The 525545-nt window shown below is 35.1% G+C and overlaps 42 protein-coding genes and 3 long non-coding RNA genes across 53 annotated transcripts; 29 read left to right on the top strand and 16 right to left on the bottom strand.

Moving 5' to 3' along the window:
- Positions 1–22437: 22437 nt before the first annotated feature.
- On the top strand, positions 22438–29178 carry LOC136799238 (uncharacterized). Its single transcript, XM_067055927.1, has 6 exons — positions 22438–22757; positions 24507–24713; positions 25534–25745; positions 26415–26585; positions 28028–28318; positions 28404–29178. Exons 1-6 carry the CDS (start codon positions 22495–22497, stop codon positions 28571–28573), a joined length of 1314 nt encoding a protein of 437 aa, XP_066912028.1. The 5' UTR covers positions 22438–22494; the 3' UTR covers positions 28574–29178.
- A 7004-nt stretch (positions 29179–36182) lies between these two features.
- Positions 36183–51549, bottom strand: LOC136799236 (ubiquitin-conjugating enzyme E2 A). Its single transcript, XM_067055925.1, has 6 exons — positions 51296–51549; positions 40462–40542; positions 39127–39152; positions 38912–39001; positions 38492–38580; positions 36183–36676 (listed from the first exon to the last, which is right to left on the bottom strand). The coding sequence occupies exons 1-6, from the start codon at positions 51337–51339 to the stop codon at positions 36548–36550; spliced, it is 459 nt and encodes a 152-aa protein (XP_066912026.1). The 5' UTR covers positions 51340–51549; the 3' UTR covers positions 36183–36547.
- Positions 37515–38166, top strand: LOC136799237 (uncharacterized). The gene is made up of 2 exons (XM_067055926.1): positions 37515–37861; positions 38013–38166. Exons 1-2 carry the CDS (start codon positions 37567–37569, stop codon positions 38114–38116), a joined length of 399 nt encoding a protein of 132 aa, XP_066912027.1. The 5' UTR covers positions 37515–37566; the 3' UTR covers positions 38117–38166.
- A 16343-nt stretch (positions 51550–67892) lies between the features above and the next one.
- LOC136799235 (uncharacterized) lies at positions 67893–79117 on the bottom strand. 2 transcript variants are annotated; one of them, XM_067055924.1, is made up of 9 exons: positions 78908–79117; positions 77691–77760; positions 72192–72269; positions 71525–71573; positions 71266–71424; positions 70299–70481; positions 69312–69350; positions 68774–68818; positions 67893–68102 (listed from the first exon to the last, which is right to left on the bottom strand). In XM_067055924.1, exons 3-9 carry the CDS (start codon positions 72264–72266, stop codon positions 67954–67956), a joined length of 699 nt encoding a protein of 232 aa, XP_066912025.1. In that variant the 5' UTR covers positions 72267–72269; positions 77691–77760; positions 78908–79117; the 3' UTR covers positions 67893–67953. The 2 variants fall into 2 exon arrangements, with proteins under 2 accessions (XP_066912025.1, XP_066912024.1); XM_067055923.1 differs by lacking the exon at positions 77691–77760.
- A 5395-nt stretch (positions 79118–84512) lies between these two features.
- Positions 84513–85299, top strand: LOC136799234 (uncharacterized). Its single transcript, XR_010845500.1, has 2 exons — positions 84513–84643; positions 84794–85299. It is a non-coding gene; the product is annotated as an uncharacterized lncRNA (long non-coding RNA).
- Positions 85300–91645: 6346 nt separating this feature from the next.
- Positions 91646–92847, bottom strand: LOC136799190 (aggrecan core protein-like). The gene is made up of 2 exons (XM_067055875.1): positions 92835–92847; positions 91646–92091 (listed from the first exon to the last, which is right to left on the bottom strand). Exons 1-2 carry the CDS (start codon positions 92845–92847, stop codon positions 91646–91648), a joined length of 459 nt encoding a protein of 152 aa, XP_066911976.1.
- LOC136799233 (inositol monophosphatase 3-like) lies at positions 92735–100080 on the top strand. The gene is made up of 5 exons (XM_067055922.1): positions 92735–92864; positions 96590–96825; positions 97727–97931; positions 98314–98442; positions 98691–100080. Exons 1-5 carry the CDS (start codon positions 92846–92848, stop codon positions 99197–99199), a joined length of 1098 nt encoding a protein of 365 aa, XP_066912023.1. The 5' UTR covers positions 92735–92845; the 3' UTR covers positions 99200–100080.
- Positions 100081–106187: 6107 nt separating this feature from the next.
- LOC136799231 (ORC ubiquitin ligase 1-like) lies at positions 106188–116534 on the bottom strand. 3 transcript variants are annotated; one of them, XM_067055919.1, is made up of 5 exons: positions 115448–115573; positions 113604–113707; positions 112900–113211; positions 107640–107731; positions 106188–107340 (listed from the first exon to the last, which is right to left on the bottom strand). In XM_067055919.1, exons 1-5 carry the CDS (start codon positions 115533–115535, stop codon positions 106314–106316), a joined length of 1623 nt encoding a protein of 540 aa, XP_066912020.1. In that variant the 5' UTR covers positions 115536–115573; the 3' UTR covers positions 106188–106313. The 3 variants fall into 3 exon arrangements, with proteins under 3 accessions (XP_066912020.1, XP_066912022.1, XP_066912021.1); XM_067055921.1 differs by lacking the exon at positions 115448–115573 and adding an exon at positions 116450–116534 and having other exon boundaries at positions 106189–107340; XM_067055920.1 differs by lacking the exon at positions 115448–115573 and adding an exon at positions 114143–114417 and having other exon boundaries at positions 106190–107340.
- A 3432-nt stretch (positions 116535–119966) lies between these two features.
- On the bottom strand, positions 119967–124594 carry LOC136799230 (uncharacterized). Its single transcript, XM_067055918.1, has 3 exons — positions 124399–124594; positions 121349–121693; positions 119967–120945 (listed from the first exon to the last, which is right to left on the bottom strand). Exons 1-3 carry the CDS (start codon positions 124468–124470, stop codon positions 120538–120540), a joined length of 825 nt encoding a protein of 274 aa, XP_066912019.1. The 5' UTR covers positions 124471–124594; the 3' UTR covers positions 119967–120537.
- A 1247-nt stretch (positions 124595–125841) lies between these two features.
- LOC136799229 (vascular endothelial growth factor receptor 1-like) lies at positions 125842–138721 on the bottom strand. Its single transcript, XM_067055917.1, has 18 exons — positions 138661–138721; positions 138116–138430; positions 137325–137645; positions 136962–137100; positions 136577–136704; positions 135937–136127; positions 135598–135721; positions 134803–135108; positions 134286–134618; positions 133395–133676; positions 132810–132970; positions 132557–132707; positions 132104–132253; positions 129097–129398; positions 128324–128517; positions 127612–127855; positions 127176–127354; positions 125842–126475 (listed from the first exon to the last, which is right to left on the bottom strand). The coding sequence occupies exons 1-18, from the start codon at positions 138719–138721 to the stop codon at positions 126346–126348; spliced, it is 3711 nt and encodes a 1236-aa protein (XP_066912018.1). The 3' UTR covers positions 125842–126345.
- LOC136799181 (opsin-3-like) lies at positions 130417–131906 on the top strand. Its single transcript, XM_067055867.1, has 2 exons — positions 130417–130421; positions 130815–131906. Exons 1-2 carry the CDS (start codon positions 130417–130419, stop codon positions 131842–131844), a joined length of 1035 nt encoding a protein of 344 aa, XP_066911968.1. The 3' UTR covers positions 131845–131906.
- A 4007-nt stretch (positions 138722–142728) lies between the features above and the next one.
- Positions 142729–239870, bottom strand: LOC136799221 (uncharacterized). Its single transcript, XM_067055905.1, has 19 exons — positions 239839–239870; positions 154252–154395; positions 153751–153968; positions 151894–152017; positions 151109–151444; positions 150452–150739; positions 149877–150064; positions 149171–149336; positions 148427–148720; positions 147762–148085; positions 147241–147519; positions 146522–146676; positions 145959–146109; positions 145410–145571; positions 144836–145137; positions 144353–144546; positions 143865–144111; positions 143362–143516; positions 142729–143034 (listed from the first exon to the last, which is right to left on the bottom strand). The coding sequence occupies exons 2-19, from the start codon at positions 154325–154327 to the stop codon at positions 142896–142898; spliced, it is 3798 nt and encodes a 1265-aa protein (XP_066912006.1). The 5' UTR covers positions 154328–154395; positions 239839–239870; the 3' UTR covers positions 142729–142895.
- LOC136799220 (vascular endothelial growth factor receptor 1-like) lies at positions 154456–167090 on the bottom strand. Its single transcript, XM_067055904.1, has 16 exons — positions 166868–167090; positions 165937–166596; positions 165382–165666; positions 164724–164908; positions 164174–164309; positions 162790–163071; positions 162299–162622; positions 161638–161913; positions 161194–161357; positions 160740–160890; positions 160441–160593; positions 159676–159980; positions 158837–159030; positions 157534–157777; positions 156845–157203; positions 154456–155781 (listed from the first exon to the last, which is right to left on the bottom strand). Exons 1-16 carry the CDS (start codon positions 166950–166952, stop codon positions 155625–155627), a joined length of 3960 nt encoding a protein of 1319 aa, XP_066912005.1. The 5' UTR covers positions 166953–167090; the 3' UTR covers positions 154456–155624.
- Positions 209417–219705, top strand: LOC136799217 (uncharacterized). The gene is made up of 14 exons (XM_067055903.1): positions 209417–209543; positions 211483–211559; positions 211728–212175; positions 212933–213177; positions 213503–213673; positions 214139–214388; positions 214851–215134; positions 215456–215853; positions 216364–216526; positions 216656–216884; positions 217244–217319; positions 218120–218169; positions 218469–218720; positions 219473–219705. The coding sequence occupies exons 1-14, from the start codon at positions 209483–209485 to the stop codon at positions 219550–219552; spliced, it is 2784 nt and encodes a 927-aa protein (XP_066912004.1). The 5' UTR covers positions 209417–209482; the 3' UTR covers positions 219553–219705.
- On the top strand, positions 223702–238753 carry LOC136799223 (signal peptide, CUB and EGF-like domain-containing protein 1). The gene is made up of 20 exons (XM_067055907.1): positions 223702–223828; positions 224174–224315; positions 225028–225133; positions 225568–225664; positions 226601–226660; positions 226938–227054; positions 227660–227791; positions 228039–228170; positions 230019–230150; positions 231927–232139; positions 232806–233006; positions 233248–233481; positions 233709–233948; positions 234348–234566; positions 235554–235637; positions 236115–236270; positions 236645–236815; positions 237713–237859; positions 238090–238301; positions 238649–238753. The coding sequence occupies exons 1-19, from the start codon at positions 223753–223755 to the stop codon at positions 238293–238295; spliced, it is 2865 nt and encodes a 954-aa protein (XP_066912008.1). The 5' UTR covers positions 223702–223752; the 3' UTR covers positions 238296–238301; positions 238649–238753.
- A 3350-nt stretch (positions 239871–243220) lies between the features above and the next one.
- LOC136799189 (uncharacterized G-patch domain protein DDB_G0278987-like) lies at positions 243221–244314 on the top strand. The gene is made up of 4 exons (XM_067055874.1): positions 243221–243226; positions 243487–243525; positions 243769–243996; positions 244237–244314. The coding sequence occupies exons 1-4, from the start codon at positions 243221–243223 to the stop codon at positions 244312–244314; spliced, it is 351 nt and encodes a 116-aa protein (XP_066911975.1).
- Positions 244315–250532: 6218 nt separating this feature from the next.
- LOC136799216 (uncharacterized) lies at positions 250533–254263 on the top strand. Its single transcript, XM_067055902.1, has 7 exons — positions 250533–250832; positions 250968–251294; positions 251510–251698; positions 251890–251997; positions 252283–252526; positions 253007–253257; positions 253539–254263. The coding sequence occupies exons 1-6, from the start codon at positions 250760–250762 to the stop codon at positions 253092–253094; spliced, it is 1029 nt and encodes a 342-aa protein (XP_066912003.1). The 5' UTR covers positions 250533–250759; the 3' UTR covers positions 253095–253257; positions 253539–254263.
- A 335-nt stretch (positions 254264–254598) lies between these two features.
- Positions 254599–256626, top strand: LOC136799174 (uncharacterized). The gene is made up of 5 exons (XM_067055861.1): positions 254599–255029; positions 255193–255321; positions 255768–255886; positions 256094–256228; positions 256337–256626. The coding sequence occupies exons 1-5, from the start codon at positions 254621–254623 to the stop codon at positions 256553–256555; spliced, it is 1011 nt and encodes a 336-aa protein (XP_066911962.1). The 5' UTR covers positions 254599–254620; the 3' UTR covers positions 256556–256626.
- A 3349-nt stretch (positions 256627–259975) lies between these two features.
- LOC136799173 (uncharacterized) lies at positions 259976–260650 on the top strand. Its single transcript, XR_010845496.1, has 3 exons — positions 259976–260051; positions 260255–260389; positions 260499–260650. It is a non-coding gene; the product is annotated as an uncharacterized lncRNA (long non-coding RNA).
- Positions 260651–262751: 2101 nt separating this feature from the next.
- On the top strand, positions 262752–267535 carry LOC136799215 (RNA-binding protein pno1-like). The gene is made up of 7 exons (XM_067055901.1): positions 262752–262970; positions 265735–265884; positions 266073–266156; positions 266249–266309; positions 266466–266583; positions 266696–266766; positions 267316–267535. Exons 1-7 carry the CDS (start codon positions 262773–262775, stop codon positions 267381–267383), a joined length of 750 nt encoding a protein of 249 aa, XP_066912002.1. The 5' UTR covers positions 262752–262772; the 3' UTR covers positions 267384–267535.
- A 612-nt stretch (positions 267536–268147) lies between these two features.
- LOC136799212 (general transcription and DNA repair factor IIH helicase subunit XPD-like) lies at positions 268148–291994 on the top strand. The gene is made up of 29 exons (XM_067055898.1): positions 268148–268215; positions 268345–268444; positions 271355–271432; positions 271638–271700; positions 272380–272493; positions 272847–272963; positions 273222–273275; positions 273453–273515; positions 273720–273843; positions 273984–274080; positions 274249–274304; positions 274760–274813; positions 275217–275240; positions 275525–275598; positions 275794–275888; positions 276133–276251; positions 278150–278219; positions 278407–278476; positions 278647–278748; positions 279724–279787; positions 280065–280156; positions 280581–280703; positions 281188–281260; positions 282452–282522; positions 285638–285721; positions 286826–286885; positions 289273–289320; positions 289928–290023; positions 291621–291994. Exons 1-29 carry the CDS (start codon positions 268211–268213, stop codon positions 291708–291710), a joined length of 2280 nt encoding a protein of 759 aa, XP_066911999.1. The 5' UTR covers positions 268148–268210; the 3' UTR covers positions 291711–291994.
- Positions 287958–288911, bottom strand: LOC136799214 (trichohyalin-like). The gene is made up of 2 exons (XM_067055900.1): positions 288555–288911; positions 287958–288302 (listed from the first exon to the last, which is right to left on the bottom strand). The coding sequence occupies exons 1-2, from the start codon at positions 288854–288856 to the stop codon at positions 288047–288049; spliced, it is 558 nt and encodes a 185-aa protein (XP_066912001.1). The 5' UTR covers positions 288857–288911; the 3' UTR covers positions 287958–288046.
- Positions 291995–292681: 687 nt separating the features above from the next.
- Positions 292682–293935, bottom strand: LOC136799213 (uncharacterized). Its single transcript, XM_067055899.1, has one exon. The coding sequence runs from the start codon at positions 293838–293840 to the stop codon at positions 292764–292766; it is 1077 nt and encodes a 358-aa protein (XP_066912000.1). The 5' UTR covers positions 293841–293935; the 3' UTR covers positions 292682–292763.
- Positions 293936–297120: 3185 nt separating this feature from the next.
- On the bottom strand, positions 297121–336295 carry LOC136799211 (adipocyte plasma membrane-associated protein-like). Of its 2 annotated transcripts, XM_067055895.1 has the most exons (8): positions 336106–336295; positions 332372–332490; positions 313297–313398; positions 312598–312716; positions 312328–312429; positions 299443–299869; positions 298251–298440; positions 297121–298002 (listed from the first exon to the last, which is right to left on the bottom strand). In XM_067055895.1, the coding sequence occupies exons 2-8, from the start codon at positions 332485–332487 to the stop codon at positions 297772–297774; spliced, it is 1287 nt and encodes a 428-aa protein (XP_066911996.1). In that variant the 5' UTR covers positions 332488–332490; positions 336106–336295; the 3' UTR covers positions 297121–297771. The 2 variants fall into 2 exon arrangements, with proteins under 2 accessions (XP_066911996.1, XP_066911997.1); XM_067055896.1 differs by lacking the exons at positions 332372–332490; positions 336106–336295 and adding an exon at positions 325391–325419.
- Positions 300730–307454, bottom strand: LOC136799180 (uncharacterized). Its single transcript, XM_067055865.1, has one exon. It carries the CDS (start codon positions 307312–307314, stop codon positions 300730–300732), a length of 6585 nt encoding a protein of 2194 aa, XP_066911966.1. The 5' UTR covers positions 307315–307454.
- LOC136799179 (uncharacterized) lies at positions 317298–326312 on the top strand. The gene is made up of 3 exons (XM_067055864.1): positions 317298–317470; positions 321736–321801; positions 323814–326312. The coding sequence occupies exon 3, from the start codon at positions 323814–323816 to the stop codon at positions 326310–326312; it is 2499 nt and encodes an 832-aa protein (XP_066911965.1). The 5' UTR covers positions 317298–317470; positions 321736–321801.
- LOC136799210 (uncharacterized) lies at positions 326317–331157 on the top strand. Its single transcript, XM_067055894.1, has 3 exons — positions 326317–327983; positions 328702–328778; positions 330680–331157. The coding sequence occupies exons 1-2, from the start codon at positions 326555–326557 to the stop codon at positions 328734–328736; spliced, it is 1464 nt and encodes a 487-aa protein (XP_066911995.1). The 5' UTR covers positions 326317–326554; the 3' UTR covers positions 328737–328778; positions 330680–331157.
- Positions 336296–342422: 6127 nt separating the features above from the next.
- On the top strand, positions 342423–351059 carry LOC136799208 (acetyl-coenzyme A synthetase-like). Its single transcript, XM_067055893.1, has 14 exons — positions 342423–342778; positions 343150–343246; positions 343749–343895; positions 344101–344153; positions 344511–344686; positions 344988–345140; positions 345471–345756; positions 345991–346083; positions 346769–346881; positions 347274–347400; positions 347748–347875; positions 348152–348215; positions 349124–349245; positions 350176–351059. Exons 1-14 carry the CDS (start codon positions 342463–342465, stop codon positions 350347–350349), a joined length of 2049 nt encoding a protein of 682 aa, XP_066911994.1. The 5' UTR covers positions 342423–342462; the 3' UTR covers positions 350350–351059.
- A 3222-nt stretch (positions 351060–354281) lies between these two features.
- Positions 354282–363575, top strand: LOC136799207 (fermitin family homolog 2-like). The gene is made up of 11 exons (XM_067055892.1): positions 354282–354528; positions 357700–358322; positions 358693–358761; positions 359287–359484; positions 359703–359762; positions 360030–360076; positions 360290–360411; positions 360842–361116; positions 361315–361377; positions 361663–361812; positions 362153–363575. Exons 1-11 carry the CDS (start codon positions 354387–354389, stop codon positions 362486–362488), a joined length of 2085 nt encoding a protein of 694 aa, XP_066911993.1. The 5' UTR covers positions 354282–354386; the 3' UTR covers positions 362489–363575.
- A 2005-nt stretch (positions 363576–365580) lies between these two features.
- LOC136799187 (uncharacterized PPE family protein PPE12-like) lies at positions 365581–366947 on the top strand. Its single transcript, XM_067055873.1, has 4 exons — positions 365581–365644; positions 366019–366213; positions 366379–366543; positions 366859–366947. The coding sequence occupies exons 1-4, from the start codon at positions 365581–365583 to the stop codon at positions 366945–366947; spliced, it is 513 nt and encodes a 170-aa protein (XP_066911974.1).
- Positions 366948–367262: 315 nt separating this feature from the next.
- Positions 367263–368492, bottom strand: LOC136799186 (eggshell protein-like). The gene is made up of 3 exons (XM_067055872.1): positions 368480–368492; positions 368041–368151; positions 367263–367765 (listed from the first exon to the last, which is right to left on the bottom strand). The coding sequence occupies exons 1-3, from the start codon at positions 368490–368492 to the stop codon at positions 367263–367265; spliced, it is 627 nt and encodes a 208-aa protein (XP_066911973.1).
- Positions 368493–373473: 4981 nt separating this feature from the next.
- LOC136799206 (claspin-like) lies at positions 373474–383059 on the top strand. The gene is made up of 17 exons (XM_067055891.1): positions 373474–374554; positions 374926–374989; positions 375183–375291; positions 375551–375734; positions 376121–376205; positions 376343–376522; positions 377007–377260; positions 377653–377688; positions 378110–378246; positions 378587–378894; positions 379105–379732; positions 380028–380210; positions 380989–381229; positions 381526–381595; positions 381772–381845; positions 382164–382298; positions 382406–383059. Exons 1-17 carry the CDS (start codon positions 373493–373495, stop codon positions 382514–382516), a joined length of 3861 nt encoding a protein of 1286 aa, XP_066911992.1. The 5' UTR covers positions 373474–373492; the 3' UTR covers positions 382517–383059.
- Positions 383060–383621: 562 nt separating this feature from the next.
- LOC136799205 (uncharacterized) lies at positions 383622–383999 on the top strand. Its single transcript, XR_010845498.1, has 2 exons — positions 383622–383783; positions 383944–383999. It is a non-coding gene; the product is annotated as an uncharacterized lncRNA (long non-coding RNA).
- A 2803-nt stretch (positions 384000–386802) lies between these two features.
- Positions 386803–393137, bottom strand: LOC136799204 (fibulin-1-like). Its single transcript, XM_067055890.1, has 9 exons — positions 392928–393137; positions 392283–392414; positions 391445–391557; positions 389711–389806; positions 389432–389557; positions 389009–389152; positions 388392–388514; positions 387638–387760; positions 386803–387204 (listed from the first exon to the last, which is right to left on the bottom strand). The coding sequence occupies exons 1-9, from the start codon at positions 393071–393073 to the stop codon at positions 386909–386911; spliced, it is 1299 nt and encodes a 432-aa protein (XP_066911991.1). The 5' UTR covers positions 393074–393137; the 3' UTR covers positions 386803–386908.
- A 3539-nt stretch (positions 393138–396676) lies between these two features.
- LOC136799203 (scm-like with four MBT domains protein 2) lies at positions 396677–400022 on the top strand. The gene is made up of 3 exons (XM_067055889.1): positions 396677–396921; positions 398362–399252; positions 399491–400022. The coding sequence occupies exons 1-3, from the start codon at positions 396754–396756 to the stop codon at positions 399608–399610; spliced, it is 1179 nt and encodes a 392-aa protein (XP_066911990.1). The 5' UTR covers positions 396677–396753; the 3' UTR covers positions 399611–400022.
- Positions 400023–426400: 26378 nt separating this feature from the next.
- LOC136799225 (arf-GAP with coiled-coil, ANK repeat and PH domain-containing protein 3-like) lies at positions 426401–463096 on the top strand. The gene is made up of 11 exons (XM_067055909.1): positions 426401–426509; positions 433014–433118; positions 433390–433545; positions 435044–435157; positions 440526–440618; positions 459337–459447; positions 460018–460086; positions 461192–461263; positions 461743–461843; positions 462385–462496; positions 462864–463096. Exons 2-11 carry the CDS (start codon positions 433017–433019, stop codon positions 463080–463082), a joined length of 1149 nt encoding a protein of 382 aa, XP_066912010.1. The 5' UTR covers positions 426401–426509; positions 433014–433016; the 3' UTR covers positions 463083–463096.
- LOC136799228 (ribokinase-like) lies at positions 427854–517450 on the top strand. Of its 5 annotated transcripts, none has more exons than XM_067055913.1 (7): positions 427854–428262; positions 512315–512447; positions 512632–512695; positions 513468–513530; positions 514077–514244; positions 515966–516057; positions 517172–517450. In XM_067055913.1, the coding sequence occupies exons 1-7, from the start codon at positions 428234–428236 to the stop codon at positions 517433–517435; spliced, it is 813 nt and encodes a 270-aa protein (XP_066912014.1). In that variant the 5' UTR covers positions 427854–428233; the 3' UTR covers positions 517436–517450. The 5 variants fall into 5 exon arrangements, with proteins under 5 accessions (XP_066912014.1, XP_066912016.1, XP_066912013.1 ...); XM_067055915.1 differs by lacking the exon at positions 427854–428262 and adding an exon at positions 506256–506313; XM_067055912.1 differs by lacking the exon at positions 427854–428262 and adding an exon at positions 507647–507816.
- Positions 435809–438765, top strand: LOC136799202 (uncharacterized). The gene is made up of 2 exons (XM_067055888.1): positions 435809–436894; positions 437076–438765. Exons 1-2 carry the CDS (start codon positions 435874–435876, stop codon positions 437801–437803), a joined length of 1749 nt encoding a protein of 582 aa, XP_066911989.1. The 5' UTR covers positions 435809–435873; the 3' UTR covers positions 437804–438765.
- LOC136799178 (P2Y purinoceptor 4-like) lies at positions 445252–445887 on the top strand. Its single transcript, XM_067055863.1, has one exon. It carries the CDS (start codon positions 445264–445266, stop codon positions 445885–445887), a length of 624 nt encoding a protein of 207 aa, XP_066911964.1. The 5' UTR covers positions 445252–445263.
- On the top strand, positions 450124–451513 carry LOC136799172 (probable G-protein coupled receptor 34). The gene is made up of 2 exons (XM_067055860.1): positions 450124–450550; positions 450697–451513. The coding sequence occupies exons 1-2, from the start codon at positions 450268–450270 to the stop codon at positions 451326–451328; spliced, it is 915 nt and encodes a 304-aa protein (XP_066911961.1). The 5' UTR covers positions 450124–450267; the 3' UTR covers positions 451329–451513.
- Positions 463840–469992, top strand: LOC136799226 (arf-GAP with coiled-coil, ANK repeat and PH domain-containing protein 2-like). Its single transcript, XM_067055910.1, has 9 exons — positions 463840–464030; positions 464532–464616; positions 465111–465251; positions 465456–465533; positions 466630–466674; positions 467015–467135; positions 467827–467960; positions 468530–468618; positions 469354–469992. The coding sequence occupies exons 1-9, from the start codon at positions 463852–463854 to the stop codon at positions 469547–469549; spliced, it is 1068 nt and encodes a 355-aa protein (XP_066912011.1). The 5' UTR covers positions 463840–463851; the 3' UTR covers positions 469550–469992.
- On the top strand, positions 472826–479839 carry LOC136799227 (acidic leucine-rich nuclear phosphoprotein 32 family member A-like). Its single transcript, XM_067055911.1, has 9 exons — positions 472826–473023; positions 473138–473281; positions 475491–475610; positions 475812–475933; positions 476390–476421; positions 476821–476871; positions 477357–477584; positions 478150–478271; positions 478722–479839. The coding sequence occupies exons 1-9, from the start codon at positions 472976–472978 to the stop codon at positions 478872–478874; spliced, it is 1020 nt and encodes a 339-aa protein (XP_066912012.1). The 5' UTR covers positions 472826–472975; the 3' UTR covers positions 478875–479839.
- LOC136799224 (KICSTOR complex protein kaptin-like) lies at positions 483985–504556 on the top strand. The gene is made up of 12 exons (XM_067055908.1): positions 483985–484359; positions 489028–489122; positions 489540–489624; positions 490565–490619; positions 491064–491142; positions 492152–492219; positions 492666–492769; positions 493752–493841; positions 494273–494366; positions 495714–495849; positions 503415–503594; positions 503833–504556. Exons 1-12 carry the CDS (start codon positions 484044–484046, stop codon positions 504034–504036), a joined length of 1506 nt encoding a protein of 501 aa, XP_066912009.1. The 5' UTR covers positions 483985–484043; the 3' UTR covers positions 504037–504556.
- LOC136799321 (uncharacterized) lies at positions 504816–507410 on the bottom strand. The gene is made up of 4 exons (XM_067056024.1): positions 507407–507410; positions 505986–506329; positions 505628–505772; positions 504816–505086 (listed from the first exon to the last, which is right to left on the bottom strand). The coding sequence occupies exons 1-4, from the start codon at positions 507408–507410 to the stop codon at positions 504956–504958; spliced, it is 624 nt and encodes a 207-aa protein (XP_066912125.1). The 3' UTR covers positions 504816–504955.
- Positions 517451–519612: 2162 nt separating the features above from the next.
- Positions 519613–522844, bottom strand: LOC136799201 (uncharacterized). Its single transcript, XM_067055887.1, has 2 exons — positions 522642–522844; positions 519613–521199 (listed from the first exon to the last, which is right to left on the bottom strand). Exons 1-2 carry the CDS (start codon positions 522712–522714, stop codon positions 519908–519910), a joined length of 1365 nt encoding a protein of 454 aa, XP_066911988.1. The 5' UTR covers positions 522715–522844; the 3' UTR covers positions 519613–519907.
- Between the last annotated feature and the right edge of the window lie 2701 nt (positions 522845–525545).

The raw sequence follows: 525545 nt of genomic DNA, 5'->3' as shown, positions 1-525545 counted from the left end.
TTTCCTTATCTTAAATGTATCGAATCTAAAAATTAATAAATTCATAAGATTATTTTGAATTGATTGTGAACTGCAGACGATTGTCCCTTCACAGTAGCTAAGTTAACATTGATTCAGTCTACCAGACATCCATGCTAATCACAGCTAATCATCAAGATGGCATTCAAAAATTGCGTGAGGTTTTCAAAAACAGCAAAAAAAAAGAAAGTTGAAAGGTTGAAAAAAAAAATTTTGTTAAATGGGTCAAAATTGCGGCACAAATCAAGAAAAACACTATGTTGATAAAACAGCAGCCACAAATTTGTTCAATGAGTAAAAATTATCTTTTTCAGATGAAACTTGTAGCAAAAGGGTTTATCCACAAAATATCAAAAATGGAACCAAAATTATCGGGTCATTGGGCTAGAATTACGGCTCAAAGTTGACGATTTTTTTCATATATGCTTTGATTGAATCCACATTTCAAGCCCATTGAAAACCCTGCAGCCACAAATTAAACCCATAAGTATCTTAAGACCTTAAACTACCAATTTCAAAAAAAAACGTTTAAAAAATATTCAAGTCTTAAAGCAGGACAGCACATTTGTACTACACAGCAGCCGCAAGAATGTCAACGCTGTGGGCTAAAAAGTGGTTGTGATTGAAAACCTCACTTTTTGGGGTTCTATTTTTGAATGCAATCTCAAAATTATTTTCTAACATCCTCTTTATATGAAAGGTATAAACTCTTTGTTTAAATATCTTGCTTTTTTTCTGTTTTATTTGAAATGAAATGATTTCAAATGAAATGAATTAGATCTTCCTTTTTTGGCTCATGACTGATGGAGCTATTCCAGGGTGTTTACGGAATTTTTGTCACCATTTTCAAGGTTTTCAAGTTTTTTTTTGGCAAAATTTTAGTGTTTTTAAAAGTATTTTGGACCATTTAATGGGTATTTTCAAGGTTTTTCAGAACTCAAATCGACTTAAATAGTAGGATACAACTTGTTGACAAGGTGCAAGAGATGTTACTACTAGTATTTGGTCTAGAAACAATGATTGCGAGCGAAACGAGCAAGAAAATTCTTAGAGTTTAGCATAGACCAAAACTTTAGTGAGGACCCAAGCCAAAACAAGACAACTATATATACTGTCACAATCATGCATTTTCAAGGTTTTCAAGGAATTCTTTCCATTACATTCACATTCAGGGTTTTCAAGGTTGCTTAGTCCAATTTCAAGGTTTTCAAGGTCCCGTAGACACCCTGTATTCTTTCTACTCTAGCTCAATAGCTTAGACATGCCACATAAATCAACCAACCATTTTAATTTCATCAAAACGGTTGGAGCAAAAGGGAGGCATGGCTCTCCCAATCTAGGTTAAATCAATTCTCAGAAACCAAGGTATTTTCAAGATAATTACCAAAAACTGCTCGCTTCAGATTCTTTCACTGATAAACTGAACAAACACAGCTCAATCACCAACATTATAATGTTTTCCCTTCACCAATAACCGCATGAATTTCAAGCTCTTCACCGATAAACTGACAAAAAAAGGGCTGAAACTGACAAACTGCTTTCCTGCACTTTCTTTTTCTTGTACTGTCAACAGCTCTAACTTGGGACGATTGGTCAAAACATGGAATTGTTGATATCTGGCCTGTATTTTCAATTTAATCACACACGCTGCTCATATCTTGACGCCATGGTTTTGAATTGTTTTTCTCTAGAGACTTTTTTCCACCATGCGCAATTGATTGACATGTCAAAGTTACCAAGTGTTGATAACAGATCTCACAATTTTCTGCGGAAGAACAGACTTTTTTATATCTGTGTTCAGACGCTTGCGTGAATGCTAGCGCTACGAATGCGTGTGATCGCATGCATTTACGCGTTTCTCGTCGCAAAGATTTTTTCCTTATGCGGTGTGAAAGCCTACCTGGCAAGAGTAGCGTATTCACATCATTTGCTATCTATGATTTGCGGTTATCATATCAGTTTCAATATACCACTAAATTTCTCAAATCTGCTTAAATCTAGCTCATGTTGATCTTAGACTTTTGATTTTAGATTTTTTAATTATTGAATAAAGCATAGTATTTATTCAATATTTTTTTTATTGAATTTATTATTTTTTATTGAATTGTACACTATAGTTGTTTTATAGTCTGTAAATTATATACTTAATATTTTTTTATTCATTTATTTTTTGTTCCATTAGCAAAAATAAACTTGTAAAAAGTTCATGCTAATAAAGAAATATTAAATAGAAATAGGTTATATATTGTAGTACCCACCGTGAATGGTCCTAAATCCGACAGCCCTGTCTAAATCCGACCCCCCAAATAACTGCTATGAAAAATATTTTATGTTTACAAACATTCCCTCTCCAAGTTGAACAATAAACTATTGCAAGAACTCTCGAAACGAAAACATCTAACAAGATTACTATAATGTCAAAATGTCAATTAATGTGATAAAAAAAGTGCGAGTTGTAAAAATAATTACCTCTATTATTCTGAATCTGTTGTTCGTATTTAAAACATTAACAATTTTGTAACAAAAAATTATGTTTTGTATATATAAGAAGCAATTATTGTTATTTGGTCCAATTGGTTCAGTGTATCAAATCTCTCAGTTTAGTCAGAGGAATGAAAAGAGATGGAAAAACAGCTTTTCTGATTACTCAAAGTTCAACGATCCTTCTATTGAAAATTCTATTGTAAAAACGTTGATTAGGTCATTAAATGAAAGTCCAGAAAAGACGGCTCGCCATACAAATCGGACGGTTTCTACATGATTTGCCGATAAAAATGAAAATTTGTTTTTCCTTTTTTGCCGATTACTAGTTCAATTTTTAAGAATAAGGAGCAATATTTTTACCAATGTATAGCAAAAGAAATTCTTAATGCAATGATATTAAATTGGTTCTTGTAAAACCATCAGAAGTCGAGTAAAGTCAAGATGAAGTTATAATTTTCTCGAGCTCTAGCTTTCCATATTATGGTGCGGTCATGATGCGGTTATATCAGTAGAATCGCTAGGAAATTCTGAGCAAGAAGATATAGGTAAATTTCCGTATAGGAGAGGTGTACCCAAAATATAAGCCCTAAAAGTTTGCGCATAATCAGGCTTGAAACAAAAGAATTTTGTCACAACACGCTAATTATACAGATTTTCTATAGCGACAACAAAAGAAACCTATTTACTCGACATAAACTCCCTTAAGGGCAAGAGACCTGGTACCATGAATGGTCCTAAATCTGACAGCCCTGCCTAAATCCAATGGGGTCTTTCAAAGATACAAACTAAAATAAAAACAAATCTTTCGCTATGACGCAATGAAGATACCAAAGTGTCAACTAAACTGAAAGATTTGATACACTGAACCAATTGGACCAAATAACAATAATTGCTTCTTATACAAAACATGATCTTTTATTAAAAAATTGTGAACGTTATAAACACGAGCAACAGATTCAGAATGATAGAGGTAATTATTTTTACAACTCACACTTTTTTATCACATTAATTGACATATTGACATTATAGTTGTTATAGTTTATTGTTCAACTTGGAGAGGGAATGTTTGTAAAAACATAGATTTTTTTTTCATATCAGTTATTTGGGGGGTCGGATTTAGGCAGGGCTGTCGGATTTAGGACCACTCACGGTATCGTGAGCCTAAATGAGCCATATCACTGCCTAAATCCGATGGGGTCTTTCAAAGATACAAACTAAAAAAAACAAAACCTTTCGCTGTGACGCAACAAAGTTACCAAAGTGTCAACTAAACTGCGGTTTGTGTAATTTACGATGCGCGATCCAACGATTCACGATGCGCGATGCGCGATGCACGATCCATGCATATATTATGTTAATTATTCTAATTATGCACGAATAAGTTTTCATAATACTAGCTACAAACATCATATAACAATAACGAAAAAAAAATTAAAAAAAGAAGGGGGAATAATTTATCATAATCAGAATGATTAAAATAACTTATATCTTCTGTGTAGAAAAATCCAAAATTGATAGCGAGAGAAAGAAAATGTTCGCCGCATGCCTCACTCGTTTATAAAATGAAAGAAAAAGCCTTGACGTCATAGAAAAGTTTTGGCGCGAAAAATTTATTATAACAAACTCATTTTTGTACGTATATTATTTTTTAAGAACATTGAATAAGGTATATAAGGAATCATTGGCTACATTACTTTTGGTATGTTCTTATAAAAGCCTTTCACCAACTGAATTTCAATTGGTGCTTTTATTTATTTGATCTTTTTCTTTGTTTGATGATCAAGTCAATTCATTTGATCTTTCTCAAAAAAGGTGAGTTTATATACGTCTTCCCTACTTTACCACAACATTGTAAATTTTTGTTTATAACCCTGTCTCAATCCAATGCATTTGGTTGGTTTAATTGGAGAAACGTTTTTTTTAAGAAAGAAAGCAAAAAGGTTACAAGATATTCAATTCAAAGCATGGGCAAAAAAGCTTATGTTTTGATTTGATTTGATTGGCGAGGTTAAAATATATACACGCATGCTTTACATTGATTTTCCAGGAATACAAAAGAAGGAATTAAAATATGTGATTACTAAAACCTGTAAATGCATAATTAGAATAATTAACATAATATATGCATGGATCGTGCATCGTGCATCGTGAATCGTTGGATCGCGCATCGTAAATTACACAAACGGACTAAACTGAGAGATTTGATACACTGAACCAATTGAACCAAATAACAATAATTGCTTCTTATAACAAAACATATTTTTTTATTGCAATATGCACAACTTCATAAATGACAACAGTAGTAACAGCATCATAAAAAGTAATGAGATGTTTTGATTTTCCAAAGCACACGAAAATATAAAAGAGGTCTGTGTACGAGCGTGCTCATTTTGAAACGTTACGTAATCAAGCCTGGTTTTTATTACTTTACACTGGCACTTGGCTTGATTGCGGGCCTTCCGTAAATAAACATCCGGACTTATGGGTGGTAAAGAGGGCGTTGATAGTTGCCGCCTCATTGATTCGATGTTTGTTATTCAAATTAAGTGCTACCGCATCCGCCCTTTTTTCAACTTCGCGCCATTTTTACAATTCAGTCTGTTTGTTTCTTGATGGAAACCAGCCCAAGTTGTTTCGTATTTTTCCCGAGGGAGGGAATGTTTGTAAACATAGAATTTTTTTTCGGCTACAATACAATCCGGGTACAATAAACGTCAAGCTGTTAAGTCCGGGAACTGTCGAAATTGGCACGCCAGAGGTGGTTGGTTTGGCGTAGTATTCCGCCACTCGGCCGCGCGTGAAATCGCAACAGAGGGGCTGCGGACTTTATTCCGGATAGACAAATATCCGGGTACAATAAACGTCAAGCTGTTAAGTCCGGGAACTGTCGAAATTGGCAATCGCGTGCCAGGACAAAGGTTTTGCAAGCGAGGGAAGATAAGATGATTTTTAATATCATCGAACTAATCGAACTTTTTACTGACCGAACTAATCGAACTGCTATTGCTTCAAAAATTGTGAGTGTTCGATTAGGTTTGATTAATTTTTTTAATCGAACTTTAATTGTTCGATGGAATTCGATTAGTTCGATTGTTCGATTGGTTCGACAAGTTCGATTGATCGGGTCTGGAATAAACAGGGAGTAAACAGATAATTGACAAGGTAAGTTTAGTTCTTACATCTAATTCTTCTTATTCATGAAACAAACGTCTGCACTCTCGCAGGAGATAGGTCTCCCAATGCAATCTAGATTTAAAAATCAAGAAAAGTGAAAAGAAGGAAAAGCCCAACACTACTTAAATTATATAGACCTTTTTTCAAAGAGGCCACCCTGTTGAATAATTATGTAGTCCAGCAGAAAAACAATGATAAAACCATGCATAATTATTACAATATGCATGATACAGTAATTATGTATAGCTCTATCATTGTTTTTATGGCTGGACTACATAATTATTCAACAGGACGTCCTCTTAGAAAAAAGGTCTATTGTACACATTTTAAGAAAACTAAATTTTTAATTCTTTTAATCACTTTATATAGAATATACTTACGTCTTGTTGTAGTTAACCAAAAAAATACTCAAAATCCAGAAACTTTCGATTTCTTCTCTCATTCCACCACACGTTTCAAGATTTTGTAAATCTACCATTTTTAGATTACATCATTTTGTACCAATCGGCGACTTTGAGAACTTTTCTTATCTATCTAGGGCTTTAATAAAATAAAATAAAGGCCGGTACATACTGAAAATATAAAAAGGGAGTCGAAAGTCGAAACAAAAATGTCACAATCTGACAATGATAAGCAGGTCCACCACACCACACCATGATTAAAAGTTAGGTATTTTAATTATTGAATAAAAATGGGTAATCTCAGTGGAACTTGTTATGATGGTTTATGTGTGAATGTCAGACAATTATAAACATATTTTATATACAAAGTGCACTTCTTAGCTTTAGGACATAGGAGGGGTCACTCACATCGATTCTTCCCCCACCAGTTACATCAAAATGCCTCGAAAATGTCAATATGAAAATTGCGTAATCAGAGAACGTATGTCTCGCTCATTATAAAAAGGCCGAGACAAACTTTCAATAATTGGATTGTAACATCGAGTTATAAAGTCTCTTTTGTTAAGTCACCAGGGGGTAAATAAAACAGACCTTGATACATTTATCGTTCGTTTCAAACTTGACCATTCAGTACAGTCAAGTATCAATATTTGAGGTATTACGAAAATCGCTACTTTTTGCCGTAATCGCTTTCGTTTTTAACATAAGGTCTTAGCAACGGGTACCCCGGGCATAGTTACGGGGCATTGAGAAAAAATCCTGACATAGAATTTCAAAAAGATTCACGCTATCATTTTCTACTTTACAAAATACACCTGTTCTATGTTGGGTTTTTTTCTCGGTGTTTTGTAGGCTTAATTATCGTCATGCAAAGTAAATAAAACCCCCTGGAAATCTTTAGGTTTTGATAAGCAAAATACTTACATACTATTGTTTACTTTTCAGGTATTCATCCAACCAGAATTCACGCTCAGAAACTTTCAACCAATCAAAATTCAACCGTGACGCGGGAAATGATCCAATCAGAATCCCGAAGCTAAAGACTTACAGCCAATCAGAATTTATTAGCGAGCGGTATTCATCCAATTGGAATCGTGTAACACGAAAGCGAAAGTGAAAGTAAAGGTGGAAATATATTCTTTTTTCGACGTGATTTGCATATATTAGAACAGAAAGAAACACCAATTTGTTTAAAACCACCTTATTTTTTGTTGAGTATCGCCTAAATTTATCGAAAAATATGCTTTTCAACATTAATCTTAAAATCTCTTTTATTGTTAAGTCTCTCCGGGGCGCTCAACGCCGAAAGAAAAATAAGCGGGCGGAACCGCCCTCATAGTTTAATCCCGGGATTGAAAAAACCTGGAGAAAACCTTTTCCCTACATATAATGTAGCTAAGGAATTTTAAAACACGGCATTTAAAGTGAAACAAGATGGCGGAGAAGTAGTGATTGGAGGTTTTTGTAATTAGACAGCATGACAAAGGTTTGTTATATTTTAGGGCATACTGTAAAAGTCAGACCCGGACTGTGGACCCTGACCCCAGACCCTATTTCGGACCCAAGATCGGACCTCGAATCGGACCCTAATTCGGACCCCAAATCGGACCCCTATCTACAAAAGTCGGACCCCCATCTACAAAAGTCGGACCCTCATCTACAAAAGTCGGACCCCCATCTACAAAAGTCGGACCCCCAAATGAAAGAGTTTCTGATCAGAAACCCAGCGCGCTATCCCGTGGAGCCACGCACAGCAGAAATCAAAATTTGGAAATACTTATACAATAACAAAAAAGACGGGGGTAATGGTATTATAATATGGGTAAAATTGCCCCTTTTTTAACCTGACTGAAATTCGAGCCGTTACTAGCAACCCTGCGGGGTCCAAGGCGCCGAGTATGCACCCGGCACAGTGACAAGCCGTTACTAGCAACCCTGACCTAAGCAATTCCAAACAACAAAACCCCCGGAAAATTTGCAATGTCGGAATGAGCAATATACAAGAGTTTTTTCCACCGTAGATGTATTTATAAATAGTATTTATTTCCGCTTTAGCGCGCCATAAGGGTCCGACTTTTGTAGATGGAGGTCCGACTTTTGTAGATGGAGGTCCGACTTTTGTAGATGAGGGTCCGACTTTTGTAGATGGGGGTCCGACTTTTGTAGATGAGGGTCCGACTTTTGTAGATCGGGGTCCGATTTGGGGTCCGAATTAGGGTCCGATTTGAGGTCCGATCTTGGGTCCGAAATAGGGTCCGGGGTCAGGGTCCAAAGTCCGGGTCCGACTTTTAAAGTATGCCATATTTTAGCATAACAAAGACAAACTCAGGAGGTAAGGTAAATTGCGTTTTGACTGCTTTTAACTGTTTTTCTAATAAAGAATATCTTCAAACTTGACTTCACTGCCATTTGTTTAAAACTCAGCCTCCTAAATATTTGGGGTAGGTAAAATATGTACAAAGAAATTCATAATTTTCCAACCCGGCCAATCTTTAAAAAAGAAGCGAACAATGAAATGTAATTACCCTTTCCAAATAAACCTCTTCGGTGGCGAGCGTAGTCTACTCTGACGTAATTGTAAAATTTATGTAATAGGAGTTTGACATAGTAATGTAATGTTGTTTGGGGAATTATGAAGTTCTCTGGGATTTCGCATTTATTCAGGTTGATCTTTTATGACTTCTAATGGTACTTTTTTCTAAAACGAGTTTGATTACTCTGTTCTCACACTTATGTCTTTTTTTTTCGCGTCCTTTTCCGTGATTACTTTTATTTATATTTTTAAAGACAGGTAAGAAGGCATATTGATGTAACTGCCCACGACTAACGACGACCCTCGACATGGCCCGAGAATTCTCGGCCTCTTCGGGCCATGCTCGGGCCGAGAGACCCTATCAATTCTTTTGGCCCGAACATGACCCGAGTCATTCGGGCCATGTTCGGGCCGTGTCAGGAAATTCCATAAATTGATTCAGCATGTCCAGTCAAACAAAATAGTACAAAATAAGATTTGTCTTTTTTGTTTATATCGCTCAAAAAAACCTATGAGCTTCCCGTGGACACAATGAAGTATAAGCCCGAAGGGCTAGAAGTCAATCTCTTTGGTAGGATTTGAAGCCAACAAATCCTACCAAAGTTGCGCGGCCTTGAGCGGCTACGACCCTGCCTATGCCCCGGACAGTCCGGGGTTTTTTTGATGCGTGCCCGGGGTCCGTATTATTTGTTTTTGAGAGACTACCCCGGACGCCCCAGACAGCCCGCGCGGTCGCTTTTTATAGAATCGCTGACCGCGCGGGCTTTTTTCTAATTCATTGAAATATTCTTCCGTGGACAAACGCCGTCTTCCAAAAGATCTTGTAATGTCCTGATTTTGGCGTTTCGTGTGTGAGGCCTGTATTTGAACCTTAAATCTCAAGCGTGGTTTGTTCAGCAATCAAATTCTAAAATCTAACCGAAAGCTGAAAAATGGATCCTGATCAGACAGAGAAAGGTAAGTAAAGTAATAACCCGCAGTTCTGCCCCGCAATATCGAGGACGGTAAAAGTGCTGATTTACCGTCATCCTCAGCTGGTCAGGATCTAGTCAAATTAGAACCTTACCGTCTCCGTTGCTGAAAAACACACATACATAATCTCGGAATTTGGGCGTGAGGGGGTGAGTTTTAGACCTGGATAAAATGTCCGGGGGTTTAAAGTGTGCTCGGCGATATACGTCCGGGGTAAATTTATGGCGCAAAAATTGGAGCCCCGGACGTAGGTCCGGGGAAAAAGATATTTTTTTCAGACCCCAGACATTTGCCCCGGACTGTCCGGGGCATAGGCAGGGTCGTGAGCGGCTCGCCTGGGTTTTGCACAAATGAAAGATTGAAACTAAAATTTACCGCTAAATTTCGAAAAAAATATCAATCATAAACAAAGGAATTGCTAGATTCAATCTGTCGTCAAAACTGTGGCGCATTTTTTAAGACATTTAAGGCTTCACTTTTTCTTGCCTGAGAAAGGTTAGAGATTGAACTCTAGCCCTTCGGGCTTTAAACTCAATGCGCGGACACGCTTCAGTTTAAAACCAGGACCAGTTTACTAGCAAATATTTCCGCCCTAAGTATATTTATATGTTTTCATACCAAATAAGACATTTAATATTTATATGAATTTAAAACATTCATATGTTTAAAATATAATTAAGAGAAACCAAGTTTTTCGCAAAGAAAATGTTAAAAAAATCAGCGTTGATACGGTCACGGAAGGTTATTTTTAATCTACCGTGTATTTAACCGTTCTATATAGCTGATGATATATCAACGGAAGGTTGTAAATTTCCCTGGAAAAATTCACAATCTACCGTGTACTTTAACCAAAGTACACGGTAGATTAAAAAATGGAAACCAATCTACCGTGAGTTTAACCAGATGCCTATATACAGCTAAAGTCACGGTAGATTGAAAAATGACCAATCTGCCGTGAATCTAAGCCTACCGTGACCATAATAGGCCATTTCACGGTCGAAATGGATCATGGGTAATCAAGACTGATTGCGCCTCCATTACGGCTTCCCGTTGGCTAGACGCAAAAATCTTCAATTTTTTTCAAAACTTTGGACCAATAGTAAGTCGTTATTAGCGCGCAGTGGTCCTGATTACCCATTACGCTTTGCGACTGTGAAATGGCCTATGCACTTAGAGTGCACCGTGACCATAATGCACTATAGAAAATGACTTGCTGTCAATCTACCGTGAACCTAACAACAGCTATATAGAAAAGCTAAAGTCACGGTAGATTGAAAAATGGCCAATATGCCGTGAATCTAAGCCTACCGTGACCATAATGCACTTAGAAAATGACTTGCTGTCAATCTACCGTGAACCTAACAACAGCTATATAGAAAAGCTAAAGTCACGGTAGATTGAAAAATGGCCAATATGCCGTGAATCTAAGCCTACCGTGACCATAATGCACTTAGAAAATGACTTGCTGTCAATCTACCGTGAACCTAACAACAGCGATATAGAAAAGCTAAAGTCACAGTAGATTGAAAAATGGCCAATATGCCGTGAATCTAAGACTACAGTGACCATAATGCACTTAGAAAATGACTTGCTGTCCATCTACCGTGAACCTAACAACAGCTATATAGAAAAGCTAAAGTCACGGTAGATTGAAAAATGACCAATCTGCCGTGAATCTAAGCCTACCGTGAACGTAACAAATCTACTGTGAACCTAACAACAGCTATATAGAAAAGCTAAAGTCACGGTAGATTAAGAAATGCCAATATGCCGTGAATCTAAGACTACAGTGACCATAATGGACTTAGAAAATGACTTTCTGTCAATCTACCGTGAACCTAACAACAGCTATATAGAAAAGCTAAAGTCACGGTAGATTGAAAAATGATCAAACTGCCGTGAATCTAAGCCTACCGTGAACGTAACAAATCTACCGTGAACCTAACAACAGCTATATAGAAAAGCTAAAGTCACGGTAGATTAAGAAATGCCAATATGCCGTGAATCTAAGACTACAGTGACCATAATGGACTTAGAAAATGACTTGCTGTCAATCTACCGTGAACCTAACAACAGCTATATAGAAAAGCTAAAGTCACGGTAGATTAAGAAATGCCAATATGCCGTGAATCTAAGACTACAGTGACCATAATGGACTTAGAAAATGACTTGCTGTCAATCTACCGTGAACCTAACAACAGCTATATAGAAAAGCTAAAGTCACGGTAGATTGAAAAATGACCAATCTGCCGTGAATCTAAGCCTACCGTGAACGTAACAAATCTACTGTGAACCTAACAACAGCTATATAGAAAAGCTAAAGTCACGGTAGATTAAGAAATGCCAATATGCCGTGAATCTAAGACTACAGTGACCATAATGGACTTAGAAAATGACTTTCTGTCAATCTACCGTGAACCTAACAACAGCTATATAAAAAAGCTAAAGTCACGGTAGATTGAAAAATGATCAAACTGCCGTGAATCTAAGCCTACCGTGAACGTAACAAATCTACCGTGAACCTAACAACAGCTATATAGAAAAGCTAAAGTCACGGTAGATTAAGAAATGCCAATATGCCGTGAATCTAAGACTACAGTGACCATAATGGACTTAGAAAATGACTTGCTGTCAATCTACCGTGAACCTAACAACAGCTATATAGAAAAGCTAAAGTCACGGTAGATTAAGAAATGCCAATATGCCGTGAATCTAAGACTACAGTGACCATAATGGACTTAGAAAATGACTTGCTGTCAATCTACCGTGAACCTAACAACAGCTATATAGAAAAGCTAAAGTCACGGTAGATTGAAAAATGACCAATCTGCCGTGAATCTAAGCCTACCGTGAACGTAACAAATCTACTGTGAACCTAACAACAGCTATATAGAAAAGCTAAAGTCACGGTAGATTAAGAAATGCCAATATGCCGTGAATCTAAGACTACAGTGACCATAATGGACTTAGAAAATGACTTTCTGTCAATCTACCGTGAACCTAACAACAGCTATATAGAAAAGCTAAAGTCACGGTAGATTGAAAAATGATCAAACTGCCGTGAATCTAAGCCTACCGTGAACGTAACAAATCTACCGTGAACCTAACAACAGCTATATAGAAAAGCTAAAGTCACGGTAGATTAAGAAATGCCAATATGCCGTGAATCTAAGACTACAGTGACCATAATGGACTTAGAAAATGACTTGCTGTCAATCTACCGTGAACCTAACAACAGCTATATAGAAAAGCTAAAGTCACGGTAGATTAAGAAATGCCAATATGCCGTGAATCTAAGACTACAGTGACCATAATGGACTTAGAAAATGACTTGCTGTCAATCTACCGTGAACCTAACAACAGCTATATAGAAAAGCTAAAGTCACGGTAGATTGAAAAATGACCAATCTGCCGTGAATCTAAGCCTACCGTGAACGTAACAAATCTACCGTGAACCTAACAACAGCTATATAGAATAGCTAAAGTCACGGTAGATTGAAAAATGGCCAATATGCCGTGAATCTAAGACTACAGTGACCATAATGCACTTAGAAAATGACTTTCTGTCAATCTACCGTGAACCTAACAACAGCTATATAGAAAAGCTAAAGTCACGGTAGATTGAAAAATGATCAAACTGCCGTGAATCTAAGCCTACCGTGAACGTAACAAATCTACCGTGAACCTAACAACAGCTATATAGAAAAGCTAAAGTCACGGTAGATTAAGAAATGCCAATATGCCGTGAATCTAAGACTACAGTGACCATAATGGACTTAGAAAATGACTTGCTGTCAATCTACCGTGAACCTAACAACAGCTATATAGAAAAGCTAAAGTCACGGTAGATTAAGAAATGCCAATATGCCGTGAATCTAAGACTACAGTGACCATAATGGACTTAGAAAATGACTTGCTGTCAATCTACCGTGAACCTAACAACAGCTATATAGAAAAGCTAAAGTCACGGTAGATTGAAAAATGACCAATCTGCCGTGAATCTAAGCCTACCGTGAACGTAACAAATCTACTGTGAACCTAACAACAGCTATATAGAAAAGCTAAAGTCACGGTAGATTAAGAAATGCCAATATGCCGTGAATCTAAGACTACAGTGACCATAATGGACTTAGAAAATGACTTTCTGTCAATCTACCGTGAACCTAACAACAGCTATATAGAAAAGCTAAAGTCACGGTAGATTGAAAAATGATCAAACTGCCGTGAATCTAAGCCTACCGTGAACGTAACAAATCTACCGTGAACCTAACAACAGCTATATAGAAAAGCTAAAGTCACGGTAGATTAAGAAATGCCAATATGCCGTGAATCTAAGACTACAGTGACCATAATGGACTTAGAAAATGACTTGCTGTCAATCTACCGTGAACCTAACAACAGCTATATAGAAAAGCTAAAGTCACGGTAGATTAAGAAATGCCAATATGCCGTGAATCTAAGACTACAGTGACCATAATGGACTTAGAAAATGACTTGCTGTCAATCTACCGTGAACCTAACAACAGCTATATAGAAAAGCTAAAGTCACGGTAGATTGAAAAATGACCAATCTGCCGTGAATCTAAGCCTACCGTGAACGTAACAAATCTACCGTGAACCTAACAACAGCTATATAGAATAGCTAAAGTCACGGTAGATTGAAAAATGGCCAATATGCCGTGAATCTAAGACTACAGTGACCATAATGCACTTAGAAAATGACTTGCTACACCAGACTGCTCTCTAGTGCCTATAACATTTCCTGACGGGATCACTCTACCAATTCATCAAACTTTTGGGAAACTAAACTCCTTCGCCTTAATTACCGCTGTGCGACAACGAAGGCTAATGCTCGCATGAAATATAGCTATAGACATGACGACATTTCCGTCGATGCATGCTGATTTCTGATCATAAACAGATAAAGTTTGAGGTCTGATTCTAGTTTTTTTAAAACTTTGGACTTCAGTGAGGCTCGAACTCACTTATGAAAAAGTCGCATAACCTCATGTCCATCACTTTATCCACTCGACCACGGCAACTGGGGTCGTATGCAAATCTTTTAATATTTATAATACATTCTACCGTGAGCCTATCAACAGCTATATAGAACGGTTAAAGTCACGGTAGGCCAAAAATAAAGTTCCGTGGTAGTATCCACTTCGTAAAAAAATTCAGTCCTGAAATTACACGCCTGTTTAAATCAAGTTTTCAAAAATTGGCCCGAGTGTGGCTCGTACACGTGGCCCGCGTGTGGCCCGAATTCTCGGGCCAGCTCGGGCCATACTCGGGCTTTACGCGAATTCCAATAAAAGTTTTGGCCGAGAATTCTCGGGCCATGCCGAGGGTCGTCGACTAACGTCAAATGACTCGAAGGGCTGGGGGTGTTAGAGTCTGTGACGCTAAGAAATTTCACCATAAATATCGATTTTTGAGACGTTTATTCCGTGACAAATGTTACTTTCCATATAGACTTTTTCGCCTTTCCATCCGCCATATTGAATTGTATGCAAAAATTATAGTGGCCGAATTGCCGTGGTGAAATTCCCTTAGAAAGTATGCAAAACATATGCAAAAAGAAAGTATTATTATAAAACTTACATGCATATAAGTAATATAAGAAGCAAATTTAATCTTTCTTCTACAAGATTACACTTTAATATATTGCCAATTGGCATGTAATCTTGTAGAAGAAAGATTAAATTTGCTTCTTTTGAAAACTAGAAATAATCAAATTCGCTCATCTCTTAGAACAAGCACTTCAAAAAACCGTAACATTAGACATAAATCAAGCTGAAAAATCATCCGCGAAGGTTCAAAAATAATCCTTACTGTGAGTGGTCCTAAATCCGACAGCCCTGCCTAATTCCGACACCCCAAATAACTGTTATGAAAAAAATTCTATGTTTACAAACATTCCTTCTCCAATTTGAACGATAAACTTTTGCAAGGACTCTATCGAAAAAAAAACATCTAACAAAATGGCTATAATGTCAAAGATGTCAATTAATGTGATCAAAAAAGTTTGTAAGTTGTAAAAATAATTACCTCTATTATTCTGAATCTGTTGCTTGTGTTTTAATAACGTTAACAATTTATGTAATAAAAAATTATGTTTTGTATAAGAAGCACAATTTTTTATTGTAATTTGGTTCAAATCAATGTGTATCAAATCTCTCAGTTTAGTTGACACTTTGGTATCTTTATTGCGTCACAGCGAAAGGTTTGTTTTTATTTTAGGGGGGGGTTTCACTTTTACGGTACGACGGTATTGGGCCTTTTTTCCCCCGGTAAATCGGTATTACCAGAAAAAAACGACGGGATTACGGTATTTCATTTTCTACCGGTATCGGTATTTAGGTATTTCGGCTTCTTTTATCGACGGTACTACGGTATTTGACCCAAATTTTTGTCGGTATGACGGTATTTGAGACCCCAGAAAACCCCCCCATTTTAGTTTGTATCTTTGAAAGACCCGATCGGATTTAGGCAGGGCTGTCGGATTTAGGACCACTCACGGTATTCGGCTGACGGTAAATTATTCTCCTGGGAATAGAACCGCCAAACGATCAAATCAAAACATTGATCTGAACCCGCTGAATGTGTGACGTCATAATTACTGCTTTCAGTTTGCGTGTTTTGAAAGTTTGATGTGTGTACTCCGTCTTGGTGGAGTTTTTTAATGTCATGAAAACAGAATATGCAATGTCTTTAAGAACAAATTTCTAAAAGGCTTTTGTTGTTCTGTAAATATTTCTTTTTGGATTAAGAAATTTCATCTTTTATTGTTCTAATGATTATAATATTTATTTATAAGATGCTTTGTTGTCTTTTTAATCTTTATGTAAACTTGCATATGTTTTGCATACTTTCCAACTAAATCCAACCACAGCTTTTTCGTTCCTCTATTTTTGCATACAATTAAATGGCGGATGGAAAGGCGAAAAGGTCTATTTCTTTTCCTTCATTCGCTTTGCTATTTTATAGAACAATTTTAACCAAAACAAACAGCCAGATGTTTATGTCTCGTGTTCCTTTTGTTTAGACAGTCCTTGCGGTCCTTAAATTTTGCCGACGGTCTGTCTTTTTTTTATGAAATGTCGCTATTCTGTTAATTACCGTGAGATTGGGTAACTTGCATCAGTGGAGGCTAACATGCATAACCCTCAAATGAAAGACCTGGCTAATCATTAAAATACAAAAATAAATCAAAACAAAAAATGGTAGAGTAGAGCTGCAAGCGGAGCTGCGTAGTTGTATTTTAATGACCAGCCAGGTCATTCATTTGAGGGATATGCATGTTAGCCTCCACTAATGCAAGTTACCCGATCTCACGGTAACGGAGATATATAATTAATTCTGGCAACTCTCCGAAAAAAAGTTATCTCCATTATTTTTAAAATGTAAACTGAGCAAGCCGTAGCGAAATTAAAGATGCTGAAAAAACAACAATGAAATTGAAGGGGAGAGTTTCATTGATTTTTGATAATTTTTAAACTTTGACGTTAAGAGGTGGGGGTGGGGGGGGTTTTCAAATTAGCGTCAATTTGACGTTACTTGTGGGAAGAATCGATATGTGAGTGACCCCTCACAGACAGTTTTTGCCGTCACCCAACCGACCCTACCTCGAAACCTGCCAACCTAAAAAATGTTATTGCCATTTTAAAGAATTTTTTTTTTCCTTCAAAAACTTCAAACAATAAAAAATCAAAACTCGTATCTTGTTTGTCTCAAGCATAAGAATCGTAAATTCCCTGCTAGCACTTCTGTTTTTTATTCAAAATTACCTAAATGTAAACAAACTGTTAACCCTTCCATGGCAAAAATTTTGTAATAACTAAAACGTGAAACGTCAGAGAAACAGGTGGAAACAATATGGAAACGGGGGGAATCGCCCTGGAAACGGGGAGAAACGACAGGGAAACTGGTGGAAACGACATGGAAACGGGGAGAAACGATTGGAAACGGGTAAACGACCAACAGTGAACAAAGCTTCTGTTGTATCATTAGTCCGTTCCCGTTGTCGCAAACGCCGGTTTAGCAAAGCCCTTAGGATGATAAAGATGGTATTGTTGATGCTCTCAAACTTTATTTTTAAGGGGAATTCGAATAAGTTTTCATCAACCACGGGAGTACATATCATATCGTAAATATCTTTTTATGCTTCAAATGGAATAAGAGATAGAATGGGACTTCTTCACCAGAAATAGTAAATAAATAGTAAATAAAAGCTTAGTAAATAATAAATCTTCAATTGTGAGAGTTTCTTCAGTAAGTTTGAAAGCGATTTCAATTTAATTTTAATCGAAAACGGGAACTTATTGACTTGAGCAGTAAAACGTCAAATTGAGAGCGTCAATATAATCATCAGTGTGTAAGAATGGAAAATATATAAAAAAATGTTGCTTGCTGTATTTACGAATTAAATCGCCAAAATAAAAAAAATTCTGACCGACCGACCCACCTCCAAAATCTGGGGTCGGGTGACGGCAAACCAACAATTTTTTAAGCCCAGCCTAATCTTGGAAGATAATTTGTTTTGGTCTCCGGCTTTGGAAAGTAGCAATGTTTTTGGTTGTTTTCGATGGGAAATGGTAAGAAACTTAAGTTTACAAGTGTCATTTAGTTTTTGCTGGCTTATAGAATGGCAGGATTCTGGATGGTTTCCCTAACTGAACGAATCATTGTGTGAGTGAACGTTAAAGCTTGGCTTAGGGAGCTCCGCTGATTCATTTTATGCTATCTTATAAATAGACCTTTCTGTAAGAATACAACTGTTTGCTCTACTGACAAACCCTTTCCAATCTCACGCCGGCAAAATCTCCCAGGAAAAATAGTGAAAAGATTCTGGAAAAGTGACACAAATCTCAGTGAGGAAATCTTATACAAAAAATGACGGTAGCTCTAAAGCTCTTAAAGAGCATCTAGTAACATGAAAGCCAGACAATATTATGTCATGAGAAATTTAACTTTTGTTTTTTGATTTCAAGCTAATTTTCTTAGCAATCAATGGTGCATGCATGCTTTACAAAAGAGGCTGGGTAGGCCGGGAAACGATACAAGTCCATGTTGGATTGTTATTTGTTTAAACTGAGGTCTATGCAACAAAAGGTTTAACTTGCAGAACAGCATCCAGTGATTGATATACTATCGAAATTGCAGAATTGCAGGGAGGTTTTTTTTTGGGGGGAGGGTGCTGTAAGCCCCCGTCCCTGGTAATGACTCAGGGAGCAAAGTCTCCCTGAAAGCCTTGGGATATTTCATCTAAAACTTGCTTAAAATAAGCTTTATATTATATTTATACTCTATGTGGTTATATGGCAGTCGAGAGAGAGAGAGACGGAGACACTTAAAAACAACCTGACGTAATGAAATCAGGCGGTAGATAATGGTGGTGCTCTCGCCTTGAAAAGCTTTGACTTCCACCAATATCTTACTTTATATCCACTCCTCATGTCAATACGCCAAAAGTAATTACTGCCTCACTTCGAATATATTCGGTGTACTGTGCACCATTTCCAGACTGATGGGGTAGGAAAATTGGAACATAGGCTTTTTCAAGGACAATCATAATAATACAAAATACCCTATTTCTGTATTCAGTATTTTGTAACATTATTTAAAATATCCTAAGGCAAATACTTTTTGGACCTACCGGGAGGTCCTTTAATTTGACCGTTGTCCGTTCGTCTGTTGTCTGTTACAAGCTTTTCTCGGGATTGGCTCATTAGTTTTTTTTAGTTTTTTGCACAATGATACAAAATGGCAATGCCTGAAAAGTGACGGAGCCCGATTTTTGAAAAAACATTTTGGGGGGCAAATTTGGGCCAAAAACTACCTAAAAATAAGGTTTTTTGGACTTGTTGCAAAATTGCTTCATTAGTTTTTCCTGATTTTTGACAGAAAGATAGGGTGCAAGGTACCCTAAAATATGGCTGAAGTAATTTTTCTCGGAAAATTTTTTTTCGTCGTCAAATACGGATTTTCGCAAATTTGGGCCAAAAACTACCTAAAAATTAGGTTTTTTGGACTTGGTGCGAAATTGCTTCATTAGTTTTTCCTGATTTTTGGCAGAAAGATAGAGTGCAAGGTACCCTAAAATGTGGCCGAAGTAATTTTTCTCGGAAAATTTTTTTTGGTCATCAAATACGGATTTTCGCTTTTTTGGGGAAATTCCCTTTTACCATTTTCCTTAGCAGCTTTTCTCGGGATTGACTCATTAGTTTTTGGACGTACCGCCGGGTGCCCCGGTGGAGGTTCTATAAATTAACCCATGTCCGTTCGTCCGTCCGTCCGTCCGTCTGTTACCAGCTTTTCTCAGGATTGGCTCATTAGTTTTTTCTGATTTTTTGCACAATGATGCAAAATGGCAATGCCCAGAACGTGACGGAGCCCGATTTTTGAGAAAAAATTTATTTGGGCAAATTTGGGCCAAAAACTACCTAAAAATAGGGTTTTTTGGACTTTGTGCAAAATCCTGTCATTACTTTTTTCTGATTTTTTGTACAAAGATGGAGGGCAAGATTCTCTAAAGAATGGCTGAAGTGGTTTTTCCCGGAAAATTCTTATTCGCCTTAAAAGACGGATTTTCGTATTTTGGGGGAAATTCCCTTTAACCAAATAAGAAAATATAGCTTTTCTCAATGTTGACTCGTTATTTTTTTCTGATTTTTTGCACAATGATGCAAAATGGCAATGCCTAAAATGTGTCAGAGCCCGATTTTCGAAAAAATATATATTTGGGCAAATTTGGGCCAAAATCTGCCTAAAAATAGGGTTTTTTGGACTTTGTGCAAAATTCTGTCATTACTTTTTTCTGATTTTTTGTACAAAGATGGAGGGCAAAATTCTCTAAAGAATGGCTGAAGTGGTTTTTCCCGGAAAATTCTTATTCGCCTTAAAAGACGGATTTTCGTATTTTGGGGGAAATTCCCTTTAACCAAATAAGAAAATATAGCTTTTCTCAATGTTGACTCATAATTTTTTTCTGATTTTTTGCACAATGATGCAAAATGACAATGTTCAAAATGTGACGGAGCCAGATTTTTAAGGAAATTTTTTTTGGGCAAATTTAGGCCAAAAACAGCTTAAAAGGTTTTTGGGTCTGAATGGTTTAAGTGATTTTCGTATTTGGGGACATTCCTTTTTACCATTTTACATTATTCAACACACAAGGTTTATTTTTCCATTCTGAATTTTTGTACAATTATTGTCACTTTTTTCTTATTTTCATCTGATGTTAATCATTAGGTAGGTCCATTCAGCATGTTGCTTGTTTATTTATTGGTTTACGGATCCGCCGACGTTATTTTTGTCAAAATGAAAAAAGTAAAAAATAGAGATTTCAAAAACTTTTATTTACTTTTTCTCCTCCGACCTTCAAAAAAGAAGAAATAAATAAAAAAACCTTTACTTAAACAGGAAAACAAAAGAAAAGAAGAGAAAGAGAGAGGGGGTTAAATGATCTAACACAGCTGTGCCCTATTCTGCCTTAATGTAAAGATACTTTGATCCTTCCCTTAATGCCAAGGAACTTCCCCATGGAATTTCCCTATCCACAAAAAACAAACTAAATTATATAACTCTTTGTGTACGCAGTTTAGAAGGTTTAGAATCACTCTAGAGATGTCAGTCCAGTTGGTAGGCTATTTCTTGTCATATCAAGGCTGCTTTTAAACCTGTTTAGCTCAGGAATATCATGTTACCAGCTACCTTGCTGGAGTAAAATTTCAGCTTGCGAAAGCAAAACAAGAGTTAAGACTACAAGACAATTTTTAGTTCTTTGCTACAGGAAAATTTTTTGTCCCAATTTGGACCACACTTTAAACTAATCTACCTCATTACCATGATAAGCTAGATGGACAAGACCTTCACAATCTAGATTTTGGACCTTTTATCTTACCAGTAACAATATTGGAAGTTAGTAGACATATCTTTTCATAAGATACAGCTGAAAATATAACCATGACTAAAAACTGCCATTTCTTGTCGTTTTATTTGGAAGTATTCCAAAGGATATCTGTTAAGATAACTGTTGTTGCTCCCTGGGACCCTACACAATCATAGTTGTCTGCTTCAACTCAGAGATATAGGAAAAGTGGGCTTATGAAAGTTGTATTTGTGCACAATTTTAATTTATGTTTTCCCAATTTGTACATTTTACAGATATCCAATGAAAAGGACTTTGACAAAATATTAGAAATTATTTTTTGCATAATCCTAGGGTTGTTTACAAGAATTTTGCCCAATTTTAAAAAAGGTGTCTGTAAGTTTTGATTGCATAGCTCAATCTTTGCCTGAAAAACTTTAATGCAAATAGTTTTCCTAATTTTCTCCATATAAATCATTAAATCATAAAAAAAGGTTTTCAAGTCAAAATTGATCGAAAAATGCGGTGTAGAACCTGTATGACAAAGAGCTAAATGATTGTATAATTGGTATATTATAATTGTACTTTATTCCAAGGAATATTATAAGCCTGATTTCTGCTTTTCATTACCATCAAAAAAGATTTTAGATTATTTCCCAGGCAAAACCCCTATTTTCGTAGTTACCAGTCAGTTTTGACCCAAAAATCTCATTTTGAGATTTTTGTTTAGAATGCAGCGTACATGACTGTGACATTTTAATCCTATTTTTTTCCAAGGAACATTTTAGGTCTAATTAGAAAGCTGTAGCACCAACAGAACAGATGTCTGGATCAAGTTTTGATCTACTAGAATACAATGCATTTTCTTTGCCTTATGTTGGTAATTATCCTTGTATTTAAAGTAGAGAACTTCAAGTTCCATCAAAGAAAAGTATTCTCGTTGTCAAATTTTCTCTCAACATTTTCAAACATCTCATTTCTTTCTTTAGTTATCTCGGGTTATCAATACAAAAACACACAAAAGCTAATAAAAACTAAGAAAAATGTTATTGGGGGTCTTATTGATCCATTTCCTTTGTTCCATAACTAAAGTCGATACACAAGGGACATGTGGTTCAACACTAACACGATCAGAAGGCACAGTAAGCTCATTAGCACCCTACAGAAGAGGTCGAGATTGTTATTGGGACATCAAAGGAGATTTCTTCACAACTTACATCAAGTTAACCTGGTCAAAATTCGTAGTGGATGGTGTTATGCCGTCCTGTGGCAACGATTACATCGAAGTTTATAAGGCTGATTCAAAGTAAGTTTAAAGCATCTTTAACAAACATCATGAGTAATTTAAATTATTTAGATATTTATTATTTAAAAACTGTAAATTATCTGGACCACTTTATTTGGACCTACCCCGGTGGAGGTCCTATAAATTAACCTGTGTTTGTTCGTTCGTCCGTCCGTCCGTTCGTTCGTTCGTCCGTCCGTTCGTCTGTTACCAACTTTTCTCAGGATTGAATCATAGGAATCTTTTGATTTTTGGTACAAAGGTGCAAAATGGTAGTGGCCAAAATGTGACGGAGCCCGATTTTCGAAAAAAAAAATTTTGGGGCAAATTTGGGCCAAAAAACGGCTAAAAAACGGGTTTTTTGGACTTGATGAAAAATTGGATCATTAATTTTTTCTGATTTTTTGCATGAAAGTAGGGTACCATCATAGGTAAAAGATGGCTCAAACAGATTTTTGCAAAAAAAATTTGTTGGTGCAAAAAACGCATGTTTATCTATAAGAATCACTATTAATAAGCATACATCAATGTTCTTAGTCAAATTACTCAATTTTGTTATGAATTAGATGTTTTTTTTGCTCATGAGGGCTTACTTTTGAAGAATTTGTGTGTTTAGACATGAAATTTTGGTTGCTGGGCGTGTTTTTATAGAAAAACTGGCCAAATTCGATATTTTTTTATAAGCACATTAACAATTACTTAGGTATTAGCTTTTCTTGAGATTGGCTCTTTCATTCTTTATGATTTTTTGCACAAAGATGAATAACTATAAACCCTCGAATGTGACGTAGCTCGATTTTCGACAAAAAAGTTTTTGTGAAAATTTGGGCCAAAAAACGTCTAAAAAACGGGTTTTTTGGACTTTATGAAAAATTGGATCATTAATTTTTTCTGACTTTTTGCTTGAAAGTAGGGTACCATCATAGGTAAAAGATGGCTGAAGCAGAATTTTGCAAAAAAATTTTGTTGGCTCAAAAAACGCATGTTTATCTATAAGAATCACTATTATTTTTCATACATCAATGTTCTTAGTTAAATTACTCAATTTTTTTAATAAGATAGATGTTTTTTATTGCTCATGAGGGCTTACTTTTAAAGAATATGTGTGTTTAGACATGAACTTTTGGTTGCTTGGCGTGTTTTTATAGAAAAACTGGCCAAATTCAATATTTTTTTATAAGCACATTACTTAGGTATTAGCTTTTCTCGAGATTGGCTTTTTCATTTTTTATGATTTTTTGCACAAAGATGCATAACTATAAACCCTCGAATGTGACGGAGCTCGTTTTTTGAAAAAAAAATTTTGAGGTAAATTTCAGCTAAAAAACGGCTAAAAAAGGGTTTTTTGATGGATCATTGTTTTTTTTTGGACTTTTTGCATGAAAGTAGGTAAAAGATGGCTCAAGCAGATTTTTGTAAAAAAATTTTTCAGCTCAAAAAACGCATCCTTATCTATAAGAATCACTGTTAATAAGCATACATCAATGTTCTTAAAATTACTGAATTTTTTGATGAGATATGTTTTTTTGCTCACGAAGTCTTGAATATGAAAGAATATTCCAAGAGCATGAAATTTTGGTTTCTAAACGTTTTTTTATAAGAAACAAACGACTAATTTTAATAGATCGTCACTATTTGTGTTCTGAATGATTGTTTAATGGTCACGCTCACGTAGATATCAATTATATATGTGTTAAATGCATAACCAGGTAGGTCCATAAAAGTATCACTTGTTATTAACAAAAAACTATTTGTATTATCTTTTTTCAGCTGCCGAAAGCTTGAAAAACTTGTACGATTTTGCTCGAACAATTTAGTTGGACATTTACCACATGACGTTTATGCTTACAATGCAAGGTGTTTGAAAATTCACCTTCATTCATCAAGCAAAGATTCATCCAAAGATACAGGATTTGTAGCCGGCTACAGTTTGATAAGTGGTAACATCCCTGTCACATCTACTACTGTCTGTAAAAGGTATGTTTTTTTCTCTCATCAAGATCTTTATTATGAACAAATCAATCAGTCAATCACCAAAGAGGAAAGTGGTGCTTTCAGAGGTCGAAAAGGGGGTTATCGTTTATTGGAAAATCTATTTGTTAAACACCTAACCAAATATGTTTTAACAAAAGTCTGTCATTCCTAGTTTTCGGAAATGAATAATCTTATTAAACTCATATCATTCATTTTTCGACGCTTAAACATTCAACTTGATAAAGACAACCGTCGAAACGTCACATGCTTAGTATATGTAATCACATGATAACGATATGTAATCACATGATAACGAGTGCAATTCGAGAATAATTGCACGAGTGATTTTTTTGTTATTAATTTTCCGAGTCCGAAAGGAATTGTACGAGTTATTATGTGATTACGAGCTAATCGCACAATGGCTTTCACTACTTTTTCCCAGTTAGGAAAGTAAATTATAGAAATTACACTTAAGGTTTTATATTTTTCTCTTCTCTCTGTGTCTTTCTTTTAATGTTGTTTATTGATTTTGTTTTTCACAAAATAAATTTCGAATGCAATTAAAACGTTCGATGCAAAAAAAATGTAAGAAAAAACATTAAAATCAATTTTGTAAACATTGGCGCGGCATTGAAGAGTGTGATTAACGATTAATTGCTCTCTACAGGATGCAATTAACGATTAATTGCTCTCTTTGAGGGCGTGCCAAATAAGAAAAAATAACCCATCGTGCGATTAATGTTAAACTTCTATTTTTGACACAAATCTACTTTCAAAAAAAAGAAATCAAATTGACTTTTACGTTTGTTTATTAAACTCATAGAGAGACTAAGGTACAGAACGATTTCGGTGTCATCACTTCACCGCAATGGCCCAAAGCATACGAAAAGTCCAACCTACCAAAATATAGATATGATTGTGAATGGGATATCAAGTCAGAGAAAGATGAACTTATTCAAGTCAACGTGATGGACACTGAGTTTGACGGATCTGCAAGTGGATATTGCTCTTACAAGAATCGATTGTATCTTAATGGTAAGACGACATTATTGATCTTTGAAGACTAAGTGGTATGGTGGTCATCATTTTCGGCCCATTCCTAGGCGACCCGAATTCAATTCCCACCGTGGTACCTTCGACTCACTTGGCAAGTGAGTGTAACTTTGCCCGGGTTAACCAATACTATGTAAGGGAAATAGGGTACCACTGCTTTGATACAATAGCGTGGGTAGATATGTCAGACATTGTGATGTGATTACATTCATGTGTAAGGTTGCTAATTATCAAGCACGGGATCAAGCATCATGATACGTGAGGGTCGCTTACACAGGATCAGTACCGCCTGTAGTAGCGCTATGAGACATTCCTACTTGAAAGAGAGGAACTCCTGCTTCCAAAGGAGTAGGAACCATTCTGGTAACCTGGAGATGTAATATCTATCTCTTCATTGTCTTTGTTCGTTTATTTTTACACAGCTTCCTTGACTTAACATTTTTTATAAAATTCCTTTCCCAAATTACTTTTCTTATCGTTAAAGACCTGTTACTGATGTCAAATATGTATCATTTCTTTTATAAGAAATACAGCTCTCCAAATAATAAAGTGGGTCCCATCTGCTGTAATTTTAAAAATTATGATTATGTTGGTACAGTAAAAAGATTTTCAGGTTTAACTCATATCTGAAAAACGTTCAATTCATACTAGGTGAGAAGTCGGTGATTAAATCTAACGCATATCGTAAAACGATTTGTTCCAGTCCTGTACCCTTCACGTGGTCTTCCGAATATTATAAAGTAGAAATCGAATTGAAAGGATGGTACCAGCCCTCTCAACCGAGACGTGGTTTTGCGATTGGGTTCGTCAAATACAGAGATGGTAAGAGAAAAATTTGTTTTTTTTTTCTCTCACGAACGTGTCCTTTTGGCCCTCTCTTTAAGCATCCTCTATAGTGTCCTCTTTTTTCAAAGATGTGAAGATAATTTGCAGCTTTTCTATCGAAACGTTAAAGATTTTATAAAATTTAACTTGTAGTAAAGAGGGTTTTGCGAAATTCGGTAGAAAGAGGTAAAATGGTAATGGTTCAACATACAAAATAATATTGTAAACTTCTACTTTAATACAATAATGACCGGTTAGTGAGGGCTGTACTGAGAAATATTGCCCGAGGTCAAGTAACGACCGAGCTTGCGAGGTTGTTACGTCGACCAAGGGCAATATTTTCAGTACAGCCCGAAAAAAACGGTCATTATTGTATTTGTTAACCGTTTCCTTCAGCTTCGATTGATTTTTAGCGCTTTATCCAGGAAAAATAGCGAAATAAAGTGGAAAACACAAGCGAAAAGATATCAAAAATTGTTATAATATAACAATAGCGTTCAGTTTGAGGTCGTTGTTGTTATTTTCTGCCCGCGCAGTTTGATTATTAGCCCGAGAGTGTCATTTGGGACCGACGCGAAGCGGAGGGCGCAAATGGTACTAGAGGGCTAATAATCAAACTGCAAGGGCAGAATTAATGACAATAACGAACGAAAGCTTAACGCCATTACTATTATTGTCCATATCGGAAATTCAAACAACGTTTTTTTCTAGCGTCAGCCAAGTCTTTTCGCTTCAATGCAATGACTTCAACAAGTTTTGAGTACCCTTGCAAGCGGGCCGCAAATGACCAAAAAGTGTTTTTTTCTGACGTCGGTTTAGTCTCACCGCTTCAATGCAACGACTTCAATAAAGTTCCGAGCGGGCCGCAAATGACGTTATCGCCCTATAACCAGGGCGGTTAATGATATTTCAGCCCTCTGAAGCACGACGCCTTAGTTTTCTCAGCGCGGGTATGACTATTTGAGTCATAGAACCTTTCAATACCGCCCGCCGTTCGAATCTTTAATGGCTTACTTAATGACCGCTATATGGATAATAATTTCTGACGTCAGAAATTAAAAAAAAAAGTGACATCACAATGAGTTTTCCTAACGACGGGCAACTCTGGGCAGTGTAGGCCCGTCGTCATGCAAAAAGAACCAATTGCATTGCGCAAAAAGCCGTGTAGCCCGCTTTAAAAAAGTAACCGGTTAACAATGAGAAATAAAGGAATAACTTACAATTTCTGCGTGGTGTTTCCTATTGGTGCAATCTTCAGGCAATGCAGTGTATTGTAGATTGAAGATGACGCAAGCTTTAAACACGGTGCAGCAATTGTATGTTAGTTCTTTATTTCTCAATGTTTCGCTCGAATTTTTTTGAGAGAATTGAAAGAATTGTTTGACCTCTCTTGTGATTCTATCCATTCCACTAAATTCAACTTCTTTGATTTTTTACAGAGACAGCAGCAACGCGAGCTCAACTCAGCATGATTCTCGGTATCACGTTTGTCGCCGTTATGGTCATCATTGCCATCGGTTGTTTCATCAAGCGTTGCAAAGCACGACGTGTTACGTATAATTCCGTCACCTACAACCGTGATAATAACCAAGCCGTCATTGATCCGGGCACGACTTCATCAACGACGGCTGTTATTGCTGACCCTAATCTACCGCTCACCGTGAATTTGGAAAAGAACAATATTCCTTTCAATCCGCCTAGTTATCAATCTGTCAGTAATTATCCACAAGGTATTAATTCTTAATTGCTTCTTTGAACTTGATTTTTTTATTTTTCACATTTGAACTTCAATACATTATTATTCTCTTGTTTTAGATGCGCCTCCACCATACCCAGGACCACCCACAAGAATAGATGCAGAAGACACCACAAACCTACCACCTGTTCAACAGCTACCTTACCCGCCCAATCAACAACCACCCGCTCCTTATCCGCCCAATCCGCAAATGGTTTATCCGCCGCCCTATCCACCACCAACACAATAAGACGTGTTTTATTGTTGTTGGTTTTATTTGAGTTGGAGTGGTTGTAATATTATATCTTTGCTCACTAATAAAGAAGTGCATCATTTTTGTATCATTCTTTTTTTGATATAATGCATGAAAAGGAAATGGGTTCGAGTTTACCTCGGAGGAATATTTTATTGGAATGATGTTTACCAGTAAACTTTGTTTGGTTTATGATGTCTTAAGAAAAATAATACGATACAACTCCTGGAAAGAGTTTTAATCTTCAAGATTTTAACGTATTTCGTACTCAGAACATTTTACAGATGTTGAAAACAGTTGAGTATAACAGAATTGCTGAATTATCTAATACACGATGTGATTGGTGTTTCACTTAGGGCACTTTTTTAAATAATCTTTTTTAAATAAAATTTATTATAACATTGTAGATTTTTATTTTGAAATATATGTATTTTCATTTTTGAGTACTGCTGTAAAAAATTGGATGTTTCATACTATTTATACTTTGTCACTGTAAGAATTGAACCTGCCATTAGGTTATTATGCTTTTTCTATTTATACTAGAAATTTTCATTTTATATCTAAAATTTATTTGAAATACATATACAGTTTACTCTTGCTAATTCGAACTTAAACTCTAATTCACTTGAATTACAGTGAGCCGAATTGCAGTGAGATTCCAATGTAGAAATTATTCAATAAAATTTTCACACTGGAAGGGATTTACTTTTAGAGGGATTCGAATAAAGTTAAAGCTCACTGTATTGTGAAACTGAAATTGCAATAACCTCACGTGGTGAGCAGAACAATATTCGAACGCCGTTTGACTTCCTTTTCTCGACTTGAAACTTGAAGTTTTGATTTTAGTTCGAGAGCTGTCGGCCTTTTATAGTCATCGACAATCTCAGTAAAGATTCCTTATTTACAAACAACTGTAAACAATATAGATAAGAAATCAAAATAGAATATAGTTCCAGAGCTGTCGGCCTTTTTATGAGGTCATAAGCCTCAGAATTTTAACCATCCTCAACGTGTTCGCCGTATCGAAAACTGTCAAAAAAGTTTTGTCAGATCTAACACTAGCGGTTCCTTTGATCTCCACGAGCCCAAAAAAGAGGTCACAAAAGGGCTTAAATTTAGGTCATAAGCCTCAGAATTTTAACCATCATCAACGTGTTCACCGTATCGAAAACTGTCAAAAAAGTTTTGTCAGATCGAACACTAGCGGTCTCTTTGATCTCCTCACAAAAGGGCTTAAATTTAGGTCATGAGCGTCATGGCTGAAATTTTACAGGTGATAAGTACAACCCTTAGGGACAATGAAAATCGAAAATCTAACCAAAACATCCGGTTCCTTGACCTAGTCGTCAGATGCCCCTGAAGTTGAAAATTTTGAGAATATTCGGGGGGTCGAAAATGACCCCCCTCTTAGACGAAACATTCTATAGCGTTTGATCTACTCAATATTTAGCGATGAAATTTGGACAGTGTGTCCATAACATCCAATTACACTTTGTGGGAAATTTATGTCATTTTCGATGACGTCATTGTGTCGTAATGACGTCATTAGCTGCTCATCAGTTGCTCAAAATGGCCAAAAGGGGAGTCATAAGTTCATCTTACTTTTTACTCAATTTTTCATTACAGATACCACTTTTTCATTCTCAAGTGTGTCCATAACATCCAATTTAACTTTGTGGGAGATCTATGTCATTATTTGATGACGTCATTGTGTTGTAATGACGTCATCAGTTGCTCAAAATGGCCAAAATTTTCAAGTTTTTCTTCCTTTTACTCATTTTAATTCAATTTCTTTATATATCAGACTCCCTTTTTCATTCTCCAGTGTGTCCATAACATCCAATTACACTTTGTGGGAAATTTATGTAATTTTCGATGACGTCGTTGTGTCATCAGCTGCTCATCAGTTGCTCAAAATGGGCAAAAGGGGAGTCATAAGTTCATCTTACTTTTTACTCAATTTTTCATAACAGATACTACTTTTTCATTCTCAAGCGTGTCCATAACTTCCAATTAAACTTTGTGGGAAATTTATGTTTTTATTTGATTAGCCAAAATGGGGACTCCTTTTAAGTTTTTCTTACTTTTACTTATTTTATCTTTTCTATTCTCCTGAAATCTTTGAAATTATAAAGAACAGCTTGTTTGCATCGTTAGATACGGATACTTTACGGAACAGATTATAAATTATAAGTTTCAGAATTTCACGGGTAAGGACCTATGATCGTGAGAGCTTCTTATCATTTAGGTATCTGTAAATCTTAGTCGTACAATGAAACAATTTATTATGATGTGCACAGTAATTTACCTACAAGTTGCCGTAAGCTCAGCTAAAAATTAGACTTCGAAAATTGAAATATCAGACTCGAAAGCCATTCCCTTAGTTCGCTTTTTTGTGATTCTGATTACGCTCACAATTGTACCAACGTCTGTCGTTAATAAGTGCTGCAAATGGCTCTAAATTAAGATTACTTTAATTTACTTGAATTCGAGGCCCGAAGGGCGAGTAAGAAATCTCTTAGGTGGAAAAATGAAGCTACAAATTTCAAATCTAAAGCGCGTGACCCGCGTGGATTTCAGACAAACGCTGGGTTGATCCCGACAAACTACAACGTAGATCTTAAGGCGATCTGTCATCACAGTGTAAAATTCATATCTAGCACTTCGGACTTTTGGCCATTTTGAGCAACTGAGGAGCAGTTGATGACGTCATTACGACACAATGACGTCATCGAAAATGACATAAATTTCCCACGAAGTGTAATTGGATGTTATGGACACACTGAAGAATGAAAAAGGGAGCATCTGATATATAAAAAAATTGAATTAAAATGAGTAAAAAGTAAGAAAAACGTAAAATTTTGGCCATTTTGAGCAACTAATGTCGTCATTACGACACAATGACGTCATCAAATAATGACATAAATTTCCCACAAAATGTAATTGGATGTTATGGACACACTGTCCAAATTTCATCGCTAAATATTGAGTAGATCAAACGCTATAGAATGTTTCGTCTAAGAGGGGGGTCATTTTCGACCCCCCGAAAATTCTCAAAATTTTCAACTTCAGGGGAATCTGACCAGGTCAAGGAACCGGATGTTTTGGTTAGATTTTCGATTTTCATTGTCCCTAAGGGTTGTACTTATCACCTGTAAAATTTCAGCCATGAGGCTCATGACCTAAGTTTAGGCCCTTTTTTGACCTCTTTTTTGGGCATCTGACCAGGTCAAAAAACCGGATTTTTTGGTTAGATTTTCGATTTTCATTGTCCTTAAGGGTTGTACTAATCACCTGTAAAATTTTAGCCATGAGGCTCATGACCTAAATTTAAGCCCTTTTGTGACCTCTTTTTTGGGCTCGTGGAGATCAAAGAGACCGCTAGTGTTCGATCTGACAAAACTTTTTTGACAGTTTTCGATACGGCGAACACGTTGAGGATGGTTAAAATTCTGAGGCTTATGACCTCATAAAAAGGCCGACAGCTCTGGAACTATATTCTATTTTGATTTCTTATCTATATTGTTTACAGTTGTTTGTAAATAAGGAATCTTTACTGAGATTGTCGATGACTATAAAACTCAACGGGTTGTAAATATAGCTTTGTTAAACGAATTCTATTGAATATTGGTGTTTTCTCTTTACCTTATCTTTTACCCAAGCGTTCCACGGTCTCGGACCATACCAATGAATCGATTTTTAGATTTAAAAACAATTAATCTCGATTAACTAACTACCGGGTGTGCCACAAATAAGTTACCCTCTTTGATTTGATATTGTAGGCAGTAGAAAAGATTTTTTTTTTTAATTGTTTCAGAATCGTTCAGAGGAAAGCCTAACTTAAAATTTAGTGTATTACTTTTAAATTTTACTTCATTGGTTCAAAAGTTATGCTCAAAAACCTAAAATGTCAATTTTTAAAAATGTCAAAAAGGCGAAAAACGAGAGTATTAATTGATTGTAATGAATAGAGACACAAAACAATTTTATGCATCATATTTCCATTGTGTAAAAAGTACTTATTCAATAGGTTAAGCATCCCTGTAAATACAGGGTTAATCAAGATGAGCTGCAACAGTACAAACAAGGCATTTTTCTCAAAACCTTCACCTTCTCCACCTTTTTCAACGATGATTGATGCACACACAGAAAACTTTTGGAAACTATCTTGGAAAACTTTTGTGGGGGTTGAAGCATTCGACATCTTGTTTATGCCCAAGGCGAAAACAGAAGTAAAAAAACAATATAGATAAAGAAAACATAAAGAGTGTTACATACAAGGAGCAAGACTTTGTACTTTTATGTTTTGGTAAAAGAAGTCCTTTCTCTCACAAATTGATACCCTTGTTTTAGCCTTTTTTTGACATTTTTTAAAATTGACATTTTAGGTTTTTGAACATAACTTTTAAACCAATGAAGTAAAAAATTAAAAAGTAATACTCCAAATTTTAAGTTAGGCTTTCCTCTAAACAATTCCGAAACAATCTTTGAAAAATCTTTCTGCTACTGCCTGCAATATCAAATCAAAGAGGGTAGCTTATTTGTGGCACACCTGGTATAAACCTTCATACTTGTACCTGTCATTGGCTTAAGTTTATGGATATATTTTTCAGAATCGATTAAAATCTCATATCAGGATTAGGATGGGACTGCCTTATAAATGACGTCCAGTATGTAGTGATGCTTCTGCAATGTCCAAATTGTAAATTTGAGAAACTGTCAAGGCGCCAAGACGAGACAGTGTGTTTCTCGTTGAAGGTACAAAAATATGGCAAATGATTTTCAAGTTTATTTTGAAAAGTACTTTTTTATTCTACCCCTCATTATTTTTCTTAGTTATGCTGCTAATTGGCTTCGGACATTCTTAAAACACGTTCTTGACTCCAAAGCAACCAAGTTAGCCTTGCACCCAGTGCATATCCACAACAAACGGCGACAACTGGTTTCAACAACACTACTCTCGGATCGGGTACCTAATAGCCGGGGGGTTTGGAATAAGCGGGGGGGGGGGAGTTGGAAAAAATCTCAAAACTTAATAAGCGGGGGGGGGTTGGAATAAACATGTCCTGGGTGGAAAATCTTTGAAAAGGAGGCTAATACAGCAGAATTAGGACAAAAGAGGGAACTTTCAAAAACATTTTCCCAAAAATTAATAAGCGGGGGGGGGGGGTTGGAATAAGAATGTCCTGGGTGGAAAATTTTGGAAAAATTAATTAGCGGGGGGGACGGCTATTAGGTACCCAAGAGTTTGCAGACGGAAATTAATTTGATAAATACGAATGCAACGGTGTTCCAACCTCATAATACAAATTGTGAGTTGGCTTATCTCAACCTCGATCCCTGCGTATTATCAGCTTTTTGATTCTTACTGATAGCGCTAGATAATATTCTCTGGCGTCAATCAGTAACATAAATAAAGCCTGGGATACACGGGGACGAGGTTGGGCTTATCTTTACCACTTTTTATTACGCTATTATTTGCTGGTCCAGACCACACCAATAGCAACACTACACCTTTTAACTCAACCTCGTCCCCATGGCGATTTGCTTTTAATATAGGATAAAAAAAATAGAAACAACCATCAAAATTGTATAAAAAGTTAGAATCAGGCCCTGGAAACGAGGTTGCTTGGGTAAGTTATGGCATGTCTCAAAAACTGAAAATTACCATAATTTTTAGATCGCATTAGTCGACAGAAAATGACCAAACAAATGACTGAACGTGAAGGGTACTATGATGTAGTTTCTAACCTGATGTGTAACCTAATTGTTTTTTCGCTGATTTTCGCGAATAACCGCAAAAACTGATTATTACGTAATAATCGATGACGTCATCAAAACCAAAAATTGAATTTCTCAAGAATGGTTTATCTAATTGTCTTCAAACTTTCACCAAAGATGTATCTTACTAAAGTCGATCATTTGAAAAAAAAATATTTTCGAAATTTTGATGACGATTAGATAAACCATTCTTGAGAAATTCAATTTTTAGTTTTGATGACGTCATCGATTATTACGTAATATTCAGTTTTTGCGATTTTTCGCGAAAATCAGCGAAAAAACAATTAGGTTACACATCAGGTTAGAAACTACATCATAGTACCCTTCACGTTCAGTCATTTGTTTGGTCATTTTCTGTCGACTAATGCGATCTAAAAATTATGGTAATTTTAAGACATGCCATAACTTACCCGTGGTGGAGCTGACTTGTGAAGGGACGCATGGACCACAAGATGCCCCACCAATGGCACTTTAAACGAGGATAACTCGAGTACTACCGTTGGAAAGAGTAGGAGCGCAAGACTTCGTGCGAAATATTTTGATTTTTTTTTCAAAAATTGCATTTTTCTCGTTCGGAAAGGGTTAAGTTTTCATGGAAATGGAATTTTGATGTGTTGTTTCTATTTTAGATACACCTTATCGGGAAAATAAGATTAGGGGTAAAAGGGAATTGTATAAAAATGTTCAACGAGCTTGAAAGTCCTGTTGGGCAAACAGGTAGGTATTTTATTTCTACTTTAAGTGTACTGTAAACTTCTAACTCATCCCCCACAAGCCTCTTACGTCATTCGTTTGGGCGTGGTCCCGAGTTAAGTTTAGAAATGACCAAATATGTCTATTTCTTTTTTTAGTTCAACAACCAGGAGGTTTTCAGCAACAGCCATCGAACACTAATCCTATGTTTGCACCACCGCCACCACCACCCCCTTACAACCAAGCAAGATGCATGTTTTGAAAAGACATCAAGCATGGCAAGTGGCACTAGAAAATCTTCAATCAAAAAGCAGAAAATTTGCTTCAACGAAAATATTCTCCGAAGAAATTATTGAATACATCGTCACCTGAAAAAGCGGAACATATTTTTCATGAATAAAAATTTATTCCATAATTTCTAATTTATTTTTTGAAAAAAATAAATAAATGGGCACGGGGTTTGGATTTCAATTGGTTGAGTCATCGACCGTTTACTTTTGAGCGCTGTTTTTGGCCAAAAACCGTTTTTAAATACCTTATTACCCTTGAAAAAGCAAATAAAATTCGTGTTAAATTTTTGCGTGTTAATTTCAAGGCCGTTGAATACTTGCCTAGTAATATTCGTGTAATAAGGTAAGATAAAATTGTTTTGAGCACTTAAATAACAAAAAGAATTGTAATAAAGTATGTAATTGAAGTAGTTGGTAGATGATGGAAAAAATAGATTTTTCGAAAACTTAATTTGGTGGATTCCGGTCGAATCTTTTCTGCCAATTACTCTCTTTAAGCAGAGTTTTACCTCGCACTAAATCTATTCCTTTTTTCGGATATACTGTACCTAGTTGTAGCCGAAAAACAAAATTTTAAGTGGGATTCTTTTCTCGGGGGCGCCTCTTGTGTGAAGATCTTTCTGTTGTTGAGATGGGATACTCGAGGTATGTGATCAACTGTAAGGCCCGGAAATAGGGGTGAACTGTTACCAATTTTATTTTCTGGAAGTGGTTTTCATTTTTAAGCTTTCCTCTGGTTAAAATCAATTTTCAAAAAACAAATAGGCCGAGACATAGTGGTACACTTTCAATAGAAAAGTATTGTTAAACATTTTCATAAGTTTCAATTGACGATTAAAGGATTGAAAAAGTTGAGCATTTAATGATTTCATCTCTGCTGTTTTTTCAAGTCTTATGTACAAAAAAAATTTACATATTCAGATATCTTAAGCACCCGCAAAAAAAAACACAAAAATGTGGTAAAAAAATTTCAATGAAATCAAATACTTGATAAGATAGTCACCAGTGCTTCCATATGACTTTAATCATAGAAGTCACCATTGTCAAAATAAAAAATAAGGTAACTATAAATCATACACAAAATGCAAATATAATAATGAAAAGCTAGGAGAGGAGAGGAAAAAGATAATAATTTCGGGACACATTTTGAATAATATATATCTATATATTGAAAATATTGTTTCTTTCATTTTACTTGGCGCTTGGATCAAGTTGATTGCCAACTAGTTTCGACGATAGCTTGTACTTTCTTTTCGTATTCACGTTTGTTCTCTTGATAAAGTTGTGCAGCTAAACTGTTGGCAGGGCTGTTCGGATTCGGCTCGTCTAACAATGACTGTCAAGAAAGAGACGTGTTACTTTTAGATTATTTGGTTCACAACGAACGGGAAAGGCTGTGATGTTTTTAACCAAAAAAGTTTGTAATCTATACACGGATAGTTGGAGAAAGTAGTCAATTTAAATGTGTCGGTTTGAGCTGGCTGTTAGGGTTATATGCAAAAGGATAATGCCTGAAATGTGAAGGAGCCCGATATTTGTTGGATAAATTTTAGCCCAAAAAACAGCTAACAAATGGATTTTTTTATAATTTGTTAGAAATTGCATCATTATTTGTTTCCATAAAAGTAGGGGTGCCACCGCAGTTTTATTCCATCATCGGACGTAGACCTGGTTTATTAGCGGTCGAAGACCTTAATTAACGGCCGAAGACTTGAATTAACGTCCCCCTCTTTGAAAGTGAATTTTATCAAGTTCTATGAACTGTTGTTAAAGAAGCAATCCTATTTTTCGGAAAGAGAAAGGATAAACTTAAATTTTAAGCGGTCATTTGTCAAAAAAAGTTATGGACTAAATACTAAAAAACTACCTTTTAAAAAAGTCGAAAAGGGCGATAAATGAGGGTGTCACGCGAAAGGTGCCACGGATCATTAAGGATTGCCCCCTTTCTATAAGCAGAGAAATCAGAAAATTTTAAAGTTTTCGATTCTTTGGAAATTTTTTATTTATAAAAAACAGGTACATTTAAAAAGTGGGCTTCACTCTTTTTTGACGTCAAAATTATGGAAGAAGTCTTTGCAATGCCATGTTCATATTAGAATTCAAATCCCTTTAATTAAACTGTCATTTCTAGGCAAAAAGGAAGTAAACAAAAACCGTCATATGTTATATGCAGCTCATGGCGTTCTAAATCTGTGACTCTTAGAGCACATTTTCACATTTTCATTGATGCAGCTCTATTACTTTATCGCTCCAGCTGTTTTCTCGATCACTTTCCTCGTCATCTGGTTCAGGATATACGCTAAACAACAAGCAAATCGCAATCGAATTTCGAACATGGATAGAACAACAGAAGACATTGCTATCGGCGGATATCCTCAACAGCCGACGACGCAACAGGGAAACGGCGGATATCCTCAACAACAAATAGCACAGCCGGGCGGTGGTGGTTTTGGTTTCGGACATCCACCACCACAACCAAATGGAACAAATACAAACCCCATGTTTCCAAACAATAACCATTGTAAGTATATAGATGCTCAACACAAGTTTCGAATACTTCAAATGAAGGTCCATATCTATAATGATGAAACTCAAAACTAAATTTACTCTCATTCGAGCTGAATTGATGACACCTTCACACAAAGCACGAAACTTTTTCTTCTTCCTTTTAGTTCATCAACCAGGAGGTTTTCAGCAACAACCATCGAACACTAATCCTATGTTTGGACCACCGCCACCACCACCCCCTTACAACCAAGCAAGATCCATGTTCTGAAGACTCTAAATTTCTATATAATGGTGCATAATTCACCTTTCAAAGCCACATTCAAACCTTCGATGGATCGACTTGACTTATTTTGGAGATGTGTTGGATTTTTACTGCCAAGAAAAAATACTTGGACGTTATAGATGTAAATACAGTAATAATCGGATACTGTTTTTGATTTCAATATAGCGAATGACCTAGCGATTATGTTTACTCCAAGTTCTTTTTTTTCACCGATGCCTTTGATTGAGCCAGAATTTTTCTGGAGTAAATAAAGATAGGTGACTGTAGAAAACTTCGATCAACACAGTATTGCAATTCACTAAGTTCCATGAAATTGTTCGCCTTTTTTGTTGTCTATAATCAGCAAAGAAAGGAACTTACTTGAATTGACGTCAGAATGGACGAGACGTCATATGTTGGACTCCATCTGTTCTGTAAAATATCCAGGCAAATTCCACCGTCAGCATAAACTGGAAATAAGAGAGAAAAGAGGCACACGCTTTTTTAAAAGAATGGTCTTTATAAAAATACCAGGGTGAAAATCAGCCAAATCGTAAGAATACCTTAAGAATATCTCCAAACTAAACTTGTAAACTGATAAGAATAACGTTTTCTACTCTGAAGCTTACCCTCAGCCAAAAATAACTTCTTTAGAAAAACGTGTAGTGCTTTTAAAAGTTGAAATTAAAGTTAATACTTTTTTTGAGAAATGATTTTATGAATTCTAATGTGTGTGTAACATTACAATATTTCAAAACAGAGAATTGCACTCAAAGAGACAAAAAAAAAACTAACACTAACCATTGGGGTGAAACATTTTGGAGATGAATTTAACGATAGGTGGCTTATTTGGATATTCTTCAGTAAATTCCATCGTCAAGCGAAATGTTCCTTTAAAGAAAAGAGAAAAAAAATTGATAAAATTTTGATTGATAATTGGTAGATGTCTGCTTTTTTAGGAAAAATAAAAAGACGGTGTAGGCGTGTTCAAAAAATTCCTAGTGTGTACTACTTACCTCCTTCAAATGGTGTTTCGTCAGGGCTAAAAAATAAAAGATTCGTCATTATTTTTTAGAAATTGCCAGGTAAGTACCTACTTGTTTTCTTTGATTGAACAATCAAAGTTTGGCAAAACACATCAATGAGTGATCATATCCTGCGAGGTCATGGGACTAAAAGATTTTCCTCTCATTACTATATAGTCGAACGTGTGCAACGCACTGGGCTCAACTTCAGTGGGCTCAAATCATTCATAGGCCCAATTGTAGACCCCCAGATATTCACCCAATGAGCAAGTGTGCCAAATTTCAACCAAATCCGATCATTTTGGAGGCCTGTAAACTGCTCCAAAGCTTTAGCCTCGTTTTGGCAAAAAACTCGTTCCCAGGCCCCAAAAATCAAAATTTTTGAAAAATGCAAAATGCACCCCCAGATATTCACCCAAGGAACAAGTGTGCAAAATTTCAGCCAAATCGAACAATTTTTGAAGTCTCCAGGCTGCCCCAAAGTTTTAGCCTCGTTTTGACAAAAAACTCGTTCCCAGGCCCCAAAAATCAAAATTTTTGAAAAATGCAAAAATCACCCCCAGATATTCACCCAAGGAACAAGTGTGCAAAATTTCAGCCAAATCGAACAATTTTTGAAGTCTCCAGGCTGCCCCAAAGTTTTAGCCTCGTTTTGGCGAAAAACTTGTGCCCAGGCCCCAAAAATCAAAATTTTCAAAAAATGAAAATAAAAAACCCAAGATATTCACCCAAGGAACAAGTGTGCAAAATTTCAGGCAAATCCAAGCATTTTTGAAGTCTACAGGCAGCCCTAAAGTTTTAGCCTCGTTTTGGCGAAAAACTCGTGCCCAGGCCCCAAAAATCAAAATTTTCAAAAAATGAAAAAATAAACCCCAGATATTCACCCAAGGAACAAGTGTGCAAAATTTCAGGCAAATCCAAGCATTTTTGAAGTCTACAGGCAGCCCTAAAGTTTTAGCCTCGTTTTGGCGAAAAACTCGTCCCCAGGCCCCAAAAATCAAAATTTTTAAAAAAAGAAAAAAACACCCCCAGATATTCACCCAAGGAACAAGTGTGCAAAATTTCAGCCAAATCCAAGCATTTTTGAAGTCTACAGGCTGCCCTAAAGTTTTTGTGACAGACAGACAGACAGACAGACATTGTCAGATTGTAGCTCAACTGAAGTTGAGAACAGGAAATGAACCTTTAGCTTTGCACAATAATCATTATAGAAAAAATCATTATTTGTAACCATATCCTGTACTATAGAGCTCTTTTTCTTAAATTTTGAATTTTGAATTATTTTCTATAGTATAGAGGTCAAGTTTTGAATTATATATAAAATACCCGAAAATGACAGCATTCCAAAGCATGATGTTATTTTCAGTAGGTGCACCACTAACACCAGCTGGAGGGTCATCTTGCAATCTGAAAAAAAGTTCAAAAATGCAAAAATTAATGTGAAAAAACTGCAAATTTGTCCATCTGTTTCCTCTGGAAAGGAGCTGGTCACTAAGTAAAATATGCAAGCGAACAAATCCCAACTAAGATTATTACATAAACAGCTGGGTCCTATTGTTCTAAAGATAAAATCATGATTATCGCTTATCAAAACTAAATTTTGATTAGTAAGTCCTGCAAAATAATTTCTGGTTGTGCAAATTAGTCCTGGCATCACTTTTGGAATGGTTTGAAAAAAATTGAAAATTTTTTTTCTTTTTTTTTAATTTAGGGAGAGACTTTTTTAAAGAATAGCAAAAAGCTAAATTCTTGTTTATCGACATTTTAAGCGTAATCATTTTTCTGACTCGTGCTACAGGTGTATGTACCGCATAATGTCCTGGTACCGCAGAATGCCAGTGTTTAATCTTTCATGCATACAGGCTGCCTTGGTACTTTTAGATCAAATTTTTTGAAGTTTTTATATTACTATAGGAATAGGGCTTTGATTCAAACTGGATATTGTACAAAATTATGAGTATAAAAAAATTATAATGGCTTTTTCTTTAAAATTTTCTTTTCCAAAATTTTGTGATTTTTTAAGAATCTCAAGCCTTGAACTTTGTGTTTAGAATACAAGTATGCAAAGTAGCTTTTTTCTAGTTGCTATAGCATAGTAAAAAAAGGTTTGAGTAAAAAAATGAAATCACATAAGCTGTAAAAAAAATATTATACCACTTTTAGATGAGATTGTAGACTGGCATTTTGCGGTACACAAAGAATATTTGGTCAAAGAAAAAGTTTTTATTCAATTTCAACAACTCTAAACCTCCTTTATTGACTTATTGAAACAATTGAAATAACACAACACAAGAATATTTAAACAAATGAAAATAATATATACATGAACATCAATTAAAATACAGTCAAATCACATTTTTTTTCTGTCCTTGTTTTTGACCATTGAAAATACACGCTTGACTTGGTCATATTTTGGCACATCAAATTTCAAAGATCCTTTAGTGGATTGATTGCTAGCGGACCAGCAATGATCAGTCAGGAGTAATACCTTAAACAAGGCGTTTGCCTTGTTTAGGATGTACCTTAAACAAGGTACATGTATATACATGTTTAAGATTTCTTGAAAAAACGTCGATTTTAAAATAATGTGTTATAGGAAAAAGGGCATATGTTGAATTTACACATATAGGAAAGAGGAATCTTTGATTGACCAAGTAGTAAAAAAATTATCAAAATCTACAGACGGAATCTTTTTTTATCTTTATTTAGCGGATTTTCGTTTCATGTAGACTTGACTTTAAGGTTGTTTTTTAAAATTGAAGATTGTGATCAATTCTGGCTGTGGAATTTTCTAAAAATCACCAAGGGAATTCAATTTTCATGCTCTTCCCAATAGTATAGACGAGAGAGTGCCCTTTTTCCTAGTTTGGGAAATATTCCCACTACTTCCTAAATAGGAAGTATCAAACAATAGAAATTTGGAAGTCTTATTTGAACAAGGTATACGCCTTGTTTAAGGTATTACTCCTGACTGATAATGTCTTCCAAATCATAATCTTCATCATCAGGTGGGAGGTGGGCTGGTGTGCCCTCCAGGATCGTACCAGATCCTATTCTTGCCTTTAATGAAGTCATCCTAATTTTATGAACTTGCCCATCTTTGTCACCGCATTTGCCCTTGTAGCATACTGCAAACCATTTTCTAATTAAATCATCCTCTTTAGTTGGAAGGCTGAGAAATTCCCATGCCTTTTTCATCAATTCAATCTCATCTAACTCATCCGAAAGCATCCACCGAAGGAGGACTTCAAAATATCTGTTCTGAAGGCACGTTCCAGCTGGATATGGCGGTCTGTTCTTACCGAACTAAAGAAAAAAGTCTGCTGGAAAAAAGTGGTCTGTTCTACTGAAGATTGGGACCAGCTGGAAAAATATGGTCTGTTCTACTGAAGATTGGGACCAGCTGGAAAAATATGATCTGTTCTACTGAAGATTGGTACCAGCTGGAAAAATATGATCTGTTCTTATGAAAAAATAGTCTGATATCTTATATTTATAAATAACGTGTCTAAGAATTTCCTATCTGTTCTGAGGGAATTTAAAAAAAGTCCTGAATGTGGTTGCCTGGAGTGGCAGCTGAAAATTCTCCATCTGTTCTACTAAACATCTGGAAATTGTGGATCTGTTCGAACTGTTAGCTGGAAATTAAGTTTCTGTTCTTAAAAGTCCTTCAATGTCAAGCTGGAATTTAGCGATATGTTCTTATAAGATTTTGTCAGCCCTGGTAGATAAGAACAGTTAACTCGCGTAAAATCAATAGCCTGGTAATTTCGTATCTGTTCTGGAAGTTTTTTTACCTCCTAGCTGGAAAAATATAACTGTTCTGAGGTAAAAATTTCTCGCCTGGAAAACGAGGAACTGTTCTTAATTTCGTGGAAATCCTTCCAGCTGGCAAATCAGAACAGATATTTGCAAATTTTAGCTCGGTGGCCGTTGTTACTAAAAGTGGTAACGGTAGGTAACGATAGGTAACGATAGGTAACGACAAGTAACGGTAGGTAACGACAGGTAACGATGAAGTAACGGTCTGTAACGATGAAGTAACGCAAGTAACGAGGGGTAACGAAAAAGTAACGAAGTAACGATGGGGAAAAAGCTGAAAATGGTGGCCCTGAGGTGTCGAACTATCAAAATTTGTAGATTTCTGCGGCAGAGCTAATGGTGAATGGTGATTTTGAGAGAACCTAACGACTTTGGTTAATCTATTCAAGAATTTTGGAAATCTAATGATTGTACAGCAGGATCCAATCGTTCTGTTGAATATGACTGTGGAGATGATAAATCCAATCGTTTTTATTGTAAATTAGTGTTTGTGAATAAACTGAAAGATTTGACGGCTTTGGTGAATCAATGGTGTTGATCAACGCAATGGTGAGATAAATGGTGCTGGTCAATGCAGTGATGGAATCAATGGTGTTGGTCAATGCAGTGATGGAATCAATGGTGTTGGTCAATACAATGCTGGAATCAATGGTGCTGGTCAATGCAATGATGGAATCATTGGTGCTGGTCAATGAAATGATGGAATCAATGGTGCTGGTCAATACAATGATGGAATCAATGGTGTTGGTCAATGCAATGATGGAATCAATGGTGCTGGTCAATGCAATGATGGAAACAATGGTGCTGGTCAATGCAATAATGGAATCAATGGTGCTGGTAAATGAAATGATGGAATCAATGGTGCTGGCCAATGCAATGATGGAATCAATGGTGAAAGTCAATGCAATGATGGAATCAAAGGTGCTGGTCAATACAACGATAGAATCAATGGTTTTGGTCAATGCAGTGATGAAATCAATGGTGTTGGTCAATACAATGCTAGAATCAATGGTGCTGGTCAATGCAATGATGGAATCAATGGTGCTGGTCAATACAATGATGGAATCAATGGTGTTGGTCAATGCAATGATGGAATCAATGGTGTTGGTCAATGCAATAATGGAATCAATGGTGCTGGTCAATGAATTGATAGAATCAATGGTGCTGGTCAATGCAATGATGGAATCAATGGTGCTGTCAATGCAATGATGGAATCAATGGTGCTGGTCAATGCAATGATGGAATCAATGGTGCTGGTCAATGCAATGATGGAATCGATGATTCTGGTGAATTCAATTGTGGAATCGATGGTGGTGTACTGGTGGATGCAACGCTGCACTGACCAATGGTACTGTTTTGCAGGTGAATGCAAGTTAGGGATTGTGCATTTTTTGTAAGCATCTCATCTTTATAAGAAATCTATCGATAATTTTCGATTCAAGGGGTATTGACTTTCGGCGATGGGTTCTTTTAGAGCAAGTTGAGGATTGTGCAAAATGTGAGCAAATTTATTTTTCTTATAAGCATCATCTTTATAAGAATACAATCCAAAACTTTTGATTTAAGGGGTATTGACTTTCGGCGATTGGTTCATTCAAAGCAAGATGTGAGCATATTTATTTTTCTTATAAGCATCATCTTTATAAGAATACAATCCATAACTTTTAATTTAAGGGGTATTGACTTTCGGCGATTGGTTCATTCAAAGCAAGATGTGAGCATATTTATTTTTCTTATAAGCATCAACTTTATAAGAATACAATCCATAACTTTTAATTTAAGGGGTATTGACTTTCGGTGATTGGTTCATTCAAAGCAAGTTGAGGATTGTGCAAAATGTGAGCATATTTATTTTTCTCATAAGCATCAACTTTATAAGAATACAATCCATAACTTTTAATTTAAGGGGTATTGACTTTCGGCGATTGGTTCATTCAAAGCTAGTTGAGGATTGTGCAAAATGTGGGCATATTTATTTTTCTTATAAACATAATCTTTATAAGAATACAATACAGATCTTTTAATTAAGGGTTATTGAGTTTCGGCGATTGGTTCTTTCAAAGCAAGTTGAGGATTGTGCAAAATGTGAGCATATTTATTTTTCTTATAAGCATCATCTTTATAAGAATACAATCCATAAATTATGATTCAAGGGGTATTGACTTTCGGCGATTGGTTCATTCAAAGCAAGATGTGAGCATATTTATTTTTCTTATAAGCATCATCTTTATAAGAATACAATACAGATCTTTTAATTAAGAGTTATTGACTTTCGGTGATTGGTTCTTTCAAAGCGAGTTGAGGATTGTGCAAAATGTGGGCATATTTATTTTTCTTATAAGCATCATCTTTATAAGAATACAATCCATAACTTTTAATTTAAGGGGTATTGACTTTCGGTGATTGGTTCATTCAAAGCAAGTTGAGGATTGTGCAAAATGTGAGCATATTTATTTTTCTTATAAACATCATCTTTATAAGAATACAATTTTGTATCACATTCTACCTTTTTTTCTCAGTACGCTTTCATTCAAGCATTCATAAGACAAAAGACATCAACTTTCTCCTCCGTTTGACAAATTTTGCTTTATTTGGAGTGTATTTACAAACTTACACAAATCTCTTTCTTTGATACTCAATACGATGTAAAATAAAAAGATACAGCTGCTACCTCGTGTTAAAAGGTGTGAAAGTACGTTTCTTTGGGAAAACATTTTACATAAACATGAGATTTTCCTTTCTAAATAGGATTGTTTACAACTTGTAAGCATATTTTGTATCATACTGCACGTGGAGCTCTACAATCGTGTATATTACAATAGTCAAGAAAGTTACATAACACTAAGGGTAGACTTCTTCTTTTGACCTAGCCTATTATTATTACTGCATGCTTTTTCCCATGAATCATGATTTTCTCACGGGGGTCGCGAACACCAAAATACCGACGCATTTTTCTTGAATCATCATCACTTTTTTATATAAGAACCAGTAAATTTTCGTGATTTCACCACATGATTTTCAGGCTCGAATGTTTTTAAATCTCAAAATGTCCTTAATTTCGTTAGTTTATTCACTTATTTTCTTGAAAGTTAAAAGAGCTGTTTTGAAATCTGACATTTTTAATTAAAAAAAACATTTTTTAACTCGAAGGAAAGGGCAAATACTGGCATTTTTTGGTTGACTTTCAATGAATTTATGAACATTTTCGAGTCTAATTATGACTTGACCTCCTTTTCACAAAGTACTTTACATTTTAAAACATATCTTATCCTCAATGTAATATTGTTTTGTTAACTTGATTTGCAGAATGGAATGCTGAAATTTTGCTACAATGTCAATTGCACAAGAATCAATTAAGAAACGAGCAATCAGTGAATGGCGATCGAATTGTTAAGACCTTAGTCATATTTCAATTTGGAATAAAACGAAACCAAAAAAAATTAAAATTAAATGCTATTCTTATGTGAAATCGTTGACTTTCTTTTAATCAACCAATCACCAAAATTCAAAACCTTCAAAGGTTATGACACCCCTGTCTCAGTGCCCCGGTGGCATGATTTCAGTACATGATTTTTTTCAGTACATGGTTTCAGTACATGATTTTTTCCTACGTCACTGCAGTAATCAAATTTTTATTGCACTCATTTGTGAATTGAGATATAAATTGAATAAAGACAGCGACAATAAAAAACAGTTCTTGAATTCCCAAGCCATTTAGGATGATTACAAATGAGTGCAATAAAAATTTGATTACTGCAGTGACGTAGGAAAAAATCATGTACTGAAACCATGTACTGAAAAAAATCATGTACTGAAATCATGCCACCGGGGCACTGAGACAGGGGTGTGTTATGGGTTGTAATCTTATGAATATGATGCTTATAAGAAAAATAGATATACTCACATTTTGCACAATCCCTAACTTGCTTTGAAAGAACCAATCGCCGAAAATCAATACCCCTTGAATTAAAAGTTATGGATTGTATTCTTATAAAGATGATGCTTATGAGAAAAATACATATGCTCACATTTTGCGCAATCCCTAACTTGCTTTGAATGAACCAATCGTCAAAGTCAATACCCCTTGAATCAAAAATTATTGATTGTATTCTCATAAAGATGATGCTTATAAGAAAAATAAATATGCTCTCATTTTGCGCAATCTGTAACTTGCTTTAAAAGAACCAATCGCCAAAAGTCAATACCCCTTGAATCAAAAGTTATTGATTGTATTCTTATAAAGATGGTGCTAATAAGAAAAATAAATATGCTCTCATTTTGCACAAACCTTAAGTTGCTTTAAATGAACCAATCGCCGAAAGAAAATACCCCTTGAATCAAAAGTTATTGATTGTATTCTTATAAAGATGATGCTTATAAGAAAAATAAATATGCTCACATTTTGCGCAATCCCTAACTTGCTTTGAATGAACTAACGGCCGAAAGTCAATACCCCTTGAATTAAAAGTTACGGATTGTATTCTTATAAAGATGATGCTTATTAGAAAAATAAATATGCTCACATTTTGCACAAACCCCAAGTTCCTTTGAAAGAACCAATCACCAAAAGTCAATACCCCTTGAATCAAAAGTTATTGATTGTATTCTTAAAGATGATGCTTATAAGAAAAATAAATATGCTCACATTTTGCACAAACCCCAAGTTGCTTTGAAAGAACCAACCGCCAAAAGTCAATACCCCTTGAATCAAAAGTTATTGATTGTATTCTTATAAAGATGATGCTTATAAGAAAAATAAATATGCTCACATTTTGCACAAACCCCAAGTTGCTTTGAATGAACTAACGGCCGAAAGTCAATACCCCTTGAATCAAAAGTTTTTGATTATATTCTTATAAAGATGATGCTTATAAGAAAAATAAATATGCTCACATTTTGCGCAATCCCTAACTTGCTTTGAATGAACTAACGGCCGAAAGTCAATACCCCTTGAATTAAAAGTTACGGATTGTATTCTTATAAAGATGATGCTTATAAGAAAAATAAAAATGCTCACATTTTGCACAATCCCTAACTTGCTTTGAAAGAAGCCATCGTAGAAAGTCAATACTCCTTGAATCGAAAATTATCGATGGATTTCTTATAAAGATGAAGCTTATAAAAAATGCACAATCCCTAACTTGCATCCACCTGCACAACAGTACCATTGGTGAGTGCAGCATTGCATCCACCAGTACACCACCATCGATTCCACCATTGAATTCACCAGAACCATTGATTCCATCATTGCATTGACCAGCACCATTGATTCCATCATTGCATTGACCAGCACCATTGATTCCATCATTATATTGACCAGCACCATTGATTCCATCATTGCATTGACCAGCACCGTTGATTCCATCATTGCATTGACCAGCACCATTGATTCCATCATTGCATTGACCAGCACCATTGATTCCATCATTGTATTGACCATTGATTCACCAAGCCGTCAAATCTTCCAGTTTATTCACAAACATCCATTTACAATAAAAACGATTGGATTTATTATCTCCACAGTCATATTCACCAGAACGATCAGATCCTGCTGTACAATCATCTTGAATAGATTAACCAAAGTCGTTATGTTCTCCCAAAATCACCGGGTTAGACACCTCAGGGCCACCATTTTCAGCTTTTTCCCCATCGTTACTTCGTTACTTTTTCGTTACCCCTCGTTACTTGCGTTACTTCATCGTTACCGACCGTTACTTCATCGTTACCTGTCGTTACCTACCGTTACTTGTCGTTACCTATCGTTACCTACCGTTACCACTTTTAGTAACAACGCTCGGTGGCTGCTTCTGCTCATCTTCCTCTTCTGATACATATTCATCTTCATCGTCATCGCTTTGGACACTTGCATCACTACCGGTATCGCTATCAATGATGTCGTCTTCTGTGGAACCTTGTGCCTTACCATTTTTTGCGGATGCGACTGTAATCATAATTGGCTTTTTCCCATTTTTAATGCAGCCTGATTTAGAACATCCAAATCTTAGGATGTCATTGCATGACAAGCATTCTTTCAATTTGATAGCATCACATTTTCCACTTTCACAAATGCATTTTTCTTTGCATTTATAAAATACTTCTTTATCAAGCTGCTTTATACTTTTGCAATCTTCTTTGGCTTTTTCTTTAATTTGTTTTTCATCTCTAATCAACTTAACCATAGAAAGAACATCTTTCCCTTCAAGTGAGCCGTGTATTTGTGTTACTCCCGTATTTTTTAGATTGATGATCTGTTTTTGGTTTGACTCGTTCAACCCTTGACTTTTTTGTTTAAACGATCTCGGATCTTCAAGATTTTGATGATTAATTCCGTTAGTGATGCTCTATTATGTATTAACTCCTTGATAGGCCCTATTTGTATTATTCAATTATTCAACAAGCATTTCTTCCTCTGATGGCATTAATATGCTACAGTAATTTTTCTATTCCCCTGTTAAGATTTTGCAATCTAGCCTTTTGTCAATTGTACGACGGTCTTGCACAAGGGAAAAATTTCTTGATTTAATTGCTAAATATCCACGGTATTGTGTACAAACTACAGACCAGACTATATTAAGGGAAAGTCACAAAAGAGTGCTTGTTTCGTGCTCCAATGCTGACCTTAATTGATAATAACCCAATTCCTAGCTGATCTGACACACAACCACACCCATACCATACCCAACCCTACTAGTAGGTTGCCTGCAGGTCCTGACCCTATTCCTGCATCTGCCGCATGCCGGATCCGAAAAATATATTTGTGTCTTTCGCTTTTGTGAAGAAGAGCCATCACCTTTCTGAATGGCCCTAGAATGAATTTTCATTTTTTTCGGCAATTGGTCTGCACCGGAACTCTGGAACGTTCCGGAGAAGATATCTGTGATATAATTACGATAGCGCTCAGAGAAATCGTGTATTTTTAAATACGCCGTTCCTTAACTCAAATCAAATGACTTTAGAGGTTCGGTGAAATGGTGGCCGAATTGCTGTCCCATGTTTTGTCAGATAGTCCCAAGTTAGAGCTGTTGACGGTATTGATGTTTGTAAGTGCACTTTATAGTTTTGATTCCCATTGAAGAATCATATTCTGGCTTTCATGTTATTAGTTGCTGTTTTAGAACTTTTTAGAGCTAGCCTGTCCAGAGAGAAAAATAGTGTTTTTTTAGCTGCTCCGGAAAACTCCCGAAGTCCTGTCATTTGATGGCTATGCAAGTTTCCCTCCACTGATCCGATGCAAGTTACCCTACTTCACAGTACACAATACAATAGACCTTTTTTTAAAGAGGCAGCCATGTTGAATAATTATGTACTCCAGCATAAAAACAATGATACAGCCATGCATAATTTTTAAAATATGCATGATACAGTAATTATGCATGGCTGTATCATTGTTTTTATGCTGGAGTACATAATTATTCAACATGGCTGCCTCTTTAAAAAAAAGGTCTATAGGCCCGTTTCATGTGACGTCACATGTTTACATCGGCTTGTTACGACACGCAAAACGGCCCGACTTTCAGAGGCAAAAATGACAACAACATTAGCTGGAGGCATGCAGTTTATGTCAATTTTCTCAGGATCTAGAAGGAATTTTGAATAGAAATTTTAGTATGTTATCTAAGAACTATATAGGATTCTTATACTAAAATTTCATGAAATTCTGATGAAGAGATTTTGAATAATAAAATCAAAACTGCCTTTTTCCAGCAAGCGCATTGTGTTTTCTGCCTCTGAAAAACCGTAACTATTTTGGCGCATGCGCATACAAACGCGAAAAATCAAAACATTGAAACGGGTCTAATAGCTGATGTCTACAAAAAATAATTCATATATATTATACCGTCAACTGCTCTAACTTGGGACTATCTGACAAAACATGGGACGGCAATTCGGTCACCATTTCACCGAACTTCCAAAGTCATTTGATTTGAGTTAATGAACGGCGTATTAAAAAATACAAGATTTCTCTTTCGCACTCTTTCGCATATCGAGTATATGAAAAAAAATCTGTAGTGGAACACACGCGAGTGTCTGTGCACTAAGAGTAACGAAGAAGTATGATTGATAAACTTGGTGGAGTTATCAAAACAAATTTGTTGTCAAAGAGATTTAAGTGAAAATACAGACCAGATATCAACCAGTCCCATGTTTCAACACCAACCGTCCCAATTTAGAGCAGTTGACGGTAGTATCGCTTGGGCCAATAATTTTATCGAAGAGACAGCCAACTTTTAATCTTACTTTCTGTAATGCATCGCAATTTTTAATAAGTAATACTGAATTAAGTGAAAAAATGTATTTGAAAAAGAGATGAGGTGAAAACAAAACAAAAAGTTAGTACCTCTTGAAATCCCTCATCAATCTTCGTCTGGCTGGAGTTGACATGATGTTTTTCAAGTTGTTCTTTCAATGGTGACTTAGGGTTGAAAGCCTTTGAGTAGGCCAGTTGTTTTTTCTAAGGTTTTTGAAAGAATTCCAAAGTATTCACTCCATTTTGCCAAATTTAGACCCCCCTTTTCGACAAATTTTCTAAGATTGAAAATCTCCCGATATTTTTTCTCGAATTTTTGACTTGCTTTCCCAACTAAATGCTCTACGAACTTTGATAAAAAATGTTTGAATAACTGAAGCAGTACAGTAAATTAGAAAATGACGTAACTTCTTCCTTCTTGACAGATTTTACGTCATGCTTAATTGATGACGTCATTGATTCAAGATGCGCAAAGATTGAAATATTTCTTAAGGGGGTAGTCATATGAGATTTTGAAAATTGGTGAAAAATTTATCAATTTCGGGATTTAGGGCTTTTTAGGATCCTTTATCCTTCCTGAACATACCCTGAAAATTTCAAGGCCGTAGCATAAATATCTGCCGATATATTGGGTTTCTTATGAGCCCTGATATACAATTTTCTCCTTAGCAACGGGAAATCGCATCCGTTGCTAGGGCCTCATTTCCGTATGGCTGCTCTAAACATAGCATCATGACATACCAAATGAAAGCTCTTTTTACGCCCTTTTTGGGCGTCTAAGTCAATACCGCCTTTTTTCCCCGGGATTTCTTAATATGACGTAATTAAAGATGGTAACCGAAGAAGTGGTATTTTCAAAAACATTCACATTTTGGAGGCAGTCAGCTGTGTTTTTGACATGGAAACTGAGCTTATGTATTGTTTTGGATTGAATTATGATATTATTGAATGTTTCATTTCATTTCTCACATCTGGGAAAGCTTTGGAAGCCTATATTTTGAGTGAAAGCAACAATTTGATTCTGCGAACTGATGTTTTCGAACAGTAAAACTTGTACATCGAAAAAAACTTTTCAAAGTGATGGACTATAGACTTTGAATAAAGTTTGAAGCAAGGAACCAAACACATTCAATGATGTATCCATTATGAGTCTTAAATCCAGTGGAAATCTAGTCTTTGATGAATCATGGCACTCATGGCGCCAGAGGCGATCCTGGAAAATTGAGTAAAACTATGCATGATTGACGTTCAACCTGAAGACACGTTTCCCTAAGATCAACACTGAAATTCAACTGTAAATGATATAAACAGATTTGAGAGAGCACAAGGATGATATATTTTGTTGGCAATATGTTTTTTGATGAGAAAATGCACTTTTATTGACTTAAAGCCATGTTTACGCGTTGTACGCAGAGTTGACGCAAAATACTTGGAGATTCCCGGAGCACGGGGAAGGCCATTTTTTCAAAAAACTTGGACTATTTTAGTATTTCCAGTACCTTTTCAACATTAAAAGTTATGTGTCAATCCATTTTGGTCAACCACAGTAAAAATTTTGTAAAACGGTCTATGTATCGCAGAAAAATTGAGAAAAACCTCTATTTTCAACTTTCTGCGCCGTTTTCTCAAAACACGTTTTAGGGGGTTTTCGCGCACCTTGTCAGCCTTTTCTCAGGATTGAGAAAAGCTATTGACTTGAAATTTTCAGGGTAGTTTTCCATTATGGTAAGCCTCAGGATGAATGAAGCAGTTTTTCAAAAAAATCATTTTTTGACTTTTAAACTGAAAAAGTACAAATTTTAGGTTCCAGACCCCCTGGCTTGAAATTTTGAAAAATTTTTCCACTCATTCTGGAGACTTTCATAATATTAACCTTCACCAGGAAAAATTTTTTGAATAGCTTTCTTAGCTTTTCCTAAAAAGGTGACACAATATTTTTATAGCTTTTACCCCCTGGACGATATTACCCCCGTCTTTGCTATTTTTAGAATTTTTTTTTAATTTTTCATATCCTTTATAGTTGTGCTACAATTGTGGAAAGTTTCATTGAAAAATATTTACTACTTCACAAGATATAACAAAAAGTTTAAAAAATGACATTTCAAATTTCTCATATGACTACCCCCGAAATGGATCATGGGTAATCAGGACTGATTGCGCCTCCATAACGGGGTTTCAGGGTATATAATTAGCCTCAATCAAAGGACTCTGGAAACGAGAGAACAATATGGATGTCTCCAGATGCTAAGCTAAAACTAAAAGTCAAAAACATTCAAACCATAAGAAAGGAATCATATCACCCGGGGGGTACTAGGGTTGGCGGGATGAGGAGTATGTCTGGATGGAACCTCCAAAACCGACCCTTTTAGAGAGAATATAATTTTTGCTGAAAAGTGACCCTTAGAGAGATTTTTTTGAAAAATTTCCCATCCTGCCTTAGAGAGAGACTTTTTTACAATTTTTTCACTCTAAATAAAAAAAATCTCCTAAAACACGAGAATTTTCCGACCCATAGAGAGGCTAATTTAAATTTTTCTTTAAAAGGTCATAAAAACCGACCCTTACCTTCCGCACATACCAAACACCCATTTTTGCCTAAGTATCCCCCGGGTCATCATATCACCAACTCAAAGCGGCAAAGACAAAAGTGGCATAACCGAAAAACCGACACAAAATCTTAAAAACTCGGATATTGCTGGGATTGGTCACTTTTTTTGCGATTTTGGAGCTTTTGATTGTTAATGGGAGCGTTTGGATTGTTATGGATAAAGTGCAGTACGAAATAGCCTAATAAAGTGTTCCGTAAAGTTTGCTATACCTGGTTAACTTTTGTAAGAAAATAGCTGTTCTAGCTCTTTTAGCATACTCGGTGGACGTTAATTAGTTTTTCCAAAGTAAACATGAGATTGCACATGAGATGAGCATACTTATTTTAAGAATCTGCTTTAAAAAAGGATACAAAAAAAAACTACGCCATCAATATTCGAAATTACCAAAAAAGGAAATCATACAGAAAATATCAGTTTTCGTTGGCCATGCACGATATCAAAGACTTTTCTTTCAATTTCTCAAAAATAACTCTGCGTTAAAATTTTTTCTCAAAAATTATGCGTCAATTTCCAAAGCTGTGTTATAATATTGATAGGAAATAATGCCAGGTTGAGTAGAATCTTTATTTTTGAGTTCAAAAGACTCGCTAGAAGTGAGACTATCCTTCTTCGATTCCCCAAACTCAATGGATCTTTCCGAATATCTGTATTTTGTGGTGTAATGTCGAGTATGCCAGATGTTCTGTTCAGCATTTCGGCATTTCAGGTATAAACAGATGATCGAAACAACATGAAAGTTTAAAGAGTAAACCACAATCATATAATAACTTGTATCATCAGAAGGTTTCAGGCTACTGTTCTTAGCGTAGTGAGCTTCTTTAAAAGCCCAAGGTAACGAGCAGAAAAAGTATGCCGCTAAAATAACTCTTGGGAAAAAGATATCTCGATGTGAGACTGGGTTAGTGACGTGTGTTTTGCTGTACCTTGCGATCTCGTGCCGATGGTTGCGATACATCTTCATGACAGAAGTGTAGAAAGCAATAAGCCCTATCCAACAAACAATGATACCGATAAGACAAATAAATTCTGTTGTTGTTTTGTCAAGAAAGAATAACACGCTACTCAAACATATTGCTAGGAACCATACAATGGCTAACAACGGTCGAAATGATTTGGTAACATACTTGAACTGTCCACTGACGTGAATGTATTCAGCCAGTACCAAACACAGGAGATGTGATAAACTTAGAACCACTGAGATGGCCATTGAGATAATAGTAGTCGGGTTCATTCCCTCAATTTCGATATGTAGCATCTCTGAAACGGTTGTCCATAAGAATAATAATCCACCAATAAAGTTAGCTACGGAATGACTGAGTAATGTTCCAGAAAATGTGTTCGGAAGATTTTTGACAGTTACCATGGCCACTATTGCCATTATGGATAGCAAGATTCCACATGAATCGATGGCCAGAGTTAAAATTAAGGTTATCGAAGAAGCATGTGATTTTATTGTACTGTTCTGATTCTGAAATGCTGGCATCGTCCTGCTCAATCCTCTTTTTTCTTGTAAAAATATAACGAAACTTCCCTAATATTCCTTCACAGCTATTTTTGAATTCTTGATCCAATAATAACGTTTTGTGTTTCTTAGGAACTCATAATTTGTTCCTACGATAAAGGCGAAAAACCAAATGCAAATTTGAACGGAAAAGAATACTTTTTATTTCCTTTCCGTAGCAATTCACAAAGAATATTAAATATTTTTATCGAGTATTTATCAGTGAAGAATTCTTCGAAAAAAAAATCATCATACTTGTTTTTTAGCAACGGAATGTTTAGGGTTATGAATTATTCAGACCTGATTCCTGATGTCACAGCATGCGGAAAAATTAAATCTTATAGAATTGTTTTTGAATAATTTATACATTATTTATAGTTTGACCAAGTGTAACTTTGGCAAATAGAGAGAAAGCCCCCGACAGAGAGTATTTTATCTAGTGTATTCCTTATACGGAAGGGGAGCACTCCGTCAAAATATATTTCAAACTCTCTCCATCCGCTGCTAACTGAATATATAAAAACATCAATGTTCAAATTAACAGAGGTATGAAATATTTAACACGTGACGGCCGCCCTTCCTTGACAGCACAATACAACATCATGAATAGGACATTGATAGTCAACGAATTTTGTTTCTAGGAACAAACCAAAGGAGACCGCAATTTTTTCGAGGGGGCGGCAACATTTCATGAAAAATTCATTAAAGTAAATAATGGTAGTCTTTCTCTTCCTTATAGAAATCAATTAGAAGGAAAATTACTTGGCAATAAACGAAATTAACAAATTATAAGATATAAAATAAACAAGAAAATAACGAACTGAGAAATTTCTTCAATGAGTCTACATATCATTGCAAAATATTGTAAAATATCTAAAAGCCTTAGTGTTTTTCTACCATAATTTCCAATTCAAATTTTGATTTTATGAATGCGTCTCTGATTTGTGCCAAAAATAGAATAATATGTTTTCGATTTCGAAACACTATCTGAATTATAACTCTATCCGGAACCCATAACTAAGAAATTTGTCAAAAAATTATCCCCGGCGATTATAATAGCCTAAATTCTTAAATTAAACTTTCTTATATTCTTATAGTTTTGTTAGTAGACTCAACAAATACACCACAGAACCGGTGGAGCCCCCACCCACTGAAATATTTTGCCAAAATTTCGTCCCCTGTAGGAAAAATACACTGCAATTTCAGCCTCACTGAGAAAATAGATTGTTCAGGTATCTAAACTTTAAGATAGTTTGCTCGTTTGCCCAAATGCTTTAAAATGTTTTTGAATGTTAACTGAGACAGAGAGTGGCCAAACAGAACAACGTCACAATAAAGTTAGGTAAAGATGAAGCCATGATGAGGCCGAAATTATTATCCTCCCGAAGAAGCTCTCTTTCACGAGAGCCTTTTGTATCCAGCATCATCCATTGAAATTTAGAGATTTCCATGTGTACTGCAAAGTGACCATATGGTGATGATATTCCAAACTTCGTAAATAAAATACTTCATTTGAAATTACTGTGTTATCCGATGTTTTTGAAGTGGTTTATTTCAGTTCAATAAGCAACTATTTCCTCAGGGCTATCAATCAGACTATCTCTATTATTTCTTTGCACATTTCTTGGTAAATGTTTCAATCTGTATTGTCTGTTGTGCGCAAGTGCTGTGTCCACGTGTTGGACCAAGACTCGATATTTCTTACGCCATCTAGCAGATATACAGATCAGTGAAATGATATGGACATGCAAGCCATACATTGGAGCCAAGTATCTTTCGTGACTTTGTCCTGGGTGAAAGAAATTCAAAAACAAAAGCGTAACCAAAAACATTGAAAAGAAGTAATAAACTCCAAAGATACCTTGTGGGAATCGATAGATTTTCTGATGAGTCGATTTTAATCGCCTTCTTCGTTCGAATTCGTCATTGAATCGGAGGTATTCTTCTCGTATGTTTTCGATCGTCTGCAGTATACGATGATGCCGACGCATAATGCAACAATAGAATATCATGATGAGAATGAACGAGAGGATAATCATGGCAGACACAAACATGGTTAAGGCTCGTTTATTCTTGTTGGAATACCATACAAGACTGGTGACGATGGCAAATCCCCATGACATAAGGATGAGACCTAAAGAACGTTTGTTTTGGTTCTTAGATGCTGACGTAATGGTGACGTAATCAGCTTGAGCCAAAAGAAAGTTATGAGAAATGGATAGCAGTACTGAGCAGAATAGGATAGCGTAAGCCAAGTTGGAGCAGTAATGCATATGTAGAATAAATCCCATTGCACAGTGTAAATTAACGAAAGAAAAACTGATCAAAATTTCTTTATAGACAATCTTCATTCTCTTGATATTCCAGGTTGCCAAGATTGAGATGAAACTAATAGCGGCTCCAGAGATGTAAATGGTATAACAAGTTGTCTTCCAAGCTTCTGTTTTACCATAGTCGCACAATGTCTGTTCTGCAGTTGATTGAAACGTTTTGTCAATGGTTTTGTTATCTAGAACCGCTGCCGTACTGTTCATCGGAATCGTCATTGTAGTTTACTCTGTTTCTTCTTTTCTTCAGTTTTCCTTGAACATACGTAACAAGTTTGTGAAGTGGACTACAAAGTTTCGTTTGAATAATTTTTGAAATGAAAAATAGTTTTTTGGTTGATATTTTGAAAACCCCTTACTTAGAAATCTAAATAGTCTCAAAAATAGCACGCTGACAGTTATAAAAAGGTTGCTAGTTGATTGTTAATTGGAGCTTTTGGATTCGCACAAGGGGATAGTCACAGTTATTTTCTAGATCGTTAAATTTCAAAGGAAAAAAAGAAGGAAAAAATCTGGAAAGTAGAAATACTTCAGAAATAACCTCAAGATAGGGGGTTTATTCGTCATTATAAAGGTCTTTAAATATATACATTTTAAATAGAGATCAGTTTATTTACCTTTCAATATCTAAAAAATGAAATTTGAAAGTAGTACATTCTAGGAATAAAGAAAATTAAAAAAAAGATTAATTTTTACAGTTTGGAATTTTTAATCAGGTTCTTAATCACCACCTGCCTCCTGACATGTTTAAAAAATAAACTTATCGTTTTAACCATCTTTAATATTTTCAAAATTTATTAAAATTCTCCTTCCAAGAAAAAAACTAATTAAAATATTTCTTACAAACTTATGAGCTATAAACAAAAAATACCCAGCAGAGAGTGAAACAAAATCGCTGACAAAAAATCTTAACAGATAGAAAATCTCTTCATTGAAAAAAAGGCTGGGACAAACTTCTGCAGAAACAAACACTAGAGAATTATCTTTTCAAGAGAAAAAATATTTCAGTAAAAAAATGGCCGATCAAGAAGTTATTCATTGCAAAGTGCATATCAATAAAGATGGGTTACCGACAGATCATATCGGAGAGATATACATGGTGACTATCGCAATAGATTCTGCGTCTGTTTTTCTCAATCTCCTTTCATTGGTCGCCTTGCTCACCATCGATAAGGAACGTCTCAAAGTCATATACAAGGACATACTTCTTAGTCTGTGTTGTGGAAATGCAATAAGCAGTGCAATTTTTCTATTGAATTCGATATGCAATTTTTGCGAGACATACCATATCCTATCACAATTAACTGACGAGATTCGATACTCTTCGATCCTGCTATGTATAAGCCACCTCTGGTGTTTGATCGCTGCTGATTACTCTTTAAGACTGTCAAAAAACAAACGTGAAATCAAATCCATCAATGGTCTACTCCTCTTATCGTGGATCATGTCCATTTCAATTGGTGATGCAGTCATCTCTCACGGTAAACACTTCATGAGGCTCATATTTGCCGTTTTAACCGTTATTGTTTTGATCTCAATGGTCTCATTTTACGTCATTGTGATGCGAACACTAAAAAAGAAGATTCTCAAAGTTCAACAGATTCGTGATCAACTTTTCAAGAACGACGATGGACGGTATAGCCGTGATCCTCGGCGACGCATCAGTAAATTCCCACGCCTTATCATCCTTTCTTTCTTCTTCTTCTCCTTGCCATGGTGTTTCATCGAAGTTTTCCCAAACACTTTCAATCACGCTTGGATGCATCGTATCTCCAACATTGTCTACTCCTTGCAATTCCACGTGATTGCCGTTATTTGCATTTATATGCGTTTAAGGGAAGCTCCTGTTCAACGACCAGGCCGTAATTTGGGTAGTTTCAAAGAAGCATTGAAAATTCACTCTAAAGCAAACTACGATATCACGAAAAGTCTTTTGGATAAGAATGGCACGATAACACGCTTGACTCGCTGTCACACGAGAAATTCATCACCCTCCCCATCAATCCATTCTTCAAATATCATGTCTTCTATATTCAAACCTTATAATGGCTGATCAAAAAGAGCATTTCCTTGTTTTCTGTATGACCATTTACCTTAAGCACTGTTCCAGTAAATGCTTACGCAAACACAAGAACCTGTATGACGATAATGAATAACGATTTACCTTTGAAAGCATTTTGAAAGCAATATACTGACGTTATTAGAAGTACTAAAAGCCCGTAGACAATAATGTATTGAAAATTCTTCCACGTATGATGTTAAGCTTCCAACGTTTTTGTCTAAATCAATGGAATGACTTCGCTGTAAAAGTCTCTGTAAATAAACTAATTCTGATGATTAGACTTTCGTTAGGATTGTGATCTTCAAGACTCTACAAAGTTTATGAGACAAGGGTGGGTGTGAGAAAATAAACACTTGATTTTTGCAGAGATCAGCACTTTCACCCTTCATTAAAGTTGAACTAAAAGTTTTTCTAAATTTAAAAATAATTTTATTTTATAGCACAGCAAAACTGTGTCACCATCCAATAAAATATAAAATATCCTCTCTAAGATTTTCGATATTTCAATCAGTTCTTATATTGATAATTTATAAAATATAAAATCTATAAGTATTTCAAGCTCTGAAGACTTTTAAAGAGAAGCAAAGAACCAGATTGTATGATTTTTGGAAAAGCTTTTTCTCATTGTAAAATTAACCAACTTTATTGTCCAAGAAATCTTTTAAAGTTCTTTATCGTTTATTTGGGTTGCATTGCCGAAAAGATGAGACAATTTCATCCTGACATGCTATTCAGTAAAACGCAAGTTCGGATCAACAACCGAAAAAATTCGCTGTACATTACACAAATGCAAACCCGTATTCACAATTTACGAGAAGATTTGCGTAAGAACGAGCTTTTGCGACAGAACGAACGACGACAAATCGAAAACATTCGACACCAAATGAAAATGCAAATACAAGGTCGGTGAAAATCATTTTTTGTGTCCGTTTTTCGTGTTTTAGAAAATATTAACCCAGCTGGCACAAAACGTTGTTTCAACGTTCATCTCACGTTATATGGACGTTGCGAACGTTAGATAAACGTTGAAACAACGTTGTGTGCCAACTGGGAACCCGTTTTTTATTTCCTCTGAAATCTCCGATTCAGTATCGGTGAATGTAGCTCGGGGTTTTTATAGCTTTTTTATAGACTAGATAGCGCTGATAAGTGGGCCGGTTTGATTTGACAGACTCCACTAGATCCAGTCCCTTTTCAGAGAAAAATGAACAGAAAACCATGATCAATTGACCATTTCTTCCAAATTTTGGGGGTATCATTTTATTGTAGTTTTAAAAACTTTGATGGGTTTTAAGAATATATTCAATTGTTTTGGTGCTTTGAGATAAATTTTTAACACGCAAATGGAAAAATTTATTAAGATGGCGATATCCTCTAATCTAGCTACTTCACTCTTCACTGGACTCAGCGCCATCAAAATCATCAGAAAAAATTAGAAAAGAAAAGTTCAGTCAGAAGTAGACATTAGAAGTTATAGTAGACATATAAGGAACTCTGAGGCTGAAATTCAATGGAAAAATAAGGAACTCCAGGCTCAGAGCCAAGTTAAGGTAACCTGAGATCAGATTGTGATTGTTTTCTGCACACCACGCTGAAGCTCTAAAGGGATGGGTGAAAACATAACAATCTGACGAATATGCAATCTCGAAATCGTAAGGACCACGTACGTCTAAAAGGACTAGGAACGACAACAAAGCTGCGTGATTGTGTTTATGAATAGAGGGCGCCGTATCAGTTTTTGACTTTCCGGCGCACAACAAGATTCTTGTTGTAGAATTTTTCGCAGGAGGACTATTTTCCTCAGATGTATAATTTTCGAGATGCCTTGAAGTTTTTACAAGATACTTCACTAATTGGTCATTTAAAGTGATAGAGATGACGCGTTCTTTAGAAAAAGTAATAAGACTCTTTTATTACATCTTAACGACCAACCAAATCAAATAAGAGCTTGTAAAAACTCCAGCTTGTCTCTAATTTTCAAGCGCCTTCAGAGGTTTACCGTGCACGTAAGGAAATTATGGACAGCTGTTATCAGGTTAAGTTAAGGTTCCTTATGAAAAAAATGTGTGTGAATGAGATCGTAGTGTAACCATTCATTGAATATTGAACCAATCCCGAGAGACATTTGGTAACGTGATTAAAAAGAGTTTTTCAACATTTACTAATACAGGGTGTCCCTAATAAAAGTATCGAGTTTGAACATGCGATTGAGTAAAAAAGTTTGTGTGTGTTATCGCAAAAATATAAGAACGTTCTCCATCACATAGGCTCATTACAAAAGGTAGTTACAACGTATAAATTAATTGTAATGACAAAGAACAAAGAGGGAGAGCTTAAATAATTCAAATAATTACCATGATGATGCCCCTTGAGACATTAAATGATTTTTTTATGAATTGAAAGTAGTTTTGATAAAATCCGCAGGGAGTTAATTACCATGAAAAAGTCTATTATCCAGAATAATGTTTCATTTTCTAATATCACCTCTTACTGATATAAGAGTTTTTATACATACTATGATTATATGAGAGGTATTTGAAGTTAAATCTAGTTTCTCTGATTTACGTTTTTCCAGATCGGTCAAGAATTTTAGTAAAGCTGACGGCTCTCTTTACAATGACTTCATTTTTTCAGCTTCAAACTTTTTTAATCAGACTATTTTTGGCTGTTTTTTAATTCAAGGGTATACAAATTCTTTGTGAGTGTAAATCTAATCAGCTTAATTGGCATGCATTGCCTCTCAACTTTTGATTTTTTCGGAAAATTAGGCATTAGGTGTTGTAACAAAAACATTCTGATAAAATGTTTTACTTATCTTTTATAGATCTGTAGAAAAATAATCGTTTAGAAATGGAAATCACCGCATTGCCAGATGAGTTGTTCAAAATGGTTATTTCCTATCTATCAAAGTCAGATGCCAAGAACATGGCTTTGTGCTCCAAATGGTTTCATAAAATGTCTTTAGACAAGATATGGAATTACCCGCAGTTCAAGAAAATAATATCATTGAAGTTCGCTAAAGAATCGACACATTTACCAATACAAGAAATCCATACATCCTTGTTTAACTTCAATATTTTTGACGAAAATTGTTGGGGCTTCTTGAAAGGAATTCAGATTCTTTATATTAATCAATATTATGAAATTTCATTGCAAGATCTGAAAAAACTTCCGATAAGTGACATTGAGCTTGTCATTTACACAAAATCGGTGAATTTAGAAACGAATGAGGATTTTGAATCTTTACTGGAGATGTCTAAAACGCATAAAATTCGAGCTTTGATTCTCGACCATCACCATGGACAGAAATTAGACGAAGTGCATCATGGGAACCATGGTGTTTCAGTTTCAACCAAAAAATACAATAATTTGAAAAGATGGTCTCTCAAAGAATTGGAAATGGTGTCGAATGTCTTTGGAATCTACCAATTATCTACAGATTGTCTTGACTTGCGTGCTGGGACATTTGACGAGTTTATTGACTTTATAGCATCAAAGTTGAGTTCCACATTGATCTCTTTGGATCGACTTGTTACCCAAAAAGATGATTTCAAATTCACAGTCGCGCATTTAGATCAAATGGTTTCACAAGGGCTCAAGATTACATCCATTTCTACGTCAATTTTGAATGTTCGTGATATCTTTTTAATTCCATTGCCGTTTGATGGGTTCGAAATCCAATTCGCAGGTCAATCAACTTTGGATGAATACGTTCCAACCTTCAAGAAAATGAAGCACCTTAAAGCGTTAGACTGGGACTTAAATCATAATGACCAAAAAACTAAAATGTCATTATACGTTGATTTGCCAATAACACGTCTGAACATTCAACATTTTGATATCAAAAACGGAAAGCTCCCTGAAGCTGTCGAGATTATAAGGGAAATGAAATTCTTGATGGCGTTATCCATAGGCTGCAGTAATGACGAGCCGGAAAAATTTAGTCCGGAAGAATTTGCGTTATTTGAAGGTCTACCAGTTAATAATGTCAATCTGAAAGCAATCGATTTGTCTACTAAAGAAAATGTTGAGAAAGTAAAGGAAGTTATGATGAAAATGAAAATCATTTCTATGTACGAGATAGGTCATCACCATAAATTTGGAGATGTACCTCTATATACAATATCTAACCATGGCCCTGGTGGTCGCTATTATTGTATAGACTTACTCAAATGATTAACTTTCAATTCAATTTTGTCGTGTTTGTAGTTTTTCGCGTTTTTTGTTGTTATAAAGAATATATAAGTCTGAAATTGTCTTGAAAGTAATGAAGGCTTTTTTTCTTAAAAGTTTTTATAGTCACTCAAAGTACCTCAAAGATCTCCCATATTCTAGGCAATTATAGATTTTGTCTACTGACTTCAAAGTTCTCTTTATATCATGACGAGTATTTTAAAGTCGAGGCCAGAGATTTACTGGTTCCTATGAAAAACGTGTGTACAGTTGTTTTTGCTCCAAATCATATTCGTGCTATAACGAAATTTTCCTTTGAAAATCTTTAAGGACCCAAGTTTCCTTCCCTTAGATCAGGTTAACACCCCTTCTCACAGACCCACTGGGACCTGGAAGAATCGACCAAAATATCATCCCTGATGGAAAATTATACTCCAATTTTTGTCCCCACTTAAGGGCTCTGGTCATAGTGAAAAATCAATTTCAGAATTTGATGAAAAACCTTATGTTTTCGCTTCTTTGACATGTTTAAGAACAAACTGCTTTTGAAAAAATGAATTTAAGTAATTACATCATGAGTAATTAAGGAATAAGTGTGGCATGGACCTTAATAAAACGTCATAACGACGCTATTCATATACTTTTCACAAAAAAAGCCTAATCTCTTGGGGAAATCATTTTATTGTTTCAAACTTCTTTTAAGTTAATGACAAATAATTTCTTTATTTAGATTTTTTCGGAAATATTTTCTATTTGGCTACATCCCAAGTTATTTATAGCTGTTTTCGTATGGAAATTTAGTGGAGAAAATTGCCAAAAATGAGGTTTTTTGGAGATTTTAAAGGAAAGATACTTCCACAAAAATTTTGCGAAATTATATTTTTAGATACTAAATAGATACATCACCTGAACCAAAAAAGATTCCAAAATGTTTGATTTTTACCGAGATTAGGGCTTTGAAAGGTGAAATACTCTTTTATGACTCGAAAACAAAAGAATTGAAATCCCCAGCCATAAAAAATATGGAAATGTCAATCCCCATCAAGCTTTTTCTGTTATTTTTATCTCCCACTGGCTGAAAAAATCCTACCGGGTCTGCGAGAAGGGGGTGTAGAAATTTACCTTTAAAAATTTGTAAGGACCTTGTTTTGCAAGTTTTTTCCTTAGATCATGTTGGGAAAGAGAAATCTGCAGTATGTTAATGGAGCACTACATTTTTACATTTTTAGGTTACAAGGACATTAGCTTCCCATGCATATCAACAAAGACCCAACACTCGCATCATTTGGAATGTTTTTCCGATGCAAACGATTTCAAGAGTGTTCGAAGAGCTCGATTACCAAGTCTACCCACCAAACATCGATTCAAACTCGATAATCGTTAATCATCGGGGAAAATAAACACAAAGAATATTCACCAGACCTGACTGTTAACAAACTGACAAACAAATATCATCAGTAAAAAAAGGATAAATTGATGTCTTGATATTTCCTTAATGCATGATAGATATGTACATATGTGCAAAGACTTCAGATTTCATGGAAATAAAACGAGTTTGTGTGTATCTGAACTTGGGAAAGCGGAAGATAAATATATGCCACCGGAAAATCTATATAATCGCAAATAATTTTGTGAAACAAAATGTTCCAAACAACTGGAAGTAAGGGCGGATGACCAAAGGATATTTTCATGTAAACTTAGTAACTTTAAGTAAATTCTGATATAACATACATAATTTTGTACAACCCCTTTTCAAAGACCCGAAATACCTGTCCACAGGAAAACTACAAGTAGTCCTATCACAGCACTGGGAGCGATAGACAAACGGATAAGGGGCCGGATAACCCGATCCATAAATAAAGGAGATTTTCAATACTCATCATTCTTAGTTTCTTGGTGTTTATCGTAACATGGTGATCGCACTGGGTATTTTTTTTCATCGAATGGTGGATAACTGAGACAAGAGTGTCTTATTGGGCCTAGATGATTTTCCCTTGAAAAAGAAATTTGTTCTCGAATTTTCTTTCGTATCTGCAAAAATTTATGAAATTTTATGATAAAATATACTTATTTGGGAGCTGTTTCATTTAAAATCTATTCGAAATTCTCGTGTTTATCATTTCAGTTGGCCCAATATTAAGAAGCAGGCCATGTTTACCAGATATATTCCCAGCAAAGTATCGCTTGGATGATAGTTACTTTATTTCAAAACACCCGCATAACAAATATTTTTTTAAATAATTTAGGATCCGCAATTAAGATGTGAGTATCAAGTTATCAAAATGTTTCAGTTAATTCATAATATATCTGTGCTTTTCTATTGAGAAGACTCTTGGAAAGAGGTCTGGGTTCAAACTAACTCTCGTCCAATTTCAACTTTATTAGTGCAGGAAAATTATTTTTGTTTCATTTTTGCAATATTCAATAAACAAGAATAAACTCGAACCCATACCTTTTCTAAGAGGGAAGATTGATAGCTGTAGAAAACCTTATAAATGCTTTGTAAAAAATCTCTCTTACTTTTGATTTTTTGAATTTAGAAATATTAGAAATATGGATGAAATTTCTTCAGACGAAAGAGTTTATTGGGTCAATTTAATGACAGCATTCATATTGTTTTGTATTGGCTTTCCTGGTAATGTCCTCATATTGTACTTTTTTCTTACCAAGTCGTGGTACAAACTGAATTCCTATTATATATTCATCGCATATCTGGCAATAAGTGATTTATGCATATGTGTCTCAAGGCTTTTTGTGGTAGTCTCAACCTCTTTTGCACCAGCAAGCGAGTTTGCAACTGAAGTATGTACAAAATTGTGGCTTCTCCCTTTAGGGTTATCCACAGCCTCCATTTGGATATTATGTGCACTCTCATTTGACCGTTTTCAAAAAATCACCAAACCTTTCGCAAAACAGCTCCCAAAATGGTCCATTCACTTCATTTGTATAGTACCAGGTATCACCGGCTATCTTCTCTACATCCCATTTGATGAAAGGAGATATATGGATAAAGAAAGTTGTTTATGTAAGGCGGGACAAGCTCCCTCGATAGAAATAGTGGTATCATTATATATCATCCATGCTGTTGTTATTTGCATTCTACCCATAATTCTTATCCTTCACTTCAATACAAACATTTCAAAATATTTGAAAAACCAAAACTGTCAAGATGTGGTATCAAATGTTCATGAAAAACGAATTTATGCGAGGAATAAAAGAGCTCTGGCAAATCTGAAATGTATGACTGTGGTAGCATCGGTGACAGTGTTTGCACCAAGTGTGATTTTAACAATTCTTTACGTGGTTTTCATTATCGAAGGAAATCACAATGCTCTTATCGTTGAAATCACAGTTATTTTAATGGATGTGACTTTTTTTAATAGTGTTATCAATGTTTTCGTGTACTGGGGACATGTCAAAGAGTTCAGAAGATTCTATTGTTTACAGATTGGTAGATGGCTTCCCAAGACTGAACATCTAACATTTTTCAAATGTGAAAGATCGCATACTGTGTCTGAAATATGATTTTCATGACGAATACTTTAATGGGATAAATTTTCTCGGAGATTGAATTTTGCGAAATTAAGTCCGAATGGAAATTTGGGAAGCTCTATTCGGCGAAAACTTTTTGACACAAAACTCATGTCAAATAATTGCTTTTACTGACATAAAAAAACGCTAATATTGCGTATTTCAGCAACCAGTATGTAAAATTGGGCAGTAAAAAGACATGAAATTATGAAAATATTGTCTCCCGATAATGCCATCTGCGAAATTAAAACCCCGCGAAATCTTAAAATTTTGCGGATGAGCTCAACCGCAAATTTTAATTTTCGCGAAAATTTATCCCATTAAAGTAACCATTAACTATACGGAGTATGAACACGAGGGTTAACAGACTTAACAGAGTCCGTTTATTTCGAATTGAAACTTAACAGTATTGTGCCTTCAATTCAAGAAAACGGAACAAAGTACTGATTTATATCTTGAAAAAATATATTTTTATTAAGTTCATTACAAAAATAAATACAAAAGATTCATAGAAAAATTATAGTAGAAAAAAGCCAAGGTAAAATTTACTTCAATGAGAAAATACTTTTGAAACTGAGTTCGAATTTGCAGTTGTGTTCCACCAAATTTCTTCTTGCGGCTTGGGTACGTTTGATGATGTCATTTGGATATTTATCGCAAATCTGTTTCGCTACTTTTTGTCGCTCAAGGAATCCTGAAAAATGAAAACATGTTCATTTACACGTTTGTTTATAAGAACATCCAAAATTTTTGAAGCCTTCAGATGTTCTTAGCTTTTTGAGTTTTAAGCCTAAAAATGTTCTTGACATATAATGTTCTTTTCACCATTTTTTGAGTATTTTTGTCTATTTTTCCTAAGAAATCGTGTGTCTTAGAGTCTAAAAAGCCTTAAAATGTTATTAGCTTGTTCTTAATATTATAGCCATCAAAGCCTTATGCTCTTATATAGTTTGTTCTTATAAAAAACGTTTACCTGATGGCCTTGTGAGGGGTTGTGAGAGAAAAATAACAATCTGAAAATGTTGAAAAGTGACTGAAATCTAAAGGGATGCGTCATATTGCTTTCATCATTCGATATCCTCAAACTAACAGTGATATACCCTGTGCCCCACTGGAAAATTCAGCAAAAATTTCGTCCCCGGCGGAAAAATACCCTTGAAATACCTTTGACTTTGATTTCATTATTGAAACTCGAAATTCCATGTTTAAAAATTGCACTCCAAAACCATTCCCACTGGGTTTTTTAACCTTGGAAGAATAGAACTTCTATCCCCACTGAGGAAAAAAGTTCCACCGGGGCTGTGAGACAGTGGTGTGTGATGTATTTTTTGACATCAAGCATCATCTATTGAAAAAAACGTTTACCTGGTAGATGTTTACAGTTGTTGAACAATTCTCCATTCGTCAAACCTAAAAATTGTTGCATATGATAAGTATTTTGATTACTTTGAAGAACTTATTATATTTAGGTTAGATTTTATTAGATTTAGCTGATGATTGTCGTCCATACGGGCGGCATGAAACTTAAAGTTTTAACGAGCAAATCAAAGTCTCTTTCTTTTAATTTGAAGAACTTGTTATACATTTTCATCAAAAAAACTCTAAAGTCCATTTGCTATAGGTGAATTCTATTACTCTAATTACACTGGCATGGTTTTCACATAGTAGAAAAAGTGTGCACTCTCATTTAAAGCAAATAGACGTTGTGAGAAATTTTTAAAAGGGGCAGTCCCAAAAGAGGTAGTTGTTTTAAATATTCTTAATGTGGTTTTTAAGTTTAAGGGTAATTTTTTTTAACGTGAAAAACTTTTTGATCAAGCTTTTAGCGCAAGGACCCTTAAGATGTATTTGGACAAACATCGACAATAATCAACAACAATAAAAACAAATACTTTGCACTTACGTGTAGTTATAATCTCCAACACTCCCATTTCACACAGACCTGGAAATTTACAGAAACAGTGCAAATTTACAAAAAAAAAACAAATATAACCATACACTGTCAAGTTCTAAGACTTGTGTGAATATTGTAAAAAAAGGGAAATTAATAACGTCAAGACATATTCCAGATTTCAAATTAAGAGAAAAAACTTACACCCTTCAGCTCTGTTCTTAATACTAGCCATAACTTTCATTAAGGTGCCACCGCAGCAAAACGAACACATAGAGTTGATTTGCGTTCAAAAGGAATGATCTTAGCCCTACAGTAATTTTTGTTAAGAGTGACCTCTCATCTGAGACAAAATTCTTTCAAATGCTAACAAATGTGTCAAGGGAGTGATTTATAGTCTACTTAGAGTGACATCCGTGCCTTGTCTCACACGTTTTTTATAAGAACAATTTTATAAGAATACGAGGCTGAAATTTGGCCAAAACCTAAGAACAAATTAAGAAGAATCTGAACCTCAGATTTCAGAAATTACTGAGAAGTACATGTTTCCATTTTAATTAATATTGACATTTAAGGCTGAAAAACTCATATAAATTTAAGAGCAGCCCAGCCAGAATCATTTGACTTATTGGTTTTTCCTATAAAAAGCGTATATATCTGAAGATACTGCTCTTCATATGTTATTTTACTAATGTACACGTTTAGCAACATAGTTCCCTTCGAATACTTTGAGTAGAGTAATATTTTAACCTATGAAGAGCGCTTAATAACTACTTGTGGTATAAAAAGGGAGTTTCCCAGAAAAGGGAATTTCCTTAGATTCATTTAACTCTCCAGGGATAAGAAAAAGACAAACTGACATTTCAAAATGAGTAATCAGATCAAAATAACTCCGGAAAAGTCTTTTTGATGATTCCATTGACAGCTGAGAAACAGGGGTAGGTTGTCTAGTATCTTATTCGGGGATGTGAAACAGGGATGGGTTGTTTAGTATCTTACTTGGGGATGTGGTTTGTATCCTCAAAGGTTTTCCTGTCGGTAGTGGAGTCAAAAGGAATTCGTAAGTGAAGCCGAGCTTGATGTAATAATATGCTTGGAAATCTTTGGTTGAGCCATCTGTGTTGAAATATTCAGTTTCTGTGCGAAGAGAGTCGTTGATTCTCATTGCATATCCCCAGCAACCTAGATATGACATAAACGAACTACTGAATACTCAATAAACTCAATAGTGGTGACATGGTGTTGTTATGGAAAGTAAGAAAGTTGATATTTAGAACACACCTTTGCTTACATGTGTTTTGATTATAATATTGGCTTTAGTGATACTGTAATTGTTTATTTTAGCTCAAGACCACACAGCATGGGAAAAGTAACCAAATTAACAATTAATTGAAATTTAATTAGGACCTGAATCAGAGTCTCTTTTGTTACAATTCGAAGACCACACATGCAACATTATTAGGTTGCATATCATGTTTAGAGGGTCAGGAATTTTCTGTTTAATGATTATGGCCAAGTATTGCATGGATGAATTGATTTAGATAGGAAACCAGGCGAATTGGTCTCAAGCTCGATCAACAGTACAAAAAAACAATTGGTTCGACCAGGCCTCATTAAAACAGCGTTGTAGCCATCTCGAGGGGGGGGGGGGGCTAGAGGCAAAATGGGTGCCGGGTATGTGCGAGCGGTAAGGGTCTCTATTTCACACCCTCGAAATTAAGTCTCTGTTCCAAAATTACGAAAATCAAAAATCGACCCCTTCAAAGGGTCATAAATTCTTAAAAATTGGAATAAAATTTTGGCTGAAACTTTGGGAAAATAAGTGTGGCAAAAATATCTTCGGAATTAAGTCTTTCTAAGGGTCGATTTCAAACTTTGGCTCAGACATCTCGCAAACCTAGTACCCCACCTGATACCAAGGCTATTTTTTTTTGAGTCTAGTCTTTCGTGCGGACCCATTTTTTACCTTGATTGAGAATATTTTCCACTTTCAACATGATCAAATATCTTTTCTTTCTATCCTCTGCATAGGTGATTGAGAAATTTCCAGCATAACTGGTGCACTGCTTCAATGGATTGGAACAGTTTTTCAAGCGGTTGTAGTGCGTGTCGTTGAGATTTGAGCCTGAAACGAGATAATATCAAAATATTGAAAAAGTTGACAGGGCTAAACAGGAAATTTTAATATTTGTGAAGTTTTAAATAGCATATAATATTTTACTTACTGTCTTTAACGAAATTGCTCATGAAATATTGCTGGCTGCATAAATTGTCCTGCAAAAAAGATGAAAAAGATTTATCAATCATGCGTCATCGTTGATATCATTTAACATTAGTTCTAAAACGGAATCCAACCTTCAAGTTGCAGCTTCATAAAAAATTATACAAGAAGCTCGTCTTCATCGGCAAATAAGTAAAATCAAAATTCATTGCCGTATAGGGTCTGTTGTCATTTGAGATTCTTCAAACTGACCGCTGTGATTGAGTGTTGTTGAGAGAGGGGAGACGATGAGAGAAGTGTTGATGCCATTTATAAATCATACTTTATCGTGGTCTCCGTAAGGGAATTTTTTTATCAAACAGAGAATGCGCACAGAGTGTACTACGAAGCGATAAACGTGACATACACTCCGGTAAAGAGTACTTTGGCATATGAACATCAGGTTTTATTTACACCGATAGCCTGTTACTCTCGGGTACCTAATAGCCGTCCCCCTGCTAGTTAATTTTAAAAAAAATTTCCACCCAGGACATATTTATTCCAACCCCCATGCTTATTAAGTTTTCAAATTTTTTCAACTCTCCCGCTTATTCCAACCCTACCCTGGCTAATAGATACCCAAGAGTAGTGCGTCAGTCACCCATCACGTACAGTCAGTAATTATCACTTACCGTTGATTTACTCCTTGGGTAAACATAAGCACTTGCTCCAATAATTGCCAGAAAGAATGTCCAATAAAAAGCCATAATCTGAAAGCAAAATAAGCCAACTTTTTAAAGAACTTTTCTTAGTCATTGATTCTTCGCAAATGATTTTTGTCAAGTAACTCAATAAAGTGGTCCCCTTTTATAGAGGAAAAGGGTACAAATAATCAAAGAGACTGGAGTCGAGTCATCTCATTTATGACGACATCTTCAACGTGAGAGGAAAATCATAAAGAGCTTCCTGTTACGGTTGAAAGAACATCGTCAGCATTTTTTTCAGATGTTCTTGGTAATCTCATTTAGGTATCATTTGATAATTGAAAGTCTCCAAAGCGATTATGAGTATAGAGAGGGCTGGCTCAAAAATACTCTTTTTTCTAAAACTTTTAGTTTTTATCTAAATCCGTGACCGAAAATATCAATTTTGGATTGCATCGAAGGCGGCTTCATTTTGAGGTAATTTTTGTGGTGATGGATGATTAGAGTGCTTATATGAAGCGTCCAAAATATCATGATAAATGCTTTCTATCACGCAATGATTGGTTGAATGATTGGTTCACCATGCTTGTTTAATGAGTTACTTTGATTTAATGTTTGTACTAAAATAATTAGTTGCACAACTTTAAATGTTGAGAAACGGAAATGAATTTCCAGCAAATATCTATTTTCAAATTCAACTATTCAAATCAAAACAACTTTCAGAAAACCTAGCCCCTTAAAGCTTTTTTATAGACTGGATGGTGCGATAAAAAATTATCAAAAAGCAAAGTTCGGCCAAAAGTAGACTTAGTCTACAGAAAACCTAACTGTGGATGCCAGCTTGCCCAATGATTCCAACATCCCTGCCTCAGTGACCCTGTGGGAATTATTTAACACCCAGCGCTTACTAAGTGGGTCTATATTTCCCGGAGGTACAGTTACAAAAATTTATTATTAATGATATCAAAATATAGAAAAATGTATGCGCATAGTTTACAGCCGATAAGGGCAGTAGTTAAAAAATATTGCCGCTGTTGAGTTTCAAAAACTGCCAACCCTTACCAGCTGAAAACTCACTTTAGTAGCAAAAGCCTTTGGTGAATTTTCCTTCCTGCTTGAAGTCTCCTTAGATAACGATCCCGGTTTCACTTTGTTTATGAATCAGATTGTATTGCAGTGTTCCGAAATAGAGGGAATACCATAGTAATATTACTCCATAATAGTACTCCATTTTCCAATTTTTATACATTTCAAGCAGTTATTAGCCCTGAAAAAGCGAAATCATCGAAAAACATTCGACAAGCGTTATTTTTACATCAATTCCCCCACTTTGTATCTGAATGAATGATAATGCTAATATCTTAATAGATTGCGTAATAATAGCTTTTACAAGTGTATTGCGCAAATACCATTAATGAAGATAGTGCCAAGAATGCGCTCGAAATACGCAACTAAGCTTGTTTCAAATCGGATTTTTGGAATTTAGTCTGTAGTTGATGAATGAAACTCATCTCGATGGTGACGTCATTACTTCATCACGAATATTACAACTAGGACTTTCTAATTGCAGTTGCTTTCAATCCAATCAAACGACTTCCTTTATATCCTTATAATTAAGTGGTATTTTCCCAAAGATCAAACGATGCGAGAATTTAAAGTAGATTTATTTTGGCATTTTCCTTTGATTTTTTCAAAGATGAAAATAATGATCAAATAAGAAAGAATTTCGAGAGGATGACCGATTTGGAAGAATAAAATATGCTTTTGACGTATTTTGTCCGGGTTAGAGAATAGAATCTGTTCTAAATATTTCTGTGCAAAGAATCATAAAGGGTTGTCATGTCGGATATGATTCCCCTCGTGGTAATCATCTCGTTTTGCCAACTATTTTTCAACACTCTTTCAAAAATGAATTGGGATTGATTAATCAACAGCGGTTATAAAAGGCAATTCCTCCTTTTTCAGGTTGGAATGCTTAGCACTGTCTTTATTCTGTGCACATGACACACAGATATGATGATGCTCAATGAAGACACTCGAGCCAAGTGGGAGAGTGTAGTGCTCGTCGGCGAACGTAGAACGGGATGCGTGTCACCATACACCACAATTTCCATCACTTGTATCAGAATAATTTTACCCGATTTCCCTCACATGGTATGCATTGACCCAGGCCAAGTGAACCGTAGTATCACAGTGGGAATCAAAGTAGGGCCTCCTGCACAAAATATAAGGGCGATTACCGTTATACCACTATATTCTTTTTATGGGAATAATCTTTAGTAAATTTTTTAAACACCTTTCATGACCCCCGGCTCATCTGAGGATGATTCACCTGAAGTACCAATGAAAAGTCGGCCCAAAAAACTGAAATACCGGATATAAAGTAATATAACTCAAAGAAGACCGAAGTTTTCCGACTTAAGGAATCATAAAATAAACAAGTTGTTTTCCCAACAACAAATAAACAATATTTTTTATAATATCAAACATAACAACAACAAGATGCCAAACTATGCCAATAAAAGCTAACCACAAAGTCTTTAAAAATAATCTGATATATGATATATGGTTTGACTAATATAGTTATTGCTCATAAATAAGCCCTATAGTATATGGATTTTTTTACAGTTACACCCCTGTGTCACAGACCCGGTGGACCCTCATCCCGGTAGAAAAAATATCCTACAATTTTAACCCTACTGCGATATTGTTCTAAGATTTTATCCCCATTGAAAACTGAATGTGAAAAATTGCACTTTCCACCCCGGTGGAAAAATAGTCCAAAAAATCGTCACCGGTGGAAAAAATATCCTACAATTTCAACCCCACTGCGAAATTGCTCTATGATTTTATCCCCACTGAAAACTGAATGTTAGAAATTGCACTCCAAAACCATCCCCACTGGAATTTTCGAGCTGGAAACAATAGATTTTCTATCCCCATTGGCATTTTGATAGAAATTTTCATCCCCACTGAGGGAAAAAGTTCTACCGGGGCACTGAGACAGGGGTGTACAGTTGATCGGTTTCTTTCAGAAAATGATCTTACAGCCTGGTTGAAAGATACACTGTAGGGGAGGGAGCGATGAAATAAAAGCCCGAAGCGAAGCTAGAAGCGAATCTTCAACCTTTCTCAACAAAAAGTGAAGAAAAAGTGAAGCCTTTAAAATGTGCTTCGTATTTTTGATGACGGATCTAACGATTTCTTTGTTTTCGAGTTGTACATTTTTAAAAATCTGGCGGTAAATCTTACTTTCAATCTGGCATTTGTATGAAACCCACGCGGACTAGCGCTAGGCCGCGCAAACTGGTAGGATTTAATGGCTTCAAATCCAGCTACCTAGGAGATTTACTTCTAGCCCTTCGGACTTCTACTTCATTGGGCGGGAGGAATGTTATATTAAAATTAGGATACTTTGGGGGTCAGTAGAGCCTGTCAGATTTGTTTTGCTATAAAATGCAAATTATTATAAAAAATCACACCCACTTAGCTAAGCTAGTTCTTGTTAAGTAACTTTGTTTGACGTGGATTCTTTTTTGGAGTAAATCACTGAAAAATGTTATATCATCTCCATATACAAATTTTGAGTCAAACAAATTTAGTATCGTGATCCTCCACGCTGAAGTGGGGAGGGGGGAACTAGGTAGAACAACTTATTAATTACCACTTAATCGATATTGTTTACAATGAGGACGATTACAATATAAGTACCGAAAACAAACAACACAAACAAACACTTCGTAGTCAATGAACTCACTAAAGTCTATTTCAAATTAGTTGGTAGTGTTTTTCAAACCTCGATAACTTTTAATAGAATTTGAATTAAGTAGCAATTTTGTGCTTGTTGAAAAGACAAAATGGAGTGGGATATTGTCATAAAGAAAAACCTCAAAAAAGATCGGAAAATTAAGATTGAAAATGAAGAAGAAAAAAATCAACTTCTTCAGTAATTGTGCTATATGTAGCATTTTCACACGAGTAATTCTTTGATCTTAGAACATCATTAATTTGAAAAAAAATTCTAAAAATCTTTATTCCATCAAAAGATATAGTCCAAAGTTTATTATCAATGATTGACTTCAAAAATCATCAAAAATCAATAAAAAAGAGCCCTTTTTTAAGTCAACCAGGGCAAAGTTTTAGGCTGTATTTTTTGATTGAATGAATATTCTTTGAATCTTTTTTTGCATTTATGACGTTAAGATTGAAGAGTTTCTGATACAAGAAGTTGAATTTCTTCTTCTTCGTTTTTCATCTTTGTTTTTCCATTTTAATTTTTTTTTTCATTTTGATAATATTCCACTCCGGATTATCTTTTCAACGAGCACAAAACCGCTAACTAATTCAAATTCTATCGAAAGTTATTGAGGTTTGAAAAAACACTGCCAGCTAATTTGAAATAGACTTTAAAGCCAGTTGCTAAGAAACGTACAGTAAAGTTTTTGGTTAGCAGTTATCTTGCACCTTAAAGTCAATCAGAGACCACCATGTATAGTGTCCTTCAGGGTCTATCGCCCCATACCTAAAGTGAAAATTTTCCATTCCCGGTTTGAGTCCCCCCCCCTCAGATCAACTTCCGGTCAAAGACTTTAGTGCCAAAAAATGCCTAAAAAGAATTGCAATGGGCTCAAAATGCCTTCAATTTTGGATTTTTACTTAAAAATTGTTCATTTTGATACTTTTTACTACTAATTTTCATATTTAAATCCAAGTAGGAGGACACTATGCCATGCATCAATGGGCCAATCAAAAGATTACTGTAAGAAAATTGACCCGTAGGCATATAATTAGGACGGATCAAGTGTCGTTAGAACGGTCCTGACTCGATGATAATAAAAAAGTTAATCAACTAAAGTTTTTTCCTTCATAAAAAACGATGCGAATCTGTTAGTTAATTAACTTTACACCGTCATCGAGTCAGGACCGTTTTAGATCAGATTTAATTGGGACAATTAGCCAAAGTTTAAGGATACAATAATAAGACATTAAAACTAAGATCGCGTAGATAATGACATAAAATTTACCACAAGGAACATGCTCCCCCTGAAAAATTTTCCGATCTACATATTTGATAAGCATATTTTGATAACGAATAATGGGCTTTTCCAGAAAAAATTTGAATATTGGGGGTGGAGGATATAACAATTTTCAGTGATTTAAAGTGACTTTTGGCCCCCGGACAACGGGTTTTGCCCCCCAGACAAGCATCAGTTGACCCCCCGGACAACCCAAATAACCCCCGGACAGAGCAAATTTACCCCCCGGACAAGGCAAATTTTGATGATTTTTCGCTATCCCCCGGACAATATATCCTCCACCCCCCCCCCCCCCCATGTACGGACATTTTCTGGAAGAGCCCAATTTCACTTTGAAACAGTATTGTGACCATCAGTTACTCTTAAGATTTCCTGGAATTGCGTGAATGCGACTCGACTAAGGTTCTCTTCACAGGTAATTCGTCGAAAAATATATCACAACTAAACTTACCGATTTTAATGAAGGAAACACGGAAATCGTTCTCTTGAAAGTTGGCCAAAAAGTCTCTACGTCCACTTTTCTGAAGAGTAACGAAATTAATCAAAGCTTCTTCTTCTAAAACTTCTTCTGGCTTTTTATCTCTCTCTCTCTCTCTCTCTCTTTATTGAGTGCCACACCTTTTCATATGAGGAAGTCCAGTAATATTAAACACACATATTTGCAAGAATCAGCAATTTTAGTAGATGACTAAAGAGCAGTTTCAAAATTCGCACAGGGGCGCGGCTATGCGGACACGATAAACTCGTTTCTTATAATTATGGGATATTTCCTCAGACTGTTTGCATCTACCATTCACCTTGTCAGTTAATGTTATCACTAATTACCGTTAAGTGCAGCTGATATTAATGTTCCTTAGCTAGGAAGTCAACAAAATAAACAAAGACAAACTGGTTAAAAAGGAACCGCAATTAAAAAAGTACTAAAATAAAGGAATTATTTATAGCATCGTTATGTCAATTTAATCTACGTCAAAAAATTCTAAATTTTCCACGCCCGGGTTAAAGGTTTTGTTTTTAAATAAAGAGGGATATCGTTTGCTTACTCGTTAATTTTAATTTACAAGCTTTTTGATATTGAATTGATACGGATATGTAGCAAGAATGGTCAGAAAGAGGAAAAGAAAAACATTTTTTGCTTATATCAGCACAATACAGTGCCGTAGGAAGCAATTTGATATTGGGGGGGGCATAAGTTCAGTGACACCGTCAGGGCCAACCATGGTTTGGTCGAGGGGGGATCTTGAAATCTAGATCTCTAATTTGGCTAAAAATACACTCAAAAAACTAAAATAATTCGAATAAAGGCAAAATTTAAAGGTAAAAAATATATCCATTTTATGAAAAAAAATCACTTTCAAAAAAAATATTGGGGGGGGGGCTAAGCTTCCCTGGTTTGTCCATAGTCATTATAAAAACACTGGTCTGGAAGACTTTGTCTCTTTTTATTGTTAAAAGATGATGGAGCTTACGTACCAAAATCGATTTATTTTGCAAACCTTTTGATCATGTGATCATATGATCATTTGGTAACGTGATCAAAAAGTATGCGAATCGCAACTTGTCTTTTGTTTGTAACAAAACAAAACTGAACAAAAAGCTAAACCAATACATTGCCAGACCGGGGTTTTTTATAATGACTATGGTTTGTCCCCGATATATTTCACTTACCAATAAGTGATGATAAGTATTCTTGCAACTGAAATTTCGATGATACTTTGCAATGCACTGTACTTTCTTGTCAATTATTCAGCGTAACTTTTCATCCCTATTTATACCAACAACTTAATCGTCCTTTATCCGGCAAACATTGAAAAAATTCCGTGTCAGGAAAATTTTCCTCCTTCAATCGAGAAATTGACATTTTAGAATCAAGTTTTTTTGCCTGAAAGAGGAAAGAAATATTTACATTTTACACAATTCCTAAACCTAACATCTATCTGATAGAATTTGTAAAGCTGAAAGGCAAGTTTAGGACCGCTTCCCACACCAATCTATAACTATTGCATAATTTTTTCCTCAATTTTGAAATTCTTGTTTTTTTTATTGGAAGGCCAAACGTGATTTTGTGGCGGCCGCGGCGGCGAGAGAGTTACAGGGGGTAAAAGGTTAAAAAGCGGTAAAATTAAGATAATAGAATATAATTGAATTCGATACATTTCTCACATCAAGCTAGGAAAAGTTGTCTGTATACACAGACCCAGTATCTGCAGCTAATTTCAAAATTTATTGCTGTAGTGTACTACCTTCATACTACCTATGAAGCGATAAACCAGAGATACATTCTGGTACAGAGTATAGGAAAAGGGGAACAGCACATTTTTGAAATTGAAGCAAAAGCTTTTCGGTCTTGCCATCACCAGTATGCTATAGCTTTTACTATCTTACTACTGCTGAAAGAGTCGAAGAATCTTTTATAGCAATCGGCTACAGGACTAAAAACATTTTATTCGACACACCCAATCTCAAGCAAGGGCGCACCTTAAAAATTATCGTCTAAAGCTTTTACTTTATGAAGAATGATGAGAATAGTCACCAATATCTAAAATTTTAACCTAATTACCGTCAAAATATTTTGAAAGCTTGTATGCGGTAATAACGATTACCCTCTTAATGACATGCTGTATTTATAATTAAATAAAAATTATATTTTCCTTGTCAGCTGTGCGTCGCTATGACTCACAAAGGATCCGCATTTTTCATCACATAATGACTAGGTATTCAATGTCCTATTCCGAGCGAGACACTGCATTTTCAGTATACACGTGTACAGCCCCAAGATGTGACACCTGCCCTAAGATGTGAAACCTGCCCCAAGATGTGACCCGATTGCCCCAAGATATGAAAGCTACCCTAAGATGTGACCCCACTTGCCCCAAGATGTGATCCCAAAAAGCTGTCCTAAGATGTGACCCACTTGCCCTAAGATGTGACCCCAGAAAAACCACTGGGAAATTATAGGTTTTGGTAAATATAACGGTGGAGTTGATGGTTCTGGTGAATATGCTGGTGGAATTGATGGTTCTGGTGAACTTGCTGGTGGAGTTGATGGTTCTGGTGATTTTGCTAGTGAAGGTGATGGTTCAGGTGATTATACCGGTTGCGCTGATGGTTCTGGTGAATCTGCTGATGGATTTGATGGGTTTTGTGAATCTGCTGGTGGATTTGATGGTTTTGGTGAACTTTGCTGGTGGATTTGATGGTTTTGGTGAACTTTGCTGGTGGATTTGATGGTTCTGGTGATTTTGCTAGTAAAGGTGATGGTTCTTTTGAATCTGCTGGTGGAGTTGATGGTTCTGATGAATCTGCTGGTGGATTTGATGGTTCTGTTGAACTTGCTGGTGGACTTGATGGTTCTGGTGAATCTGCTGGTAGAGTTGATGGTTCTGGTGAATCTGCTGAGTGATTTGATGGTTCTGGTGATTCTTCTGGTGGATTTGAAAGTTCTGGTAAATCGGTTGGTGATATTTCTATAATGCAAACCTCTGTTATTCGAAACTTTCTATAATTCGAACAATTTTTTCGTCTTTTCAGCGATCTTCTCTTCCTGCTTCGATTTTCTGTGGACTGTCATGCATTCTCGACGCTTTTATAGGTTAACAATCACAAATTTCGAATCCAAAGATGCAAAGAATTTTAAAAGAGTTATGTGAAAGGAAATGTGAAAATTTACTTATGGACAAACTACTACACTATTTTTCTCACTTTGTTATGAATGGCCCCCAAAATCTTTCTTGGAAAGTAGAATACTTTAAGTGTACATACTTTCGAGTTAAAATATTTGTAAAAATGATATTTTTTCTCTAATTCGATCTTTCATGTCAAAAACCTTCAAAATTCAAATTATCGTGATTTTCTATCGTTTGAACTCTCTTTTAATTTGATCAAAAAATTTTCCCCTTCAATTAACGAGAGTCTTTACTGTATTTGAAATTTTGAGGAAAATGTTTCTAATTTTATTAAATTCTCTTTCATCACCAAATAACGTTTTGGTATAATACTACTATGTCCCTTAAAATAAAGTAAATAAGAGCGTCTACCTACAATGTACTGCAAAAATTTCGTTTTTGGGGTAAAATAAAAAAATAATCCTTATACCGTGTACTATCATATATATGAGATAAAAATTTACCCAAAGAAGGGTAAAGGGGGACCTACTATGCCTGAAGAAGGCTGCAGTTGAGCTATGGGGCCTATCCATGCATGACTGGAGACCACTTCAGGCAACTCTATCACTACAGGTAATCCTGATAGGAGGGAAATCGCCCTAAAAAATAGGGGGAATGGAAAGGGGACCAAAAAAAAGGGTAGGCAAAAATATGTGATAAAGTCGAAAAGACCCTGACCTACACTACACTAACAAAATATACATAAAATATAAGTTTCGTTTTAATTATCAATGTATTATAATATATTTTAATGTTTAAAAACTGAAAATAGACAGCCTCAATCATACCGACAAGCCAGAAAAGGGGCTAAAGGAACTGGTGAGCTAAAGGACTGGCAAGGAGTATAATCCTCAAGGAAAGAATGTGACCAAACAAAGGGAGAAGGAGGAGACAAAGGGAGGTTGTGAACTACTAGCGAAAGAAAGGGGAGTGGACCGGGAGTGGAGCAGGGGAAATTCACAACCTCAACACGTTCTCCTCCAACTTAGCTCTAAATAAAATCCTATTTTCCAACAAGTGCCAATTACCAATCAAGTCCACACAATAGTCAACCTCAACCGATGGTTCTGCGACAATAGATTTAACGTTTCTTTTGGCATAATTTTTGTCTAATAAAAGTAGGTAGAAAGTGAGAGTTTGAACACAATGGGTATTGTTAACATGAATAGAAATGAATGGGTATTGTTAACACGAATAGGAGAGTTTGAACACAATGGGTATTGTTAACATGAGCAGAAAAGAATAGGCATTGTGTTAGAGCGGAAATGAATAGGCATTGTGTTAGAGCAGAAATGAATAGGCATTGTGTTAGAGCAGAAATGAATAGGTATTGTGTTAGAGCAGAAAAGAATAGGCATTGTGTTCGAGCGGAAATGAATAGGCATTGTGTTAGAGCAGAAAGAATAGGCATTGTGTTAGAGCAGAAATGAATAGGTATTGTGTTAGAGCAGAAATGAATAGGTATTGTGTTAGAGCAGAAATGAATAGGCATTGTGTTAGAGCAGAAATGAATAGGTATTGTGTTAGAGCAGAAATGAATAGGCATTGTGTTTACTTTCAATCATTAAATTTTAAAACGACAAGGCATGAGAAGAGCTGAAAATGAATAAGCATTGTTTTCCACTTTTTAAAGTAAATCAAGATATAATTTTTGTTGCTTCGATTAAAACACAACCTATAAAAGGAGGTTTGTAGGGGTTCGAAATACCGTTTTCCCGTCAAAATTTTTGCTAAATCCTGGAATCCCGAAAATTGAAAAAAATAATAACACCGTCACACCGGTTTGTACAGGTTCAAATACCGGCATAATGACAAAAAATAAGACCAAATACTGTCACCATCTGATTTTAAAATACCGTTTTTCCGTACTAAAAAAGGGCCAATCCCGTCACACCGTTAAAATACAACCCCTCTCCATAAAAGGATGAAAATTGCTCATGTTTTTTCTCAGTTTTTACCTTTTCAAAGCTGGAGAGCCGTTAAAGGAATAAACAAAATGGCGACAAGGCATCATACGAAACGCCGAAGCGTTCCCCGCCCAGCGATTTCAGTTAATGATGTGAATTGGAAGAAAAAATACAAGGGATTATCTAATCTCAAATGAGGATTAGTTGATACCAAAGAGGAATTAGGTAATCTAATAAAGGGATTCGGTAATCTCTAAAAGATTTACTTGAATCAGGTAATTACAAAGAGGGATTAGGAAATCTTATAAATAGGGGTTAGGTGATCTGAGATAAGGATTAGCTTGAACCATTAGGTAAACCCAAACAGAGATTAGGTAATCACAAACATAGATTAAGTGAAGGATTAGGTAATCTTAAACAGGGATTAGGTGATCTCCAAAACATATTAACACGGATTCAGTATAATCCCAATTAAAGATTAGGTAATCTTAAACATGGATTAGGTGATCTCAAAAAGGATTGCCTTAGATTAGATAATCCCAAAGAGGGATTAGGTAATCTTTAATATGGATTAGGTAATCCCAAACAAAATTAGGTGATAGTCCCAAGATGATTAATAAAACAGACTAGGAAATATAGAATAAGATCAAGCTAGCTCAGACCCAAAATCGATTGTAAAGAAAAGAAGAAAAAAAAGACATGAGCTTATATTGTAGTAATGAAGAGCTCTTCCAAAACTGTCAAAAAGTACAACTTTTCGTTTAGCAACCAAAACTAAGAGCCAATGGTTACCAAGTTTATGAATAGGTTGATCATTCGCTATATATACTCCATCAAGAAGCGAGTTTTCTTTAAGATCCCAAAGAGGGATTAGGTAATCTAATAAAGGGATTCGGTAATCTCTAAAAGATTTACTTGAATCAGGTAATTACAAAGAGGGATTAGGAAATCTTATAATAGGTGATAGGTGATCTGAGATAAGGGTTAGCTTGAATTAGGTTAGCTTGAATTATGTAAACCCAAACAGAGATTAGGTAATCCCAAAGAGAGATTAAGTGAAGGATTAGGTAATCTTAAACAGGGATTAGGTGATTTCCAAAACATATTAACATGGATTCAGTACAACCCCAATTAAAGATTAGGTAATCTTAAACACGGATTAGGTGATCTCAAAAAGGATTGCCTTAGATTAGATGATCCCAAAGAGGGATTAGGTAATCTTTAATAGGGATTAGGTGATCTCAAAAAGGATTGCCTTAGATTAGATAATCCCAAAGAGGGATTAGGTAATCTTTAATAGGGATTAGGTAATCCCAAACAAAATTAGGTGATAGTCCCAAGATGATTAATGAAACAGCAAAAAAGAACTTTTAAATGATGAACACTGGGTAAATGAACTGAAAAAGAAGATTTTACAATCAAAAATTTTAAAATAGAATTTATCACGATGTATCTCTTTGTATTAAGAAAAAAAAATTATTCATTTGAAATGCTTAATGATTGTTTGTTATATTTTTAGTTCGGTTGTATTATTATACGCATGAGTGAATAAACTGAAAAAGAAAAATTGCAGCGATAGTTTTGAAATCAAATCAAAACAAAAAGAATATACATTCATCGATCTTTTTTAAATACGTTTCGAAGTTTTATTAAGGCAAGCTAAAATTAAAATGGAAAACTCTTCAAGAATTTTTGATTTGATCGTTCTTTCAAGTAGTGAAGAAGAAGAAGAATCGATCATCGAACCAAAGAAAGTAAAGCATGAGAACATAATTGAAATGCCTGACGATCAGTTGTTAGCAGACTGGATTCGAAATTATCAAGGGTAATAGGTATGTTTTTCACACTTATTTCTTGATACTACATCTATCTCAATCTAAAATATGTATGGGTCTTTTTTCAATAAAAGCTGATGAATAATGTAGTGAAAGAAAAGTAGCATATATTATAGAACTCATTGAAAACTACTTTTTTTATTTAAGACTCTTCGCAGAAACAACTACTACCCGCAATCAAATATATTTGCAAAATATGGATTTTTCTTCTGGATCACAACCACTCTCACAATCGGAGATTGATCAAAATTTGAAAGTAGATGAGGAAAAAGAAGCAACAAAGTTCTTCATTGAAAGAGAAGAATATCTCATGGGAATTGTCGATAAAACCACCGAAAGGATGATCAATGCTTTAACAGAGACAGTCAATGAAATGTGCAAAGGATGCCAAGAAGAAGGTGGAGCACAAAAACATCATGTCTTATGTAAAGAAAACATTATCAATACGACGATGAAACTGTTTGAACACATGTGGAATGAAATGGATATCGAGGAATTCAACAAGCAATCAACGACAAAGTTTAAGAGACACCTTCAAAACAAGGAACAATTTTCAAGAGATAAAAATTGGTTTGAATATTTGAAAGAAAATTTTTTTATACATTATTTTAGAATAACAGAATAAATACAAATAAATGAGCGTATACAATAAATTGAACATTTACTGCTAAAAACTACCATGTCCTGGGAAATATTTTAACAAAAAGTGTCCTATCTTTTGATCATTTGCGAAAAAGTCGGTTCTATCAAATTTTTTGACAATATCAGACAATCTTTTACCACTACACAATTGAGTAGCAAAATAAATGACATATCCACCGCAAACTTTCGAGAATAATGAATGTAGTTGAACAGGATTTCTTTCGATTTCAGTCTGCGGTTTATCAAATGTGGAAACGCCGGAGGCGTTCCTCGCCCAGCGATTTCAGTTAATGATGTGAATTGGAAGAAAAAATGAGGATTAGTTGGTCTCAAAGAGGGATTCGGTAATCTCTAAAAGATTTACTTGAATCAGGTAAACTCAAACAGAGATTAGGTAATCCCAAAGAGAGATTAAGTGAAGGATTAGGTAGTCTTAAACAGGGATTAGGTGATCTCCAAAACATATTAACACGGATTCAGTATAATCCCAATTAAAGATTAGGTAATCTTAAACATGGATTAGGTGATCTCAAAAAGGATTGCCTTAGATTAGATAATCCCAAAGAGGAATTATGTAATTTTTAATAGGGATTAGGTAATCCCAAACAAAAATTAGGTGATAGTCCCACCAAAATGATGAGTAAAATAAAGTGACGCAACACTTGAATGTGCCTCAAATAATTTCAAAAAATACATTAAAGACTTTCAAAAAGCGACCGCTACCAAATCCATTCTTTATAGTTAAAAATAAGACATCATTGTTTTCTTTAATCACACTTACTGATGCCTTGGTCATTTTGTTATTACAATACTCCATTTTATTTATATTTATACATTTCTTTTAGCTTTTTGTTCGTGCTAACATCCTTGCCCTGTTATTTTTATTCTTAAACAACGTAGCTGAACTTTAAAGCATCTATATATTATCATGATGTTTCAGTAACCCTACCTTACACTAAATGCTTGACCTCGGGTGAAATGATTGACCCAAAGAATAAAAGAAATAGAATACAAGTATAATCTAATCAGAGAGCAATATATTCAGAGCTTTAATGAAAATACAAGTGTCCATTATAGAGATCGATTCGTTTCATTCTTCCATTTCATCATTTGAAAATTGAATTATTTGTCGTTGAATCAAAGACCGACGTTTTTCAATGGCAAAATCCAATGCTTCCTCAAAGTCCATATCTTCTTCGTCTCTAACTCTTTGCAAAGTTTGCATGATGGCTTTATGAGCTATATTCTTTTTCATTGCCCGGAGAAAAAGGACCCTGAATTTATAAATTTCATTAATTGATAAACCAGTCTCTTCGCATTCGTTGAACATGATCTCCCAGATATTTATCGTTTCTTCATCACCTTGAGATTGTTCACTGTCATCAGAATCTTCATCATCGGACATTGACTCGCTGTCTGAATAATCCTCATCTTCTTCCTCTTCAGATTCTTCAGGGTGGGCTTTTGCAGCATGGCGATTGTAATTGCTTTTGTGGAAAAGGTCTTTTCGCAATCGTCACATTCATACATCGTCGCCATTGGTTTTAAACATTATGAAGAAATGGAATCTTTTCTTGCCAATTTATAGACCAAATGCAAGAGGAATCCGATATTGGGTTTCTCTTTAGGATCTTGGATTCTTCTTCTTTAATTGAGTACGCACATGTCTTTTTTTTCTTTTCTTTACAATCGATTTTGGGACTAAGCTAGCTTGTTCTTATTCTACATTTCCTAGTCTGTTTTATTAATCATTTTGGGACTATCACCTAATTTTTGTTTGGGATTACCTAATCCCTATTAAAGATTACCTAATCCCTCTTTGGGATTACCCAATCTAAGGCAATCCTTTTTGAGATCACCTAATCCATGTTAAAGATTACCTAATCCCTCTTTGGGATTATCTAATCTAAGGCAATATGTTTTGGAAATCACCTAATCCCTGTTTAAGATTACCTAATCCTTCACTTAATCTCTGTTTGGGATTACCTAATCTCTGTTTGGGTTTACCTAATTCAAGCTAATCCTTATCCCAGATCACCTAACCCCTATTATAAGATTTCCTAATCCCTCTTTCTAATTATCTGATTCAAGTAAATCTTTTAGAGATTACCGAATCCCTTTATTAGATTACCTCTTTGGGATCAACTAATCCTCATTTGAGATTATATAATCCCTTGGATTTTTTCATTAACTGATATCGCTATGCGGAGAACGCCTTCGGCGTTCCGTATGATGCCTTGTCACCAATGTTGTTCATAGCATTGGCGTTTGAAGTATCTTCTTTAAAAGTCGCCATTTTGCTTATTCCTTAAACAGCTCTCTCCAACTTTGAAAAGGTAAAAACTGAGAAAAAAACATGGGCAATTTTCATCCTTTTATAGGTTGTGTTTTAATAAAAGCGCAAAATTATATCTTGATTTACTTTAAAAAGGTACAAAACAATGCTTATTCATTTTCAGCTCTTCTCATAGAGGCGTATTCAGGGTAGGTCAAGTAGGTCAAGCGGCATAGTTCCGAGAAATTGAAAAATATGAAAAATTATGAAACAGGCTTTCTTATTCCTTTTATGATACATAGTCTCCTTCGGATGCCATGTCTTGCGTATCAACTTTATCAATTTATGCGTGCGGCAGTTAAAACTTTGACTTAAACATTTATCTCCGCAGTTTTACCTCCCTAATGTTTTGCGCGTGAACCTTTCGCTATTTAGAGGCTTTTATTTTGATAATCCGAAAACCTATCTAATACCGCCCGACCCATATCGCCCCGCCTGAGTGACTTAAAAACACCCTTTTTGACCTCTTCCACCCTAGCAAATCGGGATCATATTATTACCGAGCTCAACTTCTCTGAAAATTCACGTGTAATGACTTTCAATGACTGCTTATATTTCTGGCCACCTTTCATTTAGAGATAATATGAAGCCGAGAGACATAGCTAAAAAAGGCTGAAACGACCTAGTAAAATTTCTGAAAAAATCGGGGTAATAGCTATGAGGCTACGTACAGCTTCTCTACCGAGTTTATAAAAAAACAAGACTAAATTCACATTCCTAGATGATCTCTTTTACAGTTTTTATTGAGAGAAGCTCAGTTTACAGAGCTGAGATTGGCTGAAGCGATCCAGTTAACTTTTGAGTTTGATCTGAATTTTTGTGAAATTCAAAGTGACTTTCACGTCTTAACTGATCTTATAGCTTTAATTCTTGTGGATTGATTGCTAAGATAGTCAGGGTATTAAGCATCAGCACCAGTTGTCACTGCTTTAAGTTGAACTAAAAGTCTTTTAATACTTTGTTTTTACCTGCCTTTTGGTTGTTGTTGTTGTGAGCAAAAATGAATATCTGAAATGATTTGACACCATTTAATTACTTCCTATTCAATTCAAAACATAAAAATTAATTTCATGGATATATAGGCCTATAAACTCAACTCATCTATATTTCTTGTTTGGGGGAAACGGACATTGCTCCACATCAGTATCTATTTTTTAACCACAAGCGGTAAATTAGCGTAAAAAGGTGGTGAAAACGTGAGAATAACCCTGTTTTTGAGTAAAAAATTTCTCATAATTTGCAAAGTACGAGTGCTATACAACAAAAGTGGAATATTGCATAGAATAACTCCAGATAGCGATGAAATGAAAAATAATAAACGCGAGGTGCATGAATATAGACTTTCCAAGAACCAGATTTGCAACAACTCGGCTTCAAATTTTTGACCTACTTTGCAAAATTCCTAAATACACCACTGTCTCATGCCTCGTCGTTTTAAAATTTAACGATTTAAAATAAACACAATGCTTATTCATTTCTGCTCTAACACAATGCCTATTCATTTCTGCTCTAACACAATGCCTATTCATTTCTGCTCTAACACAATACCTATTCATTTCTGCTCTAACACAATGCCTATTCATTTCTGCTCTAACACAATACCTATTCATTTCTGCTCTAACACAATGCCTATTCATTTCCTGCTCGTGTTAACAATACCCATTGTGTTCAAACTCTCCTATTCGTGTTAACAATACCCATTCATTTCTATTCATGTTAACAATACCCATTGTGTTCAAACTCTCACTTTCTACCTACTAATAAAACATGAAAAATGTCAAGGTTCAAACAGTTCACTGTGATGTTTGCTGAGTAGGTGAAACTATGGGATATGTTGTCTCCAGACGACAACATATAGTGCATGTATGAAGCTATTGAGGGATTCTTGGTCGCCTGGTGAAGAAGTGACAATTTGCGTTTGTTGATTTGAGTGGTAACATCTTGGAGGTTGAAGATAGTGCTCAGGAGGTTCCTCGATTTTTTGGACACACCAAAAAGCGCCTTTAAGCAGATGCGGGCTTGCGTGTTCAATAAGACTGTATCTGACTTATTCAGATCAACAAGTTCGAGACCATATAGTAACTTGGGAATAACGATGGATGTAAATATGGTCACGATCTGGTTTGGATGACAATTTCGGATTCCAGCACTGATGAGGGAGGTAGTCACTGACCACATGCATGCTATGCGATCCAACATATGTCTTTTGAGAGATAGAATGTTTTTATCAATCTCCCATTGAAAACCAAGGTGCTTTAGGGTCTCCTGCTTCTGAACGACAGTGTTGTTGAATCGAATGACGGGATTACAGATAGGTGGTTTGCCGGATATTGCGAACTGAGTTTTGGTCTGATTGTATTTGAGGCAGTTATTAACACCGTGATCAATACAATGATCAATCTTCTTCTGAAGGTGAGAGAGAGTAGGACTCATTAGTTTAATGTCGTCGGCATATGTGATAATTCCCGTGTGGAGATTGCTCGGCAAGAAGGTTCCAATCTGGAGAGATTTCACATGGAGAAGGAGATCTTCAATGTAAATGCTGTACAGAAAAGGAGATAAAATACTTCCTTGGCGGACGCCTTGGGTCAATACAAGTTCTTTTGAGTAATTCGCGGCGTAGTGGACTATAGCAGAACCATTCAAATAGAGTTTTATCAACATGGCTAGTACCTGGTTTGGAATGTCCCTATTTTGCAGTTTGGAGAAAAGGGTGTACCAATTACACGAATCAAACGCCTTTCCGCGTCCAGGCTGCATACATATACAGAACTGCCTCGACTGTTGTAATATTTCAAGGTGTCTGAGATCAATAGTTCTGCATGAAGGGTTGATGAACCAGCCACAAAACCAAATTGAGAGTCCGTGTGGTTAGAGATGTCTGGGCATTTGATCAGAATAACAAGTTCTATAAGTTTAGTCATAATAGGAATAAGGCTAATACCACGGTAGTTGTTAGGGTCACTTAACGACTTCTTGTAGGATTTAACCAGCGGAATCAGGATTGAAGTACCTAGTTGGCTCGGTAAACGTGGCGACGAAAACAGTTTGTTAATTAGGTCTGTCAGGTATGATTTGAAGGTCGGGCTTTTCGCACAGAGAAAATGTTCAGCTTTGAGCTGAAAAGGATCCCTAGACTTTCCGAATTTCAATCGACTGAGAGCGTTTGCTACATCTGATTCAGTTACGTAAAAATCATCTGAAGGATCATGGTTAATCTGTTGTAGAATTTCGTTGAGTTTTAGATTGGTTTCTGCATTGTCAGTATTTGGAACGCGTGGGGTGTTTAACAAGTTATTAAAATGAGAGTGGAATTCAGCTGTAATATCTGATTTGTTGGATTTACCGTTTATTGTATAAAGTTTTTGGTCAGTATTTCTCAGGGATCTAAGCTTTTTCCAGTAGGTTTCCGGTTTAACGTCCTTCAATTTATCAATGTTGATGTAGTGTTTGGCGGTATCATTGCTTTTGGCACGTTTTACGTGATAACGAAAGGATTTGCGTGCAAATCTATATCGACAATATGAGGTGTTAGTAGGGGATTTTGGGAAATTATTATTTGTATCACAAGTTATGGCAGTTTGTCTGAGAAATTCCGATGAGAAAATGGGCAAAAACCACCAGTTTGAAGATTCTGAGTCAAAGATGCTTTTAAAAATTTTTCCGCAAATCTATTTTCAGTTCGCCCAAAAATGCACCATAAATCTATTTTTAGTTCGGCTAAAAATACACCATATATCTATTTTTAGTTCGTCTAAAAATGCACGACAGGACGCAAAAAGTTTTTCAAGATGTTTTTTTTATTCACCAAAAATAAGGTCCTCAAAGTTGAGATATTAGTCTTTGCAAAAGTCTTTATTTTCTTCTTCATCAATTTTTCTCAATGCGATTTTAAATTTTCCGATTCAGGAAGGGTTGGCCTAACAGAAAATATGTATACGTCGTAGTTTTGTTGGCTACATCTAGCAGAAAGTTATATTTTGTACATGACATTTTGTACAAAATTCACTACCTTAAGACAACTAATTTTCGTGGTAACCATTCACCAGACCATCAAATCCACCAGTGTATTCACCAGAAGGTATAATCATCTGAACCATCACCTTCACTAGCAGAATCACCAAAACCTTCAACTCCACCAGCAAGTTCACCAAAACCATCAAATCCACCAGCAGATTCACCAAAACCATCAACTCCGGCAGCATATTCACCAGAACCATCAATTCGGCATCAATTCCACCAGCAATTTCACCAGAACCATCAAATTCACCAGCAGATTCATCAGAACCATCAACTCCACCAGCAGATTCAAAAGAAGTATCACCTTCACTAGCAGAATCACCAGAACCGTCAACTCCACCAGCAAGTTCACCAAAACCATCAAATCCACCAGCAGATTCACCAGAACCATCAACTCCACCAGTACATTTACCAGAACCATCAACTCCACCAGTACATTTACCAAAACCTATAATTTCCCGGTGATTTTTTCTTGGGTCACATCTTAGGGCAGCTTTTTGGGTCACACATCTTGGGACAAACGGGTCACATCTTGGGGCAGGTTTCACATCTTAGGGCAGGGGTCACATCTTGGGGCTGTACAATATTCTATGATTTCATGGTTTATTAATCTATTCAAGACAAGAGGCTTCAATGAGCTTAGGAAAAAATCCTCATTTATACCCAACCACAATTTTGTTTTCTGTACCTTTTACTCTACCAAAACTTTGAATTGGTCAGTTTCCGCTTGACTAAGTAAGTTTAGATGGGATTGCATTGGTAAATAAAAAGGAACATTTACGTTATTGATTACAATCTCCTCAGGTCAGATTGAAAGCTACTCAGAAGCCACGAAACTGATCCGAGTAACACTTCTAAACTTTCTTTTGAATTGATATTTTACACCTTGTATATGCAGTTGACTATAGAAGTACACCCTCCTAAAACTGCATCACCGCAAATAATATAGACTCGCATGTGGCGCAATAATAAAATCATCGATGGAGGGACGTGTAAATGACGTATTATTGTATATAAATTTCCGCCCGTGGAAATCGGCTTCTTCAGAAGGCCTCGTTTACATCTCGCTAAAAAAAAATGTAAACAATAATTTCATAATGGAATCCCTTCATAATGGCTGCTGACACATTTCAAAAAAACTGAAATACACTGGTAACAAGAATCTATCTACTGCTTGTTCCTGATTGTTACAAGAAACAGACATGATAAAGCAATCGCAAGGTATTATAATGATATCTCTATTTCCAATTTGTTTTATTCCATCTTCTTTCATTTTTGACAGTTCACTATCTATAGACCTTTTTTCAAAGAGGACGTCCTGTTGAATAATTATGTAGTCCAGCAGAAAAACAATGATAAAACCATGCATAATTATTACAATATGCATGATACAGTAATTATGCATGACACTATCATTGTTTTTATGGCTGGACTACATAATTATTCAACAGGCAGTTAGTCACACTAGGAAATTAAGCTTTCAGAAAAAACAACATCAGTCATCTACAGGATATATTTCAACAACAAGGATGAGAGTTACCTGAATCAAGTTCAAGATCCCAAGATAATCAATTAAAACTTGCAAACTTAAAATGAGACAAAATTACCGATTGCGAACGTGCAGCAGCCAAATATCAACCAACCAAATTTTGTCATTCAATTCCCGAGACAGCGCTTCGATTTTTAAGGCCTTGTTTATACGCTAAAGTAAAAATAATTCCGCACATGTAAATGGGTCATTGTTTGAGGTCCGGCAAAATTTCCGGGAAAAAGCCTATCCGGCGGTGCGCGGATCTAGGTGGGTTCCGCCTCCCCCGTAGATCTTTTTCTTGGGAAGTTGCTCTTCAAATTAGTTTTCAAGGTTGGCTTGGCTTAAATTTTTTCATCTATGGCTTAAATTTTAGGCAATTTCTCAAAGTTTTTGAAAATGTTATTTTCATTAAAAAGCGCCGGGTTATTTTTTCATGAATCCCTTTAGAAGTTTTGTGGCGCATTTTTTTGCTTGAGAGTCAAGTAAACGATATAGCGCTTTCGCAGCATTAATCTTTGATATGCATTTTGGCGGGAAGCTAGTATGACTAACTGACAGGACGTCCTCTTTGAAAAAAGGTCTATTTTGTATTTTTTTTTATAACAATACACCGTTTAGGAGTGTCGACTGCGCACGCGTCAATCCAATTTTCCATTGTTTTGATTTTAGCGACCAAGGAAAATTCACTCTCCTCCGTAAAAAAACGGTAGGTAAACATCTGGTTCTCATAAGGAAACATAGCAGAAAAACGGTAGGTAAAGAACTCCTTTTAGTCATAACTTCTTTTCCTCTTGATGAATTTTTGTGAAATTTTCAGGAGAGACTTATAAAATTATCATTGATATCATGTTCAAATATCTAAATCATTCTCTTTAAAGGAGAGAAAAAAATTCACAATGTTTACATTCCTCTAACCTTTCACAGTACTAAAGTGCGCATTTTTACCTACCATTTTTACCGGCCTCTGCAATGGAGTACCGTGAAGATAGCGAGACTCCTAAACGGTGTATTGACAATCTGACAATAGTTCCTAGTTGCCAAGTTTAAGTTTCAGACAGTTTTTACTCTAAAAATTAGGGTGATGCAATGGAATATAAATTTTTTACTAAAATAAAACAATTAAGAAAGTTGTGTTTTTTCTAAGAAAGAATGACCACTGAAATAATACGGTTTGTGTAATTTACGATGCGCGATCCAACGATTCACGATGCACGATGCACGATCCATGCATGATTTATGTCGATTTATGTTAATTATTCTAATTATGCACGAATAAGTTTTCATAATTTAAAATAACTTATATCTTCTGTGTAGAAAAAACAAAAATTGATAGCGACAGAAAGAAAATGTTCGCCGCATGCCTCACTCGTTTTTAAAATGAAAGAAAAAGCCTAGACGTCATAGAAAAGTTTTGGCGTGAAAAATTTATCAAAACATAAACTCATTTTTGTACGTTTATTATTTTTTTAAGAACAGTGAATAAGGTAAAAAAGAAATTACTGGCTACATTACTTTTGGCATGTTCTTATAAAAGCCTTTCACCAACTCAATGGCAACTGGTGCTTTTATTTATTTGATCTTTTTCTTTGTTTGATGATCAAGTTAATTCATTTGATCTTTCTCAAAAAAGGTGAATTTATACACGCGCTCTTCATTAAAAAACGTCTTCCCTACTTTACCACAACATTGTAAATTTTTATTTATAACCCTGTCTCGCCCTGTCTCAATGCAATGCATTTGGTTGGTTTAATCGGAGAAACGTTTTTTTTTAAGAAAGAAAAAAAGTTTATGTTTTGATGTGATTTGATTGTTGAAGTTAAAATATATACGCGCATACTTTACATTGATTTTCCAGGAATACAAAAGAAGGAATCCTGTAAATGCATAATTAGAATAATTAACATAATATATGCATGGATCGTGCATCGCGCATCGTGAATCGTTGGATCGCGCATCGTAAATTACACAAACCGGAAATAATATACAGAATTTGTCAGAATTTGATTGGCTACGTCTGTGTTTTCAACTGCATTATTGTTTGGAGCTGGGAAATTCGAATTCATAGCCCAAACCATGCTATTCATTTCGCCATCAGGTCAGGCCAATTTAATTTGTTGTTTTACAGGTCAAGCTCCCCCAAAATAGGGGGTCGGTCGGTGAAAAAAATAAAAATAAAAGTAGAATTTCACCACTCTCAGGTGCTTAATAAACGTACTTGTGTCAAATTTCCCGTCTGTACAGTACGCACCTGATTGCATTAAAAAATAGAACCCCAAAAAGTGAGGTTTTCAGTCGGACATTGACCGATGACCGACGCTTATTTGCAGCCCTGCATGCAAAGCATATATGAAAAAAATCGTCAACTCTGAGCCGCAGTTCTAGCCCAATGACCCAATAATTTTGGTTCCATTTTTGATATTTTATGGATAAACCCTTTAGCTACGAGTTTCACCTGAAAAAACTGATTTTTACTCATTGACCAAATTTGTGGCTGCTGTTTTATCAACATAGTGTTTTTCTTGATTTGTGCCACAATTTTGGCCCATTTTACAAAATTCTTTCTTTCAACCTACTTCAACTGCTTCAACCTACTTTAATATTGTGAAGTTTCCTTTGAAAAGAGTTATTTTTAAAAAGGATATTCAAATTTCTTATTTTTTGCTGTTTTTGAAAACCTCACGCAATTTTTGAATGCCATCACCTTATAGACCTTTTTTTAAAGAGGCAGCCATGTTGAATTATTATGTACTCCAGCATAAAAACAATGACACAGCCATGCATAATTACTGTATATATCATGTATATTTTAAAAATTATGCATGGCTGTATCATTGTTTTTATGCTGGAGCACATAATTATTCAACATGGCTGCCTCTTTAAAAAAAGGTCTATTAGGACCTGCACGTTTATTTAATTTGACCCAATATTGCCCGATTCATACTGGAAAATATTTGTTATTTTTCTGTTCAAGTAAGACGTGTAGAAAGGCCGTTAATTGCATTCAAACGTATTGTGGGAGATTTCGAATGTTACACGAGTAAACTCGAACGTTTTGCTATAAATTCAAGCGTTTGATTTGAACTCTACTTTTGAAAAATTGATAGATTTTTCCCTGTATACTGTATGTTTATTTTAATAGCCTGTACGTTTATTTATTTTAGCTGTGATTTCTCGCGTGTACATTTATTTCAGCCTGTACGTTTATTTGGCCCATGAGAGTATAAAATCTCCTAAAAATAAGGAACTTGTTACGGTTATTTAGTAATTAAAATATAGGAATTGTTTATATATAAAAGTTATACTCTGATCACAATGAGGGCTTCCCTCTCCAAGCTCATCTTTGATATTAGATTGATACTTAAAGGATTTAAAGAAATTGTATTATATATAATAAAAGCTATTTATACTTTCATAGAACAATATAACAAAATGATGCTTGGTAGCAATATACGTTTATCCAAAGTTTCTATATTGTTGACAGTTTTGTCATGTATGCTGGTTATTATTTATATGTGGGATACATATGGGGTTGGAAGTCGATCGGGAGACACACAGACAGTTTCATTGGTCAATTTGTTGATTGCGAGTATTGAAGCTGCAAAACGTGGTGGTGTGATGGTGAAAAGAGTGAAAGAAGGCAAAGATTTAGGGGTAAGGTTTATTACTTACTTGTTTTACAGCTTTTGATGTACTTATTATATTGAATTTTTCTTTCCTTCATCTCCAAAAATGTTGGTTCTTCTTTCAAGAAAAGTGCTGGAAAAGTGTTATATAATGTATATGCTGTGTGTATAGAATATATAGATACCTAACAACTCAAACAGATACGGGAAGAAGGAAGGAATAAGAAATACTAAATATAACGCTTGGAATCAGAATAGTTAGATATGACGTTTGGTTGTTTTTTTTCGATTTGTTATAATTAGACTGGATGATTTAATAAAACCTTGAATATGGTCATATTGATTAGGTCTTTGAGAAACAGAAATTTACAGTGAGATACTTTAGGCATACAAACTTTTGGAAGCTTTTTCCCATTTTCGCGAAAGTATGGAAAGTATATAAAATAGAAAATTTGTAAAACTTGAAATGAAATTAAAAAGATTTATGGCACTTTTTTAGCCTGTTTTTAAACCTCATAAGTCAAAAGACAAAATTTTTAACCATTTCAAGAAGAATTTTTCCCTTTAAGCCATTTTTTCGTGTGAATTTTTTTAATTTTTATGTCTTTATTCGCGAAAGTTTATGCTCGCAAAAAAGATTTTTTCGTCAAATTCGCGAAAGTAGATGTTTTAAATTTCGCGTTTTTTCGACGTCGCGAAAGTTTCTGCTCGCGAAAGTTTGTACGCCTAAATTAATGCTTGATTTTTCCAATATTTTTACCGCTGGAAATACAGCATTTGGCGTATTTTTCACTTTTTTTGAAACGCGAAATATGCACCCTTACTGGTTGCTCTACTGCAAAAATGAATGTTCCACTTTAGTTGGCCCATTACCGTTTTTTTCCTTATTCTAAGAAAAATCCAAGATTTTTAAATATTTCAATTCTTAGGAGAAAAGCAAAGGGAAAACAAAAGAAGGTGTCAATGATCCAGTAACTCAAGGAGACATGTTATCTCATGAACAAATGTATTTCAGCTTGTTGAAAATGTTCCCTGAAGTCAAGATTGTTTCTGAAGAGAAATCTAGTGAAGTTCCTGACGTTGGTGATATTAAACCTATCAATTTGGATAACACGGACGTTATTGAAAAATTGGGTAAGCGAATTCGTCAAGCACCTAATTTTAAACTATTGAATAGAACTACTGACCTTTACTATTGGTTCGTCTAGAGTAAACCATTAGTTACACTGTCTTCTCTGTCTTCTTTTTTTCTCAATAACGGCAAATACGGTATATATCCCACCTCCACGTGATGTATTTGACCAATGAAATCACTAGAATCTTTCTTATGCGGGATAAAGTAGCCTATTTTGTTTCCAAAGCATAATCTGTTCTAAATCCATTTAACTGTTAATAAAAATCAATCAGATGGTTTAGACAGACCCTGGAAAACCTGAAAATCCTTAAAAACAGGCCTTTAAAGAATATACATTTTAGAATTCTTAAAACTGATAAATGTTTCTTTTTATCTTTCCAGGTAGTACGTTTCAATCTGATGTCAACATTGATGACGTCACAGTATGGATCGACCCACTGGATGCGACTAAAGAGTATACCGAAGATTTACGTCAATATGTCACTACCATGGTTTGTGTTGCTCATAAAGGTTCGAAATTTTGTTTGCCATATCTTTATATCTGGCAGATTGATCCGGAGGTCTGGGCATGAATCTGGTTTTAGTAACTATTTATATCAAAAGAAAATCTAATAATCTTTTAAATCACGATTAGGTTTGTATCATGTCACTAAGTTTTTTGGTTTTATAGTACTATTAAAACCTTGAAATATTTTTTCATCACTATAATTTAAAGGCATTAGGAGCTAAAACTATGTTTGTTTATTTTTTTTATATAGGACAACCTGTGATTGGAGTCATCCATAAACCATTCGAAGATGTGACAGTGTGGGCGTGGAAAGGTCATGGAAGATCACCAATACCTGGATTCAAAACACTTTCTGATCGCAAGGACTTCAATGATCTAAATATAATTGTGTCTAGATCACATCAAGGAGCTGTTAAGGAGCTTGCAGCTTCGGCTTTTGGTGAAAATTCGAAAGTGACGGCAGCCGGAGGTGCTGGGTACAAAGCTTTAAGTGTGGCGCAAAGGGAATCCGATGCTTATATCCATAACACGGCAATCAAGAAGTGGGATATCTGTGCTGGTAACGCCCTTCTCTTAACAATGGGCGGAGATATGACTGATCTGGCGGGTAATAAGATTGATTATTCCCCGCCCACTGGCCCCGATAGGATTGGCGTTAAATTGACTGGTGGGTTAGTAGCTACTTTTCAGAATCATGGTATTATTGTGAAGAAAATTAAGAAAGCTATGAACGAGAAAAAGAAAATTACAGTAGCATGAAAGGAGCTTAATTTTATGTAAGATATTTGAATTTTTATTAGAAATTTATTTTAAATGAGTGTTCTGTTGAAATCTTTCTGTTCGTCGTTTGTCAATTTTAAAAGTTGGATAAGCTTGAAAAATTAGAAAATATCAAAATTCTTGGTAAATTTTTACTTTCTTTTGAATTTAATTTGCTTTTTTATCGGCTGTCTTTGTAGGTACAGTAGGAAGCTAAATAGGCCTTTTAATATGTAGTAAGTAATTTTTTTAACGTTTTATTTGCAGTTCCTTTTGAATTTATTTTTAAACCTTATTTTTGTTATCATTTTATGAAAGGTTTGTTGGTGTTTATTGGTATTGGTTTACTGCATTGTTACAATTGTTGTGAAGATCTCTACAGTACGCATATTTCAAAGCTAATGTTCTCAACCCTTTGTGCGAAATTTTTCTGATTTCTTTTTTTGAAGCTCAAAACTTCAAAGTGTCATAAAAGTTTGTAGCTTTTGATTTAAAAGATGGTTTTGGTACCATTGGAAAGCTATTTTTCTACTCTTTCTAAAAGCATTTGGTTTATGCCCCTTTAGATTAAGTGGTCAGGAGCTCTGGCAGAAGCTCTGGTCTCAAGTCCGAGACTGATTAATTTGGTTTGTTATGGCGTCTCTCGTGGTCTAAGGGTTAAGATAATTTAAAAATTCAAAACAAAAAGTTTTTAGCTTTGGCCAATTCTTTTAACTGATCGAGTAACAATGCGTTTGCCAAGTGTTCAAATAAACCTACCTTCTTAAAGTTGTATAATTTTTTGTATACTAGGTTTTGTACTGTTTTTCTGTAATATCTATATAATATTTATTCTTTCTAAACTACAAGAAAAAATATAGATGTTTTTTGAATTTCGATAAGTAATTTGTTCAACTTTTTTGGCCTTTGTTGTTGTTTTTTTTACTTTTTTAAATCTTAAAAATTACAGTATACATACTCAGAATTAATCTAAAAAATAAAAAATAAAAATAAGTGAAACATTTAATCTCACTAATTTCACATTTTCGACCAAATTTCATTGGGCTAGTAAAAAGACACGTTATATTTTTGGCGCATAAGATATTTTCTTGGTTGATAAAACTACTATTAAAATAAATTGCTCCCATTATTCATAGAGATACATTTTAATATATAATCGCACGATGGGTTATTTTTTCTTATTTGGCACGCCCTCAAAGAGAGCAATTAATCGTTAATTGCATCCTGTAGAGAGCAATTAATCGTTAATCACACTCTCCAATGCCGCGCCAATGTTTACAAAATTGATTTTAATGTTTTTTCTTACATTTTTTTTGCATCGAACGTTTTAATTGCATTCGAAATTTATTTTGTGAGAAAGAAAATCAATAAAGAACAATAAAAGAAAGACATAAAGAGAAGAGAAAAATATAAAACTCTCAGTGTAATTTCTGTAATTTACTTTCCTAACTGGGAAAAAGTAGTGAAAGCCATTGTGCGATTAGCTCGTAATCACATAATAACTCGTACAATTCGAAAATTGCACTCGTGATTTTTTTGTTTCGAATTTTCCTCGTCCTTTCGGACTCGGAAAATTAATAACAAAAAAATCACTCGTGCAATTATATTCGAATTGCACTCGTTATCATGTGATTACATATACTAATGATGATAATGATTTGATCTTATTTCAGTTCTGGAAGACTTTCTTTCCACTTCTCACCAATTCCTTTGGTCGAATACCATTATGGTCGAATTGAGAATCAACGTGAATCCATTCCAAGGCTCTGAAAGGTGACAACAGCTTACAATAATGGAATCCCGCGGCTGATTTAATGAAATAGTCGGTCGGTGTTCTCATCATCGGTGCTTGAAGAACGGTCTGTGTTTTGTCGGCATTATCTTTGTACTTTAGATAATGCCAGATCCACAGTGGACCAGCATTATATGGACCAAGGTCGTTTCCAATGACTAATTTCTTGCCGTATTTCTGATATCTGCGAAGTGCATCAGCATTTGTTTTCGAGAGAGCCCACTTCAATGCTTGTCGATTGATTTCACCACAACGATTACCAACTTCGTCAGTTTGATGAAAATCAGCTTGTTTATTTCCTGCTGCTTTTTGTACAGATTGTCGTGACATGAGTTTGGCTTTCATTTCAACTGCACCAACTTCATATTTGCCAGTATCCAAAGAGTTCAAACGGTGATAATAGTTCTCGGTAACAGTGACGCTATCAAGAATACATTTTCCATTTGTTGAAGCGGATTTACATGTGTTGTTGATTTGAGGTAAATGGACAGGGTTGATTGTGTATACACGGTGAAAGTTGTCCTGAGTTATAATAGCAGCATTGTAAGCAGTCAAGTCGCCACCCATTATTCGTTGAGCATAAGGAACCCACTTTGACCCTCTCATACAAGTTTCACGTTTGTCGTTAACCAGTGTTTTGTTGTAGCAAGGAAGTTTCAAGTTATAGCTTCCTTCAATTTCCATGGCTTCAGAAAACGGTTTCATAAAGTCATCTGTGTAATCAAGAATGTCTTGGATATTTGACCAAGGATTATCGGAACCTTCCAGTTTTGAGATGAAGCTTGCCATGACATTGCCAGTAATGACATGACCAACTATCTCAGGGACTTCTGGATGAAGATCAGTTGAAGTTACAGAGTTTGGTATCATTGAGAAATCCATGAAACTTGAATGACTCATACCTCTCATTGCAACAACAGGGAACATTCCTGATTGACTTTTAACAATGTTTTTCTTTGCATGCCAGTAACCTTCTGCACTTCTACTAACTCTCAAAAGTCCATCAAGTTCTCCGTTGAGAGTAAGAGTTGGAACATCATAATCGAATTTTGTTTGTCCTGAACCTGTGATTCTTCTTGTGTTTCTCAACAGAACTGCTCCCATCAATATTTGACCTTTGACAAAGTTCGATTTTCCTTTGGCATAGATTTGTGTCATGACACCTCCCAAAGAATGAGCAGCCAAATAAATCTGATCTCCTGGAAAGTTGTGCTTGGTTTTCAGCATTTTCAAGGTGTATTGGACATAACGGGTCATCAATATAGGCTCTGGTACATCAAGGAAGAATTCAGGAAGACCAACCCAGGCTTTGAAGCCTTGAGTAGCAGCTGCTTTCTGAAATTCTTGAGCGATTGTTCGATACGCTTCAGGTGAGCATCGCATACCATGAATCCAAATAACAGCGATTGGTTTTCCACCAGCAGCTGTCGGTGGTGGTTCAAGGTAGATTGGATCAGCTTTGATCTGATGGACAATAACAGTGATTGCCAGAATGCTTGAAACAAGTTTGTTGATACTCATTTTCATTTATTTCACTCGTCTGTAATAAGAGAAAAATAGATGGAAAGTGTGAAATATCTTTGAATAAATATGTTACGCTAGATTAATCATTGAAAACCAATAGGTACTAAGCAGTGCTAGTTTCTTAAACCTTTCAAAACCAACAAACTCATATGTATAAAGTTTCTTTTTGAAACCCTATCGTATATCTAACAACAGGGGTAATTATTAATGACCATTACCCAGTCTTTTTACCGTGATACTTAAATTGATTTCTGCGAGATCAAATATTGTATGTACGAGTTTGAACAGATATTGCAGCTTTGTAAACTATATATTCTGATAAAATCATCGAATGAAGCCATTCTATTGGTTAGAAGTGGCGTAACACTTAAATGTAACACCCAATAGAATGGCTTCGAAGCGAAGCGGAACCATAACGTGCGAACATGGTCTTACAGTGAAAGCCACTTTAAAATAACTTCTCAGTTATGCAACATTGGATTTATTTATGTTTAATGTTTATTTTGTTGTTGATTCTAAATTCCTGCATAAATATTGTTGTTAGTATTTCATATTTAGATTTCGAAAGGCCTTATGGCTTGGTCAAAGTGCTCCATGTGATCAAAGTTATGTAACACGCTAAAGGTTGTAACGTGTTGATTAGGGTGCTACCTTTTTATGAACAGGGATCAGTAATTCATGAAGTATGTTTTTGAATGCGTTATGACGTCGTCATTCCGTGGGTAATTTTAATACAACAACTCATCACCTTACTCTGAAGAATTACAATGAAAGCTTTTAACTCATCCCTGTCTCACAGCCCCGATGGAATTTTAGCCCTCAGTTGGGATAAAAATTCCTATTGAAATCCTAATGGGGATAGCAATTTTATTGTTCCAATGTTAAAAAACCCAATCGATTTTTAAAGCAATTTTTAAACATAGAATTTCAGGTGGGGATGAAATCAAAGTCAATTTCCCAGCGGGGCTTAACTTTCCATTAGGTCTGTGATACAGGGGTGTATTAAGGTCGTTAACTAATAACTTGTACTGTTATTATTTATTAACGAATTTAACTCACAAATTACAACTCACGAATTATAGATCCCCTTATGGAAAGACGATTTTGTCATTTACCTCAAAAATTTGTTTGTTTAACCGGACCATACATTGAATTACCAATTTTTTGAGGAATTAATTGATGTGTGTCAAATCTGACCAGACGGAAGTGTACGAACATCTCAAAGTCCACTGTTATATTACCGTACTTAAAATTCGTGAATGTTTCTTTTCAACAAATATTTCTCACTGATTGCATGAAAGGTCAGTTCGATTCACGTGGAGGTGATCAACTTCCTCGTCTTTGGACAATTACAAAATATCACTCAAAAATAATATTAATGCCAAAATATTGGTACAACTAAGTAAAAGATAAATAACAAACATAAACAGAGTACCAAGTTAATGATTTTTTGTTTCTTTGGTTAGGTTTTTAAAAACTGAAAATCACGATTGAACTTGATTTTAAGTTGGGAAAGAGTAAGATGTTTGAGCAATCTATAGCTTTCTCGGTTTAGAGAAAGTTTGTTTTTAAAATATGTTCAAAGCTAAATAAGAAACGATTCTATTGAAGCAACTCATAATTCACATCCTTTTTCTTCTTTCTACATACTTTCTTCCATAATGAAGTAAAATCTAGATAGACGATTCTTCTTTGACCTACCCACTTTTCTCTTATTACAGACGAGTGAAATAAATTAAAATGAGTATCAACAATCTTGTTGCAAGCATTCTGGCAATCACTGTTCTTCTCCAACAGATCAATGCTGATCCAATCTACCTTGAACCACCACCAACAGCTTCTGGTGGAAAACCTATCGCTGTTATTTGGATTCATGGTATGCGATGCTCACCTGAAGCGTATCGAACGATCGCTCAAGAATTTCAGAAAGCAGCTGCAACTCAAGGCTTCAAAGCTTGGGTTGGTCTTCCTGAATTCTTTCTTGATGTACCAGAGCCTATATTGATGACCCGTTATGTCCAATACACCTTGAAAATGCTTAAAACCAAGCACAACTTTCCAGGAGATCAGATTTATTTGGCTGCTCATTCTTTGGGAGGTGTCATGACGCAAATCTATGCCAAAGGAAAATCGAACTTTGTCAAAGGTCAAATATTGATGGGAGCAGTTCTGTTGAGAAACACAAGAAGAATCACAGGTTCAGGACAAACAAAATTCGATTATGATGTTCCAACCCTTACCCTCAACGGAGAACTTGATGGACTTTTGAGAGTTAGTAGAAGTGCTGAAGGTTACTGGCATGCAAAGAAAAACATTGTCAAAAGTCAATCAGGAATGTTCCCTGTAGTTGCCTTGAGAGGTATGAGTCATTCAAGTTTCATGGATTTCTCAATGATACCAAGCTCTGTAACTTCAACTGATCTTCATCCAGAAGTTCCTGAGAAAGTTGGTCATGTCATCACTGGCAATGTCATGGCAAGCTTCATCTCAAAACTGGAAGGTTCCGACAATCCTTGGTCAAATATCCAAGACATGATTGATTACACAGATGACTTTATGAAACCGTTTTCTGAAGCGATGGAAATTGAAGGAAGCTATAACTTGAAACCACCTTGTTACAACAAAACACTGGTTAACGATGACCGGCCAACTTGTTTGAAAGGCTCAGAATGGGTTCCATACGCTCAAAAACTAATGAGTGGAAATTTAACAGAATTCAACGCTGATATAACCTCAGAGGACAACTTTCATCGGGCTTGGACATTCTTTCCCGTAGACCCCTTACCAGCAATCAACAACTCATGTCCCTCACCACCTACCAAAAGGAAATGCATGATTTACAGTGGGACAGTTACTGAGAACTATTACCACCGTTTGAACTCTTTGGATACTGGCAAATATGAAGTTGGTGCAGTTGAAATGAAAGCCAAACTCATGTCACGACAATCTGTACAAAAAGCAGCAGGAAATAAACAAGCTGATTTTCATCAAACTGACGAAGTTGGTAATCGTTGTGGTGAAATCAATCAACAAGCGTTAAACTGGGCTCTCTCTAAAACAAATCCTGATGCACTTCACAGATATCAGAAATACGGCAAGAAATTGGTCATTGGTAAAGATCTTGGTCCTTACAATATTGGTCCACTGTGGATATGGACCTATTTGAAGTACAAAGATAACGCCGACAAAACACAGACCGTCCTTCAAGCACCAATGATGAGAACACCTACAGACTATATCTTGAAGATAGCAGCTGGCTTTCATTTTTGTAAATTACTGTCACCTTTCAGAGCCTTGGAATGGATCCATGTTGATTCACAATACGACCATAATGGAATTCGACCAAAAAGTTTAAGAAATTTGAAAATTCAGGTTGTTCATGTTTAATTTTTATAATGACTGCGTTTGGTTATTTTTAGAGTTTCCAAACAGAAGAAGCTTTGTTTATTTTACAGGTATTTTGCAGGTTGTTTTTAATTTTGACCAATTTTATTCTCATTAATGGCATTAACTACTGAAAACATTGTAAACCAAATCAAACATTGCAAATGTTTTTCTTATATAGCTAAGAGGTTGATTTTTTAAAGTCTAGATTTTTGTGCCCTTGACAGGTTAAAATTTGTCACGTTCACTTATTTTTTACATTACATTATCTTCTATATTACTATCTAACTATCATATAAAGAGATTTTGTGAAAATTGGAAAGTTTATACATTTCAAAGTCGATAAAGTATTAACAAGGTTCTGATATACACGGGGTCAAAAAAAAGTTTTCATGAAATTCCAATTTTTTGATATCATTCGTAACATACTTCAGTTTTGATTTTCTTTGCTGGTGAAAACAGTCCTCTTTCTTTGGAAGAAAGCATACTTGCATCAAAACCTATTCGACTTCCATTAGTCTTATTATTGTATCTAGAAGGTTGATGCCAAGCGGGTGAAGACGATCTTTCTTCACTATTCACATGTCTTTCTGCGCTGCTCCGTCCACCATGTTGATTTGTAGATTGTAACCAATGCGACGCGCTCTCTGTTGATGGCATCACTATGGTTATTTCGTCAGCCTCGTTTTCGCGTTGATAAATTTGTTGATTCGGTGATCCATTGTTATGAGGTGAAGAGAAGTTTTCTGTTCTGCCAGACGAAGAATAGTTGACTACTGGGCTACGACTAGGTGAAACAGGTGTTGAAGAATGTCTACTTGAATTTCCTACTGTGCTGGTTGGCTGATTTTTCTGTTCAGGGTCACTTCTAGAGGAAGGAGATGGTGTTCCATTTTTATCAGGTGTAATGTCATGTTGTTTGGAAAGCTCCAATAATTTCGCACATGCTGGAAAACGAGACGGGTTGGATATAAGAGCTTGATCTTGTTTGGGGTTGGTCTCTAGCATTTCAAATTTCTTTGAGTTTTCAATATTTTCTGTAATTAAAGAGTTTTTCGGTGACGGTTGAGTTGGATTCCAGATTTTTGACATTGACTGATCATCATTCATCCCTTGTTCATTGTGTCTTACAAGACTCTGTAAAGTTGCACTTGCACTCGACATGGTCTTACTAAAACTGTTTGTAACACCACCATACAACTTTAGTCTATTATTCATATCATTAGCTTGTGTCCCGAACACATTTCTATCGTCAGACACTTTAGAGGCTGGGTAATTTGGTGATTTTTGTGTACTGCTGCTTCGTTTGTACGTCTCAATTTCAGTGGTTAGTTTTTCAATATATTCGTCTGATCGTTTTAAAGCTTTTTTCAAATGTTTGATTTCACGTTCATAGCCATCTGCTTTGGTTTGGAGAGCTACCACAGTGTATTTGTTGTACCTGGGGAGGGGTGAAAGAAAATCAGTGGATTTCAAAATAATCTTTGGCGAAAAAACGTCTGCGTGAATACTTTGTCTGCTTCATTTTTCTTATAAAAACAGAACACTCAAGGGTACAGAGATGGATTTCTATTATGTGTACAAAGAAGCAATCCGCTAAGGAATTGTCGTCCATCATCCAGCTTCGCTATTACATATACCTGATTTGACAACTAGTGGTTTTAACAATATATTTCCTTTTCAGTATAAATTTAAGGTTATGGATAGTAATCGCTATCGCTATCTTTCATTGGTCCTTACCTTTGAGGAGAGTCGATCAATTTTTGTTGTTCCTTCAGAATTTTGATTTCATCTAAGTTTTGTTGCTTCTCTTGACGCAGACACTTGATGTCCTAATAAAAAACCGAAAAAAAAAGATTTCTATAAATTTTCCGAATAACCTGAAAGATCTTTTTCTGTTATTTTTTAACTTTTACATTTTTGCTAATCTTGTACCCAAAGCAATTTCATTGCTTTTTGATTTTGCCTGTACTTTCTTAATGTTACGTGGCAGATATCGTAAAAAAGTGGACCAATTGACTAGGTAGGAGTTCCAAATTTAGCGAAAGAGCAGTTAAGTTTACGTCAGAAATATTCGAAGAAAGGGACTTATTTATCAATACATTTTATTTGCACAAAGTAACTGGCTTTTTTCTCCTTTGACAAATCAAGGTCAAAATGTTATACACATAGGATCTAAATTTGGATAAGAATTCAATGTTAATTTCAAACGTTTAAGGTATCGTTTCGTGTTTTATCGTGAGATGACCTTTTCTATTGTCTCCAATCTCAGAGTGTTACCGATTTACATTTTATAATACTCGATTTACGCATTGGTTTTCAAAAGCAAATGTATGATGTTACGTCACTTTGTGTCCACCAAAACTTTAGTACAGGAATCCCTTTCTCACAGACCCGGTAGGATTTTCAGCCAAGGGGGTAGAAATAACGGACTTACTCGATAGAGGGTTGAAATTCTTACATTTTTTTATGGTTGGGAATTTGAGTTCAATTGTTTTTAACTCTGAAATTTCAGTGGGGATGGAAAATTACACAATATTTGGCAGTGAGGATTTTTTTATTTGATTAATTTAACGGGGGCTAAAATTGGAGTATATTTTCCCAGTGGAGGGAGGACCACCGGTAATGTGAGAAGGAGGTGTTTTAACAGCCTAAAGATATATAGACTTACAATTAACTATAGACTTAAAAAGTTTCTGTGAATTAGTAGACACTTTACGTGCAAAGATTTTAAAAGCTTCATCAAAACTCTAATACAATAATGACCGGTTAGTGAGGGCTGTACTGAGAAATATTGCCCGAGGTCAAGTAACGACCGAGCTTGCGAGGTTGTTGCCTTGACCGAGGGCAATATTTTCAGTACAGCCCAAAAAAAACCGGTCATTATTGTATTTGTTAACCGTTTCCTTCAGCTTCGATTGATTTTAAGCGGTTTATCCAGGAAAAATAGCGAAATAAAGCGAGAAAAAAAAATGAGAGAAATAATGTCAATGCATTGTTCATTTTCCTTTGAAAAAGTGACGTCACAATGAATTTTCCTAACGACGGGCAAATCTGGGCAGTGTAGGCCCATCGTCATGCGAAAAGAACCAATTGCATTGCGCAAAAAGTTGTGTAGCCCGCTTCGAAAAAATAACCGGTTAACAATAGGGTATATAAACCACTAAGAAGTTAGTGGAAAAAGGGAGTATAATTTAACCCCGGGGGCTACTAGGGTTAAATGGGGTACTAGGGTTACGAGCTGACGGTGGGGCGCCCGACTTTCGACCCTTACCGGGACTAAAAAGAAAACGAAGGAAAATTTTGTGAATTTTACGACTCTTATTGGGACAAATTTGACCTAATTTATCTTTCCGGGGGTAAAAAGTTTAAATTTTTTCGACCCTTAGCGGGACTTTGGAAATCCAAAGAAGGTACCCTTAAGGGCGGCACATACTGTACCCTCCATTTACCTAAGTTAAGTACCCCCCCCCCCCCCCGGAATTTAACTGATGCCAACCATGCAAGGAAACGGGAGTTAAATTCAATTCTGTAGTTCAGTTTGATTTAATTTTTCTGTAATGTAAACTTTTGGTGCTCATTTATTCATTGGATGGAGACTTTCTCGCCACATGAATGCTTTTTAAATCAACATAATGAAGTTTCTGCCACCTCAAGTAACTTGTCATTGTCCTTTAGGCCTTTAGATCATGCGAGTGACAAATAAAAATCAAATTTTCTATTACAATTTTAAGTCTTATTTTAGTATAAGAAACTCATTCTTGATTTTGATATTTTCATGTTGTTTGCCAAACACCTTCAAACCTAACGTCCGCCATTACACCACAAGAGAATTGTATTCGATCAAATGACTTCAAATGTTTTGGATATTCAAGGGTGGAATTTTCATAACCATTTAACGCTATTCAACCATTATGAATTCGAACCCAACCCCCTCCACTGAGCTTTATATAAACTCTGGAGACATCAGTTCCTCATTCCTGCTAAACAAAATATTTTGATCGGAGTTTTTTTGAAAGTGTTACCTTAGTGGTATCAATGAGGCCCGGAATTCCCGAGTTATTTTTTCCGAGTTAAAAAAACCGAGTTAAGAAAAAACCGAGTTATCCCGAGTTATGACGTCATTTTTGGAATTTAGTGACGTTATTTTACATTTCATAACTCGGTTTATTTTGCTTCCTTTAACTTTCCGAGTTATTTTCTATTTTTTAACTCGGGAATTTTTGCTTTCTCTAACTTTCCGAGTTATTTTTGAATTTTTAATTCGAGAATTTTTGCTTCCTTTAGCTTTCCGAGTTATTTTTCTTTATAAAAAAACACCAGCTTTAATCTATTGATCCCATAACCACCATAGACATAACCATCCATTACTAACTAGAAAAACCTTAACCTGCTTTGAATAAAATGAATAATCAACAAACAAGTGAATAAAAATTAAAACCTGCTAGATAAACAAAGTGTAAGCCCTTCAAAAATCTTACAGCATAAATGCTGTGTAAATCTCAAAAAATACAGTAGGTAAGTGATGAGATAAAGCTATTTCAAAATTAATATTTCCTCCCTATTTCATTAAAGAACACTGTAAGTGACATGACAAGAGTCCTTCCCCCTTCGCTGTAAAAATTTTGAATGAATCACCAACGATTCTTGAATCAATCATTTCACAGACTATCCGGGGGTACTAGGGTTGCGAGCTGACGGGTATGTGCCGCAAAAATAGAGGAAAAAACTGATTTTTCGAGATTTCGTGACCCTTATTGGAACTTTCGGCTGTTTTAAAAGCCTTAGGGGGACTGAAATTAGATTTTGTGATTTTTACGACCCTTCGAAGGTCCAAAAAATACTCGTACTTGCCTTAGTACACCCCATAGAACTCATTCACAAAATTCTTCTTCTATTCAAGCAAATAGTAAATTTGCGGTGTGCTTGTGGTTTCGATCAATAGATTAAAGCTGGTGTTTTTTTATGAAGAAAAATAACTCGGAAAGCTAAAGGAAGCAAAAATTCCCGAGTTAAAAAATGGAAAATAACTCGGAAAGTTAAAGGAAGCAAAAATTCCCGAGTTAAAAAATGGAAAATAACTCGGAAAGTTAAAGGAAGCACAATAAAACGAGTTATAAAATGAAAAATGACGTCACTAAATTCCAAAAATGACGTCATAACTCGGGATAACTCGGTTTTTTCTTAACTCGGTTTTTTTAACTCGGAAAAAATAACTCAGGAATTCCGGGCCTCGGTATCAATACGTCGAGAGTGCTAGCTCTACTTTTCCTTCATTATTTTTTATGCAGCGTAGTTGAACGTTCTTTGTGGTTACCACTTTCAAAAAAAAGATCCGATCAAAGATGCCGGATATAGCTTAGCCCGGGATTTTTAAAGGGCATTTACCACCTCCCTTTCAGCCTTAAAGGTTCAGAAATTGATTTATTTATCAAAATTTTATGAACGGCTACTCGGCATTGAATTTTGAAATCGTACATGTCGATAGCTTGATGCCGTCTGACGTGGAAAAATTAAAACATTATAAAGGGGGGGGGTTGTAGGGGTTCGAAATACCGTTTTCCCGTCAAAATTTTTGCTGAATCCCGGAATCCCGAAAATTGAAAAAATAATAACACCGTCACACCGGCTTATACAGGGCAAAAATATACCTGAATACCGTCACCGTCTGATTTTAAAATACCGTTTTCCCGTCTCTTTTTTCGTCAAATCCCGTAATACCGTAAAAGTACAGTACAACCCCCCCCCCCTATAAAGCCTAGGAAGAGTTGACTTTTTCCACATCTGGTGGCATCAAGGCTATTGACAGACACACGTACGATTTCAAAATTCAATGCCTCAACAAAAAGGGTCAAAAGTGCAGATCAATAAAGAGATAACCGACGTTTTATAAAAAAAGTTTAAGAAAAAACACGATCCCCTAAGAGTCAAGTGACACTTCGTTTCAACTTTTCTGTGACAAATACAGTCGAAAATTGCGTGAAAAGTCAGTGTTAGAAGGTCAAGGGTTTTGTTTTTCTTTATTGGTTAAAAAAAGTAGAACGCCTCAAGAAATAGAAAGCCTTTGTTGATCAGACAATTGGGACGTCATCTTAGAGGCTTCCTTTTGTCAGTATGTCTCACGTGTTCTTAAATACTTTCCCCATAATTTTACTAGAAGGCTATTGGAAAATTCACCTTATTTAAACCTAGAGGAAATTCAACTAAAAATTCAACTTCCCGAAAAAAAGTTCGAAAGAAGTTTAAGAAATGTGCTTCGGAAACACAACACAAGGTTAACCGTACCTTTAGAAAAAAACCCTTTGCAATGTTATGTCGGCGCTACTGTATCCCAGTAAAAAGCAGTGAAAGTATTCCGAAAATGTCAGTCGAATCTTATTCCGGGAAATTAGTCTTAGCTGAAACGACGTATAATGTTCTATATTTCTAATAAACACATATTTTACAGTCGGCCTTTATACCAAGAGGGATTCATTGAACAATCGGTATCTTTTGATTAATTTACTTTTCAATATTTTTAGCCAAGAATTCTCGCAAGAAATATACTGTACCGGCAAATGTGTTTCCTGCGCAGTCTGGGTTGATTGAAAGAATTTCCTCAAACGTGCTTTTAATAGCTGTTTATCATACACAAAAATATTTCAACCAATGAGCAAACTTTTCCTGATCAAGTAAATACTTTGATTTTGTACGTGCATACTTTGTCTACGTGCTACAATATATCTATATTCGGATAACGGAAGTTTTTCACTGGCCGGTCATACAAATTCATTGCGTTCTTTCATCCATAATGGCTAATTTTTCCAAATAATTTCTTAATGTTCCGAAGTATTTTGATATCGGATTTGATAAGAGCCTCACTTAAGTTCAAAAGATGAATTATATAATTATATTTTGAATATTAATAGTAGACAAAATTTACTAAATCGTGGAATCGCTTGAACCCCCTAAAAACAGGACCTTACTATTTGATATGGAGATTTTATGAATGATTACTTACGTTTTTCAAATTGCAATTAGTTTGTGCCATTGTTTCATTGATACTCATTACTTCTTGTAATTTACTTGACAATTTCAAGATAGTGTGAATATCACCGTTCAAATTATCTGCACCATTGCTACTGCTACCATTTTGAAACCCTCCTCTTTCCAATTCACTTGCTGATCGCTTCAATGAATGCAAATAACGTGACTCTAAATCTTTGATCTGCTCGTGAAGTTCGTCATTTTCACTCCGGATTTTGTTGTTTTCGTTAATCAAATCATTTTGCCCCACGTGGATTTTCGTATCTTCGCGGAATTTGAAATCATGCTGTAAAAAAATCTAGCAGAACTTAACGGTAAGGCTTTCAATGCTTATTCATTATCATTTACTGTACCTTAACGGTAAAAAATTCGTCGGCCAACACTATTCGTCGGTAAAAATTGACGAAATATTTCCCGACGAACTTCTATCGATAATAGATACCTTATCGAAGCCAAAATATGTAGTTTAAGTAAAGATGTATTGCTGGCTGGAATGATTGTAAAAAGTGTGAATGGTGAATGGATCAAAAATTTAGATCAGCCTGCTAGTAAATTTCCAGAAAGAGAAAGAAAGGGTACAAGCTTCCACTGTCACTTCAGCTTTTTCTCGTACATACTTACACATAAACGGTTCAGTAGATATCTTGAAGATCCTGAAAAAAACGTGAATAAACTTACCTGAAAATCTTCAAACAACATTTTGATTCGAGTTCGACGCATTTCAGATTTACTTTTAGCATCATTCGGCTGTTGGCTTACCATAGTTGAATCTTCAAGGAGACCTGAAAAATTGATAATTGTAACAAATGTGATTGGCTAATTAGCATTAACGTTGTTTAAGCATTCATGTAACGTTTTAACTAATTCGAACTTCTATAATTCATATTTATCATAAATTCGAACTCATTTCAGCCGCTGTCGAGGGGATACTTCTGTAAATTGCTTTCTATAATTCGAATCTCTTAGACCCCCCTCCTCCGTTCGAGTTCCAATTAGCGCGAGAGTTACCTGTCATAACAAAATAATCAAAAATCACACTCTTTATCAAAAGTTTGAAATCGCCTTTTGTAACCAGCGTTGGGTTTTAAACCTAACAAAAAGAAGAAATAAAGCAGACCGTTGAGCAGATTCGTATTGTGCTGTATTATAAGTATCTTAGCTCCCTAAAATGGTATTCCGAAAAGTTAAAAACCTTGAAAACGTAGTCTTTTGTTTACCTTCGTAAGGCTGAAAGGCCATTGCGCTTAGGCTGAATAGAGAGCAAATTACAAAAATTTTTCAAATTGAAATTTTCAGTTTCCAAATAGATGTTTCTTCCTCAAACTTATAAAATGATTGAGAGCCTGACTCCCTTCACGAGAAACAAAGTGCAACAAAATATCTGAAATAGTCAGAAAACACAATTGGTTTGCTCGTTGATATAAGTACAAAAATATATACAGTGTCAAAGTTAGGGGTCACCAGATTTCTGTCATGAAATACTCCTGAGAGGCTCATTTTTCTTTCTCTATTCTTTTTTAAACTTGATATTTCTCAAGCAAAGCAAGTTTATGAAGTTGGTGGGGTCACTCAGAAAGGTCATATTCATGTCTCTTCTGGTAAAGATCTATTTTCATAAAAACGAAATATCTTTTCTCGCCTCTTATGATAGCCATCATGTCATACTTAAGTAAATAAAAGAAAATGGCTGTAACAGAAGACTGTTTGACCTTTTCTTCTGTTGTGTACAACGTGTAACTCTAACTTACTGATGCTTCAATAAAGAGAGACGAGATAGCACTTTCTGTCTGATACTGCGCAGAGCGCAGTTAAATACAATGAAAACACTCCTGTGTCACAGACCCGGTGCCCCACAAACACCCCATTCCCTTTTATGTTTTCAGCCCATGGTTATTAGAGTTAGCGGTCCTGTATTCAGCTGACACCCAGTCTGGAAAGGAGGGAAATCTTACGCCGGAGCTGCGCCAACTTAGCTGGGAAAAGTTGAGGGCAGCAGATCTTAAACCTCAATTCTACGCCGGAGATATCTGGTGAACAAGCTGCAATTTCCAGACTGGGCTGACACAGACAGTTGTTTCAACTTCATATATGGGGGGGGCTCCGACAATCTGGTAGATTTCCGGTGTTCTGGTAAATCGTCAGAATATTTTTGACCGGTATCAAGAAGATTTTGGCCGGTACGCCGGTAATCTATGAAAAAAATACTAGTATTCTTATATTTTGAACTCTCAGAAGTTCCTTACATCTATTGTATCTTTACATGAACGTTATGAGTGTTAGATGCACCTTGGCAAAACGTTGTACGCCAAATAGGATATTGTGATTTTTTGCCTGTGATTTGAGTAAAGAGTAGGATGGAACCCCTGTCTCACAATAGTGACAGGCACGCATGCGCAATGTAACAGATTGGAAAAGTGATTGACGAAATAAAAGCAAACAATGCCCAAAAATAAACTTTACAACAGATAATAAAAAAGAACCTTTTTACAGAAAAGAATTTTAAGTCTTGTTTACAATTTTACCTAGATAGCAGGTCTGTTTCACATCAATGATGCCTAGTTGTGCTTCGTACTGCCTATACATCAGACTTGTCAGTTCATCCATGACCATAGCATAAAAATTCTAAGTTTTTTACTGTTAATTTGCTGACTTGTTTTGTAGATGTCTTTTTTGAGAATGGTGGGTTTCTTATTCCTGTCTAACAACTAAAGATTTGTTTTGATTGTATAATTCAAACCGCGCCATGTGACGTGATCATTATTTTTAATGAGGTGCGTCAGAAACCAAGAAATATATTTTTTTCACCACGCATTTTTTTTATTTCGAGTTTAAGCAGGGATATGATATAGCGTAGCTACGCTATATCATATCCCTGGTTTAAGGAAGTAATATTATATTTATCATAAAATGAATCGAAAATGAAAGTGAAAGTGGTTTTTCGATGTCTTGTTCATTTTTCTAATAAGAAAGTGTTTTTGTCGGAAGCACTGGAGTATGAGAAACTGTTGAATGCCACTTTGCAAATTGTGCTGATATATGCTAAGTAAAACTAATATTGGACCGAGTGAAGCTCTAGTACTTTTTCATATCATAAAGATGGTCGAAACTTTCACAAACACTGTCAAAATAATAAAGGATACAAATTTAGGGGCGGGGAAGAGTTTTGATGAATTCAATTTTACTACGCTAGATATATATATTATTCCAACCTATCGCAACTCATCCTTATATTCAGGACCCCCTTCAGAAGGGCTTAAATGGGCTCCCTAAGAGGCTGGCTTGACACGTGAATAATGAGCCTTTTTTTCTGCCGTGAATACATGAATTAGATTTTTTCAACGCGTGAATACGTGAATTGGCAAAGACTAGTAGGTGAATACGTGAATTGAGGGTTAGGCTGTGGGGGGGGGGGGGGCCGACCCGGGAAATCTTCAATTATCACCCAATTTCCTTCACTTATTCCAAACCATTCTCTTAGACAGAGGGACCTGGTGAGTAAATTCTTTAATGGAAACTCATCTTACCCTGTGAGTCTTTCATCTTTCATTGAATTCAAGCAAATGAAACCACACTGTAAGCATATATAACAGAAAATCATTTCACTAAAAGAAAAGTTTCCATCCCACATGAACACGAGATGAGGAAAGTAGAAAATAGTTTTCCCTTTCTTCTATGAGAGGTGAAAGGTCACAACCTTAAAGTGAAATGTTATGTCATAAATAAGTTTAATGAAAGAATGTCTCACAGAGTGGAAGCTAAAACGAATCAAATTAGGAACGACAAGGTCATGACCCTTGTTTAAGAATGTTAAGAAGTTCCTATATTCTTTTTTTTGTATAGAAGTTCCTGATTAATGATGAACTTTGAAGTTTGAATTTATATTGTAATTTGTCTAGTTTGTGGTCTCATTTCCTCCCTACCTTATTAAGCCATGTTTCTATTTCGAACTGTCTAGAGAATCTCCCCTCACTAGAGGAGTTTCCATATCATAGTTTCTCGTCCTCCAGACATAAAGTAAAGTGAGATACCTGTGATGTCCCTGAAAGGCTGATACACGTTTGTTTTTATTAGAACCCAGTTTATAAGAACATTGAGGCTGAAATTCGGCGAAAAAACAAGAACATCTTAAGAACATGTCCAGCCTGAGAAAAGAGAGTTAATGAATTAATAGCAATTATACACTGGATTATTTTACACCTGGAGAGAGCTTTTTGAATGAAATGAAGTCTCCTGCCTTCCAAGCGTTAAGCTCCTTCACTTTTAAGTTGAACAAAGAAGATATGCCGTAGCCATCTATTAAGACGGTGTAATTTTTTTCTGATATTTAGTTTCAAATAAGAACGTCACTGAGGCTGAAATTCGATGAAAAAATAAGCAAATTCAGACTCAGCCAAAATTAAGGTGTTTTAATAAAAAAAATCGTGTAAATTGGTTATCTTGGGTTATGTTTCTTTAACCAACTATACTGCAATTATAAAATGAATCGTTACGGCTTTGATTAGTCTGCTTATAGTTCATATCAAGTCATCTTCTGTTCACGTGTTAGTGTGCTCTAATGGCATTTCTCTTGAAAATAAATATGAAGAAGCAGTGCATGTTTTGTGAGCCAACCGTTTGAAGAATTTTGTATAATAATCTCTCAGATCCTTGGTTCGAATCAAATATATGAAAGAATTGAGAGCGAAATTACCAAGCCACATCCAAGAAATTACTTGTCCCCATAGACTGAAGGGATGAGGGCATCCTACGATTAACCGTATGGTATTTGGTAGACAGCATACAAGATAGAGGATTGTAATCATAGACAAAGTATTTACTCCTTTCAACTTTCTTCTCCGCGATTTTTCTTCCTCAATAACGATTCCAGAGTTTGTAGAGCTTTTAGATTTCTCAGAATTTGATATTTTTATTGAGCTTTTCACTGTGATGTAGGATAAAATATTTGCCCCTACATTGATAAATATAAAAATGAATGTAAAACTCTCTCCGACGGTTTGAAATTTCATATGGTGCTGATTGTCATAGATCAATGGATAGATGGTAGGCATCCAAAGACTTACCAAGGCTAATACAACAGTTAATAAGTGTATATTTCTTGGTTTGGTCAGTCTTTGTGATAACGGATTTCTTAGAGAGTAGCAACGCAAAACTGATACTTCGGTAAATATAATTGTTCCAATCGTTTGGAAATATAATCCAAAGCCCAACAATATTGATTGTGCTTTACTGATTAATATTAAATTTCCAGATACCAAGGTTGAACAATAGAAACTTGAGACACACAGTATGTCTGATATTGATAATGCAACGAAAAGTTTACCAGAAATTTTCATTTTTTCTTTCTTTCTGATGACAGCATTGATTAAAAGGATGTTTGGTAGGATGAGACTGATGAATGCCATAGTAAAACCAGGTCTTATGGTAATTTTACCTCCGATAGTTTGATTCGTTATATTGTATTGAAGGTCCATTTTGCTGATGTATGTAAGTTTTCCCTATACTGTATTAAGCTCACGATAGGCGGATTCTTGCCTGAAGTTTATAGTCATTCAGTTCAGAAAGAAAATCTTAATTTCGAATCATTTTCATAAAAATAGTCATGAACGAAAAATTAGTTACACGCAAACAAACTGTTCTATAAAGTGAGAAGATTTCGTATTTGGTATTTGGGAACTAATATTTTACGTAAACAAACCTGCTTCATTTGTACTCCCGCAAATCTTTCTTTAAATGATTTCCTTCGTACAAAGCTCTCTTTTTGTTTCCAAATTTCAAAAAAGCGGTTTACTATCTTGGTTAAAATATATTGAGAATTTTTCCTCGTTTTTAGCAATTTAAAGTTCGGGCGAGAAAGTCGCTTTTGGGCTAATTGATAAATTCATTCGAATATTCCAATTCGGGAGGGTTTATAGACTTCCAGGCTATATTCTGAGCCCTATTCTCAGGTCCTAAGGTCATAAGTCTTCAAAAGTCAGAGTTAAAACTCTACCCTTCTAGCTTAATTTAGAGCGGTTCCAAATCCTTTGTGGTTGTAAGATTTTGTGGGAATTTCACTTTTTTCTCAAATACTATGACTTTGATTCTACATAAATGATGAAATAAGACGAATAGTCGAAATAGTTTAGCTATAGAGACAAAGATAATACTGGACCCCAGAATTTTTGGATGAGGGAATCCAACGATAAATCGTATAGCAGTGCCGTAGGAAGCATCTTCATATTGGGGGGCTGCCCGGGGGGTACTAGGGTTGGTGAATGAGGGGTATGTGCGGACGGGACCTCCGAAAACCGACCCTTAGAGAGACCAAATTTTAGTGAAAAAGTGACCCTTAGAGAGACTTTTTCGAAAAATTTTCTCTGATTTTCAAAAATTTCCTACCCTTAGTGGGACTTTTTTGTAATTTTTTCTCTCAAAATCAAATTTTTTTTCTAAAAATCGTGATTTTTCCCACCCTTAGAGAGACTACTTTGAAATTTCCTGATTTTTGTAACCCTTAGAGAGACTTTGAAAGGTGAAAAACCTGCCCCTTACCGTCCGCACATACCCAGCACCTATTTTTGCCTAAGGACCCCCCCCCCGGGGGCTGAAGTTTAGTGACACCGCGAGGGCCAACCATGGTTTGGCCCGAGGGGGGAAATTTTTTAGATTGCTTAATAATACACTCAAAACATGCACATAAAAGACAATTGTGACAAATTAAAAAAGAAAAACTTTGCATTTTGCAAAATAACCATTTTTGAAAAAATTATTAGGGGGGTATAGCCCCCCCCCCTTGCCCCCCAGTTGCTACGGCACTGTATAGTATTTGGTAGACAGTACACCAGATAAAGGCTAATGGGGATGGAAAAGGTCCTGTTTAAATGGCTGGGAATCTTTAAACCTTGTAAAGCTCAGGAATCCATTGAGAGTCTCAAAATGTATTGACAATACAAGCGAAGATCGGAGTTCTGTCAGTTTAGCAATAGAGATGAAAGTCTTAGTTTATTTTTATTCCCCGGGTTTGATTTTTGAATATTGCTTTAGAGTGAATCGATAAGTCTTTAGGCGGATTCTTCATAATTTTAGAGGTTGAATTATCATAAAGGCTTTACAAAATAAGGTTTTAAAGTATAACAAATTAGCTACGATATAAAACTACTACAAAGTAAATAGGCTTTATCAAAAAAATAAATCACGAGCATCTCTAGTTAAATTTACACAATGTTTTTCAATTATCTCAAATAATATTCTATTACATTCTATTAAAACATGATTTTCAATGTCGGTAGCAAAAGGATATAGCCGATAAAGTAGAATCTAGGATGTTGCGCGGCCCATGTGATTTTTACAAAGCCGGATTGAAAGTAAAATTTATTGCCAGATTACGAAAAACGTAGCATGCGAAAACAAAAGAAACACTAGATTCAATCCGTCGTCCGAGTCCCGGCGTAAATTTTAAGACATAACTTTCTCTTGCGTGGGAAGGGTTGAAGATTTGCTCTGTTATTCGGCTGAATCTCATTGGCCAGTAGGGTTAGTAGTATTTAGATTAACAAAAGCTGTACTTTATAATAATTTGAAATTTGAAATTTTCCTTCCCTCTTTTCTATCTTAATGATTCCAGCTATCACAATTAATAGAGAAACATTAAAAGTATCGAAGGGACAAGAAGTTCATAGATAGCCGAAAGACCAACAGCTGATGACGGTTTAGGTTTTGTTGACGTGTCCTTGTAGACTAATGTCAAGTTATCATTCTCCTGCACTTGGTAACAAGATATTCCGACTGGAGATTGCTTTCCATTGATGTCAAACATCCAGTATAGATTTTCAGATTGGTTGTTTTTCACGTCACAAACTTCAGTAACAAAAGCTCCAAAATCTCCCGTGGTGTATTCGAAGTTGTAACATGGTGTTGTGTTTGTGTTACCAAGTTTGAATGCATTGATAGCGTAATACCAATCATCAAATGTGACATTTAATGGAGCTGGGTCTGGTTTGTCGATTGCTTCAAACTGCACTCGAAGTGTGGCTGAGACTTTCTAGAAATCGGTGAAAACTTTTAGCTTTAGGAATTTATTGGAAGCATTGCGAAAATTAATATTCAAAATACTTTTTATCAATAGGCATCATAGAATGCCAAAAAAATATCCATTATAGAATCAATAAATCATGGTTATTCTTTCTCCAATATTTCTACTGTCTGGCAGACTTTCGGTTTGTAATTCTCATTCATTATCAGTATCTCAATCATTGAGGCAAATTGAATGGCATTACTTGTGACAAAAATAAACTTTGTTTTAAAAATAGATAACCGAAGAAGGAAGATGACCAATCTATTTTGTTAATTTGAACCCTGTTCTTAAAAGTTAGGCGAAGCACTTTCACTATGTAGATTCGGACAAAAGTTTTTAAAAATTAACACATGGCATCAATTAAACTTACTTTCGAAGGTGGTTGTGGCTTATGTTGTACATGTTTATAAACCAATGTCAAATTATCATTGTCTTGAACTTTGAGACAAGAAACTCCAACTGGTGCTTCTATTCCATTCACCAAAAACATCCAATTCAAACCGGCTGTGAAGTTGTTTTTCACGCCACAAACTTCAGTGATAAAAGCTCCAAAATCGCTTGTTGTGTATTCGAAGTTGTAACATGGTGTTGTGTTTGTGTTTCCAAGTTTGAATGCATTGATAGCGTAATACCAATCATCAAATATAAAGTGTAATGGAGCTGGATCTGTTTTGTTGATGGCTTCAAACTTCACTTGGAGTGTGGCTGAGATTTTCTAAGTGTAAATACAAATAAAGTTGAGCTTTCCCATTCATCATTTCTAGCTTATTGCCAAGTGCAGGTCTTCAAAGATTTAGTAACAGCAGAAGGTAGCAGAACAAGACAGTTAAGTAAGATAGATATTTATTTTTTGTTTGACCGAACCAATACCTTAAGGGAACTAATTTTTGTGGTTGACACCCATTTTTTGCCGAAAATCTTTTATATTTCTAATTCATGTTTTCTTGAGGTTTTTGAGGATTTTTAGTGAAAATTGCATTTCGCGGGACTATTTTTCGCGCTAGACACCCAAAAGCCTAAAAATGTTCTTAACATGTTCATATTTTCACCATGCTGTGAGTATTTTTGCCCATTTTCCTAAGAAATCGGGTGTTTTAAAGTTCGCAAAGCCTTAAAATGTTATTAACTTGTTATTGATCTTTTTGCCATCGGGGCCTTTTTGTTCTTATAATTTTTTCTTATTAAAAAAACGTGTACTAATCCTTCCAACAGACCTGGTTGGTTAAATCTTAAGTTACTGTACAATTAGTGCTCTGACTGATTGGAAAATCAGGGGAAATCTACATGAGGTCCTTTTTCAGATTGTTGTAGTATACAGGTACAGTATCTGTACGTAACGTAATAAAATAGCGGTGAACAATACCAAATTACGAGTGAACATTTGAAAAAAGTCGTATTGATCTAATGGGATGAGCTGGAGTTTTTACAAGATACTTCACTAATTGGTCATTTAAAGTGATAACGATGACGCGTTCTTTAGAAAAATTAATAAGATTCTTTTATTACATCTTAACGACCAACCAAATCAAATAAGAGCTTGTAAAAACTCCAGCTTGCCCCGATCTAATAATGTCATTTTGTTTTGATAGGGGTATTTCACCTTTACCATGGAAATAGTCGAACGTGCGCAACGCACTGGGCTCAACTTCAGTGGCTTCAAATTATTCATAGGCCCAATTGTAGACCCCCAGATATTTACCCAATGAACAAGTGTGCCAAATTTCAACCAAATCCAACCATTTTGGAGGCCTGTAGGCTGCTTCAAAGCTTTAGCCTCGTTTTGGCAAAAAACTCGTCCCCAGGCCCCAAAAATCTAAATTTTTGAAAAATGCAAAAGGCACCCCCAGATATTCACCCAAGGAACAAGTGTGCAAAATTTTAGCCAAATCGAACAATTTTTGAAGTCTCCAGGCTGCACCAAAGTTTTAGCCTCGTTTTGGCGAAAAATTCGTCCCCAGGCCCCAAAAATCAAAATTTTCAAAAAATGAAAAAAACACCCCCAGATATTCACCCAAGGAACAAGTGTGCAAAATTTCAGCCAGATCGAACAATTTTTAAAGTCTCCAGGCTGCCCCAAAATTTTAGCCTCGTTTTGGCGAAAAACTCGTCCCCAGGCCCCAAAAATCAAAATTTTTGAAAAATGAAAAAAATCCCCCAGATATTCACCCAAGAAACAAGTGTGCAAAATTTCAGCCAAATCGAACAATTTTTGAAGTCTCCAGGCTGCCCCAAAGTTTTAGCCTCATTTTGGCGAAAACTCGTCCCCAGGCCCCAAAAATCAAAAATTTTGAAAAATGAAAAAAACACCCCCAGATATTCACCCAAGGAACAAGTGTGCCAAATTTCAGCCAAATCGAACAATTTTTGAAGTCTCCAGGCTGCCCCAAAGTTTTGGGACATACACACACACACACATTCTCAGATTCTAACTCAACTGAAGTTGAGAATAGAAAACTCTACTGGAGTTTGGCTAAATTAGAACATTTCAAGTGAGACGTATATGAGAGGGGATCTATCTAACAAATCCTGCATTACTAAAAATAGACAAAAAGAACGACAAAAAAGAACGACAAATTTCATATTTCGCCGTCCACAACATCGAACGAAAGTGACTGTACCACCCCATGGAGGTATAAAGAAAGACAGGAGATGAATTTGTCGGTAATTGGTCGTTAAAGTCTTTTGATTTCTTTTATGTAATAAATCAAAAGAAATTCTAGGCTCGCCCGATGAAATACGACTTTTTAGTAGAACTCAAGTTTTCTCTGAACATTCTTACTATCAACATCGAAGATTTCTAGCCTCCTAATATACGATAATAAAATAAAATTTAGCTCCACGAAATAAGTTTGCGTTCAATTTTGTCATCCATTAAATTTTGTTTTGAAAAGATGTTTTCTCCAGCCAGAAAATTAAAAGTTCTTTATAAGCACACACAATTTCAGACCCAATTTGTAGACAAAAAGTCGCTGGAGAATTTTGGAGGAAAGTATTAAGCAATAGAGTTCACCTTGAAGAAAATGTTGATCGAAAAATCTTGTCATTTGATGAAGGATTGCAAAGTTTACAGGCCTTTTTTAATCCAAATATTTTCTTACACCAATGTCAGAAACAATGGATCTCGTCTCATCTTATTTCCACACCTATCAACAAAAGAGCTCATTAAAAATGCACGATATATGAGATTATGAGCATGCATACCTCGTAATTTTTTTAATCGTAGGGCGAGCATGGTTACAATAGCATACTTCTCCTGTTTCTTTATACCTCTATGACCACCCCTACGGATTCATTTCTCTTTGTTTATAACGGGAATTAACGGTATTAAAGTGTTTTGTGGGATGAAAAATGAACCAGTTTGTAAGAATTTACAATGGGGTGGCAAGGGAAGCCTTTTAAAGGATGAAAATGATTTCTTACCTTGCTCTCCACATTTGAAGCTGCAAACAAAACCAAAGTGATTGCTAAAACAATAACACCCATTCTCGACATCTTGTTTTCAAGGCTTGATTTTTGTCAGGAAATAAATCAATGTATAGTTTACCTACCAAGATGAATTTCTCTTGTCGTCGAATCTTGAGCTTGACTGAGAAAATTTACTAAGGATGTTTATTTACAGCTTTTGAATAAGGAGGAAAGCTAAACTTTTGCAAAATGTTCAAATAATGATTTATTTCGTAGAAACCCCCACTCCCTCATCTCCTATTGGTCAAAAACTTCATTAGGTCGATATCTATTGGCTTGAAATTACATCATTATATGATTTTATTGCTGACGGAGGTTTTTTCTTAAGTCTCAAGTAGACAAAATGAAAGATTTTAAATGAAGTGATTATAGATGAGAACTTTATTTTATAAGAACCAGAAAACAGAGAAAGGTCGGCAGACTATGGCAACCGCAACTAAGGGCAACTAGAGATTTCTTTCTCATAACTCGTTTGGAAATAATAAGCCCGAAAATGAGGATGATCTCAAACCATCCGAATACCACTTTGCATTTCATTTCAGACATCATACTATTTTGTTGGATATTAGCTTTTGGCTAGAATCGAGGCTCACTTTCTTATATAAATTAGTTCGAATAAAAAATAGCTGATAATGATGATTAAGGAATAACAGAACCAATTTATGTTAAAATCTGATTAAAATTTGTTTGCCAACTGTAATCAACAACTACATTACTGTACAGACGAGCATTTTCTAATCAAGGAAGTTTAAGTTTGGGATTGATTCAAATAGTGTCTTAGTGATTTCTAAGCGGATTTAAATACCAGCACAGAAAATTCTTTAAATTCTTTTGGAAGGAGGTAAATCCCAAAAAACATACGAAAGTAAGATACCTTATCGGCCAAAACTTAGTCGGCCCTAAGTGACTAAACTTTGGCTTGGTGACTAAAATTAGGGCCGACTAAAAATTTGGCCCCACTAAAATTTGGGCCCACTAATGATTAAGGCCGACTAAAATTAAGGCCGACTAAAATTAAGGCCGACTAAGTTTTGGCCGATAAGGTATATCACCAAATTTCGAAAAATAGGCTGCGTGAACAATAAGAAAGTGCTAGATTAACCCATCATTTTCATAGTTGGGAGAAAACTCTACCATTTACAGCTTCATAATAAATAATAACAATTTAAAACTGGAGTACAGGGATGCATAATAGTCAGAGTTCCCCTTTATCAGATTTAAAAAACCTTCAAATTGGCAAGTATAGTGGAAAGGTAGAGCATTCGGTTTACTGATAGGGTTCCTTCCTTTTTCGAGCTCCAGTGGCACGTCCCCGTCGTTAAGTTCAGCACACCCGGCGTGTTAGAATCATACCCTTTTAATGAAACCATATAAAAGAATCTTATCGAAAAGATGGCATGCAGTTGACTAATTTCATTTCGAAATTCGTAAAAATAAATACTATATTTATAAAATTGACCATATAAAAACTATATATACAATCTTGCTTTTGAAGATAACAATTAATTAAAACAAAGAACTTTACACGTAAGAAAGTTGTCATCCAAATATAGGTATTTCTGTCGATAGCGTGGTGGCAGGATGGGCGCCTCTGATTACTAATTTTGGATCCCCTTAGCTTGCTTTTCCAGATTTGGTCGACCTAAAATGCAACTGATTTCTGTGGCTCCTAAATGCCAACCATTTAAATGAGACAGGGTTTAGTTTTTGCTATCAAATTCACAGTTTATTTTCGATAATCCTCGGGGATGGAATGGACGAGAATGGAAGAGTAAAATATGAGAGTGAAAAAAAATGTTCACTATGTTCAATAATAGGTAAAGCCTCATCCTCCCTAGCCATCCCTCTTTCACTATGAATCTTTTTGCCCTAAAATTGTTCATATTCCCATTGAAATATTCATTATAAATGAGTCTCTCTTAGATTATCATCGTATGGCGTATCACCGTTCAAATAATCAACCCCATTCGATGAATCTAATAATGGTATGTGTGCCGGTTGAAAACCATTGCTTCTTCGATTGTTTGGTGCACTGAAAATGAAAAGATAACATTAAGTTCAATTAAGTCGAATTATTTTCCCATCATAACAGATTTGAATATCTCTAACACCCTATTAAGACAAGCCAATTAAGGAGAAACAAGCAACATGCTGAATGGGCCTACCTGATGATGAAAGTTAGATAGCAATACGAGAAGAAAAATGAAAAAAATCAGTCAGTCAATAGTTCCGGCTTCAAAAATCAATTTTATTGAAAATTAAAACATGCTTGATGGTGGGCATTGCTATTAATAATGTTTTTGAATGAAAAAACAACTAATTATAAGGAAAAAGCCCAATGAAAATCCAGAAAAACGGCGATTTCCGGCATATTTCCGGCACTTTTTAGGTATTATCATTTTACATCATTGTGCCAAAAATCAGAAAAAACTAATGAGCCAATCCTGAGAAAAGTTGGTAACAGACGGACGAACGGACATCGGTTAATTTATAGGACCTCCGAGGTAGGTCCAAAAAGAATGAATGAACTCTCAAGGTTCATTGAAATCAAAGACGTTCTTTTCGACGTTGTCTGTACACAAACCCGATATCTACGGCTAATTTCAAAATTCATTGCCGTAGAGGATGTCACTACGCTACGATAATCGTGAGATGGTACAGAGTAAGTTCAATGCAAATGTTTTGATTTTATTTATAATATTTAGAGCCATATGAAACAAGAAGATAATTACCTTCCATTTAGAGCACCACTATCCAGTAGCGGTCGTTTGTATGAATGCTCATCTTCGTTTGAATGTTGGTCACTATACTGTTCTTGATCTCCATCCGTAGCTTCAAGGTAGAGACGTGATTGGCGGACGTTTCCATCTTCGAAATCGTTCGGCGTCAGATCAATATATTGTGAAGCATACTACAGATAATAAAATATACTTATTTAAGTTCCTACTGCTACTAATCTCATAACAGATCACCACACTCTGCTCTAAAGGAATATGGTGAATGTGATGACATGACCTGGTTGTCCAACCAAAATAATCAAACCCACCTTGCTTTTTGCTTGAAAATAGAAGCAAAAGCGACGTTGGTCGTAATGGTTATATGTTAATTTTTGAAGAAGGTTTTTGCTGGTCAACTGTTCATTCAGTACAATAAAGTTTGTAAACTTACATTTGGAGAGTTTTCTTGCATTATTGAAGATAATTCTTCTTTAATTTCTTTAAAGGAAGGACGATTGAAAGGAACTTTGGACCAGCATTTTAACATCACTTTATACACACTGATTGGACAATGGTCAGGACATTCCATTCGTCTTTCACTATCCAAAAACTTCATCAGGTTTTCAGCTGGTAGACCAGGGTATGGTGAACCACCGAGAGAATAAATTTCCCAAAGAACAATTCCATATGACCATCTAGAAAAAAAGAATTGCATTAGTATTAATTGTATTACATAAAAAAGCGGCCGTATCATGAAGGTAGCTACAGTGTGGAAGGTGGTGTTCCGACCTCTGGCCGGGTCATATCAAAGATTCCCAAAATGGTTCTTGATGCTCCTCTGTTTGATGCTCGGCAACTAGATGAAACGAATCAAGGGTAAGTGGAGATATCTAAGAGAAGGAGTGGCGCCAATTTCTACCTTCGGGTAAACAAATAAAGCAATACGAAAATCCACGGCGATCTTTTCTCCATACTGTCTCATGAACTATTTTTCAGTCACTCAGGGCAATATTATATTACAAATGTTATTTTCGCATTTTGGAATCTCAATTGTGTAATTGTGAGCAATAAAGATTGGCAAGAACTATCAGAGATATTCACTGAAAGAAGTCCATTCAAAATGTTCTGCTGAAGTGCATGAGACTTTTATTATAATAACTTACACGTCAGTCAAGGAATTGTAGATTTTATCTTTGATGGCTTCAGGTGGCATCCATTTGATGGGCACAAGTCCAGATGTTTGTTTCAAATAGAATTCATCATTGATCAGGTCACGTGCTAAACCAAAATCTCCAATCTTCATGGTGAAATCAACGCTAACCAATACATTGCGCGCTGCCAAGTCCCGGTGGACACACTGTAATGAATGTGAAATAATCGAGCAAAATAATTTTAGAGGGATCTCTACCGAACCTTCATAGCAGCTAAGTGCACCGTCATTTTAAATCGGTGTAACATTAGCCACTGATTTAAGGGCTCAAATGAGGTCAAAATGCTGCTAGAGCAAATGGCAGTTTTCAATTTGTTATATGGCCTCCCAGCGGTTTGCGTGAATGTGTGAATAGGCATTTTCGGTTGCGTGAATGCGTGAAAATTGAAATAGAAATGCGTGAATTGATGAAATGATGAAACTTGCGTGAACGTGAAAATCTACTTTTTGATTGCGTGAATGCGTGAATCTGGGCTATTTTGTGCGTGATTACGTAAATTTTCCCTTTTTTCCACTGATTATGTGCAGTTTTCCCAATTTTCCGATTTTCTGAAAAATAGGGTTATTGCGTGAAACTCGAGGAAAATTTGCACGATTGCGTGAAATGAGGGTCCGCTGGGGGGCCTCTTCTATGAAAAGCCAGTTCCATTTTACCCAGGAGGAATAGGTAGCACAAAAAAAATTAGTCATCCATAGTTGTTTACATTAAACAAAAAATAAACGTACCTTTCTTGATTCTAGAAATTCCATTCCTTGAGCAATATCAAGTGCAATTTTCAACATATCCACATTTGTAAATTCATCGCTCATATCTTCTTTGTGTTTTTCCCAAACATCTTGATAACTATCTCTTTTCGAACGTAAGAAAGTGAGTAAGTTACCATGGAAACAGAATTCAAGAATGACACGAAGTTTTCCTTCCAACGTACATGCTCCAAGAAGGTTAACAATATTCTTGTGTTGTCCGACATGAATGAGGATTTTGAGTTCCGATGCCAGATCTTTGTATTGAGATGCATCAGATTCGTCTGAAGGGAAGAGAGAATTTGATTAAAACTTAAAATTTGATAGAAATATATCCTTTGAACGACTCACTCACTGACCTTTATATATCCCTGGACCAAGCTATATCCGCCATCTTTGATCGAAGTTTTTTTTAATTGGTACCCGTAAAGAAGCCATTGCAGTGTTAAAAATTAACGTCTAACGGCGCTACATCGCATCATCAAAAGTTTTCGAGGGAAAGTAGATCTAGCGCTCTCGTAGCCTATACTAGACGTCACCCACGTTTTTTCGTCACCACCTTTTTCAATTTTTTGACGTCACTTTCAACTCTTGCAGTAGCAAAATAATCGAATTTGCGTCAAAGCACTTGAAAGGCTTCTTTTTTTTGAAAATCGTCAAAGTGGAACTCACTAAGAAACGAGATGAAAAATCCCGGTTTTAAGTGAGGTGCTCGCTAGTGCTCTCGATGCATTTACACCGCTATTGAGTAGTGCCGCCATTAGGGTACCACTTTTCAAAAAAAAACTCCGATCAAAGATTTTGCTTGGCCGGGATTGAGAAACTTGGTCTAGGGTATATAAAGGTCTGTGGACTCACCTCGCCGAATTCATTCACCTGATTTTTCGTTTAAATGACTCGAATGATTTTTATGGAAATTTTAAAAGTTTGAATTTATCATCTTCGTATTGTAGAAGGAAAATTACTTTATTTTGAAGGTCATATCATTTTACACCTTAGTGAGAAATTTCGAAAACAGGTTCCTAGTTTGAAAAAAATTCTCGTCTGAGTAATTCGATAATAAATCAGCGTGTGCAATTTTTACTTTATTTACAAAGCAGTTCAGCCAATTTTGTTCATTAATGCATAGAAAAATATTCGCACCACTGGATCACGCAATAGATTTATTACATGTGATATTTATTCAGCAGCTCCATTCACAAGGCATAATTTGATGGGATATTCCTAATTTTTTTAATTTGATTTTTTTTTGCTTTGGAAAGATCACTACCACAGCGAAGAGTTGGTTCCATTTGCTACAAAATGAAGTAGGATTTCTGTTTTAGCTTTTAACCAAGATTTCTAAACAATCATTTGCTTCGATCCTCACACCTAAACCAATTTTTTGGTTAGTTTCTTAGTAATGAAACAAGTTCTCCACAAAACTATACTCAAATGAATTAGAACTTTGAAAAGGACTATTTTCAAGGTCTGGAATCTAATAATTAAAGCTTAATACATTTATTTTCGACTCTTCACTTATGTTTAGCAATAACAGTCAAATCTCTCTTTTTCGAACTTCTATAATTCGAGTCCTTCTGTAATTCGAACTAAAACATTGGTGATTCGAATCTTCCCCTATTTCGAATAAATTCCTTGAAGTCTCTTGAAGATCGAATTAGGGAGAGTCAATTGTAAAAAAACTTTTCTTTTTCTCTTAGCCCGTTACTGACCACTCAAGCGACATCACTCGATTTCACACGTGCAGAACGTTTAATCTTGCTTCCCTTTCTTACTCTCATCATGTTTGCTGCCATCTTTGGTAACTGTTGGATACTCTTGATCATCATATCACGCAAAGAAATGAGAACTCCATACTACATCCTGGTTGCCAATCTAGTCTTCACAGATATGTGCATCTCAATTGTAGACATGCCGTTAACCTTAATCGCAATCGTCCAAAACGGATGGGAGCTTGGCTACCATGCATGTCAATTCCATGCGTATTCAATCGCTTTGTTTTTCAGTATGAATATCACAACTATTATTGCTATGACGGCTGAGAAATATTTTTCCTTGGTTCACCCGTTGAGTAGATTTGTAACACAGAGGCGTACATTGTCAGCTGTTGCAATCATTTGGGTTTTCGCTGTTATTTTTGGTGGTCTGCCATTCTTAGGTTGGGGTCGATACATGTATAATAAATCAACTTTCTCCTGTGGATTGGCTTATCCAGAGAATAGAGAGGATCGACTTTTCTACTTAACAACAATCCTGATTCTAAATGTGATTCCAATAGTCTTAATGGCGTTCAGTTACTTCAGAGTCAACCAAAGCTTTCGGCAACACTCCAAAAAGATGCGTAATTTTACACACGGTCAATCAACTTACTTGAACGTACTCAGACTACAAAAACATTTAGTGTTGATGAATTTTTTAACCCTTTTGATATTCATCGCTTGCTGGTTACCTTTCTTCTTGTTCCTGATGTTGGCTATAGGGATCAGAGACATGTATACCCTACCCCATGGTATAGGAACGGCAGCCTACATCTTTAGCTACTCTGGCTCATGTTGGAACCCTATCCTGTACCTGACAATGAATGCGAAATTTCGCTATGAAACTATCAGTCTGGTAACTGCAGCTTTTAAAGCAGTTTGTTGCAGGTCAAATGTTCTTAAAATATGGACACGTAAAAGAAATGATGAGTCTGCAATTCAAGAAAGTTATAAAATAAAACGATTGCGCTAGTCAAGGTTTTATACAGAGACAGAAGTTGTTTTCATGACACTTATTTTTAATTGCTTAAACCTATGGAGATGATGTAGAGTATACATCATACAGGTGTTTTCTCAGAAAATGTTACTTTGGAAATACAAATCAGGTACAATTTGCTTTAGACGTTCACCTATATTTTTTGGAGTTTTGCAAGTCAGAATATAAAAATGTAGGCTTTTACAAAGAATATAACTTTAATGCAAGAGAAAGACGACATTATAAAATAACAAACCTTTCAAAGTTTTCACAGCAACCAATGTTTTTTGGTATCCTTCATTAGTCTTTCTGTTTTTTCCAATCAACCTTGCCAAACATCCTCCTTCATTTCGGAAACGTTTTCGTCGCTTTGTCGCTTCATTGCTTTTATCACGTGCATCGATTTCTAGAATAGAAGAACATTTCATATAAACAGTCATCTTTTCGGTATCATCTTACACCAAAGCACGCTTTTCATTCGTCATGTAATTATATGGTTGATTAATTAGCTTAGATTTGTAAGGGACGAGCGGGGCGATGTAAACAACTATAAAAAATAACATTTCATTTTGCAGTTCAAGATTCTGTCAGGCAGAGTACGACTGACGTCAAATTTTGTCTAAAACGTAAGAGATTTCACAGGATTCGAAAAGTTGGGCATCTATCGATAACGTAAGAAACTTTTCTTATTCAGGACGAAACATCATACCAGTGATTCCCTCAGCTTCAGCCAACCATACTTCACCAAAAGCACCTTTACCAAGAGACTTGATGAAAGTCAGTTTTTGTTGTGGAAATTCCCAAGTCATATCGTATGGCAGTTCGTTGCTTTGATCGAACAATGAACGGTCTGGGTCGAGCTAAAAAGTAAAAAAGAATTAAAGTTGCAAATCTGATAATTCCAGTGTAATTACCCTGTAGACGGGGCCATGTAATGTAGGAAAATGATCATTGAATCTTACCACGAAATTAGAGTTCGGTTTCAGGTAAGCAGCATGTTTCTTCTTCAATCGTCTCTTATACCAAAGGATGAAACAAATCATGAAAATAATCATCAGAACAAAGGCCAACGCAATACCGATGAAAATCTCCTTCAGATTGTCTGCACTTTGTGTATTTTTGTCTGTAAAAGAAATGAATAAGATTCGTGGACGAATTTCTTCAAAAAAGCCTTCAATTATTTAATCATTCAATTATTCAATCTTTTCAGTGTCATTTTACTGCGACTCTGACACTACTGTGCTATATAATATAGATTATTTGATACATTCCTCGAAATATACAATCAATCACATCGTTAAAGTCGCTTATGATTTATGCCCTATTTTTCATGCATTGAAGATTAAATGCCACTTAAAGAGAGGTTAAAGGAACGTTCTGCAATTTAATGGAGGACAAATATTCGCCAAGATAATCATTTTCGGACGAGCTTTCGCATTGTTGTATGCTTATAATGCTTATATTAAAATTTCACCCTCCTTCATACTGCAACCATACATATACAGTATTTTGTATAACATTAACACTTCTTGAAAAAACAACCTTACCAGCGGTAATCAATGTTAGGTTCATTCCTTTTGAAGTTTCTCCTTCACTGTTTTTCGCTAAGCATTTGTAAACGCCAGAACCATATCGTTGCAGGATCGTCGAATTCAATGTAGCCAAACGATTATGTGTTGTGAGTTCAGTGGAATTCCTGTTATTTGATTGGTTGATTCTGTACCACGTGACTTTGGGGTGTGGATTACCATGTGCTTTACACGTGATCTGGTCATCTAGGTCAAAACGAAATGTGACGTCACCAAGAATGGACGTAATCTCAGGTTTTGCTGTGAATAGAAATCATCTCATTAAAAACAAGAGGTCGTACTTAGATCTTCAGCTAGTTTCTCTTTAGGCCTTTTAAAGGGACATTACAGTAGTAAAATGTAAACATTGCGCGAACCACGTGTCATTAAAAAGAACAATTAAAATCACGTGTCCAAAACAAACTTGTAACACAATTGAGCAATCAAAATTAGCCATATTTGGTTTGATTTTTTATTTTGACATGTGACATTTGTTTTGATTTTGTATCCGCTGCATACAGTTTGTTTACAAATTTCGCAGGTACTGTTATGTCCCTTTAAAGTTATAGTGTAACTTACAGTCTTAAAGATAGGCAAGGTTTCTGATCTCATCAAATCCTTGAAACAAGAAGGTTTTTCTATGAAAGACAAACGAGTGCTCTAAATTGTGTGACAGCAGGTCTGTTTTGTATGAGACTCGTAAAAGCTGGCAGACAACGTTACTTTAACATCCATCTAACGTTCATAGCATCCATTTAACGTTATATGAAGTTAAAACAACTTTGTGTGCCAGCTTGGGATGAAATCACTGACGGTTAAGGCTGAATATGTTTGAATTGAATTCTGGGGGAATATAATTTATCTGAATACCTGTTATTTGTAAATTGACGATAGCACGAGCAGGCGTGCCAACTTTATTACTGGCAACACATTCATAGACACCTTCATGTTTCTTGTAATCCAATTGACAAATAACCAACTGATCGTTTTCACCAGAGATACTGTAAAATCCTTTTTTGTGTGTTTCACACTTCTCCACACTGCTTATATCATCTTTTACGGTGATTGGAGAACCAGAAAATTTCCAGATGACATCTGGTTGAGGGTTCCCAGAGACTTGACAATCCAATAAATAGTTTTTGTTTTGGTCTTGTGAAATTGTCAAGTCTTTTTCGACAAAACCAACACTAGGTGCTTTGAGTTCTGCAAAACAGAAAGAACTATAGTTTGACATTTCCGTATGGAAGCCGCCCAGCCTTTAACGATGTCATTAAACACGACCCAATTGTAAAATCAAAGTAGGATGCGAGTAAAAACATAATCCGTCCCTGCTCACATTAAATATAGTTTTTTTCAACAAAAAACACTTTACAACGATAAAACCTACCTTTCACAGTAACATTTAAGTGAATCTTTCTCAATTCACCAGTCCTAACCAAAGCTCCTATACAAGTAAACACACCATTCATTGACAGCTTAGCTTTTTTGACATAATAGGTAGTAATTCTCTGCTTATCCTCGGTGTATGTTTTAACATAGGGAGTAAATAATGCGAAAGCCAAGTGTGAAGGTGCTGTTATGGAAACATTCTTGTAAATATAAGGGTCAGAGATACAGGTGATGTTTAATGGTGATTCTTCGTTGACCATGTGAGGATTTTCATTGAGAAACCCGAATTGGATATCCTTTTTATCTGGAAAAACAGAAAATAAACAAAAATTAGTTTAAGAGATGTTGGCCTTTTTATTAGATCAAGGATTAGCCTCAGGATTTTAACAATCCTGAAAGTGTTCGCCGTATCGAAAACCGTTAAAACGTTAAATCAATTGATGATAATCGGTAAAATAAATTTTCATCCCTTGCCAATTTAGAGGTATCTCATTTCCATTGATACGAATTGCTCTTCTAATCATTAAGCGCCGTCACTCCGTAACCGTAACTTCAAATTTTCAAATATCTTTTGATTTCAAATGCTAAGAAAAATGTCTTCTATTCGAACGAGGTAAAAGACAGGGTGGCGCTCCTAGGTCAAGGTCTACCGATATAAGACCGCAGAAAATTTGAGCAATATCATAAGATGTCAGTGGCACTTTGGGTGAAAAAATAGATGACATCACGATAAAGAAAGAACGAACAAGGAATCTCTCGAAATAAAATTACGACGATATTTTCTAATACTTACTCTTTCTCGTCAATAGCATGGTAGTTGACGAATTCCCAACCTCATTCTTCGCGATACAACGGTAAAAGATACTGGACTTTGTGGCTGGTGCGATGAACGATAGTTTTGTTGTCTGTGTGACTTCCTGTGTGGATCGAAAAGATGTTTCCATAAAAGATAGAAATTGTTGCAAAATAATCTACACTCATCAAAATTTTCTGAAAAAGACAGCCTAGACTCCACACAGAAAAGTGCAAATTCAGCAGGCTGTTTCAAATTTTTGTGAGAAGGACTAAAATCCCACAATAAAAGTAGAAAATAATCACAATTGAGTTTTTTTACAATAAAATACCAACATACCCTTTCGATTAGTTTCCAGGCTGAACTGATTGGTTGACAATTTGTTTCATCTTTAATACACGTGTTCGGTTGAGATTGTAATGTGATTGAAGGTGGAGGATTTGTATTTTTGGTGAGTGAACAAGTCACTTGGTACTCTTCATCGAAGTCTGCAATGTGTACTTTTTGAAACTTCTCCAGCAAAGGTGGAGCTTAAAGTAAAACCAAAAATAAATAGTGTAGAGTGCGGTACCCAGTTGGCAAGGTTTTTCAAAGGTAGTCGTTTCCCTATATTAGCGGTTTATTTCGGAGCTCTTTTTAACATTCTAACAGTCAGTACCGAAGGGATACAACATTTTTCGATCTATCCAGTTATTTAGTTAGTCCTCAAATCAGTCAGTGCTACTGTTAACGAGTTGGCGTGATAAATTTAAAATGGAAAACTTCAACCCTACAGAGCGGCCCGTCCTTGTACCCAATTTACCTAAGAACTGAAAGTTGGTATTTGAATAAGGGATTCTAAGCAGATATTACCAAGCAGTACACTCCTGTACCAGATTTTGCCTAAGTGCTGAAATTTGAAAAACTTTGGATCAATAAAAAGATCCTATCCAGCGGCACATCCCGTACCCGATTTCACTTAAGTGACCCTACTATATACCTAGTATAGTGATGTTGATCTTCTTTAATATTTGTTGGTAACGGTTCTTGGTGTGACATGAATATTGTCCATCGTCTTTTGGATGTTGTGTTGATTGGACGGTCAAAACACATTCTTCTTTGTCGCAGCTAAAAAGAATATTTAAAAAGAAAAACTAGCTGAATTTGTATAAGCCTGATGTGTTGATGATGACAAACTCCGAAAAGCTTTACAGAATTTTCAAATTCCTGTTCAGATACAGAAAGAAAATGACAGTGGTGCTAAAACTTTAAATTTTACGATTAATGAATGCAAGGTAAAGAGGATAAAATCCAGTCCAGTTAAAGAAAATATCATGCTTCAAATACGTTCTTCCCAAACAATGGTTTTAAAGAAAATGGCGCACCTTTTTTGTTTCTTTCCATCTTTGAACCATTGAGTAACGCTAGGAGCAGGGACACCACTAGTTTGACATGTTAAAATTAGCCTCGAACCTTCTATCACACGTGTTTTACCAAGCAAGTTGATTTGCAACGGGACATCAGCTAAAGTAAAGGTTAGATTAGCGAATTTGAAATCATTGAATGTTTGGGACTATCGCACTACACCATAATATCATTTTATTGACGTTATGCCGTTGATTCAACAATAAATATTTCTTTGGTAAAAGTCTTGGTGAATTTGTTCAGATTCTTAGGACGGGAACAGGATAAAAACGGTAAAAGTTATAAATTTATTTAGACACTGAAAATTATCTTAACAAACTAACCTTTCTGATTCACCGTTATAGTTTTAGAAGAAACGTCTCCTTTAGGATATTGACGTTGACAAATATACACACCACCATCTCTGACCAATTCGAAATTCTTGAACATGAGCACTTCTATATCCAAATTGCTAATCCCTTCACTCGATACTCTGGATGAATCGACCGCTACTGGGCTACCATCTTGAGATTGCTTTAACCATGTTAAGTAGGACAGAGGCAGACCTTGCGGATCATGAGCTTCACATGTAATGTTGGCATCACCTCCACGTTCTATTAATAATTCTGTCGTGTCCGGATATAAATCAATGTCCGAATTTTGAGCTAGAAAAACATGAACGTAATCTTCAATTTTCTTAAATCATTTGAAAAGTTAAACAGTTTTAAAAACCTTTTTAAAAACTTTCACTTATAATCGATTGTTGAAACTAGAGCTACTCTGTATTTCCCCGAGCAACGGCAGGTGAAGCTAAAAAATCCAGAATGGCGCGAAGCGACGAGGCAAGAGATCAAATTGCCAGCATCGAACTATAGTCTACTTGGGGATTATTGGGGATTATTTTGCTTCAGTTAGGGACGGAGTAGCTCTATCTAGTGTTTTATATAAGATATCTGTGTGTTGAAACATGATTGACTCACTTTTGATAACTGATGAAAGTTAAAATACAAAAGACAAAAAGAAGTTAAAATATGCTAATCAAAAGTCAACATAAAAAAGATCCTTGGTAAGATGAGACCAGTCATTGTATTGTAAGGTACAAACTTTTTTTTGCTTCTGCCACAATAATACTCACGTTTTCTTACATCTAGGATCCCTTTGTTCAATGAAATTTTTTGACTGTTATTCGTCGCTCGGCAAAAATATACCCCATTGTCTTGGTCTGATATGCTTTGTATAACGAAATTTTGATCCTTTTCCACAAGTCTTCCTGGAAATGCAGTCCTGGCATTTTGTAATATATTCTGATTTTCTAGACGTACTTCTAGTGTGACCACAGCTTTTGGTTCATTGGTCATACATTCAATTGTGAAATCTTTACCAGCTTTGTGAATAATGTGAGGAATGGCGGGAACAGTTAACCATGATTTTGAAACAAATTGAAAATCACCTAGCGGTAAAATGGAAGTTTAGAAAAAAATTACAAAACTGACTTTCACAATAACTATTTCCAGGCACAAAAAAACGTTGATAGCATTATATAACGCTGACTTAACATTGGAACAACACTGTCTACCAACTAAGTCAGTCACATTTCGCTATGTCTATGGTTTGATTTTACTTTAATGGCAAAGTGAAACATTATTAAAGGATAGAGAGCGTAGTGATAAACGAACTTACCTAAAACAATATTCTGGAATATTGCAGGCGTGATCATAAGAACCACTAAAACTCTCCGCATTATTTTCTAAAATAAAAAAGTATTCAAAACTTTATTTCACAGTCTTACAGTAAGTCTACTTCAAAATCATTTTCAAGGATCCCAACTTTTCTTAAAAACAAATTTGGACAGAGTTCGGGTTGAAGTAATACAAAGTCCATATTCATGCACAACAAATTCAATATTCTTCTAAACTTTAAACATTCTTATTTTACAAACACACTATGTCGTTATGTCATTTGGTGTATCAAACATTTGCAATATAACAAAGTGTTTGCTCAAAAAACATTTCAGAAATACTCTACAACAACTGTACACTGTATTTCGTCTGTCACATGTCACAACTAACATGACAACTTTCTCTCTGCGTGCAAAACAGTTTTCTTGCACAAGTATTCTTTTCTAACAGTACATTTCAAATCCAATTTAATTACATTCCACTGAAAATGACCAATCGAAGTATGTACTAATTAACCATAATTTATCATTTAAATGTGTTCAAAACACGACTGTCTGGTCTGTAATTTATAAATGTCAAGGAAACTTCTCAAATATTTCTGATATAAAACCAAAGTTTGTCTATATGTGAATTAGCTAGTGAAAACGAAGAGGATTGGGTATTTTTTGTTTTGGATTAGTACTGATTTTTGATCGTCGGAAAGATATTTGTGAATAGAATTTTATCTAGAACAATGAGAAAAGAAGAAAATTTTTGTCTCACAGAACTGTGTTATATTAAAGAGATCATATTCTGACATACAAAATATCCTTCATAAATGTTATTTATTCGAAAGACAAAATTTCAATTTTTTTTTTCACTGATCAAATACCTTTCCTTCAAAATTCCTTGTTACTAGTAAGCTGTCTCCTGAAAAAGTCAAACTGAAAGTAAAAATATGTCTCAATCACTCTAAAAAAATCTTATTCAAGAAAAATCGATTAAACACTCCAAGAGATGTGATAAAGCATAAAGGTTCATTCTAAATTCATTTTTATCAACAAGAAATGATAAATGAAACGTTTAAAACATCAATTCGTCCTCTCTCTCATTTTCAACGACTTTGTTAGCATTATGGAAAGTCAATGATAGCTATGAGCAAATAATAAACATATGTGTTTCGTTGAGTGAAGCTTATGAGCAGTTCGAAAATCCTTTAAACAGGTCTCCAATTTCATTAAAAAGTTTGGGAAGTGACGAAAGATAGAGCAGATCTCGTGTTTTCCTGCATGTCTGTTTACATTAAAAGACCTTTTTGTTGATATCAAAATAAACACTGCCTTTAAAGGGGGGGGGGGGGTTTGTAGGGGTTCAAAATACCGTTTTCCCGTCAAAATTTTTGCTGAATCCCGGAATCCCGAAAATTGAAAAAATAATAACACCGTCACACCGGCTTGTACAGGGCAAAAATGTACCTAAATACCGTCACCGTCTGATTTTAAAATACCGTTTTCCCGTCTCTTTTTTCGTCAAATCCCGTAATACCGTACTAAAAAAGGGCCAATCCCGTCACACCGTAAAAGTACAAACCCGCCCTTTAAAAGGAACCTTTTAACTGGGCGAACCGTTTTGCCACACTGGAATTTAGACCCAATATCTTCCTGCAACTCTCATAGCTAAAACATGCTTTCATCTCTACACTATAACTTTGATTATTTTTCAAAATACTCACAGACAAGCCATTTTCACACATCAAAGGTGTCGTTTTCGTTCTTTACCCAAGACCAGATCTATATGAAAAATCAGAACGAAAATTAAACACTTAAAAAATATCAAGCAAGGTAGGAAATAAAAAATTCATGAATCCAGACGAATAAAAAAAAACTCAAGTGATCCAAATTCGGGAATTATTGTACTTTTTGCTGACGAGTAAAAAAATGTTCGATGAGGAATTATTGCATGGATTAATGACGTAATCAATGACGACATTGGAAACTTGAGGTCTCAAATTCTGGCATGAAAATTTGAACATCGTCCATTTGACACCCATCATGACGTCCATGGAACGTTCAATGAACGTCGATGTAACGTACCAGCTGATAATGGAATCAAATGCCAGGAAAAACGATAAATTTGAGATTAAGTAAAGATACTTTATTTTCCCTATCGGATAAACCCGAAAAACCTTTTCATTCATCACAAGGACAAATGACGTAATCTTTGCTTTAAATTCTTAGAATGTCAACATGAAGTCGTGATGTTTTACCAGTCAACAGCAATATTGAAACAAAACGAAGTGGGTAAGAAAAGAAGAAATCGTTTTTACCTTTTGGACGGTCCAATATTCGACCAGCAAGATAATCAGTCCGCTCAATCTTACTTTTTCATCAAAATCTAGCTGAAAATAAAAAGTCAATCAATTGTTATCACCATTACTAAAACCTTTTATAAGGTAAAGACATGGGTTATTAGGTGATTTTCTCGGTGTAGTACCTTTCAGTATTGAAATGTAGACAACCTGATGGCAAAATGCTAAAACATATAAGCTTTTTTACAAGAACCATTAGATTCTGGCTCAGCCTCGGCTGTTCTTAATTTTTTCAAGATTTGAAAGCTTCTTATGGTTCAGGACCATTGCGCGCTAATAGCGACTTACTATTGGTCCAATGTTTTGAAAAATTTTGAAGACTTTTGCGCCTAACCAATGGGAAACCGTTATCGGGGCGCAATCAGTCCTGATTAACCATGATCCATTTCGACTGTGAAATGGCCTATAGACTTTTGTTTATTTACCGTAAATCAAAAATGATCTTTTAGTTTTTTTAGAAAGCTGTGGCTAATTGTGTTGTTAAATTGTTCTGAGGTTTAAACCACAGATTTTTGTAAAACCCGAAGGACTAGATGGAGTGCTTTGGCAGAAAAGTGTGCCGTAGTTAGGTAGGAAATCCTGTCTAGGTCCCGTGACATTACAATAGAATTTTTGGTTGGTATAGAGCTTAAAGCACGCCATCTAACCTTCAGGCTTTACAGGAATCTGTGGTTTAAACCAAATTTAAGCCTCGTACTGTTTCAAGTCTTTAAAAATTTGAAAGTCTTGTTGAACTTTACAATAAGTCATAAAGCGTCCACAAATGATTTATTCTGCTCCTGCTAATTGAAAATATGGATAATAATTATCTAGATAAAACAATATTTTAGATATAGATAGCATAAGATAAATAATAAATTTCCAAAAGTTAGTAATAAATTTTAACAAATTTTACTTTTCAGTCTTTTAAGTGACTAGAAAAGTTAGGATTAAAGAAATATAGTATAACAAATTATAAAACTCAAAATCAAAATAAAGCACGAAATGAAAAATTCTGTACAGTCCATAATATGATGAATATTGCTTATCTTGAAGTAAATAAATCTATGTATGTATTTTGTATTGTACATAATAATATTTTATCAAGGTTAATATGCTAATATGTTCTTCAATGCAGACTATAATATATGATCCAATTTTATTTAAGACGAGACAAAATCAAATCATTGATCTTTGAGCAGTAAAATTTGGTTAAAAATCAAAATCAAAACTGCACTTGTGCAAAAATGATTAGCTCCACAAAAAAGGTTTGGTAAAGATTTCCCCATTAAGTGCCATATGGATAAAAAATAAAAGGCCTTTTTCCAAAACGGAAAATTGGAGACACCATCGAAAATTCTACAAGAATGCCAGTGTTTGAAAAAATGCTCTGTTACATAGTTAACATACATATTATACTCTAAAACTAAATAGAATAAAGCTCTAAGAAAAAGTGATTGACCTTAGGTCAATTTGAATTTGAAAATAGAACTAGAAAGTTTCTTGCTTGTGTCATTTGTCACGACAAATCGTTCAATTATATCATCTGGTAAAATAAGTCATGCCTTTTGCCAACGGTAAAATTGATCATAATCTTTACTCCTTTTTGAGTCAGGGTGAGCAAATGCAGCATTAATCTTGATATTCATTGTAAAAACCAAATGTATTGTCTGGTAACGACAAATCTTTACAAATTCGAAGAATAGATTTGGTAGATATTACGCAGCCAAAACCATTTTCTGCTCGATTGTGGACAATTCCAGATTTCATTATAGATGGTCACGGTTGTTTTCCAGGTCCTATAATAATTTGAATGAACTCTTCCAATTGAATATTGGGATCAAGGGGACACCCTCCTCTTAACAAGCTTTCCCATTCAACATTCAAAAATCTCCTATTCAACCATACTGTTATACACGTTCAGCATTCGACTTGGGTACTTTATAGTGTTGATCCGAAGAAACGTATCTATCCTCAGGGTAATCGTTATCGGGTGGTGGGGGCGGTGGAGGGTGGTTGGCGAAGTCATCTTCCAGGTAGTCGTTACCACTGAAAAAGAGGAAAAATGTATATATTTTAGAGATAGTTAGACATCATCAAGAAACTTATAGGTTGGCCTGTATCTTGAAACTGATGATTAAGCCTAGTGTCATACTGTATCTATTTTGTCGTGGGGTTCTTTTGCAGGGCACAACAAGGTTCGAATTTTAACGTATCGTATACGATAATTTAAAAACAAATTATCAGTATTAAAATTTAGTTGAGGGGGATAATTTGCCATTTTTGGTTACTTCCGAAAGTTTGGTTACCCCGTCTTTTCCCCCGACGTAAATTTCTAACACAAACAAATGTCGAATACAAAAAAAGGAAACTTACCCTTTGGCGAGTAGAGGTCTATCGGCGTCATCTTTGAGATTGTCATCACCAGCAGATGCTTGAAGATATTCAGGTGGTGGTTGATTGGCTGCTTTCTCTGGTTGTAAGTAGTTGTCTTGAGCGTCAGTGAAATCTAAGTAGTTCTGTGGTGCGTCCTAAATGAAAATGTTTAAAATGGAATTGTTAGTTTAAACGCAGTAAAGTTTAAAGCTAGCAGTAGTGGTTTCCACAATTTTCTTTTTTCTCCGTTTTGTGCAAACCTCTTTAGAGCTACACACCCTAAATCTTGAAAATTATAGTTAAACGTTGCTTATTTGCTGTAATATAGAATTAACACATAATTATTCATTTATCAAAATTTAGGAAACCTGAAGTAGGACAGAATCGGAAAAACAGAACAATCGTTGATGATTTGAAGAACAGAATTCAGACAAGTTATCATTACTTGCCACCTCAACCTTACTTCAGATTTTTGAAAGTAAATCAAAAAAACTCAAACCTACCCCAGTTGATATATTTTGTTTCATACAATTATTCAATCGTTCGGTAATTTGAGCGAACAATGGTCTTTCATAGGGACTCTTTGCCCAACAATCTAACATGATTTCATAAATGTCTTTCGGACAATGCTCCGGACACTCCATACGTCTACCAGATTCAAGATAATCGCGTAAATTTTCTGTAGGTAGACCAGGGTAAGGTGATCCGCCCAGTGTGAAGATTTCCCATAATAAAATACCATAAGACCATCTAAATGGAAGAAATAGGGATGAAATTCTGTGTTCAAAACTACTGAAGATCAATCGACAAAAAAGCTTTTCAATTCTTTAAAACTATTTTTTTCTTTTAGCTGGGTTATTAAATTGATGACAGTTGCCACAGGAAACTTTAAAGAATGTCAGTCGAGTTGAGTAAGAGCATTGACTTAAATGTAATCATTATTAGAGTTCTTCGCTTTATAGATTAGTTATAATTGAATCACGTGACTCACACATCACTTGAAGTTGTATAAACTCTATCGAAGATGGATTCAGGAGCCATCCATTTGATTGGTAGTAGACCTGTCGTGTTTTTGAGGTAAAATTCATCAGCATAAATGTCTCGAGCCAGACCGAAATCAGCAATCTTCATAATGTAGTCATCACCAACAAGAACGTTGCGAGCTGCTAAATCTCTATGAATTAACTGTATGAAAAAATGAAATTATATGTAAGATTCTTGTAAAATTAAAAGGGGGCATTGGTTGTGTAGTATGCTTGACTTGGTCAGAAGCTTGGGAGTTCGAATCATTGAAGAAAATCGGCCAGCGTAGCGAAACCACCTCTTGCTTCGCTAATTGCTTTAGGTGACAGTCCGGCCCACATAAGTACCAAATCTTACAACTAGTTTTACAAGGGAATAAAACGAGCCATAAAAGTTTCAAAAAGGATCAGAAGTCAAAAGGATCTTGCTTTAAAAATTCAAAACCATGCACCTTTTTAGTTTGTAAGAAATCCATTCCTTTGGAGACTTGCCATGCAGTCATCGCTAAATCAATATAACTGCATTCCTTTTCCATATCAACCTCATGTTTGGCCCAGGCTGGTTTGAAAACATCACGTTTTGATCGTAAGAAGTTCAACAAACTACCGTGAGGACAACACTCAAGGATGACACAGAGCTTTCCACCCGTTGTACAAGCTCCCAACAAGTTAACGATGTTCTTGTGTTCACCAAGATGGATCAAGATTTTGAGTTCAGATGCTAAGTCTTTATACTCGCTTTCAGCTGCACCATCTGTGAGAAATAGATTGGTTGGCGAAAAATGAGTTCGGAAGAGCGAATCAAGTCAGATTACATAGTCAGTTATAGCTATCCCTACAAAAGTACTCAGAAAAAAGATCTCCTACCTTGCTAGGAGCCAACATCACTTTTACATAGAAGTGATTTTTTTGCTCCTTTTTTTGGTACTTCATCAGAAAAATATGTTGTTCTGAGTCACAGTGCGAAACAACACTCTAGGTTTAGAGGTATACAGTATCCAGACCAAATAAAATAAAAGTTTGTACCTTTCAAAGTTTTGACAGCGACCATCATCTTCTCTAAACTCATCTCAAAATTTTGCGTTTGTTTCTTATAACGAAAAGACATTGAATGGTAACGATTTCGTCCTTTCTGTATGGACTTTCTTCGTCGTCGTGCGTCAGGCGTGTTCTCTCTTGGCTTGAAACCTACATTGAATTGAGGTGGAAACTTTTGATTGGAGATATGAAAATGACGAGGGTTTCTATATAAACCAGGTCTTTAGGCCTAGGTCAACAAAAGTAGACAGTCGAGGGAAGAAGACCGGACAAAGCTATTTTTTAATTTGTATCTTTTGGCTAAAATATTTTCAAACTTGACCATAACTTAATGTATCTCATAATAATGAGGATTAAACTACATAGCTTCCGTCGTCGCAAACGTCGGGTTAAGTACTGTCTGAGTTGCAAATCAAAAGCGAGAGTTGAAAATTAAAAAAACGAGTTGCAGAAAATCGAGGGCAAAAATGGATTTTACCAAAAATGGATTTTACTCTTTGGTGGGGGAGGGTCAGAGAAAATTTCAAAATGACATACTGTGTAGGCCTTCAGCTTCAGCCAACCAAACTTGACCAAACGCACCGGATCCAAGTGTTTTGATGAAGGTGACTCGTTCCCTTGGAAACTCCCATGACATATCGTAAGGAAGATCGTTACTTTGATCAAATAAGGTACGGTCTGGATCGAGCTAACATATTAGAAAAATAACGTAAATTACTACTCTCGTAAGTGCCAACACGTTTATATGTGCGCAGTGACCTCAGTTTGATAGAGAACTACTAAACTGAGGACTGAAGTGAGATAGTAGTTAGTAGTTCTCTATCAAACTGAGGTCAATGCGCACATATATAGGTGTTGGCACTTAATGGTAAGTCCTTGATAATGATATCGTTGACTACTCTCGTCCTACTCAACATAAAAAGTGGTGTTTATGAGACACTGAAATGTTTTCCATAAAGAAAGATATTTTGACTTTGGTCATTTAACGAGTATAGTCTCAAAGTGGACCTAGACATTTACTTTATTTGAAACTAAAAAGGATAAATCATTCCAGAAAAACTTTCTCGTCAAAGTAACACTTTTACAGAATAAAGACATACAATGAAAGTTTCGTTTGGTTCAAGGTATTTGGCGTATTTGGCTTTTAAATGACGTCGGTACCAGCAGACAAAGATGATGATGATGATTAAGAGAAGTACAAATGCAACCACGATTCCAATGATTGTGCTCTTCTGGTCACTTCCCAGAAGTCCTCCTGTAATGTGAAATTATTGTTGAGCTAAAGACCTTGGTTAGACAAAAAGGCGCTATTTGTAAAAAAATATTTTACAGATTTTCAGTGTCTGCCTGAACATCTTTGACGTTAAGGTCTGAAGGGCTGCACTTGGAGCATTTTTCATCAAATAGAAACATTTGAAAACTGAAACACGAAAGTGTTACAATTTATTGAAAAAAAATTGCTAGTGGCCCCACCTCAAATGACGGAAAGAAAACATATACAAATCAGTTTCTGAAACAAAAATGTTTCAAAAAATTAACCACAGGAAAACTTATGAAACTTTTCATTGTAGTTGGTGACGGTGACAATTTATTGGTAATTATTGAGATTTCTTTGAGGCGGGTTGGCCACTTGAAACAAAGTTTATCAATTTAACTGCAAGTTGTCTATGTTTCATTTTGATTAAATTTGTTTTAAGTTGCCCCAGAACTTAAGGTCTTAAAGACTTTTCGGTTCCCAATTATTTTATCGATCGACTTTGTACTCTATCCCTTAGTCGTATCTTTTGAACGACTTTGACACGAAGACAAAGACCCTTACCAGTGGTTCCTTTAACGATAACGTCCACCATTTCCGACACCGTTCCAAACTCGTTCGTAGCAGTACAACGGTACGGCCCAGCATCGTCTTTCGAAACTTTGGCAAAATCTAAAGGTACTTTTTCAACAGCAGTGAAACCTATTTGTACAGTTGAGTTGTCAGTGACGCGTTCCCAGGTGACGTTTGCCGGTGGGTTTGCAACACTGGTACAAAAGATCGAATCTCCATCACCGACACCAAAAGTGCGTTCTGCGGGAAGGTCCCTGATGACTGGTTTCGCTGTAGAAGAAAAGGTATAGTTTATACAGGTCATGCTGAGTAACTTTGTATACAAAATTACAATTGATTTAAGTTGACTCGATGCTGAGTAATTTGTGGATACAAAATTAATGACTAACTTTACAAAAAACAATATAGAAAGCAGAAAAGATCTTTTTTTAAAGCTTAACATTTTGAGATGTGGATTCTGGAACTGTGGCACTGATTGACTCATTTCCTGATTGAGAATTAAAATACCATACCATAAACAAGCAATTCCAAGGATTCTTTAACATCAGCTAGTGCATTTTTTGCACGGCACTCATACGTTCCACCGTGGTCCTTAAAATTCAAATTGCAAATAACCAAAGAGCGCTTCTTTTTGCGTATATAGATTCCTTTTTTTAGAGTCCTGCATTGGTTGATCCCATTAATAACAGTCAAATCATCCAATAGTTTTCCGTCTTTCGTCCAGGTGATCACTGGCGCGGGGTTTCCGGTAGCATTACAAAAGATACGCAAGTTTTTCCTGTCGTTCTGTGAGACGGACATGTCTTCAAAATCGGTGATTTCGGCCTTAACCAACGCTGTATTAAGTAAATGGAGCAAAAGTATGAGACGTTCGTCTGAAATTAACCTGAAATTCATTACCTCAGTTTAAAATCTATCATAAATTCTTTTGTTTATGAAACATGAATTATTATTATCGATTTCGAAAAAAAATATTACACTATTGATAAAAGTTTCTAATGATTACCCGAACAAACATGAGAACAGAATCTTTCAATTCCTGAGGAGTTCTACCCAATGAGATCCAGATGACAACTACTGTAGATACAGTGCATTCGAATCAACTTAAATCATTCTTGATCGACATCATTTGAGCAAAACTACCATTTAAAATGGACTAGGTAATATAAGAACTTACGTTCAATGTTAATTTCCAATGTTTGACTGTTGCTATTCGTCCCTCTCTGATTTTCCGCTTCACAAATGTACGAACCCGAATCGGTTAACTCGGAAATCGGTTTCCAATAAGTAAACGTATCAATATTGTTAGCCCCAGACGTTTGAGTTACTGTCAGTAACCGATTATCCCCGAGTTTGGAAATTCGGGGTTTCTTGTACTTAGTCATGTCGACGATGCATGAGATATTGATTTTATCGTTTTCGTTGATGGCTGTTGATTCGGCAAGAAATACGAACTGTACTTTCGATCTCTCTGTAAAGGAGGGACGAAAGAGGAAGTTAACAAAGCGATAGCAAAAAGCGTTTTTTCTAACGTTTGGTTGTTGGGAACGTTAGATAGACGATGTTTTAACGCTATGTATCAGCAAAAAAGGTTTGAAGGCAAAACCAGAAAATTGCCACGTGGTCAATTGATGATTAAAATTTCCTGTGTAGAGGCTCTTCAAGTTAGTCTGGGTTTCGATAAGGTGGTCGACTTAGCAGTTCAAAATTTTCTGACTGAAATGTTCTAACTTGAGAAACTTTCTGGTAACTCAGATTTAGAATTCTGAAGAATCAGATAATATCAAACGACGAGTGTGAAAGTAGACATTAATGCAGTCTATATATAAACATAGAATTAACGCGTTGGTGCGTTGGAAACAATTTCTTTATTAATTCAACCCCTTATAAATAAAAGGAAACAATTATAACGGGTTTTTACCTGTCCGAATGACTTTGAAATTATAAGTATCACTGGCCGTTTCGAACTGATTTAACTGGACACTGGCCACTTTGTTTGTGGCTACACACCGAAAGAAATGGTTCTTCTGTGTGGCCTTAGAAATGATTTTACTTTTCATGGTCGGTTTATCCGATTCTGGAGTTTGCTGGAGAGAATAAAGCACGAATAAATTAGACTTCTTTGTGTTTTAAATTCGGGAACTGTAAGATCCACAAATAAATTTTTCATTATTTTCATTTTCCATACAATAGTTCAACGAGCCTTCGAATACAGTAATATAGGCCATTTCACAGTCGCTAAGCGTAATGGGTAATCAGGACCACGCGCGCTAATGACGAGTTACTATTGGTCCAAAGTTTTGAAATTTTTTGAAGATTTTTGCGTCTAGCCAATCGGCAGTCGTTACTAGGGCGCAACCAGTCTTGATTACCCATGATTCATTTCGACTATGAAATGAACTAAACAAAGCAGATAGACAGGAACCATTTTTGTTGACGGCACAAGGATGGAAAATTAAACAGCCTATGCTATAGTCTAAGGCGTAGTCATTATTTGAGAAACAAAGCTTCAAAGCTCCAAAGCGCCAAAGGAAAATTCAAATTGAAAAGGTTTCACTGTCGAGGAGGGATGAAAGCCTTATAATTGTTGTTTTTCAATTCCACAGTATATACAGCATCTTTCTTACCTCAGTTACTCGTTTCCATTCATTGTCTAATGGTACACAATTATCATCGGCCTTTTCACAGGTGTCAATTTGGTATTCCCACACAATGGTAGGTGGTGGGTTCGCCTTTGCCACATTACACACAAGCTCTCTATCTTCTTCATATATCACAGCTATTGTAGTGGTAGGCTTGTCAAGTTCAACTTTCTCTGTTGCAAAAATTAAATAAAAATAATTTTAAAACCAACCTCGTTCCCAGGTTTTTAATACTTACTTACATAAATAACGTAAATAAAGCCAGGTAAAAGGAGTGACTATAAAGTGATCTAAGGTGTCAGTCCCTCCCCTCCTCCCAAAATTCCCGTTCACTTCTTAGAAAGCCGAGCCGGTTGGTGGTGGACCCCGTGAAAACAATCGAAGGACTGTCTAAAAGTCAAAGATTCCTTTCCTATCCACGTTGAATATAAGCTCTTTTGAAAGCATATTCCCCATACCAACTTTATCAACCGTTCAAGATAATTATAGTATCCCCTGCGAGAGTCTGAAAAGCATAGAAGGTAAAGGACTGGAAATTTTACAAATAAAAACAATTATACCTGTGATCTGCAAGTCTAATTTCACTTTCGTTTCACCCATTTTATTTTCACCGACACAATAATAATCGCCACTATCTTTGGAATGTTGTGTTGCACCGATACTGAGTATACAATCACTGGCAGTATAAGGAGAGCAATCTTCAATGACGGTACTCCCTTTCATCCATTTCTTGACGGAGGGAGGAGGAGAACCAAACAACTCACACACTACCGTTGCACGGTAACCAGTTGGCCGAGAAAGCTTGCCGCTTGGAAGTTGTGGTAGTGCAACTTTTGGTTTATAAGGTGCTATAGAAAAGAAACATACATAAATTTGACTATCAGGCCTACTTGGCTACAAATAGATTAAATCAAAAAGTAAATAAAAAATCCATCCCTTAGCCTTACAGAGGATTTTTCACACTTTATTGACAAGCTTTGGATAATTTTTCTTTCGTTATCAAGAACCTATACAGGAGGAGCTTAATTTAGGACACTCTAAGAAGGTTGATTTTTCTGTAACCTAAACTTGATCTTCGAGGTATGCTTATCTCACATAATTTTCGAATAGCAATCAGTTGTGAGTTATATGTACTGTACAAAAATGACCAAATAAAAATCTAACAATCAGCTTTAAAATTGTGAAAAGTGAATTTAGACAGATTCAACTCAACTTACTGATTAGCTTTAAGGTGACATTTTTTGCTTTCACATGTTTATCCAAGATTCTTTTACAAATGTAGACACCTTCATCATTTTTACTGAACTTTGTGAACACCAAATCTGCATAGTCGAGAGTACCACCGCGGTTGTTGTCCGTGTAATCACGATGTATAACACCATCCGTTATTTTGACTTCTTTCCCGTTAACTAGACGATACCAGCTTAAAATCAAGTCTTTTTCCTGAGATCCAGGGTGGCCTTCTGATGAACAATTGATAGCCTTTTTCTCATCTTCATGTATGAAGGTTGGATTTTCCCTTGGGTAGAGTTCGATTGGGTCAAGTACGCTAACTAAAAAGAAACATAATTTAAACATCCTAAACACCCTATCCATAGCTGGTCCAATAACATTGTAGATGAAGGAGTTATGAAATTAAGTCTAAGAACTAGTACCAAACTCAAAAACGGCCCTTGTCAACGGGGCTTTTTCAATTAAACTTATTCCAATTTAAGCGGTATTCTTTTACAAAATTATCATTCCCATGTACGTATATCAATCCGCTGATCGAGATTAACAGATATATAATAATTTTAAAGCGACAAAGAATTCCGAGCCCCATCACAGTTGAGACTCCATAACTGGTATGCGATTGAAAATTAGTAATTACCGTATTCGAGTATTTATTGAGAGGCAAGTATAGGCTAGTTTTCTCGTCAAGAGGGGCAGAAAATCGTTAGCGTTCAATCGAGGTTCCAAATATGGAGACTGGACTGTAGAATGATATAATGCAATGGCTTACGTCTGTTAACGTTCAGAAAACCTAATTTCAAGATCTTTTCTTGACCACGGGCATCTTCAGCGATACATTCATAATCTCTGATGTCTATACTCTCCACTGGATCGATAACAAAAGTTTGGTTTACCTTAAAAAATATGAAATTAGTAGTGTATTTGTTACGAGTTCCTATGAGATGGAAAGTCTGTTAAGTTCAATAAACATGTCTCAATGTATTCTTGAGGTTAGATACAGGTGATATAGAGAGAAACAGAACGAAACAAGAACGTCATAAGATGATCTAGACTTTGAATTACACTTCTTTTTCGTTAATTTTACAGATACTACTGCATTATTTCTTCAAAACAAAGACTCCTTGTCACCTATCGATCTGTGACGTTGGTGTTTAGGGGTGTTGTAGTTCCTTTAACTACCTTTACCCATTGGGGATTTTAGTTATTTTACTTAAGTTTCTGTATCCAGCCTACTGAACTTGTGGAATTACTGATTAAAATTTAATTTAATAATTTAAAAATTTAATATACAGTGGAAAAGACATGGAGATAGTATGAGATTTAATTTAATTTTAAGTAAGGATTTAATTTAATTTTAAGTAAGGATTAAGAGGATTTTAGAAGAATATTAGTTTTAATTTATTAGTGGTCGAGAAGATGCATGGACTTTATGATAGATTTATTTAATAAAAGAAAAGAAAGGTATGTATATCATACATATATAATGTTTATAATATTAACTTAATGGGTTAAAATGTTTACTAAAACGTAACGATGTACAATAAGTACATATAAAATGTTTTTGGTGGAGAAAAGTTGTGTCTCTATGACTTATAAGGTATTACTAAAACGTAATAACGTAATAAAAGTGAGTGCTTGAAATTGCATATTAAGGTGTATAATAAAAATCAAGAGTAACATTGAGTTGCTCAAGATTATGTTGAAAGTAATAAATATTTTGTATAAGATAAAAGATTAAATTTTTTGTATATGGTTATAAATACAAGAAAAGGAAAAAGTAAAAGAGAATAAAAGAGAGTATATGAGATAAGAAGAAAAGGATATATATATTTCTAAGAGAGTTGATTTTTATAAAGAAGTTAATCTTTCAAATAGTGTTGGCTTTTCAGGGTTTTGTCTAGTCATGAAGTTGTTTACATTAGAGGGTGGTGGAGAACTCCAACACTTTTGGTTAGCCAGTTTTTTGCAAGTGCTTTTAATCTGTTTTCTATTGATGACACTTTTGATTCCTGATAAAGGTCTGCTATTCTCGTTCTCCTAGGTCTCCCTAATATAATTCTCAGTGCTTGATTTTGGATTTTCTCCATTCTATACATTTGGGCTTTGGAGATACTTAATAAACAAATATGCGAGTATTCCAGTCTTGATCTTAATAGACTTTTATATAGCATTAATAATTTATTTTTTGACATTTGGTATTGGTTTTTAAGGGTTCTAAGAAAGTTTAATATGTGGTATGATTTATTAATTTTATCAGAAATGTGTGTGATGAGATTTAATTGTTTGTCAAGTTGTAAACCTAGGAATTTTATTTTATTATCCTTTTTGAGTCTAACATTTCTGACCCAGATTGACATTTTACTGGTACCAAAATTTATATGTTTAGTTTTGTCCATATTAACCACTAAGCCCCATTTGCTAAACCAGTCAAATAAGATCTCAACATATTCATCTAGTTCAGAGACATAGGCTTTCTTGTATCTTTCCAAAGACTCCTTGTCACCTTAATTGGCCATTTTTACACCGGCACTTATTGGCGTTATTTTTGGGTTCATGGCATAATAAGGGTCGGCTTTAAAAGGGTCGATAAGGTAATTTAACAAATCTAACTTCAAATAAAAGATACCTTTTGGATCCGACCTCCTTTCTCGATTTCAGAATTCTTAGAATTTTCGTTTTTCACTCGTTCGAACAGTTGGACGACGGCATCGGGATCGTTTGTCGTACAATCGACTGTAAACCGAACACCTTTGAAAACCATCTTCCGAGACGGCAGATTTGGAGGTCGAGGGAAAGGGTATGGCCAAGGAGGAGCCCAATCTTTGGCAACAAATTCTAATGATGCTGTTTGAAAAATAAAGAAGAAGTCCAAGATTAATATTGTCTGTGGACAATGCTACGATCTAGCTTAGCAAAATACAATTATTATATTCATCGATCATAGTGTTGTTCCCTTGAAGCTTTTTTTCTATAAATTTATTCAAGACAGTATTAAGGTATGAATTATTGTTGTCATAATTCCAGTGGATTTTGTTTATTACTTGAAATATTTCGGCTGAATTTGTAAGTTTTAAAGTATTTCATAAACGAAATATTAACAAATGAAATGTCGTTATTAGTATCTTACCATTATTAGGAGGTAAGCATGATCCAAGCCCAAAACATCCAATCAAAAACAACACAATTCTTAACATCTTGACCATGTTTCTTCGTTTGTAATTATTTTCTACCCAATATGCATTCTTTGTTTATTTATTTACATATGTACACTCTGGAAATAAAAGAGTAAAAGCATTGAATTTCTGTAATCAAATTAGAAACGCCCTTGTCATTAAGATACAAAATCTGCTGAGGGGTATGGTTCTTTGTCCTAATCTCTATAAGGGTTCATTTTCCCAAGATACTTATTTTACACAGTCAAGTTTAAAAAATACTATGATAAGGACAAACGTAACAAATTTGAATGAATGAGAGGTTAAACTAACGTACAAAACGTCATAATCGGTGAAAAAATAAAACTATTATAATATAAAACATTGTATTTAATACAAAAAGTTGAAATTTTCCTAAAACAAAAAATTTAAAAAAGAAATAATGTAGAAAAACGTGAAGATGAAGTGAAGATGGTTGTGGAGTCTGTGGAATGTGTAAAAATATGGAACATTTTTTTTGTATTTTCAAAAAATAAATTTTCATCAAGTAAGTCCGTGGTAATGTGAAATTGAAGATAAAAAAACAAAAAATTCTGAGAATCACTGTAGAAAAAAAAATATACAAAAATATGTTAAATTGAATAATATAGGAAAAATAACGTTGAAAGCAAAAGTAAATTATACAAAAATAATTTGACATTTTTTTAAAAATAAATATTTCGTTCAAAAAAATAAACCCCACCTTTTTTCTTAAAATAATTCTTTAAAAAAGACGAGTTGATTTTTTCTATCTGGTAAAAAAATATACACTACAATTGTTTTATTTAAAATAATAATTTCTATTGGGAAAGATACACTAAAATAGTAAAATGGACTAAAAGGTTAAGAACATGTAGACATTTTTACAAAAAATCAATATTTTGCAGACCGGTCAAAATAAAACAAAAGACTAACTGTACATTGATTTTGAATCAAGGAGAGCATTTTCATTTTTGAAGTTAGCAAGATGCCATTTCGATGTGCATTGAAAATACCTCGATAATACAGCATGTTCTTTTTGGTTAAGGTTGCTGTTCGATTTCGATTTCAATGACTTTCTTACTGTGAATGCGATCACTGATTTAGCCAACAGAAAGATATTTTTCCAAGAAGGTTTGTCATATTGCAGTAAGATTCTTCAAGCTTTGCATACTTAACATGGTTTTTAGAGATTACCTTCAATGTATCCATCAGCCAAACTTTAATGAGCTCATTTTGAGGAACGAAGCTCTCTAATCACCTATCCAACCAGAGGAAAGCTCCAACAAGCTGAACCAATCACCGTTAAGTTCTCAAACAATCCAACCAATCAGACAACAGCTTCTAGCCCATTATAAGAGAAACTAGTGGGATTTTGGTAATGATCAGCAGGAGTCATTGGTATGTATTCATTGTCATCGCCGTAATCATTGGTGGACAACAAGGGTGTCTTTGGTGAACCAATATTCGAATTCTCATATTCAGAACTAATGTAGAAAATATAAAATTATATTCTATTCACTTTTGAAAATCTCGGTATCTGTTAACTAACTCAGTGTCTGTTAATATCCCTTGCGGTATTTTAAACTAATGTCCTTTTTCAAATCTTATTTTTTTGAAAGTATGTTAAATTCAAAAATCCTTCCTAAAATGCTTATCAAACTCTGGCAAAATCGTAAAACTTCGACTTAAAATGAGTAGCAAATCAAACACCAAATATATATTATCCTATTGTAAGTAATAACAACATTCCATAATGACCCATCATAAATCTCTACTACAACTTTTGTATTTTGAAAGTAAACAGATGTAATCATGCACATTATTATGTCTCATAAACTTTATTAGTCACTCTATAAAAAATGGTACACTGGGTTAAGCACTTTGTACGCCTTTTTTCTCATACTCAGAAACGATTTTACCAGACCTTACAATTAAGTAAAGAAACTAACTGTTTAAATATAATAACAGAACTTTCCTAAGTTTGTAATCCAACACGAGCGAGCTTCAACAAAAATTGATTTTAACATATTTCAATCATGGTGAGAATTGATATAAAGAGGAACTGATTAATATTAAAGTTACTTTTAAGAAAAAAAACAAATGGGCTCCAAAAGGAAGCAAATATCAAACATAAAATCAAAGCGAAGCTTATTCTATGTCAAGACAGAGTGAAAATCTTTCGGAAAGTGAAAACTTTCTGTGAGAAAAACTTCGTACTACTTTGTTTGAGTAGAGTATACATGTAAAGTAAACTGACATGAGAGTACATAGTAAACATTATTAGACTAGAGTATTTCAACACGAGCTTTCGAGTAGTAGAACTAACTCAGTACCTTATACACTAATGTATTCTGCTTGTGATTGATGCACTTTTTTATAAGAATAAACTGAAGAACGAAAGGCATTTCAACACTTTATGGATTCTAAAACACCCAATTTCTTAGGAAATCGCACAAAAGCTAAATACTTGGGAGAAGTGACCCTATAAAGAAGAGCTAGATAAAATAACAGAGCGTTTTAGATAAGTAAAAAAAAAACAAGACTTACTCATCAGGTGGAGGGACATAAGTTTCACCTTTGGGTGAATTGAAGATACTGGTACTGTTGAGTGGATCCACATAGTCATCGTCATCCTCCTCATCGCCGGCAACTTTACCATATTTCTGTGGTGTCTTACCATTACTCATTGCTTCTAAATATTCTGTTGAATTGAAACTGTCAGCTCGACTCAATGATGATTTCTTATCCTCATTTGTATTGCTGGTCGATTTGTTGTCTGAGTTGTGGTCGTCTGTATCCTCGAGAAGTGGTTTGGTTGTAGTGTCTTGTGGTGGGTCTTCTTCAGTCTCTTCGTCAGGTGTTGTTGATAACGCATTTTGAGCCTGTGTCATGTCCATGTATGAACCCTAAAATCGGATTGTGATTCAAGCGACGTTGTTAATAATTAGTACAACTTCTTAAGAAATTTTAGTCTACACAATAGACAGATCCAGGCTTTCATCCATGGTCAGAGCAAGTTTTGTGTTCCTGCCAAAAAGGACAAACTTAAATATCTCGACACTGGAAAAGCTCTCAAACTATCTGATAGTTCCTTTAAAAGAAATCAATCAATCAATCAAAATTTCAAAATAATTCCAACACTCAGAAACTAGAAAATTTTCAATCAAATACTATATAGCTTTCAAAGCCTGAAAAAAGTTGCGCTGTTTGTTTATTTTAGATTAAAAGTCACTTACGTTTGGAACATGATTAGTCAAGATGTAATTCAATTTTGTGCTGATCTGTGAAAACATCGGTCTCCTGTACGGACTTTTCTCCCAACATTCCATCATGACAGAGTACACGTCTTTAGGACAAATATCAGGCCGTTTCATGCGACCACCATTCTCTAGATAACCATACAAATCATCTGTTGGAAGTCCTGGATAAGGTGATCCACCAAGAGTAAACGTCTCCCAGAGAAGAATGCCGAACGACCAGCTAAAAAAGGAGAACATCGTGTTAATGAAATCATTTCTTCCTTATACAAAGAACTAGATGTAATAGAAGGATAGTATTCATGTAGTACTCAAACTTTTGATAGCTGAACTAATCTGCCTTCACATTAACGCAGTAATTATTGGGAAATTTCGGTTTTAACAGAATTAGTACCGAGTAATCACATAGTGACCGTCTCTTGAGCCAGAGGAATGTAAAGAGATGGAAAAACAGCTTTTCTGATTACTCAAAGTTCAAAGATAACTTCTATTGAAAATTCTATTGTAAAAACGCTGATTAGGTCATTAAATGAAAGTCCAGAAAAGACGGCTCGCCATACAAATCGGACGGTTTCTACATGATTTGACGATAAAAATGAAAATTTGTTTTTCCTTTTTTGCCGATTACTAGTTCAATTTTTAAGAATAAGGAGCAATAATTTTACCAATGTATAGCAATAGAAATTCTTAACGCAATGATATTAACTTGGTTCTTATAAACCTGTCAGAAGTCGAGTAAAATCAAGATGAAGTTATAATTTTCTCGAGCTCTAGCTTTCCATATTATTGTGCGGTCATGATGCAGTTATATCAGTAGAATCGCTAGGAAATTCTGAGCAAGAAGATAAGGTACCTTTTCGTATAGGAGAGGTGTACCCAAAATATAAGCCCTAAAAGTTTGCGCATAATCAGGCTTGAAACAAAAGAATTTTGTCACAACACACTAATTATGCAGATTTTTTATAGCGACAACAAAAGAAACCTATTTACTCGACATAAACTCCCTTAAGGGCGAGAGACCTGGTATACGACGAGCCGTTTTTCCATTGTTTTCATGAAGCTGTTTTTCCATCTCTTTAGACTTTACATTCCTCTGCTTGAGCTAGGGCTTCTTTTTTAACAGTCGAAAAATTATTCGGTAAAAATTTACATAATTTTTGACGCAGTTGGTTATCAAAGACAGATACTTTTTTGATGGTCAACCGGTATGATTTTAGGGTTGAACGGGTTGAACAAGAAAAGAGGAAATTAAAAAAGCTTACACACAAAGAACAACACTTACACATCACTGGAAGTTGTGAACACACGATCAAATAACGATTCAGGAGCCATCCACTTGATGGGTAGTAGTCCTGTTGTGTTCTTCAGATAGAATTCATCTTTGTAGATGTCACGTGCAAGACCAAAGTCAGCAATCTTCATGTTGTGGTTCTCGTCCACTAGAATATTTCGGGCTGCCAAATCTCTGTGTACGCACTATAAATGGTGAACGAGAGAGTTAAAAGGATTAAGGTAAAGTAACTTGCGACTCAATGACTATTATCGTAAACTATGAAATACATGTATGTAAAAGCTTTGACCATAAAGATATAAAGTATTCTTCTCAGTCCATGGACGCCCTTTTAATAAAAGACGGGCGAGCATTAAGTCCACACGCTTAAAGTGTGTACTAATTCGTTGTTTTCGCCTTATTTCTCAACCAGAAAATTGGCTGATATTCTTAACAACAAAACTAACTTGAAATTTTACTATTGAAAGCCTGAAGGGTCGACATTGAAATAAAATATGAAATTCTAAACTCCATGCGTTCATCATGACAGTCTGATAATCGACAAAACATGTGTATATTTTTCCACTTCAGGGGCCTCAAATTACTTTATCCATTTCGTAATTTTACAATCGATGACAGATTGAAGTTTCAAATTGATCAATGGGAATAAAAAAGTTTCTTATAAGAAAGCTGCATGACAGAAGATAGTTCTCAGTGACACTTTCATCAACAACTAACAAAGAATAAAGTGCCTTATACTTCTATGCAGACACACAATTAAAATCTGATGAGAGGGTTCCCTAGGAAAATTACTGAGGGGAAATTATTTTGGCCCCAAAAATCAAAGCTACCTTTTTAGCTTGCAGAAATTCCATTCCATCGCTAATCTGACAAGCAATATGTACTAAATCGGTGTAGGTGAAAGTGACACTGACATCTTTACTTCTCGGTGACCATTGTGGTTGAAAGATCTCTCTACGTTCACGTAGGTAGGATAGTAAGTTCCCATTGGAGCAGTACTCCAAAATGACAAGGAGTTTAGCATTGCCTGTCGTACAAGCACCCAACAAGTTGACGATGTTCTTGTGTTCACCAAGATGGATCAAGATTTTAAGTTCAGATGCCAAGTCTTTATACTCGCTTTCACTGGTCTCATCTGAACGGTTAGAAGTAGAAAAATTGGAAGTTATGATTTATAACCAATACTTTAAACAATGGCTTATTGCATTCATCTCAGAATCATAAAACTCATGCCAGACTACTCACTAAACCATTATTCCAATAAAATGATTGCGAAAGATTCCCACAAAGGTTGCAATGTCACGACGTAAGAAACATGCTATTTCCTGAGAACGTGTAACCTTCAATAAAAAGCGTTCTTCTAAAATTTCACAACATACAAAATTATATACTAAAGAGGCTCCATTTTAAAATTCAGAAAGACTAAGAAATCTCAAAGACAAAACAAAAAGAATCATTAAAGGTATCACTTCCAATATTATGTACTTAAGAGAAGTTTGTACGTATTAAGCAGAACAGAGTAGTTGTAAAAATGGGGCGTGTAACAGCTTCTCGAATTACTTTAACAAACAAAGTTCTAGAAATACTCAACATACCTTTCAGTGTTTTGACAGCAACTGTATCCAAGTTGCTTTGTTTATAACCACCGTTTATTTCCTTCTTATCTTTGATTTGGTGGTAGCGACGTGATTTCTGGATCGCTTTTCGCCTCTTTTTGGCCTGGGCCGAATTGTCTCTTGGTCTAAAACCTGTTAAGGGAAATTATTGAACGATTCAAACAAAATCAATAGGCATCCAACTTGATTTTGGATATTAAATCCGCCTATGGACTAAAAAGCAATAATTAGTACCGTCTAAATCAATTAACCCCCGTTAATCGACTAACAAAACATACCTGCTATTCCCTCAGCTTCAGCCATTTTGACGACACCAAAAGCTCCAGAGCCTAAATTTTCACCCAGTGTAACTCTTTCACGTGGAAATTCCCAAACCATATCATATGGGAGCTCACTGCTCTGATCGAACAGTGTTTTGTTTGGATCAATCTGAAAATGAAAGAAAACAATGCAAAGTAAGCTAAAGTTGAAAAAAATAACCGATGATGAAAAGTTTAAATTCGAGAGTACGGATAAAGGGTCAGCCATTATGACGTCATCTTTCAGGGGGAAAATTAGATCGTATGGTTAAAATAAAGTTTAAGAATCCCTAAGATTAATCTGTAGCTATGTCATTTTAGGTAGTTTTATCACTATTCTGAAGCGTTCTTATACTAACACACTCCACAAGTTTCCAAAGGTATTTTTACTGTCAAAGGTATTTTTACTAACTGCTAAAAGAATTGGGCTTACCACAAAATTCTTGTTAGGTTCGAGGAACAACGCATATTGTTTCTTCAAGTGTCGTTTATATAATAAAACCAATATGAAAATGATGATGAGCACTGCTATAAACGCCACAATAATGCCCGTCAACGTGGTTTTGTTTTCGATGAAATTTGTCGCTGCTGCAGGACCTAGAATGTCATAAAGGTTGATGTGAAATTCTTAATGATTTGGGCGTCTTAGATGAATATTAGGTGAATATTTTATTTGAAAACCGGTTTTCAAATGTCATTTCCTTTCAAAGAGAGTATGGAATAATAAATAAAAGTATAGTTTCAAGTCTTCAAAAAACCTTTAACGCAAATTTTCGGTCTTGACTATAAGACAAGACTAGACTACTTTATTAATTGTCAAGACACTAACTAATATGGAATTAAAATCAAAATATAGTCAAAAAAAATCTTCACTTACTTTGACCTAGCACCAGTACAGATTTAATCTTCAGATCACTACCCATGGTGTTCTCAGCAAAACACTCATATTTGCCAGTAGTTTCAGCATCAATATTGACGATCTGGTAGACAGCTTCACCAGAGCCTTCAGTCAACACAAAAGAGGAATTTCTACGCCAAATGACTTTAGGTGTTGGATAACCTTCAGCAGTACACGTCAATGCTGGTTTCTCTTTCTCGTCTTCGATAACTCCGATCACAGTTTCGTTGAACCAGTTCACTATTCGTGGTTTGGCTAAAGGGAAAAGAAAGAGTGAGCACCTACACAAAAATCCACTAAAACGGAAAAGTTTTGATTTTGGTAAAAAGCTATTGGTCAGCTGAGACAACGTTACTGTTCAATATATCAATCATAGTTGGCAATCATTCGCCGGATCAAATTACAAATGAAGTGAAACAGTCTTCGCTTTCAAAAAGCGTGTAGCTTGACAGCAAAAAAAAGATTTCTAAGGGCAAAGAATATTTCAAAAGATACCTAATTACTAATCATAATTTGACAATATGCCACAATTAACGTAATGGTTTCATCAACACGACGCTGTCCCTGACGAAAGAATTCCTGTTTGGTATTCTAGGAAAAAGTTATCATTATACAAGGAAGTGAATCTTAAGAAACTAACCTGTTATGGTGAGCTTCATTGTTTGTTTTACAGAACTTAATGTATTTGTAGCAGTACATTCATAGGAGCCAGCATGTTGTCGATAGTCCATTGAACAGATGACTAAAGCATTGGGTTGAGATGTCAACTTATAGATACCAGATACTAGCCTATCACAACTCGATTCGTCTGCAATATCCAGGCTAGTCAAGGCTTTGTTTTCTTTGCTCCATTTAATCTCAGGTCTGGGGTTCCCAGTGACTTGACAAGTTAAAATTTGATTGTTCTTGGAGTCTTGCGAGACCGTTATGTCTTTAAGGCTAACAATAACTGGTTTTGTGATTTCTGGAAAAAAAAATACATCAAATAATGACTCAAATTTAAACTATGTTTCTATTAATGATTCACAGTTTGCAGTCATGTATACCAACTAATAGTTTACTTGAGTTGCAAAAATGACTGTTTTTCTAGGCTTTTTAACAAGTACTTTCAAAACATGGAGCTATACATACCAATGACTTTTATCTTGAGCTCTTTAGTTTTCTGGCCACCTCGTTTGAGTGAACCAACACAGGTGTAATCTCCATTATCAGCGAGATCAGCTTTTTTGGATAAACTCTTGACCCTGGTTTGGTTGGCCTCCAAAGCTTGCAGCCCTTGAATTTCGTCACCATTGCGCTTGATAGTGATATCCTTATAGATGTACAAATCGGCTACACATTTGACGCTTAGTTCATCGTCTCTGTTAATAACATTGGCGTTAGATTCGATAAAGAATTGGGGAACAGCCTCCTCTGAAAAGAAACAAAGGAAAAAAGAGCTGTTTTAAAGTTTTGTCTGTATAAAACAGGTGATTGAAATTCAAGATGAAAGCGTTACCTGGTTATGGCATTCCAATCGTGCAACAAAATTGATCAAAATATGGGAAATTCATCTAAAATAGATTACCAAGGCCTCTTTTCTTGACGTATCTAAATACTGCCTAAATCTATAAATTAAGTTTCCTGTTCAAACAATTATTATTGTCATGCATATACTTCACAGACATAATATAAACTACCTTATGTACACACTCCTGTACAAAAATACCATAATAAAGGTAAAAAAGTTCCTCCCTTATCCTACACACACATTTCTAAAAACATAAATTTCTTAATAAATTCTCTACTCTTTTTTCGACTCTCCCCTTTATTGTGTCAATCAACTGTCATGCAACCACAGAAATAATCGTCATAAGTGATGACAAAAGACATGTAGTCAGAAAAGATTATGTCGTATATAGAAAGCCACTATTTAAACATTAAAAAATGCAATGCAGTCAAAATTGGCTCGTATAGTTCTCTCCAACAAGAATTTTAACAACAAAGAAGGGAAGTGAATTTTTTTTTACATTTCTATACTTTTTTGGGGACCTCATCTTCTCCCTTTTTTTCTTTTTCAATAATTATAATCTATGTTTTCAAAATTTTCAATTTTACAAGGAGAAAGAAAAAATCAGAGAAGAATCTCCCTTAGTAGTAAAAAGCGAACAAAAGACACAAACATGAACTATGCTATTGAGAATCACTGCTTGAAGTCAAAAGTAATTCCAAAAGGAAAAGAAATGTTTATAAACGTTATCCAAAAAAAAATATACGAGTTGAACTTTTTATAATACGTAGGGACAGCTGTGGACTAGAAAGAACTATTTTAAAGGTATAAGTAAAACAGGAAAATATTGCATAAAATCTGAACATTCTAAATTATTCTGAGCTAATCTGAAAAAGTACAGCTCTCTAATCTAAATTGCGTCTCCAAAACTGGAACAAGAGGGTCTCCTTTATCTTTTTAAGTGAGTTTCATGGAGTGCCAAATGTATTTAGCAGCCAGTGTTCTACTTTCAAAAACCTCACCAACCTTTTCTATAAACAGTGATAACATGTTGGTCTGAGCCTGCATTGTTGGTGATGGAACATCGATAGAAGAATGTGGCAGTGGTAGCTGTCGCGATTGTGGAGCTCTCTTTGGTGGTCGTGGAAGCTGGTGGGTATTGCTGTTGATAGTAAAATGAGATTTGGTTGAAAAGACTACACACCCATTTTGGAGTTCAACCTAGTGAAAATGTTCGTGGATCTCAAACTAACGAAACGATTGGTTGGTTGCTCATAAATCCTAACGGACCATTTTCTCCAACGTGTTTTAGAGGGAACCTTTATTACATACCAGGCAGAAAAATTCATGGCGTAAAAAAGCATGAAAAAACCCCGAGTGAAATTAGCTATTTGCAAGAAGAGACAAAGGTTCTATAGAGTGGTGTTAAAAAGTAAATCAGATGAATATGATAACCAGAACTGCTATGAACATTACAATAATGCCTGTCAACAGACGAAGGTTGAAGTTTTTTACTGGTATTCTAAAATTAATCCAAGATTAAAATCTCGATTGTTAAATAAAAGCACTCAAGTACCTGTGATACAGGTTTCCATTGATCATCAAGAGGATCACAATCGTCAGTATTGATGCATGAGTGAGCTTGTTGTTCCCATTTGAAGGTTGGTAAAGGATTGCCTTCTGAAAGTTCACATAGTAATTCTCGGTCTTCTTTGGTGTTTGCAACTATTGTCGTTGTAGGCTTCTTTAACTTTGGTGGTACTAAAATTACCAATAGAAAAAAGCTAAAAATGGTCAAAAGATATCAATTCATGTCTTTTGGTTCTTGTAACTATTTTGTTTAGTTTTTTACTCTTTCCTTTGTAAAATCGTCTAGCCTTTTTTCCTAACTTTTAGTGAGTAGAAGTTTATTAGATATGCATTCCCCTTTCACGAAACTTCTATTTATTTGACATTATATTGGAGGATTAGAATCGTGGTGATAATCACGTTCAATCACTTTAATCATGACAATAACATCTCATTGATTACACACAAATAATACCACTATACTGCCAATATTACTATAGAGAGTTTTATGGAGTTTTCAAAAATGAATAAAACTCCCTAGATTTGTCTTCTCCAACCTTTCCTCCAAAGGCAAAACAACACATTCATAATAGTGCTTGTAGATCGAAAATTTCTTAAGATACATGAGAAAATTGAACAGAATTGAAGCCAAAAACTGTATTTACCTTGAACTTCTACTGTTAGTTCTTTAGCACTATTCATGACTATGTTCTCCCCAACACATTCATAGATCCCATTATTTTCAGGGAAAGACGTCTTTCGAATAGTATAAGTGCATCTCGGTTCTTGTGTATTGGGGCAGTCGTGTATATTCACTCCATTTCTACGCCAGTATTTCTTTGGTTTGGGAGACCCAGTGACATCACAAGAAAGAAAGATCTGATCACCGATATTGGCAATTTGTATACCATTCGGGTTGTTTGGGAATGTGATCTTTGGCGAAACATTTTCTAAAAAGGGGAAAAGTGAGAAAATTATAGTGTTTTAGAACAGTATCAGAATTTTGCGCTGATTATACCTTTGGTTTACAGTTTTTTGAAAATAATTTCTCTCTACTATCAAAATTATGTCCATCTCTCTCTGAAAACTCGAAAACATTGAATTTCAATATAAAATATATTCATAATTTACATCAAATTTTTCGTTTAAATCTTTTAATTTTAAATCCAAAAACTAATATCTGTTTAGTGTATTTTGCTTGCAAAATGTTTGATACGTACCTTCAAGTTCAATAGTGATTGATTTTTCAGTTTCAGGGTTATTCAACACTTTCCTCACACAGACATATTTCCCAGTGTCTGCTTTTTGAAAGTTCTTAAAAAGTAACACTTCCACGTCAATGTAAGCTGTCGTAGTCGTTTCTTCTTTACGTTCAACACGGTCACCATTTAGTAAAGTTCTTTGACCAGAGCTGTCTTCACGATACCAATTCAAGTAAGATTCACTAACACCAATGGCACCTTGTGCTTTACACGATATCTTATCATTACCATTAGTTTCGATTTTATATACAGCCTCTTGAGGTATAATCTCAGGCTCAATAGTCCTAGGGACTTTATTCACAATGAGACGACCAAGGGTCAATAATATTTCTTTGTTTGATTGGTCGACAGCTTTGCAACCATAATTTGCATAATCTTCTTCAATGACATTTCCCAAGGAGAATTTCTGCTTGCCAGGCATCACTGTTATTCTATTACCAAAGTCTGCGAGAGCATCTTTATACGAATTACCACCACGTAGTTCAGCTCTTTGTAAAGTTACAGTTGCTTCAGGGTCATTGGTACTGCAATCGAAGATGAAGGAATCTCCTGGATGTGAGTAAGCACGTGGTTCAAAGAATTGCACTGTCCAGGCTTTTGCTGTGAATTTGAAAGCCTCTGAAATATAAAAAATAAGGTTTGCTGAAGGACTCCTAAAGCATGAACAATACTCTGGTGCTATGTCCACATGGTAAATATATACAGACCAACTGAATTCTAGGATCTTTTTATTAATTTTTATCACAGCTTCATATTTACCTGGTTGTTATCAAGGGCAGATGATTTGAGTAGCGAAAAAATTACCTAAATATTTAACAAATAAATTACTTATGATCATCATGCTTATCACTTTAATATAAAGCCCTACTTTGAAAATGTTAAGTTTTACCTCCATTTGGCGTGACTGAAAAAGAGGGTGTGATGAGTGCCAAACATAACAGAAGTGTTGACAGTTTGTTTGACAAATTCATCATCTTTCATCTGCTGTTCATTGGGTTGAGAGTAATCTACCTGCTCCTACTTTCCTCCTTTCTAGCAAAATAAATATTGCATCTTAGTTGAACAAATTTTTTGATGATTTTGATATTTTCCAATGTTTTTTTGTTGAATTTCTAAAAAAGAAGAAAGGGAATTAATCTTCTTGATCCAAAGAGTGACTACAGAGGGGAAACAATTAAAAATTCATAATGAAAACTGTTGGAACAAGTTATTTGAGAAGTCTCTTCCTATTATTCAAGTATAGAACCATCTTGATAAAATGTAAAAAGAAGGAAAAAATTACCAAACGTGATAATCTTTTTCAAAATAAAAAATGAAACTGTTTTTACTATGACCCGTTAAAAGATCATGAATCTTTTATGAGTGTCTAATAGATAGATTATAAATGGAGTAAGTATTTTATATGCATTGTGAGTGAGTTTATTGATACTAAGTCTAACCTTCACAAACCACTACTATGTCAAAGATCTTTCAGTCACTCAACAAATATTGAAAATAATTACAATCTATTTCCTGAAAAGGTATTGGGTAGCTTAGCAAAACTTCCTGTTAAGTTCTGGTAATTTTCCAAGCTGGAGAAACTCATTCAACAACATTTAACAAAACTCTAACGTTTTTAAACTTCATTCAAACTTTTTTTAAAGTAATAAAAACCAACTTTTGAATTTTCTATGTAATTTCTAGTTATGATTTATGATGATAAAAGAATATTCACTTTAAGCAGGCAGATAAGCAGTGGCTGAACAATAATGATTTTAGCATTAATATTACGTTTTAATCCTGATCCCTTTTCTTTTAAATTAATCAAAAAGTTGTGTATTCATGTATACCATATACACTAGCATTCACCACATCATCCTTGGTTCCAGTACAAAAAAGAAAGAAATTATGTGACAACGTTCTTACAAGAGTGAATCTCAGGAATATAACACTCTATCTGAGTTATAAAATCACTCATATAACTTTTTAAACCCACAAAAAAACTTTCTAAATGATAAAAACCTTTTTAGAGCTCTAATGACTTGATAAAACAGAAGTGCAGACAGGGAAGGAAAACATTAATTTCCAATATAAAAAATCACAAAAATCATGAATGAAATAATATAAACAAACAGCAGAAACAATGTTTGCTTACATAATCTCAAAATGAAAACAGAAAAGCCTTCAAATTGATGTTTATTTTTTTTGAGCAAGAAAGCAGCCATCATATCATGTAACCATTTAATTGATATCTTAGACCTTTCGTCAGTGATAAAAATCTTATGAGAAAATATTGAGATTTACAAACTCGACAAAACATATCACCATCACTCATTTAATAAAATACTCATGTCATGGTGTATTGAACTGCTCACGTCTCATTATAAGAGAAAAAGCTATTAATCCGAGGATATAATGGAAAAGAGCTATTAATAATTACTTTTAATGTAATTGCTGTTACATGAAACTAGAATGAGATTAAAAGGAGCCACTGGTTCTTATATGATTTTGAAAAGAGGCAACACAATTTACAAAAGGATTAACATGGTATACTGTAGACAGAGTTATTAAGTAAAACTTTTACCAGGACACCCATACATGTTTTCAAGGACAAACTATTATAAGAGTATTTTAAGAACAAGCTTTAACTTGTTAAGAAAATTTGAAGGTTCGGCTGTAAATTTTAACTATAAGACACTCAATTTCTTATAAAATTCCACAAAGATACATTAAAACATATTTGAAAACATTTTTAGGCCAAAAATTCAACAAGCTAGACGGAGCTAGATGCTGAATGGATCTACCTAATGATGAGCGTAGTGATGATGAAAGTTAGATAGCAAAAAAAAGTCAAAGAACAAAAGGAAGAAATCGAACAGGGAAAGATTGATACCAAATCAAGAAGGAAAATATTCATGGGATAAGAGAGAAGACGAAGAAAACATTTTAAAAGGACTGGTAAACAATATGGATATCACTTTCCCACTTTTTAATGCCTCATCGATAAACTTTAAAAGAGAAGAAACAAATGAAAAATCTTCACCAAATAGTTAAAAACAATCATTCATTTTTCACTTTCATCATTCACTTGCATTTTAAAGAGGAAACCCCAGAGCATCGCCTTGTCTTGGCATATCACCCACACACTTGTATCAAGAGTAATGGTACCCAATTCCCCTAACATGGTAACAAAGGTTGAACAAATAAAAAATGCAGTTTCTTTACAAAAAAATAAAATTCCTTTTCACTTGGATTTTTTCTTAATTGGCAGAGACAAATAACCTGGGGGAGGGGGTACTAGGCAAATGGAGATAACAGTATGTGCCGCCCTTAAGGGTACCTTTTTTGGATTTCCAAATTCCCGCTAAGGCTTGGAAAATCAGAAAATCGAATTTCAGTCCCACTATAAGGGTCGAAGAAATAGGAAAATTTCAACTTTTTACCCAAAAAAGATTGAAATTTGGTACCAAGTTACTATTATATCCCAGGAGAAAATCTTTACCAATACGTCAAATAACCAACGAGATGTAGAGGAACAGACAATCCGTCTCTAGTAGACCTCATTCTAACCAGTGAAAATAACCAAGTCAACAATCTCAAATATCTTAGTCCACTTGGAAAAGGTGACCACAGTGTACTTGTCTTTGACTTTTAAGTGTTGTGCTGAGCAGAAGCTAAGTCGTCAAAAGTATTCCTACAATTCAGCTGACTTCCAGGAAATGCGACGCTTTCTTCAAGCAGCTAATTGGACGAAAGACTTTATCGCAACATCCAACGAAAAGACAGTATGTGTACTCTGGGAACAATTCAAAACTGATCTAAACAATCTAAGGAGTTAATTTGTCCCGCTAAAAGAAGTTGGAAATTCTTTCTGGAAGAAACAAGTAATACTTTAATGGACCTACTCTCGGGTGCCTAATAAACGTACAGTCCAAAATAAACGTACGGGGGAGAGAATAAAATTGGAATTAATAAACGTACAGGCTGAAATAAATGTACAGGCAAGAAATTAGAGCTAAAATAAATAAACGTACATGCTAAAATAAACGTACAGGGAATAATCTAACAATTTCTCAAAAGTAGAACATCCAGGTCGAAACGACTGACGTATAGGTATATGTCTTATAGATCAATGACAAGTACTAAATAAGCAAAACGTTCGAATTTACTCTTGTAACACTCATAATCTCCCACAATACGTTCGAATGTAATTAACGGCCTTTCAACATATCTTACTTAAACAAAAAATAACAAATTTTTTGCATATGAATAGACGATATCGACTTTACCGAATTCTCCCCGAATGTTTACCCATGATGCATTGCGCAAAGAAATTCACGGACGATAACCCAAACCCTAACAATGCATCATGGGTAATCATTCGGGGAGAATTCAGAAAGCCGATATCGTCTATTGGGCGATGAAATTGGGTGAAAATAAATAAACGTACAGGAGGGAGTAAACGTACAGGCAAGAAAATTCTTCAGAATAAATAAACGTTCAGTTCCTAATAAGGTGCGTACAGTCGGGAAATTTGACACAAAAAAAATAAACGTACATGTACGTTTATTAGGCACCCGAGAGTACCTATTTATAAAACGAATAATTAGAATTTAATGGAAGTAATGTATAATTTTAAATTTCGATTTATATATCTATTGGAACGGAGAAAGCAATTAAGAAACGCATCGATGTTTAACGGTGAAAGAAAAATCATGAAAATCTGTCGAGTATAAGTTGAAAAAATGAAGGAAAACCGTTTTACGCCGGTTTTCGGCAGTTCCGGCGATTTTTAAGGAGTTCCGGATTCAAAGGATGATTTTTTTGGAAATCAAACGATGCTAAGTTTTGGGCATCATCATAAAGAACATTTTTCTGTAAAGAAACAATTAAATAAGTTGAAAAATGTGACGGAAATGTGAAAAAACGACGATTTCCGGCACATTTCCGGTTCTACAGACCGGAAAAAATTTTTTTTCGGCAAACGGTTTTCGACACCTTTTCGGCAGTACTAATGTGCATCTATGTGCAAAAAATCGCAAAGAACTAATGATAAAATCTCGAGAAAATCTCAAAAAACCGCTTTTTTCGGGACATTTCCGGTTCTACCGGCCGGAAAATTTTTTTTTTCGAAAATTAGGCTCTGTCACATTTTTGGCATTGCCATTTTACATCATTGTGCAAAAAATCATGAAAATCTGTCGAGTATAAGTTGAAAAAATGAAGGAAAACCGTTTTACGCCGGTTTTCGGCTGTTCCGGCGACTTTTAAGGAGTTCCTGATTCAAAGGATGATTTTTTTGGAAATCAAACGATGCTAAGTTTTGTTTGGGCATCATCATAAAGAACATTTTTCTGTAAAGAAACAATTAAATAAATTGAAAAAAATGTGACGGAAATGTGAAAAAACGACGATTTCCGGCACATTTCCGGTTCTACAGACCGGAATAAATTTTTTTTCGGCAAACGGTTTTCGACACCTTTTCGGCAGTACTAATGTGCATCTATGTGCAAAAAATCGCAAAAAACTAATGATAAAATCTCGAGAAAATCTCAAAAAACCGCTTTTTTCGGGACATTTCCGGTTCTACCGGCCGGAAAATTTTTTTTTTCGAAAATCGGGCTCCGTCACATTCGAGGGTTTATAGTAATGCACCTTTGTGCAAAAAATTAGAAAAATTGAATGAGCCAATCTCGAGAAAAGTTGGTAACTAACGAACGAACGAACGAACTAACTAACGAACACGGGTTAATTTATAGGACCTCCACCCCACCGGGGTAGGTCCAAAAAAGGAAACATACCAATAGGGGAAGATAGTCAAAATTAAATCAGGGTCACCTACATAGGAAGTATATCAATTCTTTGAGTGCTGACAAGGAGCTCAATAGAGCACAATATGTCTCAGCAAAAAACCACGTTGCATAGAAACTACGAACGAGAAATTAGCAGAAAGGCAAAGAACAACTCGAAGCAATTTTGGTCAAAATTTGTGGGTGGTAAAATGTATGTTTCCTAATCATAAGTGATGTCACGCATAATAATGTTTAATAGATAGATATGCCCTCCGATGATGCATCGGAATGGGTCCTACCCACGATGGAGTAGGAATCACAGCGCAAACAGACATTGCAACCCTGCAGATGTGAGCTGCCGAGCCATGGTGTATACCACGACACTCAAACTCAAACTACATGGGAGAACAGATGTCCTCGCAGGTGTAGAACCTCTTAAGTGTCTCAGCACACCACAATGTCTGGAATATCTACCCATACTCTTGTATCAGAGTCCCATATACTCTTGTATCAGGGTAGTTATGGTACCCAATTCCCCTCACATGGCATGGGTTGACCTGGGCGAAGGAGCATTCACTAGCCAAATGAATTGTAGTGCCACGGTGGGTATCGAACTTGGGCCTCCTGGACAGAAGTCAAGCACGATAACCACTATACTACTACGTCTTATGTTTAATATCATTATTAAACATGATTTTTTACTATCCAACCACGCTGTTTTATTTACTAACAATTCGGTCGGTGAGTAACTCGTCATAATTACTCGCACGTTGTTATCAAATACCTTCAATTTTATCAAATATGTTTCCTGTAGCAGCGCGTCGAAATAATCTGAATGCAAGTTTATCTCACCCAATTAGAACACACAATTCACGCATGCGGAATACTTTCGTTTTCTCCAACCAATCAGAATACACAAATAATTATCGAGGGTTGTTATCAAGAAAGTGATTGAATACTCACAATTTTTTTGAAATTCTGATACTCAAAATTTGATTGTTAATTACTTCGATCATTATTAATTACTTTGGTAATTGAATTTATGGATTAGTACCGTCTGGTAAGGCGCAGGGAATTAATTAACCAGTTTACCGTCGACCACCTGCATGCCTTCAAGCTGCTGCTTAAAAAAATTCATTATTTTGTTTTCTTTAAAATTTATCAGTTCCATCATCTGAAATCGCATTTTGCCACCATCTTTGAATTTCTTTGAAAAATTCAATGATGTTGAAGACATCCGTAACCACATGATCTAAATCCCACGTTGATTGGAAGATCAGAAATATTAATTTAGAAAAAGTTTGAGTGAGCAGAAAGAAAATTAAACAAAAATGGCAGACACATTTCTATGCAAAAATTAGAAGAAAATGTGGAGCGAAAATGATATCTGGACTACTAAAACAGATGTTTAGTAAGGGATTAAATGAACTTTTTCCAGCTTTTTCTTGAGTATTGAAAATAATGAATAATGAAATTTCTATCTTCTTCACCTATTATATATAGATTTGTCAGTTCCGTTTAATTCGTTACAAATTGCGGATTCTGCTATGCGACGATGACTCCACGAATAAAGCACTGGTTTCTTAATACAATGATCTTTTTTTGACATTGGTTCGAATCCCACTCGGTGCCATAATAAGTTTGGGTGAAATCGATTGACAAGTGATAGACAGACGTATGAAATCTCAGTCAAAAATGTGAAACTGATTCTCAGAAAGGCGAGGGGAATTAATGAACAGGTTTACCGTCGACCCCTCGCGTGCCCTCGAGCTGCCGCTCAAAAAAGTTCATTATTTTAATAAAAGATCATTATTTTGTTTTTTTTCCAGATATTTCCAGTTCCAGTATCTGCAATCACCTTTCACATTCACAACCTTCTTTAAAGTAAAGTAAAGGTCGGTCTCCTCAAGGGAGCCCAACTTTCTACTTTCCGGCGGACAAATCGTTGTGCCATGACATAATTTTTTTCCAAAGACCAATCAAAACATTTTCGCCCTGGGTTTCCTCAAGTAACTCATATCGCGCGTTCTGATTGGTCGGAGAAAACGAAAGTGGTTTTCCTTTGTGAATCGTGCGTTTTTATTGGGTGAGGTAAACTCGGTTCTAGTTTCCGACATGCTTCTAATTCTAAATTCAAGATGGCAGCGCATGAGGGAACAAGACTTTGTGTAAACACAAAGGAAATATGATTAGATTTAAAGGTTAAAACTCTTTATTTCTCTCTTAGTTTGATAATCAAAAGATTCTACAATGTTTTGGGAGTATAAAATGTCCAAAGGTTTTTTGTTTTCAATGGGAAAAAGTGGCAAAAAGGCAACTTTCTTTACACTGAAGGTTCGGCCCGATGTGTATTGAAAAATAATGAATAATGAACTTTTGCCAGTTACATCAATATGCCTTCTTACCTGTCCTTAAAAATATAAATAAAAGTAATCATGGAAAAGGACGCGAAAAAAAAAGACATAAGTGTGAGAACAGAGTAATCAAACTCGTTAGAAAAAGTACCATTAGAAGTCATAAAAAATCAACCTGAATAAATGCAATTGAAATTCCAGAGAACTTCATAATTCCCCAAACAACATTACATTACTCTGTCAATCAAACTCCCATCACATAAATTTTACAATTACGTCAGAGTAGACTACGCTCGCCACCGAAGAGGTTTATTTGGAAAGGGTAATTATATTTTATTGTTCGCTTCTTTTTTAAAGATTCGCCGGGTTGGAAAAGTATGAATTTCTTTGTACATATTTTACCTACCCCAAATATTTAGGAGGCTGAGTTTTAAACAAATCGTCAAGTTGAAACAAACGATAAATGTATCAAGGTCTGCTTTCAGTCAGGCGCATCCTGGCAAATGAATGGGGTGAGCATTTGCATAGGGTATTCGTCACCCAGTGCAAATGAGATAGGACGTCTCAGGCTAAAAGCGTGAAAATGAATAAAAATGAACTTCAAACTGAAAACGGGAAAAAAGGAAGAAAACCGGGAACTTAATTTTTTGTTAAAAGTTTCTTCAATCTTCGAAGACAAAATTGACCCATGGAAAAAAAATTTCATCTATGCAGTTCTCCAAAATGAAGCAAAATATTTCCAACCCGGTTCAATTGAGTGGGGTATTCAGTACTATAGACCTTTTCGCCTTTGCATCCGCCATATTGAATTGTATGCAAAAATACAGGAACGAAAATGCCGTGGTTGGATTTAGTTGGAAAATATGCAAAACATATGCAAGTTTACACAAAGATTAAAAAGACAACAAAGCATCTTATAAATAGATATTATAATCATTAGAACAATAAAAGATAGAATTTCTTAATCCAAAAGGAAATATTTACAGAACAACAAAAGCCTTTTAGGAATTTGTTCTTAAAGACATTGCATATTCTGTTTTCATGCCATTAAGAAATTCCACGAAGACGGAGTACACACATCAAACTTTCAAAACACGCAAACTGAAAGCAGTAATTATGACGTCACAATTTATCAATGTTTTGATTTGATCATTTGGCGGCTCTATTCCCAGGAGAATAATTTGCCGTCAGCCGAATAAGGATTGTTTTTTACCTTCGCGGGTGATTTTTCAGTTTGAGATTCTGTCTAATGTTATGGTCTTTTGAAGTGCTTGTTCTAAGAGATGAGTGAATATAATTGTTTTTAGTTTTCAAGAGAAGCAAATTTAATCTTTCTTCCTACAAGATTACACTTTAATATAATGCCAATTATGCATGTAAGTTTTTATTTAATACTTTCTTTTTGCATATGTTTTGCATACTTTCTAAGGGAATTTCACCACGGCAATTCGGCAACCATAATTTTTGCATACAATTCAATATGGCGGACGCAAAGGCGAAAAGGTCTATTACACCACTTTTGTTTTCGACCCCTTGCATTTGCCACCAATCGCAAGTGAAAAATATCCCGTTCATTTGCCAGGATGCGCCTGACTGGTTTTGTTTACCCCCTGGTGACTTAACAAAAGAGACTTAACTCGATGTTACAATCCAATTATTGAAAGTTTGTCTCTGCCTTTTTATAATCAGCGAGACATACGTTCTCTGATTACGCAATTTTCATATTGATATTTTCGAGGCATTTTGATGTAACTGTTTGCCGCTTCAAATATTCTTTCCAACGCGACGGTAAACCCGTTCATTAATTCCCCTCGCCAAAGCCAAAAGAAACAATGTATATAAAGTGAATAATAGGAACGGGAAAATAGGTCGTCGCGCTCAATGTTTTAGAGCTGAACATGTTCAAAAATCTGAGGCAATGCATTGGACATCTCAAAATTCACTAAAATCGATTTTTTGCTATAAAATTGACAATTCTCAACATTGGGATCTATAATTTTCAGAAAAGACCCGCTGCAATATTTAAAATGATACCGCTTAGTCAAAATGTCAAAATTTGCATTCAGTACAGAGAAATGATAAAAAAATAACATTGTTACTATTTTATCTCATGTGTGTAGTAATAAGTTAGTTCATCGCAAATAACTCACTTAATTGGTTAGAATTACCTATTTAGTGAATTTGAATTAAGTTCAATGACACAAAAAATGATAAAATTGTAACATCCTGTCAGTTAAGCTTCCGTCCAAAGATTTTTCAATTCTGCCATATCTAATTTATTTTTATCAAACCATTTAGCTTGGTCAATTTTCTTGGTCAATAACTATTGATTACACTATTTGAGTAGTAAAACCTTCCTAAACCTTTTTTCATTGTCATTTTCTTTAGTTAAAAGCTGGCAAGCTTATGATTGAGATATTACAAAATTTTCGAGTATGAAGACTTCTGAGTAGTCCAAATTTGTTTGCTACGTGCGTTACATTTTGATCAGATTTTATACTTGAAAGTAATTTTCTTGTATAAAATATATATATTTTATATGTTGATTTGGTAAGTGAAGGGTCCTAGATAGGTTATAATGAATCAGATGCCTTTAAAAAGACAAAATAGTGATATTTATGTAACAATATTTATAAAGTTCCAAATCTTTTCATATGTTACGGTTTTATCAAATTTTTGGGATTTAACTATGTTTCTTATGTCTTAAATCCTAGTTTTAAGTTCAGTTGGAAGTTTGAAGTAACAGTTCACAAAATATCATTCAATAATAAACAATTATACATTGTATAAATTCACTTGATGATAAACCTATCTAATTTAGCCTAAAATTCAGCATCTTCACGGTGATATGTTTTTTGTTACATTTTTATCTTATTTCTGTTGATAAAGAAAATTGAAACTTATTGAAATCGATAGTTGGAATGCTATGAAGGGCTTAGTTTGAGTTTTTTTGTCATAAACAATAAATCTTTCAAAAAAAGATTGATAAAATTGTCCATTTCTTGCTAGAAAAAGTGTTACAAGTTTATCATTTCATTGTATTGGAAGCTAATTTCTTGGAAATAAGCTTAGAACACCCCCTTCTACCCATATTGAAAATTTTAGAGCAATACGACAACTATAAATCAAGTTATTAAAGCTTTTATCATTTTTCAAAATTTTGCTTTGTTACATTTTTATCATTTTTTTGTTTTGGAGTAATTTAACACTTGTTTCAGATGTAGTCAACTTTGTCTTGAATAAAGTATATATTTATAAAGAGGATTTATTTTTTGAAAGGACTGACAAAAAAACCAAACATCTAACCAAACTTCAATAGATTTTATTGATAAAAATGTAACAAGAATCCAAATGTCCAAAAAACAGCCAAATTTTGCCTCAGATTTTTGAACATGTTCAGCTAGCCTACACCAGTTGGGGAAACCATCCAGGATCCTGCCATTCTAAAAGCCAGCAAAAACTAAATGCCACTTGCAAACTTAAGTTTCTTACTATTTTCCATCAAAAACAACCAAAAACATTGCTACTTCCCAAAGCTGGAGATCAAAACAAATTATCTTCCAAGATTATGGCGCCATTTTGGATCTATTGTTATGGCCATCAAAAATGGTGGAAAGAGTTGCGGAAAGACAGGGGCGCCCGCTAGCTTCGAGGGTGGTGACGCCAAAACGCCCAATATGATCAACTTCCAACAAATGGCGAGTTAGTTACCGCGCGAGTTAAGTCATACACTCCACCGCAGCGCACGACGAACGGTGTTTTAGTGAATATCAATAATTATAAGAATATCTAATGTGCAATAAATTCAGTAAACTTTGAGTGCTTCATTGAAGATTAAGAAGATAAGAAGATAAAAAATGCGCTGGATAATTTTCATTGTAACAGTTTGGTCAATCATTGCTGAAAGTTTAAAAAAGTTTTTCCGACGCAAAAAAAAATTTCAGCCAATTAAAAGCACAATGTGCTTATATTTACTATGTTTGCTACATCGCCTAGGCTAAAAAAAGTGCGAAAAGACACGAACGTCATTTTTTAATAAGTGTTGTTATGATTTTTTACGATCGCGGTTGCGTACAGGAACTCGCCAAATGTTCCTAACTGTACACGATTGTTTTGAAATCAAAATACCCTATTATTTGGTCTTTTAAAGCGCATCATTTCGACCTCAAAAAAGTCGTAAATACAGCAACATTTTTTATTTTCCATTCTTCATACAATGATGATAAGATGATACATTTGATGCTCTCAATTTGACGTTTCACTGCTCAATAAGTTCCCGTTTTCGATTAAACTGAAATGGCCTTTAAACTTCCTGAAAAAACTCTCATAATTGACAGTTTATTGATTACTAAGCTAATTTTATGGTGAAGATTTCAAGTCACATTCTCTCATTCACAGGACACAGGACCCAGGAGGCAGGACACAGGACGCAGGTCAGTGCTGACAGGTCAGCTTTAATTGCTGTAAAAGACAAAGAAAATGTTTGAAAACACTTGTAATTGTTAGAAATATCATTCTGAAGGTATTTTATTGGTCTAGAACCTTTTTAAAGGTCAAAATCTATCCACATGCTTGCCACGTGCTTTTGCATTTTGTGCCGTGTATAACACGGACCTGTAATACTTGTATTATATATTACACATAAATCACGCATGTATAGTAGCAGTTATCTTTTCAATGTCATTGACATGTGACATATATGTTATACACAAAATACATGTGTTAAAAATATTTATCTCATCTTTAAACAGCCCCAACAGGAAAATAGCTATTTCACAATCGCTATATCATATCTCATTATATCTCCTGCATCACCTTGGGTATGATAACAAAAATTGACTAAAATAGCGTCAAAGGTTTGTATTTTCTTAATATATCAATATTTTCATTCCCTATCTCGTATTTTTGATGAAAATGACGTCACTATTTTCATATCTCTAAAACAGCTCTCTTGGAGCATTTAATGTTTTCAAAATATATAAATCTATATCTACTTGCACTATCAGCATTTTGATGCATTTTGATGGCTTGTCATTGAAAAATCTTTTAAATAGCGTATTTTGTATAATATATAATTTTCCATTGCGTATAATGTTTTTAGAAACATTTTATACATTATATGTTACGAGTGTGTTACAATTTTCCGGTCTGTAGTTTGTATGACCTGCGTCCTGTGTCCTGTCTCCTGCGTCCTGTCTCCTGCGTTTCGAACCAACCGCTCATTCAACTTGAATAATCGTCTTGAATCACAAAAAGGTATTTACAAGAAATCTTCCAACTTTTCGATGTACTCCTGTGGTTAATGAAAACTAATTCGAATTCCCCTTACAGTTAGTCACACTAGGAAATCAAGCTTTCAGAAAAAACAACATCAGTCATCTGGATATATTGGGGGGTAACGAATAAAAACTGGAATGGCCCAATATTTATGATCTATGTATGGAAGATTTCACAATTTTAAAACCTAGATTTAGATACGCAGATGAGAGCTCTAAAATTCAGATAGAAACAAACCTTTACTGACAATTCTTCATCTTTTCCAACAAAAGAAAAAAATAAAAAAATGTTCGAGCAGATGAGATGAAGAAAAAGAGAAAATCACTGCCCATTTTGTTGCCGCCATTATTTCGTCTTCATTGTAACTAAATTATAATTTAGACTTCAATCTAATCCGTAAAACGTAGAATCACACAAATTTAAGCCTGAAGAATTTCTTTTGATATTGACAGGTTTATCTGTTTGAGAGATATGAAAAGAACATTTGAACGCTCTTGGTACAATTTAGTCATCGAATAACATCGGCAACAGATTTCCTACCGGAGTTTGAACGGAGACGTCTTCCGAATCATACGACGTCCAAGTCCCGTGCAGCTACAATCATGGACAAAATATTTGAGACAAAGGGGGGATTTCCCGGCGAAATTCCAAACACCACAAAATGATTTTTCAGAAGCAGCCGGCGGAGAGATTATTTAGAAATATGTGTTCTTATCTTCTAGGAGACCAAATGTTATGGCCATTCAATTTTTTATACAAATGATGTGTTCTGATTTCTAGAAAACCTTTATCGCACTATTTGTCTCCCTAAACTTATCATTACTTTATGGTTTGATGTGTTTTAAAATATAGGAACAACAGTTTGCCAAGATAAACTTGTAAGATATTTGTTTTGCTCCACGAAAGATGTGTTCTGAAAATTTCTACCGGGTGACCCACGAAAAAGTTTGGAGGGTAACTGTGTCCGAAAAAAATTGAATTTTAACTAAATTCTTTTTTCATGGTAAAGAGGAATGGCAAACTTAAATTTTGATGTATCATTTTTAACTTTGGAAAAGTAGTTATCGAGATATTGAGGTGTAACGTCAAAAGTCATTATAAAAAACAGTATATCATATATCGATCAATATAACAACGAGGGGTAGTAGAAGACATCTTGGCACTATCATCAGTGATGAACCAACAAAAGACGCCTTTATGGAGAAGAAAGTCGAGGAGTGGGTATCAGAACTCCACCTTCTTCAACATATCGCAAAGACTCAACCACATCTTGCCTTCGCTGCGTTTATCCATGGTCTACGACACAGATATGTATATATCATGAGGACGACACCAAACATATCAGAACACCTTAAACCTCTAGATGAAGCCATCGATGCATTGATCAAGACTCTCTTCCAAGGGCATGAGTTCAACTCTCTGGATCGTAAACTGCTCTCCCTTCCACCAAGATTTGGTGGGATGGGACTTATCATTCCGTCAGAGATGTGCGAACGAGAGTACATAAATTCCATCAAAGTGACTCGTTCTTCGAGAGAAAAGCTAAAAGATCACCAAAAAGTGTATGAGGAAGATGCCAAAGAGCAAATGAAGATCAAAATAGCGATCAGGGCAGACAAACGGAGGGACAACCAAAAACAACTTGATGACATCAAAGAAGAGATTCAATGCCAATTGAAGCTAAAATCGATTGAAGCTTCTACGGAGAAGGGTGCTTCCCTTTGGTTGACAGCTCTGCCAATCAAGTCAAATGGATTCTATCTTAAGAAACAAGCCTTCTGGGATGCAATCTTTATTCGCTATAACATCCCGTTGAGGCGTCTACCAACAACATGTGTCTGTGGTTTGGCTTTCTACATCCAACACGCAATGAACTGTCCTAGGGGCGGTTTCATCATCTCCCGACACAACGAGCTTCGTGATCTTACCGCCGAGATCGCAAAAGAAATCAGCAACCATGTTATAGTCGAACCTACACTTACTCCATTGACTGGCGAACGGATGACATACAAGACAGCCATCAAGACGGAAGGATCGAGAACGGATGTCGCAGTCAAAGACTTCTGGGTGAAGGGGCAATTAGCATTTGTAGACATAAGGGTTTTCAACCCATTAGCTAAGAGCCACACCTTAACCAGAGTCTTCAGGCTGCACACAAAGTCCCTTGGTCGTTTTTTTTGTTTGGTTTTGTTTTGTTTATCCTGTCTTACCTGTTATTCCTTTTTTTGCAGTCACTGCAAAACCGAAAGTAAATGGCAGACAAAGTAATGAGCCAAGGCAAAACGAGATTAGCGTACCACTATGAAAGAAACCGCCTCCGGCGGTCGATAACAAACGAAAACCTATCGAATATATGTTTTATTATATACCTAGAGGCAAAAATCAAAAAAAAAATAATTGTGTCAATTGCCGAATGTTTCACATACAACACTCCCATAATCGAACGTTCGAATGATTTTCTTTTTTAATGATTTTCTTAATTACTTTGAGTCATAAAAATTGTTCATGAAATTGACAATGGATTTATTTTAATGAATTTCTTTGATATAACAACAAGAGCGACAAAAAAATCAAACTTTGAAAGCAAAATTTGAAAAAAAGATTATACCGTGGTATAATAGCCATGGTATATCAGGAATTATTCAATGGCTGTTTTTGCCTACAGGTATATAATAATAAGTAATATCGAATTTTGGGCCATTTAAAACGCACCCATTGGGAATGTTCCTGTCAACCAGCAACCCCAAACCATCAATCAGTTGAAAGCAGCAATCGTCAGAGCTTGTAACAACTTAGATCCAGCAAATGATCAGAGATTTTTTTCCCCTAAATGTCTTTTATTCGGAATTGAATAATCGAGACATGAAAAATGACTATATTGTAATCTGTTTTCAATGAACAATCTAAAATGTACTGGAGATGACATGTAGGCGTTAATAATGTGCGCGCACTCTTTTACGAGCGTGATGCGTGATGGAAGGCGGTCGTTTCAGTGTGGTTTAGATCCACACTGTGACCTAGTTAGATTTATTAACCCTCGGTGATGTATATTCAACTCGGCTTCGCCTCGTTGAATATTACATCACTTTGGGTTAATAAATCTCAATAACCAAATTTTACCCATTGAATATCTGCTTATTATTTTTTTAACGAAACTTTTAAGACAAAGAAATAGGAATGATCAAAGGAAAGATGTTTGTTCTGATACAAATTTATTACTGTCTTTTTGACGTTTTTTGACTGTTTTTTATAATGACTTTTTACCTCCATATCTCGATAACTACTTTCATAAAATTAAAAAATGATACATCAAAATTTAAGTTTGCCTTTCCTCTTTACCACGAAAAAAGAATTTAGTTAAAATTCAATTTTTTTCGGACACAGTTACCCTCCAAACTCTTATACTTTTTCGTGGGTCACCCGGTAGGGTTACTAGGCAACAAGATTGCATCAATTTTCTCTTGGTTATACCCCTGTTTACTTAAAAGACGTGTTCTATAGCTTTCTAGGGTTACCTAGACAACAAGTACACGGTAGATGGATGACCTTGATTATACCCCTGTCTCACCAGAACACACCATCATTTCTAGCTGATTAATTTTCCAAGAATTGATCAAAACAGATCAAAATTTCTAGCTGAAATATGCTCTCAGAACACATCGGAAAAAAAGGTCGCCTCGCCGGCTGCTTTCGATTTTTAAGCGCCTTAAACTACAGTTGGAAAGTAGAGTTTTAACTCTGAGTTGTAACATAAGACTTAAGACTTAGGACCTTTAAAAGCTCAAATTTGCTCTAATAAGGCTTGGAATATAGCCTAGAAGCCACCGAACCCCTCTAAAACCGAAATATTCAATGAAAGAAAGTGGGAGTGCTAAAATGGTTAATTCTCGCCCAAACATTAAATGCTGAAAAACGTTAAAATACACTAAAATGTCAATATATTTTGACCATGATAATCAGAGGTTAAGTTTTCAAAGAATATATTAACCTCTGAAGACCAATAATAGAAATATTTTATTGCGCGTGTGTCCATCTAATCACTGTCGAAAGAATCAAAGATGAAGAGCAAATATTACCTTATTAATGTCTAGCAGACTGTATCAGTATGCAGTTTACTATTTACGAATTCCCCAGAAAACCTCCAAGTCTAATTGAAGTGAGTTTCTTTCGAAAGAAATCTTTTACATGATCCCCAAATGTATAACAGTAATTACTAAAACTATTAATTATGGAAATGTCACTTTAATTGAATCGAAACAAGCAACATGCTGAATGGACCTACCTGATGATGAAAGTTAGATAGCAATGCGAAAAAAAAATGAAAAAAACCAGTCAGAAAATATAGCGTTTAGCGAAAATACACAACACAATAAATTCATCATTGATTGTTGATGGGGGAGAGGGAAGGATTGTAGGGAAAAAATAAATAGGAAGTTCTGGTTGCAAAAATCAGTTTTATTGACAATTGAATCATGCTTAATGGTGAGCATTGTTATCAATAATGTTTTTGTGTGAAAAACATAAATATAAGGAAAAAATCCAATGAAAATCTGCAAAACGGCGATTTCCAGCATTTTCAACCGGAAAAATTTTTTTCTCAAAAATCGAACTCGGCTATTTTTTGAGCATTGCGAATACGCATCTTTCTGCAAAAAATCAGAAAAAACTAAAAATGAAAATTCGAGAAAAAGTCAAAAAAACCGGTTTTCCGGCATATTTCCGCCAAAAATGGTTTTCGAAAATCGGGCTCCATCACAATTTAGGTATTGTCATATTGCATCAGTGTGCAAATTTTCATAAAAATATATGAAGTACAGCTCAATAAATTCAAGAAATACCGTTTTTCCGGCGAAAATCGGCTGTTCCGGCGATTTTTAGAAAGTTCCGGCTTCAAAAATCAATTTTATTGAAAATTTAAACATGCTTGATGGTGGACATTGCTATTTATAATTTTTTTGAATGAAAAAACAACCAATTGTAAGGAAAAAGTCCAATGAAAATCTAGAAAAACGGCGTTTCCGGCATATTTCAGGCATTTTTCGCCGGAAAAATTTTTTTCTCAAAAATCGGACTAGGCTATGTTTCGGGCATTATTAATACGCATCTTTGAGCAAAAAATCAGAAAAAACTAATGATAAAATCTCGAGAAAATGCCAAAAAAACAGTTTTTCCGGCATATTTCCGGCATTTTCGGCCGGAAATAAATTCTTTTCGAAAATCGGTCTCCCTCACAATTTAGGTATTGACATTTTGCATCAGTGTGCGAAATTTCATGAAAAAATATAAAGTACAGCTCAATAAATTCAAGAAATACCGTTTTTCCGGCGAAAATCGGCTGTTCCGGCGATTTTTAGAAAGTTCCGGCTTCAAAAATCAATTTTATTGAAACTTGAAATATGCTTGATGGTGGGCATTGCTATTAATAATGTTTTAGAATGAAAAAACAACCAATTATGTGGAAAAAGTCCAATGAAAATCCAGAAAAACGGCGATTTCCGGCATATTTCCGGCATTTTCGGCCGATAAAAAAATTTTTCTCAAAAATCGGACTCGGCCTAGCCTATCTCTATCCCAACACGCGATTTTTTGATCACTCTGTTGGTCTATCACTTGTTTTGATTATTTCGAAACTTTCAAATAATTATTTCTATACTCATAGTGGTTTCCGGTAGAATCCACAAAAGGAAAGAAAAGGTATCTTTTAAAGGTCTCCTATCTCGAGGATTATTCTGTTAAAAATTATAAATAAAATAATCCAGCTGTAGACCATCAGCCACATCAGCCACATTTCCTCATGATATCATCAAAAGTATTTGGTGGGCCTCTCGAATTGTGCTTGCCACCACACCACCCACGTAAGTAACATATATTCTCTTTGTTAACATTTCTCATTATGAAATACACTACCATGCATTCTGTATGTCCACTGTCTGAATAGAAATAGAAATGTCCACGATAGAAACGATCTGACTTAAAAACAATGTTACTCAAATCTTTCGAAATGAAAAAATAGTGCTTTATTTTGGTAACAAAAACAAGGAGCCTAAGTATATACTCATGTACTTCCAAGTTTGTTGGAAGCAGGGATGATCCATGGAGCAATCTTTAACAAAAATCCAACCACTATCATTCCAACATACAGATATGTTTGATTAATTTGTGTGTCTCACCACACCACTGTCCATTCTTCGACAAATTCATAAAACCATTCGTCAATCTTTGCCAATTTTACCAAAATTAAAGTCTTTATGTAACAAAAATAATCCAACATAAGCAGTGCTGCAGAGAAAGTTTCTTGTAGTCATCTTTCTGCTCTTTCCCTTTATAAATTCGTATCTATTAATTTCTGGATAATTCTAGACAACTAGTGACTAGCCATTCCAAAAACTTTTTGAAGAGTGACTCTTCAAATTTCAAAGTTCAAAGCACAAAATAAATATAAACACAACATTCTGCAACATTTCGAACTCTCTTGGTACGTTTTAGAATGTTTCTAAAGTCACATATTTTCGAATGTTTTCGTTCGAAATGTAGCAAAACATCAGTTCCTACTCTTCCCGCTTCTGTTTTTGAGCTTTGTTTACAAAAACACTCCTTCGCGGTGACAAATTTTATTGGTAGAGTTTTTGCTGCAGTCAAAAGCTACGGTCCTTTGGCTTGAAGCCGAGGATTTTTATTCCCCCACAAATCTCTGGGGGAATAAATGTAAAAAGTTACAGACGATACGGTGTCGAGGAAAAAGCCGTGTTCGTCTGGTACAGGCTAGACTCGGCCATGTTTTGGGCATTGTTAATACGCACCTTTGAGCAAAAAATCAGAAAAAACTAATGATAAAATCTCGAGAAAATGCCAAAAAACCAGTTTTTCCGGCATATTTTTGTCCGAAATCGGGCTCCGTCACATTCTGGGCATTGCCATTTTGCATAATTGTGCCAAAAATCAGAAAAAACTAATGAGCCAATCCTGAGAAAAGCTGGTAACAGATGTTACAATTCTCTATCACTGACTCTTTTTAAAAAGTATTGATAATTTTTTTTAGTTGTGTTTTCAACGACGGGGAATAAAAATATCAACTTTGAACTTCATCCAAGATCTTGGATGGTCGTCATGGTTACTTTTGTCTTCGTTGATTGCGCGCTGAATAGAATCTCGATTCGTCGGCACAGCGTCGATATATGATTTCGACCTGTGCTTTTCACGGTAAGGAAGCTGGAATAAGTCAAAAGAGGTCCCACTGGTTGGGACCGACAGAGAAAATTTTGGAAATCAGCCACTCTAGACTGGCTGAAATAGGTACAAAAAATTAGTTCCCAAAATGATTGTGGTTTTCACGCCATCACGTCCTTTTTTTCGAAAATTCACTTCGATACGCCACAAAAAACCCTCCATCACACCATCACGCTAACCGAAGGGGGGGTGACTGTTTGAAAACCTTGAAAGCTCAGTTTTGGGTTGGAAGATGACTTCATGATTGATTTTGATTTCTATCTCGTACAATACAAATAAGTGTATACCGAGTTTATCGTTCTACATCTGCAATTTGAGCTTTACTAAGCTCATTTGACTTCGATTATCAGCCGGATTGAGAGAGAATGACATGTGAGTGAAGGTAGAGAGAGAGTCTATCACCATATTTCCCTAACACCCTGGCTGGAATAGCTTGGGAATCGAACACAGTCAATTGCAGTGAAAGTCAGCCAATCGGCAGAATGTTAGTGAGATACAGCGATAGCCTATCCAGATGGTGTGTGACTGTATACCGAGTTTATCGTTCTGCAATTTGAGCTTTACTAAGCACAAACAAGCTTGCCGGGAATTTAAACGGCGGGTTGATTCATTGATATTGCCATCACATCCAAGTGAAACTTCAAACACTTTTTGGGAGTTATTTAACCATTCAAACATCTTCCTATTTATTCTTTACTAGTGGAAGTATCCTGGGGGGTTCTATGCCTCCCAACCTCGTTTCCATGCCTAATCTCTTCCAGGAAAAAGGGCAATTTTGGGTCAGTCTGTAAAATACACGAAACCAGGAGGTGGAACAATGTTAATGCACCCCAAAAACGCATGTTACGTGGAGTTTCCACACAAAATTAGAGCAGAAAAAAGTAGAGGGGTCCTTTTTTAGCATAAAAAATGACATCATCAGGTTGGCAAGAACGTCACGAAGATGCCGAGATTTCACCAAAGATGCTTATTCATTTTTGGTGCACATTTACAGAATTTCAAGTCAATTGGATAATAATTTCTAAAGTTATCAAAATTTTCGTTTTCGATGATAAAATAGTCACTAAATACAAAATATACAACAATATACAAAATAATAGGGATTTGAGAACGTGGGAGAAGTGTATCATTCAATGGAATTCGGAGTTAGATTGATTTCTTATCAGTATATTTACAAAAATATATAACAATGATGAATATCGACGGCCCTCCTTCCCACCTCTCATTTGACAGACCTGTCAATTTTCAACAGGTATAAAAAAGTTTAAACAAAACCATACAGACTCCCGTTAAAAGTGCTCAACATTATTGATTTAAAACCAATAGATGCTAAAAGATTATGAAACGTCACTGGCAGATGGAATTTTTTTTTTTTTTTTTTTTTTTTTATATATATAACTCATTGATTAAAATGAGCAGATGGAATAAATTCGCCGAAAACTTTAGTTACCATCGATACTTTTACAACCATTTAGCTAAAAAACCTCAAATTTCACGCATAGGCTTAAAATCTACAAGGGTATAAATATTGAAGATCTTATTTCTATACAAATACGATAAAAAAGTACATAAAAAGTCTAAGGGTACGGATTTTTTAATCAGCCCTGCAAAATATAAAGACTTGTTTTCTTTGAAAGAACTGAAGTTTACAAATCGTTTGAATCCAACGCAATCGCAAAAACAACTGCGATCGCAAACAGTGAATCATTCTTATAATACCCCATCACAACACAATCCTGTTTCGGATCCCAAACGCACTGGGAACTAGTTTCCATTCCTTCGTCTCGTATCTCACCAATAAACACGGAAACAATGAATTTGAAGTTTTCATCTGTCATCACTTTCAAGTTATCATGAATCTGTTGACTTAAATGTATACTCCGTTTCTCATTGACCTCGTGCTCATACCCAACCCCCTCTAAATGCTGGTTAAAATGTTGTTGTATCATTTCACGGATTTCAGTTTCCTTTAATCGCATTTCGAAATCATCAATTATAACAGGTGGTGTTAACAAGGGAATGTTGTCTGTCTTTTTATCTGATTTGGGAGACATTTTGTCATCGGGAACAGTTAACGAGTTCTGCTTTTCCGGAATTGTTTCGGCGACGGTCGATGCATTATTATTGGTATTATTGTTATTCAAATCTTTATTTTTATTGCCTGATTTATTGGTAATACTTGATAAGAATTTGTTCTCTGAAAGATCAAGTTTCTTAAGATTCAACTTGGGTCGACGAAAGCTGCCACGGGACGACGACGTTGTTTGTTGTTCTTTTTGCTCCGTCGACGACGACGAGGTTGAAGTATTTGACGTTTTATTTTTACGGAAACTTCCTCTTGAAAAACCACTACTTGCTTTCTCCGATGTCGGCGATGTTAAGTTTTTCGTCTTGTCTTTTAACTTCCGGAAACTACCCACAGGTGAGTTTCCGCTGCTTTTACTACCACTTTTCGGACGCTTAAACGGACTGCTGCTACTACTGGACCCAGTGTTCAAAAGGTTACCATCTTTTTTCTCGTTTGATTGTTTCCTTTGTTCTTTATTTGTAAGTTTTTCCTCCTCTGCATTAATCAAGTTTTCAGCTACATTGATATGACTCCCAATCCATGAATCCGATAATTTCCGATTCGGGTAATAAGTCACGTGATTGTTATCCCCGATTTTGTCTTTAGTTCGCATGGATACCACTTTAGTTTTGTGCATCTTTGAAGGCTCTTGGTAAACAGTTGCGACTTTAGGAACTTCTAATAATTTCTTGTTCAAGTTGATTGGACGTCTCCCGTTGGCTGGTGGTGAAGAGTAAGATCGTGATAATGGCTGCTTATTTAGATTCTTGCTCTTCTTATACATGGTATTGTGATTCAATAAGTTGCCTTGCCCATCAATATGATTTGCTGATTTAATGTCTTTGGCAGAACCTTGCTGGTCTTCACACGTTTCTTTGCTGCTTTGATTGGAAAGCCGCCCTTCTGTAGAGATGGTATCATCTTCAAACGTTGATACTGTTATTCTAATTGGACTTTTCATGCTATTCTATTATTGTTCTTTTGCCTGTACAACAAAAAAATACTCTTTTAATGGTATTGCGATTTTAATTCCATACAAAGTTTTTTCTGTCATTTATTCTCTCATCACATACCGGTCATGTTGTGTCCAACGCTCTCTGCTTTGGATGTTGGTACTTTTAGATTAATCAATCTTTTTTGATAATAGTATTTAAAATGGTACTGTGTTGAAAAAAAGATAGAAAAAGATTAAAAATATGAGGAATATACAACATAAATTTCGTTTTAAAAGATAGAGCGAATAGGGGCTTGAATTAATTACATTTACTGTGAAGAGACAGAGCATTCCATTGTAAGTAGCAAGCATACTGAGTTGAAAGAGAACATTGGGTAATACTAGAAATAATTTGGAAAAGTTTCAAGACAAATTAAGTAATCCTGGAGTGGCTATTAACATCGACAGCCCCAAGGAACTTTAGTGATAACTTAATCTCCATCATAGCCCATCCACTTGTTAACGCAAAGACCTTTGAATGTTTAGAAAAAACAAAATTTGAACATCGCAAAAAAAGAAGAGAATGGCCACACCCCTGTGTCACAGATCCACTGGGACCTCATCCCCACTTGAAAATTAGGCTAAAATTTGGTCCCCGGTGGAAAAATACCCTGGAATTTCAGCCCCACTGGAAAATTGGCTTTGATTTCATCTCCACTCGAAAATCAATGTCTAAAAATGGCACTCCTAAACCATCCTCGCTGAATTTTTTAGCCTTGGAACAATAAAATTTCTATCCCCATTAGAATTTCAATAGAGATTTTTATCCCCACTGAAGAAAAAAGTTCCAACGGGGCTGTGAGACCATGGGTCACCCGAAAAACCAGTTTGTGGGAGATTTCAGAGGAGGCCTACTGTAATTCGAGTTATAATATAATAGTCTACAATTTTCGTTTACAAATTAAGCGTTTAGTTCAATCCTCCAATAAAGTTCATCAATTGGTCCTGTAAATTCATTACTTCAAATAGTCAGACAAATACATCTAATAGATCACATTAAACCAGTCCTTAAGTGCTTTTTGGTAAACAAGACTATAAAATTTCACATTTAACCTATAAGATTGTAAAAGTTACATATTTGCAAAAAAATGTACCCCAGTGTCCAGTTACACGGTGAAAAAATGTCTGATTTTTTCCTTCTTTTCCCCATCAATTCATAGCATATAAATAACAATACGAAATTTTATTGTCAATTTTTGGTATCAAAATTCATCATTAACCTAGACATGATTAAGTTTTATCAATCAGTTTAACATCAGCAGGCCTGTCAGTTTAGCAAAAGTTTAACAACTACTTTTAGCTCTTAATCTAGTCTTTTTAATAGACTTTTTTTACGGTGGGTGACTCTAACAATAGTTATCTAACTTTATAAATTTTGTTGATAAAGTTATATGTTTTGACAACAATTTTTCAAATGCTTACTAAAACTTTTCAAATAAAGTCTCAAGGCTGATCAAAACAATATAAAAAGTTTTTCCACAACATCATCACAATCAACTCAAAGCAAATAATTGGATTTGAGAATACATGACAATCAAAAGTGATGTTAGTTTTTAAACTTGAATCAAAGACCCCCAAATCCAATTTTTTTATCATTTTTTGAAAGCGCATACAATCTACTTAAATATGGTTTGCATACCGTTCTCAGAGTTAAGCTCAATTTGATGTTTTCGTTTCGTTGTAATGTTTAATATACCATGGAATTATACTGCATCATTCTCAAATTAATCACTACGATTTAAAATCAATGATGCTCCATTCGTCAAATAATCCTTTTGGGTTAATTGAACTAATACTCTAAGATTAGATGATCAAATTATTCAAACATTTTTGAGACAGAGCTGGAAACTTTAATCCCCTTCCCGGGGAGAAGGGGTCGAAATATATAGTCCTGGAGTCCAGAAGTCTTTCATATTCGTCCAAAAAATCCATTGAAATCCATTTGAGGTTACATTTGCATGTTTTTTCTTCATAAGAACAAACTATATAAGAACAGGTGAAACTTGTTGCAAGTTGAGAACATTTTAAAACTTTGCGGACGCTAAAACACCCAATTTCTTACACAAACGGAATTACACAAAATTCTTTTTGAAAAAAAATTATTCTAAAAGCCGAAAGGGGGCTATGTTCTGTAGTATGCCATAATGATGGTCCCAAAATTCACGAAGATTTGAGTTTTCCTTCGAGTTTAGTCACTCTAAATATCAGTTTATTCAGTTGTTCTAAAACCCCAAATGTCAAAATTCTGGCGGAACATGTACTACCAAAAACTTATATTCGAACTGTTAACAACTCATTGAAAAATACCAACAATCAACCTAGCATAATCAGATTGATAGAGCGAAAGACATGATCACTCTGTAAATAACGCGGAAACACAATTTTGAAAATGATCAACCATAAACCATGTTTTTGAAAAATTATATTAAATCAACTACTACAAATCACCAGTCACAAACCGAAGCTGAATATTGCATTCTTTGAGGTAAATTTATAGTATCCGCAATAAAAGAATTCTTGACGGTGAAACTTATAAGGAGAAAATCGCAAAAATAAATGATAAAAAGAAAATTTCAGAGACGGGGTACAATTGATTGGAATAGCATGGCGTAGGATTTGCACTGTGTTACTAATTTCCTGTTCCTAGATAGATTAGCTACATGGTATTTTGCTTTTGAAAAATTTCAATAGGAAATTATCATCATCCTCCCAGATAAAATGGTGACAATTTTACGCAAATTTGCAAAATCAAATTTGCAACTTTTTACATAAAGCGCAACGGGTCGGATGAAATAGATAGCCCGCGAGTTAATACCATCTCCTCCACCATGATAAATCATTACATGTGCTGGTGTAGTTTTTCATATGTATTAAGGAGCACACGGACAAAATATGGAAAATTACACGCTTTTTTTATAAGAATACACTTTATAAGAATGTCCATGATGAAAATGGCCATCATAGAATTAGACAACAAAATCTAAGAATGCCATTTACAGAGTAATTTTAACTGTAAATTGCCAGTTTTTTCTCAGTAAGGCTCAAAATTTTCACAAAAACGCCATTTTTTGCTTCAGGTGTGTATTTCTTGTTAAATTTTGGTTGAATTTTGACCCAAACCTAAGAAAATACCCTAAGAATATTTTAAGATGACTTTCCCAAAAAAGTTAAGAATATCTAGTTAAGAATATCCATGATGAAATGAAAAAACACCCTTCTTATAAAAAAAGAAGAAGCGTGCAGTAAGAAATGTTTTTACCTAATTTGAACATTCGGCGAGTTGTTTCTTCATTTTTCTCTTGACTCCAATTTTCTGAAAATATACAATGAAAACATCTGCCAAAAGAAATATAAACTCTGGCCGGAAAAATAGCATCAGATAGAGTCAGATTCAGTACCACAAGGGACCCGCTGACATCTCTGCCCAGTTAAGATTAACTTAACTGAATAGGATCAAAATACCAATAAGTATTGTAAATTTCAGTAATTTGTTCTATAATTATTGCACGTTTTTTATAAGAACCAGTAAATTTTGGCTGAGGCTGAACTGTTCTCGTAAAATAGCTTGCATGATTCATTGATCTGAACCTTAGGAAATGACATGATTAATACTGTAGCTGCTATTGCTTGTTAAGTCCTCTGAACTTAAAAAGTAAGGTTAGACAAATATGGCAGAAGGTAAAATAAAACAAGTGTAATTTTTGTTGTAAATTATTATCAATTAATAAATAACCCGAATAAATTAAGCATAAATTTATCGATAAAAATAAGAAAGTGTCATTAAAAACAAACCTGAAAAAATGTATTGTTCTGTAAGCCCGTTGATGCTTTTAGGAGAAGGATCGAGGCTAGTGAAAGTACCGGGACTGAGAACAAAGTATAAGGGTTTGGAGTCCGAAATAATTTGAGTTTTTACTCATTTTTTTTCCATTTTAAAGAGGAAAGGCAAGCTTAAACTCTGGTGTATACCTCTTTAAATATGGTTCAGTGGTTCTCAAGTCACCTGGTATTGAAAACACAAAACAAGTTATACAGAAACTATTTACATTAGAATGAGAACAAAGGTGTAAAGCCAAATATTCGGAACCCAGACGCTCAGTATAAGTCAAATTCAATTTTCGCTCAGGGCTCTTCACTTTTGAGCCAAAAGTACCCAAAAGTACCATCATATCTTTATCTTTTATACATGAATTTGAGTCCGAGCAAGTCGAGAAGACGGGGGGGGGGTACTACCCTTGCCGACCGACGGGGGTGCTCCACCATTGAGTTTCAAGCCCGAAGGGCTAGAGGTCAATCTCTTTGGTAGGATTTGAAGCCAACAAATCCTACCAAAGTTGCGCGGCCTTGAGCGACCCGCCTGGTTTTTACACAAATGACGGATTGAAACTAAAATTTACCGCTTAATTTCGAAAAATATATCACTCGAAAACAAAGGAATTGCTAGATTCAATCCGTCATAAAAAATACGGCGCATATTTTAAGGCTTCAATTTTTCTTGCCTGAGAAAGGTTAGAGATTGACCTCTAGCCCTTCGGGCTTGAAACTCAATGTGCTCCACTGAGGTTCAAAAAATGAACCCTACGTGGGACTCGTTTTTTCAAAAATTTTGCCGAAATTTGCGAAAAAAGTGACCCTGAATAGGACTAAAATTCCAAAATTTTCCAAAAAGGCACCCTACGAGGAACTGATTTATCTATTTTGGTGTTTTTGTGACCCTACCTGGGACTTGTGGAGGTTAAAAAAGGTACCCTGACCAGCGGCGCATCCCCGCAACCCATTTTGCCCTTGTACCCCCCCCCCATACTTTTCCCAGGCAAAAAATAAGTCAACCTTGGGAGGCGCAATCCAGATTTTGTGTGAAGATTAAGCGTTGGACCCTTTTCATTATTCGAATCTTTCTATACTTCTTATTAATTTTGAAGGAGAAACTTTCGTAAAATTCTTTCTATCATTCGAATCTCTCTGTAATCGGAACAAATTAAGAAGTTCCATATCAACGCACCCACAAAATACTATTTACAAAATATATACATTGTCATTTTACTTCATTCATAAAACCCATTGCCTTACGTCAGCTTATTGTCCTCAACAACTATATTACCAGAGTTACATGGGATTTTACGACATTGACAAGTCTCAGACATCAACATTGTCACTGGTATCGAAGGTTTCCCATTTAGACATTCAATAAAAAAAATTTTCTCGTACTTTTTACCGGGCATACAAGCTGAGCAATAATTCTCATTGACCGTCCCTGGCTGAACAAAAGTTTTCCATAGTGATTTGCAAAAACCTGAACATTCCATATTGAAAACTGTTTTAGGTTTACAGCCAGGGATTGCGATAACGTGTTTGGTGAGGGACGGTTTACATTTTTGCAGCTCCTCTAAATCAGTGTCTCTCAAAAGCTCTTTTGATGATACGCCTGAGAGTAATGATAAAATCCCAAGTACAGGTAGAAAGGTATTTAACAATACCATTTCGCTTTGATGTTTCGTTTTTTCTTCTGTTGTACTGATTATGAGCAAACCAATTTCTTCTTATCTTGTACTGTTTTTTTTTTATTTTCCTGAAAATGAAACGGTAGAAATATTATTTTTACGTCCCCATAAATAATACACCCCCTTCTCACAGACCCGGTGGGGGTAAAAATAACGGACAAAAACTCGATGGAGATTGATATTCCCGTGTTTTTGATGGTTGAGGATTTAAATTTCATTGCTTTCTAGCAAGAAAATTCAGTGGGATGGGAAAAATAGCACAATGTTTTGCAGTGGGGATTTACTTATCTGATTGTTTTCAGCGAGACAGAAACTAGAGGATAATTTTCCACAGGGGAGATAATTCGGCCAATTTTCCAGAGGGAAGGGTTCCCAGTGGATCTGCGAGAAGGGGTGTATCAGCTTTTGCAAATGTTATGAATAGACGACAGGATAAACAAGACGAATACCCTCTTGTAAAGAAGGGAAAATAAATAATATACAGCAGTTAGATAAAAAAAAGTCAGTTTATTTCCTTTTGTTTGTTTCCTGATTTGGCATTTACGGGCGTACGGGGTTTGCGATTTCCGAAATACCTTAAAGGAAGAAATTTTGGCGGAAAGAAAATTTGGCGGATTTGGCTAGACTGGAGTCGTTTATAATGCGTGTAATACTAATAATAATACGGGATTTAGTTTGTATAAACGACTGGAAGAATCCGGTGTTCCAGCCTTATAGATACAGGGGCTAGCTACGCAGAAACTTGCGTAGCGAGAAAACAATTTATCAAGCAACAACAAACTCTCAAAACGAAATCAAATCAAATGAAAAACTTTCAATACACAAATCCACACATATTCTTTTTTCTCAAGAATTATTTTGAACAGGAAAAAAATTATAATTGCAATATTGACACTTTTCTTTTGTTTGGAGTTAGTGCACAAAGGTTTCTAGACGACTAAAATTGTTCCATTCATTACTTTTTGCTTTATTTCTACTAAGTATAAATTAGTCGTCTAGCTTGCTAGACTAGGATTTGGCCAGAATCCGCCAAATTAAGTTCCCGCTAAAATTTCTTTTTTTCGCCGTCCGCCAAATTAAATTCCCGCCAAATTAAACTTTTTGAAAATATGATCTCTTTTAAGGTGTTTTGCCTTTTTTCAGCAAACGCCAAATTAAATTCCCGCCAAATTTAGTTTTTTCGTCCATCCGCCAAATTAAATTCCCTCTAAAAAACTTTTTCGGCCATCCGCCAAATTAAATTCCAGCCAAAAGTTCTTCCTTTAAGGTACCAAATAATTTTGCCAAAATTTCCGAAATTCCGTAAAAAAATACTTGCAATTTTTCCTCGTTTTGACTAATTTTTCATCAAATTTGATTTTTCATGTATGAATTCCGGAAAAAAGGGGATAAAAACTTATACCGAAATTTCGAAGCAAAAATTCATGGATTTCGATACCGAAACAATTTTAGAATTCCGAAATAACGAAGGAATTTTGCCTGATTTCCGAAATTCCGCAGAAAAAAGGGTCGATTTCCGCAATCCGAAAAACCAAACGCCCCCCACATTTACGTCCCGATCGAAGCACACAAAATCGGAACAGTGTTACTAACTGTTTAAAAGTTTTGTCCGAGAACAGAATAATTAATTCGCTGTTTTACTGAGCTATCCACATCAATTACCACGTCTGCCACCTCTGAATGAAAGTTCAAAACAAGAGTTGGTCTTACAGATAGACCGGCAGCGTTATATACTCTATCGTGATCAGCTAAAGGTGGACAAAATATCCTTAAACGGTAAGAAAAAATCTCATACATAATTTATAAAGACATCTGTTTCAGTTCATTAGATAGTGTTGAATTTACCAAAAAAGGGAAGCAAAATAGTCTTACGAGCTTTAAAGCTTAACTATAAAAGGAACTAAATGTGGATATTATTCAATAGTCGTTTGCAATAAAACTGTAGAGTCTAAGGGAGTTGTTAATCTGGAAGTGCCTGGTAATGGAAACTTTTTCTTCTTTCTTCCTTCCCATGTAAGGGAAACTCCTCTTTGCACTTTCTTTTACGATTTTCTCTACTCTCGCTATATTACAATAGTTGCATGTAACATATTATCGCTCGAGAGAGAAACTCTTTGTCTGCTCGTATTATGCAACGCTATATCTTAACTCGAAACATTTTTCATCTTACTTTCCTTGGCATGTACTTTAAAGTGTTCAAAGAGAGGTTTCTGTTTTTTATTTGAATAAGAATCGATACTTCATACAGACATAGCCCGTAATGGACAAAAAACCTTTCCTTTGTCAACTTTCCTTAGTTAGAAAATGAAAACAAATTGAAAATCGATCATGTTTCTCAAATCAAACCAAAATATAAATACAATATTCGTGCATCGAAGTTGCTTAACCATAAACTAAGAGTCGATAGCTTTTTGCCAAGCTTCTTGTTTACCATGACCCTCATTGTGATTTTATGAGAAAACCGAGCATGAAGAACCATTGAGATTTGCAGTTGTCTTTTCCCCTTCAATGTCTTCTGATGGATTTTTCTTAATACATTCAACAGCCCACCATAAAATATAAAAAGTTGTTGGCATTGTTTAAACTAGCCTGGATACATCAAGGCTTTTCTGTTTTTTGATGTTTCGGTGCATGCTTTCTCAACCCAATAATTACACAAAGCTGAGATGCTATCGGACCCTTGGTTTACAAATATCAAGGTAGAAAAAGCAGTACACAGCATAAACATCAAAAATAACAAAAATGTAAACTAGCTTGAATCAAGGCTATTATGCTTTGGGGCACTGCTCATCGACCTTTCTAACCTTTGATTGCATGTGCCACAAATTACTTGTAGCAAAGATTAGTGCATACGGATTCGATGACCTTTCCACTAGGTTAGTCAAGAGTTTTCTAGAAAATAGGTAACAAAAGACAAAAGTAGGCAACGAACCGAGGATGGTGTCCCCCAGGGATCCATCCTTGGTCCTCTACTTTTCAATATTTATATCTCTGACCTCTTTTTCATCATTGAGAATACTAAGGTCGCAAATTATGCGGACGATACGACACCCTATGTTAGTGCTCCGACCTGGATTGAAGTAAGTGGTAAACTAAGCTCTGTAGCAGAAAAAATCTTAACATGGCTTTCAATTAATCAAATGGTTGGCAATGCTGACAAATGTCAGCTAATAGTTAACATCAGTGACGATTCGCTCTATTTAAATACACCCCTGTCTCAGTGCCCCGGTGGCATGATTTCAGTACATGATTTTTTTCAGTACATGGTTTCAGTACATGATTTTTTCCTACGTCACTGCAGTAATCAAATTTTTATTGCACTCATTTGTAATCATCCTAAATGGCTTGGGAATTCAAGAACTGTTTTTTATTGTCGCTGTCTTTATTCAATTTATATCTCAATTCACAAATGAGTGCAATAAAAATTTGATTACTGCAGTGACGTAGGAAAAAATCATGTACTGAAACCATGTACTGAAAAAAATCATGTACTGAAATCATGCCACCGGGGCACTGAGACAGGGGTGTTTAAATATTAGAGAAGAAACTGTTTTCAATACCAAAACGTCAAAGATTCTTGCAGTAACCTTCGATAATCTCTTGACGTTTGAATCGCATATAGAAAATCTTTGCAAGAAAGTAACCACCTTAGCCAGAATAAGCACATATCTCAGTTTAGAAAAAAAGAAGCTTAATGAATGCTTTCATTAAATGCCACTTCAATTACTGTCCTCTCATATGGATGTTTCATAGCAGGACTCTAGAGGATAAAATCAACAATCTACATAAAAGATGCTTGAGAATCGTTTACTCAGACTACAACTCATCATTCGAAGATCTGTTGAAACTTGACAATGGTTCCACCTTCCATCAACGAGCAATTCAATCCTTATCCACAGAGCTATTTAAATCAAAACTCGAGTAGTTGAAAGTGAAATAAATGGAAAATCGTCTTTAGCTTTCTTGGGACCTAAAATCTGGGCTACCCTTCCCGATGACTTTAAAAAACTTAAAAACACAGATGAATTTAAAAAAGAAATCAAGCAATGGAGGCCCACTACTTGTCCTTGCCGAAACTGTCGTACCTTTATCCATGGCGTTGGTTTATCGATTAAATTTAAATTAATTTGTAAATAATAGTTGATCTTGAGTATCAACCTTCTAGATAGATTTGTAATTAAAAGTTGATATTGATTAGCCTCGAGTTAAGTACACATTGTACTACTTTACATCAACTATAAAGAAAAGAAACATAAACATTATTGGCGCGCCTCTAAATAGAAATATTTGAAGCAGGCTCGGATACAGAGGGAGGCTATAACCAATGGCGGAGAGTGCACTTTATTATCGTATTACCTTATATGGAAATTAATTACTCTCCATGAATAAGATAGCCTACCTCCTGTATCCGACCCTGTGAAGCCTGGCAAACTCGATACGTCTTTGGGGCGCAAGAGTTGATAAATAAATAGACTCCAATTTCCCAGAAACTACATTTCAAGAATATCCTTGCAACTACCAAGTCATCAAACTAACCCAGAAACTACCTTGACGTGTTTTCATTCATGATGAACAAAAACACCGAAACCACCGCACAATTCAAGCAAGTTTTAATTATAAATAATGACCCATCATTATAAAATACTATAAATACCACATAAAATAATAATGACTATATTAATAGCCACAATAAAAACACTGCATCGTCAATTGCGGGATTAAAGCGCGCATTAATCTGCCAAAAAATTCTACTCAAATCTCTAATTACCTAAGCAACCAAACTCGGACCTTTTACTATCATAGTATAAGCTACCAATGATATCTGAAATATAAACATTGGCGAATCTATAATGCAAAGGATTAAAGCTATACAAAAGAATGATAGATTTATGTTTAAGCGAGTCAATTAACCGAGAGAACTAGCGGCATTAAATACTAAATGAGCCGTACTGTTAATTACGTTGTTGTTATAATACCTATTTTGAACACATTCCGCTTCACTTAATGTTTTCATTATAGCGTTTTGTCAAATCAAAGAACCGCTTTGCTGAAAGAAGCACGTCAACTTATCATGATCGTTATTGTTTATTTGAAAACTCAAAACAAATGTCTAATTATAAGAATTTCAGAATAGTAAGCAATCAGTGAATGGCAAATATCTTAATCTAATCCAATATCCAATCTATGAAATGATACTCAAAAAAGATCTTAAAATTCGCATTTCTATTAAAATAAGCCTTTAGGAACTCGATTGCTTATCACAAAAATACATAATATTATGAAATATTAATCCTTAGGAAATATCTTAATGAGGGTTTAATAAACAAACCATTTGTGTGTCATTGACCTACATGGTTTAAACACGAATTTATCATCCGAACCTTTTCATACTGCCCACCTGCCCTATACTCATTCTGCCGAATATTATCGAATGACTACTAAATGGCAAATCATCCAGAAAATCACAATATCCTCTGGTTTGAAGCGAACAATTTTCCCAAGAACAATAAGGTCAGTAATAAGAAAGAAAAGCAGGTCTTAAATCCCAAAAATAATGACCCGGTGGGACGCCTCCCTAATTAAACTGGCCGACCAATCAATCATCAATCAATCAATCAATCAATCATCAATCAATCAATCAATCAATCAATCAATCAATCAATCAATCAATCAATCAATCAATCAATCTCATCAATCAATCAATCAATCAATCAATCAATCAATCAATCAATCAATCAATCAATCAATCAATCAATCAATCAATCAATCAATCAATCAATCAATCAATCAATCAATCAATCAATCAATCAATCAATCAATCAATCAATCAATCAATCAAATCAATCAAAGGAACTAGATTGGTTGGGGAAGTGAAGTCATTTATTCCCAACCCAAACAGGAAATTCAAACCATTGTCATAGTTGCGGTGAGAATGTTCAACTTTTCTTGACTGGACAATTGAAAAAGTTTGCATCTCTTCTAGCCACTTTGGGCCTTTTTATTCAAAGATTGGACTTTATGGGATAAGGACAAGAAAATAACAACAACACATTTATCATTCAAAAGAAATCTAGAAAGCTTTCGATAATCCCACTGCTTTACGTGTCGAGAAAAACGGAAATCTGTGAAAGCTAAGGCTTTAATTCGTAAAATCGTTCTGGAGTATTTTTCTTCCTTTTAACTTAACCACAGAAACATATTGATTGAACTGAAGGCAAAAATAGGTGCTTGGTACTTACGGACAGTAAGGGTCGGCCTTTTTTCCATCCCTAGTCATTCTAAGGGTTACAAAAGAAAAGTAAAAAATTTTCAAAGGGATCTTCCCCTTTTTAGAGGAAAGTGAAATGAAAACCATGGAAAGTCGAAAGAATTTCTAGGGTTAGAAAACTTTCCGAAAATTATTTATCTAAGGTTCCAAAGGGTGTCTAAGAGTGCCAATTTTGTTCCTCTTATGGTCACTTTTTAGTCTCTGTAAGAGTCAATTTCGTAGGTCTGATCCGCTTACCACATATTCCCACCCTAATAACCCCCTCCCCCGGAATGAAGGAGAAAATAAAAGAGTTTCTTAATTAATCCCCTTGCCCCATAACCCCCTTTTTATTGATATTAATTTGGGTCACGAACTCTTTGTGTTATCTTGGTTATTGCTCCCCCTCTTCACAAAAGTTTTGGATAACTTTCGAAATGTTCATTTGATTGAATTGAAAGTTTTGCCAGTTTGTCTTTAATAACAGCTCATTCAGCAGTTCAGCAAAAATGGTGACGTGGTGACGTGGTAAAAACCTACTGACGTCACCATTATTTGAAATTCCGAAAATAAAGCTATTTACTTTCTGCCCCTTTCCCCCTAAATCCTGAAAGGTGACTCCAAATTATATCTCAAGACTTGGACAATATATTGAATATAAATTGAAACTAGCTGTACGGTTTTGATACTTTGTTTGAATTACAGAGAAGTCCACATTCTTATGAAAACAGTTCTTCATCGAAAATCAGTTCGAATTATCAAATGAAGAAATCCACTGTACATGGTTATAAATTCAGGCTCCAAGCGTGAAAAATCCAACAAAGTGCTGTTGTCACTGGACCCATAAACAGATACTCTTCCCCTCCAAAGATAACCACCTACTGCAAGCAATTATTTTTCAAAGAGAAGAATTCTTTTTTATCAATTTTAGATATTAGGTATTATCAGGTATTACGCAACCTACGGAAGACGGAAATCATCCAAAAAAGATTTCTCATTAAGAACTTCAAACGGTATTGTAATAGCTCCATAGCCCTGCCTGATTACCTCTCAAATTTAAGTGATTAACATTTTTCTGTGTGACTACGCTTTACCGGCAATAGATTTTTTCCTGTAGAAATAGCTACCACTAACGGTCCGTAGATAGCACTGAAAGCATTTCAAGAAAACACCTATAATGAATTGGCTTAAATAAGTTTTTATGTTGCCATCTTTTCAGATATTTTGTGATTTTAAGACTTAAATTACTTACCTTGTTGTCCCGTCCGCTAATGAAAGAAAGACGTGTCATCTATTAACTTAGGAATAAGGAAGGATTATCGGTAGTGACCGTTTTTAGATCGGCATCTCGGTATCGGTAAAAGACTACCGTGAAAAGCACAGGTCGAAATCATATATCGACGCTGTGCCGACCAATCTGATTCTATTCAGCACGCAATCAACGCAGAGAAAAGTAACCATGACGACCATCCAAGATCTTGGATGAAGTTCAAAGTTGATACTTTTATTCCCGTCGTTGAAAATACAACTCAAATATGTCGTCAATGCTTTTTAAAAAGAGTCAGTGATAGAGAATCATAACATAAAGTCTATTATTTCGATTCGATTAAAGTGACATTTCCATAATTAAAAGTTTAGTAACTACTGTTATACATTTGGGAATCATGTAAAAGATTTCTTTTGAAAGAAACTCATTTCAATTACACTTGGAGGTTTCTGGGGAATTCGTAAATAGTAAACTGCATACTGATACAGTCTGCTAGACATTAATATTGTAATATTTACTCTTCATCTTTGATTCTTTCTACTGTGATTAAGATTGACACACGCGCGATAAAATTTCTATTATTGGTCTTCAGAGGTTAATATATTCTTTGAAAACTTAACCTCTGATACTCAGGTTAGTAAAAGACCCGTTTATGTCTGTATTTCAGTTTATTTGGTCAGCTATGAGTGAAAATTCTCCCTTCATTTACAGAAGTGGTCAAAGCAAGATTTTTCGTATGAGATGGAAAAGGGATCTTCCCACAGCAAATTAGCACATATCCTTGAGACTTTGGCAAAATATTAAGAATTTTGGAACGGAGAAGCCTTATTTCTTATATACTTCGCTGAGAGTAGACTGGAGTCGTTTATAATGCGTGTAATACTAATAATACCAATACTAATAATAATAATACGGGATTTAGTTTGTATAAACGACTGGAAGAATCCGGTGTTCCAGCCTTATAGATACAGGGGCTAGCTACGCAGAAACTTGCGTGGCGAGAAAACAATTTATCAAGCAACAACAAACTCTCAAAACGAAATCAACTCAAATGAAAAACTTTCAATACGCAAATCCACACATATTTTTTCCCCAAGAATTATTTTGAGCATGAAAAAATTATAATTGCAATATTGACACTTTTCTTTTGTTTGGAGTTAGTGCACAAAGGTTTCTAGACGACTAAAATTGTTCCATTCATTACTTTTTGCTTTATTTCTACTATGTATAAATTAGTCGTCTAGCTTGCTAGACGCTGAGAGGGAAAACCTCTTTATATAGTTTGCTGAGACAAAAATCCGTCTGTGACGGAAAATATTAGCACTGAACAGAATGCAGTGCTTTTGTGTCTTGCAATCCTACCTTGGCCTACTATTGAAACGTAAAAATAAGCTCTGACTTTTGAAAATAATGTGTGAAGTTCTGTATTTTTGGAGACCCTATTCTAGTTGGAATTAGATCAGTTCTGTAGTTTTCTGACCTTGTAACAATGGAATGAGACATTAACGCAAAAGTTTTATTTTGGGGATTGCAACTTGAGACAAAGTTTACACCACCGTATGTAAGATTTGGCACAGAAGATTTATTTTTTTGTTCTACGAATGTTGGAATCGCCATGGCGTATTTTAGCGGTAAGGAGCTCACAAAGTTGCATTTGTGAATTATGGGTTATGGAGGCTTCATTTAGAACAACTCAGCAAAAAAGTAATGCGTGTTACACATTTTTTTTAAGAAGAACAAACTATATAAGAAAATAAGGCTTCGATGGCCAAATATTAAGAACAAGTTAAGAACATTTTGCAGACCTCAAAACACACAATTTCTTAGGAAAATGGACAAAAATACTCAAAAATGGCGAAATCAAGAACATGTTAAGAACATTTTAAGGCTTAAAACTCAAAAAGTTAAGAATATCCGAAGGCTTCAAATATTTTGGATGTTCTTATTTAAAAAAACGTGTATGTGAATTTTACTGAAAGATTGGAAAAAAGTGATGGATATCGGTATTTGAACGAAAAATCTATTGGAAATCCCGCACAACTCGTGATGTTTTCGTGTTTTGTTGGACAAAGCTAGGTTTTAAAGCCCAGATTACCAAAATATTGCACACATGTTTAGGAAGAAAGTCTTGATATCTTGATACCCTTCTGGATACGTGTTGAATAACAGAAGAAAATTTTAGCTCTAGTTTAGACGGCCGACTTTCTGCCCTGCCTATTCTAATTGTTAGAGAAGGCAGAAAGTGGGCACAAAGTTGACAGTTAAAATCTTTGCTTGGAAAAGATTGAAAGAAGACATTGCATTAACGTCAAAAGAGGGTAATGCATTGCCTTTAGACAGCCCACTTTATGCCCACTTTAATTCACAATTAGAATAGGCAGGGCGAAAAGTGGGCCGTCTAAACTAGAGCTAAGCTACATACTTCAAGAAGTTACTCGCTTATTTCCAACATATTTTTCTCGGATTAGATTAGATAGACTGAATTGCTTTTCAATTATTTATGTTTTGAGGGTAAAAAAAAAAGTGATATAACTTGCAAAAAATATCATAAATCATTTAAAGTATTGGCGATTGTATTCTGTCAAAAGATTGATCTTTCATGAAATCACAGCTAAATTTGGTATCAATGTGTAGTATTAGTCAATTGAAACAACTTTTGACCGCTATTTTTACAAAGATTCGCCCGCTATACTACAGAATTGGCGAGAAGGAAAAGAATGAAAACAACCGATCTCTACTGAACCTGAACCTTCCATACACCCCCTTCTCACAGACCCAGTAAGATTTTTTCAGCCCAGCCCGTTGGTGTAAAAATAACGGATTGAATTTCCATCTGGATTGATATTCCCTTGTTTTTTATTGGCTGGGGATTCAAATTCAATTGTTTTCAACATCTGACTTGAAAACAATGGTTGAATTGGGATTGGGGATGAAAAAAATAGTATAATATTTTGCAGTGAGAATTGATTTAGTTCATAATTTTCAGTTTGGACGAAAACTGAAGTATAATTTTCCACTGGGGACGATATAATTGCCAATTTTTCCAATGGGAAAAATCAGTGAGTCTGCGAGAAGGTGGTGTCTCCATATAGCTCTCACGTTGAACATAAACTTAAGTTGAGTCTCTAGGATTAAAGCCCCCTCAACTCCAATATGACATTAACTCGGGGGTATTCTTGGTCCTTTGAGAGAAACTTAGGCTTTTCTGCCTCTGTACAACTAAAACTCTTCATTAATTAAGAGCAATTATCTCTTCCATTGAGTGCTGAGCTAAGGAGACTCGGCACTATTCGAATTCGAGTAGGCTACATTCATATGAATTCAAAGCATATTATTTAAACGGGGGGTACTAGGGTTGGGAAATGAGGGGTATGTGCGGACGGGACCTCCGAAAACCGACCCTTAGAGAGACTTTTTCTCATTTTTTTCTCTGGAAATTAAAAAAAAATTCCTAAAAATCGTGAATCATGCATTGTCGCAATGCAAACTAGATGGTTTGCCCTGGTATTGTGGTCTATTGCGTTATCTTTTTTATAAGACTAAAATGGTTGTAGTATTTTGTAATATTGTTAATCTTATAAAAGATTTAAAACAACGACAAAATATTGCAAGTAAACAGTCGAAAACTCAAAGATAAAAAGCAATAAATATATTTATTAAGTTGAAAAATAATTGAAAAAATAATCTCGATTGAAAATGACTTACATGAAAAACCGGGGGTTATGTTTTTCGAAAATCACAACTTGAAACCTCCGATAATAACAGAAGAGAAACCACATGTAATGACATGGCCCGAAATACGATGAAAACTATTTTTCATAATTTATTCAAGAAAAAATAAAATTAAAAAATAAAAACCTTATTTTAAATACCCTTCTATAACACTTGAAAGGGAAGTCATCTTCTCATTCTTCTCAAAACTCAAAGAAATTGAAGAAATTGGAAATCAGATTAGTAAAAGAGGTCATTCAACGTTGATTGGTGTGCTGTCATGGTCTATTTTTTTTTTCAAAATTTTCAAAATTTGTTTTAAAGAACATCAAGTAGGGACAGTCACAGTTAAGGACCACCTGGCAGTTAATTAAAATTGGGTTCAAGTCAATACTTTTAATTAATTTTGTTAAAATTTGACTTGGATTTTGATTATGTCAGATGTTTGCAATTTTCAAATGATGCTATCGGCGTTAGTCCTGTGGCAGAATTGAGGTTTGCTCCGAAACGAAGCCGAAATTCTGACTTGTTAACCTTTAGCGGTGTTAACTTCTGATCTAATACACCTTTTTAATCTCTTATGAGGATCTGATTCGAGTATCAAAGGCTGGACGACACATAGCCAGATACCACAAACCTAGAACCCCTCGGACTTAGTGACTTTAGTGGTTTTAGTTAGCCTGTTTGACTTGGGCACTGAATTCAGACAGAAAAAGATATTGGTCATGCGTTGAAATCATACCGTGGGCACCACAACTAAGCTTCCCAGCTGGCACACAACGTTGTTTCAACGTTCATTTAACGTTATATGGACGTTGTGAACATTAGATGGACGTTGAAACAACGTTGTGTGCCAGCTAGGTTCTCTGAAGTTTATTTTTCTTATTCGCGATTTGATTAGCATGGCCTTCTACCAAGATCCTAGATGATTAATTTTTGTCCTCATTGAGTGCGCGTTGAAAAGAATCAGGATTTGTCGTCACAGTGCAATAGTCATTGTGATACTCACGGTATTCACATCACGCGTGTCAAATTATAGTTTCAAGCTTTTATATTTATTTGGACTTAGTATGAAAAATGATATTTCCACCAAAAAAAAGTTTTAAATTTCGAAAATATCATAATTAGTAAAGAAAACATTAAGGGACGGTTGCGAGAATGGGTTTGTAATAGAAATATATTTTCCCTCAATATTTTCACACCTTCTCGATGTTTTTAACGCTACTTTTTCAATTCTTTTGTGCCAAGAAAACGAAGATTAAGAAAAGTTGAAGCAATAATTTATTGAAAATGTACAAGTTATAGAAACTTATAAACGTCTAGTAAAATCTGCAGTGATAGTTGAAAATCAATCGATATTTTGAAATTTTGTCGTTCGAAAGGGTTTAAAAACAATTTTTCTGGGTAATATTTTCATAATAAGCTATGGATTTGTCGAAAAAGATATGGTGGAAAATTGACACCCCGTGTCGATGCTGGAAAGAAGAATCAGCAATTGTTTGAATAAGTAGTTAAAATTGATCATCAAACAAAAGTACCACAATACAAAGCGACAAAGCTGATAACCTAAAAAACTAAGTACCAAAGATTTAATATGGATATTATGGAAATTTTATCGACAATGGAAATCGTAAAATCGTATCTTCACACCCCCGTCCCGGTTCAGCTGTTCGTATTTTCGGCAGTTTCACCCAAAAATTGTTCTTATAGCGTTCTTATTTCTAGGGAAGTTTTTAGCAATTTCAGGACCTGAATCCCATCTTAAAATGCAGACATTCCAGCAGGCAGATTTATTTTAAGTAGACACCAGGAAAAGCTCAAGTTCACTCAATAAAGAATTGGATGGATTTTTACAAATTCTTTCAGACTTTTCTTTCAGGAGTGAGAAAGTGAAGACGTCTATACTTTTGAAAAGAAAGCCCACTCAATCAGAAGGTTTGGTCAATTCACAGGCATACTAATGACTTTCAGATTGCTTTGGCGCACTCACCACCTGCGGCTAAGTTTTACCTACTTTTTCTTTTCAAACTCTTGCGGTATTCTGGAAATCAAAAGCAGGGCTTATAGGTGTATTCTGTCAAGCAATGCCACTAATAATTAGGCTATCTGGGAAACTCTGAAAAGTTCATAGACCATTTGCCTGGAATTGCATATTCAATGGGAGGGGTTTTCAAATTCCATTCCTTACTTACAGCTCAAAACTCCATCAGAGATTCGATAAATAAGGCATCTTTCTCAGTGGAGATAAAACTTCTGTCTAGTTTTCGATACGAAGAAAAACATTAAAGAAATATTAGAAAATATTAGTACAGTAGTAAGCTAGAAAAGTCAGTTGTAGTAATAGATTATTTGGGATGCGTGCAGATTTACCTCTCTACCTATTCAATTCAACATTAATTAAATATTGAATGAATATAAAGCTCCTGACAACGCTTATCGTCGGGTGACTACACACAGTGTTAAAATAAAAACAAAGTGTCTTGAACGTTATAAATATTTCATGGACACAATATCTGAATAATAGTCAGATCTTAGCGAAGAGAAAACTGTTTTTGAAAGAAACTGTATGAAACGCGATTGTTAATACATTTGGCTCGAATACTAAAGTTTGGAAATAGAAATTTTATCAAAATCTCATGGATAAAGTAGTCAGAAAGAAAGAAGACTATTTTCATCAATTATTTACCAAGTGTTGAAACGAAAAACCCCCTGTTTAATATTTTTTCTCCCTAACTTGTTGAATGGGTTAAAAACTTTTTTTCACTCAATCGCATATTGAAGTGAATTATTAATTTTCTACGAGATTTTTTTCATGAGTTTTTTTTTACTCTTACAATATATTAAGCTTATTGAAGAAGATGATAAGATTTTTTTTTTGATCAGAAATCTCGAAATGAGATTAGGTGTTGATATTCTTGAAGTAATCCAAATAAAATAATTTTTCTTGCGTAATGTCATATTAATTTACAGTAGAATTCGACAAAGCAATGCGTTTCCATAACTATCAACTTTTGAATTTTCAGTTTAAAAGAAAAATAACATCGGAATTTGAGCCTTTGTGGAGCCTCTGTACATGGTGAAATCAAAATGAGGCAAATGCTTGTTTTGAGTGTGGTATGGGTGGCTTTTGTCTTCTACCCAGAATCAGGTATGTTGGTTTCTCTTCCAAACAAACTCACATTATTTTTCAATCGTTGTACAGCTTTGTTAAAATGGGAGCGATTGAGAATTCGCACATTCTGATAAATAACGAGATTGCTCACGAGAATTTTTAACCCGCGCGAGCAAACCCGCACCTGTCAATCATTTTTTAGCTGCTTTTCTTTTCACTTGTGGTTTTGAAAAAAGTGATAATAATAAAAAAAGACGAAAGTCGATTTTTATGCATTTTTTAGTTGAAAGTTTTGGAATACTGGATTTTCAAGAGAAGGGAAAGTCATGACTCTTGACTCTTGACTCTCCACCCACTAACCAACCTTATCTATTTTGAAATACTGTACTTGAGTCAAACTGCACTGAGGTGACCATTTAGAATTTTTTTTTTTTCTTAAAAATATAACGGGAATTTTCAAAAATATCAATAAGAGCTCATAAAACCAGAAAAAGTTTGGTCAATGCTGACAAAATAACACTATAACGCACCGTATAGGATTCGAACTCTCGAAAATGACTATCACTAACACACCAACCCACCGCCTTACCCACTCGGTCACTCAAGTTGTAGTGGAATCTGAATAAAGATAAACCATACCATATCTTTATTTGCCATGACCTGTATAACTTTATTTACCCTGTCAAGGTATTAACTTCTTAAACAAATGATTTTAGATCATTTCCAACACTCTGGAGCCGATCGCCGATTCTGAGGGGATTTACAGGACTCTTTAGTGGGACTGCTGCAAACGGGCTGTAAACCCTGCTAGTGCCTGTAAAATTAGAATTTCCATTTGGGGGGTTAGGACAATCTCCAATCTTCTTAAAGTCTCAAAAGACTGAGGAGAGGAGCTTTTTCTTGCATGTACCCATATACAGCAGACAGAATTCACAGAGCGTACACACGCGGGCGATTAAACACGATCGCGCGGAATGCGGGTCAAAAAATTCCCGTGAGCAATCTCAATTTATCAAAAAGTGAATTCGCAACATCTTAGTATAGAGACAGAACAAAACACTTCAGATACTATATGGATCCGAGGTAGGGATTAAACCAAGCTTTCAAACATTAATTAAATGTTCATCTAACGTCTTTGATTTCCACCTAGAAAAACATCAAAATAGGTCTTAGTCAGCTGGGAAAATTAAGATACACCCCTGTATCACTGACCCAGATCCGCCCTGGTGAATAAGCCGGTGAATTGCCAAAATGACTTAATTTTAATGAATAAGTAAATTGTCTATCCCGATAAAAACTGAGAAATTGATGGTCTTATCCTGGTCAAACAAAGATCGTATCAATCAGGTCAAAATCGAGAAAAATAACATTTTAATGAACTCTAGGAAAACCAGACTCGTTGACACTACCCTGGAGTTAAAAGTTTCTTACCCAAGTGAGCTTTTAAAACCTCAAATTCATACCCTGTGAAATTATTTTTTTCATGGCCAGTCTTCATCGGGTCACTGCCTGAGACAGGGGTGTTATGATAGTGAGCTATCAACAACACGGGTATGGCAAAAAAAAAATTAAAAAAAAATTATCGAAATGAATTGAAACTTTATAGGGTTGTTTTCGAACCTATTTCTAATTTTTCCTAATAATTTGGAAGCTTAGAAACAATTTTTCCAAAAGATACAACAAATTTCCGAGGACATACTTAACAAATTGAAATACAAATTAACATTCTCTAAGAGTAAACAAAAAATATAGGGGGAAAAGGTAGTAGTATCAACGGACTGGATGGAGACATCACAGCTAGATGGGTAACTGTAGTCAGAAGCAGATCCGAGAGTGAGCTTTTCTCCCTATTTGAAAATTACTCACTATAATTTCTATAAAGAGCTAAACTGAAGAATAAAATAAGTACCTTCTTTGATTATTCGTCCAACTACATCCAATTTTTTAATGAAGCACTTTTGTTGTGTCGTTATAGCAACATGTATGGCAGTTGACATTCAAAGTGATGACATGTACGATAGTTCAGTTGAACATAGCCGATCCAGAAGAGCTGTAAGTAAAAACAGTAAATAATTGAGTAATGAAAATAATTTATCCAAATTCGAAAATTTAAGAACGGTTAAGTGTTGCTTATGAACGAAAAACGTGTAAGCTTTCCTCTCTAATGCTTAGCATACCACTAAATTTTACTAATATTGAGTAATATTGAATTTCTTTTAGGTGCTGACATCTCATCAAGTAGTGGTTTCAGCAAGTCCTTTCCTCACCAATTCATATTACTTTGATCGAAATGAATTAATCACATTCAAAATTCGAATGGCATATAATGGCTCCACTGGAACTTCCTATACAGCTGTTAAAGTCTTGATCACCAGTGACTGGATTGATCTAACCCAAACAACACCAGTTCTTGATCAATTTGACTCACAAAAGCAAGCTGGAGATGGAATTGAACTCACTGTAAATACTTTAGCTGCAAATGAAGTCAAAATTGCAAATATATCTGGAATCGTTAAACCAGGAATCGGGCCCCTGAGCAGATTGGAATTGAAAATGAGTGTCAGTGGGAACCAAGATATTAATAATTTTGCTGGTACTGAATTTGTCTCAAGTCCAACAGTTTTTGGGGTCTTTCCGGATGTCAACGTGACCGGTCTATCAAGTGGACGTAAGTATCATTTTATTGAATTCTCAAAAGTGATTTGATTGAGACTTTTTCCTACTAATTTAGATTTTAATTTATGTTAGATTTTAAATTAATAACAAAAAAAACACTCGTGCAATTATTCTCTAATTGCACTCGTTATCATGTGATTACATATACTAATTTCACGAATTCCCCAAATTTGATAACGATTAAATTATTCAATTAAATTTCCCACCAAATTAATTTTTCGTCATTCGCAGAATTAAACTCCAGTCAAAACGTCTTCCTTTAAGGTATCTTTTCTCTAGTGAAAGTCAACCCATCTTTCTGTTGCAGCACTTTCTCTATTGTTACTCCAATCATTAATTTTGGTTCGTCGTTAAAGGTTTTCTCTTTACATAAGAGTTATATTGTTTGTTTACTCGTCAATTATAATTTACAAGCTTTTTGGTATTGAATTGACACATATGTGGAGCAAGATTACCAAGAAAGAGGAAATTAAAAACAGTTTTTTGCTTCTTTGAAATTTTGCCATTCCAAAAATAAATTTAAAGAAAAACAACAATGTTTTTAAAATTGAGCAAAAGCTTTTCGATTAAGCTTTTGCTCAATTTTAAAAACATTGTTGTTTTTCTTTAAATTTAGTTTTTTACTTATATTATCAGCATAATATAACAATTGGCAGACAATGCCCTGATATGAAATATGTGTCTGATATGAAATGGGAACACTTATGTAAAAATAAAACCTGTGATGATAAGTCTTTTATTTCTCACAGAGGCTACGGTTCATTCTGACGTCAGCATGGAAATGTCGATGATCTTACCCGCATTGAACTACTCATTGTTGGTCGAATTAACTACCAATATTGAAGATCTTATCTTCATGAAAATCAAGTCAGCAACTGTTTCACACAAAGGTTCAGCTATTGGTAGCAACCTTGCAAGCCCAGTCCAAAAAGATTATTCGTCTCAAATGAATAATGAAATTGACCGACTCACCATTGACTTTGGGAACATAACGGTAGGAAATGCACATACTTCATAACTTTTTTACTTAATTGGCAATCCATCACCCAATGGTCAATATCTCCCACTAGAAAAACAATTTGACATCGACTTTCAGTAAAACCATCTTCATAAAAAGTCCATCCTTGTTACGTAAGATTGATAAGAAAATTTTCCAAAGAAGCTTCCAAAAGAAGATTTAAATCAAAAGTTTGAATTAATGAAAATCTAGTTTCAATAACACAAAACATCTCCTGTCATGTTAGAAGAAAACGGACAGTTTATTATCGCAAGTGTAAAACTTAGTGAGCAAATAGTCTATCGATAAATCATTTTCATAGGTCGGTGACGATACAACACCTGACGCCGATCGCACTATCACCATCACGTACGACGTTGAGATTAACGATCACGAGCTCCTGGAGAACGGGACAACACGCTATTTTGGTGCTGGTATCCAAGCTGGAAATTCAGTCTTGTGGGTTGACCAAACAAGCTTCGTCGTTGAAAAAGTGAGTTATTAAATTAAACATGATGAATGTTTCTTATTTCAATCCAGCACAAAGGACAGTTTTGCTTCAAAATTCTGGACATCTGTTATCTGGTAGTCTGAGTCGCAGTCTACAATTCTGTAGGTACAGTGGGACTCCATAACTAGAACCCGCACGAGAACACAAATTTGTTCGAGTTAAGGAAAATTCGAGTTATGGAGTATAAGGCATTATGAAGGGACGAGATGGCTTTTCCCAGTTAAGGAGACATTCGAGTTATAGAGGTTCGGTTAAGAGTCTCTACTGTAGTAAAAGGGACACAAATCCGTTGCAGGATGAGAATGCCATCCAGTAGCCTAGATTTCTCTTAAATTGGCGAAAAAACATATTTTCGCCGTCACCATTACATCTATAATGTCTGAAATTTAAAGCAAAGTTATGTGCTGACTGGATATATATAAAAAACTAATTTTTCCTCAAATTTAGGATGAGCCTGCATTGACATTCGAAGTGACGTGTGACCAAGCCACTAATGGAACACGTTTGTTTATTGGTGATGAAGTCGTATTCAATGTTAAGATCGAACATAATACAAACACTTCAAGTCAGACTGCCAATGCTGTTACAGTTAGTCTTCTGACAGAACTTTTGACGGATGATGGAGTTTCAAATACATATACCAAAAACAACGCCGGTTCAAACGCCACTTACATAACATTTGATGTTGGAGATATAGGTAAGGAAGAATCTATGATCTAATCAAACAGTGTTCACAGTAATAACTACGTTACTGTTCAAAGCAAAGTTCTGAGAATTTATTCACAATTTAGTTTCGAATTTATTTTCCCGAATTAACCTAAATTACAAAATAATTTTTTGCGGAGTTTTGAGACGACAAAACCTGTGTTTACACTTTGCTGAAACATAAAACCCGTCGCTGCCGAATAAACTCTGAAATCAAAGTCATTAAACACCAGAAGAGGTTTTTTACCGAAATTAAATGTTTTGTCCGTCTGAGACGTTAAAATTTTGAACCATGGTAAAAGTTTAATCTTTTCATGATAATTCATAGAAGAATATTTTTTGCAGGTCTATTATAAAATGAAAGTTTGATTCAACAAATCATTCTATGTATATACATCCGTAACATTCATACATGCTGAAACAGAAACTAAAAAATGTTTATCTTTATTTCCAGCTTTGGGATCAGTAAAAGAGTTCCAATTGAAATTTAAAGTCGCTAACACTGATGATGTGAGTCCACTCCTTGAGATTGCTGCAACCATGTATTTGAACTACAAGAACGCTAATGCCAACCCGAAAAGAACCATGAAACAAGAAATTACTGGCTTGATGACTGGTACCCCAACAATTAACTATTACGTGGCTGAACCTAACGGTACCACAGTGGCACCTGGACAAAAAATGGACTTCATGATCGAGATTTTGATGGTCCGTATGAGATCACCTATTCAAGTCGAGGTGAGTTTAGACATTTATAAAATGAGAAAAATGATGTTGTTACAATTTCCCTGAACAATAAAAAATTTCAGTTGAAATACAGTAACTGTTAACAAAGATATGAGGTTGAGATTAATTTTTTGATCATCCTAGCGCCTCAGAACCCGCCTTTTCAAAAACATTACTCAGATGATGACACGAGGAGGTCAAATAAATATCATATAATCTTTTTGTTCTACAGTATATAATAACACATAAACGAGTATTTTACAGACCAGAGAGGATAAGAACGAGATAATAACATCGGAGCAACTCTCAAAATATTCATTGTTCTTCTTATAGTTGGTTATGCCAAAGACTGAAGACAGGCCTATTGCATCGATCACAGAATTCGGGGTCGAATCAGTTGGAAGTAATCTTAATGTCGCCACCAACTCTCCATCACCTACCGATCGCCAAACAACTTCAGATAAAAGTTTGACCGACCAATCAGTAATCAATCTTGGTCAAACATCTAACAAAGGGTCTACAACGGATGATGTTGATGCAAATAAAATCAAAATTAAATTCACAGCTTATTTCAATGACCATTCTAACGTGACCGAAAGTGCAGCTTTTTGGATTGGTGCTGGAGTCATTGCACGTCCCAAAATGGTGTGGGTTGGTCAAGTTAAATTGACAACAACCTTGAAAACGCCCTCGGTCCCATACCCCGAAGTCAACATGACGGTTGGTGATACGTAAGTGCAATCAAATTAATTCATAACTCATAGACTTAATAATAATTTTCAGATGCTGTTAAAACTTTAATAACTGTAATTTAGCTGAAACCCAGGCTAGTTGAATAGGTATCCGTTTAGTAGTAGTATTTATTCCTTGAAAAAATACGTACGTGGATCTGGGAATAGAGGACAAACAACACCTGAAAGGACCTAAAATCTTATTGGAGTGAAGAAAACATTCAAACTACAAAGGCTCTTACGAAGACCTCACTAAAAATGCGACTAAAGTCTATTCGCTTTGATTGTGGCCTCGTTTTTGTTATTAAGTGGGATTCTGGGAATTAGTCTCATTACGCTGACATGGTTTCTACCCAAAAAGGTGCACATTTGCAGAAAAATAAACCTAAGGGGCCCTCCATATAGAAGGTTACGTATGCACTCAAAGGGAAGAGGGATTGTTTTGTGTATGTTCTATATAGATGATTCCCTAAAGTTAAAAACTCATTATTCACTTTTAACATTTAACAGGGACGAATTCGTAGTTGATGTATCTGTTGGTCACGACAAAGAGCTTTCACAAGCAGTGGCATACAATGTTAGTTTCGAATATTATTTGCCACCGTTTATCGCGTACGAGTCTGATGCCAGCTCATCTACTGGCATCTCAAAAGTTCTTGGTCAACGTTTCAAGGTAATTAGGGATATTATTAGAGCATGTTAAAGTCTGTTTTAGAATCGTTTTAGCTCTGCCTTACAGAGTCTTTAGCTTTCTCTTTTACAAAAACATTTTTCTAAGTTTTTTAATGGATTTTTTTTTAAGATTGACAAAGAGATGTTTTACTTCAACGACGCGTTTACACATGCTATCAACGTTAAATTGGATCGTCCGAAATCACCCAAAACTGGTACCGTGGAATTCGCTATTCCTGTCCGAGTGTCCTTCCAGAACCGAGATGGAGAATGGAAAGAATACTTCAGAGCTGCCAAAAGAACAATGGAAGTTTTACCAAGAACGCCTACAATCCCGAAAAGCTCAAGAGCAAAAGCTCGTAAGTCATATATTGTACTGAGTTCAATATTGACAAAGGGGCAGTACACAGTTTTATAACAGAACAATCTTATAAAAACCAAAGAACTACGAACAGTCCCAGCTTCAGGCTTTAAGTACTGGATAATACAAGAATAACCTAATTTCGTAGCCCTTTATCTCAAGCCAATAAGTCAATAAAGTAAGCGGTTCGAGAAAAAAATAAAAACCAGTCGAAAAAACTCGCATATTATAGAGGCTTGTAAATAGTCATATTTTTTTATCTCGACATTTTCGCCTTTGGTCTATCAAATAAGTCTACATATAAAGATTGACTGAATGCTTCAAATTTAAACTTATTATTTTTTCCCTTTTTGACAGATTATTACGGACGTGGATTTTATTTGAATCCGGACAATGGTGACTTCTATGTCTGCATGAATCAACACGTTGCAACGTAAGTTTTCTGTATGTGGAGTGGTTTCGAAGTATGGTAGTGAAAAGTAAATAACTAGCCCTATTCACGATATGCACCACACGGACCTAAAACAGCTGATTGGTTGTGTGTGACGTAAAATCAGTCAATATGTCACTTTCAACCAATCAGCAGTTGGTTCCGTGGAAAGGTCTCCACTTTCGCGCGACATGAGCGAAAACTTTTTGGTCGTTTTTGTAAGGTCATTGGTCGGTTGAAAAATGAAGCAATTTCATTGGTCGAAATTGACGTAACGGTTGAAAAAAGTAGAAATTCCTTCAACTTTTTTTTTTGTTCGCGCAAAACTATTTTATGAAGTAATCTTTTCTTCAGGCATAAAAGGTTAAGAAAAAAACTGTCGCCCATTTCGCGCGAAAGTGGAAAACGGCCTGAAAACATTGCAATGGCGCATCATTCATATCATGGATAGACTCAAAACAAACGACATATTGTATGATATTGATGATTGCCACGGTTTCTTTTATTCTCGCAGAAATCTGTCCCCACAGAGTAAATTGCGGCCTGTGATAATCACGGTAATTCACGATATGCACCATTGCAATGTCTTCTGACATTACACCGCGGACCCAACTGCAAGTGGCCTGTAAAATCAATCAATACATCACTTGCAACCAATCAGCTGTTGGGTCCTTGGAAGACATTGCAATGGTGCATATCGTGAATTGAACGAGGCTTTAGAGAGGCTGAAAAATGACCATGTCTCTATGAAGTAGTTACTGAATTTTGTTGGATGTTCAACCTTTTTGAATTTTCACTTTCAGAGCAATTCCAGCATGCTACCAATACCACCCCACAAGCGAACTATTTAGGCGTGAGTATACACCTACAAAATTATAATTTTTTTCCTCCAATTTGAGGGACTTGTATCTTTCTATTAGAGTCAATCAGAGTAAAGATTATTCATCAAAAACTCATCGAAATCATCAAATATTCATCCTATGCCTTTTTGACTGACTTTTTTGTTACCTAGAGAGTTCTATATGAAACTACAAGCAACTTCATTTTGTAAAACTGTAATATGGCCTGTATGTTAAGTGAAAACCTACATTTACGGTGGCCATCAGCATTATCTGTAAAGTCTGTACACCACATTCTATCTGCTTCTGACAGCAATGGATCATCGTATTGGATGTATGCTTGGCAAATCGAGTAAGGATCAAGAATTCTACGCATTGGCTCGAAACCAGATCACCGTTTTGAAACTTGATGGAGCTAAAAACAAATGGAAATACATTCCTGATAAAGCGATCCCGGATATGGCTTCATTCTCTTTCCAAAATACAGAAGACGCCAATAAAATTGGTGTGGAAGCTAACCCACCGTCTAATCTTGAAGGAGATCACAATAACATTAAATGGCAAGGTAATCATGCTGAGTGTATACGGTACACGCTTTTTCTTTTATAAGAATAACTTCTATAAGAATATCAGGGTGAGATTTCGGGTTTAAAACAATAGGCCTATTGTTTAGAACAATAGAAAAATAAGAATAATGCTCACCCTCAACCAAAGTACACTATTCTTATAAAAAAAAAAGCGTGTATTACGATTGGGAGAATTTATTTTCTAGAAAATCTTTTTCATATTCGAATCGGGTATTACTAAAGACTATTCGCTTTAAGCTTTAACCCTTTTTTGCAATCAAATAGAGACCACTAACAAATATAGCAGTGTATATTTAATAGTATACACGTTTAACCTATCTCAAACCATTTGTTTACGCAGTATTTTTAAAGAAAAGTTAGAACAGTTTCCCCCTTCTGTGCCGCGCCAGCACATGTTAGTCCCTACCCCGGGGAAGGGGGCACTCGATTTCTAAACGACGGCATGTGGAGCCAAAAAAATGGCTTTCAAAATCGGACCCTTTATAAAGTGCAGTCTTTGAGCAGTGGAAAGGCCCTTACAATGCACTTTACTGAACGTTCCTGACCCTTACGGTGTAGTTTTATTTAATATTAGCATAACTTGTAATCTGAATTTTACGTCCGACTATCTTCTTATTTTCGACCATACGATTGCCGAAAGTAAACATATTCTCGATGTCATCATTTTCCTACATAATCAACTCTGACCTTTAATAGAGCATTAGAACTGTTAGAATTTTTTTTCTCGTAGCAACTGGTGACGGATTATGGCGCAAAAATGGAGGTGACGCTTGGGTTAAGAAAGCTGATTGGTTCGTCAATACGAAATAAGAAACGACAGAAACAATGGAAAATGTGAATAACTAAAACGAACCTTAATCTCGCACTCAATATGGAAAACAGTCAAAAATGAAAATGGGAAACTTCAATTGAAGAATAATTATTGAGATACAAAATTGAAGTACTGTAAATAGATGTTATTTTAACGAAACCTTGAAAATTTAAAAAAAAGTATATAATACTAAATATGATGCACTTAATTTTGAAAGTTTAAAACAAATATTTTCTTAGAATTTTAGAATATTGAATAGTGGTTGCACTTTAAATTTGGAAAAACACTTATAACTAATCTACTAAAATAATTAAAACGGAATGGGTTTACAAGAGACGTTAAGAATAAAACCAACCAGGAAGTCATGATAACTTTTTGAAGTATTAAAGCAAGGACAGGGTAGGCCAACTTTCGTACCTATTTTCTTACAAACAAATCGCTTAATAACCGAAACTTTAGGTAGATTTCAGGTTAAATATTGTATAATTTGTAAATTTGAACTTATTTTTGAATGACAATGTTCTTCTGTGGTGCTGCATGAAATATATTTGTGTTTTTTTTTTTTTTTTTTGTTTTTTTTTTTATTTTTTGTTTTTTTTGAATTTATTATTATGTAAATTTGAAGATAAATTTTATGTTTAAAACTTTTATTTCTTCTTATTATCAGCCCTTAAACTTTAACCGTTCTACTGAAATCTCGATAAAGTAAGCCCCAGTTCCGTACTAAAGTTCAAGAGAGACCGTAATATGAAATTTTTGTCCAATTTTAGACGGTTTTACAACCTTAGAGACTTTTTCCCCCAAGTTCTTAGAAAAAATTAATAGATTTTGAATCGAATTTATAAGGATTTATGACCCTTTTTAAATTTTCTCGATTTGGGACCTTTTTGGTCTGAATTCCTTTTTCATGGTTTTTGTACACTATAAAGGAAATTTTAATAGTGAAAAGGGACCCTTATAGTTCCACCTACCCGTCACCCATTTTGCCTAAGTGCTCCCCACGCCCGGGGCCTTCAGCTACTCGCTGCACTCTTAAGACAGGAACTTGTCGATAATTTCCTCTTGCAATTTTGGATGAAAATAATAATACGGTAAAATAAAGCTTGGATGACTTTTGTTCAATATGCCCTTTACCTTTATGAATGAAAACTTGAACAATTCCAGTGAACTAACTAAGACCGGCTAGATAAGTGCGATAGTTTGACACAAAAATGAAGTTTTTCGAAGGGCTGAAATATTGAAATCAAATAAAATAGATTTTAAAGAATCTACAATCATGGACAAAAATTGTGAGACAAGGGTAGAATATAAATTTCACTCCCCCCTTCCCCCCAGTGGCAATGTTTAAGGGCATTGGAAAAGTCGGCGGGAAGGCCGTTCGCACTAAGTATACATTATGGTTCTGGATATTGTCTAGAGTCTGTGAAACAACATGTAAAGTAAACACAAATTTTAATTGAAACAGTTTGCATAGCAAATCATTAAACCAAATAAGTTGGTTTGGTTAATTTACAAGTTGCTGAACTTAAACCTGATATAAAACTTGGGAATCAAATTACTTAATTAAATATAATATTTGATACTAAATGTTTGTGGTACTAAAAATATTTGTGATACTAAAAATAACCCTGCCCGATATGAAAATGTTCAATTGCTAAAAATAAAAGAAACTATTTGAGACAATATCCAATAAATGGTGCTTACTGATGGTTTAGAGCACGAGCATCCTCTTCTTTCTGGACCTACTCTGCACCTTCGTATCAGACACCTAGGTAGTGGCATTCTTCCTGCACTTGAAAGATTTGGCAAAATCATCATTCCCTATGAGACCCTGAAAATTCCTTAAACAACGTTGTGATTTGCAAAAGCTAGCGATTCAGCCTAGAGACTCGAGGTTTTGGGAGAAAATTAGCAAATAATACTAAAGCTACCAACCCCGATTTTTAAAAGTAGCTTAGCAGCGAAAGACGAAGATCGCGTGCAATAAATGTTGAAATGTGTGGAAATATATTTTTCAACAATTGGGACTTGTAAAATACACAGCCTTTTTAACTCAATGAAACACACGTAATATAACTCAACGTGACAAAAAGCGCGATGTTACGTTTAAAAAAAAGGACTAAACGTTTTTTTATAAGAGCAAACTATATAAGAACATAAGGCACAGATGACCAAAAATATGTCAATAACATTTCAAGGCTTTGCAGACTCTAAAACACTCAACCATCCCTTGGAAAACTACACAAAAATTCTCATATTTTCAGCCTTAAATGTTAAGAACACCTGAAAGCTTCAAAAATTTTGAACGTTCTTATAAAAATCTTGTTTGTGGATTGTTACGCGGTAAAATTCACACGAAAAAGTGAACAAGACCATATAAATATCATTATGAAATATACAATTTATCTATAAGCAACTAAGCTACCCGACCCTGGGATTGCAGAGCAGCACGAAATTAAGCATCCCAAAACAACCTATCGCTGTCCAAAGTAACTGAAATATTATAAGATCAGATGACAATTATTTTGGTATTGGCAAGCATTTTGAATTTCATCCAGACCCTTGAAATACTTAGGGCTTGAGTTTGGACATTGTTTTAAGGACACAAGTGCTGAATGAAGGATAAAAAATTGCTTATAAAATGATGGCATTCAATCCACCGAAAGTTAGTCTGGTTGTTTGCCGAACACTTGACGATGCTCGGGTTTTAGCTTGTAAGTGTTAGAGCAGCTGATCAATTGGTTGTATTTGAACAATAACTGAGAAAGAAAACACGATGGCTTTTCATCTACAAAACTTCTGAAATTTCGCTTTTCTTCATTTTACTGTACCCGAAGCGATGAAAAGGGCTGGGATTACATTGCATATTCATTGGTACAGGGCTTTGTATTTTACGACTCTTTATTTACAAAAGGATTTTCACACCTTCCATATCAGTTTAAATAAAGAGGAAGACGCCAGTAGAATTTGGGAAAATTAAATTTCTATCGAGTTCTTGCTAATGTGTGGGTTAGTAGTGTAGTGTGGTTGTATCTTCGTGACCAAGGGGTTCTATGGCTGATGCGTGTCAAAACGCAGCCAGTACAAATAGTCGTTGAACCTGGAACATAATCGAGTTCAAATCTAATCGAGAGCAGTCTTTTTGGTGATCGATCGACAAATTTGCCGCATGAATTCCAGTAACCCAGGATGAACGATTCAAAAAAGTATCAGGATATTCTCAATGATAGCAGCTATGGCTAGGCTTTTGGATGTTTTTTTAAGCATATGAAATATTGGTACACCCCTTTTCACAGCCCCGGTAGAAGTTTTTCCCACAGCGGGGATAAAATTTATATCAAATCCCAATTTGGATAGAAATTCTATTGTTCCAAGCTTAAAAAAATCCATTTGGGATGGTTTTGGAGTGCAGTTTTTTTACATTGAATTTCGAATGGCGGGGATGAAATCTTAAGTCAAATTTTTTAGATAGGGGGTATTTTTCCCGTTTGGGACGAATTTTCTAACTTAGACTGCGGAATACAGAATATTAGAGGTCACCTTATCGGCCCTAATTTAACACCGGCCTTTATTCCGCCACAGCCTAATTTTGGGCTTACGCCAATTAGGGCCGTAAATAACGGCAAAACTTGTAAAAATCGCTATTCAGGCTTCAAAACAGTTAGTATTAACTAAAATTTAAATTAAATTGTCATCTTTCAGTATTAAACTGTTGAAAATTTCATTGATAATCATTGATTTCCGTGAAGTTTTGGATATAGAGTAAAAAAATGGATAGTTTTCATTCTTTAATTATGCCTAAAATCCTTTAAATTGAGAAAAAATGGTCAACAATTAACGCCGCTTTTAGGTAAAAATTGAAAAATTTTGGTCCTTTTTTACGCCGGCCCTTTTAACATCGGCCCTTATTACGCAACGAGCCAAAAAATAACGCCAATAAGGGCCGGAGTAAAAAGGGCTGATAAGATAATAAAGTTTCTCTTTATGAACGGGGGTGTTGTAGCATCTCCTTGAAGCCAGCGCAAAGAATAGAGGCCAGAAATCGAGTACATTGGAATCTCTAATTAACAAATACCACTGGGGGTACGGATAAATGTCCGCTAGTTAGAGACGACAAAAAAGACGGATTCAACATTCCTTATAGGGTCCTTATAGAATATCAAAAAATCAATAAAAGAGTCCACATCATATCTAAGGAGATGCAAGTTGGAATAACAATTTTATGTTCAATACTGGCCAGTGCCCTTGGTACCGGTACAACTGTAGGAAACATGGGTAAGTGGCTAGAAACTTTGAATGACAATACAGTTTTAAGTTTTTCTTTGTTATTGGGGTGTCAGCCTTGACGAAACATGCTAATGATATTTAAAGATAATATAATCGTATAATATCAAAAGAATCATCGTCTACTTGAATTGCAGTACCTCTACAAAACCGCAGCAAGTAGAATAAGGAGCATCTGTCTCAGGATGTCAGAAGCTTCAAGTAACATCCCTTTAAAACTCAATTGAGAGAACTCATTAAGAAATGTTGGTCATAAAAAATTGACTGTCGAAACTAAGGTTAAATGAGAAGTTTGAATTTCGTTATGAAGAAAGATATTTCCGTGGTCATTTTCAGTGTACAATTTGGGCGTGAAGACATCAAGTTCACTTTTCGCTGGTACAGATGAATTTGTTGAGATACAATTGGTTGGTGATGTCAGAGTTGGACAGTGGGAAAGATATATAGGTGATTACCGTGATCGATTCGAAAATAATGAGTAAGTTTAAGTTCTGTCTGTAAAAATTTTATTCCTGCAGAGTAAAGCTCTGAAGTTCGGGAACATTTTAAACATTTGGAAGATTTAGACCTATGGAATCTCACCTGACGGATTTCCGATGCGGGAGGTACCCCAGCCGTTGTTTTGGATAATTATCAAATGGAATTATTTCATCAGTGTTAGCAGCAGGTAAGAGCAATTGAACCCGATTGAGGGCCGGCTACTATTCCACTTCGATGGGAAAATGGCCCGCTCCTTCAGAAATTTAGTGTGTACAGCCGTCAATTCGCCGTTTGAATATCAGGTAAGTTTATGTAAATGGGTTTAGAGTGATACCGCAGGAAAATTAGGGCGTGTGTGAGCCAGCCAAGCGTAGAAAGTTTGTCAGCGAATTGGGTTGGTAATGATGTTGTATAAGCCCTAAGGGCTAGAATGGAATCTACACGAGTTCGCGCAGTCGTAGTGGAGTTTCAAACAAACGCTGAATTCAAAGTAACATTTACTGCAATATTTCGTAGCACGAAGAAAAGAAGATTCACTAGATTCAATCTGCCGTCAAAAATGTAGTACAGATCATATCTCCCTTGCCTGGTAAAGTTTACAGCAGAAATGGATAAAACTGTCCTCGAATTCTTTAAAAACGGAAATTTGTAGTAAAATAAAACTTGATAAAAAGACAACAGGGGTTTCATTGAAATTTCTTTTATTATAGGTATGATCAACTTCGGTACGAAACAAAAAATATTGGTCGCTTGACAGGTGTCAATGTCAGAGTGGTTCAGGATGGCTCATACCTGGATCATTGGAGATTGTCATATGTAAGAGTTTTTCAGACAATTATTAACATAAGTACGTATGAGTTTAGCATACTGATGGCTTATTGTAAGAAGACCTAAAGAAGATGACAGGCTCTAAAGAAGCTGACTACAATGGCGAGAAATGGAAGTGGAAGTTAGCCTTTAATGTAACGATAACCCACGGAGCCATTCTGGGTGTGTGCCAGATCCAATCAATGGCACTTTTTTTTAATCTAGAATGATATTGAGGGCCTATACGACTCCTTGAAAATTTTCCCTTCAACGATACGGAATAGAATTTGAGCTATCTGATATGATACAACGGGGATACAAGTAAACGAAGAGGACCGAAAACAAGAAAACAAGAAAACAAAGGGATGACTTCTTGCTTACTTCTGGAGGGCTTTGAATGTTCTCTACGGTATGTTTAGTTACTTTTCACGTTGCAACCATAGATTGATGTTGGTATAAACGCTTCAACATACCGTGCATTCTTCCACAGAACCTTCAAAAATAATAAAGAAGTCCATCATCAAAAGGAGATTATTGCTCGTAAGTACGAAAAGCCAGCCATTGATGGAACTTTCGATGAAGTTTTAACCTAGGGAAATATGCTAGTAGATAAGGGCCCTACCTTGGATTCGATTAATTCGATGGTACATACAAAATCTTGGATATTGTGTTAACGCAGTACACGTTTTTTTTTTTAAGAAACACACTTTTAAGAAACATGAGGCTCAGAATGTCTAAAAACTAAGAAACATGCTGAGGCTGAGAATGAGAAAATAGCATTTTTTAACTCGTTTTTTTTTTAAGAACCTTCCAATCAAGGTTCCAGAAATATACATACATAACAGTTATAAACACTTGAGAAAGTCAGAAAATCAATATAGAAGATAGGAAAGTACCGTAGATTAGTCAATTAGACTATTGTATTATCGACACGCGTCCTTTAAGCTTGGCAAAGTTTAGAAGCATGTAAGAAACATTTAAGGCTCAAAAGGCCGATTTCTTAAGAAACATTGAGGCTGCTTGGTAAAACTAGTTTCTTAAAAAAAAACGTGTAATACTTTATCTCTAGCTCATGAGGCGATCTAAATCTTTGTCACGAATATATTGGGGACAATATCCTCTAACAGCCTTCAAACTTATATTAAATCTTTCAACGTTTCTAATACTCATTTTGATCTACAAGTGAAAAAGACTGAAAATCAATATATATTTTGTTGTTTCGAAGAGTTTTGAAAGCTGATTAAACGAGTTTACGTTTCAACATCAATATTAGCTATGTAGGGTCGAGCTCAAATTCCTATACTGTTATCGACACGAACTACAGAATCAGAAAGCAAAATTTTATAAATAAAGTTTCGAACTGTCGGATCGAAAACACACGCATAAATGGAATGGGATTGAGTTGATCAGGTTCAGGTTACACTTGATGCCTACTAAGGTTTTTTTACTTACATTTTCTCCTTAACTATTTTTTAGGCCAATGTGCTGCAGGCTACCAACAAATACAATTTAGCAGAAAAGTAGAAATTTGTGAAGGTAAAAAGTTTCTTGCCCACAGCAGTAACTTTTTTAATATAAATTTTCTTCATTTTCATGAAAAAGTCGTTGGTAAACAGAACTAGAGACCAAATTTATTTGAAACTCATTTTATAATTATCAACAACTTACAGTATATATGCATTATACTGACTTAGGCATACATACCATGAAACGTACTTTGTTTCCCTTTTTGAGAATACTCAAAAATCCTTCATGACTGATGTTTTTAAGAAAGTCAATGAAAACTTATCAAGATTATGTTCTGCACATTCAGATGTTGATGAATGTCAGACAACATGTCGGGGACCTGGTGAAGTGTGTCAAAATCATCCAGGGGAATTCTCGTGTTCTTGTAGAGTTGGGTTCACAATGATCGATGGCCGTTGTGTAGGTAAGAACAGAACATCTTCTGTATTCTTACAATCGCACGAACAAGTTATGGCCACTGACCTATATTTACCCTGGACCCTGGACCAAGCTATACCCACCCACCTTTGATCGGAATTTTTAGAGATGTGGCAACCCCAATGATAGCACTTGCTCAAGTGGGTCAATTTGCAATTCAATGAAATTTTCCGATTAATTTTTTTTCACCAACATTGATTAGTGCTACCATAAGTGACCACTTTCAAAATCTCCGATCAAAGAATTTTCTTGGCCGAGATCGTGTCCAGGGTATATCCAAAGGTCAGTGGTTATGATGGTCCATTCAAAATCTACACATCAACAAATTTGCCTCCGCTAAACACTTTTCTTGATAAGAATAGTGCACTTTGGCTGAGGGTGAGCATTATTCTTATTTTTCTATTGTTCTAAAAACAATAGGCCTATTGTTCTAAATCTGAAATCTGAATTCTTATATAAAAAAGCGTGTATTCATTAGAAGAATGTTAGAGTGGCGTTATTAGGACTCCTGAAGAACCAAAGTTTAACAAAGACAGAGTCACCTCAAAGTTACACTCAATAATCTATTATCACCTCTTCAATTTTCTCTAGATATTGACGAGTGTCAAGAAAATAGCCATCATTGCTACGATCCCAATTCCAAATGTAAAAATACCAAAGGTTCTTTCCAATGTCCTTGTCGAAACGGTTATGAACGAGTGGGTAAAAGCAAGAAATGTACAGGTACATATTCGTTTTACTACAGCCTCATTCATTTAAATCCTAACCGACTGAGCTCCATCTTTCTGACATGCTTGTCTATTCATTCTGTTTTCTTTCAAAAACAACCATATAAGTGAGGGTCCTGATTTGCAGATGTGATGGGGTGAAATATTTATTAACAAAAACTGGAGGCGTGATTGCATTAATTTCGGACCGCTGGTATGGTCCGCATAAATCTAGATTGTTTCATAATTTTCTTTAATTCAAGATATCAACGAGTGTGCATCGAAATTGAACAACGCACACAACTGTCAACAAATATGCTCCAATACTGATGGTTCTTACAAATGCAGCTGTCGAAATGGATGGAGGTTGTCAACAGATAACACCACATGTATAGGTAAGTAAACTCTCAACAATCCACTTATCTGATAGATTGATAATTGTTAGTTGGAAGCCAAGCACTTTCTTACAAGAAAGTAATCCAAGGAGAAAGAGTGGTGCCCTCCCCTACCTTCGGGGAGATAGCTATCGAAAGCCTTTAGGTTGTCGCCGATTACGGCCCCCGGCATACTTACTAGACTTACTAATTAGGTGCGTCTGACATTGCTAGAAATAAGATTTATTTTCTTTCGGGGATCTCAGCAAGTAGTACTAGAAGATACAGTTGAAGAATAGTAACATTGAAGTTTTAGGGGGACAATCACAGGAAAAAATTTTCGATTTCCAAGGTTGGAAATTTCAAGTTTTCTTAGTTGGAAAAAAGATAAAATCCAATGGAAAATCCAACCTGAAAATGTGGGACATTCTCCAAGGTTGGAAATTTTGCATTTTCCATGGCTTGGAATTTTCGTAAATCCAGGTTGAAAAAAGCAAAAATCCAAATTTAACAAGGTTGGAATTTTCGTAAATCCAGGTTGAAAAAAGCCAAAATCCAAATTTAACAAGGTTGGAATTTTTTTAAATTCAGTTGGAAAAAAGCCAAAATCCAAATTTAACAAGGTTGCAATTTTCAAAAATCCAGGTGGAAAAAAGCCAAAATCCAAACCAAACAAGGTTGGAATTTTCGAAAATCTAGGTTGAAAAATGCCGAAATACAAGGTGGTTGGAAATTTCGAAAATCCAGGTGGAAAAAAGCCGAAATACAAGGTTGGAATTTTTGTAAATTCAGTTGGAAAAAAGCCAAATTCCAAGCTAAACAAGGTTGGAAATTTCAAAAATTCAGGTTGAAAAAAGCCAAAATCCAAAAAGTGATGGCAGAGATGTGGAAAAGAGATCTTAAACAAGGTTTTTGTTTTTGTGAACAGTCACTCGCTAGCCTAGGCTCAATGGCTCCCGGTCAATCTCTCGTTATTGTTCGCACAAATAGGTGGTTGATCTTAGATCACTCACACAGCTCAGCAGGGTACTATTTGAAACTATGACACAAGTACCCTATGTGCTTCACTGTGCGAACTCACTGCGATTGACCGAGGCCGCTCCGAAGAGACGCCTCACCTGACGGAAACTTACAGCTTGACTGCTCACATTATAGCCTAATATCTAGGTTAGCTATACATCAAAACAGTTTTGAGCGAAAAATCGCTTGTGGTTTTCCCAAGGACATGCGCAGAAAATGGTTAGAAAAACGTAATTTCCACATGGATTTTTAACGTTTTCCAAACTGTTTGGAAAAACACAAATTTCCAACCCAAAAAGTCTAGTTTTCCAAGAAAGGGTCTCAATCTTAGAAAAATGTAATTTCCACATGGGTTTTTAACTTTTTCCAAACTGTTTGGGAGAAACACAAATTTCCGACCCAAAAAGTCTAGTTTTTCAACTTGAGGTATCAAATTTACTAAAATATGTATTTTCACATCGATTTTTGACCTTTTTTTTCAATTCCCAATCTGTTTGGAAAATAAAAATTTCCCACCCAAAAAGTCATGTTTTCCAACCAGCCTTGGAAAATTGTCATTTCTACATGGGTTTTTTTCACTTGATTTTTCAAGGGCATTGGTTTATTCTACAAAACCTATGGGTAATTTACGTTTTCCAAATCAGCTTAAGGTAATCGCTCAAATTTCCAACCTTCAATTATAAAACCAAAATTTCCAACCCAAAAATATTGAATTTCCAACCTTGGAAATCGAAAATTTTTTCCTGTGAATACTAATACTGTCAAGTCAGCTTAACCACGTATCAAATGTGTTATGCGCTGGCAGGTGTCGGGATTTGAAATAATACAATCAATTTTCCATCATCTTAGATGCAGACGATTGTGCACCAGGAAAGAACCCATGTGATCCTAAAAATTCAGAATGTTTTGATTTGCAAGGAAGCTACCGTTGCATCTGCAAACACGGTTACAAACAAATACCAAACACACAGCAATGTACACGTAAGTCCACATCAAGCTATCTTGTACTGGCGCTTACATGCCACGACTACAATCTCCTTTAAAAGACTCCACTCGATCAACATTCGCGGAGCCATCGAGCGACCTTTTGACCAACCAAAACTGAGTTCAAATTTGAGCAAAATAACGTGAGGGTACTGGACTAGACCATGTTCAGACGTTACGGTTTCGTATCGCTCCGGTATGGTTTCCGTTACGAATCGAGAGTGTTCATATTGGTTTCGGAACATTTCGGAGCAGTTCCGTTTCGATGAAAAAAGTGGAGCGAAACCGTTTCGATCTGTTTTGCTTTGTAACGTCTTCTTTTTTGACGTTTCGAATTTTGACGTTCACACTTGTTTCGGAACCATTTCGTTTCGGAACGATACGGAACCATAACGTCTGAACATGGTCTAAGAGTTAATAGAAGGGAGAAATGACGTCAAAATTGCGATTTATGACAAAATCAATGCAATGACTTCAGACATTTGACGAATATCCTTTCTGGTAAACTGTAACCCAGTCTCCTCAGTTTTAACGGTTGATAGACCTATTGACGTCAACCAAATTCATTTTTAAAAGCATTGAAAAGGGATAACTATAAAGTTAAGGGATAATCAGATGGTTCTGAGCAATACGTCGAAATATTTGTGTATAACTCTTGTCCAAAGAAGAATATTCAAGTTGCAAGTTTTTTACTCTTAGAAAGAAAAAAATAGAATTTTGGCTGAAAAACCATGTATGAACCCATTTTTAGAAATTTCAAATTGACATTTTTAGACTTTGAAAAACACTAGGGAAGCAATCTACAGCTAATATCTCAAACCATTATGATTATCCCTTTAACACCGGCCAATGATGGACTGCAAAGTTTAGAACATATTTTTCTTTACTTCATTTTTTACGTTGACCCCATACGTAATAACTCACGGTAGGTACCTTAAGGGAACTTATTTTGGCGGGAACTAATTTTGGCGAATTTAGGCAAAATTCGGCAAAATTAGTTCCCGCCAAAATTAAATATTTAGCTCACTCGCCAAAATAAGTTCCCGCCAAAATTGAAAAAAATTCTCTATTCGCCAAAATATGTTCCCGCCAAAATTAAAATATTTTAAGATTTTCACCGCTCGCCAAAATTAGTTCCCGCCAAAATAAGTTCCCTTAAGGTACCCCTTCTCTTTTGAACAAACTATCTGCCAGAGTGAATTCATCTCCTGATTCTGCTTCCGACATCCTAGCTTTTTGTTGCATCTTTAAAAACTCAGAAGCCTTGTAAGATTTGATGAATAAATTCATTATATATCACCCATCCACATGCTTAAAATTATATCATTTAATATCCATACAGGGGGTGGACAAACATTTCCAGGGGGTCTGAAGTCTTTTTTCATTTTTCCAAGAGGTAAAAAACTGGTTTTAGTTCGCCAACCGTCACTTTTAAGGTATAAAAAGAATTTTCCAAGGGTTTCTTTGCAAATTTTGCTATTTTCCAAGAAATATCCGCACATTTCCAAGAACTTCTTGAAAAGGTTCATCCACTCCATGTATGGATTTTTAATAGAACAGCCCATTCAACGTTACACTACTCGATACGCTCTATTATACGATATTACTGAAAGCCACCGTCGACAAAAAACTTTCATAAACGACGCTCTACTATTCGATACGCTCCGATATTCGATGAAAATCCGATTCCCCTTTAAAATCGAATTAGAGAGCGCCAACTCTATTTTCTTTTACACTTTAAAACATTCGATGTTGAAAAAAATTATATTTTAGCAATCACGTGTAAAGCTATCCGTCTACCCTCACTCAATGTGCAAGTCAGACCTCCGGGTTGTCGTGTAGATGGGGCAATGAAGAAAGGAGAAAAATGTTACTTTTCGTGTAAACAAGGCTACGAGTTGGCTCAATACAGTGCAAAAAGTTATAGTTGTTCGAAAAGTGGTTATTTTGAACTAACAGAAGACGCATACGAACCTCGCTGTGTCCGTAAGTCAATCATAAACAAGTTAAAATATCAATGAACACCAAATTTAAATACAGTCGATGCTCTCTAATTTGACGTCCTACTATTCGATAATATTGAAAGTCTCCCTTATTCGATAAAAATACAATTCCCCTTGAAATACAATTCTCCTTGAAAATCGAATTAAAGAGCGCCAACTGTATATGCAACAATTTGAAAGGGATATGCCTCACTTCGTTTGTGCTATTTGAAACTATTTCAAAATGAACCTCGGGGTATTAATCCCTAATTCTCATCAATGTTATATCATTACTAACCCTTTAAGACATCCAGGGCTTTAGTTAACAGGACATGAAAGAAGTAGAAGGGCCGGCAAAATCATGGCCTATTCAGTTTCCATCCGAATTTCATGGTGTAATTAAAATAACCCTGAAAACCTCTTTGTCCCAGAGCTATATATATCCCGTCAAAAGCAAAGGGGACCGACAGCAGGGGAGACGCCTTGATATTGAAACTTAACTATTTTGGCAAAACTAATCAGACAATCGGAATTATCTTCATTTCAAATAGAAATCAATGAAACATTAAATTTGTTGACTTTTGAGAAGACATGAATGAGGCAGACATCTATCTGAGATGGAAAACTTCCTAAGTAATATTTTGAAAATTTTCCCTCACACCTCCCATAGCCACTCTATGTCCAAAGATTTCAAACCTGGCCAACGGTATGGTTGTACCTTACACTTGTACGAGCTCAGGGATGCAACATAATGGAAAATGTTTTTTTCACTGTCTGAACGGGTACAGGCTACATGGTACCAAAGAAACCACCTGCTCCAATAAACAGTACGATGCTAGGTATAACGCCAACAAACCCATATGCGTCGAGAGTAAGTTTTATTATTGTTTTTACATTTTCTAATGATGGATGCACAAGAGTATGAATAATTTTTGTTTATTAGCTTTTTTGACTGAGGCCAGCCGAATCTCATCATATCATTAGTTGTGTTGAGTTTTAGAGTTCAAAACAGGAAAATATCCTTACTATACGTAACCATTCTTTCAAAGATAATATTTCAATTATAAAAGATACTCGCGAATTCAATCATGAATCAATTATTTTTTCTACAGTTCCAGAGATTCAATGCCCAGACGATATTACCATCAAGCTACCAGCAGATAAAGAAAAGGAAGCTCTGGGGATGTCTTTCACTGAAGCCTCAACGAATATGGATAGTTACCAAACAAATCCTAAAGGAGTAGATGCTGCGTACGAGTTCGGTTTGGGAACTCATAAAGTGGAATATATAGCACGCAATAAGTACGGAGATGTTGCAAAATGCAGCTACAATGTTGAAGTTGTTGGTAAGAGACCATTCATTGTATCGGAACGAAGTCCATTTTCAGTGAACCCAAATCCTAACGACGCGACATCCACCTATCTTGATGAAAGTAGTCTTATTTCACGAGGTCTTGGTCCTGTTCTCATGATATTTTTACCCTAAGAAAATCCCAAAAATATACATTAAGTATGTAGCAAATCTTCACAAATCTTAGGCGTAAAATATCAAAGTTATGTCAACTTTTTATAGACAAATCAGCTCCTGTCGTTGAATTTTGTCCACGAGATGTTTTCCACGAAGTCAAGACAACTGGCAAAGTTAGAATCACATGGCCCGAACCTCGATTCAAAGACAACATCGGTATCAAAAAGATCAGTAAAAATCTTCAAAATGGCGGCATGCACTCACCATCTACGTTCAACGTCGTTTATGACGCTTATGACAACGCTGGCAATATCGCAACTTGCATTTTCCAAGTCCATATTGACAGTAAGTTCAACTTTCGTCGCACTATCAAAACGTACTTAATTTAAACGTACGTAATTTGATGTGATAATAGTATCAAGAATTTAAAGAACTAACTCAAAATTGCTAGACGGTGTTTCATGCTGGTGCAATCTTCGAACTTTTTTTAGCACTTTGTGATTCTATTTATTTCACTGTGATAATAATATAATAATAATAGAATAAGGAGTTAAGCCTCGCGACCAACAAAAGGAAGTTTTAAAATATGATCGATAGAGAAATAGAGATAAAGTTTAGACGCTGCTTACCCAGATTCAGGGTCAGACTGATACGTGTGCCGCATATTCAAAAAGGTTTTCATAGCAATGGGAAAATATTTGCTGATATCAAGTTGATTTTCGAATTGATTTTGTTTTATCGTAGTTAAAAGATGCGCATTCGATCAGATCGAAGGAGGTGATCAAGCAATCTCCAAAGCATGTTACCAAGTGGGACCTCGTTCACTATGTTCGATGTTTTGTAACCCTGGCAAGACTTTTCATTTTATACCTGATAATGTGATGATGAAAACAAGTTGGTTTTGCGCACAAGGAGACTGGTTACAGAACAATGTGAAAATAAATCGTCTACCTGATTGCGTAGGTATGTAATTGACTGCTAAGTCTGGCGAGTTTTGTGATTTTTATTAAGTTTTGACCTGCAAAATTAAATACGGCAAAAGCATTGGTTTACCGTAGTTCTCAGTCATTCAAGGACTTTACAAATAAGATATACCGTCACTGAAAACACATGATAATGAAGTTGCATAACTTTTTATGAATGGCTATAATTAACATGAATTTTGATCAAATCAACAATAGCCTTAATAGGCTTAAAAGCAAGGATAAAACACTGGATTACCATCCGGAGGGGGGTACTAGGGTTGCGAACTGACGGGGGGGGGGTGCCACCTGACTTACGACCCTTGGACCCTTACCGGGACTAAAAAAGGAGAAAACAAAGGAACATTTTGTGAATTTTACGACCCTTATGTTATTGGGACAAATTTGACCATATTTCGATCTTTCCGGGGGTAAAAAGTTGAAATTTTCCTACCTTAAAGGAAGAAATTTTGGCGGGAATTTAATTTGGCGGATGGACGAAAAAACTTAATTTGGCGGGAATTTAAATTTGGCGTTTGCTGAAAAATTTATCCTTAAAATGGCGTAAAAACAGCAAAAAAAATGCAAAAACACCTTTAAAAGAGATCATATTTTAAAAAAGTTTAATTTGGCGGGAATTTAATTTGGCGGATAGCGGGAAAAAGAGATTTTGGCGGGAACTTAATTTGGCGGATTCTGGCCAAATCCACCAAATCCGCCAAATTTTCTTTCCGCCAAAATTTCTTCCTTTAAGGTATTTTTCCGACCCTTAGTGGGACTGAAATTTGATTTTCTGATTTTTTCGATCCTTAGCGGGACTTTGGAAGTCCAAAAAAGGTACCCTTAAGGGTGACACATACCGTACCCTCCATTTCCCTAAGTACCCCCCCCCCCCGGGATTACCACAATGGACCATCCAGTTTATATTATAAACATTTAAGACTTCGATCATCACACGACATCATATTGTACATGATCAACATTTTAGATTCCGAAGCGAATCCAAGCAAAGGAAAGTGTAAAGAAGGTTATGTCAATACATATGATATCTACTCACAACAACCTGCATGTGGTGAGAAATACTATTATTTCTTTCATTTGTTCTAGCCATGAATTTTTATAACATTCGAGCAGATTCTGATACTCCGCACATGGCACGTATACACTCTAAAGCCATGGCCCCGTATGAGAATCTGTCCAGGTTCGATCTTTTCGTCTAGATTCGGGATGAATACTCAATGAGCTTTTAAGCTTAGGGTGATATGCTAAAGAAAAATAATCATACCCAGTCACGTTCGTATTCGCTTTTGTTTTAATGCAGAAAACCAAGCGGTTTTGATTGTTTTGTCGGATCAGATCGTCACATTCTCTCTTTAGAGTAGAGCGTGATGTGAGCAGACATTTTAGGTCTTTTATTAATCTAATATTGATGACACAACCAAAATAGTTTTAACTTTTGGGAAAGTACGCCACAACTTCAATGAATAAAAAGGTTAATGAATGTAGTAAAGAAAGATTGAATATATGACTTTGATTTAATTCATTTTAGGTAAATGTCCAAGAGGTACCAGATACGAAGGTGGCGTATGTCTGCCATGCTCTGAACACACCTATCAAGATCAAGAAGGACAACTTCAGTGCAAGAAATGCCCTGTTGGTAAAGGCTCCATCAAATTAAGAAACAAAGACATCACTGAATGCAAAGGTAGTTAGACAGGTTTCCGGTCTCAAAAGTATTCTGGTATGGTCATACTTTCAAAGGCTTGTATTGTATTATATTAAGGCTTTCATTGTTCAACAGTGAAGTTTTCTGGAGGCTTCTGTGATTTCTCCAAGTAATTGATTGAGCTGAAACCAAACTTGGTCTCCAAAAGCGCTGCGAATTTCCTGGTTATCAGTCAAAAGAAAAATGAAGCTATATTCAACCTTTTTTCGAGCGCTACTTTGTTATGACAAAAATTTTTTCTCAAGCTTAGTGATTGAAACAAAAAGAAGCAATGCTTGTAAAGATTGGCCTTAAGAAAGAGCATAAGGAATATCGCAATCCTCCGTAAAAACATACGAAACAATTTTTTCTAGATCTCTGTCCACCGGGTACCTACTCACGATCAGGGTTCATAACATCCAAGGGATGCCAGCAATGTCCAAAAGACACTTACAACGAAAACTACGGTGCTATTGAATGTTTCAAATGCCCGTACACTACAATGACCGAACAGCCAGGAAGCAAAAAGAGTGAGCATTGTTTAGGTGAGTTTCTAATCTAAACCCCAGACCTCTACAGAGCTGCAGGTAATATACTATAAGGAGCACGAATCCGTTGGTGGATGCAAGCAGCCTAGTGCACCTTATTCCAAGAACATTTAATACCGATGACAACTTGAATGGCACAATTAAGAGGTCTAAGTTCATTCAGCTTTGCCTGAGGTTTTATTAAACCTGTAAAACTAAATCTAGCGTTACAGGAAAAATAGGATAAAAAGTCGGTATAATAGCTCCTAGTCTACTTTGAGCTCAGCATCATGAATAAGTGGCAGAGAGCAAAGCTCAAAGAGAAGTGGAGCCTCACAAAATAAATTCAAATTTTAAAGAAAAATAAATCAGAGACTTTGTAAACAAGAATTCAATTATACCTCTTTACTGCGGTCTTTTTTTCCCATCGAAAATCTTTTTGAACTTCCGATGAGCTGACAATCGATGTACCTTCTCTGCTTCCTGTTCCACTTTTTTTTGTTTTGCTTTATATTTATTTTCACTGTGAAAAAGAATAAAGATAAAACGAACTACATAATATTTCACGGTCGGAAGGAACCATCGTTAACCAGGACCACTGCACTTTCATAACAAACTCGGGTTAGACTAAAATGTTGAATATTTTACCTCTAAACAACGGTAAGCCATTATTGGGGCGCAATTAATCCTGATTACCGGTTCGACGGTTGAACCGCCTTTAAAATACAGTGGAATGACTGTAACCAAACCTTTCCCAGCGTTTAGAAAGAATACTAACACACCTTTCCGTTCTTTCTGTCTACCGTAATCATAAGTTTATTACCGTTAACAAAAATTAAAGGGAAAAACATTTGTTATAAAAGTATGTAGTAAAGTATTAGTGTACATTATATTAAAGGCAATCTCATTTTTCAGCTATCAAGGATAAAATCTTCACCATTCCCGGCTCTCAAGAAGCTGAAATACACATCGGGGGTGAGAGACAAGTCGGATGCGTGGTCAATTCTGCCAAGAATATTTCCGTTTCCTGGGTTTTACCGAGCAATGCGGAAATTGGACCAAGTAAGAATATGATTAATTGTGTATTTCAATGAACAACATACCACTCTATTTACAACTATCCCTTTTTCTGATAAAAATTTACAAATCTAGTGAACTACCGAATCGCTAAGCGCAAAAAGAACTGTTATTTATAATATGTATTTTATGAAAAAGTCTTCGTGTCATGAAGTTTCAATGACGGCCTTTGTATGCATTGCATGAAAAAGAAAATTCTCGGTTTCGTTCTTTAGATTCAGCCATTGAATCAACAGCAAGAATAACACCTACCCCAGGCAAAAAGAGCTGTAATCAATACATTGCATCATTGAACCTAAAAAATGTCAGTAAAACGATGGCGGGTGATTATACATGTGTTGTTCACTATGACAACCAACCCAAAGAAATGAAGAGTGTTATCGATGTTAAAGTCCTTGATCAACCTCTTATTCCTCACTAAATCAAGGTATAGTAATGTTCAGATATTATCTCGCATCAGTTAAGTTCCTTCAGATGACCGTGTAACTATAAATACGAAAGTTAATATTTTAAATAAGCACATTACCGAGTCTGATCAGGGAGCAATAGAATAACAATATAATAGAGCTCTATCCATAATTGTGACAATTTAAGAACGCAACTTGAAGCAAGGAGAGCGAGTGTACTAGTTCCTTAGAAAATCATTAAGGAAATATTGAGCTAGCTTTTTACATTTCCTTAACATTTATCAACTTTATAATCCTAGATTTCCTGATCGGATAGACCTTAAAAATAAGAATCAAAGTAATCTTTGTAACTTTTTATACACTTTAGGCTGGATCGCAAGCATTTGCCAAGAGTGTTTATTCGATGATGATGCAAAATCTGTATTATAAATTCATACAAAAGATATTATGAGAAAAGAAATAAAGTCAAACTTAAAAAGAAACTCTGCGAATTCTCCATTGACTTCTGAATTCGCAAGCATTTTGGAAACTTTTCAGACCATGTATCGCATATGGGCCACGGTAATATACCAATATTGGTCTAAAATCCAGCAATGTACACCAAGCTTTCTACAACTTTTTGATATTCACGATCTTTTCGACCTTTTGATTCATAATTACTCGGGTAATTTATGGCAATTTATTTATTAAAATTACCATAATTTTTAGATCGCACTAGTCGATTGAAAATGACCAAACAAATGACTGAACATGAAGGATACTATGATATAGTTTCTAGCAATTGTTTTTTGGCTCATTTTCGCGAAAAAACGCAAAACTGATTATTACGTCATAATCGATGAAGTCATAAAAACTTAAAATCGAATGGTTCATTCAATTCCATCCAAACTTAAAAGGTGGCGTCTTCTCGGGTACCAACAATCCTTTGGATGGAGGAACCACCGATTCCATGATTTCTTATTTGTTAAAATATTTTTTTATTTCTTTCAAATTTTTTATCTTTTTTTACCCTGAAAAACTAAAAAGACATGAGTATTAAATCATCAGAGAGTGTAAGAGACTGTGTTTGAGAAAAGAACTGACAATATATTCTGAGAAAGAGCCTTGAAAAGAAGACTATATTTCGAATTGCTATAATGATGAGAATCTCGTGTATCTAAACCTATATTCAAATTAATTTCTTTCAAATCTAGCTGACTGTTCTGAAAATTCTCATTTTTCATGTTTTATTTTCATTATTTTTCAAAAGTTGTATAATTATAAAACTATATATAAAAACGCCTTAAAACAGTAAAAATTTCAAGGATATTAGTTTCATTAACGCTCCCTCCAAGTATTCTCAAAAGCTGCGAATATAAATTGAACCAGATTGAACTTAGAATAGAACAGTACGAATAGAAATAAAATATTATTGAATATAAATAACAAATCGCTAACATGAATAATATTATTACAAAAATCATAATAATTGACACCGACTATTTTGCTCTGGACCCTAAAAGTTTAAGTTTTTGGGTTGGAATCTGGCAAGAGTGCTCTTAGAAAAATGCAAGCCACCTTATTCACTAATTCTTAATGGAGTGAACTTTAAACCTAAACTTTTTGGGTTGGAATCTGGCAAGAGTGCTCTTAGAAAAATGCAAGCCACCTTTTTCACTAATTCTTAATGGAGTGAACTTTAAACCTGAACTTTTTGGATTGGAATCTGGCAAGAGTGCTCTTAGAAAAATGCAAGCCACCTTATTCACTAATTCTTAATGGAGTGAACTTTAAACCTGAACTTTTTGGATTGGAATCTGGCAAGATGATCTTAAGAAAATGCAAGCCACCTTTTCCACTAATTCTTATGGAGTGAACTTTAAACCTAAACTTAAATCTGGCAAAAAAAATGCAAGCCACCTTTTTCACTAATTCTTAATGGAGTGAACTTTAAACCTGAACTTTTTGGATTGGAATCTGGCAAGAGTGATCTTAGAAAAATGCAAGCCACCTTTTTCACTAATTCTTAATGGAGTGAACTTTAAACCTGAACTTTTTGGATTGGAATCTGGCAAGAGTGCTCTTAGAAAAATGCAAGCCACCTTATTCACTAATTCTTAATGGAGTGAACTTTAAACCTGAACTTTTTGGATTGGAATCTGGCAAGAGTGCCCTTAGAAAAATGCAAGCCACCTTTTTCACTAATTCTTTAATGGAGTGAACTTTAAACCTGAACTTTTTGGATTGTGGCAAGAGTGCTCTTAGAATAATGCAAGCCACCTTTTTCACTAATTCTTAATGGAGTGAACTTTAAACCTGAACTTTTTGGATTGGAATCTGGCAAGAGTGCTCTTAGAAAAATGCAAGCCACCTTATTCACTAATTCTTAATGGAGTGAACTTTAAACCTGAACTTTTTGGATTGGAATCTGGCGAGAGTGCTCTTAGAATAATGCAAGCCACCTTATTCACTAATTCTTAATGGAGTGAACTTTAAACCTGAACTTTTTGGGTTGGAATCTGGCGAGAGTGCTCTTAGAATAATGCAAGCCACCTTATTCACTAATTCTTAATGGAGTAAACTTTAAAGCTGAACTTTTTGGATTGGAATCTGGCGAGAGTGCTCTTAGAAAAATGCAAGCCACCTTTTTCACTAATTCTTAATGGAGTGAACTTTAAAACCTGAACTTTTTGGATTGGAATCTGGCAAGAGTGCTCTTAGAAAAATGCAAGCCACCTTATTCACTAATTCTTAATGGAGTGAACTTTAAACCTGAACTTTTTGGATTGGACTCTGGCCCTAACGATGGTTCCATAGTCAAAATCCCGAATGGCTTTTAGAACCGTGAATCAGGTCTAAGGGCATTTATGGTCTGTTTGGGGGCAGTAATTTTTTCTTTTTTTTGGGATGACATTTTTTTGATAGTTTTGATGACGCTCTTTCCAATGATGCAATTTTCATTGGACAATTAGCAAAATTCGATGCTCAAGGTGAGTTTTTAACTTTTTTGAGACTATACCATATCCCGAATTCCCGAATTGCCTCCCGCAGAGTCATGGAACTTAAATCTAACTTTCTCACCGTGATTTTCGTGTTCCTCGATGTCAAAACCTACGGTCCCAATCGGTTTTTTCCGAAAAAAAGTCAGGTCTAAATTACTTTTCAATCTCGGCCGGAATCCAAGTAAGGTGTATCTCCGACGTGCTAGACGTTCAGAAATTTTTTTTTTCTCTTTTTTTATATTTTCTTTAAAAAAAATTCAATTAATGCGATTTTCGGCATGATGATACATTAAGCAGCAAAGAATTTTATTATCGAAAAAAATATTTGTTTATTTAATTGTCATTTCCTGAATTTTTTTGTCGGAAAATGCTTTCTGGAATAGTCTGACACCATTCCTGTCTTTAAATGACTTAAAACGATGATTTCGCCGTGAAATTAGAAAAAAATTGAAATTGCGCTATCCCACGGTTCTACTTTGAGCTTACATACGGGCTTTGTGAGAATGGCGCGAAAATGGCGCGAATCCGTATCTGTTGAAAAAGTAGTTCTAGTTGTAGTCTAGATTTGAGACTTTTTTTAGTCTAGGATTATGCTTTTAAAAAGGTTAGATCATATCCCGAATGTTAGGTACTTTAAATCCCGATTTTCAGGTTTAAATTTTCCGCCGCGGTTATTTGTGGACAGTTATTTTATTGCAAAAGAATGCTATTTTTTAGTCTATAGTGATCAGATATTTAGTCTACAATCAATAATCAATAGAAAATATTGATAATCAATAATAAGAAAAAATCGGAAAGAGCGTATTATATCCCGAACTCTTGGGTACATTAAATCCCGAATTTTGGGTTTAAATCATTTTCCGCCAGCGGAAGTTGTTTTATGGAAAAAGAATGTTATATGGGAAGAATCGAAGATGTCGATGTGCTTGCTATGCTTTGATTTGGTTGAAGGAAACTGGATTTTCTTAGTCAGAAAGAAAGTACAAGACTTTATTTTTATGTGATAGCCTTTTTTTGGAAAGTAGGCTTCTGTTTGAGTACCAAATGTTCTACTTTTTGCAAACAAAGACCATACAAAAAGCTTTAATGATGTGGCTGAATAGTTGAGAGAATTGGGTATCACATTGTATCAGAAGATAGTAGCACATAAAAGAAAGACGTTACATACCATATCTCGAAAGTATTGCCGTTTACTCCTGCTGTAAATATCATAACGGAACGAAGTGAGTTTCCCAGTTGCCAGATCCACCACCTTGCTTTTGTTTTCCTGCACGAATAACCCAATTTCATCAGGTTTGACTTGTGCTGCACGATTCGAACCATGAAAATTTATATGGACCTTCATTTTAATATGTATTAACGGCATTTGAAGTTTGGAATAGAACGTAAAAGTATTTTTTACACAGCGGCCCTAGAACTTTATAATTTTTGTCTTATCGGAAAAAATTTTTTCTGTGACCCGTAACTTTTCTTATACTTGCATTCAGTTCATGAAACTTTATACTGACCTTCATTTTAATATGTATTAACTGCATTTGAAGTTTGGAATAGAACGTAAAAGTATTTTTTACACTGCGGCCCGAAAACTTTATAATTTTTGTCTTGGTGTATACATTGTTTCATGATATTAAACTTTTCTTTTGTTTAGGTTTATTGAAAATGGCTAAAACTAAGAAAACTAAGAAAAGACCTAAGCAAGTCGAATTAGAAAAAAAAAGATTTTGGCAAAATATGAAAAGATTTCCAAGAAGTATGAAAAGGTATGCATTTAAAGATTTTTTCAAAGTACTTTTTACTTTGCTTACTGTGCTTAGTACATGCTTTATTTCGTAATTCAGTGGTGAAGTCTTTTAAGATACTTTTATATTTTCCATATTTTAAAACCTACTTGACAGTTATAAAATTGACATCGTTAAAATGTTAATTTTTACGATGTAGAACAATAGAATACAGAAGACATGACTGTTACATGACGAACACTTTACTGACTCAAACATTATGAGACAAGACATTGTTATATGACAAATAACCTACTCAAACATTATGACACAAGACACTGTTACATGACAAACAATATACTGACACAAGGCATATTATTAGAGCTTGCCCCATTTTAGTATTTGTAAGTAATCTTCAAATTTACTTCCATCTTGCTTGTACTAGTTATCATTCTCTCACTGAAAACTGTATCATTTACTGATCAATCTCTTTTCTTTTCTTATAGCTGAAAAAAGAAAAGGCCAAAAAAAGGATCAACAAAAAGGTATTTTTATTTGAAAGCAAATTTAGTGCATTTGTTATGTTTATTGCTTAGGCCACATAATGTTTCAAATAAAATCTACTATATTTAAGGATAAAATGGGATATAATATACCCCAGAGCTTTGGTAGAACATTGCTAAAACGACAAAGGGTTTTCCTTTTTCTAGGTTTAGGCTATATTAAATCCCTAATTATGGGTAGTTTATGCACAGGACATTACTAAATATTATTTCTCTCCTTGTCAGGTTAAAAGATCAACCAACACCACGAGTGACACTGAAAGTGAGACTGAAATAAGGAAAGAAGATGTTTCAGATGGCTCAGAAAGTTCCTCAATCGATTCTTCTGCAGAATCTTCAGCTTCCTCTCCAGAATCTCTAGATGCTTCTTCAGAATCCTCGTCAGTATCTTCGACAGAATCTAGTGCTAATGAATCTATCGACAATGATTTGTTCGATGAAAAACTGAAACAGGTATGTTTAACGACAATTATTATTGTTATCCTGTGTTTTAATATAAAGTTCGTATATAGCTCCCATTATGAACAAATTCTGGAAAACATTAATAAAATAGAAATAAGGAATAACTTCCTAATCCAAACATCGATTGAGCAGTAAAACAGTGTTCCTTCCCTCACCCTAACTGTCTTCAATCTAGTGGTTACATACTAGACTAAGATTATTGTGATAATGTAATTATTCTGTTTCTTCCAGGAGAAAGGACGTCGCAAACATGCCAAGAAGTCAAACAAGAAGTCATCCCACACTCCGAAGAAAAAGGTAAGGGAGTAGATGAAAAACTAGATTTTAGTCATTTTATCAACATGAGGTTTAGCCTGACATCCCTTTGAAAATTATGTTTCAAAAAAAAGTTAAATGAGTTACATTGTTATTTACACATTTCTGTTTGTGGGTGTATTACAAAACGTGGTGCATTTTCACAAATTTTATTTCTTCTTAATTTCCACAAAATTTTTTTTTCTCCTGCTTTGATTACCTTTTGGAAAACTATTTTCCACTACAATAATCCAAATAGTTGAAAATTTTTTGAAAATTTTCAATTCTTATGGTGTGCTCTGGAAAGTTTTTATGTCGGACGGACATTTGGTAAATCATAGATGGGTTCTGATGGAAACTTCAAATACCTGTAACTGCATTAGATCATAAGTTAACATCACTAACAGTTTCGAATTGTTCAATGGTTACTTCTGTCGCAATCAAGATTTCGCCGAAAATGCTGCTTCTTATTACAACGTCCGTCCGACATAATAAAAGACACCTCAGTGCCGTAGGAAGCATTTTCATATTGAGGGGGCTGAAGTTTAGCGAGGGCCAACCATGGTTTGGCCCGAGGGGGAAATTTTGAAAATTTGAGCTCTAGATTGCTTGAAAATGCACTCAATTGTGACAATTATGACAAATTAAAAAAGAAAAACTTTGCATTTTGCAAAATTACCATTTTTGAAAAAATTATTGGGGGGGGGGCATAGCCCCCCCTTTGCCCCCCCAGTTGCTAGATGACACTTTTTTGTTAAGCATGCTTTTAACATCTACATAATTGTTCAAACTAACCAATTCTGAAATCGTCTTTTTGTGAAAAAAAGTTGGCCTGCTTCATTATGACTTACCTTTTACCGTAATTTCTCTAATTTAATACGACCAAAAAAATAATTATATTTGGAGGTGTCGCACTAATAATAGGAGGATATAAATTGCTCTGAATCTGGAATCTTTTTATCGTACTAATAATTAGAGGAAAAACTTTGTAAAGGCGCGCTAAATTGGAGGAAAAATAAAAAAGACAATTTTTTTTATTTTCTGTTTTTTGTTTCTTTCTTTTTTAAGCTTTTTTCTAACCCATATTTTCTTCTCTTTTCAAACTCTTCCAACTTTTCACGTGTCATCTGCCTCATTTGGGCGAAAAGATCAGCGTTCTCAGTCTTAAAAATAAAGCTTGCGGGAATTTCCATTCCTCCTTTAGGCAGGTCATGAGAGTATCTCCTTTCTCCTGTAATTTTCACCGACAATCCTCCTCCATTCTTGATGAAAAAATATGTTAATTTTGACAAAAATTTGGGAACGTGTCCAACCGTTTGACCATCACTACAGATAGCAATCGCGTATTGATCTTCGACTAATGCACCAGGTCTAACTTCTGGCTTCACAGTCAAAATGGAGCCGATATCAGCAGTCCACCCAGTCCAGCTGTAGATATGGTATCCTCTAATACAACAAGCAGCTGTAAATTCCTTTTCCAATACTATTGGAATTTTTAAATCTTGAACAAGAAGAGATTTAAAAAGATTGTCACACATTTTTGTTGTTGTGTATACGCAAAGCTGTTTCTTGTCGAAACGACCTGAGAAAAAAAGAAGTCGCTGCAGTGGAACTTTGTTTGTTAAAAAAACTCACAGCACAATCGAATGTTTTTGACATTCGAATGTTTTCTTCGGCCATCACTTTTCACTCGCGAGATCTATCTTTCTGAACTTACACGTGTGGTTTATTTTGTTCTTGTTCTTCGAAAGAAAATGTCTACCCAAACGAATATAATCGGTTTTTTAAAACAAGCATCGAATACCAAAAGGAAACGCCAGTCAACTATTACATCTTTCCTGGCACCTGGACAAAATCAAGTTGATGACTCTGTGGTATATCTAAGAAGTAAGTACATACTATTTTGCTCTGCGAAGAAGAACAAATAAAATCTTCCCTTTGCGTTAAAATTACCATATATAGTTGGTATTTTTTTGGTAAAAGTATTTGAATTATTATTTTTACCATTTCAGGTAAAGCAGCAGCACCCCCACCGAGTAAAAAGCGTGTCGGACGACCACCAAATTCACTTACAGATGACCAAATCAATCGAATGCTGGAAAGGAATCATGACTACAACGATCTCTTACGAAAAGCCACGTATTTTGATTCAGTTATCATCAACTTTTACTTAAACCCTGACAGCGTGAAGAATGCCAACGAAATTGAACACTCCACCAGAAAACGTTACACCGAGAAAACAAAAAGGGAAATGAGAGAACACTACCTACTCACGCAAAACTTTGTGGCTTCTGCCAAAGCTTTTAATGTTAACGAATCCACCCTTCGTAATATTGTGAAAACCCTCCCTAGAAACGTTAAACCGATTGACAAAGGAAACCGTTCAGGAGCTGGTAGGCCATTAACATACCCCTTAGAAGTTGAAAATGATCTTGTATGCTGGATTCTCAAGCTAAGAGATATGCATTTTCCAGTATCTGTGCTCGCTTTACAGGAGAAGGGAAGAAGTGTTATCTGCCCTCACAATCCCACATTCAATGCTAGTCGTGGTTGGGTCCAAAAGTTTTTCGCAAGGCATCGACTATCCCTACGCAGCCGAACATCTGTCAGCCAAAAGCTTCCCCAGCAACTAGAATCTTCTATCACTAAGTTCTATCTTGATGCTGGTCGCTACATGAGGATCGGTAAATATCCCTTGTCACTTGTTGGGAACATGGACGAAACACCGGCATTTTTTGATATGGTACCAGCTAAAAGCATCACTAAAACCGGTACCAAAGAATGTGTGGTGAGAACATCAGGTGGTGAGAAAAAGCATGTCACCGTAGTTCTGTCAGCTGCTGCAGACGGAACCATGCTGCCTCCAATGGTAATCTTCAAAGGCAAAACCGAAAGAACCATTGAGAAACTGCGAATACCGGAAGGATTTGTGGTAAAATGCCAAGAAAAGGCTTGGATGGACGAGCATCTCATGAAAGTATGGCTTGATGATATCTGGTTAGAATACATCAAGAAGGTCTCCAAGGATATCGGGTTCGAAAATTCGCTGTTAACGTACGACGCATTTGCAGCACACAAAACGGATGATATCCAGAGTAAGTTGGTTGAAAATAAATGCGATGCTCTAATGATACCAGCAGGATGCACATCGAAATGCCAGCCAATGGATGTGTGCATCAACAAACCTTTCAAAGCCATTTTGCGAAAATGTTGGGTTGAACACGTATCTAAAGTCATCGAGAAAATGCCTGAACCCTCATCAAAACCCGACTTCAAGCTTCCACCACCAAGCAAACAAGATATTGTAGACTGGGTTGAGAAAGCACACAAAGTTCTGTCAAACGACAAAGAGATGGTAGCCAGATCATTTGAAGTATGTGGCATCACAACAACTGATCCAAGCAAAGTGAGAAGTGGAGAATTCTACGAACAATGCATGGGTAATGCTAAAACTATCTTAGATTTAGAGGACGATGCCACTGAAAAAGACGATGACGATGACGACCCTTTTGAATTGTAAATAATATTTTTGAAAATTTGAAAAATTTGAAAGAACAAAACTAATCCTGAAAAAATCAGTTCGTACTATAATTAGAGGAAAATTTGAACTTTACCGTATTAAATTAGAGGAAAATCAAAAGTAGGTAAATGGGTGCTCGCACTAATAATTAGCGGATTTAAATTAGTTCAAAATGACGAAAATAATTTCCTCGCATTAATTAGAGGACGTATTAAATAGGTTTCTAACCAAAAATACTAGATAAAGAGCCTCCCTAAGAATAAAAAAAATTATTTGAAGCTTTTGGTAGCTACGACACAACTCAGATTCAAACTCAGGCAAAAAAGTAGAATACAGGTATTTGAGAGAGCCTACTTGTCGTAGGGATGAAAAAATCCAACAAGCTGCGTAGACTCGCCTTCTCAGTATGCACATTTAAACATCCAACTGATTTGAAATCATTGTACATTTTGATCATACTCACAAGACAAGACCGATGTACTATTTCAATTTGTCTTTTCTATCTGTTTGTATGATTTACTGGATTTCGCATGTTATTGGAATGGAGAAGAAGAAAAAAATTTATTTGACGTCACTTTTCTAATGATGTCAATTTTATCAGAGAAACTCAACCAACTTAGATATATCGGCCAATTTTTTTTTTTTTTTATTTTTTTTTTTTTTTATCATTAATTTCTTGATCTCCAAAAGTATATTGGTTCTTCTTACAAGAAGTTGAAATATTTTATGTATATGTTATGTATATAAATGTATATAAAATTCTACGATTCAAACTGATACGAAGTGGACAGCTAAATCATTTATGGAAGCTTAGTGGGCTGGGGCTGGTCGGCTACATAGTATAGAAATTGTAGCCTACATATTTTCACATCAGTTCTCATCATAGTTGCTCCTTTATTCTACCCATTTTACTCTCTCGTAGATTTTCGATAAGCAAAGAGAACAAACCAGAAATGGAAAGCGACATATGTCTTTCTAAGGAACGTGTTTTGGAAAAAATGTCCAATGTTATTCAAACGTCGGAAAATCTTGCTTTCTGCTTCCCTTATGAGCACTCTGCAAGCAAAGGGTCGTGTGATTTGAAAACATGAACTACTTTCCAAAGTGCTCACAAGACAAAAGCAATAAAATCGTTACAACCATAAAAGATGCTTTCTTATCAAAGTGCTCACAAGACAAAAGGCATAAGCAAAGAAGATAAGCCAATGAGAAAGATAGAAAGAACTTGCTTTCTGCTTCCCTTATGAGCACTCTGCAAGAAATTATCTTGTTATTTGAAAACATGAACTACTTATCAAAGTGCTCACAGGACAAAAGGCATAAGCAAAGAAGATAAGCCAATGAGAAAGATAGAAAGAACTTGCTTTCTGCTTCCCTTATGAGCACTCTGCAAGAAATTATCGTGTTATTTGAAAACATGAACTACTTCCAAAGTGTTCACAAAACAAAGCAATAAAATCGTACAAAAAAGAACGGTGAAGGCGAACAAAAACTCCTGTAACTAAAATAACACAAATTACTCGTCAGTAAACAAAGATTACAATTATCGACTATGCATTTTGAAATGAATGTTGAATATCAAATCTTATGAACAAGTTTCTTCTTCAGAACTCTCGATTTTCCCAACAGAATTTTTTATAATCTGCTTATAACTTGTGAGTGCTATTAATATCATGTCAATAATTCTAAAGTATCGCACGTTTTGAACACACTCACAAGAGAAGCTACTATAGAAATTTCAAGTTTCTTCTGCTAGGCTTTCCATTTTGCCATCTGATTTTTTTCCTAATCCGCTTATAACTTGTGAGTACAATTAAAATCATGCCAATAATTCTAAAGTATCGCACGTTTTGAACACACTCACAAGAGAAGCTACAAAAGAAACTTCAAGTTTCTTCTGCTAGACTTTTCATTTTGCCATCTGAATTTTTTCCTAATCTGCTTATAACTTGTGAGTGCTATTAAAAATCATGCCAATAATTCTAAAGTATCGCACGTTTTGAACACACTCACAAGAGAAGCTACAAAAGAAATTTCAAGTTTCTTCTGCTAGGCTTCCCCTTTTGCCATCTGAAATTTTTCCTAATCCGCTTATAACTTGTGAGTGCTATTAAAGTCATGCCAATAATTCTAAAGTATCGCACGTTTTGAACACACTCACAAGAGAAGATATAAAAGAAATTCTAAGTTTATTTTGCTTGGCTTTCCATTTTGCTATCTGAAATTTTTCCTAATCCGCTTTGTAACTTGTGAGTACAATCAAGATCATGCTTATAGTTTGAAAATATCACACTTTTTAATCCCACTCACAAGAGAAGCTATAAAAGAAATTTTATATTTTTAACATATATTTCAAGTTACTGATGAATTTAAAGTTCATATTAATTTTTAAGCATTGTCCTTTTTATTATTCTCGCACGGCAAAATATTTTAAAATATAATGAATGAAATGCAGTTTTTTAAAATATTTTTGACTTTCAAATCATCTCACCATCGAATTCAACCAGATTTGGCAGTTAAATCGAAAAATTATTTTCCTTTACTTAAACCTGTCTAGCAGGCTATGGATGAAACGTTAAAATACTTTTGAGAACCAAATAATCTTACCAGCTAATTGAACTAGGGCAGTTAATTGAAAAATTCTCTAACTTTATGATCATTCCCACAATATACAAGAATGTTGTTGTCTACACAGAATATCATTCGGCTAAATTATAGAATACCCACTTACAAATCAAAACTATTATGATGGTAACCTCTTTTACCTACGTTTAAAATTTAAAAATCATCAACACATTACCGACAGTCATAAATCCCCAAAGCCATTTTGAAAATATAACCTGAAATACAACACAAACTCTTTTCCGTGCGCACGCAAATTACGAACCTACAAAACCTTCTTTACCTACATTTAAGATTAAAAAAATTACGTCACATTAGATGGCGCGGGCGGAAAGAACCCATTGCATTGGGCGTGTGACGAGACGAAAACGCATTTTTTTTCCAAAAATAGGTAAGAAGTCATTGTAAAGCAACTCAACTTTTCTGACGTCAATTAAATTATGAAGTCATTATAGTGCTCCCAACTATTTAAGTCAATCTTTTTAACGGTTTTTTTCATTCTACACTTCAATTTTGTTGCGTGCAGACTTACGTTACGACGGAGAGGAGAACAACATGGCTAAACGCGCTGCAATCAATGCAATATCAGACGATGTTTGGGCTGATTTATATGCTCGCTTAATCAATTCAAATGAGGAAAATGAAATCTCTTTAAACTTAATCAACAATCGTGTGTCAAAGTTTATATCGCTATTTGCGAACAAACATGGTTTTAACGCTTCTTTTTTTATTGCACCTATTTTGACAACCATAAATTTTTTGTTGTCACGAGTCGGATCAAAAGTCACTATCCGTGATGGATTTGAAATGAATCTTAATACATATTGGTTGTTCGTTGGACAACCTACAACAGGTAATTTTTCTTTTATTCTTGTTCTATTCTGATCTTTTACGATTTTATTCTATCTTAAAAATTTTTAACATGTTTTCTCTCATTACGTTTATTCCTGTGCATTCTTTTCAGATGATTCTTTTTATACTTTAAATATGTTGGAAAAGTCACGAATTCCGTAAGTCTAATTAAAATAGTGAACATAGAGATGATGATAGCTATTTTTTATTATTTAGGTAAGTCCTCAGCAATCAAACACGGAATTACAGAACCTATACCAGATCCCGTAAAGTCTTCCTTGATATCAACAACCACTGGAAGTGGGTTGACAAAGCTGCTGTCAAAGAAACAACAGGCCTATATTGTCAATTCAGAGATTTCCGATTATTTCATGCGATTTGCGAAAAACGACGAGAACAGTAACGGTAATTTTTTCGCATTAATTACATTAATCTTTCTAAAATTCTCTTCACATAACATATACATATCACTTTTTTAGTTCCCTTTAAATTTGATGATATCTGAATTTTACAAACCTGATTCTATTTACAAACGTGATTCTAAAAGATTTAAAAAGAAGGCTAAAGGTGTTTATCTTTATGTATTTAATTCACAGGCGAAATCGAAAATTTGTGCAAGCTCTATAGTGGCGAGTCGATAACAACAAATTACGCCACCGAAGATCAACGAAGTATCAAAACTGACATACCATTTTGCATTTTGGGTAAGTACTTGTTACCTTTTAAATTTTATACGAACTTTCAAACTATTAGTTTTTGTATTTATCCTATAATGTATTTTTGGTTTCTCCTTCTCCATTTTTTGTGCAATTTATAGGTGCCTAATGCAAAGTTTCACTTTGACCTTTTCCACCCATAATCAAAATGCTTTCACTGTTTATAATCACAACAGGGCAAAACTGTGAGCAATTAACAATGAAACATTAATTTTATACCATAGTGGGGAATGCCGATTACTTCATATATAAATAAAGTCTTCTTTATTTCAGGGTCTACGCAGTTAAAGAATGCATCCATGATGTTGGCTACAATTGACCGTAGTGATGGGTTCTGGGATAGGTTTTTATTCAGCGTTCCACCTCCGTTCAGACCATGTCCTGATGATCAATTAAAAGCGAACCAAACATTCAATCAAGAATTTCCATACACAATGAAAGATATATATGAAAAACTGGACAGTTTACTTGACGAAGAAAATCCCCCGATGTTTTATTTGGCACATAATGCTGCAGAGTAAGTTCCGTTTCGTATATTTTAACTATCAACCATATCTGTTTTTCCATAGCGTTTTGAAGCTTTAGGTACGGACTTTATTTTTAAAAGGGGAAATTTTCTTTCTGAATTAAGCTTGTTTTAAAATTATACTGCGTCTTCCAGTACAAATTGAGAATTTTTTAAATTTAAATTCAAATTTTTTGGAACCTACTTTACCTTAACCTAAACCTTCTTTACCTACATTTAAATATCTAATTTTAATTTGAATATTACTGCCATGTCCTTTATATGCGAGTGATTGAAATACTCGGAATAATACACAAAGGTATCTAACCTCTTTGACCTACGTTTACAATATGAGAATAATTGCAATATCATTTTGAAAATATAATAACAACACAAACTCTTTTCCGTGCGTATGCAAATCACGAACCTTCGAAACCTTCATTACCTACATTTAAAATAAAATTACGTCACAATTACTTTTTCTTCCAACAGGTATGTCAAAAAGATGAATACAGATGTAATATTAGGAGCCAACAGAAAAATGAGAACAGCAATTCCAGAAAAATTCAAAATTTACTGACCAGATTCCGAAAATTGCCGTTGCGCTGCAAGTTTTGGATACATTATTCTCTATCATGGATAACAACAATCAAACATTGACAGAGGAAATAACTCTTGACAAAATCATCCATGCAAGGAATATAATCCACCATATAGCTGATCAAACATCAGTTCTCAAAGAGGTACAATTTTGATATTGACTTATTATGGCATTAATTCTAACCTTGAAATCAAAGGTTCGAAATACCTAGTCACTTTCCAAGTGCTAATGTCATACATGATTTGTTTTGACCCTGGTTTGGCGCGAATTAAACACTGATAACTAATATAATTAATAAAATCAATCAATCAATTGCTTTATAAAACCACGGATGAGGGTTGCTTAGAAATTAGTTTTATTGGAAGAGACTGTACCTTCTTTTTCATATTATTATCAATGATTGTTTTCTTTTATTAATTTCAGTTCGTGAAATCTTCAATTCCAATCCGACAAATCGGCAATAGTTTTGTTCCAACCAAGGAAAATCTTTGCAGAGTGATTCTGGCTTCTCCGGGTCCAATCGTTACCCAAAGGTCAGTACGAATCTGCACCACCAAAACTATCCGCCAACATATAATGACGGCTGAATTCATTAATTGCTGCAAGTATTTGATGTCGGAGGGTTATGGAACGTATTCCAGTATAAAAAATGGCCACCGATATTCGTACATTTTCCTCAAAAAGTCGCCTGAAATGATCAACAACTTTTCATTGATTGAACAAGAGTTATATGTGAGAAAATTCGAGCAAAAGATAAATGACAGTATCAACAATGTAATTATTGAACATTGTTCGACTTTAATCTAATAATAATTTGATTGAAATATTGCAGCAATGGCCGTATACTGAGTAATGTGGGAGTTCTTTCTTTTAAATACTTTTGGACCAATTCTTTTGACATTTTGTAATTTGTGTATCCAACCAAATGCACAATTTATAAAAGGAATTTGAAGTTATTTTTCCTTTTTTAATATTGAGGTGTTAAGTATTTGATTGTGTTGATTATTCAGGATTATTAGATTTTATCATTATGAAATTTTGATGTACTTAATTCCTTTCAATCTTGTGATAATTAGTTTATTTATCATAAAATGGAAATATTGCCCAATTTTAGTTGCGCTTTATTAAAAAAACACCAACATTCTAAATCTATATTCGTATTTATAGGATAGGAGGATTTCTATACGGAATTTACCACCTTTATTTATGTATTCGAGTTAAGGGAATTACACGAGCTCAACTGTATTTAAATTTAGCTACTTCGTCAAATCTAGCTAATGTCTTCCGATTAAAAAGAGCTGGATGTCTTTATAGCGACATCAAGGCCAGCTAGTATATATCATTATTTTTACTATTTATTAAAATTGTAGACTAACTTTCTGATTTTAATCTAAATAAATTGTATGTTTGCTGCTCATTATTTTATTTTATCTCGACTAATTTCAAGTTTTAAACGATGTTATGGGTTTCATCTTTCGTTTCAGATTAATAAGTACAAAGCTATAATGAAAAGACATAGATCAACTCAAGCCTCTTTTACTCAACCCATTGCAAAGGTCTCAAATGTTGAAAAGTCTACTCAAATCGGCACAACACCGAAACAGTCTAGCTATCATAGACAAAGTCATCCAATTATTGGATCGTACCGTTGGATACTATCGGATGTTATTCCAAATAACGAGCAAGCCATTCGATGGTCGATGGATAATAACTTGATTAAGAAAAATCGCACCTGTCATAAATGTAATTTGCCTATGCATTTGACAAAAACAACAAAGTGTTCTGATGGGCTTGTTTGGAGATGTCAAAGACAAGGACATTCAGTAGAGAAATCGATCAGGACAGGTTCATGGTTTGATAACAGTAATCTAACCATTACAGAAATATTGGAGCTTACTTATTGGTGGTCTACTGGTAAATATTGATCATGTTTTAAAAATATTAGTTAACTTTCAAGCAATAGATGCTAAAGTTAGATATTTTCAGATATCTTAAATGTTTAATCACGGGTCTTTACTTCAAACAATAGTAATAGATTACATTTGACGATTCTTTAATTTTATTTTATTATAACAAGGTGTGGATCAATCAGTTATAATTCAACAAATGGGATTGTCTCCAAACACGGCAGTGGACTGGGACATGTTTTGTCGAGAGGTGTGTGAAGTCGTAATACTCACGAACAGTGAACCAATTGGAGGAGAGGGTCAGTTTTTATTTACATTTTGAATACCTTAAACTTTTGATACTTTAGCCTTTATCGTTCAGGAAACATATACTCTCGGGTACCTAATAGCCGGGGGGGTTGGAATAAGCGGGGGGGTTGGAAAAAATCTCAAAACTTAATAAGCGGGGGGTTGAATAAAAATGTCCTGGGTGGAAACTTTTTGAAAAGGAGGCTAATACAGCAGAATTAGGACAAAAGAGGGAACTTTCAAAAACATTTTCCCAAAAATTAATAAGCGGGGGGGTTGGAATAAGAATGTCCTGGGTGGAAAATTTTCGAAAAATTAATTAGCGGGGGGGGGACGGCTATTAGGTACCCGAGAGTATGAGGATCAATGCTTGCTCGGGATTGAAAAAAAATTTATAATCAAGATGATTATTCACCTTTTTGGTAAATTTAAATATAGTCAATCTTATTTTTAAAAGGTATTCGTGTACAGATTGATGAGAGTAAATTTGGTAAACGAAAGTATCACCGTGGGCACAGAGTTGAGGGCCAATGGGTTTTTGGTGGCATAGAGGAAGGGTCAAGGAAAAACTTCATGGTAATAGTGTATTAAATACATCATTTAAACTAACCTCAATGACCTCGATTTAAGAGCAAAGTATTCAAGGAACATAAAAATGAAATGGTTTTCAACTCAAATGATTCCGAAAAATATTGCGTTAATTTAAACAAAAATTGCTACAATAATTTTTTTCTTTAGTCAATTTTAAAAAACAATGTTTATAATTTTCATTCATTGTTTCAGGTACCAGTAGAGAAACGAGACAGAAATACATTACTTCCTATCATCCAAAGATTTATAAAACCCGGAACTACCATTATATCTGATTATTGGAAAGCTTACGATATTCTTTCACAGAAGGATTATAAACACCTAAAAGTGAGTTTTTTGATAGTTTTTCTTCCTATTTTAATTTGACTTTATAATTTTGTGTAATATTTCCCGGGAACAAATTTATTGTCATTATTAAAATTTTTGCGTTTCTAGGTAAATCACAGCATTGAGTTTGTTAATGAATCGGGAGACCACACTAACAAAATCGAGGGCCACTGGCGACATGCAAAAGTTCACCTACCTGCTTTTGGGGCTAAGAAATATTTATTCAGTTCACATCTTGCAGAGTTTATGTGGCGCTATCAATATAAAGATGAAAATCTTTTTCTTCAATTCATCAAGGATGCCAGCACCGTTTATGATGGAACTTAATTATTTTTGTGGTCACACTAAGGATATCAATTCGGAAACTTAATATTCCTTTGTAATTTATGGCTATGAAGAATGTTTTTGGAAAAATTTAATTTACTTTTGGTTACTTCTAATTACTTCGAAAAAATTGTAATACATAATATTCAGCTGTTTAACAAACGTAGGTAAAAAAGGTTGCGTAGGTTAAAAATATTCAGCTTCAAACGTAGGTTAAAAAGGTTACGAAGGTTAAAAATATTCAGCTACAAACGTAGGTAAAAAAGGTTACGGATGTTAAAAATATTCAACTTCAAACGTAGGTAAAAAAGGTTACGAAGGTTAAAAATATTCAGCTTCAAACAAACAAACGTAGGTAAAAAGGTTACGAAGGTTAAAAATATTCAACTTCAAACGTAGGTAAAAAAGGTTACGAAGGTTAAAAATATTCAGCTTCAAACAAACAAACGTAGGTAAAAAGGTTACGAAGGTTAAAAATATTCAGCTTCAAACAAACAACGTAGTAAAAAGGTTACGAAGGTTAAAAAATCATTCAAACAAACAAACGTAGGTAAAAAAGGTTACGAAGGTTAAAAATATTCAGCTTCAAACAAACAAACGTAGGTAAAAAGGTTACGAAGGTTAAAAATATTCAGCTTCAAACAAACAAACGTAGGTAAAAAGGTTACGAAGGTTAAAAATATTCAGCTTCAAACAAACAAACGTAGGTAAAAAGGTNTTATCTAAAATGAAATATTGCCAATTTTTAGCTGCGCTTTATTAAAAAAAAACCAACTTCTAAATCCATTTCGTATTTATAGATAGGAGGATTCTATACGAATTTACCCCTTTATTTTGTATTCGATTAAAGGGCACGAGCTCAATATTAAATTTACGTACTTCGTCAAATTGCTAATGTCTTCTGATTAAAAAGACTGGATTCTTTATCGACATCAAGGCCAGCAGTATATATCATTATTTTTATATTATTAAAGTGTAGACTAACTTTTCTGCTTTAATCTAAATAAATTGTGTTTGCTGCTTATTTTATTATCTCGACTAATTTTGTTTTAACGATGTTATGGGTTTCATCTTCGTTTCAGATTAATAAGTACAAGCTAATGAAAGACATAGATCATCAAGCCTTTTTATCAACCCATTGCAAAGGTCTCAAATGTTGAAAGTCTACTCAAATCGGCAACACCGAACCAGTTAGCTATCATAGACAAATCATCCATATTGGATCTTACGTTGGATACTATCGGATGTTATTCCAAATAACGAGCAAGCCATTCGATGGTCGATGGATAATAACTTGATTAAGAAAAATCGCACCTGTCATAAATGTATTTGCCTATGCATTGACAAAAACAACAAAGTGTTCTGATGGGCTTGTTTGGAGATGTCAAAGACAAGGACATTCAGTAGAGAAATCGATCAGGACAGTTCATGGTTTGATAACAGTAATTTAACCATTACAGAAATATTGGAGCTTACTTATTGGTGGTCTACTGGTAAATATTGATCATGTTTTAAAAATATTAGTTAACTTCAAGCATAGATGAAAGTTAGATTTTTCAGATATCTTAAATGTTTAATCACGGGTCTTTACTTCAAACAATAGTAATAGATTTACATCTGACGATTCTTTATTTTATTTTATAACAAGGTGTGGATCAATCAGTTATAATTCAACAAATGGGATTGTCTCCAAACACGGCAGTGGACTGGGACATGTTTTGTCGAGAGGTGTGTGAAGTCGTAATACTCACGAACAGTGAACCAATTGGAGGAGAGGGTCAGTTTTTATTTACATTTTGAATACCTTAAACTTTTGATACTTTAGCCTTTATCGTTCAGAAAACATATATGAGGATCAATGCTTGGATTCTCAGGATTGAAAAAAAATTTATAATCAAGATGATTATTCACCTTTTTGGTAAATTTAAATATGTGACTCCCCAAGCGATTTGAAGTACACAAAAGTCCGATCGGCTAAAGCAGGTAAAAGACCGGTCTCATAGCGGGCGAAGTGAAATTTCAAGCGGCCTAACATTTTAGAAGATCGGCCATGAAGCGGCCAATGGAATTTTTCCAAGAACGGCCTCAAGGCCTCTATTAGAGGCTTTTTCTTGATCGAGAGACCGGCTAAGCGGCCACCGGCCTATTTAGCGGCCAGCGTCCTATTTAGCGGCTTTCTTTAGGGATCTTCTCAAAGATATAATCGATTTTCGTTTATGAAGTTTGATTAATGACTCGACTATCAATTATTTTTAATCTCCCATATTCGATTATTTAATCCTTGTTGTATTCGATTAATTAATCCTTTTTCGCTTATATCTTAGGGATCTTCTCAAAAATATAACCGAATTTCGGTAAAATGGTTTCGGTTAAATTCGGCTGTTATTGAATTTGGCTTAAGCTTGTTTTCGGCTATAAAGAATTTTACACTGTCTAGAATAATAATAGAGAATTCCACTGACTGAGACGAGAATATTAACAAAAGGATCGTTCGTGGTGAGACAGGGTTGTCTTGAAAATTGTTCTTTTAACTACTTACATATTCTGAATTTGTTTATCTAGTATTTTTGAATAGCGAAATACTTTGCTCTCTTACATTTCTTTTCAAATCATAACAACGAACGAAGCAGAGTGCAGACTTTTACTAAATGTTTATTTACATTGAGCTCCCTCTGCGTGCTTTCCTTCCTGTTATCACGTGAACTTTTACCAAAAATAGTGATGAAATACACTCCTTCTGAGTGTGTCTCTTTCTTTTCACGTGATTTTCACTTTTTCTCTCTCGCATTCTATAAGTTGCATCAAGCATTCGAAACATCCCAGATCAGGAGCTTGTGACAAATCAGGAGCTTATAAGAAAGCAAAGCCTGCAAGATGCCCTTTTGGAAGCTTTCCCCCTTCTCTACTGGGGAAGCAATCATTTCATTTTATTTTACAACATTTGATGGCTTCTTAGGTCCTTCTTTATTTCGAGCGCCCTCCCTTTTATCTTTTTTTTTTTTTGCCCTTTTTGATTTCTGAAAAAATCTTTCTTTGTTCCAAATGTACTTGAAAATGTAAGTAAATTAAAAAACAAAGCTAAGGGCCGCTTATGGCCGCTAAGGGCTGCTAATGGCCGCTAAGGGCCGCTAATGGCCGCTAGTGGCCGCTATGTCCGATAAGGGCCGCTGTTAGCGGCTTAAAACTTACTATGTGGCCGCTTCACTGTGGCCGCTTTTAATAAGCGGCCTCGCATCGGCCTTCTTCAATATCCAAGCGGCCCAAAAGGTAAAAAGACCGGTAAAGTAGAGGCCAAAGAAGATCGGTCTTTTTACCGATCGGACTTTTATGTACTTCAAATCGCTTGGGGAGTCACATATAGTCAATCTTATTTTTAAAAGGTATTCGTGTACAGATTGATGAGAGTAAATTTGGTAAACTAAAGTATCACCGTGGGCACAGAGTTGAGGGCCAATGGGTTTTTGGTGGCATAGAGGAAGGGTCAAGGAAAAACTTCATGGTAATAGTGTATTAAATACATCATTTAAACTAACCTCAATGACCTCGATTTAAGAGCAAAGTATTCAAGGAACAAAAAATGAAATGGTTTTCAAATCAAATGATTCCGAAAAATATTGCGTTAATTTAAACAAAAATTGCTATAATTTTTTTTTCTTTATCAATTTTAAAAAACAATGTTTATAATTTTCATTCATTGTTTAGGTACCAGTAGAGAAACGAGACAGAAATACATTACTTCCTATCATCCAAAGATTTATAAAACCCGGAACTACCATTATATCTGATTATTGGAAAGCTTACGATATTCTTTCACAGAAGGATTATAAACACCTAAAAGTGAGTTTTTTTGATAGTTTTTCTTCCTATTTTAATTTGACTTTATAATTTTGTGTAATATTGCCTGGGAACAAATTTATTGTCATTATTAAAATTTTTGCGTTTCTAGGTAAATCATAGCATTGAGTTTGTTAATGAATCGGGAGACCACACTAACAAAATCGAGGGCCACTGGCGACATGCAAAAGTTCACCTACCTGCTTTTGGGGCTAAGAAATATTTATTCAGTTCACATCTTGCAGAGTTTATGTGGCGCTATCAATATAAAGACGAAAATCTTTTTCTTCAATTTATCAAGGATGCCAGCACCGTTTATGATGGAACCTAATTATTTTTGTGGTCACACTAAGGATATCAATTCGGAAATTTAATATTCCTTTGTAATTTATGGCTATGAAGAATGTTTTTGGAAAAATTTAATTTACTTTTGGTTACTTCTAATTACTTCGAAAAAATTGTAATACATAAAAAAGTAGGTTAATTAAAGAATGGTACAGAGGTTAAAAATATTCAGCTATTAAACAAACGTAGGTTAAAAAGGTTACGAAGGTTAAAAATATTCAGCTACAGACGTAGGTAAAAAAGGTTACGGAGGTTAAAAATATTCAACTTCAAACGTAGGTAAAAAAGGTTACGAAGGTTAAAAATATTCAGCTTCAAACAAACGTAGGTAAAAAGGTTACGAAGGTTAAAAATATTCAACTTCAAACGTAGGTAAAAAAGGTTACGAAGGTTAAAAATATTCAACTTTAAACGTAGGTAAAAAAGGTTACGAAGGTTAAAAATATTCAGCCTCAAACAAACGTAGGTAAAAAGGTTACAAAGGTTAAAAATATTCAACTTCAAACGTAGGTAAAAAGGTTACGAAGGTTAAAAATATTCAGCTTCAAACAAACGTAGGTAAAAAGGTTACGAAGGTTAAAAATATTCAGCTTCAAACAAACGTAGGTAAAAAGGTTACGAAGGTTAAAAAATGGATAAAAACTGAACGAATGTTTTGGTTTAAAAAATGAATGTTTTTGTGGACAGAATAACTAAGCAATTGGAATTGCAGTCAAGAAAGAATTTGCATCAAATGTCTTCAAAAAATGACGTTTTGATATTTCGAATCCGTCTACAATTCCATACCTCACTTATGTCTTCATTGCTTACCTGAAGTTGGAGTGCATCTTTCCAAGTATCTCAATACTCGAAATCGCGCGGCAATTTTCAATACGTAGGTTACGGAGGCTTATCTCCGTTTTAACTTTATTTTAAAAGTGGGTTTTCTATAGTCGCTCCATTTGAGCCTCTAACTTTTGACAGCGACCTTCTTTTGGTAAAATATTTTCAGATCAGGGTGGTATAATATCATGAATAGATTAAACATACTAAAATTTGAGGGGATTTTGTTCGACAGAAAAGAAAAGCTCAAAAAACCAACTTTCCCCAAGGGAACGCAGACAAAAACGGGTTTGTTTACCTCTAGAGAGAGAGACCAAACGGTGGAGAGCATCAAAATAATGCGCACACATTAGTTTTACGAATTAGAAAAACCCTTTTGAAAACTGTACCGTAAGTTGGTCTAATGTCGACATCCGTCTTCTAATTTCAACATCCTTCTTTATAGATAGGAATAATAAGAAGGTCGAAATCACTGATAGAATAAAGATTTTTCCTAATCGCGCTAATCAGAGTCAATCAGCGATTCGGACCTTTCCCAGTTTCTATTGTTCCTATCTCTAAAGAAGGGTATCGAAATGAGAAGACGGATGTCGACATTAGACCAACTTACGGTACCTTAAAGAAATTTTTTCATTTGTTTTCAGACGAAGTCTTTATTGGAAAATTAAGCAACATTCATTGTATTTTTTTTTATGTAAGACTAGAAAGTGTTGTCTACGTTTTTAAGACTCCCCTGTCTGCCTATGTGTGTACTGCTGCCTGCTACTGCCTCATTCAGTCTGTTTTCCATGTTTTTCACCAGAAATTCACTACTATGTTTGTGTTACTGTATTAGTTATTACAGCATATCAATATCAGATACCTACACTGACCAGCGAGAATTTAAAAAAAAGTTAATTTGATGAAGCAAGCAAGATCATATAGAGCAAAAACGTTTACTGTTTACCAGAAACGTTTCGAAAACGACGAAAGAACCATCGAGCACAAGAGCGCATCGTGCAATGTAAAAAATGGCGGACATTTGAGACATTGTTCTAATAACCTAGAACTCTTACTCTAAATTAAGAGCAATCATTTTCTTTAGGAGAATTCTTCTTGTAGCATTCTTTTTTTGATAGAGTAAAATATCTACTTCCAGTCTAGTGAAAAACCGTTCTGCAAATTACACATAATGAAATCGCACATGAGAATCGGAGAATCAAAACATTCTTTTTTCAAGATGGCCACCTCAAAAATGGATGTAAACACAAAATCTGTTGAGAAAAAAATGGAAAATGAAGAATTTTCAGGAGATGAGGAAACGCAAGGTTCGGAAGTCACAGTTTCAAGAAAAAGAAAGAAGGATAAAGTTGAAATAATGGAAACAGACTCTGCAGCAAAAAAACCAAATTTTCCACCAGTCGCAATTGAAGAAGGGGTAAGTTTTGGAGAGGCGGTCTTTCTTATCTTTTTGTTTGCCAACTGCCCTGTCGACGCACTGAACTGATCAATGATCAAATGATCAATGGACCTACACTGTAAGATGCATATAATTATCAACATCTAACTTTTTGTGAAAAATCTTTTAATATTTTTACTCGGGTGAGTTTAAGGAATGAGTTGCGTGACGCCAACCGCTTCCTACTGTTTTTACCAAGTCATGCATACAGCATAGCTCTAAAGAAGTGTATTAATGCGAGGATTTTGAAAAATACTGGGTCAAAAATTTTAAAATGACCCTATCTCAAAAATATTGGCTAAAAACTGACTTAAACGTTATAAAATACCGTGAGAGTGGGTAACTTGCATCAGTGGAGGCTAACATGCATAGCCTTAATATGAATGACCTGACTGGTCATTAAAATAAACTATATTCAGCTCCATTCGCAGCTCTACTCTACCATTTTTGTTTTGATTTAACTTTGTATTTTAATGACCAGACGGGTCATTCATTTGAGGGCTATGCATGTTAGCCAAGTGTGGCTCGAATCCTTCAAATCCTTGGCTAGAAAAAGCTATACCGTGAGTTGTCCTAAGTCCGACAGCCCTGCCTAAATCCGATGGGGTCTTTCAAAGATACAAACTAAAATAAAAACAAACCTTTTGCTGTGACGCAATGAAGATTCCAAAGTGTCAACTAAACTGAGAGATTTGATACACTGACTGAACCAATTGAACCTAATAACAATAATAGACCTTTTTTCAAAGAGGATGTCCTGTTGAATAATTATGTAGTCCAGCCATAAAAACAATGATAGAGCCATGCATAATTACTGTATCATGCACATTGTAATAATTATGCATGGTTTTATCATTGTTTTTCTGCTGGACTACATAATCATTCAACAGGGTGGCCTCTTTGAAAAAAGGTCTATTGCTTCTAATACAAAACATAATTTTTTATTACAAAATTGTTAATGTTTTAAACACGAGCAATGGATTCAGAATACATATTAAGGGAGGTAATTATTTTTACAACTCAACACTTTATGATCACATTAATAATTGAAATCTTGACATTATAGTCATCTTGTTAGATGTTTTATTTCAAGAGTTATTGCAATAGTTTATTGTTCAACTTGGAGAGGGAATGTTTGTAAACATAGAATTTTTTTTCATAGCAGTTATTTGAGGGGTCGGATTTAGGCAGGGCTGTCGGATTTAGGACCACTCAGGGTACCTGTTTACTTTTTTCTTGCCAGATTCAACAAGTCATCAACCAACAAAATTAATACTGACATTAAATAATTCACACGACCTTTCCACTAGACACTTCTAAATTATCTGCCATTATGAAGATGTTCCGAAATTAACCAATCGGTTTTACAATCAGAATTCCTCTGGGAGTTAGCGAGTCGGGAAATGTAAAAAAATCATGTAATAGATAATACATAATTTTTCCGGGGGTGAAACGTATAAAAAATTCGAAATGGTTTGTTTTGTTCTTCATTATATATTTTTGTTAACCGGTTACTTTTTCGAAGCGGGCTACATGACTTTTTGCGCAATGCAATTGGTTCTTTTCGCATGACGACGGGCCTACATTGTCCAGAGTTGCCCGTCGTTAGGAAAATTCATTGTGACGTCACTTTTTCAAAGGAAAATGAACAATGCGTTGACATCATTTCTCTCATTTTTATTTCTGACATCAGAAATTATAGCAATTTTTTATCTCTTTTCGCTTGTTTTTCTGCTTTATTTCGCTATTTTTCCTAGATAAAGCGCTCAAAATCAATCGAAGCTGAAGGAAACGGTTAACAAATACAATAATGACCGGTTTTTTTCGGGCTGTACTGAAAATATTGCCCTCGGTCAACGCAACAACCTCGCAAGCTCGGTCGTTACTTGACCTCGGGCAATATTTCTCAGTACAGCCCTCACTAACCGGTCATTATTGTATTAAAGTTTCCATTATCAAAATTCTAAAAATGCTAATTTGTAGACCATATTAGAAAATGTTTATATATTTCGCAAAATAAACACTTACAAAAGCTATTACTTACTATTTTTACCCCCACTTTTTAAACAGCGTCTTCTGTGGGCGTGATATCAGGCGGAGACAAAACGCCCTCATCGAAAGATTCTCGGGTCGTTTTATTGTCTTATCCTTTTGTCGAGTCTGTCGGTCCTATTGTTCATGCTAAATCCATACACGATGATGTCAATGTTTGGCATCATACCTGAAAATAAAAACAAAAAGATTATCATTATTTTTGCATGAATTACGCTACCTTATACGTCATTATAAAATTATACAAAACGAAAGTGAGTCTAGGCCGCCCGCCTAGAGAGCGCGGGCCCTAACATTTTTTCTCTCATGGTCTTCAGGGGAAAACGAAAGTGATCGATATTCTTCAAAGGAAGAACTTGCAAAAAAAACCCTAGACAAAAAGATGTATTTTGAGGTTGGGAATGGATCCTGCGAAGATGAAAAAAATTTGACTAGGCGTTTTTAATGGCAAACCCAAACAATCGAGGCAAAAATCAGCAAAAAGCTGGTGTTTTCCGTAAATCTGAGAATCGCGATAAGATCCTCACTGTTAGCCTCCACTGATGCAAGTTACCCACTCTCACAGTACATCAAATCGGAAATGTAAAAATAATGTTTTACAGACTTATATATATCATAAAAATTGAAATAAAAAAAATGATATTGATAAATATCTGAGGTCTTGTCTAATCTTGTATATTATGTTGTTTAGGTTGGCAAAACAGAATTCAGAAAAGTACCAGTTCCTTCACACAGATATACACCCTTAAAAGAAAATTGGATGAAAATATTTACACCTGTTGTGGAGCATTTAAAACTTCAAATTCGATTCAATTTAAAGAAAAGAGTTGTTGAAATAAGGGTTTGAATTTTTTATCTACTTAAAAAACTGTACTTTTTTTACTGTTATTAAATTACCTTCAGCCATTTTTATTTCACTCTCTATATATTCTAACTTTGCTGGATGATGTGTTTATCTTTGTAAATATGAAAAAATAGCAGATGGACTATTGCCCTTTTTTCCTAATCTAGTTATCTCTTTTCATTTAGACATGTAAAGAAACAACAGATACAGGAGCAATTCAAAAGGCTGAAGATTTTGTAAAAGCATTCACTCTTGGTTTTGAAGTTGATGTAAGTGAATTGCTTGACTAGGAAGATCTACATTATTTTTTATTGTCAGTTATGATTTTAAATCTTAAAAAAAAATTATTTTCGTTTCATAGGATGCTTTGGCACTTCTAAGACTGGATGATTTATTTTTGGAAAGTTTTGAAATAAATGATGGTAACTAATTTCTACTTTGAATTTTGTTTTGATGATTTTTTCATATATGCCGAGCTGTAATTATTATTGTTACTATATAAATGTTACTGTTGAAGAAATTTTCCAAAGGTGAGGTTTGCATTAAGTTTTTTTGTATTGCAATTGTTCTTTTTTCAGTAAAACCATTGAAAGGAGATCATCTTTCAAGAGCTATAGGAAGAGTTGCAGGGAAAGGTGGTAAAACAAAATTTACAATAGAAAATGTAACAAAAACAAGGATAGTACTGGCAGACTCGTAAGTATTTTTTTGTCCTGTAGCAATTGGAAACTATATAGAATTTGTTTTCCATATGAATTTCAGAATATAAGATTGTATAATATAATGTTTTGTCCTTTTCTTTTTTTAGCAAAATACATGTGCTTGGGTCTTTTCAAAATATAAAAATTGCCAGAACAGCTATATGTAGTTTAATATTAGGTAAGTTGCTTATTAATAATTATTGCCAAAGTTTTTTATTAATTTCATCAATCATCTTTTTATTAATCATAAAACAGTCACTGTAAAATACTCATGGCGTCCTCCAGCTTTTTGGTCCCCCCTAATATGAGCTAAAATCCCCCATCTGGCCTTTCCCCCCCACCTGTCTTTAAAATTCGTGCTCCCCCCCTAATTGGGAAATCCCCCTAGCCGTATTGTATAAGGGTTGCGAAGTGATGATCCAGACTCGCCTCAATTCGCAAGCTACTATAGCAAAAAAAGACTCTCAAAATCCCAAGAAAGACAGGCTCATAAGCCTGAATGCCCAAACACACCAGGAAGGTCTGTATTTATCCTATTACTCCCCCCACTAGGTAGAGGACTGAATATACCCCCTATTCGCCTTTCTCCCCCCATCAAGCATGAAATTTTCACTTCCCCCCTGGCACCAAAATCTGATTCCCCCCCATCTTCCTGGGGGGGGATGATCCCATGATACTGATTCCAATATCTTGAAATAAATGACAACTTTACCCTCTTGATTCTTAGGAAGTCCTCCATCTAAAGTATATGGAAACATGCGAGCAGTTGCAGCACGATCTGCAGAAAGATTTTAAAACCCACCAATGCTTTGTGGCTGGCCATCAACTATGAATCTATATTGCTTTTGTTTTTACTAAAGGCTATACAACAGATTAATCTAATTTTGTAAATTGTATTTTTGTCGTTATAAATATGTAAAACCAAAAAAAAAACAAGTAAAACAGAATGATTCATACTTTTCTATGTTTTTTCCTAAACTTGGTTGGATTTACAAAAGGAATTCTTTTCTCGGGTAAGTTATGGCATGTCTTAAAATTACCATAATTTTTAGATCGCATTAGTCGACAGAAAATGACCAAACAATTGATTGAACATGAAGGGTACTATGATGTAGTTTCTAACCTGATGTGTAACCTAATTGTTTTTTCACTGATTTTCGCGATGACGTCATCGATTATTACGTAATGATCAGTTTTTGCGGTTTTTCGCGAAAATCAGTGAAAAAACAATTAGGTTACACATCAGGTTAGAAACTACATCATAGTACCCTTCATGTTCAATCAATTGTTCGGTCATTTTCTGTCGACTAATGCAATCTAAAAATTATGGTAATTTTCAGTTTTTGAGACATGCCATAATTTACCCGAGTTTTCACTTTATGATAATTAGACTCTCTATGATTCTGGTGAGAACTTACAGGGTCATGCTTTATAACTGCTTTATAAGTGCTTTCTTTTTCAACTTAGCTGTCAAAATGTTATTTAAAATGTTTCTATTGTTTCATGTTAATTTTTTATGAAACTTCCTTTCTAACCCTGAAATTAATATTCTTTTATTCCACAGATCCAATAAAAATAAAAAAAGATAAAGTCCTAATAAATATACTGAATTTGACATCAAAATGAAGTAAGTTCTTTATATTTATTATAAACATAGTTTTTTTAAATTTTGGAGATATAAAAAAAAAAATTTTCGAAATTTTTGAAACTTGGTAATTCTTTGAAGTATTTTAAGTATGAGAAGTTTTACTCTTAGATTGAATATTGATGGGCTGCTGGTTCTCTTTCCATATGACTACATATATCCGGAGCAGTATTCATATATGTTTGAGCTGAAGAAATCTTTGGATGCCAAGGTTTGTATCAACTTGTATTTGCATCCGAAAGAGTTACGTGAATAAGATGAAAAAAAATTCAAGGATCTTGAAGTAATCTAACCATTTCCATTTAAACAATCATTTATGACACAGGGATTTTTCTGAGCACTTTCAGCTGGGGCCGTTTTTGTAAATTTAGATTAAATTTTTAATATGCCTGAACAGGGAACCTGCTCAACAAAGCTGCACATTGATGAAGCTGGGGGTCTTGTGGGTGTTCAGAGGGCGAAGCTCCCAAAAACTCTTGAATATGTAGATAAATGTGACTCCCCAAGCGATTTTAAGTACATGAAAAGCTGATCAGCCCAAGACCGTACTTTCTTTTACCGGTCCGTAACCGACTTTTTGCCCGCTTAGGCCATTCGGGCTATATTAAAGGCCGTTACCGGTTTGCTGTTTTAGTTGGATGCTTTTATTCTGTTTTCATTTGCCAGCTTTATGTATGACTGTTAAAAGTTTTATTATCTGGTGTCTTTAGAGTTTTAAAGAATGTTTTGACTAGACTTTTTTTTAAATCAAAACAAAAAGAAGGAGGAAGAAAAAAGTTCGAAGAGCAGATGGGTTTCATCTTTTTTGTTTATATATATATATACTGTGGGACTTGAAAAACAGTTATTGTTAGCTGCAAAGTGAGATTAATTTATTATGATGAGTAAATAGACTTAGCACTTTTGTCAAAGACAAAGACAAAGAACAAAGGTAAGATAATTAATATTTATTATATATTATTTTGGTTAGGAGGAAAGAAGGCTGTAAGCAAATGGTACATATAATAAAGAACAAAATTGGTAAAATAGAAGAGGGTTAACATATAGTTTCGAAGGTCACACGAAATATCGAGAATATAAAGGATGTCAAAGAGAGACAGGGGTGCCTTTCTGATACGAGAGAAATCAAAATTGGAGGAGGTCACGAAGGTCAAATTGAGACAGGGGCATGTGCTTAGTCAGAGAGGAGACGCAATAATTATACTGAGGTGTCTTTTTTTACGAGGAAAAAACAATTGTAGGAAGTTGTATCGGGACAGGGAGTCTTTTCGTTAAAACGAAAGAGTAAAAACAAATAAATTGAGCACAAAATGAAGACCACAAAGCAAAGGTAAGGAATGGTCTTACTTCAGAAATATAAATGGTTATAAAAAGAGGCTCTTTTTTTGGGTCAGCCCTTTTATTACAGTTGTCTATAATTATATTAAAAAATAACATAATTCAGGTCTTTAAATTTTATCTTCGTGAATGAAAGCAAGAACAACAAAGAAAGGACGAACTCAAAAAAGGTGGTAAATCCCAGAGGAAAAACTTTTGGAGATTGTTCGTCAATGAAGCTTCCAAAAAGTTTTCTTTCTTTCGTTGCCGGCAAATGCATTGACCGGTCTTTTTACCGGACTTTAGCCTGATCAGCAGCGGCTGGCCACGGCCGCTTAGAAAGCCGCTTTAAAGTGAAATGAGAATGGCCAATCCAAAGCCGATAGAAAAAGAGGCTGGACCGGTAAAAGTAAAATCTAGGCCGCTTTTTGGCCGATCGGTCTGGACCGTTTTTTTCAGGTACTTAAAATCACTTGGGGAGTCACAAATTAGTTATTGTTGCTTATAAACAACAATAAAAGGTTAATTTCGCTATAGAAAAATCTCCTTTATTTTGGATTGATTTTCAAAAACTCAATCTTAGATTGGGTATTTTGGTCGGTATACAGACATAAAAAAGTGCTTAGAAAAATCCTTGTGACAAGATTTAAATTTGGATGAAATAATACTTATAGTTGGATTGCACTTTTCTGGTGCTCTGCTTTGATTACTGATTTATTTGTTTTTGGACCAACCCCGGTGGAGGTCCTATAAATTAACCGTTGTATATTCGTCCGTTCGTTAGTTACCAGCTTTTCTCGAGATTGGCTCATTAGTTTTTTCTGATTTTTTGCACAAATATGCATAACTATAAACCCTCAAATGTGACGGAGCCCGATTTTGGAAGAAAAAAATGTTAGGCAAATTTGGGCCAAAAAACGGCTAAAAAACGGATTTTTGGACTTTGTGAAAAATTGGATCATTATTTTTTTCTGATTTTTTGTATGAAAGTAGGGTACCATCATAGGTAAAAGATGGCTAAAGCAGATTTTAGCAAAAAAAATTTTTTGGCTCAAAAAATGCATGTTTATCTATAAGAATCACTATTAATAAGCATACATCAATGTTCTTAGTCAAATTACTCAATTTTTTTTATGAGATAGATGTTTTTATTTGCTCACGAGGGCTGAAATTTTGGCTGCTTGGCGTGTTTTTATAGAGAAACTGGCCAAATTCGATATATTTTTATAAGCACATTATCAATTACTTAGCTTTTCTCGAGATTTGCTCTTTCATTCTTTATGATTTTTTGCACAAAGATGCTTAACTATAAACCCTCAAATGTGATGGAACTCGATTTTCGAAATAAATTGTTTTTGGGCAAATTTGGGCCACAAAACAATCATTAATTTTTTTCTAATTTTTTTGAATGAAAATAGGTAAAAGATGGCTCAAGCAGATTTATGTAAAAAACGAATTTTTAAGCTCAAAAAACGCATCTTTATCTATAAGAATCACTATTAATAAGCATACATCAATGCTCTTAGCCAAATTACTCAATATTTTGATGAGATCAATGTTTTTTTTGCCCATGAAGTCTTGAATATGAAAGAATATTTTAAAGAGCATGAAATTTTGGTTTCTAAACGGTTTTTTATAAGAAACGACTAATTTTAATAGATCGTCACTATTTGTGTTCTGAATGATTGTTTAATGTTCACGCTCACGTACATATCAATTATATATGTGTTACATGCATAACCAGGTAGGTCCATAAAAGTATCACTTGTTGTTTAAAGAATGTATTATTTCTTTCTTTTATTAGGGACATTGTTTATTGGAAATGCCTTCAGGAACAGGCAAAACCGTTTCCCTGTTATCCTTGATTGTTGCTTATCTAAGGGTACTGTATTGTTTAATTTGTTTTATATCTTTGCCATTGGTCTTTACTCTTTTATCTCATTGAAGTATACATTCCTAAATGACTAAACAAGGCTATAAATTGACTTTTATTAGTTTTCTCAAATGAATGCAGACCTGAAATGAATAAGTTTTTCAATCGAAAAGAGTTACCATTAATTCTAATTTTTTTCTTCTCTCATTTGTAGGAAAAGCCTCAGCATCTTAGTAAATTGATTTATTGTTCTCGCACAGTTCCTGAACTTGAAAAGGTTAGAATAATTATTCTCAACATTGAGAAGTTACAACTTTTCTGTTTGTTAATGAAAATTTGTCCAGTTGAATTTTCTAACATGTATGGGGCCATTCAAAAAGTATGTACGCTCGAAAATGGCAAATTTTTGACTCCCCCTCCCCCTTGTACGCTTTCGTACGCTTTATGTGTACCCCCCTTCAGGGTACGTACGCTTTTTATTTTTAGTACACCCGCCCCTAACCAAAGTCGAAACTTGAAACTCTAGTAACAGTAGAATATGTAGGTATCCAATCGTATTTATAACAAAGTCTCAAGAAATTAAAAGAATCTATAAGATGAACAAAATAACAATCCCAAAAACAATTTTTGATGGGAAAATATTGCGTTTTTCTCTCAAAAAAGACAGTTTAGGAAAAATTACGAGCTTACATACTTCTCCTCAAGGACCCCCCCTCCCCCACGTATGCTTTCGTACGCTTTTGGGAGTACTCCACCTCCCCCCTCTCCAGCGTACGTACTTTTTGAATGGTCCCTATTTCTGTTCAACTAACAAGCAGAATTTTTCGTGAAATAAGATTCAAATTTTATACTCTCCGCTAGGATTATATTAATCACAGCTGGTTGCAACACTGAACATGTATCCCTAATCACATGTCAAATGTTATGTTTTATGATAAAGTGTCTTTGTTGTTTAGGTATTAGAAGAATTGAAAAAATTAATGGAATACTATGAGAAAGAGACTGGAGAACCTTTGAAAATGCTGGGCTTGGCTTTGAGTTCTCGTAAAAACTTATGCATTAAACCTGAGGTAACACATGATTAGTTTTTGCTTTCTTAGCATTTATTATTTCAACTTCATCATTGATTGAAGTGTGAATTCTAGTAGAAAAATAAATACAACATCAAATAGGATTTGTAGACTTGGTTCTTGTGTTTCAAATAGATGATTGCTAGAAATACAAGAATTCTTTTTTATGGTATAACAGGGTGTAAAGGGATGGCATGCCACTCATGCTGAGAAAGCAGAATTAACAATGGAATTTTCTGTATCTTTTACTTGCATATCGCAAGTGGGAGAAAGTTGTTCTTTTCCTTGTTTATAAACACAATGTAAAAAAAATGGTAAATGGTCTTTAATAATGAGATTTTGTTATACTTTAGGTCGCCTCTCTAAAAGAAGGTAAAAAAGTTGATGGTATGTGTCATGCGTTAACTGCTTCATATGTTCGTGCAAAACACCAAAATCAACCTGGTATCCCAGTGTGCTCATTTTTTGAGGTAAATCTTTTTATGAAATAAAAGAAAATATAGAAATAACTTTCCCCAGAGAATAGACAAATTAACAAACTATGTAATAATAGCTGCATTTCTTAAACTTAGAAACAAACCCGAAACAAACAACAATTTTTGAAAAGGAAAGAGAAATATTGTGGTATTCATATTTAGTTTTTTTTTGCTGTAGCTTTCAATATTCACATTTAAAATGTATTGAAAAAAGGAGATGTTATTCCAATTCGTTAAAATCTTTTTATCTAGGATTTCGATGCTAAAGGAAGAGAAGAGCCACTTCCATATGGTATATATAATCTTGTGAGTAATTTTAATTATAATTGGTTGTTTAAAAGAATTTTACTGTAACCTGTGTACTTTATTTGGCACAGAGATGATGAAAAATGTCATATCTGTCATGATCTGCAGAATTTTTGGTGTAAAGCATATTAACTAAATTAATAATTTGAAAATATTTTTCATACTTTCTTCTCACAGGAGGATCTCAAATCTTATGGACAGAAAATGGGATGGTGTCCATATTTCCTTGCAAGATATGCAGTATGGTTCTAACTTGTTTTTATCATATTTTCATTCATGCTACATTCATCATATTTTGAAATTTTCAAAGATTGTTTCCAGTACTTTTCTTTCAAGCTTGTAATAAAACCATAGTGACATCAGGTGACTCCAGTAAATATTTCATATCGAAAGTTACAGAAAACTTTTTGAAAAAATGAATTTCTATTTTGCTTATATTTCTAGATGTCCCATGCAAACATAGTTGTTTACAGCTATCATTATCTTTTGGACCCAAAAATTGCAGAACTTGTTTCAAAAGACATCCCTCGTTCATGTGCTGTTGTTTTTGATGAAGCTCATAATATAGGTAAGTTTATAAAACAGTTTTAGGTTTTCCAGTTGAAATTAACTTAGCTCTTGTCATGAGCCAAACTTTTGAGCTCAAATTTTACTGGACAAAAAAAAACATCTTCACACCATGTTAATTTTCACTTGTCTTCTGCTTAGACAATGTGTGTATCGAATCAATGACGTGCCATATAACCAGGAGGGCTCTAGATAAATGCCACAACAACATAGAAACCCTTACAGAAAATATAAATAGGTATACATGTTGAGATTCTTTTAAATTTTCATGATTTTTTTAAGTTTCTAAAAACTGTATACAACAAAGTTGTTCAAAAGGGAAAAATATTTTTTTAGTTTTTTTATAATTCTTTTGTCATTTTTAGTAACCTTTCAAAGTAAACATTAATCTTAAATCGTTTTCTAGGTTAAAGAACCAAGATGCAGATAGACTTCGCACAGAGTATGATAGATTAGTGCAAGGTACGAAACTACTTTCATGGAGTGGTTATCACCCTTGACCTTCATGGATGAGGTCAGAGTTCAATTCCCACTTGGCTTTCAATGTACCTTTGCCCGGTTTGCCCTGCAAACCAACATCACATGAAGGGAACTCCAGTACAGTTTCTGTGTTCGGTGGTTACCATACACTTATTTTTTCAGTGTGGGCACAATGTTTATTTGTCTGGTTCAGTATTCTCATTGAAACACATCAGTTAATGTGTGTTACTGGTGTATCTGAAAACACCATGATTTAAGTATCCTTGGGATGAGCAATTTTATGGGAAAGCGTCCAGTCTGAATTCTTTGTAAGGGTATCTCACATTCATAGCTACCCATCACTAAATTCTTGAAATGAATTTTTATGAAAAGGTTTACATGCTAATAAAAGTTTGATTTGATTTTAATTTTGTTATATTTTGTTTTATATTTTGTAGGTTTACAGGATGCAAGAGTAGCAAGAGATACAGATGTCCAGCTGGCCAATCCAGGTATTATGAGTCATTAGAAATCACCCTCATTCCCTCATTTAATGATTGCTAAAGCATTACCTTATTGGAACTAATCTTTTGGGGGAACTAATATTTGCGGTCGAAAAAAAAATCAGAAAAATTGCATTTCGCCAGATTTTGCAGGTTTTAGTTTTCGTGGTTTTACCCTTTTTTGGAAAAATTTCTTTCATTTTCTTACGGATTTGGGATTTCTCAAATCTTTCGAAAAACGCTAGAATTAATTCCTGCGAAAATTAGTTCAAATAAAGTAGTCGAAAATTTAAGATGTATAACAGTAAAATATAAAGCATTCAAAATATGTTATAGACTTGTTTTTATTCAATCTTTGCCAAAGTTTTAATTTTCTTTATAATTCTTATCAAGATTTTGTTTTTTGTTTTAGTTTTACCAGATGAAGTTTTGGAAGGTAAAAATTTAAAAGCAATTCATCATTTTACAGTGTTCAAAGTTCTTCCGTCTCAGACGGATTTCCTTCTCAGCGAAGTTTAAAAAGAGGCATTTCCATCTCAAAATTCACTGAAATTCAATCACATTTGAGTAATCTGGCCTATTTTGTTTTGTAATATCCCATTTTCCGTCTGAGATGAAAAGCTCTGCTTTGACCACTGATTTTAACATGTTGATCAAAAACATCAAAGTAGATAAAAGCTGTCTTGATCTTATATCAACACATACGTCCATATCTTATAGAGGCTGTACCTGGAAATATCAGACAGGCCGAACATTTTGTTGCATTTATGAGAAGGTTCATTGAGTATTTAAAGGTATGTGGTAAAACTCAGCTCTGTCCTTTCAAATTCAGGGGGTACCCTATTACTACACTTTAACTATGATGATATATAACTTTGGATTTTCGGAAAAACAGTGAACACAAAAACTTAGTTATTTTTAGCTAGAAAGTTAAATTCAGAAACTTGAACAATTTGATAGGACATCAAAATCTGTCTTTGTTTTTTCAGACAAGACTAAGAGTACAACACGTAGTATCAGAGACACCGCCATCTTTTCTCCAACACATCAATCAACAAGTTTGCATTGATCGGAAACCTCTCAGGTAATGTAAATGGTGAACGGGCTAAGAAAAAATTTGGAAAGATAAAGCAAACCACTTATAAGGAAAAGGGAAAACTTAGAATCTCTTGTTGTATTTCTTAGTAAGCCATAAAAATTAACGTTTGGGTCATTTTGAAATATTTTCAATGAAAATTGGGCTATTAATCCCAAATAACCCTACCGTGTTATTATATTAAATATTCACAAATATTTACTTCCAACACAAATCTTTTACCTTTTTTTAGGTTTTGTGCAGAGAGGTTACGCTCCCTTCTCCAGACATTAGAAATCACAGATATAGCAGACTTTGGTGGACTTGGTCTAGTAGCTGGATTCGCAACACTCGTCAGCACTTATTCCAAAGGTTACTCTTTTTGGACCTACCTGGAGGTCCTATAAATTAACCTCTGTCCGTCCGTTCGTCCGTTCGTCCGTCCGTCTGTTACCAGCTTTTCTCAGGATTGGCTCATTAGTTTTTTCTGATTTTTGGCACAATGATGCAAAATGGCAATGCCCAAAATGTGACGGAGCCCGATTTTCGAAAAAAAATTATTTCCGGCCGAAAATGCCGGAAATATGCCGGAAAAACCGGTTTTTTGGCATTTTCTCAAGATTTCATCATTAGTTTTTTCTGATTTTTTGTACAAAGATGCGTATTAGCAATGCCCAAAACTTGGCGGAGTCCGATTTTTGAGGAAAAATCTTTTCCGGTCGAAAATGCCGGAAATATGCCGGAAATCACCGTTTTTGCAGATTTTCATCGGACTTTTTCCTTATATTTCGTTGTTTTTTCACACAAAAACATTATTAATAGCAATGTTCACGATCAAGCATGATTCAATTGTCAATAAAACTGATTTTTGAAGCCGGAACTTCTAAAAATCGCCGGAACGGAACGACGGCGGGCCGATTTCGCCGAAAAACGTGAATTTCTTGAGTACTTTATATTTTTCATGAATTTTGCACACTGATGCAAAATGAAAAAATTGTGACGAACCCGATTTTCGAAAAAAAAAATTTTTCGGCGAAAATGCCGGAAATTGCCGGAAAAAAAAAATGAAAAAAACCGAAATCGAAAAAAAAAACAACCAAAAAAAAAAAAAAAAACGAAAAAATTCAAGCAAATAAAAAAGAAAAAACAAAAAAAAAAAAAAAAAAAAAAAAAAATTAAATTGAAAAAAATTCCGGCCGAAAAATTTCCGCCGAAAAATGCCGGAAAATGGTTTTTTGGCATTTTCTCGAGATTTTATCATTAGTTTTTCTGATTTTTTGCTCAAAGATGCTTATTAACAATGCCCAAAACATGGCCGAGTCCGATTTTGAGAGAAAAAAAATTTTCCGGCAGAAAATGCCTGAAATATGCCGGAAATCGCCGTTTTTCTAGATTTTCATTGGACTTTTTCCTTATAATTGGTTGTTTTTTCATTCAAAAACATTATTAATAGCAATACCCACCATCAAGCATGTTTCAATTTTCAACAAAATTGATTTTTGAAGCCGGAATTATTTTAAAAGTCGCCGGAACAACCTATTTTCGCCGGAAAGACAGTATTCCTTGAATTTCTCGAGCTGTACTTTATATTTTTTTATGAAATTTTGCATACTGACGCAATATGACAATACCTAAAATGTGACGGAGCCCGATTTTCGAAAAACATTTTTTTCTGGCCGAAAATGCCGGAAATATGCCGGAAAAACCGGTTTTTTGACATTTTCTCAAATTTTTATTTTTAGTTTTTTCTGATTTTTTGCAAGAGAAGAAAGATGCGTATTCGCAATGCTCAAAACATGGCCGAGTTTGATTTTTGAGAACAATTTTTTTCCCGGTTGAAAATTCCGGAAATCGCTGTTTTTTGCAGATTTTCATTGGATTTTTTCCTTATATTTCTATGTTTTTCACACAAAAACATTATTGATAACAATGCTCACCATCAAGCATGATCCAATTGTCAATAAAACTGATTTTTGCGACCAGAACTTTCTATTTATTTTTTCCCTACAACCCTTCCCTCTCCCCCACCATCAGTCAATGATGAATTTCTTGCGTTATGCATTTTCGCTAAACGCTATGTTTTCTGACTGATTTTTTTCATTTTTCTCCTTGCATTGCTATCTAACTTTCATCATCAGGTAGGTCCATTCAGCATCTAGCTTGTTACCTTAAAATTTAATTTCTGCTCATGTTTTACATTGTGTACTTCATTTTAATACAAGTTGATTATTATAATTATTGATTTGTAATTGTTTTTTCATTTGCCGCAGGATTTGTAATAATTATTGAACCATTTGATGATCAGACACCAACAATACCAAACCCTATACTTCATTTCTGGTAAGGTTTCACTAATAGCTGAAACTTTCTTCTGTATAGATCAGACCTGCAGGCCCATAAACGTTTCACTTGTTATTCTTTGTCAGTGTATGTGAGGTCTTTTTTTTAATATAACTTTCAATACTGAAATTCAGTAAAGCGTTCCATAGTGCTTTTTATTTTAAATAAATTCTCTCCACTATTTCAGCTGTTTGGATGCTTCAGTGGCTATAAAACCTGTTTTTGATCGATTTCAAACTGTCGTTATTACTTCTGGTGTAAGTATTTTAGAAGTTTGATATAAAGGGATAGACTAAAAATTGACCTTGAAATAATTCTTGCTCACTTGATGGTAAGACTGCATTTAAAAATGTTCAACATGACGGACTTTCGCGAGAATTATTCCTATTTTGCTGTTTTCTTTTACTAAAAATGAATTTTTTTTCAGACTTTGTCACCAGTCGATATGTACCCGAAGCTATTGGATTTCGTCCCTGCAAACATTGCAACCTTTACAATGACTCTTTCCAGACAGTGTGTCATGCCAATGGTTTGTGATAGTTTTATTATTTCTATAATTGACGGTCACTACTTCTAACTAAAATTTAGGAAACAAAAATCTTTTGTCACATATTAGACATGCTCACTCAAAGGCTGAGATTTTCTCGAAAGAGGTCAGTGCATTGTCATTGTTTTAGAATTAATAAATCTACAATACATGAATGATTTTCAAATCATGGTGTACAAGGGGGTTCCAGGTCCTAAAATTCTCACTCTCAATCCAGACTCCCAGATCCCAGCTAAAAATGATATCCCCACGAAAAATTATACTAATTCGAGAAACGAAACAAAAATTCTTCGAGTATAATAATAAGAAGGAGAAAAGTTTAGTATAGTAAAAGAATTATTTATAGAATTTAGAAAAAATCATAATTAAATTTGGAAATAAGAAAAAACTAACATTAACTTTTACCAAAACACCAAAAATCCCACCTAAAGAAATTAACCTTAAACTTGTTTCTCCCTCCTAAAACCTAAAAATTTCCAAATCCCACCTGGAAATTTTCGACCCAATTTAACATCAACCCCCCCCCCACTATTCTGGAGAGGGTGCACACTATGCAAATACACATGTTATTATTAGCTCCGTTTTTTAGGCTACAGCTATCTTCTAATGAACTCTGCTTTATAATAATATGTTAATATGTTTGGTTTAGAGGAAGTCTAAGAGACTAGAGTGAGGAGTGAATAGGGCTGGACTTAAAAAGTTGTTGGTTTGCCGTCATCCGACCCTAGATTTTGGAGGTGGGTCGATCGGTCCGAATTTATTTTTATTTTGGTCATTCATGACGTCAGTCAATAGAGTCGGTCGGCTGACGGCAAACCAACATTTTTTGAGGCGATTAGGTGATAAGGTGATTAGACCATAGCAATATAGATTTGACTAGAGTGAGGAGTGAATAGGAATAGAATATTTGATGTCTATACTACGATTCCTAATCCTGCTGAATCTTGTTGTTTTCAGATATGCAGTAAAGGGAATGACCAAGTAGCCATCAGCTCTAAGTTTGAAACCAGAGAAGATATGGGTATGTGTTAAGTATTAGCTTGGTGTCTATTCATCATGTCTGTTCTACGTTAAAATATTATTTCATACAAAACGACTCTTTTTTTCAGGCATTTCTCTAGAGTTTGTTTTGCATTTTGGTTCACTGTTTATTTCTTTCAAAGATTTTTATTAGATAACTTGATTTTTATCAACTTACTTGTTTTCGAATCTTTTATCGATCGAATTATTAATGAATTTAGCGACCAGTTGTAACTTGTATCTTCATTCAGTTATGACATTTTGTTATTTCTTTTCAGCTGTCATTCGTAATTATGGAAATCTTTTGGTGGAAATGACAGCTTCGGTACCTGATGGCATTGTTTGTTTCTTTGTCAGTTATCTTTATATGGTATGACATTCAAATTCTTTACAGACGTTATTAAATAATTTCATGTTGTGATATAAGGGAGCTATATAAATAACAATTTCTGCATGTGTTAAGCATAAAAAGAAAATGGCTGAGGGTGCTGGGGTGGATGAACTAGAGTGTTCACTGTTTTAACTTTCTTTCGGTGTTTTCTAAAATGATGTTTGTTGGATTTTTTTCAAGGATTCACTTAGAATCTTTAGGAAGATTATATTTGTCATCAATTTGCAAGGTCTTTAATTTCAAACTCTTCTAGATAATCCAGGTACTTGTGCTCTAATTTTTTATCGATAGTAGTATTTTCTGCCTCTGGCAATTAAACAGATCTTTGCATCCCCTCTAAAAACAAGAGCTTGGAAAAAAAATTAAATTCATGGTATCTTTCTACTGATTGTTGTTACGATAGGAAAGTGTGGTGACGGTGTGGCACGAACAAGGAGTGATCAGTAATGTTCAAAAGAATAAACTTCTATTCATTGAAACACAGGATGGCACAGAAACAGCACTTGCTCTATATAACTACCAAAAGGTTTCATTTATTATTCATTAAAAAAATTAGATAGGTGTGGTGCCTAATAAACGGGGAGGGGGGGGGTTGAAAATATACCTATAAATACCCCCGAAATAAGGTAAATATAGACTACCTTGAGCGCCTTGAGTGGATTAATTTTCGCTTGGACATATTTTCGCGAATTGGGAATCTAGAATTTTCGAATCAGCCTCTTTTTCACCTAATTTCTTTCATTCCCTTAAGGGTTTTGGGCAAAATACGAATTTCAAATTTTTCGCGAGGACTAAATTTCGCGAAAAGGGTCAAAATTCGTGAAAATGAATTCTCGCAAAATTTAATCCACTTAATTAAAGACCAGGCTATTTGGAGCAGAATAAGGAAAAGTGGATATATATTTTCAAAAATGAATGGCCTCGTCAACAAAATCCGAACTGTTATGTTAAAATTTTTCCCTAATTTGATTTATAGGTTGGCTAGTAAATTCTATCTAAATTACTTTCAGGCTTGTGAAAATGGGCGTGGTGCAGTGCTACTTTCTGTTGCAAGAGGAAAAGTCTCGGAAGGAATCGATTTCGGTAAAGATAATGATTTTCACTTTCAAATTTGTTATTGATAGGAAATAAGATTTGTTCTAATTCTTCCCTTGGTTTTAATTATACGCACCATTCTAATGAACAAATTTATGTACTTTTTAGGGTTTTTTTTCCTATCCAATGCATCAATTGCAACCAGCCAACCGTATAAAGGTGGCGTACTGTCAGAAGATATAGGAGTGATTATCCTGAATAGATAACGAATACACAGACGTGTCAAACTTACATTGTTACGCTCGTATAAAAATGAACTCCTAATAACAAAAAACTCTTAACAAAATTTGAAAGTTAAAGTGCCTTAAAAGGAAAGAAATTTTCGCGGAACAAATTTCCGCCGAATTTAATTTCACGGAATTTCACCTATAGAATTGGTGTTTTGGGGGCAAAATAAGCCATATTTTTTAAATAAAAAATCCTCGGGTAACTTAATGCATGTCCCAGAATTGCATTAATTTTTCGGCCCCAGTTCCAGTCCCTAAACTATAAGAAACTATACATTTTTGGAAGCGTATTTGGATGTAGAATACCGTATTCGGTGTAACTTAAATTCTTTCTCAGTATAATTAGAGATATCTTAAGAAAACCTGATTATGACGTCATAATTGATGACGTCATAAATACAAAAAGTTGAATATTTCGAGAAATGTAAATCAGAACTTTATGAAATTTGGACCAGTGATAAAGTACATCAAGATGTTTCAAAAAGTTTTGAAATTATTTTTCAAAATTAATGACGTCAGCAGAAATTGCAAAAATTCGAATTTTTGCGATAAAATGCTGACATCAGCAAATTTTCAAATTTTTTAAAAAGAATTCTCCTCGTCTTGATGAGTTCTATCATTGGTCCAAATTTCATAAAGCCTTGAGTAGAAGTTCTTGAGATATTCAACTTTTTAAAATTATGACGTCATAAATAATGACGTCATAATCACGTTTTCTTAAGAAAACTCAAATTCTGCTGAGAAAGAATTCAAGTTACACCGAATACGGTATTCTACATGCAAATACGCTTGTAAAAATATATAGTTTGTTATGGTTTAGGGACTGGAACTGGGGCGGAAAAATTAATGCATTTTTGGGACATGCATTAAGTTACCCGAGTCCTCTCAACCGCGAAATTAAATTCCGTGAAAATCTCTTCCCTTAAGGTATATTCCCAGTCTTTTTTTTCAGATCATCATTTGGGGCGTGCCGTTATCATGTTTGGTATTCCTTATGTTTACACACAAAGTCGAATTTTAAAGGTATATGTTTACTTAGACTAAAACTAAGAAGGATTTGTGAGTAAGTCTGTGACCGCAGTCGGAGCCGACCCGGAGACATCTCTTTTGATAGCTATCTACCCGAAAGTAGGGCAGGCTGCCACTCTTTCTCCCTGGATTGCTCCAATTAATCGTGATCCTTCCCTTAATTGCTGAGCATCAAGCAGAGAGACATCAAGTACCATTTTAACTTTTACTAATTACGAAGTCTTTGGTATGACTCTGCCAGGGATTGAACCTACGTAGCTGGTTATTTTACGTTCATGCTACAACAGGCGCTATTAGCCGAAAACTAAGCAGCCTACTCCAAAAGAAGGGATATGATCATCTCTAATTCTCTGGGAATAACAGACCAGATAGTTTTTAAACTTTAAATATCTTAACTTTCGAAAATACTGTAACCATTGGAAAGAAAGAAATAGAAGTTATTGCTGAGATCCATTGAATGTTATCCGTGTGCCAAATATCTCTCAAGCCCACGATTGGCCATTAATAAGAACTGTTTTCTATGATACATGAATAACAGCATCTTTCCAAAATAATGGGCTCTGTTTTGTTTGTATTGTATGGACTATCCGTGTGGCAAGTGTCAGCCAACGATTTTCCTATAAAACTAATTTCCATGAGACATTCACAATCAATACACAAGTGACGCAAGACTCGCGTGAATGTGACCAGACTTTGATGACCAAAATCTTCTCCCCTGAACAAATTCATCCTCTGGGCTACCTTACTGGTCCTTTATCAACATTTATTTGACTAGATCCGAGCTTTCATTGTGTCTTGAAATCAACCACAGGATTGCACTATCCCCGGCTTCCGCTAGAACTTTTATGCAGGATCAGATAGATTGATAAGAAAGTAGTTTTTAAATGTAACTGGTTGATCCTCGATAAATACTCGAACATTGTTAAAGTTCTTTGCACCCACATTGAAAGCAACCGCTATTAATTTACCTTTTAATCTTGTTCAATCATGTGTTTTCCATAAACAAATGACCAAAATTGAAAAATAGTAATTGTATGAGTTTTATTTTGAAGTACATTGAAAAGTTTATTCTCTGTGATATGATCCCAAATATGTAGGGATGGACCATCCTGAAAACAAAGGAAGCATAGTTTGCAGAGGGGTATGAACCCCCCTAGGTTTATTTCATCCCCCCCTATATACCCATCCCCCCCTTTTGTAATGAAATCTTGTCCCCCCTTTTTTTTTAAAGAAAATCCGTTTCGAAGGAAACTCGCTTTCCCACCTACCAGCAAAATTATCAACAAGAAAGAGTATGAAGTATTATAGTCACGAGCCAACAATGACAGAATATAACTAGCGTTTTTCATTAATCTTGATCATTTTAAAATCTAATCACAAAATTTCCAAACCCCCCCTTTTTTATTTGATCCCCCCCTACATTCCCATCCCCCCTAGTTTTTTCGGCAGATCTCGGTACCCCCCCTACAAAGGCCCTCCAGAAAGTTGGCATCCCCCCCTATTAAAAAGGGGGGGTGCAAACTATGGGAAGTGAGTGGTTTGAGTATATCTGTTAAATCACATAGTAATAATTCATGATATGCACCATTGCAATGACAATGTCTTCTGACACATCACGGACCCCAATAGCTGATTGGTTGTAAGTGATGTAAAATCAGTCAATTTGTCACTTTCAACCAATCAGCTGTTGGGTCCTTGGAAGACATTGCAATGGTGCATATCATGAATAGTACGCTAAAACGATCAGGGTTCTATAGATTTTAATACAGTCGATGTCTTACGTGGATAGCCAAGTGATTAAGGACTTTTAGGTAGTCTGTTGATTGTTTTCACGGGGTTAACGGCCAGCTTGCTTGGTTATTTATGAACTTAATGGAACATTAAAAGGGTTAGGGATTCGAACCCCTGGTTTACGGCGTTGGCGCCTTGACGACTCGAACATCGCTTTATTTTCTCCTTTTCCTGAGAACTTTATTGAAGATATTCTAAACATAAGATTAGATTTTAAATATCTTTGGCTTGGTTATATATGGGCGTACAGCTACTTAAAACTAACCTATGGAGATTAACCTTTCTGTGGATTCAACGGCAAACGTCGTTGAACCAACACCACTGTTAAGAGGTGAATTAAATTTCATTTGGATATGAAACAACCAACTATTCCCGTATTCTTGTATTGTTTGTCCTGGAAATGCTGGGAATTCTAAAAAGAATACACAAACACTTTCGGTTGAGTTCCTCATTGGTCATTATCATTTTTTGCAGCATGCGCAATTTTCGTCACATCCTTTTTTGGGAGAAATTCAAAATCAAAACCCGATAGAAAACACTTAATCTTCTGAATTCCAACGACGGGATGCTTATTCCTTAGAAAAACGTTGTTTATTTTTCAGATACTTTAATACACTTTTTTTATAAACAACTCCAATTTTCTGTTCAGCATTGGGAATTGCACAGCATTTTCTGAAAATTTTGCTTTAACCGCCCCTGATTTTATATCTTATTTATGCTTTTTGGGCCAAGGGCTATCGTTTGCCATTGTTAGATTATCTAAAAAGCTTTTACTTGTTAAGATGCACGCTTTTTTATAAGAATAGTGTACTTTGGATGAGGGTAAAGTATTCTTAAGAAATTGCCAAAATTGAGGGTGAAATATTCTTAACGCATTCTTACTTTTTCAGACTTGACTTTTTTACAAACATGAAAAATGATCAATTTGAAACTTTTGGACTTTTGAATGAACATTTGGAGCTAAAATTACATTTCTGCCTCAAAGTTTAAATTCAAGTCTAACAAAGGAAGCAGTTTTTTTCTATTAACCAAATACAAAAAAATGACTGTATTCTAAGCAAATTCTGGGAAACTCGTTACCCTAGAGGTTATTCTTAGGGTATTTTTACAATTTGATCAATTTTCACCTTTGATATTCTTATAGAAGATGTTCTTATAAAAAAAAAGCGTGTAATGAAAATAATTGGCAAATTTGAGCCCTCGAGCCTGGGCGACCTGATTGCTTATAACATAAAAAGATATGTGTAACCTCTACGCAAGCTCCGCTGCCAATAGAGGAAAACATATAATAAACCTTTCCTTATTTTCTTTTGTTTAGGCTCGTTTGGAGTACTTACGCGACCAATTCAACATCAGAGAAAACGATTTCTTAACGTTTGATGCCATGAGACATGCTGCACAGGTAGGCAAACCTCAACTTCGTCCCCGTGTATTCCAGGCTTTATTTAAGTAACTGATGGACACCAGATTATCTGGCGCTACCAGTAAGCACCGAGAAGCCGAAATTAAACGAGGAACGAGGTTTGGGTGAACCCAATCTCATAGCAGGTCAGAAAGGCCCGCAAATTGGCCCGCTCCCTTTAGAGCTTTAGCGTGGGCGGCCGCCAATACGCCATCGGCATATCAGATTTAAGCTCTTTTCTGACCTTAGACAAACGATGCAAAAAATTCACTTACTCCATCTAAAATTTAGACCATTTCTTTCAATTCTCATTCAACATTTTTAAAGTTATCAAATACACGGGTTTCGAATTAAATTTTTGCTTAGCTTTAGCTTTGATCCCATGTTAATTTGCACGAAAAATATCAAGTAAACAGAACGAAAATTGGCCGTGTATCAAGCAATTTTAGCTCCTTTTTCCATTTTGACTGACTTTGGGTCATTATGAAAACAAAAACATCAAAATAAAAAGTCAATCGTTTAATCATATTTCTTTTATTGAATTTAAAATAGAAAAACATCTTTTGAATGAACACCTGGCTTTCAAAAGAGAAGAAAGGAAATCTATCAACCTTTTACAAGGCATTTCCCCTTATCGCTCCTTTTATTTACTTGATTTTTTCTCTCGCGCCAGATTTAATTCGAAACCCGTGTATTAAAACATAAACTATTTTTGGTATGATTTTTTTTTCACCCTTACGTGAACTTGAGAACATGAAAGGATGATATCAGATTTTCGTACAATGCAATGTTCTATTTTGATTTGGTTACACGTCTTATCACTTTTCTGTTTCACTTTTCTACAATTTAACAATTTTATAAGAACGATGAGGTTCAAAAATGCAAAAATATATAAGAACAATGTAAAAACAATGGTGAGCTCCGAATGACTTGAGGGTCAAATTGTAAAAATTTATAGCCCTGAAAATAAGAACTGGATATAAGAACAATTTAACGTTCACAAGAACCAAAAAGTGGCAAGAAAATAAAACAGAACCTTAACAGAAATTTATTGGCCCTTATCAAACAATATATTCTGTTATTATTGTTGGCATTCCTTTGTAGTGTGTTGGGCGAGCTATTCGTGGTAAAACTGATTATGGTATCATGGTGTTTGCTGATAAGGTAAGATTTTTCTTTAACATACATAGTCCAGAAGCTGGAGCTCAACTACTTTTTGCCTCTAATGATTCTGATAGGGGAAAAGGCCTATCGCAGCGCCATCATTCAAATGAAAAAAGGGATAGTAGATTGTATATGCGCCCGTAGTGCAGTGGTAGAGCATTCGACTACGGTGCGCAAGGTTGTGGGTTCAACCCCCAGCCGGGTCATACCAAAGATTTCCAAAATGGTACTTGATGCCTCTCTGCTTGATGTTCAGCAATGGATAGAAGGTTGAAGGGTAAGTGGAGCAATCCAGGGAGAAAGAGTGGCACCCACCCTTACCTTCGGGTGCATAGCTATCGAAAGAGGAGCCTTTGGGTTGCCTCCGACTGCGGTTGCAGACTTACTTACTTACGACAGTGTAACCAAGTGTTAAAAGTTCTTCCGTCTCAGTGAAGCAAACAAAGAGGTTTTCCGACTCAAAATTCCACATAATACACCAAAAAAGTATTCAAGACTTTGTGCTAATTTTGTTGTGTAAAAATTCATTTCCCGTCTCAGACGTAAAAAATTTGCTTTTACCACCGTACACCAAAGCGGTTATACAGATATAAAGTAAAGAAAACTAAAAGAACGATTGTAAGCACGCAGGTTTCTATTTTCAAGGTTATTATGACCATAATTTATACCATTACTCCGTTATCTTAACTCTACCTTCAACAAAATGTGGGAACAGTTGTTGTTTTTTTTATCCGAACAAATGCGGACTACAGCAATGAACACTTTATGATTTTATGATTTAAACCTTTTTTAGGTTAGGAAAGATTTCTTTCGTCAAAAATATTTTAATTGATCTTTCCACTATAAAACTCTACCCAGACTTTCACAGAGTCTTTTTACAGAGAAAAACAAATTATCGGTTTGACTTATTCTGTCGATTGCAATGAATTTGATGTCAATTCTTCCCGGTAAATTTTAACCCAGTCTTTTCTTTTCGCGTTTTAAAGATTTATAGATGATTTCTTGAAATGATTTGATGTTTTGAACCATCCTGAACAACTTATAATTCTATATGACTATATGATTAGCCGCTGTTTGTCCAAAAGTATCACCAAAGACTGCTTAATGCGTTTCAAAAGCCATTTTCATTCTAAACTAATCCTCTCGCCCTCCTATAGAGGATCAGTTTGGTCTAGGGCCCAGTCTTTTTCTCGCGTCCATTGGCGCGGTCGGATGATTTTCTTTGTCTTCTTTCACAGAGCTTCGTCTTCTGACTTCAGGTATAGGTGGTAGGAAGCCAGGCCTCTCAACCGCTTGTCGTAGTTTTCTTGAATAAATGGTTGGTACGGTAGATTGGCGGCGCTGCGGTGTGTGCACCATTGGTAATGATAATCGCGGCTCTTGTGATCTCCTTTTTAGTTCTGTTTTTCTGTCCACTCTAGAGAAATAATGAAATTATTTTGTGGAGAATTTTAATTCATCATTTAAAAGCACACCCTCAAAATTAAACTAAAGTCAATTCGCCTTAAATTTGCACGTTATTTGTTTTATCGTGTGGAAACCATATCAGCGTAAGCAGACTGATCCCCTTGAGAGCGGTTTCCACGCGACATAAAGCACTATGTCTTTGAAAGTAGACGGAAAATGAAAAACAAAACTTGATCTTCTAGTGACCATATGCACTACTTACCTTCGCTGGACTTCTGCTCTCAAGAACTCCTCTTTGCGATTCAACACTTGAACCTCGCGTTCAATATCTTTCATACTCAAATCAATCTGTAGCAACCTCGTTTCGATGCTTCGTTTCTCTTTCTCATTTTGAAGCCATTCTTTACATAATTCTTCTCTTTTCATAACATATTCGACTCGCTCTTGTTGTATATCCCCCATCGATCTCTCCCCATGCCCTTCTTCGTTCAGTTTACTGACGGAACTTCGACGCCGGTTAAAAACGGGTAACGGAATTCCAGAGCGCTGTTTAAGCTTCCCCATCGTTGCTTGTTCGCAATATAAATAAAAATGTCGCTATTCTGCAAAAGCTTTTATCCTCCTTGTCGTCAATAAAAATATTTTCCAAAATATTTTTCTTTTCGTCAAGCATGTCTTGCCATCTTGGTTTATTTATTTGACGTCAGAATTCATAAGACGTCAACAATGAGAAAACCATTTTATTTTGAAATGGAGAGAAAACGAAACTTTGAGTTTCCGAGGCTCTGCTTAGCCTCTATCTACACTTTGAAAAGCATATTTTGAGTATAAAACCAAAAAGTTGTATTAAATGTCGCAATTTCTGGTTAATCTTCCCGAAAAACTTCCTCTTTCCTAAATTAAATTAAATAGACGCAAAGGTCTGATATTTTTTCTTGCTTTCTATAAATTTTAAACTTTTTTTTACTTTCTTTCTATAGAGATATTCGAAGGCAGATAAAAAAGGGAAACTCCCCAAATGGATACAGGTCAGTATGGCTTCAAAATTATTAAACATCGTGAAAAATATATCGTACTGATATTTCAGATTTTAAATTGCCACTCAGGCAATGAGGTTTCAAATTCCATCTTTTCCAACTTCTAACGATCTAAATGGTTCGAGGATAACACGTTTTTTTTTTATATAAGTAACACGTTTATAAGGAACTCGAGGCTGAAAATGGTCCAAATAATAAGGTATTGTTTAGGAACTGCTCAGGCTGAGAATAAGAAAACAAGTTTTAAGGAACAGTAAGAGATGGTTATCCAAACTTAGCAGCTATTTACAAATAAGGAACTCGATAAGGATTTTTGAGGCTGAAATTCTCTGTAAAAATAAGGAACTCCAGGCTCAGTGCAAAGTTAAGGTTCCTTATATAAAAAAACGTGTGTAGCAGTCGAGATGAGATTTAAGTCGTAATATTGTTATGAAGGAAGGGAGGAAATTTATGTTAATTTCATTCATAGGGGTTTGTAGAATTTCAAATTAAGTCTTTAACAGAAGATTGTTTTAAAATAATATCTGTAAAAGAGAATCAAGATTTCAGTATTAGGGATTGAAATAATGCTTTATGCTAAATTATTTTTTTGCTTCAGGAGCACATGAAAGAAGCTAATTGCAATTTGACCATTGATGAAGCTATCCAAGTATCCAAACGTTTCTTAAGACAAATGGCTCAACCTTTCAGTAGGGTAAGAAAAAGAGTAGTTTCTGCGTCTGGTCGGCTATTTGGGTAGTGTAAATAGTTGATATAGAATTATAGTGGTATATTGGCACCACTCCACCCTTATATAAAGGGAGGGAGGGAGGGATAAAGCGTTCCCAAAAATCATAACAAAGGAAGGGCTGCACGAAGATTGCTTTTAAAGGGAGAAGCAAACAGTAAAACAGGGAAGGAATTTTCAATGTTTCTCTATTGAAAATCGTATTTATCTCTTTTAAAAAAAGCACCAGGATAGTCATAGAGATACTTCTGTTAGTTTGAGGAGGTAGATTCGTAGATTTATAAAGCTAGTCGCGCGGCTGAGGTCGAAAAACGTTTCATTTCGTGATACATCTTTTAGATTCCAAAAAAAACAACGGAAACTCGCGAATTAGTATGTGTAGATTACAAAATCAAAAAGTTTCCACGATATTATCGTGCAAGTAACGAGTAATTGGCGATTTTTTGCGTTTCCAGGCAAAATTGCAAGGCCTGGAAATTCATGATTTTTGGAGGGTCTTCAAATTAAAAAAAGACCTATATCACATGATAGAGCTCTTCAAACTGAGCAAAAAAGTGTATTACACCAAAGTCCCAACTTCTCTAGATCAAAATTTATTGGCCTATTTGTGGTAAAAAACTGATGGAAAACAGGGAATTTCCCCACAATCTGAATTAATCTATGCAAAATAAACACCTTTTTTACCACAAATAGGCCCATAACTTTCGATCTAGAGAAGTTGGGACCTTGGTGTAATACACTTTTTTGCTCAGTTTGAAGAGCTCTATCATGTGATATAGGTCTTTTTTTAATTTGAAGACCCTCCAAAAATCATGAATTTCCATGCCTTGCAATTTTGCCTGGAAACGCAAAAAATCGCCAATTACTCGTTACTTGCACGATAATATCGTGGAAACTTTTTGATTTTGGAATCTACATATACTAATTCGAGAGTTTCCATCGAAAAAAGTGGAATCTAAGAGGTGTATCACGAAAATCATTTTCTAGCCACTTTTTTCGACCTCAGCCGCGCGACTAAGCCCGAAGGGCTAGATGTAAAGCTTTCGCTGAAAAGTGTGTTTCCTAAGTCACGTGACATTACAATAGAATTTCAGCGATTTCAAAAACAATAGCAACAATATTTTTTCCGATATTCCCTTTTTTTTGCCTGCGATGCCTTAGCCTGGAGATCCATGCTATGATTTCTTATTCTATATACTGATGGCGAAATATGTAGCATGATATGGGCTGAGAGTTTGAAGTTCCCAGATCCTAATAACGGTTGAAAACATAGCCAATCAAATTTTGTTATTCTTTTACTGGTCACACTTTCTTAGAGAATGCGCAACTTCTGAAATTTGGTTTTTATTTAAGTAAGTGAGGACAGCGCAAAATTCGAATGTCCCACTGTAATTTTTTTGAGGCAGAAAACGGGTCTCCTGTCTAGCGATGACTTAAAGCCTGACATCTAGCCCTTCGGGCTTTATAAATCTATGGGTAGATTGGACACTGTTCATTCATTTTTGGTCATTATGATGTTCATGAAAAAAGTTTTTATTTTGATATTTTGAACATTTTTCCTTAGGACGATCAATTAGGTTTATCCTTACTAACGGTAGAACAAGTGGAAAGTGATGACTTCAAAGCTCGTATACGATCTGCTGCTCAAGCATAAAGCAACATTCCTTTCTAGTGCTGGAAAAGACATATCACGGTTGAGAGATAGGATTTTGAAGGACTGTCGTGTTTGAGGAATGAGTTAAGAAAGAAACGTGAAAGGTGTTTAATTTTTTTGACTGTCGTGGTTTCATATATACGATCTAGTTTGTACTTCAGAACAGAATGTGGAATCAAAATCTTTTTTTTAAAGGCTCGTTTTTTTTTATTCAAATTTTTGTTTCTTGTAAATTATTTTGTATTTAGATTTTTGAAAAATATAAAAACGAAAATTGAAAATTACATAATAGTTCTTATTTACATACATTTATTGTGCCCATTCATTACAAGGGATTGGTTCCAACATTGGTTTCCAATTTTGTAGGGAACCAATGTTGTGTGTGATTTTAAGAGTAACGTCATTTTGAGTTACAACTAGCTCTCTCTAATTCGATTTTCAAGGGACGGGGAATCTTTTTCGAATTAGAATTTCATACAACCCAAAGTGCACTGTAAGGGTCGAGATGAGCAAGGATGAGAAAAAGCACACTAAGGGTGTAAAATTTCAAAAATCTGAAAAGGTCAAAACATTTCATTTCTCGCCAAAATTAAATCAAATTTGGCTAAATTTGCTCTACTATAAGGGTGCGATTTCAAAGGCCTGATTGGGCCGCACCTTCGGTCGTATTTAATCGGGTGCCTCCCATGGGAGTTAACCAATTTTAGTTTAAAAAGATATCATATTTTCAAAATCATTCGTCAAATCATTCCAAGAAAGGCCGGCTTCATTTTTCAAGTTTAACCGCCCTAAAGGTGCTGATTATACATTATACTACTCCTCAATACAAAGACATCAATTGTTTGTTCAAAAGTATATATCCCACGCAGTTTCAATGGAATGTTATTATTGTTATTGCCTATTGCAATCTCAAACTCGTTGACAGATATAAACTTTCAATTACATTAAAAACCAAATATAAAAAAAAATCCAGACAATAAATCAAAACATTCATCTCGAGTTACTACTAGTTTCGTATTCTGATATTTTAAATATGTGTTTTGATTGTTCTTTTTAATTATTAATAGAAACAGCACGATGTAGCAAGTACCCTGTAAGAGCAATCCCTAGGGTAATTGTAACCGGCAAATACCAACCATATCCACTTGATTTGTTCAACTTCGGTTTGCGCCAATCGATAGCATACTGAAGGTACTTGATCGCTGCGTCTTTCCAAAACATTGCTCCTTTATACATCACAAAATCGTCGTTCAGGTTTTGGATTGCTGTGATTAGACCTTTAGCATCTGACTCAGGAAGCTCTTTGAATTCCTCTAAATATCTTTGGTAGGTTCGAATCCCAAACACAATACATTTCGTTTTCGGTAATTTCCGTAATGTTTTGTATTCAGCCCGGAAAGTGAGAACTTTTCCGGTTTCATCACCCTCAAAAATGGTCGTCTTATTTTCATCATTTCGATCGAGAGATCCTGAAGGTGTGAACAAATCAAGCGGCCCTTCTAAGTCGTTGAAAACGGCCCAATTAGCACGCCATAAGGGGCATTCAGGTTTCATTTTTTTGAAGACATCATAAACATGTTTGACAAGGTTTTCCATGAAAGGTTTAACAGGTATATGGATACCTGCGATGCCTTTTCGAAATTTATCCTTAAGTGACCAACGCATGGGAAAATAAACAATACCGGAAGTTAGTATGTACCCTTGTTCCGTATCATCCCATTCGATGATCGCCCAATCTTCTTGCGTCAGACGTCCAGCACGTATTAACGGACATACCGGATCATTCCGATCAGTTGATACTTCTTCATCTAATACTTTATTGTAAATTGAATATTCCCGTTTTTCAAAAATATACGGAAATCTTTCCGGAAGATAATCAACAAGCATTTCAAAAAGCTCCCATTTACAAGCTACAGCAGAGTCATCTGTTTGACTCATGTAGATTTGTTCGGGAAACAATTTCCATAATCGTTGTCTTTCTTTCATCTGGTCTGGATATGATTTATCAATCTTGACCCAATCCTCCAATTTCATACTTCGGGTATGCATTTTGACTTTGCCAGGAATTTCGTTATGAAAATTAAACACAAGAGGGTCATCGTCCCATGGAATGCTGCTAAGATCCACCATGTTTCATATATTCAAAATCAAAAAAATACACTCAATTTTTTTGTTCCAAAATGAGGATTTTCTCTATAAAATATTCCGTCTTATTTTCTTCCGAAAGTACATAAAAATAAAAAAATTGATAACAGTATTAGCTTTATCTCAGCACTTTTTAGCAAAGTAAAATGATTAGATAATAATCGCTCACGTGATAAAAACACAAAGAAATATTATATCCTGCAAAATGTTTGATTGGCGCAATTCACTGTCTAATTTTGTCAGAAAAGAAATATATTATGATATAAAAAATGCTTTAAAACGAGACATATAGATATTATTTCATCATTGTTGCTAGTTTCGGTGTGCAAAACACCGTTATCTACAAGAACATCTTGGCTGGAAAAAAACCACGGGGAGATTTATGTATTCATTTTTTCCGGGGGGATTTGATTTAGAGGATGCTATCGTTCGTTAAATGGGTAAAGTAGAATAGAAAACGCGGAAAATATACATGAGCGGCTTACAACCCCGTAAAATGAGCGGAAAAAATGGAAAAAATAGCAGTGAAAGAGTTTGGAAACACTTTAAACGTCTCCATCACTGCTTCCTCCACCGAGAAACATAGGAGAAATCTCCCAAGTTTTTTTGTTCCGCTTTGGGTTTACAAATCTATCCAATCTTCTAGATGTTTCCCCTTTTAATGATTTTTGATTAGGACTATCTACCCGAGGGGGGAGGGCGGAAACGACCTGTTTGCAAACTATAATAAGGGTATCAAAATTGGATCCTTTTATAATGCAGAGAGAAATTTGGTCAATGCGCCCATTGTGTAATTTACGGAACATTTAGCACATTCGACAGGATCTTGTTTCCAATTGCAAAAAAAAAAAACAGTTTTAAATTTATTACACTATACAATGTGATCAAAAATTGATTTTTTCTTATGTAAAACAATATGTGGCAGTTGCTCTCTGCGGGAGTAATAAATCAAGATTAAGAAGTATATATTCTGGTCGCTATTACTAGCGCGTCTAGTCTTACTTTTAGAGATTTTTCATTTAATCAATAAGAAGGACAGAGAAATAGACACGCAGTAAGTGATAACGTGTGACACGATACTGTTTCATGACACGATAATTTTATTATTATCAAAGGTTTTATTACATAAGTGATTCCATTTCATATCAGACACATATTTCATATCAGGGACAGTGTCTTGCTATTGTTATGTTATGCTGATATTAGCCAAAAAATGTTTTTCTTTTCCTCTTTCTGACCAATATTGCTCCACATCCGTGTCAATCCATTGTGAAAAAGCTTGTGAATTAGAATTAATGAGTAAGAAAAAGATATCACTCTTATTTAAAAACAAAACTTTTAAGAACCACTTTTACTTCACTGAAAAGCGTCCACCATTCCTTGACGTTCTCAAAAATCATTCATTCCGTTCCTTGACGTTCTCAAAAATCTATAAAATGCTTTAACTTTGAATCGAAATAACTTGGCTTTGGTGATAGCTAAACCCTTAATTTCTAGTACCTTTGGAAAGATCTTTTAAAGCTCTATCTTTTCTGTGTGCCAGATTCTTGAATTAGGTCCTCAATCAAAGCTACTGGCAGCCGAAAATATCGAAAATACCGTTCCTGAGAGAACAAAATTTCGCTGGTTGGACGTCAAGGAGATAATAACCCAACGCTTTGCGGGTGAAACGGACACCATAGAAATATCAAATTACTAAAACACTTTCACGGCTTTTTTACGGTGGTAAATGCGATTAAATATAACAGTCTAATCGTATACATGCACAGAGTCAGGGCGTCAGGGCGGTTCACGGAATTAAGTGGCGATAAAGTTTAGAACAAAACACTACAAACACCTCCACCACTGCTTACTTGCCCCGGAAGAAGCACCGTTTTCAAATTTATCCCACTTCCTAAAATATTTCATTTTTTTAGACTAAGCAAACTGGTCTGTTAATTAATCATGTCAGAGGGCGGGAACGTAAAGGCAGCGGGTGTTTGCTCGAATAGGAGCTGTGTAAGAGAACAAGCAAAAGTTGGCGATAGGCTGCTTATTTCAGCCCTTGCCGCCGAAAATTTATTCCTACACTTACCTAACTCATACGCTCACTTTCCTCCCGTGATACCGGTCCAGCCCGACTGGCGTGCATGTCTACCCTTTTTAGTGAGTCGTGTAGACGATAGTATTTAGTATAATCCAAAATTATCACACCTAGGTCCTAATTTCTTGCTAACTTCACCATCGTTAATCAAACCTACATCATTGAGCCACAAACCAAGTTGGGTTGTGGTTAAATGAGCGCTGTTTTGATGTTTAGCGCTTATCGTACATGCCTGTCTCAGTTGAGCTGCCCCGATAAATTCCGCAGGATGGAATAATTGGACCGATAGCCAGGGTTTGATAAGTTAAATCGTTCAAAGCCTTGCTCCAGTACAAGTTTTCATTTTCTCATGTTTATTTCAGGAGCTGAGCATTCGTAGACATTCGAAGGACGGTGAGAAGATTATCGCCGCTCTGGATTAAGGTTTTGTTTCTGAGATATAAGATATTAGACCAAGGCCTAATCGTGGACATGTGAGGGGCCGTGAGAAGATTATCGCCGCTCTGGATTAAGGTTTTGTTTTTGAGATATAAGATATTAGACCAAGGCTTAATCGTGGACATGTGAGGGGCCGTGAGAAGATTATCGCCGCTCTGGATTAAGCATAAGGTTTTGTTTTTGAGATATAAGATATTAGACCAAGGCCTAATCGTGGACATGTGAGGGGCTGTGAGAAGATTATCGCCGCTCTGGATTAAGGTTTTTGTTTTTGAGATATAAGATATTAGACCAAGGCCTAATCGTGGACATGTGAGGGGCCGTGAGAAGATTATCGGCGCTCTGGATTAAGGTTTTAACTGGAAAAAGTCCTTTGAAAGGCTTCGTTTTTGAGATATAAGATATGATTCTGATCTCAATATTCACCAAAAGGTAGCCCATTTTTCCAAAGCGTAACTCTTAACATTCGTTGTTTTTCATTAGTACAGTGGAGTCTCCATAACTCGAACGGCCAGGGGGAAAGGAATCTGTTCGAGTTATGGAGGTCCGATTAGTAGAGGTTTTTTTATGAGATTTTATTAAGAAATTTTCAAGGTGTCAACGAATTATTGTTTGAGTTACGGAAAAGTTCGATTAATAGAGGTTCGATTTGTGCATGAAAATTCGACTATAATAGAGACAATCACTCAATTGACCCATCGATTGCTGATTTTCGTCCAGAAAATGATGGTAAAGCAAAGTAAAGAATTTTGAAAATATAGTCTTTAAAAATGTAGCTCTATATATAATAATAATCTATCAATGTATAAAAATTTCTATATGAAAATACTATGCGGGAAAGTAAAAATAAACTTTATGATAATATCTATATAAAAGTGCAGTAGAAAATTCTTGTTATCTACAATTCTAACAAGTTTGCTTCGTTGTGATTTGTGAAATTGACCAAAAATTTTGATTTTGAAGGCCATAATTTAAGAATTTCGAACAAGTTTTTTGAAATAAACGTTGCAGAGAAGCTGTTCATCTAAAGAATCCTGCATTTATTAAAATTAGACAAAAAGAACGACCAATTTTGCTATCCACAACCACAACCGAAAGTGATTGTACCACCCCACATCCACGGGAATTAACTACATATGGTTTTAAATAACGACAAATTACGCATGCGTATTACAATTCAGCATTCTTTAGATGAACAGACTGAGCAGAAACATCATTTTTCCACATAAAGCTAAAATCTGTCCGTTTTTCTTCCCCTATTATATCGGTGTAAGTTGATTTTCCATAAAACAAATCTATGACGCATCATAGCACACACATAGAAGAAGGCACCGGCAAAAAGTCTGTAGCCAAAACTCCATCAACAAAGCCAAGTCAAAAAGCAAATGTAGATTTTCAAAGGTCAGTTTGCTTACTATTCAATCTTAATTTTCCAATAAAGTCATTTTTGAAGGATCCAAAATACAAGATGTTATGGTCGTTAGGATCTTCATAAACTTCCGAAATATGCGTTATGACCGAACCATCGGGGTCGTGATAACTCTTAATGATATCGCCGTAGTAATCAAGCTTAATCATCAACCCATATTTCTTGATTAGACCGTGGAACGTCTCTTTAGGTAAAAGCTAAAGAAAGAAAGTGCAATATTGAATATTTTTATATAATATTTTTCATACATATTTGAACTTTAAAAAATCAAAGTCTAGGAAATAATTAGTAAAAGTACGGGTATTTGATTAACTTGATTAACGCCAAATAAAACACTTGCCTCATTTTGAAACGATTACAAAGATATTTATCGTAGCTGAGATATCTATCATCTTTTAAAGGAATTGACTAGAGAGTTGATGAAAATATTAGATTTTTCTCATACCTTAGCAATAGCTGATTTCAAATTGGGATAAGGTCCAACTGAGTCCAAAAACGAGAACGGCCACTTTCTAATAGATGGCAAGGCTACCCAATAACCACCATCTTTAGAAGGGCGGATATTATCCGGCGCCCCTGGAAGATTGTCGGAGAAGAGATCATAAATTCCTTTTCTTGAGCCTTTCAAAAATAACCTAGAATGAGAGTAAAGAGTATTAAGTTAATACTCGGCTGTTTATTTCTGAAAAACATACAAATTACCTTTTCTGACCAACACTCCTTGTAAAAAGAACGCACCGCCCATTTTTGAAGGATTTTCAGTGTTGTGAATTTATCGATAAAATGCTGAATACAACAAAAATCAATCCTTTCTCAGTGACCAAGTGAGTCTAATTAACCCCAGTTGAATTGTTGAAATTTCACTGCAGTAAGGAATAGAATAGAAAAGATAGTAATCAGGGTTCCCACAGCTTTCAAAATTTTAAATTTAAGGAGAATTGAGGAGAATTAAGGAGGATTTTTTACTTTTTTGAGGAGAAATCTGTTAAAATTTGAGGAGTTTTTCATATAGTTTTAGAAAAATTGAGGAGATTTTCCAAGGAGATTTTCAAGCAAGAAAAATTGCAAGTAAGTTAAAATAATTTTAGTAAAATTGGTCCTGGGCGGCAATTAAGGGGGCATAAAGTAATTTTTAACATTGGGGCGTTTTAAAAACCCCATGTAGTGCTGCTTGCTCTTTAGCGCCCCCTCAAAAAAAACTCTGTTGGGGGGTCGTGGCCCCTTTCCCTGCCAGAACGCCATTGATGTTGAGTTATTGAAAAACAATAAAGAGACGTGCGAGCGCAGCGAGCGGAAGATTTTCCATGTTATTCTTGAAAATCAATTTTCGAAACATATTTCAAAGGCCAGCGATACTACCTTGAACGTTTTTTTAATTTTGGTCAAATTTAATTGAGGAGATTTGAAGAAAATATTGGAGAAAATCGAGAAAAAGTAGGAGATTTGAGGAGAATTGAGGAGAAATTTGAAATTTAAGGAGAATTGAGGAGATTTGAGGAGCTGTGGGAGCCTTGTAAACTCCTCAAGCTCGAGAATGAATATTTCCCTTAGCTACCTCAGTCCAAAGAATGTTGAAAATAGTTCTATTTGACATTTTAGGGCAAATTCAAACAAAAAAGTACAAGAATAAACTATACCTCATAATTCGACTAGCTGTGGTTTCACATACTACAACAAATTCCTCATCAGGGGATAACGCAATTCCATTCGGGAAAAACAACCCATCCATCAGTACTTCACTTTGTTTTGTCTCTATATCATAACTGATTAAACGCCCTTGACCACCGCCCTCCAAGATCATGTATGGAAAATCACGCCTCTGCCATTTCCAACTTGAGTCTGTAAAATAGACCTTATTACTACTTGAGATGGTTAAGTGGTTGACAAATTTGAATGGAACATCGTTGACTCCTTTGGAAGCAGAAATTAACGTTGTAAGTTCCCCAGCTTTTAAGTTGTATTTTAGTAAACCAAGGTAAGCGTCACAAATGATGAGATTTTCCTGGTCACGATCAAATTGTAAACCTAAAGGTCGTCCACATTTGTCCTCTGCTGTTATATTGCCTAAAATAAATACAAGGAATGGGATTGGAGAGAAAGTCCAGCTTAGATGAACTTTTTTATGACTATGCTTTTTGCAGAGTCTCCCGAACGTGTACTATGCACTGGCACAATCGAATTACCCCAAAACGCAGTCCTCTACTGTGATGTTGGCTGAAGATTAGAAAAAGATGCTTTCTTTGTTTCCACTGACTGTGGAACTTACATGATAAGATGAATATGGAAGTTTTTTTTATGTTTTTGTAATAAAAACATCAGTAACAAGCTAGATGCTGAATGGACCTACCTGATGATGAAAGTTAGATAGCAATGCAAGGAGAAAAATGAAAAAAATCAGTCAGAAAACATAGCGTTTAGCGAAAATGCATAACGCAAGAAATTTATCATTGATTGATGGTGGGGGAGAGGGAAGGGTTGTAAGGAACAAGCGATACTTTTATGGACCTACCTGGTAAAACATGTATATCTATCTATGAACATATTATAATGAAAGAATGAAAATTTAAGGCAGCAATAAATTCTTTAAAGTATGAAAAGTATAAATCCACATAGCATAAAGTGATTAAATCTTGAAAGAGACAAACAATGTTTATTAAAAGCAAAAAAATACTGACACTGTAAACAATCATTCAGAAATAAATCAAAACTGAAGTAAGAACAAACTTGATTTCATTTTTCAGTTTTCATTTCATCATAGATTGCGTTTCATGTGGCGGAGTTGGGGATGGGGAAGGGGGGAGCAATAAGATTACAAACTCAATTCTATTTATTTACAAAGTCCTATATTACATTTTACATTTAAACAAAATATACATAAATATACAGTTGAATTACCGAATTTTTAATTATCAATTATGAAAATTCTAAGAGTATGGAATGAGGTTAACAAAAATAGCAAAGTGATCACTGAAAGGAGATGGCATCCACCCTGCTGCATCGGAGCAATTATTTTGGAAGATAAGATCTAAAATATTTCCATCAATATGAGTGGGATAATGACAACGCTGGTGAAAGATATGCGGTGGTAATAATTCATTCAGATCATTTCTGTTAACAGGCAAGTTGAAATCACCAAGAATTACTGTCGAGTATGTGGCAACGTCAATTTGCTGTCCTATTTGATCGAGTTCGATTTGCAGCGATTGTATAAACAAAGGAATTGAACTTGCCGGAGGTCTGTAAATTAGAACGAGTAAAATATATTCACCATTGACCATTATCAAAGACGGAAGTAATTCTATGTTACTAACTGTATTTAATAGCTGAATTATTTGAACATGATTCGTATCATAAGTTATTGCTAGTCCATGTTCAGTTTGTTTGTGTAATGTTTTCCAAGTAGATAAGTTTGGATTATCCTCTACCCTTTTGGCAGTATTTCTACCAGTTTCTGTAAAACATAGCAAGCAGCATCTAGAGGTGTAAATTTTTTGAGATAGGAAATGCTCAATATGCATATTCCATGATCTAATATTGAAAAGACACAAGTTTGGACCGTGCATTCTTTCCAACGGATGAGTTAACAATAAAGCCTTGTTCGATCTCATTTCCTCCATTGCTTTTAGGGCCTTATTATTTACAACAATATGTTTATCAGGCTTGAAATTCAATAAATGTATATTGTTACTAGATGTGGCACGAGAAAGTAGTGTGTATAGAAGCCCTGGTCCAACTGGTGTTAACCCTTTCCCACTTCTAGTTGATTGATCTAAATTCCCACTTGCGTATTCCAATGTACTACCTTGTGCTTTGTGAATTGTAGTAGCAAATGCAACAATCAATGGGAACTGTTTTCTTGTGATTTCAATGTCATTGAATTTGAAAGTTTTTGTTTCTGGGTAAATAGGAACGCATGATTTGTATTCATATTTTAATCTCGAGTCTTTCAGTTTGTTACCAGATGAGGGATTGTCAAATTGAACCAATATCATACCCGAGGGTTTGTTGTTTCTAAGCCCTTGAATGTATCGAACTATCCCGGTTGAGCCATTAATCAATTTATCTTCAACATCTTTGTTGATCGTGAGCATGACTCTAGCTCCAACACATATCGTCAATTCCTTTGGTAGCCCTGCAGTCTCATTGATTGGCATATCTTTCTTTAAGTTAACTTTAGTTCTTGACTCATCTTTTGCTAAAGAGGTATGTTTATTACCCCATTCTTTACATTGTCTCAAGCAAAGAGAATTTTGCTGATCTTTTAGTCGGTTAGTTATGTACATTTTCATGAAATTCTCTGGCCATTCAGTTGTATCAGTCTGTTCGAAAGATGAAATTTTTTCGATATCAGCTGACGTATGGTTACCTTCACGAAGCCTATTAAGTAATTCAGCGAATTCAGAATCTCCACTTTGTCTAACTATTTCCTCTAACTCGTAAAGTTGGAATTCGTCCCATGCGAATCTTAAACCTTTTGGGTCGTATATTGAGTTTTGACCAACAGGTGTCAACTGAAAAAAGTCTCCAATCAATAACAAGGAAATGCCACCAAACGAATCTTTATTTTCTTTGATATTTTGCAATCTTAAATTCAAATCATCAAAACTTTTGTCCCCAATCATAGAGATTTCGTCAATTATAAGAATCCTTAGGTATTTAAATTTTACTCTCAGATTTTGCATATTTGAATCGCTGAGTGATTTATTAATAATGTATGTCCCCTTTCCATATATTGGTAGTTTCAACACTGAGTGCAAGGTGGTTCCGTCAATGCTTGCTGCCGCTTTACCAGTTGATGCAGTTACAAGAACAGATGGGTGTGTGTCACAATTTTGACCAGGCTCTTTCAAGATCTTTCTCAACTGTTCCGTCAAAGCTTTTACCAAGAAACTTTTTCCAACACCTGCACCACCACTTAATAGAATTCTAAATGGGTCTGGTTTTTCAAGGGAATTGTTTTTCTCAGCTAATTTAAGAGTCATAACATATTTAAATATGTAATTAAAAAAGTTTTGCTGTTTTTCGTTAAAATTAGAACACATATTGTAAAATAAATCACGTGGTATAGCAGGATTTTGATTTGTCACAGTAAAAGGTATCAAGGGGTTCTCATTCGATTCATCATTAGATTCATTGTCTTGATCAAAGTCTATCAAATCTGGATGAAATACACCATAATCGTTGCCTTGTTCATCTTCACTGCTACTTTCTGAGTCAGAGTTATCATAAACGGGTATTTCGTCCAGGTCTATTTCATTTGGTTGGTTAAAATGAGAATCATGTTTTAAAATGTTTGGCATAATCACCTCTTCAACTTCAAAGAATTTTTCTTCAAATGTTGCACAATCTCCTTTAATGGTATCTTCATTTTCCCAAGGCATGTATAATTGGAGAAGTACAAGGTAGTAATTATTTCTATCTTGAAGTTTACTAACTTTATGATATCGGATTACACACGCGCGGCTTCTTTTTCTCATTTTCCCCATGCCATTTTTCAATGTAATTGTTTTGGATAATTCAGCATTAATCTCGATAGTTTCTGTTTCAGATTCATTTACTTCATTTTCTTCTTCATTTTCGTTTTTCTTTGGATAAGTATACGTGGAAGCAAAGTCAGCATAGCACATGTCTCTTAAGTTGTTGGGACGATGAGCATACTTGTCAATTAAATTCTTTTTGTAAATATTTTTGGACTCTGGATCGAGTTTAGCTAGCTCAGATGGATTTTTTAACATCCTTAATCGCTTTTCTTTTGGTCCTGATGGAATATATTCAACATCAATATTCGAGGTTCGCATCTTTAAAGACAGAGTCCTTTTTATCGCTTCATAAGTCGATACTTCACGTTTAGTCAAAAACACATTTCCTATAGCACGCAATTTATCTTTTACAGCTTTTCCAGATGCCTCTTTGTGTGCCTTTTGCTTAAGTTCACTCATATTTCTTTCTGGTTTGCACATGTAAGAAGTAATATACGCTAACACCGCATACATATTTGTAACGTATTGAATGTTCATGTTTGATTGTAAAAGGCTAATTATGACAGTATTGTATGGGCCGATGTTAGTTTCATGAGGTTCCCTTTTGTAAATCACAGTCAACTTTCTTTGAACAATATCTAATGCAGAGAAATATTCATCTCTTGAAAGATCACAAGATGATAATAAATCATCAAGAGTAACACTTTCAAGATCTGTACTGTAATTATTAATTTCGTCAAGTACCTTATCTAAAATTCTTTTGCTTTGTCTATACTCATTTTTATCAATGTATTTTCCACGTATAATACGAGTTTCTTCACAAGGTGGCCAAGGTGCTTTAAACCTACATCTTGATCCACTTTTCTTTCTACAAGTAAATGTGTGATGATGTTTTTGAACTGTGTTAACTAGATGGTAGAGCTCAGGATATTTTTCTTTATCCGGTAGCTGACACGTGACATATTTGTCAATGAAATCGATAACCTCGTTGTCTTTGCTACTGTCTCTCTCATTGATCTTAGGTGCATCTTTAATATGGACTTGTGAATGGACGTGTTCCAGCCCCGTACGATGTTGAAATTCTCTTCTATCGTCATAATTTAGAATCTGTCCTATTGGATGCATGCCGCTCATGAGCATCTTTGGAAAAACTTTATTGAAAATGTGATCGATTTGCCTGGCTACTGTGACAGGGTTTCTTTTTAAATATTGAACTTTTTCACTCCAGCTCATATTATTCACCTCTTCATCTGTTAGATTTTCTCCGTATTGTGTAGCGACTACTTTGATAATACTCGTCCATTTAAATAATGCTGCACTCCATGTAAGAAAGTATGTGCTAGGTCCAAACACGCGACATTTAGCTAAAACATCCAACATCATGTTATGGCACCACTGCGGAGTTCCTCTAATATTCTTGAATGAGTTTTGGAAAATTTGATCATCATTTATCATTTGTCTAACGTTATCAGGGTTGGTCAATGATCCTGCTGAAATATCACTTTGAAAGTGTTTTTGCTGTGAAAAACTGATTGCACTAGCAACATTCGAGCTTTCCGTCCAATGCAAAGAATGAAATATGTACTGAGGATCTGAAGCAAATCTATCATCTGATGATTTCAGCCTGGCATGGACATATTTTATTGGAGTTATATTCCTATCTCTAGGCGTATTGAAGTAATTCTTAGCATCAGGATAATGCCCTGGAAAAGCTAATGCTTCCCAATCTGGTTCAGAATAGAATGACACAGGCATTTCGTTTTCGCACGGTGCAATATTGACAATTTCATCAGATGATACAGAGGCGGGTTGTTTATGAGCAATCTCAATAGCTTGTTCTGAAGTAATATTTGCGCCTTCAATGTCATACATTAGAGTTGGCTGGGAAGAATTGTTATCTTTAATTTGTTTTTCGTGATTTTTATCATTGCCTTCAATGTTATCATCACTATCACTTTCAACATCTTGCTGAGGTTGTGCATTTTTTTCAGTAAGTAGTGACCATAATTCAGGGTCTCTTCTCAAACTTTCATCTTCCCATCTCGCATTAGGTACAACATTTTCATAAAATTTATTTATTTCAACTAACTTTTCTAAAGCTTTTGTAACAAATGCAGGTCGGATATTTTGTTTATTCACATAGCTTTTATCTGTAAGACGTCGCTTTAAAGCGAGTGATATTAAAAATTCTTCACTACAAACTCTTGGTAAAATCTTTTGAATTTTGTCTAGATTTGCCGGAACCATTACGCACTGCCCTTTGAGACCTTGCTGTCCACCTTTATGTTTTGGTACAATAAACATGAAGGGAATAATTTGCGACACAAGCATCATTTCTATGGGACACAAATTATCTAATTCAGGAATTCTAGGCGATAGCTGTAAATTATTTGCCTGTGCTTGCATGGGTAACTTATCTTTTTTAATTGCTTTATCGCACGGGTAACAAATCCAATAAATTTTTTCCGGGTCACAATCTTTATTTGAAATATCACATTTTTCAAAAATCTCAAATTCTTCATATTCCTTATGGAGAAAGTTCTTACCATTTCCTTTATATTCCCACTTAATGCAAATGTGACACTTATTTGTAGGACCTTCTTTTATTGCAGAATCAAAATTTTGTTTCAAAATTTCAAACGCTTTAGTTAAAGTTATTGATGGATCAACCATACTAGCATTTTGAACTTTTCCAAACTCCTTTTGTTGTTGCGCTCTATGAAAACTTCGGTAATCTTTCATTTTTTCCCGAGCAGATTTTCGAACCTTTTCTTTTTCAAAGTCGTCTTGATTATCCCTGGTTTCTTTCATTCTTTTTTGAGCAGATTCTTTCTCTTGTTTCCTTTCAAATTCATCTTGATTATCCCTTAAATTCTTCTTTCTGGCCTTGTCGGATTTTCGAACCTTTTCTTTTTCAAATTCGTCTCGATTATCCCTGGTTTCTTTCATTCTTTTTTGAGCAGATTCTTTTTCTTGTTTCCTTTCAAATTCATCTTGATTATCCCTTAAATTCTTCTTTCTGGCCTTGTCGGATTTTCGAACCTTTTCTTTTTCAAATTCATCTTGGTTATCCCTTAAATTCTTCTTTCTTGCCTGATCAGATTTTCGAACCTTTTCTTTTTCAAATTCGTCTTGGTTACATCTTATTTTTTTCATTATTTTTTTAACAGACTCTCTCTCCTGTTTCTTTTCAAGTTCATCTTGGTTATGCCGAAAATGTCTTTTTCTAGACTGGTCACTTTTTCTAAACAACCGCTTTTTGACCTCATCCATATTATATCGTACATCTTTCATAGCGTTTTTCTTTGAAGAAGTTGATAATTTTCGCTTTCGCTTAACTGGAGTAAAAGGTTTATCGAGAGTGCTTCTGGTTTCAGTAACTTTACGATTTTGTCTATCAAGTTCTTGAAGAAGGGAATTTCTCATCATTGTTTCAGATGTGAGATTTTTTATCGTTGCAAAGGATTGGAAAGGGTTGTCTATTGCGACATCAAGATTAGCGTGTGTGACTTTAGAAGTTGGATCTTCATTACCAGTACTAACTATGTCTGGAGAAGGAGAATACTGAGAGTCAGAATGACTTTTGTTTTCAATAGGTGTTGTGGGCATTTCTCCACTAGTTTTTTTGTAAATCAAAAGGTACGGAACGCTACGATCATCAACTTTATACTGAGACTGAACATTCGGAATGGGTACAACACTCTCATCGTCAACCCTATACCAAGTTTCTCCGTATTTTACAACAGCCGTGTAATGGCCACTGTTAGCCGAATTGCCATGATGGTAAACGATTGCTTGCAAATGAAGCTTTCCCAGCAGAACATTGTCAAATTGTGTTTCAACGTTTAAGTTGGGGGCTAGCTTTTTAGACACGAAAGTATTCTGGTCAAATCCGAAAATAACTAATTGAATAACTAACACATTAGAAACATTGAATAAAGTCCTGAATTTTTTGGCAACTGTACGAACGGGACAGTGAGAACACTCGTAGGCTTCTTGGAGAAATTCTCCGTATGGGTCATTAACCATTTTCGAAACAGCATTTTCAATAGAATTTACACTGAAACGGTTTGGAAGCTGTATTTGACATATATTATCAGTGACCTCTTTGTTAGAGAAATTACCGCAAGTTTGACATAAAATTGATTCTGCAAATGATATACAGAAAATACTATCATTGGGCACGAACTGGTCTGCTGTTAGAGGATTTACTTGATTCAAAATATGAAGCATAAATTCTTGTGCATCAAACTGTTCTCGAAGAGTATGGTTATAATGTGGTAATTCTATAGATTTGATAAACTGATATGTTTCCAATGTGTTTTCAGAGGATTCGATTTTTGTAAAAAGTTCTTTGATTGCAAGTTTTATTGGGCTATCGACATCAAGATTAAATACAGATGCGCGGAAGCTATCAACAGAATATAATGCTTGAGTTACAGAATTGAAAAAGCAAACATTTTGACCCAAATTTTTCAGTCCCAGTGGTCTACTTCTTCCCCGTAAATCAGAGAATGGAATCAAATTTACATTATTTTTTGCATTTGACGTTTTAAGTGGTATTCCTTTAAAACCCTTATTTTTATTGGGTGTACCTTTTGGTCTACCTCTACCCATTATTTTGTTAGATAAACAAAACTTCAATCTTTCAATTTCAAAAGTATGTCCAAATGTAGTATTTTCAGATTTCGTATTCTCAGTATTCGTAATGATCGTAATGAGCGTAATGAGCGTAATGACAGCCAAGAGGTGACTCTTTGGCAAATGATTCAAATACCCCTCCACCGCTTTATAGGTGACACCGGGCAATAAATCAATCCTATTTACAACAACAAAAAATATATTTCTTTTTTGTTATTTTTTTCTGTTTTTACTTTTATTTTTTAAGTCTTTTTCTTTTTTTACTTTTTTTTCTGTTTTTTACTTTCTTTTTTTTTTTTTTTCTTTATTTATTTTTTCTTTTGTTTTTTACTTTTTTAATATTTTTTTTTACTTTTTTTTTCTTATATTAAAAATAATCAGTATAACAAGGTTTCTTCTTTCTTCTCTAGCACTTTTCTTCTTTCTTCTTTTCTTCTCTAGCACTTTTCTTCTTTCTTCAAAAGATGTTTTCTGGAATTGTTGTTCGTTGTCGGTGATTTTTGCTTGCTTTTTCGCTTTTTCTGAAACGACTGCTTCTATCAAAGAGTTCTTTGAATCTGGAACTTTTCGTTGATTCGTTGGCAGAAATTCGATATATTAGTATTGTTATTATTAATTTTGTACCTTGGTTTTAATAAGTATATCTAGCTCTGAAACGATAAAAATTAGTAATATTATATAGTACATAGTGCTACAATACACGTTCTTTTTTTATAAGGAACCTTAACTTTGCTCTGAGCCTGGAGTTCCTTATTTTTACAGAGAATTTAAGCCTCAAAGTTCCTTATCGAGTTCCTTATTTACATAGCTGCTAAGTTTGGATAACCATTTCTTACTGTTCCTTAAAACTTGTTTTCTTATTCTCAGCCTGAGCAGTTCCTAAACAATTCCTTATTTTTTGGACCATTTTCAGCCTCGAGTTCCTTTTAAACGTGTTCCTTATATAAAAAAAAAACGTATATAGCAAAATGTTTAAATGATTTCAAGTCCCTTTCATCAAGTTAAAAGAAGAGACACACAACATTATACCGAGTGTATTTCTTAACAAAAATGATAAAAATTTATAAGTTACTCTGAAAATATTTTCTCCAATTCAACTCTCATCTCTTAAATTACTTCTTGTAAATAGCAATGTGTTCATCTGTTACTTCACCTGTTTTTAAAACTAAAAGGAGAATCTGTTCTCCACCAGTTGCTTAATAACAACAAAAATAAATTAGCTTCGTTGAAAATCTTTCTAAATTCTCTACGATGGAGTTTTCTCATTGCTACCGCGAGAAAGATATTTTGCAAACATATCTTTCTCTCACTCCTTTCTTCATTAATCGAAAATCTATTCATTAAATGAGTAAAAGATGTTTACATACGCTCACTTTCTCTGTTAACAACATATAATTTTTACATAAGAAACTCTAGCTTTTTTCGACGTTTTTTATTGGACATAAGTAAATTATGACCTGAAATGTCTTTTTTGGTGATTACAGACAGTATCGTTTCAGTCAGATTTTAACCACCCCTGTCTCACAGCCCCGGTGAAACTTTTTCCCTGATCGCACCGTGACACATTATAATCTTTTTTTTTAATAATAAAAATAATAATTTGGATAATAACATTGATCTATGATCTAAATAGTGATTCTTATAGATAAAGTTTCGTTTTTTCAGCCAAAAAAATTTTTTTATGAAAATCTGCTACGGCCAACTTTTACCTATGATGGTACCCTTTCTTCATGCAAAAAAGGAGAAATATTGAATGATCCAATTTTTCACTAAGTCCAAAAAACCCTATTTTTCAGCCATTTTTTGGCTGAAATTTAGCCAAAAAAATTTTTTTTCGAAAATCGGGCTCCGTCACATTTTGGCAATCACCATTTTGCACCTTTGTACCAAAAATCAAAAGATTCCTATGATTCAATCCTGAGAAAAGTTGGTAACAGACAAACGGACGGACGAACGGACGAACAAACACAGGTTAATTTATAGGACCTCCACCGGGGTAGGTCCAAAAAATAAATAGAAAGTTCTGGTCGTAAAAATCAGTTTTTTTGACAATTGAATCATGCTTGATGGTGAGCATTGTTATCAATAAGGTTTTTGTGTGAATAACATAGAAATATAAGGAAAAAATCCAATGAAAATCTGCAAAAACGGCGATTTCCGGAATTTTCAACCGGAAAAAATTTTTTCTCAAAAATCGAACTCGGCCATGTTTTGAGCATTGCGAATACGCATCTTTCTGCAAAAAATCAGAAAAAAATAAAAATAAAAATTCGATATTTCCGGCATTTTCGGCCGGAAAAAAATGTTTTTCGAAAATCGGGCTCCGTCACATTTTAGGTATTGTCATATTGCGTCAGTGTGCAAAATTTCATAAAAAAATATAAAGTACAGCTCGAGAAATTCAAGAAATACTGTCTTTCCGGCGAAAATAGGTTGTTCCGGCGACTTTTAAAATAGTTCCGGCTTCAAAAATCAATTTTATTGAAAATTGAAACATGCTTGATGGTGGGCATTGCTATTAATAATGTTTTTGAATGAAAAAACAACCAATTATAAGGAAAAAGTCCAATGAAAATCTAGAAAAACGGCGATTTCAGGCATATTTCAGGCATTTTCCGCCGGAAAAAAATTATTCTCAAAAGTCGGACTCCGCCATGTTTTGGGCATTGTTAATACGCATCTTTGGAGCAAAAAATTAGAAAAAACTAATGATAAAATCTCGAGAAAATGCCAAAAAAGCAGTTTTTCCGGCATATTTCCGGCATTTTTGGCCGGAAATGAATTTTTTTCGAAAATCGGGCTTCGTCACAATTTAGGTATTGACATTTTGCATCATTGTGCCAAAAATCAGAAAAAACTAATGAGCCAATCTCGAGAAAAGTTGGTAACGAACGAACGAACGGACGAACGGACGAACAGAGGTTAATTTATAGGACCTCCACCGGGGTAGGTCCAAAAAGAAATGTAACAATTCAATATCAATGACAGTGTGACAAAACTCACCGAACTTTGTTAGAGGAGAAACTATTTTTGTCATTACTCTCGCGTACCTAACAAACGGGGTGGGTGGAAAAATTCTCAAAACTTAATAAGCGGGGGAGGGCGAGGGGCAAATCACTCGAAAAATTGTATACGAGGTTTATGACTTATTCTTGATTTATGATTTGTTTATGATTTATTTTTGATTTACTAAAATTGTGTACGAGATGTATTTTAGTGATTTGCCCCTCGGGGAGGCACAGGAAAAAAATTTTGATTTTCAAGGTTGGAAATTTCAAGATTTATTAGTTGGAAAATAGATAAAATCCAATGGAAAGTCCAACCTGGAAACTTGGGACACTCTCCAAGGATGGAAATTTTGCATTTTCCATGGCTTGGAATTTTCAAAAATCTAGTTTGAAAAAAGCCATAATCCAAAGTAGACAAACTTGGAATTTTTAAAAATCCAGGTTGAATAAAGCCAAAATCCAAGCTAAAAAAGGTTGGAATTTTCAAAAATCCAGGTTGAAAAAAGCCAAAATCCAAAAAGTGATGACAGAGATGTGGAAAAAGAGATCTTAAACAAGGTTTTTGTTTTTTTGAACAGTCGCTCGCTAGCCTAGGCTCGATGGCTCCCGGTCAATCTCTCGTTATTGTTCGCACAGATACGTGGTTGATCTTAGATCACTCACACAGCTCAGCAGGGCACCATTTGAAACTATGACACAAGTACCCTATGTGCTTCACTGTGCGAACCCACTGCGATTGACCGAGGCCGCTCCGAAGGAACGCCTCACCTGACAGAAACTTACAGCTTGACTGCTCACATTATAGCCTAATATCTAGGTTAGATATACATCAAAACAGTTCTGCGCGAAAAATCGCTTGTGGTTTTCTCAAAGGACATGCGCAGAAAGTGGTATAAAAACGTAATTTTACATGGATTTTTAACGTTTTCCAAACTGTTTGGAGAAACAAAAATTTCCAACCAAAAAAGTTTAGTTTTCCAATCGAAAGAGTTTCAATTTCACAAAAATGTAATTTCCACATGGATTTTTAACGTTTTCCAAACTGTTTGGAGAAACAAAAATTTACCACCCAAAAAGTCATGTTTTCCAACCAGCCTTGGAAAATTGTCATTTCTACATTGGGTTTTTTCACTTGATTTTTCAAGGGCATTGGTTTATTCTACAAAACCTATGGGTAATTTACGTTTTCCAAATCAGCTTAAGGTAATCGCTCAAATTTACTACCTTCAATTATAAAACCAAAATTTCCAACCCAAAATTTCCAACCCAAAAATTTTTTCCTGTGAGGGGGTATGAAATAAGATTATCATGAATAGAAAATTTTCAAAACATTAATTAGCGTGGGGATGCTCATTAGGTGCCCGAGACTATAAAAACGAGAAAATCCCCTTACCACATTCGGGAAGATCCATTCCTGTTCGCACTAAATGAACTATTTTGCCGGACGGTGAGATCTTTATGATTCTTCCGTCGTGTAATCCCGTATATATATTTCCTAGAAGAAAGTAAAAATGAAAATAATATAACAAGCAAGTTCAAAAATTGAAAAAGAATGAAATTAAAATATACAATACACTGTATTGCCTCAAGATTGTGTTTAAAGCAATACTTTCCTCCGACTTTTTTCCCTGATAAGATATTAGCCAAAAGTCTCGACACTTACCGTCTTTGTCAACTTGAATAGATTCTGGTCCATTGAGTTCTCCTGGTAAGATTTTGATGACCTGCTGCAATGCATTGTTTGGTTGTAAGATGCCATCGAAGTAGGGCAGGTCTTGACTCCTAGAGAAAAGTGAACAAAAGTGATAGATTAAATAAGAGTCCATCCTTCAATATTTTTTGCCAAAAGAATGTTTGAGAGGCAGAGATAAAAATAAAACAATCAATCCCAGATTGCATAAAGCCCCTCAAAAAACTGGCGTAATGGAGTCAGATCGCGAAATTGAACAAAACGGCTTGATCGTGAAAATCTTTTTCCCAGGCGTTATGGCGAAATAAATCATGACACTTCATGTTTGTATGAATTTTGGGTCTACTGGTTCATTTTTCTACACAGGGGGAGAGGAGGGCACTAACCCCTTATAAAGAGTAAAAGTGAAGTTTTAAGACCCTTAGAGAGACTTTTCCTCTGAAATCTTTGTCGATTACAATCAACATTAATCCAAATTTTTGAAAATCACGGTTTTTAAAAATGGGACCCTTATTGCTCGCACATACCCAACTGTAAACAATCATTTCGCCTAAGTAACTCCCCCCTCCCCCGAGACTGCCCAAAACGTCGTTTCAATGTCCATTTATAAATATGATTTGGCTATTCGGGACGTTAGATGGACGTCATTTTGATATTTTGTAAAGTACTTACTTTATGGGGACAGGTTTAATAGGTGAAGGAGTGACAAATAGATAGAAAACCAACAATCCAACGACCGCACCCACCACTTGAAATACTATCATGTACGCTGACCTATATAAAGGAAAAAAATAAAAAATTCAGTATAATTACGTTAGATTTTGAATGTATCCCCATGAAGCCATTCGTAGAATACTTATTTTATTCGAATCAGTGATATCACTTTACACATCTCCCAAGCTGGATCGATTCGAAAAACATGATTTGAAAGTAATGGCATCAAGCAACCCACTATTTTTACCACCAATGGGGTGGGGGAGGGCATTAAGGTTTTCCTGATCGTCATCAATGGGTGCTGCCCGACATTTGAATATCGGAAATATATGGGACGAAAACTGAAAAAAAGGCGGAGAAATTGGAGAATTTCAGGATACGTGGAACTTTTTCTCCCAAATTCATCTATAGGGGGTGGAGTAAAATTTTGTACTAACTTTATACGACCCTTGAGGGATTTCGAATATTCAAAAACGACCAGTAATATATCCCGAATAGCAGAATGTCTGGAAGACTTGAGAATTCGAGCCATCTGCTGTTATAGCAAGCTCAGCGGTAGGAGGTAATCTACTCAAGCTGAACAAACATAACGTCTTCACTCAGATGGTTTTTATCTCGAACGTTCATGATAGGTATGGTCATTGACATTGGTTGTATTGAATACACGTTTTTTATAAGAACATCCAAAATTTTTGAAACTCTCTCGGATGCTTTTAATCTCAAAATTTATTATCATGTTTTAACCATTTTGTGAGTATCTTTATCAATTTTCCTGAGAATAAGAATCAGGGGTTTTAGAGTCCATAAAGCTTTAAAAAAGCTTAACTTTATTTTTATTATTTTGGCTATTGAAGCCTTCTTTTGAGGTTCTTGGGACCCGGAGGTCCTTCAATCATGAATTGCGGAACTATTGATTAATGCTTAAATAGGTTGGGGGCGTAGGAAACATATTGTGTTTATAATTGGTATCTTCATCATTCTTAAAATGATTGACTATGTATGTGTATGCAGGAGAAACAGGATGTATTAATTTAGGATAAGCATTATTGATAGGCAATTAGCCTGAGGCACTTTGACATTTTTAATTAAGAGCAAATCCTCTTTTAACAAAGATGTAGTAATTAAAAAATGATGTGTGACGTTTCTTTGTGTGGTGTTACGTCAGGAACAGCGTTGTTGACTACTGCCAGCAGCTCGTTGAAGTTTCACGAGGAAGCTTGGATTTTATTTATACTGAGTGTGAGAGTTATATTGAGTTCAGAGACGTATAGGAATGCAGGATGTGGAATATTTACCTTATTGTATTATAGATTCACTGGCCCAAGGCACGCGTGTAAGATTTCGTATTGACGGTAATATTATTCTATACGCGGTTGGATTATGAGAAAATTTCATACGTATGGATGTTGAGTTTATGATATTTGATTGGAAATGTTATTGAGAAATGTTTTATATCACTGTCGAACGTGCTAACCGCACTGGGCTCAACTTCAGTGTTTTTAAATCATTCGTAGGCCCAATTGTAAAATTGTAACCAATTTCAACTAAAAACTCATGACCGCCCCCTTAAAATGGAAATTATAAAATAATGAAAACCACCCACAGGGATTAGCCCTTGAAGTCTCCAGCCTGCCTAAAAGCTTTATCCTCGTTTTGGCGAAAACTCGTGACCACGCCCTTAAAAATGAAAATTTTCAAAAAATGAAAAAGAAAACGCCCAGATATTCACCCAAGGAACAAGTGTACCAAATTTCACCAAATCCAACCATTTTTGATGTCTCCATCATGCCACAAAAATTTAGCCTCGTTTTGGCGAAAACTCGTGACCACGCCCTTAAAAATGAAAATTTTCAAAAAATGAAAAAAAACACCCCCAGATATTCACCCAAGGAACAAGTGTGCCAAATTTCAACCAAATCCGATCATTTTTGAAGTCTCCAGCCTGCCCCAAAGTTTTAGCCTCGTTTTGGCGAAAACTCACGACCACGCCCTTAAAAATAAAAATTTTCAAAAAATGAAAAAAGTGCCCCCAGATATTCACCCAAGAAACAAGTGTCCCAAATTTCAACCAAATCCGATCATTTTTGAAGTCTCCAGCCTGCCCCAAAGTTTTAGCCTCGTTTTGGCGAAAACTCGCGACCACGCCCTTAAAAATGAAAATTTTCAAAAAATGAAAAAAATGCCCCCAGATATCCACCCAAGGAACAAGTGTGCCAAATTTCAACCAAATCCAATCATTTTTAAAGTCTCCAGCCTGCCCCAAAGTTTTCGGACAGACATACATACACACATGCATACATACATACATACATACATTGTCAGATTCTAGCTCAACTGAAGTTGAGAATAGCATTGTATAGGAAGACGGTATTTATTCGAGAGATATTTGTATTACTATTACTATTATTACTACCGACCGACAGATCAACTGACCGACCGATCAACTGACCGACAGATCAACTGACCGACAGATCAACTGACCGACAGATCGACCGCTTGATCGAACGACGAATAGCCGATGATCTTTGACCCACACTACCGACCAATGACGAAACTGTAAAGAACTCATGGGAACACCTACGGGCTCCCTTGAGCAAAGATTAGTACCCGAAAGCTTCCCTGGTCTGTGTTATGAATGAAGAAAATGAGCTATTATAGCTCGAAGAAGAAAACAACCAACAACAATACAACGACAATGGCGAAATGACGGCGATAAACTATGAAAATCAACAAAATGAAACAAAGAAGACAAGAGAATGACAATTGACAATGTTATAAAAGAAACTGTAATGAGACACTTTTGAGTGATCATTTTATCACGTGGTTGCATTAATAAGCCATACAGTAGGAAGACGTTTGCAGTTCAAATACTTGCGCATGTCTGCATCGTACACGTCCCGTATTATTATTATTATAAATTATTTTGAAATTTGGGATTTGATGAGTTTATAAATTTAATAAATTGATGACGAGAGAAATAAATTCCTTAGGCTATGTTGTAAGACCTGTCTGGTAGCAGGCAGACGGTTGTGTAAGAGCTGTTCTGAGAAGCAGGCATCGAAAATTTGATGATAATAAATTATCAATGATATATTGATCAGGAGTATCGTAGAGAGAGAGACGACTCCGGATGGTGTTATGATCGTTACACATTCGCCCCTTTATTTACTTCAGAGCTGGCCTGGAATCTGTTGGCCAACAGTGAAAAGAATACGAAAATATACGAAGAATACGGGGCACGGGATAGTTAGCATCGAAAAGAGGGAGGAGTTAACGTGAACAGGAAAATTTTATGTTCTTTCTCCATTGACGTATTCTTCTTTTATTGGCGTTAGTCAGATTTTTTTTAAACTAAGAGTGAACACGTGAAAGTTTTTCTTTCTAAAAATATCCTTATGCGATACTTATGTTCTTATATAGCTTGTTCTTATAGAGAAAAAAAGTTTAGATTTCCTCCACATGACTTTCTATAGCAAGGCCATGGTTTTATGTTATGTAACCACGGGAGACGTATAGTAAAAGGATTAAAATTAGCTCTAAAAGGGTCTTTTTTTGAAACCTGAAGGTATTGCTAATTTAATGAGTAATGTTTGCATTAAAAAGAGCTTAATCGTCATTATTTTCCCTCGCATTAATTTTTGAAGTCGTTTCTGATCAATAAAGTCTATTGATTATGATAATTATCCATTCAGTAATTAAAATTGCACTCCTTTCCTTTTCTTTCAGCTTCATGAACATTTAGAAGCTCTAGTTTCTATAAGTCTATATTAATGAAATTCAATACTTACTAGTTTTAGGTCCTTTTTATAAAACAAAAGATTTATTGTTTTGAATTTAGAAACTTAAACGAATGGACGTAGAGCTCATAAAATTGCTCAGCGGAGGAATATTTTCTCAGAATATTTTTTTATCTTCTCATCCCTTTGGCTTCAGAATCAAGAGACATATGTAATGTTTTGAAAAACTGTACGCTATGTGCAAGAAAATTGACTATAGTTGACTATTTTTTTAATTTTCTCTGTTTAATAGAAGTTGAAAATTGCATTAGTTGATTATTTATTTGGTTTGGAGTAGTTTTTAACGTTTTATCGTGGATTAGAAAACTTTCAACATTAGATTCCCGCCGTAAAAGGTAATTACATCTAATTTCTCTAATTTCGTACCTAATTCTGTAAATTGAACTAAATATCTGGTCCCCTGAAGGCCCTGAAGCTTAGTGATTTGAATTCTTCTCTTTTATTTGAATATGGCGAAATAATGATACCGCAAAAAGGTGAAATAATGATATCGTAAAAAACGCAAAAACTTATTATGACGTCATAATTGACGACTTAATGAAAACTAAATAAAGTAATTGAATTTATCTCGATTCCCTACTAACTTTGGCCAAAGATGTTTCTCACCAAAGTCGTTCTTTCGATAAGAAAAAGATTCTTTTGAAAGAAGCAGAAATAAACAAAAGAAAACGAGAAATCCTTTTTTGTTGACGTAGTTTAGTTGACTTCAGAATTTCAAAAAAACTTTGTTGAGATACATTAAGTTTTTAGGGAAAACTGCGAAAATTAGCAAAACATCAAATGGTTTGTGAGGAGGGGGAACAGCCGTAGGGTACTAACATAAGTTTACCTTTGTTTTCAAAAAATCTGTCTTAGGTACCACTCCCCCCTCCTTTGTACCTGGAAAAAGGGACCCCCATTCGGAAGCAGGCTACCAAGGAAAATATGGATACATAACCCTGAAAAAATACTTCGTAAAACCAAAAAGTCGAAATATGGAAGAGCCCAAATTTGGAAGGTTTTTTTTCAAGATTTAAAAAGATGAAAATTGATAAATTTCACCCATTTCACCCATAATATACCAAAATTCAGTACCAGGTACTAGCTTGAAATGAGTGATTTACCAACCCCCACCCAAAATGTAGTACCGGGTAATAACCTTTTGAGGCTCGAAATTAAACACCACCACCCGACTATGGGTCAGTCACACCCCAGGTTAGAAACTACATCATAGTACCTTTCATGTTCAGTCATTTGTTTTGATCATTTTCTGTCGACTAATACGACTTAAAAATCATGGTAATTTAAGATATGTCATAACTTACCCGAATGGACCCCCTGCTACTATATGCAGGTTTATAGTATTCTGTGATCCAAACTATCTTAGAAAATTCATTTCGAAAATCCTATCCTAAGTGAGAAAAATACAATGAAATTTTATCCTTTTTTGGGAAAATACATGTACACGCTTTTTTATAAGAATATAACAAAATTCATGATGAACTACTCAAAAAAATACTCAGAATATCACCAGCGTGGAATAAGGGCATTTTAAATTGTGAATTGCCGATTATTCAAGCAAGGCTCAATACTTTTTAATACCTCAGGTATGTAAATATCACATGTCAATTTTATGATTCTAAGGATTTCGTAAGAATTTTTTAGGATAAATTTCCCATGATGAAATGGAAAAATACCATTCTTATAAAAAATAAGTAACTCTAATCCCCATTTAGTAAGTTACTTAAATTTCGAAAATCACTATTAGACTTTTGAAAAGTAAAATTTAATACCCCCCTTCATCAAAACGAGAATTCCCGTTAGCAATTTGTTCGGTTATTTTTCCCTATTTGCTAAAACCTTTGCACTGAGTCCTTGAGACAGGGGTGTTACCATGGCTACAAGTAGTATTCTATAACTATTAATCAACTGATTAACCTCTCATATAGTCCCGCTGCTGAGGTCGATAAATGTTTCATTTCGTGACACACATCTTAGAACTAACTTTTTTTGGTGGAAACTCACGAATTAGTATATGTAGATTCCAAAATCAAAAAGTTTCCACGATATTATCGTGCAAGTAACGAGTAATTGGCGATTTTTTGCGTTTCCAGGCAAAATTGCAAGGCCTGGAAATTCATGATTTTTGGGGGGTCTTCAAATTAAAAAAAGACCTATATCACATGATAGAGCTCTTCAAACTGAGCAAAAAAGTGTTTTACACCAAAAACCTAACTTCTCTAGATCAAAAGTTATGGGCCTATTTGTGGTCAAAAAGGTGTTTAATTTTGCATAAATTAATCTGCAGAATGCAGAAATTCCCCGTTTTCCATCAGTTTTTGACCACAAATAGGCCAATAACTTTTATCTAGAGAAGTTGGGACTTTGGTGTAATACACTTTTTTGCTCAGTTTGAAGAACTCTATCATGTGATATAGGTATTTTTTTAATTTGAAGACCCCCCCCCCCCCCAAAATCGTGAATTTCCAGGCCTTGCAATTTTGCCTGGAAACGCAAAAAATCGCCAATTACTCGTTACTTGCACGATAATATCGTGGAAACTTTTTGATTTTGGAATCTACATATACTAATTCGTGAGTTTCCACCAAAAAAAGTTAGTTCTAAGATGTGTGTCACGAAAATTGATTTCTAGCCACTTATTTCGATCTCAGCAGCGGGACTAATATTCTCCCTGACGAAAAAAGTAATTTGTTAATGACCTGCTATTATGGCAAGAAATGAATTATAATACCTTGATAATACAAACTGCTGATCTATTATCAGAACCTCGGCAGGTACACGTTTTTTTACAAGAACATCCAAAATCTATTAAGCCTTCGGATGTTCTTAACTTTTAGAGTTTTAAGCCAAAAACTGTTCTTAACGTGTTTTTATTTTCGTCTTTTTAGATATTCTTTGTTTATTTTCAAAGTCAACAAATCCTTTAAATGTTCTTAAATTGTTCTAAACATTTTGGCCATCGAAGCCTTATATCGTTTGTTCTTATGAAAAAATCGTGTAACTCAATGAATAGCTTAGTCAATTATTGTTGAAGATGTCTTTTTATGTTTCCAATATAAACCTGAGAAGCAGATATTAGTCATTCTGACTAAAAAGCCCTTTCTGGTCAGGGGGTGGGATAGCCATTAGAGATGAGATCAATAACTTTAAATGGTAAAAAAAAGGATTTTTTACTTAATTCTATTCCAAAATAGCTGCTCTCGCATTTTCCAGGGGGGACTAGGGTCTACCAACCCCGCACCCTGCCTTAGCGGATATAAAAAAAAGAAAAAAATGGGAAATTTTTGTAGATTTTAAGACCCTTGTCGGGATTAATTTGACCGAATTTCCATGTTTTTAGGGGCAAAAAAATTAAAATTTCCTATTTTTCTGACCTTTTTTATGGTTTCCATCCCTTACAGGTACTGCCAGGTTCCAAAAAGAGTTTGAAGTCTTAACTTTGTCCGCCCGCTTAAGATTATCTTTTCAACGAAGTATTACTCGTAGCTATATCTTTTCTCCTTCAAAAGAATGTATGAATCTGTTTTGCATATAACTCTCTTGCAGGGAAATTATGTGAGTCTGCCTGGGTTTTCAAAGTTCATAAAGTCTGTCAACAAGCTTTCACAAACAGATTGTTTCAAACATTCTGTTTCAGACTAATCTATCTGCACCAAACTCAGAAATTTTAGAACTTTGTAATCTGAGGCAATTTATTTTTTCTAAAATTTTTAGCTTAGATTCGCAGGTTACCATTAACGTACTCTCGGGTACCTAATAGCCGTTCCCCCCGCTTATTAATTTTTGGGAAAATGTTTTTGAAAGTTCCGTTTTTTGTCCCAATTATGCTGTATTAGCTTCCTTTTCAAAAATTTTCCACCCAGGACATTTTTATTCCAACCCCTCCCCCCCCCCGTTTATTCCAACCCCCCCCTCCCCTCCGTTTATTCCAACCCCCCCCCCCCGGCTATTAGGTACCCGAGAGTATCTTGTTGCTTTCCCGAATTTTTTTTATTACATTCTATTAAGTTCGGTTGCCAAATTCTATATTAGTGATATTCTTAGAATATTTTTTTGGCATGAATATTCTTGTAGAGAATGATTTATATCCGTGTTTTTAGCCAATCAGATTGTTCGTATCTTTCATGTTGGCGATAAGGTAATGTTAACGATTGCTGGGCACGCAGTTTACTACGTAAGGCAAAAGATCAAAAATAAATTCTCTCTTCATCTTTAGACAGTTTATTCGAATGCTTGTTACAACAGAGGTTTATGGCCCCATCTAATTATAGTTTGCCAGAAACCAAGGATGTGTAAACGCACCCAATGTTTGAATACTAATTTTAGTGATCACTGTAGCCTATTAATTAAAAGAGCTCTAGGGGTCTTATACTGTAAGAACATTTTGAATAAAACAAAAATAAACGGGGCGAAAATCGACTGAAAATCAACTGTCTCAAAACATGGTCATAATTGCAAACCAAAATGTCAAATTTGGTGGGAATTTAGAGGGGAGGGGGGGGGTAGCCACCAACTTTAACTTAATATTTCATTATTCAATGAAAGATTTTAGTTTTTGTGCATTTTCGAATACTAATTTTTCCTCTATTTCAATTTTCAGGGTTAAACCCTTCCAGGCTCAAGGCTCAAGCAAAATCGATCAAGAACAACCGAAGTCGATTCAAAGGTATTCTTAACAATATTCCTATCTTAGAGTTTCTTGTGTATAGACAGTTTTCTGTATCCGTGTCAAGAACATACTGAAAGTTTTACTTTTTTAAAATTCCCGTTTTCCTTATTTACAAATAAAATTACAAAGTTTGGATTTGTCGTTTTTTCATCGTTTTTCATCGTTTTTTTATAATTTTTATTGTTTATGTCTTTATGTTTAATTTTCATTTTCTTGAGTTTTTTGTCATTTCTTCTCCCTCTTCTCTTTGAGGCGGCCGCTCGGGCACGGGACGCCAAACTGAGTTCTAGGCCGACTTTTCAACCTTTCCTTTTCTGCTGTACTTAACTGTATGGTCAGACTTTATGGTATGTTTTAATTTCTTTCTTCTTGTTATTGTTAAGCTGACAGATAACTCTAGAGTGGCAGGAGATGCTTACTCAAGATACCGCACCTGATCTCAGACTTCGGTCTTCACCTTATCACTTACTTTTGTGTCTTGTGCATTCCTTTTGTTTTTTTACTTTATTTATTTCTTCCAAAATGTACCATTATTACAGATTGTCATGGTTAGTCGCTAGTTTGTATCTTCTTCAATGCATATAACTTCATTATACTCCGAAATCGTAGGGCCCTCAAAGTTCTATTTAAAGCTCATTTATGATAGTGACCAATAAAATCTGAAATCTCAAAACTTGGTCATATTGCATACCAAAAGGTCGCAAATTTGGTGGAGATTAAGAAAAGATTAAGAAAAACATACGTCAAAAATGAAGTCAATTAAAGTTTTGACCATTCAAAGTTGTTTTTTGACAAAAAACAGGCGAAAATGCATTATGGCCATGACATCCTGAAAAATATATACTACATTTTGTCAAGAGAAGGAAAGATAATGTTCTTGTCTCTTTAAAAAATTATGAACAATTCTGAAAAAGAAGGCAATAATGACAAAAATTGCTCATTTTTGAAAGCATCTAGCGAAGATCTTTTTTTAAACATCTGTTCCCCAGGCATACAAGTTTTTCCTTTTGTTAGAACCCAGTTTATAAGAACATTTAGGCTGAAATTTGGGGAAAAAATAAGAACATCGTAAGAACATGGTCAGCCTGAGAATCTAAGAAATTAACCAAATGGCTTAAAATTATCTAAATTCATAAGAAATTTTTGTAGTTGTAGTAATTATTTTACTATTATTTTTAATTTTGTATATTTGAGCTAATTGATTCCAAGAACGCTAATAAGAATATTTTAGGCTCAAAATTGCCAACAAATAAGCACATCCAGGTTCACCCAAAATTAAGCTGTTCTAATTAAAAGAAAAAAGTGTAGTCTTACTGGGAAATTCGATTTGTTGGCCAAAGGTTTAAAAAATCTCATTCCTAGAAATGAAGATCTGTTCTCCTCAGAAACCAAAGTTTTAATCTCAAACTGTCTACTCGATAGAATTTGAATATGAAGCTTTTAAGGCATTAGATATATGTTCCCTCTCCTAGAAATCTTCTTTTCCTACGCTTTTGTAATTAATATCAGTTTTCGCTTGTAGAAAATTCAATTTGTTTCTTATGCATTGTCATTTTTTGGAAACAAATCTATTTCCCAATTTATTATGTTATCTCCGAGGAATATTGATTCGCTCCCAAATGATGACGTCATCAGCTGAAGCGGGGAAGCAGATGGTTGTAAGGAAATCCTCTTTCCTAGAAACTCTGATCTGTTTTCCAATTTTTCGAGTAAAAGTTATCTCCTGGAAGAGGGAAACATATATTTTGGGGAAACAGGCTCATCGGCTGCTTCTGAATTTTGGGACCAAAAACGTCAGTAAATATCATATTAGTCTCAAAAGTATTTAGTTTTTCTTCCAAGAAGTTATTATAGGAACAAAAGCTTGAAAGTAAATTTCTTAACATCAGTCTGTAAAATACCAGATTCACGCGTGACTGAGTTAAAATAATGAAAGCTAAGTAGAGTATTAAGGAAAATCTTTCTTAACGATTTGGTGGGCAGAGGTTTTTCTTTTCTTTACATTACAGATGCTGAGTACACAGTCACATACTGACAAAGACCAAGAAAGAGGGTTTCGTTGCCAGGTTCTCCTTGGCAAATTAGACAATCAACTGCGAGAGAGAATATATATAAAATTGAACACACGAGACCCAGCAAAACTATTTCAATTCTTTCAATCACATAAAGCAACAATCGATAAACTGAGGAAAAAAAATGTCATCAAAGATGAGCAGTACAAATTACTCCTTCCAACTTCTGGAATGGTCTATATTGACAAGTTTGACAGTACACTTCTCTTTTTTGTAACTAGAGAGTTCTTCGGAGAAAATAAGAAAGATTTGATAAAAATCAGGAATACGATCCAACATGGTGGCACCAAAGTCAGTCAAACGAAATTCAAGGCCATACTCAGTGAAGCAGAACCACACTTATTACAGCTAGGGCTATCCAAGGCTGAATTTGATGACATATGTAATATACGGATTGTTGATTCTAAAGTTAAGGAACTGATGACCAAGACTTCTTTTAATTATGCCTGTCTACCGCCAGTCGCCAACCACTTCAAAAGAGCAAACCTGGTCAGCAATATTCACCAAGCAGTTTACCGTCAACACCACGATGACACCAAATTCTCCGTTGTCATCAGTGGGATCGGAGGTAGTGGAAAGTCAGAGACTGCTCGCGAGTATTGGCAATCCTATCGTAATGTTTATTATGAGGATATTGTTTGTTGGATTAACTGTCACAACTTGGTCAACATCGAAAAATCATTCACCGAGATCGCCAACCGATGTGGCATTGATCAGATATATAATCAAAATGGTTCAGTCAAATCATTGAAAGAGATTTCGAATCTTGTTTACGATTACTTCTCAGTAAGACAGGATGTGAATAAACCACGCAAAGTTTTATTTGTTCTAGACAATGTCATCAATCAGACTGCTTTGGTCGATTTGATTCCTGACACCAAAAAGGAAGCACCGCATTTTCTCATCACCACACAATGCAGTGAATGGGATCAACGATTCGATGTTATCAAGATAGGACAATTTTCTAACGAAGAGGCTGAACAGTTCTTAGAGACAAATATCCACGATGTAGAAGCACGCAAAGATAAAGAAGTAAACCAAAAACTTCTAAAATCTCTCAGCTATCTACCCCTTGCTCTACAGCAGGCTTTTTCATATATCAATAAGAATGGGCTAACTGTTGAAATGTACCTAACCATATTCGAAAAAAGACAAAAAGAACTTCTTTCAGAGGGAACACAACAAATTGGAATCCCTTCAGTTTATACTACTTTGTCTTTAACCTATAATAGATTATTACAGGAAGGTGGTCAAGAAGTTACTGATCTTCTAAACAAAATCTCCAACTTGGATGGAAAAGACATCAGGAAAGGATTACTAATCAAATTTGTTAATGATGTATTTGATCTAAATAAGATCTTATCTTTATTGGCCAAGTACTCAATCATTGAAACCACCAACACAGGAACAGGCTTTCTAGAAAACCAAATAAACTGTCACGAATTAACTCAAACGTTCATCAAAGCTTACGTTCCAAATGTCAAAGAACCAGTCTATCAGGAGCTAGCAAATACCTTTATTGAAGACATGAGGAATTGCAGAAGTCAGGAACACAAAATCGATGGCAAATACTGGTACCAGCATTTTCATTTCATCTGTGAAAAAGATGCTGAAAATATCTTTCTTATGAAATTCATTGATGTACAGAATGATTTGATTCAACTGTTTAAAACACAAGGAGATACGAGAAGACTTTTTGACTGCTTGAAAAAAATGATGGAAAATCTACATACAGATGGTAACGAGAGAACAGACTTGTATTTGGTAACTAAACATAATTATGCACACACTTTAAATGACCTTTCTCGATATAACGACGCATTACGTATATTTGAAGAAATCGAAACCGTTCAAAAGGACACCCTCTGTGAACGTCACAACGATTACCTCAACACAAAACTCGCCATCGGACAATGTTTAATGAATTTATCTCATTATCATGAAGCATTACGTATCTTTAAAGAAATCGAAATCGTTCAAAAGGAAACCCTTGGTGAACGTCACAACGATTACCTCACCACAAAACATAACATCGGACACTGTTTAATGAAAATAACTCATTACCATGACGCATTACGTATATTCAAAGAAATCGAAACCGTTCGAAAGGAAACCCTCGGTGAACGTCACAACGATTACCTCACCACAAAACATAACATCGGACACTGTTTAACGAATTTAACTCATTACCATGACGCATTACGTATATTCAAAGAAATCGAAACCGTTCGAAAGGAAACCCTCGGTGAACGTCACAACGATTACCTCACCACAAAACAAAACATCGGACACTGTTTAACGAATTTAACTCATTACCATGACGCATTACGTATATTGAAAGAAATCGAAACCGTTCGAAAGGACACCCTCGGTGAACGTCACAACGATTACCTCACCACAAACATAAACATCGGACACTGTTTAAATGAAAATTAACTCATTACCATGACGCATTACGTATATTCAAAGAAATCGAAACCGTTCGAAAGGAAACCCTCGGTGAACGTCACAACGATTACCTCACCACAAAACATAACATCGGACACTGTTTAACGAATTTAACTCATTACCATGACGCATTACGTATATTGAAAGAAATCGAAACCGTTCGAAAGGACACCCTCGGTGAACGTCACAACGATTACCTCACCACAAAACATAACATCGGACACTGTTTAATGAATTTAACTCATTATCATGACGCATTACGTATATTTAAAGAAATCGAAACCGTTCGAAAGGACACCCTCGGTGAACGTCACAACGATTACCTCACCACAAAACATAACATCGGACACTGTTTAATGAATTTAACTCATTACCATGACGCATTACGTATATTTAAAGAAATCGAAACCGTTCGAAAGGACACCCTCGGTGATCGTCACGACAGTTACCTCACCGCAAAACATAGCATCGGACACTGTTTAATGAATTTATCTCATTATCATGACGCATTACGTATATTTAAAGAAATCGAAACCGTTGAAAAGGACACTCTCGGTGAACGTCACAACAGTTACCTCGCCACAAAACATAACATCGGACACTGTTTAATGAATTTATCTCATTATCATGACGCATTACGTATATTTAAAGAAATCGAAACCGTTCGAAAGGAAACCCTCGGTGAACGTCACAACGATTACCTCGCCACAAAACATAACATCGGACACTGTTTAATGAATTTATCTCATTATCATGACGCATTACGTATATTTAAAGAAATCGAAACCGTTGAAAAGGACACTCTCGGTGATCGTCACGACAGTTACCTCACCACAAAACATAACATCGGACAGTGTTTAATGAATTTATCTCATTATCATGACGCATTACGTATATTTAAAGAAATCGAAACCGTTCAAAAGGACACCCTCGGTGAACGTCACAACAGTTACCTCGCCACAAAACTCAGCATCGGACAATGTTTAATGAATAAGTCTCATTACGAGGACGCATTAAGTATCTTCAAAGAAATCGAAATAGTATGGAATGAAACAATAGGCCAGAGACATGGGAAGTACTTGATTGGCAAAATCTGTATCGGAGAATGCTTGAAGAGAATGAAAGCATTAGACGAAGCGTTACAAATTTTGGAATCATCTAAACCGATATTGTCAGAAGTTTTTGGTGACCATCACGATCAATACTTGAGAAGCAGTTTCCACATCGGTCATGTTCTATCAATGAAAGGACGTTTTGACGATGCATTGGAAATTCTTGAATCAACAAAAACAAAACAGATCGAAACATTCGAAAAATCCCATCCAAAAGTTTTAAAAACGACAAGCGTTGTTGGACGTTGTTTGGCAGAAAAAGAACTTTTTGATAAAGCCCATGATACTTTATCACAAGCCCTTGAAGATGGTTTACAGGTGTTGGATAAAGAACATCCAATTATTCTCTCCATTAGAATCAATTTGGCAAACTGCTTGTTTGGTATGAAAAGGATTGAAGAAGCAATGAATCATTTGACTGAAGTTGAAGAGATATCTTTGCAACGGTTTGATGATCACCATTCGATTTATCGTGAAGCAGTCAAAATGAAAGAACAGCACAAACAGAAACAAAAGCAAAATGAAGAAGGTGTAGATGTTTCACCTGGTAAGTTCACACTTCATATTTATTTTTATTTACATTTTTTTTCCCGAACTTGGAAAGGACGAAACCAATGAAATAAAAGCCCGAACGGGGTAGATGCGAATCTCCTAGGTAGGATTTGAAGCCGCTGAATCCTACCTAAGTTGCGCGGGCTTGAGCGGCCCGCATGATTTTTATACAAATTTCAGATTGAAAGTAAAAATTTCCTCTAGATTATATTATACAACTTGAAAACAAAGAAACAGCTAAATTCTATCAGTCGTCAAAAATAAGGCACATGTTCTAAAGCTTCACCTTTTTAAAGATTTGCTTCATTAGAGTTTGTTTAGTTTTTGTCAAATCAGGATTTGATGCTAAGTTTCATTTGAACCATATTTTTGCAGCAAACCATCTCTTTAAAATTGAATGTTGAAAATTGAATATCTCTAATTCAAGGGATTGATTTTTACGTATGCTACATATGACATTACTTTTAGGGATCACACAATGGCTTGGGATAAATGCTTTGAGTTTTCAAATATCTAAAGCTGCTTAAAATATTTCGAGTGAAAAATGATTTACTAATACTGAAAAAAGAGTTTTGATGTATTATTAATTTAATCATTCATTAAATGACAATATTTTTTCAAAAGATTTTTTTACTTTTTTGACAAAAGCTTTTTTCATCCTCAACATTTTTAAAAATTGCAATACTAATTTAATTTTTCGATTTTATCTATAGTTACTGAAAGGATGCAATCAGCAAAGTTGGAATGAGTTCTGTCTTTGGAAAAGAACTTTGATAAAATAACCACACACGTAAGTAGAAGTTAAACAAGTGATACTTTTATGGACCTACCTGGTTATGCATTTAACACATATAATTGATATCTACGTGAGCGTGACCGTTAAACAATCATTCAGAACACAAATAGTGATGATCTATTAAAATTAGTCGTTTGTTTCTTATAAAAAAACGTTTAGAAACCAAAATTTCATGCCCTTGAAATATTCTTTCATATTCAAGACTTCGTGAGCAAGAAATACATCCATCTCATCAAAAATTGAGTAATTTGGCTAAGAACATTGATGTATCCTTATTAATAGCGATTCTTATAGATAAACATGCGTTTTTTGAGCTAAAAAATTCTTTTTTACAAAAATCTGCTTGAGCCATCTTTTACCTACTTTCATGCAAAAATTCAGAAAAAAACAATGAACCAATATTTCACAAAGTCAAAAAACCCTTTTTAGCCGATTTTTGGCCCAAATTTGCCCCAAAACATTTTTTTTTTCAAATATTAGGGTCCGTCACATTCGAGGGTTTATAATTATGCATCTTTGTGCAAAAATCATAAAGAAAGAAAGAACCAATCTCGAGAAAAGCTAATACCTAAGTAATTGATAATGTGCTTATAAAAAAATATCGAATTTAGCCAGTTTTTCTACAAAAACACGCCAAGCAACCAAAATTTTGTCTCTAAACACACATATTCAGCCCTCATGAGCAAAAAAAACATATATCTCATAAAGAAATTGAGTAATTTGACTAAAAACATTGATGTATGCTTATTAATGGTGATTCTTATAGATAAACATGCGTTTTTTTTGAGCCAACAAAATGTTTTTGCAAAAATCTGCTTGAACCATCTTTTACCTATGATGGTACCCTACTTTCATGCAAAAAATTGGAAAAAATTAATGATCGAATTTTTCACCAAGTCCAAAAAACCCGTTTTTCAGCCGTTTTTTGGCTCAAATTTGACCAAAATATTTTTTCCGAAAATCGGGCTCCGACACATTTAAGGGTTTATAGTTATGCATCTTTGTGCAAAAAATCATAAAGAATGAAAGAGCTAATCTCGAGAAAAGCTAATACCTAAGTAATTGATAATGTGCTTATAAAAAATATCGAATTTGGCCAGTTCTTCTATAAAAACACGCCAAGCAACCAAAATTGCATGTTTAAACACACATATTTTTCAAAAGTAAGCCCTCGTGAGCAAAAAAAAACATCTATCTCATAAAAAAATTGAGTAATTTGAACATTGGCCACCACCATTTTGCACCTTTATACCAAAAATCAAAAGATTCCTATGATTCAATCCTGAGAAAAGTTGGTAACAGACGAACGGACGGACGAACGGACGAACGGACGAACAAACATAGGTTAATTTATAGGACCTCCACCGGGGTAGGTCCAAAAAAAAACTAAAAGTTTCTCAAATCTAAGACAACAATTCCTGATTAAGATGAAACCAAAAGAGAAACAAACTAGAAAATCGAAAGCCTCGTTGTAATCTTAATCATTTGATTTGTTAGCTTGGAAGAATATATGAATATGAATCCAGGTATGGAAAAAAGATGACCTTTGTCTTCATACTTCATATTTCCTTAACTTTTTAATTTTCGGTAAAATACATTTCACACCCCTGTGTCACAGACCCCAGCCCCATTGGAAAATCTGGCAAAAATTTCGTCCCTGGTAGGAAAGTACCCAATTTCCCCACTGGGAAATTGACTTATATTTCATCCCCACTAGAAATTAAATGTTTAAAGATTGTACTCAAAAACCACCCACACTGGATTTTTTAGTTTTTGAACAATAGAATTTCTATCCCCATTGGGATTTCAATTGGAATTTTATCTCAACTTAGGAAAGGTTCCACCGGGGCTGTGAGACATGGGTGTCATTTCATCTGCTTTCTTTTATTTTTTAGTGTTGGTCGAAAGATGAAAGAAAACCAACAACTACAATTATTGGATCGAGTAAAATAAACGACAATAATGAAAGTTGAACTTTGTTTGTACAATGTATAATAAAAACTATACGAATTTTTCAGCATATTATCAATATTTTCTGTCTGGTTATGGACCTGTGAAACGAGTGGATTACAATGACGATGATAGATTTTCATAAATTACTCTTACTCTATCAAAAATATTAGTTTTTTTCGCAATAAGCATTTTAAACAAAACTTAATATAGTTAATTTTGGGTTTTATAACTATTTTTGATATAACATTTATTTTAAAATTATTCAATAGTGTTGTTCTTATGTTTATTTTTTTTTTGCTAGATTAATAAGAATTTACCCGTAATACCATTTTACAGAACGAATGAATTTATCAGTTTATTGACACTAACTTTATGTAAAGGATTCTTTGCTCATGCAAAATATAAAAGGTAGAATATTGAAGCAGCGTAGATGAAAAGAAATCATCATTTGGACTTCCTATTGAAAATAAAAGTGCTATCTAAAAGATATATCTATCTCAAGAACTTTTCCAACTTAATTGCATGGTCTAAAAATCTTATTAAATCATTTTCAAAATAGTTTTGCAATGTTTGACAACAATTAATTGCTTTTATCAAAATATTCTACTCTATGCAGATTATTTAAAGGGACATAAAAGTACTAACGAAATTTATAAACAAACCATATGCAGCGGGATACAATATCAAAACAAATAAATATGGCTGATCTTTGACTGTTTTAATTGTTTTAAAAGTTTGTTTTGGACACATGATTTTAATTGTTCCCTTTAATGACACGCGGTTTGTGCAATGTTTACATTTTACTACTTTTATGTCTCTTTATAAATCATGATTTATGTAAATCACTGACATGAAAGTGTTCAGGGAAATATATCTATACTAGTGATTTGTTTGACATATTTATTTATCTTGATACGAGAGTCCTTGGTATAATATTCTATTACTACACACTTCATTTATTAGAACATCTTAGTTATTGTTGAGCCTGAATGTGCTAATTTCTAAACAATTTTTGAGATTACTGGCTTTTTTGAAATTAATTCACGTAAATATACAAGATGAACTTCAGTTATAAAAATTGACCCTCAAGTTGAACACTTAAGCTACTCTATTCAAAAGTTGGAAAGTAAACACGTTATATTGATTTTGTTATACATCTTATCGCCTTTTTTGTTTTACCTACACTAAGCAAGTATTCTAATATTATATACCTATCTAAGATTCCTTATTTGTAAATTTTATAATTTCATAGTTTTTGCCATAACCAAAATTAACATTTAATCAATATAAATGATCAACATACTAAATTTTCGAACAATGCATTTTTATATGAGATCGTCCTTAGTTTTACCCTTTACTCTTGGGTACCTAATAGCTGCCCCCCGCTAATTAACTTTTTGAAAATCTTCCACCTAGGACATTCTTATTTCAACCCCAAAATAAATTTCCACCTAGGAGACCAGAAAGTAGATTTTCTACCTCGTGCACCCTCGTGCAATTTCTTAAGAAATGGGTATTTTATAGTCAAAGCCTTATATTATCTTATAAAGTTTTTCCGTATAAAAAACGTGGGTTTTTAAAAATACATTAGACACAATTCTACACTAAGTGGACAAGAAACTGTAATAACGTACCTCAGAGGTTTGTTTCTTTTTACTTTTTTATCATCATCTTCAGAAATGTTCTCCAGATCATCATTTTCTTCTGTACCAGGCCTTCTCCTACGACTCTGAATTGTCTTTTCAGCCATATCCTGTGAATAAAAATGCCATCTAGGTAAGTAAAATTTATTTTACCTTTTAAGACAAAAGTTACTTTTGTAGCCTTAACAAAAAGGTAAGTAGCTCTAACTCCCACAATTCAGGCCTTTAAAAGCCTCCTTTACTAGGTAATCTACAAAATATTTTGGGCAGTTTTTCAAATCCCGAGGTGAAACAAAGACAAATTTCTTCTTCTCTTCCTATTTTCTTTATATTTACTTTATATTTTTAATTTCTGAAGTCATACTGGCGAAGAAAAAAGAACGATAAAATTGGGTAAACGTTCAAGTTATAAAGAATACATGTGCTTTCATTTTCTATTGATCAACTGAATTTGATTTTTTGAATTGAGCATAGAGGGATCATAAAGGGATCATGGTATAATCGGGAAAAAGGAAAAAAAGCTTTGTTGAATATAATTTGTATAATTTCACATGAATGATGTTTTTTAAGTTGTGTTAGATGCAACATTTTCTGCAGTTTAAGCAAATGAAACTATGTAAATTGACTAAATATTTTAACATGATTAGCATAATTACGCATGAATTAATATATTTTATGCATGGGTTAGGAATCGTGCATCGTAAATCATTAGACCCTGCATCTTACATTACACAAACCCCAAAATTATAAGCTCATAACTTTGGAACCAATCAGTCAAAGTTAAAAGTAAAAACACCCATCTTTGAAACCCATTATATTATACCCATTTTATATATGTGCTGAGAAAAGTTTAAAAGAAGACCACTTTGAGAGTCAGTAAAAAGTAGTTTTCCTTAATTAAGAAAAAAACAGATGAAAGAATTAATAGCCCAGGACATTTTTGAAAAATATTGGGAATGGCACGTTGCCATGGGAATGGCAAATCATCTTTTTGACCGAAAAACTCCAAACTAGAATTTTCATATAAACTAGTGTAGAATTTGGTGAATGTCCTCCTTTTCTATCCTCCTCCTTTTTTAATAGTTTCCAGAAATCGTTTTGAATTTAGAATCTAGATGACATTAGCATTTACTGAGGGAAAAAGAAAATGGTTGAAATTTGCTGACATCATCAATTTTGTTGTAAATAAGATTTTTTGAAATAAAATTACATCCCTTGCTGTCTCCCTGCAAAATTTGAATATTTTGAGAGTAATCAGAATTTCAGTGTCATGATGCTGACATTATGAAATGTTTAGATCCTTGAATTTAGCACAATTTAGAAAAATTTAGCTTGATGCCATAAGTCTAAAAATTCTAACTGAGCTTCTAATAATTCTAACTGAGTGTAATGTTGCAAGCTTTAGAACCCTGCCCTGATAACCTGTAAAATGGTCATTAGAAGTAAAATCATATTGCATATTTATTTTCTTTTTTATTGAAGATGGGATCCTATGCAATGTGTTCATTTAAAGTGACGTCAATTCCATAATTTGGTTTCAAAGTTTTGTTAACACTGAAATTATCTCAATCTTTTTCTGGTGTAAAAGTCATACCCCTCTAACCCCGTTTTTTGACATCTGAGTACTAACAGCTTTGAGCTCAAACAGCTGAACCATTATTTGTGATAACACAATTTTTTGTATGAAGTAGTGTAAGAAATTTGAAAATTAAGCTGCAGGTAAATAATTCTTTATTTTTTAGCCTTCAGTTTTCCAATCAAAGACTGTCTTAAAGATATTTTTAGAACAGCTCTTACTTTTTGTTTTGTTTTTTGTTTTGACCACTACAGAAATGCCTATTTTTCAAGTTTGACACTCAAAGAAGTTGAAGTATGTCCAACTCTTCCAACTTGTCCAATTCAAAATTTTGGTCCAAATTTTATGTTCCTAGCATAGACCAAACTAGAGTTATTTAAAAAACAAGTTTTATTGACATGAACATTTTTTATTCTTTCCTTTTATCTTTTTGTCTGAAAATAATTGAACTCGGTCATGTTTTGAGCATTGCGAATACGTATCTTTCTGCAAAAAATCAGAAAAAACTAAGGATGAAAATTCGAAAAAATGTCGTTTTTTTCTGCATATTTCCGGCATTTTCGGCAAGAAAAAAATGTTTTTCAAAAATCGGGCTCCATCACATTTTGGGCATTGCCATTTTGCTTCTTTGTGCCAAAAATCAGAAAAAACTAACGAGTCAATCCTGAGAAAAGTTGGTAACAGACGAACAAACGGACGGACAAACACAGGTTAATTTATAGGACCTCCACCCCACCGGGGTAGGTCCAAAAAATATTAAAATATATTGAACAAATAGTTTATTAGTTTAAAAATTCTAAAGAAAAAGTGTAATTTGAAGAAGTTGGTGATCATCAAAATTCCAAAAACTTAACAAAAGAAAAATTTAAAGGTGAAAAAGAAATGTGGCTATTAAGCAGTGTAAATGCTCAAACCTGAAGGTAAGAATAACAGAAAGGCAGGAACTTAAGAATCTTAAAAGTATAGGTATTCTTAGTCATAATAAACCGTAAATAAGCTTATTTTCAAAGCCAAATTCGGAATGTAAATCGGGAAATTACTTCCGATAACGGATTACTCACTTTTCCTGTATGTATCCTTTTAGCGCCAGAGGCGGTTTGTTGGGGCATAATATTCCGCCACTCAGCCACACGCGAAATCGCAACAGAGGGGCTACAGACTTTATTCATCCAGATAGACAAATATTCGGGTACAATAAACGTTAAGTTGTTAAATCCGGGAATTGTCGAAATGGCAATCGCGTGCCAGGATAAAGTTTTTGCAAGTGTGGGGGAAGATATGAGGATTTAATATCATCGAACTAATCGAAGTTTTTACTGACCAAACAAATCGAACTGCTACCGTGAGAGTGGGTAAGTTGTGAGTGTTCGATTAGGTTTCATTAATTTTTTTACTTTAATCGTTCGATGGAGTTTGATTAGTTTGATTGTTCGATTGGTTCGACAAGTTCGATTGATCGGGTCTGGAATAGCCCAAGCCAATAGACCTTTTTTCAAAGAGTCAACCCTGTTGAATAATTATGTAGTCCAGCAGAAAAACAATGATAAAACCATGCATAATTATAGACCTTTTTTAAAAGAGGCAGCTATGTTGAATAATTATGTACTCCAGCATAAAAACAATGATACAGCCATGCATAATTACTGTATCATGCATATTTTAAAATATGCATGGCTGTATCATTAATTGTTTTTATGCTGGAGTACATAATTATTCAACATGGCTGCCTCTTTAAAAAAAGGTCTATTACAATATGCATGATACAGTAATAGACCTTTTTTCAAAGAGGCCACCCTGTTGAATAATTATGTAGTCCAGCAGAAAAACAATGATAAAACCATGCATAATTATTACAATATGCATGGTACAGTAATTATGCATGGCTCTATCATTGTTTTTATGGCTGGACTACATAATTATTCAACAGGACGTCCTCTTTGAAAAAAGGTCTATTATGCATGGCTCTATCATTGTTTTTATGGCTGGAGTACATAATTATTCAACAGGACGTCCTCTTTGAAAAAAGGTCTATAGCTATATGCTCTGCCTCTGATAAAAGAAAAAAGGCTCTTTTGTGATTTGACGCTGCTAAAGAGAGTTTTACTAATGATGACAAGTTAAAAATAGCAGCAATAGCAAAATATTTTACCTGTTTTTTGAATTAGGGCTTGAGCTTGAAGTTTTTGGTTCTAAACATGAAGTCTCTCGAAATAATCTTTCATTTTTTAACAAAGTTTAGCTAGCAGAGATTTGTTTGTTTTGGTTATGCCTGTCAATTTTCACGTGTCACTTCCGTTCGTGAGTTTGTTTTGACTTTTAAGCGGTCAATACCATGGTCAATTATAAACACAGAATCTTCCGTACTTTCTTAAATTTCTGTTAAAGTTAGTGTGACCACAAACATAAACAAGGAAATTCGAAAGTGAAAGTTGATACGCAAAATGCCGCTGCTTGCTTTCTTTCATCTTTTACCTGAAGACCTCCTTTTCCTGCACCATCCATCAGTCCACCATCTCCCAGCCAGTAGTTCAAGCTAAGAATTTGATTTTGCACACTACCTTGCACAAAAAAGCTCGACTATCGTAGCTAAGATGCTTGTGGTACGGTAAGGACATAATTGACACAAGATTCTTCAGACGAATGCAGAATACTTCACAAAAAAAGAGTCTTAATACCGTGAGATTGGGTAACTTGCATCAGTGGAGGCAAACATGCATAGCCCTCAAATACAAGACCTGGCTGGTCATTAACATACAACTACGCAGCTCTGCTCACAGCTCTAGTCTACCTTTTTTGTTTTGATTTAATTTTGTATTTTAATGACCAGCCAAGTCTTTCATTTGAAGGCTATGCATGCTAGCTTTCACTGATGCAAGTCACCCAATCTCACAGTATAAACCAGGCGTAGTTAATCGATATAATCGATAATCTTGAGTAATCGATAAATAATTGATAAGTAATCGATGGATTAGATATCGATTAACCGATAGAATCGATAGCTAATCGATACTCAAGATTTTTTCAAAGTTTGATTATTTATCTATCAATTTTGTCATCGATTGTTTCTCGATTATACCAGATAGGAGATCGATGGAAGAGTCAGCCATTAAAAATTCTTGAGTATCGATCCTTCGTTGATCCATTATTGAGCTAATATTTCAATCAAGTATACCGATTCGTCATCGATCGTTAATCGATTCGTCATCGTTCGTTAATCGATTTGTTATCGATCGTAAATCGAGTATGAGTCGATAGGGTCGATAAGATCGATAAAAAATCGATGATAGATCGATAAATAATCGATAACTAATCATAAGCTTAAAATATCTTGAGTATCGATCCTCTATCGATCTCCTATCCGGATCTTTAAGTAATCCATCGATTACATATCGATCCGTCATCGAGCCGTTCCGATGATCAATCCTATCGAGCGCAGACGTCTGGATTATAGATCGATTATACTTCGATTAAATTAAGTACCGTAAGTTGGTCTAATGTCGACATCCGACTTCTAATTTCGACATCCTTCTTTATAGATAGGAATAATAAGAAGGTTGAAATCACTGATAGACTAAAGATTTTTCCTCTCATCGCGCTAATCAAAGTCAATCAGCGATTCCGACTTTCCTCAGTTTCTATTGTTACTATCTCTAAAGAAGGGTGTCGAAATTAGAAGACAGATGTCGACATTAGACCAACTTACGGTATCAATCAAAAATCGATCGGCAATTGATCACAGCTTTTGATCGATTACATATTGATAAAAAATTGATTAATCATCGATCAAATAGTTAATCGATCAACTATCGATTTGTGATCGATTATTTATTAGATTTTAGGGAGTGGTACTTTAATTGGATTAACTGTCGCCTTCACGAGATTAAATTTCTCAATTTCTCGAATTTTCGCCATTTTCGTGAAATTAAAAGCAACATTCAGTAAGGAACATTTGGCGAGTTCCTGTACGCAGCCGCAATCAAAAAAATCATAACCACGCTCATAAAAAAATTGTGTTTGTGTCTTTTTTTACCGTTTTTTGCCGAGATGATATAGCAAACATAGTAAGTATAAGCAGACTGTGCCTTTAATTGGCTGTAAAAAAATTATGCGTCGGTAGATATTTCTTCAACTTTCGACAAAGATAGAACACACCTATTTAAAAAAAATTAACCAGCGCATTTTTCATCTTTCTACTTCTTCATCTTCCATGAAGCTCTAAAAGTTAAATAGAATTAAGCACATAAGATATTCTTATAATTGTGAAATGTCGTTCACGCTTTTGCTACGGTGGAGTACATGACGTAACTCGCGCGGCAACAAACTCGCCTTCTGTTGGCTGGTCATATTGGGCGTTTTGGCGTTACCACCCTCGAAGCAGTGGGCTCCTTCGTCATTCCGCAACTCGGTCCACCATTTTAAATGAGTTAACAATAGATAAAAAAGGGCGCCCTCATCAAGAAAGATCATTTGCTTTGGTCTCCGGCTTTGGTAAGCAGTAATGTTTTCGTTTGTTTTCGATGGAAAATGGTAAGAAACTTAAGTTTACAAGTGTCATTCAGTTATTGCTGGCTGATAGAATGGCAGGATCCTGGATGGTTTCCCTAACTGACATTTTTCGCTGATTTCGATTGGGATGTACTTTTGAATTGAATCCAATCCCCTGGTAGCATAGGGCCTAGAAAAGCTACCGTGAGATTGGGTAACTTGCATCAGTGGAGGCTAGCATGCATAGCCCTCAAATGAAAGACCTAGCTGGTCATTAAAATACAAAATTAAATCAAAACAAAAATGGTAGAGTAGAGCTGCGAGCGGAGCTGCGTAGTTGTATTTCAATGACTAGCCAGGTCTTGTATTTGAGGGCTATGCATGTTAGCCTCCACTGATGCAAGTTACCCAATCTAACGGTACCACGCTCATTTTTTTTTTAAGTATAGGGTAAATTTCGGCTGAAGCATTCTCAAACCCTCTGAAAGGCTGAACAAAAACAAGTTAAAAAACAAACAAAGTTACCATTTTATTTAGAGAAGGGGCATTATTGAATGGTTTGCCTTTTTGGAGGAGCATTATTAATTCGAAAGCGGGCGTTTATTCAAATTGATACGATCGGTATGAGACTTTGCGAATTCCAGAAATTTTCTTTACTTCATTAAATACCTTATCTTGGCCCTTTTTACGCCGGGCCTTATTAGCGTTATTTTTTGGCTCGTTGGTGGCCGGCGTAAAAAGGGCCGGTAATGTAGTCAATAGTCGGTCGCGATCAATATATAATCAATAACGATACATGATCGAAGATAAGTAAATAATTGATAAGTAATCAATACATGAACGATAAGTAATCAATGATTGTTAACAATCGATACATGATTGATAAGTAATCGATAGGTTCCAGGCGTAGTTAATCGATATATTCGATAATCTTGAGTAATCGATAAATAATCGATAAGTAATCAATGCATGATCGATAAGTAATCGATGATTGTTACATATGATTGATAAATAATCGATAGGTTGTATGTAGTCAATATGTGATCGATAAGTAATCGATAGCTTGAGAATAATCGATCCCTGATTACCTATCGATTCTATCGGTTAATCGATATCCAATCCATCATTTACTTATCGATTATTTATCGATTACTCAAGATTATCGATTATATCAATTAACTACGCCTGGTATAAAATAGCCATAAAAAAAGATGATAAGAAAATTTTAATTGTCATCTAGATGATATTTTAAGGCAGGGTACCCTCTTGCAGGGATTTGTTTTAATAGCATGATTGAGACTTTTGAAGATGTGATGATATCAAAAGGACCATCCTGGCGCTCCCGAAACTTTCAGAGTTTTCCAGAGCAGCTAAAAAAACACTATTTTTCGCTCCCGAAAGTTCAGGAGCTCTTCCGGTGCTTCCGGAGCAAGCGATTTTTAACACGTTCTAAAAAACCGTTTAAACATGGTTAAAAGAAATATTGATATGATGGTTCAGCCATTAATGAAATTGAATTTGTCACATTATATTCGACAGCATCCCTGATGGCACTGGTCGAAATATTTAAAAAAAAATTAAAAACGTGAGGTTTCACTTCCATGCCATGAGTCGGCTGATTTTTTTAAAATACGCGCATGCGCAGTTAGTTTTTACATGATTAGCACAGCAAGGGCTATCGTAATTATATCCCGGATATCTTGCTCCCGAACACCAGAAGTTGGTCTAATGTCAACATCCCTCTTCTAATTACATAATATCTATACAATCCCACATTTGACATTGTACTCTGTACTGTGCAATAACTAAATCCGATGGGGTCTTTCAAAGATACAAACTAAAATGAAAACAAATCTCTCGCTGTGACGCAATGAAGATACGAAAGTGTCAACTAAACTGAGAGATTTGATACACTGAACCAATTGAACCAAATAACAGTAATTGCTTCTTAATACAAAACATAATTTTTTGTTACAAAATTGTTAACTTTTTAAACATGAGCAACAGATTCCGAATAATAGAGCTAGAGGTAATTATTTTTACAAGTCACACCTTTTTGATCACATTAATTGACATATTATAGTAATCTTCTTAGACGTTTTGTTTCGAGAGTTCTGGCAATAGTTTATTGTTCAACTTGGAGAGGGAATGTTTGTAAACATAGAATTTTTTTTCATAGCAGTTATTTGGGGGGTCGAATTTAGGCAGGGCTGTTGGATTTAGGCAGGGCTGTCGGATTTAGGACCACTCACGGTACTTAGTGGTCACAGAGAGTATTTTTCAATATTCCAACATTTAAGAAGGGTGTTGTAATTAGATGAGGGATGTCAACAATAGACCAACTTACGGTATTCAACACATGACATCCAGATTAGCAAAAGGTCTATTATGTAACAAACTTTGGAATTTCTTAGCAGCATTAGGCTATTAATAAGGTTTAGACCATCCCATATCCCTTCCTAACGGCCAACAAATTTTATTTTTCACAGTTCATTATAAATATCCTTAAAAATGTCTTCTTTTTTTCAGAATATTTTGCTTGTGTTGCACTTTGCTGACCATTTTCCATTAGGGAGATTTTCGACCTTGCATGAACAGCATTTTAGTCAACCCCTCCCCCTTATAACAGCCTGTACTACACACTTTGTAATAAACACCACACTTTGTAATACCTGTCACGCTTTGTAAAACACCTTGATGCACTTTGTAAAAACATGTGAGGCACTTTGTAATAATACATAAATTTAACTGCCAAGAAATAGCCCTGTAAATTGTTTAAATATACATTCAAAACAGCAAAAACGAAGATTTTGATATAAAGCTAGAAAACTAGTAAAATTATGAATAATAAATGATCTTATAGCCTGAATCAAAAGCTGATTATATTTACATTAAACATAGACACATGTAATAGCCCTGCTTTTTTTAATCACAAAGAAAAAGGAAGATTCTAAAAAAGAATAGCTGTTTTCTTAGACGACTACGTTTATAATAGTAAGTAATCGAATGTTTTGATTGGTTATGAAAAAAAAGAATTTGAATACTTGATTTTTATGATAAAGGCTGTCCCTTTTTCGAACGTTTCCCTTTAACTTGAATGTGTTGGCATGTCAGACAGTTAAGCCTGCATTATTTTATAACTGAAACCTCTATGCTTTGTTAAGTATAACAAAGTGTGCAAGGTGTATTACAAAGTGTGTCAGGTATAACAAAGTGCGTTAGTACACAGCCAATTGCCGCTAAGAAATCCAAAAGTTGATTGTATATATTATGTCCCTAAGATGGTTTGTAGGTATAGTGGCTACATATTGATTATCGTATGGAATTTGTTGTAAGTTTTGGATATTTAAAATGTTTTAATTCTTGAGGGAGAGTCTGTTCTGCTCGGTTTCCCTGGGTGGGCTTGGAAAACTTTGGAAACAGATATTAGCACTTTCATTTTCTAGGAAGAGCTGTAATGTTAGAACTTTTTTATGTTAAGGTAAAATTTCTTTTTTTTAATTTGAAGCTTAGATATTATCCAGGCTAAATTTTTGCATGATGGATAAATTTGGGAGTTTTTGTAATCTTGAGTTAGTGAGCAAAAAATTTTAATTTAATTTGATGAGTGTAATGAAATCCTCTTTTGTTAATATCATCTTGAATTTGTTTTTTTGCTTTATATGTTTTTTCTTGTGTTGGGTAGTAGTTATAGTTTTGACGCATCAAAAAAAAATTTTCTATAAAAGTATAGTCATTTATATGTCAAAAAAGCATTATTGTAGGCAATAGAAAAGAGATGTTTCAAAGATTTATTTAGAGGAAAGCCTAACTTAGAATTTGGTGTCTTTACTTTACTTACTTTGTACAGTATTATAAGCCAACGAAAAAAGAATTCTCAACTTCATATTGACATTTTTATGGAAACAGCTACTGTGTTCATTAAACTTGAGAAAATTAATGTCAGATTAATTTTTGGTGCACCTAAAATTTCTTTTCAAATTTTTACCAATATTTTTTAAATAAGAAATAGATACGAAAAATGTCAATGTTAATTAGAATTTCAAGAGATTTGATGAAAAATAATCTGCAACATGCTGTCAAAAATAACACATGGTATCAAACTAAATCACGATGTTTATCAATCGCTGCAGCTCTACAACATTATGGTCCATCTGTTTTGGGAGCTGACCAAATTAAAAAGATGTATGAGCAGAGTTTGTCTGATCCTGAAACATTCTGGGGAGAACATGCACGTAGTAAATTAAACTGGATCAAGGATTTTGAACAAGTTTCTAACAGTGACATGAATACTGGGAAACATGAATGGTTTTTAAATGGAAAGATTAATGTGTCAGGTATGCTGTATTTATACTTGTGGTGCATTTTGGGGATCTTTTTGCTTTTTTTTCCAGGCATATCAGCTAAAGATGTGTAGACAATACACAACAGTCTTGGGACAGATCACCTACCAAGTTGAAGCTTCTTCTTGTTTGTCTTTCCTGCTATAGAGTGGCCAGTAGGAAACTTTTCACGGGAATGAACAAGTTTAGCCATCCTACATTATATCAGTTTTCATACTTTCTCAAATTAAGTTGATGTAGCAGTAGTGGAAGTTTTTTATACAAATTGTCATCTTCTGTTTCTGTTTGAGTTTGAAAGAATAATTTTCTCACTGAAAAATACTTGTTTGTGATATAACTTTATATAAAACCTTGGTTTTTTACAGAAAATTGCCTGGACAGACATGTTGCTAGAGATCCTGATGCAACTGCACTGATTTGGGAAAAAGATGAACCCAATACGCATGTGAAAGTATCTTACAAGTATGATTTTTAGCGTAAAAATGTGAAAATTGCTGAATCTTGATATAATTGATTATCGTCATAATTTATGATATTATGTCATCTTTTACAATGGGCATCTACAGTATAGTTTTACAGGAACCAGAATATTGTTTGTTTCCATTCCAGGATTATGAAAAATTATTTCAGCAGCCACACCCATAATAACAAACCCCTCCTAAGAACTAAGCTACCCTGAAATGTTTTCAATTTCTCAAGCACCTTTTAAAGCTATAGGTGTAACCTGAAGAATGAGTTAGTAATGTCAAATGACCTAAAGTCTATTCCATTCTTTCCTGTTGAAGTGAGAAAGTAAGTGGAAACCAATCTTAATTGGAAATTCCACATGGTAGCGAAAAAGAGTGCACTCTAAATACACTTTTGTTCCTCTATGATTAATTCTGTTGAATGGCTTAGAAATTTAAAACATTTGCACTGTCACTACTTGACAAAAATAGCTTTTCTAAAAAATCTTTTATTTTAGAGAGCTTCTTGAGAAAACTTGTCAAGTAGCAAATGTTTTGAAACGAAAAGGTGTCCAGAAGGGAGATACTGTGTGTATTTACATGCCTGTATCACCTATCGCAGTTGCTTGTATGTTAGCATGTACTAGAATTGGTGCTATTCATAGGTTAGTACATATAATATACATACATTAATTCATTATTTTACCCATATTCAATAGCTTTAAAAATTTCAAAATCATTTTTTTAAACAGCTTTTTTTGTGGTTTCATTGTATAGCAAAGGTTGGTGCATTATTACATATTAGATACTATTTTGGGGATTTTTTCTTCCTTTCCTTCTTTGAAATTAATTTTTATATACATTTTTTAGTGTTGTATTTGCTGGATTTAGTGCTGAAGCTCTTTCTGCTCGAATAAATGATGGTAAGTAATCCATTTATTGGTGGCTTTAAAATGTTTGAATAGGTATTATCTTGTCTTAAGACTTAACAATATAGTGACAACATGGCAATAGCCAACCTCAATTTAATAGCCAACCTCTACCATTTGCTGGAGTGATTGACCCCAAACCCTGACACTGTTTCCAGCATGGACTGAATAGCTAAGTGTGCTAGCAATGTGGAATTTGTGAGTTTGAATCTCGCTTCAGTCCTCAGTTTAGTGACTCGCTACTAACTTGAGGTTAGTGCGCTATATTGTGTTGGCACTATTATGTGGTAAATAACTTATCCAAGTTCTTCTCTCCTTTCAACTTTGTTACGTTTTTTAATTTATTTTCAGGTGGCTCCAAAATTGTGATCACTGCAGACGAAGGTTTGCGTGGATCAAAGAGAATCTCTTTAAAGAATACAGTAGATAAAGCTTTGGAGAATTGTTCTGTGGACAATGTGTTAGTGTACCAACGAACTGGAGCTGATGTGCACATGCAACATGGAAGAGACTTTTATCTAGAAGAGGTAACAGCGTTGATGACTGAAAAAACACCTAAATCAATCACATTTTCAAACTTCAAATTTTTATCAGTTACAAATCATTACAGCTCTTTTACCCAGGCTTGTAATATGTCACACTGTGTATACTACAAGGCGTATAATCTGAAAATATGGGGTAGCCATTGCTGAATAAAGGCCCATATAACCAACCCCATCTTCCACCGTTGTATGGGTAACGTAAATTCATAATAAGTCCTTAGTCCAATTTCTGCATTCTGCTCAACATAAATCACCACTTGCTTTATCTTTATTCTTACAATCATAGGAAATGTCAAGTGAAAGTGTTGAGTGTGTACCAGAACCAATGGACAGTGAAGATCCACTTTTTATATTGTACACATCAGGAAGTACCGGAAAACCCAAAGGTGTTCAACATTCACAAGCTGGATATTTGCTTTACGCCATGATGACCCATAAAGTAATTTGTAACTTTCTTTTCAAAATGAAATTGAAATCTTTTCCCAATTTTGGTTCTTCTGACAGACTTTTGAAGAATGAATCATATTTTTGCTTAAGAGGATAAGTAAGGGAGAGACATTTCCACTGTTAGATGTTCCTAGATCAATTTGAGATTGTTTGAACTCTCGGTAATAAACCCTCCCCCTTGTGAACATTTCTGCATTACAACATGTCAAGATTAGTTATGAAAAGTTCCTCAGAAAAGTTGCAAAATTTAAAATGCAGCTAAAAAGAAGACTATCATGCTCTAAAAGTTCAGTTTCTGATTTTCATCTTATTTACTTTTCAGTATGTATTCAAGTATGAAGTTGGTGATATATACGCATGCGTAGCTGACATTGGTTGGATTACGGGACATTCATATGTTGTTTATGGTCCTTTAGCAAATGGTGCAACATCTGTCTTATTCGAAAGTGTTCCTACTTATCCAGATCCTGGGCGCTATTGGGAGATGGTAGAGAGGCTAAAAGTCAACCAGTTCTATGGTGCACCTACTGCAATTCGCTTGTTATTGAAATTTGGAAATGAATTTGTGGAGAAATATGATAGAGATACATTGAAAGTGTTGGGAACAGGTGCGATTTCTAACTTTAGCAAAGTATATCACGATAATTTTAAATTTTTCATTATGCATTTTTTGGACGATAAAACATAAATCTTTAATGCTCCAAAAATGCATTTCCGAGGGGAGGCAAATATATAGGTAAAAATAAATTGCTTGGTAATGGTATGTGTGGACCTTAGGCGGCTTTTGACATTTTTGAGTATATTGCACTTCTATGAAAAATTTTTTTCTTATTCTTTTTCAGTTGGTGAGCCAATAAATGAAGAAGCATGGCATTGGTATTATGATATTGTTGGACAAAAGAAATGCCCCATTTCTGACACTTGGTGGCAAACAGGTATCTTTTTTGAACGCTTATAATAGTAACAATAAAAACCAGAGCTTTATATTTGCACGTAACTAATAGTATTAATAGTTACTTCAGTGACTAAATACTTCTTTATTAGGGGAACAAATTTTGGCAGGAATTTGATTTAGCGGATAACTGCAAAAATAAATTTTACCAGGAACACTTAATTTGGCAGATTTTGGGTAAATTCTTTAAGGTAGCCAAAAAAAATAGTAAAATAAGGGATGTTTTTATTAAAATGAGGAACAAAAGGTAAATAGAATTATTAAAAAACAACCAGTAAGTAACAAGTGCTCAAACGCAAGTAACAAGTACATGCTTTTTTATAAGAATACTGTTTTCTTAGCTGAGGATGAAATATTCTTATAGATTTTTCCAAACTAAGGTAGAGATATTCTTGTCATATTCTATGATATTCTACTGAAAAAATATTTAGCACAGATTTTTTTTTTCGGAGTAGTCATTTTTACAGTGATTTCACAAAGTTTAACCCTATATGTAACCCTATCTTTTTGTTTTCGAAAAATCTCACGCCCTAGAAATATTCTTAAGGTATTCTTACGATTTGCTTGATTTTTCATCCTCTGGTGTTCTTATAAAGATGTCCCTTTGAGATTATTTCACATTATGTTTCATAGTATCAATAACTGTGCATTGTCAATCCCTTTTCTAGAAACTGGAGGTATAGTGATATCCCCAGTACCAGAACAAGATGTTGTTCCGCCTAAACCAGCATGTCCAATGTTCCCTTTCTTTGGTGTCAAACCTATCCTTCTGGATGAAGAGGTATCTCATCTGAATATTTTCTGCAAACTCTTTTCTCCACATTAAAAATTCCCGTCAATTACATGTTGCCAAATAACAAATACAGAGACTAGAGAATGTAATATTTTGCAATTTGCTCAGTGTAAAGGCTTTCGTCGTTTTTCTATCTAAGAAGATTTTTGCCTTATTTTTTGTTTTCTTTTCTCCTACTCTACAGCAAGTCTGGAAATTGCAGCTTGTGCACCAGATATCTCCGGCGTAGATTCGAGGTTTGAGATCTGCTGCCTTCAACTTTTCCCAGTTAAGTTGGCGCAGCTCCGACGTAACATTTCCCTTCTTTCCAGACTGGCTCTACAGCAGTATTCGTATGGAAAATTGACACCTTCTATTTATTCTTACTCTTCTTATTATAGGGTAAAGAGCTGCATGGTAATGATGTGAGTGGATTGTTATGTTTGGGATCATCATTGCCAGGGATGGCCAGAACCATCCATGGAGATCAAGAACGATTTCTAGACGTCTACTATAGACCATATCCAGGTACACTTAATTTCTATCCTCATATTCAATAAACATTGGTTTCTAAAGATGATTTTTAGACCCAGTAATGAAGTGCGATTCGCGTTATAAGGTGAGAGATCGCTAAAATCTTTTGGTCTTAAGACGAGGCTACTGTAGCATGACCAATCTCTGTCAATTCTTCGTTTGTAGAAGTTTCAGTTGATCAGAAGATACGTTGAAGGAATTCTTTACCATATAAACTCGCATCCTTGAGACCTCAAATGACAAGTAGTTAATCAATCTAAAATTTCCTAGATTTCATTGTCTAAACACAAGCCATCAGTAAGATCGAGTTCGAATGAAAATGTCAAGTTACTTTTTTCCAGGTTATTACTTCACCGGGGACGGAGCACGTCGTGATGCAGAGGGCCACTACCACATTACTGGTCGTGTTGATGACGTCATCAATGTCAAAGGTGTTCGACTGGGAACAGCTGAAGTTGAAGACGTCATGGTAATTTATGTTTCACTCGAATGTTTGCTCTGTTTGCTCGATAGTTTTTCAGACAGAAGAATGGATTTAATTTTAGGAAAGCGTCTCTGATTACTGGTCAGATAAAATCATGTGAGGTTGCTTCTTATGATTGCCTAAAATCCATTATAATACCAAAAGGAACCGACGATTAGCTGAATTTTTTTTGAAAGATGCTTTTCCCGTGCTTTGTTTTCCATGACAAGCCCTTCTATACTATCATTCTCCTACTTTTTCATTGGTTAACTGTTCGTTTAGGACAACCATGATGCGGTGGCAGAAACAGCAGTCGTTGGATATCCTCATGAAATCAAAGGACAAGGTAAACGATAGTTTTCTTAGCGATCGCATTTTCTATCAAACCTTTTTTGCTTAGTGTGAAGCCAATGAAGACTAGTTGAGATTAAAAACTTGTATAAAGTTCTCGAAACAGAAAAATATCTTCACATAGATGGGTGTTCCCTTGTTACACCCCTGTTTTCTTAACTCTTTGGGAACTAGTAGTTGAAAGGTAATATTTTAACGTTATTTGAATTTCTTTTTTTCTGTAGTTGTAAAACGTTAAGTCTTTTCTTTTGTTAAAAAAAAACATAGTCTAGAATTCTAGACGACTAGTTCAGCCATCATTCATAACAGAACTAATTCATGATATGCACCACTGCAATGACGAAATTATGCAACTTTTCTGTGTTTTTTCACCCAATACGTCACTTTTTCTATTGTTTATTAAGTGACGTATTGGTGGAAAATTTTAAAAGTTCTCAAAAGACTCTCCAGTGGTGCATACACTGACCTTTATATACCCTGGACAAAGCTTTTCAATCCCAGCCAAGCAAAATCTTTGATCGGAGTTTTTTGAAAATTGGTACCCTAATGTCGGCACTACTCGATAGCGGTGTAAATGCATCGAGAGCGCTAGGTCTACTTTTCCTCAAATTTTTTTGATGATGTAGCGGCGTTAGACGTTAATTTTTAGCATTGCAATGGCTTCTCCATGGGTACCAATTCTAAAAAAACTCCAATCAAAGATGGCAGATATTGCTTGGTCCAGGGTTATATAAAGGTCAGTGGGTGCATATCATGAATTAATAAAAGGGACAGATTTTAGTATTCACTAGACGGTTCCAGGTATTATGGTATTATCTTATAACAACCATATTATTGTATTACACGGATTATAAACTACTCGAACTCCAGTCGAAAAACATCATTATAAAAATTCGATTTCAGGTGTGTACGCATACGTGACGTTAAAAGAAGGGATCTCTGAATCTGAAGAAGATATCAAGAAAGAGTTACAAGCAATGGTCAAAAGTTCTATTGGCTCTTTCGCCGTCCCCGAAATGATACAGGTTTGATATTTGTCGTTTTTCAATAATTGATCTTTTTATTTTAACAGTGTCAATGTAAGAAGTAATTTACCAAAGCCTGGGAAAGTTCTTAATACATTAGAATAGAACTAGCGTATTTTATTTAGTAAGAAAAGCCCTGTTTTTTATCACTTTTTATCTTTGTGAGTGAGTCCAGCTTTAGAATATTTGCCGTAGTACGCCCGCAGCCAAACGCCCACGCCATAATTTGTGCCCCAAAAAATGTCTCGCCACATACATACACGGAAGCCTATCGTAATACTTTCGCTAAGCGAAATTAATAAGGTCGTTAATTACATTCGAAAACATAAAACAAAATAATAGAGAGAAAAAAAGAAAAAAACATAAGAGGCGGGCTCGGGCACGTCTGGGCAGATATTATAATCTATCAATCAAAACAAACTTATCGAACAACTCAAAATCTTTATAAAACGGCGCGAATCTGATTTAACACATTTGTGGAGGAAGAAGCAAAAGTCATCTTTTAAAAGAACAAAACATTGCGTTAGAAAACGAAAGTAGAAAACACAGACAAACACACATACAGACTACCACTATTAATATATAGATGAGTAAGTATTAGCTGCATTTTCACCGCATATTTTCTTGCGATAAAGTTCTCGTGCTCTACCGTAAGTTGGTAAGATGTCGAAATCCAACATCTAATTCTTTAGAGCTCGGAATTATAGGAAGGTTGGAATCGCTGATCGCTAATTAGCGGTCAGAGAGGAAAAAATCTTATTTCAATCAGTGATTCTGACCTTCCTTTGAAGCCTTTCTCTAAGAAGGGTGTCGGAAATAGATCAGGGATGTCGATATTAGACCAACTTACGGTATGTTCTTAGACTATTTTAGAATAGAAGGCTCGTGAAGGGAATTTATGAAATTATACTTTATATTAATTTTTTTCAGATTGCACCAGGTCTTCCAAAGACACGGTCGGGGAAAATTATGCGACGTATATTACGTTGTGTTGCCGCTAACAAGCCCGAGGATGTCGGAGATATCAGTACTCTGGCTGACGATTCTGTTGTCGAAGAAATCATTGCTAATCATGAAAAACTTTTACAAAAAATGAAGAAATAGAGCTTGGAGCTGATTAATATTGACCATCGATGTTTGGCTGGAATTTCTTGATATGTTAACTGTGATGGTAGGATGAAAGTCCTTAAAACAATAAGTTCAGTTTGCACTCATGTTCAGTTCTCAAGGAAGGGCAGCAGAAATTGGTAGTCCTACACTAGACAAGTTTGATTTACCTAAACCACCTCATTCTCGAAGACCCGGTGTGGCCCCTCCCACTGGCAAAAATCTGCCAAAATATCGTCCCAAGTATAAAATTATATTCTTTTTTTTGCCCCCCCCCCCAGTTGCAATTAATCAAATAAGCAAATCTTCACTGCAAAATATTTGTTCTACTTTTTCAATTTTCACCGAATTTTCTGACTTAAAAACAATGGAGTTAAAATCCCCAGCTATAAAAAGATGGGTAATATATCAATCCCTATCGAGTTTCAGTTCGTTCTTTTACCCCAACTGGCTGAAATCATACCGGGTCTGCGAAAATTGGGTGTTCTAATGTTGAAGAATGACGATTCTCTTCGTCTTTGCATAGAATATCTATCTTACCTGTCGATGTTTTTCTTCAATCAAAATATTTGGGTTTTATACAGGGTTATCGTAATATTTAGTATAGTTTTTTAATATTCACAATATCATAAAGGTGTCATATATTTTATAGATTTATAGATTTTATAAACAAATGATTTTTTTGTAAATAACATTAGCTAAAAGCACTCATTTTTGTTGTTGTTCATTTCCATAACTCTCTTTCCGTTCGTTCGTTCGTTCGTTCGTTCGTTCGTTCGTTCGTTCGTTCGTTCGTTCGTTCGTTCGTTCGTTCGTTCGTTCGTTCGTTCGTTCGTTCGTTGTTCGTTCGTTTCGTTCGTTCGTTCGTTCGTTCGTTCGTTCGTTCGTTTGTTCGTTCGTTCGTTCGTTCGTTCGTTCTTTAATTCATTCATTCATTCATAAAAACGATCTTTTTATAATACAGTTGACTCTCGCTAATTCGAACTCTAACGGAATCGAATTTGTTCGAGCTACAGAGAGGTTTGAATTATCGAAAGCATTTTACGAAGGTTTCCTTGACGGGGAATGGAAATTATTACGAATTATAGAAAGATTCGAATGATAGAAGCTTGAATTAGTGAGAGCGCACTGTACTGTCAAGTTATCACCCTCATTTTAAGTTTATAACACATTATTGCACAAAGCACGTTCTCGCTTCAAGAAGATTATAAAGAAGGCATCTCAAAAATGTTTCAAACTTTAAAAAAAGCTCGCTTAGTAACGACCTTTAACATCATATTTTATAAAGAAATTATGCCTATATAATAACACAAAAACCTCGTTGACCTTAATTAATGGTTTTATAACGTCATTTTATGTAGCGTTAGTAAAATTCAATTATAAGCCATTTTTTGCTAGCTGTTGTGTTGTAAATATGACAAAAGTGTTTCTATGTCATTTTTCAAAAGATCATTCAGAAGACACACCTTTATTTACTTGTTACGATGGTCTATCTATTATGCGTTTAGTTCATCCATCATCGTTTTAGTTTATCGTAATGGTGATACTATTTTTCTCAATTTCTTTCACTCCTGCAGTATTTATCGCTATCACAAATTTACTTGATTTTCCATTATTCAGACTGACAGTATCTTTCTTAGGAAAGTTAAAGATTTTCTTTTCTTCGACTTAGTTAATGATTTGCAACATTGGTTAACTTGATTAAAACTTAAATCTCAAATCAAAAAAATAATTTGAAAAAAAATTCTAAATGAATTAAGAAAGATAGGAGCTTATTAACCCTGTTGATTTGCTTTAGAAGGCCCCCGAGCGGTTTTCGTGATGACGTGATAGGGACTTTTTTCTAGCGTGATTATACGTGATTTGGAATTTTTTTTTCATGATTGCATTTTATGAGGTCAAAATAACGTGATCGTGATTTGAAAGATTTTTGAACCGTGATACGTGTTTTGTTAAGGACTTTACAAAGGTATGCGTGATTATCCAAATTTTTTGCTGAATTTGCGTGATCGTCATACCGCTGGGGGCCTCATTTAGTGTTTCTATGATGTTTATATAAAACACGTCTTTTCAATAGAGATATTGATATGCATTTACCACACAGCCAGGAAATAGGAAACGCAATGAACAGTACATAGTATAGCATCATAAGACAACTGTTTGATGCTATTACACTGTTGCCATGGTTTCTGTCTGGACAACATTCTTTTTATTTTTCTATATTGCTAACACTTTTTTGATATTGTCAAGTAACACTCAAGAGTCGTTACAAATATCGTTGCTAGATTAATTTACGAACCAATTTAAGTTATACGGTACTAATGTCTCTTTCGTTCTGAGTCACGTAAAAACTAAGGGTAAGGGAACCTAAATAAAAGCCTGTCCTTTTTTCGCATAGATATCTGCAAACGTATAGTAGTTTACAAAAAGATTAAAAATATTTTCATCGATCTTGCTCGGTCTTTATCTTACCAAGAAAACCTTTGATTTTCCGATGGAAATAAATTTCCCCAGCTAGATTTTTAACATAATCTAAATTTTTGATTTGACTTTCCACTTATGCACCTTCGTAATAATATACTGTGTGCATTTTATCTCGAGCAATATATGAATATGGAGCCATCTTGTGTGATATCCATCTTCAAAGATTCTTTTTGTTTTTCAAGTAATTAATGGTTATTATTTTGGGCAATAGAAGAAAATCAGTTATCAATTGTTGAATTTATAAAATACATACAACTTATCTCTGGTCTTTGAATAGGACGACATCTTTTAATAATTTAAAGGTATAGTCTATTGATTTCAAAGGCCAGGATTTAGAATTTGAATTCCATATGCATATAAAATTTAAAGTTTGAATGTGAATGGTTTGGAAAATAGGAAATAAGTATCTCAAAAAAGAAGAAAAAATAAATATCAACTGAATCTGAAGAAAATTATGTAAAAAAGATAGTTTTGAAAAAAAAAGAAATGAGAGAAGCTGGCAAAATAGAAGGCAGGACCGAATGAAAATGATAAATGCTAAAAAAGTGTGATGGTTTCATTAGATAAGTTTGAGGTGTGGTTTATCTGATATTCCGATGGCGTATTGGCGGCCGCCCACGCTAAAGCTCTAAAGGAGCGGGCCAATATACCATCGGAGAGGAATGATAGTCGGCCTTTGATGTGCCGCATCCTCAGTCGGGTTCAACAGCCCTTGTCCGTAAACCTATAAATATTTCGGTTGGACCCGCCAATCCCCGAAAACGTACCGTGAGTATCACAGCGCGAATAAAGTCGAGTTAATATTTTCTCTTTGAAAACTTGACCTCTGATACTCAGGGTACCGAAAACTAGGGCTGGGTTACCAGACCTCCCGCTGCAAAATTCTTGACGTGGTCTCGCAAAATTCCGCAATGTAAATCTTCCAGATGTTGAAGTACCAGATAAATCACCCGAACCATCGATTCGTGACGTGTGTTAAAGGAAAAGTACAATTGCTAAACTAAGCTAGAACCTATTTTTAGAAAACTTTTACCGAAGTCGGCGCTAAACAATGCGCTTTTAAATAATGAGGAGTTGTTTCTCGTTTTTTACCAAATTAGGATTTCTTGTCAATTTAACAATGCAGCGATTAAATTAATTAGAAGAGCCGTCGTTCATTCATTCCTCGGAAGAGTTATGATTGGACTATATCTAATTATGCAAAAAGTTGTTATCACTCGGAAATATTTTCATGTTTTGGAATATTAATTATTCGTTTACTATCAACACACTCGTCATTGATTCGAATCTGCTGTCCATCTTTGATTTGAGAAGTGAGGCGGCGTCTCAGCTTAAAATTTTTTATATGTCTTTAAAATTTTTGATAAAGATTTCAAGTTTTTTTCTGTATAATTTTGACTGGTAATGCTTAGATATTTCATGATGTGGTTTTCATTTATTTTTATAGCTGAATATATAAGTGAAACCAAAGGAAGCTCGCATACATAAAGAAGCAGACGTGGTCTTGTTTTGGGGGTGTTTGATGATTTTTTTCTAGAATTTCAACAAAGATGGCAACCCTCGCTTCTTTGAGTAGCACTCGATCGTTCACCTTGAATGTTCATGTGACTGACCTTAACACTCAAAAAAGTATTGAAGTCAATCTCGAAAGCCATGTTGGCTTTGTCATGCTGGAAATCGTTGAGAAATTAGGTATAAAGTTTTTATTTTTACCTCCACTGTTTTTCATATCAATCTAACCTTTTTGGAATGATAGCTAGGTGTTCCGTTAAAATGAAGCAAGAAATTCTGGTAAAGTTCTATTAGTTTGTTTGATGTTTTAAATGTGTCTTTTCGGGGATTAACAGTTTTTTTCATAAATAATATTAGAACATAGAACATGACCGGCTGTCAACGCACCAGGCGGTCATAGAAAAATTGTTCTGTTCACGTCAACCGCCCGCATCATATTTTCCGCTGATTTTCTGGTGCGGAGATGCGGAAAAAAATCTGTGTTCTTTTAAAGTATAGCTTTTTTTCTCAATTTGCTCTGACGGCCATCAAAAAATTGTTTTGCTCGCGTCACCACCCGCCCCTGAATTACTGGCGTCCTCCCGCCCGCATGCATTTTTAACACCCGTTGCGACCAGTCAGGCCCTCCTTGGTCTTTTATAACATTAGTTCGGATAGAATAAAAACATACCTGATCAACACAACCAAACTCTTTCCTTCCCAACAACTTTCGTTTTTGCCTATGTAGGTTTTGAAATCCACAAAGTAATGAACCTCTTATAGCTTTATCTGAATAAATCTGGTTGAAAACCTTCTGTCGGGTTTCATTCCGTACGTTTTTTATCCACAAGACTATTTACAAATTATTTTCTTTAACAGGCTTTAAATCAACATTGTATTGACATATTTAATGATGTCATAATCAGCGCCGTGCATATTTTGTCAGTGCCGTGCATATTTTGTCAACATCTTTTTCATTGGATAAATACCAATAAAATATAAATTTATCGCCCGCGAGCATGGCTTAGCTAAGCGCATCTCTCTTATTCATTATCTAAGAATTGAAGCGAACAAAGATTACCGCGTGGGCTGATAGCGGACAAAGGTTATTTGAAGATATATTCAGTTATAATCCAAGGTAGAACAATCTAAACATAGAGAGGAGGTATTTTTTCGTGCTCTATACGATGATCGGTATTTTTTTTGAATTCTATGTTTAGATTTTTCTACCCAGCCCCGTTGCTACGTACGCGCCCCTTGTTGCTAAGACCTTTGCTTGAAATCAAAAAGCGAAACCAAAAAAATTTAGCACACACTGCCGTTTGCGTAGTATCAATAAAGTGAAAGGAGGTCATGACTGGTTGCGACGCGAACAGAGCATTTTTTCGATGACCACCTCAGACTTTACGAACACCTGATTTCTTAACACCTGATTTTTTAACACCTGACAATCTCAACACCGGACAATCTCAACACCGGACTTGAGTCTGGTGCGCCTGGTATACATTATTTTGAAGGAAACTTTGTTCCGTGTCCAGAAGTTAAAAAAAGTTAGTACCGGAACTAACTCCGAACAAAAGGTTTCCGGTACTTTTTTTTGGCACTGGACAAACACACCAGACTGTCCAGTGCGTTGACAGGGTCGACCCTTTGCCCAGGTCAACCCATGCTAATGTGAGGGGAATTGGGTACCGTCAACTGCTCTAGCTTGGGAGGATTGGTTGAAACATCTGACTACAATCGATGACGGAATACTTGGCACAAAAGGGAAATCCGCCAGGAAGTTTTGAAACCACATTTGCAAGTGCTCTAAAGTAGTTTCGAAGGGTAGAGTTTTAACCCTGAGTTATAACGCTATACAGCGCTATAGACTTAAGACTCCAAAAGTTCAAAAATGGTCCAGTAGGGCTTGAAATATAGCCTAGAATGTAGAAACCAATAAATCCCTCCCAGATTGAAATAATCAATGAAATCAAGTTGAAGGCCCTAAATTGACATTCTTGCTTGAACTTCAATTTTCATAAAATGATAAATTAACTGGCCAAATGATTAGCCAAAAGTGCCAATATGTTATGGCACTGATTTTAGTTGATATCTGGTCTGTATTTTCACTTACTGTTAAATCTCTTTGACAACAAATTTGTTTTGATAACTCCACCAAGTTTATCAATCCTACTTCTTCGTTCCTCTTAGAGTGCACAGACACTCTGGTGTGTTCCACTACGGATTTTTTTAATATTTCCATTTAAAAGCCTACTCGGTGCGAAAGAGAAATATTGTATTTTTTAATACGCTGTTCATTAACTCAAATCAAATGACTTTGGAGGTTCGGTGAAATCACCACCATGGCCAAATTGCCGTCCCATGTTTTGTCAGATACTCCCAAGTTAGAGCAGTTGACAGTAGTCAGTTCAAGGTGCTTTCAGGGAGCTAATTGAAAGCGTCTATAGTTGCAAAAATAAGCCTCAAAGCCTCCTGCGACTCAACCAAATAGAAATAGGCCAATGCAATGACTTCTTTCAAACTTTCAAAGGTTTAAACTGCCACTATTTGCCTACTCTTACAAATAGAATAGGCAGGGTAGAAAGTTGGCTGTCTAAAAGGCAGAATTTATGAGATAAAAAACAAACATGCAGAATTTTCTCCCACATCTCTTCAGTGTTTACAAAATACCAAGATTTTCTTCTAAAAAAAACAACATCTTCCTGTAAAATGGGAACAGCCGAATTTCATCTCTGAAAAGGCGGTAAACAGTGGTAAACAAACTGTGTTTCTGGAATGAAAATGAGGGAAAATGTTTTACACCTGTTTTTTTATCTGTATCTAATGAAATAACTACTTTGTAGAAAAAATAATACAGCTCAAAATTGAACAAAAAGAATTCTTTTTATATATTATTTGAGCCCAACAATCTGTTTTTTCAAAATTGTTTCGGATTGGGGATTTGTACGTTCTTTTATTAGTGCTCGCCTACAGAATTCCTCATTCACAACTAAAAATGGTGATGAAATTGGTTTAAAAATTAAAAGTTTACTTTGTAGCCCAATAATGACATTTTCAGCAACATTTATCGTAACATGCAGTATCATGCCCAAAAAGTAAATCCAAGATTTGATCAAAATAAATTGATCTGGGAGGGCAATTTGAGTTGATCATCTGTATTTTGTTTGGGAAGTTAAATGCTGAGGATTGACCAGTTAGGAACAGGCATCTGGCCCCTCAACACAATCATGGCTTTTCAAACATGACAGTGCATTGAAATTTATTAAAGCTTCCCAAGAGCAGAGTCGTTAACAGATAATATTTGGTCTTTCCATCTTTTGATATGTATCAATTTTTAATTTTTTTTAAGTCTTGTAAATTTCATTTTAGATGTGACTGCTGATTACTCAGACCATGCGTTGTGGTGGCCAGAGAAAAAAATATGGCTAACTAAGGCAAGATTGTCACTGGCATCTTATGGAATTATTAATGACACTCAATTACTTTTTACACCTCAACACAAGAGTGTCAGACTGTTGATGCCTGATCTCCAGGTCTTTGATATGAAAGTAAATTTTGCTGTCGATGTTTTGCACACAGTTTCAGAACTTTGCAATGAACTTGGTGTGAGACATTCAGAGGAGCTATCATTTATGAGACCATACGAAACTGGGACGGCCAAGAAACGAAAAAAGGGTAAAAAAGGTACAGGCTCTAACACTGGATCAGATGATGCAAGCTCACAAGGCAGCTTTGGGAATGGCACTCTTGGACGATCTACAAGTCAAGAGCCAAGAACTCCAAGTTCTCCAGCTAGCAATAGACTAAATAATTCTTACAATCCTAATGATACTTTAAATCCATATTCCACCGCAATGTCACCCATGCTTGCACACAGTCCTAATGCGCCTACACAAGATCAACTAGAGCTTATTGGCCTTGGAAAATCTGTATTGGAACGAGCAAGTTTCAATTGTGGATGGCTTTCTTCCTCAGAATCTTTAATGCAACAGGTAATTTCTGAGTTATGAATGATTAGAGAGTTTTTCTACAAATTTTCAGAATTTTTCTGAAATTCATAGGAAAAATTCAAATTAGTTCAAACTCTCATAGTCTTAATGTCATATTTTTCTTTGAGTCAAAATTGTCTGATAATTTTTTTTATTGAATACTTTAATGTTGTCATTTTAGAGTCTTATCTATAATCTGTTGGATTACTGGCTATTTTAATTCTAAGTAGAGTTTATTTAAATTAATAACATAAACCCATTCAGATATTTCTTTCAGTTTTTCAAATAACCATTATATTTATTTATGTTTACTTTCCTTGCTCTGTTTGAGCAATCCTGATTTTTCAACGTTTCCTTTGTCTCTAAATTTCAGGGAATCAAAGAATACGACACATTATACATAAGATATAAATATTTCAACATTTTCGACCTCAATCCCAAGGTATTTTTTTTCACAATTAGTTTTTTTACAGAAATTAAAATTCAGCTATTGTACTACTCTTTAGAAATATAGGCCAGGGCAAACCAGTCCAACATTTCATCCAACATGACTTGGAAAAAAAGTGAAAATTCAAAAAATAAAGAAAAAAGTACCATCAAACCAATCCAACACGAAAAATTACACAATTCGATGAGAGAGCTTCTTTAATCTCGCCGCAAATGTTGGATGAAATGTATGATGGCGATCAAACTTCATCCAACACCGTCCAACACAATTTTTTTCTTCTTATTTTGAATTTTCATTTTTTTTCAAAAATTTGAATTCATGAAAAAAGGCATGTTGGATGAAATGTTAGATCGGTTTGCTCCGGCCTTAACCAACACTTAAGGCTAACCAGGCATGATGCACCAGGTATAGCTAAAAAGAGTTGTGTTTGTTTGCTCGTATATCTGAGTTTATATATGGGTCTGACCTTTTATGTGATTAACTTTGTCATACTTTTACCCAACCGTCTTTTTTCATTAGATTGACGAAGTTAGAATAAACCAATTGTATTCACAAGCCAAATTACAAATCCTCACTGAAGAAATTGATTGCACAGAAGAAGAATCAATCACTTTTGCAGCACTTCAGTTCCAAGTGAAAGTTGCATCACAAAATCCACAAGGGAATTCTGGATCAGATGAAGTCGATGATATTGATTCTGCTTTGAGTGAATTACAGGTACTTCATAACTTCTGATGTTATTAGATTAGGCGTGTGGTACAGGTTAGAAACAGGACAGACGATTTTTAACGCCAATCAGTTAACTGAACCCCGTCTCTCTTGAAATCACAATAATTGTGCTACCAGCAGACGCTTCCCTGCCTTGTTGAAATATGTTCTGTATGTTAAGTTTGAGGATGACTATAATAAATGAGAATTCGATTATCTTCTTTAAGATGACTCTAGAAGGAAGCAGCCAACAACCATCTGATATTCCTACAACTCACACCAGGCCTGTAAGTATCCTTAATACATCTCAACTATTCTTGCAGTGTAAGTATATATAAGTAAGATTACTTAATCTTTCTTCCCAACCCAAATTCCTGTTTTTTTTTCAACGCAACATAATGCTGACTTCAAAACCAAAAGTTGCAAGGGAGATAATCTTCCGAGAAATTTTTCTTGAAAGACCTTTTGATAAGATCAACGTATTTTAATCGAAAAGTTGCAGACTTTATTGTTATAAAATGTTGTTTTTATAACTTTTACATCTTCAATTTTAGACAATGAGCCACATACCAGAGATGTTCGATAACTTGAGTATAATAAAGTAAGTTGGAATCACCATACCATATTTAGAAATGCTTTTTTATTGGCTACTTCAGGCTACTTACTATGCACAAAACTATAAAGTCTTATTTATCTTTATTTTATAAATCTTATTTCGCGCGAAAAATTATTCTTCTATAAAATAATGTGCTCAAAAAATGTAATGCTCAATTATAGTAGCAATATCATTTGAAAGTAACAATTTTCTTTTCAGGAAAAAGACGTTTGGCACTAGCAAAACAAATTATTATTTCCAATTCAAAGACACTCATATAGCTTACTACAAAACCATGGCTGATGCTCAAGGTCCACCAGTACAAAAGTTCAATCTTAAAGGTAAGTTTTCCACAGTTTTTTGATTTTTTAAAAAATCATTGATTTTTTGAAGTGTCTTTTATATTGAAATGCAGTCATTTTTTTAAATCGAAAAACCAAAAAGATCAAAAAGGAAACTAAAAGAATTCCATAGAAATTGCATTAAAAGTATTTTCATTCCCAATTCCTATTTCTTAACTGGGCCCACCAGAAACTTATTTGATGTCTATTTTGTCTTGTCTGTCTGGTAGTGGTTTAGTTTATTTTTTTTTTACTTTTCCCAAAACTCAACTTGGAATTGGTTTGTAATCAGTATTAGGCAAGTTGTTACCAAAATCTAAGAAAGAACGGCTTCCAAACTAAGGTCTTCTTTTATAGACTATAAGAGCTAAGTCTGAGAGCATAACACTGCTTAGCATGTTCTTTCTCTACCTTCAATCTTTTTATTTAGGCTGTGAAGTTACTCCTGAAGTTAATATTAACAAAGATAAATACAACATTAAACTCACCATACCCGGACCTGATATGTACGAAATGGAAATGGGATGTAGCTCACCTCAACAGTACGTAAAATGGATGGCAGCTTGCCGACTTGCGTCCAAGGGGAAAACAATGGCAGATCCAACATACGAAATGGAGATGTCTGGTGTTCGCACTTTCTTGAACATGCAAAACGATGTGAAAGACTCCAGCAAAGATGATGGGGATTATGATGCTGGAGCACATGTGAGTTTTATTTTTACCAAAATGAAAATTCCATTCTCACTCTATGAATGTTTCTGTCATGAAGTATAGTAATCATCAACGTTAGCTATTACATAATTAAGAATTTTTTTTCATAAAGAAAGAAACCTTGAGATCTTGTCTTACTGGCGTTTTTTTTAATTTCCCTTTATTAACTTCACCTCTTTTCACACATCATAGGGTGGTATGCATCCAGAGGACTTTGTTCCCCAAAGAGTACTGAGCAAATACAAAAGTAAACAGGTATGTGTGATAACCTAGCATGTGATAATGATTTCTTAAGCAGATGTTTGATTGTGCTCAATATAGTTTAAGAGTGAACCCTTTCTGTTCTTGTCATTTTGAGCAATGGTTGATTTTTAATCACCTTAAAAAAATTATCTGTTAACAATTCGAACCGGGAACCTTTATTCAAACAAATTTGATTGTTTTGATGTATTTTCTTTGTTATACTTCTTAAAACTTTTACTGTTGTCCAAAGTGAATTCCATAAAATATACAGCGTATATGTTTTCCCACACTTTTTAGATTGCTGCACGTATCCTAGAATCACACACCGCATTCACTAAACTTGGTGTCATTGAGGCCAAGATGAATTTCATCCGGCAATGGCAGGCTTTACCCGATTACGGTGTTTCCAAGTTCAACTGCAAATTCAGAGACTCGAAGAAGAAACAAGTAATTTTTAATTAACTTTTTCACTAAAACTGATATTTTTATTGTCGTTGTCCAATTAAAGAAATTATACCCAAGTTATAAACGCAAATTGGTTACCCTCGTGTTAATTCCAATTTGAGCCGAAGTAATTTTCTAAAACCCTGCTTTAATAGCGTTAATAAATTGTCACACTCGTATTCCCGCGTTAAATACTTGATTCGTGTAACGAGGTATATATTTTTTCAATACAGAACAGTCATTGTTGTCTGTCATGAAATGCAATTTCAGTCACTAAAGTAGTTAAAGTTATATTTCTTGAGAAATTTCACAAATCGCTAAACCCTTTTTCATTTCTCCTCAGGAAATCATTGGCATCGGCACCAAGGGAATCGTTCGTTTCGATCTCAACAGCCGCACAGTGATCAAACAATGGAGATACAGCACCATGAAAAACTGGAACGTCAATTGGGAAACCCGCGAAATGATTGTGACCTGCGAAGGAGAGACCATCATTTTCTCACTCCTTGGTGGAGACATTCGTTTAGTCCATGAATACATTGGTGGCTATATTTTCTTGTCCATGAGAAAGGACGTGAATGCAGCTCTCGACGTGGAGATGTTTTATAAATTGACTGGTGGCTGGAATACCATCGGTGGTGGTGAAGGCAAAGATTGGTCCTCCAAACCGGGGTTATAATAGAATTCTTATAGAAAGAACATATGATCGAGAGTTTCTTGTGGTGAAAAGAAAAAGAGTTTAACCATATCAACAGGCCACGTGATTTGACCATGCTCAGACGTTGTCAATCGACGTATGTTTTGGAAAAGTAGAGTTGTGAAACCTCTGAATGCTTTCTCACCATAACAGAGATGATTTTGGTATGGTTGCAGCATTTAAAATATTTCAGCCGTTTTCGATCTGCAACGTCTGAATATGATCAATTCTGGGGCCTTTCGTTGGTTGGTTGGCTGGCTGGCTAGTAGGTTTATTTCTTAAAGGGTGTTGCTACTGTCTCGCCCATAAGAAAGGATTACGAAATAAATAATTAGAGAACTATATACAATGACAATACATGCAAAATGTGAGAAGCATTCTCAATCATTGAAGAAACAGCTAAAATACGGTTCTTTAACTGGTGGACGCTGAAAATGTAGATTTTTTTTTAAAATGAATTTTAGTTTTTTCATTCTTTTTAGATATTTTTGTACTTAACCTTTTTGTTGATGTAACGTAACTTGTACCCAGGTGTACCAATTAAACTTGTAAGGAAAGTGAGGAAAATACCCTCAAACATTTTCTCTGAATTCATTCACAAGAGCCAAGACTCTATCTAACAACATTCAGAGAACTTTCAAGCAACCTTTTGTTGTACCTTATTATTTTAATTTCCGACATATGGTATTGAATTTTCATTATTTTTTGTATATTGTGTTGATTATCCCAAATTTTCGAACCATGCTTGTGAAAATCTGTTAGTTTTATTTAGAAAATTGGTTTATGAGTTTCCTGGCCTGTGACCACCTGATATTTTAATTCTTTACCAACTTTCTGCAAATAATCATAACATTTTCTTGTTTTAGGGTCCTTCGAAAAAATAACTATAAATTATTATTTTTAGTTTGTACCATCTTAAGTATAATATGTATCCAAGATATTTTTTCATGTTTTTGTTTTCTTTTTTTTTGTTTTCCTTTATAAATACATATTATAACAACGCAATTTTTAAAGAACAAAATAAGAAATTGTCGTCTTGAAATCCACACTTGACCAATGGCAAAATTAAGTTTCAATAACAAATTACTGTTTAAGATTGTTAATCGGGAAAAAGATTCGAAGTTACGCCTTATGGACCTTTTTTACTCGTGCCCCTTTTACGTCGGCCCTTATTACGCCAGTGACGAGAAAAATAACACCAATAAGGGCCGGCGCAAAAAGGATCGATAAAGGACGTCAAACAAGTAAAACCAATAAAAAAGGTATCAAAGGAGAAATCAGAAGAAATAGTAAACCGTAAAACAGTCAGTATTTCCCATAATTTACGCACTCCGGCAAATTACTTTTAAAATTCACGAAAACACAATTTAAACTTGAAGTTGAATATATTGATAAATTCTTCATTCAGACCAAAAGTTTCGAGTTATGCGCATATATGATATGAAAAAACTTTTTATTCAAGTGACAGCCAAGTAACATTCTAACAAGTGTATTCGTCGTTGGTGCGAAAATCAATCATTCTAGTTAATAAATGATGAGTGCGTGAGTGATGATAAACTGCCATGCCAATAAATTGAAGACCATGGCGGCATATGTGTGTTAGGGCTTTAAGTTTCCTGCAACAGTCATGACCCATCACCGCGATATTAATTGTGTTGATGATGGGTGCGTATCAACAAGAAGGTAAAGCGTCGTGAAAATGTAAGAGCTATTGATTTCAAAGCCTTAAAAAACTAGATCCCAAATTTCTGTAAATCTTCAGGCTTCACTTTTTCTAGCTTGAGATATTGCGTTGAAGTCCACTCCAACCCCTTTGGGACTTCAAACTTAACATGGTAAGAGCTTTGGGAAGAGTAATCTCTCACCACCAGGGCGGGAAATTCCATCACTAAAAAAGGGCGTGTACGTGTATGTCAACAAAGGGCGTCAGATACTGAGTGGTTTGAGGCGATGACTTTGATCTTTATAAACAAACGTAAGCGCGGGAAGCAGAATTTGGCGGTAAAAAGTTTTTGACGCGACGACCACGACTGGCCTGGAAACTGGGCAAGGACAAACGACAAAGTCAGGGAATCAGGAATGAGTTTGGCCTCACATTGTTTGGTCAGTTATTCTCGTTTACCATCTGTTTCATTGTTTAATGATCATTTTAAAGAATCAGCGAATAAAAGTCACGACTGGAGTAGTTACTATATTGTTAAAGAGTTGCTTTTTACATTAGTTTTACATTTTATCATCGTATTTCAAAGCATGAATGAAACACGACACGTTTATTCACACTTTTGTAGAAACTTTCTGAAAGCCATGCTAGCATCGTTGTGGCCATGTTAAAATCGACAAATGAAACAATGGATTTTAATGATATACCTACCTCAGGGGAATACTTTGCTAAAACAAAGGCAAAAATTTGACAAAAAACCTGAAATTGTTCAACTCTTTTTTAAACTTTTGAACTTACATAGTCGTTTCAGAGTGACTAACCCCCCTGGAAATTTTGGATAACAAATTATCCTCTAAACCAGACCCCCGCGCTCGATAGGATCGATCATCGGAACGGCTCGATGACGGATCGATATGTGATCGATGGATTACTTATCGATCCGGATAGGAGATCGATAGAGGATCGATACTCAAGATTTTTTTAAGCTTATGATTAGTTATCGATCTATCATCGATCTATCATCGATCTTTTATCGATCTTATCGCATAATCGATTTATAATCGATGACGAATCGATTAACGATCGATGACAAATCAATTAAATCGATTAACGATAGACCTTTTTTCAAAGAGGTCACCCTGTTCGTTGTTACTAAAAGAGGTAACGAGTGGTAACGAGTGGTAACGAGTGGTAACGACGTGGTAACGAGTGGTAACGATGTGGTAACGAGGTGGTAACGAGTGGTAACGATGTGGTAACGAGGTAACGAGTGGTAACCAGTTGAAAACGGTGGCCCTAAGTCTCCAAATTTGAATTTCTCGATTCTGGTGTTTTTGCAACAGATGCTGATAGCTCTTGAGGTTCTGCAGCAGGACCTGGCAGATCTGGTGAATGTGCAGTAGGAATTGGAGATATGGGGGAATGTTATGGTGGAGTTGATGGATCTGGTGAATGTGATGGTAAAGTTGGTTGTTTGGGTGAGTGAAATGGTGGAATTGATGGTTCTGGTGAATGTGAATCAAAGATTCATGGTTCTGGAGGTTCTGCATCAGGAGTTGTTGATTCTGGTGAATATGCATCAGGAGTTGGTGGTTCTGGTGAATATGCATCAGAAGTTGGTGGTTCTGGTGAATATAAATCAGGAGTTGGTGGTTCTGGTGAATGTGCAGCAGGATTGTTGATTCTGGTGAATGTACAGCAGGAGTTGATGCTTCTGGTGAATGTGCAGCAGGAGTTGGTGGTTCTGGTGAATGTGCAGCAGGAGTTGGTGGTTCTGGTGAATGTGCAGCAGGAGTTGTTGATTCTGGTGAATGTGCAGCAGGAGTTGGTGGTTTTGGTGAATGTGCAGCAGGAGTTGGTGGTTCTGGTGAATGTGCAGCAGAAATTGGTGGTTCTGGTGAATGTGCAGCAGAAATTGTTGATTCTGGTATATGTGGAGCAGGAGTTGTTGATTCTGGCGAATGTGTAGCGGGAGTTGGTAATTCTGGTGAAAGCAATGGCGGAGTTGGTGGTTCTAGTGAATGTACAGCAGGAGTTGGTGATTCTGGTGAATGTGCAGCAGGAGTTGGTGGTTCTGGTGAACGCAATGGTGGAGTTGATGCTTCTGGTGAATGTGCAGCAGGATTTGGTGGTTCTGGTGAATATGCATCAGGAGTTGGTGGTTTTGGTGAATGTGCAGCAGGAATTGGTGGTTCTGGTGAATGTGCAGCAGGATTTGTTGATTCTGGTGAATGTGCAGCAGGAGTTGTTGATTCTGGCGAATGTACAGCGGGAGTTGGCAATTCTGGTGAAAGCAATTGTGGAGATGGTGGTTGTAGTGAATGTACAGCAGGAGTTGGTGATTCTGGTGAATGTACAGCAGGAGTTGGTGATTCTGGTGAATGTGCAGCAGGAGTTGGTGGTTCTGGTGAATGTGCAGCAGGAGTTGTTGATTCTGGTGAATGTGCAGCAGGATTTGGTGGTTCTGGTGAATATGCATCAGGAGTTGGTGGTTTTGGTGAAGGTGCAGCAGGAGTTGGTGGTTCTGGTGAATGTGCAGCAGGAGTTGTCGATTCTGGTGAATGTGCAGCAGGAGTTGGTGGTTCTGGTGAATGTGCAGCAGGAGTTGGTGATTCTTGTGAATGTGCAGTAGGAGTTGGCTGTTCTGGTGAATGGTCATCAGGAGTTGATTGTTCTGGTTAATGTGCTGCAGGATTTGACGGTTCTGGTGAATTTGATCTTGGCATTGATGGTACTGGTGAATTTGATGGTGGCATTGAAGATTTTGATGAATGGTTGTAGGAGTTGATAATTCTGCTGAATTTGCAGCAGGAGTTAATATTTTGATAAATTTTTATTGAATTGTCATTCATGGATGTAATGAAAATACAGTTATGGTAAATCTGAAATTTTTTGCTAGTTAATGAACGTGTTGTTATTACATCCATGAATAACATCTCAATAACAATTTATCAGTATATCAACTCCTGCTGCAAATTCACCAAAACTATCAACTCCTACAGCACATTCACCACAATCATCAATGCCTCTATCAAATTCACCAGAACCATCAACTTAACCATCACATTCACCATAACCATCAAATCCTGCAGCACATTAACCAGAACCATCAATGCCACCATCAAATTCACCAGAACCATCAATGCCACCATCAAATTCACCAGATCCATTAACTCCACTACCACGTTCACCAGAACCATCATTTCCTGATGGATCTTCACCAGAATTAACAACTCCTGCTACATATTCACCAAAACTATCAACTCCACCATTGCATTTACCAAAACCATCAACTCCACCAGTGCATGCACCAAAATCACATCCACCAGAAGCATCAAAGCCTGATGCAAATTCACCAAAACAATAAACTCCACCATTGCATTCACCAGAACCATCAACTACACCATTGCATTCACCAAAACAACCAACTCTACAATCGCATTCACCACAAGCATCAACTCCTGATGCACATTCACCAAAACCATCAACTCCACCATTGCATTCACCATAATAACCAACTTTACCATCACCAACTTCTGATGCATATTCACCAGAACCACCAAATCCTGCTGCACATTCACCAGAATCAACAACTCCTGCTGCACATTCACCAGAACCACCAACTCATGCTGCACATTCACCAGAACCACCAACTCCTGCTGCACATTCACCAGAAGCATCAACTCCTGCTGTACATTGACCAGAATCAACAATCCTGCTGCACATTCACCAGAACCACCAACTCCTGATTTATATTCACCAGAACCACCAACTTCTGATGCATATTCACCAGAACCACCAACTCCTGATGCATATTCACCAGAATCAACAACTCCTGCTGCACATTCACCAGAACCACCAACTTCTGCTGTACATTCACCAGAATCACCAACTCCTGCTGTACATTCACCAGAATCACCAACTCCTGTTGCACATTCGCCAGAACCACCAACTCCTGCTGCACATTCACCAGAACCACCAACTCCTGTTGCACATTCACCAGAATGACTAACTCCTGCTGCACATTCACCAGAATCAACAACTCCTGCTGCACATTCACCAGAACCACCAACTCCTGCTGCACATTCACCAAAACCACCAACTCCTGATGCATATTCACCAGAACCACCAAATCCTGCTGCACATTCACCAGAATCAACAACTCCTGCTGCACATTCACCAGAATCAACAACTCCTGCTGCACATTCACCAGAACCACCAACTCCTGCTGCACATTCACCAGAACCACCAACTCCTGCTGCACATTCACCAGAAGCATCAACTCCTGCTGTACATTCACCTGAACCACTAACTCCTGCTGTACATTAACCAGAAGCATCAACTCCTGATGCATATTCACCAAAATCACCAACTCCACGATTGGATTCATCAGATCCATCAACGCCAGCATTATATTCACCAGAATCATCAACTCCACCATAACATTCACCAGAACCACCAATTCCTGATGCACATTCACCAGAATCACCAACTCCTGATGCAGAACCTCCAGAACCATCAATCTTTGATTCACATTCACGAGAACCATCAATTCCACCATTTCATTCACCCAAACAACCAACTTTACCATCACATTCACCAGATCCATCAACTCCACCATAACATTCCCCCAAATCTCCAATTCCTACTGCACATTCACCAGATCTGCCAGGTCCTGCTGCAGAACCTCAAGAGCTATCAGCATCTGTTGCAAAAACACCAGAATCGAGAAATTCAAATTTGGAGACTTAGGGCCACCGTTTTCAACTGGTTACCACTCGTTACCTCGTTACCACATCGTTACCACTCGTTACCACCTCGTTACCACCTCGTTACCACCTCGTTACCACTCGTTACCACATCGTTACCACTCGTTACCACTCGTTACCACTCGTTACCACTCGTTACCTCTTTTAGTAACAACGCACCCTGTTGAATAATTATGTAGTCCAGCAGAAAAACAATGATAAAACCACGCATAATTATTACAATATGCATGATACAGTAATTATGCATGGCTCTATCATTGTTTTTATGGCTGGACTACATAATTATTCAACAGGACGTCCTCTTTGAAAAAAGGTCTATTGATGACGAATCGATTAACGATTGATGACGAATCGATATACTCGATTGAAATACTAGCTCGATAATGGATCAACGAAGGATCGATACTCAAGACTTTTTAATGGCTGAATCTTCCATCGATCTCCTATCCGGATCGATAAGTAATCCATCGATCACATATCGATCCGTCATCGAGCCGCTCCGATGATCGATCCTATCGAGCGCGGGGGTCTGGTCTAAAATTAGGAGTAGACACCCCTGGAAAGTGAAATTATGAAAATTTTTGCCAGAGTACCATGAAGACGACCCTCTACATGGCCCGGGAATTCTCGGGCCAAAACTTTTATTGGAGTTCACGTAAAGCCCGAGTATGGCCCGAGCTGGCCCAAGAATTCGGGCCGTGTTCAGGCCACGAACGGGCCACACTCAGGCCAATTTTTTAAAACATGATTTAAACAGCTGTGTGTAATTTCAGGACTGAATTTTTTAACATTTTCTTTGAGAAAAACTTGGTTTCTCTTAATTATATTAGATCTATGAATGTTGTAAATTCATATAAATATTACCGTAAGTTGGTCTAATGTCGACCCTACTTTGAAGATAGGAATGATGGGAAGGTGGGAATTTTGATGGAGAAATGTTTATTTCCTCTCTGATCGCTTCACAAAGAAAATTAGTTTCAATCAGCGATTCCGACCTTGCTAATTTTCCTATCTCTAAAGAAGGATGTCGAAATTAGAAGACAGATGTCGACATTAGACCAACTTACGGTAAATGTCTTATTTGGTATGAAAACATAGTTATAAATATACTTAGGGTGGAAATATTTGCTAGTAAACTGGTCCTGGTTTTAAACTGAAGCGTGTCTACGGGAAGCTAGTAAAGTTTTTTTGAGCGATATAAACAAAACAGACAAATCTTATTTTGTACTATTTTGTTGGACTGGACATGCTGAATCAATTTTAACATTTAACATGGCCCGAAGAGGCCCGAGAATTCTCGGGCCATGTCGAGGGTTGTCCATGAAGTCAGATGACTTGCATCAGTGGAGAGAAACTTGCATAGCCATCAAATGACTGACTGATCAAAGAGAACATTTCAAAACAAATTAACTGCGCAGCTCCGCTCGCAGCTCTACTCTATATACCATTTTTGTTTTTAGGCGGGCAGCAGTCACAAATATTTTCGTTTCGCGTTGCCTAACTGACTCTCAAAATTTGAGTAGAATTGAGTCGTTGAGTCAGTAATTTGTCTGACTTTTTCTGTCAATGACGTTTCCTTCGTTCAAAAAATTTATTATTGTCAATTTTTTGCCAGAAATTTCTAGCGTATTCGCAGAATTGTGACTTTGTTTATCATTACATGTGCCATTTTGGGTCGAAGGTCACAGTGTTCAAAGGTTATAATTTGAAACCACCCATAACCAGTTAGTCACACTAGGAAATCTAGTTTTTAGAAAAAACAACATCAGTCATCTACAGGATGTATTTGCACAACAAGTATTAGAGTTACCTGAATCAAGTTCGCAAGACAATTAATTAAAACTTGAAAGTTTGAAACAAACTAAAATGTGCAGCAGCCAAAATCAACCAACCAAAATTTGTCATTCAATTCCAGAGACAGCGCTTCGATTTTTAAGGCCTGGTTTATACGCTAAAGTAAAAATAATTCCGCATATTTGAGGTCCGGCAAAATTTCCGGGAAACAGCCTATCGGGTAGTGCACGGATCTAGGTGGGTTTCGCCTTCCCCGTAGATCTTTTTCTTGGGAAGTTGATCTTCAAATTAGTTTTCAAGGTTGGCTTGGCTCAAATTTTTTCATCTAAGGCTCAAATTTTAGGCAATTTCTCAACATTTTTGAAAATATTAATTTCATTAAAAGGCGCCGGGTTATTTTTTCATGAATCCCTTTAGAAGTTTTGCGCCGCATTTTTTTGCTTGAGAGTCAGGTAAACGATATAGCGCTTTCGCAGCATTAATCTTTGATACGTATTTTGGCGGGACGCTAGTGTGACTAACTGATAACACGTGGTTGTTTTGGCTGCTTGCTGGCTGGCAATTTCCCTCAAGAAAAAACTCCAAAAATGGATGATTTTTATGACCAACCGACCAACTAACTTTTTAAACCCAATGAGGACGCAAAATGAAGATATTTGTGATTGCTGCTTTATTTAACTTTGTATTTTAATGACCAGTCAGGTCATTCATTTGAGGGCTATGTAAGTAAGTTTAACGGCGCCACTGATGCAAGTTACCCGACTTCACAGTAATTAGTTATTAAAAGACTGTTGCCTTCTCCTAAACAACTATTTATGAGATGAGGTACCATCAACTGCTCCAACTTGGGACGATTGGTTGAAACATGGGACTGTTGATATCTGGCCTGTATTTTCACTTACTGTTAAATCTCTTTGACAACTAATTTGTTTTGATAACTCCACCAAGCTTATCAATCATACTTTCTGCCATAACATGTCACAATAACTTTCACTGCTAGCGCGCCCTTTTTAACTTTTTTGTTTTCATTCAAAATGACGGGACACCAATTGGAGAATTAGAGAACGTTCGCTGCCTAACCACCTATCGCCTGATGGGATTGACAAAATAGCGAGTGTGGAACTTGCCGCGCGAGTGACGTCAAACGCTCCATCGTTTTGCCACTAATTTGGTCTTCTGCGTTCCAGACATTCGCGTGTGTTCCACTATGGATTTTTTCATATTTCGATTTAAAAGCCTTCTCGGTGTGAAAGAGAAATTGTGTATTTTTTAATACGCTGAATGATTAACTCAAATCAAATGACTTTAGAGGTTCGGTGAAATGGTGGTCGAGTTGCCGTCCCTTGTTTTGTCAGATAGTCCCAAGTTAGAGCAGTTGAGGGTAAAAAGAGAAGCAAAATACTTCATCAACTTGTTAAAGCTAATATTTTGAAATAATTATGAATGACCTTAGAGGGTTAAAAGGGTTCCCTTTCTGCCTTTGTTTGACTGACAGTTTGCATGGCTCTAGAATTTTTGCTGATGGCGGTTTTTTATAGGTTTGGGATAATTGGTAACAGAAAAATTGCACCCAGGAATGTTGCTCTCCAGAAAATTGCCCCCTCCACTAATTTTGATCACCATTGAGATTTAGCATACAAATTCCAAAGAAAAAAATTGCTTCATGAGAAATTTACCGTCATCTGGACAACAAGTTTGTTTCCATACTTAAACCAAGTTTACCAATCAAACTTTCACCATCTCGTAATCACAACCAAATGTATTTTTAAAGCATTTTAAAAGTACATAATTTGAAGAAGTAATTAACAATTTAATCACACTCACGTTGTTCACATCTTGACGCCATTATTTGTGTTGTTTTTCTCTAGAGACTTGATTAACATGTCAAAGTTACTGAGTGTTGAAAACAGATCTCACAATTTCCCATGGAAGAACAGCTTTTTTATATCTGTGTTTGGACGCTTGAGTGAATGCATGCGATCGCATTTACACGTTTCTCGTTGCAAAGATTTGATTCTTTTGTGGTGTGAAAGCCTACCTGGTGAGAGTAGCGTACTCACATTATTTGCTATCTATGATTCTCGGTATGTTGATTAAATGCCTTTGGAGGTTCGGTGAAATGGTGGTAGAATGGCTGTCGGTATTCTTTAATCAATCTTGAAAAAAATGCTGTTTGCTTAAAGAATTGCTAGTAAAAAGGCTTACATAGCTTGTCCCCCCCCCCCCCCGGGTGACACCTTCCAAAAAAATGAAGAAGCTCTCCATGCAAGGAAATTTTCTGTTAGAGTAGTCTGAGTCAAAAAAAAGAAGAAGAAAGACGTTTATTATTTGGCTTTCTCTCTCTAAAGATATTTCACATATATTTGCTTGCTATTTTGTTCCAAAATCCTTGGTGGGTAGGCATTTTTAAAGGTTGGGGGATGCCAAGAAGGGGGGATCAGACCCCATTCCGCACTATGAGCTTGATGCAAGAATTGGAGAATTCCAATGTAAGGGTAAATAAATATAGATGGTCATGGTTAAAAATGTGATTACATGTGATTGCATGTCCAAAGTAAATAAGGTACAATGATTCACAAGCCTAATTAATTGTTCGAAATTACTATTTAGATGTGCAATGACCAGACACCTTTTTTTTCTTATGCGGAAGCCAGTCAAAGTGATGTCAAACAGTCAGGTCAATAAGGTTAAAGTAATTTTGCATTGTGACCAAGAATCATATTAAATCTTCAATATTATTCAGGAAAAGATAATCAAATAAATATGTTAGACTTAACTGTAAACCAAACAGATGAATTTGAAAATGGTATTAAGATGAAAGAAGATAACTTAAACATTGATGATGAGCCCATTATCAGCATTAAGAAGAAAAGAGAAACAAAGAAACTCTCTTATGACGAAGCGTCTGGAAGTTCTCCGTCGGATAGTGGTGTTGATGATAATGACAGTGACTTTAAACCTGATGAAAGTGAAAAACCCAAAACAAAAAAAGGATCAATGAAGAAAAAGAGTTCACCAAAGAAGCCTATGAAAAAGGCATCTGAGAAAGCAATGGTTGACAAAACAAATGATGGTGGGAAAATAATGGGAGATAGTGAAGTCAGTGGTGTAAGCAGTGATTCATCATCTTCATCCTCTGAAGATGACAATGCTACATTTGCTCAAAAAATTCGTCAAAAACGTCAACGTCAAGATTTGAACTCATCTCAAAACAAAAGCCCTACTGCTACAAGTAATCAAATCACTGAACCAAAGAAAAAGGTTGAATCAGACTCTTCAGAAGATGAGCTATATGACGAGGTTGTTAAAAATATTCCATCTAAAAAAAAGGAAACTGCCAACGCACAGAAAACGAAACCCAAAGTAGGAAAATCTAAACCAAAAAAGAAAATTGTATCAAGTGGAGACGATGATTCTGAGCCCAACCACGATTCTGAGCCCAACCACGATTCTGAGTCCAACCACGAAGGGTCAGATTCAGACGAAATTGTTAACAAAATATCTCCAAAGCGAAAGAGTGTCAAGTCTAAAAAGAAGAGAGTCAAGAAATTTGAATCAAGTGACAGTGAAGTCAATGAAGGAGGTGAACAATCTGAAGATTCATTATTTGGTGACTCAAATTCTGATACAGAAAAGCCTTCAAAAAGGAACAAAAAGAAATCTAAGCGTCAAAATAAACGAAAATCAAAGAGCACGATTCATTCTGACGATGATAATGAGAAATCAAACAACAGTGGTACAGATTCTGAACAGGATGAAAAAGATTTGGATAAAGAGATGAAACACCTTGATCAAAGTGATATCAAACCTAAGAAGAAGAGACAGGTATTATTAATGGTCTTTTGATATTTTATTTTTGGTTTTGAAAATTTTATTTCATTCAATTAGGTATTGCAGGAACTAGACTTAATTTTGATTATTGATTAATAGTTTTGACTATGGGTAAAGACTACCCATCAAATCGAAATTCATTCTCTTCTAATTTTATTGTCTCCGATAGAAGATTTACTTTAACAGTTTGTTTCAAGGGAAAAGGATGACAAGTTACAAATAACACCAAATACAACTGAATACAACACCCGAACCTTGTTTCAATAACTAAGTAATTTTAAGTAATTCTAAATAATAGTTTCCATTTGTAGATTTATGATATTTTTCTCAGAATTTCTCCACGTTTTCCCCATATTTCTATTAAGGCTGCAAAAGAGAGTGAAAGAGCATGGAAAGAAATCAGGAGTGAGCAGCAAAGGTTACAAAGAGGTAAATAATACATTATTTCTTAACAAAATCATTGTTGATAAACATTTTTTGTTGCAAAATTTCCTGGCATCAAAATTTACGTTTCAGGTTGAAATGAAAATGGTTAAATCCAACCAACTTAGATTATAAAAGTTTTTGTGATGCTGATATTAGATGCTACTTTGAACTTGCATTTTTTGTATTTTTTTTCCAGAGAGAAAATGTGAAATTCCTTACCATGAACCAAAAGCCAAATCTGTCAAAGAGTTTTTGAAGCGTGTTCCAAACCTGACATCAACAAGGACATGTAAATCACTTGGAAGGTATTATTGTTTTCATTTATTAAGAATTACATTGTAAATGTGACTCTTCAACCTTAGAATGAATTACGATTCAAAGGAACATGTTTGGAAAATACAGTCTTTTTATTACACATCCTATAATATACCAAAGTATAGTTACAATGATGACGACATTAATGAAATTTAACATCACACTTGATAAGTTTCTCTCTTATTAAATGATTAAATAATTAAATAATAATAAAATAATACAATAAATACAATTGTTTTTCCTATTTAGTGATGGTATTATCAACCTAGCAAATGAAACAGATACTCCACCAAAGAAATCCATTTTCTCAAGCTTTCCCACTTTGAAACCTGAGACCAATGGTGATTTTGAATTTGTCTTCAACGATGATGATGACAATGTAGAATCAAAGAAACAAGCAAAAACTCCTAAACCAGTGACCAATTTTATCAAGGTGCGCTAAAAAATAATTTATGCTATTTTTTCAAAAACTCCTATTATAATTAAAAGTCCATTCTCTTTTTTAAGTGTGCTCTAATTCCTGTTTTGTTTGTCATTTTTCAATGAATGCTTCATTCCTATCATATCTGATCATATTTTATATACCAGTGGAAAAAAAGTGCAGAATACTATAAATTCTTGAAAAATAACTCTTAAAGGATTTTAGAAAATGAAGATGAAAAATAAAAAAGAAGAAAAATGAATCTTACTAATCAGGTTAGAAGGTGCTAGATAGGTTCACCTGCCAGTGCTTCAATTACAACTCAAACCACAATGTTTTGATCATATGGCTGTGATGTTAAAGTCTCCCTCATTCTATCTATTTATATTTTCTTTCAGAAATTTGAAAGACAAGTGAAGACACCATCTTCTGAGAGTAAACAAGTCAACAGTAAAAAATCACCTGAAAAGCCTTCTCTATCAAGTAAGTGGTTTAGTGGCTTCGGTGCTTCAAACTTTCAACCATCCTAAATCAAGCTTATTCAGATTCACTGATATGGCTAAACTTTCTCCAACAATCTCAATCAATGAAATTTTCTATGAATTTTCATTCTTCTCAAGATACTCAACTGAAGATAGACTTGAAACAGAAGATTCGGCAACAACGACAAAAACAGATGGAACAACTCGAAGAAAAACGTAAGAAGTTGGAAGAACAAATTGCATTGGAAGAAGGGGATGAATCGTTTGATGATGCAATCGATGATGAAAGTGATTCGAGTAACAGTGAACATGAGGAAGGTATATTCTTTTCAAGAAGCTCAATAATGATCATGCCTCAAGTGACTAATTTTAGGGATCATTTTAGTTTTGGGGATCATTTATTATTTCCCTATTTTGTTTGTTGAAAAATGCCTTTCTTCAAGGTAACTGAGTTTTTCTGGTCTAGAATATCCTTTATCAGAACATACAAAACCTTCAAATTCAAAAAGTTACATCAAACAAAAAAGCTTCCAAAAAAAAAGGGACCTAATAAATTTTAACGTTTCAAGTTTGAAATACACCCTACATAATTCTAGATTAGGTAAAGTTAGATTAAATTAGATTTTGAATATTTGGCAAAAAGTAAAGGACTTTGCTTCAGGTGGAAATATATTTTCAAAAATTAACAAATGCGAGTAAGGGGAGTCTATTGAGGTCCAAGGGGTAAATAAAAAATAAACGAACAGGCAAGCACCCGAGAGTATAATTTATCTAACATGCAACATAACTATTTTTATTAAAGGGTCAGCCGATGAGGAGATAGAGAAATGGAATCTGGAGGATAATCGAATTCGTTTAGAAGAATCGATAGCGGAAACTGAACAAAACGACAAGAACAAAGAAGAAGAACAACAAAAAGAGGAAAACGATGAGAAAATGGAGACTACAACTGAAGATTCAAACTCTAATTTTGTTGATTTTCAACGTGTACCAACTCAATTATTGAAAAGTGATATCTTGAACTCTACAAGTACAACTGATGGCTTCCAACGAAAGGTAAAAACTTTCTCTTCCATCAGACAGATAACACCCCTGTGTCAGACCTGGTAACACATATGCTCAAAATTTCCTCCCGGGTGGCAAAAGTTACTGCCCTGGTACTGGGAGATTGATTTAAATCAACATTCAATATACAAGGGAAAAATTGCACTCCAAAACTATCCCCACTGGATGTTTATCCCTTATCGGGATTTCGATAGAAATGTTTATCCCCCGTTGTGAAAAAAAATTCCACCGTATCCTTGGGATTGGGGTGTTAGATATAATTGTCTTCTTGAGATAATTTAATATATTTGCATTTGGGAGATAATGTATAATGATCTTCACTTCCATACATATACATAGTTCATACTATTTTATGTTTATGTTTTACTTCTTTTTTTTTCAAGGATTCGTTTTTGTCATTACCCTGTGAAAACACTCAAGTAAGTTCGTCGATACTTATCATTTTCAGAGTTTCATAGGAGCTGTTGTATTCATTATTTTGATACGAATATGAAGTTCTGTTACTAAGCTGGAGACAGGCTCTTAATCCTGGAAAGCAAAATTTTTGATCAGTGTTTTTTTGAATGATACCCTATTGGTAGCTATTAGTACTCAATGGCGGTGTAATGCATCAAAAGCCTTCCTGGTATAGATCTGTTTTAGTTAGGGAAAGCTTTAACACTTCAATGACTTCATTGTGGGTACGACTAAAATAACTTCAATCGAAGATTACAGATATAGCTCAGCAAGGGTTATAAAGGCCAGTGGTCATGTACATGCTGAGATTTAGTGGATAATCTTTGTGTGTCCTGTCAAAATATTTCGTATACTTGGTGCTATAATCGACTCACTATCTTCTAGGACCTTTACAAAGACGACAGTCGAGTTTCATTACCACAAGACTCAGATGACGAGAGTGAAAACGAGCTGGGACCAAATTTCCATCTATCTTTGGACGAAGAGACGCAATACTCTCAATCGCTTTTAGATTCGCAGGGGTAGGTGTACTGAGGCAAATTTATGAAATTCAATGATCCTGGAAAATCGCCAGGAATGTTTTGCCGGGAATGAGAAAGTTCCCTGGAACCTTCTTATAAATATGTAGATGACAAAAGTTTCCAATATTAAAAGATGACGACATTAGAACTCCTTTAATTTGATAAATTTTTCACGAGGTTTAATTTAGCTTTTATTAGCAAAAATAAATCCAGAAAATTTCGCGTCAATCTGATTAAAGTACTCGATTTCTGTCCGTCCAATAGCAAGTAATTTTACCCTAAAAAATATGATTTAGATTTCAAATACTAATAATAATGTTAATAATTTTCCCCTTCTTAGATTCTTGAAGAAAGACAAGAAAGACAAATTCGAGAAACCAAAAGAAGAACATCCCAAATTGTTTGGAAATAAAAGCACAGACGATAACACATCAAACCAATCATTCTCCATGACCCAAATGTTAGGTTTATGTTCTGGTAAATTTGACGATTCAAACAGTATCCCGTTGACAATGTCTTCTTCCAAAGGCTCTAACAATCGCCAACATCAATGTTCATTGGATTTTCAAGATGAGAATGCCAATAATTCATTTTCACATTTCACATTTCGACAAAGCAATGAAGGAGCCACACAGACTCGGGAAAAAGGTACATACGTGCAGATTAGTGTTGGATTTTGTTAAATCTCGAAACACAAATCTTTTTTAATTCAAAGTATCCTTTTCCTATTCTCTCATTGTTTTTATACTCATCTTGGATCAATTTGTTGAATTACAGCCAAATTATATTGACTCTGGATGTTCGTCACTTCTTTTCTCCACTTATTTATATTTATGAATTGTTCTTTTATTTCTTAAGGTCAATCTCAATCGCAATTCAATTTTGCATCTTCGTTCACTGAGAAAAGTCAGGATAACACCGACAAGGAGAAAGAGATCGGAAGTGAAACTAAATCAAACGATGACAACGCCACTGATAACAGCACCAATACGGATATACTGAAGAGTAGTGATAATACAAACAATACTTTTGAAAATAAAGAAATCATAACTACTGATGAAAAGGAGGAGATATCTCTGGACAAAGATCAAGTAGCGGGGGAAGAAAATAATGAAATGAATAAATCAGACAGTGTTGAAAGCTCAGTAGATCTAAATGATAAGAAACTTGGAGATGATAAAACTAAAGAGAATACAGATAATAGAGATAATGATAAAGAAAAAGCTGTTAATGACGGAGATGATAGTTTTCAACCTGATGGAGATAACCAAGAAGACAATGACGGAGATAATGATGTGGGACATGATGGAGATAATAACGAAGATGATAACGAAGATGATGGAGATAACCAAGAAGAAAATGACGGAGATAATGAAGAGGGGGACGGTTCACATTATGGAGAAGATGAGGAAGAGGAAGAGGAGGATTATGAAAAAGAAAATGAAGAGTTGAAAGAATGGAATCTACACCTTCAGGAATCACAAAGGTATGTTAATGTTATTGGAAATGTTCTCCCTTAGAGTGATTCAGATTCTTCCATCTGCAGACGGAAAACCGCGAGATTGAAAATTCCTTTGATTCCGTTTTAATGACAAACCATTATAAAGAAGAGCTTTCGCAAAGTTAGAGTCAAACCAACCTGGTTGCAACACTGTATATTGTACAATCATTTAGTCACTTCATGACTATTCCAACGAATATGCAATGGATTTAAATTTATGAAGCTGAGAGAGACTTAACAGTCAACCCTAACATGAATTCCTCTGACTTTCTTTTTTCAGCAACACCAAGAAAAAATGGAAGAAGAAAGCTTTCTACGAAGATGAAGCTGAGTTATCCGGAAGTGACGTCGGATCAGATGACGAGGATCTGGGCAGTGAATATGATGAATACGAAGTAGACTCTGATATTGAGAATCTCCCCGATGATGAAAAACTAAAGAAACAATTGCATAAAATACACCAGTAAGTAACGTTGTTTTCTATCATCAATAAAATCTTGTCATTATTGTGATCTTTTTGATTGATCAATCTTCGGCTTTTAAATGACCAGCTAAAAATGAAACCATACCTCAGCTGTCTACCCCAAGAATTTCTCAACATAAAGCTCCAGTTACACGGCCTGTTGTATCCCACCCATCGGCAAAATATTTCTAACAAGTCGAATCTGGTACATGGGTTCATTTTATTTAGGATATCACAGCTTGTTTGGGAAAATTCGAATTCTAAGTTTCACTTTAAAGATCTAACTAATGTCTCACAAGGGTTTGTGGATTATTCTGAATAATCAACGGTTAATTATGGATTAAACATTTTCTTATCATTTAAAATAGTTTTTTTGCTTAGGGGCCGTCCACATAAGGAACGCACTAAGGGGAACGGAGTCTTCTAAAAAGCGTATGCTTGCGTACAGGGGGGAGGGGTCAAAGGAAAATGTACGTACGCAGAGAAAAAATTTTCATAGCCCTTTTTTGCTTTTTTTTCGACTTTCATTCTTCTTATACACATCAAGGAAAAGAAAAAGTTTCTTAATAAAGGTCCGAACCAAACGATTTGAATTCGAGATTTTCTTCAACCGAGGGGGGGGGGTGAATGAAAAAGTACGTACTTACCAGGGGTATAGCCATTTACAGGGGGAGGGGGTACTCGATTTTCGACATTTTAGACCGTGCGTACTATGTGGACGGCCCCTTAAAGTAATTTGAAGAAGTAATTATGAAATTGCATCAATCCAAATTTGTAGGAAGAAAATGAATGATAAAGACAAGCACGAAATGCGCTTGTTGCAAGAGCTCTACCTCGAAGACGAATTCGGTGGTGGCGAGAAACGAAAACGTAACTTTCGTTGGCGAAATGTTGACGACAATTTTAACGACAATAATCGTTTGAATAAGGAAGTCGACGAAGCTGATAATTATTCGGAATTGAAAGAACGAAATCAAGAAATGGTGGAACGGAATAAATTTCTTTTGGAAGTCGAAGAGGTAGAATTTATTGCTTACGTTCTTTTATTTGATAATTAAAGGACATTATATTGAACGTATCTTCTTAAATTTGCTTACACAGTATTTTCAAACAAAAAAAAAACTGCTTTCTCAACTTTCGGCACCGGGTGAGTAGAAATTTCGAGAGTCTTTTTTGTTAAGTAAACACTGTTCCAATCCTTTAATTTTCTTAAAGATGGTTTGAATGAAAAGTACTTTCAAACTACAAAATCCCTTCAATTTTCGTTTTATGCTTTGAAGCCTAATAAATTTTTGTCCTTTTTCTTTTTTTCCAGGAGCAGAAAAATAAAGAGATAGAAATTGACGAAAATAGTCAAATGATATTGGACAAAATCCAAGCTTCTGGTACGGTTTCTTTTCAATTTTGCTGATAATTCTCCGTTTTTTTAAACTTTATTCTTTTATTTTTTGGACAGTGATCCAGTCCAGTACTTAAAATAAGACTTGATAATTTTATAGATTTGGAAACCTACCTTTCAAACTTTCAACTAAACACTGTATTTTTTCTTCATAATTTCCAGGAGAAAAACATGTTTCTTCAAGTCAGCCCATTCAAGTTGGTGAAGTTAGTCAACGTGTTCCACTTAGAAGATCTGTAAGTGCTTTGCCAAACATGTTATCTTTTAGGTTCTGTCCCTCTTACCTTTTAGGAAAATTTCCATGCACTATGGCTACAAAGACCTTCAGCCAAAATATTAACGCCGAAATTACCTAAAACTATCTTTTTCTAATTTTTACTAAAAGGCAATAAATCACATGTTTGAAGGGTCATTTACTCAGAAGAAGTTGTCACCCCACCCTGAATGATCTGCAAATTCCTCCTCCCCTAAGCCCATGTGCTGCCCCGAGCTCTATAAATATTATTCCCCAAACTGAAGTTTACTAATTCTGAATTCAATGGCTTCCTTTTTAGGGCTCGTTTCTTCAAAATAAAAAATCACAAAAATTTCAAAAGAACTTGTCGTTACCAAATATGCCCAAGACAATTGGCAAGAAAGCCAATTCGTTTGTTTTCCAAGCTTTAGAAGAATCAAAGAAAACGAAAAAGGTATGTTCGAAATATATATTTTTTATCGTTCGTTCGTTCGTTCGTTCGTTTTTTTTCATTTATTATTTCTAAGATCAATTTTTAATTTTTGTGAATCTTTATCCTAGAATTCGACATCAGATGATAAAATGGCACCACCTCGCAAACGACAGAAAAGCAATAATGATAACCAAAAAGCACCGAGACTGACGGCCAAAAGTATTTTTGCTCTTCTGTAGCCCTCCACAAGACAAAATGATGATTTTTTATACGATTTTGATGTACATATTAATAATAATTTTTGAGAATCGCTATGTTTAAAATTTGGTAGGAAGCTTATGTTTCATGTTTTGATTCTATTCTAAACCACACCTAACCACTCTTTCGGTTTTGTTGTACATATAATTACAAATGGAAATCTCCTTCCATGGTTGTCTCCCTACCTTAAGGAAACTAATTTTCGCCATCGAAAAAAAAAGTCGAAAAAATCGTATTTCGCGGGATTTAATTTTCGAGGTTTTCCCTATTTTGGACTTCTCTTTAATTTTCCCAGGAATGGAAAAAATGGCCAAATTTGTAATTCGAGGATTTTACCTGGTTACCTGATTGTACCCTTATAAAACTTGATAAAACCTGACCAAATTTCATTGTTGTTTTTTTTTTGTAAATATAATCTATATAAATTTAGTTTTTTGAAGTTATTTTAGTCCCATTATTGTTTGTAAAAATACATCGTAACATGATTTTATCTTATGTTTTAAGAAAATTAACTTTTCAACTCATTTTGTCAATCCCCACAATAATGATCTTTAAAATAGCGCTCCGCAACGCAACGCAAACGTCATAATTATTACGTTTCATTTTTGTACAGGTTTCAATCCCACAATCCAGTTCGCCTTATTTTAAAATCCATGCAGGCTGTTACATCTATTTTGTAATTGGATGCATTTAACGTGCAAGAGAAATTAACACAGAGGTTGATGGGGTTGAAACCAGTACAAACATATAAAAAGTAATAATTATGACGAAAATAAAGTGTATTTTTAGATTCGCCGCGGCATGCTACTTTAATTGTAGAAATTTTAGCGAGACTAATTTTAGCGTATTATTAGCGAGTCAGGAAAATCTTTATTTTTGCTGTCGACTTTACGTCGTTTTTATATTTTTTCTTTACCCATAGCCCTTTTTCGTAGATTGTGTTTCGTAAAAATGTTTTTCGAAATATTGCAAAGTGAAGTATGGATTATGTCATTCTATTTTCACAGGTATAATATTATTAATACAATGTCAAATGATAGAACAAATTAAAAAACATGATTCATACCAAAAAGTTCAACCAAAGAATTTTCATATTGCTGGAAAGTTATCCTCCGGAATTCAATTTGGCCGGTTACCATATTGTATCTTTCAGACAGTTTATATATCTTTCCATCGTTAGAAAGACAACCTGAAGAAGAAAACCTTACATTCTAATGGGCCCACAAATGAAAGATTGGTCTTTCAAGAGTAAGAAGATTTTGTTTGTACCCCTTTTCGACGCATTTTTTCCAAATATTGAGTTTTTACAGTACTTGAAAAACTTAAAATTTTAGATATACATATTCAAAGTTATACACCAAACTTAAGTGACTTTTCCTTCCGTTCAAATTTCGTATTCTACTTTTAGATCAACGGCCTTTTTTCGGCGATTGAGTTTCAAACATTGGAGTGTTCAACGGATAACACCGGAATACATCAGAATGTAAGTGAAATTTTTAGGGAGTTTCATTTCTGTATTATTTTATAGGTTTTAGGGAATAGTAGTTAAATGGAACTTCATGGATAAATGCTTATTGTGTATATGTACTTTCAATAGATTTGTTCTCATTTTAATTCTTTGATCATTAGGGAGTGGTCAGAAAGTATCTACTAGGGGGGAGTGGAGGATATTTTGAAAAATCCCAAAATACTTTCGCACCCATCCCCTAGCCTGGAAAAAAATTTCGAACCCCCCCTCATAAGGCCCAATATTTTTTCGCCCCCCCCCCCCCCCCCCCACTAGAAAAATTTTTACGCAAAAAAAGTATTCATGCAGATGCGGTAAAAAGAGTATTATTTGTTTGTATGACAGTTTTTTATGTCAAAATTAGGTAAGGGAGATAGTTTAGCTTAACTTTTGTAAAGTTAAGTATAGTCCTTTAGGAGATCTACCTTTTTGATTGACGTTTACACCACGGGATTTTTTCCGTCGATTTCCATGGTTACGACGGAATTTCTCTGAAGTAAACAAAAGAAAAAAAACCGTCGTGTAAACGTCAATCAAAATGGTAGATCTCCTATAGGAATAGTCCATGGTTAAAATAAGAATCAACGAGTTATTTTCTCTGAGTTTCCCAAAGTTTTGGGAGAAAATTACGGCTTATTTTCCCTGATACATAATCTCCCTACATTACAGAGGCATTACTCAATTACTCAAAATACCCTGAGGGGCCACCATGGTTGGCCCCGAAGGGAGAAAATTTTGAAGATCAGGTACTCGAGACCCTAAATTACAAGCTATTCTGTTGTTAAAAGGAGTCTGAAAAATAAAATTCTCTGAGTTTGAAATTTCCCTATAAACCTATATTTTCAGGTTTTCCAGGGTCTGTCAAAGCTCTGTGTATATAATTTATAAGATATTAGTAGAGACTAAGGAGGCACAACCATGGTTTGCGCCGACGGGAGAAAATGTCGATGTTTTTCACCACCATTTTAGCTAAAAGACACTTTGTTTTGACAAATTTCTTTCTAAAAAGTACTTTTTCAAACCACTCTGATGAGCTGTGAAAGCCACTAATCTACTTCGCTCATTTAGCTTAATGCTACAAACCAAAAGGGCAAGGCGATGATGCCCAAATAATGTTAGTATGACATGTACATATATAAAATAAAATAAATTCTGAGTTGTCGGCCGTCAGGCCGAAAAATTTTTGAAATCTTGAAACGTAAAACTATGAAATTAGACTTCCTACATTTTCTCTTGAGTTGCCCAAAAGATTTGGAACCCCCCCTAAACCCTCAAAAAAAATTTGAAACCCCCCCCTAAACCCTCGAAAAAGTTTTGGAACCCCCCCCCCCCCTAGAATCCTCCACCCCCCCTAGTAGATACTTTCTGACCACTCCCTTATGAACAAAGGTTTAACAGTAGTTGTGAACTAGGTAAAGCATCAATCTGGTTGGCTGATGAGAATATCACAAGAACTAAGGCTAAAAACAAACCACAGGCTAGTGATAAAGTGTAATTTCTAAAAAATGTTCAAAATAGTGAGATCAAATCTTGTGTTCTCTGTGTTCTTGTGTTCGTTTGATGTTCATATGGAGGTCCTGGTGAATGGGCTTTTCCAGAAAAAGATTTAACCCACTGTTGAGTATATTGATTTTTCGAAGTATCGAAACCCCCTGGATATCCTACTTTATTAGTAAAGACCCCCTGGATATCCTCTCTTATAAAGATGCCTACCCCTGGATATCGTATGTTTTACTTGAAAAGACACTTAACCCCCTGGATATCCACCTTTGAACAAAAATCGTTAACCCCCTGGATATCCGATATCCTCAACAGGGGTACTATACGGGCTATTTCCGGAAAAGCCCAATCTGATGTTAGTGATGATGGTCCTGGTGAATCTTTTATGCTTTTTAACATAAATTTATCCTAAGATAATATTCAAAGTAAAGCTTATATAATCTTCAATGTCATTTTTAGGTTATAATGGCCTAGAGGGGTCTAGTAGTGGTAGTCCCTCGGTTAGAAGTTTCAATTTTATGTTTAGCAAACATAGCAAACTTACAGTATTTGTTTTTTGGCTTCCCAAATAAAACCGAGACGGACAAGGGGGGAAAACTTACAAATTGTTTCACTTATAAGTATGTGTTCAAGTTTTTGTGCCTCTTTAGATTGTATTCATTAGGCTTTGGCTCATCCTAACGACGCCCCTGTGTCACAGACCCGGTTGAAACCCTTCCCCACTGGAAAACTTGCCCAAAGTTTCGTCAAGAAATAAAGAAGAAAACGAGACTTATCCGAATATGTTTGGGATTGTAACGAGTTGTAACGAGTGGTAACCAGCTAGTTAATAACGGTGGCCCTAAGTCTCCAAATTTGAATTTCTCGATTGTAGTGTTTCTGCAACAGATGCTGATGGCTCTTGAGGTTCTGCAACAGGGCCTAGCAGATCTGCTGAATGTGCAGTAGGAATTGGAGATTTATTCGGATAAGTCTCGTTACCTCTTTTAGTAACTACGGAAATTTAGGATTTCTCTCAATATATCGGTCACTTCGGACAGAAAACAGAAAAATTACGAAGTGCAGATAATCACTTGAAATTGGAGCTTGCTAGTTTTGCAAGCTCAAGATTTGTTGGAAGAAATATTATATTCTTTTTTGGATTATAAGGACATACGTTCTGTCCGCTCCCATTTTGATTTTCATTAACATTTTGATTTTTCGTGGGAGTTGTATCGCATAAGAGTTAAATTTTCGACACTAATTATCTAGAAATTAAAGTTTCTGATTGAGATATTTTTAGTTCCACTTCCATACTTTACGTATTATAAACAAAAACAAAAAAAAATTACCCTCAAAGATATCAAAATATTTTTTAAACATTTTATCATTCGCATCTGTAATTGATCTTGGCATATTTCTCAACACCTGGACAAGGGTCTGTCCACATGTCCATCATAACCAAACAAGATGACATTCCATTGCACTCCTTCAAATTATCTTTAGCATTTAAAGCATTGCAATTCAGATTGCTTGTATAATCACCATATTTACAGATTTTGTCGGTCAGACGACCGTAAAAAACGGATGTGATTTTGATTTTGTCGTTAACGTTATCGCACGTCAACATACCGAGTGCTCCCGATTGACAGAATGTCTCTGATTTGGATTTAAGATCGATATCTGTAAAATAAACGTTAATAAAGGTTTTTCATGTTTCTTAAGTTACATAACTTCCGCTATTATAGAAGCAAACGTTCGATCAGCGTAGGGGTTCGCCTCTACAGATTCGAACATTTGCCACCATAATGGCGGAAATTACCGAAATAACCAAACATGGAAAACCTCTTTGGAAAATAAGATCTTCTAATCCACAAAGCAAACAGAAGGGTGGTATTAAAATTGTCCCATGACAAAATTTTCTATCATAAAAAATAGAACCATGAAAATCTTTTTGCATTATGAGTGATTCTTCTTTCTTGTCTCAAACCTCACTTGGAAGTTTTGTTATTCCCTGAGACAAAACGCCGTGACGTTTTGTGACGAAAAAAATCCGACTTTACCAAAAGGTACTATCGAGGTTCAAAAGCAAAGATTGCTTTATTCTTAAGCTCACCTTTGCATGTTTTTCCATCGTCAGCGAGATACTTTCCTTTGGGGCACAAACAAACATATGTGCCATTCAAGTTGACACACTGATCCGAACATCCGCCATTTTGAATCGAACATTCATTTGTATCTGAAAAACAACACATGTCATAAAAAAGCTATCTCTCTTCCATTATTGTTGGGTCGGTTTCAGCTTGATTCGGTTTGGGTATAGTAGAGAACCAGAGATACAAGTGATTGAAAATAGATAACATCAGCAACCCGGGTGGGGGGGGTACTAGGGCAAGATGGGTTACGGGGATGCTCCGCTGGTCAGGGTACCTTTTGTAACCTCCATGAGTCCCAGGTAGGGTCGCAAAAACACCAAAACAGAAAAATCAGTCCCTCGTAGGGTGCCTTTTTTTGGAAAATTTGGGGAAAAAGTAGAAAATTTGAGAAAATTTTGGAATTTCGGTCCCATTCAGGGTCACTTTTTTCGCAAATTTCGAGTCCCACGTAGGGTCCATTTTTCGAACCTCAGCGGAGCACCCCCGTCGGTCGACAAGGGTAGTATCCCCCCCCTGGGATCAGCAATATCTTTAGACAAGACTGGCAATGAAAATTTATCAGAAAGCTCTGATGGAAGAAGCTCTATTTGTTGCTCTATTTGAGAATCGATTGTTCTACCCTGCCTTACCGATCGGAGATATGAAAGGCAGTGTGAGGTCGACGATCCAAGTTTGATTTTACCAGTTACAGGTTACCCGATATAGTCTACAAACCTTGGCATTTGTTGGTGACATTGTTCAAATTGTATCCTTTGAAACATTGGCATTTGTATCCTCCTGGTGTGTTCAGACATTTGTGGTCGCATAACGTTTGGTCCAAGAAACATTCGTTCCTATCTATTGAAGAGAAGAAGTGGCAATAGTTTAGTTAAGTTATCTGCTCGTACTGAGAACTACATATGTTTTCCTTGGTTGGTGTTTATCTGCCTATGTGCTTTTTACCTGGTGACAATGTGTTTGATGTCTCTCTGCTAAGTAGTTTAAAACTTAGTATTGAAATTAAAAATTTAGAATTGAAAAGGGGAAGTTCATTGGATAACGTTGAAAATTTGAAGAAAAAATAAACAAAAATACACGCTTTTTTATAAGAATAGTGTACTTTACTACTGCGGATGAGGGTCAAGTATTTTTAAGAAATTGCCAAAAACCTGTGAAACTCACCCTAGAAGGTATTCTTAGGGTATTCTTACAATTTTCACCCTAATATTCTTATAGAAGATATTCTTATAAAAAAAGCGTGTATACGAAAAGTTTGCTTTCGTCCTTTCAAGTTCCAAACGATTTATAAATTTGACTTCGCTTTCTTTAAAATGCTGAGAAAAAATTCTTACCTTCACAAAGCTCAGCTGAATTCAAGAAATATCCTTTTGGACATGCGCACTTGTAGCTTCCCATTGTATTAGTACACGTGGCTTGACACACTCCATCTCGTGCTTGACATCCACATGCTTTCTTTGTAGAACATTCGTTTATGTCTAGAAATATAGACAATTTTGACGGAATATTTTTTTCTCGATTTTTCCAATGTGAAAACGGTTCTTGAATGTATTTCAACTCTTGAACCTCTATGACTCAAATATCTCCTTAACTCGAAACAAGCTCATGTTCGAGTTATAGAGACTCCGCCTGTAGCTAATCTTGCTTTCATCTTTGTTTTACTGTTTATGTATAAAAACCATCCTAGAAACCTCTTTGAGCCTTTTAAACCTTTTAATCGAGTGAGAAAGGTCTAACTTTATTATATATGATTATACCTAAACATGTCTTTCCATCACTATCAAGTGTGTATCCAGAATTGCATCCACATTTGAAACCTCCTTGGATATTGATACAGACTTGTGAACAATCGTTCTTTGAAGGATCTTGGCATTCATTGTTATCTGAGAGGAAATATGCTAAATGTTCATTTCCAAGTACTACATAAAATATTAAAAAATGTTTCATTACCACAAAGTACACTATACTCTCCATCTATAAACTGAAAGAAAAATTGGAAACTTGGCCATCCCTTCTTTAAAAAAATCACTTCTTACCGAATTGGCAATACGATCCATAGTATCCATTTACACATTGACATTTATCTGGTGCAACACATTTCCCACCATTTTTACATGCAAAAGCACACGTTGCTTAAAATGTAAAGTATATATTATTGAATATTGAAAGTACAGTGAGTTGGAAAAATGAGAAAAGACTCAGTCAATCAATCCTTTCATATACAGCACCTGACCCCGAGAATGTAGGTGAAATTTGAATCAGACCTGAGAGATGTAGATTTGCATTTTAAAAAATATTGAATGTTTTAAACGAAATTTTGAACTCCCAAAATCCTTTCCCAGGGGTTTGTTTCATTACTTTTGATAGATAGGCTAATTTTTTTGGTCCTTGAAGTTGACTCCCATTTTCGTTATAACCCCCAGAATGTAGGTTTGCTTTTATGGCTTTAAATCTAGTAATAGTAAAATGTTGATATTTTTTCGATTGAATAATTATAGCAGGAAATTTTAGAAATATTTTATGCCAAAACAATATTCTAAAGAGCTTTTGTTATTCTGAAGATTGGATTTTTTCGCTTTTTAACCCCAAGAATGTAGGTGAAAAGATTCGGTTGCTGAGAGCGAAATTTCAGTATTCATCGGAAATTTTTGTTCTCTAAGTGAAATTCATACTTTCGAAATATACTCTGACAAAAAATTTACAAAGATATTAATTTTATCGTGCTACAAATCATGAAAAGTAAAAGAAAGGATGAAAAGAAGAGACAAGAAAGTTGATTTTATTTTGTAGGTTGAAGATTCTGTGTTAAAATATGAGAATAATGTAACAACACTCCTGCCTCACAGCCCCGTTGGAACTTTTCCCACGTCGGGTCAAAAAATTTCAACTAAATTCCCAATGGGGATAGAAATTCTATTGTTCCAAACTTTTGTGATTGGGCTGGGGTCCCAGCGGGTCTGGGACACGTCGTAAAAGCTTAAAATACCAACATTAACCATCTCTCAGGTAATACTTTCATGTTATGAAAGTAAAACAAAAAAGTTTTATATAATTTGACAGACTTTTTATGTCGGGTTATGAAGGCTCCCAAATTGTAGGTCAACTAATCCCAAAAGGTAGGTCAAACATTTTCGTTAAAATATCTAACTTAGAACAATAAATATTGAAATGGACTATTTTTCACATTTCCTTAGTTCATTAGGAATAAGAAAATACCCTATCATCATAACTTAATTCCAATAGATTTCGATTTAGAGAGGATTTATTTAAAAAATGTCTCAATTCGAGTAGTATCCAATCAACTTCGATTCAGATTTTGGCCTGAAAAAATCAATTCAAGTTAAAATTTTATGTCTAGAAATAATCAGTAATATGTAACAGTATGCTCTGAAACAACTTTTTATGAAGTTGAACTATCGTTAGGGCTACCATGCTAAAAAATGAGAAACATACATTCTCGGGGTTTACTACATTCTCGGGGTCAGGTGCTGTACCTTTAGTGTAAATATTGTTGAAAATAGAATTTTTGTCAGGGTTCTGATTTTCGAAATACCGAATAAATTTGTCGTGATTTCTGAAGTAAAGCTTCAATTCGGATCATTACCAAGATTTCGAATTAATACATGGTTCTACCGGACAAATTTTCCAAATCAAAGAATATATTTTACCGAAGATAACAGGAAATTCCGAAGTAAAAAACGAAAACACGGTCGATTTCTCCAGAACCGAAATCTTGTACAATCCCAGCATTTAGACAACAAGTAACTTACGAATATCACAGCTTTTATGAGTGTTATCAGGTCTTTTCCATCCGTTGCAACAGTAATAAACATCACGGTCAATATATTTCGTCTCCAATCGGTGTGATACCACTTGTTTCGTTCTTTTGGAGAGAGTTATTAGTTTTGTTTGTTTCTCAATGCAGCAATGTTAATTTTGCCTGAACCTCAATTTTGAGTTTTTTTGAAGCTGTTTTACAACTCTTGTTTTGAAAAAAAGTTAATTTCACTGAAAAGTATTCGATTCGTATAACCTATGTATAGCTTTTAGCCATTTAATGAAATCACTCTGTTAACCTTAAATTCCTAAAATATTTGCTGATTTCGAATGAGTGGACACGCCCAAATTAAATTTTTTGTGTCATTTTCGAGTTAAATTCATTTCGCTTTAAGTGAGCACTCTTTTTTAGCCACCATAGGGAAACCACCCTCAAATGGGTTTAGTTAAACCATTGAGTTTCAAACTCGAAGGGCTAGAGGCGACTACTTATTTCCCATCCAGAACGCCCGCGCGTATTTTTTACAAACGCCGGATTGAAACTAAAATCTATCGCTAGATTTCAAAAAATGTAGTCTTCCCAAACAAAGGAACCGCTAGATACAAACCGTTGTCATGAATAAGTGGCTTCAATTTCTCTTGCCTGAGAAGAGTTAAACTTTTGCCTCTAGCCCTTCGGGCTTGAAACTCAATGAGTTAAACATACTTAAAGCGAATGTACTTCTAGTTTTTTATTCCGGTGGGTTCACAAAACAAAGAGCCGTGATTCTAAGCGATTTCTTTTGATGCCAGTGTCACTTAATTCAGTATGTGATTTGATCATAACATTACCCTAATCTTGAAACTTTCTTGCATCCCGTCCAGAAATCACATGTTTTGTAGTACACAGTGGTCCAACGAGTTGACAAATAAGTCGTGTTGACCAACTTGGTCACTGTTTCTTGGTATTTGCAAACATTTGATCTAAAAAAAATACTTTCGGTCAATATACCAAACTGAAACATACCAGAGATCAGGTTTTTAGAGAAAATATTCGATATTTATTCGAGCTATGATGCTCACGGTAACAAGACCTGCTATGATCAACCTCATGGACATCTGTATCTAGATTTTAAAGACTATCGAAATAGCTGTTTTCAAGGAAAATAACTTTTTTAGGGATGGAATTTAGTTGTCATCGACATTTTATGTTGGCAGTAAGAGTCATCTCATCCCATATAACGCTATTAAAAATTGAATAATCATTTCTTTTGAATTCGACTTCGACTTCGAGTCTTGCCTGATAACACAACTCTTTAGGCCATAAAAAGTTTTGCCAGGCTTAATTTGGGGGGCCCCTCTCAAAAAAAATTCAAAATCCTATCTACTTTTGAACTAAAGACACGCGGTTGCGTCTTACGAAAAATGCTACAAATCTTAAGAGTTAATTCCCTAAATCGACTATAAAGTCAATGTCCACAACGTATTCGAACTTACCCTGTACGATTTAGTCCATTTGTTTTGTCATAGATGCTGTTCAGATGTGAAGATGATGAAGCTTGTCGTTTGATTGTGAATGCGTTCAAAACAGCTACCAGACCAAGCAATGTAAAAATGGAGCGGCTCAAATTCCCAAGTAACATTATATTTGTTTAATCTTTCCTGTATTTCTTTGATATTTTCTAAAACACTGATTTTTATTACAGAAAAAACCATAAAATTACCGTGACAGAACCTTTAAAACATTTAGCCAGAAACGATAAAGGCAAAATTCTCTTTTCAGCGACTTCGTAGCATAAAGGCGTCCGCTCTTGTACTACCGAAGAAATTCTGTGAAAAACAAAAAGCGCTTCTCTTAAAATGCTTTTCAATGTATAATATGTAAGGCCAAATGTTTGTTATTGAAATTCTGTACATATTGGATTCAACATTCATCTTTTTAGCATTTAACGATGAATACTGAGACAAAACCCATTCTTAGAATCTTCTTTCACTTTCCGGTAAAACATGCATAATAAGCTCAATGCTCTATAATGTTTTGATTATGTCAATTTTTTCATCAGAAATTTGACCCCGTAATGACAATTGGTCGCTTTTGTATCATATTACACCCTTTCACCTTACAGAGGAATAGATTTTGTCTTTTACTTCCTAGTTCAAGTTTCTCTTTAGAATGCAAAAGCCTTCACCCTCTTTTACGGCCTCTTTACTGGCTAGATGTCCAGCTTCAGTCATCAATAGCTTCTTTTATTGAACACCTTTAATCCTAAGGCGGTGGCAAATCGTCTCCTCTCTTAACCCAATTTCGGTTTCCTACCACGCTACCGATATAAAATATATCAATATCTTTCCAACGGTACTAAAAATGAGCTGCAAACGAAAAGAAACAGTCAATGGCTGTTGAAGCCAAATACGTACTTGAAATGCTACATCAAGCCACCACAACAAATCTTTCTGCTTTAATTAACGACAAAAACTGTTTTGCATCGCGTATTTAAAAAATGGCCCAAATTAGACAATCAAATTATTGTCCAGCCTTGGAAATTTCTCCCCTCCTTATGTACTCTGAGTACAACTCACAAAACAACAAATTGCAACACTTCAAAATTGCTTAAACCTCAAAATCGCTAAAACCTTTCACGATACAAGTAAAGATACTCCGTTCACCAAGATATCTATATTCAAACACAAACGTTTCGTTGTACTGTAGTTCAAAATGAATTTCACTTTTGTTTGGGTTGATGATTTTTCAGCTGATTCTATATATGTGAACAGATGACAGTACTTGCTGAAAGATCTTGTTTGATGCTTACACATTTCCTTATAAACCTCATAATATGTTTTTCATAAGAATCAAAACATTATAGTGAACCTTTTTTAAACGATTAGGTATTACATATATCATTACATAATTAAGATTATATTAAATTTTTGGTCTTTCGGGTCTCCCAATTTTATTTCCATTCAAAACGATTTTTGAAATTTTATCAAAATCTTTGTTTGAATGTATTTCATTTTGAAACTCATTACAATTCACCTTTCTTATAAACTCTTTTTGTTACAATGACGTCATTAACCAAATAAACAGTCAAATACACTCATGGTATCCAATTCTGATGATCAAAGAAATTAGGAGATATCATTTTGCTGAAAGAGAATGCTTGAAGTTCTTTAAGTCAATTACCAAAAGTCTACCCTTTTAACTTCCTCCTTTATGCAGAGGCTCCAGTAAATTAAGGCTAAAAATGCTCTTTCTACAACACCTCAGTATCGTTGATCCAGTGGATTGACTCCATAAGGAATGAATTGAAAGAGCTATAAATGTCTGAGCATGGTAAATTTCTTGCTAACAATTTCGGCGCTTCAAGAATGTCTGGATCTAAATCTATTTTGTCTATAGCGTAAAAAGTCAGTTTGGAGTTTTTAATATCTTTTCCATTGGGTAATTTCTTCACCCACCAGGTACGATTTTGGAACAGTTCTTCTAGAGAGGGGTCTGTAAAATTGAGATTGGTGAAATTGAGTTTAGGGTATTTGCTTTACAAATTTGAAGTAAAATGTCATATATTTATGAAATAATTAATGGCTTTGCTCATGTTTATATTTCAATGTTCTTCCTCCCTAGAGAGGAGGGGAAGAACGCAGGGCAGGGTAGAGAATAAAACCTCCTTTCGAGCAACGGATTAGAATAGGTGGATTAACTTCTCTCGTTGCTCCCAAGAGAGATCCATTGTCTTCTCATTGTTACAAGAAAAATCTGTAAATGACTCTGCGCACTCCTCGTTTAGTTTTTTCATTGTTTTTATAAGAACAATTTTCCAATTTATACAGTTTCGAAAACGAATTTGTCCTATGATTCGATCAATTTTGATGATTTTGCAAATATTTTAAATCCTGCACTTAAGTTTTAGCATCAACAAACGCTAGACCAGTTTTAATGTAAATTTTTAATCTTTTGTCAATGGCAATCTTCAGATAAGTGAAAATTAACGTATGGTCTATAACTAAGAAACTATCGATGGGTCACGAATGGGTTGCATACTGGTGAAAGAAGACTGTATTTAGAATTAGGAAAATAAATTTCAAATTATTTGGCTAATTTCTGCATTGGATAGAAAGGGCTAAAAAAGTGCATTTTCTTATTTAAAATGTACCACGTGATACGTAATGAACAATGAAAATGTTGAAAGTAATGATTTTTTACAACTTTTTTACAACTTATCAAGTTTTAATTGCTAGCAAACTCGTAAAAAAGTTTGATAACCTAACGAGGAGTGTTTTCTATGAGTTCTTAATCCACCTATTCTAATCCGTTGTTTCGAGTAACCATTTTGTAGCATATCCAGAATTTTCCCACCATTAAACCCTTCAAACAAGCTATTCTACTTTGGTTTCGTACTGCTGATGGTGTGATCTAGTGGTCTTTTGCGGCAGAGAAGGAGCCTTCAGTATGTCTAGAACAAACATTTTAATCTGAGAATAAAATAATGAAATATTTTCCCGTTTTATTGGTTATAGATTCTCTGGAAATTGAATAATCAAGTAAAATTCTATATTTTGCATCTAACCCGGGCATTTAACCAACTCGGTTTAGTTAGGATCTAGGGGTATGGCATATCATTGATTTAGGTAACAATTCAATATTTCATCGTAGATGACACCCCTGTCTCACAGCCCCGTTGGAATTTTATGCCACAGTGGAGATGAAAATTAATAAAAAATCCAGCGGAGATGTTTGGAGTGCAATTTTTTTCCATTCATTTTTAAGTGGGGATGAAAAAAGTAAATTTTCCAGTGGGGCTAAAATTTTAGGATATTTTTCTCATAGGTCATAGGGGACGAAATTTTGGCTAAGTTCTCCAGTGGGTTGGGGTCCCACTGGGTCTGTGACCCAGGGGGGGGGTACAAGGGTAATGAAATTATCTTAAAACACCCCCTGTTACGGGCAAGGATTTTTTGGTATTTTTTGTTTTGGAAATTATTCATGATGCACTCAAGATAGATAATTATAATTTGCGCGATGGCAATTATCAAACTAATTATTCTTTCAAAAATTTAGAAATTCCCATGCCATTATGGCTATCAAAAATTATTGAACAAAAGAAAAATGGCGTAAAAAATGCTTGTAGCGATTGTGACACATAATTAGCTTTATAATTTTTTCAAGTCCCACGAGGCATCCCTCGAGAGAGAATTACAGTTTTGACTACAGTAGTTTTATGTAACGTTGATTGAATTGTGATTGATTTGACATAAAGTTTTCTTTGTCTGTGGAGCTGATAGTAGACTTGATTTTTTTACAGCAAAATTTTTTTTGTTAATAATGGAAGAAACTCAACGCAAAAGAAGAAATGATTCTGCCACAGAAAGTAATGAAGCTTATGAGAAGAAACAGAGGGTGGAACAATTAATTGGTGCTTTGTCAAAACCAGCAAAGAAACTTTCAAGTAGTTCGTCTATAGATTCGATTGATACTAAACTTTGTATTGAGGTAAAACATTTTTCATAATCTGCGATACACTTTTTTTATATAAGGAGCAGTAAAATTTTGCTGAGGCTCGGCTGTTCGTATTTTTTTTTGGCGCTTTGAGCCTCAAATTGTTCTTATCCTGTTCTTACACGTTTTTATTAGAACATCCAAAAATTTTGAAGCCTTTAGATGTTCTTAGCTTTTTGAGTTTTAAGCCTTAAAATGTTCTTAACTTGTTCTTAAAATTTTGGCCAGCGAAGTCTCATGTTCTTATATAATTGTTCTTATTAAAAAAACGTATATTTATAGGGTATAATTGAGGTATTTTAGACGTTATACCCAATTTTTAACTCCTTATTTTTTGGCGATTTGAGCCTCATTGTTCTTATAAAAGTAAAAAAAGCACCGTTATATATATATTTTTTATAAGAAAAATTTGGGTACCTTCTTTAAAGTTCCGAGCTACAGGCTAGCTTGAGCGGGGGAGGGGGTGGATATGTACTGACCTTGATGGTCGACAGAGGTGTGCTGCTCGGTACAGAAAATAGACCCTGTCAGAAACCAGCTTTTACCAAAACTCGGACCCTGTGGACAATTATTTTGATAGAGATAATCTGTACCTTAACAAGCAAAATGTGGTCTCTGTCAAATGCAATATATTTTTTCTAAAACCCACTCTGACACCATGAATTGAAAAATGGACCCTGTTCAGCAGGACGTGCCTTACATGTTTTTTTATAAGAATAAACTATATAAGAAGATAAGGCTTCGATGGCCAAAATATTATAAACAAGTTAAGAACATTTTAAGGCATTGTGGACCCCAAAACACCGATTTCTTAGGAAAATGAAAAAAAATACTAAAAAACTGGCGAAAATAAGAACATAATTTTGAATTAAGGAGATGAAATAATCCACTTTATCTAATTTGAATGAATATGTTAGCATACACTAGGGATAGGTAAAACAGAGAGATTTGAAAAATTACACATGCGATATTTTGCAATCCAAAATTATTTTGCTTCGTCAAATCACAAAGCTTGTCTTTTCTCTCATTAAAAAGAGCGCTCCATTTCAAATATAATTTGTAGATAATACGTTTGGGAATATCTTTTAAATTTTACTCTGACATTTGCTGGTATATTCAAATTTGTATCAGAGCAATTATTGAATCCTCAACGCAAATGATTTGCTAATTAGAGTAACAATAGAGAAATGTATTCCACGGACCAGCCCTTTTGCTACCATCGATGAATTTCCTTATTTTTCAATACGCTTTATCACTAGGGATCTGAGTAAAATTAGATTCTTGGCTTTTCTTTTTTTATACCTTTTTCTAATTTAGAGAAGGTTTTTTTTCTGATACGATTTCTTATTTTTGAAAAGAAATTCATTTAAAATCCCTATGGATTGACGTAATGACTACTCCAGCTTTCTAAAAAATTATTTTAATTACCCATAGCAACCAGATGATGAGGAAGAAAATGTTGACGTTGTCACGTCTAGTCCGCCATCTCCCGTTCTTATGACGTCATCGCAAAATCATGACATCATCAAACCAGAATCAATGGACGCACCACTGTCACCAATGAAATTAAAGCCTGAGTCAGCAGAAAAATTATCAACATCCAGCCCTACCGCTTCTTCAACCAACACGAAACCTATTGCCAAAGTTGTTCATTTTTCACCGAAAATCATACAAGTCGAGAAGCCAGTATTCACAGATAAACCATCTGCAAGGAGCACTCGCGCAGCAGCTAAAAATGCTGCAAAGAAAAGTATGTTCAGTCCGCCCATTCCACCCGTCTCAACCGCCAACATTTACAAAGAAGCGCCACGGCAACTCACACGAGTACCACGTGATACGAATATTCCTCTTATTGTTTACAATCCACCTAAATCAAAAACAACATCAAGCCTCACATCATCGGCCCCTTCCGTAATCCCGATTGCCCCGATTACCACAGCGCCCGGTAACGTTATCCTTCAAGCATCAATCTATCATGCAGGTAACCCACATCAGCCACCTACCCTCATCCCTGCGTCACAACTCAAGAAAATGGCAAAGCAAACAACAACAAAATCACGTGGAAAACAAGGTAGAGACAAGAAACCAATGATAGCGCCCTTACCGTACGTCACGCACGCTATGGTGTCCCCGCCATTTATCTCTGTACAACCTCAACCGCCAGCTCCACTCAAAATCAAGGAAGAACCACGTGACACAAACCACAATAACGACGAGCATCCATCTTTCTTACAAGCAGATTTTCGACAATGGTCAGTTGAACAAGTCTACCAGCATTTCTTAAACTCAGATTGCTCGAAGTATGCTGATATCTTCAGAGAACAGGTTAATAATAACTTAATATTATCATTTTAAGTCCAGTCTTTTTACCAGCAGTAAGTTCGAAAGTAAATAATGGAAAATATATTGAAAGTAAACCTCCCTTCCTGGCTTTTGAGTCTCCAATGAGTTAAGCTTTTCGTCAAAGAACTAGATTTATTTCTGGTTAATAATTTTTATTCGGTCTCTCGACTTATTTTCTTAAATTTTAAACACTTTTTTTTTCTGTTTTTTTTCTTTATAGGAGATAGATGGAAAAGCCTTGCTACATCTTGACGAAATGAACATTTCCAAACTTTTGAACGTCAAGATGGGACCTGCTATCAAATTATCAGCAATTATCAAGGAACTGAAAAATCCTTAAAGGAACATCTCAACTTACTTCATTGTTAATATTGATGTGATGGTTGTGATTTTAAAACACCGAGCCGATGGTTGGCTTAGTCAGTCACTTTTAAAAAGACTACTAAGGATCACCTTTCTATGAAGAGTTTCTCTACTTTTAAGGAACATTTTGAACAATATATAGCGTGAGTGTCCAATGGGGACTGGGACAAAGAACCACGTGACCGTATTCGATTGTTTTGTTTTTAATTAAATTTTTATTTTTAAAGAAACATACTTATCAAATAAGTCAGCCTTTTTGGGCTTTTTTTTTAATGTAAAATTCTGTAAATAGTTTTGTACCTAGACATAGTGTAAATATTTTTATTCCCAAGATTTTTATACGGTGTATCTTTCATTAAGTTAATAAAATATAATCATTCGAACAAAAATGTTCGTCGCATTGTTGTTTTTGGAACAATTTTTATTTCAATACAACGAGACTAAAACACCCCCAAAAACGAGAACAATACGAGGGTATAAATTTCAAGAAATCAAGGATCAATACAAATAAAGGACTCTAAACACGTCATTGGACTCTAAAATGTCAAAATAGCCGTAAATCAAACCTAAGTATAACGAGAATATTGGGCTTAGAGGTTCTGAAATTTCATTTACGGACCCATATCTCAAGAATTCGGCCTCTGATTTTTGATGTTGTAATTCGCATCCTATATTGGTTTTTCGCGTCAACATTTTCATTTTTTTCTTCAATATTTTGTCATTGTACGGAAGGAATAAAAATCTTCTTTTCCGTATCGGTAGTAAAAAGAAATTGGTAATTAATTTAATGAGGTAATAATTTGTTTATTCTGTCAAACAATCTAATCAATTGACTTTATTGAGTTGTTCAATATTAACTTAATTTACTGAAGAAATATTAAATAACCTTCATAGCCAACACCACGAAATTAAAATTTCGTCCGAACCCCTTCAGACTTTTGAGTTCAAAGCCTTAGGGGCTAGAGAGGAATTTTAAACCTTTCTCGAGCAAGAAATTAAGCCTTAAGATGCTTAAGATTTGCGCCGTTTTTGAAATGACCGATTGAATCAAGCGCTTTCTTTGTTTTCACCCGGCATACTTTTCGAAATCAGACGATTTATTTTACTTTCGATCATTTCAATAAGTGGCTTCATTTCCCATCCAATAGTTTCCTATCTTGTCTCTTCGGGACTTTAAACTCAATGCTTATGCGGTTTGAGTGGTTTTGTGATTTGGGCTTTTTTCGCGTTACGGTTTGATAGAATATCTGGCTTTCTTTGCATGATGTAAAGTTTCGAAGATTTTAGTGATCGCAACATTTTGGTATAATGAGATGTACTACTAAGGGTGGGGAAAAGTTTTGGATTAGATGTCCCTACATACTGAAATTTAAAACAGGATTCCTGATTCAACCTTTTGAAGTTCCTGTGGATTGTTTTACAACTACTAAATTTCTTTAGCTTGAAAAATTAATTAACATTGTTTTTAAGTGAAAATGAAAGTCAAAATGTTTGAAAATTATGAAATTAAGGAAGATATAAAGTTCAGCCCTTATCCTTTTGAAAATTATGAATTTCCTTTCGCGATTTCTCCCATATTTGTATTCACTTATGTTTCTATAGTGAAACGGTTTCAGTAAAATCATCTCCTTCCCAGCTGGCACACAACGTTGTTTCAACGTTCATCTGACGTTATTTGGACGTTTGAAACATTATATTAACGTTGAAAGAACGTTGTGTGACAGCTGGGTTTTAGCGGATAATAAACATGAAGACTGGAAATGAGTGTTGATTGAAATTACGAAACAATCAGGAACCGGTCTGCTGTTGCGTTGTTTAGCTTTCTGTAATTTATGGTGTAGTCGTCAATGAAAACATAAGCATTTAAGCATTTGTATTTTACGCTGAATTAGACTTTGAATACGACCATTGAAAACATGCTGGGGTTCAGGCCTCCCGCTGCTAAATTCGTGACGCGGTCTCGCGAAACTTTGTGATTTAAACGTTCCAGATGTTTTTTTCCCGACCTTAGAACTTCAGCTTGCTGTTGAAAGAATCATCAGGTCCTTTCAAACGTTGTATAAATTTTATATGGGTGTTGATTCTCGTTCGAAAGATCGTATAAATTTTTAGATTTCTGTGGATACAGCTTTAGACCACCATGTTTCCAAAGTTCCCATCACCAGCATGTGTGGTTATTAATGAATTAACCAGTCTTTGCTTTTTCTTGGGGTCTGGCACGGTCAGGTACTGTTCCCGACCACCCCCTTGGGTACCCCTTAAAGCCTTTTCACCAACTTTTCAGGACTTCGGACCAGCCTGCTGGGCTGGGATGGGTGCAAGGCCTCGCTCAACACCCCCGGTGGCCCTATCGTTTAGCAATGGCTACTATGTCCTTGAAAACGAGGTCACGCTACCATGGATACCGTAGTACAGTGGTAGAGCATCCGGCTACGGTTCGTAAGGTTGTGGGTTCAACCCCCAGCCGGGCCATACCTAAGATTCCCAAAATGGTACTTGATGCCTCTCTACTTGATGCCCAGCAGTTAAGAGAATGATCAAGGGTAAGTGGACCAATCCAGGGAGAAAGAGTTGGGCCCTCCACTACCTTCGGGTAGATAACTATCGAAAGAGGAGCCTTCGACTGCGGTCGCAGACTTATTTACTTACTATGGCTCTATAGGATTTCCTCTCTCTTTAGACCGGCACTACTTGAAATGTCTGTATCGTTAGTGGAAAGTTTGCGGAAGTGATTATTATATTGACTGGTCGATCAATATACAGAAAGTTTCTGATTTTCTCATAAATTTGATTGATACCTCAAATAGATTATGTAAAAGCAATCAAGGATATAATTTAAGATAAACAACAGTGTTAAAAATATTGGGTTTATCAGGTTGGTGACTTCGCTATAATACTTTTTCCGTCTTTTATCGATTTCCAAGTCTTCGTTATAAAGACCATTTTGAATTTGAACACGTTAATTGTCAACTATAGAAGCTATACAGGAAGGCAGCAACCTCTGTGATTTTTAAATCGTTATCTTAAGTTGCGTATCAAGCCTTCAATATTTTCAGAGGTTATTTCCAAGATTGGTTTCTCCACCTAAAATACCGCCTTCTCACAGACCTTGTAGGATTTTTCAGCGAGTGGGGGTAAAAATAACAGACTAAAACTCGATAGGATTGATATTCCCATATGATTATGGTTGTGGATTTAAATTCCATTGTTTTCAAGTCAGAAAGTTCAGTGGGGATTGGAAAAAAGCATAATATTTTGCAGTCAGGAATAGGAGTGAGGACTTATTTGAATATTTCTAGTAGGGAAAAAATTGAAGTAAAATTTCCACCACTGGGGACGATATTTTGGCCAGTTTTTTCCAGTGGAAAGGGGTACCAGTGGGTCTGAGTGTTTATCTGAGAACTCAAAAACTACGAAAATTCGATAATATTTGACAAGGATTTTTACAATGTGTCACATGCATGATAGGACTATTCTTATTTGTTGATCATAGAGAAATACATCCCCTGTCTCATTGAGAAATTTCGTATAAAGTAGTTCAATCCCAAATGGAATGGAAAATATTTTATTAAGATTTTAATTGAGGTTTGGCATTACAAATCCTTTCATGTCTCAAGCATCACATTGAAATACAACTTGAAATTTTGCACAAAGATAGTTTTTCGTTTTCGGAGTATAAAAATTTTTTATAATTCGATGCCAATTATTTTTGGAAATTTGTATTCCATTTTGGCGAGATGGTGTTACAAAGTATAGCTTTAAGGAGAACTTTATCCCTTATAAGATCTGAGCTGTTTATAATATATATTGACAAAATGTAAGTCCCTTATCGGTAAAGATATATCAGCTAAAAGTTGGAAAATAATGTTTTTTTGTGTCTATTTGTCACTCTCAATTCATAACTCTGAAAATCCAATGTTTGTCCGGTAAAATATTTTTTCGGTAAAAAGTTTTCGTCGGCATAAAGTGATGAATTTATTGGCATATGATGAAGTTTTTTACCGACGAATTATCTAACCAACAAATTTTCGACTGATAAGGTAATCTAGTTCAATAGCGAAAGTTTTTTATGACGTAGTCTTTTTTTCAGGCAAAAAAGGATAAGAAAAAAAGCTGTCGCCCATTTCGCGCGAAAGTGGAGACCAGCCTTTAATGATTAACGAATAATTTTTAAAATGGCAGAGCTAAAAATACAACCTCTATACATTTTCGTAACAACGTCGTTAAAGATATTCCGCACATGTTGAAATATTTCCGGAATATTTAAAAATATTGGGAGACAGTTTGGGCCATTAACTTTCTGAATAAAGATTTATGATCACCTTTAGCCAACAGATCCCAATTTCCTTTGGATATTTCGTTAATAGCTAATAAGAATGTAAGGAATCTATTCTCGTTAACAAAGACTGCATAAGACTCTGCACAAATTTTATTCATGCATGTGATTCGAGATTCCTGTGTAACCAGAACATAGCCACCACTGGTTTGCTCATTTCCTGCCGGCTAATGGTCCTCAAGTATTATGGTAATTTTTCATGTTTTGAGAAATGCCATAACTTACATGAGTAACAAAGACTCCATATAGCCTTCTGCATGTGATTCAAGGTTCCTGTGTAGCCAAAATACAGCCACCGACTCGGGGGTTACCTAGGAAGGTGAAGGAAGGGTACAGGCATTGTGCCGCCCTTTGGTGTCTTTTTGGAACCTAGAAGTCCCTGTAAGGGTCCAAAAAAGCAATCTCAGTCCCACTTTTTGCCCCTTCATCGAAATTTTGGCAAATTACTGTAGTTGTAAAAAGAGTCGTTAAGTTTTCCAAATTTTTCTATTTTTTCTCCCTTTTAGTACCGCTATGGGTCCGAGGGTCAAAAGTCAGGCGAAACATACCTGTCAGCACTTGCAACCCTAATACCCCTTCACAGATAAGAAAGCATCTAATTTCACTTTGAAAAATTATGGCAAAAATGTATCAATTTTCGTTTAGAGACATTATTTTCGCTATATTTCTATGTGAATTTTATTTTCGTACTAAAAGTCTGATTCGTCGTAAAGTGGAAAGCTACCAGATCCGGGAATATTGGTTTCAAACTTGTAATTAAATCTCTTGATAATCACAAACATCTTTATACTCCACTCCAAAAACTTCTGCTGGAAAAAAACATTCGTAAACTTTTTGTATTTGGCATGTCAGGGTAGGCGGGGTTCCTACAGCAGACCGTGAGAACTTCTGAAAAGGCCAAATAACTGTCAAATTTTTGAAAGTTTCATCTAACAGGATCGACATTTAGTCATTCAACACTTTTTAATTTTAGGGTCCAATTTCTTCTTTCAGGGTCAGAATTTTGACTGACAAGGTACAATTTTGTCACCCCCTTCTGCACACTTCATTGTGTTCTTGTCGTAATTAAGATGCGATGTGGTCTAAGGCATTAGTGCCCCTAATCCTGGGATACCCAAGTTCGAATTCCCGCTCTTTCAAATGATCCGTCCATTTCATAGATGTCCGAGCCGGTTGGCCGTGGACCTCGTGAAAACAATCGAAAGACTTCCTAGATTGCGGGGTTATCTATGTCTACCTAGCAAAAACTCTTATTGTAGAGTTAAAACCTTCGTTTTCCTGTTTACAAGTTTTTTTTCCTTCCGGTAGAATAGAAAAAATAGGAAAATAGATTCAGTTTCCTTCAGCCAAGCGAGGAAGAAAAAACTAAAATATCCGGGGCCTGATTTAAGCTCAGATGCGTGGCCAAAAATTACAGGCGAAAGGTTTTTGTCATTACGTAAGACAGGCACTTTTCTTCTCTGGAAAGAGGAGAAATTTGGTTAAATTAACAACACATTAGCACTAATTACTGCTTTCAATTTCGGCTGAATCACTTTGATTTTTGGTTTAGTTACGCTAGTTTGGCAATGGCAGGTTATGCATGATGTTCTATTGATGTTCAATCCTTTACAAGGCTGGCTTGGTACGTTTTTTAGATGTCTTAAGGACGCCAGGAAAGGCGAAGACTAAATAGCTAATGATCTTTAATAAAAGCTAATAAAAAGAAAATTGATTTGTGTACGGTATAAAATTTAGGGTTATGTAAGACAGCATATCCGGCTATTATTGTTTCAACGAAAATTTTGGACGAAAAATCGCTTGATACCTTGTTAAAAAGCTACGGTGTGGAGAGTCGGAACTCCTATTTCTATTCACAAGTTTTCCAAATTTGCGCTTCTCCTTTGAGAGCTTACTGAATGACTTGGAGTTTTACTCTGGATCCCCTATACCTTATCATATAATGCCGATTCTATTTCTAAATTCAAGGAGGAAAACAAGTAGAAGATCTTAACTGACCTTTTTACAGATTATTTCGAAGGATTTTGTAAATTATATGTGGTCCAGCGGGCCCAAACATACTTGCAAAATCGACAGGTGGTTTTTAGTTGAAGCGTCTTACATCGATTTGATATTTTGGTTAAGTTTTTATGACTATTTTCTGTGGTTTACTGTTATTAATGAGATGGAATTGGTTCGAAAATTAGAATTGCTTTTTAATAGCTCGTCTGTGGAATTTCAATTTTTATACAAACCGTACTCTCTATGGTACATGAATCATAGGGTTCTTGTTTTAATATACACATGTACTATTTCATAGGTCAACCTATGAGTCAATATCTAACCCTCCTTTTCTAAATTATAGCGACAATTTTATCTTAGTTAGGGTCTTTATGCACACTTGAAATCATAAAATTTTTCCCCCCGCTTCGCCCAGACCCGGTGGGATTTTTTCAGCCAGTGTGGGTAAAAACAACGGACCAAAAATCAATGGGGTTTTTATTGAATTGGGATTTGAATTCCATTGTTTTCAAGCTAAAAACTTTATTGGAGATAGCATAATATCTTGTATTGAGGATTTGCTTATCTGATTATTTCCACAGGGGACGATATTTTCGTTAATATTTCCAGTTGGAAGGGGTCCCAGTGGGTCGGTGAAAAGGGGGTATAATTTTGTATACATTCTTCAAGTATTTATCGGTAGAGGGTAGAGGGTCTCAACCATTGAGTTTTAAAGCCCCGAAGGGTGCTAGGGATGAAGCCCATCCACACTCCCATTTTCACACAAACAACGGATTGAAAGTAAACTCCATCGACAGATTTCGAAAAATATGCTGCGTGAAAACAAAGAAAGCATTAGATTCAATCCGTCATTCTGAATGCGGTGCAAATCTTATGGCTTCACTTTTTCTTGTTTGAGAAAGGTTGATAATTCTTCTCTACGTAGTCCTTTTGGGTTTTAAACCCATTGGTTTTGACCAGTGCTGAGAGTCAGGATATTTAGTTTCAAAACAGTAATTCAATACCATCATCAATATCAATATCAGTAATTGATTGATCAAATCTTAATGGTGTTTATTAAACCCCATTACTCTCAAATTTAATGTTACAAACTCGAGAATTGGCTGGTTAAAGATACACGCTTTTTTTATAAGAATGGTGTAAATCCATTTCATCATGGATAGTCTTAATTTTTTTGGGAGAATCATCCTTAAATATTCTTACAGCATTCTTAGGTTAGGATCCTAATTCAGACTAGATTTTAACGCTTAGTACATACGTCTCAAGCATAAAATGGCATTTTTGTGAAAAAAGTGAGCCTTACTCGGGGGTAACAACAATTTATAGTGGCATTCTTAGCTTGAGTAGCAAAATTCCATGATGGTGATATTCTTAGCATTATTTGTAATTTTTTGACCATTTTCATCATGGACATTCTTATAAAGTGTATTCTTATAAAAAAGCGTGTACATATATTTAATGTAGTGATCAAGGTATTTGAACAGTATCATATAATTGGTCACAAATTGGAAAAGGGAGGTCTCTGAAAATTACACATTTCTTCACAGTGATAAAATAGATAAGTCAGTTAGAGATTTATGGGTTAACATTCTTCAGTTTGTTTTTTCGATTGATGGTTCTGTTGAGTGGTACCGTAGGTCAAACTACTTTAGGGTTTGATGTCTACAGTCCCATTAAAAGTAGAATTACACTCTTTTTTATATGAACCAATAGATTTATGTTGAGGCTCAGCTCCCCTTATGTTTTGGCACTTTTAAGCCTAAAATTTTTTTTATTATGTTCTTATTTCAAGGAAAAAACTGAGGTTTAGTACCTATTCTTGCTAATTTGACCCTTAATTTGCGCTCATAATTCAGACATTCAAGGCTCAGGATTTTTTTGTTGCATTTTTGAGCCTCGTTGTTCTTATAAAATTGATCTCATAAAATGTTTAAGATATTAAGAATGTATACTTGATAAATTTGGATTTCTTTGAGCTACAATATTTGAAAATTTGATAGTGAAGTTTGAGTTCAACCATTTGATTTTTTGTCTTGCTGCTTTTAAGACTTAGAACCTTCTCTCATGTCAAAGGAAAGTATTGTATTTTGTTATTTTACAAGAATAATTTCTAAACACGACAATTAATTTATCCAACGCAACGACAAATTCTTTACATTCATTCAAAATTCAGTATTGGTCTCTGTGTTACAAAATTGAATTGAAAGAACTCTTTATTATAATTGAAAATTGTTTACATTGGTCAATTTTTGTGGTCCTAGAAACTCATTTTATGGAAATTAACTTTTTGCATAACTTGAGGTAACAGTGGACTATTATGCAGAAGTACGACATATAAGGTTCTCTAAAAAAATTATAGTCTAGTCTTCATATCTTGAATGCCAGGAATCAGTTCATAGGAAGATATCGATTTATGGAGAAGCAAAATACTGCTGTGGAAGATATTTGGGACTTGAAAACGACTTGAAAGCCTTTGAAAACATTTGAGTTGTGCAGGTTCAAGGATTCGACCCCGGGTGGGGGGACTGGTTGACGACCGACGGAGACGTGCCGCTGGAGTTTGAAAAGTAAACCCTACCAGATATGAATGTTTGATAAATTTGAGACCCTTTCAGAACGAAACATCGAAAAATTGAAAAGTGGCAAAAATGACTTAAAGTAGACGAAAGATTCAAAGATTTTTATTTCCGCCCTGAAAATTTTCCAAAATTACCAAAAATCGACCCTGTCCCGAGTCTGAAAAAAGGATCCTGATCAGTGGCACGTCTCCGTACATAATTTTGCTTTAGTGCCCCCCCCCCTAGAAATCGACTTGAACGGTGAGCTTGACATAAGAATAAGTTTAGGCGTGTGCACGAATTTTATAATCCGTTAAGGAATTGAAATGTGGTACGAGTTTTGAACTTGTTACATCTGCTTAAAATGAAAGCTTGCCTTGTTATTCGAATCAAAACAGCGATTTTATTTTCTAAGGAAGAACTAGTTACATTCATTTGTGATGTAGATTTTCGTTCGTTAAGTTTATTTTGGTCGTAGCTTATCATGATAATTGCAATCATCATATCTTATGGTTCCGGATACCTATTACAATACGTGTGCCGTCTTAAACACTGGCAGGATGTCAACAGTTTAAATGGACAAGCCCCAATATCCATGGGGACGCTCCTTGTTGTCAATATGACCTAATATTAAGTAATTTGTAAACAGGATATCGCATTGGAGGATATCAAAATCATGAAATTAATAATGATATTAGTAATGGTTGTATTCTGCGTCTGGAATTGATAGAAAAGTAGGTTTTAATTTGAACGCCATCATCAATGCGCACACGGAGGCACATTTTTTTTGAAGCTTATTTTTTCAATCGATATTCTAGATATGTAATCTTTAATTTACCGGTAGCTCTAGGCTGCTTGCATCCTCTAACGAATTCGTGCTTTTTTTATTCGTGCTTCTATACTACCTGCGGTTTTGTAGAGGTCTGCGATTCAGACTACGGTAGTAAAGGGTATTTATATAAATAGTCTCCGGCGGATGCTTGGGCAAAAGGGGTACGGGGAAGTATGCCGCTGGTCAGGGTACCTTTTTCACTTCTATGAGTCCCAGGTAGGGTCGCAAAAACACGAAAATAGAAAAATCATTCCCCCTTTTATGAGTTTTAATAACCTAAACGTGTTTTTAACATGTTCTTATTTCACCATTTTGTGAGTATTTTTGTCTATTTTCCTAAAAAGATAGTTGTTTTAGGGTCGACAAAGCTTTACAATGTTCTTAACTTGTTCTTAACATTTGGCCATCGAAACCTTATGTTCTATGGTTTGTTCTTATATAAAAAAAACGTGTATTTAATATTCGACAATCAAACTGAGGGGACATTTTCGAAAGAAATTTCGAATTGAAAAAGTTCATTTTTACTTTGTTATTATAGTTTCTAGCACGTACAACTGTGCACGTCACTTGCTGATGAATGACAAAATTGTCTTTTCTTCTTCTTCTCGGGGAAGGGAAAGTATTCTATGAGTAATCAGGAAAAATTACTTTTGTTTTGTCTCGCCAATTTAACAGGTGGTGTCTAAATGAATAAGAAATGACATACTATCAGATTTTTTGATTTGATAAACATTGACATTTTTAGTAATGTATGTTATTTTGAGCTTCTAATTTAAGTGAAGACAGCCTCTTTTTCGTAGGTCATCCATGACTAATGGAGTTTCCTTTTCTTTAAATTGACAACCCTTTTCAAAAATGACTTTACTAGTATTTTGGCCAATTTTTATTGTGGGAGAAATGTCTCTCAGATTATGTATCTTTTTTATACCGCAAAGCATTACTACAAAGCATTTCTCAAACAATAACCATCCCAGCTGGCACACAACGTTGTTTCAACGTTAATCTAACGGTAAATGGAAGTTGTGGACGTTAGATAAACGTTCAAACAACATTGTATGCCAGGTGGGATAGAAATTTCACGGCGAATGTGTCTAATGTGTTTTCTCGGAAAAGCAAACCTGAATTCCGTCATTTATGAGGTTTCTTACATCAAAACCAAAAACCATTCTTATCTCTGTTAGTTACACAACTCTAATTCTTCATTCTTTGCTTATCTCTGTATGCTGTTTTTTCAAGTTATAAACGTGAAGAAACCACATCACTGTACGTCGGAAATATGTAAAAGGATATGTTTGCATCGTGTCATTATTGAACGTGCTTTCTAAGATAATGTTCCATGATATTTTAACGTTCATAAATATTTGAAGTTCTTCAGATTTAAAGATTAAAACCTGCATCCGTACCGTACTTTTGAAAGATAAAAATTACGAGAAGCCACGCTAAAGATTTTCATTTTGCGGACGGTATTCAGGAATAAATATTACTTTAAGAGCTTTTATGATAACAAGAGCCGTTAAGATTGGGATTAACATTTTCATATGCAAAAAATGATTTTGAAGCTTTAAATCTGATTACTTAAGATCAAATATGATCTCATCTTCTTTAGCTTGAAGTCTTTGACAGGTCACAAGTGCAGAGCAGTGTTTTTATTGGCTCTCGTGGTATAGAATAGGCTAATCAATGAACCAAAATCAAAATCTTTGAATGGCTAATAAAAAGAGGCTTTGAAAAAAACGTAGGTTAACTCCCGGTTAATGGTCAAAACGTCAAACGAACACTACACTGAGCTTGCTGCCCTTACATTTGATGCTTCTCAATACACGTTTTTGATACAAACAAGCTATATAAGAACATATTATTGTTAAAATATTAAGAACAAGCCGAGAAGAGTTAAGACTTTATAGACTGTAAAACACCCAATTTCTTTGGAGATTGCATACAAAAATACTCTCAAAATTGTTAAATTAAGAATATTTTAAGAACATTTTTAGGTTTATAAAACTGGGAAGGTTAAACACCTGAAGGACCCCGAAGGCTTCAAGATTTTTCAATGTTCTTATAAAAGAAATGTTTATGGTCAGTAAAATAGACCTTTCTCAAAGTACGTGTTGATACCCTGAAATTGCCGACACGGTCATCTAAAAAGAAGTAAACAAAGTTATGTGTTGATTATTATTGTATACCAGGTGGTCAATATAAAAGATTACGTCAGTATATCTTCATGAAGTCTACATCGGATCTTTCAATTTTATAATCTTAATTTCAAAACAGTTTTAATATCTACAACTTCTCCATTAATTTCATGAGCTGGAGACATAGTAGCTCGTTATGTTGAAAAATTGTAAACATTGCTGTTGACATTAGATAGGATGTTGTAGAATCTGAAGAATTTCAAAATGAGTTTCAGTTAGTTTTTTTGAACAGGAAAAATTATTCTTCGTTATATATCACATAAGGTTTTATTGACGTATGTTTACCAACAATCGAATAAACAAATATGTTGTTGTTTTTAGGCTGAGCTGTTTCTTTATTTTCATGCAAAAGTTCATGACATCATAAGGAATAAACTCTGACGCTGGAAGTCATTTCATTTGTTTATCAAAAATACCTTTGTGAAAAAGGCTCTGGAAAATGATTAGTCTGATCTACTGATCTAAGTTTTACTTATAATTTATGATAGCCTTTTGCCATATTCTTAGCCTTTTTCGACTGGCTCAATGACTTGCGATTACTCCTGGATAATTAGCCAGTAGAAATTTACTGCTCATAGTTATGAATTTCGATCCAATTTAGATTTTTAGATTTTTACCATTGCCCTTTGGTATTTTGGCAAAGAAAATTCATTGGATTAGATAACATCAATCCGTTGTAGGCGTTAAAGATTCAAACACGTAACATTTGCGTTCTCCATGTCAACATGAAAATCTTCTGTAAATATGTTTATCATAGAAGAGCTTTGTTTGTTTGCATTAAAATCTTTGTATTGCGAAAGCATCATTACTTGAATTTTACGTCTGTTTACTTTTTCATTGTTGAAAAACAAGGCTTTAAGGCTTGAAAAAGAATATTTTGAAGGAAGAACTCATATACAGATTTGGATTTGAATGAAAGTTTGAAATTTGGATTGGTTTATTGGATAATCCTTAAACGCAAAGTAATTCCTTTGGATATTTCAGATGCTTGAAAGTTGAAACTAATCAGACATGTTACAGCCGAAGTCTAGACATGAATCTTCAACCTTTTCCACCAGGCAAGAGAATTCCATGCCTTAAGAACGAGATTAAACCAATGTTTTTGCGTGGTACATTACCAAAGTCCGGGCAGCAAATGATAATTTTTTGTTTTAATCTACAATCATGGTCAAAATCTATTGAGAATTCAGCTTACTTCCTCGCTTTTCGAAATTTGGAGTTCGGGCGAGAAAGTCGATTTTGAGCCATCTCTTAAATTTAATCGGAAATTCAATTTGACACGGGTTCATAGACTTCCAGGCTATATTCTGAGCCTTATTGGATCATTTTTAAACTTTAGATCCTAAGTTCTTAAGCTTAAGACTTAAGTATAGCGTTAAAACTCAGAGTTAAAAATCTACTCTTCCAACCTAACTTAGAGCACTTTCAAATCGTTTGTGGTCTTTAAAGTTTTCGTGGGAATTTCCCTTGTTTCTACAATATTACGACCATGATTGTAACATTCGTGTGAAAACCACGCGAGGTGCCCAAATTATGTAGGAACCTTGACCTGACCATTCTGTAAACTATTACACCCGATAAGTATTTAAATCACTAACTGGTTTTTATAATATGATTATTTTTATTGGATAGGATATAAAGTCTCAAGGTCTCGCAGTAAATTATTAATATAATTTGTTTTAAAATCTTTCTTGAAAAGCTTTTTAAGATACCGTAATGGGGTTATAATGACTTGGATTTAGATAATTCTCGGAGATCATCTTAAAAAAGTTAAGGCTTTCAATCTTCAATAGATATAATGCTTGGGAATTAGCTTCAATTCACTTAGCCAAGAAGCTCTTCAGCAGGAAGCGAATGTAAAGTACTTAGTCTTTCTGGAATTTCAGATTTGCTAGGTAGGCAAGTTTGAAAATTTTTAGCCTCTCTGTATTATCGTAAAATATTACTAATGCATTACTAGTGTACATGCCAATGCGATTTGTAAAATACTTTTTAATAGATTCTAAGTCAAGTTATAAGCACTTAATGAGGGAATTTACGGAGTCCTACGCTTCGAAATTAACTTAGTGGTTTTAATCCAAACTAAGTCGCCTTAGAACTCGTAAGTTGACTTACAATCAATTCGTAAGTTATTATTATACTACTAGCGTTGGTAGCGTTGACCGAGTCGCGGGAACCTTTTCTGAAAGAAAATTGCGCGTGATAAATCTTCTCCGCATCGGTAAAATAAAGACAGAAACCCTTCCTCGGGATATTACCGTTTTGGTCATGACAGTCTGCGCCACTAACTCGATCGGGAAGATTCTTCCAAAATGGGAAGATTCTTCCGAAATGGGAAGAACCTTCCCGAACGGGAAATTAACTTGACTCCCGAACGGGAAGATTTTCCCGCTTTTTCACTTACAGAGGACTTTTTGATCGGGTTGAAACTTCCTGTTTGGGAAGTTAACGCAGTTTTTTCAAAATTAAACCAAATTTCCACGGTAAAGTTTATTTTTCTTTCGGTGAAAAATCTTAAAATTTGATGCTTTATCAGCTCCAAAAAGTTTCAACTTTCGCCGGTCATCGTACACTTTCGCCGAAGATTCGGTCATTTTTCATCTTCCCAATAAGGAAGAATCTTCCCAATCAGGAAGAAAAACTCGACTAAGTTCTTCCCGTTCGGGAAGTTTCTTCCCATTTCGGAAGAATCTTCCCGATCGGGTTAGTGGCACAGACTGTCATGAGAGCTTTGAGATTTAGAATAAGAGGCGTAAGAAAATCTCTTCTTGAAACATACACAATGTGTTTTTTTTTATAGCTCTTGTTACACTTTGGTGTTTATTTATTGTGAATTAACGCTAAACTAATACTCACCGATGTATATAGCATGCAGAGGATTTTGATATTTATAAAATCTTCAGATAGTATTAAATATTGCTAGTGAGAGTGGGAAAAGTCAAAAAATTGCACGATTCCATCGCAAACTTTATGTTTCTGATCGTATCGAGTGCATTGACCTTAAAACTGTGGCTTTTGTTTCTATGTTTGAGTATAATTATCATGGGACATTTAATGAAATATAAAATGGTAGATATTTTATACTATTCCATATTTTTTAAAGATGATATTGGATATAGTTTTGGAATCTGTAAAAGATAAGTTTTACTTGTCAACATTTTGCTTAATACTGTCACTGAAACGTTTCAATCATCTCGAACTTTCTGGCGCTACTGCAGGAACACTTATAAAATACGTGCTTTTAAGAAGATGCAACGTGGAAAATGAAAATGACTACAATCAGCATAAATATAGTTCCTCCATAAAAAGGCGGAAAAGTTAACAGTATATTTTACGTCAAACACACTCCCACAATCATAAAACTGGCTCATTTACGAAATATCCACCTGAATTCAAAGAGAGTATAAAACACTTAGAATTTAAGACAATAAGCTAACGACTTTCTCAAAATATACTGAATTACGAAATATCCGAGGTTCTTAGTAAAACAAAAGTTACTAGGTAGATGTAATATACAACTTTTATGAATATCCTCTGGGCGATTTGGCAATCGATTTATCACCATGTTACTAACAGGTAAACTTGGTTAACGGATTTTGATCAGCTTCGCAATTTGAATAGAATATACAGTAGGTAGGATACATGGTAAACACATGCATGGGTACGTTTCAGGAGCTTTTATAAGAAAAACTTTGTGACTTTTTCTTATATGACACATTATGACATTAAGATTGAAGAGAAATGAACTGGGTGCTCCTGGCATAGAAACACCTCAGTAAATTATTGGTCCACCTAAAGAAGGAAGATTGTGTTACAAATGACATTGTATTTGTCTTTTTAAAATTCTTTGTTATTTAAACTTTATGCCGGCTAAAGGACTTATAAATTCAATAGTTCAACAATGTAGGACCTTGAAATTTGGTATAAATGGTATTCAGAAACAGTTGAATAACTTGACAATGTGGTATAAACTTTTATCAGTTCTTAGGAATTTGCAGATGTAACTAAAACCTTTCTATACCCTGTCTTAGACCTTACCGCATCAAGAGCAATTAAAGCCTATTTGTATCATGCCTAAAATGCCAATTTACGCAGTACGGTGCCCACCTTTCCGCTAACGTTTGGAGCGGTGAATTGGAGTGCTTATAAGCCAAGTTATTTTGAAAGTTTAGTAGGCGACGCAATTAACGTTCATTTTATTGTTATTGTTATTTACTGAAAGTCATTAAGAATCAATGTATTTCATTATTCTCTCTCTCGCTCGCTCACTCTCGCGTTCTACTAATTAGCTTTTGTTGGTAATTAACTCTGAGATAATCAACATGTCTTTAAATGGTCATTAAGAATTCTTTTTTATTATAAAAGATGAATGACAGTTTCTTTAATTTCTCATTTTGTATTCGGATTTAGAGAAAGAAACATTGAAAAATTTGAAGAAAATTTGTTTTCCGTGAAGAATCATTCAAGAATATGACAACAACCTTATCGAAAGGTCCCACCAAAATGGGGACCATTTCTAAAGGACATCGTATCAATCGTAAAATATCAGACGGTGCTTTTTCGTTGATTAGCCCGGTCAATAAATCTGGTCTGTATTATTATCGTAACCCAACTTCGTTTTTACATATCGCAGCTGAGGAAGTTGGAACCCCTCTGACAGTGAAGATGTTGGATGGTGACCTATCGGGAGATATCAACCGCGGTGACATTCTAACGATGCATGAAATTTTAGAAGTCGTCAAGTTGGAATGTATTAAAACGAGTACAGGCGAGACAGTCGAGATCCCCGTTGATTTGGACGCATGCGTAGAAAATATATTGGTACATGACCAAGCACCTTATCACACTATTGGAGACTTAGTAGCCAATCACCGTTCAGATAATGTTGAATGGGTCGTGGTCACACGTGGATTTAACTACGAAGGATGCACTTATCACCCGGGAACCATTTTTCAAATTCTAGTTGATGAAGATGATGAGAAAGATGAAAATGAATATTTATCAGTCGAAGTGCATCCTGGGAGATTGATGGTTTTCTTACCCATAAATATTCGAGGTGAATTTTATAAAATTGACTCGCCGTACGAATCCAAGCAACAAAAATTGGTTGAATTAAAGAAGGAAGAAGTTCCGTTATTAATCACACCCTGTATGAAGACATTCCCGGTATCTTTTATGCAAAATACCGGACTAACCGGCGAAACTTTATTAGCGGAACGCAAGAAAACAGAGAAATTAGTTTTAGCTAGTTCGCAATGTGAGGGTGAATTTATTTTACACGTATTCCCGTTAACGATGAACGTTTTCTGTGAAATTCTCTTAGGAGGCATTCCTGTTGATATGCTTAAAGAAACTGAACTTACTCAAGTCGAGAAAAAAATCATACCGACTTTGCATCATCAGATGGAGTACATGGTCAGTCTTCCTTACTCAATGGCTGGTATTAAACGAGTTAAACCAGCAAAGTTGAAATCCAAAATCAAGAAAAAAGACATTAAATTATTGGTCAAGCAAAATTCTGAAGATGATTATCCCCGTTATACGGCTAAACCGACTTCCCTGATGAAAGAACTCGGACAAACTATCATGGGTAGCCCAAATGAGACAAACACTATAGTTCGTATGCGAACCATTGTTAAAAAGAATAAATTTCAATTCAATAATAACTTTACTGGTAGTGTGAGTAGCGACGATAGCAGATATTCCAAAGACGGTGATTTTGAGACTGTCGCAACATTATTGAAAGACTCGCAACTTGAGAAATACGAAGAATTATTCATTAACGAGAAAATTGATTTTCGAAATTTAATGCAATGTGATGAAAATGATTTATTAGAGCTTGGTCTAGAAACCAATGAAGTTGATCGATTATGTAACAGTATTTGTCAAAGATCTTCATTTTTAGCTTGATTTTTTTTATAGATTTAATTTTTAGATTTTAAAAGTGACATTACAGTACAAATTTAATTCCTTTAGATTAAGGGAAACTAAATTAACGCTTCCTTGAAGCAGTAGTAGAACTGATTTTTTTTTCTGACGATGGTTTTTAATTAGTATCGCGATGGTTTTCCTGCAAGCAGATAAACCATACAGGTCATACTAAATATTGAAAAAATAAGGGTTTTTATTTTAAAACAATCATTATTTTTAGTGTAAATATATACTGTAACATGTATTCTATAAATTTTATGAAATTGTATCACTTTTTGAATTAATCTGCAATCTTAAAAATCAGAATATTTATCAAAATCCAATTCACAACTTACGATAACTGTCTTGTTCTATCATAAGGCAAAATGAGCTACTCGCTTTTTTTTATAAGAATGGTGTAAAAATCCATTTCATCATGGATATTCTTAACTTTTTTGGGAAAACCATTCTAAAATATTCTTACATCATTCTTAGGTTAGGATCCTAATTTAGACTAGATTTAACATTTAGTACATACGTCTCAAGCATAAATTGCACTTTTGTAAAAGGAGTGAGCCTAACTTGGGGATGATTGATAATTTATAATTGAAAATGCTCTTAAAGAATATTCTTAGTTTTTTGGCTATTTTCATCATGAACATTCTTATAAAGTGTATTCTTATAAAAAAAAGCGTGTATTTCATACTTAATCTCGTCACTTCTACCAATTTCATGCGTTGCAGGCTCAGAATTGTTCTTAAATTGCTCTACATGTAAAATAGGAAAAAAGAATAACCTCGCATTCCTTGCTAAGAGCTCATAATTAAGTTAAAAGACGTATAGTGTTTGTTAGTCGACTCTCTTTAATTCGATTTCCAAAGGTCAGCAAATATTCTTCAAATGCGAAAAAGGTCTGAATAACAAGGAGTACCCAGCTGGCACACAACGTTTATTCAACGTTAATCTAACGTTATATGAATGTTGTGAATGTTAGAATAGATTAACGTTGAAACAACATCGTTTGTCAGCTGGGTATTTTATACCACTTTCCAGCTAAAGTCTAACACCAGATTAATAATCGATGATAAAAATTCATTTCAAATGTGATAATATTGATAAAAATAAAGTATTACTGTAAACTAGTTTTTCTGTAGATGCTAATCTAAATAATCGCCTAAGCTTTGGCTTTGTGTGCAAAGAAATATTAGAGTTAGAGGAATAATCTCGTTTGGCAGCCGAAATCTGCTTTGATTGGATTAATTTTGATATAAATCCTAAAATTTCAATTTGTTTAAGTTACGTTTTGACGTAGAAAACATTTTAACGTGTTCTGAAAATATTCTACGCATTGCATTGCTACGTAAATCATAGGTTTTAATATTTGTTGTATTTTGAGATTTTTAACCTGAGTTTATCATGTTGAAAACCTGCGCAATATTTTTTAGTTCAGTTCTTGGAATCAATTCTTCACAGCAAAGCTTTTTTCATTTTCTAATACGTCATAGATGTTACATGACCAAACTTTCTAAAAATTGCATTTCCTAGTTTCGCAAAAATGAGATTAAAAACTCTACTCCGGAGTGTGTTTTCCATCCATATTAAGTACTTTAAGCCTAAGGTAAAACCCTCCCCCGTGTAGCCTCGTTTACAGCATTATTACAACAGAATTAATGTAATTAATGCGATACCGCAAATGAATGATTTGTATGTCTTTAAATGAAGCGAATTTTGATCATTAATTACATAACCCTTGTAATTAGCGTCTCTTCCTCTCCATAAACAAAGAATACCTATAGTGATAATAATTACAATGATTGATGATATCTTATAGAAAATCATTACTACGTCACATCGTGTGTTTTCGTCTTGGCTTATTGTTTGTTTTCGCTCGACTTTCGGTTGACCACTGTCCAGGTCATAGTATCTATTTAGAGGTCTTTGAGTAGCTTCGTTGCTGTTGGTAATTAATTATCATGTTTCAGATTGCGATCTTTCCCGATAGGTCCACACAAGCAAAACGGATGGGTACAGGGTCGTGTCTCTGATCAGAGTCCCTTGTTCAGACTCCAAAATATTTGAACGAGTCGAGTTTTGGTTTCGAGTTTTCCCACCATATTTCAAGGTGGGTTTTGCCAAAAATATAAAATTTTGCATCTGATAAAGTTCACAATTTCGTCTATATTATATCCCTTTAACTGCCATTCGTATTTTTTAAGGTTCGACCTATTTGCTGCAGTAAAAAAAGAAGGTTCGACCTATTTTGCGAGATGTGTGCATATACCGACATGGGCAAAAGGTAACGATTTTGACTTCAATTTCTGAATAATATATGAAGTATCAGCCAAGGACTATACTTTTGAGTTGAACATTGTTGAATAGTTATTTTTCAACATAGAAAAACTTTTAACTATTATCTTTTTTCATTTCAAACCAATACAAAATCTTCGTAGAAGTGTTAAATTTTGCGGCAAAGGAATGGAAAGTGCCCATGTCGGCAAATCCTGACATCGGCAAAGAAATCGAAAGTACCCATGTCGGCATATGCCGACATCGGCAGTTAAAGGGATATAGGGTCCACCAGCCCTTTCTTTATCCTTTGGGTAACGTCACGTTTCTGGAATCTTTCTGCTGTTTTTCCCGGGGTAACCGGCATGAGATTGGAAAGGGTTTGTTACTAAAGGTACGGGCAAATTGTGTTTACTCATGTTAACTTTCCCCGAAACTTATGTTTCAACTACCCGAAGCCCTTGTCTTTTCCGCTAGAAAAGTGGTCATGAATCTTAGTGCGGAAATGGGAATCTTATACAAAACGACAATACTCTCTAGAAGGAGATTCTTTTGTTCGTGGTATTCAGCTGTAGTTCTTTTATCTGCCTTTTCGGCCCATTTCACGCCGGCCCTTTACGCCAAAGCTTTTTTTTTTCATTTTTAACCCGATCCCTTACATCTTCCTTATTACACCGGGGACGAAATACTAACGCCAAAAAAGGTCGGCCAAAAGACCATTCAATACCGGTACTGTCATGACTGTCCAGTAGATTTCAAAAAATTTTGCTGTCGAATTTACATTTTGAAATTTCGTATCTCGTAAATCATAACGCAAGATTGTTCTGTTCTCAATAAAACGAGGGCTTATTAGAGTGTTGGAATTAGGATGAAATTTTAGAGTTTTTTTCTCACTGGAAAACAAATCTCTAGTCTAATTTTCATGTGACAGGGGATCACTTCGGGTCAGTGACAATAAAGCGTGGTAGAAATTGCTATTTCATTTATCAGAAGCACAACATCTGGAACATTCGGTAAAGATTTTCAGGGGCCGCGGCTCCACTTTGAAAGTGATGGGGCCATGATATACTGACGAAGGAGGCGCCACCATTGTTGGCGCCGACGGGCGAAAATATTTGAATTTTAGCCCTTCTAGATTGCCTAAAACAGGTTTGTTTTAACGTTATTAAACAAAACTTGGCTTGATTAGTAAATATTCTTTTTACTTTGAATAAATGTGGTCGGGCCAAGGCCCGGGTGGCCCCCCGGCGCCGCGGCCCCTGATTTTATTTGATCTTATCAGACCAGAAAACTGAAGAATTCGATAAGAAAAGATAAACATAAACACAATATCGAAATTATGTATGGAATGCAATAAATGAGCCATATGTATCGCTTGTTTTATTTCGCATCATTAGTATACGAGCCCACGCAAAATCTGTTTGTCGAGAAAATCAAGATATAGCCACACAGACCACATCAAAATTGCATGCTTGTCACTTAAATGATAAATATCTTGTTATATCACAAAGTTCTGTATCTCTTATCAGCTAGAACAAGCAATAAAATAATTTCTATTCGTGATTCACTTGATTGCATCATGCTTTCGCTTCCGTTAGATTCCGGAGAAAAATTGTTTCGGCTTGGAATCTGAGAATGCAAACAAAAAAATCATTTTTCAGAATATAAGAATTTACTGATGTTTACACATAAATCAAATTTACATTATAATTGAGTTTCCATAACTCGATCCTTGATAATTTCGAATTCTTCTTTTGCTTTGACATTATTTCAGACCATAGTATAAGAAAGCCGCGGCTGGAATGAGTACAGCTGAATTTCTGTTGTTCTATCTATGTCATAAGAACGAATTTCTTTATGGTTCAGTGACAATTTCCATTGTCAATTTAATTTGACTTTTAACAAACACCCTCGTTAGACGTAATTTTGCTCATAAACGCAAATCTCTTGATAATTCACGCATTCATAACATCAAAGTAAAAGAAAAGACTCTTGGTTTAAAAGTACTGGAACGTCATAATGTCAGTGCTTTAAGAACTTGAAGAAAATTGAGTGCCTCGAAGTGCCTTCCTGATTATTCTGAAAAATCATTACTGGTATTAGTTAATAAATATCCAAGCTGCATTCTGTGAAAATTTCATTCGAAAAACAACAGTATTGAGGTGACAGCAAACATTCAAAGTTTAACATTTGAAAATTAGTTCTTTTAATAAAATGTGTGTTATTTGCTCCTAAATTTATAAATATTTATTTGGAATTTATAAAAATATACTTCCAATAAGGTAATAAGAGAGGATAATTAGAAAAAGTTGAGACTTGAAAAGTAATTGTTCTTCAATTGAATATTATGAACACTTTTAAGGTTAAGGATTTTGTTAGTTTCCACTTGGTTCTTATAAACCACGGAGACAAAGATAGAACATCCATTTACGACAAAAACAATAGCGTCATCATTCCAGCCGCGGCTTTCTTATACTATGTTCAGACCATTGTAGCGAAGTCTGCTCTATAAATCGAACACACGTTTTTTTATAAGAACACATCCTAAATTTTCGAAGTCTTCGGATGTTCTTAATTTTTTCAGTTTTAAGCCTAAAAATGTCCTTAACATGTTCTTATTTTGACCATTTTACTAAGAAATATGGTGTTTTTGAGTCCACAAAGCCGTAAAATGTTCTTAACTTATTCTTAACATTTTGGCTTTCGAAGCCTTGTGTTCTTATATAGGTTGTTCTTAGGAAAAAAACACGTGTAAATCGATAATATCAACTCTCTCAAATAGCACTTTAAGTTATGACCCGTTGTCAGGTCTAAACGCGTATTCCCGTGTCTGAACCACTGAAGGTTAGAACGATTGAGTTTAAAGCATCAAAGGGCTAGAGACATGAGTCTAGCAAGAAATAATGAAACCTTAAGACCAAACTCGTCCCCGTGTATCCCAGGCTTCATTTACGTTACTGATTGATACCAGAGAATATTCCGAGAATATTATCTAAAAAAAAAGCTGATAATACGCAGGGAATAAGATTCCCTTAAGACTGATTTGCGCTGCATTTAGAATGACGAATTGAATCATTGCTTTTGAGTTTTGTTTCCAATCCGAGAATTTGAATCACTAGGCCAGGGCTTTAAAAATTAATAATTAGCACATTCATCGCACGGTGTGTCACATTCAAAAGTTTATTATATACTGCAAGCAAAGCACGAGAGACCAGACCACATACATTGATGCAAATAAACTTCTGTGATTTATGTTAAGAATGAAAATTCGAGCGGATATTTTCCTATATCTCACATACTTATATCACGGAATTAGTTTTGTACGTATTGGCTCCCGATAAATCATAACCGTTATTGCTATAAATTTCATCTGACATAAATAATTAAGTCTGTGTGTATATTTATAGCATTATAGTTAATTGGTTTGTTTTGCTCATTATTTATTGTAAATTTTGCGATAATCACAGATATATACATAGTGCGGTAAGGGGTCTGATCCCCCTTCTTAAATTATCCTACCTTCTTGACATCCCCCCTAACCTTCAAAAATGCCTATCCCCAAAGAATTTTGGACAAATATATGGTGAAATATCTTAGAGAGAAAGCGAAATAATAAACTTCTTTCTTCTTTTTGACTCAGACTACTCTAACAGAAAACTTCATTTCATAAAGACCAAACTTTATAACCTGTGCTTGAAAATAATCTACAATATATATGTGAGCCCCTCTTCTATAACTATCCCCCTTCCTTGCTACCCCCCCTTTTTTCATGAAAATTTCTGATCTCCCCTTCTTCAACTTTTCGGAAGGTGTCATCCCTCCCTTAAGAACTCCCCTCCTTTCTATGTAATATGTAACACGAACTATGTCTCTATTGGCTTTTAAATTAACCCTTACAATGCACTAAAAAAGAGGGTATTTTTAGGTTCCTTCCATACCATAACTCCCTTTTTCTGTCCAAAAAATTACATGGACCAAGCGCATACATGTTATTCTATAAGAACTGACTTTATAAGAACATAAGGGTTGGATGGCCAAAATGTTAAGAAAAAGTTTTAAGAACATTTTAGCACATCCCCTGTTAGCTTTGCGGACTCTAAAACACTCAAAAAATGGCGAAAATAAGAACATATCAAGTAAAACTCAAAAAGTTAAAATGTAAAAATGGTTATCTTGTTTACAACACTTTATTCTGAGAATAATTCAATTTTGACAAACATATAATTATCAGAGATCTTTGGTATTGACCACACGTTAAACGGTTTTATTAAGATCTCGTTTGATGAATTGTATGAATAATTGAAGACAGAGTGAAGGTTACATAAAAGTTGATTTCCTGTTTTTCGTTAGTGTATCGATGATTTGCCCCTAGAAACGTCGTTGCTATTAAGTAGACTATGCTATAATATACCCCGTGGCATAGGCATAGTGGGACCCCCAAAAATGAAAATGAAAGAAAAGGTTATTTCTACTGTTTTAAAAATCATGACATGCCAACTTTTAGAATATTTGAACCTTGCTGGTTATAAATCTGTATTCAGATCTTTATCGTATGTTGTTTAGATAAAAAAGTTACAGCACTTCGAAGTTGGTCATTTTTGGCCGTTTTAGGTCTACTTCAAAAAAGGGCTGTAACTGTTTATCCAATCCCCTATCCAATAAATATACACAAAATCTGAGCAAAGATTTGAAATCAATAAGGTTCCAATATTTATAAAAAATTCACGTCATGATTTTTATAACAGTAGACAAAATGTTTTTTAAAATCTTTTATCTCTTAGATTATTCTCCTTGGAAATATCTTTCCAACGGTGTATAACTTTTTAACATAGCATGAATGGGTGGTACTGAAACAAGGTCAACAAACGTGTCCATATACTTTTGAGACAACCTCTAAATGTTGATTGGAAAGAATTTTGTATTCTTGCAATTAGCGGTGTCACTACCATTTGTTGTTACTAGTTATGTCCTAATTCCGAAAAGCGCTAAATTAACCCAAATACTCTATATATTTTGACCTTGATTGACACAAATTAACCTTTATTTAACGCTGCTCGCACCACTTATTGCTTCACACGTCTTGTACCTCTCAATAAGAACGCTGGACTGAGACCGCCATGAGATGGAAAGATCAGACGCTGTCATACTTGTCAACGCAGCCAACGCCTTCAACAACATCAAACGAGAAGCCCTGATCCACAATATCAAGTTTGTCTGTCCAGAAATTGCAACATATGTTACGAACTGCTACTCCAGCCCAGATAGACTTTTCGTCGTTGGAAGTCTAGAAATAAAATCCCAAGAAGAAACCAAGGAAATCCACTCGGTATGGCTATCTACGCTGTGGGTGTTACACCGATGCTTAACATCCTCTTCATCGGTATAGACAACAATCACAACCAAATGGTCGCCTTCGCCGACGATATCACAGCAGCTAGATCCTTAGACGCACTGAAGAAATGGTGGGATCATCTATCCTCGAGATCGGTCCATCCTAGGGTTATTATCCACAACCAACGAAATCTATTGGCTGATTGTTAAACCCGACCAACTTGAACAAGCACAGGAAAGGTTTGCTGGCACCGAGATCAAAATAACATCCGATGGTGAACGGCATCTTTGGGCGGTGATTGGTACGGATGAAAACAAAAGTTAGTATATCAACCAAAAGATCGACGAATGGACCTAGGAGATTAATCTTCTAGCTGAAATCGCAACAACCAATCCAGCTACCAACATAAGGTGACGTACTTCCTACGCACCATCCCAACGATCAGTGACGAGTTGAAAAGAGTCGATGAAGCAGTGCGGCACCGACTGATTCCATCACTAACCGATAGACGCATCATCAACGACCAAGAAAGAATAATGCTTTCCTTACCTCCACGTCTCGGTGGAATGGGGCTGAAAATCTACGCCGAAGAATCGAGCCACAATCACAGAGATTCGATGAGTGCAACTGCAGCACTGCAGAATCAAATCCTTCAAACGAATGTTGGTGCACCCGAAGCAAAATCCAAGTCTCGTCTTCACAACGAACGGCAGCAACGTCACCAGGAAAAGCTATGAGCTTTCTTGGAGACAGCCGACATCAATACCAAACGAACGATAAAGACACTCAATCAAAAATTTGTTTCATTACATCCAAACTGCTAGAAGAAGTGTGCGTAGATGTAAGAACTGACACCCTATTAAACGAACTTAATAACGAAGATTTACCAAGACATGCAAATGGCTACTAGCTGAAATGGTAGCGGACAAAAAACATGACACTTTTTCAAAAGTTACTAACAGCATTAGAACTATTATGTGCTTCTCGCTCGTTAGATCTACAAGTTACAGTCAGATGCATCCGTGGATCGAGAGGTAGAGTAGGACTCCCTCAGGATGAAATTTGATTTTTTTTCTTTTTACATAATTCTAGGCTCCGGGATACTAAGTATATTATAAAATATAAGAAATTGTTTAATATCAACTTGTGTGTAATTTCTGTCGTATATTACGTTCAGAAAATGCTTGTGAACGGAAAAAAAAAATTATCTCTACTTGACGTTACGCCCGAAACTACGCCTAGCCTACACCCCCATCGCTGCGCCCCGCCATGTAACCCGTTCGTAGCGAATGGAAAAACCGGAATAAACGGATTATCGCAACATAACAAAGTTCTCAAAAATTTTAGTCAGCCAGTTCCAATTTTTTGGAAAGAGGTGAAACTGGAGCAGGAAATAACGAAACATCTCCACTGATCAACTTCAATTAATGTAAGATCTTTATTTTTTGCCATCATTTTCCTGGCCAGACGACCCATAACAGAATCCCCTGCCCAGTTGGCGACGGATCCTGCCATCATGCATTTGCCATCATAGGCGGATCGTTGAAAATTGTTTGGTTCCCGTCATTTCGACTTCAAAAAGTGGGTCGGTCGGTCGGTCGGTCAAAAATATTTTTTTGTACATACATACCATCTTTGAGCCCCATAATCATCACGCAACATCTTGATTTTAGAAAGTGATGCTTCGCGCGCGAGCGTGGTCTGCTTCCACGAAGGTCCGAATTATGAAATCGGGCCTTAAAAAATCAGGAAATCATGGATAAACCGGTTTTTGGTTCACTTTCCGCTGGCGCGCCGCGCTCGCTATTTCGATTTGAAAACTTGTAAACACTGAGCGCGCAGACGACCCTTGGACATGGCCCGAGAATTCTCTGGCCTCTTCGGGCCATGTTCGGATGTTCGGGCCGAGAGACCCTATCAATTCTTTTGGCCCGAACATGACCCGAGTCATTCGGGCCATGTTCGGGCCATGTTAAATGTTAAATTGATTCAGCATGTCCAGTCAAACAAAATAGTACAAAATAAGATTTGTCTGTTATGTTTATATCACTCAAAAAAACTTTACGAGCTTCCCGTGGACACGCTTCAGTTTAAAACCAGGACCAGCAGTGCGTCTCAAACCGCGATATTTCGAGAGCACGGAAGCGCGTCAAAACACCAGCTTTTTTAGAGTTTTGTCTCGTTTACCCAAACGCTGCAATCCTGCGTAGGCTTTGGGCTCAAGACTAGAACCCCCAATACGAGACATTGGCCTGACCGAAAAAAAATCATCATCATCAATTTTGTTAATTGTCAGAGTCGTTTACTCACTGGAAATACGCAACTTTCTGAAGTTTCGTTTTTTTTCGGTTGTGCTTCATTTTAAAAATAACGAAGATGAAAAGTTACCATCAATCCCGCGAGTAAAAGAAAGTACTCCGACTAGTCTACGAAAAGTGCGCTCGCGCGGCGAATAGAATATCTCGCAAATTAATATATGCATAAAACTGACGAAATCTTTTCTTTTTTATGCTTAGGTGACGTCACCATCGATCCTGACTCGACAATGGAGAACCAAATTTGGCAATGTATAATTATTACGAGCGGCCGAGAAAGTTTGTGTGACGCAAAAATTGCGCGATAAACGAAGCCCTAGAAGAACGCCCACTGAAAATTGAAACCAGGAATTTATTGAATATTTCACTAATGAAGTATCAAACTTTTTGTTTTTTGTAATTATTATAAATTCATAATTTTTAAATACTATCTTTTGAATGTCAAAGGACAATTAAAGTGAATTTAAGCTGATTGGGTGGAAATTGGGCGGACGGGCGTTTTGCACGTGCCGAGATTGGAAATTAAATGAGAGTAAAAGACGGGGGCGTCTTAGTATGTAATATTAATTCATTATTCTTTTATTTTTATTTTTCGCGAATGAAAAATGAATTTTTGATTTTTGAATTAAGGAAATATAGTATCATATATTGTATTTGATTGTCAATGCCAAAAGATATTTACGAATAATCTGCTGTGTTGCTTCGCTATTTACCCCCGGATTGTTTTAGTAGGCACTTCGGTCACGTAAATAAAAACACGTGTATATGTTGAAGCCGACTGTGGACTGACCGCAATTGCAATTACATAAATTATTGTGGAAGGGAGCGCTTGAGACGAATGTTTGGGAAATCAAAAAGACAACTTTTGTGAGAATGTTGAGTTTTGTTTATATGGCTGTTTGAGACGCACTGACCAGTTTACTAGCAAATATTTCCATCCTAAGTATATTTTATAACTATGTTTTCATACCAAATAAGATGTTTAATATTTATATGAATTTACAACATTCATATATTTAATATAATTAAGAGAAACCAAGTTTTTCTCAAAGAAAACGTTAAAAAAATTCAGTCCTGAAATTACACGCCTGTTTAAATCATGTTTTCAAAAATTGGCCCGAGTGTGGCCCGCGTGTGGCCCGAACACAGGCCAGCTCGGGCCATACTCGCGAATTCCAATAAAAGTTTTGGCCCGAGAATTCTCGGGCCATGTCGAGGGTCGTGCGCGCAGAGGTTGACAATTAGGAATCCAGAAGTGGCAAAAGGAGTCTCCGACTCTCCGACTCTAACTTCAGAGTAAAAATCAGGGTCGGTCGGATGTCGGGAACCAAACAATTTTTAGAGATCCGCCATATCATAAAGAAGATTTCCTTACATTTCCTTTCCCAGACAATCTCAATCGAACGGAATCGACAATCGAACCAGTCGAACCAAATCAAACGCAATCGACCGATTGAAATTCAATTGTCAAACGCAATCGAATCTCAATCGAACGTCAAAATTCTGTGTAATATTTGATTGGTTCGATTGTGTTGTTCAACTGGTTCGATTGTCGTTGCTGATTGTCGTTGTTGTCGGAAAAAGTTGCCCGGTTCGGAAGCTTATTGTTGATCGGACAGTTAGTCACACTAGCGCCCCGCCAAAATGCGTATCAAAGATTAATGCTGCAAAAGCGCTATATCGTTTACCTGACTCTCTCTCAAGCAAAAAAATGCACGCACCACAAAACTTCTTAAAGGGATTCATGAAAAAATAACCAGACCATCTCAATCGAACGGAATCGACGATCGAACCAGTCAAACCAAATCGAACGCAATCGACCGATTGAAATTCGATTGTCGAATGCAATCGAATCTCAATCGAATATTACCGCAAATTTCAGATTCGATTGATATTCGATTGCGTTCGATTGATGTTCGATTGCATTCGATTGCGTTCGATCGTCGATTCATTGACCCCTGGATTGTTCATCGCATAATTTCTACGGGAAATCGAAAGTAATTTCATTCCGCTTGGGATGTTTGAGAGCTTGGATGTTTGGAAGCTGCAAGAATAAAGCCAGACGATCTCAATCGAACAAAATCGACGATCGAACCAGTCGAACAACAATCGAACCAATCGAATATTACCCAGAATTTTGACGTTCGATTGAGATTCGACTGCATTCGACAATCGAATTTAATCGGTCGATTGCGTTCGATTTGGTTAGACTGGTTCGATCGTCGGTTCCGTTTGATTGAGATCGTCTGGAAATAACCCAGCGCTTTTTAATGAAATTAACATTCTCAAAAATTATGAAAAATTGCCTAAAATTTGAGCCACAGAAGAAACGATTTGAGCCAAGCCAACCTTGAGAACTAATTTGAAGATCAACTTCCCAAGAAAAAGATCTACGGTGGAGGCGGAACCCACCTCTAGATCCGCGCACTGCCGGGTAGGCTATTTCCCGGAAATTTTGCCGGACCTCAGACACTGACCCCTTTACATGTGTGGAATTGTTTTTACTTTAGCGTATGAACAAGGCCTTAAAAATCGAAGCGCTGTCTCGGGAATTGAATGACAAACTTTGGTTGGTTGATTTTGGCTGCTGCACATTTTATTTTGTTTCAAACTTTCAAGTTTTAATTAATTGTCTTGCGAACTTGATTCAGGTAACTCTCATCCTTGTTGTTCAAATACATCCTGTAGATTACTGATGTTGTTTTTTCTGAAAGCTGGATTTCCTATTGTGACTAACTGTCGGACCATACTACTTTCTAACTGCCAAAACAAAGATGGCGGCAAAAAACTCCAGACGATCTCAATCAAACGCAATCGAACGCCATCGAACATCAATTGAATGCAATCGAATATCAATCGAATCTGAAAATTGCGGTAATGTTCGATTGAGATTCGATTGCGCTTGACAATCGAATTTCAATCGGTCGATTGCGTACAATTTGGTTTGACTGGTTCAATTGTCGATTCCGTTTGATTGAGATCGTCTGGCCTCTCGGACCACACTGGGAATTTTTGCTATATTTCCTGCAATAGCCTTGCATGAGATTGGAAAGGGTTTTCTCTAAAGATTCGGTACAGAAAATCTTGTGTTTGCTTATATATACAGTGAGGCTGGAACTTTGATTTTTGAGGATTTCGGTTTTACCAGTTTTTTAGCAATTTTTGCGTGCCTCGCTAACCCAAATCTTGCAACCTCCTTATCTTAAGGAAGAGTAAAATTAGAGTTTCTCAGACGGCCATAGAAAATTGTTCTGTTCGTGCCAAACGCCAAACTTATTTTTCACTTTTTCACTTACTTTTGGTTTTTACATAAATCCTTTTTGACCATCTCGTAGACAAGCTTGAAGTCCTTCTTTCAGTTTGTTTTCACTTTATTTGAAAGCTTCTTCTTGGAATAATAGTTCCGCCTTATTTTGAGCCGACTATAGCATGATCCTAATATGGGAATGCGGTGGTGTTACAATTATCTCAATTTGTGTTTATTTTTTTAAATAAATAAAATGGTATAGCGTAAATTTAAATATAATTATGGCTAAATAAAAACTTAAATGATGGCAGTTCTGTTTTTTCCTCAAACTCCCACAAAACATTTTTTTGCAGACTTAGCTATTTAAAGAACTCCCATACAGGCTAAGCTTAAACTTCTATATCAGGATTAAAAACTTGGCTCTTCTTTCCTTACCTCTTTTATCTTTTCCTTAACAACAATACAATGCTGATGACAAGTTGACACAACACATTGACAAGTAATCCCTGAGAGAAGTTTATATTGAAATTTGCAACAAAAACGAAAGTGGTCTCTTCTACTGATTGTTTTCTGGCGCTCCTTTGCAGCTGTTTATCAAATTTCCAGCAATGAAATTGCTGCATTTCACATGGCCCTTATTTCTGGCACCCATGGCCTCTCAGTGCCTAAAATCTCACCCTTCATATTTTTGTTTCAATCCGAGATCCTAAGGCTTAGGTTTTTACTCATCTTCAATTTTCTGAAGAAAGCAGGAATTTGATGCCAGAGTAAGATTGTCAACAAAGTGCCATGAAAAATCAGAAGAACTTTTAAATAAAAATACTTTCATTTTGAAGAATTAGTGCAAAAAATTGAAACATGGAAAAGTTTTATTTTTTATTGGTTCAATCGAAATAGGGGTTTGGAAAACTTTCTATGTTTGGTTTCTGGCACAAACCCCTGTAACTATGGGCAAGCACCCCGTTTCTAAGAAAAATTGGCTTGAAATCAAAAATGAAACCACTGCACTGCACTCCAAATCCTGTAATCTTGATATAGGAGTTTTAGCCTATACTGCCATAGGAATTTCGATACTAGACGTACACCCCGCTACGGTTTCACATACTTAAAATAGATTTAGAAAAAAATAGATAAGTAGATAATATTCAATCATGGAGGTATAAAGAGAAACAGGAGTTGAATGTGTCGGTAATTGGTCGTTAATGTCTTTGGATTTCTTTTATAAACTTTATCAAAAGAAATTCTAAGCTCGCCTGATGAAATAAGACTCTTAGTCTTAGTAGAACTCAAGATTGCTCTGAACATTCTTACTATCAGTATTGAAGATATTAGCCTTCTAATATACGAACATTAAATAAAAGTTCGTCCGCGAGTAGAACTCAAGATTTCTCTGAACATTCTTACTATCAGTATTGAAGATAATATACGAAAATTAAATAAAAGTTCGTCCGTGAAACAAGTTTATACGTTCAATTTCGTTATCCGTTAAATTTTGTTTTGAAAAGTTATTTTCTCAAGCAAGAAAATGAAAGGTTCTTTATAAGCACACATGATTTCAGACTCAATTTGTAGACATAAAATAAGGTCACTGGAGAATTTTGGAGGAAAGTATCAGGCAATAGAGTTCACCTTAAAGAAAACATTGATCGAAAAATCTTGTCGATTGAAGAGTTTACAGCCCATTTTTTAGTCCAAATATTTTTTACACTGATGTCAGAAACAATGGATCTCGTCTCAACTAATTTTTAAAGCTTCAATGAGCCAATAAGATTTCACCTATGAATAAAAAAGCTCATTATTAAGAATGCACGATATATGAGTTTATGACCATGCACACATCGTAACTTTTTTAATATTAGGGCAAGCTTATTTACAATAGCATACATCTCCTGTTTATTTATACCTCTATGATTCAATATACTTTTTGTATCTTTCAGAAAGAACACTTATAAAATGAGATAGCTTACCATTGTCACACCCCTGTATATAGATCATTCTATTGTGGGTGCAAAATAAGGTGGAAACTAGTCTTTGAAGAAGAACACAAGAAAAAAGCCTAATGACAAATAGATGTATTTTGTGGTTAACAATTTGATCTTGTGAAGATGATAAATTTCTGCAATGCATTTTTCTCAAAACGACAAAAAAATCTAATTTCGCTCTTCCTTAAAGTTAAAAAGGATTTGGGTTAGCTAACAGTATACAAAAATCGCTAAAAAGCTGGTAAAATCATAATCCTGGAATATCAGGAGGTCCAGCCACACTGTATATTTGAAATTTTGACTATTAATTTTACGAAAAAAGATTTAGTTCAATTTTACCGTGTATAAATTTTAAAACTATTGAGGGGTTTAATCTTTTTATTCTTTAGATAATGGCTAAAACGACACCGCCCTTTCCAACATTCGATTTTGTTTTAAATGATAGCCCAGTTTGCCACCAATCACTGAGACATTGGGGAAGGAAAGCTTCTGAGGTTTGTTCACTTAACATTATCTGCTAATGTATATACGCTCTTTCCTTCTGTCGACTGTCTTTCAAAGTTTTATTTCTTGGTTTTTGATGTCGGATAAAGGCTGATATTGATATCGTATCAAGTTGAAGCAATTTTTGACGAATCAGTTAATTAAAAAAAAATTAAACGAATGTCCAGATAACATCCTTTGATTACCGCACCGTACCCACCTCCCATAATCAACATCTAAAACAATCAATAACTGATCATTACATCCATTTTTGTTGTCTAGATATCAGCAACTGTCAATCAATTGTCATCAGGCCTGGACGAGTATAAAGAATCAGGATTGAAGCATAATGAAGCTGGTATAGCTCTTGGTGAAGTTATGGAGACTGTATCAAAACTGTTCAAAGGGGATGAAATGTTAGAACAGCCATTCACTAAGGTAGATATTTTATTAGTTAGAAAAGATTGAATGTCTGAATTTAGATGACAATATGATTTAGCAGGTTAAAGTCATCTTATTAATATCATTTTGTATACAGCTGATGAATGCTTGTCATCAAAAGCGATTTAGAATACAAATGAAATAGAACGTTCTTGAGCGTTTAGGATGGTTTTGGAACGTTCTACAAGCACTCATAAGAAAAAGAAATTGAAAAAGAAAACCTTATACACATTTCATTCCAGAAAAACTGTAAAACACTTTATACCAAGAAAACTTTAAAACACTTTATACCAAGAAAACTTTAAAACACTTTATACCAAGAAAACTGTAAAACACTTTATACCAAGAAAACTTTAAAACACTTTATACCAAGAAAACTTTAAAACACTTTATACCAAGAAAACTGTAAAACACTTTATACCAAGAAAACTTTAAAACACTTTATACCAAGAAAACTTTAAAACACTTTAACCAAAAAACTTTAAACACTTTATACCAAGAAAACTTTAAAACACTTTATACCAAGAAAACTTTAAAACACTTTATACCAAGAAAACTTTAAAACACTTTATACCAAGAAAACTGTAAAACACTTTATACCAAGAAAACTTTAAAACACTTTATACCAAGAAAACTTTAAAACACTTTATACCAAGAAAACTGTAAAACACTTTATACCAAGAAAACTTTAAAACACTTTATACCAAGAAAACTGTAAAACACTTTATACCAAGAAAACTTTAAAACACTTTATACCAGAAACTTAAAACACTTTATACCAAGAAAACTTAAAACAAACACTTTATACCAAGAAAACTTTAAAACACTTTATACCAAGAAAACTTTAAAACACTTTATACCAAGAAAACTGTAAAACACTTCATACCAAGAAAACTTTTAACACTTTATACCAAAAGAACAATATTTTTATATAAAGAAGAAAGGGAATAGACGAAGCTCTATTCATTCAATTAATTCATTTATCAATCTTTCATTTGAAACATCTTTAACTTAAAACAAACTTAATTTTAATCAAATCTGATAAACGACTGTTTTTTAAAAACAGTTATTCAAAGGGTATGTACTCTAGATGTCAGTGCAAACCGAATAATAATCAAATGAAAATTGCTAAAACAATCATATTAAACAATTTACCTTAATAAATTTCGCTTGATAAAAGCGATTTATTTTGAAAATTAAAATTCAACCCTTTGAAATAAATTACATCAAAGAACTGGTGACAACTAATAGCATGCTGTGAAAGCAGCAACAACCTTTATAAAATTACACGAGAAAATAAAGGGAACAATTAGCAACGTTTAGGAACATTAAAAAACGTTCCCTTTCGTTCGTTTTAGGGACGTTCCATTTTATTTGTATTCAACGTCGCTTGTGATGACACATTTTGGTTCATATGCTATTTAGGTCTATTATAATATTGCTTTATAGTGTTTAGATTTTTCAGCCAATCGGTTACTGTCTTTTTTTTTCATAGTTTGCTGATGCTTTGAATAGGATTGAATGTTACAGAGACATGTTCTTGAAACAAACCGAAATGCTTGGCGTTGAACCGTTACAAACGATGGCCAGTGAATTAAAAATCAAAAAGGTTTGTACGTTTTCCCTTTTTTGGAGGGTTGGTTATAAAGGAAATACTTCAATTGTAACGCCAATTTGCGCAATTGTATTTTGTGCAAAATAAATTTGGTGATTTTTTTAGATGTGGGAAAATGTGGGAACCTTCTTTCTAGTATAGGGGAATTAGCCAAAAAATCAACCGAACCTTAAAAAAATTGATATAAAGCTGAAATTTTGCACAGAGTTCAGGGAAGGTGTCAGGAAACCCACATTAAAACCCCCCCACCTTCAGCACCTTGGCATCTCCAGTTATGACGTCATAATCAATGATGACTGTCACATATTTTGGTCAAAATTCAAGTTGTCCAAATATGCAAGTTTTATATATCAATCGATCGCAAATTGAAAGCTGAACAACTTTTTAGCTTATGAAAAATCCTAAAAATGTACTGAATGTGAGTAAATTTAAGGTCAAGGTTGATGACGTCATCAGGACAAATATCCTTAAAATTTACGTTTGCCAAACATGCAAGTATTATATATCAATCGATCGTAAATTGAAAGCTGAACAACTTTTTTGCTTACGGAAAATCCTGAAAATGTACTGAATGTGAGTAAAATTGGTAGAACCTTCATGTTGCTAATTGCATAATAGACAATAATCGGTAGTTATCATTTTGATTTCATGGTCTAAAAGAGCTTAAATTTGATTCTGTCAAACCGACTGAAACAATATCAGCTGCAGAAATGACTCTTGATTTTCTTTGGCACTCAGCATGGTTCTTTGCGTCATCTAAAAGTCCTTGTCCAAACTGGTCCGGTTTCATGATGCATGCCACATCACAAAGCATAACTGCATACGATGTAGCTTCCGTTGACTTTCTTCCTATCATCGATTTGAATTCTTCAAACGAAAGTTGTATCTATTCAACACTTCTTTTTGTGATCGAAGAAGCAAAAAAATCTAAAATTCCAGTACCTGTTATCACATTTGATCAGCCATTATGGCAGAAAGCTTTGGGTATCATCAAGCTCAAGAAACTACGCATTGTTTGTCGATTAGGAGGATTTCACACCCTAATGAGTTTTCTTGGAAGTATCGGGAATATTATGAAGGGGTCAGGTTTAGATGAGTTGTTTGAAGAGGTTTATGCTGAGGATACCGTCAAGCATATTAATTCTGGTCATGCCGTTGCAAGAGCAATAAGGGCACATCTTCTGGTACAAAGTGCTCTTATCAACCATATTACATGCACTTTAGTCGACCAAAACAAGTTGGTTATTGAAGATATCGAGTCATCGTATAAGAAGGCAATGGATGAAGGCTTCACGAACGACAATCTTGTGACACTTAGTGAATCCAAGGCCATCAGAGATATGGAGGAGAGCATTGCAACGTTTTCAAACACAATGTCGGAAAAATCGCGAACTACAAAGCTTTGGTTATCCTACATCAATTATATCAAAGTGGTAAAAGAATTCATCGTTGCTGAGAGAAGCTGTAATTGGCACCTTCATATCCAATCAATCACCAAGATGCAAAACCTATTCGCAGCTACTGGTCATCGAAACTATGCAAAGTGCTCACGAATATGTGTCCAAGAGATGGAGAGTTGGACATCTTCTAATGGATGGCTTCAAGAACAGTTCGAGGCCGGACGACACGCAGTGAGACGATCAAACAGATTTTGGGCTGGTATTTGGTCAGATTTGGTAACAGAACAAACGTTGATGAGGTCATTAAAATGTGCTGGTGGTTTGACGAGAGGTATTTTAATTTATATCGTGAACACCAAATCGAAGTTTTCTTTGACTGTGCTTTTTAGACATAATTCCAATCGTATGTAAAATTCAAATAATGCAAAGGTATTTAAATCATTAAAGGTATGGCTGCTGACCCAGACATACGATCTCTGAAATTAATTCCGGTCAAAAGTTCTTTCTTTAAGGTAGAGGATTCGGTGAAAATGCCCGTAATCTATGGACAATGAGTGTTGGTTTCACCGCAACAGTCCATGAATCAATGATACAACTTTCAGGCGTTCAAGGTGGACCAAGTGATCAAAACGTTGAGATGGGCAAGAATCGACGCATCAAGGATACAGAAGACTGCCAGAAATTTTTTGATTGGATCGAAGTAAGAAATTCTTTCAACACGGTCGACAACAACTTACATTCTCTTTCAACCGGTTGTATATCAGTGATAGGGAAAGATAAAGTTAATTGTGACGATGCAGAAAGTGTTGGGGCGAAAATACAAGGTCAATTGAATGATGTCATTTTCACCGAAGCTAAGATATTGAAAAAATATCTTATTGTTTCTCTCGAAGCCCTCACGAATGAGTCCCTCGATATTGGTTGTAAAGATCCTGTGATTGTTAATCCAACTTTGTTGTTCACCAGACTGGCGGCCATCGCAGAGAGGGAAGAAAACGTCGAGCAATATTTTGATTACGAGCTGAACCACCAAGCTCTGTCTCTCTTCAAAAATGGACTGATGAGAAAGCCTGATAAAGCAGCTTTGAAAAGAAGTCTCCTCCAAGATAAAGATTCAACATCAACTAATATAACACAAATGCAACATGTTCTTGATGGAGGAGCGTTACTTCATAGGGTTCCGTGGTCAAAAGGGATGAAGTTCAACGAAATTGCTGCAGCTTATGTTGGTTTCGTCTGAAAACAACGTACCGTACCCAAAAGATAGATTCCTTTCAAACAACCATAATAAAAGTCAGCCCATCAACCTTCTCAAAAATGCTTTTCAAGCAAAAGGCCACACAGTCAAAGTTTGCAAAGGTGATGCTGACACAATGATTGTAAAGGATGCATTAAACTGTGCTGAAAATGATAAAGTTGTTGTGGTAGCAGATGATACCGATGTGGCCATTATGCTCCTATACTATTGGAAGGAAGAAGATCATCGTGACATTTTCCTTTTACAAGTAAGTGCTGGAAAATGTTGGAATATCAGAAATTTGTCGGGTAAAATCAAAGACATCAAAGATCACCTCCTTTTTATTCAGGCTTGGTCAGGATGTGATTCTACGTCAGTGATCCATGGAAAAGGAAAAGTAAGCTTCCTCAATCTTGTTCGTAAATCAAAGAATATACAATCAGCTTCAGCAATAATGATGAACACCTGGGCTGAGAAATCAACCATCGGCGATGCGGCAATCAACGTATTTATTGAATTGTATGGTGGTAGAAATCAATCTAATTTGACACAAATGCGGTAAGTTTCAAATCAGTAATTGAGATTAGTGCTTTTTGGACAGAAAATAAGCAGGTTACTTTATTGAATTCACTTCTCGTTAGATTCTTTCTTAATATTGCAATTGAGAATCTCTAAACATATTGTCTTTTTCCTTTTAGCTACACGAAATACAAACAAATGCTAAGCAACGGTGTTATTGAACCTGAAAAACTCCCACCATCTGAAAGAAGTGCCTATTTTCATGGACTAAGAGTTTATCTCCAAATCATGCAATGGCTATTATTGGATGAAAACGACGACTCTTTCGTACCAACTGATTGGGGATGGAGTCAAGCTGTTGATTATCTTAAGCCGATTGCTACAGACAAGCCTGTTGCTCCGCCTGAAATCCTCCATATAATCTGATGCAACTGTAAGACTACTTCGAAAAAGGACAAACATTTGTTCTTGTAAAAAGAATGGCTTAAAATGCATGTCTTCTTGTGGTGATTGTCACGGGGAAGATTGTAACAACAAAAGGGTAAGCTTATAACCGAATAAATACAGCTCTTTCTGAACTAAAACAGTGTTTGTAATGGTTTAATTGCAAGTTGACTTTGGATTTTATGAACTGATTTTATTTACCTTTTATTTAAGCTAACGGATGAAAATCAACACCGTGAAGGTAGATTTGACGAACCCAACCATCAAGAGGACAATGATGTACACAGAAATGTTTTTAATGATATTTTTGAATGAAAAAAATCTTGTTAAATTTTAAGCAAATCTTGTCTCAATTTTATGTAACCTGTTAACCTAGTCTTTAAAATTAGCTAAACTAATTTGTTTTTGACAACAAATAAACTAAATTTAACTACCCTTAGTATTTTTACCCTGATGACGTCAGAGGGAATGTTCCATTTTACTCACATTCAGTACATTTTCAGGATTTTCCGTAAGCAAAAAAGTTGTTCAGCTTTCAATTTACGATCGATTGATATATAATACTTGTATATTTGGCAAACTTGAATTTCTAGGATTTTTGTCCTGATGACGTCATTGACTTTGTCCTTGATTTTACTCACATTCAGTACATTTTCAGGATTCTTCACAAGCTAAAAAGTTGTTCTTCTTTCAATTTGCGATCGATTGATATATAAAACTTGCATATTTGGACAACTTGAATTTTGACCAAAATATGTGACAGTCATCATTGATTATGACGTCATAACTGGGGATGCCAAGGTGCTGAAGGTGGGGGGTTTTAATGTGGGTTTCCTGACACCTTCCCTGAACTCTGTGCAAAATTTCAGCTTTATATCAATTTTTTTAAGGTTATGACCTAATTCCCCTATACTATTCCGAAAAGAGGAATATTTAAATAAAACACTTTGATCTGATCTAAAATCAGCTATAATGGGTAACGTCATTTCAGTGTAATATTTGCCCCAATGTTGAGAAAGTTATATTTTCCATCAAGGGAAGGGGTGAGGTACCCTCTGAACGGAGGTCTCTGAAATCTCGACAAAAATTCACAGAAGGAGAGTCTAATCTCCTCAATATTTATCTTCTGGATGAACCGATTATTACCAACCAAAATTCCAAGAACTGAAGTCACTGGCCGTTTTTGGTCCTGCCACAGGTGCCAACATTTTTAAGAACCCTCACCTTTTCGAGGATTAGAAACAGGGATATATTAAATTTAATTTATTTTGAATCATAGGGCGATATAATTTTAATTTTGTTCACTATCTTTTTTTGACACAAAAAAGCTCAATTTTTTAAAACCCAATTCTCTAATTACACTTTTTTTTTATAAGAACCAGTAAATTTTTGTTGAGGCTCGGCTGTTCTTATTTTTTTGGCACTTCGAGCCTCAAATTGTTCTTATCCTGTTCTTATTTTTAGGGCAAATTTGGGGGTATTTTTGGGTTTGAACCCTAATTTCATTAATTTGGCCTTTATTTTACCTAAAACTCAGCAACTCCAGGCTCAGGATTGTTCTTAAATTGTTCTTATTTTTTGGCATTTTTGAGCCTCATTGTTCTTATAAAATTGTTCTTATAAAAAAAAAAAGTGTATTGAGATTTTTAACACCTCAATTCAAAATTGAACAACAAAAAGTGCTTGGGATTTTCACTGCACATGAGTTTCATTGACTGTTTTAAGGTGTGAATTGACAAAAATTATTTCGTTTGTCTTATAGAAATGCAAATCAAAGTTAACAAAGGCGAGCGAGAACCTTCACATATCATGGGACAAGTTTGCTTCCACTCCACACGTCTCTCATCTGTCTGAGGTATCAAAATCTTAGTAAAATCTGTATTACAAACCCTGAATATTTCAGAATATTTGCGAGTCTGAGAGTTTTTGTTTTTTTGTGTTTACATATATGGATTCAGAAGCTCATACTTTTTTAGTTGGTACTCATAATTATATATTTCTTGTTAACATCCACGTTCACTAAAATCTTTCCTACAAATAGTCGTATTATTTTAAATATCAGTTTTTGTTAAAATTAAAGTAAACTTAACAGTGAGCTGGTAGTGTTCTTATCCCTAACTAAAATATGCAAAGTCATAATTTCATGTCTTGAGTTAGTCATTAGAATGGCCAACCTAAGTCATTAACAGATTTGGTCACTAGTTTTATATATCATTATCATGAGTGAAATACTGAAACTCTAGTTAGTCTGTGTTCTTTAAAATTTCAATTGCAATGAAATGAATTTCTTGATAAAATGGAGAAAAAAAATAGTTGCACTTAATTCTCTATTGTTTGGGAGCGGTGAAAGTTCCGGTGTCCTCTCTCTGAGCAACAGGTATTTCCATGTCGATTCTCGGCTCTAATTTTGGGGCTTCATGTTGCGAGGTATCGCAATTACTAGCCGTGGTATTAACACGTGGGTTGGTTCTTCGGTACAACTTGGTCAAAGTGTTTCGATAAGACTTGTCCAAGAAAACGTACGCGAAGGGATTCGCACACGAATTGATATTGGAGAAGAGCATTCCTAATCGTGACAATAACAATTGATCGATGCTTCCACTTTTCTTTGCTAAGTAGAAAAAACTACTGAGAAATGTAGGGAATCGACAAGCCAAGAATATGGAGATTAAGATGAGGACGTTTCGCGAGACGGATGTAACTACGGCGTTGTTGGTTTGACCGAGTGCTCTGCGGTGAGATATCTTCATGTGACGGTAGATAAGTGCGTAGAACGTAGATATGGCGATCATGCTTGATAGGGCCACGATTTGGTTAATGATAGCAATGCCGGAAAAGGATCCAGTGAACATCAATGAGGGTGATAGAACACAGAACACGAGACAAATGAAGATTGAGAAAACCATTCGATGATTTTTGAAGATGCTTTGATATCGTATGGAATGGTTGATTTGGATATATCGATGCATGGCGATCAAGAAGACGACCATTGCTGGATACCACATGAATGTACCTAGTAAAACAAGGTCAAGCTTAAACTGTTATTAATCTGTTGTTAGTATGGAACACTTTTTCGTCTATATTTAATAATGAAAATTAATTGATTTCACTGGATATCGACTAGATAAAGCCCCTTAACGCCGATTCCCCATGAGTTTGCACAGCGATCGCTTCTGTTTTTTTCTTACGAGTAAATATTACGTCTTTTGACAAATAGCGTAGATAATTTTGCGAGTAAAGTGATCGAGGTTGTGCTTATGAAGACCTGTCTTTTTTACAGAGGTTATGGAGGATAATTAATCAAACAAAGCTTTTTTATTAAACTTTTTCCTACCTCCCAAATAAATGTGAACCAAATGTATTGGATGGGTTCTGGGAAACGAATTTGTAGCATAAACAGCTTGAAAAGGTGCAACAACCATACAATTTACCAAATCTGATAAATTCAGGCTTAATAACAACAAAACAGAATTCTTCGTCTTGGCTTCATGTTTCTTTGTTTTCCATAAGCAGTAGAGAGAAACGAAATTCCCAAGTGTTCCAAGGATCGAGCTTATTGAGAAAAAACCTCCAATGAGACGTTTTGTTATTGGTTTAAACAAAAGTGAAATTCTCATTTTTTATTTGTTTTCCATAAATGTTGGCCAGCTTTGTCGAAAACTGAACCCCCTTCAGAATGCTTACAAGGAACTTCAGTCTATAACTTTAGTACAACTTTTAAGTTCCTTTGGTATAACTCAAAATATTTGTTTCCTTTTTGTTAACTTTTTTCGTGGCATAATAAGGTTTTATTTCATCACAACATCCCTTTTCTTCACCACGTGAAAAATTAATATCGGACTTGATTTGACGGAAACTCGCTACTTCTTTTTCAAATTAAATTATGAAAATTGCATTTTAAAAGTGCATTTTTTTTCAGGTTTCTATCCGAGCCCAGTTTAAACAATTATTTTGAGACCTCCTGTTGTTTGAAATACCAATTTAGAAATAGCAGAAGCCTAATTTACTGTAATTGGGAAAAGCTCCCAAAATACAAACTAACCGCCGCGACCTTTCTTAATTATGAGTTTATGGTTAACTACTATGAACAGTAATTTGATTTGTGGTGGGAGGTATACAAGGTTTCTGACCCTTAAAACTTTTCCTTAAAATAAAAGTGTTCAAATGTTTTATCTCTAGTTTTACGTAAACAGTTTAATTTTCACTCGATATGAAAAATACTCTCACGTTTGGCCAAAATTTTGTGAGTCTGACTAGACTTTGTTAAAGATCAATTTTTTTTAGAAAATTATTTACTTTCCCTTTAGAATATACGAAAATTCAATTTACCCTTATAAACATCACCATTTCAAATTTCGACCTATTTCCAGCGGATAAAATTGTCATTGCCTTGGAATAAAATTTTGAAAAAACTTACTATTTACCAGTTTACGCCCGGACAAAAAGTATCGAGTTTTTAGTTCATAGCATTGAGTAAAAAGGTTCGTCTGTTTGTGTTATCGCCAAAATTATGAGAAAGTACTCCATCATACCAGGCTTATTTAAAACGTTTTTTTTTTTAACGTATTAAATCAATAGCCCTTTTTGGACCTACCTCGGAGGTCCTTTAAATTAACCATTGTCTGTTTCTGTTTGTTCGTTCGTTCGTTCGTTCGTTCGTTCGTTCGTTCGTTCGTTCGTTCGTTCGTTCGTTCGTTCGTTCGTTCGTTTTCGTTCGTTTCGTTCGTTCGTTCGTTCGTTCGTTCGTTCGTTCGTTCGTTCGTTCGTTCGTTCGTTCGTTCGTTCGTTCGTTCGTTCGTTCGTTCGTTCGTTCGTTCGTTCGTTCGTTCGTTCGTTCGTTCGTTCGTTCGTTTGTTCGCTTTTCTCGAGATTGGCTCATTAGTTTTTTCTGATTTTTGGCACAAAGGTGCAAAATAGTGATGCCCAAAATGTGACGGAGCCCGATTTTTGAGAAAATATTTTTTTTCCATTTTTTGTTTAAATCAAACTACATAATGACGGAACAAATGATCGGTCGCTTTCGCTTTCGAATTCAATAGAAAGGAAACGCAATTTTGATAGTTTTGGCTGAACCAGATCAGATTTTTTAGTGTCAGATGTGATGTATAGCCTCCAAAGTTTCTCTACACTTATACATACGCTTGATCGCAAATAGCTCTCGGTACGGCTCGTTTTGACGCTTTTAACCAGATTTGATTTCGATTTCTGATTGTTTTCGTAAAAACGCTAATAGTAAACAAAGAGAAAATTAGTTTTAAAATTATTATACTTCACGATCCTAGAACCTCGGCTACTCAATCATGGTAGGATAAAATCTGTTTTTTTCTACCATATCCTACTTTCTCTTGATTTTAATTAATTGTCTAGCATACTAGACAATATAACGTTGTATAACTTATTGACTTGAACATTGAAAATACATATTTTAGATACAACTTTAGGTAAGTGATACTAATCAAATTTACTTTTAATTGTTTTTTGGTAGTGTAGAAGAAAATGAACTTGCTTTTTCTGCATTTTTTGCTATTTATAGTTGTTATTGTTTTCAAATTTCCAATTTTAATTTTCCAACAGAAATCTTACTATATAAGAGATGAGTAGTTTCAATGCTGAAATATCGGGAAACAAACAAAAGACAGAATGACCGTCTCCCTAGTTTTTCAACCGCTTACGAAACTGCTCCTTGGGGCTTGTTTCTCAATAACTTCGGTCGTCGGCACTTTTGGGAATTTCGTTTCTCTTTACTGTTTATGGAAGACTAAGAAAATAGGAGAGAAATCGACCAATTCCCTACTATTGATTCTGACTTTGAATTTGTCAGATTTGGCGAATTGTATGGTTATTGCACCATTTCAAGCTGCTTACGTTGTCAAGCTTTATCCAACTGCTCGGCTCTCGATACATTTGCTCCAAATTTTCCTAGCAGGTATGCAACTTGAATATTTGTAATATCAACATGTTTTTTTTACAAAGTTATTCAAACCTTCAACCGTTTTATTAAAAGCTCATTTAGATAACTTAGAGACGACTGCCATGACTTGATTGGAAGAAAGAGTAACAATGGTAAAATTTAGATTTATTCGCTAGAGAATATGATTTAAAAATATATCCAAAATTGGTGATCTTTTGTTGACTTTTTGACGAAATATGGTCAATATCTGTAAAGATTATTTGCATAAACCACCCCAGTAATGTAGACAGGAGGGGTGCAAAATTTGTGTAGGAGAGCAGATTTTATGACACGGTAATTATCTTGTTTCTAATATGAATAGATAATTAACGTGTCATAAAAACCTAATCTCCTACACAAATTTTTCGCAACTCTTGTCTACACTACTGCACCCGGGCTCACCTCTAGGTTTTAAAATATATCCTATTCCCTTTTTGACCTTGTGTAGAATCGTATATGGATATACCTGACTTAGGAACACAAAAGGTTAAATTACGATCTCTTTTGATCCTCGTTAAATTATTCAGCATTGGCAGCATGGTATCCAGCAATGATAGTCTTCCTGATCACCACCCATCGATATATTCAAATCAACCATTCCATACGATATCAGAGCATCTTCAAAAATCATCGAATGGCTTTCTCAATCCTCATTTGTCTTGTGTTCTGTGTGCTATCACCCTCATTAATGTTCACTGGGTCTTTTACAGCCATTACTGTTATCAATGAAGTTGTCATTTTTACAAGCATGGTCCTAATACCGATATTCTACGTTCTTATCTACCGTAACATGAGAAAATCACACCGTCGCGCACGGGGTACATCACAAAGTACCACGGTATCAACTGTTTCGAGAAATGTCCTCATCTTGATCTCTATCTTCTTGGTTTGCCGATTACCTGGTTTTATGAGCGGTTTGATCTACTTGCTAGCCAAGAATAATCCTGCAATTGATCACACGTTTTCTGCTCGGTTAGCTTCAATCTTCAACCTCCTTAATTCGTGTGTCAACCCGTTTGCCTATGTGTTTATGGATCGAACCTATCGAAAAATACTGGTGAAGTTGTACCGAAAAAGCAACCCATCTCAAAAGGTAGATTGCACCTCCGTTACGCATCCCGAAACAAATCATGTACATATCAAGGTGGAACCAAGAAGTGATATCACACTATAAGAACTTTCTTAAAGATTTATTTATTAAAGACGAGAATGAAGTTCAGAAACTTAAGATGGTGCTTTCGAAAAAGATACTGACAATTTCAAAATATATGTGCTCTCTTTTAACCATTGTAGTCCCAGGGGGGGGGCTAGAATCTACCACGCTGGTTTTCTTTTAGTATATTTCGGAAAAAAACTGTTGTAACGATTTGAAACTTTCTGACTTTTAATAAAATATTGTTAAGAGTACTTGTGTCTGTAAATTTTTTAGAGAGGTCTATCAGGTTTTATGACTTTATAGTGAAACATGACATAAAACCAAGCTAAAGTCGCTTTTACAACTCAAAATTTTTTTCTTGGAAGTTTGTGTCATGATAGAGAACATCTGTTCTATTTTTTATGGTCGTAGCTCTTTTAGATCGAAAATATAATCGAGGATGGTAGATTCTACAGCCCCCTGTGGATACAAAAATAAAAAAAGGTTGGGGTTAATAGGATTAAATGGTTATTTGCAATTAACAGTTGTATAGCTATTCTGTCTATAGATGGAAATCTGGAAATTTCTGAGTAGGATACAGTTTTGTGACGGACCTCTCAGAATCCGAAAACACAAGCAAAATTAGGCAAAATCTCATTTTTTTTGAACAAAGTAGCCTTACTGTCGATTGTGAACAATCCCTAGGTAGGAAATAAAAATACTGAAGAAAAAAGAGTGAATAAAACTTGGATCTGTTTGAACCTTTCCTTTTAGGATGATGGTTCTATTCACTGACCTTTATATACCCTGGACCAACTTTCTCAATCCCTGCCAAGCAAAATCTTTGATCGAAGTTTTTTGAAAAGTTGCACCCTAATGGCAGCACTACTCAATAGCGGTGTAAATGCATCAAGAGCGCTAGGGTCACTTTTCCTCGAATACTTTTGACGATGTAAGCGCCGTTAGATGTTGATTATTAACACTGCAATGGCTTCTTAACGGGTGCCTCTTCAAAAAAACTTCGATCAAAGATGGCAGATATAGCTTGGTCCAGGGATATATAAGGGTCAGTGGTTCTTTCAGGTGTTGTTTCATTTATAAACGTTTTGTGCACAACCTTTATAAACCCTTGACTAAGCTATATCCGCCAACTTTGATCGGATATTTTTTTAAGTGTTACCCACAAAGAAGACATCACATTGTTAAACTTTGCCTAATTTCTTGTGCAACATCAAAAGTGTTCAATGAAAAGGAGATCTAGCGCTCTCGATGCATTACATTGCTATTGAGTAATTAGATAGTGCGGCCATTAGAGTATCACTTTCAAGAAACCTCCGATCAAGAGATTTTGGGATCCGGTTTGAGAAACTGTCTCCAAGGTTCATATATAGCTCAGTTGCTGTATATCATTTTATCAACTTACATAAAGCTGAAGGTACTGCCGTAAGTTGGAGTCTGTTAAATTGCGCGCCCAGCGCCTTCTAAAAAGTGGCGCTCCTTGCGCTCCTTCGCACCTAGCGTGCCTGCGCTCCTTGTGCGCCTGCGCTCCTCGCACGCCTTAATCTTTTTTGCGCGCCTTATAATTTTTTTACGCGTTTCTGATTTAACAAGTGTCTTAAAAAGTTTCTAAATACCTGTATAATTTGTTGCAAGCCCGTTGCAAATCAAAGAACCAGACACAATGCTTTTTCTTGGTTATTTGAATGGAAAAAAATTGGACATACTTTTGGGGATAAATTGTAGACTTCTCTCCAAATTATTGGAAATATTGTGCTAAATTTTCATTTAAAATTATTATTACATTACATTATTACAATTATTACAATAATGGTTGGGTATGCAATAGCAGGATGGCGAAGCCTTCCTGTCAGCCCCATTTTCGATTTGAAATCTTCATTTTTAGCCTAAGTTGATGGAAATGAAATGCACGCACTTTCAAAATCAACACAAAAGAGTTGCAAATTTGTTTTTTTTGGAGAGATTTTGGTCATTGATGTGAAAAAAATGCCAAAGTTTTCCAGAAACTCACTTTTTTGAGATTTTGACCGTTTTTAGACATATTTGGCAACGAGTGAACGAAAATCTAAAGAATTTGCCTCATGTATACTAGATTCTGTCCTCTAGTAAATGGAATTGAAGCAGAAGTGATTTAAAGCCGCACCACCGGGCAAATTGCCGCCAGGTCCCAAAAGAAAAAGCAGACTCTCAGCTATCAAACGAGCTAAACCAACCTCTAATTCCTTCTGGTTCGGGAAATAATGACGTTTAAAGTTTGACCTAGCTCATTTTACCAAAAAAGCCCCCAAAAAAGGGCCATGGCACACAAAGGGTTAAAATGTTTTCAATTATTTAAATTCTGGCGCGCTTATAGATAATGGTGCATGCAGTTTTGCATGTTAAAATTGTAAATCAAAGGATACAAATTGAATTTGAACAAACAATAAAATGCTAACTTGTAAAGTCTGAATCAAAAAATTTCCTCTTATGACATTTTACAAAATCAATAACAAGATCGAAACACAAAAGAAATGACAGCACCGAGGTGTGCTTCAAAAATCAAGAATCAAAATGGCTAGTCGCAAAAATAACACAAGTTATACTCGGAACCATTTAGTTCCTTTTAAATACTCTGAATGGTCAAAATAATCTCCTATGTAGTATTCTACCGTTACAAAACCGATTTTCATACATAGTATGGTAATCAAAAAGATTTTTTAGCATTTTTATGCAGCGTTTAAAAGCGCTGTCTAGAAGCTTTTCAGGACACACAGTAGCCCGGGATCCACTTAAAGCTTTTTTTATAGACTGAATGGCGCGATTAAGTGGCCCGGTAGTATATGGTAATATGCTTTTGCTTAGGCAAAAGTCAGCCAGATTTTAGTTGTTTTTGGAAGGTAAAAACAGTATGAAGCAATGTTTTTGTTTGAGAATAAGGGATTGCAAATCTGTTATCGATGTTTGTTTCCCATTTTTGATTATATCTTTCAACTCCAAGTAGTTTTATTGTTATTTGGATTTTTAACCTTTTTTTCTCAAAATGGCGGCCTCTCCAAACGCTCCTAGTCTACTTCACTGGACTCAGCGTCATAAAAATTATCAAAAAGCAAAGTAGACTCTAGTCTAGGCTGCTGGCATCCACTAACGGATTCGTGCTCCTTATAGATACTACCCCTATACTACCTGGGGTTTTGTAGAGGTCTGCGATTCAGACTAGCTCTAATCTAGACACACAGAAAATCGAAGGCACGCTGAAAATTAAAGGCACATAAAAATTAGGGTGCGCAAGGAGCGCGGGTGCGCTAGGCGCGAAGGAGCGCCAGTTTTTAGAAGGCGCGCAGGCGTGCAGGGCGCGCAATTTGACAGATTCTATAAGTTGGTCTAATGTCGACATCCCTCTCTAATTTCGACACCCTTCTTTAGGGATAGGAACAAGAGGAAAGTCGGAATCACTGATGGAAACTATTTTGTTTTTCTTGGCGATAAGGGTGGCAAAAAACTTTTGTCTTTCAGTGATCCCGACCTTCCTAATATTCCTATCTCTAAAAAAAGGATGTTGAAATTAGGAGAGGGATTTCGACATTAGACCAACTTACGGTAATCTGTATAATCATATTAAAATGAATTTAATCAAAACGTAAAAGTATTAAAAAGATATAAGAAATAATGTAATAAAAAAGTAGGAAATGAAGAAAAAGAAAAAATGACCAGATGCGGAAGAATAAAAATTATGTAACTTTTGTAAAGGAAATAAAAATCAACCCCTAATTTGATCAAATCAGTGACCGAAAGAAATATTTTGTCTTTTTCATTAAAAAGTATCTCTCAAAAGTGGTTTTCATTGAGCAATTTCAACAAAGAATTTTCATGGTATGACCCCCGGATGAGGATATAAAAATCGTATAAATTCCTGACGAAGTATCGAGATCTTTATTATTCTGATACGGGCTAATTCCAGAAAAATATCACACTGAATGTGGGGGGGGTTATTTTAGGAGGATCCTCTGGATTTTTGCGGAAATTTGAGAAAGCAAATTTTTCAGAAGTGCCCCCTTGCTTTGGATTTCGTCTAAATTTCAGAGACCTTCTAGACTTAAGCTTAGATTCAAGGAACCCCCCCCCAAGATACTTCACGAAATTTCACTTACCGAGGTTGCGGATGGCGCCCCCTCCCCTGGACAGAAAGTTTATGGCCTCCTCAACTTACGGAGTAGATTTTTTACTTGAATAGCCCATTTATTTCCTATAATCATGTAAATGTATTTTTAGTTATGAATATTCAACAGTGATACTTTTTGATGGAATAATTATTACAATTTTGAATCACCTGCAAAATTGAGAAAAGAATTATAATTAATTTTCGAAACAAATTGGACTATAATAAGAAGTTGAACCAAAATATTTTTGCCCAAACAAAGGAAAATGGGATTCTCAATACTGCTCTACCTATCAACCAGGCTAATCCTTGGGACCTGTTTCTCAATAAGCTCACTCCTTGGGACACTTGGAAATTTCGTTTCCCTCTACTGTTTACGGAAGACGAAGAAGAGTGAAGAAAAGCTAAACAACTCGGCTCTATTGATTCTGACTTTGAATTTGTCAGATTTAGTAAATTGTATGGTTATCGCACCTTTCCAAGCCGCTTATACAATCAATCTTTATCCAGGAACTCATCCAATTCATTTGGTTCAAATTTATCTCGCAGGTAGGTTTTAAATCCTTTCAATTTCAACGAAGGTAAATGAAAGGTGGTAAATTTTTTTTACTAAATTATAGTTTTCTTCACTTTTCATTTCCCCAAATTTTTTAAAGTAATCTAAATGTTTTTATCTTTATATTTTTCGCTTTCAGCTTTAGCTTCATGGTATCCAGCAATCGTTATGTTCTTGATCGCCATTCATCGATATATACAAATCAATCTTTCCATACACTATCAAAGCTTTTTCAAAAATTATCGAATGGCTTTCTCAATCCTCATTTGTCTTGTGTTCTGTGTGCTATCACCCTCATTGATGTTCACTGGGTCTTTTACAGCCATTACTGTTATCAATGAAGTTGTCATTTTTACAAGCATGGTCCTAATACCGATATTCTACGTTCTTATCTACCGTAACATGAGAAAATCACACCGTCGCGCACGCGGTACGTCACAAAGTACCACAGTATCAACTGTCTCGAGAAACGTCCTCATCTTGATCTCAATCTTCTTGATTTGCCGATTCCCTGGTTTTATGAGCGGTTTAGTCTACTTGATGGCAAAGAATAATCGTACGATTGATCACCTGTTTATGGCCCGAATAGGAATGCTCTTCTCAACCGTAAATTCGTGTGTCAATCCCTTTGCCTATGTGTTTATGGATCAGTCTTATCGAAACACGCTGAGGAAGATGTGTGGAAAAAAGAATCGATCTACAAAGATCGGAAGCTCTACCTGCACAGGCACTAAGTCAGAAGATGAAAATGTCATTGTCATTGATCTATGATCAATAAAACCCCGTAGCCTCCGTTAACAGATACTAGATGGATTTTATTGTGTAGTATACTTTGTATGCTTATTCCTGAGAAACGTTTTACTCATTTTTTTGAAACGTTTTTTAACTAGTAAAGATAGGCGAGGGAACTATTTTCTAAATATGATTTCAGATCATTGAGATTTTAAAATAATAAAGTTGTCCCTACATAAGAACAAAAAGTTTTTGAAACGAACCATTTTTACTAATAATACATAATGCAGCCACATGGACGGATGTTAACTGTCATGCTTATTCAGCAAATTTTGGCACTTTGCTTTACTGTATTAATACTCAGAGGAGATATTTTTCATTCCGTTAATTTGTTCAGTTAAATATTGTAAAAAGATTAATTTCTGTCGATATGTATAGTCAAATTTAATGCAGCTACAAAATTTGTCAAATTATTTTCTTAAGAAATCCTTGGCATATTGGGAGTAAATTGATGGAAAAAATTCTTGAACTTCGTCACTCAAAAACCCAAAGTTTAATAATTTTAAAAGTTATAACAAAAATCAGTTTTCACACCGAACCAAAACCCTGCCCCTATTGTTAGAATACGCATAGGGTGTTAAAAGGGGAAAGTTGAAGAAGGGTGTTGAAAGTCTTTCCAAGTTAGGAAGGTAAATTAAGGGTACCTTGGAAAGGAATGATTGACATACGCACTTTTTTATAAGAACGAGTTAATTTTGGCTCATACTGGGTTGTTCTTTAATGTTTAGAATTTTTCAGGTTTCAATAATCTTACGATATTCCTTTAATACGCCTTTTTTTTCTTAAAAACTGGAAATGGGTTTAAAATTCGGTATTTTCTGAAATCTAAGACACAGAGATTGTTCTTAATTTGTTTTCTGGTTTTGGCCAATTTTCAGACTCCGTGTTCTCATAAAGTTGTTCTCGTAAAATAAAACGTGTGCCTTCTATTCTTGGTCAGGCTTGGTATTCTTTTTTACTTTCGGGCTTTCTAAAGGGAAAGTTTGCCCAGATGAAAATGTAATTTCCGCCGGGGGGGGGGGCACTCGATTCAAAAAACGACCGTACGTGTGGCCCAAAATAAGGCCTTTGAAATAGGACCCTTAACAGTGTCGGGAAAATTTAGCCAAATCTGAAAAATTTTAGGCGAAAATTGACCCTTACGGTCACCGATTTTTAAAGTTTTTGACCATATTAAAGCAAATGATTTACAGTTAAATTTTAGAAATTTTACACCTTTAGAGTGCATTTTTTCTCATCTTTGCTCATTTTATTTCGTGTCGTGTCGTACCTCGAGTGTATCTCCCCGGGATTTTCCATTTTGCATACAATTTTAGAGTTTCGATTGAATGGCATTCTTTCGAAGCACGAAAACGTTTGAGAACTGACATTTCTTTACGGTTTGGGTATGTCATTGACGGGGCTAGACTCCTTCTCGGTGTGAGTTTGGTTAATTTGCTCCTTGGATGAAGTTTTGTATTTTTTTTTCATCTTTCAATATTTTGATTTTTGAGACCTGAAGAAAAGCTTTAACAACTACTACAGTAGAATTTTAATCTCTAATTATGGGTCGAGTTTCTGAGATCGGGTTGACACCTACGTGACATCTTACACCCTAGTACCCAGACTGTTTTCCAAAAACAGCCCTTCTGTAGAGCTCAGAAGCTTTTCTTGTAACGTGAGAGTACATAAGACCCCTGAGATTCAATCGAAGTTCAGTCGGGGGGGGGGGTATTCAATAAATATCAACGAGGCCCCTTCTGTGAAGCACGATTGTTGCAATTCCTCTGGAATATTAATATACAGGGTGATTAAAAAAACGCACGTTATGGCTTTTTGACGTAACTTTTTTTTGTTAATTGATATTCATTATATACCCTGGTAGATTCTCTTTTGAAGACATAGTATATGCCAGTCACAAGTGTCGGACTTCGGGTCTGTGTTGTGTGTATGCATGTTTTTTTGCTATTTGTGTATTTGTTTTGTATTTGCCCCATATCTAGTCTAGCAAGCTAGACGACTAATTTATACATAGTAGAAATAAAGCAAAAAGTAATGAATGGAACAATTTTAGTCGTCTAGAAACTTTTGTGCACAAACTCCAAACAAAAGAAAAGTGTCAGTATTGCAATTATAATCTTTTCCTGCTCAAAATAATTCTTGAGAAAAAAAAATATGTGTGGATTTGTGTATTGAAAGTTTTTCATTTGAGTTGATTTCGTTTTGAGAGTTTGTTGTTGCTTGCTAAATTGTTTTCTCGCTACGCAAGTTTCTGCGTAGCTAGCCCCTGTATCTATAAGGCTGGAACACCGGATTCTTCCAGTCGTTTATACAAACTAAATCCCGTATTATTATTATTATTATTATTATTATTAGTATTGGTATTATTACACGTTTTTTTTTTATAAGAACGTCAAAAATTTTCGAAGCCTTCGGATGTTCTTAGTTTTTTGGATTTGAAGCCTAAAAATGTTCTTTTAAAATGTTCTTATTTTCAGCATTTTTTGAGCATTTTGATGTAATTTCTTAAGAAAATGCATGTTTTTAAGTCTCCAAAGCCTTGGAATGTTCTTAAAATGTTCTTAAATTTTTGGGCCTCGAAGCCTTATGTTCTTATATAGTTTGTTCTTATAAAAAAAACGTGTAGTATTACACGCATTATAAACGACTCCAGTCTACCCCATATCATATATATAATCTTCATTAGGATTAGGTTTTTCTTTCACATACCATTATTTAAATTCTCTTTGACTTTTTGCTAAATCAGGCCCCCCAGCAGTTTGCGTGATGGCGTGATTGGGACTTTTTTCTTGCGTGATAGCGTGATTAGAGATTTTTTGGCGTGATGGCGTGATCAAGATTTTGGCGTGATGCGTGATAGGGCAAAAATTTGAGGCGTGATGGGTGATTTGGGCTATTTTTCGCTATTTTTTGCGTGATGACAATTTTTGGCGATTTTCGTGATGCGTGATGGAGAAAAATTTTTTGCGTGATGGCGTGATTAGGGGTGCCGCTGGGGGGGGGGGCTCCTAAATTTCCCTCTGTTTCGGAATGATTTAAAAACTAAAAATTTAAAAGTACCTAAAAAATCGTAACTATACATGAGTTATCTATATATCAATACTTTTCTTTTTCTACAATGACAGATATTACATATCTTCACTATATATATAATACTGAATACATTAGTTATGTATAATACATAGATTCCCCCAAAATGAGAAAATAGCAAGACCAATCCTGTGAAAGAAAAGAAATAAAAAACCAGAAAAACGCCAAAAAGGGCAAACCAAAAAAATACCCCAAAAAAACGCAGATGTTTTGCATCCAACAACAATAAGATAAAATTAGATGTTACAAATCAAATTTGTGATTTCAGCATTAGCTGTCGTGTTATTGAAAGTAGAATGTCTCTGGAGCCTCCAGTACCTCGAGCCTCTCAAGCACACCACAGCTGACCGAATCAAACCAAATGAAATTGTTCTCTTTACTAACGTGTGAAATTTAAGATACCAGTAACAAACAATTACAAACGATATACATGAATTAAAGTCTGAACTATTATATTTAAATTTAAAATATCAAGAACTTCATCTACCTTCATAATGTTTACTAGGTATAATAAATACACTTCCCTCTACTAAACATATTCCCGGGAAGTCAGATCATAGTTCTTGTTTTTCTGTTGTCATTGAATATGTAATTGTCATTTGTTGGCTGCCTGTGACGTCAAACGTTGACGAATTCGAATAAATCCAACACCCATCGCAATGTTTGTCTCGTATACGAATGAATGGAGGGAATCAATCACCCATTGGCGTGTCTTATATGATTATTATCATTTCGGTTTGATTTCATACAATTCTCAACTTTAAAGTTTTGCCTCTGGGCGAAAATGATAAAAATCCTTTATGAAAGCGTGATTTCAACTCTCGGCTCAAGTTTGACATTTTCATCTTTTGGTTCAGTGCATGTACTGGTATCGCACTCGACTTTTGGTGACGGCTTATTTTTTTGGTACATCTTCTTCAGCGTGTTTCGATAACACTGATCCATAAACACATAGGCAAAGGGATTGACACACGAATTTATGGTTGAGAAGAGCATTCCTATGCGGGCCATGAACAAATGGTCAATTGTACGATTATTCTTTGCCATCAAGTAGATTAAACCGCTCATAAAACCAGGTAATCGACAAACCAGGAAGATTGAGATCAAGATGAGGACGTTTCTCGAGACAGTTGATACTGTGGTACTTTGTGACGTACCGCGTGCGCGACGGTGTGATTTTCTCATGTTACGGTAGATAAGAACGTAGAATATCGGTATTAGGACCATGCTTGTAAAAATGACAATTTCATTGATAACAGTAATGGCTGTAAAAGATCCAGTGAACATCAATGACGGTGAGAGAACACAGAACCCAAGACAAATGAGGATTGAGAAAGCCATTCGATGATTTTTGAAGATACTTTGATATCGTATGGAAAGATTGATTTGTATATATCGATGGATGGCGATCAAGAACATAACCATTGCTGGATACCATGATGCCAAAGCTGAAAGCGAAAAATATAAATGGAAACATTTGAATTACTTAAACTAAGAGAGAAGAGAAGAGAAGAGTAGCCTCCGATATCATCGAACCGGGCCCTATCCCAGGATAGTTTCCTGCTCTTAGATAGGGAGATCACAGCGCTTACCAAACATTGTACTCTGTGCTCGCGACACATCAGAGCCGTGCTGTATCGATGATGATACTCGCACAGTACGGGAGAACCTTGTGATCTCACAGCTACTGAACATATGAGTACCATCACCACATTCATGTCCAGCATATCTCCCAATATTCTTGTATCAGAGAATGGTACCCTATTCCCCTCACATGGTATGGGTTGACCCTGGCCAAGGTACATTCACCTTGCTTAGAATCACAGCACCGAGTGGGAATCGAACCCTGACCTCCAGCACGGAAGTCAAGAAGGATTACCACTACACTACTGCGCCTTAAACTTAAACTAAAGGGAGTTGAACAAAAGAAGAAGCTATAAGAAGCTTTTGAATTTACCTGCAAAATAAATTTGAACCAAATGAATTGGATGAGTTCTTGGGTAAATTTTAATGGTGTATGCCGCTTGGAAAGGTGCAATAATCATACAATTTACCAAATCTGATAAATTTAAACCCAAAATCAATAAAGTCGAATTGTTTAGCTTTTCTTCACTATTCTTAGTCTTCCATAAACAGTAGAGAGAAACGAAATTCCCCAAAGTGCCGACAACCGAAGTTACAGAAAAACAAGCCCCAAGGACCAATCTTTTTAGTGGTTGAAGTAAAAAGGTAACAGCCATTTCTGTTTTCTGAAAAGAATACTTTTACAGTATTGCGCTTTTATATCCAGAATTTTGATAATGCACACAGTATATGGCCCCCAAAACGGAGATGGCCCCCAAAACGGAGGTTTTGACTTAATGAGCCGTGTTTGTGCTTTAGAACCTGGAGAAGCTTAAGATTCAATCCTGACACATTTCTCTTGAGTCCGAAAAAAGAAAAATACCAAAATGTAAAACTGTCAAAAGTCAAACAAGATTGGAAATTAACCTCTAAAATCTGGGTAATTTTGGAAAGTATAAACATATAACAATTTACCAACTCAGTACAGAAAATTCGAGATATTTCACGGTAAAATTAACATTAGAAATTGCTGCTAGTATTTTGCCCGGGATTTTGCACTAAGCCAGGCCTGAAACACTTATTGTTTTGGTATGAATTTTTTTGCAAAATTATCAAAAACTAATTTGATTCGAGACATGTTTAAGTGATGGATTTTTAACAATTTCAATCTAATTGAATCGACGTTTTGGGGGCCACTAACCTCCGTTTTGACACCCATTTGTATGAAGATAAAGAGAGAAATAAATTTTGACTTTTTTAAGTCATAAGGCATTGCCTTCATACCTATTGATAGTGATTTGATGTCGGGGCTATGCTTTTTGATGAAGATATTTCGAAATAAACTAAACCTCTATTTTGGGGGCCATCAAAAAAATGTGAGTCAACTTTGACTGAAAAAAAAATCATACAAGAACCTTTTTTCTAAGAAAATTATCCTTTTGGAAAGAAACTAGACATGTTGAAGCTTAATTTACAAGAAAAATTTTTAACGTTCCCTATTTTCTGAATTCACTAGAAAAATTTCAATTTGGATAGACGTTTTGGGGGCCACATACTGTATACCAAATAATGGCTTTCTTGAAGGTGCAAAGTAACACCAATTTTAGATTTTTATTAATTTTTGCTTTTTTCGAAATTTTGTTTTTCTAAGTAATGCACCATTTTAGGGAGGAATAGTGGTAGATGGCTGTTTAAAGATAAAGTATGTGATGATAAGATAAGTCGCAAAAGTTTTACCTAATTGCCTTCTGTTTTTTTTCAGTCGACATTTTTTCTAAGATAAGAAATATTGAAAACCCTAAGTCTTCTATAAAGTTTTTTGGGAGCTTTCGAATGTATACATGATATTGCCTGAAATTGAGTTTGAAATTTTCAAGAAATTTCGCCCTTAGGGTTTTGCATGGTGAAAAAAATAAATTGCCCAGAAAAGGGATGTTCCACCAGTGGGATTTTAGGGGATTTTTTCCTAAGGCATAAGCATCCTATAAAAAATGTCTGGGGAAAGTTTCAGCTAGATATTATTTTTTTTCTGTAAATTATGCTAAACGACCCCACTATCATAATTGTCCTTATAGAAAGGCTTGGTTAGTAGCTCCCTATTATAAAAGTGTTAAATATTGATGCTAATCACAAATTAACCCCTGTTTTGTGACATTTTTGATGTCATCCACTATTTTGCTCATAGAATGAGGCCATCATGTGGCTTACATGTCAAAATACATCCATGGTAAGCTGAATAATTTATCTACCTGTTGCAAAAAGAATCAGAGATCACTTTTCAATATCGTGTGGCTTACACTTAAAAAAAACTAGAATTTTTGAACTGCAGCCACAATTTTGACTCAAATAACAAAATTATTATTTATAGAGTTATTGCAAAAAGTTGATTTTGAGCATTTTTTATAATGTCACACTATTTTTGATTAGCATCTGTTGGTAAAAAATTCTAGATGTTGTCTAATTCTGTTGGGGGTCTGGACCTAAGAAAGCAGATGGTATAAAATTAGATGATATAGAGAATAATGGACAGGGTGTAAAAATTACCATAAAAGTAAAGATAGATGCTTTTGCTGATAAAAAGTTTATCGCAGACCAAGAAGGGGTTTCGAGTTTCAGCAAAAATTTGATCAAATTCCCTAATTAATATATAAATAATAAATATAATATATAATAAATAAAATTTATTATATAACAATGATTTTTTTTGTAATATTACGAAAACAAGCAGGCTAACGCATGTGTGGTTTACTTATGAACCATATTTGTTTGTATACGACAAAGCCTTAGAATTTCTCCTTATTAGTTTTTGTTCCCGAAATGGGGAGAGTATTACCTATCGGGATGGGTCTGTTTCAGTGAAATGAATAGTTTTTCTCCGATTTCTGGATCTAGATTATTGGATCTTACCACTGACCTTTATAAGCGCTGAACACAGTTTCTCGATCCTGGCCATGAAAATTTTATTGAATAATAAACTCACCCACATCAAATAGTACTACAGTTAGGGTACCACTTATCTAAAAACTTCGATTAGTTCAGCCAGGGTCAGCTTAGTCCAGGCTTACGAGTTAATTTTGAATTATCGTATTGGATTAACGAATATATTATAATTACCTTTACTTATTACACAAATATTATTAGTCATTTTATTAACACGAATTGAAAAATTTCGTTTTAGTAGAAACCCCCTTAATTAAAACCATCCGTGGTGTCCTTGAAAATGCTAAAAAAATTCGTGTTAATTTTTTTGCATCGTAATTTCAAGGCCAATATTTCCGTTAAATACTTGCCTAGTAATATTCGTGTAATAAGGTAATACGTTTCTCATTTTCAGGCAAATTTGTTGGACCGCCAAGCAAATGTGATGATGTTGGCGCGCCAGAAATACCAACTCTTATTATCACAGCACGTTCAGAATGTCAGAGATACTAACAAACGATCTAAGGTAGCTGTAACATCTAAACTTCACCCTTCTAGTTAACCTGATACTTAAAGGGACATAAAAGTAGTAAGATGTAAACATTGCGCGAACCACGTGTCATTAAAGAGAACAATTAAAATCACGTTTCCAAAACAAACTTATAAAACAATTGAAACAATCAAAATCAGTCAAGGTTTGTTTACAAATTTCGTCAGTACTTTTACGTCCCTTTAATATCAGCAAAGAAATTCCCTTGATAGTTGTTTCCACGTAGTATTAAAAAAGAGTGCAAACTTTAAATCGAGGGAACTAATAATTGTTATGTTGTAAGAATTGTAAATGTTGGTGGATACCAAAATATCAAATGGAATAATTTCTAAATTTGAGGAATATTTCGAATTAGGTAGCGGTTTTATTCTCGTTGAGAAGATAATCTAAAGCAGGATATCTACAAATAAAGAAATTTACTGACGGATTTTAGTGTGTTTTGTAACTATTGAAACTATTTTTACCGTTATGAGGGCGATCCATACCTTAAACTTTTTTACTAGCATATAACCAGTAGTAAAATGTTCAAAAAAATTTTATTCATAGGTTGTGTTACTGCAGAAAGTTTTGGAACACATGCTTGCACAGTTTTCTTTCTTCAATTATTGTTCGCAAGTATGTATGATTAAAAAAATTTTTCACATCTGAGGTACTATAATTTTGGGCCCTTTTTAAGAATAAGATTTACTGTTTTTTAAGGAGTTGCCTTTTTTGTTATTTTCTTTCTTATTTATTCATGATCGAGGCGATAAGAGGTTTCAGCGTAGGTTAAGGGGCGTTACATAGGTAACACCTTAGTCCGTATAAAAGCCCTCATTCTGGAAACCTTTTGTTTCTTTTTATTGTTGTCGTTTCGAACTTGTGTATGCGAATAATGGTTCGTTTCACTCTTTTTTGATTAAATTGATTAAATAGTACTTTAATTAACGAGATAAACTTTCGCGGGGATTAAATTTCGCGGATTTCGCGGATTTGGGCGTCATCCGCGAAAATCTGCAAAATTAAATCCCAATGAAAATATCGAAGGGCCTCATCCGCGAAATATTTCTAAGTAAAACTCAAAATTGAATGGTTACTTGCATAAAAAAGCGCAAATAATGTGTATTTCAACAACCAATATGCATAATTTGACAGTATAAAGATACAAAACGTGAAAATATCGCCACCCAACAGTGCCACCCGCAAAATTAAGTCCCCGCGAAATTTTATCCCGTTAAAGTAGACTAATTTGGTAATGTGATCAAAAACTGAGCAAATCAATGCTCATTTTTGACCATAGTCGCGCGGGCGCGTGCCATTTGATTACTTAATTAAGCCCCCTAAACTAGATCCAATCTTTTTTTGACATCTTTTTCTTTTGAATTTATATGGGAAGGAACGACTTTAAGGTGATAAACGGACATAAAAGTGTCCGTGCGGTAATTAGCGGCTGCGGTGTATCTTTAACCATTTTTCACAAAGAAAAGAGTTAATAAAAAAATTATAACAGTTGATTTCCAGACCAGGGCTTTTCTACAAGAACTATGCACATATATGTTGAAATGCTTGGTTGAAACTGCTTTTTTCGAAATTTGATATCTTGAAGTTTCATATTGAGTTAAGTTTTTGTAGACCAGTGAAATGACTTAGCCTGTTTCTCTTTCTTCTACTTACTGACTTGCACTTTTATAAAGTTGCCAACTGTGCTAATCATCTTTTCATTGTTTTGTTTATTTTTCAGATCATGAAAGAAATGGAACCGTACATGAACACATTATTTGATTCCATACATAAACAAGTTGCCGAGGCTGAAGTATAGTTTTCTTCTTATCTCTGTTGTTGTAAAATCTCGTTCACGTCTTATCCTACCTGTATGTTTCTATGGCATAAATGAAGAAAAAAATGCCACTTTAAACTATAATAGGCTACGTCTAGAAAGGATATACAGTTGACGCTCTCTAATTCGATCTTCAAGGGGAATTGGATTTTCATCGAATAAGGGAGCTTATCGAATAAGGGAGCGTCTTTTATAAGAGTTTCTTGTTGACAGGGACTTTCAATATTTATCGAATAATAGAGCGTACCGAATAGTAGAACGTCGAATTAGAGAGTGTCAACTGTATCTACATTTTATTGCTTGACCTTTTTAACTTTCCCATAGGGATAAGATTAGACATCTGATGATTGTACGCAAGTGCATGAAACGTAAGGCTATGTTTCTAGCTTTTTGATTCATTGGGAAAAAATTATTCAACGATGGGATTATTGTAACATTGTTTTTTTTTAATAAAGGAACTATCGAATAAAGACATTGTCCAGCGACAAGAGATGGAGAGCCAAATAGAAAATATGCTACAAAACGATAAGAAATTATTCCCGCACAGTGATCAATGGTTTGTAACTCGAGCTTTGTTTCTTTCCTTTCTTTTCTTTTCTTTTCAATCAATTAATCATTTGGTTTGTACACAGTTCTCAAGGGAACATAATATTTGTTCACTCCCCTTCCTTGATCCACAGTTCTAGAGTTTGAACTGTCCCCAGGAAATTTTACAAATTCAACCTTTCGTATTTTTTCTTGTCTTCGTTTTTCTAAAAGACTTTCATTAACAATTTGAATAGTTGAAAACTATTACTTTAAGCGGATTAATTTTTGCGAGGACTTTTTTTCCACGAATCGAGAATCTAAATTTTCGCATGGACAAATTTTTTTCGAATCGGCCTCTTTTTCACTCTATTTCTTTCATTTTCGTAGGGGTTTTAGCCAATTTTTATTTCTTTTACGGCCAAAATTCGTGAAAATGGCGAGAATTAATCCACTTTTAGGGTAGTATTCCTAACTTTTCCTATGCCCTCATGCAAAAATTTCCTTTTTTTGTGAACCAACCCTAGTGTTCTATTAGCCCTCCCTTGACATTTACTGTCCTTTCTTTCCAGGTCAGGCGTTCACACAGGGAAGTTTTTCAACAAAGTCGGAGGTTACTTTTCTGCAGGTGTCAAAGAAATGAAACGAACATATAAAGATGGGATGGGGTCATCGAGGCGAGATGTAAGAATCCTGTATTTTCTGGTCAATCCAGCTGTAGTAGATGGTTTCTCTTCTCTACGTTTAGCTTGAACCTCTATAACTCGAATCTCTTCTTAACTTGAAGAAGTTTTCTGCTCCCTTTAGTTAACAATGTCCTATAAACCAATTTCCATAACTCGAACAAATCTGTGTTCCTCGTGCGTGTTCGAGTTACCCTACTGTAATCATCGTTATTTTTCACTGAAATGTACCTCAAAACCCATTTCGAATCCTCGAGTTTCATATAGACATTGATTCACATAAAAAATTGACCAATAGTTGACCAGGAAGTGTCGTTTATTGATTTCTTTGTAAGAAAGAAGAACTTTGTTATGTGTTTTTTTCTCAGGAAGAGGATTTTGAAGTAATCGAACAACCATCAGACCATTCACAACAGCCGCAACCACCGACAGATAATGTCGCCGCTGCTGAAGAGATCGAAGATGATGATACAAATGCACGCACCGTATCGATTTCACAATCTCAATTCTATTTACCACTCAAAGATGGCAAAACTCCCAGTAAGACTTTAATGGCAACTCTAAAAACTCCTCTTCATACATTTTAGTTGACGATTGTTCGAAACTCGCCATTAAAAAAAAAAATGAAATAATACACCTTTTTCTGGTTAGCCGTTCCGTATAAAAAGTCACCAAAATTTCGAGTAAACCATCCCATTGGCTAAAAGCAAAAATATAAACAAAAAAATGTGCAGAGTATGAGAAAAATGTGCTCTTACTTTGGACATTTTTTGTTTATGTTTTTGCTTTTAGCCAATGAGATGGTTTGTTTACTCGAAATTTTGGTGAATTTTTATACGAACCAGTGCCGTAGCAACTGGGGGGCAAGGGGGGGCTATGCCCCCCAATAATTTTTTCAAAAATAGTTATTTTGCAAAATGCAAAGTTTTTCTTTTTTAATTTGTCATAATTGTCTTTGAAGTGCATGTTATGAGTGCATTTTCAAGCAATCTAGAGCTCAAATTTTCAAAATTCCCCCCCTCGGGCCAAACCATGGTTCGCCCTCGCGGTGTCACTAAACTTCAGCCCCCTCAATATGAAAATGCTTCCTACGGCACTGCGAACCAGCTAACCGTAAAAAGTTGTATTCGACTCAAAGGTTTTATTTTTAAATAAGTGTTCCCGTTTCATATCAGACACATGTTTTATATCAGGACAGTGTCTATCTATTGTTATATTGTGCTGATATAAGCCAGAAAATTTTTTTTCTGAAGATTTCCCCTTTGTTGTCATAATCTTTCAATGAATTTCGAAAACAAGCATTGCAACGCTCGAATCTAGATAATTTGGTAATCATTTTTTTCTACAGCAAGTTCCATGCAAGATGAGAATTCAATCAACGAAGCTCCACAACAAGAACCTTCATCACAAAATAAAGATGAAACAGATAATGAAAACCAAAAGAACACTAAGCTAGACTCTACACCAGTGCCACCCATGTCACCAGTGCGTTCAGAGGCTGCTAAAGGTGGAAAGAAACTTCTCACACCACAAAAGTAACTCATTATTATAGCTAGGTTTTTTTTCTCCCATTGTCAATGAGCTAATTTACTACTGCCACACGATTTTCTCATGTTTTCCAAATCTTGGTAGGAATTTGATCTGTCTATCTGTCTGTTGGCTGAGAAAAATGATATTTATATTCTATACCTTCGTGTCGGCAACAAACAATGACATACCCTCCCTATTTCGATTTTCATCGGTATTCTATACCTTCGTGTCGGCAACAAGCAATGACATACCCTCCCTAATTCGATTTTCATCGGTATTCTTTACCTTCTTGTCGGCAACAAGCAATGACATACCCTCCCTAATTCGATTTTCATCGGACTGGAAAAACATTTGAATAATGGGGAACATTTGATGCCAATTTGTAGTTGAGGGGAATAATGCTTTAGTTCGAAATTGCAGAAAAATATTGTTCGAATCAGAGAGGGAGTTGTTGACTGTAACAGTGTTAGATTTGTGATCCTCATTTTCATCCATATTTTTTATAGAACGATAGACGAAACATCAGGATATAAACAAGGATATTTGAGAATCAAACAAAAAGCATTTCCGAAAAGCAAGTTCCCTCTTCACGTGAGTATTTTAATGAGACTAATAACATCCTCACTAACCACTCATCCTCTAGCGAATAGAGCTTCTTATATATATTCCTCTTTATCATCAACATGAAAAATAAACGCGTACAGATTTATTGTCGCCCTCAGTCAATCTTGTCTGTAAGCAGGCCTGATATCTACAGAAATGTCAAAATTTATTTCCGTAGAGAAATCCCCTACTACGCCATTTATGCGAGATACACTCTATGGTAAATAGTACGGTCAATCAGGACCTAAAAATAGAAGCTAACATTTTCCGTCTCAGAAAAACGCAGAATAGATGCATAAACCCCCTTATAATCAATCGTCAAAGAGATGTTCTTAATAATTTTCATTCTTTCTGTATTCTTATGTAAAACACTACTTAAATCGTTGCCTATATTTTTTAATACAGTCTAATGAATTTCATATTCCCCAGATATAATCTTCAGTAGATACTTGATGCTTTAAATTTTCATTTTGGATTTTCAGTATTTTATTTTGGACAAGAAGTACGGCGAACTCTTATCACAAGGCCAAGATCAAACAGAACCAACACTGTTCGCCAAATTGATGTTGTCAAGTGTCAAACCTTGTGTTACATTAGACGTCGATCGGAATTTCTGTTTCCAGGTATTAAGCTAATGTTTATTACAAAATAGCCAATTATTATGCCTCCTCTATGGAAATTGTTATTTTCAGCATTAGGAAATCCTTAGAAAATGCAAAATCATTAACCTGTTTAATCAGATTTTTTGTCACTTTAGGGGACAAGAATACACTATCTTTTATTTGCTGTTCCTGACCATTCACTAATAAGTTCTTGTTCTTTTACAGCTGATAACTAGTGATGCAGATTACACTCTTCAAGCGCTAAATTCTCAAGATTATGACGAATGGTTCAATGCTATACAGGTTTGAATAAAGATTTGTTTTTCTAGTTGTTACTGTTAAAAGGAAAAACCAGCGATATTTTCGATTCCAGATTATACTTTCGTTTTTATTATAATTTTTGGAGGTTCAGAGGGGGGGGGGTCGATGTAAAATCTCAGACATATATGAGTAGTAAAAGGATTTTTACGAATTTTTACATACCACCACCCAGACTATTGGAAGAGGTATTTTACTACCCTGGTAGTAAAAGTTTTTGGGACAATTTGTCATGGAGACAACCTATTTTTTGGTTGCTTTTGGGACTGATTATACAAAAAAAGTTAAAAAATGATTAATTCTGTGGTACATTTTTCACTTAAATAATGTTTTGCCCTTAGAATTAAAGTCTTTTTTATATTGACAAAAAATTTTGAGAATTTTTTGTTTGCAGCAAACAACTTTCCAACAGAAAATTTTTTCAAGTTATAAAAATTTTCAGATTTTTTCAGAAAAGTCATCTAAATAATTAAAAGAATTACAAAAATAGCTAAAATTTGCTAATTCTACCAGTTTTAACTACCCAGGTAGTAAACTTTTTTTTTTTACATTTAACACGTAGATACCACCCATTTTAGTATTTTTTTTCTATTTTTCGTCACACCACCACCGTAGTAAACGTCATTATATCTGAGATTTTACTACCGACCCCCCCCCCTGGGAGGTTGCAGTAAAAAGTGTTGTTCGCTGCATATCACTTGGGTTGTCGAAAAGGATGCGTTTCCATCTTCAACCTCATAGAATTTGTCATTGACTTGAAATTGAAATTCTCACTTGCAACACTTTTTTATTGATCAAAGACGTCGATGAGTAGTCCATAGTAATTCTTGTTTAAGGCCACGTTCACATGCTACGGCTCAGTTACTCTCCGAAACGAGATGAAGCTATTCTATTGGTTAATTTCGAATTTTACGTTGCTTCTAACCAAATAGAATGGCTTCATTTCGTTTCGGAGCGAAACGGAGCCGATAAGTGCGAACATGTTCTAAGGAGATCGTACCTTGTCCAAATTGGTTCTTTGATTTTCTAATGCGGAAGAAGGCAGTGCAAAAGAAATATATTGTTGTTTTTTTTCGCTCAGATTGGTATTGGAACAGCGCTGAATAACAGTCATGACCGAAGTCGGGTAAGTCATCATGTTAGAATGATAGTGAAAATTGATAAGGACTTGATCGTGTTGGTTTAATTCAAGTCGAGGAGAGATTACTTTTTTACTACAAAGCGTTGTGCTTTACTTACTGAGGGATGGTCGAGAGTTCTCAGGCGTTAGCGCTATGGGTTCTCGCTTAAAATTCTCGGTCGGCTGTAAACCCTGTATGATGATAATGGCAAATGCCACTTAAATAATATCATTCTGACTTTGTTCTCAGCGAATTTGAAGATGCAGTCCCATCATTTTATTAGTTCTTATACAGATCAGAAGCATGTCGTGTATTTACTCTGTATCAACTTTTACACTTTTTCAGTCGAATGCAAGAGGTCGAAGCGTGAAGGAGGAACACAAAACAAGCAATGTTTGTCAGAATGCTTCACAACGAATCAAAGCGGTTGAAGGCAATGATTATTGTGCTGATTGCGGCTGCCCAAGTAAGTGAAACTCCGTTTCAAAAGTGTTTTAGTATTGATTCATTCGTTCTAATTAGTTGGGGACCGTTGACCATACCCAATATACTGTTTCGAACCTGTATTATGATTTTAAGGCGGAGTGGTGGTCATCGCTCTCGCCTACGCACAGGCGACCCAGGTTCGAATCAATTCCCTTCGCAAGTGAGTGTACCATCGCCCGGGTCAACCCATACCATGCGAGAAGAATAGGGTACCACAACTCTGATACAAGAGTGTGGGTAGATGTACCGGACACTGTAATATGATTGCATTCTGTGCAAGTTTGCGAGTTCTTACGTTCGAGTTTAATCAAGTATCATGACACCAGCGTGTCTCGTGCACAGGGCCATCAACGTCTAGAGTAGCGTTATGAATACAGTACTCGGAAGAGAGAGTTCCTGCTTCAAAAGGAGTAGGACCCATTCTGGTGATGGGTCTGGAGTTGTAATATGCTCTTTTTCATCGTAGCAACGGGAGTACCTAAAAATGAATTATTCTGAGGTTATAACTGTTTAAAGTCCAGTTGAGAGTTTGGAGTACTTGGAGTAAACCGGCGCTTAAGATAGAAGCGGCTTTCTAAAAGTGAGGCAGACAAGAGACTCTTTTTGAATAACTTACCGCGGAATGAATTTTCACTTCTAATTATCTTGTTTCTATTGTCTCTTTATTTCAGGGCCAGGTTGGGCGAGTGTTTCCTTAGGAGTGGTTATTTGTATACAGTGTTCTGGTGTTCATCGAGGTCTTGGTGTTCACATATCCAAAATCAAATCATTATCACTCGATAAATGGACTGAAGATCTTGTGAAGGTATAAATATATTCACGGTTTATCAGAATTGATCACTTTTTTCAGATGAATATAAAACTCTCAGTCCAATTTGTTTTTGGTCCAGACATTTTTTAATCCAGACAGGCGGTAATATAACTAGGAATGAAAGAAAATAATTTATTTTTGTGTGAAATGAGCAAGTAATTTCCCATATCCATAGATAATCTTTTCTACACGAAGAAAAATAACTAATGTAAATTAGATATCGTTCAACAGTATAACAGGCGAATGTATGTCTTCTCCAAATCTGCCACACGTGAAGCAGAAAAGCGCCCGTCTCTTCTAACATAATTCTCGTTGGACGTTTATAGTCTTAATCCGTGAACTAGACTAAACTATAGTCTAACCAAATCACTATCTAAGAAATAATCCCATACCGCCATAACGCCATACCACCATATTTTCCCGCCTTTATCACTGTAACGGAAGATAACATCGTCTATCCATGAACTTGCCAAAAGAATTGAAGGACTTGAAGTACGTAATTGACAAATGTCAATATTATTATTGTTATTTTTCACTCATCCATCCTTACCACTTATTCTTAGATAATGGAAGTCTCTGGAAATACAAAAGTCAATGCAATATATGAAGGCAACTTAAAAGGACATCCAAAACCTTCAAGAGAGTCACCAGAGTAAGTTTGTTTGATAGTCTCTTCAGCGAACCGTTAGAATTCCATCCTCCGTGGTTAGGTTGGTCGAAAATAATCCCCATTGAAATTCGGTCGGTGGGTAAATAAGTAAAATTTTCAAATAATCTTGTTCGAAAATTCATTTATTCACCTTTGATGGCTAAAATCTGGGAATAGGAATAGGCATAGTAAATTCAATATAGATATTTTTCGTTTGCAGCAAGTGCTGGGTCGGTCGCGCCCGTAGACAACAAATAAATTGGTCTCGCCTAAAGGATCGCTTTTTTGGGTGTGGACTTATTCCATTTGTTCAAACAAGGGGTAATAAATGCATTATAGAGCTTTCCTTTTGACGTTATGTTTTACCGCTAATTATATTTAAGTTAAAATGGTATCCTGACTCGCAAAAGGTTTATTTCGAGAAACTTTGGCTGGATCTTCTTTGAGTTGTATACATTTTTTTTATAAAAGCAGCCAAAACTTTTGAAGCCTTGGGATGTTCTTAACTTTTTGAGTTTTAAGCCATAAAAATGTTCTTAACATGTTCTTGTCTTTGCCATTTTTTTGTTTTTTTGTCCATTTCTTATGAAATTCGGTGTTCTAGAGTCCGCAAAGCCTTTTAATGTTCTTAACTTATTCTTATCATTTTGGCCATCGAAGCCTTATGTTCTTATATAGTTTGCTCTTATAGAAAACGTGAAGCATTCGGTGATAAAGTTTGATATTTTTGTTTCACAGGCAACAAAGACTGGCTTTCATTACTGCCAAATATGTCGAAAAGTTTTTCTACCTTGAACCACAAACAGAGTTAATAGTTGAAGAAAATGAAGAATCCGTTCAAGAAGAGACTGCATCTAAAGTTGAGGAAACGTCTTTAGAAAACTCTGTCTCTCCGCCTGTGACCAATGAAAACAGTGATGATACAACTAATTAATCATATTTTTCTATCCAAATTGGATGTCATTATTAGAATTTTTTTTTTTTTGCTGAACGAATTAAATTATTGAATTTTATTATTTAAAAAAAAACCGACTTTACGTTTATAAGCAATCCATTTTATACGCAGTTTTAATTTTTTTTTAATTTTGTTGGTGTTATATTAATTTTTGATTTGTGTATGTAATTTGGTTTGTCTTTTGTTTTTTAATCATTTTTCTTCAATGTATTGTACGCCATTCTTTTGATAAATTTATACATCCATCCATCTTCATTCTTTATGAGGCACAGTCACCACGGCACACTTTTCAGTAAAAGTACGCCTTATAAATCTATGGGCACAATTACTTGTGTTTGAGATAGGTTTCCTGGTTTAATGTTTGGTAGCGGTGTAGGCTTCTGCTCATCCTCTAGCGAAAAAGTTTCTTATATATGCTGCTCAATACTCCGTAGATCCTTTTTTCCCAGAAAATGCAGCTTTTTGCGGAAATATATCTATAGAGGTCTACGATTCAGACTAGTAGATGTGTCTCTTTTTAAAAAGCATTTAATAGTATTTGAAGTACCGGGAGTGCCAAATGCAAAGGCTTGATTTCATTAAAAGTCATTCAAAGGGGTTATTTTTATTTTCTATGTTTTCGTATGAATGAATATTTAAGAAATATAATTTTAAGTCTAAGTCTATATTGTCATATATCATATTTTTCATTAGAACTTCTGAATAAATTTAATCAAACAAAATTCAAAAACTTTTCAATTTGTTGTTCTTTTCTGAGCTCATTCTTTGAGTTTGATCGACCTTTTTCCAATAAATATTACTCTTCGTAAAAAGGCCCATAACTTTTGATCTAGAGAAGTTGGGACTTTGATGTAATGCACTTTTATTTGCTCAGTTTGAAGAGCTCTATCATGTGATATAGGTCTTTTTTTAATTTGAAGACCCCCCAAAAATCATTTCCAGGCCTTCGCAATTTTGCCTGGAAACGCAAAAAATCGCCCATTACTCGTTACTTGCACGATAATATCGTGGAAACTTTTTGATTTTGGAATCTACATATACTAATCAATAATAATAATAATAGCATATGTTTTAAGTGGCATGCTCCGAAAAATTCAATAGCTTTTAGGCAGCTAATGAATTGTTTCCACGAAGGGCCACTAAAATTCGTTAGTTTCCACCAAAAAAAGTTAGTTCTAAGATGTATGTCACGAAATGAAACATTTATCGACCGCACTGTGCGTGAATTTGCATCAAAACGAGGCTACCATTTTGATATGATATTTTCGGTGACTATTTTGAGCGGCCATATTGGTTTGTGTTCGAAGCGAAGCAGTGAACCTTTGTGATTTTTTGGCAAAAAGAAGGGTAGAGACAAAACGCTGAACGGCGGAACGACGGAATGCCGGAACCGGAATAGCTGTTCCGGCCGGAATAGCTATTCCGCGGAATAATGATTTTTTTTATATTTTGTATTCCGCGGAATATGATTATATATTTTTTTCCATAATCACCTATAGCTATAATCAGCAATCGGCTACCTTTAATACACCTTTCCCGGGGTGTTGTTTGAGATTTTATGTTTGAGTGTTTCCCTTAGATATATATAACTAAGATATAATTGGCTGTATATGGAGGGCTGTAGAGGCCTCAAGTGGGACGTTTATACAACTCGTGAACCACTTGGTGCTGACGTACACCTTCAGCCAAGTCTAAAAAGATACTCTGAGGGGTCCCTATTGAGCTCTGGGCCAAGTCAAGCTAACGAAGGTATCTCATTGCTGAAAAATTTCAGTAAAGCACGGCTAGAAGTTGGTCCAGTGGTAAAGCGTTGGTTTCACGCACTGGGGATCCCCGGATCGAAGCGGGTCAAAGTCATCTTTAAAATTTTTATCCAGGTTTTGATGTTTCATGTTTTTTTGGGTGTAGATTCCGAAAAAATAGGTCTGAAGTCCTGAAAAGTTGACGGAAGGGCGCTATGAGACCGTAAAGGACCCGTACGGGACCGTGAATGACCCCCTCCCCTAGCGCCGGACTGGGTAGGTCTCACGACTTGAAACTTTCTGGAGACGTCAAGCATATCGAAGGGGGGGAGCATGCCAAATTTCATCACTCCACTGTTACCGGTCGCCGGGCTACGGGCCGCGCAAGGTACGCTGCGGGACGTCCCCGTACGGACGATTGCCGGGTCGTACGGCGTTTTTAGCCGGTCAAATTTTCCGTGAGGTATAATTAATCTAGTTCTATCTTAGTTATATCTAAGGGAAACACTCAAACATAAAATCCCAAACAACACCCCGGGAAAGGTGTATTAGAATGCCTTCACAAGCGAGTGCACGAGTGCATTCCTTTATATACGAAAAACAGCCAATGAGGTAGCCGATTGCTGATTATAGGTGATTATGGGTGGTAATGGGTGATTATGGATGATTATGTACAGAAAGATTATTATTATAATAAAAAATCATATTCCGCGGAATAGCTATTACAAAAAATAAAAAAAAAATAAAAAAATCATATTCCGCGGAATAGCTATTCCGGCCGGAACAGCTATTCCGGTTCCGGCATTCCGGCATTCCGCCGTTCTGCGTTTTGTCTCTACCCCAAAAAGAACCGTAATTAGCTTAGAATATGTTTGAGATTCGACAAAAATATAACAAAATAGGTCTTTTAGTGTTCTCAAGCGTATAGATAATGTGCGTCAAGGCTCTGAAACTCTCAAGGAAACGAAAATTATACAATCTCTGGCCATCCTGTTTTGAGTCTTTTGACAATTTGAGATTTTCTTTTTCACAGACTTCTGCCAGTTTTTAGGATCGACTTTCTGGAAAAGGAGGAGGATGATGGTTAAAAGAATTTCTCCCCAACACGCAACCTATGGTAGGAATGAAAATCAAGGTAGGAGAACGACTCAAAGGCCCAAATTGTTTCTGTAATTAGTTCGAAATTTCTACTTTTCCAAAATTTAGAAATCTCGGTGGTGCGGATAAAAACATTGAAGTCTGTATATTTTGCATAATTAACATAATTTGATATTTACTATTTTTGATTGGATAGAATATTTGTTTATATGCATATATTATGATAAATTATTCGAAAACTTGTTTGCTCATTGGTTCATACTAATCACGTGCTGTTTAGATCTTTGCATAATTATTTCAAAAGCTTGCCTTTTCAATCTTCAGCCCGCCGTAAATACTCACCAAGCTGGCCTATCATTCTTAGAACCAGTTTTGTGACTAAAGTCCAGTTATAAGCTGGTTTTTAGTCTGTTAGCTAACTTGCCGAAACGTCGACATTTCGTCTCGCGAGATCGAAATCAAAATATACCTTGTGGAATTTTATTGAGGTACTCTGAGCTTGTAGTTAAATTTGTGGAGAAATCTTGGGTTTTAGGTAGCGATTTCTTTTACTGGCAAATTTGAAATGGAAAATCGAATTGAACTTGAGAGGAGGGGGCAAGAGAAAAAAGAGGTATGTTCTTCTATCTTTCTTGACACAGTTCCTATCAATTGTACTTTTTGATATAAAGATAAACTTTAAATATGATTTTTAGCAGGTTGTTGTATTATTTGTTTATGTTTACAGATTACTGAACTCAACCTTGATAATACCAGATCCACTTCAATTGTTGGATTGACAGATGAATACTCAAATTTGGAATATCTTTCATTGATCAATGTTGGGTTAACAACCCTAAAAGGCTTGCCAGGACTTGAGAAATTAAAAAAAGTAAGCACTGTGTAATTTTCGTAATTAATTTTGAATAGTCAGTTGTCATTTTTATGTATTACTTTCAGATACTTTAATGGGATAAAATTTCAGGGACTCTGTGTGGATTTAGGTATCATCCTGACCTAACTTTGTTGTCATTTCTCTAGTCCTTCTAGACGAGTGAGAAAAAAAATGTTTTCACATTACACATCCCTTTAGAGTTTTAGCGTTGCATGCAGAAAACAATCACAATCTGATCTCAGGTTTTAGCTTGACCACACAATGTTTATTCCCTTCAAAATTTTAGTCCATTAAAGTTTAACCTTCTATCTTTGTGATATATTTTTTGCTGAACACAGGAGGCAAAAAGAGCTAGAAAGGCAGGACAGTGTCTGCTGCTCTAGATAGGCTGAAAAGAGCACTTTTTCTGTTGCTTTTTCATGTCTGATCACATAAGGCTAAAAATGCCTTAAAATGGTCTGAAATGACTAAATGTATTTTTGTTTTACCCAAGTTCTAATGGATTTCTTTTACTTTTGTTGGAGTTCAATTCGGGAGTAGGGTTTTCAATATACAATAACTGGGCATATCACCAAACTAAATTTTAGCTGGGACAAAAATCAGTTCTTAGAGGGATATTTGTATCCTTACTAGGTTTGGTTTTGTTTGCAAAACTGCCCAATAATGTGAATGTTAAGAAGGGACACATACTTCTTTCCCCACACAAACCACCTACTGTGAGACCGGGTAACTTGCATCAGTGGAGGCTAACATGCTTAGCCCTCAAATGAATGGCCTGGCTGGTCATTAATATACAAAGTTAAATCAAAACAAAAATGGTAGAACAGAGCTGCGTAGTTCATTTTTTTGAAATTTTGCTGTTTTAATTGGTCAGTCATTTCAGGGTTCGAATTAACGTATCGCGTTTCGCCATTCGCGATGCGTTTTTGGAAATGTAGGAAGCAAAAATTCAGAAATTTAACAAAATCGCGATACAACATATGAAGAATTTTACAGCTCACTAAAGTACAATGGTTAAATTGGTCTTTAGAGTGGAGAATGCATCGTATATTGATAAAAACGCATAATTAGCTCACTCCGTTCGCACAAAAGTGCGATGCACTTTTAAATAGTTAATTCGATCCATGCATTTAATAGCTATACAAGTTTCCCTCTGCTGATGCAAGTTACCCAACTTCACGGTACCATAAATGTCACATCTTGCAAAATAAACGTTTTATAGCAAAATTTGAGACACTATTCATGCTTTGATATAAATTTCAGTTGCTAGATATAACATAGAGAAACAAGGAAAAGTTTAACTTTCTTTGCAAGCACTATTACTGAGTTACATCAGCTCTAGACAGGAGAACCGTCCTGTATTCTTGTAAAGGAATAACAAAATTTGATTGGCCATGTTTTCAACTGTCATTAGGATCTGGGAAATAATAATAATAAATAATACCGGGTAACCCACGAAAAAGTTCAGACGCTTCCCGACGTCTTGAGGCCGAAAAAATGTCCCAAAGTGCTTGGAGTTTTGATATTTAGAAAGTAGATATCCTAACTTAAAATTTGGGCCATCACTTTTTAAATTTGACTAACTTGTTCTCTACTTATGAGCATTTAAAGTCAAAATTCACTTTTCGAAAAGTGTAAAAAACACGTAAAAAAGAGGTATTAAATTCACGCAATCAATTAGAAAATCACTTACAATTGACTTATTTAACGAGTTTTATGACATTAATAATAATAAAAACACCTTTGAAAGTAGTTTTTGTTTAAAACAAGACTAGTTTTTAAAAAAAATTGGCGCTTTCATAGATTTTTTTCAAAAACTGTATATAAAAAACGTCTAAAAATATCAAATTTAATACCCCTTTTTTACGTATTTTTTACACTTTCCGTAAAGTGAATTTTGACTTTAAAAGAGAACAAGTTGGTCAAATTTAAAAAGTGATAGCTCAAATTTTAATTTAGGATATCTACTTTCTAAATATCAAAACTCCAAGCACTTTGGGACATTTGTTCGGCCTCAAGACGTCGGGAAACGTCTGAACTTTTTCGTGGGTCACCCGGTAGAATAAGAAATCATAGCATGGATCTCCAGGCTAACATCAGCTCTTGAAGTGATTCATCATTTTTCTCTGATTTTAAATTTAATGTTTTGTTGATCTAAAAACCAGGTGTATAGGTCCATAAAAGTATCATTTTTTGTCTTTTTTAGCTTGAGCTGAGTGACAATAGGATATCAACAGGATTGGATTATTTACTAAAATTACCTGGTTTAGCTTACCTCAGTCTCAGTGGAAACAGAATCAAAGACTTTGAAAGCCTTTCTCCATTGGTAAGCTGAAACTATATTATTCCAATTAATTTGTTTTTTGGAAAACTTAAACAAAACACTCAAGAAAATTTTGTTTGCAATGTTAATTTTGTGGTGCACACTGTATAAAACATATAACAAATATTTTTTACTGACTTGTTTCTTCATGTAGGCAAATATTATAGTCACTACAAATAATTTATTATATTTTTTTCTTAATAGGCTAAACTTAGTAACTTGAAGAGTTTGGATTTGTTTAACTGCGAAGTCACTTGTGAAAAGGATTATCGGGCCAAAGTATTTGAGCTCATCCCGCAGCTGAAATTTCTTGATGGGGCTGACAGGTAACTTTTATGCTTATACCAGGATCACTGTAAATAACTATTAATGAAATATAGTATTGTTGTATACCTGTTAGCCTTTTTAATCTACATTAATTATTGATGTTACTGTGTTGTATCACATCAGTTATTTCACAATTCAAGGTATTGTTACCCGTTGGAATGCAATGTCTTATGAAGGGGATTTTTTTGATTTGGTTTGATCTGGTTTGATAATGAAAACAAGGTCCATGTGGCATTTCTAATTGCCCTGCATTTAGAATACTTGCAGATTATTTTGGGTAATAATAAAACATATATTGCATGTCTTCTTTTCAGTAAACTCACCTTGAGGTAATAAAATCAGAATATCTGATGAAAGGCTAATCAATCTGAATCAATATCTGCTTTATTGAATTGTATCAAATCAATGAAATATAATCAAAATGAATTTTAATTTTTATTATTCTTTTTGTTCAGAGACGACAAAGAAATGGAAGAGTCTGAGTCAGGTAATTATTTTTCTGATTTTAATAATAATATTGAATTTTGAGTTTCTGTCAAAATAATTTACCAGCAGCTCGCGTTTGTCAAGTCGCATTGTCTGTCAACGATGTGATTCCTACTCCTTCATGGGTAGGACCCATTCGGGAGGGCTTATATCTATTTACCAAAACAAGATTAATACTAAACACCTCCCTCTAAAATCAACCAGTGAATGTGAAATTTATTTGAGAATTTTACTGAAAAGTGACGGTGAAAACAAAAATTTTGATAAATTTCCTTCAAACACTTAGCAATGGTTGCCTCCCTTGATTATATTACTCTTACAGTAAATTGGACACAAAAGATTAATTTCCAATTTTCACAGACTTTTATGATTTTAATTGAAATTTTCACCAATTTTACAGAAGGAGAAGAGGACGAAGAAGATGATGACGATGAAGAAGGCGAAGATGAAGGTATTATTTTTCACTTTGCATTTTCTGTTTATTTGAGGATGTTCGACCTTTAAAGGGCATAGAAATTTTGCAAGGGACCACTCACATATCTATTTTCCCCATTGCTTACGTGAAAATGACGCAAAAGACCCTCCCACCCCTTGAAATTTAATCCCCGCGAAAGTTTATCCCATTAAAAAGTATTCTTAAGAAATTAAAAAAACAACAGTTTTTTCTGTTAACCAAATAAAAAATGACTGTATTCTTATCCAAAATTTGTGAAACTCATCCTAGTGAGTATTCTAATATTCTTACGAATTGACCAAGTTTCACCCTGATATTCTTATAGAAGGTATGCTTATAAAATTAAATGCGTGTAAGTAATTATCAAATTTCAATTTTTCAAAGTATAAGGTTTATGTCTCAAGGAGAATCTAGGCTAAATTGCTGTGTTTTAAATCCATTAACTGTCTCATCAAGACAAAAGACCATTTCCATTTATTTAGACGGTGTAGAGAATGGTGTAACAGAAGATGACGATGACGAGGATGAAGATACTGAAATTGTAGGTATCGATGATGAGGATGATGATGAATTGGAAGAAGAGGAACTAGATGAAGATGCTGATGGTGGATTGGAAGAAATTGTTGATGGTGGTGAGGATGAAAATGAAGAGGATGATGAGGACGATGATGATGACGAAGAAGAAGTTGTCATCACTGCTGAAAATGATGGTTTATTTCTACTACATTTTTTCTACATGCCTTTTTATTAGTATAGCATAAGCATATGCAGGTTCAAACCTTGAAAAAACAGATTTTGGCCAAGTCGGCCAAATTAAGCTTTCACCAAAATTTCTATCCTTAAGGTAGTCTGTTTCAATGACACATCTACAGCAGGATTTTTTTATTGAGAGGCTTTTTAGCTAATAACCTTTGTTAGGTCAGTAGCTAAGAAGCATTAAATAACCAATTCTCTACAAGCTCTTCGAGTACTACGTTAAAATTCGCGGATGCTTGGTGGATTGTTTTGTTCTAATTGTCAACTTAAGAGCAAGAACCAACAATGTCAATGACACAATTTGCTTTCTACCCCGCCTTCCTTGTTAGAAGTCAGTTAAAAGTCAGCCGAGTATGCTGCACATCTACTGTGTAAAATCAATGTAGCTCTTGACGTCAATGAAGTATCTTTTCTAAGCAAATATTTGAAAGTTTAAAAAAGTGCACCGTCCAAGTTAAGTCTTTGATTCAGTCAAATAAATATATTAGTAGCAACATGTTTTCTACTCCAATTGATCAGGATTGATTGACAGAGAAGAAGAAGAGGAAGACGATGATGATGATGACGACGACGATGAATTAGAAGAAAGTGACGAAGACGAAGAACTTGGTTTGGATTACCTCACTAAAGAAAACCTCTCTGTAAGTACAATTCAAGGGGTTTAAGATTATTCTTCTAGGTATAACGTTTTAGTATTACAGAGAGACCTTTTATAAATTAGATAACGTCAACAAAGAAAACCTTTCTGCAAGGACAATCCGAGCGAGTCTTTATCGAATTAGATATGGTGAAATTTTGAGATGGAATTATATCAACTAAGAACAGTCCGTCCAATGGGTCAAGAAGCCTCCTTCGAAAGAGCTATTAGCTGTGTAGCTTCATCCCTGTGAAAGTTTAACTACAATCCAATTGATTGTTTCCAAAAAACGTTTTGACCAATATTTTAATTTTCCCTTTCGGATCATTCAATGTCTGTAGTCATGAATAAATGTTCGAAATGGGTATCAATGGTCTGCAATATGTAGGTAATTACCCTTCTCAAGATTCGTTCTTACCAATATTTTAACTATTTAATTAATTATAATTGTTAGGAGGAAGACGAAGACGAGGAAGATTTCAACCCTGAAGAAGTCGACGATGAAGAAGAAGAACTCTCTGAAGAAGAAGAAGAGATTATGGAAGAACAGAGAGGTGTCAAACGAAAACATGAAGGCGACCATTCACGTGCAGATGAGGAGTCATAACATTGTCAATACATCATCAACACACAACAATTTAACTGCCGTGGGAAGAATCTTTTCATTGTTAACACCCTGGAGGTGTGGTATGGTTTATTGATGGCGAAAAGTGAGAAAGAATTAAACGGGTGAAGGATGATCTGCCGGTCAGACGCATTCTTTTGAAGTAGGCTGAAACACACGGCAATATTTTATTATAGATAGAACTCCTGTGTTTTCTGGAATCCGAGAGTGATTCTTGGACACGCTACTTGACAGAGACTTGCTTGATAAAAAGACCCTCAATGACTTACGATGTTTTATTTTCCTCGTTTACAATGATGCCCAATTATTCCTGGAATTTAATAAATATCACAGTTTTATTCACCAAACATCACCATTACAGCATTTGCTAATCTTAAGGTTTTTTATTTATATTTTATTTATGACTGGGTTTTTTTTTTCACGTGCTCTTTAAAACCGTTTTCCCTTTGTTTTGAAATATGACTATCTGATAGGTCAGGGTTGACTAAGCTAGCACCTAGAAAAGAATGATATTGATTATACAAAGTCTCCCCTAGTTAAATACGGGGCTTGAAACTAAATTCACATTGGGACCGCAAGAAAAAAGATTCGGATCATATCGATATTTGCCATTTAAAGATCTAATAGAAAATGATGAAATCAAACCTGATGAGCCAAACACCTGTAACACAATAGGAAATTTTCAGAGGCCAGAAAGTAATGAAGTAAAAATGATTAATCCTAAGTATTTTTTATCAATAGTATATTATTACGTTTAAAAGTAAGGAATGGAAAGGCAAGTGGTAAAAGAAATTTATCTTGTTTGTTATTTGAAAACATAAAATATTTTTACGTTGAACTGTTCGAATAGACCAAAAAAAGTTCTATCCCTGTATATATTGTATAATGTTTGTATAATTTGTTATGGCTAATTTTTAGGCAAAAAGAAAAGTTATACGAACAGTAAATTTGCGTATCTCTATCTGTTGTCAATTCTCCACTTTGAAGATGTCCATTGAGTTAAAGAGTAATCTTTGGGAATGTCTTTTTTTTCGAACTTTATTTTGTTGATTAAATCCAACCAATTACCTTATCGGCCCTTTTTATGCCGGCCCTAATTTAACGCCGGTCCTTATTACGCCACAGTCTAATTTTGGGCTTACGCCAATTAGGGCTGTTAATAACGCCAAAATTTGTAAAAATGGCTACTTATGCTTCAAATTAGTAAAATAATGTTTGAAATTTACATTAAAATGTCATTTTTCGGTAGTAAATTGTTGAAAATTCCATTTAAAATCACTGATTTTCGTGAGGTCTTAGATATGGAGTAAAACAATGGATAATTTTTGTCTTCGAATCATACCTAAAATCTTTTAAATCGAGAAATAATGATCGAAGATTAAAGCCTCAATTAGGTAAAAATTGCAAAATCTTGGTCCTTTTTACCACGTGCCCAAAAACAACGCCAACAAGACGACTTAAAGTCGAAAATTTCGCATAATACTTGAACATCAACAACGAAGACGCATGAAACGTGACTCCTGCAGCATTATGCATTTTGAATGAAGCGCTACACGAGGTCATAGATACCCTGTTTTTTATGAAAAATCTTAATCCATTAAAAAAAGATTCCTTAAAAAATGCGACTAAAGAATTCCATTCTATAAAGCGTAAACAAAATCTTTCAATTCAGAGAACTGCAATATACACTTGAGAAAAATAATTTTAAATTTTTTTGAAAATGAAGAAGAAAAAATGAACTTTTCATTCTTTGGTGCCAGAAACCTCATTTTGTGCTTTGAAGGAGCTTGTGATAAAGACTTCATTCACTTGCGCAAAGTTTATATCAACTTCTTTCTATAAACAGTAGAATTTATCTAAAACTGAGAAAAATGGCTAGTCCGAAAAATCTGTTGTATACTACTTTCTGATATGAATGATGGCCCACCACCATCAAAATCATTTGACTTTTCCAGAAAAAAATTGAATATGGGGGGGGGGGAAGGAGGATTTTAACATTTTTTGGAAATTTACCCCCCCCCCCGGACATTGTGACTTTTGATCCCCCGGACAGCAGGTCTAACCCACCCCGCCCCAGACATCAGTTGAGTAGTTGAGCTCCAGCTTCTGGACTAAAAAATGGCAGGGTAAAAACTAGCCAACTTTAAGCTTTAAAGAAATAATACTCATTGAGATTAAACTTTGACTCCTTTATAACTGCTTTAAACGGCATCCCATTAAACAAACCCTCCCCAATCTCTTGATGTTTATCCCGTGAAAAAATAAAGGGGAAAGATTCCAGAAAAGTAACAAGATTCTTAGTGCAGAAATGGGAATCTTATACAAACAACGGTAGCGTGATTCAAAATGAAAATCCTAATTAGCAAAATGTGTATCAAGATCGGTGAAGTTTGATTGGAGCTTGATTAGTTTGATTTATTACCTTGTTTCCATTCTTTTTACATTCCGACGGCTTATTTAGCAGACGCCCACGCTAAAGTTTAAAGAGCGAGCCAATATCTATCATCCCATCAGGGAGGAAAATCTGGAACTTTTACTAACCAAACTCACCGAACACTAATCAAACTTCATTGGATAAAAAACTGTCATCATTAACGAGGGACCGCTGTACATTGTGCGGTGGTGTACGGTGGGGCTGGATCTAAATGTGCTTTGTACGGCGGTGAAAATAGGTTAATTTGAAATCTGCTGTATTATCTGTACACCCCGCCTTACCTTACCTTACCTTAAATCACCGTACAATGACAATGTACGGCAGTGTCTAGGCAGGGTCGTTTCGATTATACAAAAATGATTGCTGAATTTCAATTGACATGATTTCTAAGAAATACTGTGAGATCGGGTAACTTGCATAAGCCCTCAAATGAATGACCCATTTGGTTATTAAAATACAAAGTTAAATCAAAACAAAAATGGTAGGCTAGAGCTGCAAGCGGAGCTGCGTAGTTCCCCGGGGGGGGTACTAGGGCAAGATGGGTTACGGGGATGCTCCGCTGGTCAGGGTACCTTTTTTGACCTCCACGAGTCCCAGGTAGGGTCGCAAAAACACCAAAATAGAAAAATCAGTCCCCCGTAGGGTGCCTATTTTTGGAAAATTTGGGGAAAAAGTAGAAAATTTGAGAAAATTTTGGAATTTCAGTCCCATTCAGGGTCACTTTTTTCGCAAATTTCGAGTCCCACGTAGGGTCCATTTTTCGAACGTCAGCGGAGCACCCACGTCGGTCGACAAGGGTAGTACCCCCCCCGGGCGTAGTTCATTTGTTTTGAAATTTTGCTGCTTTGATTGGTCAGTCATTTGATGGCTGTGCAAGTTACCCTCCACTGAGATGCAATTCACCCGACTTCACGGTACTTGCTAAAACTGACTGTTTGTCACAACTAGTTTCACTATTAACACATAACTATCTGGTGAAAAAAGGAAAAAAAGATCATACCTGTGCTGTTTGTAGTTTTGGTGAAGAAGAGAAGAGAGGGTTAATAATGTTGTTGTTTGTTGTGGAAAATTAACTCTTCTTGTACTGCTTACTGAGCATGATCAATTTATTGGTGCATTCACTAACTACACAAAATACTTAGTAGTAAACAAATATCAAACCTCTTTAAATACTCTACAAAAGACCAGAAAATATGATAAAAATTTATACAGCAGCAGCAAGTTTCAAAAGCATGTCTGATGTGCATAATCAAGCAGCCATTAAAAAGTTTCACAATGATTGTTTACAAAGGCTTGGTTACACTTTTTGCACTAGGGTATTTTATTTATTAAGAAAAGCCCTGTTTTTTATCACTTTTTATCTTTGTGAGTGAGTCCACCTTTAGAATATTTGCCGTAGTACGCCCGCAGCCAAACGCCCACGCCATAATTTGCGCCCCAAAAAATGTCTCGCCAGCCAGACACACGGAAGGCTATCGTAATACTTTCGCTAAGCGAAATTAATAAGGGCCGATAAGGTAATATATATTGGTTTTCAACCACTTCTCGTAGGAAGTATTATTTTTTTTTGGACACACTGTACCATAAACCTTATCAGTTTTTCGTATATAAGGTCTTGGGCGGGCCACTTGAAACATATTTGAAAATTGGAACACGCAAAAAGTTTCACCCTATTGAAAAAGTTGCTAGTGGCCCCACTACCCATACTACCTCAACTCAAAAGATGAAAAGAAATCTTAAACAAATCGATTTCTGAAACAAAAAGCGTTTCAAAAAAATTTCAGACAGAAAACTTTAGCCACGTTTTGTTTGTGATACACTAATTCATATTCGTCGCATTTCAGCTGCAACTTGTTTATGTTTCATTTTGCTGGAAAATATTCTTCCAAGTGGCTCCAGACCTTTGCAGCTTAAGGCCGGAGCAAACCGATCCAACATTTCATCCAATAGTTCCCTTAACAATTAAAAGCATCAAAATCGCAAAAATCACAAAAAAGTAGCGCCGCTTTTAATTTCTCAGAATGTCTCATTTTTGTTGGATTGTTATACACTTTAGGTAAGTATTGTCTACAAGACGACCACAGCTTTTTCCTGTAGACGAGAAATTGGTTAGAGTAAAGGAAAAGGCCGTCGCTGTCTGGTACAGGCAAGGTTATACCCGGGTGGAAGGGATTTGGGTAGGGCATGAATTTTTTTCCTCTCTTTTGGGTAGGATATGAAAAAAACTTGAGGGCTTTGGGTAGGGTACGAAAATATTTTGAGCTGAATCTTATTTTAACAAAAATTTCAATTTTGTCAATTCTAAAACTCCATTATATTCTTGCAAACCCTGAAATCTGAGAAATTTTAAAGTGCCATAAAGCTGCCATCTGGTAAGGGGTAGGGTACGAAAATTTTCATCCAATTTTTGGTAGGGTATGAAATTTATTTGAGAACTTTTGGTAGGATAATGGATATGAAAATAAGAAGTCTGCCAAAAAACCTCTTCCACCCTGGTATATGCTATACTTAATGACCGCTCCCTTAAGTCAAGTACGGTATAGCCGTGAAAAAGTGCGTCCGGCGGGCGGGAAGTCCGAGAAGGCGAGGGCGGAAAGGGCTAAGAAGATAGCACTAATATTACTTAATCGGCTCACGTAAAAAAGGCAGGCTATATTTAACTTTCACTTTCGATCTCTTTCAAAATGGCGGACGAGAAAATGTGATTTTTTTTCAAGATGATTGCAACAACAAAACATGGCAAAGAACGCGCCAAACTCCGACGAATGTCTTCTTTTTCGGCGTCATTGGACTACGACAATGAAGATGAAGCATTATACAAAGAAATTTTCTACATTGAAAATGGATCTCAGTCAAATATTTACTGCAATACAACGATACGTTATCCTTCTGAAACTCAAGAAAGATTTTTGGTTGGTACCCTAAATGGAAATGTTTCATGTCTAGAGAGATTTAAGGATGTTACTGCAAAAGAAAAATTTCATAGCTCACACAGTATGGATGCCTACGAAGTTTGCTTTGCATATATTCCAGGTAAAAGCTACCATCATCATTGCATTGACACATTTAAATAAAATTTAAGATTTACATTTTAAAGTCATTTAGCAAAGAGTGAAATTACAACTATTCCTCTTTCAAAATGTTTCATCTTTTCTCGTTGCCCTCATAAAATCACAGACCAGAAAAGTGCTATAAATCTTTAAATATTTGTGGCTCATTGAAAAATTTAAGTACATTTAAAAGTAAAGGCGCCGCGATCACAAATAACTTTGTTTTCGTGTCGTCCGACCAACTGACAATTTTTACGTAAGATTTTGCAAAATTGCAAAATTGTTGGGTTTTTATCAAATTCTATCCTTCACTTTACCTAGTATTACCTTTAACTGGCTAGTTTTTAATTGACTACCCTGCTTTTCAAATGTTGTCCGTCAAATGTTGAAAATATTTTGCAAAACTTACAAAAAGCTGTATATAAGTGGGCAAAATGATTGTTTGCCAATCTTGAGGATTTTCAAAACTCTAAATTAAGTTTAGTAATTTAGGTTTCATTAGCCTGGGTATCCAGACTCAAAATTTCAGAAAAAAAAGTCTTACCTCAACATATATACAAAGTTTCTAAAATTTTAGAGTCTGGTGCAACTAAAAAAGTCTGATACAGTTTGTTTGATACTGTATGTGAGTGAACCCTTGTTGACAGACTATCAACAGTGAGGCTAGAACTTCGATTTTTGAGGATTACGATTTTACCAGTTTTTTAGTGATTTTTGCCTCGCTAGGCCAAATCTCGCAACCTCTTTACCTTAAGGAAGATCGAAATTAGAGTTTTTCAGCGTTCCGAAAAAAACGCAAAGCAGAAATTTTTTCATCTTCACAGGATCGATTCTCAACAACAAAATACATCTTTTGGTCTTTGGGTTTGTTTCTGACGTTTTTTCTCAAAGAATATCGATCACTTTCCTTTTCCCCTTGAGCGCGCGAGAAAAAAATGACTAGCTCGTTTTCGTGCGGGCAAATAAAGATGAGGCGGCAATCTTGCACTGAGGGTGCTAATCAGTTTCCGCCCTATTATGCGCCCACGATAGAATGGTCCAAACACGGGGGTAGTCTAAATGATAAACTATGTCGTTCTGTAAGTGTTTATTTTCTGAGAGATACAAATAGTATATTTGAATATTATTAACTTATTTATTAAAGTATCTTTGAGCGCAAATTTAAATGTACGGTTAAATAAAAAACGAATGATAACAGTTCTGTTTATTCCTCAAACCCCCAGGAAAAGTTTTTCTGCTGACTTAGCTATTTTACAAATCTTGGAAAAGAACTCCCATAGGAATTCCGATACCTAACCTGATTGGTTAATTTCGGAACGGCTTCAAGAAAGTCATAATGGCGGATAATTTTAAAAGTTTCTGAGGGAATGTGTGTAATTTATCGATGTTGATGGCTTGTTGATTCTTTAAAGAAAAAAGATAACAGGTATAGCTTTTTCTAATCCTGGAATATCGAGGTTCCAGCTACACTGATCAAAACTTTGGAAACCCAGACAGACACACATAATTAAAATTAACTTACCATAAAACCTCTTTTACAAACTCAATAAACTTTCAAAACTATTTTAAACTACATCAAAACATCAGCCACATTTATAAAGGCTCCTTTCCAGCGGCCATTTTGTTTAGAAATGAACCTGTGTTTTCATTTCCATTTGTTTATATTATTTTGCAATGAGCTATAAGCAAAAAGCTCGTACCCAAAAATTTTAAAAATGTCAAAAAATGAAGGTCTTCAAATCTCTCTAAAACCTATTTTTATGGGAAGCTATGGTATTTTGTAGCAAAAAGCAAAAAAAAATAGAGCTTAACCTCGCTTTAGAAATTTTTTATCGCATTTTTTAGGTTTTTTGTAAAATCGCAGGCCAAAATAGGAGAAAAAATCATCAAGTTTGGCATTTTCTTCTCATTGACTTCATTTTTAACCCCTACTTTTAACCATTTTTGAAATCTACATAAAATTTCCGACAATTTGATATATAACATGCATATGTTCCCGAAAAATCAACATAGGCTAAATCTGAGCCTGTTGCTACGGTACTGAAAAAACTGCTTTGGAATGATGTCCTTATTACAGGGTTTTTTTTTCAGGTATAGATTCAAAAAACTTACCAAAAGGCCTCTTTTGCAATCTGAGTCAACTTTCTATAGGACTTGGACTGGTTAATCTATGATTTGAGGCTTTCAAATCCATTTTTTCACTGACTAGTACTAGGTCAGAGTTTTTGTCACGCCGTGACGGAAAACTTTCAATAGCCTGTAAAAATCTATGAGAGTGGAATCAGGCCTTAATTTTCTCCATGAAACATCAACCATATAGTGTTAATCAGAAACCTAAAATAGAAATTCAAAAATCAACCCACAAGATTTTCTGTAGCCCTTTTTAGTTTTTGTCACGCCGTGACGGAAAATTTGGGCCTATGTCAAAATTCCCCTATCTTTTCGTCAATTGTACTTGAATTGAGATTTCTTTGCTTGAAAATTCTTCAAATAGGTAGAGTATATCAGAATATGCAAAAAATAGAGTCAAAAATGCAGAATTACAATGAACTAGAGGTCCTGCAAGGTGGATTTTCTCATTTTTGATCAAAATGTTTCGTAGACTAATTTTGGAAAAACCCGGTTTTTTTTAGGATTTAGCTCATGTTTTAACTTTCTAAGTTTATTTTTCTCATTCTAGTATGTATTTCTGACAACTTTACATTAAAATTATAACATTTCTTACAAATTCAGGAAAATAATTACATATTTCTCATTTATGATTTTTAGCGTTTCATCACTTTTTTGGCCAAAAATGGGTCATTTTTAGGCCGAAATCCAAAAAAACCGGAATATTAACTTGAAAATAACCCTATCATGTTATATATCAGTGGAAGCGGAATTTTGAGTAGATTTTGAATATCCAAGTTTCATGTCCTGAAAAAGAACTCAACTCAAATTATTATGCTTTAACAGCTAAAAATAGACATGGGTACGAGCTTTTTGCTTATGGCTAATGTCAGCTTTTTCCATAAATTATGCGCGCGCATAGAAAAATATCGTAAACCCCGCGAAAATTCTGCTTAGTGACTGGGCGCATACTGACCAATTAGAGACACTTGCATATGCAGGGACAGATATCCCTGCAGACGAGTTACTTGGACCAGACCGTAAACCAGAGACAAGATTATAAAAAACTAGACGGTGAAATAGTTTACGGTCTGGATATCCAGGCTAAGGTTTCATGAGCTTTCCTATGATAAATAAATGAAGACTTAGGATGTCTTATTGAATTAAAGACAATGATATTAATGCACAATTGTTATATAATAGACCTTTTTTTAATGAGGCCACCCTGTTGAATAATTATGTAGTCCAGCAAAAAAAACAATGATATAGCCATGCATAATTATTATAATATGCATGAAACAGTAATTATGCATGGCTGTATCATTGTTTTTATGCTGGACTACATAATTATTCAACAGGGTTGCCTCTTTAAAAAAAGGTCTATAGCTATGTATTTATGCATCATTTTTTTAATGGTGGAGTTTTTGATTATTCAATAGGACATCCCAACTAGCAAAAGGTTTATTGGCAAACATAAAGAAATAGAAAAAAAACTAAAAATTCACCCCCTGGAAAATAGGTGATTTATTTCATTTTGTTCAATCCCAGACACTCGTGAAAGCCCCAAATATTTTTTTATCTAATCACTGCAATATTGATTGTTTTATTTTGTTCAATCAAAAAATTGCTGTGCAATCGTTTAAAATCCAATCAAAGGTAAACTGCTTTCATCCACTCAGAAGAATTCATTGAAAATATAACGCTTGCATCAAATTCCTTCTATTGTTTGCAAACTGGAAATAAGAAAAAGTTCAACCCTTAAAAGGACCTTATAAAGTGAATTTTTTAAGACAGTCTGTCATCCAAGAGCCCTAAAAGTTATTGACACCAAAAATTAGGGCTAAAGAGTATAACCTTCTTCATATGTGGCAATCTTATTGGTTGAGATTAAAAAAGACTTTCAGACTTTCAGAGCAACTTACAGAAGCAGTGAGTAGAAAGACCACTTTCGTTTTTATTGTAGATTTTGATAAAAATATTCAGTGATTTTGCTAGCCTTTTCTATGTCTGTATATGCCATAATACTCAACTCAATCCAAAATTGAGTTTGAAACTCAATCTGAAATAGAAATATTATTTTTTATTAGTAATTTGTTATTTTTTTGACAATTTGTGCCTCAAGCTGTTCTAATCCTGTTTTTATTTATTAGGTGTAGTTGGGGTATTTTAGGCTTTTACCCATTTTTTACTACCGTGACCTCTAAATTGCTTGAAATTGAGTAATTATAGGCTCAGCATTGTTGTTAAAATGTTCTTATTTTTTGGCAATTTTGAGCCTCATTGTTCATAAAATTGTTCTTATAAAAGAAAAAAGTGTAATTCCGGACATTATTCCTATCTCTAAAGGCTTCTTTAGAATTAAAGAAGGGTTTCAGAATTAGATGAGAGATTTGAAAGTAGACCAGCTTACTTATATGTGATATTGATGACGAGTATGAATTTTTCCATTTTTATCAATATATTTATCAGCATATCTTGTCAAAATAAAACCAATTTTCTCCATCTAAGCGAGAGTGTATATTACTTTTATTACTTTCTATAGCTGGAGCTGAAATTATTTCAATGGATGCTTTTTACCAGAAAGGATTTTTCGACAGTTATGATTGTCTCATTGTTGGAATTACTATCATTATAAAGGTGTCAGTTGAATCATTTTTCATTTCAAAACTTTCTTTTTCAATTTGTTATACTGAAGGGACATGAAAGATGACAAATATTTTAACACAAGCAATGTCATTATTTCTTTTTCAATTTGTTGTTATAATGTATTGTGTACATCACACATCAACAAGTTCAAATCTTCAGACTAACTAATGTGCTATAAAAGAAATACCTGACCTGTTATTTGAGGATTGAAAATTTATGTATTTTTAAGACTCCAAGAAAGCAAAATACAAATTATTGGATTTCTTATTAAAGGAAAATATTTACTTTCCATTTCTTTTTTAAATATTTTTGGCTACCAAAATTTATTTATTCAAAGTCTCAAAGTCATTTCAACTTCATGACCCAATGTTATTAACTTAGGTTTTTATAATTCTCTTTTACCCTTAGAAACCAGACGGAGAAAGCTTACATTTTCTGAATGTATATAATGCAATTGAACCAGTCAAAGAATTCGAAATCGATAAGTTGGCTCGTAAGCCTTTTAAATTATGTTATGACTTATTACAGCTTATTCCTGGGGGGGATCCAGGTAAGTGACCTACCGTATGTGCGGCCCTTAAGGGTAGGTTTTTTGGACTGTAAGGGTTGATTTGTGAGCAAGTGGGAAAAAGTGCACTGTAAGGGTGTAAAATTTGAGAAAATACCAAATTTTGAGGTAAAATTAGAGAAATTTCAAAAGATTTTGCCCTGAACAAAAAATTCATCATCTCAATGACTATTTATAAGTAATGACTCGGTATAAGTGGTATTTGAAATAAATTCTACCTAGGTGTATCATTTGCACCAGTGGTTTCGTAAATCCTTTATGTACACAATATGTAATAGTTATCTGAAAGTAGCGAGTACAATATGAGAAATATTTTACGAGTTCCAAGATTTTTCCGTACACTATACGGAAAATCCGGAACGAGTGTAATATTTCCATATTGTACGAGCAAATGTCTGATAACTGGTTTATTGGTGACCCAAAAAAATACACTTTTTGTGTCGGAAAAAAGTGCAGGGTAGTTTTGTAGCAAAGTGACGTTAGATTGCTTCTAACGCTACAATGCAACAACATCTTTTCGTCAATTTATATTTTGTACATGTAAAGTACAAGATATATTGTACTCTTTTTAACCAATCAGATTGCAGATATTTTTTGGATCGCCGATAAATTATACACATATTATACACATTGTACATGATATATTATATCATACGCATTTCCTACATTATTCTATGATTGCTTTCTGGAAATAGCATTGAAATTAAGGAATCTATGAAATATGGATTTAGAATGTGATTGATTTAATTATTGTTAATAAAATAGAATCTATTAATAAAATATTGTCATAAGAAGTTAACCTTAGGTTTACCCAATCTATTCTTATGTACATATTAATATGAGTTTTGCTTTTCATTCTTTTTAGAGGTATGTCAGCATTTACCACTTGGGTTCATTCCCTACCAGTTACGTCATACGAGGTATGCTCAAAGAATTTCTTAAATTAGATTATTTTCGAGAAGTCTTAATAAGTTTTAGCACAGGTTTGATTTCTAGAGAATGAATGTACCAATTTAGTTGATCCAGGTTGATCTATTTTTTATCCACAAACGTGAGAAATAAAATATGGAGCTAAGAAGTAAGTTTGTAAAGACTTATGTCATACAAACCATATTCCTTATGCAGCTCCGATAACTTTACCTCTAATTCAGGTTGGACGGCGCATACTACAGTACGTCTTAATGAAATGTAATTGTAGTAATTATTATTAATTAGTTAATTATTCACAAATTAACCTTCCAATATGAAGGCGAACTTTGATTTTGTGCAATCTCTACACGGTAGCCAAGATCATTACCACGCCATATACCAAACGTTACATAGAATTCTACTCAACCACTAATCAAAAGCAATCTTTTTTATAGGATTCACATCAATGGACGTTCAGAAAAAGTCTTTCTTTTGGCTGGTGGTGATCAACAAATTCACGTCTTCAGGAGCAATGTATGTACGCTACCATTTTTTTGACCAGTACCTACAATAACGTTTGTTAAAGATAACGATTTACAAATTAGTCTTCTTTGCTACATTGTACAATATTGTAGGGGTTCCAGTCAGATTAAAAGTTTGAAATAAGATGAGAGTTAAAAAGGAACAATCTAGGAATCAAGATTAGCTCATGTAACATTATAATTTCAAAAGGTTTTTGAAAGGGCTTCATAGTGCGGAAAGGGGTCTGATCATCCCCTTCTTAAATGATCTCCCCACTTCTTGGCATCCCCCCAACCTTTAAAAATGCCTATTCCCCAAGGGTTTCGGGCTAATTTTTTTATGGTAAAAAGGTAAGGGAAACAGTAAATAAAAATTAAGTCTGGCAAATATAATACCACTTTTTATTGAAAATAAAGAACTTCCTTTCATGCAGACCAAATTTCATAACAGTGCTGGAAAATAATCTACAATATTTGTAAGCCCCCCTTCTTATACGACCCCCCCCCCTCCTTGCTATCCCCCCCCTTTTTAATGAAAATTTCTGACCTCCCCCCTTCTTCACTTTTTTAGAAGGTGTCATCCCCCCTTAAGAAAGGGGGGTCCGAACTATGGTTACCTTTAAATGTTTTTCCAAACTGATTTTTAACAGCTTTAATATTTCCCTTATCTTTGCTATAAGCTATTTAACAATAAATAGGCTAGCTTTTTAGAAATCATAATTTCAGAGATGTACTTTTTTAGTAAGTAAAAAAAAACAATATAGTCGATTGGACGAATCTTTATATGTAAAGGTTATAGGATATGGTAAATTTAATTTACGTTGTTATCTAAGAGCTGTGAACTTAAAAATTATAATTTCCAATGCCAACGCAAATGACACTAATATCTTTTTTGTCACTTTGGACTTAAAAACGACGCATGGAAGACCAGGTGGTAAATAAAAATCATCACCTGGATATGAATTAACACGACTGTTTTGGGAATAACCGACACGATTTTGACTTCTCTTGTTCTTTTGTAGGACAAACAAAATTTCGAGGAAGTTGCTTGTGGAAAATTCTTTCCTGAATTTGTTAATTTACCTGGGGTGTAAGTATTCCAATGTTATTAAAATGATTGGCAAAAACCTGGTCAAAAACAGACAAAGAGAGCAGTTTTGACCAAGAGATAATTTTAGACTTTTGTTCGATTTTCATTGTTTTTGAAACTTTTTAAAGAGTGGTTTGGTCTTTAGTAGGCCTTCCCGACGGGGTCAGAATTTCTTTTTAATAGAAACCAATTTGATTACTTTAACACCTAAAAGTTTAAAGTTTAGTTATGGGTCACAAAACTTTTTTCAAATTACTTTGAAGAAAATGTTTAAAATTTTTATATGAAGGGTATACTTTTGAACAATCTTTTCTGATGCTAAATGAGTCCGATTCTAAAATTCTATTCGTTGATCGAACGTAGTGTCTGAGCTCAATTGCCCCGCCCCATCAATGACGTAAGGTGCAAACTACGTAAAATAAATTCTGAAAAATTTCCTTTCGTAGAGTACTTTGGATGGACATTAAGAATTTCGCAAACATGCGTTTATCAGCAGTTGGATGTGATAATGGCCAGCTGCTGGTATGCTCAACGAATACAGAAGAAAATCGTATGTCTTTTTTTATTTGGGTAAAAAATCTTTATAAAGTCCTATTTTCTCAGCCTAAAAAAAAATTTGTAATCAGTTCAAAGTTAGAGATATCTTAACGTTGAAGCAAAATTTTGTCTCGATTTTCGAAAACAAATTTAGTCTTTGCAAAGAAAGTTTTAAAGGGTCCTTGTCAATTTTTTAAGAAATCGTATGTTTCGTTAAAGTGTATCCGGATATAATTGGCGATGGAAACAAGAATGCCTTTTCGAAACGAAGTGAAATCACAATATGATTGTTTTTATTGAAGCGATAAGCACATTGAACTTATAATTGCCTTTGTTATTTTTAAGTAATTAAAAAACTTTGCTAATTCCCAAAACACTAAGCACAGTTTGGCTCTGAGATCATTATCGTAAAAAGATCGTAAAATGTGTTATGATTGAAAAACTGTTTTATCGTCACTACCCCCGTTTTTAATAAAAATTTGGGGATTTGATATTTCACAGAAAAGTGCTACCAAGGGGTATTTCGGGTCCCATATCTTCCGAAGGACTTTATTTCTGTTTGCCTTGAGATTTGACAACTTTCTTAGCCTAAGGTTAAACTACCGCTGGTGTAAAAATGAACGTTGTAGCATAAGTAAAAAAAGCTTAATTTTTGCAATCGCAAATTTAACCGCTAAAAATCACATATTTTTCAACAAAAAATACATTGAAATACAGCGCTTTGATTCTCTAAAACAAGCAAAAAAAATTTTCGCAATTACATTTGACTATCAAAAGTTACAGGCATTCTTGTTTCCACTGCCAATTATATCTGGATAGACTTTAGTTCACATTTTTAATCAACTCAATTTTAATTTTTTTTTTGATTTGATCGTCGAACGTTACCGTAAAAAAAAGAAAGATCTCTTCTTTAAATTTACAAGAAAACGTAAGAAAACAAGAGCTGGTTCATACCGTATATTTAAAAGATTCTTAAATTTTTCTTTACCTTTTAGGAGTGATGGAATCTTGGACATTATCTTTGGATGGACCTATCTCCACTGTCCGATTCTTTAGCTTGTCCAAGAATAAGAGGAAAGAAAAGTGTGAGTGGAATTACAATTTTCTAGTCAATTTTCTATATTTGTTTTTACTTATTTGGTTTATTTTAAAACCTGTCTGTAGGAGAAGATAGAATTGGCTTTTCCAGAAATAATCCGGGGGGGGTTAACGATTTTTGTTCAAAAGTGAATATCCAGGGGGTTAAGAATGTCTACAAGGAGTGGATATCCAGGGGGTAAAGTGTATTTTCAAGTAAAAAGATACGATATCCAGGGGGTAAGCATCTTTATAAAAGAGGATATCTAGGGGGTTGAGCATATTTTTAAGAGTGGATATCCAAGAGGTCGATACTTCGAAAAATCAATATCCTCAACAGTGGGGGTAAAACTTTTTTCTGGAAAAGCCCTATATGCCTATCCACTGCACTCAGAAAGATATAGATTAGTTTTCAAAATCCCCTTTAATAATTTTTTAGTATCATCAACAAGTGGTTCAGATATCAGTGAATCAGAAGATGAGAAATTACATTTGTTGGTGACGAGCTGTCTTGAAGTTTCAGTCGTCTTCGTGTAAGTTAAATATAGCTTGATATTTTGTTTCTTTGCCTTTTTAATCTAATTATGAGGAAAATTCGTTGTCCTTTATTGATTGATAAACTGCGAAGTTATACTACAATTAAAAAGTTTACGAGATATTTGGGTTTTCAGATCAATGATTTTTGCTGAGGCAGCATGTCTTACGATTGATTTAAGCTGATCAGCAAAACATAAAACCGGCAAATACCTCGTGATCTAGTCATCGAAAACCCTATCAACCATACCCTTTTTTAGTAAGAACTTTTCAAGGCCCATATTTTTTGCCTGGTCTGAAAATGTAAATTTAATAACATTTACACCACCAGGAAATATGTTGGTACATTTTACTGGAACTAATAGATGAAATTAATATAAAAACATCCCAATTTTCGTCATCTACTTTCCATGTTCGTTCAAAATAAAACAGTTGATTTTTTTTAAATTAATTTTTCCAGGGGATTGTACTTAAAATTGACGTCACCATAAAATACCTAAAAATACCCAAAAATTGCCCGAAAATTTTTCAAATCGATCGCATTTTTTCTTGGTACTTCTTTGACCAATAAGAAACCTTACAATTCTATTCTATGAGACTAAAAATCTAAGCTGAGATTGAGCGTCACAATGACGCTTATCTGATATTCCGGATTGGTAGCTGCCCGCGCAGCTCTAAAGGAGCGGGTTAATGATAGGCTTTGATCCCCTCATTGGGTTCAGCTACCATTGCACGTGAACCTATTTTAATTGGACATACCAATCCCGAAAACGAGTGCTTGGGTCAAGGCCTTTCCCTGCAAAATCCTTGATGCAGTCTGGCAAAATTCCGTGATCTAAACCTTCAAGATGTTGAAAACTTTTCCCGACCTTGAGAGCTTTTTTCTGCATCTGGGTGGGTGCCAGATAACAATGACGTCATCATTTTTTCAAATACCAAATTTTGTTTGCCCACACCATTTGACATTTTAGATAAGATATTAATTGGTCTTCTAAATGGAAACCCATCGGTGATGTAACGGAATTTTTTTCCAGCGAAGAGGGTAAATACATATCACCAGTGACGATTTAAAAGTCGATGTGTATTCCTAACCCGGTTTACATAGCTTTAAATAGCCATGGGACCAAGCTTTTCACTTGTCATTTTTGTTTGAGAAATAAGTCATCAGCATCAACAGCAATAAACTACAGCCTAATTTGCTGAGTAAATGTTTAATGTGAAATTTTAGCAAAATCAATTTTCTGGTCTGTACATTACCGATGAAATAGATAACTTACCTCCGAAGTCTCTAATTAAATGTTCAAAAAGAGCTAAGATTGATTTTTGATTTTTTCTTTTTATCTTAGCGACATTCTGAACAAAGGATTAGATGACATGAGTGTTCTCAACCAATCAGATCAATTTGACAGTGTCACGTGTTCATGTGTAGCAGATATCGATTTTGATGGAAACAATGAAATTATTCTGGGAACGTATGGACAGGTACAAATCCTCTATTTCCTTTTTCTTCTGCTTGTTTTGGGTTTTTGACTTAATGGGCTAATTTTATAGTGGAATTTCTTTATATGCATAGTGCGGAGAGGGGTCTGACCCCCCTTCTTAAATGACCCTCCCCTTTTTGACATCCCCAACCTTAAAAAATGGCTATCCCCCAAGGCTTTTGGACAAAAATAGCTAACAAATATATGTGAAATATCTTTAGAGAGAGAAAGCGAAATAATAAACTTCTTTCTTCTTTTTGACTCAGAGTAGTCTGAAACAGAAAAACTAACAGAAAACTTCCTTTCATTAAGACCAAATTTCATAACAGTGCTTGAAAATAATCTACAATGTACATGTAAGCCCCCCTTCTTTGCTATCCCCCCTTTTTCATGGAAATTTCCCCCTTCTTCATTTTTTCGGAAGGTGTCATCCCTCCTTAAGAAATAGGGGTCCGACCTATGAATATGTTTCACGTTCATAAAAAATCAGCAACTTCACAACAAAAAAGAAAACGCTGTATAAAAAACGAATTTCAGTTTTACATGAGGGGCAAATTTCTCTTGGAGTCACACAAGAGAAAAAGTACCAGAAGCGGGTAAACCTTGTCCTTGGAAAAATATTTTGCGGCTAATTGTAACCGCCATAATGTGAATTTTTACCAAAGTTTAAGTTTGATTCAGCATCTTATCTTTTTTTCCTTTTGTTAAGTTTTTTCTATATACTATATTACTATTACGAATAAACGCCCCCCTTATAAGGAAAACATTTCAATAGACGCCCCTCAAATAAACACCCCCTTCATATAAATGCCTCACCCCTAGAAGGCGCGTTAAACCTTTGAAACAGGTAGCAGTAAAGAAGTATAATACATAGAAAAACTTAGATATTTCCTGGGAGCAAACCATCAAACATGGTTCTTCAAACATTTGAACTTTCTTGTTGAATGGTTTAGACAGGTACGAGCCGGGAAGTATCTTATCCATTTGGTGGACTAACTTTTTGGGGATTTTTCTTGTTCCTTATGGTAATGAGAATATTTTAAGCTTCTGGGCCACCTGGATTTCTCACCTGGGTATCCATAATGGCGGATTTTTGGTCATGTGACCCCCGTAGCCAAAACAGAAAATTTTTCCAACCCAAATATAGGCATATCATATATCAATTGATCGGAAATTTGATACTGATTAATTTTGAGATACAAAGTTGGGTCTGAAAACTTTCCTATCTCGAGATATAAATCACTTTCGTTTTCTCAGGTTTGGCTGCAGTTGTAGGCGGGCTTTCATGGAGTGAGGCAATTCTTTTAGTCTTATCTCAAGAAATATGCTTTTAAACATATCAAAACTTTATGTGGTCCTAGAAAAGGCATTAAAAATTGTTTCTGCAAATTTTCACTATGTTGTTGTAAAAATGTGTATTTTACAGACCAGAGTACAATTTCCTTACTGTCGAAAAAAGATCTTTTTCTCTCAAAATTGGCCTTTTTGTCTGAAATGAATGAGCGAAATGTTTCCCAATAAGGTTTAGAGCCAATCACTTCTTCGTAATCTCACTCAGAGGGGTACTTAGCAACAAAATAAGGGCTAAATGTGTCCGGTCAGCAATTTATAAGTATGATTTACGGTAAGACATGATCCCGAAAACGGTGAAATTTCCAAACAATTAATGAAAAATTCTCTCATTGCATCTCAACATTAAACGAGAACCTTCTGTTCTATAGATTGACTAATGCAAAGAATTATGAATAATGTAAATCGTTACAGTGTGTATTTTACAGACCAGATTTAAGTGCTTCTAGAAGCTTGCCTTGTCCTTTGGATTACTACAGAAATACCCGAACTTGAGAATTTACTGAGTTAATCTGTCAAAATGCGCTAATTCCTTTATCTTTATTATTCATGCATGAAACGAGATTTAGAGGGCTTAGAATCTGTGTTGTCTATAGGGCCACAAAACGTCGGCACAATATGGCTTCGAGAGGCGATAAGCCTAGGCCATTGTAATGGAAACCTAGCGACAGAGCTATATCTGTGAACCTGCTTGGGGCTATGCTGGTTACTGTTACAATTATAAGAGGTGTATAATGGTTCAATGCATCATTGTATATCCGCTTTAACTACATGAATGCAACACAACGCCTTCAGCCAGTTGGAGAAGCCAGACTCTAGGAATTTTAACTAAAAGCGCTTTCTAGAAGTTATTGTCATATAAAATAACGCTTATCTCTTTAGGTATATACATGTCAAAATAATCCTCGTTTTCTTACAAAAATCTAAGTATAATATTAAGAAATCTTGATTTTAAAATTCTTATTTGTTTCGGACATGGCTTGCTGATGGTGATCCCATTTTCCTTTCCCCTCATGAGGTCTTAAAGTTTTAGAATCATCTGGTCTCTGTGGCTTCGTCCGAACATGAACATATAAACGACTGGACATCCTTCTCTTTTGTATTTTTGTAGAAGGCGCACTGCTAGCTTCGTTGCCGCCTCGTTAAAACATAAAATGAAACAATAAATCTTGATGATCTACCTTGGGAATACCTTGCTAACAACGTCAAAACTTCGACAAAAGTCTCTGTTGTTCTACTCTTCTCAAGTCTTTTATCTATATCATAACAAAGATTACAGATGCGAAAGCATCGTCATTTGTCAAAACTCCGACGAACATTTCTAGATTTTGACTCAAAAGTATGAAATAATATCGAGTATATAGGATTGAGAGCATAGGATTCAAATTATGATATTCTTATGACACTAACCTGAGATCAGATTGTGATTGTTTTCTGCCCACCACGCTGAAGCTCTAAAGGGATGTGTGAAAACATACAATCTGACGAATATGCAATCTCGAAATCGTAAGGACCGTGTTCGTCTAAAAGGACTGGGATGACAACAAAGTTGCGTGATTGTGTTTATGAATAGGGCGCCGTATCAGTTTTTGACTTTCTGGCGCACAACAAGATTCTTGTTGTAAAATCTTCTGTGGCAGGACTATTTTCCTCAGATGTATAATTTTCACGCGCCTTTAGAGGTTTACCGTGCACGTAAGAAAATTATGAACAGCTGTTATCAGGTTATATGACCATGAAGGTATAATAAAGAAACAGGAGAAGTATGCTATTGTAACCATGCTCGCCCTACGATTAAAAAAATTAGGAGGTATGCATGATCATAATCTCATATGTCGTGCATTTTTTAATGAGCTCTTTTGTTGATAGGTAAAATCTTATTGGCTAACTAAGAGATTCATTGTTTCTGACATTGGTGTAAGAAAATATTAACTATTTTGACTAAAAAAGGGCCTGTAAACTTTGCAATCCTTCATCAAATGACAAGATCTTTCGATCAACATTTTCTTCAAGGTGAACTCTATTGCTTAATACTTTCCTCCAAAATTCTCCAGCGACTTTTTGTCTACTAATTGGGTCTGAAATTGCTCTTGAAAGTGCTTATAAAGAACTTTTGATTTTCTGGCTGGAGAAAATATCTTTAAAAAAAAAATTTAATTGATGACAAAATGGAACGCAAACTTATTTCGTGGAGCTAAATTTTATTTTATTCTCGTATATTAGAAGGCTAGAAATCGTCGATGCTGATAGTAAAAATGTTCAGAGCAAACTTGAGTTCTACTAAAAAGTCGTATTTCATCGGGCGAGCCTAGAACTTCTTTTAATTTATTACATAAAAGAAATCAAAAGACTTTAACGACCAATTACCGACAAATTCATCTCCTGTCTTTCTTTATACCTCTATGATATGACACAGGCTCTCAACTTTGGCATACTTTTTTTTCAAGCCAATAAAAAAAACTAATTGGAATGACAAAAGTGATTCAAAAGTACACACGCAGTTGAAATTCTCCATTTCAGCGTATAAAAATTTGAAAATAATTATTTTGCGACTTAAGAGTAACTAGCCGTATGTGCAGCGTCGCACGCTGCGTGTCTCAATCCAGCAAATCACTATACATCTAAAAAACCCTAACGAACGAAAGATAGCTGCCGATTGATGATAAGATTTTGATTTTATAAAAGAAAGGAGAAAAAGGTTCAACGTCATGAAGAGGAGGCTTTGTAGAGCTTTGTTAGATTTTCGAAAATTTTTTACAAAACATTGTAAACACACACGTTTTAGCGTGTTAATATATAGATTTCCAAGCTATACTTAAGTAATTCAAGGAAATAGCATTGTGACGGAATATCGTCGGATTTTTTATACCAATTTTAAAATACCGGCGGCAAAGAAGCTTGCTTCAAAAACACAATGGAAGATAGATGTCCAGTTATGATTTATCCCATGTGAAGGTGCAGTAGTGTACCAAGTATTGACCGTCGTCTAGGAGATCAGGACTAACTCCAACTCGGTGCTGTGTTTCACTTTATGAAAAGTAAATGCTACTTTGCTAGGACCAATCCGTACCATGTGAGGGTCGTTGGGTGGACAGAAACTCTACAGGCCGTTCAGCGACTGAGTGACAAATCTGTGCTAGTATCTAGCAAGCTTGCAAGAAATAAAAACTTTGGGGCTTTGTTCTTTTTTAGGAAAATAATTCAAAGTCTGACGTCTCGCGCATACAAGGCTATCCAGGCTTAGTGGTCTCAAAGCCAGACTAATTTTATCAAAATTTTATGCTATGCAGTTCTGTAAGTTCTAAGCACTTCTCTAAGTCTCAAAGACAGGCTACACAGATTTCTCGTTACATGCATGAATGATAAAGATATAGGAATTAGAGGATCTTGACGGATTATCCTCAGTAAAATTCTCCAGCTCGGGGTTTTCCGTGGTAAGTCTAAACATTTCAGGGCAATATAACCACCTAGAAGCACTTAATTCTGGTCTGTAAAATACACACAACGATTTACATGTATTCTTAATTCTTTGCATGTGTTCAACTTTGTTTAATGTGGAGATACAATGAGAGACTTTGTCAAATATTTGAATAATAGCTTGGAAATTTCACCGTTTTTGAGATCAAATCTTACCAAAAAACATGCTTATAAAGTGCTGACCAGACACATTTAGCCCTTATATATTCCCCAAGTACCTCTCTGAGTATAATATGCAGAATCGAGTGGCTCTAAACCTTATTAAGAAGCATTTCACTCATTCATTTCAGACAAAAAGGCCAATTTTAAGAGAAAAAGATCTTTTTTCGACGGTAAGGAAATTGTACTTTGGTCTGAAAAGTACACATTTTTACTGCAAACTTATTGAAAATTTGCACAAACAACTTTTAACAAACAACTTTTAATGCCTTTTCTAGGAGCACATAAAGTTTTGATATGTTTAAAAGCATATTTCTTGAGAAAAGACTAAAAGAATTGCCTCACTCCATGAAAGCCCGTCTACAACTGCAGCCAAACCTGAGAAAACGAAAGTGATTTATATCTCGAGATAGGAAAGTTTTCAGACCCAACTTTGTATCTCAAAATTAATCAGTATCAAATTTCCGATCGATTGATATATGATATGCCTATATTTGGGTTGGAAAAATTTTCCGTTTTGCCTACAGGGGTCACATGACCAAAAATCCGCCATTATGGATACCCAGGTGAGAAATCCAGGTGGCCCAGAAGCTTAAAATATTCTCATTACCATAAGGAACAAGAAAAATCCCAAGAAAGTTAGTCCACCAAATGGATAAGATACTTCCCGGCTCGTACCTGTCTAGTTTGCGCGGCATTTTCCAACATTGTCTCAAACATTTATTTTTTTGCATTACAACGGCTTCTTTCTTTTGTTTACTTTTCAAATCACGCGTTCGAAATCATATTCAATGTTCGATTAGCAATGCAATGTCTTCCTTCTAGGGAAACCCCGAGTTGAATGTTTGAAAAAATTATGAACTTGTTCAAACATTGTTTCAAACATATTTTTGGATTTTTTTGTTGAAAAGATACAATTTTTGACTGCGCAAACCTTCAAACATCGATTTCAAACATGAAACGTCACGATGTTTGAAGAACAATGTTTGACGGTTTGCTCCCAGCTTAACAATAATTGTATTCCTTTTGTTTTGACTTATTTCTACATCCCTAAATATATTTGTACTCGAATAATAATAAAAAGGCAAAATAAGGTTTCAATTCACGTGACCTTGTTTATAAATTATTTAATAAACGCCCCTTCCTCGAATCCAGAAAAAGTTAACACGTTAAATTACCTGAGAACATTCTTTTTCACCCGTAGATTATAAATGGGGTCATAAAAGTTGTAGAATTTAGAGTGAGAGCTAAAGACTGTCTTAATTTAATCTGCACCGGAGACAAGAAAGGCTATAATTTTTGATAGCATTTGAAGTGAATAGTAGTTTTGCGCTTGTTAAAAAGATATTCAGGAGTGGAATATATTATCAAAAAAGAAAAAAAGAAAAAAAGGAAAAATGAAGATGAAAAGTGAAAAAGAACTTCTTGTAGAATACTGCTATGATCTTCATTTTTGTATCAGAAACTCTTCGATCTTAGAACGTCATAAAAGCGAAAATAAATTTTAAAAATATCTATTCAGCCAAAAAATACATCTTAAAACTTTTCCCTGGTTGACTTGAGAAAGAGCTCTTTTTTGTTGTTTTTGATGGTTTTCAAAGTCAATCAGTGATAAACTTTGGATTGTATCGTTCGATTGGATTGAATTGTTTTGAAAATTGTTTTCACTTCAATGATTTCTTACATCAAAGAATTACTCGTGTAAAAAGTTGATTCTTTTCTTCATTTTCAATCTTCATTTCAAAATTTATTTCTGGGGTTGAAGATTTCTGTGTGGCACACGATTATCCAACTAACTGGTAGGTTTCATTATTCCCTTTAAGATGCTACAGAACTCTGTCGAAAGAGACGACGTGCTATTTCTGTAGCTTCATTGGTCAACGAAAGTTTGTCTGTGTCGAAACGTTTTCGAGTCGTTCTTCGAAATTTGATACATGTATTTTCGGTGTTTTTCGACTATAACATTGCTACGTGAACGCAGGCTTGCTCCTTGAAAGTTCTGGTTAAGGGGACAACCAGTTCAGTGTTGACAGTTGACGGTATTTCAGATTTGCTAAAGTGGCTTTGGTTTTGTTATTTTTTTGTTGTGCTTTTCGAGGACGATAATTGTGTTAATCTGCTTTCTCTTTTCTGCATACAGATAATGTATTTTTTCAAAAGGCCTATAACTTTTGAGCCACTGAACTAAGGTTGTTCACCAAATATTAAGTTTACTTTTAGGAGAAAAGAATCTTATAAAAGTTCATATTATAGCAGATACAAACAGTTGTAAAACCTTATACTTTTCCATGGGTCACCCGGTACATAAATTTCTGGTATAAAGTGACAATTACACTATTTTATTGAAATTCTCTGGTCAATATCAAAAGGGGTAATAACAAATTTCTGGAAAGTGACACAGTTTTGCTCGATAGGTCTGCAGAAGAGCCTAATTGTCTGAACATGCCGTGTTCTTTCTAACCCTATAAAGCAATCTCGTTACTGATGGACGTGGGCGCTTTCAGAATCGTAAAAAACGAACTAAGAAACTATAAAGCTAAAGTCCATTTTGTGGGAATCTTTGTTTTTTTCTGTTTCAAGGAGCTGTTAGTGTACAAATGGAGTGCTGCTGATAACGGACTATCCGACCATATTCGATTCGATCTGATGTGGAGTCGATCTTTCTCGAAACCCTTATTATCGATAAGAGATCTGGACTTGATGAATGATGGCATGCAAGAACTAGTGATCGTTTCCTTGACTGGTGTTCATATTTTACAGGTAAGAATACTTCGGCCAAATCTGTCAAAATTTTATTCCTTTAGGTCTCAGAGCCCCCCTAAAATCTCTTCGCTACACGTTTTCACCTTTACCTATTTAGCAGTGAGCTACTTATATCCGTAGTTTTACTTATCGAGATTCAACTGTAACATTTATGTTATTATGAAAATTCTAAAACGAATGTAGTTTTTGGAGAAATAACCCAATCTCATACTATTTTCATTTTTATTACTTCTAGCAAAATGTGAGTATGGCTGCGGAGACACTACTGGATATCCTGATCAAAGCTTTCCCTGACCAAAAATCCATTACAACGTTCAACGAGAAATTTAATAATAGACATATACCTGAACATGACAAGGATAAATCGGACCATGAAGAGCTAGAAGGACTAATTGAAGCGATGTGTTCCACTGATAATAGTTATAATGAAGTCACTTGAATTCTGGTGTAATAAAGTTGTTAATAATCTAAACAGAGGAATTGGAATAAATGGAGTTGTTTAGTTCTTGTTTGGACTTATGATAGATATATAATATGTACTGGTCGTGTTTTAAGGAAACAGGAACGCACCCCAAAAGACTTGATATTTCACTGGAAAAATGAAAGGAAGTATAATCAGATTGTAATACCGAATAAATTGACTTTTTTTGTAAATTTAATGATGCTCAAGTCGGCTAGCAAAATAATTTAGATATTCATAATGGTGGGTACACTCTCCAAAAACAGGGACTCTGACCCATTGTCAGGGCTAAATTGAATTTCATAATTCAATTTTTAAGCAAGAAAGTAGATATTTTTAATTGTGATGTTGTTGCAAGCAAGGCTGCAAGCAAGAACCAATTTTAAAATTTAATTAACCATTATATAAACCTAGGTATTTTGTAATGATATTTTTGTATCGAATATTTTTAGCAAAATATACACTTTATTAAAAAAAAATACAATAACGAGACTATTTACGATACAAAATTTTTTTTGAATTTTCTCGATGTATAAATCTAAAAAAATACCTTCCTAAAACAAGATTTTCCGGATCCGATTTTCCAACCACATAGACATTCAAATCCTTATCATATATCTTTAATGTCAGAAATTTTGCGGCCAGATATTTTCGCTATTTTTCGATTTTAATGATCCCCGAAATTGAATTATACTTATACTAGGTCTTTTACTTTAGTTAGGACTACAAAGAAGGATTGTACAATGATGATATCGTAGTTAAAGTAATGAAAATTATTTTTTCAATACTGGTAGTTTCATGTTTTTACAAACAATGATGTTATAAATGTTTCAAGGTAGTTTATGGTTATTTTTAATAAGCTAATGGGTTAACATCGAAATCTAAATATCATTTAAATTCAATCTTCGTCATTCTTTCTTACATCAAAAGATTTGTCTAACAAATCGATAAGTTCACTCAGATCATTTATTGCGATATCTTCATTCCATTTAACATTTTGCGTATCTGCTTTGACCTTTCGCACAGTCACTAAAACGAGAACGAGAACGAATATTCAACTAAAACAAATCCTTTCCTACAAGAGAGAAATCATATTTTCGTTTTATGAACCACATGTAAAACACATTAAAAAACTACTAAGACGCAATAATCCTAAGAGATTAGACAATATACTAGTAGACATTAAACCTATCCATGGTAAATGCATGAGTGTTGGCTAAAGTTTTCTACCTGAGTAATGAATATGTTCAAGAGATATCCATTTCCCTCAAGTACTTACCAGACTGATAAAAGTTACAGAAAAGGATAGGGAACGTGAAAAAAACTCACAAACAGCGGGAACTACTTTTCGCGGACGAAAAAACTTTTGAAAAAAGTCGCATTTCGCGGGAACTAATTTTCGCCGTTTTGATATATTTTGGACACATTTCTTTTCCTAGAGATTTTTCATAAATTCTTTTATGAAAAATGGCTAAATTTGTATTTCGTGGGTTCTAATTTTCGCGGTTTTGCCGTAAAATAGCGAAAAAAGCGAAAATTAGTTCCCTTAAGGCACGCAACTTTTAATTACCAGCTCCGGCAGCATTTCCTGATTGAATGTCTTGAACATCATCACCAACCATCAATACATTTTCACAGGGAACTCCCCATTGTTTACAAATGTGTTGTATAGGAGCTGGGTGAGGTTTAACTGGTTTAAAATCTCTCGTCAATGTCTGTAAATAAAAAATATATATTGCATAAAGATGTTTATCATATGGCGAAGTCATTTAAATAAGTAATGGCCCTAACATAAAAAAAAACAATTCACACACTCTGTATACTTAAAAGCATTAAAACTAACATTTTGGTAAAACATTTAACCATTTAGCAAAGGTTAGCAGCAAGTAATGTAATTTATTATTATAATTCAATAAACAGTTACTTACATTCAAGAATATTTCATTTTCATTATTGAACAAATTTCTCTCATCATTTTGGATGAATTTATGTACAAAAGTATCAACAGCACTTTGTTTATTTCTCGTCAATAGTGCTCTTTTGAGGTTATTTTTCTTCAAAAAGTAAAATAACTTGTGCAAATTTGGTTGCAATTTCAAAAGTCTATCACCCTCATCTTCGAAGTCTTCTACAACTTGTTTACGTCTTTGCTTTTCTTCCTTTGTAGTTGCATTTTCTACATGCTCCAAAATGTCAATACTCTTATCAAGAATTCCTAATTTCTCACGGAGGAGTTTGAAGTTGATGACAGGTATGGTAAGTGTAGAGTACCCTGCCCAGTTGGCGACCGAAATTTTTTGATTCAAATTTTTCACTTACTATTTACTTTTTTGAAAATCCTTTTCGACCAACGGTTAGACAACTTTTAACATGCTCTTCGTGTTTGTTTTGATTTTTTATTTGAGGCGATCTTCTTAGAATAAAAAACTTTCGAAGCGAGCGGTACTAGTTCCCAGTTCCCGATCGACGTACCAGTCTGCGACCGATCGCGAGAAAGAAAAAATCAGTGCTCTACTTGCAGGTAAGGTCGTATTAATTGATCAGGATGATAAAAAAACTCATAAGCTTTCCCGTATTACATTTATTTACACTCGTTCTTTTGTTTTAAAATAGCTCACTTACATTTCCCTTCGGCATGTTTTTTCAGAATTTTTCTTCAAGTTGCCATTTTTTTTCTAAAGTTTGTTTTGTTTTGTTTTGAAAGTGGCGGTCTATGGAGAGTCTTCATTTGATAAAAACGCGGGAATTTTTTATGTCTGTTTTTTTCTCTTCGCGTCTGGAATTTTTTAATCGCAATGTAGAGTCTTCTTTATCATTTTTTGAGTTTGGTCGGTCGCAGACTGGACGTCAAATTTCGAAGCTGATTGCGTCAACTTTTTTATCAATATTTCAAACGAAAAAAACTGTATCGAGCTGATTTTTACAGAAATGCTTTCTAACATATTCATCGTTTTGGACAAGTATTTTTTGGAGTGGGAGTTGAAGCGTTTTTTCTTACGAGGCTTTTTTGTCCACAGGTAGCCATTTTTTATTTTTTTCGAAAAATCCGGGTTTTTCATGTGCTTCCGTGCAAAGTTGGATCTTTCGGATTCTACTCGTTCTTTTCTAGAACTTTTTTTACACAGTACGGGAAATAGGTCAAGGCAGATTACTACCAAAAGAAATTCTCCAGAGGTTTGTTTTTGTATGACTTTTCTGGGTTCAAAGACGTTCGGTCGCCAACTGGACCGGTCGCCAACTGGGCAGGGGACTCTACCGTCCATATCAAAAATTATTCCTTGGATATTGATTTGTTTTTTAAGTATTTTTTGGCCACAAGAACTTGCATAAAGTTTTCGATAAAACAAACTCATTTTGATATTTATTTTTTATTTGAAGGAGGGCAAGTTACAGATATCAACTATACAAACTACCCTTGTCCCTTTAACGTTAAAACGTTGCAAGTTTGTCTCTTGCATCTGCTGCAAGCAAATAAACTCTACTGCACTTTTCGAAGTTGTTTACAAATTTGGCTACCATTTTTAAAAGCTGTCCCTTTAAAAATGGTACCCGCAGAAAACGAAAGTGAAAGTTTGTTTCCCGCGAAATTTTTTCTTGTGAAATCTCAGATATAAGTTTCTTTTTTCAAGGTTTTTAAGTCTGGTTAATGGGCTTGTGAGTAAATTTACAGTGTATTTCCCAATCCCTTTGGTGAATTTCTAATATCAAGATGACTTCTGATATTGTTGTAATAGGGTCTTGCAATGTGGATTTGATCAGGTGAGTTTTTTAAATCAGTTTTTTTCGATTTGCTTTTTCTCTTTAGTTATGATTTTGTTTATTCTTCTTTGAGGCAGTTTGTCACACTAGGAAATCAAGCTTTTAGAAAAAACAAGATCCGTCATCTACAGGATGTATTTGCAACAACAAATGGTCGAATTTTTGCGATGAGTGCAATTCAGGACCCTCTGGCAGTGTAGACCTAAAGCTTTAAAACAGCATCTAATAACATGAAAACCAGAATACAATTCTTCAATGGGAATCAAAACTATAAAGTGCACTCACAAACATCAATTTGTCAGATCTAACAAAATTAATAACCGCACTGTAATCATTGACAATAAAACAAACGATTTTGTCAAGAGCCTTCCTTGTAAACATTCCAACAACTTCCATCGAAATGATCTATCACAGCTCAGTCTACCATTTTTAGCGCGGTCCGAGGATTGAGCCGAGAACGCTCCGCGAACTCCTGCACGGGTGAAAAACTTCAAGCGAAGAGTACGCAAAGCGATTTTAGCTTTACGATAGTGCCGCGGGTCATCAATGGATAGTATTCAATTATCATTATCCCTTTATTTTCATTCATAGAACTTTTGCAAAAAAAAGGAAAAATAGAAAAGTTGTATTTTTTACTGCTCTATTCACATACTGAATTTGAAAGATCTTATATGTGGCGTTTTTTTGCAAACTTCAAAAAACTGATTTTTGTCCCGCCTTTGCGGGACTTTGGCTTAAGTGCTTGAGTGCAGCATAGGGTACAAAGTCCAAACATGCGTTTCCCGTAATTTTTGTGTGAAGAGTTAGGTCTATACTGTCTGGCAGTGTAGACCTAAGCTCTAAAACAGCATCTAATAACATGAAAACCAGAATATGATTCTTCAATGGGAATCAAAACTATAAAGTGTACTTACAAACATCAATTTGTCAGATCTAACAAAATTAATAACCGCGCTGTCATCATTGACAATAAAACAAAAGATTTTCTGTCAAGAGCCTTGTAAACATTCCAACAACTTCCAACGAAATGATCTATCAATGCTCAGTCTGAGAATTGAGCCGAGAACGCTCCGCAAACTCCTGCGCGGGTGAAAAACTTCAATCTGTCAATCATTTTCTCAAGCGAAGAGTACAGTGAGCGGTCCTAAATCCGACAGCCCTTCCTAATTCCGACCCCCCAAATAACTGTTGTGAAAAAAAATTCTATGTTTACAACATTCCCTCTCCAAGTTGAACGATAAACTATTGCAAGAACTCTCAAAACAAAACATCTAACAAGATGACTATTTTATGTCAAGATGTCAATTAATGTGATAAAAAAGTGGGAATTGTAAAAATAATTACTTCTTACCTTTTTTTCTGAATCCGTTGTTCATGTTTAAAACGTTAACAAATGTTATTTGATCAAATCGTTTCAATGTACTATCAAATCTCTCAGTTTAGTTGACACTTTGGTATCTTTGTTGCGTCACAGCGAAAGGTTTGTTTTTAATTTAGTTTGTATCTTTGAAAGACCCCATCGGAATTAGGCAGGGCTGTCGGATTTAGGACCACTCACGGTACGCGAAGCGATTCTAGCTTTACAATAGTGCCGCGGGTCATCAATGGATAGTATTCAATTATCATATCCCTTTATTTTCATTCCTAGAACTTTTGCAAAAAAAAGGAAAAATAGAAAAGTTGTATTTTTTATTGCTCTATTCACATACTGAATTTGAAAAATCTTCTAGGGGCCATTCAAAAAGTACGTTCGTCGCAAAAAAGCAAACGGAAACAAACAGGGGGAGGGGGGTCAAGTCGATCTGTGTACGTTCGCTTTTGCGGGGGGTGCTTGTCACAAGCGTGACTTTTAACTTAGTCTATGAAAAATCTTTTTCTATCTATCTCCTAATTACATTTTTTCTTTGAATCGATAACCAAAGATAATTGTTAATCCCTAAACAATTGTGTATGTTATAATTGTTTAGCAGTTATTAGATAATTAGAGAGCAAAAACTTAAGGTGCGATAAGATTAAAGAATAACGCTAAAATCATATTCTTTGAACTTGCCTTCAGTTAGGGAAACCATCCAGGATCCTGCCATTCTATAAGCCAGCAAAAACTAAATGATACTTGTAAACTTAAGTTTCTTACCATTTTCCATCGAAAACAACCAAAAACATTGCTACTTCCCAAAGCCGGAGACCAAAACAAATTATCTTCCAAGATTATGGCGCCCTTTTGGATCTATTGTTAAGGCCATCTAAAATGGTGGAAAGAGTTGCGGAAAGACAAAGGCGCCCGCTGCTTCGAGGGTGGTAACGCCAAAACGCCCAATATGATCTTCCAACAGAAGGCGAGTTAGTTGCTGCGCGAGTTACATCATGCACTCCACCGCAGTGCACAACGAAGCGTGTTTCAATGAGTATCATTAATTATAAGAATATCTTATGTGCTTACCTTCAGTAAACTTTGAGTGCTTTATTGAAAATGAAGAAGGTAAGAAGATAAAAAATGCGCTGGATAATCTTCATTGTAACAGTTTGGTCAATCATCACTGAAAGTTTGAAAAAGTTTTTTTGACGCAAAAAAAAATTTCAGCCAATTAAAATCACAGTGTGCTTATACTTACTATGTTTGCTACATCGTCTATGCTAAAAAAAGTGCAAAGTGACACGAACACCGTTTTTTAATGAGTGATGTTATGATTTTTTTGATTGCAGCCGCATACAGGAACTCGCCAAATGTTCCTAACTGGCCTTGTCTAAATTCTCCAATTATCTTCAAAGGAAAAAGTAATTTTTGTTGAAACATTTCTTTACTAAAACATGTATTTTATGTATTTGTGATTGTTGTAAGAATTAGGGTGAAATCGAAAAATCGGGGGGGGGGGGGTTGGTTGTAAAAATTTTGAGATAAAAACGAACGTACAAAGGGGGAGGGGGGTACTTCAAAACGAACGCTAACGAACAAGGGGGGAGGGGGGTCTGAAAATAGGGAAATTTGGACAAACGTACTTTTTGAATGGCCCCCTATGTGGCCTTTTTTTGTAAACTTCAAAAAACTGATTTGTGCTTGCGTGCAACATAGGGTACAAAGTCCAAACATGCGTTTCCCGTAATATTTGTGTGAAGAGTTAGGTCTATACTGTCTGGGGGAATGCTGGATTTGTTCTCAGACCTTAAAAATGTACAGAAGGAGGGAGGCATAATAGGTCAAATTTTTCATAATAAAACACTACATCTTCAATTTTTAGACTCCACCCTCAAAAAGGCTGTTGATGCCCTACCCTAGCACTAGGAAATAACAAACAAACTTTTGCACTAAACTGCTGAAACGGACTTCATGGTGTACTACCGTGAATTCGGGTAACTTGCATCAGTGGAGGGAAACTTGCATAGCCATCAAATGACTGACCAATCAAAGCAGCAAAATTTCAAAACAAATAAACTACCGTGAAGTCGGGTAACTTGCATCAGTGGAGGCTAACATGCATAGCCCTCAAATGACTGACCAACCAAAGCAGCAAAATGTCAAAATAAATGAACTACGCAGCTGCGCTCGCAGCTCTACTCTACCATTTTTGTTTTGATTTAACTTTGTATTTTAATGACCAGCCAGGTCATTCATTTGAGGGCTATTCATGTTAGCCTCCACTGATGCAAGTTACCCAATCTCACGGTATGCTTCTGAAATTAAAGAATTTTTACGAAATCAAAAATACTGTCAACTGCTCTAACTTGGAACTATCTGACAAAACACGATTTCTCTTTCGCCCCGAGTAGGCTTTTAAATTGAAATATGAAAAATATTATAGAGTGGAACACACGCGGATGTCTGAAACGAGGAAGACCAAATTAGTGGCAAAACGATGGAGCGTTTGACGTCACTCGCGCAGCAACTTACACACTCGTTATTTGTTAATCCCATCGGGCGATAGGCAGTTAGGCGACAGACGTTCACTAATTCTCCAATCGGCGTCCTCTATTTCTCCAATCGGCCTCCGGTCATTTTGAATGAAAACTAAAATGTTAAAAAGGGTGAGCTATCAGTGAAAGTTATCGTGACATGTTATGATAGAAAGTATGATTGATAAACTCGGGGGAGTTATCAAAACAAATTTGTTGTCAAAGAGATTTAACAGTAAGTGAAAATACAGGCCAGGTATCAACTGTCCCATTTTTCGACCAATTGTCCCAAGTTAGAGCAGTTGACAGTATGTTTTATAAACATAATTAAATTTTTCAAATTTAAAGAAAATTTATCGACTTTCCTATTGTTCCAATCTGTAATGAAAGAGAGATGGAATAGCTAACATTAAACAGAACAATGTTTCATAAACAATTCCATGTCTTTTTTGGGGATTTTTTCTAGCCCACCTTTATTAGACTTCAGGTTTGACAAATTTGAATCAAGAAGTATTAGGTTTAGTAACTAAAATAATCTCAGTTGAATGTCAACTGTCAAGAGCAGCAGTATTTTTGTGTTTTTAAAATAATGATTTTTTTTCACTTTTAGTTATTCAGATCATTTTCCAAAACCTGGTGAAACATTATGTGGATCCTCCTTTTCTGTTGGTTGTGGTGGGAAAGGTGCCAACCAGTGTGTGATGGCTGCAAAGTTGGGTGCGAATGTTGCTATGATAAGTTCAGTGAGTTAAATAAAGATGGATATTTTATATTTCAAAAATATTTTACTTTTGAAGAATTTGATGTAATTGAAAAACGATCTAGAAACTAAAGAGTGATTTTTATCTTCGTCACTATAGCTAAAAATGAAATACGTTATATTTTCATACATTTCACACGTCCTCTTATAATTTGTTTTTTTTGTAGGTTGGTGATGATAATTTTGGTGAAATGTTTTTGAAAGAATTTAAAAAAGAAAATGTTAATATAGGTATTATATCAGTCAGTTTCACTTTTCAGTAATAAATAGCTGTCCATCCAAAGCCCAATTTATATCCAATAAGTTGCTTATAATACATCACATCGCAGGGGGGGGGGTCGGTAGTAAAATCTCAGTCATAATGACGTTTACTACGGTGGTGGTGTGACGAAAAATCGAAAAAAAAATTTACTACCCAGGGTAGTTAAATACTAAAATGGGTGGTATCTATGTGTTAAATTAAAAAAAAAATTACTACCTGGGTAGTTAAAACTGGTAAAGTTAGCAAATTTTTTAGCTATTTTTTGTAATTTTTTAAATTTTTTGGATGACTTTTCGGAAAAAATCTGAAAATTTTTATAATTTGAAAAAATTTTCTGTTGGAAAGTTGTTTGCTGCAAACAAAAAATTCTCGAAATTTTTTGTCAATATGAAAGACTTTAATTCTAAGGGCAAAACATTAATTTTTGCACTACGTGAAAAATGTGTCACAGAAATAATCACTTTTTAGCTTTTTTTGCAAAATCAGTCCGAAAAGCAACCAAAAAATAGGTGGTCTCCATGACAAATTGTCTCAAAAACTTTTACTACCAGGGTAGTAGAATACCTCTTCCAAGAGTCTGGGTGCTGGTATGTAAAAATCCATAAAAATCCTTTTACTACTCATATATGTCTGAGATTTTACTACCGACCCCCACCCCCTGCACATCGCTCAAGAGATCTTAGAGAAAAATGTGCTTTTCGTACTTAGCAGGTAATTCACAATTCTATTTGTTTTTTTCAGAATGTATGCATATTGAAGCAGGTATTTCAACTGGAGTTGCACAAATTTTAGTCAATAAAGAAGGTATTTAAACCATTCTCACATTCTGTCCCTTCAATAAAAAAAAAGAACCCAGAGTTAACCTGGAGGATTTTTCTACTGATTGAAACCGTTAGTCTATCTCCTATCATCTGGCTAATGTATTTTACAAGCTTTTCATTGTTTTCGATAGTGGTATGAAAAAAAATTACTTGAAATAAGTCGACGATCATCCAGGTGATAGTATATATAAAGGTTACTTGAAAAAAAGCTAAATCTACATATTTTTTGGGCCTTCCTGGATGTCTTGACCTTTAACCAATTGACAGTCTGTCCGTTCATCCGTTCGTTGTATGTTGTATGTTACTAACTTTTATCGGGATTGGCTTATAGCATAATTCGTACATAAAAATGAGGAAGTATTTGATTGATTTGTGTGATGGAAGGGAACAAAGTGTATGTAAGATAAGGAAATACCTGGTATACTCCAATTGTCTAAGTCGCCTTTAGTAGGACCATGTGAAGACTTCTCAGAAAATTGTTATCAGGGGCATGATTCCATCAATTATTTTCAGTTTGCTCCATTTTCAGGTGAAAATTGTATCATCATTGTAAAAGGTGCAAACGGACGATTGACTACAGAGCATGTACAACAGAAATGTGCTGATGTCATCAAAAAAGCTAAAGTTGTCATGTTTCAGTTAGAGATTGATCTTAATGTCACATTGACCTCTATCAAATTTTGCAAAGAAAATGGCTGTAAGTTTGCTAATGTCAGATATACCAAACGACTTCATTTGATTTTGGAATTAGTAATTTTTGGACCTACCTTTAAGAGGTAGTCCTTTAAATTAACCCTTGCCCGTTCGTCCATCCGTCCGTTCGTTCGTCTGTTGCCAGCTTTTCTCGGGATCGGCTCATTAGTTTTTTCTAATATTTTGCACAATGATGCAAAATGGCAATGCCCAAAATGTGACGGAGCCCGATTTTCGAAAAAAAAATTTCCGGTCGCCAGATCCGGAAATGTCCCGGAAAAAGCGGTTTTTTGGGATTTTCTAGAGATTTTATCATTAGTTTTTTCTGATTTTTTGTACATAGAGGCGCGTTAGTACTACCGAAGAGATGTTATAAAAAAAATTTTCCGGCCTGTAGAACCGGAAATGTGCCGGAAATGTGCCGGAAATCGCCGTTTTTTCGTATTTCCGTGACACTTTTTCAACTTATTTGACCGCTTTTTTACAGAAAAAGGTTCTCTATGGTAATACCCAAAACTTTGCATCATTTTCATCCGATTTTCGCCGGAAAAACGGTATTTCTTGAATTTCTTGAGCTGTACTTTATATTTTTTCATGAAATTTTGCACACTGATGCAAAATGTCAATACCTTAATTGTGATGAAGCCCGATTTTCGAAAAAAATTCATTTTCTGCAGAAAGATGCGTATTCGCAATGCTCAAAACATGGTCCAGTTCGATTTTTGAGAAAAAATTTTTTCCGGTTGAAAATTCCGGAAATCGCCGTTTTTGCAGATTTTCATAGGATTTTTTCCTTATATTTCTATGTTTTTCACAAAAAAACATTATTGATAACAATGCTCACCATCAAGCATGATTCAATTGTCAATAAAACTGATTTTTGCGACCAGAACTTTCTTTTTACTTTTTCCCTACAACCCTTCCCTCTCCCCCCACCATCAATCAATGATTAGTTCCTTGCGTTATGCATTTTCGCTAAACGCGATGTTTTCTGACTGATTTTCTTTCATTTTTCTCCTTGCATTGCTATCTAACTTTCATCATCAGGTAGGTCCATTCAGCATCTAGCTTGTTTATTTTAAGTTGACAGAAATATATTGTACGTCATGGTTACCAGTTTTACCACTAGTTTCCTTTTTGTTCATCCAGTAAGATCCGTGCAGTTTTCAAAAGAGCTCTGAACGAGTTTGTAAAAGCTTTCATTGACGGAGATATAATGATTTAAAGCTTAACCTAATTCATATTTGTAAAAAAAATCTTAGAAAAAAGAATGTACACTTACAAAGTTAATGCATAGAGTTTAGATAAAATCATCCGTTCAAATCAATAATTTCTGTTTTTATAGCCACGAGAAGTTTTTTTCGCGTTGGTGTAATGTGACATGCTCCATCCCACCAACCTGAAACGCTTTCTCGTGTCTCTACCTCATTCTTCTTTCTACCAATAAAAGTGAAATCGACAACACTTTTAATAACATTTGTGTGTTTCTCACTTTTATCCAGGGACAAAATCAGTGTGTCTTTTGGGTATTTCCCTCACTTTTTGTCCCATGAAACAAAAAAGGAAACCATGGGACACGCACTTTTTTCTTGTGTTGGTAGGATGAAGCATGTTGCATTGCACCAACGCGAAAAAAACTTCTTGTGTCCCCAAGCCTTTATAAATGTACCATTATTGTTGTATATATATATAATTGTTAAAGCATTTCTTAACCTTAAATTTTAGGTTTTACTATTTTCAATCCTGCACCAGCTGTTTCTAATCTTTCTGACGACTTTTTGAAATACACCACTTTGTTATGTTGCAATGAAACTGAGGTAGGTTGTGGTTTAGACACCTGGTATTCTATTGGTCGGCTCCATTTTTTTTTTTAATTCCAAGTAATTTCAAGGACGCAAATCTGGCCAGAATCAATCAACAGTTTATATATTTTTTTTGAAAGATTGAAAATAAAACTTTTTTCAATAGAGGTTTTTAAAGCTAAATATTTCCCCCAACTTAAAAAATCATAAAAAAACCTCTATTGTCAAGTCACTTCTCTTTTTGCTACCTTATTGGTAATATATTTCGCGTGTTACAAAATTTCGCGATTGCCAGTTTCTGGAGATTTTTGCGTGTATTGAATTTCGCGATTCACTAACTTGGGCATTTTCAAAAAGTAGGAATAAAGAAAGAAAATGACTGATTTCGCTTGAAACACAACGTATTGGGTGTAAACATAGACCAGCGTCCGAGATTCAAAAAAAGCCTTAAAAATGGTTTTCGTAGGGCACCCCTTAGATCAGGGCAAATTTTTGATATTATGCTCCTAATTTGGTGTAGAAATAACAAAAAAAATTTGCCCTTCGAATCTCCTGCAGTTTTCGAGTGAATTGAACTTGTCAAGGGCCCCTCCCCCCTTTACTAACGGTTTTTTCGAAGTCTGAAAATCAAATATCTGAGGCTACCAACGGATTCACCGTGAAAAGTAGATAAAGAAAATGGGGTCATTTGTTAAGTTTCGACCACCTGGTGCCGAGAAATTGCATTTTTAAGGCGAAAAAAGGCGTTTTCCGATGACGTCAGCATCCGACTACGGTGCGCAAGGTCGTGGGTTCAACCCCCAGCCGGGTCATACCAAAGATTTCCAAAATGGTACTTGATGCCTCTCTGCTTGATTCTTAGCAATTAAGAGAAGGATCAAGGAAAAGTGGAGCAATCCAGGGAGAAAGAGTGGCGCCCTCCCCTACCTTCGGGTAGATAGCTATCGAAAGAGGAGCCTTTGGGTCGCCTCCGACTGCGGTTGCAGACTACTTAATTGCTTCTTCATGTCTCGGACAGGTGAATTGCACGTTTTTTATCTCTCCTTAAAACTAGATTTCAGGATTTCGGTTAAGAGATGTTCGAATTGCCAAAAAGACAAATTCAATTGGTATTTATATATCTTTTTAGGCTGAAATCTTATCTGGTTTACAAGTAGACTCACCTGAAAAGCGTCAAGGAGCAATCAAAGGCTTGTTACAGAAAGGGCCAGAATATGTTGTGTTGACGCTGGGATCGCAAGGTGCAATGTTCGCACAGAAAGGAGGAAGTATTCAGCATGTGGTGCCTGATCAATCAGTCGTTCCTGACAAAATCGTTGATACCACAGTAAGTGAAACAATTTGTGACTTTTACACTGTATCACAAACCGGATGGGACCCCCGCCAAAATTAAATTTCGCGAAGATTTCGTCCCGCTGGGGAAAACCAACACAGTTTTGGCCCAACTAGGGCCAATTTTTTATTTAATATCCACTTTAAATTCAATGTAAAAAACGCGCTCCAAAACCATGTCAACTGGACTTTTTAGCTTGGAACCATAACATTTGTATCTTTATTGGGAGTTATACAGAAATTTTTACATACTCGCAGTTGAAAAGAGTTCAAGTGGGGCTGCGATGCCTTAGCCTGGGGGGGGGGATCCATGCTATGATTTTTTATTTTATATACTGATGGAGAAATATAGCTAAAATCTTTCTAATTTCCACCCTGAGAATTGTTCAAAATAACCAAAAGTCGACCCTGTCAGATAGACATCTTGAAAGTTATTAAATTTTGGACTCTGTCAGATTTCTTCAGAGCCTAAAAAAGGGATCCTGACCAGCGACACGTCCGATTTCGTTTGAGTGCCTCCCCCGGGATCAAGACCCATTTTCGATCATAAGTGTTAGTAGAAAAGTTTAAGAATTGGATTTGTTAAAAGTGATAAAGATTTTTCTCTAGTTTCTATTTTTCTATTGTTTTCATGATATGATCGTTGTATCGTAGAGATGTTTTCTCAAGCAATTGCAAAACATACGGGATTGAAAGCTGGGAATATGGGATCACGGATTTAGGTGCAATGATCACAAAAACATAGGGATAAGTATTTGGTCGATGAAAGCTTAGGCTACACTGATGTTTTTTCCAAATGGCTGCATACTTGTCGCCTTTCAAGTCAAAGCTTCTCCTTGTTCCTTCTTTTTTGTCCCAAATCGAAGAGATTCGTTAAATACTTTGTATGCTTAATCAACAATGATGACCGTCTTTTCCATCCGAAAACGTTCTTTATAAAGTTCTTATATAAAGGTTTATCAATGGTTTTATTGGCCAGGGGGGTCACTTATAGCTTTTTGATAGGCTGAATGGCGCTGATAAGTGACCTGGCGTAATTTGGCCCGCTATTCTTTGGCTATGCTGGCCCTTTGCTTGAGGTGGTAGCAAATCCATGCCACTAGATCCAGCCCCTTTTCGGCGAAAAAAAAAACAAACGGAAAACTATGACCAAGGAATGGATTATTTTCAAAGTTTTGAGGTATTTTTTGTGTTTTTATTATCGTTTTGTAAAGTTTGATGGAATTTTAGAAAATATTTTATTGTTTTGTTGTTTTCACATAATTAAAAAAAAAACAAAAAAACATTTAAGATGGAGATATCCTCTAGTCTACTTCACTGGCCCCATCAAAATCATCAAAAAATGTTCATTTAAAGCAGAATCTAGTATAGGGTATTATTGGGATCCTTTAAAGAAAATTAAAATATCTGAATTATGTCCCTTGAGACATTAAATGAATTTTTCATGAATAGAAAGTAGTTTTAATCTGCAGGGAGTTAATCACCATGGCAATAATTTCAAAACGAGGCAATTGATGTTTGTAACGTAATTTATGAAAAGGTCTATTGTTGTACCATGGAGGTATAAAGAAACAAGAGATGTATGCTATTGTAACCAAGCTCGCCCTACGATTAAAAAAGTTACGATGTATGCATGCTCATAATCTCATATATCGTGCATTTTTAATGAGCTCTTTTATCCATAGGTGAAATCTTATTGGCTCATTTAAGCTTTAGAAATTAGCTGAGACGAGATTCATTATTTCTGACACCGGTGTAAGAAAATATTTGGACTAAAAAAAGGTCTGTAAACTTGGCAATCCTTCATCAAATAATAAGATTTTTCGATCAATGTTTTCTTTAAGGTGAACTCTATTACTTGATACTTTCCTTCAAAATTCTCCAGCGACTTTATGTCTAAAAATTGAGTCTGAATTCGTGTGTGCTTACAAAGAACTTTTCATTTTCTTGCTTAAGAAAATATCTTTTCAAAACAAAATTTAACGGATAACGAAATTGAACATAAACTTGTTTCCTGGACAACTCTTACTTCACCGGTCAAGCTAAGAATTTCTTTTGATACATTTTTTTAAAAAGAAATCAAAAGACTTTAACGACCAATTACCGACAAATTCAATTCCTATTTTTATTTATACCTCCATAGTTGTACATATTGACTTTCCGGCTGACACCAAAATTAACAAGATAACAAGAAATATTTAGAATTGTTTTGCATTTTTTAAATTGAAACATATTTTTTTTTTTTTTTTTTTTTTTTTTCCGTAGTAGTATTTGCATTGATAAAGAGATATAAAAATTGTACACGGTAATGTTGCTAAAAATAGAGATAAGGGAAAAAAATTCCTAAACTAAAAACATTCGCAGGAGTTAGAAGAAGACATTACTGCCTTTTCACCTATCCCCTTGAAGCGAAGTTTATTTATTTACAGTCTAAATAAAGCGAGAAAATTGAGAGATATTAAAGAGTATATATGTATACAGAAAAAAAACAAATAGAGATATATGTAATAGATCAGACGTTATAGTAAAAGAATTAAAAATATCTTTCAAAGTCAAGGTTCATGATATATTGTTTGACGGATTTATTGAAACATAATTTAGCTAATGCATTATCCCAAGTATCCTCAGGATAGGGAAATTTAATGTTTAGATCAATAAAGCATTGTTTTAACGTGCTCAACAGACTCCTAGCCGTTTCAAGCCGTCCATTCACAATCTTAATGATGTCAACTTTTATCACACTTTTCAAATTCGGTAGAATTTTATATCGTATCTTCTCTATTGCAATTTCTCTCAGAGTCGTGTTGAGGTATTTGATAATATTTATCTGTCGCGGTAAAAAATAACTTGGCAAATATCCAGATTTCAGAATCCGTTCGAAATGTTCATAAAGAAGTCTGACTTCTTCCCAAATCTTTGTTTCATTCTCCCAATCACAATAATCGAACGTTTTGTTTTCGAATCTCCACAAGATTAATGTTTTGATGATATATGACGTCATTTTATCCTCATCCAAGGGTACCAAAACTCTTTTAAAGATAGATTTACAAATTAAATGAATTAATTTATGTGTATCGGAAAATGTTTTTGTAAATATGTAATCTTCGATCTCACTGAAGGAGAAACTCCATTGGGTTGATTTGATGCTATTTTTTTCTTCATGGGAAGTCTTAGCCATGATGTAAGAGCGTTTTTTTAAATCATCTGGCAGATTATATTTAGTCCTTTTTTGAAATTCTTTCGCTAGAGGATGAGTAAAATTCAGCATTATAAGATATGCAAAATCTACTTGGACGCTTAATTTCATGTTATTGTATGTAACTAAAAACTCTTCTTTTGTTGTTGCTTTTGTCAATTTTATCCCTTTCCTGTCAATATTTACACCAGTCTCAAAGAAAATACTACCTCTACCAATACCCAGTCTTTTTTTAGCCCATTCTTTAATACGATAGCTGGTGATAAATTCTCCATCATCCAAAGGATTTCCAAACAAACGGTGTTTAATGTGATTAAAACAACGACTTCTAACTCGCAAATGGTCTGCTATCTCCTTTACATCTGCGAAACAATCTTCATTTAACGTGAAATCTGCAATAGGTTGACAGTCAAAATCGATTTCTGAATATCCAGACGAACTACTGCTTGGATCTTGGACTTTGAAGAAGGAAGCGGATAAAGAGCCTTGGTTAAAACTTCCTGTGATGTTCACTTTTTTTTGATAGCTTCGAATACGCTTGTTAAAAATGTTTTCTAAAAAGAAATACCCGACTTCTCTGATTGCTTGCTCTGTAAGAACTATTGTCTGGAACTCTTGTATTGCCGATTCTATAAAAAATGGTAAATATTTTTTTGCTTAATTTTGGTTAAATTAATTAGATAGTACCAATGGTCAAAACCTTTAGTAGCTGTTTGTCTTAAAGACTATTGAAGATTTTCGAAAACATTAATGCTCAGAAAATTAAACGCTCAATGAAAAACCTTTTCAGTCATAAATCACTAATATCTTGTGATATGAGGGAACACCCTCGATCTTGCCTTTAGGACACCCTCTTCTCACAGACACACTGGGACCCCGTCTCATTAGAAAAAATTACCAATTCTTTTTTCCCAGTGGGAAATTATACTCTAATTTTTGCCCCCGTTTAGGCCCGGCAGAACAACCGTCAAAGTTGGGAGACTGAACGCTCAAAATGAGATAAAATTTTCTAGGAATTTGAGAAAAAATCTCATTTGCTCAAAAGTGGGGAGGCTGAAATCTCCTCAGTTTCCCCGCTTCCGCCGGGTCTGCCGTTTAAAATAATCAGATAAGCTAATCCTCACTGGAAAATATTGTGCTATTTTTTCCATATGCACTGAATTTTCTAGTTCGAAAACAATGGCATTCAAATCCAGAACCATAAAAAAACACGGATATATCAATCCCCAACAATTTTTGTTCCGTTATTTTGTTACCCTCACTGACTAAAAAAATATAAGTCTTTTAGGCGAATCTCGGGCCCCATCAATTTACTGATTTACTAAATCAATTAAAACAAAACAGTCCCTTTTTTATTTTCTCGATAATTTTTCGATCATGTTTACTGGTCCATATACTCAAAATCTAATTTCTCTGATTCGGCCTCAAAAATTGAAATTCTCGGAAACAAAAGTAGATATGTGCGTCGATATTCATGATATTCATGAAGTAATGTTTTCTACGGAAATACCCCGGGTAAGTAGTGGCAAATTTAAACTAGACAAAAGTTGTATAAAATTTGCCACTACTGGCAAAAACCGGGGTCTTTCCGTAGAAAATGTTACATCATGAATATCATGAATTTGCAGTTATTATTATTATTATTTTTTTTATTTGGCACGTAGGCTTTTTAAGGCTTGGGGACACGAGAAGTTTTTTTCGCGTTGGTGCAATGCAACATGCTCCATCCCACCAACACAAGAAAAAAGTGCGTGTCTAATGGTTTCTTTTTTTGTTTCGTGGTACAAAAAGTGAGGGAATACCTAAAAGACACGCTGATTTTGTCCCTGGGAATCAATTTTGCTCCATTGTCCCAGAGACAAAAGTGAGAGAAGCACAAATGTTATTAAAAGAAAAATGGGGTGGAGACACGAGAAAGCGTTTCAGGTTGGTGGGTTGGAGCATGTTGCATTGCACCGACGCGAAAATATCTTCTCGTGTCCCCAAGCCTTTACTGTAGGGCACTTTAAAATTTCATCTCAAAAGTTATAAAAGAGCTTTAGATTGTATTGTACTTTATAAAGGTTCTTACCTATTAACTTGCTTGAATCCAAAACACTCGGAATGTAAAGTACAATAATCACTTGCCATAACATAAAAACCATAACTTTTTTTTAGATCATAATCAGATAGATGTATGTATTACCGGCTAAAAATAATTATCAAAATTTAGCTTGCAAATAGTTACAGTTAAGTATTTTCTTTTGAAAAACATCGTTAAACTCTTTTTAGATCATTTCCAGATAGATGTAAATTTTCGGCAAAAAAATCTATTAAGCTTTAACTTGCACATATTTGTTACACTAAAGAATTATACGTTCTATAAGAACAAACTATATGAAAACCTTATGCTTTGATGGCCAAAATGCTAAGAATAAGTAAGAACATTTTTAAGGTTTTGCGGACTCGAAAACACCCGATTCTTTAGGAAAATGGATCAAAATGGTCACAAAATGTAGAAAATAAGAACATTTTAAAGAACATCTCTAGGCTTAAAATCCAAAAAGATAAGAACATCTGAAGGCTTCACACATTTTGGATGTTCTTATAAATAACGTGTATTTTCTAAAAACAACATTTCATGATTATTATTGTCATGCTAATTCGTGTTTAGGCAAAGCTTTTTTAAATTTGAGATAACACACAGATCTTTTGAAAACACATAAACTCGGGTATACTACTTGTGTTACACTGCTCGGGTTACACTGCGAGTAACAAATAAATTTTATTAAAAATGTCTGACTCATGTCAGCCTATACTAGACGTTGCCCGTGTTTTTTTACGCAATTAACGTCTATTCCACTTTGCGACTTTTTAGAATGTTTTGACCAATGAAGTATAAACCCGAAGGGCTAGAAGTCAGATCTCCTTGGTTGGATTTGAAGCCAACAAATCCTAACAAAGTTGTGCGGTCTTGAGCGGCTCGCCTGGCTTTTACACAAATAACAGATTGAAACTAAAATTTACTGCTAAATTTTGAAAAAAAATATCAATCGTAAACAAAGGAATTGCTAGATTCAATCTGTAGGGCATTTTTTAAGGCTTCACTTTTTCTTGCCTGAGAAAGGTTAGAGATTGAACTCTAGCCCTTCGGGCTTTAAACTCAATGGTTTTGACCTCCTGCAGCAGCGAAAAAATCGAATTTGCGTCAAAGCACTTGAAAGGCTTCTATTTTTCGAAAATCGTCAAAGTGGAATGAAAAATCCCGGTTTTTAGTGAGGTAGTACTGGCTAGACTCATATTAGACACTTTACTTTTCCAACGATTTCTCAGCAACCGTTTCCACAATTTTTTGTAAAGATTCGGCTTTCAGAATTGTTAGAATTTCATTCCAAACCATGAGATTAACCAAGAATCCCATGCTTGTTTTCGTGAAATTCTGGATAAATTACCCTCGGTCAAATTTCAAAAGAGTTAAGAATAAAACTGATGAAATTGATTACCGATGACATAATCCTATATTTTCACTATTTTCTGGTAACACTTTTCAGTTAAAGTCGCCAAATTTGTTTTCGGCCTGATTTGAGAAAAGATCATTCTGGGATTGTTTATTTTGAAAAAAATCATCAAATTTAGTCTTTTTTCAACATTTTTTGATAACTTCCAGGCCGTCACACTAGGCTCCATTTAAGCTGAAGAGCAATTACAGATTAGGTGTATTTTGCGCTAAAAGTCGCCAAATTCGTTTTTGGCCTTATTTGATAAAATATCATTTTGGGATTATTTATTTTGAAAAATTTCATCAAGTTTAGTCTGTTTTGGACATTTTTTGTTAACTCTCAGGCCCTCACATTAGGCTCCAATAAAGCTAAAGGCCAATTACAGATATGGCGTGTTTTGCACTAAAAGTCGCCAAATTCGTTTTTGGCATTATTTGATAAAAGATCATTTTTGGATTGTTCATTTTGAAAAAAATCATCAAGTTTAGTCTGTTTTTGACTTTTTTTATTCACTTCCAGACATTCACACTAGGCTCCATTTAAGCTAAAGACCAATTACGGATTTGGCATCTTTTAAGCTAAAAGTTGCCATATTTGTTTTCGGTCTGATTTGAGAAAAGGTCATTTTGGGATTATTCATTTTGAAAAATTTCTTCAAGTTTAGTCTGTTTCCTGCATTTTTTGTTCACTTTCAGACATTCACACTAGGCTCCATTTAAGATAAAGACCAATTACAGAGTTGGCGTCTTTTAAGCTAAAAGTTGCCATATTTGTTGTTAGCCTGATTTGAGAAAAGATCATATTGGGATTATTTATTTTGAAAAAAATCATCAAGTTTAGTCTGTTTTCAACACTTTTTGTTCACTTTCAGACATTTACACTAGGCTCCATTTAAGCTAAAGACCAATTGCGGATTTGGCGTCTTTAGCCAAAAGTTGCCATGTTTTTTTTTGGCTTGATTTAAGAAAAGATCATTTTGGGTTTATTTATTTTGAAGAAATTCTTCAAGTTTAGTCTGTTTCCTATATTTTTTGTTCACTTTCAGGCATTCACATTAATCCCCCTTTAAGCTAAAGACTAATTAAGAGTCGCGGCTTTGCGCTACAGTTGCCACTTTGTTTTCGGTCTGATTTGAGAAAACATCATTTTGGGATTATTTATTTTGAACAAAAATCATCAAGTTTAGTCTGTTTTCAACATTTTTGTTCACTTTCAGACATTCACACTAGCCTCCATTTAAAGACCATTTACGGATTTGGCGTTTTTTGACCTACCCCGGTGAAGGGCCTATAAATTAACTGTTGTTCGTTCGTTCGTTCGTTCGTTCGTTCGTTCGTTCGTTCGTTCGTTCGTTCGTTCGTTCGTTCGTTCGGTTCGTTCGTTTCGTTCGTTCGGTCGTTCGTTCGTTCGTTCGTTCGTTCGTTTGTTTCGTTCGTTTCGTTCGTTCGTTCGTTCGTTCGTTCGTTCGTTCGTTCGTTCGTTCGTTCGTTCGTTCG

The sequence above is a fragment of the Clytia hemisphaerica genome, unplaced genomic scaffold (assembly GCF_902728285.1).
Source record: "Clytia hemisphaerica strain Z4C2 unplaced genomic scaffold, Clytia hemisphaerica genome assembly, whole genome shotgun sequence".
Lineage (NCBI taxonomy): Eukaryota > Metazoa > Cnidaria > Hydrozoa > Leptothecata > Clytiidae > Clytia > Clytia hemisphaerica.
The sequence above is the reverse complement of the archived record's forward strand: the minus strand, read 5'-3'. Positions and strand labels throughout refer to the sequence as shown.

Bases quoted from the DNA above. Each gene is read 5' to 3' on its own strand.
- LOC136799238 (XM_067055927.1), top strand. From the start codon at position 22,495: ATGTTATTGGGGGTCTTATTGATCCATTTCCTTTGTTCCATAACTAAA. The intron at 22,758-24,506 runs GTAAGTTTAAAG...ATCTTTTTTCAG, and splicing joins GTTTATAAGGCTGATTCAAA to CTGCCGAAAGCTTGAAAAAC. The intron at 24,714-25,533 runs GTATGTTTTTTT...TTAAACTCATAG, and splicing joins TCTACTACTGTCTGTAAAAG to AGAGACTAAGGTACAGAACG.
- LOC136799237 (XM_067055926.1), top strand. From the start codon at position 37,567: ATGCAGCTCTATTACTTTATCGCTCCAGCTGTTTTCTCGATCACTTTC. The intron at 37,862-38,012 runs GTAAGTATATAG...TCTTCCTTTTAG, and splicing joins GTTTCCAAACAATAACCATT to TTCATCAACCAGGAGGTTTT.
- LOC136799236 (XM_067055925.1), bottom strand. From the start codon at position 51,339: ATGTCAACTCCAGCCAGACGAAGATTGATGAGGGATTTCAAGAG. The intron at 39,002-39,126 runs GTAAGTAGTACA...TTTTCTTTAAAG, and splicing joins CGAAACACCATTTGAAGGAG to GAACATTTCGCTTGACGATG. The intron at 36,677-38,491 runs GTAAGTTCCTTT...CTTTCTTGACAG, and splicing joins CCATTCTGACGTCAATTCAA to TCATTGTTAGACGAGCCGAA.
- LOC136799235 (XM_067055924.1), bottom strand. From the start codon at position 72,266: ATGGCTTTTTATTGGACATTCTTTCTGGCAATTATTGGAGCAAGTGCT. The intron at 71,574-72,191 runs GTAAGTGATAAT...TCTTTTTTGCAG, and splicing joins ACCCAAGGAGTAAATCAACG to GACAATTTATGCAGCCAGCA. The intron at 68,103-68,773 runs GTAAACGTTTTT...TTCATTTTTCAG, and splicing joins CAACTGTAAACATCTACCAG to GATTCCTTGAGCGACAAAAA.
- LOC136799233 (XM_067055922.1), top strand. The intron at 96,826-97,726 runs GTAAGGTTTATT...TTCAATTCTTAG, and splicing joins AAGAAGGCAAAGATTTAGGG to GAGAAAAGCAAAGGGAAAAC. The intron at 98,443-98,690 runs GTTCGAAATTTT...TTTTTTATATAG, and splicing joins GGTTTGTGTTGCTCATAAAG to GACAACCTGTGATTGGAGTC.
- LOC136799231 (XM_067055919.1), bottom strand. From the start codon at position 115,535: ATGGTCATGGATGAACTGACAAGTCTGATGTATAGGCAGTACGAAGCA. The intron at 113,708-115,447 runs GTAAAATTGTAA...TCAATTTTTCAG, and splicing joins GAAACAGACCTGCTATCTAG to GTCTCCTTGAAGATTCAACT. The intron at 107,732-112,899 runs GTAAGTAATCAT...GTTTTTTATTAG, and splicing joins CTAATTGCAATTTGAAAAAC to GACATCAAGTGTCTGCGTCA.
- LOC136799230 (XM_067055918.1), bottom strand. From the start codon at position 124,470: ATGTCGAGAATGGGTGTTATTGTTTTAGCAATCACTTTGGTTTTGTTT. The intron at 121,694-124,398 runs GTAAGAAATCAT...ATTTACACTTAG, and splicing joins CTTCAAATGTGGAGAGCAAG to AAAATCTCAGCCACACTCCA. The intron at 120,946-121,348 runs GTAAGTTTAATT...ACCGATTTCTAG, and splicing joins AGCCACAACCACCTTCGAAA to AAAGTCTCAGCCACACTTCG.
- LOC136799229 (XM_067055917.1), bottom strand. From the start codon at position 138,721: ATGCGGAGAGTTTTAGTGGTTCTTATGATCACGCCTGCAATATTCCAG. The intron at 135,722-135,936 runs GTATGTTGGTAT...CGATCCACACAG, and splicing joins CCTGGAAACTAATCGAAAGG to GAAGTCACACAGACAACAAA. The intron at 134,619-134,802 runs GTAGGTTTTATC...TCTGTTTTGCAG, and splicing joins CTTAAATGTTACTGTGAAAG to AACTCAAAGCACCTAGTGTT.
- LOC136799221 (XM_067055905.1), bottom strand. From the start codon at position 154,327: ATGGTCAAGATGTTAAGAATTGTGTTGTTTTTGATTGGATGTTTTGGG. The intron at 151,445-151,893 runs GTAAGCCATTGC...GTTTCTTTTTAG, and splicing joins TTTTCTGAACGTTAACAGAC to TTAGCGTACTTGACCCAATC. The intron at 143,517-143,864 runs GTAGGTTTGAGT...ATTTTCATTTAG, and splicing joins AACAAAATATATCAACTGGG to GACGCACCACAGAACTACTT.
- LOC136799220 (XM_067055904.1), bottom strand. From the start codon at position 166,952: ATGATGAATTTGTCAAACAAACTGTCAACACTTCTGTTATGTTTGGCA. The intron at 157,778-158,836 runs GTAAGTGTTGTT...CTCCTTTTTTAG, and splicing joins TTCACAACTTCCAGTGATGT to CTGGTCGTTCGGCATTCTTC. The intron at 155,782-156,844 runs GTAAGTCTTGTT...TTTCTACATTAG, and splicing joins TATGTCCCTCCACCTGATGA to TTCTGAATATGAGAATTCGA.
- LOC136799217 (XM_067055903.1), top strand. From the start codon at position 209,483: ATGAGGCAAATGCTTGTTTTGAGTGTGGTATGGGTGGCTTTTGTCTTC. The intron at 215,135-215,455 runs GTGAGTTTAGAC...TTCTTCTTATAG, and splicing joins GATCACCTATTCAAGTCGAG to TTGGTTATGCCAAAGACTGA. The intron at 216,885-217,243 runs GTAAGTCATATA...CCTTTTTGACAG, and splicing joins AAGCTCAAGAGCAAAAGCTC to ATTATTACGGACGTGGATTT.
- LOC136799223 (XM_067055907.1), top strand. From the start codon at position 223,753: ATGCAAGTTGGAATAACAATTTTATGTTCAATACTGGCCAGTGCCCTT. The intron at 227,055-227,659 runs GTAAGAACAGAA...AATTTTCTCTAG, and splicing joins GATCGATGGCCGTTGTGTAG to ATATTGACGAGTGTCAAGAA. The intron at 227,792-228,038 runs GTACATATTCGT...CTTTAATTCAAG, and splicing joins TAAAAGCAAGAAATGTACAG to ATATCAACGAGTGTGCATCG.
- LOC136799189 (XM_067055874.1), top strand. The intron at 243,526-243,768 runs GTATTTTTATTT...TCTCCTTGTCAG, and splicing joins AAAAAAGGATCAACAAAAAG to GTTAAAAGATCAACCAACAC. The intron at 243,997-244,236 runs GTATGTTTAACG...TGTTTCTTCCAG, and splicing joins TCGATGAAAAACTGAAACAG to GAGAAAGGACGTCGCAAACA.
- LOC136799216 (XM_067055902.1), top strand. From the start codon at position 250,760: ATGGCGCGGGCGGAAAGAACCCATTGCATTGGGCGTGTGACGAGACGA. The intron at 251,295-251,509 runs GTAATTTTTCTT...TTTATTATTTAG, and splicing joins CGTTGGACAACCTACAACAG to GTAAGTCCTCAGCAATCAAA. The intron at 251,998-252,282 runs GTAAGTACTTGT...TCTTTATTTCAG, and splicing joins CATACCATTTTGCATTTTGG to GGTCTACGCAGTTAAAGAAT.
- LOC136799174 (XM_067055861.1), top strand. From the start codon at position 254,621: ATGAAAAGACATAGATCAACTCAAGCCTCTTTTACTCAACCCATTGCA. The intron at 255,322-255,767 runs GTCAGTTTTTAT...TATTTTTAAAAG, and splicing joins TGAACCAATTGGAGGAGAGG to GTATTCGTGTACAGATTGAT. The intron at 255,887-256,093 runs GTAATAGTGTAT...TCATTGTTTCAG, and splicing joins GGTCAAGGAAAAACTTCATG to GTACCAGTAGAGAAACGAGA.
- LOC136799215 (XM_067055901.1), top strand. From the start codon at position 262,773: ATGGCCACCTCAAAAATGGATGTAAACACAAAATCTGTTGAGAAAAAA. The intron at 266,310-266,465 runs GTAACTAATTTC...TTCTTTTTTCAG, and splicing joins AAGTTTTGAAATAAATGATG to TAAAACCATTGAAAGGAGAT. The intron at 266,584-266,695 runs GTAAGTATTTTT...TTCTTTTTTTAG, and splicing joins AGGATAGTACTGGCAGACTC to CAAAATACATGTGCTTGGGT.
- LOC136799212 (XM_067055898.1), top strand. The intron at 275,241-275,524 runs GTAAAAATTTAA...CATATCTTATAG, and splicing joins ACCAGATGAAGTTTTGGAAG to AGGCTGTACCTGGAAATATC. The intron at 275,889-276,132 runs GTAATGTAAATG...ACCTTTTTTTAG, and splicing joins ATTGATCGGAAACCTCTCAG to GTTTTGTGCAGAGAGGTTAC.
- LOC136799214 (XM_067055900.1), bottom strand. From the start codon at position 288,856: ATGGGGAAGCTTAAACAGCGCTCTGGAATTCCGTTACCCGTTTTTAAC. The intron at 288,303-288,554 runs GTAAGTAGTGCA...TTATTTCTCTAG, and splicing joins AGAGCAGAAGTCCAGCGAAG to AGTGGACAGAAAAACAGAAC.
- LOC136799213 (XM_067055899.1), bottom strand. From the start codon at position 293,840: ATGGTGGATCTTAGCAGCATTCCATGGGACGATGACCCTCTTGTGTTT.
- LOC136799180 (XM_067055865.1), bottom strand. From the start codon at position 307,314: ATGGTTAATGACCCATACGGAGAATTTCTCCAAGAAGCCTACGAGTGT.
- LOC136799179 (XM_067055864.1), top strand. From the start codon at position 323,814: ATGCTGAGTACACAGTCACATACTGACAAAGACCAAGAAAGAGGGTTT.
- LOC136799210 (XM_067055894.1), top strand. From the start codon at position 326,555: ATGAATTTAACTCATTATCATGACGCATTACGTATATTTAAAGAAATC. The intron at 327,984-328,701 runs GTAAGTTCACAC...TTTTATCTATAG, and splicing joins AGGTGTAGATGTTTCACCTG to TTACTGAAAGGATGCAATCA.
- LOC136799211 (XM_067055895.1), bottom strand. From the start codon at position 332,487: ATGGCTGAAAAGACAATTCAGAGTCGTAGGAGAAGGCCTGGTACAGAA. The intron at 299,870-312,327 runs GTAAGGGGATTT...TATTTATTTTAG, and splicing joins AATGGATCTTCCCGAATGTG to GCAATATAACAGCAGAGGAC. The intron at 298,441-299,442 runs GTATAGTTTATT...CTCTCATTCTAG, and splicing joins ACAGCTAGTCGAATTATGAG to GTTATTTTTGAAAGGCTCAA.
- LOC136799208 (XM_067055893.1), top strand. From the start codon at position 342,463: ATGTCAATGTTAATTAGAATTTCAAGAGATTTGATGAAAAATAATCTG. The intron at 347,401-347,747 runs GTACACTTAATT...ACTTTTTTCCAG, and splicing joins CTACTATAGACCATATCCAG to GTTATTACTTCACCGGGGAC. The intron at 347,876-348,151 runs GTAATTTATGTT...CTGTTCGTTTAG, and splicing joins CTGAAGTTGAAGACGTCATG to GACAACCATGATGCGGTGGC.
- LOC136799207 (XM_067055892.1), top strand. From the start codon at position 354,387: ATGGCAACCCTCGCTTCTTTGAGTAGCACTCGATCGTTCACCTTGAAT. The intron at 360,412-360,841 runs GTAAGTTTTCCA...CTTTTTATTTAG, and splicing joins ACAAAAGTTCAATCTTAAAG to GCTGTGAAGTTACTCCTGAA. The intron at 361,117-361,314 runs GTGAGTTTTATT...CACACATCATAG, and splicing joins ATTATGATGCTGGAGCACAT to GGTGGTATGCATCCAGAGGA.
- LOC136799187 (XM_067055873.1), top strand. From the start codon at position 365,581: ATGGGGGAATGTTATGGTGGAGTTGATGGATCTGGTGAATGTGATGGT. The intron at 365,645-366,018 runs GTGAGTGAAATG...AATGTGCAGCAG, and splicing joins TGGTAAAGTTGGTTGTTTGG to GAGTTGGTGGTTCTGGTGAA. The intron at 366,544-366,858 runs GTGAATGTGCAG...AATGTGCTGCAG, and splicing joins AGCAGGAGTTGGTGATTCTG to GATTTGACGGTTCTGGTGAA.
- LOC136799186 (XM_067055872.1), bottom strand. The intron at 367,766-368,040 runs GTACAGCAGAAG...GTGAATGTGCAG, and splicing joins AGTTGGTGATTCTGGTGAAT to CAGGAGTTGTTGATTCTGGT.
- LOC136799206 (XM_067055891.1), top strand. From the start codon at position 373,493: ATGTTAGACTTAACTGTAAACCAAACAGATGAATTTGAAAATGGTATT. The intron at 374,555-374,925 runs GTATTATTAATG...ATTTCTATTAAG, and splicing joins AACCTAAGAAGAAGAGACAG to GCTGCAAAAGAGAGTGAAAG. The intron at 381,230-381,525 runs GTAGAATTTATT...CTTTTTTTCCAG, and splicing joins TTCTTTTGGAAGTCGAAGAG to GAGCAGAAAAATAAAGAGAT.
- LOC136799204 (XM_067055890.1), bottom strand. From the start codon at position 393,073: ATGTTACTTGGGAATTTGAGCCGCTCCATTTTTACATTGCTTGGTCTG. The intron at 392,415-392,927 runs GTAAGTTCGAAT...TATTTTTTTTAG, and splicing joins AATGGACTAAATCGTACAGG to ATCAAATGTTTGCAAATACC. The intron at 389,153-389,431 runs GTATAATCATAT...CTATATTTCTAG, and splicing joins TGATGGAAAGACATGTTTAG to ACATAAACGAATGTTCTACA.
- LOC136799203 (XM_067055889.1), top strand. From the start codon at position 396,754: ATGGAAGAAACTCAACGCAAAAGAAGAAATGATTCTGCCACAGAAAGT. The intron at 396,922-398,361 runs GTAAAACATTTT...AATTACCCATAG, and splicing joins ATACTAAACTTTGTATTGAG to CAACCAGATGATGAGGAAGA. The intron at 399,253-399,490 runs GTTAATAATAAC...TTTTCTTTATAG, and splicing joins CTGATATCTTCAGAGAACAG to GAGATAGATGGAAAAGCCTT.
- LOC136799225 (XM_067055909.1), top strand. From the start codon at position 433,017: ATGGCTAAAACGACACCGCCCTTTCCAACATTCGATTTTGTTTTAAAT. The intron at 460,087-461,191 runs GTATGTATGATT...TTTATTTTTCAG, and splicing joins TCTTCAATTATTGTTCGCAA to ATCATGAAAGAAATGGAACC. The intron at 462,497-462,863 runs GTAAGAATCCTG...TTTTTTTCTCAG, and splicing joins TGGGGTCATCGAGGCGAGAT to GAAGAGGATTTTGAAGTAAT.
- LOC136799202 (XM_067055888.1), top strand. From the start codon at position 435,874: ATGACTCTTGATTTTCTTTGGCACTCAGCATGGTTCTTTGCGTCATCT. The intron at 436,895-437,075 runs GTATTTTAATTT...TCTTTCTTTAAG, and splicing joins TGCTGGTGGTTTGACGAGAG to GTAGAGGATTCGGTGAAAAT.
- LOC136799178 (XM_067055863.1), top strand. From the start codon at position 445,264: ATGATAGTCTTCCTGATCACCACCCATCGATATATTCAAATCAACCAT.
- LOC136799172 (XM_067055860.1), top strand. From the start codon at position 450,268: ATGGGATTCTCAATACTGCTCTACCTATCAACCAGGCTAATCCTTGGG. The intron at 450,551-450,696 runs GTAGGTTTTAAA...TTTCGCTTTCAG, and splicing joins GGTTCAAATTTATCTCGCAG to CTTTAGCTTCATGGTATCCA.
- LOC136799226 (XM_067055910.1), top strand. From the start codon at position 463,852: ATGCAAGATGAGAATTCAATCAACGAAGCTCCACAACAAGAACCTTCA. The intron at 465,252-465,455 runs GTATTAAGCTAA...GTTCTTTTACAG, and splicing joins ATCGGAATTTCTGTTTCCAG to CTGATAACTAGTGATGCAGA. The intron at 468,619-469,353 runs GTAAGTTTGTTT...TTTGTTTCACAG, and splicing joins CCTTCAAGAGAGTCACCAGA to GCAACAAAGACTGGCTTTCA.
- LOC136799227 (XM_067055911.1), top strand. From the start codon at position 472,976: ATGGAAAATCGAATTGAACTTGAGAGGAGGGGGCAAGAGAAAAAAGAG. The intron at 473,024-473,137 runs GTATGTTCTTCT...TTATGTTTACAG, and splicing joins GGGGGCAAGAGAAAAAAGAG to ATTACTGAACTCAACCTTGA. The intron at 475,611-475,811 runs GTAAGCTGAAAC...TTTTCTTAATAG, and splicing joins TTGAAAGCCTTTCTCCATTG to GCTAAACTTAGTAACTTGAA.
- LOC136799224 (XM_067055908.1), top strand. From the start codon at position 484,044: ATGATTGCAACAACAAAACATGGCAAAGAACGCGCCAAACTCCGACGA. The intron at 489,123-489,539 runs GTGTCAGTTGAA...TTTTACCCTTAG, and splicing joins GAATTACTATCATTATAAAG to AAACCAGACGGAGAAAGCTT. The intron at 493,842-494,272 runs GTGAGTGGAATT...ATAATTTTTTAG, and splicing joins GAATAAGAGGAAAGAAAAGT to TATCATCAACAAGTGGTTCA.
- LOC136799321 (XM_067056024.1), bottom strand. The intron at 505,773-505,985 runs GTAAGTAACTGT...TTTTATTTACAG, and splicing joins AAAATGAAATATTCTTGAAT to ACATTGACGAGAGATTTTAA. The intron at 505,087-505,627 runs GTAATTAAAAGT...TTCTCGTTTTAG, and splicing joins AGGAAATGCTGCCGGAGCTG to TGACTGTGCGAAAGGTCAAA.
- LOC136799228 (XM_067055912.1), top strand. From the start codon at position 507,767: ATGACTTCTGATATTGTTGTAATAGGGTCTTGCAATGTGGATTTGATC. The intron at 512,448-512,631 runs GTGAGTTAAATA...TTTTTTTTGTAG, and splicing joins ATGTTGCTATGATAAGTTCA to GTTGGTGATGATAATTTTGG. The intron at 516,058-517,171 runs GTAGGTTGTGGT...ATATCTTTTTAG, and splicing joins TATGTTGCAATGAAACTGAG to GCTGAAATCTTATCTGGTTT.
- LOC136799201 (XM_067055887.1), bottom strand. From the start codon at position 522,714: ATGGTTTTTATGTTATGGCAAGTGATTATTGTACTTTACATTCCGAGT. The intron at 521,200-522,641 runs GTAAGAACCTTT...CATTTTTTATAG, and splicing joins GGATTCAAGCAAGTTAATAG to AATCGGCAATACAAGAGTTC.